At 38.2% G+C, this 576,716-nt stretch overlaps 5 protein-coding genes, 1 long non-coding RNA gene and 2 pseudogenes across 33 annotated transcripts in view; 4 read left to right on the forward strand and 4 right to left on the reverse strand.

Moving 5' to 3' along the window:
• Positions 1–487: 487 nt before the first annotated feature.
• Positions 488–56,763, reverse strand: LOC307182654. The gene is made up of 4 exons (XR_013827225.1): positions 56,635–56,763; positions 50,544–50,837; positions 2,593–2,676; positions 488–1,728 (listed from the first exon to the last, which is right to left on the reverse strand). It is a non-coding gene; the product is annotated as an uncharacterized lncRNA (long non-coding RNA).
• A 5,260-nt stretch (positions 56,764–62,023) lies between these two features.
• On the reverse strand, positions 62,024–339,401 carry NUBPL (NUBP iron-sulfur cluster assembly factor, mitochondrial). 16 transcript variants are annotated; one of them, XR_013825372.1, is made up of 13 exons: positions 315,491–315,607; positions 314,770–314,917; positions 311,264–311,298; positions 253,469–253,559; positions 210,945–210,984; positions 210,768–210,858; positions 144,306–144,399; positions 107,816–107,901; positions 88,100–88,220; positions 84,229–84,311; positions 75,013–75,113; positions 70,513–70,802; positions 62,024–62,180 (listed from the first exon to the last, which is right to left on the reverse strand). XR_013825372.1 is itself a non-coding variant. In XM_079908479.1 (12 exons), the coding sequence occupies exons 3-12, from the start codon at positions 314,867–314,869 to the stop codon at positions 75,051–75,053; spliced, it is 804 nt and encodes a 267-aa protein (XP_079764605.1). In that variant the 5' UTR covers positions 314,870–314,917; positions 315,626–315,751; positions 339,301–339,401; the 3' UTR covers positions 70,829–75,050. The 16 variants fall into 16 exon arrangements, 13 of the variants coding, with proteins under 13 accessions (XP_079764605.1, XP_079764607.1, XP_079764595.1 ...); XR_013825373.1 differs by having other exon boundaries at positions 74,683–75,113; XM_079908479.1 differs by lacking the exons at positions 62,024–62,180; positions 70,513–70,802; positions 315,491–315,607 and adding exons at positions 315,626–315,751; positions 339,301–339,401 and having other exon boundaries at positions 70,829–75,113.
• On the reverse strand, positions 114,657–116,106 carry LOC307182240 (HIG1 domain family member 1A, mitochondrial-like). The gene has a single exon (XM_079913465.1). It carries the CDS (start codon positions 116,092–116,094, stop codon positions 115,813–115,815), a length of 282 nt encoding a protein of 93 aa, XP_079769591.1. The 5' UTR covers positions 116,095–116,106; the 3' UTR covers positions 114,657–115,812.
• A 27,368-nt stretch (positions 339,402–366,769) lies between the features above and the next one.
• On the forward strand, positions 366,770–367,792 carry GPR33 (G protein-coupled receptor 33; the record flags this gene model as incomplete). Its single annotated transcript, XM_079913489.1, has 1 exon — positions 366,770–367,792. One exon carries the CDS (start codon positions 366,770–366,772, stop codon positions 367,790–367,792), a length of 1,023 nt encoding a protein of 340 aa, XP_079769615.1.
• A 20,351-nt stretch (positions 367,793–388,143) lies between these two features.
• Positions 388,144–391,987, reverse strand: LOC307182211 (ATM interactor-like; annotated as a pseudogene). Its single transcript has one exon. The product of its transcript is annotated as an ATM interactor-like (transcript).
• Positions 391,988–394,006: 2,019 nt separating this feature from the next.
• DTD2 (D-aminoacyl-tRNA deacylase 2) lies at positions 394,007–436,130 on the forward strand. 4 transcript variants are annotated; one of them, XR_013825198.1, is made up of 5 exons: positions 394,007–394,587; positions 398,179–398,248; positions 419,649–419,717; positions 422,376–422,461; positions 435,291–436,130. XR_013825198.1 is itself a non-coding variant. In XM_079906619.1 (3 exons), exons 1-3 carry the CDS (start codon positions 394,477–394,479, stop codon positions 419,879–419,881), a joined length of 414 nt encoding a protein of 137 aa, XP_079762745.1. In that variant the 5' UTR covers positions 394,007–394,476; the 3' UTR covers positions 419,882–419,914. The 4 variants fall into 4 exon arrangements, 3 of the variants coding, with proteins under 3 accessions (XP_079762745.1, XP_079762744.1, XP_079762746.1); XM_079906619.1 differs by lacking the exons at positions 422,376–422,461; positions 435,291–436,130 and having other exon boundaries at positions 419,649–419,914; XM_079906618.1 differs by lacking the exons at positions 419,649–419,717; positions 422,376–422,461; positions 435,291–436,130 and adding an exon at positions 402,231–402,866.
• HEATR5A (HEAT repeat containing 5A) lies at positions 425,304–538,923 on the forward strand. Of its 8 annotated transcripts, XM_079906474.1 has the most exons (38): positions 426,087–426,536; positions 438,880–438,962; positions 444,601–444,801; positions 446,087–446,298; positions 448,041–448,149; positions 452,189–452,338; positions 453,024–453,198; positions 458,737–458,897; positions 460,307–460,562; positions 461,174–461,329; positions 462,830–463,080; positions 465,499–465,610; positions 470,608–470,760; positions 471,772–471,871; positions 483,602–483,711; positions 488,179–488,342; positions 488,562–488,737; positions 494,887–494,992; positions 495,752–495,942; positions 497,238–497,397; positions 500,137–500,326; positions 501,225–501,394; positions 504,995–505,021; positions 507,269–507,407; positions 509,933–510,112; positions 511,886–512,125; positions 513,526–513,707; positions 515,564–515,632; positions 517,063–517,242; positions 518,932–519,151; positions 522,639–522,887; positions 524,595–524,722; positions 526,478–526,625; positions 527,475–527,747; positions 529,340–529,564; positions 534,791–534,945; positions 536,058–536,271; positions 536,565–538,923. In XM_079906474.1, the coding sequence occupies exons 3-38, from the start codon at positions 444,676–444,678 to the stop codon at positions 536,870–536,872; spliced, it is 6,165 nt and encodes a 2,054-aa protein (XP_079762600.1). In that variant the 5' UTR covers positions 426,087–426,536; positions 438,880–438,962; positions 444,601–444,675; the 3' UTR covers positions 536,873–538,923. The 8 variants fall into 8 exon arrangements, with proteins under 8 accessions (XP_079762601.1, XP_079762600.1, XP_079762602.1 ...); XM_079906475.1 differs by lacking the exons at positions 426,087–426,536; positions 438,880–438,962 and adding an exon at positions 425,304–425,527; XM_079906476.1 differs by lacking the exon at positions 438,880–438,962 and having other exon boundaries at positions 534,794–534,945.
• A 37,189-nt stretch (positions 538,924–576,112) lies between these two features.
• The window catches only part of LOC307182018 (large ribosomal subunit protein eL21-like), a 610-nt pseudogene continuing 6 nt past the window's right edge, over positions 576,113–576,716 (forward strand). The window contains exon 1 of the transcript in view: positions 576,113–576,716. This exon is cut by the window's right edge and continues 6 nt beyond it. The product of the transcript in view is annotated as a large ribosomal subunit protein eL21-like (transcript).

Genomic DNA, 576,716 nt, shown 5'->3' on the forward strand with positions numbered 1-576,716 from the left:
CCCAGCCTTGATTCCAATGTGCAGCCATGGTTGAACCCCATTGTCTAAGGGTAAGGGATTCAAGATTACCAGCCATTCCCCCAGAGCTGGTAAGCAGGTGAGTAAGGCAGCCTTACTGTACGGAAGAAAACAGTGTTTAAAATGGAGTGAGAAAGGGGCTGAACTGTACATGCCTAAACCTTGAAGGCCTCTTCCATTATAGGTCAGCTGCTGTAACGAAACAGGGAGATGCACCTTAAGATTTTCTGAGGTTAAAATGACAATGTGGAAAGGGGACAGCTTTTCCCACAGTCCCCCAAGAGGAGAGTGGATGATGGTCAAGAGAGGCCCGGGATGCTTTCATCCTCTGAGGCTCCAGGCATGTGAAAACAAAGACATGTCCAAAGAGGGTTTCAACAACTGTGATATATTTTAGAAATTTACATTTAATAAATGAAGGCTTGTGACACGTGTAAAATTTAAAACACACTCACAAGGCAGTGTGATCATCCTACTCACAATATAATAGCAGAATTTATTTTTAAAATTCATGGGCATGGTACCAAAGTCTGGCAGAAGTTTAAAGCCGATGATCATTTCCTTCTTTTAGTCCTATTAGCATATCTTTGAAGATAAAATTTTTAAATCCAAATTTGAAGCCTTTGGTGAGTGTGAGATCCCTGGATGAAAGGCCTTCCTTTGCCATGTGCCCCTGGAATAGGTCCAAGAGGACCCCTGGAAAGGGGTCCTGAGTGTGGCTGGGGGCAACTGAGCCATGGGGGTTGGCCAGCATCTGGGAGCCCGGTAGCAGCGTGCTAGGGTGGGTCGGGGGACACAGGAGAGAAGTCGGGGCTTTGAGGGTGTGCCCAAGCAGTGCCAGTTTGTGCCCACCCCCCTGCCCCGCATGACTGGTGCCCACGTCTGCAGCTCGCCACCCTCTTGGCCTCTGGTGCCATCCATCCACAGGCTGCTGGCCCCAGGAAGTGGAGCAATGACAGTCACAAGACACCTTCCTTTCACCGTAAGGTCATTCCTCTGGTTTGATACACAGTTGTTGGGGGAGGGTAGGAATTGGAGAATCACTTCCCTGTGCAGTACCTGCAGTATTGTGGGTTTACAAAAGCACAAATTCTTCTGTCCCAGAGGCTAGACTGGGCTCAGGGCTCAGGACTCCATGTGATATCATGCTTTAGGAAGAAGAGAGAGCAATGACAGACCGAATAACTACTGCCTAGGCAGCGGACACATCAGTGAGGAGCACCGCTGGCCCCAGCAGCACATGCTTTCTCCTCTGGGAGGTGAACTCAGAGACACGCTGACTAACGGCCCCACCAGCTGCAAGCATCTGAGGTCTCTTAGGAGGCCCCCGGCAAGTGTGTGGCATCCAGGCAGTACAGGCAGCCTGGGTACCACAGGGCAGGGTGGGGGTGGGGCATGAGCCCAAGAGGAAAGAGCAGCCCTTGTTCTCCTGGGCTCTGTCTGAATCAGTGGCAGCCACAGTCTTCCTGCTTCCCGGAGATTTGGCCCCAGGCCTCATGCCATTCTCTATCCAGAGGACCAAGGCTTCCAGGGAAGAAAGGCACACCCAGGCAGAGGTGGGTGAGGCTGGGGTTCAAAGTCCAGGGCCAGCCCTTAAACCTCATGGTATCCTCAGCCAAGGAAGGGTCAGTCTGATTCCTCTGTTTCATTTGTCTCATCACCCTCCCTCTGGGTCAGTAGGTTCCTAAGTTTCTCCAACCTATGGAAAATCTGAGGAGGAGGGGAGAGAAAAGGAGAGAGGGGGAGAGAAGGAGGGAGGGGGATAGAAGGGGAGAGAATGAGCACATGGGCTACCCACAGCCCCATGGCACCAGGGTGGTAAACATTTGGAGAGAAGCCAACCGTCTGGCACCTCGAATCTTCCACATCTCCCCAGCCAGCTCCTCTGGGCTCTTTGTGCCCCATATCACCCAGGCTTTAAATTACCAAGACCTGGGTCTGGGTTATTTTGTCCAAAACTTTCCTCTGGACATCTAGATTGCAACCCAAGATGTACATTCTTGTTTTTTCTTTTTTTAAAACGTTTTCCTCTTTTTTCAAACCCTTCTGTCGAGGGCTGACTTTCAACAGATCGCAGTGAGGGAGCTGCTCTGCTACTTACGAAACCCTGACCCAGAAGCAGGTTGTCTACGAATGGTTTAGCACCAGGTTCTCCACGAACGTGCGGACGGGCGAGGGGGCAGCCGCCTTTCCGGTCGCACCCCGTATCCCAGGACGAAGGGCTCTCAGCACCGGATCCCGGTCCCAACGCGCGGCGGGGCGCGCTGCGCCATGCCCCGGGGGACGCGGGCGGCGGCCCACCGGTGGGGACGGCGGGGAACCGGCTATCCAAGGCCAACCAAGATGTACATTCTTGGAATCAGATTTCTGAGGCCTAAATGCAGGACAGTGTGGTCTTAGCAGTCTGGCTGCATCCCATTTCCATCAGCCCATCTGATGAATACACAATGAGGTGCGCATCACTTCCGCCCAGCTCAGGAGACGGCAATGGTGCAGGTAAACCTGAACAACCCAGCCAGGGCTCAGCTAGTCCTGGCTATTTAGGGAGAGTAAGGAGGACGCAGAGGGTCTCACATGACTTGTGGTATCAATCCCAAGGCTGTCAAATTGCTCCTTCATATGCTGTGAAACTATTGGTTCCAAATCCACCCCTCGATTCTGTAAGACAGAAGACCATTTCGGAAAGACAACCCAAGCCAAATCCCAGACAGCCTCGTAACAAGCGCTATAATATTAATAGTAGCAGTAATAATGATGGTTAACAAGCATCACTTACTTTGTGCCGGGTACAGTTCTAATCTTCACGTGGATTTACTAGGAATATGATCTGTGGGGCAAGGCGAGGACCATCCTGAGTCAGGTGGCCTCAGGCAGCTTCCATGCCCTCTGCTAAGCCGCCGACACAGACTCGTCTTCACTCTCCAACTTCAACATTCTTGCTCAAGTCTTAGCCAGCCTAGGACCTGGGTCTACATCTCCTTATCAAAAGGGAAGAGTAGCAAGCCCCTGACAGCTTCATTGAATGGGGTGACCTTTAGGAGAAAACCCCAGAAGGAGGGACTGTGCATCCCCAGGAGGCAAGCACTGATTGCTCATTGCTTTTGTTCCTCTAGGGAGCTGTGAGATGGGGAGGGGGTTGTCTAATTTGGTGAAAATACGATATGTAAAAAGCCTAAATTAATTCATAAAGTTATTATTGTCTTTCTAAAGCAGCCTATCCTGGGGTACCTTTCTGTAACTCCCTAAGTATATCTAAAATATGATTTTAAAGTTAGATTTACGGAAACCTCATCAAGCACACATGCACCGCATGGCACACACCTGTGTAAGTGCTCCTAAAATGCTAGTATGCATGAAGCTTATTTTTCTAGCATGTGTCCTGTGTAGGGGAGGGGAGGAGGGGAGTAAGAACAGCGTCATGTACTTGCTCCCTGTGCACTGGCTGCACAGTGGAGCACAGGGTGCCTGGGAGCTTTAGCAGCAGCATTACACATTGTCCTCACAACATACACACGGGGGAGGTACGATCATCCCAATTTACAGATGAGGAAACTGAGGCTTGGGGGTCAAATGATGTCTTCATTATTGCACAGCCATCAGTAGCAGAGCTTGGTTGGAACCAGGCTTGTCTGACTCCAACGACCAGAGCTACAGATAAGATGCAAACAAAAGAAGATGCAGAAACTCTCCCAAGCTATGCCCTGATGCTCCCTAATTACAGATGTGACTGTAGAATCCTGTCATTTCCTTTCTTTTTCGTCTTCCTTGCTTTCTCAATCCAGTCAGAATGAGTTTTAAATGTGTCCCAAGTGGGGTGTGCCTTTGGCTGCAAAGAGCCACTCAGACACTGGAGCAAGTCCAGCCAGTAGGTCTGTGAATAAACGTCCCCTTCCAGAAACATTCTCTACAAGCACAGCTTGACTATAAGGACTTAGATGCTGGAGATGGTCTAAAAGGGCCATCACCGAAAGCTGCCAGGTCCGAATAAGAGATGCCCTAGCTGCAGAACCAGTGACACCACTGGCTCTCATACCATGTCTGAGAGGAGCACAACAGGAGGTTCTCCAGGAAGCTTCTTGAAGTTCAGAGGAGTTGACCTCTGTGCAGATTCAGCAGCCTGACGAGCCAAGGCCAATTCCAGGCCTGGCATGTCTAACAAATGCAGCACTCAAGCCCAAGACGCTCAAATTGTTACCTCATGTTAAAAAAGAGCCTGAAGCTGCAAGCAATTAGCACTGCATCTGTGAGACTAGGGAAAGACAACCAAGAGAACGGGGCTTAAAATGACTATTTTGGTCCATATGGAAAATCGATATGTTGCGTGCATGATAAAATCCTTTTGGATATGTTTTTAAACCTTACATTTTTAAAATTCAGGTTTTAAAAGTTATTCTGGGAAAGCAGCATGAGTTCTATAGCATCAGGAGATCTGTAAGTAAACTGAAAAGCTGTTGGAACCTTCAGTAGAGGAATTAATGTAATAAATGAACCCGGGCATTAGTGCAAATGAATCAAACTGCATATATTATAATTTTAATCAGTCATGGAATTTCAATACTCAAAGGGACCTTGAAAATTATCTGTTCCAAGAGCAAGAATTATGGAAAATAAATGGTCAGGTGGAGAAAATCTCCTGGCTAGAGAAATGTGCAAAGAAACAGAGAGTCAGGAGGCAGCATGCACCGTGGTTTGAAAGTTCAGGGCTTTGCAGGATTGCAAGAATTCTTCAATAAATGCAAATCAATCAGTGTGATAAACCATATTAACAAATTGAAGGAGAAAAACCATATGATCATCTCAATAGATGCAGAAAAAGCTTTCGACAAAATTCAACACCCATTTATGATAAAAAACCTCCAGAAAGTAGGCACAGAGGGAACTTTCCTCAACAAAATAAAGGCCATATATGACAAACCCACAGCCAACATAGTTCTCAATGGTGAAAAACTGAAAACATTTCCACTAAGATCAGGAACATGACAAGGTTGCCCACTCTCACCACTATTATTCAACATAGTTTTGGAAGTTTTAGCCACAGCAATCAGAGTAGAAAAATAAAAGGAATCCAAATCAGAAAAGAAGAAGTAAAGCTGTCACTGCTTCCAGATGACATGATACTATACATAGGGAATCCTAAAGATGCTACCAGAAAACTACTAGAGCTAATCAATGAACTTGGTAAAGTAGCAGGATACAAAATTAATGCACAGAGATCTCTTGCATTCCTATATACTAATGATGAAAAATCTGAAAGAGAAATTAAGGAAACATTCCCATTTACCACTGCAACAAAAAGAATAAAATACCTAGGAATAAACCTATGTAAGGAGACAAAAGACAGTATGCAGAAAACTATAGGACACTGATGTAGGAAATTAAAGGTGATACAAACAGATGGACAGATATACCATGTTCTTGGATTGGAAGAATCAACATTGTGACAATGATTATACTACCCAAAGCAATCTATAGATTCCAGGCAATCCCTATCAAACTACCAATGGCATTTTTCACAGAACTAGAACAAAGAATTTCAGAATTTGTATGGAAACACAAAAGACCCCGAATAGCCAAAGCAATCTTGAGAAAGAAAAATGGAGCTGGAGGAATCAGACTCCCTGACTTCAGACTATACTACAAAGCTATAGTAATCAAGACAGTATGGTACTGGCACAAAATCAGAAATATAGATCAACGGAACAGGATAGAAAGCCCAGAGATAAACCTATGCACATATGGTCAACTTATCTTTGATAAAGGACGTAAGAATATATAATGGAGAAAAGACAGCCTCTTCAATAAGTGGTGCTGGGAAACTAGACAGCTACATGTAAAAGAATGAAATTACAACACTCCCTAACACCATACACAAAAATAAACTCAAAATGGATTAAAGACCTAAATGTAAGGCCAGACACTATAAAACTCTTAGAGGAGAACATAGGCAGAATACTCTATGACATAAATCACAGCAAGATCCTTTTTGACCCACCTCCTAGAGAAATGGAAATAAAAACAAAAATAAACAAATGGGACCTAATTAAACTTAAAAGCTTTTGCACAGCAAAGGAAACCATAAATAAGACCAAAAGACAACGCTCAGAATGGAAGAAAATATTTGCAAATGAAGCAACTGACAAAGGATTAATCTCCAAAATTTACAAGCAGCTCATGGAGCTCAATATCAAAAAAACAAACAACCCAATCCAAAATTAGGCAGAAGACCTAAATAGACATTTCTCCAAAAAAGATATATAGATTGCCAACAAACACATGAAAGGATGCGCAACATCACTAATCATTAGAGAAATGCAAATCAAAACTACAATGAGATATCACCTCACACAAGTCAGAATGGCCATCATCAAAATATCTACAAACAAAAAATGCTGAAGAGGGTGTGGAGAAAAGGGAACCCTCTTGCACTGTTGGTGGGAATGTGAATTGGTACAGCCACTATGGAGACCAGTATGGATGTTCCTTAAAAAACTAAAAATAGAACTACCATATGACCCAGCAATCCCACTACTGTGCATATACCCTGAGAAAACCGTAATTCAAAAAGAGTCATATACCACAATGTTCACTGCAGCTCTGTTTACAGTAGCCAGGATATGGAAGCAACCTAAGTGTCCATCGACAGATGAATGGATAAAGAAGATGTGGCACATATATACAATGGAATATTACTCAGCCATAAAAAGAAACGAAATTGAGTTATTTGCAGTGAGGTGGATGGACCTAGAGTCTGCCACACAGAGTGAAGTGAGTCAGAAAGAGAAAAATAAATAGCATATGCTAACACATATATATGGAATCTAAGGAAAAAAAAAAGGTTCTGAAGAAACTAGGGGCAGGACAGGAATAAAGTCACAGATGTAGAGAACTGACTTGAGGACACGGGGAGGGGCAAGGGTAAGCTGGGACAAAGTGAGAGAGTGGCATGGACTTATATATACTATCAAATGTAAAAGAGATAGCTAGAGGGAAGCAGCCGCATAGCACAGGGAGATCAGCTTGGTGTTTTGTGACCACCTAGAGGGGTGGGATAGGGAGGGTTGGAGGGAGGGAGACGCAAGAGGGAAGAGATATGGGAACATATGTATATGTATAGCTGATTCACTTTGTTATAAAGCAGAAACTAATACACCATTGTAAAGCAATTATACTCCAATAAAAATGTTAAGAAAAAAAAAAAAGGAAGTTCAGGGCTTTTCACAGACAGGCTGGTTTCGAAGCTCAGCTCTGCTTCTTGATGGCAGTGTGAACCTGGCTGGGTGTTTGATCTTCCTAAGTGAGTTTACACCTCTGCAAAATAGGTCAGTGCAACATAACATTTTCTGAGTCTTAAGGGAGAACATCTACAGAAAAGACTTAATATGGTGCCTGGGAGAACACATGGTGCCTGGGATGTCAGCATTCACTACATAAACAGAATCTAAGTGAGCCAGACTGACACACTCACTATATATCCCTGTTGCCTTTCTCCCATGTGTCTATGAAAGAAAAAATAATATACAGTAGACCTAAGCAGTCAGATTTCTGACCATGAGAGCAGGACATGGTACCCAAGGACTTTTCTGGATTAAAAGAATGATCTTCATAGAAGGCATCTGCATCTCAGCTGAGAAAGAAGCCAGAGCTGTTAAGCAAGAGAGGAGGCCCCATGCAGATGGTGAATCTCCTCCCTTATAAAGGTTAAGTGAAAGCTTCCAGCAATGGCTCTTGATGCAAAGCTGCCCCAAAGTTATATAACTCTGGGCAAATTTCTGGCCAAGGGAAGTTCAAAATGAGCTTCAATGGTGTTTCCATTTTAGCCTGGAGTTTGAACCAGTGCTGCAGTAACAGTGACTGATTGAGAAAAGCTGAAGGTTAACAGATATTACTCCGTTTGTGTGTCTTTACATCTTAATATAACTTAGTTTAGCCTTATAACATTTATTAATCATGCCGAGCAAGACAGTGTAGAATAGCGGGAGAATCGCAGGCTGTGGAACAGAACAAATCCTGGAACTGTCCATTGGTACCGTGAGCTCTTAATATGGGGATAACCATACCTGCCTCAAGGATGCTGTGAAGCGCTGGCATAGGGCCTGCCACATAGTTGGTGCCTAATAAGCATTTGTTTCTTCTTCCCATTTCTTTCACATTTGTTATGTTAAAAAACAGCTCTATTTTTGAATAGAGAAGAGGGCTATACTTGCCTGACTCGGTTTCCCACACCAACAGGACTCCCAGCTGCTCAGACCAAAACCAAGGACTAGATAGCGCTCTCTATTCGGCAACAGTGCACCTGAATCACAGACACGGTGTCTGTGAAGGGATTAGCTGTGGAGCATAATTTCCCAAACCTGAACCTACAGTAGCAGAAAAGACAGCTGGGCTTGGAGCAAGAGACAAGGGTTTTCATCCCATTTTTGCTATTAGGTAGTCTTTTTTTTTTTTTCTAAGCACTTTTATTCAAGAAAATTTGAATTTTATATATATATATATATATATATATATATATATATACACACACACATACACACACACACACACACACACATACACAAATACTTACAAGAACATATTAAATACTACTTTGTCATGACTGCTGATACTAGCTAGTCTTTTGACTGTAGGTAAGTCACTTAACACTTCACCTGTGTCTCTCACTCCAATTCTACAAAACAAGGAATTTTCTTTTTTAGACTGGACAACATCCAAAGTCCTTAAAGCTCTAAAAACTCCATGTTTCTACAGTTTGGTTCATGCTGTTTGTTAAAATGTGTGACTGTGTTCCATTCCAAATCCTGCTCTGTGTCCGCCACGTTGGTCTGAGTCATGATTTGTTCCCTAAGTTAGAGGCTCCATGTAAACAGTAACTGCACAAACAGAATCTGAGTGAACCAGGGTGCCAGCTGGTTCACTGCTGTAGCCTCTGCTTACTCTGGAGATCAGCTAAAGCCCTGGGAGCTGGGAGTAAACAGATCTGCCGGGAAGATAGGATTTTACTGTGAAAATGAGCTTTCTGACATGTTTAAAGCAGCAGAAATGGTCTGAAGATTGTTTTATACCTAAATGATCCCACGTGAATTTAAAAAAAAAAACAAAACAACCTCCCATACCTCTGCAGGTATTTAGTTCCTGTGGCTGATATAAATTTCACTTAACTCCCAGCTGACCCCTCACCCTGGAAAGTTTTTTGTCAGAATTCAAAATAAAATGAAGGCACATGCCAATTAGTAGCCCCAATAGTCAGACTGATGGGAGCAAGAGCTTTGGTTTATAGAACATTAACATCTCACAAAACTAAGTATCTGATTCATCACTGTAGCCTTATAGTTTCCCTAACAGTTAGCAGTGTGCAGGCTGGGAGCTCTTTGAAGGCAGAAAAGGTATCTTATTCATGTCTAGCACAGGGCCCTGGTATATTATAGATGCTTGTAGTAGTTTGCTAGGGTCACCATAACCAAGTGCCACAAAGTAGTTACTTAAACAACAGAAATATGTGATTTAAACAACAGAAATGTATTTTCTCACAATTATGGAGGTTAGAAATCTGAGATCAAGGTGTCAGCACGGTTGGTTTCTTCTGAGGCCTCTCTCCTCTGCCTGCAGATGACCACCTTCTCCTTGTGTCCTCACGTGATCTTCCCTTTGTACATTTCTGTCTAAATTTCCTCTTTTTAAAAGGACACAGGTCATATTAGATTAGGGCCCACACTAATAATCTCATTTTAAATTAATTAGCTCTTTAAAGACCATATCTCCAAATACAGTCACATTCTGAGACATTGGAAGTTAGGACTTCAACATATAAATTTTGGGGGGACACAAATCAGCCCATTGTAAGTGTTGAATGAGTGAATGGTGGAACGATGGGTGGATGAATAGATGGATGGATGGATGGATGGACAACTAGGTAGTCAACGAACTCTAGGTAAATCAAGTAAATTTACATAATCACTTGTGGAGATTGGTTTTGCTATAATACTCCAAAGGTTTTTACATTATATATTTTCATCCAACCTTACAAGTTACTTTTAAAAATTATTACTCACCAAATTCCATCAAGCTGACAAAACATAGCCACACCCAGACTTATCAATGTCATTTCCCCTAATTATCCCCATTTGTAATGACTTCCTGTACCCAGGAGAATATCAGTATCTGCTTACAATAAATAACCACTACCTCTCCCATAAATAACTATATACTTAGAATCTTCACATTAGGGAAACAGAAAGAACTAAAATAATTGTTTTAGTTAGATCTGTTGCCTGATAATTTCATTGTTCGGCCTGTTTTGGTTTTCAACCAAACCTGGCCAGCACTCAGTTTCTAGGTTGTCTTAGCATACTGATTCCATTCAGTGAACTATAGAAATGCCCCTATAGAATTGTAGGGGACAAGGAAAAGGCCCACCAGGGGTTTCAGGTTCATTTGGTAGCTTTGAGTGCTGTCACACCTCTGATGGCATAGAAATTCATGAACTCGCCCTCCACGGCCAATGATCCTTCTCTATGTTTCCATCTGGCTGTAGAATAAACGTGATCACAGTAAAACTATCAAGGTGGTTGAAGGTGTGTGTCTGGAGGGGGTCAGCAAGGTACCTGAGCTCCTTGCCCTGTCCCACAATGTCCTGAGTCATGGTGCTGCCTGCCAGTCTGATTCACAAGTCCCCTGGTGCCAGCCTCTGTCACAATGGGAGGAGCTGCCAGGGGACACGCCCAGCCTTAATGAATGAACTCTTTGTGGCACAGCCAGTATGAGACTGATTCATGGTGTTGTGGGTCCATGTGGGCACTCATTCATTCATTCCTCTCTCATCCATTCTCTACTGGAAACCTTGTTCAGCAGATAAGCCATAGCATGAGCTTCCCTTGAAGAAGTGTGGTAATTTTAAAAGGTTCCTTTATGTTTCATACCAATTCTCTGCTTAAAGATAATAACAGAGAGATAAACAGATAGTGTGAGTTGTATCCGTATAATATATGAATTAGGTATTAAAATTTAAAGACAAATTTATTGTGGTCCTTGGTCGATGACAATGATGAATTATCTTGGCGATGACCCTTGGGCAGATTAGCTACTCTAAATTTAGGATTAACCCATGCAATTGCCCCCCTGCTGCCTTCCCCTGAGGCTTCCTGAGACGAGGTGGTATTAATGAGTATGTCCATGGACGTCACTAGGCATGATGCCATTTGATTTTGACTGTGTGTATAGAACAGGCCCTTGAGGTTCTAGGTTTTCCCCATCTGCAGAGTTCCTTCCCCATCCCCACACACCTAGACAGTTGTATCGGGAATTAATCAAATATATTCATGTGCCATAAAACTTCTTGTCAGGGATTCAAACCGAGTGATTTCTGACCTCTCTCTGACTGCCTCTACTTTTAAAAATGTGCTTTAACTCTATTTGTGACATGTTTTATTGTAAACCACTTCACATTCTTTTTGAGAGTAGGTGGCATGTAAATCATAGTTGAAGAAAACCCTTCAAACCGGTGTAATATTCCCAGAGCATGAAAAGTTCAGTGAGGAGGCAGCAAGATGCAGGGTCGGTTCCCCTCAGGCCCACCTGGCCAGGCACACCTGTCATCCCCTCATCAGGGCCTGTTCTCTCCAGGCTGAGGGATGACGGAAGAGCCATCCAGAAGTCTGTTAGGAGCCCCACTCTGCCAGAAGTAGAGCATTTAATTCACTCAAGCCTTGCTCTGCTGACAAGCTCACATCATAGAAAGACAAAGATACGGTGACGAGAGCTGTTGCTTGGACCTATTTTTGGCCAACGAGGGAGAAGTAGATGGATGACAGAATGGAGCTGACTGGCACTTGGAGAGAAAGGGGCCTTGCCATCACATGATTGTAAGAGCCGAAGAAGGGAATATGTGCAGCTAATGCTCCTGTGACTGTAGGAAAGCAGAACTCCACAAGTCCAGCGAAAAGAAGGTGTGGTTCGATGGATTGAACAAACCCAGAGGGCAGCATAATGTGGAGGTTAAAGTACACACTCAGGAATCTGTACATACCTGAGTCAGGCTCACAGCTCTGCCCTCACAGCTGTGCAAATGTCACCTCCCCGTAGCTCAGGTTCCTCACTATCATCATGAATAACAAGACCTACCTCATATGTCAATTATGGGAATTAAATGAGATAAGATATGTAAAGCACGGTGTCTGAATCATGGTAAGCACTCAAAGGGTGACAATCACTGTGCTGTTACCACTCTTGCAGGCCTCCTATGTGTAAGGCACTAGGCTAGATGCTTTTTGATCCCATGGTCAGAGACTCTAATCATATAGAGTTTGATTCTGAAAAGATTGAAGGCTCCACATAATATAATTCTGATTATCTATTCATACCTAATTCCGGAGAGGAAGAAGAGAGGGAGTTATCCAAAGAAATCACTGTGTCTCCAATCAGTTTGTATTTACAAGGACACTTACAAAGGCAGGAAGGAGGAATTTGCAGCCAAGAGCAGACACAAAGGAATGGCATAAAATGAAAGAATCAAGTCAGGGAAGTGGAAGGCTGGGTTTGGGATTAATGCACACAGAACAGCAACGCTTAGAACAAGAAAAAGAACAATAGAAGGGTTCGCCTACTGCTTGGGGCAGATGACACCAGTAACTTAGACATAATACAGTGAATACAGAGTTACTCAATTCCTAGTTTGTTTCCATCTTCTCTATCAAGAAGAATGATCTGTGAGCCAGCATGGAGAACACAAACATGGCCAAGGGGAAATTAAAGTCTGAGATAGTGAGGAGATAGGAGGAGGGTACCTGCCACCGTATTTAAGTCTCCAGGCTCCGATGAATTCTGACTCGGCAGCATCTCTAAGTGCTCCCAGATATGCACTGCAACAGGAACGGCAAGATATACAGCCCCAGGGTGCTCAAAGAACACGAGTTCATGATTATAATATCTGAAAAATGGCACTATGATAATATGTAAGAGTTTATGAAGCATGGAAGAACTTCCAGAAACTTGCAGAGGGGCAAATGTTTCAATATAAGTATGAGAGACTGTTAGCAAAATTCTAGCACAGATTCGATGCCTTGTGTTGACCCAGGAAGATGAATGCTGGTCGCACCAACCTCATCCCTCTCACAGGGTTCCTCAAATGGTAACTCTGTGCCACAGACATTATCCACTTAGGAAATGGTAACAAACAAGGCTTCACAATATCTTTGTGAACCAGGTAGAAAAGTACAGACTCTGTGACAGTACAAGTAAGAACTCAGAGTGGCTCAACTATAATCCTCAAAGAGGACTGGAGAACAGGTTAGCATCCGTCTGTAGAGGGATTTTAATGTCACAGAACTTGGTCTTCAGTGCCTTTCTATACAGACAGGGGTCTTGGCTTGCAGAACAAAGGAAGTTTGCTGACATCTGCTGGGAGAAAGACCAGGAGGCAGTGGTGGGGTGGAAGAGGGGCTGAGAGGGCAGCTGAGGGAGCAAAGAGCCTGTGTTTGGATCCTAGTTCCACCCCTTGTTAGCTGTGTGATGTTAACAGAGTTACTTATACTCTCTGACTCAACTCCCCCCTCTGGAAAATGGGGGGAATAACTATCAACCTCACTAGATGAGGTAGATTAAATTAGTATGTATTAAAGCATTTAGAACAGTACCTGATTGGAGAAGTTATCAAGAGCCCAACTATCTTGTCTGGCTGAAATGGTGGAATCTTATAAAATGAAAGCTATAAAGAGAAAATATTAATAATAAATGCTAATGCCAAATAAGGAAAACAACCTAAAAGTCTAACAATAGGGAATTGATAGTACATATGTATGATGGAATATGATGGCCATGAACATCATGTTACAGAAGAATAATTAAGGCAATGAAGAAAATGAATCAGGGTTAGGGAAAAGAGGTGATGGAGGCCAAGGTACTCTTTGGGGAAGGTGGTCTCTGAGGGATGGTACTAATCAGGGACTGAAATGAGAGGCTGGAGCCATGCAGCCCTGGGAAGAGCAAAGGCCCTAAAGCAGGAAGGGGCTTGGATTGGAAGGAAGCACATGAGGCTGGAGCACAGTGTGCAATGCAGAGAGGAGAAGGAAATGGGGTTGGAGAGGCCTCGCCATGCAGGGTCCTTCCAGCCAAAGGAAGCTCTGGGGTTTTATTTTATGTGACATAGGAAGCCACTGGAGACTGTGAGCAGGAGAGAGTTAAGATTTTAAGGGGTCACATTGGCTACTTTTTGGAGAACAGACTGTAGGGGGTAAGGAAGGAAGTAGGGAAACCTATTTTGGGCAATAATAATTTAATAGTTTAGTGGTAATTTTTTTGTTTTTGTTTTGTTTTTGTTTTTGTTTTGCGGTACGCGGGCCTCTCACTGTTGCGGCCTCTCCCGTTGCGGAGCACAGTCTCCAGACGCACAGGCTCAGCGGCCATGGCTTCACGAGCCCAGCCGCTCCGCGGCATGTGGGATCCTCCCGGACCGGGGCACGAACCCGTGTCCCCTGCATCGGCAGGCGGACTCTCAACCACTACGTCACCAGGGAAGCCCCTAGTGGTAATTTTGTAATTTAATTTTTTATTTTTGACCGCGTTGGGTCTTTGTTGGGCGCGGGCTTTCTCTAGTTGCGGCGAGCGGGGGCTGCTCTAAGTTGCAGTGCGCAGGCTTCTCATTGCCGTGGCTTCTCTTGTTGCAGAGCACGGGCTCTAGGAGCGCGTGGGCTTCAGTAGTTGTGGCACGCGGGCTCAGCAGTTGTGGCTTGCGGGCTCTAGAGCGCAGGCTCAGTAGTTGTGGCGCACGGGCTTAGATGCTCCGTGTCATGTGGGATCTTCCCGGACCAGGGATCGAACCTGTGTCCCCTGCATTGGCAGGTGGATTCTTAACCACTGCATCAGCAGGGAAGTCCCCAGGTTTGTGGTATTTTAAGAAAAAGACGATGGTGGCTTAGGTTGGGAGGAAATGGTGAGAAGTGGCAGACTGAAAATATATTTTGAATAGTATGACCCTAATTTTGTAAAAAAGAAATACACACATACACATATGCTGGGAAGATATATATGCAAGAATGAATAGTGGTTATCTCTGGATCATGCTATTCATAGTGACTTTAATTTTCTTCTTTGTGATTTTCTGCATTTTTCCAACAAACATGTAGTATTTAAGAAATCAGAAAGAAAAAGAGGACATTTTTGGAAAAGAAAAAAATCAATTACCCAGAGACAGGCCAAGTGAGGTGTGGATCAGTTAGAGCCTAAGTAAAGAGATGTCCAGGATCTGACTGATAGCAATTTCAATACTTGTTGACAGTGTAAATGACGAACTAAAAAAAGGAATAACTGCAGGTAATACGACATAATTTAGGGACCGCCTGATAGGGACCTCGCTCTCCGTGGGAGCAGACTGTCCCTTGCACTCTGCTTTATCCAAGCCCACCTGGTGTATCATGTGTAGTTCTGGGTGCCACAGTCTAAGATCTAAATGAGCTAGAGGAGAGCACTCAGGATAGGGAGGGGGCTTCAAACCACAGACTGTAATGGCAAGAGGGGTTACCATCCACTGAGCACCCATTCTGTGTCAGGCACTTTAAAAATGTGAAGTAGTTAAGATATGAGATGCTCAGTTTGACTGGAGGGAAAAGGTGGCAAATGAACCACTGCACTAATCCCTTTTTCATACTTTATGACATTTGATCCTTACCATGATATTCCGAGATGAGCATTATCTCTGTTTTGTAGAACCACAGTTCTGTGAAGTTGAATTAGGGAAGCAGCATTGCATCACTGTGGACTCTGGAGCCAGACAGCCTGGGTTCAAATTCTAGCAGCTGTGTGACCTTGGGCATGCTACTCAGTCTTCCTAAGCCTCAATTTCCTCATCTACAGAAGAGGGGTATGATACCTACCTCAAGGGATTGTTCAAAGACTAAATTAGTTAATACATCAGAGTACTTAGCACAGTGCTTGGCATATAGTAAGCTCAATAAAGATCAGTTATTATTGTTAAGAAAACATGCCTAAAATCACCCCGTAAGTTGGGGAACCAGTGGAGAAGAAAAGAATCCTAGTTACTTTCTAGGGGGTCAAGTCTGTCAAAGGGACGGAGGGGGAGGCTTGTACTGACTTAAAGAAGTAGAACCAGACCCAGTGAACATAAGTGTAACAGGGCGTTTGGTAAGGCGCAGCCTGAAATTAGTTAGCTAGGTAATGTCAGTTACTTTCTGCTAAAGTAAATACAGATTTTCCTGGTTCAGGCAGAGTCATTAAGTGGTCACTCTTATTTTCAATGCTGTAAGATGCCGTGCCCCATTGGCCTGGAGGGAGAGTCTAGTAAAGCTACCTGTGGCCTGACAGCACCTGCCCCTTCGAGCAACACCCCTTGTTATGCAGAGCTGATCTCTGAGAGGTGGAGCAACTGCACAAAGGTCAGGAGCCTCCCGGGAGGAGATGTTATTAGGATCTCCCTCATGGGTTAGGATAGACCCTGTAAGAAACCCTTTGAGAGGAAAGGAACCAAAGATCTCAAAGGGAACCGCACCATGAGAAAAGGAGCAGTCTAGTCTGATGGTCTTGGGTTACCAGCAGGGCTTCAGGGTAACTCCTGCAGGGGTGTGGGGGGCTTGTTCCAACACAGCCCGTGGCTGCAACTAGACACCCTTCTGATGTGGGAGCGACTTGAGAACAGTGACTGAGACTATGAACTAAAAGACCTGCCACCTTGGAGCGTAAGCACACATACCACACAAAGGCTCTAGGGTGAGAAGAGAATGCCCGCAGCAGTGGGCAGTGGTGCTGGACCGTGCATAGCCAGAGTTCATTGTCACCGCCTGGTGAGAGGCAGCAACACCAACAGACCATGTAGACTCCCCAGGTTTTTCTCTGCCTGCATTTGGAACCGGGACTGACCCTTGTGGAATGAATGAAGGGTGTTCTTGGTGTTCTTATATGTTGAGAAGAGGTAGGAAGTGCAGGGGTTAAGAGAGAGATTTTGGACTTCCTACTGGTGTGAGCAGGAAGATATTCCGGCAACTAACAGGGGGAAAAAGATATATCTATTATATTTAGTCCCCATGCTAAGCTGGTAAAATAGGTTAAATCAGTTGTATTTATTCAATAAGACTTGATTAAGCTCAACATTAAGAACTTTCTAAAAATCAGAATTGGGATTTCCCTGGTGGTCCAGTGGTAAAGAAACCACCTTACAATGCAGGGGACGCAGGTTCGATCCCTGGTCAGGGAACTAAGATCCCAGGGCAACTAAGCCCGCACACCAGAACTACCGAGCTCGCGTGCCTCAACCAGAGAGCCCGCGTGCTGCAAACTACAGAGCCCACTGCTCTGGAACTTGCACACCACAACTACAGAGCCCACACACCCTGGAGCCTGTAAGCCACAACTAGAGAGAAGCCCGCGTGCTGCAACGAAGAGTCCGCGCACTGCAACGAAAGATCCCTCAGGCCTCAACGAAGATCCCGCGTGCCGCAACTAAGACCCGACGCAGTCAAAAATAAATTAGATAAGTAAATAAATAATAAAATAAATCTTAAAAAAAGAATCAGAATTAATAATAATAGCTAATATTTATTTAACGCTTATTATAAGCCAATATCTTTCTATGCTTTAGCTCATTAATCTTCACAAAACTCCATGAGATGGAGACTACTTTTTATCACCATTTTACAGATGAGGAGACTGAGGGGGGGAGAGACTAAAATAACTTGTTCACGGAGTAGACATTGATCGAACAAGAATTAGACGATAGGGCTTCCCAATCGCAGATCCTATCCTTTTAACCCCTATATCCTTCTATCCCCTTATAAAGATGGAAAGAGAGTGTAATACAGCATGGCACAGGAGCTGATGGGATTAGAATAGATGAGTGTTTGGGCTAGAATGCCCATAAACTCCTTTCCTTGTTGCAACACGGAGATTTTACACTTCCTTGCAACCTTAAGAATCTGTGTGTTTCATTTATCTCTACAGAATTGCTATCAAAATGAATTGTTTGTTATGAGTGGAAAATAAGCATAGGAACTATTGCTAAGGAATATAAAGATAAGCCACATGTTGAGACGCATCTAAGTCTGTAGGTCAAATTGCATTACAACGGCCTTCAGAGGAGTAGTATTTGTTCATTCACCAAATATTTATTACATGCCTTCTATGTGCATTGTTCTAGGTGCTTGGTACATAGCAGTGAACTAAATAGACAAAGATCCCTGCCTGTGTGGATTTTACAGTCTTATGGGGGGAGAGAAAATAAACAGTAAACATTATAGCTGAGTAAATTATATAGTATATTAAAAGGCTTTAAGTACTTGATCATAGTTGCAGTTTTAAATTAGGCTGGCAGCGGAGACCTCTTTGACATCTAAGCAGAGACTTGAAGGAGGCGAGAGAGTCAGCCATGTAGGTATCTGAAGGAGAACATTTGAGGCAGAGGATACAACCAATGCAAAAGCCCAGGACAAGAGCCTGCCTGGTTGGAGGGACTGCAAAGAGACCCCCATGACTGGAGCAGGTTAGGGAGAGGGTGAGGGGAAGAGGTGAGGCCCAATCAGTGGCGGAGGGGTGGCAGGTCTTCCAGGCCATTGTCAAGATGTCGGCTTCGATACCAAGTGAGCTGAGGAACCGCTGTGGGGTTGAAAGCAGAGAAGTGACATGATCCGACTTACACGAGTATATTAAAATGCACTGCATTTTAGGTTGTTTCAAAATGTTCTTTATCACTGAGATCGTTGTTCATGAGGAAATGGAGCTGACACCTAAACGAAGGTCTGCACAACGTGCTGAGAACCACACAGGTCTTGTGACTGGAGTGGAAGGAGAGGGGGGGTTGGTGGACTTGAGTAAAAATAATTTTGTCATTTAGTTCAGAGCCGATGGGAGGAATGACTAATAACAATAGCTGTAAAGGTCACTGCAAATATTAAGTGCTATCAAATACTAACCACTACTTAAAAATAAAAAGCCTGTCATTATTCTTTGGCCCAGGAGTCAGGACCTCTGGCCGCCTGCAGGCCTCGGTCAGCCTGTTATCGCTTCGGCACCTTTAAAGGACTTTTCCTTCAGCCTGGGTTATCTGATGGCTGAATCTCCCCTCGACAGCTCTGGTGGAAGGAACCAAGCTGTTTACCATGTGTACTCAGCAACAAAACACAATCCTGAGGGTAGGGGTTGATGAACATTTGTTTAAACAAAAAAAATCATTAATTTGTAAGCTGTGCTTACAAGACTCTCTGAGAAGCACTGAATGTTTAAATGAGTGACACGGGGATAGACGTAAAAAGCTCTTGCAATGAGCTGTTTACACCAATCCATTGGGTCATGGAAATTTTGCTTGAGATTTATTTGTGTGGGAATAACACTAGAATACTAGCTTGCCGGTGCCAGCTTTGAAACCGACACAATGAATAGCTATTGTTCTGACACTGTATCCGGCCGCTCACATCCATACACACTGAAGACGACCTTCCTCTCTAGAAATAACTTCCAGCCATTATAAATATTTTTAATTGTTATTGGGATACCCAATGTTCTAGATGCCTGGAAAGGAGGGAAATTGTATAAAGATATTTCAGATTCTCTCCTAAAAGGATTCCACAACTTCTCTATTTCGGTTAAGTCAGGTCACCAGTGTTACTGCATTCCTAGCATAATGAGATATGTTAAAATAGTTATATAAGATAAAGGGAGGCGAAAGGAAGTGTTATTAAACATCTATTAAATACCAGATTCTGTGTTATGATACCACTTCATTTCACCATTACAACCCAGTAAGAATAGATACTATCCCCTATTTTGCAGAAGAGGCAATGAAGGTTGAGAGAGATTAAATAACTTGCTTAAATTACTTAATAGGTGTCAGAGCTGAGATGTGCACTTAATTCTGTGGACTCCAAATCCAGGCGCACCTAACACACAGATCTGCCCTCGAGAATACTGTCATCTAGTGGGTAAGGCAAGGCTTACATGTAGAAATCCATTGGAGAAAAATACCAGCAGTACAAAATCAAATGCTTACAATTCACGTGATCAGGACTCTTGATTCCAATTCTATAAATGAGTATAAATGCCTACAAAGATCAGGGCCCTGATCAAAGCACTTTCAGGGACATTAGTGAAGGGACCAAAGGAAGCATGATTTTTTTTATCAATGACATAAATGCTTCAGATGATGCAAGATGACTGAGAAGATGGGCACGAGGCTGTAGGCCCAGGACTGCACTGCCCACCTTCTGAGGGGCCTGGGCCCACTCACACCTTCTCCCTAAAGTTCCACGGTCTATAAGATAATAGACTCAGGATGTGGGGATGTCCGTTGAAAAGTAAAATCCTAAGACAGTAAAGAAAACGTGAATTAGGTCACAAAGACAGCAAACAGAACTCACTGGTAACGATGAAAATAAGCCTGAAAGGTGACTGATGACCTGCGAATGTTTTGGGAAATCTTTAGCTTCTGGGATGTCTGCCCTCTTTCTTGGCGTCCACTGGGGTTTACTCTGGGAATGGCCACTGTGTTATAAACTCAACCTTTGGTGCTCTGCCTCGTGGTTCTGGGATGGGACCCTCTGGCCTGCTGCTCCCTATTAGGCTCTGCAGGTGGCAGGGGACACACGGGGAGTGCGCTAGATGGAGACGGCAAGGCTGCAGAAGGAAGGAGGCTGCTTTTTACTGTTTGCTTTCTGCTTGCCTCCCACTTCTCAGCGCCTCCCCAGGCTCACTTCTTCACCCTGGCGGTGACAGTTCATTCCAGTAGCAGGAGTTGATTCTAGCTTGCAATTTTTCCAGTACTCACAGAACTAGCCTCATAATGCATGACCACCACCAGCGAAAGCTTTCAGGTTTTAATAATTCTGACCTCTTCCCTTGTTCCTCTAAACTTTGGGCTGGTAGCTACTTCCTTCAGTGACCACCCCCAAGATACCCTAATGTAGTCTTGGTCTTCTCAGTCCTGCAACACTTAGTTAATAATTCTGTATATTAAAATTCTCTCTCTTAAAATAACAGATGTGGTTTCTCTCTCCTGACTGGACCCTGACTGATACACAATTAATTTCATTGTTAATTTAAATTAAAGCAAATTAGAAAGCCATTTAATATATGTTAAGGTCCAATACAGATGTCTGGAACAGAAATATTTAGTTCATCCCTCACACCCACACAAGGCTGATGGTTACAAAATGCCAATCTGACCATGTCCCTGCCTGGTTTAAGGTCCTACAATGGCTTCCCATTGTGTACTGGATAAAGTCCAGGCACCTGGCACCTGGCCTTCCAGCCATCCAGACTCTCCCACTATGCCTTCTCCAAACCTACCATGCTGTTGATCACACCCCATGCCTTTGCCTAGGTTGTTTCCTCTGCTTAGAATTTATCCTTCAAAGTCCAGCTCAGATGTCACCTCTTCTAAGACACCTTCCCTGTTTCCACTCTCCCTCTAGCAGCTAAACCCTCTGTACTCTCTACCCCTAGTGTTCCTAAGTCAAAATGTACTCTCCTATCAGACCATGTGCTTCTTGAGGCCAAGGTAGACATAGTCTATCACTGTTTCAGCACCTGGAACAGTGCTGGGCATTCAGTAGGCACTTAATAAATGAACTTGGATTTATCTTTTTTTTTTTCACTATCCAAGTTTCTTGCTGCCTACTTGATGCATATCATTTAAAACAAAAACAAAAAACCCCCAATGTTCAGAGAACTTTAAAACTCACTTTCTTTCCACTCCTCTTTGGATAGAATACGTCTCCAGATACAAAGCTGTTCATATATTGTTGTATTGGATTATATCCTCAGGAGATGAGGACAATATAATTTCCTTAATTCAGTGCCAAGGCGGGCCGACATCATGATGAGCGCAGAAGCTACAGTTGACAAAGGGGTAGAAATGGTCATTCAGGTTGTTGGCTAAAAGAACAGTGGCTCCTCTGGCCAGGGCAGGCCACCACCATGCTGAATGGTCCTCACAAAAGTCCTCTGAAGTCATATACGATTGTGCAAGAGGGTAAGCAATTTGCCTAAGGGAATCTAGAACTCAGCTGTTCTGTGTCACCAACTGTGGGGATAAGGATGTTACTCCTGGGAGTAGCTGGTCCAGGCAACCCAGTGTGGCCAGGGGTCCCACATGGATTAGGCAGTGGTAACACTTCCTAGTTGACTATGTCCTCAGGGCGGTAGGATTTTTGCTGTCTCACACCTTGGCAGTCATTTCTCCCACCGCTGGCTAATCATGCATGTGCTCCACCACCTTAATGCTCCCTCAAGTCTGAAAGTACCAAGCGGGTAGATGTGGCAACAACAGTGGTACCCTGGAAGCATATAGCAGGCAGTGCAAATCCAACTCCTACCAAGACCACTGTGTACTCAACATTCTGGAGGTGAAACTGGAAAGGAACAAAGGCAAAAAAAAAATTACAGTTTCTCTTTGTCCTATAATCTATCTTTTGATCTTTTAATATGTAGATAATATGGATCTGTTCTTACATGGGGAAAGAACATGAGTCAGTTTGCTCAGAGATAACTGTGACCTCTCTAAGAAAGATAGTATGTTTTCACCCACAGAGTTGCTAAGAGAGTTGTGTTTGCACACTTGAAGACATCACAAGGATTCAGCTGAATCTTACTGAGAATAAACAATTACCTGCCCTACGTCGGGAGCAATTACACCTGTTAGCGTTTCTGTCACTTTATTTTCAAGAATCTCTGCTGAACAATTGCACAACTATTTGCTTTTTATCATTCTAATATTGAAATTTTGTGTAAACCTGATCTATTGTGAAAAATCCACCTGAGAGTTGTGGCTTTGATGTGGCACTAAGCATTAACATGGAGCATGAAGTCAGTTAACAACAAAAAGAAATACATTTCCTTATCGAATGTAATAAATTTAAAGAAACAAGCTAAATCTTTCTCCTTGTAAAGAGCACTTGCTGCGAGATGAGAACTATTTTGAGAAATTCCGCAGAAGGACAGTGATTGACATGGGCTGGGTTGTCTTTCCTCCAGATCCACTCACCACCCTCTCCAGTCTGACTGTCGCCCCAGAGGCATAACCTATAGACCGTGTCAATGGGCTCTTGTGCTTCCCAGCTTCTGGTTGGCTTCTGCCAATGGGGAACTTGCAGGAGATGGGCCCCTGTTCAAGCTGTCCGTGGCAAATCAGAATCTGTCTTCAGGACCCCTTCAGGTTGACTGTGTCCCTGACCTAAGGTCACTTCTTTCAAGGCACCTTTCTCTTATCTGTATTATGGCCACCCCTCCTCCACCCATTAGGGCCCAGGGTGAGGGCAGTTTTGCTGCTTCTAGTCCTGGGTTACCACACGACCTCTGCACCCTGCCCCAACACACACCCACATCTCTGTAAATAGCTCCCTTATAAATAGACTCTCAACAGATTATTTTAATTTGGTGTGCCACCTCTTTCTTGCTAACTGGACAATGGACCCTAACTGGATAATGTTATATTGCTCAATGTGGGGGGGGAGGAGAAATATTGCAGTCTCATACTGAAAATCTGCTTTCCAAAGACTTACTATGCAGAGATGCTACTCAAAACTTTTAACGTGGTGCTCCAGCAAGGTCCTGGAGGCCCTGCTGAACCAGGCATTATCCTTTTAGTTGCTGGATTATGGAAAGGCCTAAAGCATCCCAGGGAGGGGCTGGGGCAGCCAGGGCAGAAAGCACTTGCAGGGGGTGCTGTCAGGATTGTAGCTATTGACCAACCAACACGGAAGGGTTTAGCGTTTTAACAGCTGGTGCATCCCAGCTGAACATCAGCCTGGGTAATGGGCCTACCTATCTATTTTCACCTTTGGGTTAGCAAGTTTCAACCACAAAGTTCATTTCTATGGTTATTTAACATACTCTGAAGGCAGAAATGCAGACAAAAAATGAGCAGGGGACAGATGTTGCCTTGTATGTATAATGAATGAGCAACAAATTTTGTATCCCCTCCCCCCACCCCAAGTGAACCAAGAAAAGAACCAATTTTAAGCCTCTGGCAGAATGGGTAATGTATTGACAAGCTCGACATATGAACCAAATTTCAAAGGCTGCCCAGCACTATCAGGCGATTTTTAGAACTGTGACATTTGCTTCAAAGATTGTGTCTGTGCTAAGCATTTTGCATCTCTTATGACAGTCCTTTTAATCCTGGACTTTGGTTTCTGAACTTATTTGTTTGAGTCCATAAAATAAAGCACTGTTTGATCCTTAGCCATACACAAGGAGTTTCTTGATCCTTTTAGAGCTGATCCTGTGTAATATAATTGGTTATTCCATCTCTGAATCAGAATTACTATCACATATTTTTATATTTCCTTCTATTGCTTCTACGGTGACACCATTTACATATCTCAAGTGATTAGTCGTGAAAACAGGCCATATGCTTGTAACACTTAACTATCTGGGTTTTTAATCCTGTTAGCTTCAGCCATGGACAATTATATAAATTCCTTTCTTATTCACCATGTTGAAAATGATGAATAGCTAAACTATCTTGCTAATGTAGCAACAGATTTAAGAAAATAAGATACCTTATGAGTTTGTCAGAATTTCAAAGAGGATCTTTAGCTACAGGACAATGGTTTGATGTGAGAGAATATGCATGTCAGCAGCTAGCATTTCAAATACGGGTATTTCTCCTTTGCTCCATTATCAACTGGAGGTAACATGGTGCCAACAGAATTAGAAAGCAGGCATGGAGCATGTGCATATATGTACACGAGGCTAAAGGATACAGGATCAATTAAGCTATAGAAGAAAATACGGTGATTATCACAAATTGTACTGTGCCGTAAGCCAGCCCTTGTTTAGTATTAATATCAGTGTCAGCTGATATCTATAATATAATTCACAAATTTTTACTTCTGCTTAGTCTTCTGTTCACAAGAGTAACTGATCAAGGAGGATATCCTGTCTTGATATGAAGATATGTTCTTCCAAGCTTATTTTTTGAGTCTTTCCTTATGAGATTTATGAAATCAAACATTTCTCCGTATTAAAGAAAAATATTATGCCATAAGCCTGTACTTAAACAACCACCTCTGGAAATAGGTAAAAAGAAGTGCAATTAATTAATTGTGCTAACTATTCTTCCCTGAGGACACTAGCCAGGGCTTCAGGCATTAATTAGAATAATATTAATAAAACAGAATTATCAAGCTACAGCTAGTACTTTTCCGTCTTATAAAACATACCTAGAAACGATAGGTGTTTGGTCCAGTTACGTGAGCGAACAAATTCCTTCAATGTTTCTAAGTTTCTGTGTCAAAATTTTCTGAGAACCGTGGCAGTCCCAGGGTCTTTGTTCGTCTCGCTTGCCAATATGTTCCAAAACACACCACACAAAAGATCTCAAGGCGTGGAAATAATAAGTAATCTTCTTGTTTTCTAGTAAAAAGTTAGTTGTTCTGGGAATAAAATGCACCATTACCCAACCTCCAAGTGGGGAAACTCAATCAAACTGCAATAAAAGTATAACGCAAAATAGGCAGCAAAGTAAACCCTTGACTCCTAATGCTGCTGACAAACGGCTGCTGGCCACCCACAGAGACAATTACAGAACCCCTACAATCCATTACCTCAGTCAAGTAAATTTCCATTTACTACCCAGGAGCAGAAGCTATAAATTTTCCTCTAAATGTGCTGCCCTAGCAAATCTGTGGCCAGAAGATGCCAACAGCATTGCTTCAGCCACAGCATTGGCTCTCCCACCTGATACCAGTTCTGGGGCTGCCTCTCTAAAATGGCCTTAGGGGACTTTCTTTAGTCAGAAACAGACAGCAATCAATTTGATAATATAAAAGTGTCAAGCCAATTCATTTACAACTTAAAAAAAAATACTGCTGATATTACAGTCTCGAAAAATGCAGACACCGAGCTATCTGTATTCTCAGCGGGGACACAAAACAGAAGATCATGGAGGCCCAGAAGTCGGGGGGGCCTGCAAGGTCTTCTAGCGGGATGACCATCCTCACTCTGAGAGCACTTCTATGCCATTCCTGGCAGAGAGGCTTTTGCAAGGTAGTCCATCGCTGCTTAGGTCAAATTGGCAATTATTCATACAGATCTAAAACTTCCATCTCTCTAATATTCCCCTTCGGTTTTCACTTTTTGTTTTTCTGAGGAAGTAGAAGTCTAACCTTCTTCTCCCTTACAGCTCTGCATGAAGTTGGCGTCCACCATAATGTCTTCTCTACGCCTTATCTCTTCAGTCTTACTGGCTGCCTCTGTCAGGTTAAGAACATAGGGGATTCAAAAATGAGCATGATGCAGTGTCAGGCACACGTGTAATTAAACTTAATTCATTAGGATGACTGCCATACCCACAGTATAAAGTCCTTTAGAAACTGCCTTTTAAAGTTTGGGGGTTTTTGTCCCCATAGCAATGTAAACCCTTTCTCATCAAAGTCTTATATGAAACACTATACGTGGGTCAGACTGAGCAGAGCTGCTGCGGGTGAAGTGAGATGAGGGCTCAGCCTCCTTCTGCTCCCTTCAGAGGCCCTAGAAACACCCCCACCCCGTGGAGCCCCAGAGCCCTATGCAACACAGTGTAAACAACCACGGCTCCAGAACTTCAGAGAAGGTAATCTGAATATAATCTGCTGGTCAGATCTGGAGGGTGAAGGTATAAAAAGCAGGTAATGGAAAACTTCCCTAAAGTAAGTGGCACCTGAGCTAGATGGTGAAGGGTGAACAGGATTGAGCAGCTAGAGCAAAGGACGGAAGCTTGGCATTCTGGCTGCACTGAGGGAGTGATTAGCACAGAGAGTGTGTGTAAGGGAGTGTTGTGAACCAAAGCTAGAAAACAGACTGTGGACAGAGGGAGGAAGGCTTTGAATGCTATGCTAAGGAATTTGTACTTTTCCTAAAGGAAAGGCCATTGGAAGCTTTTAGACTGGGGAGCGATATGAAAAGATCTGCATTTTAGAAAGGTAAGTACAATGGTGATAGGGAGTTTACACCACAGAACAGAACAAAGTGGTAGAAATTAATACTGAGGTTGTTGCACTGGGTGAGATGAGAAGAGCTTGTTGGAAGGACATTTTGGAGACAGAATTAGTAGGAGCTGTTCGCTGGTGGATTAAAGGAGACTTCTAAGATAAAGCTAAAGCTTCTTATTCAGTTAACAAACATTTACTGAGAACCTACTATGTGCTGGGCACAATTTAGAGATGAACGAGAATAGTTTTTTGCCTTCAAGAAGGTGACAGCCTGTTCAGAGACAGACTGGTAGTCAGTTAAGTAGAACACGAGTAGTAAGTATGTCTACAGAATGTGTACATGATGGTATGAGGGCATAAAGGAGTGAGAGGCAGATATACAAGCTGCCTCCCTCTACTCTATTCCACCCTCCTTCCAGTACACCTTACCGTGCATTAGAGACTGGAAAGCTAAGGACTACATCTCCCAGTTTCCTTGCTGCTCTATTTCCCCACGTGGACTTAGCCTTTGCCAAACAAAAGCAAAGACTGAACGACTTGGAACACAGGTGTACCTGATGTAGAGGTTACCTGTTACTGCTGCCATCATTTATACTAACAAACATGGGTGTGGAGGCTTTTTTATTTTTTAGTGGCAGTCCTCAGCTTCCTGGGTACCAGCTTCCAGCTGACATAGATCTTCGCGGAGGCAGTGATCCCTTGGTGGGCCAGTTCTGCAGTGATAATTTTGGAGTCACCCCTGGAAACTCAGCCTAGAGCCTGCTCCTCTAACCCTTCCAATCATTTTATGAGCACCTGTTCCTCCCCTCTTCCTTTTTTAAAGCTAGCTGAATAGATCGTTAGCTACAACTAATTCCTAATTGAATCAAAGAGATACTTAACATAGGCTGGAGATGGTCAGGAAAGGCTTCCAGGAGAAGATAAAGCTTGGATGAATCTTAAAGGATGAGGACCAGGAAAAGACATTCTCGGCAAAGCCAGGAAGGTAAGGAAGAGAGAGAATGATGTGTTCAGAGAACTGCATAAGATTCACAAAGGGGAAATCTAGGAGGTAAAGATAGAAGGGCAGGCAGAGGCACATTCATGACAGCCTTACGTCAGGCTAAGCAATCTGAGTTTTACTCATAAGAGTTACTGGAAATTGTAAGCAAAGGAATAATATAAGCAGATTTGTATGTTAAAAAAACATCTCTGCAGAATTGTGAAGTGAAGATTGGCACAGCTAGAGAGTAAAGAGAGGAGACTTCAACAGGAGGGAATCACAATAATCCTGGCAAGAAATATTGAACATTGAGAGATTAGCTAAGAGGAAGCAGGAGTGGAGTGATGGGGACAGATTTTAGAAGTAACAAGAAAGCAGAATCTCTGAGACTATAAGGCCATCTAATACCAGGGTGTTGTCGAGGGTGATACTCCATTTTCTGGCTTTGGCAACAGGTAGATGATGGTGCCATTTACTTAGATATGGAATAAGAAAAGGGGAGTGTGTTTGGTAGGGGAGATGAAGAGTTCAAGTTTGGATATGGTAAATTTAAGAAGTACCCATAGTACAACTAAGTAAAATTATAAGGAGGCTTTGGGATAGATGAGTTTGTAAGTCAGTTTGAGAGTCCTTCCATGTAAGTGAACACTGAAGACTTAGGTAGAAGGATTGCAGAAGAATGTGTAGCCTGAAAAGGAGGTAGGGCTGATGATAGAGACCCAGGGACAACAACTATTTATAAGATAAGAATGGAAAAAGGAGAAGATTGGGCCAGAGAGATAAGAGAATGAAAAGAAAATGGTGCCTTGGAAGGCCAAGAGAGAGACAGGAAGAAGGGAGAAATGGTCTAGTGTCAGATGTCTCATACTGGTCAATATAAGCACACACACTCACACACACACACACACACACACACTGGTTTTTGCAAGGCCTAAGCAAAAGCATTTCAATGGGAGAATTGGGCAATGCATTTTAACAGAGGGGGAAATGTAAGCAATAGAAAAAGGGAGAAAATATCGAAGGCTACTTTTTTTTCAAGAGACTTCAATGTGATGGGAGGAAAGGAAAGGCAGTTGCTAGGGGAAGACATAAATACGAAAGTCTCATGTGCTTTTTTAGATTGGAATGACTTAGAATAGCATACAATTATTGCGAAGTTGTTGTATGCCAGGCGCTGCTCTAAGTGTTTCACATGCATGAATTCCTTTCAACTACCTAATGTGATAGGTACCATTATTCTCAGTGCTTTTCAGAGGAGGAAACTGAACAAGGATGAGCTTAAATGACTTGTCCAGGGTCACAACAGCAGCTCCAGGATCCATACCTGAGTGTTCTGGGTACAGGGTTACACGCATAATCACTGTGCTTTACTGACTCCATACCTACAGGATGAGCAACCAGGCAGAGGAGAGGAAAAGGTCGAAGATGCAGAGTGTGTGGCGTTCCCAAGGAGCCCAGACAAGACAGAGCCCTCAGGTAGGAGGTAAGAGGTAAGGACGAGTATAAATAAAGGAGAGTTATAGCTGAGGGGGTCAAACAGTTGATGTTGTTGGCACCAGACCTCTATTTTTCCCTGCCCAGTAGGAGGTAAGAACATCTATTCAATGTGAGAGAAGACATGGTAAGGGAGAGCCCTGGATCTGAGAAAGAAGAGCCGAGGTAGCTGCTGAGCAAAGGAGAGAGGGCGTTGCTGAGGGACAGTGAAGGGACTGAGGAGCTACCCTGGGCCACAGCTGAGGCTGGAGCCCAGGACTTTGCTCTCAGTTTGCCAGGTGTGCGATATGACTGAACAGAACTCAGCTTAGAGCAACAGAAACTGGGAAGTTCTCTGCGAGTGAGGGAAAGGTAAGAAAATGAATGATATGGGATAGAAATAGAAATAAATATTAATTTATTTAACAAACACTAAATAGTAATTACTATGTGCCAGGCACTCTTCTAAACATTTCTAAATATTAACTTATTTAAAAATGGTCATCAATAGTCATTGTTTCCATTTATTGTTCTGTCTAGGAGCTTCTTTAAAACTCTTACGACCCTCACAACTTCCCTATAAGGAAGCTATTATTCTCATTTAAGGAAAGTAAGTTTCAGACATACTAATTAATTTGCCCAAGATCACAAGATTTAGCATGTGTTGAAACCAGGCTTTGAGCCTATGTCTGCATCTCCAGAGCCTGTGTTTTCCACCACTCCACTCCACCTTCTTTATACAGAATGAGGTGATGAATCAAATGTTTAGGCTGGATAGAGGACATAAAGCCAAAAGGGGACAACTGTTTGGCTGAAAATGGAGGAGCGTAGGGTGGAGGTCTCGGTGTGTTTCAAGGGCAAATAGAAGGGGAATAAACTGAAAAAGTAGAAGGTTGGGGTCAAACATTGATATTCCAGAGTTTAGGATTTCAAAGGTAGAGCAAGAGCCCTGGGTCTGAATGGAGGTGCTGGGCTAGGGTCTTAGATGAACACAGAATGTGGAAATGACAGCAAGAAGGCAGAAGTATGAACAGGTACCATGAGGCTCAGGGGAGGAAGGGTTTTTACAAGAGGATGAAGAACCAGTGGGTTGGAAGGGGCTGTGGAGGGCTAGGGATGTAGCAGCCAATCTCTCCTCCTACCCTCTTCCACATCCCTACTCACCCCTTCCACTTGTAGTAGAGTTAAATGATGAATTCAGCACAACTGGGATGAGGTTAACTATGCAAATGGTGCCACACATACACAAAAGTGTTCAGTACGAGCTATAGGAAGAGCAAGAACTTGGTATAACCTGATCGAGGGCATGCATGTATGTACATATGTATTTAATAAATATTTATTGAGTTCCTATTACACGCCAATAAATTCTACTGGAGACAGAAAATAAACAAACAAATAAAACAAGACTGATGGTAAGTGCTATGGAATAGAATAAAAGCTGGATAAGGGGTATAGGGAGTAAAGGAGTGGGGAGGTATGCGTGTTGCTAGTTTATACAGGGAGTTTGGGGAAGGCCTCAAATGAAAGGTGACATTTACGCAGCCTTGCAGATATCTAAGAGAAAACACACCCATGCAAAGGGTCTAAGGTAGTACACGCTTAGTGTGTTCAAGGAACATCAAGAAGGCCAGTGTGTCTGGAGCAGAATGAGCGAAGCAGGGAGCAGTAGGGGAAAAGGTTGGGGCAGGAGCAGAGCATGTAGGTCCTTATGGAACATCAGAGATTTTTTTTAGCAGAGGATTAACATGATCTCACTATCTTTTCAAAGGCTCACTCTCACTACTGTGTGTCAAACAGTCTGTGTGTAGTAGGCGTTAGGGAGGAAAGAAACCATTTAAGAGGCTATTGCAACAAGCCAGGTGGACCAGGGTGTCAGCAACGGAGGTGGTGAGAAGTACTTGGATTCTGCACATATCTGGAAGTAGAAAGAGCAGAGCTTGCTGTTGGATTGTGTGGTTGGCAGCCTCTATGATGGCCCCCAATGATCCTCACTTCCCCTTGAGTGTGGGCTGGACCTAGTGACTCACTTCTAATGAAAAGAATATGGCAAAAGTGACGGTATGTCAGTTTCAAGACTAGGTTACAAAATGTGACTTCTGTCTAGCTGCCCTCTCTCACTCTCTCTCTCTGGCTAACTCTGGGGAAATCCAGATGCATATTGCAATTTTCCCTTGGAGAGGCCCATGTGGCAAGAAACTGTCATCTCCAGCTAACAGCCAGCGAGGACCGGAGGCCTGCTAACAGCCACGGGAGTGGGCTTGGAAGTGGGCCTCCGCAGTCAAGCCTTGAGATGACTGCAGCCCTGGCAGCACCTTGACTATAGCCTCGTTATAGACACAGGCCAAGGGCATGCCAGTGCTTTAGAAAACAGAGGGGTGAGGGGAATCAGCAAATGAGACTGAAAAGGAGTAGATGGTCAATAACGCGGAGCAGACCTGAGACAGAGTGGGGGCCTAGAAGTTTCCAGGTGAGGTTTCTAATGCTGACATACCCTGCTGATAAGTGGGGAAGGATCACACTCAGAGTGGACCACTGGAGATGGCAGTGTAGAAACCACCAGATAAGCACTACTCTCATGAGTATGTGTGTATGCTGGGGGTGGGGAGGGCTCTAAAGTCTGACTGGAACAGAACAGGAGAAGAAGTGAAGACAAATACAGACTCTTCTGAGGAGCTCTGCTGTAAATGAGGAAGAAAAATTGGGTGGCAGCTGGAGGGAACTATGTGACCAAGGAAGGGATTTTCTTTTTTCCATGAAAGATGTAACAGCATATGTATGACAGCTAACATGTGTACAGCTAGTGAGAAAGATCCAACTGAAAAAATAATTGATGATAAGTAGAGAGTGGTTTAAGCGCTGGAACCACGTCCTTGAGTTGGCAAGAGGAGATGGGATCTACTGCACAAATGGAGAGGCTAGTCATGTATGCAGTAGGCTGGCAGGCGTGGTTGCAGAAGCAAGTGGAGGAAGGCCTCTTCTGATTGCTTTGGTTTTCCCAGTGAAGTGATAATCAAGGCCATCAGCCAAAACGGGAAGCACGTAGAAGTTGGGGGTTTTAAAGAAATATAACAGAAAGATTAAGAGTCCAGACTGTGGGCCAGGCCGCCAGGGTTCACATCCCAGCTCTGCCATCTAACAACATTGTGACCTTAGGCAAGTTATTTAACCTCTCTGTTTCCTCAGTTTCCACATCTATGCAATGTGGATAATTATAGTACCTACCTCAGAGGGTTGCTATGATGATTAAATGAATTAACACACATAAAGCAAGGTTTTACTTGCATTACAGACAATATTGAGTTTCTGGACGTGTTATGCTAAGGGACTAGTCATGGACCAAAGGGAAATCACCAAAGTGGAGCGACAGGCATTTAGGTCTTTCCCTGGAACACATGTTAGTTTGTTTCCCATGTGGATCAGGGGGCAGGGAGCTCTAAGGCAACTTGGCAGCAATGCTCTGTGACCCTTGTGCATTGTGATTCTCAACTCTGGCAGTAGTTACAATCTCCTGGGGAGCTTAACATAAACATCAATGCCTGGACCCCACCTTTGATTCTGACTCATTGGTCTAGGGTGGAGCCTGTGTTGGTACTTTGAAAAGCTCCTTTCGTGAATGTAATGTGCAGCTAGGGTTGGGAAGTGTTGGTCTACTAGGTGGGCCACGAGAGTTGTATTCTATTAAACATTCTACTCATCCAATACACTCTGATTCCACATCTACCAAGCAACTTTCTAGATTTATTTTGGTTCTGTAAATGGTTTCTCCATAAGAGGAAAGTGTGCTGGTCAGGCCAGAGTATCTAGCCTGAGTGGTAGTCACCTTCTCATTGTAAATGACTAAAGTGTCTCTGTGGTCATGTGCAGTGGCATGAATCTCTGGGGGGCACAGACAAGTGGGAAGTCACCGAGGTGTCACCATCTTCTCAGCCTCATCTGTGGGCGCAGATTAGCAAACCCCTCCCTGAAGACACTTTCATCTCCAGGAAGTAAGTGACTAGACGTGAACAGCACATTTCACAAGAAGTGTGGTGAAAGGGAGAGCAGAGAATACTGGTTCAGCTCTCATACCTGTGATATTGGCATGGACACTGGACATAACTTCTCACAGCCTAGAGCCATGGTTGCTAACGTATGACCCGTGGACCTCCTGTATCAGAACCTCCTGCTAAATTATAATATCTGGAAACAGAGCAGAAATCTACATTCTAATAGGCTCTGTGGGAAAATACTACGTATGAGTAAGCAAGGGAATTTAGAGAGTTGAACAGGTTTTTACTTTCCATGAAGATAATAGATGAATAAGTCAAATAGTGCAGAAGACCTTAAAACCTACTGTTCCCTTTTCCACCTCCCAGTGGCACTACCCAAAGGGCAAACTTTCTTAATATTTTTCTTTTGGAAGTTATTTTACCTCTTTTGGATAATTTGTTGGATAAAATTAAGAATTATTTCTATTTCTTAATTTCTCAACTAAAGCAATTTTATTGACTCTGATATGAAAGATAAGGATTTCGCTTATACTATCCCATTTCTCTCCTCTCTTTCTAATGCTTTATATTTTTTTACTTTTTCTAACAGTAACCACTGTAACATTAAATAATATTCAAACCTCTATTTCTTTTTACATAAAAATTTACATCCTGTCTTGACTTCCCATCTTTCCTAGTCCCTTCCACATTCTACCTTGTGTCAGGTACATTTTGAATTTTACATGAATAGATTCTTCAATAGATAGACCTTCAATAGATATACCACCTCCTGCCCCCAACCCCTAACTGCTTACACCTGTTTCCATAGGACCTGCTGACTCTCAACCTAGTGCCTTCTCTACTGGGCAGATGGCTCCCTCATCCCTGCGACTGGTGCGAGGCCATCACCTTTCCCTGCCTCTCATCTGTCAACTCTTCCCTGGTTCCATTCCCTTCCCTGTCATGGGTTCATTCTTTTTGGTACGTCTGTACTTTCATTTTGGTTGGTTCTTGGGAGTAATGGAAGGCAAATGTGTGCACCTTGTCCATCTCCATGAAACAGATGTCCTGGAACTCATTTTATAGAACAACGAACTGCTGGTCATTGTTGTTTTGTACCTCAGTTCCAATGCCCTCTTAATTATGTTTGTCCTGCTCTTTTTTATTTAAAGACTGTTCTTGATAGAATATGCATTAGGCAATTTTTCATTTCCTTTGTCATAAGTTTATAACAATCTGTTCTCCTTGCTTTACACTCTTTTAAAATCTACCTTATTGCCATTGAAAGTACTGCACATAGCTCATCCTATCTATAATTCTTGGATATTTGTCACACTCTTGGGTATTTCACATTGGCCATACCTCAACCTCTCTTTTCATTTTTTTTTTTTTTTTTTTTTTTTTTTTGCTGTACTTGGGCCTCTCACTGTTGTGGCCTCTCCCGTTGCGGAGCACAAGCTCCAGACGCGCAGGCTCAGCGGCCATAGCTCACGGGCCCAGCCGCTCCGCGGCACGTGGGATCCTCCCGGACCGGGGCACGAACCCATGTCCCCTGCATCGGCAGGCGGACTCTCAACCACTGCACTACCAGGGAAGCCCCCTCTCTTTTCATTTTGAGTCTAATTTTTAAAAAGCAAAATAAAATCTCCTAAAGTAAGTAAAAAATATAAAGTTGAATATCTCATTTCCAGAGACAGTGATTCCACTGCTCTATAAAGCCTATGCCTACAGGAGACTGCATTTAAACTTCAAGTCCTCTGTAGTATGAATGTATGGCTCTGTGGTTAAGATGTCAGCTTTGGAATGGGATCAACTGTATTCAAACTCTGCTGTGCCACTTCCTTGGTATGTGATCCCCAGGAAGATATATCAAATGGCAGAACTTAGTGGGCCATTCTCCATACTCCTTTCCCTTTCCTCCTGGGGATGCAGGTAGACTCAATTTCCTAGCCTTCCTTGCAGTTACAGGTGACCACGTGATTGAGTTCTGGCCACTGAAATGTAGGTGGAAATTCTAGCCCACAAAAACTGCAGAGTCCTCCATTGCCTCAAGCACCCTGGCTGCTGGCCTGATATGAATATCCAGGGCAACCTTGGAAGCCAAGGATGGAGTGGGAACTCCACCCCACCCTCAACTGAGGCTGCCAGTGAGATTTTACATGATTCAGAAATAACCTTTCCTTGATTAAGGGATCAACTTCCTTTTTGTTAATCCAATGAGGCTTCAGGTTTATGTTACAGCTGTTTGTTATACTCTAACCAATATACTTAACTTCTCTAAACCTCACTTGTCTCTTCAGGATAATTCTAGTACCTACCGTCATAGTGCTGTTAAGAGGTTTAAAAGACAAGCAATGAATATAAGGTATGCTAATGCATAGTGCCTGGCAAATGGTAAGTACACAATAAAGGTTCATCATTATTATTCTATGAAACCTGTTGTTAATTATTGTTGTCTGTTATGTATGATATAGTAGAAGGCTCTCACACACAGTAAGATGCCCATTCCTTGCTGCCTGAAATTCCACCATTCCTTTCTATAAATCAATGTCCTCTCCTTTAAAGAGTAACTTTCCCAGTTTTAATTATATGATTAACATATTTATATGTTTACTGCAAAAAAAATCTATAAAATACAGAACTTATAAAGAACTAAATATTGATCATCTATAAATCCTGTCATTCAGAGACAATCACTGCTAGCATTTTGGCATACTCCCTCCTAGTTCTTTATCTATTATTATAGGAGTACATATATATAATACACACACATATATAATCAAATTAGGAACAATACTAAACATATAGTTGCTTTTTTCACCTTACATTTCATCTTAAACAGTTTGCCAGTATTCAAATATACTTTGAAAAGATGATATTTGATGGGTGCTTATGGGCATACAACAATTTATTTAACTATTACCTGGATATATCACACTTTAACCATTCTTTACTGTAACACATTTTTGTCATTTCTACCAGAATAAATAATTGTAGAATCAATCTCTTGTATGGAAATCTTTGCCTCTCTGATTATTTTCCCTTTCTGCTTTCATTTTCCTTTACCTGGGCCCATAAAAATAGCTTTTAATCCCACAAATGATATAATAACTGATACTTATTTCATCTTGATCTGTGTTTTACCTTTGCTATTTCTTTTGTTTTTCTTGTAGTTTTAAAACAAAAATGCACTTGGAAAAGTTCATACGTCTTTTCTCTGAATGCTTCATGTTAATATATTTATCAAATTGTTTTATTTGCAGAAAGAAAACACAGGGCTATATTTAAACTGTGAGAGTTAGAGGCAAAAGGAGTTCTGAGAGAGGGGAAAGGGACAGGAAGTAGATGTGAGATTAGAGATAAGATCTCCACCTATCTCAGAATTTCACATCAAGGGAAGTCTCCTCTTCTCCTGTTGTTCCAACCGTCACCAGTAGATGAGCTACTGTAGTCCTTCCTTTTATACTCAATCAGATGCAAAAAGAACATGAAACATTAACAAGCTAGGAGCCTGCTTAATTGAGTTTTTGCTGAGCATATAGATAGCATTAACACCAAGAGTAAACAATGGCACCAATAAAACATAATCCTTGCACTGGACTCTTGTTTATTGAATGGCTTTGGTCAGTGTCTATAGATAAATTAATAATGATTCTAGCTTCCTCTGTCTCTAGCAGCTAAATCAATGACCACTCTTCAGGTCAAGAAGATGCAATATTTCTACACTACATGGTATCTTGGCAAAATGTTTGGATATGTGTAGGAATGTAGGTTTCAGACTTCCTGGAAGGTTTCCATGAATCATAATTTTATATTCTCACAGATGGTATGGACCATGTAAGTCTGCAACTGGCATGGAGTGTGCAGCAGAGTCATTTTCTAAGATAAATGCTCTTTTATCTCATTTGCATTTACTTCTGAATTGTTATCTATCCTCTTGGGTGAAGGACTAGTCACAGATATTTATTGGAATGACTGTGTCGCTCTGCTTCCCCCTCAAGCTTCCATCAAAGTGTAACATTAAAATAATGGACATGAACTCAACCTTCAAGATGGAGAAGTAAGATGTGGAGATCACCTTCCTCCCCACAAATACATCAGAAATACGTCTACATGTGGAACAACTCCTACAGAACACCTTCTGAACGCTGGCAGAAGACCTCAGATTTCCCAAAAGATATATATATATTTTTTTTTCCTTTTTCTCTTTTTGTGAGTGTGTATGTGTATGCTTCTTTGTGTGATTTAGTCTGTATAGCTTTGCTTTTACCATTTGTCCTAGGGTTCTTGTCTGTCCATTTCGTTTTTTGTTTATTTATTAGATTTTTAGTATAGTTTTTAGTGCTTGTTATCATTCTTTTTTTAAAATTAATTTAATTTTTGGTTGTGTTGGGTCTTTGCTGCTGCAGGTGGGCTTTCTCTAGTTGCAGCAAGCAGGGGCTACTCTTCGTTGTGGTGTGTGGGCTTCGTTGTGGTGTGTGGGTCTACACAATAAAGACTATTATAAGAGACAAAGAAGGACACTACAAGAGAAGCAGTGGCTTCCCTTGTAGTGGAGCACGGGCTCTAGGCGCGCGGGCTTCAGTAGTTGTGGAGCACGGGCTTAGTTGCTCTGCGTCAAGTGGGGTCTTCCCAGCCCAGGGCTTGAACCCATGTCCCCTGCATTGGCAGGCGGATTCTTAACCACTGTGCCACGAGGGAAATCCCTCTCTTCTCTCTTTCTTTCTTTTTTTTAAATTACTTTTTAATTTTTAATAATGTTTTTATTTTTTATTTTAATAACTTTATTCTATTTTCTTTCTTTCTTTCTTTCTTTTTTCTCCCTTTTCTTCTGAGCCATGTGGCTGACAGGGTCTTCCTGCTCTGGCCGGGTGTCAGGCCTGTGCCTCTGAGGCAGGAGAGCCAAGTTCAGGACACTGATCCACCAGAGACCTCCCGGCTCCACATAATATCAAACAGTGAAAGCTCTCCCAGAGATCTCCATTTCAATGCTAAGATCCAGCTACACTCAACTACCAGCAAGCTACAGTGCTGGACACCCTATGCCAAAAAACTAGCAAGTCAGGACCACAACCCCACCCATCAGCAGAGGCTGCCTAAAATCATGATAAGGTCACAGACACCCCAAGACACACAACCGGACATGGTTCTGCCCACCAGAAAAATAAGATCCAGCCTCATCCACCAGAACACAGGCACAAGATCCTCCACTAGGAATCCTACAAAACCCATTGAACCAACCTTAGTCACTGGGGGCAGACACCAAAAACAAAGGGAACTACGAATCTGCAGCCTGAGAAAGGAGACCCCAAACACAGTAAGTTAAGCAAAATGAGATGACAGAGAAACACACAGCAGATGAAGGAGCAAGGTAAAGACTCACCACCCCAAACAAATGAAGAGGAAACAGGCAGTCTACCTGAAAAAAGAGTTCAGATTAATGAGGGTAAACATGATCCAAAATCTTGGAAATAGAATAAATACAGAAAATGTTTAACAAGGACCTAAAAGAACTAAAGAGCAAACAAACAATGATGAACAACAGAATAAAAGAAATTAAAAATTCTCTAGAAGGAATCAATAGCAGAATAACTGAGGGAGAGGAACGGATAAGTGACCTGGAAGATAAAATAGTGGAAATAACTACCACAGAGCAGAATACAGAAAAAAGAATGAAAAGAATTGAGGACAGGCTCAGAGACCTCTAGGACAACATTAAATGCACCAACATTCGAATTATAGAGGTCTGAGAAGAAGAAGAGAAAACGAAAGGGACTGAGAAAATATTTAAATAGATTATAGTTGAAAACTTCCCTAATATGTGAAAGGAAATAGTCAATTCAAGTCCAGGAGGCAAAGAGAGTCCCATACAGGATAAATCAGGTGAAACACGCCGAGGCACACATATTAATCAAAAATTAAACAAAAAGAAAACATATTAAAAGAGGCAAGGGAAAAACAACAAATCACATACAAGGGAATTGCCACAAGGTTAACAGCTGATCTTTCAGCAGAAACTCTGCAAGTCAGAAGGGAGTGACAGGACATATTTAAAGTGATGAAAGGGAAAAAACTCCAACTAAGGTTACTCTACCCAGCCAGGATCTCATTCAGATTCGACGTAGAAATTAAAACCTTTACAGACAAGTAAAAGTTAAGAGAATTCAGCACCACCAAACCACCTTTACAACAAATGCTAAAGGAACTTCTCTAGGCAGGAAACAAAAGAGAAGGAAAAGACCTACAATAACAAACCCAAAACAATTAAGAAAATGGTAATAGGAACATACATATCAATAATTACCTTAAATGTAAATGGATTAAATGCTCCAACCAAAAGACATACACTGGCTGAATGGTTACAAATACAAGACCCGTATATATGCTGTATACAAGAGACCCACTTCAGATGTAGGGACACATACAGACTGAAAGCAAGGGGATGGAAAAAGATATTCCATGTAAATGGAAATCAAAAGAAAGCTGGAGGAGCAATTCTCATATCAGACAAAACAGACTTCAAAATAAAGACTATTACAAGAGACAAAGAAGGACACTACATAATGATAAAGGGATCAATCCAAGAAGATATAACAATTGTAAATATTTATGCACCCAAGATAGGAGCATCTCAATACATAAGGAAAATGCTAACAGCCTTAAAAGGGGAAATCGACAGTAACACAATCATAGTAGGGGAATTTTTTTTTTTTTTTTTTGTGGTACCTGGGCCGCTCACTGTTGTGGCCTCTCCCATTGCAGAGCACAGGCTCTGGACGCGCAGGCTCAGCGGCCACGGCTCACGGGCCCAGCCACTCCGCGGCACATGGGATCTTCCCGGACCGGGGCACGAACCCACGTCCCCTGAATCGGCAGGTGGACTGTCAACCGCTGCGCCGCCAGGGAAGCCCCATAGTAGGGGATTTTAACACTCACTTTCACCAATGGACACATCATCCAAAATGAAAATAAATAAGGAAACACAAGGTTTAAACGATACATTAAACAAGGTGGACTTAATTGATATCTATAGGACTTTCCATCCAAAAACAACAGAATATACTTTCTTCTCAAGTGCTCATGGAACACTCTCCAGGATAGCTCATATCTTGGGTCACAAATCAAGCCTTGGTAAATTTAAGAAAATTGAAATCATATCAAGCATCTTTTCTGACCACAACGCTATGAGACTAGACATCATTTACAGGAAAAAATACAAACACATGGAGGCTAAACAATACACTACTTAATAACCAAGAGATCTCTGAAGAAATCAAAGAGGAAATCAAAAAATACCTAGAAACAAATGACAATGAAAACACGACGACCCAAAACCTACAGGATGCAGCAAAAGCAGTTCTAAGAGGGAACTTTATGGCAATACAATCCTACCTCAAGAAACAAGAAAAATCTCAAATAAACAAACTAACCTTACACCTAAAGCAATTAGAGAAAGAAGAACAAAAAAACCCCCAAAGTTAGCAGACGGAAAGAAATCATAAAGATCAGATCAGAAATAAATGAAAAAGAAACAAAGAATAAAAAAGCAAAGATCAATAAAACTAAAAGCTGGTTCTTTGAGAAGATAAACAAAGTTGATAAACCATTAGCCAGACTCATCAAGAAAAAAAGGGAGAAGTTTCAAATCAATAGAATTAGAAATGAAAAAGGAGACGTAACAACTGACACTGCAGAAATACAAAGGATCATGAGAGATTACTACAAGCAACTGTATGCCAATAAAATGTACAACCTGTTAGAAATGGACAAATTCTTAGAAAAGCAAAACCTTCCGAGACTGAACCAGGAAGAAACAGAAAATATAAGCAGACGAATCACAAGCACTGAAATAGAAATGGTGATTAAAAATCTTCTAATATACAAAAGTCCAGGACCAGATGGCTTCACAGGTGAATTTCTATGAAACATTTAGAGAAGAGCTAACATCCATCATTCTCAAACTCCTCCAAAATATAGCAGAGGCAAGAACACTCCCAAACTCATTCTACGAGGCCACCATCACCCTGATACTAAAACCAGACAAAGATGTCACAAAGAAAGAAAACTACAGGCCAATATCACTGATGAACATAGATGCAAAAATCCTCAACAAAATACTAGCAAACAGAATCCAGCAGCACATTAAAAGGATCATACACCATGATCATGTTGGGGTTATCCCAGGAATGCAAGGATTCTTCAATATACGCAAATTAATCAATGTGATACACCATATTAACAAATTGGAGGAGAAAAACCATATGATCATCTCAAGAGATGCAGAGAAAGCTTTCGACAAAATTCAACACCCATTTATGATAAAAACTCTCCAGAAAGTACGTATAGAGGGAACTTAACCTCAACATAATAAAGGCCATATATGACAAACCCACAGCCAACATCTTTCTCAGTGGTGAAAAACTGAAACCATTTCCACTAAGATCAGGAACAAGACAAGGTTGTCCACTCTCACCACTGTTAATCAATATAGTTTTGGAAGTTTTAGCTACAGCAATCAGAGAAGAAAAAGAAGTAAGAGGAATCCAAATCAGAAAAGAAGAAGTAAAACGGTCACTGTTTGCAGATGACATGATACTACACATAGAGAATCCTAAAGATGCTACCAGAAAACTAGGAGAGCTAATCAATGAATTTGGTAAAGTAGCAGGATACAAAATTAATGCACAGAAATCTCTTGCATTCCTATAGACTAATGATGAAAAATGTGAAACAGAAATTAAGGAAACACTCCCATTTACCATTGCAACAAAAAGAATAAAATACCTAGGAATAAACCTACCTAAGGAGACAAAGGACCTGTATGCAGAAAACTGTAACACTGATGAAAGAAATTAAAGATTGTACAAACAGATGGAGAGATATACCATGTTCTTGGATTGGAAGAATCAACATTGTGAAAATGACTCTACTAACCAAAGCAATCAACAGATTCAGTGCAATCCCTATCAAACTACCACTGGCATTTTTCACAGAACTAGAACAAAAAATTTCACAATTTGAATGGAAACACAAAAGACCCCAAATAGCCAAAGCAATATTGAGTAGGAAAAATGGAGCTGGAGCAATCAGGCTCCTGGACATCAGATTATACTACAAAGCTACAGTAATCAAGACAGTATGGTACTGGCACAAAAACAGAAATGTAGATCAATGGAACAGGACAGAAAGCCCAGAGATAAACGCATGCATATATGGTCACCTTATCTTTGATAAAGGAGGCAAGAATATACAATGGAGAAAAGAGAGACTTTTCAATAAGTGGTGCTGGGAAAACTGGACAGCTACATGTAAAAGAATGAAATTACAACACTCCCTAACACCATACACAAAAATAAATTCAAAATGGAGTACAGACCTAAATGTAAGGTCAGAGGAGAACATAGGCAGAACACTCTATGACATAAATCACAGCAAGATCCTATATGACCCACCTCCTAGAGAAATGGAAATTAAAAAAAATAAACAAATGGGACCTAATGAAACTTAAAAGCTTTTGTACAGCAGAGGAAACCATAAGCAAGACCAAAAGACAACCCTCAGAATGGGAGAAGATATTTGTAAATGAAGCAACTGACAAAGGATTAATCTCCAAAATTTACAAGCAGCTCATGCAGCTCAATATCAAAAAAACAATCAATATCAGAAAAACAAAATACCCAATTCAAAAATGGGCAGAAGACCTAAATAGACATTTCTCCAAAGAAGATATACAGATTGCCAACAAAACATGAAAAGATGCTCAACATCACTAATCATTCGAGAAATGCAAATCAAAACTACAATGAGATATCACCTCACACCAGTCAGAATGGCCATCATGAAAAAATCTACAAACAGTAAGTGCTGGAGAGGGTGTGGAGAAAAGGGAACCCTCTTCCACTGTTGGTGGGAATGTAAATTGATACAGCCACTATGGAGAACAGTATGGATGTTCCTTAAAAAACTAATAATAGAACTACCATACGACCCAGCAATCCCACTACTGGGCATGTACCCTGAGAAAACCATAATTCAAAGAGAGTCATGTACCACAATGTTCATTGCAGCTCTATTTACAATAGCCAGGATATGGAAGCAACCTAAGTGTCCATTGACAGATGAATGGATAAAGAAGATGTGGCACATATATATAATGGAATATTACTCAGCCATAAAAAGAAACGAAATTGAGTTATTTGTAGAGAGGTGGATGGACCTAAAGTCTGTCATACCGAGTGAAGGAAGTCAGAAATAGATAAACAAATACCATATGCTAACACATATATATGGAATCTAAACAAAACAAAACAAAAATGGTTCTGAAGAACCTAGGGGCAGGACAGGAATAAAGACGCAGATGTAGAGAATGCACTTGAGGACACGGGGGGGGGGGAGGGTAAGCTGGGACGAAGTGAGAGAATGGCTTGGACATATATACACTACCAAATGTAAAACAGATAGCTAGTGGGAAGGAGCTGCATAGCACAGGGAGATCAGTTCAATGCTCTGTGATGACCTAGAGGGGTGGGATAGTGAGGGTGGGAGGGAGATGCAAGAGGGAAGAGATATGGGGATATATGTATATGTATAGCTGATTCACTTTGTTATAAAGCAGAAAGTAGTGCACCACTGTAAAATAATTATACTCCAATAAAGATGTTAAAAAAGTAATAAAGTAAAATAACAGACACACGTCTGCCTTTCTTTCTTCACACAAAAGATGGTCACTCTCAATAACATCGTCTTCAAATAAAAAGGGCAACAATAGGAGGTACAATCAAGGTCCCAGCAGGAAACAGATGGCATACTCAAATTAGAGTAATTCACGGAGGGCTTAATGGAGGGACTGTTTACAAAGGTGTGGGCAGGGTATACGGAAAACACAGTGATAGTATGATGCTCTATGCCTAGTAAACAGTGGGGCGGTGACTGGCCCTAGGCCTGAAGGGGTCAGTTACCAGAGCCAGAAAGGACAGAATCATGTGGAAATGTCTGTATTGAATTACTTAGTTTAAAAACTGAAGTAATGTTAGCTTACAATATTGTCTTAGAATATTGTATTAGGTTCAGGTATATAAAGAGTGATTTGATATTTTTATAGATTACATACCATACCAAGTTATTATAAAATGTTAACTATATTCCCCGTGCTGTACATTACATCCCTGTGATATACTTATTTTATAATGGGTAGTCTGCACCTCTTAAGGCCATTCACCTGTTTTTCTCACCCCCACCCCTTTCTCCTCTGGTAACCACTAGTTATCTGTGAGTCTGTTTGTGTTTTGTTATAGTTTTTCATTTGTTTTGTTTTTTAGATGCCACATACAGTAAACACTTATAGTACTTGTCTTTGTCTGACTTACTTCACTAAGCATAATACTCTCCAGGTCCACTCATGTTGTCACAATGGCGAGATTTCATTCTTTTTTATTGCTGAGTAATATTCCATTGTGTGTGTATGTGTATATGTATATATAAAACATCTTCTTTATCCATTCGTCTGTCTATGGGCATTTAGGCTGCTTCCATATCTTGGCTATTGTAAATAATGATGTGAACACTGGGGTGCCTATATCTTTTTGAATTAGTGTGTTCACTTGCTTTTGATAGAGGGATGTACCCAGCCCTGTGTGACCCTGAGGAATAAACACCCTGATGTCACTCAACTCTCTGCCCTGATCTCCTGCTGTGATTGCCTTGGCAGAACCCAACTTGAAGCCAGAGAATGGAATAGCCAAACAAGTCACTCTCACAGGGCAGAGAGCAGGAGAGAGTGGGGGAAGGTGAAGAGTGAACATGGAGAGATGCATGGAAGATAGCTGGCAAAGAAGAAAGACCAGAACTCAGTGTGGATGTGCCAGTAAGAGACATCTATGAGACATCAAGACAAGGGGTCAGGGAGGCAGGGCATCTCGACTGCAGTTCAGGCCAAGGCCTGAGGTGGAGACACACACTTAGGACTCAGCACATAGATGCTTTTTAAAGCCACGGCGCTGAAGGCGATCATGAGCGGGTTGTGGAGGCAGGTGAGATCCGTGGGCAGAGACCTAAGTCTGTCCTAGCAAAGAGGCTGTAGGGAGAGGAAAGCTCAAGGGGTGTAGAACCTGGAGGGCAGGTGAGCAGAGTGAGCACCAGAGGGAGAGAGGACCTGAGGGCCAGCATCACAGGAGGCTCATGGGTTGACTTGGAGGAAACATGAGACATGGTGTCATTGGCGACCTTGCTGCGTTGTGGTGGAGACTGAGGCCCCAGGGCTTGACTGCAGAGCTTGGCAGAGGGAATGGGAGCGGGGGATGGAGAGTATGAATGTGAACAAATTTTGAGGAGTCTGTGCTGCAAAGAGGGGGAAAGAAACGGGAGGGAGCAGCAGCAGGAGAAGTGCAGTCAAGAACAGGCTTTTTAAACAGAGAGATAACATTAGCTTTGTATTCTGATGAGAATAATCCAGAAGAAAGAGCAAAAACGATGGTGGAGGAGAGAGAGGGGACTATGGCAACAAGATGCTCCCAGGCCCCCCGTGTTAGGGCAGCTGCCACTCAGTTCCAGCCAATTGCGGCCAGATCTCTGGTTTCTCTAAGAGAAGTCAGCAATTGACTTAAAAAATCAAACAAACAAACATGAAGTCTCCTGATATTTAAATGATGACAACTAATTTAAAAAAATTTTTTTTAATTCTCTGAAGCCCAAACAAAACTCATCAGCAGGCTGCCAGTTGGCAACCTCTCCTATACGGCAAAGCTTTATCTCTTCCACGGTTACCAGGTGTGGCCTCCTGATTTAGGGACCTTTGAAGGACACTTGCTGTATGATCTCTAAATTCTTTCAACTTGTAAGGACCCCTGCAGAGGGGCTTGGCCAGGGTGAGGTTAATGATACAGTCACTGTCCCCTTCGTAAAGGGCAGCGGAACTGAGGTTGCCAGTGCGGGCTGCACATCCTATACTTAGTCCTCATAGTTAATACTTAGGCTTCACACATGCCCTTTACCTCCTCCCACCTCCTGCTCACTAAGGAAACTTACTATTTTCTGCAGGCCAATGCAAATAAAGGTCACCAAGAGACACTTTCCAGCCAAACACCGAATGCTGGCATGCGGTAGAAGGGCTGATTGTTTGCAGGTTCCCAGCTAATAAAAGAAATGCCAATCAAAGGGGGCCTCTGCCTGGTCTGAAACTTGCAAGGAGCCCTAGCTGTGAGCAATGGTCCCAAGCAGGACAGCGCTTGGACTTCCAAGGATGCCCAGCACCTGCACAGAAAAACTGCAGAGCCTGGAGAGTTGACGGTCCTTCACTGACCCAGGGAGGGCACGGGGCCTGCCAGGCAGGGAGGAAGGAGAGCTGACATAGTCATACAACCTGCCTTCTTCCAGAAGCAAGAGTGAGGAAAGCCACCTTGGGTGGGCGGCTACGATTTTATACTCACAAAACTGGTCTTCAGAATAGGGTTAAAATCGTAGACCTCTCCAATTTTCACCATGTGAATAGAAGCATTAAAAATGCTTCTCTGGCCACAGTGCTGGTTTCCCCTAGTGGTGCCTGGCTCTGCCTGGAAGCATAATATCGGCCCCCGAAAAGCTGTATTTTAAATGAGTTCCTCCTATTTAAGAATGAGTCACTAAAGCTTCAATTGGAACAGAAACAGCTTTCATCTCTGAAAGATTCTGCTCTCAGTCACCTTTTGGTTCAGTCCTATGGAGAGCAAGACAGGAAAAATGTTCCAAGTATCCTGTCACACTGTGAAGCTATAAAGCATACCTGTTTTCCCCTCCATCCTGCTAAAACCTGCCCAGGGAGAATAAAGAGGGCTTGAGCAGGCTGAGGAGAAGAGAGAGTCCTCCATCAAAAGCACTTTCAAATATCTTCACCAAGGAGGTTAAAATGGTTCTCCCTGCTCCCAGGGAGAAGGAAACTGGGGAAAAATTGATCAAGAGCTCCTTGGTAGGGCAGGATTCTGGAAAACAGAAAAACCAAACAACCATGGACAACATTTAAAACAAAACTAGATAACAAAGTATCCCCATGAACCCCAAAACATAAATGGGTGGAGACAAACCAACACTCGTAAGACCTGCATGGTAGCCCATCTGTGCAGGAGGAAGAAGAGGGAAGCAATGGGGCTTCTGACTTATGGACCCAAGAACAGAAAAACCACAATACAGTCTATAGGTATCACTGGAAAATATGGAGGACCAATTTGAGAACAGCAGCTAAAACTGGGAGGTTTTACCTTCACTAATAGCAAGTGAGTGCAAGGGGCCTGAAGTAAGAAGGACAGAAGGGGCCCCTGTGAAATCAGGGCTCCCTTCTAGGACGGGACCCATACTAGGGAGGAGCTGCTGGGAGTGCAATCAAAATTGAGCAGAATAGGGACAACAGAGCTAAAGGAAAGAGAAAGTTCAGACCAAAGTAGGGGAGGGAAACGGAGCCAAGAAAGCTGAGAGAACAAGCTGCTACATATTTGAACACTACACAAAATCAACAAAAGAGGGGCTCTGTGAAGTAAGAAACACTTTGCTGAGCCCCCGCCTCATTCCAAAGTTGAGAAAAACTAATTTCACTAAAAATGAGCTATAGAAAAATATCAAGGTAGATACCATACAAATTATCATAAGGAAAAAGAAAATAATGAACTCAATAGCATCCCACAGGCAAGGAAAGCAAGCCAGAAAGACATGTCCACAATATACTGATAGAACAAAATTGTAACCTAATAAATGAGTTTAAAATGAATTCAAAGACATTAAGAAGATGATAGAAGACTTAAAAAAAATCAAAGTTAGAAAAACTCAGAAGTGAGGTGAGAGAACTCACACAAATTAGAAACAAAAGAGAAAATCATTTCAGAAATGAAGAGTAAACTAGAAGGAATCTAAGAACAAATACACAATAATGCCCTAAGAGAAACAAAATGTGATAAGGAGAAACATTTTAAAAAGCAAAAAGAATCTGGATGATGCCAGATTGTGGGAAACTCTGAAGAGTTCAACAGAAAATGAGAAATACTAAAGATATACAAGGGAGCTTGAATGTATAGGTAAGAGTCCCTTCAGAAGAGAAGCCAAATTGAAAGAAAAAATACTAAAAACTATAACTCAAGAAAAAAAATCTTCTAAAATAAAAAACTATTATATATAGAATGGATAAATAGCAAGGTCCTACTGTATAGCACAGGAAACTATATTCAATATCCTGGGATAAACCATAATGGAAAAGAATGTTTTATATATATATATATATATATATATATATATATATATATATATATATATATGTATAACTGAATCACTCTGCTGTACAGCAGAAATTAACACAACACTGTAAATCAACTATATTTCAATAAAATAAATTTATAAAAAACAAAAAATAAAAAACATATATTTGAAATACATACGGAAAAAAACACACTATGTTCCTGAGAATATCAACCCCAAATGATCAACCCAATATGAGGCCGTATCTGGAAGGGAAGGGAAGGAACAGGAAGGGAAAATTGTTTGGGCACCTAGAAAAAATAATACGTGAATTATAAGGGAAAGAAAATGAAATTGCCATTAGTTTTTGTTTTTGTTTTTTTTGCGGTACGCGGGCCTCTCACTGTTGTGGCCTCTCCCGTTGCGGAGCACAGGCTCCGGACACGCGGGCTCAGCGGCCATGGCTCACGGGCCTAGCCGCTCCGCGGCATGTGGGATCCTCCCGGACCGGGGCACGAACCCGTGTCCCCTGCATCAGCAGGCGGACTCTCAACCACTGCGCCACCAGGGAAGCCCTAGTTTTTTTTTTTTTCCCCACAGCAATGCTTTTTCCCAGAAGGAAGTAGAGTAAGATAGTCAAAGAAAGAAAGTATGAATCAAGGATTTAATATCCAGCAAAACTCATTTTCAAGTATAAAGGGTACAGACAAACTTAGCAACATGCAAGGACTCAGGGAATACTACTCCTAAGACCCTTTCCTGAGAATGAGCTTCGGACAACCAAGATGGCTAGCACGGCACTGATATAAGGACTGACGGTGGACATTACATATAGTATATTTTACCTGTGGAACAAATACTGTGTGAGGGCTAAGAAACACTGTAGACAAAGTGCAACTATGAAAAAATGGGGGAAAGTAGATGCAAATATATGCATAGATGTATATATGTATCTACAGACACATCCCTTTCCTAGCTGTGTTTGCTGAAAAGGCCTAGACACAAAGACTGAGCATCCCTAACACTAGATATGGTTTTAAAATGTAATTTCTCACTAAAAGAACCTGGGGCTCATTAGAGAAATGGTAAATTCCAGGTATAATGTGATGATTTGATATAGATGTGATAATTTGAGTTTCAGTAATAATAAATGCAATGTATTTAAGCAAATAATTATATTTAAATCCATAAGTTCTTAAATAATCTCTTAAAAAATGAATTGGTCAATTTTGAGGTATGACAGGGAACTAATTCATGAGAATTAGTAAATGAAGGGAAAGAAACGCACATTTATCTTTCTTTCCCTACATGAACTATACCATTGATTAATCAATAATAATGAAGAATCTCTTTATAAATGTATTCCAACTAATAAATGGAAAGAAAGGATAGAATTAAAATAGCATCATTTTGCAAATCTAATGAGTTAAAGAATGTACACATTAAGCATCAAAGTTGTTCCTATCATTAAAAGAGAGACAACCAGATATCACGTGCCTCCTATGATCTTACCAAATACCACCTAAAATCCTGCCCAAGTGAGTCTGATCCAGGGTCTGGATCCAGTTGCCAATTTTCAGGAAATACAGAGGACATGGGAACATGTTGCACTGCACCAAGAGACTGCAATCAGCACAATCCAGATTTGGGGAAACTCTAAAGATCAAATGGCCTGGATTCTTGTGTACAGATTTTAAGGAAAAGAAAGGGACAGAGAGGAAATCTATAAGTTAAAAGAGACTTAAAGACACACTGAATTTTTTAAATAAGCAAGACTAAACTATAGTGCTAAGGATGCACATATGCAGGAGAACACTAAAAAACGCAGCGAAGTGATTATAATAAAGTCAGGATATGGTTACTTTTGGGGGGAAGGTGGGACTTCTGGGTGGGTGTATTAGTCAGGGTTCTTCAGAAAACAGAACCAACAGTATATTTATAGATACATACATACAAATCTATCTATCTATCTATCTATCTATAGATTGATTATAGGAATTGACTCACGAGATTGTGGAGGCCGAGAAGTCCCACGATCTGCCATCTGCAAGCTGGAGAACAGAAAAGCCAGTGGTATAATCCAGCGTGAGTCTGAAGGCCTGAGAATCTGGGGACCGATGGTATAAGTCCGAGTCTGAGTCCCAAAGCCTACGAATCAGGAGCTCCAACGTCTGAGGGCAGGAGTGGGTGTCTCAGCTTAAGCAGAGAGCAAAGTTGTCCTTCCTCTGCCTTTTTGTTCTATTCAGGCTCTGAATGGACTGGATGATGCCAGATTGGGGGAAACTCTAAAGGTCATATGGCCTGGAATACATAAATTTTAAGGAAAAGAAAGGGATAGAAAGGCAATCTGTAAATTGAAAAGGACTTAAAGACACATCAGATTTTTAAAATGAGCATTGGTAAGGGCAATCTTCTTCACTCAGTCTACTGATCCAAATACTAATTTCTTTCAGAGGCACCCTCCTCACAGACACACTCAGAAATATATCATGTTTTACCCGCTATCTGGACATCCCTTAGCCCAGTCAAGGTGACACATAAAATTAACCATCACAGTGGGTGACAAAGTCCTATTTATTGACTTGACAAGAATGTTCATCTCAGAATAACTGTCATACAATCGTTTTATGTTGTTTTCTGTATCTGTGTTTTATAATAATAATAGTATCATATTATTATAATAATAGCCCACCTGAAAGGGCTCTCCACCCTCTGTGGGTGGGAGAAGAGCCTGATGTGAGGTTAGGAGATGGGAGGAATTCCTCTACAATGTTGAGGAAGCAAGCAGGAAGCAAGGTGGCCCTTCCCAGTAGGCTGATGAACCACCAGCACATTTTTGGATTCTCCTTACCACGTGGGAAATATCACTGGACCCTCCTCGAGAGAACTATTAATTAATAATACTGGATAATTATTATTTTTAAGTCAGGAGCTATGCAAAAAGTACTTTAACTCAGGTTAGGAAAGCTCAAACTAATTTCACAGACACCTTTTTTGTTTGTTTGTTTGTTTTTCTGTGTTTTTTTTGCGGTACGCGGGCTTCTCACTGTTGTGGCCTCTCCCGTTGCGGAGCACAGGCTCCGGACGTGCAGGCTCAGCGGCCATGGCTCACGGGCCCAGCCGCTCCGCGGCATGTGGGATCTTCCCGGACCAGGGCACAAACCCGCGTCCCCTGCATTGGCAGGCAGACTCTCAACCACTGCGCCACCAGGGAAGCCCCACAGACACCTTTTGAAATAGGTTGTAAGTGCATGAGGATTGGAAAGGGGGTGTATGACTTTCTGGAAAAAGCGAACCTTGTTCTAGCCCTCACCGTCAAATCCTGTTTCACCTAGAGCTGTGGTCAATTCAACTGAGTGTACTACTGTGCTACGGTTATCTAATTCTTGGTGATTTAAAGACTTTTAAAATCTGTAAAATGGAAACATTTCATCCAATTAAAAAGAAAATTTCTCATCGCAAAAAGCTTATTAGCCACTAGAATAAATGACTAAAGGAAGTTTTGCTATCTCTTTCCCATGACAGCTCACAGAGCCGTCTGCTCAGAGTCCCCCAGGTTCAGGCACACGTGGAGACAGGTCTGACAGATGTCTCTTTGGTGTCTCCCAAGGAGATTATGACTGCACTGTCACTGCCCAGGTGTGATGGCCATCACAGGAAGGCAGAAGAGCATGGCGGCTGGAACACAGACGTGTGTCAGAAAGACTTAAGTTCAAATCCTGGCCTTGGTCACTTACTAGCTCTGTGACATGGGGCAAATTAATTAACCTTTCCAAATGTTTGTTTCCTCATCTATAGAATGAGGGTAGTGATCACAACTATTTCATTAAGTTGTGTGAGAAATGAATGTAATGATGGATGTAAAGGGCAAAATACCTGACACACACAAGAACTCACTAAGTGTGAGCTATTCTATCTTTATTACTATTAACGTCAAGGTCATCACCAGAAGGATAGTCTGTTAAGGAAGAAAATACTTTAGACCAGTGGTTCTCAAAGTGTAGCCCCCAAACCTGCATCATCTGCACTTGGGGACTTCTTAGAAACGCAAACCACCCCCCTCCCTCCAACTCCAGACCTACTGAATCAGAACCTCTGGGGTAGGGCCCAGCGATGTGTGTTTTAACAAACCCTCCAGTAATTCCAGGCAAGCTAGAGTTTGAAAACCATTGATCTCATTCCATCGTCTGTTGAAGCCTCCTGTAAACTTTTGCAGCCAGAGAATTTGAAATTTTCAGGAAGCCTGCTAAAATTTTGTTTTATTGACTGAGCACAATCAACTTGAAATCTAGCCTTGATTCTATCAGCCAGTGATGCTGAAGAGAGAATCCCTGCCTGAAGTCTCACTAGCTTTATAAGTACACTGAAAGCAAGATTGTGGATTGTCATCTATGTGTTCCTCAGCATCTCACACTCTGTCTGACAGGCTGTAGACACTCGATAAATATTCATTGCCTGAACAATGAATGAAGAGTTAGGAGAAAGACTGGAGATGATTATAGCATTCCACCAGCAGATAAGTGCAAATCTAAGGTAATCTAACTTAGGATTTTGCTTTAAAATACTTGCTTTCTAGAACTCAGGGGACAATCATCTCCTTGGCTTAGTCAGCAATGTAAGCATATCTTATTAAAATGTACGACTTCCAACTGAAATTTGAAAAAGGGATCAACAGTGATTTTAAAACCTTTTAAATAACTAAATTCCCACTGAAACTGAATTTGGGGCAGTACTCAGTTAGCCCTTGGATTAAAGAGACAACCAGAAGAAAACAAATGGACAAAGAAGGATTTCAGCTATTGTTTTAAATGCAATTCTGGGGCTAGACCCTGAAAATAAAGAGAGGGAAATTACTTTCTCCCTCTATGTATGTATATACACACACACACACACACACACACACACACACACACACACATATATATATATAATACATGTATATTATAATAGAAGCATAAATGATCCTTTATACCCTGAAGCAAGACAAAAATCCAGATTAATCAAAGGAAAATAAAAAGACTATACTGAATATAATTTATTAAGGCAGGAAATTATAAAAATTTTGTTTAAGAAGGTTTCAATAATTCCAAATTTCAATTAATCTGCCTATCTCATTAAACTAATGTATTTAGAAAGCAGCAGTCATTATCTAGTTGAAGCACCACATCTTCACATAGAAAAATATCTTTTCCTTTAAGATATAGTACCTAAAACTAACAAGTGCAATTCTGGGAGGCACAGGAAAATTAAATGCAGTTTGGCACCCATACACACCTAGTGACTCTACAGAAAAATATTAAAGTGATAAAAAAGTGCCAGCAGCAGTAATGCCAGGATCATCCATATTTATTTTGCTTCTTGTATTTGACCATCTATCAGTGTGAAGAGCCCTCAGTAAAAATGAATGGTTTTATCAATATTCTCAGCAAAACATATTTGGTTTCATCGTTGTAAGATCTACTGCCACCAACCTTGAAAGTTTGGTCTCCTGGCCCGGGGACACTGCCTCTCTTGCAGATCAGTATAATCTGATGAAAAGCATATATTATCTAGAGCAGCTCTATACATTAGAGAAAAAGAAAAAAGAAAACTGGGTGACTGACAGCAGTTCCTTGGTGGCACCTGATGAAATAATGCAGCATTAACTAATGAATTAATAGGGATATTGGACCTATCATTTTTTATTTTGGGATTAGAAGTAATGGAAGACCCTCAGGCACTAAAGAAGCAACATCCATTCATTTGTAAGTAGGTTGAGAAAGATAAGAGACATCCCAAAGAGCTTAACTTACTCTCAAGGAGAACTTACTGACTCATACTTTCATCCGTTCAGTCATTCATTTAGTTCTCTGTAATTCTGTACTTGGGTGTGCCTTTAGATTTACTTTAGTATTTAAAACGTAGGACAATTGACTTGTCCATTTTTCTCTGCATTCTATTGACTCTCTTTTTGGTGACTGCAAACTTTTCAAGGATTTCCTTCTTGTGAGACATTTAGAAACCTCTCTAATCTTTCTGAAATTAATAAAAATAGTTTAAAAATATTCCTCTTTTAAAATTTGACAACGTTCCCTCCCTTTATTTTTCCACTTAAAAAAGTTACTTATACCCTACAGCAGTGGTTGTTCACAACTGTGATAATGGAAGAAAAACTCAATACTCCTTAAAGAGTCACATGTCTGCTGAATCTTTGCACAGTTAAGGAGAATATAAATTTCTAATACTGAAATTATGGAATTTGGGAGCTGAAGAATATAAAAGGTACCTAAGAAAGAAAAAAATGCTCCAACCTCCACCACTATGTAATGACTCCCAAAGCTCTGTCTGAAGCCCAGTCTCCTTTCTGAGCTCCAGGCTGGACACAGAGCTGCCTTCCTGACACTATCATTCTGATGGTAAAGAGGTCTGCAAGGTCTTCTCACACACAAACACACACACCCACACACACACGGCATTTGCCATCATGAATTCATGAAATGGCCTTTTAAGAGTGGGCCTTTATACGGGAAATGAGCTGGCTTCTCCATCTAGAGATAGACTCAGGAGATTGTATCAGCAAACGTTTTCTTCCATGCCTGTTTCTGATGCCAACCAATGTTGCAAATAGCAGATGACAATTCTGATCCTCCCAGATGCTAGCAGTGCAGTTAGGAGCTGTCCTCACTACATGCTCCGCTTGCTGGCTAGCATTTGAAGGAGCAATTTTATTACTTGCTTGGATTAACTGATGAATATACACGCAGAGGTCTTTTTGAGAAACCTTACTTAACAGTTCTGCAGAAGCTATGCATTTGACCCAAAGAATAAAATGGGTAGTCAGTAACTACAGAGGTGTATTCCAATACTTCACTATTGGCTCACTAGCACCTGAGTCTCTTCATTAGGGATGAACCTCAGACCACCAACAGCTGGGCAAAGATGACGAGAGATTACAGGACAAAAACTGAGAGATGGCTGTTACTGCCACAAGCTGGGACCTATCTCTGATGTGTGTATGTAATTCCTGCTGTAACAGGGTCTTTTCAGTTACACATAATAAATCCCCTCGTTTAAATGACTGGGATTAGGTGATCAGTACTGTTCCTTTTGCTTTAGCAACCTATAAGATGAAATGTGAACTCACGTAGCCTCGAGGGAAGGGAGTAAGTCAGGCTGTATGATCAAGGCCTAATAAAAACCCCTCAAGACATTACAATGGTTACACATGCTCCACAGGCACCTGAGACTTAACATGGCCAAAACCAGTTACCATCCTCCTCCTAAAATACCCTGTTTCTCTTCCTACTGCCATCTTTCCATGACTGGTACCATCTGCCCAACCACATCTAGACACCATGTCCTACCATTTCTAAATCCTATTTGATTTACCACCCTGAGTTGTTGGGTCAGATATAGCAGTTGAAAGTGAACATTTAGCAGGTGAGGCAAGTTGAAAGATGGAATGGACCACCGTGAGGAGGCAGGGGAAGTCAGGAGGAGGTGGTAATGCTCTCTGTCCTTCAAAGAGTCCTAGGTAGTGAGCTAACCATTTCCGGCCTATATGGGTGGAGCATGTGTGTCTGGAAGAGATCCAAACTGCATGTCCCCCTCCACAGAGACCCTCTGTACTGACATAGTTGTTTTCAACGGCTTCTTGGTACACTGGTACACCAGAAGCTGTCAGGAAGTCCCCTTGGAGACTGATAATTGCTGCAAGTATTGGCTGGCTGCTGAGAGACTAGTAGTGAGAACTACAGGATGTCATGTTCCATGTGGCACCACCAAAGTCCGGAGAGACTCTGCAGTCCTGGCTACCGTGCTGTGTAGCGGAGTCCCAGGGACAGGAATTGAACGCAGGCCTCTCCAGCCACTGCCACCTCCTTCCTCCCTGAATACAGCAGCCACCAGAACATGTGACCTTGAGAAGTGTGAAGGTCAAAGCCAGCAAGTTGAGTTCAAACTAAGCCACTGGTTAAAGAGACAAGCTGGAAAATGACAGTTAGAGAATGGAGATGTGGGGCAGGGAGTCAAAGCACCAGGAAAGTCAAAAGTGAGAAGAGGCAGAGCTGCTCTGGATGAATTCTGAGGACAAAGTGTGAATGCCTGTTGGGATCTTTACCTGCTCCCAGGATTCTGTTATTGGGCAAGCCAAGATCGTTCAGGTGGTTCAGACAGGGAGCAGAGCAGCAAGTTGAGGTGGTTCATGCTCAAAATCCACGATTCCACTGTGTTGTAATAGGTAAGCTCATCTGCGGAGGAAGAGAGACTGGGATGGGTAAGAGATTCCCCAGAACTGTAGATGTCTGAAATAGCCTCCGTGGGAATGGAAAGGGAGTTGACCAGGGACACAGAAGCAGCACCCAGCAACCCCGGGGACCCCGCTGAAGCTGGAAACCACAATTAAGTGTAGCAGCCTTACACTTGAGTGTGTGGTTTCCTACAGTGCTGCTGAGCAGTTTCAGGAGAGGGAGCCAAATGCAGAAGTTATCAAAGCTTTGCCATGAACGAAGTAGGGTACAGTGGTTATACAACATAAGGGAGTGAGGGAGAAGCAAATGAACATTTACTGGGTAGGTCTAGATTGGAGAAGAAAAGTGAGGGTTATTTCTGTTTCAACTTGGCTGAGCCAGAGTGCCCGTTTATTTGGTCAAACGTTATTCTGGATGTTTCTGTGAGGGTGTTTCCAGATGAGATTAACATTTAAATCAGTAAATTTTAAGTAAAGCAGATTGCCCTCCCTAACGTGGGTGGGCCTTAGCCAATCCGTTGAAGGCCTTAATAGAACAAAAGACTGACCTCCCCCAAGCAAGAAGGAATTCTGCCAATACACAGCCTTTGGACTTGAACTGCAACATCAGAGTTTTCCATGGGTCTCCAGCCTACCAGCCCACCCTGCAGATTTTGGACTTGCCAGCCTCCATCAGCATGTGAGCCAAGTTCAGTAAAGGTAACAGAATGTGGGAAGAAGAAGAATGGTAAATTACTAAATTCACAGTTAGGGGAGTTTCAGAGTTCAGAAGCAGAGCAGATCTGAATGAGAACGAAGTCAGGAGAGTGGAGGCAGAGAACGAGGTGCAGGTGCGTCTGTGGGCTGTCTGCCCACATGCACCCTGAGGCAGTGCACTCAATGAGTGTGGGAGAATGGAGAGAGAAGACTGAGAGCCAGGGTGCCAGCAGACAGGGAGGGCTGCCTGCTCACATTCCAATGGCTCCTTATCACCTCTAGGGAATGGCAGGAAGCCCTTCATGACCTGACCCTTCGCCCCTTGCTGGCTCACCTCTGCTCAGCCCCAGGCCAGCCCAGCCTCAGCCACCCTGACTTTCTCATCCGTGGTGTGGAAGACTAAACTCTCAGTCTTCAAGCCTTTGCACATTCCATTCTTCTTGCCCTTCTTGGAAGGGCAATCAACTCCTCGCCCTCCCCCCACCCCATTCATACTGGCAGCTTCAAATGAAATCAAGAAGAATTCTCACCTTGACAAGCACACCTAATAAACCCAAGACCATCTGGGCAACAGTCTCTTAAAAGGTCAGGAAAATTTCTTCCTATACTCAGTAATTAGCTGTACCTTGAATGAAACAATCTGCACTTTTCTGTGGAACTGCAAGTTCCACAAATCCTTTAAAAACTTTCAGGCTGATCAATCCAAATCACATCCCAGGATTTGAGCTTTCCAGATTTATTGATAATTCAGGTAGCATCAGAGAACTGCATTAATTACTTGCAAAGATGATAACAGGTGGCAACAAGGGACTCACCTCTAAGCTCTTCATTATCTGCAGGCCCTTGCCCATTGCCAGACTTCGAATCTCAATGTTTAGTGCAGAGACATGCTTTCTGCCTTGATTTCTTTTCCTACTCTTGATTTCCCCCACTATAGCCTCTCTTGAACTTAGTACTTTATCTAAAAAGTGGTAAATAAAACATGAGCCTGGTTTTAACTTTTAAAGCATAAAGTAGTTCAATAAATAGAGGAGTGGATGGATGTTAATCAATTACAGTTGATTCATGGCTTTCCAACTGATATCTGGATCAGAGACTCTGGCAGTGAACTTTAAGGAACCAGGAGCTCTGATTTCTTTCTTTGGCCTGAGAAAAATTCACCCCTTTGGCTCATTTTCTTCCCTCCATAAAGATTGTATGGTGGTGGGGAGAGACCTTAGGGGACTGGAATAACTCCATTCAAAGTGGTCACCCTTGCATGTTTGCTCATCTTCCCAAACCATTGTCTTCAAGTTCTCCCTAGTAATACAGACAACAGCATCATTACAGAGTCACACTGATGAGCAGAGTTGTCCACAGGTGACCCTTCTTTTTACATTAAGCAAGCTGAAGCTCTTAGTGGCAGACACAAAATATGATTCCTTGCTTTCTTAAACTAAACGCTCTCCTTCTTTAATAAACTCCTCATTCACTGTGAAATTGAAAACACAGCCTTTTCCTGATGACCAGATGGCCTAGCAAACTTAATCAATTCAAGCACTCCACACTTCCTCCCCACTACCCTCCACAGTGGGGAAATCAAGAGGCAAACTCCTTATTCCTCCCAGATGCCTACCTCTCTCGAGGGCTTCCCCCAATCTTTATTCTTTAAAAAGAGCAATGGAGTAGGGAGAAAGCAAATATTTCTTTAAAGCTCTAAAATAAATCTTTCAGAGGAGGGTAACAGTAAATGAATAAAATAAATGAGTCAAAATTATACCTTGACTAATATTTAATTCAACAAGAATGTCACTTACGGTTATTCTAATTTATCTGGTATAGCTGTTTCAATTACAATTTCCCTTCAAATTCATATCTAGTATTCCAGACAGTAAAGCAAAGAAATTCTGATGGGTAATGTAGGGCAATGTGAGTAGAATCTTACCTCCATCAGTTGATATCCACTTAATACTATGGACTGTTCCAGCTAATAAAAGCTTATCATGATTCCTGAGTTTCTTTGGGTTTATTTTTCTTTAACAATCTTACCTAGGCGAATTTATTGAACTTCCCAAACCTATTTCTTCTACCCGAGGAAATGGGTACCTTAGGCTTACCAATATATGAAAAAATAAAGGGAAAGAAATTCATATTGGTAAGCTACTTTCCTGCACAGATAAATTGGCTACCAAAAGGAATTATTCCCACAGTTAGGTCTCTCACATCATCAGGAAATGTACCCTCTCCTCCTTCCTCAAACCAGTTTTGGAGATGGTGACTAATGTTCTTATTTACATGGGAACTGATATCTCCTTCATTTATTGTTTAAAATAGTAGCATGTTAGGGTTGCTATGAATTGTAAAGGAAAATTAGCTTGCAACAAGGAGTTTTATTAACAGAGTTGTGAAGTGAAACCAAAACTGAAGTGGCAGCAGCTATTCTGCATTTGGAAAATATGGTCTCAGAAAATGTACAAGCAAGTCACATACACACTTGTTTCTAAAAGCTCAGGACACTAAAGCGTTCCCCAAAGCATGGCAATAAAGCCATCATTCAGAAATAAAAGTGGATTATACAGGTTCCCGCCTAAACACTTAGGTGGCATATTTTCCCATCCTTTCAATATTTCATTTGATAAAAAGGCAACTTGACTAAATAGCTCCTGTGTCCTATTCTTTACTAACAGGAAGTGGTTATTATGAATCTTCATTTTTTATATTCATTGTAAAATGTAGTTAATTGGAAGCTTTAGATATATACAAAAAGCTTGTTTATATGAAAATTCCTCCCTAGAAAGGATAAGAAATCCTCCCGGTTCAACAGAAAACAATTACTCACTAATTCAAGACAGTAAAAACTCTCTCCTCACCATAAAAAGGCATAAACTAATAAAAAGTTTTGATATTTTTGATATGCATACTATTTATAAAAATTGGTTAGTGCAGAGGGAGACTAAATAATGTTAACTGTTTCAAGCAGTAGTCTGAACGCTAATTAAAGAGTAAAGAGATAGACTTAGAACAATGTTTTTTCCCTCCACAAAACATTTTAACTAGAGGGTCATAGGATATTTATTTTAAAACTTTCTAATCAGTAAAAGAAACATTTCCTTGGTGCAAAAAAGGAACAAACATCACCCAACATTCCCTATAAATTCTTCAGCAAGGAAAATTGGGCGTAATAGAAAAAAAAGAGCACAGATTTTTGTTCCTAAAATAAACTTTATGCAATCACAGGAAGCACTTAGATCCCTTTTTTTCCTCCTCTTGCAGGAAAATGAAACAATCTCTGGGCCACAGAAAATAACACAAGTTTTAGAAAATCCCTGTGGTGTGAGAGAAAAAAAACTTCAAGTGAATCTCTTCTGAGTCCCATCAATGATGTAAAGGACAACAGATGTTCAAAGACTCAGGTACTTCAACAAGAAGTAATTGATTTGTACTGGTGAGAGTGATGACTCCATCCGAGGTTCAGGAAAACAGGACAGCAGAGAGTCACACACACAACACTACAATCAATATGTCTACACACAACTAGCTCCTGGCTTCATTTTGGCTAAAACAGCAAGTGTAAGAAGAGTAATGATGGCAAGAAGTGCAGAAGAAAAGAAGCATAAGAAGAGGGGAAGAAGAAAAAAGTGGATAGGACTATTTTATTTTAGATTGCCAGCAGGTTCCACTAAAAATTAGTAAAAATATGGGCATGCCAATCATGGATGGGGCAATTTAAGAAAAATCAATTCATAACTGTGGATACATATGCAAAAATTCATACACTGCGATTGGGTAGAAGAAAAAGTTTATAACATTTTCATTAAATTTAATTATAGGTGTCAAGAGAATAATATAATACTTTCTGCCTTAAAAGTACTTTTTCTTAGAATATCCAGTTAGGAGGGTATTTTTGCCATTGCTACAAAGGGCACATTAGTAGGCAAACATTTGTATAATCCCACCATAGACTTATCAATTAAGTCCTTCTCAGGATGAAAGATCAAAATATAGTTTATACAGAGTAAATCAGGAAGAACTTCAGACTTTATAGAGATTTCTCCCTCTGTGGCTTTAATGTAAAAGGTGATTCCACAAAATCTTTTTAACACCATCTATTTGGGCTGTGACATTCCATGACCACACCTTGAATTTAACAGGTGAGAAATAGGATAATAAAATAAGTTGCATTCAATAGATTAAAAATGTAGTTTCACATGACTTTTTAGACTGTTGGGTTTTGGAACAGCAACTAGGCAGAATGAACTGCTAAATCATTTACGGTGCCAAAATACACATTTCACTTCCTCATGCTCTTCCATCACCCTTCTCCAGCCCTGGTTCCCTTAGGGAGCTCTTCCTGTGATGGTTTTCCAGCTGGTCTCCCTACTTTCCCAGATTTTGTTACTGAATTCCCCTCCCTCGTATCCCCAGCCCATCACCATGGCCCTCATTTCCTACATGTGGCTGGATCAACCTTTTAAAAATATGGCTTCCATAAGTCACTTCCAGAGTCAAGAACTTATGAGAGCCAGTTTCTTCGTTACCTGACAGAGATAGCTGACACATACATGCACAAACACGTATGCATGTGTGTATGTTTTAATGCAGGTTGTAGCTTTCCACGTACTTTTTAACAACATAACCCAGGGATCATTCCATTTCAGAACATATGGAGGTGCCTTTAGTCTCTTTCATAAGCTGCATGATACTCCACTATAGGGATGTTCCACAATTTATTTAACAAGGCTCTGTGGAAGGGAAATGGGTGGTTGACTGAGCAGAAGGAGGAAATATATTTTTTTCTACAAATGATATTTTTAAGGTTACATCATACACTCAAAAGAATATGTACAAGTGAATATGAACAAGAAACAAAACAATATCAGTGACTCCACCCATCCTCCCAAGTTAAAAAAAAACAAACTAGTTTACCAACACTGTATTTACCTTTGTGTTCCTTTCATGCCTCACTCCCCTGTCTCTCACCCTAAAAGTAACTCTTCCCTGATTTTAATGTTTATCATTCCTATGAGTTTCTAAGAAAATTTTATCACATATGTTTATATTGCTACATCAGAAATTAGTTGGTTTTGCTTGTTTTTGAGTTCTATAAGATGTCTTTGCAAAGGTGTTGCTGAAATAGGATCTCCATACTGTAAACAGTCTTCTGTAACTTGCCATTTTTGCACATTATGTTTCTAAGATTCATCCATTTTTAAAAAGTAGTTGTAGTTCATTCATTATCACTGCTGCAGAATATTCTACTGTGTGACTACACTACAATGAATTTATCCATTCTTCTATTGCCAGACATTTGGGTTATTTGCAGGTTTTTGCTACTCCGAACAGTGCTGCTATGAACACTGTTATATGTCTTCTGGTGCACATGTGCAAGAAGTCCTCTAGGAAATACCAAGAACAGAGTAGTAGGTTATGTGACTGTAATATTGTAACAAAGTGTTCTTCAAAGTGGTTGTTTACCGTTTTACCACCAATGTCTAGGATATGTCCCTTCTAATACTTGGTTTATAAGACTTCTTAATTTTTACAGTCCAGTGAGTATAAGTGGCCTCTCATTGGTTTTGATTTGCATTTTCCTGATTACTACTGGGACTGAGCTGCTTCTCTTATGTTTACTGGCCATTCATGTTTTCTCTTCTGTGAAATGCCTGTTTTGTTTCTATTGTCTAGTTTTCAATTAAGCTATCCTTTTTAAATTTTCTTACTGATTTGTAGGAATTCTTGAATTCTTAGGAATAACTAGTTATAGGCGCTGTAATATGTTCTCTCAGTTTCCAGTTTATCTCCTCAATTTCTATATGATGTCCTTTACCAAAGAGACATTCTTAATTTTAACGTAATGCCAAATTTATCGATCTTTTCTTTTCTTTTGTATTTGCTTAAGAGATTCTACACTCCTAAGGTCACAAGGTCCTACATTTTCTGCAAAATTTTAAATTTTTACTTTTAAAATTGATTTTTATATGGCATAAGGTAGGGATCCAATTTTTTCTGTCCCAGCACTGTTTCCCCAATGATCTGCAATACCCATTTTGTCGTAAATCAAATATTCAAATATGCACACACTGTTTCTAGGTTCTCTATTTGTCAATTTTCCATCTTTTATTAACACTGTCTTAATTACTGTCAGTTTATAGTGTCTTGATATCTGGTAGGAAAAGTTGGCCTCCTTGTCTTCCTGCTTATTTTTCTTCTTCTTCAGGAGTTTCTCAGCTATTCTTGGATCTTTACTCTTCACGTAAATTTTGAAATCAGTTTGTTAGGCTCTATTAAAAGGGAGGATTATTTTTCATGGAATGTCTTTTTATACCTTTAAAATTTTGTCTGGAAGGCATGTATTATAGATAAAAATATATTTTTAAAATCTTACGACTGCTTGTTGTGTCAAGGTCGAACTGCACTTCATGTCATTCAAGGCCCTCTGTAATCTGATCAGTTTTTCCCATCCTATTATCCTATTACCCATGGCATCCAAATATGAAACTACATCTCTAAGTAGGCTAGTTTTCCCACAGCTCCCCAGGAGACACTATATTCCGCCCACTTACACCCATTTCTTTGCTCATATTATTTCCTCCTATTTAATCCCCTATTCTTCAAACCTGATTCCAGATCTTCTTTCTCCAACCCATTTCCCTAAAACTACTAATGTACTTAGAGTTCAGTTCTTATTCATTTTAACATTTACTTTGTGATAGTTTAGTGTCCTCAGTTAAAGTAGAAGCTCCCTATGGACAAGTATGGGCTGGGAAACAGTTGAAGAAATATTTTTGATTGGTTCTTCTCAATGTTAAATGGATTTTAGACTAATCACTATTGTTGACCTTTGGGTCCAGTCACAATAAGGCCTTGTAGTTTGAATATCTTGGCTTTCTTTTGTACTTGATCTCGGTAAGTAACTAGATTAGTGAACTACAAGACAAAGCCAGTAATTAATGGAATTTATTTGCAAGGAACTTTTACAACATAATTAGAAAATACTTTCATCTGCAAAGACAGCCTAATAGCATATTCTCATGGTGGTTTACAATGTATCTGTATAGTCCTCCATCTGAAGAGATGAAAAAGAAACAAGTGTGTGAACCATAATTAAATCCATTAGGCACAGTGTGAGAAATAATGTTTAAACAACAGTTCAACAGCTGCAACACCCATATTCTACAAAATGTTTTTTAATGCTTGAAACAGATACAGTTAAAGATAATTTATTGTTCCTATTTTATATTTCAAAATAAATAACAACAAAAAAATCATTATTGCTTGATACATTCAATTTGTAAAAGACAACTGATGTTATTGTAGAGGTCCAAACTAACCTACAGTATTAAAATTACTAAAGGCATGGGGTATAAATGGGCTAAAACAAAAAATAACAACTACAGAACTTTAAAATATCTACAAAAGATTAAAAATAATAAAGACTAGGAAAGCAGTTTGCAAAAATCTTCAAAAACACAACCACTTTTTGTCTTCTTTTTAAATTAAAGGACATTCTTTTGTTTTAAACATCCTTTATGTATTAATCAAGTTATCTGTTGTTATAAACCTGACATTCCTGGGAATAAAAGTCAGCTACTTTTCAATTAATAAGTTGAAAGTATGGTACATCAATATTTATATAGGCCATCTAATTTCAGACTTTAACAAGGTTTTCAAAGCACTGATATACTTTAAACTGAAGATTGGGTTTAAATGTTATTATTCAAATAAGAGTTTCTGATTAGAAAAGTGGTATATGACCAAATTCTATACTATACTCTATATAGACTTTAAGCCAAATTATTTAAAAATAGCTTTAAATGTGAAAACAATTTGCTGCTTCAGGTCATACAAGCAGATGTGCCAAAAGTAAGAAAAGAAAGCAAATTATTGAACTGATTATGCTTCAAGTTTCCATCTGAACTCCAAACATCAGTAGTCACTCAGACTGGCACAAGGAAGAGACAATGCTCATCTAGTTGTTCAAAAAGGTATCTTTAGTTAAAAAAATGAAGAGAGACTTTGAAAAAGGGATTTGAAAACAACTATACATGGCAACTGTGACATTTCAGGCATTTAAAAAGGGTTATCTTCTTATAAAAATACTATTCTGGAAAGTATAATCCAATATCAGAAATCAATTCATGAATACATCATTCTTTTTTTACTAACCTTATTGAAGTTTAACTGATGCACAATAAACTGAACATATTTAAAGTGCACAACTTGATGAGTTTTGATCTAGGTATATACCTGTGAAAACTTCACCATAATCAAGTTAATGACCATTCCGTTACTTCCCAAAGTTTCCTCATTTCCTTTTTAATCTGTCTCTCTCTCCATACCCTTTCTCTCCCCGTACCCATCTCCAGGCAACCACTGATCTACTTTGTCTAGTAAAGTATGCATTTTCTATAATTGTATGTACATAGAATCACACAGGTTGTACCCTTTTTGTCTGCCTCATTCATTCAGCACTATTATTTTAAGAGTTAATAATTCATTTTAATAATTCACTCTCAAGATTTAATAATTCATTTTAAGATTTAATAATTCATTCCACTTTATTGCTAAGAAGTATTCTATTGCATAGTTACAGACAATTTGGTTTATCCATTCACCTCTTGGTGGACATGTGAGTTCTTTCCAGCATTTGCAAAATATAAAATAAAGTCGCTAGGAATATTTGTATGTAAATCTTCATGTGGATATATATTTGTTTCTCTTGGATAAATATCTAGGAGCAGAAGAGTTCGATTGTATGGTAAGTGCATCTTTAATTTTTTAAGAATGTGCCAGATTGTCTTCCAAATGTAAATGTACTATTTTACATTCCCACCAACAGTGTATGAAAGTTCCAGTGGATTCACATCATCATCGACCCTTGGTGTGGTCAGTCTTTTTCATTGTAGCCATTTTTATAGCTGTGTAGTGGTATCTCGTTGTGGGGTTTTTGTTTTGTTTTGTTTGCATTTCCCTAATGACTAAAGGTGTTGAGTATTTTTCATGCTACTTTTCAATGGTATATCTTCTTTGGTAAAGTCTCTAGTCACATTATCTGCCCATTTTAAAATTGGAGTTTTTGTCTTCTTATTAATGGGTTGTAAGAGTTCTTTATATAGTTTAGATACAAATTCTTTGTCAGATATGTTTTACAAATATTTTCTCCTAGTCTGTACATTTCCTTTTAATTTTCTTAATTATGTTCTTCCAACAGCTGTTTTAAATTTCTGAAGTACAATTTATTAACTTTTTCTTTTATAGATTTATAGCGATTTTCTGTGCCCTAATTAAGCAGTCTTTGCCTAACTCAAGATCATGAAGATTTTTCTCCTATGTTTTCCTTTTAGAAGTTCCATAGCTTTAGATTTTACATTTCGGTATATGATCCGTTTTGATTTTATTTTTGTAGATGTGTAAGGTACAAGGCAAGGTTCATTTCTTTGTAAAAAGCTGTCTAACTGACCACAGTTGCTGAAAAGATGATCTATTCCTCATTGAATTGCCTTGGTACTTTTCTTGAAAATCAAGTTGTCATATCTGTATATGTCTATTTCTGAACACTTTATTCTGTTCCATGGATCTATCTATCTTATACCAATACCACATTGTCTTGATTACTGTAGCTTTATAAATCTTAAATCAAGTAGTGTAAGTCCTCTGACTTTAATTTTCCTTTTTGGAAACTGTTTTGGCTCTCCTGAACCCTCTTTAGTTCCATATAAATTTTAGAATCAAGTTGTCAGTTTCAACAAACGAGTCTCCTGGGATTTTGATTGGGATTGCATTGGATATAGATCAATTTGGGGAGAATAGATATTTTAACAATACTGATTCTTCCAAACAATAAACATGGTATCTCCCACCATTTATTTAAGTTTTCTTTGATTTCTTTCATTAGTGTTTTGTATGTCAGCATAGCAGATCTTGCACATATCTTATTAGATTTATATTTAAATATTACATGTTTTGTGCTATTATAAATTGTACTATTTTCATTTCAAATTCCAATTGTTCACTGCTAATATATAAAAATAAAATTCATTTTTGTATATTGACTTTGGATACTACAACTCTACTAAATTTACTTATTAGTTCTAGTTACTTTTGTGTATATTTTGGGAGATTTTCTCCATAGACAATCATGTTACTTGCGAAAAGACACAGCTTTATTGCTTCCTTTCCAATAGGTATGCTTTTATTTCTTTTTCTATTCCACTGACATGACCTCCAGTACAATATTGAATAAAAGTGGTGAGCCTGGAGAACCTTGCCTTGTTCCCTTTCTTAGGAGGAAAGCAGTCTTTCACCATTAGTTAAGATGTTAAGCGCAAATTTTTTGTAGATGCCTTCTATAAGAGAGGAAATGTTGTCTTTTATTCCCACATTGCTGAGAATTTTTATCCGAAATGCTGAATTTTGTCATACACTTTTTCTACATCTTTTAGAGAAACATATGGTGTTTTTCTTCCTTGGTCTGTCCTTCAGTTTCTTTTTTTCTTTAATCTGCTGTTTACACTGATTGATTTTCAAATGTTGAACCAACCCTGCATTCCCAGGAAAATGACCCCCTTGGTCACAATGCATTACCCTTTCTATATAATGCTGGATTCAATTAAATAATATTTTGCTGAGGATTTTTGTATCTATGCCCACGACGAGTATTTGTGGTTTTTTTGTACTGTCTTTGTCTCGTTTGGGTATTAGGATAATGCTGGCTTCAAAAAATGAGTTGGGAAGTGCTCCCTCCTCTTCTATATTTTGGAAGCGTTCGTGTAGAACTGGCATTATTTCTTCTTTAAATGTTGGGTAGATTTTGCCAGTGATGGCATGTGGGACTGGAGTTTACTTTGTCAATTTACAACTACAACATACATTTCCTTTGGTGATTTATGACATTAAAGTTATTTCTTTTTTAGTGAGCATCCTTCTTCATTCCTGGTAACGTTCCTTATTCTGAAATCTGCCGTACCTGATACTACTACAGCCACTTCACCCTTCTTCTGATGAATGTTCACACTGTATATCTTTTCTATCTACTCCTTTTAATCTATTTGTGTCTTTATATTTAGAATGACTTTTTTTTAGACAATATAAAGTTGGGTCTCGCTCTTCTATCCACTCTGACAATCTCTGATTAGTCTGTTTTGAACATTTATATTCATTGTAATTATCAATATGTTTGGATTAAAATTCTCATCTTGCTAGCTGTTTTCTATTCATTCTAACTGTTCTTCATTCCTTTTATACTTTGATTTCTGCTTGCTTTTGGATTATGTACTTAGGATTCCATTTTATCTCTACTACTGGCTTATTATTTAACCTCATTTTTAAAAATGTTAGTAGTAGTAGGCAGTCAACTGTCTTTTAAAATGATCAGAAACAAGTCAATAAGTATTTTTTTATTTTTAATCATTTTCAGAGATCTTCTTCATTTCTTTGTACAGATCAAAATTTCTATCTGGTATTCTATTCCTTCTGCTTTAAGAACTTCGTATATAGCATTTATTACAGCAAAGCCTGCTATTAATGAATTCTCTTAGCTTTTGTCTGAAAAAAGTGTGAATTGTTTTCACTGACTGCCTTTGAGATTTTCTCATCCTTGTTTTTCCAGCAGTTTTAATATGATATATCTAGGTTTTTAAAATCCCACTTGGAACTTTCTGAGTTTTGTTAATTCCCTAGTTTAATAAATTTTATTTTATTCAGAGAATTCTTAGCAGTTATCTCTTTAAATATTTTTTCTGTCCCAAGGTCCCTCTCCTCCTCTTCTCCTTATGAGATACAATTTATCCCCAGCTCTTATTTGTGTGTATGTGTGTTTTAAACTGTTTATACTCTTCGTACTTCAATTTGGGTACTTCCTGTTTACCTATCTTCCAAGTTCATCAACACTTTCTTCATTTGTGTCAAGTTTACTAACTAGCCCAAAGGTATTCTTCTTCCCTGTTACTTTTTAAATTTCTATTTTACTTGTTCTTATAGTTTCCATCTCTCTGTGAAATTCCTCATCTAATTAAGCTTGTTGTTCACTTTTTCCATTAGCCCCTTTAACATACTAATTAGCCATTTAAAAGTCTTTATTTGATAGTACCAACATCTGAGTCATCTCTGTGTCTGGTTCTGTTAAATGTTTTGTCTATCAAGTAGGGGGTCTATTTTTCTTGCTTTTTATGTTTTATAATTCTTTCATTAAATACTGGTTATCACGAGTAGGACAGTAAAGACTGAGGTAAATAGCATTTATAGCCGAAAATGGGTATGCCTCTTATTTTGCTAGAAACTTAAGGTGCAGCACTGAGTCAATTTCATCAGGAGTTGATCTTATTTAGGTTTTGTTGTTGTTATGGTTAAAGTGCACCACTGGCTTCAGATCTCTCTGGTATTACCTTGTGCCTAAGTTGAAGGATGGGGTTGCCAAAGGATTTTTTCTTATTGTTCCTGCTCTACCCTTAGCTTTTGACCTTCTCTATTCACATTTTTGCTCCCTCCTCCAATAGTAGACTGCTGTTGCTTGATACTTAGTGCTTGCTAGCTTGCTGTGGGGCAGTGGGTTCTTAGTTGTCCTGGCTCAGCCTCAGCTTTGGGCAAGTCCTGTGTCCCTGAGCCTTGGTCATTGGGCTTTCTCGGGGGTCCTCCCTCTCCCCAAGGACAGGATATTTTTAATGGTCCCTGGGGCCAGGATGTCTTTCTCTTCCTATTCCTCTAGGAATAGAGGGTTTTTTCTGTTTCCTCTCCCCAGTCATAATGGGTCTTCATCTGATGACAACAAGATTTGTTGCCCTCCCCCAGTGACTTACAGTATTTGTTCCACAGGGAAGGGAGGTCAGGCAGGGCTCTGTTTTTCTCACAGAAGCAACTGCTCTTCTCCTCCAGGCCTATACACTAAGAAAGGCTTTTTTCAGTACCCTACCCCATGCTCAAATCTCCTCTTAGGTACCCAGTGAAGTCCATAGAGAAAAGTCTATAAGGGGGTGTAAACTCCCCTTCTGTTAGTAGCTTCCAGGGGTTCTAGATTCTCCTGTTATCCACACTCAACTTTTAGCAATGTGTTAAAAATTTTCACTGAATTTGTCTTACCTGTTTGTAGGGAGCTTGATGTCTTTTGTCTGTGCTCTGCCAAAGGCGGGGAAATCCTTACATCCTGTCTCCTTGGAGGGCTCTGTCTTTCCTTACATTTCAGGCTACTATGTTGCACTGTAACTTAGGTTCTCTGGTCAGTTTAATTAAAAGTTATGATTTTGTAGATCATACAGTGTTTTCTTATTGTAAGGGTGGGTACGATGTTCTTTCCAGTCTTCTCCATCCTAAGCAAAATTGAAACTCTCCAGTATTTTGTTGTTGTTGTTTTTGAACTTCAGAAGCTGGCCCTAAAATTTATATGGGAATGCAAAAAATCAAGAATTGCCAAAGTATTCTTGAAGAACATCAAGGTGATGATAAACAAGACAGTGAGTTATTGGTGCAAAGACAGACAAATACACCAATGGAAAAGAATACAAAGCCCAGAAACAGACCCACAGGAACACAAACACTTAATTTACAACAGAGGTGGCATACTGCAGAATAGTGAAGGGAAACACAGTCTCACAAGCGACAATTAGATGTCCACCTGGTGAGAAACTTACACCCACCTTACCTAATAACCAACAGGCCAATTCCACACGGACAGTAGAACAAAACGTAAAAGGCAAAACAACTCAATTGCTTCTACAAGTTAATATAGGGTAATATCTTCATGACTTTGAGTTATATATAAAAAAATCAACAATCATAAAGGAAAATAATGATAAATTTGAATACACTAAGATTAAGATACTTTGTTTATCAAAAGATACCATTAAGAGAGTGAAAGGCAAGTCATAGAGGGGGAAAGATATCTGCAACACATAGAACTGACAAGGATTCATATCAACAATATAAGAATATATACATGCTCCAACAACACATTAGAAAAATGGGCAAGAAATTTGAATGGTACTGCACACAAGAAGATATTTAACTAACCAATAACTATGTAAAGGTGCTCAACTTCATTTGTAATCAGGGAAATGCAAGTTAAAACCACAATGAGATACCACTAAACAACTACCAGTAATTCCACTCCCAGAAATAACTCAACAGAAATTCAAGCACATGAACACCAAGAAAATATATACAAGAATGTTCAGAGCAGCATTATTTGTAATAGTAAAACACTGGAATCAATGCAAATATCCATTTAGACAGTGGAATGGTAAGTTGTTTACTCAAACAATGGGATTCTCTACAGCAAAGGATATGAATAAAGCACAGCTATATGCAACAATAGACATGCATCTCAGAAATATAATACAGAAGAAAAGCAGTCAGTATAGAGCAAAATAAAAGCAGTTAATATAGAGCAAAATACTGTATAGTTCCATTTAATATAAATTTCAAAAAAACAGGCAAAACTATAATGTTTAAGGGTACAGACTTAGGTGCTAAAACATCAGTTTGTTGTTAACTTTGTAAGGGAAGAAGAGGATAGTGATTGTGAAGGAAAACACTGGGGCTTTGGGGATGCTTGTTGTGGTCTCCTCCCTAACCTAGCTGGTAGTTACATGGGTGTTCGCTTTGTAGATAATTAATTGACCTGTATATTTATGTCTTCTGTGCTTTACTGCATATGTAGTATACATCATAATAACCTCCCTTCAATCTCCCTCCTCCCCCCCCAAAAAAAACTTGTGGCCATTAATGAACTTATTTTTTACTAGAGGTGCTTCAAATAGAGTGGTGGACTTATCTGAAATATATTCTTCAGTTCTAACTTTATAGGATTCTAGAAAGGTATTTTGTGTTTCCTTGGAGTCTGGTTGGGGGGATTCCTCCCCTGTTTGGAACTGAGAGACACAGAATCCAGATAATGGTTCAAACAAAAATGAGCTTTATTACTGACAAAAAGCTGGATTAGAGGGTATGTGACCACAGTGGGCTACCAAATACCCTACCTCTAAATTAGATGGACTTGCTTATTACCCAAGTCCAAGGCAGAGGCGGACAGCTTCAGGCTTTCCTGTAGCCTACCTCAGAAAGCTCAGGATTTGGCTGAAATCAAAGAAACACAGATACAAAGAAATTTGCCCATGAGTCACTCCTCTTTCCCCAGGATGGAGTGAGTGGGGGAGCTTGCCTTTCCCTCCTGGACAGGGGAATGGAAATTCTCTACACTCTGTGGAAATGTGAAGAATGAGGAAATAAATATTACCCCTAGCAACAGGCAGACTAGCTATGCTTGATAGTCTATCTGAAGTCAGCTCTCTGAAGCTTAGCAAAGGTTACCAGGGGCAAAAACTTTAGAATAAGCTTCATTCTTGCTCTTAAACCTACTTTCCCCTCCTCCACTTTTAAACCTGGGTATAAACCCCAACCACAATCTTTTTCAGTGGCTTTCCTGGAAGCATCTGCAGAGACTAGTAAGTGAGGGAGAAGGGAGCAGGTGATTATATATGTGAATCTTCTCTAAGTTGTATATTTATGAGTGAAGTCTATCTTTCCCGTTTCTCCATGAGATGTATTAAATTCTGGTACAAGACTTTAAGCACCTCTGGAGCTTATTTAAATTATTCTTTTTCCAGGTAAAGTCAAGCTTGGTTCAGTTACTTGCTTTTTCGTATTTAGAAATACTCAATGATTATCTACATTGGCCTTCTTCCAAAAAGACAATAAAATACAAATACATATCTACAACTTAAAGTTACTTCCTTTTCAGAGTGATGAATGATGATTACTGTGTGTCCACAAATACTTTTATTCATGATTTTAATTAGCATGGATAATTTGGTCCAGGAGATTTCAGTTCAGACACAGCAGTGCAAGTTTGCTTTTTAAAATTATACTCTTATTTTTATTCTGAGATAATTGTAGCTTCACATGCAGCTGTAAGAAATGATACAGAGAGATTCCATTGTGCCCTTTACCCAATTTCCTCCAATGGTAACATCTTGCAAAGCTGTTGCACAATTTCACAACCAAGATACTGACATCCGTACGGTCATGATACAGAGCATTTCCATCCTCACAAGGATTTCTGATGTCGCCTTTGTATAGCCACAAATACAATACCCTCCCCCATCACCAATCCCCTCCTTAACCCCTGGAAACCACTAATCTGCTCTCCATTTCTATAATTCTATCATTTCAAGAATGTTTTATAAATTGAATCATATGGTACAAAACCTTTTCGGATTAGCTTTTTCATTCAGCCTAATTATCTGGAATTTATCCAGGTTGTTGCATGTATCCATAGTTTGTTCTTTTTTTTAATCGCTGAGTAGTATTCCATGGTATGGATATACCACAATTTTTCTAATCATTCACCCATTGGAAAACTCTGGGTTGTTTTGGCTATTACAAATAAAGCTGCTATAAACATCCATGCACAGTTTTTTATGTGAGCATAAGTGTGCAAAAACATGTTTATAATGACATGTAACTCTTTACCTAATTTTCTGGCTGCTTAACTACAGAGCAAAGGAACTCAGGCATTTGCCAAAGGTCACAGACCACCTCCTTGTAAGTAAGGATTAACTAATGACTCTTATCAGTACTTGCAGCTTTATAACCTTGGGAACCCTTGACTGGCACTGGCACTCTCACTCTCTCTCTCTCTCTCTCTCTCTCTCTCTCAGCCTCAATCAGACAAGATGCTTTTCAAGGTATATTCTTTGAAATATGAACTCCAAGAAATGCTCCTAAAGGGGAGGTTGGGAGAGTTCATGGTCAAATAAGTTTGAGGAAATTCTGAATACTATAATCTTACTCCTCTTTTGAAATAAACAAATGCTCTTTGGTGTACAAAAGGAAGGATCCAGTATCCAACTGCCCAAGTTCAAACCTCCACTTGCTAGACAGTAACCTTCAGGAAGACAGTTAACTTTCCCATATCTCAGTTTCCCCATCTGTAAAGTGGAAATAACAACAGTACCCCACTCATATGAATGAAAGATTAACTATAAGGACACGAGAAAACACGTGATAAATGTTAGTTATTATTACTAGTATTGCCATCATAATCAGAATCATTATGATCTTGTTAAAAACACACATGTCCAGACTCCACCCCTGGAGATTGAGATTTATTAAGTCTAGGGGAGAGTCTAGTCCAGATGAACAAGTAGAGGTTTATCTGGAACAAGAATGTGTCCAAGATAGTACTAGAGGCAGGATTCAAACCCAGACCAAACTGCCTGATGGAGAGATGTCACACTTAACATCCATACTCACATTCAGTAAATTCTTTAACTCTGTAGTCTTGCAAAAAGAGCACAGTTCTCTCCTGAACTGAAGGTTGGGCTTGTAATATAAACTCGTGATTCCTTAAGGGGTAGTTCGATAAAATAAAATGCAGTTCTGTGAAGCTGGTACACAACAGCTTGCAAAACAATTCCTAAATGTAGCAGTAAGCATCGGTATGTAAAAACTTTGTTAAGTCATTGTTTAGCAAATCAAATTTGAAGATAAGACATTATTTCTTTAGAAATACAAGAAAACAACTATGATTGCTATTATTTCTGTAGATTTCACCACCACACTGCTGATTTCCAAAGGTCTTACTGTCAAGCACCGGGCGGATTTCCAAGACACTTGGGGAATCACTCTGGAGGTGGTGGCAATCTTCTTACCACTTCGGTAGCAATCCTCAGGTAGGCTTTGGCCTGGAAAAGAACAGATTTGTTTGTTCTATATTTCTCCCTAGTAGACATCAAATGACTCACAAACTGTTTGCCATAGCTGTCTACTGAATTGAATAGTAGAAAGGCTGAATTAGATGAGGAAACTCAATAGTTAGAAGATACTGCTATGAACATTGCATGTAGGGCAGGGGAGAAAGGGGTTTAGATTATTTGGAAGGGGACTTTCCAAAAAAAATATTTAGTAGCAGCAATTACTGTTTTTCAAACTCTAACTCCTGTGTCAGCAAACTAGCAACCCAGTCTAGCTGCAGAAAACTTACACCTTCCTCTTCTGACAAATTGATATCTTGAGTTAGATACTGCCAAACTTCTTTGGCATAAGGGCTATTAGTCATTTTTGAAAAGGCTATCTATTACCACCCTATGTTTATCTTCAGAAAGCATTTTCTTTATTCTCTCTGACAATGGTGTCTAATACCAGCACCAAGCACCCCTAGGCTCCTCCATTTGGTGAGATTTAAGTACCACGCAAGAATTCCTGGAATCAGTTGTCACACTCTTCATCTCTGGCACCCCAGTACAACAGAACACGAAAAGCAGCTCCCAGGTGCTAAGTGGGCCACAACTAACCTAATGCCTGCACAGTCCAGTTAGAACAATGGTTATGGCATTTGCATTTTAAAGTTTTAAACAATTGAAATGTAAATACTACTTATTTCTCCTATCTTATCTATAAAAAGTAACTGTAAGACAATAGTAAGATTTTCTAGAACCAGAAATTTATACATTTATATGTTTACCGTTGCATACATACTACTTCTACTTCTACTACTGCTGCTGCCGCCGCCGCCGCTGCTAATACTACTGGTACTACTACTGCTACTACTGGAAGTAATGGTAAGAGCTAAATTTTACTTGAGTACTTAATATCTGCCAAGTATTATTTCATCTATCCTCAAGTTACCCTAAGGGGTAAATTCTGTCACGATTCCCACTTTATAGACAAGAAAACCAAGACCGTGAAAGGTGAAGAGTCTTGTCCACAGCATCACAGCTAGTGTGAGATGAGCTGGGCTCTAAACCCAGGCTGACCAGCTCCCTGACTCCGCATGGTAAAAGGACTGTTTGAGTCTTCTTCACCCTGACTTGATGAAGCGTTTAACTGTGTTTCACACATCTTGATTTTTTAAAACTATGCTTGAAAGTAAATGTTTCCTCCATTGGGGGAAATATTTTAATATAGACCTCTCTGTATTTACATTATGAAGTTGATACAATGTATTAAGAAATCAGCAATTTGAAAAACAAAATAATTTTGATATAATATATATATATATATTAAATCTTGTGCCACAAAGAGAAACCCATATTTGTAACTCACACCACAAACTTAAATATTTGCCACATATTAAGATCATAAAGAAAGAACAAAAAATGCATATACACACACACATATTTGTGTGTGTGTATATGTACCTGTATCTGTGGATACATATGTATATATACATATACATATAAACAAGGAGCTATTGTATAGCACAGGGAATGCTGCTCAATATTCTGAAAAGAATTTGAAAAAGAATAGATACATATATACCTTAAAAAAAAAAAAAGGTTACTTACATTTCCCCCCTGGGGGGTGGTGAAAAAAGCCAGTCATGTCTGTTATCTCTCAATCAACATGTTGGAAAATTGTTCATTATGAAAATTTTAAGTGATACTAATTACAATAATGACAAACCTTTAAGTGTATGTTGTCTGTATGTATATTGCTATGCTACTTGTTTCCTTGTTGAAACATAAAATATATGTTTCACGTTACTACTTTAAATCTTATATTTTGGCTCTACTTCTTGAAAAAAAATCCAATGATTATAGTCAGAAATGTTTGACTTTAAAAGGAGCAATTGGTTATTTATAATATTAATAATTGATATATTTGGGTTTGTATTTATCAAGCTTTTGTGGTCTCTCCAAAAGACCTGGTTTAATTTCTTATTCAAGCTATGCTAATTTATTTTCTACTAACTTTTAAAAATAAGTATAAACTTGACCCCTTTTCTTTGGAAGTTGTATATTTAATATTTGTCAGTTTTTAACCTAGAAACATCAGTATAATTTAAAAACTAATCAGAGAGTAATTCTATTTAGTACCTTTAAGATCTACCTTGACAGTGTAAGGACATTACACATAAATCTACTTTCAAATGCTACTTTTTCATTGGTGATACATATTTAAAAATTTTTTTTAAATACATGCACTGGTCCTAAGTGCACAGATCAGTGAAACTGTACACACTGAACACACCTCTGTAACTCAACACCTATGTCAATAAACAATACCTATGTCAGATCACTGAAAAAAACAACAACAACTATGTTCAATCCCTAATAGTTGAATTATACTTTATTTTACCAGGAAACTGTTAAAATTTCATTTGCGTCCTTTTTTTTTTTTAAAGAATAGTTCTCAAAACATGAATAAGGCCTTATACGTTTTTACTGAGTACATACTATACCAAGTACTAGTATAGGTAATCTCATTTATGTAATCTCATAAGTAATCTCACTTATGTAAAATAAACACTATTGGTTCAATGTGGATGAAGAACTTGGAGTTGTCTGCTCAAAGTCACAAAGTCAGCAGGCTGGAGAACATTCACACGTGGGTCCACCTGACTCCAAAGCCCAGCTCCTTCTACCACATTACATATTAAACAGTAAATCCAAACTACAAGTAATTCTAATCATAATGCTCTATGTAAAAATGGTTTCAGTCTCTGCTATAGTTAACAACAAAAGACTTTGTTTAAAAATGGAAATAACATATACTTTATAAAGAAATATTTCTCTTAAATCTAAAAGTGCTGATTTTCAGCCATGCATCTTTTTTTTAAAATCATCTTTATTGGAGTATAATTGCTTTACAATGGTGTGTTAGTTTCTGCTGTATAACAAAGTGAATCAGCTATACATATATCCCCATATCCCCTCCCTCTTGCGTCTCCCTCCCACCCTCCCTATCCCACCCCTCTAGGTGGTCACAAAGCACCGAGCTGATCTCTCTGCTATGTGGCTGCTTCCCACTAGCTATCTGTTTTACATTTGGTAGTGTATATATGTCAATGCTACTCTCTCACTTCGTCCCAGCCTTCCCCTTCTCCGTGTCCTCAAGTGCATTCTGTATGTCTGCATCTTTATTCCTGTCCTGCCCCTAGGTTCATCAGAACCTACAAGGAATAAATGCTGGAGAGGGTATGGAAAAAAGGGAACCCTCCTGCGCTGTTGGTGGGAATGTAAATTGATACAGCCACTATGGAGAACAGTATGGAGGTTCCTTAAAAAACTAAAAATAGAACTACCATATGATCCAGCAATCCCACTACTGGGCATATACCCTGAGAAAACCACAATTCAAAATGAGTCATGTACCACAGTGTTCATTGCAGCTCTATTTACAATAGCAAGGACATGGAAGCAACCTAAGTGACCATCGACAGATGAATGGATAAAGAAGATGTGGCACATATATACAATGGAATATTACTTGGCCATAAAAAGAAATGAAATTGAGTTATTTGTAGTGAGGTGGATGGACCTAGAGTCTGTTATACAGAGTGAAGTAAGTCAGAAAGAGAAAAACAAATACTGTATGCTAACACATGCATCTTTATAAATACCTTTTATCTCCCAGTAGCTTTTCTAGGTTTTTAAAGCCTAATATTTTACAATGAAAATTTAAAGCTCACTAAGGCAAGCTGAGGCCATATCATTCTATAATCTTAGTTCTAACTTATGTTAAATTAGAGACATAAACCTATCTGACTGCACAAAATACTGAATGATTCCATAATAATCAACTTTGCTACATTTAACCTTTGCTTTTTAACGGACTATCTCTAAGCTTAAACTTTCAATATATCACACTCAAAGCAATGGTTAGATTTTTATTTGCTGAGAAACCACTAAAAGTGCTTAGTTTAACAGTTTCAATTTCCACAAAACTGTTGAGATTGAATTTTTTCAACCAGTGCAATATCATTTCAACAAATACTTTTTGGTTCTTATTGTGTGCAAAGCATTGTTTCAGGAAATCTGTGGGAGGTAACAATAAAAAAGGGAGGCAGAAGTGCTCACTGGTGAAGAGGTGGGGCCTTGAGATCAGACAGGTATGGTTTAAAATCCTGGTTCCATTACTTATTAACACTGGCCCTGGGCAAGTTAAGTAACCCTTCTAGGCTCAGTTCCCATATGTGTAAAATGGTTATAATAATAGTATGTACCTCAAAGGGCTTGGGGGCATATTAAGTAAGAATAAACTATGTGAAGTACTGGAATATAAGAAGCAAATAATAAATACTAGTGGCTACTATTATTACTATTATGTCCTCAAGTAATTTACAATCTCATTGAAGAGCTCATATTAACATATCCTTTTGGACACTTTTTCTGCCTGAGGAATAAGTAAATTAAATCCCTTCCTTCTGTTTAATCCACAACTAGGAAAAGCAAACATATACATGTCATATGTAAAAAATATGATTTAGATTTCTCAGACTATTAATACTCTCTTTCTCAACAACTCAATTCTACATGAACTAACCCTTCTCTCCTATTCAAGATCTTTCATTGGGCCACCTAGAGACACAGATAATACAGCTGGATCTTATTTGTCTGCTCTGTCATTATCAAGTAAAGGAACTGGATGGCAACCAAAGTGCAGAAGTTTTATGGTGAGCTTTTCCCTTTGTCTTTGTTTTTAAATATTTGAAGTTCTAATTTTCCATACACAGTCATTTCATATTAGGACTATGAGGTAATAATGTAGAAATTATAAGATAATAAAGTTTCTATTTACATTTAAAAGTCTTTACCAGGAATATCTTATAGCACACTTTTTAACACATCAATATTAAGACCTTTACTTGACAAAAAGAATGAAACCACAAAATTAACAGTCAATCATGAGTCCATCACTGTGTCCCGGACTCAAATCAAAGGCAAAAGGTAGATATAGTTGAATGAACAATTATAATTACACAAACAAGAGGAAATGCTATTGAATTTAAGAGCTCTGAATCCTAAAGTGTCCACTTTCTCTCCCTTCCTCTATTGCTTTCTCTGGCTATTTTACACTACTTATATTTGGAGTTTCAATTACTCCCCTTTCCTCAGTGGTGCACGTATGCAGAAGGTTCTGACCTTTGGCTGAGTAGGCAGAAGCCTGATGGAGCTTTTTATTTATTTATTTTTTTTGCGGTACGCGGGCCTCTCACTGTTGTGGCCTCTCCCGTTGCGGAGCACAGGCTCCGGATGCGCAGGCTCAGCGGCCATGGCTCACGGGCCCAGCCACTCCGCGGCATGTGGCATCTTCCCAGACCAGGGCACGAACCCGTGTCCCCTGCATCGGCAGGCGGACTCTCAACCACTGCGCCACCAGGGAAGCCCTGATGGAGCTTTTTAATTGGTACTGTAACCCTTCCCAACTTTTCCAATGATGCCTCAAAGTCAGCACATTTCATACCTTTCGATTAATCACTGTGCTCTTAGTGTTTGTCTCTTCTGAAAGTTAAATATTACTGGGAGAGTTAAATCCCTAATGCCTAATTTTCAAAGATTTTATGGGCAGAGAATGAGAGCCCTGGAACCTGGTGCTGAGAGGAGGGAGTGATGGAAGATGGAGAAGAGAAGGTAGAATTAGAAAGAAGACAAAAAGCTAAAGATGAAACTTTTACTTGTTAATAAATTTGCCTGTAGTAAACCCCTAAAAGCAAACAATAAAAAGTATCAATCTAAGGGGCTAACTATTAACAAATAATTTTGCATATTCCGTCCCATTAACTTTTGCAGAAGTTTATCACGTTGGCAAGTAAACACTTCCTTCATTCTTTAAATGAAGACATGCAGGTAGAATGGGCACTAAGCTTCCATGCATATGGTAGAATTTGTTCAGAGGGCTGTGACCAGCTTCTGAGAGCGTATTTCCATTTAAGTTCATAGAGCAAAAGGGAAGGGGATTATCAGGAGGTAAGATTCACCATAAGAATAACCAGAAGGATCCTGATTCCAGGACTCAGCAACAGCTTCCTAATATCTAGGACAATATCTTTAATGCTGAAGCTGAGAACTCTACCCATATCTCATGAGTCAAATTCTGCTCTGATTTTTAGATGCCACCAAAGAGTGACATTTATTTGAAGCTACGTAAGGGGAAGGGCAAAAATGGACTCAATCCTTTGATAAAGGGCAGAAGAAAGACATTTATTGCTATAGCATCTTATACAGAACATTTCAGAAGACATAAATACTCATAGTTGTATTCTACTTGGCATTTTTCAAAGTATTTTCACATTATCATCTCATTTAATCCTTCTCATTATGATAACAATTTACAGATGGAGAGAAAGGTTCAGAGACATGAGGGAACTTGCCTAAGGTCACACTTAGAAAGTGGCATTCTTCTTAATGAAACCCCAAGCTAATACAGATTAATGCTTTTCCTTTCATGCAGAGACCTCTTTGAGAATCTAATAAAGCCCTTGTTCAGTTCCTCAGAAAAATGCACGCTCATACATTCTGGATATAACTTCATGGGATTCTCAGACCCAGGTTAGGATCCTCTCTGTATTATGCCCTGTGGTTGTGCACACCAGTGGGACCTGAGGGGCAGAGTGTGCCCACCCTCTTCTCTAGATCTCTGTGATATGAAAAGGAGGTGAACTGAAATCTAGCCTACATATACACAATAGAGAGACACTGAAGTAATCTTGCAATTAATTAGGAAGGGAAGCAGATACTGCACCAGGAAGAGGATCCATGGGCTATGGTTTCAGAGCTGAGTGTGGAAATAGCCTCTAGTACTACCTTAGACAAATTCCTTACTATAAATGAATCTCGCTTCTTCATCTGAAAAATGGAGATTATCATACATATCTCACAAATGTGCTATGAGAATCAAATAATGTATTTAATACACTCAAGTACTGTACTCACTTCTTAGAAGGAATTGAGGAAATCATAGCTATTAGTAGAATGTGATACAACGGAAAGAGGACAATATTTGGAAGGAACAGACTTGCCTTTTAATCACATCTTGCCATTTATTAGTTCTGTGACCTTGGGACACCTATTTAGCTTCTATGAGCCTCGGTTTCCTCATCTGCAAAATGCAGACTATTTATATATTACATTAAGTTCTTGTGAGCATAGAAAGTATATAAATGTCTAACAGTGTCTAGCATACTCTAACTGCTATTATTATTAGGAAGGTGGTTAATAATAATGAATGTCTGCAATCTAAGAGTAGGAAGCAATAACTTCCATGGAAACAAATTAAATACAAGGCTCCATTTTTTTTCCTTTTCACGGACATGTCTAAATCTTAAAATTGCTCAGAAGTCTTCATATATAAGGCAGAAGTCTTCACATGTAAGGCTGACAATGTGGTGCATGAAATTCTCACTACTTTAGCAGAGACCTCACCAAATCAAATCTAACTTAAACCCCAAAGAGGCAGCTTGCTCACATTCCCATAAATGTCACCCAGCAACAGTAAAATAATAGGTCTAATGTTTACGTAAATGTAAATGAGATTTTAAAAACATGTAACTCCAACAAACTCTACAAACATTGTTGTTTAGAGTTTTAAATCATATTACCTTTTGATGGTTGCTATATGTTCTCTGTTATAGTACATTCCTTTAACTTTTTGAAATGTTTCTTGCTTTTGGAGAATCTCAAAGAAAACAAGCAATAATGGACAGGTGGGAAAATATTTAAAAACGTAAGTTCATAATTGAATTGAACTAGTAGGTAATTATTTGTATTCACCATAGAATGTCTTTAAATTGTCTGTTCTCAGGAAGCATTTAAAAGTGTGTAATTTAAAAACCCTCAATTTTCATACAACTTTTCATTCACTGCATTAAGTACACCTATGGTAGTTGAGATTGCCAGACTTCAACTATGAAAGCAATAAAAGGTTATGGTTTTTGCTTATCCAAAAGATTTCTAAGAAAAGACTGAAAAGGAAATTTAATGTTTATTATCTAAAAGGCAGAGAAAAGAAAAACAATGATAAGTACTACATTGCGTTTACTCAGAGATCATATTCCCAGCAACTCAATCACCTATATCATAACTGCCAACCCTTAAGAAAGAGAAAGGAGCTCTGGGCACCTAAAAGAGATAATTCAGAATGAATCTACTTTACCAATCTGAGACTCCTGACTGTCAGTTTTGCCCTTACTTTATTCACAGCTCTAACCAAGCTTGGCTCTTTTATTTTCCAGTTCACATGGGATTACAGGAAGCAAGCTAGAATAAAAGGGGTAGTAGTTATGGACAGACAAAATAATGGTACTATAAAGTTATACTCATTACATAAGGGAAAAAAAGGAACTACTAGAAGACTAATTGGGGCTGCTTGGCAAAGGAGCACAAAAACGACATCAAAACTGATGTACCAGATGACGGCTCACTTTCAAACCTAAATAGCAAGTGCTACTTAGGAAAGAAGAGATATATATGGATGATTTTATTTCTATTTTAAAAAGGAGTAAAATTAAAGAATTTATGCTTAAAGGCATTAAGCTTCAGCAATCTTTGAAAATCTATCAACTGTATCTCCAATGATATTAGCTAATGAAACACTACTAGTTTTCCCACCTCACCTCCTCAATCTTATTTATTAAAATAAATGCAATGAAAATCCCATCTCTAAAGGTTTATACAGTTTCCCTATATCCGACTCAATATTTTCTTGTATTAGGTTTCCTTCTCCCAACAATCAGATGAACTTCTAATACTGAAATATAATAACCTCGGGCAGTTAGATATTGCTAGCCAGCAACATAAGAACTCTACAAGCTCTTACTGTTCGTGTTCTTCATGAAAAAACTGGTTGGGTGACAATTCTTTGTAGGTGAACGTGTCCAGCTGATAATTCAGAGTCAGCACTGGTATGTCTACCATATAAAATAGTAACTTAAAGATACTTTGGATATGTTAACTAATCTTTGTTTAACATATGTATTCCAAATAGACAAACTTGATCTCCCCAACTTCCTTTCTATACATCAAAAAGTATATATCCTGTGAAAAGAAATTAAAATACATATTTAGAAATATAACTTACCTCATCACTTTCAGGCTGTGAAAACACAATCGGCTGGCCTGTATCTGAAGCTTCCCGTATATTAAGATGTAAGGGAATATCTCCTAAAAGAGCCCACCAGATATCCATTAGTACCGCAAAAGTGTATATTGGCTTTTAGAATTTAATTCTTTGAATTGCAGAAAGAAACAAATCGACTCAAATCAACCTGAGTTATGACTATCCTCAAATCGCTAAATCTCTGAAAAACAAATTTCAAATGAAAATTAGGGGCAAAATATTCCATTTGAGGGCAGTTCCATGATCACATATGTATATATGAAAGCAGTGTGGCAGCCAATCATGGAATAAGGCCTCTGATTTATTCTTTGCTGGAAGTCTTTCAGCAACAAATGGCCTGGAAGACATCTGTAAATTTTTCTCCCTGTAATAACTGATATAGACATATCTTGCCACATAATAAGAGGAAATTGAAGAGGAAAAGATGGGGTGGCAAAGTAGTTTAAAAAAAGCCAACAAAATAATCTTCCTGAGGCAGATGACTGAGCTAAGAGAACTGCTGAAAATTAGGCCAGACCTGTTATTTCAACTATCTGCCTCTTTATCAGATAGAATTATTTTTCTTTTATTATGTATTAATCTATATAGCATTATATATAACTTGTGAGCTTGATGAGCTCTCAGAAAATATATAAGAACCCCCAATATACAGACTTGAGGTCAGAGAGGGTATGTGTCTTCCCTGAGGATATATTAGGTAGTAGGATTTAGAGGAAAAATGCTCTGATCCATCATCCAATTGACTCTTTCTACCACACCATTACAAATGAAGCCTTTCAAAAGGCTGAGATTAAAAATGAAGTAGGGCTTCCCTGGTGGCGCAGTGGTTGAGAGTCCGCCTGCCAATGAAGGGGACACAGGTTTGTGCCCCGGTCTGGGAAGATCCCACATGCCGCGGAGCGGCTAGTCCCGTGAGCCATGGCCGCTGAGCCTGCGCGGCCAGAGCCTGTGCTCCGCAACGGGAGAGGCCACAACAGTGAGAGGCATGCGTACCGCAAAAAAAAAAAAAAAAAAAAAAAAAAAAAAAAAAAAATTGCAGTAAAAGGAGTAGAAGAGTTGACTTGTCATGGTACTCAGCATTCTTACACCTACTCCAAGTCCACCCAAAGGTTATTGAAACGTGTTTGTGTATGTGTGTGTTTTATGTAAAGAATTCATTCAGCCAGGCAACAGAAATAATGCAGAAGAATGTGTTACAAAATTACAAACCTACTACAATTTATATTATGAGCTACATGGAGGAACAGATATTTCATGCTCCTCCTACCAGCAAATTTTGAGATCTTAACCAACTGTTTAACTCTTTCCTAAAAGTTCAATAGACAAAATACATGAATACTTCAGTAACCATTTAAAGACCAGCTTTTCAGTAAATTTGATGTCTATTCTATAGATCAACTTTAGACTGTAGGAAGCTATCACAGGGGCAGGCAGGAGAAGATATTACAGAAAATACTTAGAAACCTGCAAAGTTTTTTCTCTTGATTTATGAACTGCCATTATATAGTAAAGAATACTGAATGCTTTCATTTCTACTACAGTAATGAAAGAAAAAAAAGTAAAACCTTCTCCGTTTTATAGCCACCTAGTGACATCACTTCTGCCCTCCAGAGACTCACAATCTGCAGAAGGGTAGAACAAGAAAGAGGAAAACCTTATTAGAAAACAGTGGCACAGTGAGAGCAGTAATAGGCTAACAATCGTATACGGAGAAGGATAAAAAGGAGTAAAGGTAATGAGAGTGGGTAAGGTTCGGCCTGGCCTTGAAAAGTATTTTTGAGGGGTTAGGGCTGAAGGAAGCACATTTCAGTGACATAAGTTAAAGGGGTTTCTGTGGCATGATCTGAGAGCTTTAACTACTATGTACAAACTGCCCCTGTAGGTGAATATGGATAAAGTTCTGAAGAGCCATTTTATGAAATAATCAGTTGAAACACAGCCCCATGGATGAAAATAAGAGGCAGCCAGAGAGTCAGTAAAGGGTCCTGGGGGTTTCACCCATCCAGGAGGCCATGGCTGTGAGAGCTCTTTCCCTGATTTCAGTTCCTCATTCCCAATTCCAACCTCTTCATCATCAGAGCCCCTGCTCCAGTTCATGGGACATCCCTCTGGGTCCCATGACATTAAAAGGAGGAGATGTGCTCCACATTAGAACTCCAAATTATTTTTCCCATAACACTTTGAGATACAGCAGTCTATAGCATTAACCACTTTCTGTGATCAGTAATCAGTGTTTCTGATTTTCTGATTACACTTGTGAGCTGTTGGTTAAAATGTATCTTCCATATGTGAAACTGTTTCTCTAGGAGACACGTTTCAAATTCTAAATAACTGACTTACAAAATCGTACCACCCATTCATGAATTAGGGAATTATAATACTGTCAGTATAATTCAATAACGTCATTATAATTACACATTTACTTTATTATATAAGTGAATGTCAATCTGTTATGTTATTATGCAGATTTGGGAAATTGAACTTCCTAGGTTAAATGAAAAACTGTTGCAGAATATAATTAGTAGCTATTATAACAATGTATCAAAATATATCATTAGTATTCACCTGGTACTGTGGTAGCTGCTTTAGTACAAATGCATAAAAACAATAATACATTTAACATCAAATTTTAGAAACTTAATTATAATAAAGAATGTTTTGAAACTCCTTGATCTTTAAGGGATCTTAATTGTTAACTACCCTAAACTAATAATTCACTCTATGCCTCCGTTATTTAGCATCTAAAACCTGCCTTTGCTCAGAACAGAAACTCGTAAGTAGGGACTTCCCTGGTGGCACAGTGGTTAAGAATCCACCTGCCAATGCAGGGGACACGGGTTCGAACCCTGGTCCAGGAAGATCCCACATGCCGTGGAGCAGCTAAGCCTGTGCACCACAACTACTGAAGCCCATGCGCCTAGAGCCCGTGCTCTGCAACAAGAAAAGCCACCGCAATGAGAAGTCCATGCACCACAATGAAGAGTAGTCCCTGCTCCCTGCAACTACAGAAAGCCCGCAGGCAGCAACGAAGACCCAACACAGCCAAAAATTAAATAAATAAATAATTAATTAATTAAGAAAAAAAAAAACCAACAACTCATAAGTAGAATATCAAACATGTTTCCTAAAAAGTCCATTAAGTTGCTTTTGGATTTGTTAAAAATCATGTTTTATCCAAAATCTGTGTTTTGCTCCTTTAACACATGGTTTTACTTCTCAAAACACTAATGAATCCTTCAATTCAGTAACATGAACTGTATAGACAGTGTAAATTTCAAGGGGCATATTTTATAGACATGGCATAAAAAGATTACAGAATAAAAAGGTTACATATAAGAAGATTACAGAAAACAGAAAATACTGTTTTCTACAGCAAAAGGACTAATAAATTCAGAACTGATCAGGACGGCATTTCTTTATACACACCAAGAACTGACACTTCCAAAGGTTGCTACAACATACAGAACAGGTATTTCTGTATATATATCTGCTTATACTGAGAGCTGTCTTCCCAACGTAGCAAACAAACTGAGGATCATTATTTAAAATGTGGGCTTCAAATCACAATACTCAAACCACAAAACTCTCCTCTCAAATTCAAGTTATAGGCAGTTTTTATCTATAGCAAGAGTTATCATAATTGGCAGAACAAACCCCCTATTCAAAAAGCCTTCCACTAATGAAGTATCACAAAAAGCCAAAGAAAGGTTAACACACAAAACTGTGCTATACTAACAATTTAAAACACAAAGCCAAAAGCAATTCATCCTTTTCTGAGACACTCTTCATCACCATGCCATTTTCTTTGCAAAAGAATATCCTGTGGTCTTACCTAGAATATCAAGATCAAGGGTCCGTGCTAGTCTCCTTGCACCATCAGCACCAAAAATATGAGTTTTGTGTTTACATTTTGGACACTGGAAAACACTCATATTTTGGACAAGGCCCAGAACCTAGAATAATAAAGACACACTGAAATCAAAACAAAATTAAACCAAGTTTCAATCCATTATTTCAACAAGTTTTTACTGCATGCCTACTAGGTTCCAGTGATACAATAATGAATAAGTTATGGTCTCTGCTCTCAAGGAACTCAAGCTGGTGGGAGAGCAAGACACATGTCATTAACTCTAATAATGAGATAAATGCTAAAGAGTTATAAATGACAGGGATCAAAAAATTCTGTTTGGGAAGAATGAGAGGGACCTCTGAGTTGCCCAGAGAGAATCGCTTCTTCAGGTTGAGTGTGAGAAGAGGGGTTGAGGCCTACAGCAGGAATTCTAGGCAGAAGAAAGAGCATAAGCCAAGGCAGCGGACTACAACTTGTGTGGCCTTTTTGGGCTGCAACCCAGTAAGCTGCCAAGGCAGAAGCTAGTTTGGTAAGAAAGGTCAGGGTCAGATGGTAAGGTGCCAAATGCCATTCCTGTATTTGAGACTTTCTTCTTGAGACAACAGAGATGGTACCAAAGCAGCAGTGATACGCAATAAGATGTACGCTTTAGAAATTCACTTCTGAGGGCAACATGGGAAAAATAGCAGGAAGAAGCACAGGAAAAGAAATAGTTAAGAAGCTAACTGTGGACAAAGCCTCACAGTAAATAACAGCTAACACATACTGAGCGCTTATTCTATGTCAGGCACTGGGATAAGTGCTTTATATGCACTATCTTACTTACTCCTCACAAAACTTTATGAGATGGGTTTTTATCATCTCCTTTCTATAGGTGAGAAAAGTGACACAGCCAGCAAAATACTGAAACTCAGCTCTTATCAAAATGTTATTGTTCAAAGCAAAAATTTAAAGCTATATACAAAGTGTCCATCTCTTTCTGAGTTTCCCCAACTTCTGGCACAAACTAGATACTTCATAAACATTTGTTGAATAAAATAGACAGCTTCTGCAAATATAATCCTTATTCATGATCCTTTTAATCTTACTTTTTATTGATGGGAAGCCGTGGTTCTCTTCTAGAATAAAAATGGGGAAAACAACTATCAGAGGCTTAGAGATAACAATGTCTGTATCATCCTATCAATCCCACCAATAAGATTATCATTATGGGAGATATCTCTATTAGAACATTTGCATTTTAAATGCAGAAGAGAACCGATAGTCCACAATGAAACATATAAATAAGAAGGTGATCAAATTTGTTATTCTTTCTGAAAAGAGAAACAGGAAAGACTAAGGTTTTCTACAACACATGTAAATGAAGACAAATAGTGAGGGACATGAGTATGTAGGTAAGCATTTTCCAAATATCATATGCCCTTTTGCTGATGCAAAGCATCACAAAAAATAAATCACACTGTATTTTGGTAATTCAGCACCATCTTCAGAAAGTTAGAGGAAAACCTAGCTAAATACCACACAGCTTATTTTATTCACTATGTCTATATAATACACTCATTACTTGGGTAGTTTTACTGCCATTTATGTTAAATGTGATATACCCCCTAACTGTAAGGCTTTCAGCTTTAATGTAAAAATATCACTCTAGAAGTAGGAAAAGGAGAAACACAACGTGAAAATTTAAGTGAGGGTATATTCTAGTCCAGAGAGAATGGGAAAAGTATTCCTTCTCTGGAATCTCTTAGACTTCCCAAGATATAGAGGCATGGAGCAAGAGTGTATTTGAAGTTTGTTTGTGATTAACTTACTATTAAGTTGTTCACTATGGACTGTATAAATGTCTCAGACATTCTCTATATAGACTACATAAATGTCACAGACATAAGACTATAACCAAACTCAGTCTTTAATGACATCCTATTATATGCCAGTAACTAGGCTAAACACAAGGTGTAGCATATAGTGGTGAGCAAAACAGACTTGGAGCTTGCACACTAATTGGAGAAACAGATTGAAAACTTAGTGCAAAAATGTATTTTATAAACTGGAACAGCTTCTCTAGAAGCAAAGTACAGAGTATTATGAGACTGTAGAAAAGAGAGGACTCTATCTACCCTGGAGTCACAGAGGACTTCCTGCAGGAAATGTCTGATCTAACAGTTAAAGCAGGTAAAAACAAGGAGAAAGGGAGGAAACACACTCAAGACAGAAGTAGGAGCATGTCTCCTGTCTCCTTCAAGGAACTGAAATGCAGTATAGTTTAGGTATGGGGTGAGTGGTGCGAGATGAGGCCTGAAAAGTAGGCTTACAGGCCGTTTAGTGTCTGGGTTGTATGAGTACAGAGACACCACTGAAGGGTTTTAAGCAAGAGAGACCACTGTGCCTATAGTTGTAGGAGACTCATTTCTCAGGACTGTAGGGTTTTAAAAACATGGAATGGAAAAACTAAAAGGACTTGTCTTTGTGTGTTTATTTTCTTAGACAAACACAAATCCAGGGCTGTGTGCTCTGAAATCAGTCATTTCAGAGGTGATAGTTTTTAGTACTGTCTAAAATACTCTAGGTCTCCTGCACAGTTCTCTGCATAGGATTTTTTTCCTGGGCACAAGGTTAGCATTTTTCTTCTTTGCAATTAGGTGAGGACACGTAACTTGCTCTGGACAATGAAATGTGAGCTGAAGTGACATGTGTCACATCTAGGCAGAAGCTTTAAGTGCTAATTCCGCATTATGTTTCCCTCTGTCCCTGGGACTAGCAAGCTTCCAGAAAGCGGCTGCTCCATCAGCCTGGGTGCCAGAGTAAGAACAATGCAGAGGAGTGTTACAGCCAAACCATGGACGTGTAGCATGAGAGAAATAAACTCATGTTGTTTAAAGCCACTGAAATTTGAGGGTTGTTAGTACACATAATCCAGCCCATATTGGCTGACACAGGGGTGTAAGAAGAAAGTATTAAAATTTCTATTTCTTCCTTATGATTTCCTTTTTAATTCCAATTTTGTATGTGTGTTATAATGAAAATAACATATTGGCACAGTAATAAACATGTACTATATATAGATACGTAGAATTTACAATATATATTTATATATAGTATACATTATAAAATCTATATATAGGTACAGATAATTTATATTATATATCTATATATTTATATAATTTATTATATACCTATATACAGTATACATTATAGAATCTCTATATCTATAATTATATATATATTTTCAAACATCATTTATTAATTAGCATGTATAATCAAAACAATTTAGAGATAAACAACCCTCTGTATGTTTGAAATTAAGAGGTTGTGATACCTAAGCTTGGCTCTATTACTGATAATATTCTTCTAGTTAAAGGATAAATGCCCTAATACTGCTTCCTAGGTTACGTTGAACAAAGTAATTCCTCTTAACTCTAGAATTCCTTCATCTCAAAAACTTCCCACACAAATACCACTTTCCCTAAAAAATAAAAGTTGTAATGGAACAGAAGAGTTAGCCCAGAACAGACTCACACATGGAAGTCACAAATTTATAATAGAGATGACACAGCACTGCAGTGTTAATTGGATATCCATATGGAAAATAAGGAATCTTAACCTTCTATCTCACACCATACACAAATATTAATTACAGATGGATTGGAGAGCTAATATGAAAGATAAAACAAAACACGTTTGGAAGAAAACAGCAAAATAAACTTATAAACTTGGAGGCAGGCAAAGATTTTTCTAGCAGGACACAAAGAAGCACTAAACATAAATGAAAATTTTTTGTTAAATTCGACTACTTTAAAATTAATAATTTATCAGAAGACATAGTTAAGAGAGTAAAAAGGCAAGCTACAGAGCAAAAGATGATATCTATAATATACATATATAACAAAGGACTTTTATCTAGAATAAATAAAGAATTCTTACAAATCAATAAGGAAAAAAAAATCAGATAATACAACAGAGAAATGGGCAAGAGACTTAACAGGAACTTCATAAAAAAAGATACCCAAAGATGAACAAACATGAGAAAAAGTGTTCAATTTTAATTATCATCAGGGAAATGCAAATTAGAACCACAACGAGATACCATACATTTATGCTTAAGATCTGATTAGAACAGAAAAACGTCCTTGTGACTACAACAACCACCCCCCCCCAAAAAAACCCAAATACCAAATGTTGGTGAGGTCATGGAACAACTAAAACTCATAGCTTCAGTGGAGTGTAAAGTGGTACACCATTTTGGAAAACTGTTTGGTAGTTATCTACTTAAAGTGACGTATGCCTATATTAAGGCACAGTATTTCCACTCTGTTATACATTAACAAAAAATGTGAACAGTTACCAAAAGACATTACAAAAGTGTTCATAACTAATTATCCAAAAATGAAAAACTACACACATGTCCATCAACAGTAAAATGGACAAATAAATTGTGGTATATTCACACAATTGAATGCTACTCATCAATGAGAATGAGAGAACTATAGCTGCAATCAACAGTATGAGTGAAGCTGACAAACATAATTTTAAGCAAAAGAAGCCACACAAAAGTATATACTTATTATTCCATTTATAGTAAGTTCACAAACAGATAAAACTAATCTATGGTGTTATAATTTGGGTTCTGCTTTGGGGGTAGTGATCAGAAGGTGGCACAAGGCAGGAGCTTCTGGGGTACTGGTAATGTTCTGTTTCTGAATACAAGCAATGGGTGTGTTCACTTTGCAAAAATTCATTGAGCTATATACACTCACAATTTATGCCCTTTTGTGTATGTATATCAGACTTCAATAAAATGTTGGCTTTTACAAAAGGTGGTCATGTGAACAGCGGCCAATAAAGCAATAAGAACAAATAACCAAAATGATGTTTTATTGGTCATCTTGTGAACCTGCACCCAAAAATAACCATCTGTTTTAAACAGAAAATATTCTATAAAAACAGAGGTTGCAGTAAAACTAAGATGAGGTCTTTGGAAAGAACAATCCCCTATTCTTTCCACATGACACTCCAAGGAAAGAACTGAAATAAAAGCCTAAGCCCAGAGAGCTCTGAAATGATGGAGTTCTAGCCCATCAATGTCTAATAAGGTAGCCACTAGTTCACATGTGGCTACTAAACACATGAAATGTGGCTAATCTGAATTGGGATGTGCTGTAAGTGTAAAATACAAACTGGATATCAAAGACTTAGTATAAGTAAAAGAATGTAACATATCTCAATAATTTTTTAGAGTTTACAAGCTATTCTTTAAGTTTTTTCATTGAAGTGTATCATGAATACACACAAAAAGTACGCAAATCACAAGCGCATGACTGAATGGACTTATCATAAAGTTAAGTAGGCCCAGGTTACCATGATGCTGTCAGTAAAACATTGCCAGCACCCTAGAAGTCTCCTTGTATACTCTCCAAATCAGGTTGCCAAAAGTATAAACTAACAACATGGTGGTTAGATTTCTAACAGCATAAATTAATTTTGTTGTCTTGAATTTGATACGAATGTAATAATGCAATGTATTCTTCTGTGTCTGTATGATTCATCCAGCTAAACCATGTACATCTGTAGTTCATTTTCAGTGAGTCCTAAGATTCCATGATGACTATATCACAGTTATGCATTCTCTTGTTAGATCATCCGTGTTGTTTCCAGATTTTTATAAACAATGCTTCTATGAACGTTTTAATACATGTCTTTTTTGCTGGGTATTAGGTTATGCATATTTAACTTCAATTAAAAAAACGCCCGTTTTCCAATAAAATTCTACCAATTTATACTCCCACTAGCAAATGAACGAGAACTCCAGCTATGCCACAGCTTCATCAACATTTGGTATCATCAGGCTTTTTTCATTTTGGCAAGTATAGTAAGTATGGAGTAGTACCTCATTATGCTGGATTTTCAATTGTCAATCTGTTTATACCAGGAACTATATTTCCTAGAATCTCCTTCCTTATATGTCTCCTGGTTAAAGTTCACCACAGGTAAAGTGGCATGAGATTTGGGAAGAGAAGGTGTAGGCTTAGGCCTTACACTCTAAAGGTTTCCTGTGGGCAGAGGTGGTGACAGAAATGTGCAGAGGTACAGGTGCATTCCAGTTTGTTCTCATTCTGCCTCTGTGCCCAGCTATCCTGTGCACTGTGTTTTTAATTTGTGTTGCCAAAATTAGTAAGGAAGTTAAGCATATTTTTACATGTTTATTGGTCATTTGTATATTCTGCTCTGTGAAGTATCTGTTCAGGTCTCTTGTCTATTTTTTCCATTGATTATGTGGTTCTTTTCCTACTGAATTGTCAGAATTCCTAGTATTTTTAAATGCAATTCCTTTTTGCTTGATTCTCAATTTTTATATTGATTTCATGCTGAAATGACAGTATTTTCAATATACTTAGTTAAGTATACTATTAAAATTAACTTTACCTGTCTTTTCCTATTTTTAAAATAATGGCTACTAAAAACTTTAAAATCACATTTGTGGCTTGAATTATATTTCTCTTGGACAGTGCTGCTGTTGACAACTAAAGGCTGACTGTAGAACTTATTTTGATAGTTCTCCTACCTAATGTTGCTCTAAGGTCCTAAAGATGCAAAAAAAAATTTATCAGGGTCTGTGATTTATGAATATTTTAAAAAATTGAACAGAAATGAAACATTTACCTTTAAGACTATTCAGGACAGATAAACTGCCAAGTTTCTTTGCTTTTAGTTGAAATTACATCAACTGAGTGTGCTAACACTCGTGTGGTTATCTCTTTCTGTTCAGAAGCTCATACAACAGTCACACACACATATATTTAACTAGAAAAGAGAAAATAAATTACTTCCTAAGATATGCAGACTATGTGGCTGAACAACTTTTTCAAAACATAGGGTTAGCTGGAAGAAAATTTACAAGAGAGCTTCCAGTATTAAAAAGATTAGAAAACACTGCTCTCTTCATTTAAGAGCAGTCCTCTATACTCAATTATTTTTGAACAGGGGTAGCTAATGTAATAAGAAAGAAGATTATAATGCCCATATTACAATTCATAAAAATTCTGCTTTTAAATAGGAAAGAATACATATCTACACGACCACCCCCTACCCTCACTCCCCAAAAAAGCCTTATATTGTGTGAATACTTTATATGTTGTTAAGCTGTGTTTATTGTAGAGCTATTTTGTGTATCCTTTGATCATAGAAACATTAGAAAACAGTTGCTTTGCCATAGTTTAATTTACATAATACCACTGAGACGCAGCTGTAAGCACGCTCAATCATTTTTTAATGTCTCATCAAAGTATAAGATCCTTTTTTCTTTTTACCTCAGCTGGTTTTACTGAAAAAAGTAAATGCTACATGCCTGTCTAACATCAGCCACCACAAACCTTTAGCATGTTATTCTTACATTATTCTAATCCATCACTGGCTCAGGAGGGTACCTCTTTTATTAACTTTTAAAAAATTGACTGTCTTGAAATATCAACATTGCCCTGAAACACTGGATTTTTGTGTCTAAATGTATTGAATTAAGCAGGCTCAAAAGACCCCAATTTTAATTTCTTCTTGGCATTTTAAACCCAGATTCAGGTAAGTAACAAGCAAGATTTTCAGGTTACTATATAATCCAATTTTTCAAGGCTACAATCAGGTTAAATTCTTGCCGGATGGAACCTGTCACAAGGATTAAGAGCTATGATTTAAGAAAAAATGAAGGGGAAAAACTCACTGTTAAACAGAGAATGAATAATAACAAATGAAATTATTAGATTCACAAGTGCTTTTCAGTTCTCCATTAGCCTTGAACCAGTTTTTGGTATATTCCTTGAAGCATGTGTACAGATATTATAATTTTAAAAAATGAGATGGGTGTTCTTGTTTTCTCTTTCAGAAGTAGTCTGGTAATGGAAAAAACAATTAATGGGGAGGCCTGCGTTCATTCTCCTCTCAGGGACCAACTAACTACCTCCGGATCCATGAAGTACAACTTAACTTCTCCATGCCTTGAATTCTAAAATGAGGGATTGTAATGATCTCTAAAACCTACCACTGTAACAATAACATTCAGAGCTACCCTTCACAATGTCATGTGCTAAGACCTATGCAAAGTACTGTACATGTAATCTCACTTAACTGCCACAACGACCTATGAGATGGGTCACTAAACACTTAAGCTAAATTATTTGCTCAAGGTCACACAGTTAGTGAATAACAGAGCCAAAATTCAAATCAGCTGGGTCTATGTGTGGAAGTCACAAAACCAAACGACAAGTAAATGAACTGCAGGATTTTGTTCATGCAACTAGATGGCCTAAAACTATTGACCAGTCAACCCAGTTCAGTGGGGAGATTTAAAACAGTAATTAAGAGCACAGTTATAAGGGAAGACCTGATTTGAACCATCTTCATCATTCACTGATGCAGCTGAGCCTCAGACATCATTCCCTTCTCCTGGCTATGAAACTCCCCTTTCCCTTAACACCCTCAGTATACCTCTCCTGACTGTCAACAGAACCTATGGTCCCCTTAACTCCTCTCCATTTTTCAATCCACCAATTTTCTGTCTTTACTTGCCCTAGGCAATCAGGACCCCAAAGGAAAGCAAATTTAAAGGAGACTCCTCTTAATCTCTCATGCTGTGATAATTCTATGACATTCACATTACTAAACCTCAACTCTAGATAACCCACAGAAATAGCAATTAAGAATGTGGGCTCTGGAAAGCAGACCATTTAGGACAGGATCCCAGAGGCCCACTAAACAGATGGGTAGCCTTATGCGAATTATTTAATCTCTCTGTACTACAGTTTCCTCATCTGCAAAATGGGGAAAATAATGTTATTACTTCACAGGGTTGTTGTGAGGGTTAGATTAGTTTAATTCATGTAAATCACACAGAACAGCATTCTCGTTTAAAGCATACATGGACTTCTGAGAGATGCTAGAGAAAGACAAAAATGAGCAAACATCTTCAGTCTCTAAGATGCAACTATGGCCGAGATGCATAATGCTACCTACTCAGTCTTATAAAGGTTGTCACTGAAGGAAAGTCATTTTTCAAAAGTGGAAAGATTACCCAATTGTGCAGAAGGAAGCCACATGCGATACATCATGTGCAAACTAATAAATAGCGTTCCTAGAAAGAATACTAACAGCACCTTCCAAGGCCTGCAAAGCCAATAATGAAAGGTTCTCTAAATACATCAAAGGTATTAAATTTCTCAAAGAATCAAGGGAGAGAACTTGATGATCATAGAGGAAAAAACTATGCTCAAGGATGAAAAGAATAAATGTGTCACTTGCCTCCACTTTCATGTAAGATTACCTATTTCTAAATTGTTTTGTGAGGTAGATAGGCTTGAGGTATTAAAGAAAATAGAACTTTTGGGGTCCAAAAGACAAACTAGATGCTGAACAAGCTCCGAGACGGATACGATGAACACATAAGTTTTGAAGGCATTCAAGGGTGAAGATGTGAAACTCCTGGTCCAAATGGATAGCCTACTGCCATGAATGGTGACTGTGCCAGGAAAAGAATAAACTACAATTCTGATCCTCATCACTAAGAACAACTTGTAGGGGCTTTGGTAATAAAAATGGAAAATGGAAAGAAAACATTGATAAGAATCAACTATTTTAGGTTCTAAGATCACCTAATTTTTCTTAGGAGACAGTATAATCATTAACCCTTACAAATAAATACCACAAAATCCACACCGCAGTAGGACTCTGTTTTTTTGTTTTTAGCCAGCTGGAAAAGAAAACCTGCTGGCTAAAAACAAAAGCAAAATTCCTATCTCTCTTTTATAAAATAATTAACTATTTGCAAGGCTGAAATAGTCATAGAATTTTCTCTCTCTCTCTCTTTTTTTTTTTTGGCTGAGTTGGGTCTTCGTTGCTGCACACGGGCTTTCTCTAGTTGCGGCGAGTGGGGGCTACTCTTAGTTGCGGTGTGAGGCTTCTCATTGCGGTGGCTTCTCTTGCTGCAGAGCACGGGCTCTAGGTGTGTGGGCTTCAGTAGTTGTGGCATGTGGGGTCAGCAGCTGTGGCTCACAGGCTTAGCTGCTTTGCAGCATGTGGGATCTTCCTGGACCAGGGATCGAACCCGTGTCCCCTGCATTGGCAGGCGGATTCTCAACCACTGCGCCACCAGGGAAGTCCCTAGAATGTTCAAAATTAATTATAAGAAAAAAAAAAGTTCAGTGACCAGCATTAGGCTTTAATATATTTGTTGCCACGTCAACTATAGCACAGACAGCTAGCTGCTCACCAAAATCCATGGTCTCATCTTTCTTGCTTAGCACATAGCTAACCTATGTTTCTCAGGCTCCTTGAGAAACATGACTGTGATCACATAACAGAGTTTTAGTTGGGGGAATGAGAGTGTAAGTACGTGTGCCACAACCAGACCTCATCCATAAAAAGCTCCCATGACATCTCTCTGTACTGTCTTTCTCTTCTGGCTAGCTCAAATGAGGATGGCCCAATGGTGACCTTAGAAGTCACATTTTAAAATGGCAGAGGCTCCAACAGCCTAAATGACTTTGTGGAAGAAAGCCACCATGCTCACCTGTTCATATACTAGTACTGTTACATGAGCAAGAAAGAAGCGTCTATTGTGCTTGCATCATTATAAATTTTGAGGTCTACTTGTGACAGCAATTAGCCGACATTAAATAATGCAAATTTTAAATAATGCAGAATTTTAGACTCTAAATAACTTTAACAACTTAATAAATCTAGAGAACAATTTAGGCTCAACTAAAATACTCAAGAAATAAGGAGATCTCAAAGACACTATTTATCTAAATTTTTAAAAATTTCTTGTTAAAATTCTTATTAGCAAATAAAGAGACTAGTCAAAATACCTCAGCCAAATACAAAAACACCTATGAACTATAAATTTATGTTTCATGATAGCAATTATAATAAACATTAGTTATATAACATTATATTGACATCGAGTGATTAGATTGTACCAAACACTGTACTAAGCCCTCACTTAATTCTCACCTCAACCCTCTGAGGGAAATACTATTATAATTCCCATATAATGAACGAGAAAACTGAGGCACAGATTAAGTAACTTGCTCAGGTCATACTGCTAAAAAGTGACAGATCTAGGATTTGAACTCTAGCATTCAGACTCCCGAGCTCACCCTTCTTAACTACTATGTAAAAGTGCCTCTGTAAGCTGTACCCTACTGCCTTAAAATTATAATACAATTTCTAATGTAATTTAATTTGCAACCATAAAAGATATACTTAAAGAATATAGCTCTCTATGTGCTTTAAAAAATCTGTGTATAAGAGGCTACAAATATACAGATAAATAAAAAATCTGGTTCGGTTAGGAGAAGGGACAGTCACATACATCATGTGATGTGAATAGTACTAAAAAGGCCAACACCAAATCATTTTCTCTACCAGTCTCTTCCTTGCCAAACAGTTTTAAATCACAATGCTTAGAGATCGGGCAGGGATTTGTGACTGAGAATCTAACCTCTTATTTCTAGTTCACTGTCAACCTGAGTAAAAAACTAGCTCCTGGTAGATTTATTAACGGCAGCATAACTCTCAAAATCCCTTTGATTTCTGCCTTTTTTTTTCTAACCACCCTACTCTATGTAATCAATTGCCAAGCCTGTCTATTCTTCTTTCAAAATGTCGATTACATTTATTTCCCTTTCCATTTTCATTGCCATTACTCTAAATCAGACCCTTACTGCCTATCACCTATACTAGCGTTTTCCCAACTTATTAAAACTGTCTTATAAGAAAAATATTTGACATCTTCATCTGATACAAAAACACACGTATATATGTTTATGACTGAGACCATATCCCTATGAAATAACACTTTCTCTTCCTAAGGGCAATTTACCCTGATATTGTTTAAGAACTTTGGTTACATCTCTCACTGAATTGATTTCCTGACTCATTTGTGGGTCACAACATGCACTGTGAATGACTGTGACCATTGCTAATGCTTCCTTACTGCCTCCACACTCTCCTGGCTCCTATTCTTTCTATTCATCTCTATCAGATTAAATCCTTTTAAAGCTCCACTCTAATTTTGTCTATTTCCTATCCAGCATTCTTTATGGACGCCTCTAAAAATCTCAAGAAGAATGTCCAAATTTCTTACTCTAGTGTCTAAAGCTTGACTAAACCTAGGCCTAGCAAAGACATATCCAAACATATTACTTCAGCTATAGACAAATTGAACAACCCTGAACACTTGTGATTTCCTGATTCTTTTCAGACTGAATTCTGTCCCTCCCCCAGTCCTGTGATATACCTATGAAAATCCTCCTCCAATCATTCATTCAGTATATATTTAGTGCAGCTATATGTTCTGAACACAGAAGGGGGTCAGTGGCTGGAGCTGACCTTATGGCACTATAAATGTGAAAGTACTGACAAAATGTGAAAACAGTTACAAAAGGGGAGACAGAGTGTTACTAAATCATACACTAGAAAGAGCTTACCTAGTCAACAGGGTCAGGGTAAGTCCCCCAGAGAAAGAGCTGTTCAATCTAAGCACCAAAGGGGGCTTCCCTGGTGGCGCAGTGGTTGAGAATCTGCCTGCCAATGCAGGGGCCACGGGTTTGAGCCCTGGTCTGGGAGGATCCCACATGCCGCGGAGCAACTGGGCCCGTGAGCCACAACTACTGAGCCTGTGCGTCTGGAGCCTGTGCTCCGCAACAGGAGAGCTGGCGACAGTGAGAGGCCCGCACACCACAATGAAGAGTGGCCCCCACTCACCGCAACTAGAGAAAGCCCTCGCACAGAAATGAAGACCCAGCACAGCCAAAAATAAATAAATTAAAAAAAAAATCTAAGCACCAAAGGATAAAAAGGAGCTACAGGTGAAAAGTGAGGGTAAAGTGTTCTCAGATGGGGAAACAGCATGCTGAAGTCCATGAGAAGAGAAACTATGGAAATCTTCCAGAAGTGAAAGACGACCAGGTTGCCTGTGGCAGAGATAATGCCAGTCAGAGCGGCCTTGAGGTGGGAACAGCAAATTGTGGATGGCATTATATCCCAGGTCAAATATCAGTATAGGGAGTATTCATCATATGCATGCTACATGCCAGGTAGTGAACATTTAAGGATTTTTAAGGCATGTTTATTGCCCTCCAAGAAGAGCTCACATTCTTCTGATGGGACTGACAAGTAAACTTGTAGTGGGATAAGAGCCAAACTAGATATATGTTCAAGTGGTTCAGAGAAAAAATTATTAATCTTTTCTGGTAGTTTGGGAAAAGCTTCCTAGAGGATGTAATGCCTGAGCAGGGATTTGAAAAATGAATATGAACTGACAATGGCTTCTCAGGGAAGGGACCAGCATGTACAAAATTACACGGACATTAAAAACAAATAAACAAACAAACAGAAAAGAATGGCTTTTCCATGAAAACCTTCCTTGATAGAGAAAAGTGTTCTCATGTCCCTCAGAATTTAGGGCCCCTGCACCATAATAGAGTTAGTCTACAAAATGATAATGTACTTAAGGAAAAAAAAAAGGCTTCATCCTCACCTTTTTTTAAATCACCAATGGAGCTTACCACAGTACTTGGCTTATAGAAGGCACTCAATATAAGTAAATATATATTTGTAGAATAAACTAATAGCTATTTATTGAATTAAAATTAAGTGATCCCTTATGTACAGAAAGAATAAGAGAGTATACTTTAATATACTCTTCAGGAGCTGGAAAGGAGATTACCTAAGAAGAGAGGGCTGGATAGTGAAATCCCTGTGACTCTAAAAGTTCAAATGGTAGGGGAAGGGTTCCAAATTGAGGTGCCTGGTTTTCCCTTATAAAAGAAGGCAACAAAAATGGATGAGGTAAACAAGATGAAAAGACAGCCCTCAGAATGGGAGAAAATATTTGCAAACAAAGCAACTGACAAAGGATTAATTTCCAAAATATACAAGCAGCTCATGCAGCTCAATATCAGAAAAACAAACAACCCAATCCAAAAATGGATTTAGAAGACCTAAACAGACATTTCTCCAAAGAAGGTATACAGATTGCCAACAAACACATGAAAGGATGCTCAACATCATTAATCATTAGAGAAATGCAAATCAAAACTACAATGAGGTATCACCTCACACTGGTCAGAACGGCCAGCATCAAAAAAATCTACAAACAATAAATGCTGGAGAGGGTGTGGAGAAAAGGGAACCCTCTTGCACTGTTGGTGGGAATGTAAATTGATACAGCCACTATGGAGACCAGTATGGAGGTTCCTTAAAAAACTAAAAATAGAACTACCATATGACCCAGCAATCCCCTGCTGGGCATATACCCTGAGAAAACGACAATTCAAAAAGAGTCATGTCCTACAATGTTCATTGCAGTTCTATTTACAATAGCCAGGACATGGAAGCAACTTAAGTGTCCATTGACAGATGAATGGATAAAGAAGATGTGGCACATATATACAATGGAATAATACTCAGCCATAAGAAGAAACAAAATTGAGTTATTTGTAGTGAGGTGAATGGACCTAGAATCTGTCATACAGAATGAAGTAAGCCAGAAAGAGAAAAACAAATGCTAACACATATATATGGAATCTTAAAAAAAAAAAAATGTTCTGAGGAACCTAGGGGCAGGACAGGAATAAACATGCAGACGGAGAGAATGGACTTGAGGACATGGGGAGGGGGAAGGGTAAGCTGGGATGAAGTGAGAGTGGCAATGACATATATACACTACCAAATGTAAAATAGATAGCCAGTGGGAAGCAGCCGCATAGCACAGGGAGATCAGCTCGGTGCTTCGTGACCACCTAGAGGGGTGGGATAGGGAGGGTGGGAGGGAGACTCAAGAGGGAGGGTATATGGGGATATATGTATCACTTTGTTATACAGCAGAAACTAACACAACATGGTAAGGCAATATACTCCAATAAAGATGGTAAAAGAAAATGGATGAGAATGACACAGCACATAAAGTAGTCACCATTAAAAATGTGTAAGATTGAAAAATTGTTATTATTTTTTTAAAAAAATAGTCTATCTACAAATACCGAGATAATCAAGGATTTGGCAGAGTTGATATCATTTCAAGCAGAGAACAGAGAATTTAATAGTCATCTCTTCTTCTCCTTTCCCTATCTGAGCCTTGAGTTTTAAGAAATTATTTAAATTAACTTCAAAATGTTCTTGTAGACATTAATAAACTCTGACCATACCAATGAATTCCAAAGACATCACTGTTTCCATGGTAACTAATGCACTTCAAAAGGAAAAAACAGAGAGCAAGACTAAAACCCAGGGAAAAAATGAAATAAAGTGGTATACACAAGGCATAACATTTCTCCTTTACATTTACGGAACATTTTCTAATTTCAGACTCCGAGTGCCAGAAGGATCTCAGAGGTCATCAAATCCACATCCTACTGGAAGCCAGGATTCCCTTTACAATGCAGCTATACAGTGGCTGTCCTCCAACTGCTTACAGAGCTCTCTGCTGGGAAGTTCTCACTCATTCACTTGCAAAGATTACTGAGCACCTGTCTTGCTCTGCAGGTTAAGAGATGATTAAGACATTCTCCCTCTTTTTTCAAATTTTTGCTGTTTAGAAGGCAAATAACTAAAACGGGTGAAAAATGAGGGCTATAATAAAGGTACAGTAAGAGTCAAAAAATAATAGAGGGAGTATGCATTTCCAATGACTTTCATTTCCACTCCTCTTCAGCTCCACACATCCATGAGCAATCATATCCTGTACCTTGTCGTGACCCAGGACTGCTCCGACTCTGCAAACTTACACTCCGACATCCACTTTCAGATCACAAACAGCTCCTTTACTCCAAAACTAATCCTCCACTGGTCCTATGAGCCTTGTGCAGCCCAAGATCCTTCACCTGGAATACTTCCTTGCTGACAGCCTCAACTTTTATCCTTCAGTGGCACCCACCTAACAAAAGTCTGGCTTCTTCTCTTTTAAAAACTTTTCTCTCAAGGATTTCATGATGCTTTAGAGTGAGCTGGACACATGCCTCCACCCTCATCTTACAGGAATGAGAAGCTAAGCATTCACTTAAATGCTGATAGAATGGCTATTATCCTGACCTTGAAGTGGCAGTAAGAAGGATTATGAATTATTTGTTCTCATAATTTTTGGTGGATAGCTCTAACTTTTTGCTGATTTATAGTTTAAAATCTCATATGAATAATCTTAGTTATCTGAGTAGGCATTACTTGCATCTCGTTTATCTTGGAGGGCATAACAGGAAATAATACTGTTAAACTAAGTGCTTCATTGAGACAGTTTTCTATCTGAAATGGGCATTTGGTTACCATTGCTTTAAAATTTTTCCAAGCTAAACTTCAAACACAGAACACCATGGGGGGTTTTATCACTCATTTATCCTCATACAAAACCAGGCCCTCAAACATTTTCCGACTCTGCTAGTGAGAATACCCTCAAATCAACTAGGAGGTAAGCACACAGGCATCATCTTTTCCAGGGTCCTCAATTTTCATAAGGGCATGTTGATCCAACCAGAGCTCCATGGCTTACTAACTGTGTACAGGTCTGCACTAACTGGCAAGGGAGAACAGGTACTTGTTGAAGAGGATCATCTCAACTCCACTACTCTACAATTTTATACTTTTCAGAAGCTCCCCTGAGATAAAAAACATTTACAAAAGCTTCCCTGAGAGTCTATTCATTCTAATACATCATTGGTTCTTATACTGCATCATGCTCTCATTGAAGAATTCTCTCCATACCAAAACAAACACAAAGTGTACAATTTGGTGGGGATGGGGAAGGAGAGAGAATCATGAGACCCTCTGAAGCTAATCCCTGGCTACAGTCTAAAAAACTCTGCTCTAGGCACAAAAACAGACATACGGATCAATGGAACAGAATAGAGAGCCCAGAAATAAAACCACACAGCTAGAGTCAATGAATCTTCCACAAAGGAAGCAAGAATGTACAGTGACAATCTAGTCAGCAAATGGTGTCGGGAAAGCTGTACAACTACATGTAAATCAACGAAGTTAAAACACACCCTCACACCATATATAAAAATGAACTCAAAATGGCTTAAAGACAAATATAAGACATCACACCATAAAACTCCTAGAAGAGAACATAGGTAAAACATTCTCTGACATAAACTGTAGCAATGTTTTCTTAGGTCAGTCTCCTAAGGCAAAAGAAATAAAAGGAAAAATAAACAAATGGAACCTAATCAAACTTACAAGCTTTTGCACAGCAAAGGAAACCATAAACAAAATGAAAAGACAACCTATGGACTGGGAGAAAATATTTGCACATGATACAACTGACAAGGGCTTATTTCCAAAATATACAAACAGCTCATACAACTAACAACAAAAAAACAAACAATTCAATCAGGAAATGGGCAGAAGACCTAAATAGACATTTCTCCAAAGAAGACATATGGACGACCAATAGGCACATGAAAAGATGCTCAACATGGTTAATTATTAGAGAAATGCAAATCAAAACTAACAAAGAGATACCATCACAGAATGCCCATCATTAAACAGTCTTCAAATAACAAATGCTGGATGGTGTGGAGAAAAAGGAACTCTCCTATACTGTTGGTGGGAATGTAAGTTGGTGCAGCCACTATGGAGAACAGTATGAAGGCTCCTCAAAAACTAAAAATAGAGTTGCCATATGATCCAGCAATCCTACTCCTGGCCATATATCCGGACAAAACTGTAATTCAAAAAATACACACACCTCAATGTTCATAGCAGCACTATTTACAAGAGCCAAGACATGGAAACAACCTAAATGTCCACTGACAGATGAATGGATAAAGATGCTGTGGTATATATATATACAACTGAATATTACTCAGCCATCAAAAAGAATGAAATAATGTCATTTGCGCCTACATGGATGGACCTAGAGATTATCATACTAAGTAGAATAAGTCAGAAAGAGAAAGATAAATGCCATATAATATCACTTAAATGTGGAATCTGAAGTGTGGCACAAATGATCTTATCTATGAAACAGAAACAGACTCACAGACATAGAGAACACACCTGTGATTGTGGGGGTGTGGTTTGGACTGGAAGTTTGGGGTGAACAGATGCAAACTATTATATATAGAGTGGATAAACAACAAGGTCCTACTGTATAGCACAGGGAACTATATTCAATATCCTGTAATAAACCATCATGGAAAATAAAACCAAAAAGCTCTGCTCTATAAGCTCAAAAATCTAACCCTGAATTAAGCAAGGCCACTAGGAGCCATAGAGATGGAAGCATCACGTTGGCTTCTTACTGAAATGCTTGTTCTAAACCACTCTCTGGCACAAGTCCACTTGATTTTGATGAGGCACACTAGGAGGAAGAACCCTCTATTTATGGTTACAAAGGTGACAAAAATGTGTTCATTACATACAGGGTTTCTTTTATTTCTAAGGACCTGGAGAGTTATACCTCTCTTCTCTCACCTCTGCTTCTCTTGAGCAGCAAGCTTTTTTTTTTTTTAATTTTACTTAAGTATAGTTGATTTACAATGTTGTGTTAATTTCTTCTATATAGCAAAGTGACTCAGTTATACATACATACATATATATATATTCTTTTTCATATTCTTTTCCATTATGGTTTATCACAGGACATTGAATATAGTTCCCTGTCCTATACAGTATGACCTTGTTGTTTATCCATCCTGTATATAACAGTTTGCATCTGCTAATCCCAAACACCTGTTCCTTCCCTCCCCTACCCCCCAACCCCCTTGGCAACCACGAGTCTGTTCTCTATGTCTTTGAGTCTGTTTTTGTTTCGTAGGTATGTTGATGTGTATTGTACTTTAGATTCCACCTACAAGTGATATCATATGGTATTTACCTTTCCCTTTCTGAGTTACTTCGCTTAGTATGATAATCTCTAGGTCCATCCATATAGGCACAAATGGCATTATTTCATTCTTTTTGATGGCTGAGTAATATTCCATTGTATATATGCACCACATCTTCTTTATCCATTCATCTGTCGATGGACATTTAGGTTGCTTCCATGTCTTGGCTATTGTAAATAGTGCTTCAAGCTCTCTTTTAACCTCATGGAAATGGACAGTTGTATAATGGTCCTATGTTTCTTTCCCTGTGGCTGCTGCAAAATTCATGGCATACTTCTAGCATGTATTTAAGTCCCCTAATGGCATGCAAGTTATTTACAGACTTCACTTCTGACTCCACCTGATTTTAATTGTCCTTTCTCTTATTTTTGTATTTTTTTTTTTTTTGCCATTTTTGTATACAAAATTCTTAGATACTTTCAAGAAAATGGTGAGTTACAAATGAGTTAAACTGTAGAAGACAGAAGGAAAAAGGTTATCTTTTTCACCTGTTTCCCATCAGTGATCTGTTCAAGTGTATCTACCTAAATAATTTCTTAAAATTCTCTTATTATTATTTTTTCAGTGATAGCTACAAATAGTTGAGAAAGGTAGTACTTGTTCAGAAAATTCATGCCTGAAGGATGTTCTAGAATTCTCCTTGATTAATATAACATGCATATATGTTTGTGCCTATACATGTGTTTTTAGAGTGACCATCAAAATGAAGTAGGGTGTTCATACAGATTTCTGCACAGAACTAAATTAACATTTGGATTGTATTTCTCCATGATTTGCTTTTTCAGTTAGAAGTGTTTCAGATTTTTGCAACAATGAAGGTGTAAATGCTTACAGGCACGTGGACTTTTCGAAACATCTCAGCTCCCTTATGTGCGTCCATCAATGCAATGTCCTGGGGCGTGGAGATAATCACAGCTCCTAACCAAAAGAACACAAAAAGAGAGCAAAATGATGCTATCATATAATTCCTTATGGAAAGATTACTTCCAAAATTATGTTGATTATACACTCAAAGAGTCTACTATATTAACTATTTAGGTAATTTGTATAAATTTCACATACATGAATGGGAAAGACAAGGAAATGTCTACTTTGCTCTTGCATATTTTTGACTCCTCCTAAAAGTACAACTGACCTGTGATTCAAGGTCACAGCTGTATCATCAGAACCTTCCTCCTTTTCAGACAATGTGCTACGTAAAAGATGTACAACGTAGGCTTCACTTTCAAGAACCTAACACCCTACTTGGGGAGACCCAAAATTAAGGATTCAACACAATGTGCTAAGCATTTTAATAAGGTAGGCCTAGAATGTTATGGAGTTATAAAACAAGAATAAAGTAAAGGTAACTAATTCAATCTAGGGGAGAGGATAGCAAAGGTGATAATGGATAGGGTCAGGAAGCAGGTGATAAGAAGAAATGGGGCAAAGTTTCCAGAAAGAAGTGGTAGCTAAGCTGAGTTCTAAAAGTTTGTATTACAGAAAACTCACTAGTGTAGAATACACTGTGGAGAATAGTCTGGTGGGGTAAAACTAGGAGCTGTGGCAGAAGTTCAGATGCAAAACAGTGGTAGCCTGAACTAAGGCAGCACTGAGAGTAGATGGAGATGGAGGCTTTCCTGGGTCTCCACTATTATCTCACAGAAACAAGATGGTTTTGAGAGTTTTGAGGGAAAGGGCAGTGCAATTTTTTCTGGAAGTGGAAACACCAGAGACCTGGTTATGATTTGTAGACACTATGAATTTCTTAAGTTTTGTGGTTTCTTCTAGATGATAAACTGAAAAAAATGAACATATCCCAGATCACCTGGATGACCATCATCTTATAACTAAATATACACTGCCATGACATTTCAGCATCCAAACCATCAAATTGGCAGTTCTTTGTCCCAGCTAAGGAGAACAGAGGTAAAATTAACAATAAATAACTGATGACACCAAGTGAAGAGCAAATGATACTATTAAAGAGTACTGTCAGAAGGGATAATTTGAAAAAGTTAAGAATAGAGGAAAGTGGAAGTGGAACCAAGTTCTCACAAAGCATGTCGCAATATAGGCACGCCAAACTCAGAAGAACTGTGCAATAACGTCTTTAACATCTTTTTTAACATCTTTATTGGAGTATAATTGCTTTACAATGGTGTGTTAGTTTCTGCTTCATAACAAAGTGAATCAGTTATACATATACATATATCCCCGTATCTCTTCCCTCTTGCGTCTCCCTCCCTCCCACCCTCCCTAACCCACCCCTCTAGGTGGTCACGAAGCACCGAGCTGATCTCCCTGTGCTGTGCGGCTGCTTCCCAAAACTGTAAAATCAGTTTTACATTTGGTAGTGTATATATGTCCATGTCATTCTCTTTGTCCCAGCTTACCCTTCCCCCTCCCCGTGTCCTCAAGTCCATTCTCTAGTAGGTCTGCATTTTTATTCCCGTCCTGCCCCTAGGTTCTTCGTGACCATTATTTTATTTTTTTTAGATTCCATATATACATATTAGCATACGGTATTTGTTTTTCTCTTTCTGACTTACTTCACTCTGTATGACAGACTCTAGGACCATCCACCTCACTACAAATAACTCAATTTCGTTTCTTTTTATGGCTGAGTAATATTCCATTGTATATGTTCCACATCTTCTTTACCCATTCATCTGTCGATGGACACTTAGGTTGTTTCCATGTCCTGGCTATTGTAAACAGTGCTGCAATGAACATTGTGGTACATGACTCTTTTTGAATTATGGTTTTCTCAGGGTATATGCCAGTAGTGGGATTGCTGGGTCATATGGTAGTTCTATTTTTAGTTTTTTAATGAACCTCCATATTGTTCTCCATAGTGGCTGTATCAATTTACATTCCCACCAACAGTTGTGCAATAGTATTTAGCTACAAATTCATCTTGCAATTGGTATTTTCATTTCAGCAAAAACTTCATCTTTCATATTATTATCATTAATTTGAATTTTATTGATCTTGTAAGTTTGCTTGAATTTAATATGTTATTTTTTTAGTTTTAAAAAATTATATAAGAGCTATAAGTTTAGGGAATCTGTGTTTATGCTTAAAGTAGTCTAATAATAAAAATAAGTCTATTTGGGGCATGGGGCAGATTATTTTCCTTTAGAAAGAGGGTCTTTTCATTAGTCAAGTTTCAGAAACACTAGCTTTGGAATTCAAACAGAATCAGTATTCAAATTTTTATTCCATAGCTGACTACTGGTGTGACCAGGGTAATAACTTAATCTCTTTGAGATTCAGTTTCTTCATCTACAAAATGGCATAGTAATACTCAGGTCACAGGGTGCAATAATTTAATGAACTAAGGTACATAAGATACTTGACATGATGCCACAGGGTAAACATTCAATAAATGGTAGCTGTGTTGGTAACACCATTTTTGTTATCTTTAATATTGTTATTAATACAAATGTCTTAGAAGTTGCTAGCAAGGTCATTTTCATATTTGCCATCAGGCAGCTCATCCTACTTTTCAATTTGTTCCATGGATCACTACATTCTTCTATTCTGATTTATTCTTCCAAAAAAACCAAAAATGAATTAACATTTCTCTTTTCCCTCTTTTAAAGATTGATGGAAATAACCTCTCTGCAAAAGTGTACTCAACTCTACTCTTTACAACCAATGTATCTCCATAAATTGCCTCCTTCTAGATTCTGTTATCATATCCAGGCATTTGGAGGGGAACTAATTCCAGTTCTGCCCCCATCCACCTGTGTGACTAACATTGGGCAAATAACTCAGAATCACTCAGGTCTCAGTTTCCTTAGCTGTAAAATTAATGCAAGGACAGACAGTCTTCAAGCTAGCTCTCCGATTATATGATTTAGCATTCCCTCTTAACTATAGTTTCCCAAACCACCCCTGTTCAACCTGACTGCCTCAGCAATCCTATTTAAGCAAGTGTGAAAGACTACCTCCTCCAAAAATTATGGCCCCTCAGTCTCAGAGCCATTCTCTTCACATGGAAGCAAAACCTCCTTGGCTATTTCCTCCAAATTCTCTCATAACTATATACTAGTATGCAGGGAGTTTTCTATTGCATTAGCCCTAAAAAGTACCTTTAGCTTTCATATAATATGAACATTTTTTGTTTGAAACACCCTTTGTCCACTATTTGTATTACCACTGCACAATATAGTTTCATGGATGGTTATGATTTTTCTCAATTTTTTATCAAACAAAAGTAGTAACACAATGCTGTGCACAAAACAGGCACTTAACGAAGGATCAGGATTTAAATAATTTTCCTATATTTTCAAATCATTCTAGACTACAACTGTATGAACTCTTAGTTCGTAAGTTCTTGAACCAGGAGTCAAAAGCTCTGGATTCTGGTTTTGTTGACTATCCTAATGTACTACACAATCTTGAATAGCTCACTAAATCTCAATACATCTCAATTAACTCCTCTATAAAATGACCCTATTTCCATTGGTCCTATTTAATTTTAAAGAGCTGTCTCATTTTTAAAGAAGAATGTAAAACTGTTACTGAAATGCTTGGTGACATTATTTTTATAGCTATAAGACCCCAGAGAGAGGGATTAAAGTGACTTGGTTTCCTCTGTACTTAACCCTAACACAGTATCACAAATAAGCATCTATGCCACCTGAGTTTCTTTGTGATCTAAATAGCACCACTCATATATCATAGTAACTTTTTGACAAGGACAACAATCATCTTCCATGTCCCATCAAATGCTCACAAAACATGTAAACATTCCATTGGAACTATCAGCCACATTATAAAAGACTTTTGTAAGTTTTTTTTTTCTGAAATATATGTCCTTAGCTAATGACTAAGTCCTTAATCACAATGCAGTCAGTCTTTAGAATGCTCTTCGGAGAAAAAAATTTCTAGCCCTTGTTAAAAAATACAAAAACATAACTGGCTTATGCATAAATCACACCTCTTTTGCTATACCAAATTTTAGTACATCATACAAGTAACCATTTCAGACACCCCTAAAGTGACCTCTGGAATTTATAAAGAAATAAAGCAAACAAAAGACAAACAAGACCTCCAGTAAAATTAATCATTAGCCAATCTGTGCATCACAACACATATTTTTAAATATTAAAGGAATTATGTCAATTTTTTTTCTTGTTAATATATCTCAACTTAAAACATGGTCTCCATATCTGATATCACAGTTTATCTCTATAGTTCTTGCCTTCTACTTAATAAATTTTAATTTTTCTCAGGGACCCTGGAACATGAACCAATATGAACTAGCCTAGATTTTCCCCTTTATACCATCACTGATATGTCACTTCAGTTTGTGACGGTTTGTTAGAAAACTTGTGCTCCCTCTACTGACCATAAGGAATGCTAATAGCAACAAAGAGAATGTTTAGTTTGCAATAAGTGGAATTATTTTCTGGGGGTAAAAACACAGTATCGTAAAACACCCATCTCAAGAATCCCATGGAGAATTTTCTATCCATTGTCTAGGGTAAATGTCTAAGTCCAAATAATTAAATAATATTGTTTAAATGTTATTTTCCAAGTTGTAATCTGTGTAAGGGCTTTTTAAATCTCAGCTGAGATTTACTGTAAGAGGTTAGGTGTCTATCGGATTCTGGTAAATATGTAAACATCCTAAAAAATAATTATTTTGAGTATTGTCTTAATTGCCAATTCTCTTGAGTATTGAGAGTAAAAAACTGCATATCTGGATTTGGGTCAGAGTTCACAGTAGTTAAGCATTTAAAACTGATTATTCCAGATGTTAGGCTGATCATAATTATACCAGTGTGGAATTACTCAATTATGCCATTCTAAGTCTCCATGGCATAAATTGTATCTAATTCCCAGGCTTGATTGAGAACTTCAGTGCTGGAACCTAATAAAAATGTACAACAGAAACTGCCCATAATTATACCTGGATGAGTAACTCTATACAGCCCTTGCGCATGTCAGTGTAAAGGCAACTAAGACTTAAAAGAAGAAATCAACTGCTATTCTTAATGTTCACAGTGCTCTAATATTTACTGCTACTGATGCTCCTTGATTTATTTAAAGATACTTGCAGCAAAAGAAAATAATCATTTTCTGCTAGCTTAACATAAACACAATTGTTTACTGACTATAAAGGAGATTGGTATTTTTTAGCTCTCCCCTGTCATTCTCCTCTACAACTCCCAAACCTCCTGAATTATAAACATTATTTGCTTTAATATCAAGGAATGCCCACTAATATTAGTATCAGATTAAGTAAAACATAATTTAAAAGGTAAAGTCACATCAAATGTACCCACAGACTGTGTTTCAACAGGGAATATAAATAATTCTTTCATGAGTCACTGTTTTGGACTCTATGCTCCATTCCTGCAGAGGAGAGAGAGAATTGACTACAGTCACAAAGGGGATATGCTTTATTAATTTAAAGATCAATCATTTTGCTCACTTTAGAAATGAATTTTGTTACAGGAAATTATGTCAATTGCTGCCAAAAAGAATTATAAAACACAATAATTAGTGGAAAGCACAGTATTTCAAAATCATTGGTGAGAGAGAGCACTTGCACTTTGGAACTTAATTAAGAATTCAAGTTTGTCCAAGGAATCTGGATGCATATCTGCTGTTTAGGGATAAAGATTGGCTCTTCAATAATGGAGTCAACAGGCTTCCAATCACCTCACCTTAATGATGCTAACAAAGAATTCACCAGGGGATCCAGACTACAGTCACTGTGAACCACTGGGGACAGGTGAAGCTTCTGGAAATTCTAAAGAGCTTGGGGTGGAACGAAACAGTTCTCTTATGCTCACACTTTGCTCTCTCTCTCTCTCTCTCTCTTTCATTCTCATCCTCCCCCCACTTCTGATATTTCCAGTAAAGTTAAGATAAAATCCTGGCTTCCCTCCAGTCTTGAATCCATAATTATGTTGATCAGTAAACACCTAGGGGAGCCTACTTGTTGTACACATATTTCTCTGCAACTCAGAGAACTCTTTTGCTCTTCTGTGAGCGTCTATTCATGTTGGGCTCTTAGATGTAATATTTTGTATTTCAAATTCTGTTAGATGCACATGAAGCTCAGCCTGCCCATGCTCACAGTGAGCTACCACCAAAGGCTGTCTGTTTAATAATGAAACACATCCCTTTTTATACATATTCTTTCTCCATGAACTCCAGAGAGGAGAACTGCTATACCCTGATTACCTTAACTTTATCTAGCCAGGTGTCTTTCAGGAAATAAAGGCTGAGACTTTACATGGAAAAGCTTTGCTCCATTTCCAAATACTGTCATACTTAAGACATGAAGACATTCTTCAGAGCTACACATCAAACTCTGATCAAATTTCTAACATCTATGACAAAGTGCAAAAATTTTTAAATGATAGACTGTGGGACTTGCACTTTTTCAACATATAAATGTTTAATAGATTTCAAAGTGGTTTCTAATATGAATTTGACTACCCATTGGCCATTAACTATTCATTGAACTTTAAGATATTAAGGAATTTTAGCTGTCAGACATATTATGAAGAAAATGCCTAGAAATTCTTCAACGACAAAACTGAATGAACTATATCAGAAGCATCCCATCCAAACACAGCCTAGATAATCAAGGAATTCAAACATCAGATAAGCTGGTCTAGACAAAGTGATTCTGAAAGCTGACTATATAAGAATCATTTGGGAGTTTTTAAAATCCTGGGTCTTTCCATGTCATAGTTCAAAAGTTGTTAATTCTCGGGCTATTTCTTTGAACTGTTAACTAACATACTATAACTTCTACCTATAATATATGTTGACCCAAATACAAAAGCCCTGCTTCTTTTTTTTTCACTTCCATTACAGGCAATTTATTTAGTTTAACATTTATGATTCTTTCAGAGAAAATAGACTGCACATATTTAAAAAGCATTTTTCATTTACCTTTGCATTAGCACTTAAAATACACACTTCTATTTCAAAATGCCATTTAAAAATTATTCTAATATAACAGCAGCAAACTATAATTCTGCAATTACAAAACAGCTAAACGGGGATCTACAGTTAAGTTATTCTCATGTTTACAACTATGATTCTCAAACAGATACTACTTCAAAGCAGCTGTTACCAGCTCTTTAGGTTTGGTTTAAAAACACACACATAGTTGCTGGGAGGTTTATAATGTTGTATTCCGTGCACTGTTCTGAAAGGGTTCTTCAAGAGCCAACCAGACCTTAAAAACAGTACTCAGTCCACAAGGCAGTCAGAAAGAGTTAAATTAACTGGGGTAAATAGGATTCCTACATTACATCAAAAGCATATGATATTCTGCAGCAACTGGGAGCATTTTCAGGTTTGGCATGTTGTCCTCTTTACAACTAATTTTATCAGAAGAGTTTAAGAAGGCGGACACTGTACCACTACCAAGTGCATTTAAAAGTGACATGTTTTTTGGGCTTCCCTGGTGGCGCAGTGGTTGAGAGTCCACCTGCCGATGCAGGGGACACGGGTTCGTGCCCCGGTCCGGGAAGATCCCACATGCCGCGGAGCGGCTGGGCCCGTGAGCCATGGCCGGAGCCTGTGCTCCACAACGGGAGAGGCCACAACAGTGAGAGGCCCGCGTACCACAAAAAAAAAAAAAAAAAAAAAAAAGTGACATATTTTTGTGCTAATCTGACTCCCCTGAATGACCTAGCTAGTGAACTAGTCACTAGGCAAATCAAGCCTGCCAGAAAGGAAGCCAATATTCAAATTACCATGTTATTGTCCAACCCACAGAATTTATTTTCAACATAAACATATAACCTCAATATGAGATGTCTAACTAAAGCAAACACCACCAAGACCAAGACAGCATCTCGTCTTCTAAGGTTTAGGTTTTGCCCAGAATTCTTGATACATGGAATAGCCCACACCAAGAGTCACTGCTCCCACAACAAAGCCTTGGGCTGCCACGCGCATGTGGATCAGGTGAACAGATATTTTAGTATTGCCCCTGCTCTTCAATTTATATAATCCATATGCAATGATTGCTGCAAAACCTGCCATTCCAATGGGGACAAATGGTGCCTCTCTAGCTTTTCGGATAAGTTTAGATCCCTGATCTTCATCATATGAAGAAAGAGAAACATCTGTGTCACTTGACATAGTGATTGAAGAATCTTCGGACAACGGCACAACGTCGCAGGCTCCTACCGGCTTCTCGAAACGTGCTTCTTAAATTTAGATTGGAAACATTGTTGTTCATTAACCAATGGCATTATATCAGTATTTGCTTTATAATTTGATTCCCAATCTAACAAGGACTGAAGTTTCAGACTGAGTACCAGGAGTGTCCTTAAAGATAAAACATTGGCCACTAATATGTATAAAATGGATAACTAATAAGAACCTGTTGTATAAAAATAAATAAATACAATTGTATTTAAAAAAAAGGATAGGGCTTCCCTAGTGGCGCAGTGGTTGAGAGTCTGCCTGCCAATGTAGGGGACACGGGTTCGTGCCCGGGTTCGGGAAGATCCCACATGCCGCGGAGTGGCTGGGCCCGTGAGCCATGGCCGCTGAGCCTGCGCGTCCGGAGCCTGTGCTCCGCAACGGGAGAGGCCACAAGAGTAAGAGGCCCATGTACCGCAAAAAAAAAAAAAAAAAAAAAAGGATAAAACATTGGAATACAATTCCTAGTCTTTAATCCTTGGCTACAATTTGTCTAACAACAAAACAATTTTATTTTGGAAAGAATTTTTATAATTTGATGGCTAAAACAATAATTCTCTTCCACATCATGCGATTCTTTGCCAAATATCCATTAATTATAATCCTGTTCAACATTTGCACGGAAAGACACCTGGAAGAAGTCCAAAACTGACTGTCTCCTTTAAAGTTTCACACTACAAACTGAAAACATAATGAAGATTTACTATCTCTGAATACCAGGAAAAGCTATGACCTAAGTCTACCACCTATTAGGTACAAGCATGTTTCAAGCTTTACAATTTGAGGTAATTATAAATTATAAAATGTAGGGGAAAAACAGCACAAAAATCCAAAGTAGCCAAATATGGCCCATGGTCATTTACTTATTTAATGATGGCAACAGTAAGTTTCTGATTCTCCAAACCCCAATAGGCTTTCATGTTATAAAAACTACTGTCCAAATTGGCAGTCAAAGAGTATTACTGTAAAAGAGATAATTGAGGCCAAACTGCTGTTGGTGGGGAAAATACTAGTGTGGATTTGTACAGCTTTTTCTCAAGAATCTATCATGAGTGAATAGGAGTTCAGTTAATGTGGCAAAAGGCCCAATGCCTTCCACAAGCAATAAATGCCTTTCACTTTAAACGATGACTGAAATATTAAGGTGGCTTTATTTAAAATTCCCACCCCATCTCATTTAAGTGAATGAGAGGCAGAAAAGCCTCTGGCTTTCCTTCTATCTGTAGAGTCCAGACAGGAAGAAAGTGCATCGCCTCATTTTCATAATGTAATGCCAGTCTGGTAGTGCAGCTTCTCTTGAGCCCATGGATATTTAGCATATTGTCTGACTACTCTGCCATATACAGTAGCTTCTCCCTCCCTATAGAAAAGAGATCAAAACAGGCCCCACACTAGGACTACTTGGCTGTTTTCTCTGCCCTCCCCTGGAAGAATAAGAGAGAGGACCAAGATGGGATCATGTTGCTCCCCTTGCGAGTGTTCAGTCTTTGTCGCTTCTCTTATAAGAACCATTTCCAAAAGTTTTATTCCTGCATCAATCTTTACTTAATGAAGTGAAGGAGAACTTTTTTCATAACTCTACCCTATCAGAATAAACTCTTCTATCCATTACTCCCCACTGCAACAAAATATACTTATATCAGAGTTTATCTCCAATATAAATATTCTATTCATTAATTTGATGACAGTAAAATTTTGCTTTCTGATAGCATGGATTTTCACTAATTTGAGTGTACTACTGATATCTGTATTAGCTTCAAACTTTTAGAGGGCAGGAATCTTTGCTTTGTATTTCATGTATTCCAAGTCACTAATTCACAGTTATAATGATGATCATGAAGAAAAAAAAAGTTCTGGTTATTTTCCACTTGCTGTGCTCCACTTCCTTCCTCTCCACCTTCCCCAAGCTCTGCTTCATTCTCTGCCCTGATCAGTGCCCAGGTAGCTGACCTCTGTGGACTGTATCACCTGAGTTTCCTTACCCTCTGGCTTTCAATAAGGGTCTGCCAGGAGGTATCAGCGGGATAGGAGGCTGTGGGAGGAGAAAGAGGCTCTAGTACTATTAGTACCACACACAACTGCTCCCTCCCTGCCTTGCAGGAGTTCTGCCCTTGGCTCTGTTCCTCTGTGGCCACAAATCCCAACCGGCAGCCCCTCCTCCATGGCTTCAGCAGTCGCCAGGTCCCACCGACACAGTTCACTCTCTGCCCCTTCAGGCAGATAGACAGTAAAAATTCCTACTGTCACTAGTCTCTGGGTACTTCACCATCTCTTGTTTGTTTCCTTAATGCTGCCCACACCTCGGTAACTAGTCCCTTCATTAAACCCACTGTTAATTCCTTTAAAGATGTGTCATCTCTTTCCAGCCAGGACTCTGACTAATATAGCACCTTAATATGAATAAATTACTAAAACTCTCCAGTCTCTCAAAAAACAAAAATATGCTTCATAGATTTCATGAGAGGCATAAACTCTTAATTCCAAGAGTTAAAGTCAAATTAAGATAGTCTTCAGATAGTCATACAGAGGATCTTAGTTGAAGCAAAGGAAGGAAGAAAAATATTTTAGGCAACATTTATTAGAATTCAAATACTAGCATAGTGCATATATTTTCAAAAATTTCAAGGAACTTATAATGTTCCTCAAAGAAATATTAATCCTCTTCCATTACGGATGAGCAGTTAAGTGTTCAATAATTCCCAAGAGTACATCACTATTCATTAAAAAACAAAAAAACAAAAACTTGGAAGTCAACGATGGAATCTACCCAATTCAATATATGGCACCAACTAATTTACAAGTGAAACAAACAACAAGCAAAAACTCAGCAAACTGTATTACAAAAAAAAAAAAAAGTAAGAAAAACAACAAAACAAAACCAGCACTGATAACTCTGGCTTTTCCCCTTGGCAGGTTCAACAAGACAAGAGTAAATCCAAAGACTGTAACCGGTTATTTGCCACACACTATTCTGTCTCCTTTCCCTCTAGCAATTACTACAAATACAAGGCACTTGCAGTATGTAATGATTCAGTCCACATAAGCTCAAATTTAAATCATTAGCCACTAATACTACTGTCAACACATTTATCACTATTGTTGCTACACGATTTTAACACAAATAAGAGGATGATATTTTTTTCGTTAAAGTTTATTCTTATAATAAGCTTGTCATCTATCCCATGGAACAAAATCGAACACATACAAAGAGTTGCTAATTAGCATTCAGAAAGAAGGTCTTTTTGCTTGTACAGGTCTGCCTCCATGAATTTTGCAAAAGGATGTCTCTTTACAAGTATAAAACAATTTCATTCTCAACATGGCATGGAGAAATGCAAAGTTCATATAAAGGCTCTTTGTAATTCACAACATTTCACTATCCGCCCCCTCCCCCCAAAAAACCTTTTACTTATTTTTTTTAACATCTTTATTGGAGTATAATTGCTTTACAACGGTGTGTTAGTTTCTGTTTTATAACAAAGTGAATCAGTTATACATATACATATGTTCCCATATCTCTTTCCACCTGCGTCTCCCTCCCTCCCACCCTCCCTATCCCACCCCTCTAGGTGGTCACAAACCACCGAGCTGATCTCCCTGTGCTATGCGGCTGCTTCCCACTAGCTATCTATTTTATGTTTGGTAGTGTATGCATGTCCATGCCACTCTCTCACTTTGTCACAGCTTACCCTTCCCCCTCCCCATATCCTCAAGTCCAATCTCTAGTAGGTCTGTGTCTTTATTCCCGCCTTAACCCTAGGTTCTTCATGACTTTTTTTTTTCTTAGATTCCATATATATGTGTTAGCATACGGTATTTGTTTTTCTCTTTCTGACTTACTTCACTCTGTGTGACAGACTCTAGGTCCATCCACCTCACTACAAATAACTCAATTTCGTTGCTTTTTATGGCTGAGTGATATATTCCATTGTATATATGTGCCACATCTTCTTTATCCATTCATCAGTTGATGGACACTTAGGTTGCTTCCATGTCCTGACTAATGTAAACAGAGCTGCAATGAACATATTGGTACGTGACTCTTTTTGAATTATGGTTTTCTCAGGGTATATGCCCAGTAGTGGGATTGCTGGGTCATATGGTAGTTCTATTTGTAGTTTTTTAAGGAACCTCCATACTGTTCTCCATAGTGGCTGTATCAATTTACATTCCCACCAACAGTGCAAGAGTGTTCCCTTTTCTCCACACCCTCTCCAGCATTAATTGTTTCTGGACTTTTTTTTTTTTTTTTTTTTTTTTGCAGTATGCGGGCCTCTCACTGCTGTGGCCTCTCCCATTGCAGAGCACAGGCTCAGGACGTGCAGGCCCAGCCGCTCCGCGGCATGTGGGATCTTCCCGGACCGGCGCACGAACCCGCGTCCCCTCCATCGGCAGGCGGACTCTCAACCACTGCGCCACCAGGGAAGCCCTGTTTCTAGATTTTTGATGATGGCCATTCTGACCAGTGTGAGATGATATCTCATTGTAGATTTCATTTGCATTTCTCTAATGATTAATGATGCTGAGCATTCTTTCATGTGCTTGTTGGCAATCTGTATATCTTCTTTGGAGAAGTGTTTATTTAGGTCTTCTGCCCATTTTTGGATTGGGTTGTTTGTTTTTTTGTTATTGAGCTGCATGAGCTGCTTGTAAATTTTGGAGATTAATCCTTTGTCAGTTGCTTCATTTGCAAATTTTTTCTCCCATTCTGAGGGTTGTCTTTTGGTCTTATTTATGGTTTCCTTTGCTGTGCAAAAGCTTTTAAGTTTCATTAGGTCCCATTTGTTTATTTTTGTTTTTATTTCCATTTCTCTAGGAGGTGGGTCAAAAAGGATCTTCCTGTGATTTATGTCATAGAGGGTTCTGCCTATGTTTTCCTCTAAGAGTTTGATAGTTTCTGGCCTTACATTTAGGTCTAATCCTTTTTTTTTTTTTTTTCGGTACGCGGGCCTCTCACTGTTGTGGCCTCTCCCGCTGCAAAGCACAGGCTCCTGCAAAGCACAGGCTCCGGACGCGCAGGCTCAGCGGCCATGGCTCATGCGCCCAGCCGCTCCGCGGCATGTGGGATCTTCCTGGACCGGCGCACGAACCCGCGTCCCCTCCATCGGCAGGTGGACTCTCAACCACTGCGCCACCAGGGAAGCCCTAGGTCTAATCCATTTTGAGTTTATTTTTGTGTATGGTGTTAGGAAGTGTTCTAATCTCATTCTTTTACATGTAGCTGTCCAGTTTTCCCAGCACCACTTATTGAAAAGGCTGTCTTTTCTCCATTGTATATTCTTGCCTCCTTTATCAAAGATAAGGTGACCATATGTGCGTGGGTTTACCTCTGGGCTTTCTATCCTGTTCCATTGATCTATATTACTGTTTTTGTGCCAGTACCATACTGTCTTGATTACTGTAGCTCTGTAGTATAGTCTGAAGTCCGGGAGCCTGATTCCCCCAGCTCAATTTTTCGTTCTCAAGATTGCTTTGGCTATTCGGGGTCTTTTGTGTTTCCATACAAATTTTAAGATTTTTTGTTCTAGTTCTGTGAAAAATGACAGTGGTAGTTTGATAGGGATTGCATTGAATCTGTAGATTGCTTTGGAGAGTAGAGTCATTTTCACAATGTTGATTCTTCCAATCCAAGAACATGGTATATCTCTCCATCTATTTGTATCATCTTTAATTTCTTTCATCAGTGTCTTATAGTTTTCTGCATACAGGTCTTTTGTCTCCTTAGGTAGGTTTATTTCTAGATATTTTATTCTTTTTGTTGCAATGGTAAATGGGAGTTTCTCCTTAATTTCTCTTTCAGATTTTTCATCATTAATGTATATTATAGGAATGCCAAAGATTTCTGTGCATTAAATTTGTATCCTGCTACTTTAACAAATTCATTGATTAGCTCTAGTAGTTTTCTGGTAGCATCTTTAGGATTCTCTGTGTAGAGTATCATGTCACCTGCAAACAGTGACAGCTTGACTTCTTCTTTTCCAATTTGGATTCATTTTATTTCTTTTTCATCTCTGATTGCTGTGGCTAAAACTTCCAAAACTATGTTGAATAAGAGTGATGAGAGTGGGCAACCTTGTCTTGTTCCTGATCTTAGTGGAAATGGTTTCAGTTTTTCACCATTGAGGACACTGTTGGCTGTGGGTTTGTCATATATGGCCTTTATTATGTTGAGGAAGTTCCCTCTATGCCTACTTTCTGCAGGGTTTTTATCATAAATGGGTGTTGAATTTTGTCGAAAGCTTTCTCTGCATCTATTGAGATGATCATATGGTTTTTCTCCTTCAATTTGTTAATATGGTGTATCACATTGATTGATTTGGGTATATTGAAGAATTCCTGCATTCCTGGAATAAACCCCACTTGATCATGGTGTATGATCCTTTTAATGTGCTGTTGGATACTGTTTGCTAGTATTTTTGCATCTATGTTCATCAGTGATATTGGCCTGTAGTTTTCTTTCCTTGTGACATCATTGTCTGAAAACCTCTTTTAAAGTGTTCAAGTAGTTTCTAAAAAATACCATACATTTAGATGGAGCTTTTATATTCATTATCTCATTCGATCCTTATAAGTCTATGGGGTAGGCAGGTGTTCCACAGGTAAGGATAAAGAGAGAGGTATTTAACACCTTGCTAAATATCCCTGCAAGTAAATAAAAGAATTTATTATCTTACAATGGAGCAATGCTAGTGATTCTCACCAGTAATTTAATACAGAGCCTGCATGTAACCAAATAACAACTGCCCACATGCAGACTATTATCCCAGACACCAAAAAAAGTTAATACTAAAAGGTATCAACTAACCACAAGGATGTTATATTTAGTACAAGAAAAAAGACAGCATAAAGAAATCCCTAAAATGAAAATATTTTTCTCTCAAAGGAAGAGTGAAATAAAATGTATGTTTTTTAAAATAAATGCTTTCTTTAACTTACACATAGAAAAAAAGTTCCTAGGTAAAAGCAGTTGGGGTGGGAGAGATCACAGGAGTGAGTTAGCAGGATGGTAAGAAAGATAAGGGGGCGCAGATCTGTTCACATAAACAGTGACAATTAGTCAACTAGCTTTGTCATTTATTCAATCAATATTAATTGCATAAGCCATTGTCCAAGGTACTCTAAGAAATACTGTGATAAATAGGAAAAAATTATTGCATTCAAGCAGCTTACCACCTAGTTGGGAAGATAATACCAACACAGATAAAACACTCATTCATTGATCAACATTTCCTGAGTGGTCACAGGAAGGCACTGAGTTTAGCATCATGAGAAACACAAAGATGAATGAAACAGAGCCTTAGCCCTCCAGGGTGTAACAGTCTGGTAGAGAAGATAACACAGTTACGCAAGTTTTGAACAGAGAACATAAGAAGTGCTATAGGAACGGTCCAAATAAAATGCTATGTGAATTCCAAAGAGGGAGAAATGTTTCCTAAATGCGGGTTTGGGGAAAATGCTAAGTAGTAGGCATTTAGAATAAAGGGTATGCAGGATTGGGATACCCACTGACTGGGGAGGAAAGACATTTTAAGTGAGGGTCAAATGTATGCTAAGTTAGAGATTTTGGAAAGTAAAGGAAGGAAAGAGGGGGCAGTGAGTATATAAGGTTTTTGGGGGAGTGATCCCATGGTATATGAAGGAGTTTAGTGGGAAAGGAAGGGAAGTCAAATCACAGGGGGGCTCAAATGGGAGTCTAAGAAGCTTATGTGGTTTGTGGGATATGGGACATAAGAAAAAGTAGAACACAGCATATCTTAAAAGAGATCTAAAGTCAATGATAAGAGGAAAGGAAGATTAGGTTCACAAGTAGAGAAAAGATAATTCAATTAGGTCTAGAAAGGCAGACATGATTCTGACAGTCTGCTCCAGATTATATAAATTGATGAAAGCCATGGTTCAAGCCAGGCCATTAACCCTTTGGTTGGTGCACTTCCATCCAAATCTTGGGAGCTGGCTTAATTCTGGTATATACTTAGATATATTAGTTGTGAAATGACATTGGCCTGAATAAAACCAAACCTCAGGAACTAAGCCTTTAGCAAACACACATATACAAAGACACAATCATCATATGCATCTGTCCCCCCCAAATTCTTTTGGTAGGATACTTTCTTCGTTTGCTATTTTTTTCTAATTATAAAATTAAGACATATTGACTGTAGAAAATCTAGTCTTCTCATTGCCATTAATTTTAACATTGACATAATAAGCCATAGTATGACTGTATTAACACTGATACCTACAATGCTATACTGAGAGCTAGTGTGCCTGGAAACCAGCCAAATACCCAAGACCAGTATGGTCAGCCCAAAGACAATATTGGTCTTCCCAAGAATCATTTGGGGCTCTCCTCCTAAAGCCCAAAGGAGACTGCTTCTAGACTGCCTCCAACCTTCCCAGGATGTATAAAGGGGCCCAAAGCAATCTCTTAGGAGTCAAAAACAAACAAGCAAAAACCGTGAATATAGGAGACACCAATCTAGACCATTGGTTGGATACTCACCATGTATGGGTGCACAGGTTTAGGCATATTCATTGACAAATTTATTTTTATCAGAGATTGCCTAGATTAGAGTAATTATAACCTAAATGGGCTGAATGGACCGGAACTAAACATAGAAAACCAATGAGTCAAATATTGTTGGGTTTTGTATTAGGGCAGCTTGATGTAGAGGTTAAGAGCATGAGCTTTAAACTCAATCAGAACTGATATGAACCTCAGTTATAACCCACTGTAACTGTGTGGTCTTGGGAAAGTTACTTAACCCTTCAAAGATTTAAGAAAATAGGGATAATATAACACCTGTGATCATTAAATAAAAAACAAATATATGGAAGGCTGTCATTAAATGTCAGTTTATTAATAACAGCCAATCATCATGGTACCAATTTACACAGAAATTTATTGTCTTTAAAGAATGCATGCTTTCTCAGCAAAGGAAACCATAAACAAAATGAAAAGACAACCTATGGATTGGGAGAAAATATTTGCAACTGATATGGCCGACAGGGCTTAATTTCCACAATATACAAACAGCTCACACAACTCAAAAACAAAAGAAACAAACATCCCAATCAAAAAATGGGCAAAAGACCTAAATAGACATTTCTCCAAAGACATACAGATGGCCAACAGGCACATGAAAAGATGTTCAACATCGCTAATTATTAGAGAAATGTAAATCAAAACTATAATGAGATACCACCTCACACTGATCAGAATGGCCACCATTAAAAAGTCTACAAATAACAAATGGTGGAGAGGGTGTGGAGAAAAGGGAACCCTCCTACACTGTTGGTGGGAATGTAAGTTGGTGCCGCCACTGTGGAAAACAGTATGGAGGCTCCTCAAAAACTAAAAACAGAGTTGCTGTATGATCCAGCAATCCTACTCTTGGGCATATATCCAGACAAAACTATAATTCAAAGAACCATGCACCCCTATGTTCACAATATCACTATTTACAATAGACAGGACATGGAAACAACCTAAATATCCATTGACAGATGAATGGATAAAGAAGATGTGATGTACATATATACAATGGACTATTACTCAGCCATAAAAAAGAATGAAATAATACCATTTGCAGCACATGGATGGACCTAGAGATTATCATACTAAGTGAAGTCAGAAAGAGAAAGACAAATACAAACACCATATGATATCACTTATATGTGGAATCTACATACGACACAAATGGACATACTTACAAAACAAAAACAGACTCACAGACATGTGGTTGCCAAGGGGGGAGGGGGAGGGATGGAGTGGGAGTTTGTGGTTAGTAGATGCAAACTACTACATATAGAAACATTAAACAACAAGGTCCTACTGTACAGCACAGGGAATTATATTCAATATCCTGTGATAAACCATAATGGAAAAGAATGTGAAATAGAATGTATGTATATGTATAACTGAATCACTGCTGTACAGCAGAAATTAACACAACATTGTAAATCAACTATACTTCAATTTAAAAAAAACAAGAATGAGTGGTATCTACTTTTTAAATTATAAAAATATACACGTTCATTATAGAAAACTTAGAAAATACTGATAAACAACAATTTTACTGTCATAGTCCAGATATAGCTAAGTTTATGTATTTTCAAAAGCATCTTTAGTACCTGGCCCTATTGGTTTTTTTTAATGAAGCAGACTTGGCAAGTGACATATATGTTAAGTTTCCATAACAGAATTATAGAACACTAGAAGTTTCATTTTCAGATTTCTTTCCCAAGAAAAGACAAAGCAAACTAGGTGTGGTGCTATCTTCAATGTGCTACAATGAATCTTATTTATTCTTTAAGGTTCATCTCCATGATGTGTTTTACAATTCTCTTCAAACTCATGATCTCTTCTTCCTTTGATCCTCCATACCATGGGGCTTACATCTCTCATACAGCTCTTCTCATACTCCACATTGTAGCTATCCATGTTTTTTTTTCTTACCTGCCATTCCCTCTCCCTGCCCTTCCCCTTGCTCTATCTCCTAGGGCTGGGACCTTTTTTTTTTTTTTTTTTTGGAGTATAGTTGATGTACAATATTATATATGTTACAGGCATACAATAGAGTGACTCATAATTTTTAAATGTTATGTTCCATTTAGAAGTATTATAAAATATAATATCCTTGTAGCTTATTTTACATCTAATAGTATGTACCTCTAAATCTCCTACCCCTATACTGCCCCCACTAGTAACCACTAGTTTGCTCTTTGTATCTGTGAGTCTGTTTCTTTTTTGTTATATTCACTAGTTTGTTGTATTTTTTTGGATTCCACATAAAAGCAACATTATACAGTATTTGTCTTTCTCTGTCTGACTTACTTCACTTAGCATAATACCCTCCAAATCCATCCATGTTGTTGTGAATAGCAAATTTTCATTCTTTTTTACAGTTGAGTAGTATTCCATTGTGTGTGTGTGTGTGTGTGTACATCTTCTTTATCCATTCACCTGATAATAGGCATTTGGGTTGCTTACATATCTTGGCTTTTGTAAATAATGCTGCTAGGAACATTGGGGTGGCATGTATCTTTTCGAATTAGTGTTTTTGTTTCTTTCAGATATATATATATATATATATATATATATATTCAGAAGTGGAATTGCTGGGCCATATGGTAGTTCTACTTTTAGTTTTTTGGGAAACCTCCATAATGTTTTCCCCAGCGGCTGTACCAATTTACATTCCCACCAATAGTATACAAGGGTTTAGGGATGGGACTTTTAACTGGAGGACTGCGAACCTTCTGAAATCATATATAAAAATAGTGTTTCTGTAGGTACAAATACATTTTCATGGACGGAATCCATTTATATAACAAATACTCAAAAAAAGGTCCAAGAATGGAAAAAAGGTATGGAACGCTTGTCTAGGGCAGCAGTCCCCAACCTTTTTGGCACCAGGGACTGGTTTTGTGGAAGATAATTTTTCCACAGATGGGAGGGGGATGGTTCAGGCAGTAATGCGAGAGACGGTTCAGGTGGTAATGGCATAAATGTGGAGCGAAGGGGAGTGACAGATGCTAGAGGAAAGTCTTGTAATTTAATTATCCTTGGATTCTCTACAGTAGGGGTCCCAAAGCCCCAGGTGGTGGACTGGTACCAGTCTGCAGCCTGTTAGGAACCAGGCCACACAGCAGGAAGTGAGCAGCAAACAACTAAGCAAAGCTTCATCTGCCACTCCCCATCGCTCCCCATCACTCACGTTACTGCCTGAACCAACCACCCCGTCGCTCACATTACTGCCTGAACCATCCCCTCCCCTCTGACCGTGGAAAAACTGTCTTCCACGAAACCGATTCCTGGTGCCAAAAAGGTTGGAGACCGCTGCTCTAGAGTGCTTAGCACCTACCTTCATATGGATAATATTTGCTGATTTACAACCTTAATGTTGACTATAGTTCAGTAAAAACATAAAAAGTAAAAAAGAGAAATGAAAACAAAAACTTGAAAAGAAGAAGAAACAGTAGCAAAAGTAGCAGCTACCCTATGGAATATATTGCAAACTTTGAGTTGATGAGTTTTTCCCAAAAGAAGATTCTAAGAATGACAGCAAAATAAAGTACGCACTGGTTTCCTTATTAAAAAAATAAAATAAAATTTTATTAATAAATCATAAAATCAATGTTAGGTTTATGTTTAATGCAATCTTAAAAAATATGTTTTCCAGGCTTCCCTGGTGGTGCAGTGGTTGAGAGTCCGCCTACCAAGGCAGGGGACATGGGTTCATGCCCCGGTCCAGGAATATCCCACATGCCGCGGAGCGGCTGGGCCCGTGAGCCACAGCTGCTGAGCCTGCAAGTCCGGAGCCTGTGCTCCACAATAGGAGAGGCCACAACAGTGAGAGGCCCACGTACCGCAAAAAAGAAAAAGAAAAAGTTTTCCTCATGCTTCATTCTCTCATCTTATTATAAAAAATACTGTTTCTGAAAGGAGAATGGTGCTTACCAGGGGCCAGAGGGAGGAGGGAATTCAGAGTTATTGTTTACTGGGTAAAGAGACTCAGTTTGGGAAGATGAGAAAGTTCTGGAGATAGATGGTAGTGATGGTTGCACAACAATATGAATGTACATAATGCTACTGAACTGTTATGTATATTTTACAACAATTTTAAAAATACTGCTTTTTATTCACATCTAATATGAATCACCTATTAGAGGGTAGACTCTTCATCAGAGATAAGAAAGAAAGAAATATACTGCTTAAATTGTAGGATATAAGAAACAAAGCCTCAAAGGAAAAGTAAATATTAACACCAATCTACACATTGTTGGTTTTAGAATATAAGCACAAATTATAACAGGGTGATATAATCAAAAATCCTGTCCAAAGAGAGGGGCTGTTATCTCAGTAAACAAAGGAAAATTGCTTAGGGAAATCAGTTTATCTGTGTGAAGTAAATTAAACTTTTTCAAGGTACCAATTCACAACTCAGGGAATAACTGAAATTTTAGCTCAATTTTACCAACAGTATCCACATAAATAATAAAAGAGTTTTGGAAATCTGCAACAGGCATTTCAAACTTCCAGGAGTACAATTTAGTCAATAAACATTTATAAACATTCTTTTTTTTTTAACATTTTATTGGAGTATAATTGCTTTACATTGTTGTGTTAGTTTCTACCATATAACAAAGTGAATCACCTATACCCATACATATATCCCCACAGCCCATCCCTCTTGCGTCTCCCTTCCACTCTGCCTCCCTATCCCACCCCTCTAGGTGGTCACAAAGCACTGAGCTGATCTCCCCGTGCTATGCGGCTTCTTCCCACTAGCTATCTATTTTACATTTGGTAGTGTATATATATCAGTGCCATTCTCTCACTTCTTCCCTGCTTACCCTTGCCCCTCCCTATGTCCTCAAGTCCATGCTCTACGTCTGTGTCTTTTTCCTGTCCTGCCCCTAGGTTCTTCAGAACCTTTTTTTCTTTTTTTTTTTTAAGATTCCATATATATGTGTTAGCATACGGTATTTTTTTCTCTTTATGACTCACTTCACTCTGTATGACAGACTCTAGATCCATCCACCTCACTACAAATAACTCAATTTTGTATCTTTTTATGGCTGAGTAATATTCCATTGTATATATATGCCACATCTTTTTTTTTTTTTTTTTTTTTTTGCGGTACGCGTGCCTCTCATTGTTGTGGCCTCTCCCGTTGCAGAGCACAGGCTCCAGATGCGCAGGCTCAGAGGCCATGGATCACCGGCACAGCCACTCCGCGGCATGTGGGATCTTCCCGGACTGGGGCACGAACCCGTGTCCCCTGCATCGGTAGGCGGACTCTCAACCACTGCGCCACCAGAGAAGCCTCGCCACATCTTCTTTATCCATTCATCTGTCAATGGACACTTAGGTTGCTTCTATGTCCTGGCTCTTGTAAATAGTGCTGCAATGAACACTGTGGTGCATGACTCTTTTACAATTGTGGTTTTCACAACGGTATATCCCCAGTAGTGGGACTGCTGGGTCATATGGTAGTTCTATTTTTAGTTTTTTAAGGAACCTCCATACTGGTCTCCATAGTGGCTGTATCAATTTACATTCCCACCAACAGTGCAAGAGGGTTCCCTTTTCTCCACACCCTCTCCAGCATTTATTGTTTGTAGATTTTTTAATGATGGCCATTCTGACTGGAGTGAGGTGATACCTCATTGTAGTTTTGACTTGCATTTCTCTAATGATTAGTGATGTGAGCATCCTTTCATGTGTTTGTTGGCAATCTGTATATCTTTGGGGAAATGTCTATTTAGGTCTTCTGCCCATTTTTGAAATGGGTTGTTTGTTTTCCTGATATTGAGCTGCATGAGCTGCTTGTATATTTTGGAGATTAACCCTTTGTCAGTTGCTTCATTTGCAATTATATTCTCGCATTCCAAGGGTTGCCTTTTCATCTTGTTCATGGTTTCCTTTGCTGTGCAAAAGCTTTTAAGTTTCATTAGCTCAAAATTGTTCATTTTTGCTTTTATTTCCATATCTCTAGGAGGTGGGTCAAAAAGGATCTTGCTGTGATATATGTCATAGAGGGTTCTGCCTACGTTCTCCTCTAAGAGTTTTATAGTGTCTGGCCATACATTTAGGTCTGTAACCCATTTTGAGTTTATTTTTGTATATGGTGTTAGGGAGTGTTCTAATTTCATTCTTTTACATGTAGCTGTCCAGTTTTCCCAGCACCACTTATTGAAAAGGATGTCTTTTCTCCATTGTATATTCTTGCATCCTGTATCAAAGATAAGGTGACCATAAGTGTGTGGGTTTCTCTCTGGGCCTTCTATTCTGTTCCACTGATCTATATTTCTGTTTGTGTGTCAGTACCATACTGTCTTGATTACTGTAGCTCTGTAGTATAGTCTGAAGTTAGGGAGTGTGATTCCTCCAGCTCCGTTTTTCTCTCTCAAGACTGTTTGGCTATTTGGGGTCTCTTGTGTTTCCATACAAATAGTGAAAGTTTTTGTTCTAGTTCTGTGAAAGATGCCACTGGTACTTTGATAAGGGATTGCATTGAATCTGTAGATTGCTTTGAGCAGTAGAGTCATTTTCACAATGTTGATTCTTCCAATCCAAGAACATGGTATATCTCTCCATCTGTTTGTACCATCTTTAATTTCTTTCACCAGTGTCTTATAGTTTTCTGCATGCAGGTCTTTTGTCTCCTTAGGTAGGTTTACTCCTAGGTACTTTATTCTTTTTGTTGCATTGGAAATGGGAGTGTTTCCTTAATTTCTCTTTCAGATATTTCATCATTAGTGTATAGGAATGTAAGAGATTTCTGTGCATTAATTTTCTGTCCTGCTACTCTACCAAATTCATTGATTAGCTCTAGTAGTTTTCTGGTAGCATCTTTAGGATTCTCTATGTATAGTATCATGTCATCAGAAAACAGTGACAGCTTTACTTCTTCTTTTCTGATTTAGATTCCTCTTATTTCTTTTTCATCTCTGATTGCTGTAGCTAAAACTTCCAAAACAATGTTGAATAACAGTAGTGAGAGTGGGCATCCCTGTGTTGTTCCTGATCTTAGTGGAAATGGTTTCAGTTTTTCACCATTGAGAACGATGCGGGCTGTGGGTTTCTCATATATGGCCTTTATTAGGTTGAGGTAAGCTCCCTCTATGCCTACCGTCTGGAGGGTTTTTATCATACATGGGTGTTGAAAGCTTTTTCTGCATCTATTGAGATGATCATATGGTTTTACTCCTTCGATTTGTTAATCAATCACATTGATTGATTTCTGTATATTGAAGAATCCTTGCATTCCTGGGATAAACCCCACTTGATCATAGTGTACAATCCTTTTAATGTGCTGCTGGATTCTGTTTGCTAGTATTTTATTGAGGATTTTTGCATCTATGTTCATCAGTGTTATTGGCCTGTAGTTTTCTTTCTTTGTGACATCTTTGTTTGGTTTTCATATCAGGGTGATGGTGGCCTTGTAGAATGAGATTGGGAGTGTTCCTCCCTCTGCTATATTGTTGAAGAGTTTGAGAAGGATAGGTATTAGCTCTTCTCTAAATATTTGATAGTATTTGCCTGTGAAGCCATCTGGTCCTGGACTTTTGTTTGTTGGAAGATTTTTAATCACAGTCTCAATGTCATGCTTGTGATTGGTCTGTTTATATTTTCTATTTCTTCCTGGTTCAGTCTCGGAAGGTTGTGCTTTTCTAAGAATTTGTCCATTTCTAACAGGTTGTCATTTTATTGGCATATAGTTGCTTGTAGTAACATCTCATGATCCTTTGTATTTCTGCAGTGTCAGTTGTTACTTCTCCTTTTTCATTTCTAATTCTGTTGATTTAAGTCTTCTCCCTTTTTTCTTGATGAATCTTGCTGATGGTTTATCAATTTTGTTTATCTTCTCAAAAAACCAGCTATAGTTTTATTGATCTTTGCTATCATTTTTTTCACTTCTTTTTCACTTATTTCTCATCTGATATTTATGGTTTCTTTCCTTCTGCTAACTGTGGAGTTTTTTTGGTTCTTTCTCTAATTGCTTTAGGTGTAAGGTTAGGTTGTTTATTTGAGATTTTTCTTGGTTCTTGAGGTAGGATTGTATTGCTATAATCTTCCCTCTTATAACTGCTTTTACTGCATCCCATAGGTTTTGGGTCGTCATATGTTCATTGTTACTTGTTTCTAAGTATTTTTTAATTTCCTTTTTGATTTCTTCAGTGATCTCTTGTTTATTTAGTAGTGTATTGTTTAGCCTCCATGTGTTTGTACTTTTTACACTTTTTTCCTGTAACTGACATCTAGTTTCATAGCATTGTGGTCGGAAAAGATACTTGATACGAATTCAATTTTCTTAAACAAAGGCTTATTTGTGACCCAAGATATGATCTATTCTGGAGAATGTTCCAAGAGCACTTGAGAAGAAAGTGTATTCTGTTGTTTTTGGATGGAAAGTCCTGTAAATATCAATTAAGTCCATTTTGTTTAATGTACCACTTAAAGCTTGTGTTTTCTCATTTATTTTCATTTCAGTTGATCTGTCCATTGGTGAAAGTGGGGTGTTAAAGTCCCCTACTATGATTGTCTTACTGTTGATTTCCCCTTTTATGGCTATTACCATTTACCTTATGTATTGAGGTGCTCCTACCTTTGGTGCATAAATATTTACAATTGTTATATCTTCTTCTTGTATTGATCCCTTGATCATTATGTAGTGTCCTCCTTTGTCTCTTGTACTAGTCTTTATTTTAACGTCTATTTTGTCTGATATGAGAATTGCTACCCCAGCTTTCTTCTGATTTCCATTTGTATGGAATCTCTTTTCCATCCCCTCACTTTCAGTCTGGATGTGTCCCTTGATCTGAAGTGTATTTCTTGTATACAGCATATATACAGGTCTTTTTTTTGTATCCATTCAGCCAGTCTATGTCTTTTGGTGGGAGCATTTAATCCATTTACATTTAAGGTAATTATCAATATGTATGTTCCTATTCCCATTTTCTTGTTTTGGGTTTGTTATTGTAGGCCTTTTTCTTCTCTTGTGTTTCCTGCCTAGAGAAATTTCTTTAGCATTTGTTGTACAGCTGGTTTGGTAGTACTAAATTCTGTTAGCTTTTGCTTGTCTGTAAAGGTTTTAATTTCTCCGTTGAATCTGAATGAGATCCTTGCTGGGTAGAGTAATCTTGGTTGTAGGTTCTTCCATTTCATCATTTTAAATATGTCCTGCCACTTCCTTCTACCTTGCAGAGTTTTTGCTGAAAGATCAGCTGTTAACCTTATAGGGATTCCATTGTATGTTATTTGTTCTTTTCCCTTGCTGCTTTTAATATTTTTTCTTTGTATTTAATTTTTGATAGTTTGTGTCTTTGCGTGTTTCTCCTTGGATTTATCCTGTATGGGACTCTCTGCTTCCTGGACTTGACTGTTTCCTTTCCCATATTAGGGAAGTTTTCAACTATAATCTATTCAAATATTTTCTCAGATCCTTTCTTTTTCTCTTCTTCTTCTGGGACCCCTATTATTCTAATGTTGGTGCGTTTAATGTTGTCCCAGTGGTCTCTGAGACTGTCCTCAATTCTTTTCATTCTTTTTTCTTTATTCTGCTCTGCGGTCGTTATTTCCACTATTTTATCTTCCAGGTCACTTCTCCGTTTTTCTGCCTCAGTTATACTGCTACTGATTCCTTCTAAAGAATTTTTAGTTTCATTTATTGTGTTGTTCACCATTGTTTGTTTGCTCTTTAGTTCTTCTAGGCCCTTGTTAAATATTTCTTTTACTTCCTCCATTCTATTTCCAAGATTTTGGACCATCTTTTTACTATCATTCCTCTGAATTCTTTTTCAGGTACACTGCCTATTTCCTCTTCATTTGTTTGGTTATGTGTGTTTTTACCTTGTTCCTTCAACTGCTGTGTAATTCTCTGCCTTCTCATTTTGCTTAACTTACTGTGTTTGGGGTCTCCTTTTCGCAGACTGCAGGTTTGTAGTTCCCATTGTTTTTGGTGCCTGCCCCAGTGGGTAAGGTTGGTTCAGTGGCTTGTGTAGGCTTCCTGGTGGAGGGGACTGGTGCCTGTGTTCTGGTGAATGGGGCTGGATCTTGTATTTCTGGTGGGAAGGGCCATGTCTGGTGGTGTGTTTTGTGGTGTCTGTGAACTCGTTAAGATTTTAGGCAGACTCTGCTAATGGGTGGGGTTGTGTTCCTGTCTTGCTAGTTGTTTGGCATGGGGCGTACAGCACTGGAGCCTGCTGGTCGTTGAGTGGAGCTGGGTTTTAGTGTTGAGATGGAGATCTCTGGGAGAGTCTCTCACCGACTGATGTTATCTGGGGCCAGGAGGTCTCTGCTGGTCCAATGTCCTGCACTCAGGTTTCGCACCTCCGAGGCTCAGGCCTGACACCTGCCCAGAGCACCAAGACCTTGTCAGCCACACGGCTGATCCAGAGAACTTCCAGGAGCGGAACCTGCAGCTTGTTCAGTCCAAGAAGAACTTCCTGCGAATCAACAACACCCGCTTCGGCAAGTTCAAGTTCAAGAGACACTCAGAGGAGTTAAGACTGGGCATGATCTCCTCAGCCCAGTATTCCAAGAACTACCTGTACCTGCCTGCTGGGGAGAATTTGCAGAACATCTTTGACGAGCTGCCGTTGCTCATGCACCTGGTTTTTGGTGGCTTTGAGCAGCCTGCCTGCATCACCACCAGGAAGAACAAGAAGAGTGTGTGGCAGTCCAGTAGCCGCCAGGTGTCCTGGACTTCAGGACCCACCGGCCAGCAGGTGCACTCTAGCAGCAAAGTCAGCAGCCACCAGGGGCTGCACGCGGCCACCACCAGTAGTCTCAAGTATCTCTCCCCACCGTGGGCAGGGGCTGCCACATCCATGAACCTCCTTTCTCCTTCCTCCTTCTCCTGGGCTACAAGAGCGCCAGGTGAGGCCCTGGGGAGGCCACCCTCTCAGGCTCTTTGCTGCCAGCCACCTTAGTGACCATTCTTAATATTTAAAAATACAAAAGTCCCAAAACTACTTAAAAAAAAGAAGCAGACTATATAGAACACTTACTACAAAAAGGATGAATTATTTTCCTATGTTACTTCACTTTACGCCCATTTCACACTTTATAATTTGCCTCAACAAAGAAAAAGCCTCAGACTTCTGAAAGGTTATAAATCTATCTAAAACATCAAAAATACACATAAGTATTAGTGACAATATTTCCAAACAATGTGTATATATTATCAAATATTTAATTTCTAAACCTTCTGATAATTGTCAGTGATATCTCTTGGTTATTTATTACCAATAAATAACTGATTTAAAAAGACATTTAAAACTTCCATTCTTTTCCCCAAAGTCCTCATATGTATATAAGAGAGATTTACAACTATTTCTCCATTGGGATCTAGGAAAATCCTTAGAAACAGATTCAACATAAAAGGTAATAGTAACATTAAAATCCATAGCATAAAAAACATATCCACTACCATACTGAAGTATTGTGCATTTGATGTAAACTAATGTTTACAGCTCTCAACTTTAACATTAACTAATTAGCAGGATATCAAATTTTCCCATGGTTGTATTTATCAAAAAGCCAAATTTTCCCAATATATATTCTTATTCAGCATTTACTCAATAAATTATTACTGAGTGCCTGCCACATATCAAGCACTATGCTATAAGTGCTGGAGAGCTATGCACTAAATAGCCATGTTTTACCTAAACAATACTTAAGCACTACTTCTTTCCTAGAACACAGACATACATCACCACCTTTTCAAAGTGTCTATGTTTTGTAAACATGTTTATTCTGGAAATACTTTGAAAAATTTAGTTCATGAATCAGATCTCTAAAGGTAAATTTATATGTTTTTTAATTTAAAAAATTTAATGTTTTTTAAGAGATAAAAATGTTTGCCTGTCATGGAGTGTGTTTTTTTGTATGGCAATAACAAAACATCAAAGATAGCATAAATTAATTTAAACTTTAAGAGTTACCTGAAATAGTGGGGCAGAGTCAAGATGGCGGCACGGGAAGATGTGGAGCTCACATCTCCCCACAACTAGGGCACCTGTGGACGCTGGTGGGGACCTTGATGCCCAAGGAGATGGGGAGGAACCACTGAGTGACCAGGTAGGACGTGGGGGGAGTGAAGGAAGAGGAGAAGTGAAGGCCAGACAGGACCCACGCCCCTGAGGGGTGGCTGGGAGTGGGGAGGGGTTCCCACACGGGACCCCCTGGGGAACCTGGGGAGCTTGTAGGATTAGGGGGGAGTGCGTCTAGCGTTTCCCCTGCCCACTCAGGCCCCTGGAAGCCTGCTGGGCTCCTGGGCCTGGTCCTTCATTCTGTAAGGGCCCCTCCAGCTGTGGGGGTCCAGGTCTGGTCCTCTGCCTCCCGGGGCCTCCTCTGGCCACGTGGCTCCAAGACGCATGGGGGAGCGTGTGGAGAAGAAGAAACGCCAATGGGAAGGGGTCCTTCGGGATCGGAGGATCGGGGGGAACGCGCCTGGAGTTTCCCTCGCCCACTGGGGCCTAGTGAACCTGCTGGGGTCCTGGACCTGGTTCTCCAACCTCCAAGGCCAGAGGCACTCCTGGGCCCCTCCTGCTGCATTGAGCCTAAGCCCCACCCCTTACCCCACCCCCAGGGTCTTTTCCAGCCCCATGGGTCCTAAGCATAGGCTCCGCATACTACCTAAACCCCACCCCCTGCCTAAGCCCCGCCCCTCACAGCCAAGGTCTTTTCTGGCTTTTTTTTTTCTCCCCTCTTTTTTTACTATTGTGGTTCTGTTTTTACCTTCTGCTTGTTGTTTCAACTATATTTTTATTTTTTATTCTTTCTAACATATCTGTTAGTTTTCTAATCTTATGTTTTACTCTTTGTTACTGTTCTGCTCCTTTTCTTTTTTTCCGCCCTGCACAGCTTGCGGGATCTTGGTTTGTGAGCCCAGGGTTGGGCCACAGCTCCTGCGGTAGGAGCTCTGAGCCCAAACCACTGGATTAACAGACAATCTCAGATCCCAGGGAATATTAATTCGAGTGAGGTCTTCCAGAGGTCCTCATCTCAGCACCAAGACCCAGCTCTAACCAACAGCCTACAAATTCCACTGCTGGAAGCCTCAGGCCAAACAATCAGTAAGACCGGAACACTATCCCACCCATCAAAAAGAAGTGGGGGGGAGGGTGACAAAAAAATATGTCACAGATGAAGGAGCACGGTAAAAACCTACAGGACCAAATAAATGAAGAGGAAATAGGTGACGTATCTGAAAAATAATTCAGAGTAATGATAGTAAAGATGATCCAGAATCTCGTAAACAGAATGGTGGCATGGATGGAGAAAATACACGAAATGTTTATCAAAGATCTAGAAAAACTAAAGAACAAACAAACAGCGATGAACAACAAAATAACTGAAATAAAAAATACACTAGAAGGAATTAATAACAGAATAGCTGAGGCAGAAGAATGAATAAGTGAGCTGGAAGACAACAGGGGAAATAACTGCCAAGGAGCAGAATAAAGGGAAAAGAATGAAAAGAATTGAAGACAATCTCAGAGACCTCTGGGCAAACACTAAACACACCAACATTCAAATTATAGGGGTTCCAAAAGAAGAAGAGAAAAAGAAAGGGTCTGAGAAAATATTTGCAGAGATTATAGTTGAAAACTTCCCTAATATGGGAAAGGAAATAGTCACCCAAGTCCAGGAAGTGCAGAGAGTCCCATACAGGATAAACCCTAGGAGGAACACAACAAGACACACATTAATCAAACTAACAAAAATTAAATTCAAAGAAAAAAGCAGCAACGGAAAAGCAAAAACAACATACAAAGAAATCCTCATGATGTTATCAGCTGATTCTTCAGCAGAAACTCTGCAGGCCAGAAGGGAGTGGCAGGATGTACTTAAAGTGATGAAAGAGAAAATCCTACAACCGAGATTACTCTATCAACCAAGGATCTCATTCAGATTCACAGAGAAATCAAAAGCTTTACAGACAAGCAAAAGCTAAGAGAATTAAACACCACCAAACCAGGTTAACAACAAATGCTAAAGGAACTTCTCTAGGCGGGAAACACAAGAGAAGAAAAAGACCCATGAAAACAAACCCAAAACAATTTAAAAAATGGTAATAAAAACACACATATTGATAATAACCTTGAATGTAAATGGATTAACTGCTCCAAACAAAAGACACAGGCTGGCTGAATGGATACAAAAACAAGACCTGTATATGTGCTGTCAACAAGAGACCCACTTCAGACCTAGGGACACATACAGACTTAAAATGAAGGGATGGAAAAAGATATTCCTTGCAAATGGAAATCAAAAGAAAGCTGGAGTAGCAATACTCTTATCAGATAAAATAGACTTTAAAATAAAGACTGTTACAAGAGATAAGGAAGGACAATACATAATGATCAAGGGATAAATCCAAGAAGAATATATAACAATTATAAATATATATGTGCCCAACATAGGAGCACCTCAATACATAAGGCAAATGCTAATAGCCATAAAAGGGGAAATCGACAGTAACAGAATCATAGTAGGGGACTTTAACACCCCACTTTTACCAATGGACAGATCATCCAAAATGAAAATAAATAAGGAAACAAGCTTTAAATGATACATTAAATAAGATGGACTTAACTGTTATTTATAGGACTGTCCACCCAAAAGTGGCCGAATATACTTCTTCTCAAGTGCACACAGAACACTCTACAGGATAGATCAAATCTGGGCTCACAAATCAAGCCTTGGAAAATTTAAGAAAATTGAAATTGAATCAAGCATCTTTTCTGAACACAATGCTATGAGACTGGTAATTAATTACAGAAAAAAAACTGTAAAAAACACAAATACATGGAGACTAAACAGTGTGCTACTAAATAACCAAGAGATCACTGAAGAAATCAAATAAATAAAAAATTACATAGAAATGGGGAATTCCCTGGTGGTGCAGTGGTTGAGAGTCCGCCTGCTGATGCAGGGGACACGGGTTCGTGCCCCGGTCTGGGAAGATCCTACATGCCGCGGAGCAGCTGGGCCCGTGAGCCATAGCCGCTGAGCCTGCGCTCCGCAACGGGAGAGGCCACAACAGTGAGAGGCCCGCGTACCGCAAAAAAAAAAAAAAAAAAAGAAATGAACGACCATGACAACCCAAAACGTATGGGACGCAGCAAAAGCAGTTCAATGAGGGAAGTTTATAGCAATTCATTCTCATTTCAACAAACAAGAAACATGTCAAATAAACAATCTAACCTTACACCTAAAGCAACTAGAGAAATAGGAACAAAGAAAACCCAAAGTCAGTAGAAGGAAAGAAATCATAAAGATCAGAGCAGAAATAAATAAAACAGAAATGAAGAAACAATAGAATAGATCAATAAAACTAAAAGCTGGTTCTTTGAGAAGATAAACAAAATTGATAAACATTTAGCCAGACTCAACAAGAAAAAAAGGGAGAGGATGCAAATCAATAAAATTAGAAATGAAAAAGAATTCATAACAGACACTGCAGAAATACAAAAGATTATAAGAGACTACTACAAACAACTATATGCCAATAAAATGAACAACCACAAAGAAAGGGACAAATTCTTGGAAAGATACAATTTTCCAAGACTGAGCCAAGAAGAATTAGAAAATATAAACAGACTTATCAAAGTAATGAAATTGAAACCGTAATTAAAAATCTTCCAACAAACAAAGGTCCAGGACCAGATGGCTTCACAAGCTAATTCTATCAAACATTTAGAGAAGAGCTAACACCCATCCTTCTCAAACTCTTCCAAAAAACTGCAGAGGGAGTAATACCCCCAAATTCATTCTATGAAGCCACCATCACCCTGATACTAAAACCAGACAAAGATATCACAAAAAAAGAAAGTTACAGACCAATATCACTGACGAACATAGAAGCAAAAATCCTCAATACTACCAAACAGAATCCAGCAACACATAAGAATGATCACACAGCATGATCAAGTGGATTTATCCCAGGAATGCAAGGATTCTTCAGTATATGCAAATCAATCGGCGTGATATACCATATTAACAAATTAAGGAATAAAAACCATATGATCATCTCAATAGATGCAGAAAAACCATTTGACAAAATTCAACACCGGTTTATGATAAAAAATCTCCAGAAAATGGGCACAGAGGGAACCTACCTAAAAATAATAAAAGCCATATATGACAAACACACAGCAAACATCATACTAAATGGTGAAAAACTGAAAGCATTTCCACTAAGATAGGAACAAGACAAGGATGTCCATTCTCACCACTCTTATTCAACACAGTTTTGGAAGTCCTAGCCACGGCAATCAGAGAAGAAAAAGAAATAAAAGGAATACAAATTGGAAAAGAAGAAGTAAAACTATCACTGTTGGCAGATGACATGATACTATACACAGATAATCCTAAAGATGCCACTAGAAAACTACTAGAACTAATCATTGAATTTCGTAAGGTTGCAGGATACAAAATTAATGCATAGAAATCTGGCATTCCTATACATTAATGATGAAAAATCAGAAAGAAAAATTAAGGAAATGCTTCCATTTACCACTGCAACAAAAAGAATAAAATACCTAGGAATAAACCTACCTAAGGAGGTGAAAGACTTGTAATCAGAAAACTATAAAACACTTATGAAAGAAATCAAAGATGACATAAACACACTGAGAAATATACCATGTTCTTGGATTCGAAGAATCAATATTGTGAAAATGACTATACTACCCAAAGCAATGTACAGATTCAGTGCAATCCCTATCAAACAAACAATGGCATTCTTCACAGAATTAGAACAAAAAATTTTACAATTTGTATGGAAACCCAAAAGACCCCGAAAAGCCAAAGCAATCTTGAGAAAGATAAACGGAGCTGGAGGAATCAGGCTCCCTGACTTCAAATTATACTACAAAGCCACAGTAATCAAAGTAGTATGGTACTGGCAGAAAAACAGAAATATAGATCAATGGAACAGGATAGAAAGCTTGGAGATCAACACACGCACATATGGTCACCTAATTTATGACAAAGGGGGCAAGAACATACAATGGAGAAAAGACAGCCTCTTCAATAAGTGGTGCTGGGAAAACTGGACAGCTACATGAAAAAGAATAAAATTAGAACACTCCCTAACACCATACACAAAAATAAACTCAAAATGGATTAAATACCCAAATATAAGACTGGACACTATAAAACTCTTGGAGGAAAACACAGGCAGAACACTCTATGAAATATATCACTGCAAGGTCCTTTTTGAACCACCTCCTAGAGAAATGGAAATAAAAACAAAAATAAACAAATGGGACCTAATGAAACTTAAAAGCTTTTGCACAGCAAAGGAAACCATAAATAAGATGAAAAGACAACCCCTGGAATGGGAAAAAATATTTGCTAATGAAGCAACTGACAAAGGATTATCTCCAAAATATACAAGCAGCTCATGCAGCTCAGTATCAAAAAAACAAACATCCCAATTGAAAAATGCGCAGAAGACCTAAACAGACATTTCAGCAGAGAAGATATACAGATTGCCAAAAAACACATGAAAGGATGCTCAACATCACTAATCATTAGAGAAATGCAAATCAAAACTACAATGAGGTATCACCTCACACCAGTCAGAATGGCCATCATCAAAAAATCTACAAATAAATGCTGGAGAGGGTGTGGAGAAAAGGGAACCCTCTTACACTGCACTGTTGGTGGGAATGTAAATTGACAGAGCCACTATGGAGAAAAGTATGGAGGTTCCTTAAAAAAGTAAAAATAGAACTACCCTACGACCCAGCAATCCCACTACTGGGCATATACCCTGAGAAAACTATAATTCAAAAAGAGCCATGTACCACAATGTTCACTGAAGCTCTATTTACAAGAGCCAGGACATAGAAGCAACCTAAGTGTCCACCAACAGATGAATGGATAAAGAAGATGTGGCACATATATACAATGGAATATTACTCAGCCATAAAAGGAAATGAAATTGAGTTATTTGTAGTGAGGTGGATGGACCTAGAGTCTGTCATACAGAGTGAAGTCAGAAAGAGAAAAACAAATACTGTATGCTAAGACATATATATGGAATCTAAAAAAAAAATGGTTCTGAAGAACCTAGGGGCAGGACAGGAATAAAGATGCAGACGTAGAGAATGGACTTGAGGACACGGGGAGCGGGAAGGGCAAGCTGGGACGAAGTGAGAGAGTGGCATGGACATATATACAGTACCACAAGTAAAATGGATAGCTAGTGGGAAGCAGCCGCATAGCACAGGGTAATGAGCTCAGTGCTTTATGACCACCTAGAGGGGGTGGGATACGGAGGGTAGGAGGGAGACACAAAAGGAAGGAGATGTGGGGATATATGTATATGTATAGCTGATTCGCTTTGGTATAAAGCAGAAACTAACACACCATTGTAAAGCAATTACACTCCAATAAAGTTGTTAAAAAAAAAAAGCTCTTAGAGGAAAACATAGGAAAAACACTCTTGGACATAAACTACAGGAAGATCTTTTTTACCCACCTCCTAGAGTAATGAAAATAAAAACAAAAATAAACATATGGGACCTAAGGAAACTTAAAAGCTTTTGCTCAGCAAAGGAATCCATAAACAAGATGAAAAGACAACACTCAGTTTGGGAGAAAATATTTGCAAATGAATCAGTGGACAAAGGATTACTCTCCAAAGTATATAACAGCTCATGGAGCTCAATATCAAAAAAACAAACACCTCAGTTAAAAAATGGGCCAAAGACCTAAATTTCACCAATAAGATGCTCAACATCACTATTTATTAGACAAATGCAAATCAAAACTACAATGAGGTATCACCTCACACCAGTCAGAACGGCCATGATCAAAAAATCTACAAACAATAAATGCTGGAGAGGGTGTGGAGAAAAGGGAACCCTCTTGCACTGCTGGTGGGAATGTAAATTGATCCAGCCACTAGGGAGAACAATATGGAGGTTTCTTAAAAAACTAAAAATAGAACTACCATATGACCCAGCAATCCCCTGCTGGGCATATACCCTGAGAAAACCACATCAAAAAGAGTCATGTACCACAATGTTCACTGCAGCACTATTTACAATAGCCAGGACATGGAAGCAACCTAAGTGTCCATTGACAGATGAATGGATAAGGAAGATGTGGCACATATATACAATGGAATATTACTCAGCCATAAAAAGGAATGAAATTGGATCTTTTGTAGAGATGTGGATGGACCTAGAGTCTGTCATACAGAGTGAAGTAAACCAGAAAGAGAAAAACAAATATCATATATGAATGCATATACATGGAATCTAGAAAAATGGTACAGATGAATCTATTTGTAGGGCAGGAATAGAGATGCAGACGTAGAGAACGGACATGTGGACACGGGGGTAAGGGGAGGGTGGGACGAACTGGGAGATTAGGTTTGACATAAATACACTACCATGTGTAAAATAGATAGCTAGTGGAAACCTTATATAGCACAGGGAGCTCAGTTTGGTCGTCTGTGATGACCTAGATGGGTGGGATGGGGGGGTGGGAGTTCCAATAGGGAGGGGATACGGGTGTGCATATAGCTGATTCATTTCATTGTACAGCAGAAACTAACACAACATTGTGAAACAATTTTACTACAAAAAAAAAAAAAAAAAAGAGTTACCTGAAATAGGAATATTCTGTGAGACTGATAACTGCACATCTCCAGTTCCTGGTGGCATGTCAACAACTAAATAGTCCAGTTGACCCCAATCTACCTAAAAACCAAGATGACACAAATAACATCACTGTATAAACAAATGTGGTGGATAGTGATATAAACAAAAATAAATGAATTAATAACAAAGCTAAAATAATAGCTTTCACTTGAACCATTAGTAAATGCCAGGGTCTGTGCTGAGGGCTGATAAATGGATGAAGAAGAAACAATCTTTGCCTCTAGCAGAACTTTTCTGACCAATAAGGTTAAATTTTCAAATGACACCACAAAACACACACATACCATAATGGCGAACCCCTTGCACAATGGACTTCTATTCAGGACCACTCATTTATTTTCACTGAAAATAGCCCGTATTTTACCTAAGGAGGTCTTAGCTTTTTGTCCTTTGTGGTTTTTAGTACAGTGTTTCCTATAGCAGATCTTAATATAATTGTTTTAAGTTTATTATTTTTCCTTCATAAAACACACTAATAATGAAAACCAAAACTTAATAAGAGAATTTTAGAAATATACCTAGAGTTCCAAATTAACATTTTGATTATTTCTTTTCAGGCACTTTTCTAAGTATCTATATCTAGAAAATTCAGCTGTTTAACCAAGCCCTTAATGCTCAGCCTCAATTAGATAGGGCTCAAGGGTACCTCAGGCTCTTTTCTCCTCAAGTGGTTCTTCCTTCTGAGTCCCCAGTTTCAGTGAAAGGCCCTAGGATCCCCTTAGTTACCTAAGGCAAAGGCTTGGGATAATACTTAACTGTTCCCTTTCCCTTGCTATCCCCAGTTACTGATTATGCCTTCTAAAAATCTCTCAAATGTATCCATGTCTCTCTTTCTGCATGGCCGAGAACCAAACATAGGCCACAGGCATCTATCACTAAAGTCTCCCAACCAATCTCTCTGGTCTAGCACTGCCCATACAGTGTGTTCCTAACACCAGTGAAAATTGGTTTGATAGTGCCACTTTTTTGCTTAAAACTCTTCTATTGCTTTTAGGATAAAATCTAAGTTTTAGCTTCAGAACCTCTGCCTGGTCTTCTTCACTTGCTAATTCCTCCTCATTCTTTAGATCGTAGCTTGAAATTTACTTCCCATAACTTCCATTAAAGTTTAGATATGGTGTTCCTACTATGTAGGAACAATTCTTCTAATTGTTTGTTCATTCATTCATTCATTCATTCACCCAACAAATGTTTATTGAGTACCTACTATATATTAGGCATTGAGCTAGGTATTGATAATTAAATGGTATCACGGTCCCTAGCCTCACAGAATTTACAATACAGAGGGAGACAGATATTAAGCACATAATGATATAACCTGTGCAAAGAAGTTAGAGAAACCGAAAGATCAACATAGCTGAAGAGCAGTGCAGGGGGAAAGATGGCATTCATTTACTGTTATTTCAGTATCTGTCTCCTCATGAAACTGTAGATGACAGAATACGTAACAAAGAATGGATACATAGGAGATGCTCAATAAGTTTTCTTTCAAGAAATGAATAAATAAATAAACACATGCAAAGATTCAAAAATTTTTAAATGTAAATCATACTGTGTATATAATCCCATATCCTGTTTCTTAAAACTTAATAATGTGAAATAAGCCTTTTCCATATAATCACATATTTTTAAAATTTAGATGATATTGGGTCAGATGGATTCATTCATGTATTAACACATTTATTCAACACATATTTACTGAGAATTGATGCCAGGCACTGTTCCAGGTGATGAAGATACAGCAGTGAAAAAAACAAAGTCCCAGCCACCAGGCAACTAATGTTTTAGTGACGAAGACAGGTAGATAAACAGGCAGAAAGACAAGCAAATCAAAGACAAGTGCTACAAAGAAAACAAGTACCCCTTACTACACAAAATTACTTGGTTCCTGATTTGGATATATCCAGATCAAATAGCAAGAGACAGTTTTAGGGACTTCCCTGGTGGTCCAGTGGTTAAGACTCTGTGCTTCCAGTGCAGGGGGCACAGGTGTGATCCCTGGTGGGGGAACTAAGATCTCACATGCCACACAGCATGGCCAAGAAATAAAATTAGAAAAAAAAGAGAGAGATAGTTTTAAAATCTTCAATTCCTGAATTTCAGAGGGCAAGTAGTAAGAGTTCAGACAGCTAAGGATTTATCAAAGAATTTCTTTGAGTCTCTTCAGTTCCCATGGTCCGATGGTGAGGAACACATGAAGAAGAGGGAAAAGGAATAGAGTGGTAGAAGATGCTACTTTTGACAGGGTGGTCAGAGCCTGGAGTGAAGTGAGAAAAATAACTGATGCAATTCTCAGAAAGCATTCCAGGCAGAAGCAGTAGCAAGTGCAAAGGACCTGAGATGCGGATATGCTTGGCGCATTCAAAGGATAGCTAGGAAGGCAGTACAGCCTTTCTAAAATAGCACTTCCCCCAACCATCAGTCTCTTTCCTTCTCTGAATGTGTCCTTCTTCAACACATTTATCAGTATATGTCATGATATACTGACATGTCTTTTAGGAATTCTATAATATTTCTCAAACATAAGTGCTTGACACTGATTTAATGACACATTTTAAGAGAATGATGAAATGATGAACATGAAGTAGTTCGTTTTCAATATAGGGTTTCTTGGTTTGAAAAATAGTTACCCCTAAGTTACCCATGACCATCATCTATGAAACTATTTACAAAAAAGACAAAGGATACTTTTCATTTTATATCCTCTGCACTGAAATTCCTAGCACTGGCAGACTGACAAGTCTCTTTGTTTCAGAGGACATCAAATGACTGGTGCCAACAATTTATCATTGTTGTTCTTTGGCATTTAATCATATTTATCACATTGGCTCCAATTTCTTATTTCTTTAAAGAGAACTGCTATTATGGTTCCAAGGAACTAAAAATATATCGCTGTTAAGACAATTAATTTCAAATGACTCAAACTGAATTCAAACTTTCTGGGGGAAAAAAAAAAACACCTGGACCAACACCTTCATCTCACATAGTAGGCATTTCACAAAGGCTTGCAGACTTGAACAGAACTGAAGTCAGTATCTGAGTTCCAGTTTTAGAGCATTCACTAATATTAATATTGAAATATACTGGCTGCCAGGAAGTTCCAGTTCTCTTACAAAATAATCCCCAAAGCATTGATTATAGAATGATTTAGGGATTCTCTAATTCTTCTCAGTGTTTGTTTATGCATATAAATTATTTATTACTAAATATAGAGAAATAAGTACTAGCAAAACACCCAGGTATCTCATTTAGTAAAACCAAGCGACCGATCCAGATTTTGTGTGGCCTGAACCATATACAATTTGGGTGGTCTTCTCTAAGAATTAGAATGCAGTTAGGAATGCAAAATTTGGTACAAAAGTAAATATTTATTTAGAATGTACAAGAAATCATCATAAAATGCTGGAGCCTTAGAGATTCAAGTCCCTTTCTCTGAGGTCTCTTGAACAACAGAAATGCTTACATAGAAATGCTTCCTGACTGCAACCGGCTTCTTCTCTCCACTGAGAACACTCTACAACTCCCAGCATCTCTTAGGAGCCCATGACAGTGTGGAACCCTGAACTTAAGCTTCATTAGCCTCAAGGTAACCCCACCTCTAGTAAAACCTGCTTGGCTCCCTCTCAGGCTCCAGACTCAAAGGATCCCAGCAGAACAGACTGAATCAGTCTAGAAGTGGAGTTACCAAGGTAGTTCAGAGATGCCCTGTGGATAAGGAGGCAGTGCTGCAGCAGAGAATTCAGCAGTGTAGCCAGGAAATCAAACATGTGCATTACATCTAAAGAGGGACATAAACAGCATAATGGGAGGGTAAAAAAATAAAATAAAATCCAGTGGTCAGGGCAATTGTGAAGGATGGGATGAGGTACAGATTAGGGGCAGCATTCAGACCTGAGTCTGCCAACAGAGGCTTTGTGCAAGATGCCTCTTTTACACAGTAGTACATAACCTTTATTCCCCTCTAAAGGGTTTGAGATACAGGACTTCTGGAATCAAATATTGATATAATGTAGCCACTGAGCTTTTGTCCAAAGCCATTCATATAACATTAGAACAGCTGTTTTTTCATGTGTCCTATAAATATGCATTTGTAATTGCTATAACAGCACAACCTATGGTATTGCTTTTTTTTTTTTTACTGCTCTTTCTCTTTGTTTATTAAGACAACCAACACTTGAAGTTTATGCTATCAGAAATAACTACTGGGACTTCCTTGGTTGCACAGTGGTTAAGAATTTGCCTGCCAATGCAGGGGAAATGGGTTTGAGCCCTGGTCCGGGAAGATCCCGCATGCCACGGAGCAACTAAGCCCGTGAGCCACAACTACTGCGCCCCCATGCCACAACTACTGAAGCCCATGCACCTAGAGCCCATGCTCCGCAACAAGAGAAGCCTGTGCACCACAACAAAGAGTAGCCCCCGCTCGCCGCAACTAGAAAAAGCCCACGCACAGCAACAAAGACCCAATGCAGCCATAAATAAATAAATAAATTTATTTAAAAAAATAATTACTAAATCTCTGTTAAATTATTTTTATTTCTTTCTTGTCAACCTTACACAGGGAAAATATTCCAAACTAACACTGACTGGGGTAATTTTAGGCCAACATGTCTTCTCCAAACAATACTTTGTATTTTATATTCAGAATAATGCCTGATAATCTGAGGGTAACTCAAAAACTCAAATAAAGGCAATTCCCTCTTTTCTGAGGAATGACTGGGAGATAAAAGTGTGTCTTATATTTGGACAGATAAGGCTATGAAGACATCAGGACATCAGTTATGAAGAGTATGGTGCTATGAATGGGTAAAGAAGGTGGACCACTTTCTTCCATGGATACTTCTATTAAGAAGCTGACCAAAGCAGAAGCTATCCGGCCTTGCTTCAGAGGATGCCAGGAGCACAAGTGCAAAGTGGCTGAGTTGTAAGTGTTGAAAAGAAAGGGCCCATAGATGCATTCCATTTTTGGCTTCTCAGCTGGCGGGAGCAGTGTACCACAGTCAACCTCCAGAGTAGCAGACTCCATCATCAGCACTACACAGGCCACGTTTAAGTACCACAGGGTCAACATGTGCTTTTCCAAAGCAAAGGCAGAGTGTCCCAGCTATCCCAGGTCTGTCAGCAAGGCCAATGTGAGCCAGGTGAAAACAATATCAGCAGGGATGGGCCCTGGGCCCCTGTGGAATCAGGGAGGAAAATCACTGCCAAGAAAGAGAGGCAGAGCTATAACCTGCTAGAGCCAAAGTGGTGGCCAAGACTCCTGAGGGCAAGAAAAAGGTAACTTAAGAATGAAAAGAGGAATCACAAAGCAGGAGAAATGGGACAAAATCTAGACTGAGTAATTTAAAAGTGGGCTGTGTCCCGGCAGCCCATTCATATAATACTTAGAATATTCCATCAGTGAGAGGGCAAATTCTTAAAGGAAGTTGGGCTGAGCCAGACACTGCCTCTTTCCTTCCTGTCTGCTCTTAATTAGTCACTGAAGAGTTGGTTTTGACTCTTATGCCTACTTGACTCATAATTAGTAGATCTCAAGGTAGTGTCCTGATGTCTGACTCTGTCTGTCTGACCTGGTCTGTATCTGTTGCTACTTCTATCCTGTACCTAAGTCCTGCTACCTGTTCCTGACTTCCTGGTTCTCCAACCACTGTTAGGCATGTTTCAACCCTAATAGCAAATAGAACAGTGTACCTGTGCTTTGCTTAGAATCCCAGACATGAAACCATGCCACTACCGGCATAGGAGATGCAGCTAACCTTGTCTCAGGCCCGTGGACAAATATGTCAGGCAAATCATCAAGCTCCTAGGATTTTTGATTCAACTAATTTCCAAGGTTTGAATGGGTCTTCAAGCTCTAAGAATTCTACGGTAATTATTTTTATACAAAATTATCTCCCCAACTTCAGTGTAAGCTTCCTGACAGACGAACCCATTCTTTATACATCTCCAGACTCCCTTTCCACAGCCAATCCCCTCTCTAATGAACCAGTGTTCAGTGTTCAATCAATAACCACTGACTGATTCTGAGTCAAGTTGCTCCTTACAATTTTTTTCTTTTTCTTTTTAAACTTCTTTATTGGAGTATAGATGCTTTACAACAGTGTGTTAGTTTCTGCTTTATAACAAAGCGAATCAGCTATACGTATACATATATTCCCATATCTCCTCCCTCTTGCGTCTCCCTCCCACCCTCCCTATCCCACCCGTCTAGGTGGTCACAAAGCACCGAGCTGATCTTCCTGTGCTATGTGGTTGCTTCCCACTAGCTATCTATTTTACATTTGGTAGTATATATAAGTCCATGCCACTCTCTCACTTTGTCCCAGCTTACCCTTCCCCCTCCCTGCATCCTCAAGTCCATTCTCTACATCTGTGTCTTTATTCCTGTCCTGCCCCTAGGTTCTTCATAATCTTTTTTTTTTTTTTTTTTAGATTCCATATATATGTCTTAGCATACGGTATTTGTCTTTCTCTTTCTGACTTACTTCACTCTGTATGACAGACTCTAGGTCCATCCACCTCACTACAAATAACTCAATTTCATTTCCTCTTATGGCTGAGTAATATTCCATTGTATATATGTGCCACATCTTCTTTATCTGTTCATCTGTCGATGGACACTTAGGTTGCTTCTATGTCCTGGCTCTTGTAAACAGAGCTAAATGGAGCTGCAGTGAACATTATGGTACATGACTCTTTTTGAATTATGGTCTTCTCAGGGTATATGCCCAGTAGTGGGATTGCTGGGTTGTACAGTAGTTCTATTTTTAGTTTTTAAGGAACCTCCATACTTTTCTCCATAGTGGCTGTCACACTCCCACCAACAGTGCAATGTAAGAGGGTTCCCTTTTCTCCACACTCTCTCCAGCATTTATTGTTTGTAGATTTTTTGATGGTGGCCATTCTAACTGGTGTGAGGTGAGACCTCATTGTAGTTTTGATTTGCATTTCTCTAATGATTAGTGGTGTTGAGCATTCTTTCATGTGTTTGTTGGCAATCTGTATATCTTCTTTGGAGAAATGTCTATTTAGGTCTTCTGCCCATTTGTGGATTGCTCCTTACAATTTTATTATACTACTAAAATTAAATTTTTTGCCATGTGAGGTACCTTTTATATAAAATATAAACCTAAAATAGAACACAAAATAGGATTAAGTCTGAACCATATTTTTTGCTCTGCCCAGTGATTTATTCATAAAATCATGCAATATTTTATTTCGGTTGCAAGAAGAAAACTGCTATAAAGGTGAAATTATTTAAATATAAATACCACAATAAAAATCTGAATAACAAAAAAATTTCTACTTGAGTTGATGGCCTACTGGCTTGTGGAAATAAGTGACACAACAAAATATAATGAACTTATCCTTGAGACTATTTTGATAACAGCTGACCCAGTTATAAGATGAAAATACATTATTTAAGTTACAACAATGATCTAAAAGTTCTTCCCTAATATTTTCATTTTTTTCGGATGAAAGTTCTCTAATCCATTTTCAACTTTCTTCCATTCTGGGACTTCTCTGGTGGAGCAGTGGTTAAGAATTTGCCTGCCAATGCAGGGCTCGAGCCCTGTTCTGGGAAGATCCCACGTGCCGTGTAGCAACTAAGCCCGTGCGCCACAACTACTGAGCTTGTGCTCTAGAGCCCACAAACCACAACTACTAAAGCCCACGCGCCTAGAGACTGCGAACAGCAACAAAGAGTAGCCCCCGCTTGCCGCTAGAGAAAGCCCGCGTGTGGCAGTGAAGACCCAACACAGCCAAAAATAAATAAAAACAAATAAATAGATTTATAAAACAAAAAAAATTTCTTCCTTTCCGTAGGAAAAGGGGGTGGGGGTGGAAAACTTCTTGACTAAATCCCTCCAAAGGCACTACCAACCCATGTGATAGCAGTAATGTTTTGAGAAAGAAAGAGAAACTTTACTCTTTATCTTTCCCTTTATCATCATCTCACATTTCCTTAATTGTTCTAGCAGATATAGAGCAAGACTGACCCTAACAACCTGGAGATAGCATCAATTCACAGAGGACTTCTTACCCAAAAGTTGATATATGGGTCAATCTTTGGTACCTAGTTTCTAAAATAATGTTTAAAAGATTATCCAATTCCCAGGCTAGCCTACAGTCGTCCCATGTAAATCCATAGTACAACTGAAACAGTAAAACTTCACAATATAAAAATAATGATGTTATCACAAAAGTAACAATATTTTAGTTAATTATGAGAACATCTCTCTAAATTCTCCAGAGTCTTGCTTTAGGCCACAGATGTTCATCACCTAGGAAGGAGATGTTAGTGAAGGATAGGACTGCTACCAAAAAGGTCTAAAATATTACAAACTTGCCTGAGAATCATGATATTTTTATTTTTAAAAATTACTAAAAGAAATTAAAAAATAAAAACTCTCCCTATATACCTAAAGGCTGAAGCTTCAAATTTTTTTTTTAAGTGGGAGTAACAAATCACTTTATTAATCTAATCTGGGACAGTTTATAAAATATATTTAGATGTGTGGTACTCCCTTTAATTAGGAAAGCTATAAAACCATAATACTCTTTAAAAAAAAATCCTTAGAAAAAATATTGTACTTGGGAGGATTCAAGGTCCTGAAGGAGCAGGATGGTAGCTGCCATAGAAGCTGCATGGAGCCCCAGAGAGGATTCCTAGTCATTGTCCAATGGCTTTGATGGTTCTTAAAGATGTTACTGAACTTGAGGGACACTATGTTCCAGCAGAGCAGTCTACCCAGTGTAGTACTGCATGCTAGAGATGATCTGTCCCAGTCAAGCTTATTTCTTTAGCTCTAGTTACCTGTGACCTGGAGTCCTACATTTGAGTCTTACGGGCCATCAGGTCAAACTGGCTAATGAATAGGGAAGAGGTGAGGGGAAGGGTCTACAGGTAACAGGTAAAGGGGTGCAAATGGAAATGAACAGTTAATGAGAGCCTATTATAGGGTAGATACATTTACATAACATTGTAAAATGGGCATTATAATCTCTTATTTTACAGAGATAAGAATATTCAGGATTAGAGAAGTTAAGAAAATTGCCCAAGGCCAGGCTGATGGTGAGTGATGGAGATGGGATATAAATCCTGGTCTGTGTGACTCAAGTCATGCTCCCAAGTCTCCCAGAGAATTGGGTGCAGTGTCACTATTCTCCAAGCCCCTGAAGATTTCTGCTACCACAACCCCAAGAACAAATGAGCTTTATGAGACTTCCCTGGTGGTCCAGTGGTTAAGATTCCATGCTCCAAATACAGGGGGCCCAGGTTCGATCCCTGGCCTGGGAATTAGATCCTGCATGCCACAACTAATAGATCCCACATGCCGCAAAGAAGATCCCGTGTGCCGCAACTAAGACCCAGCACAGCCAAATAAATAAATAAATATTTTTTTAAAAGAGAACAAATGATCTTTACTACAACACTTTTTCAGAGTATGATAAAATACATATATAAAGTAGACACTACAGACCCACGGAAAATTATTTACTTAGATAATATAAGTAAGAAATAGAAGAATCATTTGTTTCCTTTTTTCCCCTCCCATTTTCCTGGTTAATTATAAAGATGTTTCTTCTATTTCTGAGCATTTTTTAATGGTATATCACAGTATTCTTTCCTTACATGATCCTTTAAGAGTCTTTTATACATTAAAGCATGGTCTTGGGGCTTCCCTGGTGGCACAGTGGTTGAGAGTCCACCTGCTGATGGAGGGGACACGGGTTCGTGCCCCGGTCTGGGAAGATCCCACATGCCGCGGAGCAGCTGGGCCCATGAGCCATGGCTGCTGAGCCTGCGCATCTGGAGGCCACAACAGTGAGAGGCCTGCGTACCGCAAAAAAAAAAAAAAAAAAAAAAAAAAGAATATTTTATCTTTCAATAATCCACCACTAAATTCTAGTTTTGTTTTAAGTCAATAACCATCATTCTACCCACCGTCTATTTTTATTCTAAAAATTTAAAGATCTAACTCACATCAAATAGAAAACCAACTGTGAGAAACTGTAGCTCCATATTCAGTTACATTTTAAGTATGAGCTATTATAATGCAGCTTTCAGATTTCAAATTCTGATTCAGACATTAATCACTATGATTAAAAAAAAACAGCACTGGAAAGGAGGAGTTTGGTAAAAATCAAGACTATGAATCTAGCTGGGTACAGATAAGAGTCCAGATATCTACTCATCAAACAGAAGAATTCTAGTGTAGAAAATTGGCATACCTAAATTCCAATCATTTTTATCACTAATTAGCTAGATTACCATGGGTCAGCCAGTTAACCTCTCTGGCCCTCAATTTTCTCATCTGTTAAAGTGTTTTAGATTAGATGATCACTAAGGTTCCTTCCAACTACTTAAAAAAAGAAAATGTGACCATGACCTGTTTATGTAACTTGAAAAACATCTGTGAGAGATTTGCTTACAGAAAAAAGTAAATAAAAAGTATTCTTATCAAAGCAACAAAATATCAAAACAAGCTATTTTTTTTAAGGGAGCACTTTATATAAAAACAAGAAAGCTAAAAGCAAATTGGTATATTTAACACATTTATTTCATGGAACAATCATATTTCTTATGGAAAATTTAGCTTAAATTTACAAAGAACTCAAATCTAAATTTGTTTTGAACTACAATCTACTCTGCCATCCTAAAATACCTCGTTCTGGCTCATCTAGGAATTAATGTGTTATATCTATATAAAATGTCATAATTTACAAAATAGATGCATTCCTGAAGAGTTGTTGAGGGAACCACCACTAAGTTGAGTGGGGAGGGGACTCAATCACAAACGCTTAAAGGTCGAGAGATCTAATCCAATTTTCCAGCTAATACAAAACACTCATGACTGAAATATACTCAACCAACAAAAGAAAGCTCGAATCATTCCAATGCTTATCACACACTCAGATACAAATTGTGGAATAATTTGTACAATAATAATAATAATAATAATATAAAATAAAAGCATGGAAGAAAATTGTCACAAGAATCTTTTCTATTTTTTTCTTTTGCTATACGTGAAATTGGTTTACTTTTGACTTACTTTATTACTCATATTTCATAACTTAAGATATGCTTTGTTTTCTGATTTGTCTTTTGTTGCTATGTGAACCGCTATTTGTAAGACATCCTCCTTTTAAAAATATGAATAAGCACCTATTAAATCCCAAGGATTTAACTTGAGACTACAGAAATATATTTGAGCTTTTAGAAAAATAAAAAGGATTATATTTGTAGCATAATTTTTTTTAACTGATATGTTTTCTGTAAAGAAAGAACGAAATCAGCAGTTTCAGTTTCAGGCATAATGGTTGTGTGAAAGTGTCAATAAATAGGTCAGTCAGAAAGTCACATATCAAGGTTTTATTATTAATTCATTGTTTGAACTTATCCAAGCTGCTTAACTTTTTTATGCCTCTGTTAGCTCATCTTACGATGGTTATAAACAGAGAATTTTAGAGCTAGGAGGGACTCTAGAGATTATCTTGTCCAATGTCCTTATTTTACAGATAAAGGAACTGTAACTCCAAAATCAAATGATTTGCCAATGATTTGCCTCTGCCAAATATGGATAATAAAAATAACTTTGTCTGATTTATAGAGGTTTCTTTCTGAAGAGGAAATGAAATTACGGATTTTCTAAAAAACATTAAATAATTAAATAGTAGTATTGTATTGAAAAAAGTTACTTTAAAGAGAAGCTTGTCATAGCATGCAAGTCAAAATTAAAATTTCTCTCAATAAGCCTATCATGTCTACTCTTCTAACCAGGTGCTAGGAAAATATCTGTCTATTTCTGAGGTCACCACATTCCAAAATGACCTGAACAAGTAATTTAAAAATATATTTTCCATATGTTTACATGTCATAAGCTGAGTTAAGTGGCTTTTTGCAAATTAAAGGGAAATTTTTACCAGTAAAAATTAAGCATGAAAACACTGGGTCAAAGTACAATTTAAAAGATGTAAATGACTAAAAATAAGGGCTAGGAAGTGAGCAGAAATCACATCTGTTGTTTGAATATATTAATTAAATTTCTACATTTTAGTGACCTGTATCTTGCTCCTGTTAAGTAGACCTGCCACCTACAAAGCTGAAGAAATAACAATAAATGTACTGTCATAAGTGACTTTTCCTAGCGAAAACTAAACAATGCAGCAGCTTTTAGCTATAACTAAGTTTAACAAAGCATTTTGAGAAGGATTAAGGATGGAGAAAGAATAGAGATGAAGGTGATACAGATATAGATTGGAAGTAGGTTTGAGGATAGAGGGGGGTAAAAAAAACACGTAAAACAATCTAATTCCCATCTCATCAACTTCAGCACTTTCCGACTTCCTAAGCTACATAATTACTTCAGAAGTACCCAAAAGACATCTAAGAAACCTGAAATCACTAAATTGCAAAGAAACAGAAAAACAGACCGAAGTTTATGCATCTCATTAAAAGACCGTTAAATGAGCAGCTGTTTCTCCATTCTCATTTATGCACACTGGTCATTATATGCAGGCTTGTTCACAATAATCTTGTACCCTGATGAACAAGTGAATGTGGTACTCTATCTAGTTGTTCTTTCCTCAACAGGTATCTTCATATTCATCTTAATATTTCAGATCACACATTAATATGCATGCCAAAAACCAGAAGATAAATAAGTGGATACACAGAATCATCATTATAGAATTTAACCCTAACTTAGAAATTAATACCAACATTTACATGTGCCACGCGCTGTTCTAGACACTGGGAATACAGCCATGAACAAGATACCTGAAGCTCCTGTCTCCATGAAACGGGGACAGGAGGACAATAAACAAACCAATTAGTATATCACCTGTAATCCTGATGAAAGTTATCTTTCTAGACCTCAGTTTGCTGTCTATAAAACTGGAAAACTAATATTACTTAAGTATAATCATACCCTTCTCAAACAAAAATTACCTCCAAAACCTGTAAATAAATAGAACTTGTGCCCTAATTCTCCCTAACATATCCCTGCCTCCAGTGGCACGTGCATAATAACAGAATGCAGGCCAGAGTAGGAAGTAAGCAATGCCATGAAGTACAAGAAAACTAACTGTATCATGGTGAGGCTCAATACAAACCTGTGTTCTATACAGAAACTAACTCTAGTTAGTAAGCTATGGTTTCTCAGATAAGATAATAATGATACATACATGCTATTTTGGAACATATTTTCTCTTAGCTGCATACTGATGTCCAGATAAGTCATTTTTAATTTAAATATCATGGCTGTCCATTTAAAAACCTTTGTTATCAACTAGACTCTTGTTAATCAGATTATGAATTTCAAGTCACATTTAACATGAGAATTCTTTTTTTTCTCTTCCAGTGAAGAAATAATTTTATTTAATATGAGTACATACTTTTGCAAAATTGCATCAAAATAGGCATATGGTATGAGGTTTGATTCTTGTATTTAAAACAGCAAACTAGTTATGAATGAACAAATAAAACTAAAGGTTGAAGTTCTGACCAAACTACTTCGGCATCAGAAAGCAAGACTATCTGGATGTAAGAAATTAACTCCTTGAATCAGGTATAGTCTCAGTAATTCTGAAATATTAACATATAGGACAATAAGTCAGAGTAAAGAAATATATGCAGATACCCAACATAAAATGTAAGTTGATTTTATGGCCTGAATCAATCCGTTTGTATCTCTCCCCTCTCTCTCAATTCCCCAATCAATGAAAAAATAAAAATAGGGGGGAAGAAAGACCAACAGTGAGCAAACTAAGACTAAAACTTGAGCACAAACCAAAAAACTGGAAGAAATGTGTACTAACAATAGAGCCAAACTGCTGTCCTCCTATTTAAATAGTAGTCTTGTTCACTTTTATATCTTCAGGCTAAGTATAGTACCCGGTACGTATATACCCAATAAATGTCTCATTTTGTTGAAAAACATAGACAATCAAAAGAGACCTTCCACATCCTCCCACCACCAAAGCTACTAACCTTCTGTCACCACAGCCCACATTCTTTCCATATAATGTACCGCCTTTCCATAACAGTTACCCCATCCCCACTGTCCCATTCCTCTTCCAACATCCTCCAAAAGAAGAAGAGACATAGACATTTCTTACACAGACTCTTGATGAAAGCTCAGAACATAACATTTTCATGGTTTTGCAAAGATGACCTACACAAGTGATCTATGAAGAAAACTTGAGAATGACTGGTTAGCATTCCTCAGCTAGGCTCTTTCAATCAGCAATCATCTTAGGCTTGTGCTAGATATTTGGCCAAACATTATAACATAAATTCAGCAGCAAATATCTATGAATCAAAAAGTCATGTTTTGAAATTTGATGCTCAGATGCAAAAATGTTGTGTTGTAAAAATAAAAGCCTTACTGGTATTCTCACCTTCATGGAGGGCTACTCCTCCCCCATTAGCAGTGTGGGCCAGGGAAGTTCCTATACGCAGGATCAACACATCTCTCAAAAACTGGATCTGGATGCATTTAAACTGCCAAATAATTTTGGCAACAAAGTTCTGCACATGAAATTTTCATCAATACTCCCAATTTTGTTCTCTGCTTTTTATAACAACTGAAATCACTGAAATTTGCCATCTGACGTAGCCATTCACAGAAACATGAAGCACCTAAAATCAATACTGATAGTTAGTGGATGTTTGTTGGCCCTGGGTTTCACACTAGGAGGTGCTATAGGCATCGTCACCATAAGAGAAGTAGAGGCCTACTGATGGCCATTAAACTGAAGGAAAAACCAACCACCCATGAAGCTACAAGTAAGGCGTCTAGCTCTTTCAAGAACTACTTACTCATTCTAATTTTTTTTAACATATATACTCAATTTCATAGGTTCTGTCACATCTTTAAAAACCATTAAGAGTTTAGTTAAGTAAGAAACTTCCTGAGATACAGATGATTCAGCAGTATTATCTTTACCTAAAGGCCTATGCATAACATGTTATACTCTGATATAGTTAGAAAAGATTTTTACAAGATACCCTCAACTCTGTATTTTGAAAACATAGGACTTCTGTCCTTTTCCCCAAAAACTAACTGTGGCAACAATTCAATTTCATTTTGGGTAATTATAGCATGACTAAATAAATTTTCTAATATGTTTCTGTTAAAAAAATTTTAAGAAACTATTTCCCCAAGAATATACAACAGGGAAAGAATAGTCTCTTCAATAAAAGGTGTTGGGAAAACTGGACAGCCACATACAAAAGAATGAACCTGGATCCCTATCTTATACCATATACAAACATCAACTCAAACTGGATTAAAAAGTTGAAAGAGACCTGAAAGTAGAACACTTAGAAGAAAATGGGGGTAAGCTCCTTGACATTGGTCTTGGCAATGACTTTCTGGATTTAACACCAAAAGCAAAGGAAACAAAAGCAAAAATAAACAAGTGGGACCGCATCAAACTAAAAAGCTACTGCACAGCAAAGGAAGCAATTAACAAAGTGAAAATACAACCTATTGAATGGGAGAAAAAATTTGTTAATCACATATCTGATAAGGGGTTACTATTCAAAATATATAATGAATTCATACGACTCAACAGCAAAAAATCAAACAATCTGATTTTAAAAGAAGCAGAGGAGCCAAAGAGACATTTTTCCAAAGAAGACACATAAATGGCCAACAGGTACATAAAATGGTGCTCAATATCACTCACTAGTCTAGTCATCAGAGAAATGCAAATCAAAACCACAATGAGATACCACCTTCACACCTGTTAGAATGGCTATCATTAAAAATACAATGAGATAACAAGTGTTGGTGAGGGTGTGCAGAAAGAGAACTTTCTGCACTGTTAGTGTGAATGTAAACTGGTGAGCCCACTATGGAACACAGCATGGATGTTCCTCAAGAAATTAAAAATAGAACTACCATATGATCCAGTAATCCCATTTCTGGGCATATTTCCAAAGAAAATGAAAACAGAATATTCAAGAGAATATCTGCACTCCCATGTTTATTGCAGCATTATTCATAATAGCGAAGATTCTGAAACAACCTAAGTGTCTGTCAATGGAAGAATGGATAAAGAAGATGTGATACACACACACACACACACACACACACACACACACACACACCAGAATATTATTTGGCCATGAGAAAGAAGAAAATCCTACCATTTATGACAACATGGATGGACCTTAAGGACATTAAGCTGAGTGAACAGAAAGTGACCTGAAACTGTAAAACTCCTAGAAGAAAACGGGGCAAGGTCCTTGACATCAGTCTTAGCAATGATTTTTTGGATTTGACACCAAAAGTGAAGGAAATAAAAGCAAAAATAAACAAGTGGGATTACATCAAACTAAAAAGCTTCTGCTTAGCAAAGGAAACCATCAACAAAATGAAAAGGCAACCTATGGAATGGGAAACAGTATTTGCAAGCCACATACCCAGTAAGAGGTTAATATCCAAAATATGTAAGGAATTCATATAATTCAATAACCCAATTAAAAAACAGGCAAAGTACTTGAATAGACACTCTTCCAAAGAAGACATACTAAAGGCCAACAGGTATATGTGTAGGTGCTCAACATCACAAATCATCAGGGAAATGCAAATCAAAACTACAATGAGATATCACCTCACATCTGTTAGAATGGCTATTATCAAAGAGATAAAAGATAAATGGTGGCAAGGATGTGGAGAATAGGGAAAACTTGCATACTATTGGTGGGAATATAAATTGGTACAGCCATTATGGAAAACAGTATGGATGTTCCTCAAAAAATTAAAAATAGAACTACCATATAATCCAGAAATCCTACCTCTAGGTATATATCTAAAGGAAACAAAATCACTAGCTCATATATCTGTACTCCCATATTCACTGCAGGACTATTTACAACATCCAAGGTACGAAAACTACCTAAGTGCCTTAGATGGATAAAGATATGGTACATATATACAATGGAATATCATTCAGCCTTAAAAGAGAAGGAAACCCTGCCATTTGCAACAACATGGATGAACATGGAGGGCATTATGCTCTAAGTGAAATAAGCCAGACAGAGACAGACAAATACTGCATGGTACCACTTATATGTGGAATCTAAAAAGGAAGTTGAACTCACAAACAGAGTAGAACGGTGGTTGCCAGGGGTTGAGGCGGTAGAAGAAATAGGGAGAGGGTGGTAAAAAGGTACAAATTTTCAGTTATAAGATGAATAAGGTCTGAGTATCTAGTGTATAACATGGTGACTAGCACTGGTAATAGAATTTGCTAAGAGAGTAGAACTTAAGTGTTCACACCAACAAATTTTAAAAGTAAAAAAAAAAAAGAAATATTTTAGGTAGTGAATGTGCTAATCAACTCAATGGTGGGAATCCTTTCAAATCATCATGTTATACAGTTGAAATATATTTTAATATTATTTATCAATATGCCTCGATACAGCTGAAAATAAAGAAATATCCAGGATTCAGTAAAAACATGGATGGATCTCACAGCACTATGTTGAAAGAAAAACGTAAGACATAAAAGATTCTATTACATGAAGTTTAAGGATAAGCAAAACTTACAAATACTGAAAGAAGTCATGTCTAGAGTAGATCTTAAGCATTCTCATCACATACACCAAAAAACTCATGGGTATGTGAGATGATGAATGCGTTAACCTGACTGTGGTAAGCATTTCAAAGCATACACATGTCACATCATCACATTGTACACTTTAAATATATATAGTTCTATACGTCAATTATACCTCAAAAAAGCTGAAAAATACACCTGTATGTATAAATAAATAGCAATCAACCATATACTGGTTACCTCAGAGAGTGAGCACTGAGTGGGAAGGAACAAGAGGGAACCTCCTGGATATTAAAAATGTTCTAGATCTTGATCTGGGTAGCAATTATGAAGGCATGTATAATATATTAAGATTAGTACACCTTATATACTTTCTTGTGAAGTAAATAGCTTTTAAAATATTTTTAGGGCTTCTCTGGTGGCGCAGTGGTTGAGAGTCCACCTGCTGATGCAGGGGACATGGGTTCATGCCCTGATCCGGGAAGATCCCACATGCCGCAGAGCGGCTGGGCCCGTGAGCCATGGCCGCTGAGCCTGCGCGTCTGGAGCCTGTGCTCCGCAATGGGAGAGGCCATAACAGTGAGAGGCCCGCGTACCGCAAAAAAATATATATATATATATTTAAAGTTACGGTGGTGGAAAAAAGGCAAAAAAAAGTCAAGAAAAACCTGGAGTGAAAAGTAACATCACAAATGGTTGCCCAGACCCTTGGGAAGCAATTTGGCTTTGTGATATCAACTCTGCAATACACAGAAGATATTCTTTCATACAAATATTTATAATCGGGGGGAAACAAAAACACTGAATTTCTAACAATGGGGAAAAGTTGGGAAGACTGAGTTATATATACTCACTCTGGAGTATATAGCTATTGTAAGGAGTTACCTTTATTGAGCGTATGTTTTATGTGTCACTGTAGCAGTTTGTGAAGCATGCTTCAGATATTTACCACACAAGTGAAATATAAACAAACACTGTGCCTTTCTGACTGTCCAAGATTATGAATGTATATCTACCTTGATTTTTAAAACCAGGGGAGCAGTTCTGCTTCTCAGTTATAAGATTAGTGGGAGACATCTAAGCAACAGACACAGAAGAGAGAGATACTGTTCCCCTGGACTCTTCTGGTATTTGAACCATACATTCAAATGTCTTTAGTCCCTGCAGTTCACACAGGGGACAGGCAGGGCGCTCACCTGGCTGGCTTTGGTGGAACCATGGGAGCAGCACAGGGGTGAAGCACACCCACCTGCACTAGGATAGAGGGTGAGTGCCAGCACTAGCAAGGTAAAGGGAATGCAAATATGGTGCCTGCCAGTGCCTCAGTCCAACAGGTTCTTGCCCCACCAGCAGATGCTTTAGGATTAGGAAATGAATCTACTGCACATATGTTCTAGGCACTTCTCAAACTGCTGCTTTTCTGCTGGGTCCCAGGGCAAGTGAATCTGTTTGTGAGCCCTTTAAAAGCAGAATCTCCATTCCCTACAGTCTTATGGGCCTCCTGGATGCAAGTTCCATTGGTTTTCAAAGCCTGAGGTTGGGGCACATGACATGGGACATAAACAACTCACTCCCCAGGGAGAAGCTCCACATTTGTGAGATTCCCTTCTGTCTGTGGGTCACCACACAGGGGATGGGGTTTTTGGTGGGACTGCATCTCTGCCTCTCCTACCTGTCTCAATGTGGCTCTTTCATCCTTTGCTGTGGATGAATTAGTTTTCAGTTTCCCAGAGGAAACTGCTCCATATGTAGTTGTAGATTTGTTGTGTCCATGGGAGGAGATGAATCAGGACCTTACTATGCCGCCATCTTGAACCCTCTAATCATGATGTGTTTTGTCCTTCTATGCTTGATTATCTTCGTCTGCATGCTGGACAATGTATTTGAAAAACATTATTTGAAAAAACAAACTGGTGCATTGGACGATGGCATCCACCTCCATAGAGAACTTTTATTTGCTTCTGTTAGAGCTGTCAATCCAAGACCATCTTAATCCAAGGTCTAGATTTAAGATTTCCTGATCAAACAGATGATAGGAAGTAGTGCTACAAGTTTTTAGGGGGGATAAGTTAGCATGAATTCACTGCTATTCTGAGGGCTCAGCATTTTGTGGTTCCAGCTCATGGTAAGGGACAGACTACTCTTGCCAGACTCCAGGTTTTGATTTAAATCCCTCGGTCTTGTAAGGCATCTGAAAGCAGAACTCAGCTTCAAAGCTGGTAGGCTATGATCAATAAACATCCTTAGAACAAAAGTAGTTTTGAGAGAATGACCTATTTCTGTCAGTTCTGATCTTCTCACACTTCTAAGAATTTGTTTTCCATATTTTATTCAGCTTCTTTAGTTGTCCTTAGCAAGTGCTGGTCTAAATTACCTAGGCTGCCATTATATAAACACAGTCTTGTTTGTTCTAAATCATTAAAATCTGTAAACTGGGGATAAATGGAAATGTTCTTAACTTGCTGAAAGGATCCACTAAAAATGAAAGGTAAACATCATACTTAACAGTGAAAAAGGAGAGCCATTGCCAGTGATATCATACTTGAGACAAGGATGCCTACTATCACTGTTACTATCTAAAATTCAACTGGTTGTGCTAGACAATGCAATATGAAAAATAAAACCATTAAGAGATACAAACACTACAAAAGAAAGGACCAACTACCTAGAAATTCTATTGAAAAGCTATTAGAATAAATGATTCTGTTAAGGTGACCAAATACAGAAAAGTACACAAAAATCAAGTTCCTAGACAACAATTATTAATTAAATATATATAAGCAAAAAAGGTTCCATTAATGTGGAAATGATAACAGTTTAGGTGTAACTAAAGTAATATGATGCTTTAATCTTTCTGTTCTAATAAACATAAGACACTTGTATTGGGTTGGCCAAAAAGTTCGTTTAGGATTTTCCATTAAGATGTTATGGAAAAACCCAAATGAACTTTTTGGCCAACCCAATACATCTAAATGTAGATTTCTGTGTTATGGATCATTTATAAAAGCCTTTGAACTATTATTAACTTGACCAAAATAAATATGTGCTATTTATTTTGTATTTGTTTACTTGCATATTATCTAACTCCCATACTAGATTATGCAAGAGGGTAGGGACTGTGCCTGTTTCATTCATCATTATATGTTCTGCATGTAGTGTCTGGTATATAGGAGGCAAGATATACGTATCTGTTAAATAATTATAAGTGAATGAACTAATTTAATTTCTGATCCTTACACTCCTTAATGCTTTTAATTTGGTATAAAGTTCACCTTTTATACAGGTAATCAGTGTCATAAGAGGATACCAAAATCTCAGGTTCAAAATCAGATAACAAATAAATAATAACTTTGGCTTTCAAGTGGTTTTAAGAGCAATTTGAAAATTATCATAGAAGCATCTACTGATAGCAACAGTGACATCTCACAAAAAAGAGGGAGGGGCAGAAATCAGCCAGGTTAGTGATTGCAAAGTAATACCATTCAAGCAGGGACAAGGAGAATAAGAACCCCAAATTTTGATCACTAAACACCTATTCACTTTCTCAACTATAGAACTGTCTCCAGAATCTCATTATAGTTGATGCTTTTGAAAGTTTCTCTGTTCACAGTAATCCTGGATCTGATTTCCTACAGGCTTTGTAAAGACACTTTCATGTTCTAAGGTGGTTCTAACAAAACACTTAATGCATCTACTCAGTAAATACTTTTCAAATAAATCTATCAAAAATTTTATAGCACAACACAGGAAAAGAAACAAGCGCATTTAAGAGGCTGTCGGTTTCCATTTCCTCACTTGGGTTCATGGGAATTAAATAAATATCAAGTAAAAAGCACCTGAATCTGCTAAAAATCTGAGTGTTTCAAATGCTGTGACACAAAGTAGTAGAAAATACTAGCTTCAATTTTTCCTTCTATAATATAACAAAACTTGGATTTCTGCTGACAACTTCTTTACTAGGTTTCAGCGCAAAGCAATTTAGAAATAGACAAGTCAGAGACGCTTTAAAAATAAATTAAGGTTTATAATGGAAATGCTGACAGATGCTCCTTTATAACAATGCCTGGTGAGACAATATTTTACAAATGACTACATCACAATATGTGTGCAAGTGTTGTATATTAAAATGCAACAATGCCTAGCTCAAAATTAAATCAGGACCATGAAAAGTTCAGTAGATGTTATAAAATGTGACGTGGCAAGAAAATATACTAAGTTAAAATATAATGCAAGCAAGGATTTATTAACATTTGCCATTTGGAAGATTTAAACAAGAGAGAATCTCAGCATAAATCCTAATGATAGAAGTCAGAGAAGTACAAACTCAGTACAGCCTAAAAATAGTTGACTTCCAATGTGACCAGTGTATACCATAGTTACTTAAGAAATCATATCCATTTTTGAGATGATCATATCCCTAGACTAAGACCAAAGTATAAATTTATAAATACATATATAACTCTTTTTTAAAAAACCTCTAGTATTCCTTCTTCTAGAATCCGTGATCAGCACTCAGCTTTCTGCTGCTGCAAACCTTTCCTGCTATTACAGATCATGCTGTCTTTGTTTTTGATAGCTACAAGCCACCATTTCCAGCAACCCCTGCTTTTGAACTCTCCACACCTATACTACAATATATAATGGTGGTCAAAGCAATTTGGGTCCAAAGACCCAGCATAAGCAATTCTACCACTGTCAAAGAAATATGATAAGCCTTCATTTACTGAGAAGCCAAAACTAAAGAATCAATTTCATGTTTCAAAGCAAAGTAGAAACCCAGGAGCATTACACAGACTTCTTCATTATAAAGCTATATGTACATATTAACATACACCTCATGATATTGGTGCATAGTTCATCTTAAAACAAATACTTTACAATGAATTTTCTTAAATGATACCATTTTCTCTAATTTCATCTAATGAAAATAGTGAATTTGTCTACTTGCATTGGTGTGTCCTACTGAGTTATTCACTAACTCAGTGGCTCTCAACAAGGGACACTTTGCTCCCCAAGGAACATCTGGTGATGTCTGGAGACATTTTTCATTGTAATGAGTGAGGAGAGGGGTGTTACTGACATCTGATGAGTGTTCAGCAGCTAGAGATGCTGCTAAAAATCCTACAATGTACAGGATAGCCCCTTCCAAAACAATCACCTGGCCCAAAATATCAACAGTGCCGCTGTTGAGAAACGTTCCACTAATTCCTTTTTTTCTTACCAAGCAGCAGTTCACAGTTTCCCTTATCTTGAATCCAAATAAACGCTCAAGCCATCAACCAAAAATCAGAACTAAACTTAAGGCAAAGAGGAGGAGTAAGGTATGCAGATGATCTCCAAGAACAACTGACTCATTCATTCAACAAATGATGGAAGTACTGTCAAATTACAGTCTGATACAATACCAGGCATTGAGGACACCATGGTGCTAAGACAAGATCTCTCCTTTTATCTAGCTTATGTTCTAGTGATTCTCAGGCTGAAGAAATAGTCAAACTAAATAAAAAACCTTCCATGCCTGACACATTCTGGAAAACTGGTGTAGCTATGCACACAGCTCCCAATGATAGAGCATTCATTCTGTTTTTGGAAATGTCTTCATTTTAATGAGCCAAAATAACCTTCCCTGTAGCTTTCACCCTCTGATCATAGTTCTGCTCTCCTGAGTCATAAAGAACAAATCCCTGTTCCACATGACAGCCCTTTACACATTTAAAGACAGCTCTCATATACCTCTGAATTTTGTCTCCCAAAGGCTAAAACAATTCCTCCAGTGCCTCTTCATAAGACAGTTCCTCATAAGACACGATCCTTAAGATTGGAAGGAAATGAGGAAAAATACTAAGGTTTTGTAAGAATTTAGGCTATTAATTAGTAATTAATAAATTTTCTTGAGCTATCCTTTTCAAACCCACAAAACTGTTTTTAATAAGAAAGAATATAACATTTACTACCCCCATGTACAATATACTTGACACTTTATATGCATCATCATATTTAATTATCACAACAGTCCAGTGAAGTACATAATATTATCTTTACTTTAGACATGAAGAAATCAGACTCAGAAAGATTAAAGGAATTTTTCCAAGATCAGATGCTCTTCCTAAGCCCATGCTCTTTTCACTATACCATGTTACCTAAAAATGGTGCTGGTTTTCACATTTTAATTCAATCACTGAGTTTTAATTATTTCCATGAACCAGTTTTAAAATGAAGCTAAATCTCAGAGTAACTTATGCTTGCATTAAGAAGAAACTCGCTCTAATAAAAAAGCATTCTAACATCAAGTGCCTTTTAATAAGAATATATACATTCTTGCCCTACCTACACAATTCTCCACATATATATGCTGAATTCCATTTGATTAACAAATTCTATGTAATATATGATGTCAAAAGTTACTATCCCTTAAGAAAACAATCTAATTAAGAAAGACAACATTCATTTGAAATCTATATACCTATTAGCTATACTGAAATAATACACAATGCCAAAAATTCTTAAAACTCATTCATGGGAGTCAGGCAGAATAATATAATGGCAGAGATTAGTAACAGACTGGATTTGCCTCTTAATCTCTCTGGGCCTTTGTGTTCTAACCTAAAATTGGAGAAAATAATAAAAACTACCTCACAGGGTTGTTGGAATACTGTAACAGGTTCTGAATTGGTCTCCCTACTTCCACCATTCTCACCCCTTCCTTCCCACTCCACCTACTTCTATTCTGTACACAAGCGGCCAAAGTGATCCCCTTTAAAACAAAAACCATATCATGTCACACCACTGCTCAAAAACCTCCAATAGCTTTTTTGTCATTTTGGAACAAAATCCCAAATCCTTATCAGAGCCTATAAGACCCTAGATGATCCAGTCCCTGGCTTCCTTACTCATATATTCCCTCCACTCTGAATGCTCTTCCCCCAGATGCCTGGATGGCTCAATCTCTTTCCTTCCATTCAAGTCTGCTTTAAGTGTCACATTCTCAGATAAACTTTCCCTAGTCATTCTCTATTTCTTTCCAATAGCATTGCTCACTAACCAATATTATATTATGTTTTTATTTATTTGTTTATTTCTGTCTCTCCTACCAAAAAGTATAACCCATTAGAACAGGGTCTTTGTTTGTTTCACCACTGTATCTCCAGCACCAAGCATGCTGCCTGGCGCACTGTAGGTGCTCAATAGTCAATCCATGAGTGAAGTGAAATAACGCAAATAAAGAGCTTAGCACAACACTTGAGAACAAGTGAGAACATTTAAACAATGTTAGCTATTACTACTATCAACAAAAGTATTTCTGTTATTTTTCATACATTCATTAAACAAACTATCTCTAAACACTAAGTTTGTGCCAGGCATTGTGCTGTGTAGTTTTTTACATGTTGATATTGCCTTTCGGGAAGTTTCTGAAAACTAGCTAGAGAGCCACTGGCATAAGATGATAATTGCACTTCACAAAGTAATTAAATGCCTCCAAAAGGCTTCCAGAATTCTACCCCTTACAGAATTTACAGTTTTTCCTTTAACTTGATCTGGTTGTATCCCATTAGCCCAGGCACAGTACCAGGCAATAGCAGTCGATAATAAAATGTTAACAGTGGGGCATTATAATTTCCTCCTTTAATAGTTTTTCAGGCTGTTGATTTTTCTTAAAACCAAAACCCAAGACAAACTCCAGCCATGAACAATTACAAAATATATGAATCACCAAAGCTACCCAGAGGCACTGATCATATTAACAAATCAAATGAGGTTACATGAGAGGCAACTGAAGTGTAATAGAAAGAGTCCCTTCCCAGCTCTACGTGACCTTATACAAGCTATTTAGCTTCCCTATGCTTCTGTTTCCTTACCTTCAAAACAGAAAAAAAAAATTATTCTACCTCATAAAGATATTATGAAAATGAAATAAAATAAACAAGGTGAGATTTCAGGCACAAACTAAGACACCCTAAATGTCTGCTCTCTCAGCTCATGGAATATAAACTCAGGCAGTAGTGTGGAATCTACTAAAAATGCTCTATACTTTTGTATAATGTCCACACTATCTAGCACAGATTCAGTAAATATTGGCCTTGTACTATATTATACAGGGGAAACACACCTAATTACCCAGTGTTTAGATGGTAAAACAATCAGAAACCAATTTGTCTCAGGCTTTGTGAGTCACTGATGAAGTGAAACTGATATCCATGCACTTTACAAAAGGGAATCAGCATTTCTCTAAACTTGAAAAACCTCTAACATTGTCATTATTCATATGACTCCCCAAAACTCATGTCATTTTTTACTCATTTGTTCATTCAGTCAACACACCTTGAAATTCAACTACATGCCACCTACTATTCTAGGTGCTAGAGATGAAAAGAATCAGGCTTGGTCCCTCATCTACCCTTAAAGGAATTCAAAGGCTTTTTAAAATAGTCAATCTTAAGGGTTATGGAAGCTCTGAGGAGGAAATCAATCATTTTAGGAAAGCCTTCATAGAAGTACTCTCCAATAGAAGTTTCTGCAAGGATGAAGATTTTCTTTAACATGTACTGTCCAATACAATAGCCACTAACCACATGTAGCTATTGAACACCTAAAATGTAGCTAATATAACGGTGAAATGGAATTTTTAATTTTAATTAACTTTAATAGCCACAGGTAGCTAGTGGTTACTGTACTGTATTGCACAGCAGAGCTTTATAGGATAGGTAATAATTGAGCTGAAATATTGAAAAAAGGGAGTAAGGAATTGCTGGGGTAGGCGATAGCACATTCTAGGAAATGAGAAAGGCACAAACGACATGAAGGGCGATGAGGAGGATACCTTAATGTGTTCAGGGAAGGCTGCCTTGGATGTGTGGCATGTGGAAAGGAGAAAAACGAAATGAGGTTATTAGATAGGACCAAAATATGAATGCCCCTGAATACCAAGATAAGAATTTAAACTTTATGCAGCAGACAACAGGAAAACACCAAAGACTTTAAAGTCAGGGAATATATGACTATATCCACACGCTGAAAGACAATTTTGACCATAAGAGGAGCAATACATTGAAAGAAGAGACCAGAGAGGTAGAAAGATCAGCTATGGATGAGACTACTGCAGTCCTCCAAGTTAGATGATGAAGACTCTGGCTACTGCAATCACAGTGAGAACAGGGATGAAGGAACGAATTCAAGAGACATTTTGGAGATAAAATTAGCAGGCTTTAGAGAACTATGAGATGTGGCAGACAAGAAAGAAATCAAAGTCCAAGCTACTGGGGTACCAGCCTGGAAAACCAGATAATTTAGTCACTTTCTACATTGACTGAAGGGATAAAGGAAGTTTAAAGGCTCTTGCTTACAGTTGTTTATAAGAAAACAATCTAAATATCCATGAGTATCTTGAAAGCTAAATAAATTATGGAATTGTTAAAGACAGTATAAGTCTACTAAAACATTTTTAAAGAATACATAATACCAGGTTAAAATGTCACGATATGATAAATGAAGTAAGTAGGCTATAAAGCAGCACATACAGCATTATCCAATTTTGTTTTGTATATTGGTAGAATTTTTTTAATGGAAGGAATATGCCAAAAAGTCAACAGTAACTTACTTTGATAGTGGGTTAATGGGCCATTATAATTTCTTTCTTGAACATTTTTTTCATTGTCTAATTATACTACAACAAATATAGGATATTTTTTATTTAAAAATAAACTTTTGCTCTAAAGCACTGTACCTTACAGCACTGGGGCCTGTGATAAATCTACTGAAGCCTGCAGCTTCACCAACAAAGGAAATTTGACACGCCCATACCCCAAAGTCTACTGCAGGTTCATTATGGGAGACTAAATTCACAACAAATTTAATAAGGCAGTTTTTTTCCACTTGAAAGATTTACCACAATTACAAAGTGTAAAATGGGTTCTTTCCCATTAAGTTTATTTATAATGTCTTATCGTGTATGGTTTATGTCTGTATACATGCAACTACAAGTGGGAATTTGCTATAAACCTGTATTTTATTCTGTGTAGTCATGCCAAAAAAGATTTATTCTGTTCATACTAAATTTCAATTACTCAGGTTCATTTGATATAGAGCAGACACCATATGTGAAGAAGTGGTTCAACAAATACTAATCTCTTTTATAGGTACATCCAGTCCCTTTTTGCACTTAACAAAACCTCGCTTTCTAAGCTCTAAATTTAGATTTACAAGGAAATCCTGACCTGGTATAGATAAGCCTACTAGAAAGGCATATGGCTATGGCAAATCCTCCTACATCCTGGATGTGAATAAAATACAATTAGATAAGCAACTTCCTTCATTAAATAGGAAATGAATAGAATTTTTCAACTACAATTTTAATCACTTTACTTTGCCATAAGATAGGTTGTTTTTCTCTTGGAAAACCACATGTACATTAAAAAGGGAGTCTTAACCTAATATTCCTAGCCATATGACAAGCCTTATTCTGATCATTTTACAGGAGGAGAAAATAAAGGGCTAGAATTAAAAGCATTTTTCTATTTCAGATGTTTAGAAACCTGGTTTGGTTTCCTTAACTAAAATTAGTTGTATATCTTATTTCTATGTTTTCTATTAAAACACACTGGTAGAGAAGCAATCTTTTCTCTGGGACATCTGTAAATAAGCCCCAGGGCTAGGTAGTAGAAATGGGTTCATTCAATAAATATAACGAAATTGAGGTCGAACAGTGAGACAGTAACAGATCTGGGACTAAGGCCAGGTCTCCTGGCTTGAAATCTGACAAGATTACAGTTCTTAAATTAAAATATATTTTCCCTAAGAGTTGAAACAGGGAACACGCTTTTAGGATACCAGTTAGTGACACGTGGGAAACATCAGCTAGCTCCCAAACCCAGAAGCTGCCTTAGATGTTTTAGCTAACTACCACATACTACATAGAGGGCAAGAGTCACTAAAATAAAATAATCACTCCACAAACAAAGGGAATTCAGAAATCTGCAACAGCAATTAGCCACCAGTATCTTACTATGTTTCTGTGCTCTGATGTCCATTTCCATGGAAACAGAAAAAGAAGTGAGAGGCAGCCAAGAGAAGAGATGTCAGAACTTGTCAGGTTCAGTGGCTAGAGCGGAAAGCTGCAAATGCCATTTTTTTCTTACAAACAGCATCAGCTGACTTCTGGCACATAATCGATTCTCAAGCTAGGCAATGTCAGCTTGCTTGGAGAAGCATAAAGCTAAAAAACAGGCTTAGGTTTTTGTTTTGTGTTTGAAGGCCTGGATTAAGGGAGGAGACGCAAATTAAAAGCAAACTGTTCAAAATTCTAAATTTCTAAAGCATAAGAATACAACAGAATTGTTTCAAATTTCACAAAGTGAAGATAAGGACTTCTTAACTGTGATGCGGGGGAAAAAGTAGGATCACCACAGAGCATTATCTGTAATGAATAGCAAGAGGGTAGAGGCAGGGAAGAGACAGAAGGCAGAGGAAGCAGCAAGTACAAAGGCCCTAAGACAAGAGAATGTGTGTGATCCTTTCAGGGCACTGCAAGCACACAAGAGCTCTTAGTGTTGGAGAGAGGGTCATCACAGAAGGCTTTCCCAAAGGAGGTAACACCTAAGCTAAGATGTGAAGGACTAGATGGAGTTATAGAAGAGAGTATTCCAGCAAGAAGGAAGAGCATGAGGGAAGTCCTAGAGGCAAGAGAGCAAAATGAATCCAGGAATAGCAAATAGTTTAGGACAGCTGGAGCAGAGGGTGGGAGTAGGAGAATGAGTTGTGAACAGATCAAGAAGGGCCTTATTTCCCAAGTTGGATTTTGAACTTTTGTCCCAGAAAACAAATTTTCACTGAAGAGTCTAAATCAGGAAAGTACATGATGAGATCTGCATTTTAAAAAGATTAGTCAGGGGACTTCCCTGGTGGCGCAGTGGTTAAGAATCAGCCTGCCAATTCAGGGGACACAGGTTCAAGCCCTGGTCTGGAAAGATCCCACATGCCGTGGAGCAGCTAAGCCCATGCACCACAACTACTGAGCCTGAGGTCTAGAGCCCATGAGCCACAACTACTGAAGCCCACACACTTACAGCCCGTGCTGCACAACAAGAGAAGCCACCGCAACGAGAAGCCCACGCACCACAATGAAGAGTAGCCCCCGCTCACCACAACTAGAGAAAGCCTGCGCACAGCAATGAAGACCCAATGAAGCCCAAAATAACTAAATTAATTCATTTTAAAAAAAGATTAGTCAAACTATCTCAGATTACAGACAGATACAAATGTAGAGTCTGTTACAGACTTCCCAGGAGAAAGATAAGGATGGACCACACAGTGGGGAAGGGGCAGCAGAGGAGATGGGAGAACAGGACACAGTGAATATGAGCAGTGGGAGAAAAAGAAGGATGAATCAAAGATGACACCCAGGATTTTGGCCTGAACAGCTACATCACTGAGTTCCCGTCACAAGCACAGAAGGAGGAGTTTCAGGTGTGTGTGGTACACTGATGAGCTCTCGTCTGGACTTCATGACTTTGAGATATGGATGGGATGGTCAAGCAGAGCTATCCAGCAGGCAGTTGCACATGGGATGGGTGTGTCTACCACTCAGGAGAGACATCTGGGATGAATATTGTATCTGGGCTTCAGGGCTGGATACCATTACCCAGGGAAAGCACAAGATCAGAAGGGATTTCAAAAGATGAATTATAAAGGCTTTAGAGCCTGTTCAAATGTTGGCTACACCATTTACTAATTATATGATCTAGGGTTACTTAGTCTCTAAGCCTGTGAACTGGGATAATTATACCTGTTCTAAGGACTAATATTTTTTTAAGTTAGTAGAGAAAGAAGAAACTAGAAGGAGAATGAGAAAGAGAAGATAAAAAGTTGGGCTTCCCTGGTGACGCAGTGGTTGGGAGTCCGCCTGCCAATGCAGGGGACATGGGTTCATGCCCCGGTCCGGGAAGATCCCACATGCCACAGAGTGGCTGGGCCCGTGAGCCATGGCTGCTGAGCCTGCGCGTCTGGAGCCTGTGCTCCACAACGGGAGAGGCCATAACAGTGAGAGGCCCGCGTACCGCAAAAAAAAAAAAAAAAAAGTAGATATCACAGGAGAATGCAGTATCATGGAAGCTAATGGAAAAGAGTATTTCAAGATTAAAATTAATACATCAAATACTGCAAAGAGATCAATTACAATAAGAAATGAAAAGTGTACAAAGGATTTTTTTTAAAAGACATTTCTGATGCAAATCAAAACTACAATGAGATATCATCTCACACCAGTCAGAATGGCCATTATCAAAAAATCTAGAAACAATAAATGCTGGAGAGGGTGTGGAGAAAAGGGAACACTCTTGCACTGCTGGTGGGTGAATTGGTACAGCCACTATGGAGAACAGTAGGAGGTTCCTTAAAAAACTACAAATAGAACTACCATATGACCCAGCAATCCCACTACTGGGCATGTACCCTGAGAAAACCAAAATTCAAAAAAGTCATGTACCAAAATGTTCATTGCAGCTCTATTTACAATAGCACGGAGATGGAAACAACCTAAGTGCCCATCATCGGATGAATGGATACAGAAGATGTGGCACATACATACAATGGAATATTACTCAGCCATAAAAAGAAACGAAATTGAACTATTTGTAATGAGGTGGATAGACCTAGAGTCTGTCATACAGAGTGAAGTAAGTCAGAAAGAAAAAGACAAATACCGTATGCTAACACATATATATGGAATTTAAGAAGAAAAAAAACTGTCATGAAGAACCTAGGGGTAAGACAGGAATAAAGACACAGACCTACTGGAGAACGGACCTGAGGATATGGGGAGGGGGAAGGGTGAGCTGTGACAGGGAGAGAGAGAGTCATGGACATATACACACTAACAAACGTAAGGTAGATAGCCAGTGGGAAGCAGCCGCATGGCACAGGGATATCGGCTCAGTGCTTTGTGACAGCCTGGAGGGGTGGGATAGGGAGGGTGGGAGGGAGGGAGACGCAAGAGGGAAGACATATGGGAACATATGTCTATGTATAACTGATTCACTTTGTTATAAAGCAGAAACTAACACACCATTGTAAAGCAATTATACCCCAATAAAGATGTTAAATAAATAAATAAATAAATAAAAATAATAAAAATAATAAGTAAATAAAAGACATTTCTGGTGACGCAGGCTAAGCAGGGTGAAGGTGAATATAGACAGAAGTATATGGTAAATGAGGGAGTGAGAGACAGACTTACTAAATTCTTTCAAGAAGCTTGCCTGCAAGAGAGAAGAAAAATTAGGCTGGTATCTAGTAGAGTCAAAACAGAGTTGCTTGTTTTTGGTATTTTATTGGGAGAAATTTATGCATCACAAGTTAAGATGCTTTCAACTGCAAGTAACAGAAAACCTAACTAAAAACGCTTAAGCCATTTAGGACATGTATTGTTTATTTAATAAAAAGTCTAAAAGTAGACAACTCTGGGGATTTTTCAGAATCTTAGTGATGTCATCAGACTAGGGAATCATGTCCTTACAACATATTCCCAACAGAAAGAAAAGAAAAAAATAAACCTTGTTCCTCTGTTAGGAAGCAGAACACCTTACCTAGAGCTTACCCCCCACTGCCCATCAGACTTTCCCTTATATCTCACTGGTTAGACTGGGTCACATGGCCACTCTTAGCTATAAGAGAAGCTGAGAAATTGTCTTACTTTCTAGACTCAATTTTGAGGCAATAAGAGAGATGGGGGTTGAGAATGACTTTTACATAGCCAGCCAATACTGTCTGCCTCATACATGTTTATATGCTAATGTGAAAGTGTTGGTAAAGAGAAAGAAGCCAAAGATTACAAATGGAGGAGGGCAAGAATGAGTTCAGACACAGGCTATTTTGTAAGAGGGCTAGGTGGAAGTTCAGAAAGTTTGTACCATACAAATTTAATTTTCTCTGTTAAGAAGAAAATGGGATCATTCAATAAAAGTTAAGGGAAAGTTAGAAGAAAAGAGGTCTTCAGAATAACAAAGCAGATTTTTAAATGGAGAATATGAGACGGTTGCCTAGCATAAGAGCTTTCTGGGCCAGAGAGGGGAAAAAAAGAATGGAAAAAAAACTTTGTACGGATTACTGGGCAACAGATGATTCAGTCAATATTAGATATCATTAATTCACATTGCCACTCACAAGGAGTTCTCTAGCAGGACCCAGCAGCCTGAGAGTAAGAATAGAGAAAGTAGAATGCTGAGTCCATTCTAGATTAGAGTTAGGGTGGGTGGTACAATGGAAAGACAAGGGTACAAAGGAGTTGAAGTTATCAGCAAGCCAGTGAAATAACACGTCATGTACATCTATGTTAGGAAAGAAATGAAAGGTATGAAAAGGCAGACAGAGTGGAATAGTAAAGGAACCTGGGGTGTAGTAGCCATAAAAAGAAGGCTAAAAGGATGAAAAGCTATGGCAAGATGAGTAAAATGAGTACTTCCAGGGAACAAGATTGAGGGTGTACCATAAGAATGGATGGCTGACATAGAATGGAGGTTGAGGGCACTCACATTAAGAAGGTGAAGAAACTGAAAGGCTAGGATATTAATTGGATTGTCCACGTGGACTCTGAAGTCACTTTTCCAAGATGGTGGCTAGAACTCAGGTAAAAGGAAGTGTCAATATCTTTAGCAAATAAAAAAGAATGACCGAAGAAGAGCAGAAGAAGTTGACTATACTTTTAATAACCATGATTATCAAAAAAGAATATAAGTATGGAGGGTTACTAGAGCAGAAGCTGCCTTAGGAAACAAGAAATGTGTCAAACCTTACCCTAAACCCATGGGTACACAGTAAGTGAAAGAAGAGATGCATCCACTTAAGAAGACTTCATGAAAAGCAATGTCTACAAGGAATTGCAGTTTTCAACTAAGGCAAAGAGACAGAGGAGTTTTCAGTTAAGGATACTAAGGAGAATTCATTTAATATAAATTGGAGGTCCAAGAAACAGAATCAGAATCACAAAACAAAACTTTGGGAAGAGGAAGGTAAGTTTAGGTTTAGGAGAGAGGAAATCCTAAACAGCGTAAAGAAGAGAAAATACTTTAGTGACCAGAGAGGTTTATATTTGGGTAGATATCAAAAGTGACAGGTATCTGGGGTGTAATGGAATTAGTAGGCCTCGAGATGTCCAAAAGAACCAGTCTCAGCAGCCTCTCTACAGCTCGGAAAAATTGTACTTTCAAGGAATTCCCATATTGAGTTACAATACCTAGAAATTCTCAGCAACAGTGTTTTCAACATACTAGATTAGTATCCAAGTTTAGCTTTAGAAATACATTCATACTGGAAACCAGTTTTATTCACATTTTATCTGTATAGTAAATAATCTAATCTTGCTCAAAAAGGCCCCCCAAAAACTGACTTTGACTTCAGCTTCTGGGAAGTAATCTCTAAGATCTTTGTTTTCTCGGGGCCATGGGTTAGCCAGGTACTAACAATGTGACTTAGGATGGGAGCTTTGGGTCACACTCAGAGGGGCTGGAGACTAAAGGCTGAGATCAGCCACATGGATAATCAATAATGACCATGTCACAGAGGCCCAATAAAAACTCTGAATACCAAGGCTCAGGTGAGCTTCCTTGGTTGGCAATATTCCATGCACCGTGTCACACATCAATGCCAGGAAAGTAATGTGTCCTGGCTCCACAAGGAGAAGACAACGGGAGCTCCATACTTGGTAATTCCGCAGACACTGCCCTAGGAGCTTCTTCCTTTGGCTGATTTTAATCTGTCACCTTTCCCTGTAATAAACCATACCCATGGGTATAGTAGCTCTCAGTGGGTTCTGTGAGTCCTTCTAGCAAATTATTGAATCTAAAGATGGTCTTGGAAACCCCTGAATTTGTAACTAGTGTCAGAGTGAGGGCAGTCTTGTGGGAATCCTCTTACTTTATATTTGGTCTAAACTGAGATATCTGTTCTCTCTAAATCAACTTGTTTGCAAGGAAAAAAAAATAACTTGAAAAGAACTCAATATCTGAGGTTAGCTGAAATTTGTCACTGAATAGTAACTAGTCTACTGTGCTACTAATGGCCCTCTGCTCCCATAAATTCTTCTGAGCTGTGAAGAAGTCTCAACAAATAACCACTAAGAAAAGTACTGTTGAGTTTTAATCTGGATCCAATAGCCACTCACTATATCACTGAGACAGAAAGTCATTTCTCTTTAGTGAATTACAGCTTGTTCCAGGTAACTGGGAAATGTCATTGCACCTCAGTGAAGTGTGATCAAACCCAAATAATGAATACCTATAAAACAATTTTAATTCAATTTTTTAATTTTTAAAAAAGGCATTTGATAACTACTATACTTTATAAATGAATTATATGACTGCAGTTACTGACATCACAACATAGAAGGGTTTGTTGAACTTCGCATTACCAAACACTACCAAAAAGACTTTATAACTAGCCTGCATATAAAAACTGTACCAAAATAACATATTGTCTAAATTTTTTAAAATGCAATTAAAGTAGAATGAAAAACAGGCATTTAAATAATGAGTGTCATTGTAAAGAGATTTACCAAGACATTCTCTCAGATATGCCTTATAAGGTGCAAAGTATAAAATACAAAATCTACAGTCAAATGACACAGGAAAACTCTCAATATATTAATACTCATTAGTATTTCAGAGATGATATTAAAAAGTGTGTTTTTACTCTTTTAAGTGAAAACTTAAAACTTTAAGACTTCACTTGTACACTTTAGTTAAAAGCTCAGCCTAGGGGGACTTCCCTGGTGGCACAGTGGTTAAGACTCCACGCTCCCAATGCAGGGGGCCTGGTTTCGATCCCTGGTCAGAGAAGTAGATCCCACATGCATGCCACAACTAAGAGTTCACATGCCCAACTAAGGAGCTGGTGAGCCGCAACTAAGGAACCCACATGCCGCAACTAAAGGAGCCGGCGAGCTACAACTAAGAATAACAGCACCTATTACACAGAATTGTGAAGATTAAATGAGATAATACAGGTAAACAGTATAAGTCTTGGTACACAGTAAAAACTCAATAATAGGTAGCTACTTTCAGTAGTTTAAAATTATCTAGTGATAATACATTAAGTCAACCTATTTAAGCTGATGCTTTCTACACTGAGGTAAAAAATACACCAGACTTAGACTCTACGAAAATGAACCAATTTTAAAGTTCCAACATATTTGTTTCTTTGACACACACACACACATATATATATATATATATAGGCTTCGCATAAATACAAAAAAGAAATTTTTCTAAAAAAAGGATGTTTTAATTCACCATGAGTCATTTCGTTTGGTGCACTTTTTATCAACATCAAATTAACTAATATTATTAAAAAAACAAGAATTAAACACACAATCATCTATGAATATAAATTAGTATAGCATTATTTTCAAACTATGAATGAATACATAGCACTGACACTTTTTTAAAATCTATAAGTAAAGGTTCACAGGAACGAAAAGAATCTATGGCAGTAAGTTTCATGCCTTTCTTATTTACAATTTCTGTAAGTCTAACCATGGAACAAATGAATAACATCAGAGGAAAGGTTGCTGTAAAAAATAAAAGGGAGGCCCTAACAGTCTTTGCAATGACTGGCATCCCAAGAATTATACACTGGGAAGAATAATCTGGCAGTCTCTGGGTAGGTAATAAGGAGGAAAATTAAGTTAGTGATGAGGGGATGAAAGAGGATGAACAGGTTGCCAAAGCTGTCACCAGCAGTTTAAAACAGTCTTTCAACAATAAAAAACCTGACCCAAATGAACGAAGTAGAAGCACTCTACAATGACTGTGAAAAAGATGGGAATACAATTCAATCAGCACTGAAGTAATCACAATCAAAATAATTACTGTATCCCCTCAAATAGAAAACACCATAGACTGTAAGATACACCATATTTTACTTACCACCAAAAAGAATAAAAAGTTAATAATTAAACTGACATGATGTCAAGCTTTATTATTATAAAATATACTCCAATTTCAAAGATACTAAAATATGAAAAACATGTATCTTAAAATCAATTAAATAAACACCAGATGGCAGACAGCAGAAGCAAGAAAAACTACAGTCCTGCAGCATGAGGAACAAAAACCACATTCACAGAAAGATAAACAAGATGAAAAGGCAAAGGGCTATGTACCAGATGAAGGAACAAGATAAAACCCCACAAAAACAACTAAATAAAGTGCAGATAGGCAACCTTCCAGAAAAAGAATTCAGAATAATGATAGTGAAGATGATCCAGGACCTCAGAAAAAGAATGGAGGCAAAGATCGAGAAGATGCAAGAAATGTTTAACAAAGATCTAGAAGAATTAAAGAACAAACAAACAGAGATGAACAATACAGTAACTGAATTGAGAAGTACACTAGAAGGAATCAATAGCAGAATAACTGAGGCAAAAGAACGGATAAGTGACCTGGAAGACAGAATGGTGGAATTCACTGCTGTGGAACAGAATAAAGAAAAAAGAATGAAAAGAAATGAAGACAGCCAAAAGACCTCTGGGACAACATTAAATGCAACAATATTCTCATTATAGGGGTCCAAGAAGGAGAAGAGAGAGAAAAGAACCTGAGAAAATATTTGAAGATATTACAGTTCAAAAGTTCCCTAACATGGGAAAGGAAATAGCCACCCAAGTCCAGGAAGTGCAGAGAGTCCCATACAGGATAAACCCAAGGAGAAACACGCCAAGACACACAGTAATCAAACTGGAAAAAATTAAAGACAAAGAAAAATTATTGAAAGCAGCAAGGGAAAAACGACAAATAACATACAGGGAACTCCCATAAGATTAACAGCTGATTTCTCAGCAGAAACTCTACAAGCCAGAAGGGAGTGGCATGATATACTTAAAGTGATGAAAGGGAAGAACCTACAACCAAGATTACTCTCCAACCAACCTACAACCTACAACCAAGATTATCTCATTCAGATTCAATGGAGAAATCAAAAGCTTTACAGACAAGCAAAAGCTAAGAGAATTCAGCACCACCAAACCAGCTGTATAACAAATGCTAAAGGAACTTCTCTAAGTGGGAAACACAAGAGAAGAAAAGGACCTACAAAAACAAACCCATAACAATTAAGAAAATGGTAATAGGAATATACATATTGATAATTACCTTAAACATGAATGGATTAAATGCTCCAACCAAAAGACACAGACTGGCTGAATGGATACAAAAAAAGACCCATATATATGTTGTCTACAAGAGACCCACTTCAGACCTAGGGACACATACAGATTGAAAGTGAGGGGATGGAAAAAGATGTTCCATGCAAATGGAAATCAAAAGAAAGCTGGAGTAGCAATACTCATATCAGATAAAAGGGACTTTAAAATAAAGAATGTTACAAGAGACAAGGAAGGACACTACATAATGATCAAGGGATCAATCCAAGAAGAAGACATAACAATTATAAATATATATGCATCCAACAGAGGAGCACGTCAATACATAAGGCAACTGCTAACAGCTATAAAAGAGGAAATCAACAGTAACACAATAATAGTTGGGGACTTTAACACCTCACTTACACCAATGGACAGATCATCCAAACAGAAAATTAATAAGGAAACAGAAGCGTTAAATGACACAATAGACCAGACAGATTTAATTGCTATTTATAGGACATTCCAAGCAAAAACAGCAGATTACACTTTCTTCTCAAGCACACAGGAGATCACATCTTGGGTCACAAATCAACCCTCAGTAAATATATCAAGCATCTTTTCTGACCACAATGCTATGAGATTAGAAGTCAATTACCGGGAAAAAAAGGTAAAAAACACAAACACATGGAGGTTAAACAATACATTACTAAGTAACCAGGAGATCACTGAAGAAATGGAAGAGGAAATCAAAAAATACCTAGAGACAAATGACAATGAAAACACGACGATCCAAAAACTATGGGATGAAGCAAAAGCAGTTTTAAGAGGGAAGTTTATAGCAATACAAGCCTACCTCAAGAAACAAGAAAAATCTCAAGTAAACAATCTAACCTTACACCTAAAGGAACTAGAGAAAGAAGACCAAACTAAACCAAAAGTTAGCAGAAGGAAAGAAATCATAAAGATCAGAGCAGAAATAAATGATATAGAAACAAAGAAAATAATAGCAAAGATCAATAAAACTAAAAGCTGGTTCTTTTAGAAGATAAACAAAATTGATAAACCATTAGGCAGACTCATCAAGTAAAAGAGAGAGTGGACTCAAATCAATAATATGAGAAATGAAAAAGGAGAAGTTACAATGGACACCACAGAAATACAAAGCATCCTAAGAGACTACGACAAGCAACTCTATGACAATAAAATGGACAACCAGGAAGAAACAGACAAATTCTTAGAAAGGTATAACCTTCCAAGATTGAACCAGGAAGAAATAGAAAATATGAACAGACCAATCACAAGTAATGAAATGGAAAGTGTGAATAAAAATCTTCCAACAAAGAAAAGTCCAGGACCAGATAGCTTCACAGGTGAATTCTGTCAAACATTTAGAGAAGAGCTAACACCCATTCTTCTCAAACTCTTCCAAAAAATTGCATAGGAAGGAACACTCCCAAACTCATTCTATGAGGCCACCATCACTCTGATACCAAAACCAAAGATACTACAAAAAAAGAAAATTACAGACCAATATCACTGATGAATATAGATGCAAAAATCTTCAACAAAATACTAGCAAACAGAATCCAACAATACATTAAAAGGATCATACATCATGATCAGTGGGATTTATCCCAGGGATGCACGGATTCTTCAATATATGCAAATCAATCAATGTGATACACCATATTAACAAATTGAAGAATAAAACCATATGATCATCTCAACAGATGCAGAAAAAGCTTTTGACAAAATTCAACACCCATTTATGATAAAAATTCCAGAAAATGGGCAGAGACGGAACTTACCTCAGCATAATAAAGTCCATATATGACAATCCCACAGCAAACATCATTGTCAATGGGGAAAAACTGAAAGCATTTCCTCTAAGATTAGGAAAAGGACAAGGATGTCCACTTTCACCACTATTATTCAACATAGTTTTGCAAGTCCTAGCCACGGCAATCAGAGAAGAAAAAGAAATAAAACGAATAAAAATTGGAAAAGAAGAAGTAAAACTATCACTGTTTGCAGATGACAATTTAATTCTACACATAGAGAATCCTAAAGATGCTACCAGAAAACTACTAGAGCTAATCAATGAATTTGGTGAAGTAGCAGGATACAAAATTAATGCACAGAAATCTCTTGCATTGCTATACACTAACAACAAAAGATCAGAAGGAAAAATTAAGGAAACACTCCAATTTACCACTGCAACAAAAAGAATAAAATACCTAGGAATAAACCTACCTAGGGAAACAAAAGACCTGTATGCAGAAAACTATAAAACACTGATGAAAGAAATTAAAGATAATACAACAAATGGAGAGATATATCATGTTCTTGGATTGGAAGAATCAATATTATGAAAATGACTATACTGCCCAAAGCAACCTACAGATTCAATGCAATCCCTATCAAATTACCAATGTCATTTTTTACAGAACTGGAACAAAAAATCTTAAAATTTGTATGGAGACACAAAAGACCGTGAATAGGCAAATCAGTCTTGAGGGAAAAAACCGGAGCTGGCGGAATCAGGCTCCCTGACTTCAGACTATACTACAAAGCTACAGTAATCCAGACAGTATGGTATGGCACAAGAACAGAAATACAGATCAATGGAACAGGATAGAAAGCCCAGAGATAAACCCACGCACCTATGGTCAACTTATCTATAACAAAGGAGGCAAGGACATACAATGGAGAAAAGACAGTCTCTTCAATTAGTGGTGCTGGGAAAACTGGACAGCTACATGTAAAAGAATGAAATTAGAACATTCCTTAACACCATACACAAAAATAAACTCAAAATGGATTAGAGACCTAAATGTAAGACCAGACACTATAAAACTCTTAGAGGAAAACATAGGAAGAACACTCTTTGACATAAATCACAGCAAGATCTTTTTCGATCCACCCCCTATAGTAATGGAAATAAAAACAAAAATAAACAAATAGGAGGTAATGAAACTTAAAAGCTTTTGCAAAGCAAAGGAAACTACAAACAAGATGAAAAGACAACCCTCAGAATGGGAGAAAATATTTGCAAATGCATCAACGGACAAAAGATTAATCTGCAAAATATATAAACAGCTCATGCAGCTCAATATTAAAAAACAAACAACCCAATCCAAAAATGGCAGAAGACCTAAATAGACATTTCTCCAAAGAAGACATAGAGATGGGCAAGAAGCACATGAAAAGCTGCTCAACATCACTAATTATTAGAGAAATGCAAATCAAAACTACAATGAGATATCACCTCACACCAGTTAGAATGGGCATCATCAGAAAACCTACAAACAACAAATGCTGGAGAGGGTGTGGAGAAAAGGGAACCCTCTTACACTGTGGGTGGGAATGTAAATTGATACAGCCACTATGGAGAACAGTATGGAGGGTCCTTAAAAAACTAAAAGTAGAATTACCATATGAGCCCAGCAATCCCACTACTGGGCATATGCCCAGAGAAAACCATAATTCAAAAAGACACATGGGGGGCTTCCCTGGTGGCACAGTGGTTGAGAGTCCACCTGCCGATGCAGAGGACATAGGTTCGTGCCCCGGTCCAGGAGGATCCCACATGCTGCGGAGTAGCTAGGCTCGTGAGCCATGGCCGCTGAGCCTGCGCGTCTGGAGCCTGTGCTCCACAGGGAGAGGCCACAACAGTGAGAGGCCCGTGTACCACAAAAAAAGACACATGCACCCCAATATTCAGTGCAGCACTATTTACAATAGCCAGGTCATGGAAGCAACCTAAATGCCCATCGACAGATGAATGGATAAGGAAGATGTGGTACATATATACAATGGAATATTACTAAGCCATAAAAAGGAACGAAATTGGATCATTTGTAAAGACGTGGATGGACCCAGAAACCGTCATACAGAGTGAAGTAAGTCAGAAACAGAAAAAAAAATATCGTATATTAATGCATATATGTGGAATCTAGAAATATGGTACAGATGAACCAGTCTGCAAGGCAGAAATAGAGACACATATGTAGAGAGCAAACGTACAGACACCATGGGGGAAAGTGGAGAAGTGGTGGTGGTGGAATGAACTGGGAGATTGGGGTTGACATATATACACTAATATGTATAAAATGGATAACTTATAAGAACCTGCTCTATAAAAAAATAAAATTTAAAAAAAATCAATTAAATACAGTTTCTGTTTAAATAATAAAAAGGGGTCAAAATCCTATAAAATCTGCAGAAACAACCATAACTCTCCTTATAGACTGTTTAGGATCTATTCAAATCTTTTTGGAACTTGAATAGCTCCAGCAGGCTTCTAACATATGATTCTGACCCATGATTCTCCCTCTCCACCTGATGAGATAGAATAAGGCTTTGCCCATCCAAAGGGGCCACAGCTCTCTTAAGGACCCAGTAAGTAATCTTACTTTTTCATCTTGATCTTTATTAAGACTCCTTAATTATAACTGCAGAAGACATGGTCCCACCTTTCATAATTACCCTCATCCCAGACTCAGCCCAAATCACTGAAGCTTATTCTTAAAAGCCTGTATCAACAACACAGAAGAATGAAAAAGTTAGAAATTCTGAAGTGTTCAAGGTAGAAATGGGATATTATATGGTTTGGGCAATTAGCCTACTCTTAATTTATTCATTTTCTAAGGCAAATTATTTTAGCCTCATTGGTTTTTGCTGCTAATGATTTGTGTCTAACATCACTCCCCCTTTGATTAATATATTTCACTGGCTTGGCACATTTTTCTAGTAGTGATTCCTTTTGCACTAATTTTGATTGCTGACTTCAACTGAATGAGACACTCCATTTTATCAATTCTCTTAAAAATAAGCCAGGATTCTGCATGCTTCCTACTTATGTCAGAGCTACAGTAACAGCCACCCTTAACATGAAATGACTGTCCAAGGACTCCTATTACTTCCCTCTGGTAGTTACACAAAGAAGGAAATAGGAAAAGCTTCTCTGTGTTGTCAGACACGAAAGAATACTCAAGCATCTTTGCTTTATCAATGAAATACTGGCCAAGTTTAAACCACAATAATGACTTCAATTTCCTAGTAACTTTCTGTCCTTTCTTTCTTGTTACTTCCTTTCCTGCTCTCTTTTCAGATTCAGGCCTGGAGTTAAACCAGATGCTCTGCTTTTCTTTAATTGTCCTTACTTCCCTATTTAGGTACCAGAAAAATCATAAATGAAATCTGTTGTTGTACTCCATTTGGACTGAATAGTCAAATTGTGCCTCTCCCCCCATTCTATGTTCTGAAAGTAAGAATCCTGATTCTCTATGCTCACTGTTGAGAATGAAAAATTAATATGAAGGGACAAAATCTGGGCAAGGCCCCATCTCTCTCCTTTGGAAACACTTGATCCACTGACAGGGAAGTAAAACCAGTAACCTGAGTCCACAGCTTCAATCATTCCTAGAGTGTGGGTGAACCTACGAATAGGCTAAGAACACGTTTTTCACTCAGGCAAAAAGATCTATCCAAAGTAAACAAGAGCTTTGAACTGAAAAGAAAGGGGATGATCAGAGATGAGAAACCTAATACCCTACTGCAAAGTTCTAGGGAAGAAGGACATGTAACTAGATAGGTGACAAAGCCTAACCTTGCCAAAGGGGAGAGCCATGTGAAGAAATAGCTAATGATGTACCAAATGAGAAGGGGAGGTGACATGCTGGTTCCTGCATCCAGACCAGAGCAAGATGTGACTGAAAGGCCTAAAACCTGAGGAAGGAATTCAAGGACTTCATGACAAAGAATAGGAAAGTACCTTCATCTTCCAAAGGTGCCAGGACTAGGGCTGATCCAAGGCCAATCACTGATATAGAGCAGAAGATAATCTGGCTCAGCTATATACAGTCAGAGGGCTGCAGCAGGAGGCCTTCCCTGCGTGTCAGGCTAGAAAAGAAGCTCTGAGAAGCAGGGCCTTCCCAGACTTAGGAATTGCTCCAACCCAAAACTACACAAAAGAAGAAGTGAGAATATCAGTAGTTGACAGTGGACAACAATAACTCTTCTTTTTTTTTACTTTGGTTGCTTTATTTCTATGGTTTTCTTGATAAAATTACCCATTTAAACCTTCTGGTCATTAAGTAGTTTTATCAGGTGAAAAGTGTCTCTACACCTGTGTTAACAGGAACCAGCACACTGGTGAAGTAATGACACGTTAGATCTACTCTAACGCTTGAGAAATTTGCATAAATGGCTTGGGGTGGGGGATTAGGGAAGTTGGTGCCCGTCTAGAAAACTGTAATAGCTTTCTGTCTTAGATATCTACAATAACAACGTGCAAAAATAAGTTACAATATTCAAAGCTGCATATATAAGAACTCAATCATCACTGTGAGCTGGAGGAACTCATGTAACTCATCTCTGACAACTGGCAGAAAAAGAAGGGCATTTTAAGTAGAAGGAAATAACCAGCAATTTATATTCATAAGCCATTTCTAACTCCTGAGAACTTATTCCCTTTCAATGTGACTGCAGGGTTCCTTCTGTGACATGGAACCTAAATGAATCTGTGAAATCTGGTCTCTTGTAACAATACCACCAACTTGAATGGTCAACGCTATGTAACACTCAGCTTTCTCCTCTAAGTTCCAACTTTGATTGCCTTAAACAAAACACTATAAAACAATATCTTAAAACCATCAAAATTTCCAACATTCTAAACATTTTGCTTATGACCACAAGTCAAAAGTAGGTCTGTAACTAAAAGCTTTGACATTTTGAAAGTTGGATCTACATCTTACATATCCTTGGTCCTCAGCATCTAACCAATGGCCCAAACATAGTAAGTAGCCACTTAAATATCTGCTGCTGAAGATGACAAAAAAGTCCAATGATATTTTAAAAGTACAACAATAATTATCTGATGCCAACTCAATAAATAATGAGTGAATAAATGCAGTGATCAAAAGAAATCCCTGTTAGGTTAATCAAATTGAGCTATTTACTAGATAATACTGCCTCAGAAAAGTATTTCAAAGAACTAGGCTTTAGTTATATTATATCTCTATTTCCTTGTTGACTAATCTATAGTTTTAAAAGGGAAAGGAGAATTCAAAACTAGGCTTAACATGCTTGACTCTGTCGCCTCAGATTAAGGTCCCAAAGAAATCCAAGAGCAGTAACTGAGATATTATATAGAAACTCTGCCTCATGTTTAAAGAGTTTCTAAGGAAAAATTTTGTCTTAGGTGCCTGAAAGACTACTATCCTGTCCAACTGAATTTATTAGTGTTCTTTATTCTTTAATGCTTCATGGAGGCCTAATAAAGTCTTTTTAAATATGAGACTGCTAAGTACCTGGTGATGCAAAAATCATAGAGAGAAATGAATAAGGTCAGATGCCCAAAAGTGACAAGGAAAACATTCAATAACTTCATCTACAGTTAGTGCATGGTCTGAAAACCTTTTCCATGCAAGGCAATAAATTTCTTTGGTATATTTAGATATGGCTAACTTAATTATCTTCAGAACATCACTTAATATTTTATCTCTTTGTCTAAGTGTCTGGGAACTTCTGAAATTTAATATATCATACTATAAATCTGAATGAGGGAGGTAATTTATATTAGGTATTAATGTCAAAAGAAGAAAACATAATTTCCTTAGAAACTGTTTAAACTATGAATGACTAAAAAAAAGGTCATTTAAAGTCATTTTCTCATGCCTCCATATATCTTAAGAATCAGAAGACCTCTGATCTATTACTACTGCCAAATAAGAAGGATTTAGATATGCTCCAGTTAAGTACAGATGCCTTACAACTAATTAGTAATTATTTAAAGTTAAACATTAAATTGTTCAAAAGTTTACTTTAAAGTGAACTATTATAATAATTGGTGTAATAATAATTTTGTATATAGAATACTGTTTGAAATCAAGTGGGTTATAGATTAGAAAATATGTTTTTGTTATATTGACTTTATATTGAAATGGCACTGGTAATAAAAATTTCTTATATATTTCTAAAGCACATTGGCCAGTACATAATAAACCTCTTTTGCCTCCAACATTAAATACAGAAAAGAATTTGGCTGTTAATTATACTGTTAAACACTGGGAAAAATACACCCATTATAGCTTCTTGTATAATCACTTGCCGTTTGAGAAATGATGTATCAAGCTCCTTTGGCTCTTCCCATGAGAGGTACTTAGGGGGCTCAAGAAATTTTTTTCATTTTATACAAGATTAAGCAGAGCTTAGCCCACACTCAAAAGCAAAATTCTTTAGGAAACCAAAGGCTGAGAACATTCCTTATTCAGAAATTCCATTGTCAGGGAAATCACTAATACCAACTATCAAGGGAAAATGTCTCATTCCTATTGCAGGATCAGCTAAAGTGAAACTGCTTCTTTAGTTGCTAGGAAACAACCAACTCATTATATGCCATTATCAGAGCCCTAGAGAAGAAACTGGCATCTGCTTCACATTTGGGGATACTGGAGAATGAACTAAAAGCACTGAAACTGCTGCCAAAATCCCTGGCCTCCAGGGTTTACACTGTGACCACAGCAGGTGCTGACACCAGACTAGCCTTTGAAGTTTTCTTTCCATACTCTTCTTCTAGTAACTAAAATTATTTTTCCAATATCCTGCATTTTTAAAGTCAAAGATTCTAACACTTCCTCATTTGAGTAAACTTAATTACATTTATGTCAAGCACAACTTAAAGGCAAAAAATATTACTCAGGAATCTTAACAAATAACAGAAAAATTTTAAACTATTAGTTATTCATTGAGTGAAATGTACTAGATATTTATGCCTTTAATTATTTAAAGTCAAAATGGAAAATAAAAGGAAATTGTTCCCAAAATCAGGAGAATAAAAAGAAAAACATACCCATCAATCTAGTACTCAAAATGACATTCTAACATTTATCTGCCTAGTTTTCCTAATCGATCATAAAGTTTAACTTCTATTTTTATGGGCTAGAATGCTTTTTTGCAATGTATTACGAAGTGTTCATGAACATCAACATATTTATTCATCAGTCTCTTCCCTTCCTTTTAGCAGATGAGGTTGGAAGGAGGTGGGGTGATATTATGCAGATAAATTACTAGACATTGGCAACTGAAACCATGAGACTCCCTATACAACTGCTTCTGTATCCAGAAAAATAAGTTATCCTTCAGAAGAAGCTGCAGACATTGGTAAAAGAAGTTGACAGACTATCTTCCTTCACAAAATTACAAAGAATGCTCCTGGCAGAGCTCCCCTATCCTAATATAATTCTTTGCCCCATCTCCCACTCTGATGCTCACCCCATTTCAATTATTCATACCTGCCACTCTCAGCTAAATAATGTTCCCTTGATACTACTTCATACTTTTATTCTCAAACAATTCAGTTCCACTCCACCACCGTGACTACCTTCTCCCAGCCTGACTCTTACCTGTGTCTTATGAAACATCATTTCCACTAAAGTTGCCAGATTCAGCAAATAAAAGTAGAACAAAATAAGGCCATCTGCAGCAACATGGGTGGACCTAGAGATTCTCATACTGAGTGAGGTGGGTGAGACAGAGAAGGACAAATGTCATACGATATCACTTATATATGGAATCTAAAAGATGGTACAAGTGAACTTGTTTACAAAACAGAGTCACAGATGTAAAAAAGAAACTTATGGTTACCAGGGGAGAAAGGTAGCGGGGATGGGGAAGGGGGGAGGAGGAATAAATTGGGAGATTGGGGTTGACACATACACACTACTATATGTATAATGGCTAATTAATAAGGACCTACTGTATAGCACAGGGAACTCTTCTCAATACTCTGTAATGACCTATATGGGAAAGAATCTAAAAAAGAGTAGATATATGTATATGTATAACTGATTCACTTTGCTGTACAGCAGAAAGTAACACAACATTTTTTTTTTTTTTTGGCTGCGTTGGCTCTTTGTTGCTTTGAGCGGGCTCTCTCCAGTTGTGGTGAGCAGGGGCTACTCTTTCCTGGGGTGCGCGGGCTTCTCATTGCGATGGCTTCTCTTGCTGCAGAGCACGGGCTCTAGGTGCGCAGGCTCAGTAGTTGCAGTGCACGGGCTTAGTTGCTCTGCGGCATGTGGGATCTTCCCGGACCAGGGATCAAACCTGTGTCCCCTGCACTGTCAGGTGGAGTCTTAACCACTGCACCACCAGGGAAGTCCCTAACATGGCATTTTAAATCAACTATATTCTAATAAAAATTTTTTGAAAAATTAAGAGAAAAAAAAGTAGAGGACACTAACTCAGTTAAGTTTGAATACCAGATACACAATGAATACTTTTTTAGTGTGAGTATGTCCCAAACAATATTTGGGACATATCCATACTGAAAAATTATTTGCTGTATATCTGATATTCAAATTTAACTAAGTACATCCTGCATTTTATCTAGCAACCCTATTACCACCCCACCATGAGATAATTTGATCCTTGACATTTTTCGCACTTTAATAGAAACCTGCCTTTCCTCAACAATACCACATTTCCAAAGTCAGAAGGAAGGAAAGTGGGGGGGGGGGGGGGGGAAGGGAGGGAGGAAGGAAGGAAAGAAAAGAAGGAAGGAAAGAAAGGTCCAACTTGTCTAATGTCCCTCCTTCCCTAAACAAAATCAATTTATCTGTTACTTTTTACACCTGTTCCTCCCAAGCTACTGAATCACTTCTTCCCCACAACAGATGATTTCCAATTATGTGATGCCTCCAATTTTACACAGCCTCCTGATCCCTCCTGACTACCTGTCTTCCAGGAAACCAGGCCTTGAATTCAATGTTTCCTTCATTAATGCCCTGGATGTTTTTCCCCTTTGGCCTTTCTGCCATGCCATTCCTGGATCCAACAACAGGTTTGCCCATGGCAGCTTTCAGGCTTCAGAGAGCTGCTAAAGAGTCACAAAAATCCAGCAAATCTAAAATATCATAATATTTAGCATCCAGTGGGCCTTTGCTATTACACAGGGATCGTTTGTCTCTTCAACTTTTTTTTATTGCTCTGAAACCTGTTAAAAAGCACTGCCTCTGGCCCATAGTATGCCTAAGCTTGATTTCAGAACCACCAGCATAATTTAGACTCACCTGGGATAATCTGTTAACAATGCAAACTCCTTGGCCCTCCCTCAGACCTACTGAAGGAAAGTATTCAAGTGGGGGAGTGCAAGAGAAAGGCTACAAATTTGAATTTTCAACTAGCTCTCCAGATAATTTTTATGAATACTGAAATTTGTGAACCAAATTTGCTCTATTGAGTAAACTCACTATCTTTTTCCTTCCACTGAGAAGATCAAGGAAAAAACAATTTTGGTTAACCTCTTTTTCATGTCAGGTATGATGGGGTTCCCCCATCTATTCTTCTTTCCATTCTACTCGCCAAACTTGGAACTAGAGACTTAGTTTCCAAAAATAATTCATAACCCCATTTTAACTCCATTCCCTTTTGCCTCTTTCATAATATTCCTCTTTCAATAATCCCCTCCTTCTTCACTGTATCCTATACCTTGGAAAAGGTATGGCTGTCCCATTTGGAAAACAAATGAAAAGGGATTTCATTTGATACCATTCCTCCTTAAGCTTCTATCCTATTTTCCATTCCTTTTCCCCACCCCCCTGAATGGCCTATTTTATATAATGAGCAGAATACACCTCCACCTCCAAGGTCATGCTATAAATCCATTCTTAAACCCCTATAATCTGACTTTTTTCATTCACTGTTCTACTAAAGGATCACAAATGGCTACCTAGCATTTACTATTCCTTGCCCTTTCTCAATCCTCATTCTCACTGACCTATCATTCTTAAAACTCTACAAACCAATGGTTCCCAAACTTGTCCACACACTGGAATCAGTTGGAAAGCTCCAAAAATGCTGATGCCTGGCTTACATACCAAGAGTTCATGATTTAATCTGTCTGGAGTGTGACCTGAAATTTGAAAATTTTAAAAGATTCCCAAATGATTCTAATATGCAGATATACTGGAAAACCATGGCTGCAAACACTTTATCTTTATGACATTAGTATCCTTAGTCCTTTTCCTACTTGAACTACTTTTTTTCCTCTTTACTAACTCCTTTTCCTCACAAAATCACCACCCCAAACTACGAATATTAACCAAAGAGAAGTCTTCAACTCATTACTCTTCTGTTACTATAATTAATATAATTCAAGTCATGAAAGTACAAGAGATGTCTCAGGGAGGATGGTGGTGATGACAACAATAATAATGATACCTAATATCAACAAATCTAATACCCTACTTATTATAAGATGTATCATTATTTTATGTAGCAAGAAAAGAGAGAAAAACACCTAAGATGAGAAGGAGTCTAATAGAAGAAGCCTACAAAAAAGTAGGGACCCCAAAAGACTAAACTCTCTTAAACTAAAGGTAAATAAAATATAAGTCCTCAAGTTAGAAATAAATTTCAAGGAAATGTGCATCTCTCCAGGCCCTGGCAGAAGGCAGAAAAACATTACCTAAAGACAATAAATCAGAAATTGGTACACATGGAGCTTTTCAATCTGAATTCTTATCACCTGAGTGGTCCCAAAAACCTCTAACAGAGAATTCTATTTAAAGTTGCCTCAGGTTGAAAATGTCCCACGTGAATAGAGGCACAACACAAAACATCTCTGAAAGAACCAGAATTCAAGCCACTGATAAAGGAATTCTAAGAAGCCATCACTTGCAAGATGCATCCCGATTTGAGAAATGTTAACATATGGAAAAAATCTAATTTGTGTTAAGACTGATAAAACACAATAACAACAGGGCACATTTATGTGACACTTACTATGCTGTCTAAGCATATTACACATATTAACTCATTTAATCTTCACAGTGCAGTAGTTACCATTCACCCCATTATATACATAAGGAACTAAAGCCCAGAGAGGTTTTTGCCCAAGGATATGCAGCTATTAGGTGTGCAGTAGCGACTGGACTCAGGCAGATGTGGCTCCATAGTCCATGCCCTTAGCTACTGAGCTATGAACATAAATTGTGGAGAACACCAACATATAAGGGGTAGGCAGATAAAAAGAACACAGATATAAAAGAATTCATGAAAGCTGCCAGAGGAAAAAGACATATTACCCACAGGAGAACAATTCAGAAATGATGACAGATTTCTTACTGGAAATAATGAAAAGCAGAAGACAATGGAACAGCACCTTTAAAAGATTGAAGGAAAAAAATGCCAACACAGAATTCTACATGCACTGAAAAGATGAAGAGAAAATAAATACATTTCCAACAAATAAAAGTTAAAAAAACTCTTCATCAGGAGACCCACACCACAAAAAAAGACTAAAACAACTTCGTCAGGATAAGGAAAATGGATGAAACTCAGATTTAAGGAAATGCAAAGCACAGAAAAAACAAAGTTGTGGGTAAATATGAAACACTGTTTTCTTAATTTCTTTAAAAGATGACTATTTAAATAAATTTATAACACTGTATTGTGAGATTTAATAAAGTATATGTATTTAAAATATATCACAACAATACACACAGAATGGGAGGTGGTATTTCGTTGGCCAGAAAGTTCATTCGGGTTTTTCCATAACATCTTACAGAAAAACCCAAATGAACATTCTGGCCAACCCAATAAATGGAACAATACTGTTAGAAAGTAATTAATCATGTGATTAAGAATATAAACCTTAAGAAGACTGTGAAAAGAAAGCATATTATTAGCTCTAAAATAGCCACTGAATACTAATAGGAAGAGGTTTAGTTTAAAAGCCAATAAAAGAATTTAAATGGAATTCAAGAAATATTTCATTAATTGAACAGAGTACAGTAAAAGAAAAGCAGAGGAAGAAAAAAATAGATAGAACAAATGAGAAAAAAAGTAAAATGGCAGACTTAAACCCAACCATATAAATAATTATAGTAAGTGTAAATGGATTAAGCAATCCAAATTAAAAGGCAAAGATTATTAATTAGACTTCAGACTGGATAAAACAGCAAGACACAACTAAATGTTGTCTACAAAGCTCCACCTTAAGTATAATGAAATAGAAGATTAAAAGTAAAAAGATAAAAAAGATATTCTCTGGAAGCGGAGTATGCACAAGAAAACTAATGTGGCTACATTAGTATCAAATAAAGTAGACTTCAAGATGAGCATTTACCAGAGATAAAGAGGAACATTTCATAAAAATAAAAAGGTCAATTGACCAGGAAGACATAACAATTCTAAACAGGTGATTAGAGCTTCAAAATATATGAAGCAAAAAACAAAATACAGAAATGAACAAATTCACAATCACAGCTGGAGATTTTAACACTCCTCTCCCACTAACTGACAGAATAACTAGACAAAAAAAAATCAATAATGATATGAAACATTTGAACAACACTGTCAACCTGACCTAAATGATATTCATTGAACATTAACCACAACAACTGAAAAATACACATTCTTTCTAAAAGCACAATGGAACAATCACAAAGACAGATCACATGCTGGTCCATAAAATAAGCTTCAAAAAATTTTAAAAGACTGATATCTTAGAGAGTAAATTCTCTAACCAAAACAAAATTACACTAGAAATCAATGCCATTAAGTTATTAAGAAGATTCCCTACTGTTTAGAAATTAAGCAACACACTACAAGTATCCACAGGTAAAAGAAAAGGAAATTAGAAATTATTTTGAATTGTTTGACAATGAAAACATATCAGAATTTGCAGGATTCTAAGCAATGACTAGAGATAAATCTATAGCCATAACTACATACATTAAAAAACAAGAAATGCTTATCATCAATTACCTTAAGTTTCTACCTTAAGATGATAGAAAAAAAGAGCAAATAAAACCTGAAGTAGGGCTTCCCTGGTGGCACAGTGGTTAAGAATCCACCTGTCAAGGCAGGGGTCACGGGTTCAAGCCCTGGTTTGGGAAGATCCCGCATGCCATGGAGCAACTAAGCCCGTGTGCCACAACCACTGAGCCTGTGCGCCACAACTACTGAGCCTGCGCTGTAGAGCCCACGAGCCACAGCTACTGAGCGTGCATGCCACAACTACTAAAGCCCATGTGCCTAGAGCCGCTGCTCTACAACAAGAGAAGCCACTGCAATAAGAAGCCCACACACTGCAATGAAGAGTAGCCCCTGCTCACTGCAACTAGAGAAAGAGAGAAAGCCTGCGCACAGGAATGAAGACCCAATGCAGCCAAAAATAAAATAAATAAATTTATTTTTTTAAAAAACCTGAAATAAATAGTAACAGTATGACCAGAAAACAATGAAATAAGAAATAAACATAAAATAGCGAAATCTTAAAGGGCCAGTAGTTGATCCTTTGAAAAAATTAACAAAATTGAAAAATCCCTAGCAAGAAAAATCAGGAATAAAAGACAGAAAAAACAAATTGCTAATATTAGGAATTCAGAGGGAACACGGCTACATCCTATATCCTATCTGAAAAGGTAATAAGGTAATACTATGAACAAAGTTCATGTATATATTCTACAAATCAGGTGAAATGAACAAATTCCTGTAAAACTCAAGAAAACTGAAACAAGATGAAATTAAAGCTCTAAATAGAATTAGTCCTCAGAAACATCCCCACCCACAGTGGCTGAGGGCAGGGTGGTGGGGAGAAGGGGAAGTGCTACTCCAGCTCTAGGTTTCCTTGGTAAACTCCACAAAATACAAACTTTAAACCAAAGCTAATAATCTTTCACAAAATAGAAGAGGAGGGAAGTACTTCCAAATGCATTTTATGAGGCCAAGATAGTTCTCATACAACACCTGAAAAAGACATTACAGGAAAAACAACTTAGAAACCAATATTCTTCATAAATATTGATCTAAAACTCCTTAATAAAATACTGGCAAATTGAATCCAGCAACATATTAAAAGTAAGTATACTATTATTTATTGTAATTAAAATATCATGACCAAGGAGAATTTATCTCAGGAATGCAAGTTTGGTCTAAGATCAGAAAATAAATCAATGTATTATAAATTACCACATTAATAGAATAAATGAGAAAACCACATGATCATTCAATAAATGAAAAAAAGAAGCATTTGAAGAAGTTCAACACCCATTCGAGATAAAAGCTCCTCAGCAAACAAAGAAACAGAAAGGAATTTCCTCAACCTGATAGAGGGCATCAATAAAAACCTACAGCTATCATCTTGCTTCTTTTTTCTTTTTTGAATTTCATTTTATTTATTTTTTTATACAGCAGTTCTTATTACTCATCCATTTTATACACATAAGTGTATACATGTCAATCCCAATCTCCCAATTCATCCCACCACCATCCCCACCCCCCGTCGCATTCCCCCCTTGCTGTCCATACGCTTGTTCTCTACATCTGTCTCCCACTTTCTGCTCTGCAAGCCGGTTCATCTATACCATTTTTTTAGGTTCCACATATGTGCGTTAATATACGATATTTGTTTTTCTCTTTCTGACTTACTTCACTCTGTATGACAGTCTCTAGATCCATCCACGTCGCTACAAATGACCCAATTTCGTTCCTTTTTATGGCTGAGTAACATTCCATTGTATATATGTACCACATCTTCTTTATCCATTCGTCTGTCGATGGGCATTTAGGTTGCTCCCATGACCTGCCTATTGTAAACAGTGCTGCAATGAACACTGGGATGCATGTGTCTTTTTGAATTATGGTTTTCTCTGGGTATATGTCCAGTACTGGGAATGCTAAGCTCATATGGTAATTCTATTTTTAGTTTTTTAAGGAACCTCCATACTGTTCTCCATAGTGGCTGTATCAATTTACATTCCCACCAACAGTGCAAAAGGGTTCGCTTTTCTCCACACCCTCTCCAGCATTTGTTGCTTGTAAATTTTCTAATTATGCCCATTCTAACTGGTGTGAGGTGATACCTCATTGCAGTTTTGATTTGCATTTCTCTTAACAGTAAGTGATGTTGAGCAGCTTTTCATGTGCTTCTTAGTCATCTGTATGTCCTCTTTGGAAAATGTCTATTTAGGTCTTCTGCCCATTTTTGGATTGGGTTGTTTGCTTTTTTGATACTCAGCTGCATGAGCTGTTTATATATTTTAGAGACTAATCCTTTGTCCACTGATTCGTTTGCAAATATTTTCTCCCATTTTGAGGGTTGTCTTTTCGTCTTCTTAATGCTTTCCTTCGCTGTGCAAAAGGTTTTAAGTTCCATTAGGTTCCATTTGTTTATTTTTGTTTTTATTTCCATTACTCTAGGAGGTGGATCAAAAAAGATCTTGCTATGATTTATGTCAAAGAGTGTTCTTCCTATGTTTTCCTCTAAGAGTTTTACACTGTCTGGTCTTCCATTTAGGTCTCTAATCCATTTTGAGTTTATTTCTCTGTATGGTGTTAGGGATTGTTCTATTTCATTCTTTTACATGTGGCTGCCCAGTTTTCCCAGCACCACTTACTGAAGAGACTGTCTTTTATCCATTGTATATCCTTCACTCCTTTGTCATAGATTAGTTGACCATAGGTGCGTGGGTTTATCTCTGGGATTTCTATCCTGTTCAATTGATCTATATTTCTGTTTTTGTGCCAGCACCATATTGTCTTGATTACTGTAGCTTTGTAGTATAGTCTGAAGTCCGGGAGTCTAATTCCTCCAGCTCCGGTTTTTTCCCTCAAGACTGCTTTGCCTATTTGGGGTCTTTTGTGTCTCCATACGAATTTTAAGATTTTTTGTTCTAGTTCAGTAAAAAATAGCATTGGTAATTTGATAGGGATTGCATTGAATCTGTAGATTGCTTTGGTTAGTATAGTCATTTTCACAATATTGATTCTTCCAATGCAAGAACATGGTATATCTCTCCATCTATTGGAATCATCTTTAATTTCTCTCAACAGTGTCTTATAGTTTTCTGCATACAGATCTTTTGCTCCTTAGGTAGGTTTATTCCAAGGTATTTTATTCTTTTTGTTGCAACGGTAAATGGGAGTGTTTCCTTAATTTCTCTTTCAGAGTTTTCATCATTAGTGTATAGGAATGCAAGAGATTTCTGTGCATTAAGTTTGTATCCTGCTACTTCACCAAATTCATTGATTAGCTCTAGTAGTTTTCTGGTAGCATCTTTAGGATTCTCTATGTATAGAATCATGTCATCTGCAAACAGTGACAGTTTTACTTCTTCTTTTCCAATTTGTATTCCTTTTATTTCTTTTTCTTCTCTGATTGCCGTGGCTAGGACTTCCAAAACTATGTTGAATAATAGTGGTGAAAGTGGACATCCTTGTCCTTTTCCTAATCTTAGAGGAAATGCTTTCAGTTTTTCCCCATTGACAATGATGTTTGCTGTGGGTTTGTCTCTATGGACTTTATTATGCTGAGGTAGGTTCCATCTCTGCCCATTTTCTGGAGTTTTTATCATAAATGGGTGTTGAATTTTGTCAAAAGCTTTTTCTGCATCTATTGAGATGATCATATGGTTTTATTCTTCAATTTGTTAATATGGTGTATCACATTGATTGATTTGCATATATTGAAGAATCCGTGCATCCCTGGGATAAATCCCACTGATCATGATGTATGATCCTTTTAATGTAATGTTGGATTCTGTTTGCTAGTATTTTGTTGAAGATTTTTGCATCTATATTCATCAGTGATATTGGTCTGTAATTTTCTTTTTTTCTGGTATCTTTGTCTGGTTTTGGTATCAGGGTGATGGTGGCCTCATAGAATGAGTTTGGGAGTGTTCTTTCCTCTGCAATTTTTTGGAAGAGTTTGAGAAGGATAGGTGTTAACTCTTCTCTAAATGTTTGACAGAATTCACCTGTGAAGCCATCTGGTTCTGGACTTTTCTCTGTTGGAAGATTTTTAATCACACTTTCCATTTCATTATTTGTGATTGGTCTGTTCATATTTTCTATTTCTTCCTGGTTCAGTCTTGGAAGGTTATACCTTTCTAAGAATTTGTCCATTTCTTCCAGGTTGTCCATTTTATTGGCATGGAGTTGCTTGTCATAGTCTCTTAGGATGCTTTGTATTTCTGCGGTGTCCATTGTAACTTCTCCTTTTTCATTTCTAATTTTATTTATTTGAGTCCTCTCCCTCTTTTACTTGATGAGTCTGTCTAATGGTTTATCAATTTTGTTTATTCTTCTAAAAGAACCAGCTTTTAGTTTTATTGATCTTTGCTATTATTTTCTTTGTTTCTATTTCATTTATTTCTGCTCTGATCTTTATGATTTCTTTCCTTCTGCTAACTTTCAGTTTTGTTTGGTCTTCTTTCTCTAGTTCCTTTAGGTGTAAGGTTAGATTGTTTATTTGAGATTTTTCTTCTTTCTTGAGGTAGGCTTATATATCGATAAATTACCCTCTTAGAACTGCTTTTGCTGAATCCCATAGGTTTTGGATCATCGTGTTTTCATTGTCATTTGTCTCTAGGTATTTTTTTATTTCCCTTTTGATTTCTTCAGTGATCACTTGGTTATTTAGTAAAGTATTGTTTAGCCTCCATGTGTTTGTGTTTTTTTCCTTGTAATTGAATTCTAATTCTTAGCATTGTGGTCAGAAAAGATGCTTGATATGATTTCAGTTTTCTTTAATTTACCGAGGCTTGATTTGTGACCCAAGATGTGATCTCTTCTGGAGAAGGTTCCGTACGCACTTGAGAAGAAAGTGTAATCTGTTTTTGGATGGAATGTCCTATAAATATCAATTAAATCTGTCTGGTCTATTGCATCATTTAACGCTTCTGTTTCCTTATTAATTTTCTGTTTGGATGATCCGTCCATTGGTATAAGTGAGGTGTTAAACTCCCCCAATATTATTGTGTTACTGTCAATTTCCTCTTTTATATCTGTTAGCAGTTGCCTTATGTATTGAGGTGCTCCTCTGTTGGGTGCATATATATTTATAATTGTTTATCTTCTTCCTGGATTGATCCCTTGATCATTATGTAGTGTCCTTGTCTCTTGTAACATACTTTATTTTAAAGTCTATTTTATCTGATATGAGTATTGCTACTCCAGGTATCTTTTGATTTCCATTTGCATGGAATATCTTTTTCTGTCCCCTCACTTTCAGTCTGTATGTGTCCTTAGGTCTGAAGTAGGTCTCTTGTAGACACCATATATATGGGTCTTTTTTTGTATCCATTCAGCAAACCTGTGTCTTTTGGTTGGAACATTTAATCCATTCATGTTTAAGGTAATTATTGATATGTATGTTCCTATTACCATTTTCTTAATTGTTTTGGGTTTGTTTTTGTAGGCCCTTCTCTTGTGTTTCCCACTTAGAGAAGTTCCTTTAGCATTTGTTATACAGCTGGTTTGGTGGTGCTGAATTCTCTTAGCTTTTGCTTGTCTGTAAAGCTTTCGATTTCTCCATTGTATCTGAATGAGATAATCTTGGTTGTAGGTTATAGGTTGGTTGTAGAATAATCTTGGTTGTAAGTTCTTCCCTTTCATCACTTTAAGTATATCATGTCACTCCCTTCTGGCTTGTAGAGTTTCTGCTGAGAAATCAGCTGTTAATCTTATGGGAGTTCCCTTGTGTTGTCATTTTTCCCCTGCTGCTTTCAATAATTTTTCTTTGTCTTTAATTTTTTCCAATTTGCTTACTATGTGTCTCGGCATGTTTCTACTTGGGTTTGTCCTGTATGGGACTCTCTGCACTTCCTGGACTTGGGTGGCTATTTCCTTTCCCATGTTAGAGAACTTTCGACTATAATCTCTTCAAATATTTTCTCAGGTCCTTTCTCTCTCTCTTCTCCTTCTGGGACCCCTATATTGTGAATGTTATTGCCTTTAATATTATCCCAGAGGTCTCTTAGGCTGTCTTCATTTATTTTCATTCTTTTTTCTTTATTCTGTTCTGCAGCAGTGAATTCCACCATTCTGACTTGCAGGTCACTTATCCGTTCTTTTGCCTCAGTTATTCTGCTATTGATTCCTTCTACTTACTTCTCAATTCAGTTACTGTATTGTTCATCTCTGTTTGTTTGTTCTTTAATTCTTCTAGATATTTGTTAAACATTTCTTGCATCTTCTCGATCTTTGCCTCCATTCTTTTCCGAGGTCCTGGATCATCTTCACTATCATTATTCTGAATTCTTTTTCTGGAAGGTCGCCTATCTCCACTTCATTTGGTTTTCTGGGATTTTTATCTTGTTCCTTCATCTGGTACATAGCCCTTTGCCTTTTCATCTTGTTTATCTTTCTGTGAATGCGGTTTTTGTTCCACAGGCTGCAGGACTCTAGTTCTTCTTGCTTCTGCTGTCTGCTCCTGTGGATTAGGCTATCTAAGCGGCTTCTGCAAGTTTCCTGACGGGAGGGACTGGTGGCGGGTAGATCTGGCTGTTGCTCAGGTGGGCAGAGCTCAGTAAAACTTTAATCCACTTGTCTGCTGATGGGTAGGGCTGGGTCCCCTCCCTGTTGGTTGTTTGGCCTGAGGCGACCCCAACCCAGAGCCTACCCAGGCTCTTTGGTGGGGCTAATGGCAGACTCTGGGAGGGCTCACGCCAAGGAGTACTTCCCAGAACTTCTCTGCCAGTGTCCTTGTCCTTATGGTGAGACAGCGCCAGCTCCCGCCTCTGCAGGAGACCCTCCAACACTAGCAGGTAGCCCTGGTTCAGTCTCTATGGGGTCACTGCTCCTTCCTCTGGGTCCTGGTGCCCACACTACTTTGTGTGTGCCCTCCAAAAGTGCAGTCTGTTTCCCCCAGTCCTGTCAAAGTCCTGCAATCAAATCCCACCAGCCTTCAAAGTCTGATTCTCTAGGAATTCCTCCTCCTGTTGCCGGACCCCCAGGTTCGGAAGCCTGACGTGGGGCTCAGAACCTTCATTCCAGTTCTTGTACTTCTGTGGTATAAGTGTTCTCCAGTTTGTGAGTCACCCACCAGCAGTTATGGGATTTGATTTTATTGTGATTACACCCCTCCTACCATCTCATTGTGTCTTCGGATGTGGGGTATCTTTTTGGGTGAGTTCCAGTGTTTTCCTGTTTATGATTGTTCAGCAGTTAGTTGTGATTCCAGTGTTCTCACAAGAGGAAGTGAGAGCACATCCTTCTACTCTGCCAATTTGAACCAATCGCTATCATCTTTCTTAATGAAGAAATATTTAATGTTAATGTCACTAGATGTGACATTTCCCTTTTATTGTACAGCTTGGTAAAGAGAATAAATATCATCAAATAAGAAAAAAATATCTGGATGAAGACTAGCATGTCTGCTTTCATCTTTTCTATTCAACACTGTGCTGACAGTTCAATAAGAAAACAAGAAAACGAAATGAAAAGAATAGATTGGAAAGAAAGAAATGAAGCTGTTTTACTTGAAGACAATATAATCATGTGCATACAAGGTACCAAGACTACTTGAAAACAAATTTGGAAAAATTATGAATACAAGGTTAATATATAAAAATCAATAGTATATGTACTATGTGCTAACTGTAAACAATTTGAAATTAAACACCCCAAAAAAATTCCATTTACAATATCATCAAAGAACACTTAAGATAAATCTAACAAACGAATTACAAGACCTATACACTGAAAACTATATAATATTACTCCAAGAAATTAAAGAAAATCTAAATAAATGTAGAAACATACCATGCTCAGGGTTAGAAGACTCAATGTTGTCAGGATCTCGATTCACCCAAAACTGATCTATACTGATAGTTCGATACTATCCTAATGAAAATAACAACATGCTTTTCTACACCAATTGGTAAGTTGAATATAAAATTTATACAGAAATGTAAAAGAACCTAGAATAGTCAAAACAATCTTAAGAAAAAACAAAGTTGGAGGACTCTCACTTTCTGATATTAAGCCTTCTATACAGCTTCAATCATCAAGAGAGTATGGTTCTACTCTAAGGATTAAACTATTCATGGAACACAACACAGTGTCCAGAGATAGACCCATACACATATGCTTAATTGATTTTTGTCTAATGTATGAAGTCAATTCAATAGGGAAAGGGAAGTCTTTTAAACAAAGTGCTAGAACAATTAGATAAACTATTATAATGTGTGTTTTCCAACACCGCCAAGCAATTAAGTCAATTCTGACACTATCTACCTGGAGATAGCATCAGATCCCATACATTAAGGGCTTAGTCCCACAAGACTTCACCCAATTCAGATGCCAATCACAAGTCCAGGCTATTACACGTGCTTCTGGGCTGACTGGCTATAAATGGGAGGTTCGCATGACCCTCTCCTCAGGTTCAATTGAAAGCATACCTCATTGTATCACACTTCACAGATATTGCATCTTTTACAAATTGAAGGTTTGTGGCAACCCTGCATCAAGCAAGTCTATCAGGACCATTTTTCCAAGTGAGCATTTACTCACTGTGTCTCTGTGTCACATTTTGGTAATCCTTGCAATATTTCAAACTTTTTCATTATTATCATATTTGTTATTGTGATCTGTGATCACTGATCTTTCATGTTACTATTGCAAAAAGATTATGACTTGCTGAAGGCTCAGATGATGGTTAACACTTTTTAGCAAGAAAGTATATTTTAATTAAGGTATGTACTTTTTTTCTTTTTAGACATAATGCTATTGCACACTTTATAGACTACAGTATAATGGAAACGTAACTCTCATGTGCACTGGGAAACAAAAAAGTTTATGCAACTGCTTTACTGTGATATTCCCTTCACTGCGGTGGTCTGGAACCAAACCCACAATATCTGAGGTTGCCTGTATTTTACTAGGGCAGCTCACAGAACTCAGAAAAATGTTTACTTACATTTACCAGTTTATTATAAAGGGTATTATAAAGGATACAGATGAACAGCCAGATGAAGAGGTAAATACAAGGTTCAGAAGGGCCCTGAGCACAGGAGCTTCTGTCGCCATGGAACTAGAGTACACAACCCACCCAGCATGTGGACGTGTTTTACAACCCAGAAGCTCATCGAATCTTGTTGTTCAAGAATTTTCATAGAGTTTAATCTGCAGCCCACCCCCCTTCCCGTTCCCAGAGGTCAGTAGGAGAGGCTGAAAGTTCTAACCCTCTAAATACTTGGCCTTGCTGGTGACCAGTCCCATCCTGAGGCTATCTAGGGGTCCTACCCCAAGTCACCTCACTAGCGTGAACTAGCAGGTGTGCTCAAAACGAGGCTCCTTACGAATGACAAAGGACAATCCTATCACTCAGGAAATTCCAAGGGTTTTAGGAGCTTTGTGTCAGGACCCAAGGACAAAGAATAAATATATTTCCTATTATGACACAACTATGAAAAAATATAAACCTTGATCATTATCTCACTTCATACAAAAAAATTAATTCCAGATATACAAGCCAGACCTATAAATCTTAAAGGTAAAAATATACACAAGAATCTCAACCTTGGGGTAGACAGGCAAAGATTTCTTAGAGAGGGCAGAAAAAGTACTAAGCATTAAGAAAAAAAAAAATTGGAGGGGGGGAATAGATTGGGTTTCATGAAAATTTAAAACTTCAGCTCATCACAAGGCAAGCCACAGACTGGGAGAAATATTCCCAATACATGTACCTGACAATGGACTCATAACCAGAATATATTAAAACTCTTGCAACTCAATTACAAGAAGAAAAGTGAGCCAAAAAAAAAAAAAAAGAGTGAAAGACTTGAACATACACTTCATGAAAGAAGATACAGCAATATCTAACATGCACATGAAAAGGGGCTTAAAATCATTGACCATAAGGGAAGCACAAATTAAAACCATCAAAAGATACCATTTTATACCCACCAGTGAACAGAATGACCACACCAAACATTGACAAAGATGTGAAACAACTGGAACTCTTATGAACACTTGTACAAGTATTTATAGCAGCATTATTCATAATGGCCAAAAACTGGAGACTACCTAAATGTCTATCAACAGAAGAACAGCTAAAACAATATTAGGTTATATTCATGCAAAGGAATACTACTCAGCAATAAAAAGGACTCAGCTACTGATACATGCAACAAGGATGACTTCAAAAGCATTAGACTAAGAAAGAGAAACCAGATACAAAAGGCTCTATACTATAAGGTTCCCTTTATATGAAGTATAAGAACATGTAAAACTCATTTATGTAAAACTCATTTATGGTGACAGAAATCACAACAATCATGGCCTATGGGTGTGGGACTGACTACAAGAGAGTCCAAGGAAACTTTCTAGGGGCATGGAAATGTCCTCTATCTTGATTGGGGTATGGTTACACAGTCATATATGTTTATCAAAAATCACTGAACTCCACATATAAGATCTGTGAATCCTATTATATGTATAAGTTTAACTCAATAAATTAAAAGAAAGAGGGAAAAAAACTTTAAAAAAGATTCCAGTTCCAGATGGCAGACCTACCACAAGTATTTATCATCTCCCCACAAGATAGTAACTGGGAAGGGACAGGGGAAGAGCTTCTGGAACATTGGTATTCTATTTATCTTGTCCTGAATGATGAGTATAAGGTGTTTTCACTTTGGGATAATCCATCTATCTGGACACTTATGATCTGTACCTTCTTCTACATATACGTTATATTCAATTTTTTTAATCAGCCAATGAACCAGGTACCCTCCACAATCCACTGCTATATAGAGCATCTATCCAGCTACTATATTTTCACAAAGGATGTTAAATTTACCAAATGCTGGTCTGCTTTCTAAAGCAAAACAAAACACTCCTTAATTAATAGCTCAGATGATTAGCACTGATCACGGTATGATCCAAAAATATCAGCTTTCAGCTCCTATTAAAATGTGCAGATGACAGAAGCAACTTTACAAAAGACTGTATGGCAAACATGCAGGCCAATATCCTAATATCCTAGAGGATACTCTAGGTATCCTCTAAGTATCCCAATAAAATAAGTAATGGATTCATTTTCTCGCCCCTGATATTCATTCTGATATTTTGTAGTATGTTTGCTAAAAATGTATCTTCAGCACTTGTCAGAATAAACTGTAACTTTTATATGATTTATGCGCCAGCAAGTCAAATCGCCACATCTCCAATAGGTCCTCTGCCAAATAACCAAATTCCCTAAATATATATATATTTTTTTGTTTGTTTGTTTGTTTGTTTTGCAGTACGCGGGCCTCTCACTGTTATGGCCTCTCCCGTTGTGGAGTACAGGCTCTGGACGCGCAGGCTGAGCAGCCATGGCTCACGGGCCCAGCCGCTCCGCGGCATGTGGGATCTTCCCGGACCAGGGCACGAACCCGTGTCCCCTGCATTGGCAGGCGGACTCTCAACCACTGTGCCACCAGGGAAGCCCTCTAAATATTTTTTAAGCTGAGCATTTAATAAATGTTAAAAGAATAATGAATTAAATCAGATGATTGAAGTGCTGAGAGCCTGGCTAAACTCAGAAATCAAAAATGTATGATGCCAGCAATTAACACAAGTATTCTACATTCTCCAACAGTATTCAGCAGTAGATACAAAAGGCTGGGTTATGGTGGGACACTGAGAATACAGAATTGGCATCCTGCCTCCTCTCCCCTTCCCCAACACCCCACCAAATAAAAAAATAATATATTTCTGGTTCCTTCAGACTTTTGATCTTCTCACCTCTGGTCTCAAAAAGTTTTCTTTGTTTATAAAAGCAGGTACTAAATCTAAGTGTGACCTTCAGGTGCAGTCTTTCTGCAGCCTAATTATTCAAACTGTCAAGTTTAATCTCATTCTGTGGGAAACTCCCTTTGCCCCTCTCCTGAGGGCAGTTACACACTTGCTCTCTCTCTTCCAGGCTCAGGGGCTCATTTGCAGATGCTTTTGTCACCTGTTGGAATCTGAGATTTAAAAGGATCCCTGAGATTTAAAAAGGACAGAAAAGAGAGAACTTGCTCACCCCTTGCTGGGCACAGGCTATGGGGATTCTACATCTCTGAGCTAGGAACACCAACCCTTGGCCTGGACTTCTGTGTCTCTTCTCACTGACTTGGATCTCTAAGTGTCTGATCACTGTGGAAAGCGGAAGTACTTCCATCTTCTTGTGGCCATCCATAAAGACTTAGGAGGAATTCTGAATCATTTCCTGTTGAGAATTCTAACACTAACATAGGAGGCGGGAAATATTGTCAATGAGAAAATGTTGCCTGCCGTATCAGTAAACAAGGATGTTGCAGCCATCAAGCCATCACATTACCGCCTCCCTGAGAGTTAGCCCTGAGGGAACTCAGGATGGAAACAGAATGCCCCCCATCTAGCAGTCAGCTGCTGCAGCCACCCCTGATGGTGCACCCTGAGGAAACTCAGAATGAGAAAGCACAGGATACTGGCCCCAGATAACTGAGGGCCCCAGATATCAAAGGAATGATTTCAATGAGCCCAAACTCTTATATCCTCCCATACATAGAGAAGCGCTAAATTCCTTAACTTGAGATATGTGATTTTCTTAAATTGACAGTAATCTTTTGATGTTCTGACTACCTGTCTTTGCTGCAAAAACTCTTATATATCCTGGCCCCTCCCTTACCTCTTCGAAGCAGTCCCTTAGAGTTACCTGAGAGACTGCATCCTGGGATGAAGTCCTCAGTTTTGTCCGCCAAATAAAACATAATTCTCAACTTACAGGTTGCACAATTTTTTCAGTTGACAATATTAAAATCAAAATTCTCCTTCTGGTGTTTCCAGATTTCCATTGACTCTAACTTTAATTATAAACTGAATAAATATTGTTTTAGAATTTCCTTAAAGAAAAAAAAAATCCTGGCTTAATCCACAGAAATAAAGGTCAAGATCACAAAGGAACTGGAATGGATGGGGTCAGGAGTATAACTGAAATAATCAACTATGGGATCTGAGTGTGAAAGAGGAAGAAATGCAGCCAAGAGACTTAAATGTGCTGAGAAGATAGGAGGATTCTGGGACCAAAGAGCAAAGAGCACATTTATCAGAACTCAAGCAGCAGAAAAAAGACAAGATGTTACAATGAAAAAAGAAGAGTTTCAGAGTTCAAGACATATTATATCTACTTACTTTCACAACTGGAAATGAATATAGGAATATGTATGATTAGAACTGCCAGCCTATGGCATGGTGCCTGACCCAAAGTAAAACATGAATAAATAAGGCGTAATTGTTATAAGTCAGTGGAGAAAATCCAAAGTACTTATAATATTTACCTAGAACATAACTGACTATAAATTCACAGTTACTAAGAAAAAATAAAATTTATTCCTATAAATAACATAGAGCTCATCTGATATTTTTAGATTATCCAATCAACTGTTCTTTTCCTTAAGGTCAAATTCAAGTTGATTGGACAGATATTATATAAATAAATATGTAGCCATATGTACTCAGAGTAAAATAAAATTTCATTTTGTTCTGAAGCAATTTTAATCATAAGCACTGTGGTTTATAGAATTTTTTCTACATCTAAGGAATTTCTACATTGCCGTTATAACTCAATATTGGCCACTACGAAATTAACCATAAATCTAAAGAACGCAAATTACTTATAAAATAAATTTCCTTGCCTTGATGTAGACTCAACAGAGTCTGAACAGAGAAACAGAATAATATAAAATAAGACATTAGATTTTAGTACTAATAAGCAACGGGAAAGATTCAATCATGTGACAGTGAAAGTTGGTCTTGGCGCCACACACCTCATTATAAATTCAGTATATTGACTGGGTTCTTTTGCAAAACATCTCAAACCTGACTGCAAATTTTAACGACTCTCCAATCAGAAAATATTAACCACAGTGTGCCGATAATAAAATGATGCTTAATGCAATTTTCTTACCTGCCTCAACAGTTTCTCAATGGCTGACATTACCATAAGGCCTCTCCAAACAATGGGTGCAGTCTCTTCAATCAGGAAGCCCATGGACATACTGCAATGGGAAACCAAAAATACAACTAATTTATATAAGTTAATATTATTCTGAAAAGTAACATAAAGTAAAAAAGATATGCTTACCAAGCAATACCATAATTCAAAAGAGGCCGCATTAAGTTACCTGAAATAAGAAAAAAAAATCTTCTAGAAGAGTAAGTCATTATACATAAACATATTGCGTTTTCTTATCAAAGAGTGTCAAATTAAAAATATAAATAAGCGACTCATATTGCTAGTCTTTCACTTCCAACTAATTCACCTCAATTTGCAACAGTTTAAACATTATACCAAGCATACAACTAATACACCCAATGGGTGCAACATCTAAAAATAGATGGGATATAGTTTTATTAAGAAACACTTCATCTACTATTTTCAAATGTTCTAAAAAATAATCTCAATAAGTAATTTTGTCCACCAGGTTTATTCATATATATCGATAAATAAATTATATACATATGCTTATCTAGTATGTGTATACATGTATATTTGCAAACACACAGTTATTTCTTTTCTTTACTTGAAATTTTTGAAAAGTATAAGAATCCAAAGAAAGTAACAAACTCTATTTTGTATTTCAACATAATAAAAGCCAAATGTGAAAAACCCACAGCAAGCATCATACTCAATAGTAAAAGACTGAAAGTTTTTCCTCTAGGATCAGGAACAAGATAAGGATGCCCACTTTTGCCACTTTTATTCAACATAATACTGAAAGTTATAGCCAGAGCAATGAGGCAAGAAAAAGAAATAAACAGCATCCAAATTGGAAAGGAAGAAGTAAAGTTTTCTCTTTTCACAGATGTTATGATCTTATATATAAAACCCTGAAGGTTCCACAAAAAACTATTAGAGCTAATAAATAAATCTGGTAAAGTAGAGGATACAAAGTCAAAATACAAAAATCAGTTCATTTCTATATACTAACAATGAACAACCTGAAAAGGAAATTATGAAAATCCCATTTATAACAGCATCAAAAAGAATAAATACTTTGGAATTTACTTAATCAAGGACGTAAAAGACTTGCAAAATGCAAACTACAAAACATTGCTGAAAGAAATTAAAGAAGACATAAACAAGCGAAAACGTATGCCATGTTCATTAACTGGAAGACTTAATATTAAGATGTCAATACTACCCAAAGCCACCTACAGATTCAGTGCAATCCCTATCAAAATCCCTATCAAGGTAATATTTCCTGCATAAATAAAAAATCCATCCTAAAATTCATATGGTATCTCAAAGGATCCCAAATATGCAAATCAATCTTGAAAGAGAAGAACACAGCTTGAGGACTCATACTTCCTTATTTCAAAGCTTACTACAAAGCTACAGCAATCAAAACAATGTGGTACTGGCATAAAGGCAGACATATAGACCAATGAAACAGAATAGAGAGACCAGAAATAAACCCTCACATACACAGTCAAACGATTTTTTTCACAGAGAGGCCAAGATCATTCACTGGGGGAAAAGCTGGGAAAACTGTATATACACATGCAAAAGAATGAAGTTGGACCCTTACTTAACACCACAGACAAAAAATTAACTCAAAATGGATCAAAGGCCTAAATGTAACAGCTAAAACTATAAAGCTCTTAGAAGAAAACATAGGGCAAGAGCTTCATGTCATTGGATTTGGCAAGGATTTCTTGGATACACACCAAAGACATAGGCAACAAAAGCAACAATAGACAAACTGGAGTTCATGAAAGGTTTTAAACATTGTGCATCAGGAGATAATATCAACAGAGTGAAAAGGCAACCCAAAGAATGGGAGAAAATATTTGTAAATCATATATCTTATAGAGATTAATAGCCAGAATAGAATATAGAGAGAACTCTTAAAACTCAACAACAACAACAAAATTCAAAACTGGGCAAAGGAAGTGAATAGACATTTCTCCAAGGAAGATATACAAATGGCCAATAAGCACATGAAAAAATGTTCAACATCAATGATCATTAAGGAAATGTGAATCAAAATTACAATGAGAAGCCACCTCACACTATTAGGATGGCTGCCATAAAATAAAAAACCACAGGAAATAACAACAGTTGGCAAGAATAGAGACAAATGGCAACCCTTGTGCACTGTTCATGGGAATGTAAAATGGAAATGTTATGGAAAATAATATGAGTTCCTCAAAAAATTAAAAATAGAATTACCATACAATCCAGCAATTCCACTTCTTGGTGGAATTGAAAGCAGAGATGAAAAAAGGATTGAAGGGTATCAGTGTCTTGAAGAGATATTTGTACACTCACGTTCACAGCAGCATTACTCACTATACCTAAAATGTGGAAACAACCCAAGGGTCCTTTAATGAATGAATGGATAAGCTAAACGTGGTATAGATATGCAATGGAATATCATTCAGCCTTAAAAAGGAAGAAAATTCTGACATATGCTACAACATGGATGAACCACGAGAACACTGCTAAGTAAAATAAGTCAGACACAAAAAGAGAAATACTGTATGGTCCCCTTATATGAGATACTGAAAGTAGTCGAAATGATAGAGACAGAAAGTAGAATGGTGGTTGCCAGAGGGAGGGGAAAGTAGCAATGGAGAGCTATTGTTTAATGGATAGGGTGTTTTGGTTTTAAAAGATGAAAAGAAGTATGGAGGTAGATACATTTTATCATATGTTCTTTAGGTTCTTTCTCCTCTTTAAAGAGACTGAAATTTAAAATTATGATAAAGCATACAGGCATGGTTTATATAAGAAATCCATTACTGAACTCTATTCACTGGATTCCCTACACACACAAAAAGCTATGGCCCTTCATTAAAAGATTGGTGAATAAGTATGCATTTTTATGTTCCAAGCTAAAATAAAATGTTTAAGTATATACTTTTTAATGGTTTCCCTCTTTAACTTCTGACTAAACTAACAAGCTCAATCTCCCTCATAGATAATTTGATAGCAATATTCTTTTCCATGTAACTAACTTTGTCAATTCTTTCCAAAGCATCCAAGTTAAATTTACAGAGAAATAACTTTCCTCCATTGGGCTCTGCACAATTTTCTACTTTCCATTTTCTCCAATAACAAATGCATACCAATTAAAAAGTCAAGTAGTACTATAAAAATTATTAGCAAATGTCAATAATCCCCCAGCACTGTCACATTTCTTACTCCCCAGAGCCAACAACTATTAGTTGATTTCTTTAACTTCTTATGATGAATTAATCTTAGGCTTACAGAAAGTTGCAAGTATAGCCAGAGTCCTCATATACCCTTCACCTAGCTTTCCCTAATGTTAATATTTTATATAACCATAGTACAATTATCACAACCAGGAAATTAATGTTGATACAATTAGCTAATCTACCAAACCAAAAGGTTGACAATTTTTAGTTATCTCATGACATATTAAAGTATTTAGCTCTTTTTCACAAACACAGGCATACTTTTCATGCACCCATCTTCCCAATGCAATTATATCACCATTTTTATTAGACATCATGTAAATGTTACTAATAGGTGAGCAATATAGCACACAATACTATTTTTCCTTTCTCTCCCTGAATTGATAAGAAGATCTTTGCACAGCATGTATGTGTTTCCTTCATTTTCTATGTATTTATTAGCAAATTCTTCCTATTTTCCAGTTGTGCAAATATCAAATACATTAATCAAATGCACTAGGCATTTGAGTTCATCATCTTGAACAAGGCTCTGCTGTTCTGTCCCTTTATAATGTCTTTTGAATAACAGAAGTTTTTACTTTTTATGTAATCAAATTAATCAGTTTTTTCCTTTATGGTCTATCCTTATTGGGTCTTGTTTAAGAAAGCCTTTACTAATACAGTCATTGAGATCATATATTGTCTTCTAAACCTTCATAGTTTTGCATTTTACATCTAAGTCCTTAAACCATCTGAAATTAATTTGTGTGTGTAGTGTGAGGATCCACTACTTTATTTGCACGTGGATAATAAATTGTCCTACCATCAATAGTCTGCAATGCTAGCCTTGTCATAAATCAGGTTTCCATATATATATATATGTCTGTTTCTGGACTATCTATTTGATTCTACTAGTTTATCTGTCTATCCTTGAGCCAATACCAAACAGGAGGCATATACTGCAGTTTTATAATAAGTACCCGTATCTGGCAGCACAAGTCTCCTGTGTTTTCTCTCTCTTCAAGAGTGTCTTACCTATTCACAGGCCCTTTGCTCACCTTTATAATTTGTATATTCAACTTGGTCATCAATTTCGACAAGTGGACTTCTGACTGGATTTGCAAGACTATTAGAAGGAAATGAGATTTTTATAAAATTTAGTTTTCCTATCCATGAACATCATTTGTTTTCCAATTATTGACATTTTGAAAATCTTTCAATAAAATTTTAGAATTCTTTTCCTCTTGAAAACTGTACATTTTCTTTGTTAGGTTTTTTCCCAGGTACCCTGTATTTCTGAAGCTATTTGTATCTTTTTTTATGATCTATATGAAGTTTATTATAAAATTATCATAAACGTCAATCTATATTAAAATCTATAGTTGATATAAAATGTGATATCATCCAGTATACATTCACCAAGGATTTGGCGAAAAAATTATCAATGTTGATAAATAATAATAATAGCAACAATCAAGTCTGTGCTGATAGATTCTAAATACTTCTTCAACTTTTTATTTTTTATTTATTTATTTTTTTGCGGTACTCAGGCCTCTTACTGCTATGGCCTCTCCCGTTGTGGAGCACAGGCTCCGGATGCGCAGGCTCAGTGGCCATGGCTCACGGGCCCAGGCGCTCCGGGGCATGTGGGATCCTCCCGGACCGGGGCACGAACCCGTGTCCCCTGCATCGGCAGGCGGACTCTCAACCACTGTGCCACCAGGAAAGCCCTTCTTCCACTTTTTAAACCCAAGGATATTCTTCAAAGTTTACACCATATTACTCTTGCCCCATATTGGTATACACCAAAATTCCAATTCATGAGAGTATTCATTCACACACTCATTAGACAAAAATTTACTTTATAACCCCTAGTTGCTAGACACTGGGATAGGTCCTGGTAAAACATCAGTGAACATCAGAGATATGGTCTAATGGAGCTTAAACTCCAGCAGACAGGAGACAGTGTTCTTAAAAAGGCTTATTCTGTCTGCAGAGCCTATGTATGAAAAATTTTTAACACCTTTATTGGAGTATAATTGCTTTACATTGTTGTGTTAGTCTCTGCTGTATAACAAAGGGAATCACCTATACATATACATATATCCCCATATCCAATCCCTCGTGCGTCTCCCTCCCACACTCCCTATCCTACCTCTCTAGGTGGTCAGAAAGCCCTGAGCTGATCTCCCTGTGCTATGCAGATCCTTCCCACTAGCTATCTACTTTACATTTGGTAGTATAGGTATATCAATGATACTCTCTCACTTCGTCCTAGCTTACCATTCCCCAACCCCATGTCCTCAAGTCCATACTCTACATCTGTGTCTTTATTACTGTCCTGCCCCTGGGTTCATCAGAACCATGGTGTTTTTTTTTTTTTAGATTCCATATATATGTGTTGGCATACGGTATTTGTTGTTCTGACTTGCTTCACTCTGTACAACAAACTCTAGGTCCATCCACCTAACTACAAATAACAATTTCGTTTCCTTTTATGGCTGAGTAATATTCCATTGTGCATATGTGCCACATCTTCTTTATCCATTCATTTGTCAATGGACACTTAGGTTGCCTCCATGTCCTGGCTATTGTAAATTGTGCTGCAATGAACATTGTGGTACATGACTCTTTTTGAATTCTGGTCTTCTCAGGGTATATGCCCAGTACTGGGATTGCTGGGTCATTGGGTAGTTCTATTTTTAGTTTTTTAAGGCACCTCCATACTGTTCTCAATAATGGCTATATCAACTTAAATTCCACCAACAGTGCAAGAGGGTTCCCTTTTCTCCACACCCTCTCCAGCATTTATTGTTTGTATATTTTTGATGATAGCCATTCTGACTGGTGTGAGATAATACCTCATTGTTGTTTTGGTTTGCGTTTCTCTAATGATTAGTGATGTTGAGCATCCTTTCATGTGTTTGTTGGTAATGTGTATATCTTCTTTGGAGAAATGTCTATTTAGGTCTTCTGCCCATTATTTGATTGGGTTGTTTGTTTTTTTCATATTCAGATGCACAACCTGCTTGAATATTTTGGAGATTAATCCTTTGTCAGTTGCTTAGTTTGCAAATATTTTCTCCCATTCTGAGGACTGTCTTTTTATCTTGTTTGTGGTCTTCTTTGCTGTGCAAAAGCTTTAAAGTTTCATTAGGTCCTATTTGTTTATTTCTGATTTTATTTCCATTTCTCTAGGAGATGGGTCAAAAAGGATCTTGCTGTGATGTATGTCATAGAGTGTTCTGCCAATGTTTTCCTCTAAGACTTGTATAGTATATGGCCTTACATTTAGGCCTTTAATCCATTTTGAGTTTATTTTTGTGTATGGTGTTAGGGAGTGTTCTAATTTCATTCTTTTACATGTAGCTGTCCAGTTTTCCTGGGACCACTTATAGACAAGGCTGTCTTTACTCCATTGTATATTCTTGCCTCCTTTATCAAAGATAAGGTAACCATAGATGTGTGGGTTTATCTCTGGGCTTTCTATCCTCTTCCATTGATCTATATTTCTGTTTCGGGGCCAGTACCATACGGTCTTGATTACTGTAACTTTATAGTATAGTCTGAAGTCCAGGAGCCTGATTCCTCCAGCTCTGTTTTTCGTTCTCAAGATTGCTTTGGCTATTCGGAGTCTTTTGTGTTTCCATACAAATTGTGATATTTTTTGTCCTAGTTCTGTGAAAAATGGCATTGGTAGTTTGATAGGGATTGCATTGAATCTGTAGATTGCTTTGGGTAGAAGAGTCATTTATACAATGTTGACTCTGCCAATCTAAGAACATGGTATATCTCCCCATCTATTAGTATCATCTTTAATTTCTTTCGTCAGTGTCTTACAATTTCCTCCATACAGCTCTTTTGTCTCCTTAGGTAGGTTTAGTCCTAGGTGTTTTATTCTTTTTGTTGCAAGGGTAAATGGGAGTGTTTCTTTAATTTCTCTTTCAGATTTTTCATCATTAGTGTATCGGAAGGCAAGAGATTTCTGTGCATTAATTTTGTATCATGCTATTTTACCAAATTCATTGATTACCTCTAATAGTTTTCTGGTGGCATCTTTAGGATTCTCTATGTATACTATCATGTCACCTGAAGACAGTGACAGCTTTACTTCTTCTTTTCCGATTTGGATTCCTTTTATTTCTTTTTCATCTCTGATTGCTGTGGCTAAAACTTCCAAAACTAGGTTGAATAATAGTGGTGAGAGTGGGCAACCTTGTCTTGTTCCTGATCTTAGTGGAAATTATTTCACTTTTTCACCACTAACAATGATGTTGGCTGTGGGTTTGTCATATATGGCCTTTATTATGTTGAGGTAAGTTCCCTCTATGCCTACTTTCTGCAGGGTTTTTGTCATAAATGGGTGTTAAATTTTCTCACAAGCTTTTTCTGCATCTACTGAGATGATCATATGGTTTTTATCCTTCAATTTGTTAATATGGTATATCACATTGATTGATTTCCATATATTGAAGAATTCTTGCACTCCTGGGATAAACCCCACTTGATCATGGTGTATGATTCTTTTAATGTGCTGTTGGATTCTGTTTGCTACTATTTTGTTGAGGATTTTTCCATCTATGTTCATCATGATAATGGCCTGTAGTTTTCTTTCTTTGTGACATCTTTGTCTGGTTTTGGTATCAGGGTGGTGGTGGCCTCATAGGATGACTTTAGGAGTTTTCCTCCCTCTGCTATATTTTGGAGGAGTTTGAGAAGGATTGGTGTTAGCTCTTCTCTAAATGTTTGATAGAATTCGCCTGTGAAGCCATCTGATCCTGGGCTTTTGTTTGTTGAAGATTTTTAATCAGAGTTTCAGTTTCAGAGTTTGTGATTGGTCTGTTCATAATTTGTATTTCTTCCTAGTTCAGTCTTGGAAGGTTGTGCTTTTCTAAGAATTTGTCCATTTTATCCAGGTTGACCACTTTATTGGCATATACTTTCCTGTAGTAATCTCTCATGATCCTTTGTATTTCTGAAATGTCACTTGTTACTTCTCCTTTTTCATTTCTAATCCTGTTAATTTAAGTCTTCTCCCTTTTTTTCTTGATGAGTCTGGCTAACGGTTTATCAATTTTGTTTATCTTCTCAAAGAAGCAGCTTTTAGGGGGATTTGAGAAGATGGTGGAAGAGTAAGATGCGGAGATCACCTTCCTCCCCACAAATACATCAGAAATACATCTACACATCGAACTGCTCCTATACAACACCCACTGAACATTGGCAGAAGACCTAAAACATCCCAAAAGGCAAGAAACTCCCCACATAGCTGGGTAGGGCAAAAGAAAAAACAGAGACAAAAGAACAGTGACAGGACCTGCACCAGTGGGAGGGAGCTGTGAAGGAGGAAAGGTTTCCACACACTAGGAAGCCCCTTCGCGGGCAGAGACTGAGGGAGGCGGAGGGGGGAGCTTCGGGGCCACAGAGGAGAGCGCAGCAACAGGGGTGCGGAGGGCAAAGTGGAGAGATTCCCGCACAGAGGAGCGGTGCTGGGCAGCACTCACCAGCCCAAGAGGCTTGTCTGCTCACCCGCCGGGACAGGTGGGGGCTGGGAGCTGAGGCTCGGGCTTCAGTCGAATCGCAGGGAGAGGACTGAGATTGGCAGCGTGAACACAGCCTGAAGGGGCTAGTGCACCACGGCTAGCCGGGAGGGAGTCCAGGAAAAAGTCAGGACCTGCCAAAGAGGCAAGAGACTTTTTCTTCCCTCTTTGTTTCCTGGCGCGTGAGGAGAGGTGATTAAGAGTGCTGCTTAAAGGAGTTCCAGTGACTGGCGCGAGCCACAGTTATCAGCGCGGATCCCAGAGATGGGCAGGAGCCGCTAAGGCTGCTGCTGCAGCCACCAAGATGCCTGTGTGCAAGCACAGGTCACTATCCACACCTCCCCTCCAGGGACCCTATGCATCCCACCTCTGCCAGGGTCCTGTGATCCAGGGACAACTTCCCCAGTAGAACGCACAGCGTGCCTCAGGCTGGTAAAACATCACGCCAGCCTCTGCCGCTGCAGGCTTGTCCTGCATCTGCACCCCTCCTCCCCCCGCCTGAGTGAGCCAGAGCCCCAGAATCAGCTGTTCCTTGAACCCCGTCCTGTCTACGTGAAGAACAGACGCCCTCAGGTGACCTACATGCAGAGGTGGGTCCAAATCCAAAGCTGAACCCCGGGAACTGTGTGAAAAAAGAAGAGAAAGGGAAATTTCTCCCAGCAGCCTCAGAAGCAGCAGATTAAAGCTACACCATCAACTTGATGTACCTGCATGTGTGGAATACCTGAATAGAAAACGTATCATCCCAAACTGAGGAGGTGGACTTTGGGGGCAAGATATATTATTTTTGCCCCTTTTCCTCTTTTTGTGAGTGTGTATGTGTATGCTTCTGTGTGAAGTTTTGTCTATATAGCTTTGATTTCACCATTTGTCCTACGGTTCTGTTTGTCCGTTTTTTTTTTCTTTTACTTTTGAAACATTTTTTTCTTAATAAGTATTTTTTATTTTAATAACTTTATTTTATTTTATCTTACTTTATTTTATGCTCTTTCTATTTTTTCTCCCTTTTATTCTGAGCCGTGTGGATGAAAGGCTCTTGGTGCTCCAGCCAGGCATCAGGGCCGTGCCACTGAGGTGAGAGAGCCAAGTTCAGGACACTGGTCCACAAGAGACCTCTGAGCTCCACATAATATAAAACGGCAAAAATCTCCCAGAGATCACCATCTCAACACCAAGACCCACCTTCACTCGATGACCAGCAAGCCACAGTGCTGGACATCCTATGCCAAACAACTAGCAAGACATAGCACAGACAAATCGATTAGCCGAGAGGCTGCCTAAAATCATAATAAGTCCACAGACACCCCAAAACACACCACCAGACATGGACTTGCCCACCAGAAAGATCGAGCCTCATCCACCAGAACACAGGCACTAGTACCCTCCACCAGGAAGCCTACACAACCCACTGAACCAACCTTAACCACTGGGGAGAGACACCAAAAACAACAGGAACTAAAAACCTGTGGTCTGTGAAAAGGAGACCTCAACACACTAAGATAAACAAAATCAGAATACAGAAAAACACACAGCAGATGGAGCAAGGTAAACACCCACCAGACCTAACAAATGAAGAGGAAATAGGCAGTCTACCTGAAAAAGAATTCAGAATAATGATAGTAAAGATGATACAAAGTCTTGGAAATAAAATAGAGAAAGTGCAAGAAACATCTAACAAGGACCTAGAAGAACTAAAGAGGAAATAAGCAATGATGAACAGCACAATAAATGAAATTAAAAATACTCTAGAAGGGATCAATAGTAGAATAACTGAGGCAGAAGAACGGATAAGTGACCTGGAAGATAAAATTGTGGAAATAACTACTGCAGAGCAGAATAAAGAAAAAAGAATGAAAAGAACTGAGGACAGTCTCAGAGACCTCTGGGACAACATTAAACACACCAACAATCAAATTATAGGGGTCCAGGAAGAAGGAGAGAAAAAGAAAGGGACTGAGAAAATATTTGAACAGATAATAGTTGAAAACTTCCCTAATATGGGAAAGGAAATAGTTAATCAACTCCTGGAAGCACAGAGAGTCCCATACAGCATAAATCCCAGGAGAAACATGCCAAGACATATTAATCAAACAATCAAAAATTAAACATAAAGAAAACATATTAAAAGCAGCAAGAGAAAAACAACAAATAACACACAAGGGAATCCCCATAACAGCTGATCTTTCAGCAGAAACTCTGCAAGCCAGAAGGGACTGGCAGGACATATTTAAAGTAATGAAGGAGAAAAACTTACAACAAAGATTACTCTACCCAGCAAGGATCTCATTCAGATTCAACAGAGAAATTAAAACCTTTACAGACAAGCAAAAGCTGAGAGAGTTCAGCACCACCAAACCAGCTTAACAACAAATGCTAAAGGAACTTCTCTAGGCAAGAAACACAAGAGAAGGAAAAGACCTACAATAACAAACCCAAAACAATTAAGAAAATGGGAATAGGAACATACATATCAATAATTACCTTAAATGTAAATGGATTAAAGGCTCCCACCAAAAGACACAGACTGGCTGACAGGATACAAAAACAAGACCCACATATATGCTGTCTACAAGAGACCCACTGCAGACCTAGGGACACATACAGACTGAAAGTGAGAGGATGGAAAAAGATATTCCATGCAAATGGAAATCAAAAAAAAGCTGGAGTAGCAATTCTCATATCAGACAAAATAGACTTTAAAATAAAGACTATTAGAAGAGACAAAGAAGGACACTACATAATGATCAAGGGATTGATCCAAGAAGAAGATATAACAATTGTAAATATTTATGCACCCAACATAGGAGCACCTCAATACATAAGGCTAATACTAACAGCCATAAAACGGGAAATCGACAGTAACACATTCATAGTAGGGGACTTTAACACCCCACTTTCACCAATGGACAGATCATCCAAAATGAAAATAAATAAGGAAACACAAGCTTTAAATGATACATTAAACAAGATGGACTTAATTGATATTTATAGGACATTCCACCCAAAAACAACAGAATACACATTTTTCTCAAATGCTCATGGAACATTCTCCAGGATAGATTATACCTTGGGTCACAAAGCAAGGCTTGGTAAATTAAAAAAAACTGAAATGGTATCAAGTATCTTTTCCTATCACAATGCTATGAGACTAGATATCAGTTACAGGAAAAGATCTGTAAAAAATACAAACACATGGAGGCTAAACAATACACTACTTAATAACCAAATGATCACTGAAGAAATCACAGGGGAAATCAAAAAATACCTAGACACAAATGACAATGGAAACACAATGACCCAAAACCTATGGGATGCAGCAAAAGCAGTTCTAAGAGGGAAGTTTATAGCAATACAATCCTACCTTAAGAAACAGGACACATCTCAAATAAACAACCTAACCTTGCACCTAAACCAAGTAGAGAAAGAAGAACAAGAAAAACCCCTAAGTTAGCAGATGGAAAGAAATCATAAAGGTCAGATCAGAAATAAATGAAAAAGAAGTGAAGGAAATGACAGCATGAATAAAATTGAAAGCTGGTTCTTTAGAAGATAAATAAAATTAATAAACCATTAGCCAGACTCGTCAGGAAAAAAAGGGAGAAGACTCAAATCAATAGAATTAGAAATGAAAAAGGAGAAGTAACAACTGACACTGCAGAAATACAAAGGATCACGAGAGATTACTGCAAGCAACTCTATGACAATAAAATGGACAATCTGGAAGAAATGGACAAATTCGTAGAAATGCACAACCTGCCAAGACTGAACCAGGAAGAAACAGAAAATATGAACACACCAATAACAAGCACTGAAATTGAAACTGTAATTAAAAATCTTCCAACAAACAAAAGCCCAGGACCGGATGGCTTCACAGGCCAATTCTATCAAACATTTAGAGAAGAGCTAACACCTATCCTTCTCAAACTCTTCCAAAATACAGCAGAGGGAGGAACACTGCCGAACTCATTCTATGAGGCAACCATCACCCTGATAGCAAAACCAAAGATGTCACAAAGAAAGAAAACTACAGGCCAATAACACTGATGAACATAAATGCAAAAATCCTCAACAAAATACTAGCAAACAGAATCCAACAGCACATTAAAAGGATCATACACCATGATCAAGTGGGGTTTATTCAAGGAATGCAAGGATTCTTCAATATACGCAAATCAGTCAATGTGATAGACCATATTAACAAATTGAAGGAGAAAAACCATATGATTATCTCAATAGATGCAGAGAAAGCTTTCAACAAAATTCAACACTCATGTATGATAAAAACCCTCTAGACGGTAGGCATAGAGGTAGCTTAGCTCAACCTAATAAAGGCTGTAAATGACAAACCCACAGCCAACATCATCCTCAATGGTGAAAAACTGAAACCATTTCCACTAAGATCAGGAACAAGACAAGGTTGCCCATTCTCACCACTATTATTCAACATAGTTTTGGAAGTTTTAGCCACAGCAATCAGAGAATAAAAATAAATAAAAGGAATCCAAATCGGAAAAGAAGAAGTAAAGCTGTTACTGTTTGCAGATGACATGATATTATACATAGAGAATCCTAAAGATGCTACCTGACAACTACTAGAGCTAATCAATGAATTTGGTAAAGTAGCAGGATACAAAATTAATGCACAGAAATCTGTTGCCTTCCTATACACTAATGATGAAAAATCTGAAAGTGAAATTAAGAAAATACTCCCATTTACCACTGTAACAAAAAGAATTAAATATCTAGGAATAAACCTAAGGAGACAAAAGACCTGTATGCAGAAAATTATAAGACACTGACGAAAGAAATTAAAGATGATACAAATAGATGCAGAGATATACCATGTTCTTGGATTGGAAGAATCAACATTGTGAAAAGGACTCTACTTCCCAAAGCAATCTACAGATTCAATGCAATCCCTATCAAACTACCACTGGCATTTTTCACAAAACTAGAACAAAAATTTCACAATTTGTATGGAAACACAAAAGACCCTGGATAGCCAAAGCAATCTTGAGAACGAAAAATGGAGCTGGAGGAATCAGGCTCCCTGACTTCAGATTATACTACAAAATTACAGTAATCAAGACAGCATGGCACTGGCACAAAAACAGTAATATAGATCAATGGAACAGGATAGAAAGCCCAGAGATAAACCCACGCACATATGGTCACCTTATCTTTGATAAAGGAGGCAAGAATATACAGTGGAGAAAAGACAGCTTCTTCAATAAGTGGTGCTGGGACAGCTGGACAGCTACATGTAAAAGTATGAAATTAGAACACTCCCTAACACCGTACACAAAAATAAACTCAAAATGGATTAAAGACCTAAATGTAAGGTCAGACACTATCAAACTCTTAGAGGAAAACATAGGCAGAGCACTCTATGACATAAGTCACAACAAGATCCTTTTTGACCAACCTCCTAGAGAAATGGAAATAAAAACAAAAACAAACAAATGGGACCTAATGAAACTTAAAAGCTTTTGCACAGCAAAGGAAATCATAAATAAGACCAAAAGACAACCCTCAGAACGGGAGAAAATATTTGCAAATGAAGCAATTGACAAAGGATTAATCTCCAAAATTTACAAGCAGTTCAATAACAAAAAAACAAACAACCCAATCCAAAAATGGGCAGAAGACCTAAATAGACATTTCTCCAAAGAAGATATACAGATGGCCAACAAACACATGAAAGAATGTTCAACACCAGTAATCATTAGAGAAATGCAAATCAAAACTACAATGAGATATCATCTCACACTGGTCAGAATGGCCATCTTCAAAAAATCTAGATATAATAAATGCTGGAGAGGGTGTGGAGAAAAAGGAACACTCTTGCACTGTTGGTGGGAATGTAAATTGATACAGCCATATGGAGAACAGTATGGAAGTTCTTAAAAGACTAAAAATAGAACTACCATAAACGCAGCAATCCCACTACTGGGCATATACCCTGAGAAAACCATAATTCAAAAAGAGTCATGTACCAAAATGTTCTTTGCAGCTCTATTTACAACAGCCAGGACATGGAAGCAACCTAAGTTTCCACTGACAGATGAATGGATAAAGAAGATGTTGCACACATATACAATGGAATATTACTCAGCCTTAAAAAGAAACGAAATTGAGTTATTTGTAGTGAGGTGGATAGACCTAGAGTCTGTCATACAGAGTGAAGTAAGTCAGAAAAGAGAAAAACAAGTACCGTAAGCCAACACATATATAGAGAATCTAAGAAAAAAAAAAAAAGGTCATGAAGAACCTAGGGGTCAGACGGGAATAAAGACACAGACCTACTAGAGAATGGACTTGAGGATATGGGGGGGGAAGGGTAAGCTGTGACAAAGTGAGAGAGTGGCATGGACATATATACACTACCAAACGTAAAATAGGTAACTAGGGCTTCCCTGGTGGCGCAGTGGTTGAGAGTCCACCTGCCGATGCAGGGGACACGGGTTCGTGCCCCAGTCCAGGAAGATCCCACATGCCGTGGAGTGCCTGGGTTTGTGAGCCATGGCCGCTGAGCCTGCGCGTCCAGAGCCTGTGCTCCGCAACAGGAGAGGCCACAGCAGTGAGAGGCCTGCGTACCGCAAAAAAAGAAAAGAAAAAAAAAAGATAGCTAGTGGAAAGCAGCCGCATAGCACAGGGAGATCAGCTCCGTGCTTTGTGACCACCTAGAGGGTTGGGATAGGGAGGGTGGGAGGGAGGGAGATGCAAGAGGGAAGAAATATGGGAACATACGTATATGTATAACTGATTCACTTTGTTATAAAGCAGAAACTAACACACCATTGTAAAGCAATTATTCTCCAATAAAGATGTTAAAAAGAAAAAAAAGCAGCTTATAGTTTTATTGACCTTTGCTATAATTTCCTTCATTTCTTTTTCATTTATTTCTGATCTGATCTTTATGATTTCTTTCCTTCTGCTAACTTTGGGGTTTTTTTTTCTTTTCTTCTTTCTCTAACTGCTTTAGGTGTAATGTTGGGTTGTTTATTTGAGATTTTTCTTGTTTCTGGAGGCAGGATTGTATTGCTATAAACTTCTCTCTTAGAACTGCTTTTACTGCATCCCATAGGTTTTGGGCCGTTGTGTTTTCATTGTCATTTGTTCTATGAATGACATTTAAAGTCAAGTGGGCGGAGACAAACAGTCAATTATGAGATAACTGTTGTAAGATATAATCTTACAAATATGTAAACAAACTACTCTTGGCCAATAAAATGAGGAATGCTTAATTTCAATTAAAGAGAATGGGACAAACTTATGAAAGAGGTGACATTTTAAGGAATAGGCTAAATCTTTTTTTTTCCATTTCTGTACAATTTTTTTAAATTAATTTTTTTGGAATATAGTTGCTTTACAATATTGTGTTACTTTTTGCTGTACAGCAAAGTGAATCTGCTATACATATACATATATCTCCACTATTTTGGATTTCCTTTCCATTTAGGTCACCACAGAGCATTGAGTAGAGTTCCCTGTTGTATCTTTTTTGAAACTGCATTTTCTCTTTACTGCTAGTATATAGAAATTTAATTTTCTTGTATATTAATCTTATATCTAGCCACCCTGCTAAATTCCTGTGTTCATTTTAATAACTGTTCTATAGTTTTTTTAAATTTATATGTAAATAATTATATTTTCTTCAAATAATGACAGTTTGCTTCTTTTATTTAATTTCTTATTCATGTATGTTATGTGTTTGAACTTATTTTGCAGATTAGGAGTGCCTGTATAATGTTAAATAAAAGCTGTGAAACCAGCCTCCTTCTCTTAGTCATAATTTTAAATGGAATGTTTTTAATAGTTCACCAGTGAGTATGATTCTTGCTATATAGTTTTTAGAGATACACTGTATCAGGTTAAATAAAATTCCCTTTTGTTCCTAGTTGGAGAAGAGTTTTAATCCTAAGTGGCTGTTGGGTTTTGTAGGATGTTTTTTTGGCATCTTTCTGAATTATAATATACTTTTTCTCCTTTAAGCTGCTAAAATGGTGAGTTACATTAACACATTTTTTCTACTGTTGAACCAAACTTGCTTCCCTGTATTAAATCCAGTTTAATCACAGTATAGTTGTTTAATACAATGCTGAATTTGGCTTCCTAATATTTACTTAAGTCTTTTTACATACATTAATTAGGGAGACTGTCCTGTAATTTTCCCTTTTCATTCTAGCCTTATAAGGTTTAACTCGTCTCATAAACTAAGTTGTAAAGTATTATATATTTTTCTATTCTATGAGTGAGTTTGTTTAAGACTGGAATTACTAGTTTGTGTTGGCTTGCTATCTTCATGGTAATAAAATTTTTAACTACTGATTCCATTTTTAATAAATATGGAATAATCTAGATTTTCTATTTATTTCTGAATCTGTTTTGGTGATATACATTTTTCCAGGAATTACCTATTTCAAGAAAATGTTCAAATGTATAGTCACAGAGCGGTCCAAACATTTTCTCATATTTGAAACCAATGGTTGCATTTGTCAAGTCCCATCTTTAGTTCCAATTTACTAATAGGTTGTCTCTCCTTTTTTTTTTTTTTAAGTCTACCTTGCCAGGCATTTGTCTACTTTATTAGGTTTTTTTTTTTTTTTTTTTTGGTTCTGTTGGTCCTCTCTACTGTATCTTTGTTTTCAAATTCATTAATTTCTGTTCTTAATCATGTCCTTCCTTCTACTTTCTTTGGGTTTATTGCATTATTCTAACTTCTTAAGTTAAATAGTTACCTTACTTATTTTCAGCCTTTCTTCTTTTTAAATATAAACACTTAATGACCATTTATCTCTAAATATTATTTTAGCTTTATCTCACGTTTTCATTTTCATTATTTCCTCTTTCAACCATGAGTTATTTAGAAATTGTTTTTAATTTCCAAATGTGTAGATGTTTTTAGTTACTATTTTGTTATAAACCTCAAAATTAATTGTGTGATATTAGAGAACGTGATCTGAATGATACCAATCTTTGAAATTTACTGAAACCTGTTTCATGGGCTAGCACATGGTCAATTTTTACCAATGTTCCAGGTATATTTGAAAGGATGAGTCTATATATAGCCATTGAAGCAAGCTTATTTATAGGTAGTAATTCCTTACTTTCAGTAATACTTTTGCTTTAAAAGTCTTTAAAGTCTATTTTGTCTATTAACATTACACCCACTTTCATTTTGCCTGATTTATCATTTCCAATCCTTTAACTTTTAACCTATGTATATTTTTATGTTTTAGGCATATCTCTTCTAAATAGCTTTAACCTATCTGGATTTTGTTTTTGTTTTATTTTGGTTTTCTTTTCTCCGGTCTTACAATATTATTCTTTTAACTGAAGAGTTGTAAAATATTAATATTTATGTTGCTGATACATTTGAATTCATATCTACTATTTTGTTTTGTACTTTCTCTTTGCTTAACTTTTTTGGGGGGCAGCCTTATTTTTTTTATTGTGATTCTTTCCCTCATTACATTTTTCCCACTTTTAAAATAGAAATCATACACTCCATTTCTATTCTTAAAATGATTACCCAGTTATTTAAACAAATATTTAAAGCATAAAGGTAATCAATACCCCTAACTTTTCTTCTTTGAATGCTTAAAATCTAATCACTCTCCCTTCCAGGCCAATTTATAATGCTATTGTTTTCCTAAATTTTAGTTCTTTCTTGGAAAACTCTCATTCTCTCTTTAAATATTGCCTCTGTCACATTTTCTCCATTATCTCCTTCTAGAAGTCTGATTAGACCTGTGAGGGACCTTCCATGCTGTCCTCCATGTCCCTCAAACTTTCATTTTTTGTTCCCCAATCTTCTCTATATGTTATATTCTGGGTATTTTCTTTTCATCTACATTCTAGTTAACTAATGTCCTCTTCAGTTGTGTCTAATCTTCTGCTTTATCTGTCCTTTTTTTCTTTTCTTTGCATTCTAACCAGAGCCGAGGACAAGTCCAGCATATATCCCAGTAGCCACCAATGTAAGGAAGAGTTATTTCAATGGTCATTTATTAAGGATGTCATCCTTTGGGCATCCCAGCTTTTGTATGGTGATTCTCCATTGACACTTACTCCCTTCTTAGGTGCCAAACTTTATCTCCATTCCTTCATAAACAGACCTATAAAATATAGGCCCTAAGCCACCAAGGATCAGCAGGTAATACCTAGGTAAACATCAATTCCAATGCTCACCTATACCAATTAGCTCACACTTTCTTATTATTTCTAAGTTCTGAGAAATTCTCTTCCTTTCCTACTACCTCAGTCATGTATTGAAAAGTACTTTTTGTTAATATTCCATGTAATATTTTAAGGTATATTGTTACAAGAAGCATTTTTCTAAACATTGTCTGCCACACTGCCAGAACTAGAAGTGGAAAGCTGCTGACTTTTATTCAGTGATCTTATATCCCCCAAGATATCTTACAGAATTCTCATTATTTTTCAAGACATTTTCTGATCATATCTTTGAATTTTCTAGGTAGACAAACATATTACAAAGAATTCACGACAACTCTCTTTTCCTTTCCACCATTAATAACCCTTACTTCCTTTTCTTGTTTTAGTGCATTGGCTAAAACCTGCAGTAGCAATAGCAGCCTCATCTTGTTTTTAATGTAACATGGAAAAGATTATACCAAAATAAATTAAGAGAATCTGAGTATCATCTATTGACTTTCTCCTCCATTGAAACAGATGTTTGACTCTATTCAAAACAAGGGCTTAAAGTTCAAACTGGAATTAGAAATTGAAACTAGGTGATATGCATTAAATGTTTGTGGCCCCCCAAAATTCTTATGTTGCAATCCTAACCCCCAATGTGATGGTACTAGGAGGTAGGGCCTGTGGGGTGATTAGGTCATGACAGTGGAGCTCTCATGAATGGGGTGAGTGCCCTTATAAAAGAGACCCCAGAGAGTTCTCTTGCCCTTTCCACCACGAGTGGACACAATGAGAAGATGGTCATCTGTGATCCAGGAGGCAGGACCTCACCAGACCAGAATCTGCTGGCACTTTGCTCTTGGGCTATCCAGCCTCAAGAACTGTGAGAAATGAATGTCTGTAATTTAAGCCACCCAATGTATGGTATTTTTGTTACAGTAGCCTGAATAGACTAAGACACTGGGTCAGTCAAAAGCCTTTTCACGGGACTTCCCTGGTGGCACAGTGGTTAAGAATCCACCTGCCAGTGCAGGGGACACAGGTTCGATCCCTGGTCCAGGAAGATCCCACATGCTGCAGAGCAACTAAGCCGGTGAGCCACAATTACTGAAGCCCGCATGCCCTAGAGCCCATGCGTCGCAACTACTGAGCCCACGCACTGCAACTACTGAAGCCCACGTGCTCTAGGGCCTGCGTGCTGCAACTACCGAGCCCGTGTGCTGTAACTACTGAAGCCCACACGCCTAGAGCCCGTGCTCCGCAACAAGAGAAGCCACCGCAATGAGGAGGCCATGCACCACAACAAAGAGTAGCCCCCATTTGCCGCTACTAGAGAAAGCCTGGGCACAGCAACAAAGACCCAACATAGCCAAAAAAAAAAAGGTCTTTTCACAAGATTGAAAATCAAAACCTCTAACACTGTAAAGGAACAATCTTTAATCTACTTTATTAGTATGTTAAATCCTAATCTAGAGAAAATATGTACTTTGAATATTTCTTGTACTTTAGTGAGTAAGCAATTGTAAACCAAAAGCTCAGCACTGTGAGCAGATTCATCACCATGTTACTTCAAAATTCACCAGTGAATAATGTATACTGAAACTCCTAAACATGTAGGGCATATACATTAAAGAGAAAGTTAAAGGCACATTCTTCACTATCTTCTCCTATGTATCAGTAAACAAAATTGATACTGCCGGAAAGCATTTTACTCTAATTAATAAAATTACCAGAATGGAATGTTGGCATAGACTGAAGCCATACTTTTAAATTAACAGAGAAAGACTCTGAACAACAACTCATGATTACAAGTACAAATTAGTTTATTTGCCCTAGACTTTAAATTAAAGAACATGTGTACAGCCATTCCTCCACATAAACTTAATAGAAAAACTAACAAAGTACTACTGAAAGTTTACATAGATTCTTTGGAATCCATTGCCCCATGAGTAACAGCATTATGAAGAGACCATCATTAGCAGAACTTACCATGACACAGATCATTATTTCCCACTTCCTCATATCTTCACAGTAGCTCATGCATTGAAGCACAAAAGATTCTTACTATAAGTCAAACTATTTCAATTGCCACAATGCCACTCACAGAATGAATGACACACTGCCACATCCTCCTCATTCTACTACAACGAAGTTCTATCATTTCTAACAGGTGCAAATTTAATTAATGGATTATATGTCACCAGTGGATTTCAAACGGATTTAGAGATTACTTTTATATTATAAATTAATTGTCAAGCTAGAATAGACACTGTGACCATGTCAAAATGAAAAGCTAGGTAAAAAAGAAATAGGCATAAGAAAGGCTGTTTTAAACTTTTCTATTAAAGTTGACATCATTAAATGTTCCAAGGATAATTCTGATCTAGAATCAGGTCTTCTTTCTGCAGCAATCCCATTGTTCATGAATCAGCTAAATAGTAGACATTCCCATTTACTTGGTATTAGCAATAAGCCTGAAAAAATCTCTGTACCTTCTACTCTGCTTCCTAGCTCCAAAAATAAAGGAAGCATTTTAAATACAGTTGAACACCAATGTCAGGAATATATGTCTTTAAAAAATTATAACTTGGCATCATAACTAAAGGCATTAAATCCATTTTTTAAATGCAGACAGTACAGCCAAGAATATACAGCCTCATTTCATGAGTTTTAAGAAATATTTAAACATAGAGTCAAGTAAATAATAAAAGTTTTATAAAAACAAGCCTTTATCCACATATTAATGAGAAGACACTCAAAGGTACAAGAACCTTCAGAAAGTAAGAAAGGACATCCAGTGCAAACTTTACAATTTCACTTTCTCACATCTACTTTCCTATTCCTTCTTTTCTTTCTGAAACCAAGATCCTTTCTTAGGAGCAATCAGATGTAAGAAAGGAGTTGCAATCACTATTTTTCTTTCAGGAGGACATCAAGTGGCTGGGTGAGACAAAGTAGTTCTACCAATTAATAGTACCCAGGAAAGGTTTAGAATACCCTACTTGTTTACCTCGAAGAAAAGAAGGATTTAGAGAGAAAGTGAGTAAAGATGAGAATGAAATGGGTCAAAATTCAAGTGCCAACCTGGAGGGCCCATAGACAATAATACTGCAAATAGAAGTGGAAAGGAGGGGGATCTAGAATATTAGAGAAGGGAGCAGAAAGTACGACTACAAAGAAAATTATTCAGTGTTTTTACAATTGCATACCTATCACTCAATATTAAAATTTTGTTTGTCTTCAGCATACTTTCCATTTTTGTACCACCCTGCAACCCTACTACATCATCCCAGAAACCCACTCATCTCAGAGCTGAAAGCCATTCAGGCACATCTTTCTTAAAATCTAACCTTTTTCCCAATTAGAAAACTGCCCCTTTCTTTTCCAACCCATCCCTTCCCCCAAGTAACACTCGGTTTCTCATGTGGGTGGTTTCCATTAGGAAAAGAACCGGATATGAGTAAACGACGTTGAGAACTTAAGCTTTGTTGAGGATATAAGTATTTTTTAAATGGAAGCTGCTTCGTAGAATATAATGGAATAATGTATAAAGAGATTTTTTGAGCAATGGTTATTACCTCAAATTCTTGTCTAATCTGGGGCTAGGAGTTTCTTCATTTAGTTAACCATTCAGCAAATATTTACTGAGTATCTAGAAATATAGGGATAAACTTGGCATCCTACTTCTGAACCTTGTCAGTTTATACTGCAGAGTTTAATAGGAAGAAGTGAACGGAGGGGCTAGAAAAAAAAATAGGTGATAACAGGACTATAGGTAAGGATGATAAATCCTTGCTTTACATACTCCAACAACCCATACACCACCATCCTGGCCTCCATCCTGCTTTACACCTGCCCTCGGCATCACTAATTGAGCACTAACTGATCACATTCTTTCCTGCTGAAACCAGGTGTGGATCAGAATTTTTTCAACATTATGTTCCAGATAACCAGTTGGTATTTAAAATGAAAACTATGTGTTATCTCCATGTTAAAGGAGTAGTCAGGCATCTGTGAAAGAAAATTTAAGACGACAGAAGGAACCACTTATATTCAGTCTAGAAGAGTGACAAAAATAGCAGTTATGTGTCATACAGCACTGCATAGATACTTTTAAGATACTGTATTTCACTGAATCCTAATAACAATCCTATGAGGCAGTACTATTTCCATTTCACACTTGAGGAAAGTGGAAGGCTATCCCCAGCCTCTGCTTATCTAATATCTAAATCCCTTTCTTCCATGGTAGCCTCCAAACCAGCTCTCCATAGCCATCCCCTCTTCTAATCTCCTCCAGCATCTGACACTTAACAAATCTTACACTGTATGATTATCTATCTTTTTCATGTCTCTATCCTGCCTCCCCCACTAAATACCATATTCCCCTTCCTTACTACTTCCTTATATGGTGCTCAAAAATACATGTTTACATAATGGCCAAAACAATTTTGTAAATAGCCAAACAGTCGAAAGTAAATAGATATTAAAAGAAAACTGCACACTCTATATTTGGTCACCCAGGCATTTTTAGTACAGTAAAATATTATTATAAGAAATTACCCACTTCTAGCTGTGGCCTTGGAAAGTTGTCTTCACATGACATATGACATGTTTATATGTCATACTTCATATAAAGTAGTTAAAGATCAGAAAACTAGACTGCCCAAAGTTATACAGCTAGCAACGAAATCAGTAAGGATCTTAGTCTAGGCCTGTTTCATCCTAAGCCCCATATTCTTACCACACACATCTCCAAAGAAGCAGGTTTAAGGTCATGCCAACATACATGAGATCAAAAGATAACACACAGTTGGAAGGTTAGCTAATATAGGAGCAGATTTTTCTTCTATTGCTTGATGATGCCCAGACAAGTTCCCTGAAATAATTTAACAAGCTCTGATACACCAAGTTATTCTGTAATGAATGTGTATCATCTTTTAAGCCAACAAAAAGGTCATAGCTAGGGTTACAGCTGTAAAATTGCAGTGGACTATGTTTGGTTATTTTGATATATCTTTTAACTAAATTTCTGTAATCCCTATCTTTTTGTTTATATGGTGACATTTCCAGCCTTCTTATCAAATTTACATGACATACAACACCGGTTTTATTAGCCCACCTAGTTTCTAAAAATCTCAAATTCATTTTTAAGCAGAAACAGTGAGCTCCAAGTACAAGGGATTCAGGAGCTGTAATTTGAAACATACTAGCAATACATGCCCACAAGGCAAAACAAGAGCACTTTAGCAGCAAATTAGCAAAACAGGAGTGACCTACCGGAACAAGAAAAAGTTATCTTAGCCATGTGACAAGGGCTTAGCACAAAACTGTACTTCTTACAGTAACTAAAATACCTATTAATGTGTATATTGTGAAGCAACAAAAAAGTCTAAACATTAAAAAATTAGACAAAATTATGACAGCCAGCATTAAAAAAAATAATAAGAATACAGAATACAATAGAGAAAATAAAGAGATGTACAGCAAAAGAGAAAACTCTGGCTTCAGTGCAGTCTTTACACAAAAGAATAACATTAAACTCAATTTGTTTTAAGAGTAAAGGAAAAGATACAAAGCATAAAAATGAAAAACCATTTTAAGAAGACTACCAAAAAAATTAGTATTTTTAAATAAAAGATAATACATCTACAAATACTGAGGGGCCAACTCCTTTCTATAAACATTTTGTATATACAATAAAAGCCTTACTGCATTACCCATTTAAGTTATGCTAGAGATCTGGGGACTTATATGAATGGCCCATGTATCAGACTATCTAGATAAGAAAACAGAAAAAAAGAATTAATAGGAAGCAGTCACTGATGTCTGTGACCCCACAGTAAATTGAAGACTACTCAGAAGGGTAATAAACCTTTGCAATGTTAGCTAGTATTTTATTTTGGTTACGGGATACCATTAAAGCATTTATAGAATAGTAACTGATTTAAAAATTCCATTCTCTGCCATTTAAAATTATAGGCAATTAACTTATGTAATAGCTATAACCCTAAGAAAGATTAAATATAAATTACATTTCTGTAAAAATGAGTTTTATTTTAAGGTATCAATGAACACTCACCACATAAGAGATTTCTCTCCATTCACTCTCTCATTCAACGTCTTACTGAGCACCTACTATATACCAAGCATGAGGTTTCAAACTAGGGATACAATGGTGAAGAAAAATAGACACAGTATCTTCCCCCATGAAACATAAAGTCTATGGGACAGACAGACACTAATCACACAATCACTAGACAAATGTAAACTTTTAACCAAAACAATTCTTACAAAGGAGAGCACAGAATTCCCTAGTTGCAGAGATCTTTGGTATAAAGGAAAACTTCTTCATTATTCAAAGAAGCACACCACAAACTTGATAGTTTTATAAATTTTAGTTTTTATATATTGGTATCTTTTAAATCAGGGCACAGATATTGAAAATATTATTATTGGACAGGAAAAATGCCATCAGTTATCTAAAGAGAAAGGAAACTTTAAATGTGTATTACTCAATACCTGAGATAGCCCCTTTCTCAAAAATGTCACTCATGCTAAAAAAAAAAGCTAAGTTAAAATTTGAGAAATAATTTAGTTTTCAAACAAATATGCAAAAATCTGGAATAGTATTAAATTTCAAAAGTTTTTAGACATAGGCATTTTTATGATATCTAGCCTTCAAAGAAATAGCCAATGGATAGGAAGTATGAAGACAGCATTCTGCATAAAAAGCTTTGTTAGGTTTTCTCTTTACACACATTTGCAGTTACTTGGACTGACCCCAATGACAACTAGTTCATGTCTTAAAGACTTCCTCTGTATACATGGCTAATATTTTTGACAACACTATCACTACTGAAAAAGTGAAGCTTTAATTTGAATCTCCTAACAGCAAAGAGCTAAACTTGTCAAAGTCTCCTGAATGTTAAAGAGATTATTTACTCCCCCTTGACCACATAAAATGTATACTTAAAAGCATTAAAAAAAAAAAAGATGTCAGCTGTCTCAACTCCGGGTGCATAGTGTTTGATCTCCTCAATAACTCCAATTATACAGTTAGGTAAATTAAGTTGCCTAAAACATTTAAAACTACATTTACAAATCAAATAAATCGGATACTCTCAAACCTTACAAATGCCTGACGGGGTAGCCTTACCACCTACCAAAATCATTCTAAATACCTAAGCAACAATTGTAAATTTAATAAACAAAACTAATAAATGAAATAAATCCAATTATCTTGAATGCTCTAACACTATTTAGAAACTTACCAAATATTTTACATCTTTTAAATTAAAATTCTCCTAGGTATGGTGTAGCAGCAAACTGGGAAAAAACTCTGGTTCCTGAAGACCTTGTGGAATAAAACTGTCTTATCAGTCCTGTATGGATTGTGTCATCTTATGTGAAAGAGAAATAAACCTTGTTTAAGCTAACACTGCATTGGGTTTTCTTTTACTCACATCTAAAAATAATACTAATTAATACATAATATGTTTAATATCAAAGAAACATTTCAAATTAAAATTACAAAGCTAACATGACATTCTCTAATAGGTTTAATTCTCTTAAATGCTTCTAACACCTTTAAAAACAAATACACACATATAATATCACAATGACTATAAAATTTCTTCCTAAACTTAATACAAAAATGTTAATACTAATGGATTTGATTTGTTTCATAAAGTAGCACGTTTACCAAGATATGGTGAGGGATACAGATTATCAGTCAGGGTCAAACAGGGTCACAGAACCTAGGGGCTTCTTCCAGGAGAGTTCTACCTGGCTAGCATGCTAAGTTTTCTTGTGTTGTTGTTGTTTTAACGGTACTAGGACTTTTCAAGCCAATGGCTTTGCTTACAACTCTATATCATACGTTCCTTCAATTTTTTTAAGCAACCTCCCAACATGTCATTTAATTGCCTATTTCAAGTTGGTGATATTCTGTTCGCTATACTCAGATTCAACTAATCTCTTTTCTGACTGATTGGATTCTGCTTTCTTTTCTTATCTTTCTCATCTGGCTCAATGCCACAATGCTACATTCACTTTATTGGCAGGAAAGATGGAACAGAGAAATTAGTTTATTGTTGTTGTTTTTACAAATGATAACCAACAATTAGGTATGACAGAAATCAACTCTGTAAAACAGAACCTTACATGTCTACCATTATTGATTACTTGACTTCCACAGCTGGCTACTTATACAGCCTTATTTATTACCATAAAAGGTTAAAGGTAATCTTTTCAAAGGGTAACCTTTGTAAGGCCAAGAAACATTCCACACTTTCAATGGGTTTTTGAAAATGAGTATGTCTAAGTGAAGGTGCAGTATGTAAATTCAACTATCTCACAGTGACTGCAGTTTGTCTATTCCTTGGAGCTGAGGAACTTAGATTTTAGGGAAAAAATCACAGACATGCAATAGGGAAAGAGATTAAGAGAATCTGATGAACACAGCTGTTTTCTTTCCATACCATGAGAATTAGGTAAGCATAAGCATAAAGAAGTAAGGAAGTGTAAAGAACTGATTACACTGCTTTTCCTCTTCCATTGTATTGCTCACTGTTTTGTACCAGATGATTAAAAATCCATTCACTAATATCACTTCAGAATATGCCTAGAAATAATGTTCAAATTCTGCAACCTTATTTAAGTGGGATACTGACAAAGTGACCCATGGCCAGGAAGACAATAAGAATGATAAGCATACTCAAAACTGCCTCATATGAGAAAAAGCTGAAGGCCGGAAGTTGTTTAGCTGGGAAAAAACTGATTATGGTGTACAAATATTTCACAGGTTATGAAAGGAAAAAGAATTAGATTAGTTGGTTCTCATGAGGGCAGACCTCGTAAAAGCATGTGAAAGTTATAAGAAGGCAGATTTGTGGGATGAATTGGGATATTGGGACTGACATATATACATTATTGATACTATGTATAAAATAGATAACTAATGAGAACCTACTGTTTAGCACAGGGAACTCTACTCAGTGCTCTGCGGTGACCTAAATGGGAAGGAAATCCAAAAAAAAGGGGATATATGTATACAAACAGCTGATTCACTTCACTGTACAGCAGAAACTAACACAACATTGTAAAGCAACTATATTCCAATAAAAATTAATTTAAAAAAATAATAAGGCAGATTTTTGTTCAAAATTATAATAAATAGAGCTATCGTGAAACAGCAAAATCTACCTCACTGGAGGTGTTTGACAGAAGCTAGGTCATCACTTATCACACATTTGTGGATTCTGTTAATTTTCAAATTCACAAACTGAGAGTTTCACACATAGCCAAAGATGCAAGGCAGCAGCCGCTTTCCCCAATGTTCCAAATTCACCGATAATTACCAAATATCATCCAATAAATGTTCTCTTTCTGTGTAACAAGGAATGACTCACACTTCCCCCAAGATTTTCTTAATGATTTATAGAAAGACTGAATTAAACCTAAAATATCCATCCATGTCTATTAATGAGTTAAAAGTGAAAGAGGCATGTAACATACAGCTTACATATAAATACAGCTTACATAAATGTCACTATTATGCTTCAAAGTCAAATAAACACTCTGATATACATCAATATTTTCTTCTTTCTCTGGATAATTTTCTTATGCACAAATACATTATGGGTTACGGAGTATCTAGATTCTGGCCTATTACCCTGGGCAAACTTTATTAATTTTTTTTTTTTGGCGGTACACAGACCTCTCACTGTTGTGGCCTCTCTCGTTGAGGAGCACAGGCTCCAGACGCGCAGGCTCAGTGGCCATGACTCACAGGCCCAGCCGTTCCACGGCATGTGGGATCTTCCCGGACCAGGGCACGAACCCGTGTCCCCTGCATCGGCAGGCGGACTCTCAACCACTGCGCCACCAGGGAAGCCCAAACTTTATTAATTTTTTATATCACCCTCCTTATCTGTAAAATAACAGAGACCTGCTGATGCCCTTAACCAAATTAGGTAATCTAACATTATTTCTCCTTCCCTGCTTTCATCAATTCTCCAGTGCACGCAGAGGAAATAACTTGGGAGTGACTATATATACAGAAAGGCAGAAAGCTGACAATCTGTAAGTTGGATTTCCTCTCATTTCAAATCCTAGGTTTGCATCTTGAAACACCTCTGTTTCTGAGGGAGAGGGGCCAGGCGGTTACTATAACCCAGCTCCCCTGACTCTGCTGATTATCTGTCATTTGCCCCCCCAGTTCACCCTCTCTCTGACCCAGGGGTTCTTCTATGGATTGCATCAAAAGCAGATCAGAAAGAGGAAGTGTGGGGGCGGGGGGTGTTGGTTTGGGTATTTCATTTCCTGGTTTTCTCTCTGTGGGGTGATCTTGGGCTGGCTGGGTGCCTCTACCGAGTGTCACTGCTCCTCCCAAGACAACCATCTCTACAAGGACTGTCTCCTTCCAGGTTTGATATGCTCCCTCCCCTCCCCTCTTCAGGCCTAGAGGTAACTGCTCAACTGTTATCAACAGGTATTATCCTACCTCTTGTGGTTTTCCCACATTTCTTCCACATATTTATAAACAGTCCCTCTCAAATAATTTGAAAAGTGCTTCTGCATTTTTGTTGGAAAGTGACCCCAGGAAATAGATCTTTGAAATTAGATTGAGATTACTCTAGAAACTCAGGAATAATCTCCATAGCAGGAGAAAATGGGACCAAAGGGAATGCATTTAGTGTTATCAAGATTCATGATTATACAAATCAGATGAAGGGCAAAACTGGGAGATCCTGTGGTGTGATGGTTAATTTTAGGGCAATCTGACTGAGTCACAGGGTACCCAGATATTTGGTTTAACATTATTCTGGGTGTGCCTGTGAGGGTGTTTCTGGATGAGATTAACATTTGAATCAATAGACTGAGTAAAGCAGATTACCCTCCCCAGTGTAGGTGGGCCTCATCCAATCCATTGAAGGCCTGAACAGAACAAAAAGGCAGAGTAAGGGAGAATATACCCTCCCTGCCAGGCTTCAAGCTGGAACATCAGTCTTCTCCTGCCTCCAGACTCAGCCTGGAATTTACACCACCAGCTCTCCTGGTTCTCACACCTTTCGACCTGGACAAGAATATACCATCAGCTCTGCCGGGTCTCCAGCGTGCTGACTGCAGATCCTGGGACTTCTCAGCCTCCTTAACCACATAAACTAACTCCTTATTATCCATCTATCTATCTGTACCTCCTATTGGTTCTGCTTCTCTGAAGAGGCCAGACTAATACAAATGGCCACGGCACTTAATTGCTATGAAAAAAAGGTGACTGTAAAGATTGTGGACTCATCTGACTTCCTAGGGAGTATACAGGAAGAAAAAAGAAAAAAGAAAAGCTATGAACATAACTTTGCTTCTGGCCATGAAAAAGTAAAAAGCAGGATTTACCCTGTAACTACCTCCCATAGCACTCCACCCCCCTGCCCCACCAACACCAGCACACTTTGAAAAACTAGAAAACTGGACCAAAACATATAAAACTACGTGTTCAGACACGGGACCACAGGCAGGAAGACCACAATCCTTGAAAGAAGGGAAACAAGAAGATGAGTCCTACGACTGCCCCAGTTTACTGCCCTAGAGGCAGTTTCCAGGTTGCAACACAGGATGGGGGAATCCAAACAAAGCCCAGTAACATTGCTGAACTATTCAGAGTCAGGTGAAGCCAAGGCAGCGAGAATTTACGGGGCAATGTATCCGAGAGGAGAGAGCAACACAGAGAACTGCACAGGGGACCTGAGGAGTCTCTAGCTGGGTATTCATCTGTGAGTGAGAGGAAATTCCCTGGGACTGAGGAAAGAATCAGCAGAGAGCTGCAATTCCCAAAGATCACATGCAGCTGGAAACAGTTTCTATGCTCCCACCAACCAGAGAGGAAAGATCTCCTAATACATGGTAAGAGTCCTCTGAAAGGAATCATAGCAGTTCTGGGGTAAGCTAGCCCTAGACTAAAGGCTGCTCTGGACCCACTCGAAGTTTAAAAGCTGTCCTCAAAAGAATCAAACTGATTCCAAGTAACTTAAATGCATATAACAGGAACTGGCAAACTCTTTCTGTAAAGAACCAGACAATAAATATTTTAGTCTTTTTTCTATGGATGGACCTCCTGAACTCGGCAGAGTGTGTCAAGATATTCATGACAACTGAGGCTGAATAAAATCACTTTCAATTAAAGAAGACACAAATACTTAGGTGGGTTTTGCTGACTATCTTCCTAAAGCCAATCCCATTTATTGTATAAATAAACTAAGTCTTGGTGAGTTTAAGTCAACTTGCTCAAAGTAAACAAAGGTAATAACATAGCTTGCAGTCAGGAGTTGACTCCAAGTCTCTCAGACGCTAAAATCTATGGTAACAACTATATCTTACTGCCTCCCTTGTAATAATTCTTTTGCTATCCCCATCTAACTGAAAATTTCATCAGAGCATGCTATCATCTTAATTGAAGCATCCTCTGTTGCTACTGACTACTTGCAATAATGGTGAAAGGGGGTGAGCATTTACTGAGAACCTTTAAATTTATTATCTCACTTATTTTTCATACAGCCTTCAAAGTTGTAGACCTTGCCCATGCACACACAGCAGTAAGTGGTGCCATCAGAAATGGCGGTTGGGTCAGTGAGACTCCAAAGCCCAAGATCTTCCCACCACAGCACACTGTCTTAATAGCAGGTTCTCCAGAAAACCCCCAAGTCCCCACAGCCCTCTGTTACAGCTACCATTTACTATCTCTGCCTGGAATTACAAAGAAACAGAAGTGGGTAGTAGACAGGAAGGAGGAAGGTTACAGAAATGAGACAAGCCTCAGGCACATTTGAAACATAAAGGGCTATTTTGGGGTAGAGGTAGTAGAAGGTGGTAGATTATGTTGTGATTTATAAATGAAACATCCCATACGTATTTTGCTTATGACAGATAGAAGATATCACCCATAGTCTCAATGTCCATTTTTTAACACGAAAATAAAAAAGATAGGGGCTTCCCTGGTGGCGCAGTGGTTGAGAGTCTGCCTGCCGATGCAGGGGACACGGGTTCGTGCCCTGGTCCGGGAAGATCCCACATGCCACGGAGCGGCTAGGCCCGTGAGCCATGGCTGCTGAGCCTGCGCGTCCGGAGCCTGTGCTCCACAATGGGAGAGGCCACAACAGTGAGAGGCCCACATACCGCAAAAAAAAAAAAAAAAAAAAAAAGATAAACATAATCTTTTCATTAATTTTTTTAATATGCCCAAGTCTTTTGCTCTTTCAAGCCTTATCAGGATCCAGGGTTGTCTGGACTACATCACAGAAATATTAGAAGGTCCTCTCTGTTTGTATGGTTCTCTGTTCATAGCTTCATACGGTACTTAGTGTGCTGACATTTCCCATCACTCCCACTGTGAGCGCCTCAAGAATAGTTTACGTCTTACTCATCCTTTTTTCCCTGGAGCACAGCACAGTACCATTATAGACATACTCAATAAATGATTCCCAAATGACTGATTTCCCAAAGGCCAAATATAAATACTTTATAAAATATATTTCTTCAAGAAGCACAACACAAGTTGTACATGGACGTCTTCAAAATAGTAGTTTAGTAAATTGAAAACTTGGATATACTGTCAAATTTAAAACATAATTTTTAATTCTTATTTAGCCTCTCTGAAAATGTTGACCACTTCACCCTAAAACTCCCCCTTGGTTTCCGGGGTGCAGTTTTTTCCTTGTCTTCTTCCTACTTCTCTGGCCACTCCTTCTCAGTTTTTCTCTGATCACCTTAGGTTATCTCCCCCAAATTCTATCCTCAGTCCTATACCGTACTTGACTCTCTCTAAAACTCTTTTGCGTTACCTTATCTAAATCAGGATTTCTCAACCCCAGCAGAACTGACATTTTGGACCAGATAATAATTTGTTGTGAGGGGATGTCTTGTACATTACAGGATATTTAGCAGTATCTCTGGTGTCTACCTACTAGATCCCCCAGTTGTGACAATCAAAAATGTCTCTAGTCATTGCCAAATGCCTCTGGGGAGTGGGGGGGGGCGCGGGTGGAGAGGCAAAATCACTCCTGGTTGAGAATCACTGATCTAAACTAACAACTTCAACTATCACCTATATATATACACCACCAACTCCCAGATCTGTATCTCTAGCCCAAACCTCTCTCCTTAACTCTCAACACATTCCAATCACCTGATGACTAACTCTTTGGACATCAAATTCAACATAAACCTTAACTCATCACTGTTTTCCTTAAATTTATTCCTTTTTCCTATCTGTTCCATCTTGATGAGTGACACAACTATCTATCCAGTCACTCAACCCAGAAATCCTGAAGCCATCCTAAAGGCCTTTTTCTCATTCATATTCAATGAATTACCAAACCCTATTCATTCAATCTCTTTAATACCTTAGTTGGATCCCCCTCTCTCCATTTCTAACACAGACTTAAATCAGGCCTCATTACATCTCACCTGGATCAATATAATAGCATCTTAATTGGCTCTACCTCTCATCTAGTCCTATTACTGTTCCTCCACAATCCTGCCAAAGTGATCATCCTAGAATTCAAAACTGACAGTGTCACTCCCCTAAAATTCATGATAGCTTCTCATAGCCTTAGAATTGCACTTCAGCTCCTCAAACAAGCACAAGAAGGAATTTATGATAGTACCCTGACTTACCGTTTTGGCTTATTCTTGCAACTCACCCACGGACACTCTTCACTTCTGCCATGCCAAACAACTTGCATTCTGTTAACACATTATAGTCCCTCTGCCTGGACTGTCCTTCTCACCTTCAATCCTCAACCCCTTCTTACAACGAACTCCTGGTTCATCCATTTTTCAAAAGTTAGCTCAAAATCACCTCCTCCAGGAAGTTTTCCCTAAATTCCCACTTTAGAGTCACCATCTCTGGGTTCACAAAAAAAGGGCTTATACTTCTATAACAGCATTTACTTATGCTTATGATGCTTACGATCACTAGCTAATGTCTTACTCTAAGCTCCTGAGAGCAAGGATCAAATCTTATCTGAGCCGATAGCCAAAGAACCAAGTATTTCTCATGTCTACTAACTACATAGAAGATACCCAATAAATGTTTGCTAAATGAACGGAAATAATGTCTCCTTCAACATTTCACTTTTGATACAATTGCAAATTTTAAAAGTAGGTCTAAAATAAGCATAGTTTAAGAGCAAACATTTTTATTTTAAGCCAGTGCTAGTTAAGCTACAAGTAACAAAAATTTTAGGGATGCTTTACTTAAATATATATATGTATATAGATATGTGCGTGTGTATGCTTTTTTAGCCACAGGATCTGTGATAAGAAAAAAAACCCAACTGTTCCTCTAATGACGATGGTGCCCACTAAAATATTCAAACGGAGCCATCTGAACTCACATCCTCCTGATGACTAAGACTGGTATCTCAATTTTTAGTTTCTGTTCTTGTCCAGTCTGACAGAACATTCTTGCTTACGTGAGGCTTCTGGATCAAGTGTACAACACACAGTATCAAATTGTGCAACTGTTTGTTTGAAAGAAGAAAGTGGCTTACAGCTGGATCTATCTTTATCTTATAACCAAGAGTTAAAACTTAGCCCTATTAGCCCTTCTAATAGAATACCAATCCCCGTAATACTACTATGCTTAAAACAAACCAGCATTACATGTCCCCCATAAACCCTAAGCATAAAGAAGCCAAATTTTCAGATCTAGACTTTGATACTCAGCTTTCCGCCTCCATCTCCAATTTTTAGAAGCCCCACATGCATCACCCCAGGTCCTCTTAGCCTCACTCATCTCTCATTCCAGCCAGCACTATGGCAACCAGCTCTGCTTGGACTCTGACCAGTGTCACAGAGGAACTATCTGACAGTACCTTGCTTCAAGCCTATACACTGTGTGCCTCTCACCTGCCACCCCAAAACTTTTGTGTTGAAGGACAAGACATCGCCAGACACCATAGGTCTCTGCCAGGACTTACTCATACAGAGCTCAGAAATGCAGGTGAATTAATACCTCCTGAGGTGAGCCTTTGGTCACTGGAAGATGGATAACATTAGATAAATTGTTCCCCTCTTCTCCCAGATAGACTGTCTTGAGATGGAGTCTACACAATCCCATGCAATCAAGCAAGCTGTCACGGTTAGCGACAGCCAACTAGATAGCGCATTTTCATATTGGCTCTCCCTCCCTTTCTCCTTCCTCAGTCCGGTCTGGTACTCCCTAATAAATTATTACTCTACAGGGCTCTGCTTTCTGGGGAACCCCGTTTAAGACATTCCACCACTTCAAGAAAAGTTTGTGGTTTTTACACTGCAAGGGAGATCCCAAAGCCCATTAAACCGCAAGCTGCTATTTCTGCTTTCTTTTCCTTAACTGACAGACCTCAGAGACAGCAGAATAAAATCAAAACCTACCATCACTGCTTCCTCACTCACCATTTCTCCACACCTATTACAAATACCAATCTCCAGAATAAACAGTCTCAAATAAGATCTTTACATTAATACACTCAAATAATAATCTCTGTCCATGCATTATTTTAGCCTGGCAATGTGGATGGTCTGAGGAAAAGAATGATGGTGTACGCTGAGACACTAGTTCCTTCTCTTTTTTCAGGTTGTTCTTAGTCTTAGAGCTGGCATTCTGGACACTGTCCTTTCCATCATGGCCCACAAGACTCTACCCCTTATGAGTAAGCAGATCTGTACTCAACATATCAAAACTAAAATGTGAGGCAAGACTGGCACTGTCCTACCACACTGAAACAATGTGAGCAACCATTTCACTCCACGTAACATAATTCTCAAAAGTCAAATACCTTAACCATATAGGTTCTTTCTCTTTTCCTGAGAATGGAAAAAAGTAGTATAAGACAGCCACTCATATATCACAACGATTAACTGCTAAGATAATATCTTAAAACTGTCCATATTGTTCATTAAAAAATATATATTATGATTGCAAATTAAGTTACTAATATAACCAAAGCAGAAACTAAAATATGCAGCTAATGTACAATAAATTTAGCAGGAAACTTCTTCATCTAAACAAGTAAGATTTACTGAGCATCTACTATATAACCAAGCATAGCGAAACAAACCAAGCCAGAAAGCCTCTGCTCTGTGCATGTTGTATTGCCTAGTAGAAGAGATTTAAAAAATTAAACAGGGGACTTCCCTGGTGGCGCAGTGGTTAAGAATCCACCTGCCAACGCAGGGGATACAGGTTCGAGCCCTGGTCTGGGAAGATCCCACATGCTGCCGAGCAATGAAGCCCGTGCACCACAACTACTGAGCCTGCGCTCTAGAGCCTGTGAGCCACAACTACTGAGCCCACATGCCACAAACACTGAAGCCCGCACACCGAGAGCCCGTGCTCCACAATAAGAGAAGCCACCGCAATAAGAAGCCCGCACACCGCAATGAAGAGTAGCCCCTGCTCGCAGCAGCTAGAGAAAGCCCACGCACAGCAACGAAGACCCAACCCAGCCCTAAATAAATAAATAAATAATAAATTTCTAAAAATAAATAAATTAAAAATTAAGCCAGATAATTCAAAAACTACCCTTGCAATTGCAATAAGGAGAGTGATGAGTCAGAGAAGGAGTCATGGAAGAAGAAACATTAAAACTGAGACCTGATAGTAGAAACTTGTTGTGGGCCAGGGGTGGAAGACAACAGAGATGGAAGGTGTCTCAGGCAGAGAAAATAAAACACACGAGGGTCCTCAGCACGGAGCGTGGCATTTTTGAGCAACAGAGGCCACTGTGACTGGTGTTCACTAAACAACAAGGCAACTTATTGGAATTGAGCCTGTAGAAGTAGAGAGAAGGCAGAAACCAGATCACAGAGAGCTTTATAACATTGGTAATGTTACAAATGGTAATATAGGTAACAATAACATTAAGAATTTTGAATATAATAAGCTCTATCACTTTTCGTGACATGAAAATGTAACTTTGGGCTACAATTCCTAACAACTTGTAGGCTAGTGAAGTTTCCAAACTGAAAATCAGAGGTTTATAGCTAAGCTTGTTAAGTCTCCCAATGAAACATCACTATTGTATTTTCTCCCAGTTCTGTAATGATTGCTCTTTTAAAGAACAGATTGATTCACTGGGTCGATACCACAGACACTTATTGAAGAAACCCTGTATTGTTATGTCCAGTACTGATAATATTGCCAGAACAAATCTTCCCAATTTTTTTCCCATTTTTTAAAATTGTGGTAAAACATACATAACATAAAATTTACCATCTTAATTATTAAGTGTACAGTTCAGTGGTATTAAATATAATGTTGCCCAACCATCACCACCATCCCTCTCCATAACTGTTTTCATCTTATAAAACTGAAATTCTATATCTATCAAACAATAACTCCCCATTTCCCCCTCCCCCAAGCTCCTGGCAACTACCATTCTACTTTCTGTCTTTATGAAGTTGACTACTCTAAGTACCTCATATAAGGGAAATCATACAGTATTTCTCTTCTTGTGACTGGCTTTATTTCACTTAGCATAACATCCTCATGGTTCATCCATGTTGCAGCCTATGTCAGAATTACCTTTTTAAGGCTGAATAATACTACATTGTATGTATATACCACATTTTGTTTAACTATTCATCCACTGATAGACACGTGGGTAGCTTCCACATTTTAGCTACTGTGAAGAATGCTGCTATAAACATGGGTGTACAAAATCTATCCAATCTTGATGAACAAGATGTCATTTCAATCCATTACCCTGTATAAATGCATACCACATAGACAAAATCTAGACTAGAAGTCCAAAAGGAAAGTGAAAAAGATGCCTTATTTCATCGCTTTTTTCTTTTGGTAGTGTGTCTAATTTCTCTTCTCTCTTGCTAGCCTCACCAAATCTAGACGATCAAAACTTTTCATGCCTCTTAGTATAATTTCATTATTAATGACCTCTTGCCTTTTCCCATGGAGTTCCCAATTCACGGATGAATATTCCCCAAATCTTCCACCTTCAAAAGTCATTTTACATCCTGCTTTCACCGAACTACTTTCCTTTTTAAATGCTTTACTTTCCTGTTAACCCAAAAAGAAAAAAAAAAAAGGGGGGGAGGAAGCAGCATATGTTTTATTAAAATATTCCTGTAACTATGAATCAGCAATGATGGGTTCTATTTTAAAATGCAAAAATTTCAGAGACTACATAAGTAAAAATAGAATATTATAAATAAAATTGCAAGCTATCTCCCCTCACAATACCTAACAGTAGTAAGCTTCTTTTTTCTCATCTGAGAGAAGATATTGAAAATGTGCTGATAATGTTGAGAAACATTAAAAATGATCAAAAGATTAGGAAATAAGAAAAAAAAAAACAAACATTTTTTCCAGTCTGGGATTAGACTGGAAAAGATAATATGAAGTATAAATAGCCTTAAAAGATATAGTCACATTACAAATGTACCGTCCTATTAATCTACACATCTTAAGGGCAGCCCTCTGATATAACTCAAAAAGTGAAGGAGGCATAAAAGGACACCAATCTTGTCGTGGGGCAGGTGCTAATCAGAAACTCAAAGATGTAAGGACTATTTGACATATACACAGATATATCCGGTCAACACCATTTGCTGCCATCCTGTGAAAGAAAACAAAAATTAACAGGCAATAGCTACTAAAATACACTTAGTTGTTCTGTAGATAAATAAAGCATTCTTCAATGACTTCATCTGCTGCAGCCCCTGGCTAAGACGGTTTGCAGCAGAGCAAGCAGAACTCCAAAAAGAGGCTGCCTATTCTTCAGCTCAGGACTGTCAAAGAAAAAAGGAAAAGGGTTTTACCATACTAAAAAGGTATTTAGTTCAGCCTATTCAGTGACCTTTGCAAGAAACAATAAGCCAAGCAAAGGATGGACTTTTGTCTTGATAAAGTAGGGTGATAGGATTCTTCAAAGAACATAGATCTCATCTCTGAGATATTTTAAAGATAAAAGTGCCTAAAGCCAGAACAAACCAAAACAACTTTTTAAGGATCCTTCAACCCTGATTTACACTTTGCCTTAATATTCTAGGTATAAAAGAGGTTGTAAACAAAATCCAGGAAGCCAGCAAGAAAAAAGTCATTTCTATAACACTGTGATTATGGAATACATCCCAGAATCTTTCCCAAAGATAATCAGAGGAACTCTAGCATCAGATGAAACCCAAGGGTCCACAAGACAATGACCAGAAGAAGCAAATTATAAATGAGAAGCTTTGGGAGCTCCAACCACTGGATCAGAATTTAATCATCTATGTCAATAACTTCAGTAAACCCCTAACTCTCTGCCTTGGAAGGAAACAAGGTAATTTCAGGAATGAGTAGAATTCACTCTCATTCTTTATGCGCTTAAATTATCTTAAAGAAATCTTAGTCACTTCCTGGTAGTTCTTACCGGAGATGAGTGCTATTATTAAAGGTCATTTGCCCAAGCTGATTTTCCACATTTTCTCTGTCTCATAAGCCCATACACACATTCAATCCTAAACTTGGAAAATGCTTAATACCTTAGGACAGAGAGAGCAGAATACTGTGACATGAGTGCAAAATTTCTAGCCCACAACAAAAGAAAAGTGAATCCTACTCAAAAAAAAGTCTCATAGTCAATCATTAATGATCACTGTGTCATCCTCAATAAAATTACTTGACATTTCAATTTTAGTAACCTCTCTCCACAGGCCTTAACGTTTTCCTACTTTATTAGCTAAGTACACTAAAAGACATTCTTTAGTAAAACTAAGTAGTAAAAAATTCACAAGAATTCTGAAGGTGATTTATCATCACAAAACTGTGAAAGAAAGCAGATTCCTACCAGTAAAAGTCACTTGAGAAAACTCAGTGAAAAATCCTCAACAAAAAAGAATATTACATTAATGAATTAACAATACATTTCTGTGTGCAACCACCATTTAATATTCACTTGCAATTTCAGTTTAAAACCTTTCTAGTCAATAATTTCTAGGACTGTACTTTGGCTATACTGTAATATGAAATCTGCATATTATGTTATTTAGAAAGTTAAAAAAGAGAAAAATGACTGGTATTTGTTCTTTAAAAAAAAAAGTTAATCCACACTTAGATGATAATTTCTCAAACTACACATGGATTTTATTCTAAATTCCATTAGGTTCCCAAAGCAACTGTTCACTTGCAGCCACTATAATGTCAACCTGTTGAGGTTTCTGTACAATACTCTTTCTACAAACTGGCTAGACTTTCCATTACCATAATTTTGCATACTAACATAGACAAAACACTATTGTCATTTTAAGCTGATAGAAATATTCCCAACCTAAGAAATCCAAAACTATTACAAACTTAAATTTTTCTTCAATTACTGAATTCACTTCTCTAGAATCATATGTAAAATTTCACTTGTTAATCAGGCTAAAATATCGTAAGTACAAGAAGTGTGGTTTCTCTATAGTCTCCTCAAAAAGAAAAAATATATAAGAGAATGAATCTGTCAACCTTAACATGGAGTTTTAAAATGAACAAGTTGACCAAAACTACATTACCATATGTCTGCTTAAATAATGAAGACAAAAAGACAATCCTGAAGTCCCACTGCCCCTATGGTTGTCTAGCTAAGTCCAGGAACAGAGGAACATTTATAAAGCTAAGATTCTGCTCACCCATTCTATCTCTGCAAAATCTGAACTGCTGAAAATAAATCTTTTTTCTTATTGTTAATTAGATAATTCCACGGTGCATTGTGTTTTCTATAATAGAGAGTAATACAGGATAAATTAACTTGACAAAAATGTAAAAATATCAAAATGATGCCAATTAGTATAATGGTGGCTGGTTTATCTAAGATTCAAAAACCAATTTAAAAGATGGGCTTTCAAGAATCCACATTCTTTTAAGTGAATGCCTTAATCGTTCAGTTTATTTCTTGGGGGACTAAAGATCAGCTTGTCAACACACAAAAAAGTATTATTTTCAGGCTTTCCAAGATTTCCAGTAGCTCATTTTTACCAGAAAGCCTATTTAATGGCAGCCAATTTGCAAACATCAAATTTAAGATTACAGCTTCTGTAAAACAAGAAGAAAGACATCAAAGTTCACTTCAAGTATTTACATTGGCATAAACTGAACAGACTACTTAAGAAAAAACTGACACCAAGGGCTCCATTTTGCTATCACTCATGTGCTACATGTACTAGTTTTCACATTACTTTAATCAAGAGATAGATATAACAAGTCTATCATTTAAAGTACACAAATTCATTACTCCTTTATGTAAGTTTGACATTTTGGCTCATGGCACATATTTGCAAACTAAGTATACACTCCACTAAAAGGGCAAAGAACAAAGAAACTAGAATAACTTAGCTTCCTTAAGTTTATAACGAAACAAGAAAACAACTAAGTGGGTGCTTGTAATGTAGGACTGCTAGGGTCAATTTTATCATCACTAGAGCCTCAAGTTTCCTTCAAAGTGATAGGGAGAATCCTTATTATCTGATAAATGGTTATTCAGAACTTAACATAACTGATTTCAACAACTACAGCACAAACAAAAGCACCTTAAATAGCAGACAATGTCTAATTACCTAAATTTTAATGACAATGATAAAAAAAAAAAACTTCTATTATGTACACAGAAAATCCAATAAATACCCTGCATTAAATACAGTTATTTTGTCCTAGATTCATGGACAATAAAAGGTCTAATAAGAAACAAAAGAAATTATTCAATTCTATACTCTTACTATAATTAGAAATAAATTTTAATAAACTAATTTCACTGAAAACTATTTTTCAAGAAGAGTTACCAGTTGTTCCAATTTTTCATTTTTTGATCATAGAATTTCCTTGTTCTTAAAGCTTTATATTTAATAGCTTTGTAAGAAAATATAACAAGATTATTAAATAATCTTGTAATATTAAAGATTTACTCAAAATATTAAAGATTTAGTATATTAATATTAAATAATATAAATATTAATTTATATTAATATTAAATATATACACAATTATATATATATTTAGTTTTTTATATATTTTATATAATATATATAATATATATTTATATATAATATTAAATAAATATACATAAAATATTAAATGTATATAAAATATATAAATATATATTAAATAAATATAAAATAATATATTATTTACTATGTTAATTATAAATAATATTAATATTAAATAAATATTAAAGATTTACTCAAAAAATTACTCTGTCCTATTGATGGCAGTGAAGACTGGGGAGAGAAATTAAAGTTCTATGGTTTTTTCAAAAACACTTTAAGACAAATATAACAAATATCTGATTAGAGAAAATAATTTTCAGCTCTTCTAACACAAATATATTAGATACTTTCTATTCAAATACCCCCATACATTCACACATTTTTACATACAGAGAGGATGATGAGCTGAATCTGACCACTTATGGTGTGCCAAGCACTGTGCTTTGAATGCACTACACTTACGGCAACTTTGTAATTGAGCGATTATGTACAGCAATTCTGTCTGGTAAGTACAACTGTTAACGCTATGTACACATGGGGGTGTTGAGGCACAAAGAGGTTGAACAATTCAAAGCGACACAGTTAATCAGTGACAGAGTTAGAATTTAAACCCAGACAGTCTGGCCCCGCATCTGATTTCGTAATTATATTATAGTGTGTATAAGGTACACATGGTGCGTGACACAATGCCTGACACTCCGCAGGCACTAAACAGAAGTGTAACTGTTGTCATACTGCTTCTCTCTTCTTCACTTACTCTGTGATAATTCTGGATCTCCTTTCAGATTCATCATCTTCGGAATAGAAGGGCCATACACATCCACATCTAGCAAACCAACGGCCTTTGACTGTAAGAAAACAGAATTTACCGTCAGACTTTTCCCCACCCTTCATCAAAGATAAAGTGCACAGAAACAGCAGGTCTGACTACAGAAAAGACAATTTGCAAAATACTCCAAAATCATAACATAAACTTTCAAAGCAACAGTAAGGTAAAAGAACATAAACTGCTCAGGGTAAATATCGTTTGTTGGTTTACTAATCTCTTCTAGATAACTGACTAAAGAAATCCACTGCATCCACTTTAAACATTGTGGTTCAGATCTCCCATACACTCACAAACAGACTAAAACCTTTTGATCTGAAAACTAACAAACTACTTGCACACAATGTTAAAATAATGGTTTACAACAGCAAACATAACCCCAGCAAGAAGGAGCACTAACTTTTGGAAAGACCATCTAACACACCAAAGAATACAAAATGAAGGGAAAAAGCATAGAAACAAGACCATAATTAAAGCAAGTGAGAAATGCTGATGCAAATCTGGCATGGAAATGCTAACGAGGATGGCAGCAGACATAGTACAGAGACAACCTCTTACGTGCCAGTCACTGTTAAAAACCCGAAGTCTTCCAGAGAATTCATAAACAACTAAAACTGTTTTCCTTGATGATCCACCCAGCTGCCCAAGGGCAGAATATCCCGACTGGTCTCTTCACTAGCTGACAGTTCATCAGCAGGTTAACAAAGAAAGACAAACAAAATTCACTATTCCCAAATATGTCTTTTTTTCTTCTCCCCCCACCACCCCCTGCTCTTTCTTCTTTCACAGATTAAATCAATGCTATTGGTTTTTCTCATATACAAGCAAACAGAATGCTAATACTAACTATATGCCTTTGAGTTATGTTTCCCCAAAACATACAACTCTCCGCCCTCTCTCCCTGTATCCTGGCAAGATAAAACTCTTAACCTCTCAAAAAAAATTTTTTTAAACTAAACAATCTCTCATCTTCCACGTTATCTACCTATTTCCAGACACAAAATCACTTGTTAAACCCCACTGTCTGTTTCCTATAAATAGACAAAACAAGGTACATTCAAATTTATGTCCCTAACTTTACAGTGACTCAAACTGCAATTCTAAGAAAATCATTTAATGTCCCTGTGTGACTCACAGAGGATTGGGATTAATATCTCCCTCTACCAAAAATCTCAGCTTATTGTAAAATAAATGAGAAAGGAGGAAGGACACATTACCTTTAATGGAATGGTGATATATAAAATTTGGGTTTAATACTTTAAAAAAAATCATTTGTAGTGTTAGTTTCCAGCTTTCTCATCAAAAGTAGGTATAATAACACCTTACAGGGTTGCTATGAGGAGTCAATGAGAAATGTAAATAAAATCCTTACCAGAGTGCCTGGCACCCCAGAGGAATTCAAGTGGTGGGGAGATATAATCAGGGAAAGTCTAGGTGTCTATTTGGGTGATTTAGGATGGCATGTTTTTAGAGATTCTGATTTGTCCACAGAGCTGGCTGTGGAAGCCTAGTGTTTCCAGTTTCTTAATATAACATTGCTGATTAACTTCCCTCCATCCTTTTCTTCCTCTCTCCTTTCCTGTGTCCCTCTTTCCCTTTCTCTTTCCTCTCTTCCTACTGATCTTCATACCATTCTCTCCTGTTTCCTTTCTGATGTATCTAAGCACTGGAACTAAATTTAGGTCAGTCAGTAGCTTTAAAAAGGAACATTCATTGAGAAATTCATTGAGAAATTCTCACTGATTTTAACTCCTTTTCAAACCACAAACAAAAGAATTAAGTTGAATTAAAAATAGAATTAAATTCACTACAGATAAAAACATTTTCAAATGAGGGGGCCTAAAACCTTAAGAAATGTGGATAATTGTTAACTATTACCTATGGGTCTGCTAATGCTATAACTAACACCTCTTTTCCATATGTTTTCTTGTGACACATACAAAATTAATGCAACCATAAAATAATAATAATGCAAACAAAAAATATTCTAAGATTCTTTTTCCTTGCTCTCATTTATATTAATGTTGTTTTAGAATAACTTGAAAGGGTTAGGTCTCAGTTTTCAAATTAATCTTCTAAAAATACCTGTCAAGTAAAATTAAATTTATGTTTTCATGAAACAAGAAAACAACTAAGTGAGTGCTTGCAGTGTAAGACTGCTAGGGTCAATTTTATCATCACTAGATCTTCAAGTTTCCTTCAAAATGTTAGGGAGAATTTAGCTATCATCTATCTGTTCTGTCTTCTAGAAGAAAACCATGCTTGTCTAAAAGTGAGTCCTTGGCATCATGGAGTAAGACAAAACTGAAGATCTGCCCTAAAATTTGCTGTGGTAGGAATGGATTTTACATATACCTACATAGCTGCTAATACACATTATCACATAAGAATAAAGAGGGCAGGGAGGGAAATCACAACATGATAGAGTTCCTCTTTTTTCCTGGAGAATGGAACTAAGAATAATGGAAAATCCTCTATGTGTTAGGTTCTCTGCATACTCTCTACAAGTCTCTACTGACCAACTAAATTTAGTACCAATGCTTACATATACCAAAAAGGAAACAGAGGAGAGAAAGGTATTGAGACTTGAAGGAAAGGGGACAGGGCACAACCATTAAAAGAATTACACAACCATTAAGAAGAAAAGGATATGACCAAAACTGACTAGAACCTACTAGGCCCAAGATAGCAGAAGATTTGACTTCCAGTATATCTTGAGCCTCATTATGCACTCATTGTAATACATTAGCATATGCTAAATGACACACCCACAGGTGCCATGAGAGTTCCCAGGCCAATTGTAAAAGGCCAAAAAGTAGGTGGTGTCCCAATTCCTGGAAATTAGAATATTCCTCCCACTCATTAGCATACAAAATTACCCAGCCCACAAAAACTAACCACCCACCACAGCCCAGCACCGCTCACTTTTCAAGAGGACTCCATGTCCTGCGGCCATCTTTCACCTTCTAAGATGGAGTGTGTCTCTCTCTAAATAAACTTGCTTTCATTTTACTATGGCTCGTTTGCTCTTGAACTTTTTCCTGCACAAAGTCAAGGACTCTCACTTGGTGGCCCAGCCCAGGTACTCACCCAAGAGCTGGGACATGACCAAGCTCTCACACCCCATTTTTCCTGCAACATACAAAGGTCAGCAGGAGGAGGGGAAAGAGAAAGGGAAAGAGGGACACAGGAAAGGAGGAAGGAAGAAAAGGATGGAGGGAAGTTAATCAGCAATGTTATATTAAAAACCTGGATACACTAGGCTTCCACAGCCAGCTCTGTGGACAAATCAGAATCTCTAAACACATGCCATCCTCAATCACCCAAATAGACACCTAGACTTTCCCTGATTATATCTCCCCACCACTTGAATTCCTCCGGGATGCCAGGCACTCTGGTAAGGATTTTATTTACATTTCTCATTGACTCCTCATAGCAACCCTGTAAGGTGGTATTATACCTACTTTTGATGAGAAAGCTGAAAACTAACACTCAAAATGATTTCAAGTTTTCTTTCTTAGAATGAAGCAGAATGGAAAATTAAACACAAAAATACCAACCACATAAACCTCCACCATAACTTGAACATGATCTGTCTACAAAAGACTTAGATAAAAAGCAAGAGTCAGCATGATTCTCCCTAAAGGGCCAAATAATAGGAAATATTTTGAGAGGACCTTCAAGATGGCAGAGGAGTAAGACGCGGAGATCACCTACCTCCTCAAAAATACATCAGAAATACATCTACATGTGGAACAACTCCTACAGAACACCTACTGAACACTGGCAGAAGACCTCAGACCTCCCAAAAGGCAAGAAACTCCCCACGCACCTGGGTAGAGCAAAAGTAAAAAGAAAAAACAGACAAAAGAATAGGGACGGGACCTGCACCAGTGGGAGGTAGCTGTGAAGGAGGAAAGGTTTCCACACACTAGGAAGCCCCTTCACAGGCGGAGACTGAGGGTGGCGGAGGGGGGGAGCTTCGAGGCTGCGGAGGAGAGCACTGCAACAGGGGTGCGGAGGGCAAAGCGGAGAGATTCCCGCACAGAGGAGTGGTGCCGACCAGCACTCACCAGCCCAAGGGGCTTGTCTGCTCACCCGCCAGGGCGGGCGGGGACTGGGAGCTGAGGCTCCGGCTTTGGAGGTTGGATCACAGGGAGAGGACTGGGGTTGGCTGCGTGAACACAGCCTGAAGGGGGCTAGTGAGCCACAGCTAGCCGGGAGGGAGTCTGGGAAAAAGTCTGGAGCTGCCAGCGAGGCAAGAGACCATTGTTTCGGGGTGCCGAAGAGAGGGGAATCAGAGCACCGCCTAAACGAGCTCCAGAGACAGGCGCAAGCCGCGGCTATCAGCGCAGACCCCAGAGATGGGCATGAGACACTAAAGCAGCTGCTGCCGCCACCAAGAAGCCTGTGTGCAACCACAGGTCACTATCCACACCTCCCCTCCCAGGAGCCCATGCAGCCCACCACTGCCAGGGTCCTGTGATCCAGGGACAACTTCCCCGGTAGAATACACGGCACACCTCAGGCTGGCGCAGTGTCACACCAGCATCTGCCGGCACGGCAGGCTCGCCCCACATTCTGTACCCCTTCCTCCCCTAGACCTGAGTGAGCCAGAGCCCTCTAATCAGCTGCTACTTTAACCCGGTCCTATCTGGGCGGGAACAGACGTCCCTCAGGTGACCTACATGCAGAAGCGGGTCCAAATCCAAACCTGAACCCCAGGAGCTGTGCAAACAAAGAAGAGAAAGGGAAATCTCTCCCAGCAGCCTCAGAAGCAACGGATTAAATCTCCACAATCAACTTTATGTACCCTGCATCTGTGGAATACCTGAATAGACAACGAATCATCCCAAAATTGAGGCAGTGGACTTTGGGAGCAACTGTAGACTTGGGGTTTGCTGTATGTGACTGACTAGTTTCTGATTTATATGGTTATCCTAGTTTAGTTTTTAGCACTTGTTATCACTCATGGATTTCTTTATTGGTTTGGTTGCTCTCTTCTCTTTTTTAACTACTTTTTTTAATTGTTTTATTTTAACATTTTTTTATATTTTTATTTTAATAACTTTATTTTATTTTATTTTATTTTTCTTTCTTTCTTTTATTTCTCCCTTTTCTTCTGAGCTGTGTGGCTGACAGGGTCTTGGTGCTCTGGCCAGGTGTCAGGCCTAAGCCTTGGAGGTGAGAGAGCTGAGTTCAGGACACCGGACCACCAGAGACCTCCTGGCCCCATGTAATTATCAATCGGTGAAAGCTCTCCCAGAGATCTCCATCTCAACAATAAGACCCAGCTCCACTCAATGACCAGCAAGCTCCAGTGCTGGACACCCCATGCCAAACAACTAGCAAGATAGGAACACAACCCCACCCATTAGCAGAGAGGCCGCCTAAAATCATAATAAGGTCACAGACACCCCAAAACACACCACCAGATGTGGTCCTGCCCACCAGAAACACAAGATCCAGCCTCATCCACCAGAACACAGGAGCCAGTCCCCTCTACCAGGAAGCCTACACAACCCACTGAACCAACCTTACCCACTGGGGGCACACACCAAAAACAACGGGAACTGCGAACCTGCAGCCTGCGAAAAGGAGACCCCAAACACAGTAAGTTAAGCAAAATGAGAAGACAGAGAAATATGCAGCAGCTGAAGGAGCAAGGTAAAAACCCACCAGACCAAACAAATGAAGAGGAAATAGGCAGTCTACCTGAAAAAGAATTCAGAGTAATGATAGTAAAGATGATCCAAAATCTTGGAAAACAAGACAAAAAGACAACCCTCAGAATGGGAGAAAATATTTGCAAACGAAGCAACTGACAAAGGATTAATCTCCAAAATATACAAGCAGCTCATGTGCTGAATATCAAAAAAACAAACAACCCAATCCAAAAATGGGCAGAAGACCTAAATAGACATTTCTCCAAAGAAGATATACAGATGGCCAACAAACACATAAAAGGATGCTCAACATCACTAATCATTAGAGAAATGCAAATCAAAACTGCAATGAGGTATCACCTCATACCAGTCAGAATGGCCACCATCAAAAAATCTACAAACAGTTAATGCTGGAGAGGGTGTGGAGAAAAGGGAACCCTCTTGCACTGTTGGTGGGGATGTAAATTGATACAGCCACTATGGAGACCAGTATGGAGGTTCCTTAAAAAACTAAAAATAGAACTACCAAATGATCCAGCAATCCCACTACTGGGCATATACCCTGAGGAAAACATAATGTAAAAAGAGTCATGTACCACAATGTTCACTGCAGCTCTATTTACAATAGCCAGGACGTGGAAGCAACTTAACTGTCCATTGACAGATGAATGGATAAAGAAGATGTGGCGCATATATATAATGGAATATTACTCAGCCATAAAAAGAAACGAAATTGAGTTATTTGTAGTGAGGTGGATGGACCTAGAGTCTGTCATACAGAGTGAAGTAAGTCAAGAAGAGAAAAACAAATACCGTATGTTAACACATATATATGGAATCTAAAAAAAAAAAAAAAACAGTGGTTCTGATGAACCTGGGGGCAGGACAGAAATAAAGACACAGACGTAAAGAGAGACTTCAGGACACACGGAGTGGGAAGGGTAAGCAAGGACTGAGTGAGAGAGTGGCACTGACATATACACACTACTAAATGTAAAACAGATAGCTAGTGGGAAGCAGCCACATAGCACAGGGAGATCAGCTCAGTGCTCTGTGAGCACCTAGAGGGGTGGGATAGGGAGTGAGGGAGGAAGATGCAAGAGGGAGGGGATATGGGGATATATGTATACATATAGCTGATTCACTTTGTTATACAGCAGCAACTAACACAACAATGTAAAGCACTTATACTCCAATAAAGATGTCAAATAAAAAGAAAAAGGAAATATTTTAAGCCTTGTGGATCATTTGATCTGCAACTATTCAACACTGCCGTTGTATCACCAAAGCAGCCATAGACAACATGTAGATGAATGAGCATGGCTATGTTCCAATAAAACTTTATTTACAAATACAGGCAGGATTTAGTCCACAGGTCACAGTTTGCCAACGCTGATTTAGAAAATAAGCTTTTCCATGACAAAGTTATTCAATCACCCAACAATGTAATTTTTGTAAAGCCAAGAGCAGACAGGACACAATCATCTCTTTTAGTGTCAGAGGAGCTACCTCAGTAAAGATCTACTTCCTCATCCTTAATTGGCTAGTTTTCAAAAATAATAAAGAGCACTCTTTTCAGGCTGTTTCACTGGAACTAAGTTAGCATGCCTTGCTTTAATTTTATATATTGTGAATAAAATCAGTGTCCATTAAGTAGAAACACCAAACCCTGTATTAATTAAAGAATACTGTACTTTGATTTGGCACAGCTACTGACTGATAAAATTACCACAATCACAAAAGCAGCCTACACATATTTTCAAGTCTAGAATTCAGTAATGTTCAAAAGATGCCAAATAAACCTCATTTGTTTTTCATAATTTACTCCATTGTTTTTAAATCGGCTCCTTTTTTTTTTTTTTTTTTGCGGTACGCGGGCCTCTCACCGCTGTGGCCTCTACCGCTGCGGAGCACAGGCTCTGGACATGCAGGCCCAGCGGCCATGGCTCACGGGCCCAGCCGCTCCGCAGCATGTGGGATCCTCCTGGACCGGGGCACAAACCTGCGTCCCCTGCATCGGCAGACAGACTCCCAACCACTGCGCCACCAGAGAAGCCCACAGGCTCCTATTTTAAGTGTATAAACAGTTTCTCAATTTAAATTTTCAAACACTTTTATATTGTAGGAAAATAAATGAGCAAGGTAGAGGCTATAAATAAACGTATGCAGCGGGGTGTCCAACTAACTAAGTTTTGTGAATCCTTTCCAACTTATTTCACCTAAAATAATTATATTTAGTCAAGAAAACTCCAATCAGGGTTTTCCTTATCATTAATTTCAGCCAGGCCCAAAAGAATAATCACCACAAAAGCCTCACCAAATATACAACAGATAAAGAAAATGATTATTAGCAAATATAACTATACATGTACTACTGTAAAGTAGGATTGCCATCTTTAATGTCACCATAAACTTAACCTAATGTGTTGGTACGCTTTTTCTGACCCTCCTGCAGTATGCAAAGTCTAACAGATGACAAAAACAAGACAGATCAAACCCCAACACACTAGATTTTGGGATTTGTCTCTTTATAATTCATAATACCCTGTGAGACCTGTAAAAGGTGGCAGAATTATTCAGAGTGATTATACTGTTTCATTACCACTGCACGAAAGCTGCAATTTGAGAGCCTACAAGTCCTATTTTTTGTGTGTTGGATTTCAAAGGCACTGACAAGAGTTTTGATACTGCTTTGTTCTTCCAACAGAATATACACTAAAGAAGATTGTAAAGCTTCATGATGTTCTTTTTATCCATGTCATGTGCTAATAGAACCCATCAAAACAACGTTTTAGAGTGGCCCACCCCAACGTTTGTAAGTAAACATTAATTTAAGATTAAGACCTGGATCTGGGGGTAAGATGTCGGAAGAGTAAGAGGCAGAGATCACCTTCCTCCCCACAGATACATCAGAAATACATCTACATGTGGAACAACTACAGAACACCTACTGAACGCTGGCAGAAGACCTCAGACCTCCCAAAAGGCAAGAAACTCCCCACATACCTGGGTAAGGCAAAAGAAAAAAGAATACACAGAGACAAAAGAATAGGGACGGGACCTGCACCAGTGGGAGGAAGCCGTGAAGGAGAAAAGGTTTCCACACACTAGAAGCCCCTTCGCGGGCGAAGACTGTGGGTGGTGGAGAGGGGGAGCTTCGGCGCCGCGGACGAGAGCACAGCAACAGGGGTGCGGAGGGCAAAGCGGAGAGATTTCCGCACAGAGGAGCAGTGCCGACCAGCACTCACCAGCCCGAGGGGCTTGTCTGCTCACCCGCAGGGGAGGGCGGGGGCTGGGAGCTGAGGCTCGGAGCGCAGGGAGAGGACTGGCGGCTGGCGGCGTGAACACAGCCAGAAGGGGTTAGTGCACCGCGGCTAGCCGGGAGGGAATCCAGGGGAAAAGTCTGGACCTGCCGAAGAGGTAAGAGACTTTTTCTTCCCTCTGTTTCTGGGTGCTCGAGGAGAGGAGATTAAGAGCGCTGCTTAAACGAGCTCCAGAGACCGGCGCGAGCTGCGGCTATCAATGCAGAACCCAGAGACAGGCATGGGGCGCTAAGGCTGCTGCTGCCGCCACCAAGAAGCCTGTGTGCGAGCACAGGTCACTATCCACACCTCCCTCCAAGAAGCCTGTGCAGCCCGCCACTGCCAGGGTCCCGAGATCCAAGGACAACTTCCCCGGGAGAACGCACGGCGCGCCTCAGGCTGGTGCAACGTCACGCCGGCCTCTGCCACTGCAGGCTCACCCCGCACAACGTGCCCTTCCCTCCCCCCGGCCTGAGTGAGCCGAGCCCCCAAATCAGTAGCTCCTTTAACCCCGTCCTGTCTGAGCGAAGAACAGACGCCTTCCAGCGACCTACAAATGGAGGCGGGGCCAAATCCAAAGCTGAAACCCGGTAGCTGTGCGAACAAAGAAGAGAAAGGGAAATCTCTCCCAGCAGCCTCAGAAGCAGCGGATTAAATCTCCACAATCAACTTGATGTATCCTGCATCTGTGGAAAACCTGAATAGACAATGAATCATCCCAAATTGAGGAGGTGGACTTTGAGAGCAAGATTTATTATTTTTTCCCCCTTTCCTCTTTTTGTGAGTATGTATGTGTATGCTTCTGTGTGAGATTTTGTCTGTATAGCTTTGCTTTCACCATTTGTCCTAGGGTTCTATCCGTCCGTTTTTTTTGTTTTTTTACTTTTTAAAAAAATGTTTTCTTAATAATTATTTTTTTATTTTAATAACTTTATTTTATTTTGCCTTACTCTATTTTCTTTTATCCTCTTTCATTCTTTCTTTCTACATTTTCTCCCTTTTATTCTGAGCCGTGTGGATGAAAGGCTCTGGATGAAAGGCTCTTGGTGCTGCAGCCAGGAGTCAGTGCTGTGCCTCTGAGGTGGGAGAGCCAAGTTCGGGACACTGGTCCACAAGAGGCCTCCCAACTCCATATAATATCAAACAGTGAAAATCTCGCAGAGATCTCCATCTCAACACCAACACCCAGCTTATCTCGACGACCAGCAAGCTATAGTGCTGGCCACCCTATGCCAAACAACTAGCAAGACAGGAACACAACCCCCCCATTAGCAGAGAGGCTGCCTAAAATCATTAGTCCACAGACACCCCAAAACACACCACCAGACATGGACCTGCCCACCAGAAAGACAAGATCCAGCCTCATCCACCAGAACACAGGCACTAGTCCCCTCCATAACGAAGCCTACACAACCCACTGAACCAACTTTAGCCACTGGGGACAGACACCAAAAACAACAGGAACTACAAACTTGCAGCCTGCAAAAAGGAGACCCCAAACACAGCAAGATAAGCAAAATGAGAAGACAGAAAAACACACAGCAGATGAAAGAGCAAGATAAAAACCCACCAGACCTAACAAATGAAGAGGAAATAGGCAGTCTACCTGAAAAAGAATTCAGAATAATGATAGTAAAGATGATCCAAAATCTTGGAAATAGAATAGACAAAATGCAAGAAACATTTAACAAGGACCTAGAAGAAATAAAGATGAAACAAGCAACGATGAACAACACAATAAATGAAATTAAAAATACTCTAGAAGGGATCAATAGCAGAATAACTGAGGCAGAAGAACGAACAAGTGACCTGGAAGATAAAATAGTGGAAATAACTACTGCAAAGCAGAATAAAGAAAATAGAAGGAAAAGAACTGAGGACAGTCTCAGAGACCTCTGGGACAACATTAAATGCACCAACATTTGAATTATAGGGGTCCCAGAAGAAGAAGAGAAAAAGAAAGGGACTGAGAAAATATTTGAAGAGATTATAGTTGAAAAATTCCCTAATATGGGAAAGGAAATAGTTAATCAAGTCCAGGAAGCACAGAGAGTCCCATGCAGGATAAATCCATGGAGAAAGATGCCAAGACATGTATTAATCAAATTATCAAAAATTAAATACAAATAAAAAATATTAAAATCAGCAAGGGAAAAACAACAAACCACCTACAAGGGAATCCCCATAAGGTTAACAGCTGATCTTTCAGCAGAAACTCTGCAAACCAGAAGGGAGTGGCAGGACATATTTAAAGTGATGAAAGGGAAAAACCTACAACCAAGATTACTCTACCCAGCAAGTATCTCATTCAGATTCGACAGAGAAAGTAAAGCTTTATAGACAAGCAAAAGCTAAGAGAATGCAGCACCACAAAACCAGCTGTACAACAAATGCTAAAGGAACTTCTCTAGGCAGGAAACACAAGAGAAGGAAAATATCTACTATAACAAACCCTAAACAATTAAGAAAATAGTCATAGGAACATACATATCGATAATTACCTTAAATGTAAATGGATTAAATGCGCCCACCAAAAGACAACAGACTAGCTGAATGGATACAAAAACAAGGCCTGTATATATGCTGTCTACAACAGACCAACTTCAGACCTAGGGACACATACAAACTGAAAGTGAGGGGATGCAAAAAGATATTCCATGCAAATGGAAATCAAAAGAAAGCTGGAGGAGCCATTCTCGTATCAGACAAAATAGACCTCAAATAAAGACTATTACAAGAGACAAAGAAGGACACTATGTAATGATCAAGGGACAATCCAAGAAGAAAATATAAGAATTGGAAATATTTATGCACCCAACATAGAACCTCTATACATAAGGCAAATGCTAACCACCATAAAAGGGGAAATTGACAGTCACACAAACATACTAGGGGACTTTAACACCCCACTTTCACCAATGGAAAGATCATCCAAAATGAAAATAAATAAGGAAACACAAGCCTTAAATGATACATTAAACAAGATGGACTTAATTGATATTTACAGGACATTCCAACCAAAAACAACAGAATACACATTCTTCTCAAGTGCTCATGGAACATTCTCCAGGATAGATCATATCTTGGGTCACAAATCAAGCCTTGGTAAATTTAAGAAAACTGAAATCGTATCAAGCATCTTTTCCAACCACAACGCTATGAGACTAGATACCAGTTACAGGAAAAAATACAAACACATGGAGGCTAAACAATACACTACTTAATAACCAAGAAATCGCTGAAGAAATCAAAGAGAAAATCAAAAAATACCTAGAAACACATGAAAATGGAGACAGGACGACCCAAAACCTATGGGATGCAGTGAAAGCAGTTCTAAGAGGGAAGTTTACAGCAATACAATCCTACCTAAAGAAACAGGAAACATCTGAAATAAACAACCTAACCTTGCACGTAAAAGCAATTAGAGAAAGAAGAACAAAAAAAAACCCAAAGTTAGCAGAAGGAAAGAAATCATAAAGATGAGATCAGAAATAAATGAAAAAGAAATGAAGGAAACGATAGCAAAGATCAATAAAACTAAAAGCTGGTTCTTTGAGAAGATAAAAAAAATTAATAAACCATTAGCCAGACTCATCAAGAAAAAAAGGGAGAAGACTCAAATCAATAGAATTAGAAATGAAAAAGGAGAAGTAACAACTGACACAGCAGAAATACAAAAGATCATGAGAGATTACTGCAAGCAACTCTATGCTAATAAAATGGACAACCTGGAAGAAATGGACCAATTCTTAGAAATGCACAATCTGCCAAGAGTGAATCAGGAAGAAATAGAAAACATGAGCAGACCAACCACAAGCACTGAAATTGAAACTGTGATTAAAAATCTGCCAACAGGGCTTCCCTGGTGGCGCAGTGGTTGAGAGTCCACCTGCCAATGTATAGGACACGGGTTCATGCCCCGGTCCAGGAGGATCCCACATGCCGCGGAGCGGCTGGGCCCGTGAGCCATGGCCGCTAAGCCTGCGCGTCCGGAGCCTGTGCTCCGCAATGGGAGAGGCCACAACAGTGAGAGGCCTGCATACCGCAAAAAAAAAATAAAAAAAATAAAAAGTTCTTAAAATCTTCCAACAAACAAAAGCCCAGGACCAGATGGCTTCATAGGCGAATTCTATAAAACATTTAGAGAACAGCTAACACCTGTCCTTCTCAAACTCTTCCAAAATATAGCAGAGGGAGGAAAACTCATTCTACAAAGCCACCATCATCCTGATACCAAAACCACACAAGGCTGTCACAAGGAAAGAGAGCTACAGGCCAATATCACTGATGAACATAGATGCAAAAATCCTCAGCAAAATACTAGCAAACAGAATCCAACAGCACATTAAATCGATCATACACCATGATCAAGTGGGGTTTATTCCAGGAATGCAAGGATTCTTCAATATACACAAATCAATCAATGTGATACACCGTATTAACAAATTAAAGGAGAAAAACCATATGGTCATCTCAATAGATGCAGAAAAAGCTTTTGACAAAATTCAACACCCATTTATGATAAAAACCCTCCAGAAAGTAGGCATAGAGGGAACTTTCTTCAACATAATAAAGGCCATATATGACAAACCCACAGACAACATCATCCTCAATGGCGAAAAACTGAAAGCATTTCCACTAAGATCAGGAACAAGACAAGGTTGCCCACTCTCACCACTGTTATGCAACACAGTTTTGGAAGTCTTAGCCACAGCAATCAGAGAAGAAAAGGAAATAAAAGAATCCAGGGCTTCCCTGGTGGCACAGTGGTTGAGAGTCCGCCTGCCGATGCAGGGGACATGGGTTCATGCCCTGGTCCGGGAAGACCCCACATGCCATGGAGCAGCTGGGCCCATGAGCCATGGCCGCTGAGCTTGCGCATCCGGAGCCTGTGCTCCGCGACGGGAGAGGCCACAACAGTGAGAGGCCCGCGTACCGCAAAAAAAAAAAAAAAAAAGGAATCCAAATCAGAAAAGAAGAAGTAAAGCTGTCACTGTTTGCAGATGACATGATACTATACATAGAGAATCCTAAAGATGCTACCAGAAAACTACTAGAGCTAATCAATGAATTTGGTAAAGTGCAGGATACAAACAATGCACAGAAATCTCTGGCATTCCTACACACTAATGAAAAATCTGAAAGTGAAATCAAGAAAACACTCTCATTTACCATTGCAATAAAAAGAACAAAATATCTAGGAATAAACCTACCTATGGAGACAAAAGACCTGTATGCAGAAAATTATAAGACACTGATGAAAGAAATTAAAGATGATACAAATAGATGGAGAGATATACCATGTTCTTGGATTGGAAGAATCAACATTGTGAAAATGACTCCACTACCCAAAGCAATCTACAGATTCAATGCAATCCCTATCAAACTACCACTGGCATTTTTCACAGAACTAGAACAAAATATTTCACAATTTGTATGGAAACACAAAAGACCCCGAATAGCCAAAGCAATCTTGAGAACGAAAAACGGAGCTGGAGGAATCAGGCTCCCTGGCTTCAGACTATACTACAAAGCTACAGTAATCAAGACAGTATGGTACTGGCACAAAATCAGAAATATAGATCAATGGAACAGGATAGAAAGCCCAGAGATAAACCCAAGCACATATGGTCACCTTATCTTTGATAAAGGAGGCAGGAATGTACAGTGGAGAATGGACAGCCTCTTCAATAAGTGGGGCTAGGGAAACTGGACAGGTACATGTAAAAGTATAAGATTAGATCACTCCCTAACACCATACACAAACATAAGCTCAAAATGGATTAAAGACCTAAATGTAAGGTCAGAAACTATCAAAGTCTTAGAGGAAAACATAGGCAGAACACTCTTATGACATAAATCACAGCAAGATCCTTTTTGACCCACCTCCTAGAGAAATGGAAATAAAAACAAAAATAAACAAATGGGTGGCTTCCCTGGTGGCACAGTGGTTGAGAGTTCGCCTGCCAATGCAGGGGACACGGGTTTGTGCCCCGGTCTGGGGGGATCCCACATGCCGTGGAGTGGCTGGGCCCATGCGGCTGGGCCCGTGCGGCTGGTCCCGTGAGCCATGGCTGCTGAGCCTGTGGGTCCGGAGCCTGTGCTCCGCAGTAGGAGAGGCCACAGCAGTGAGAGGCCCGCGTACTGCAAAAAAAATTTAAAAAAATAAACAAATGGGACCTAATGAAATTTCAAAGCTTTTGTACAGCAAAAGAAACCATAAACAAGACTAAAAGACAACCCTCAGAATGGGAGAAAATATTTGCAAACGAAGCAACTGACAAAGGATTAATCTCCAAAATTTACAAGCAGCTCATGCAGCTCAATAACAAAAAAACAAACAACCGAATCCAAAAATGGGCAGAAGACCTAAATAGACATTTCTCCAAAGAAGATATACAGATTGCCAACAAACACATGAAAGAATGCTCAACATCATTAATCATTAGAGAAATGCAACTCAAAACTACAATGAGATATCATCTCACACCAGTCAGAATGGCCATCATCAAAAATCTAGAAACAATAAATGCTGGAGAGGGTGTGGAGAAAAGGGAACCCTCTTGCACTGTTGGTGGGAATGTAAATTGATACAGCCACTATGGAGACCAGTATGGAGGTTTCTTAAAAAACTAAAAATAGAACTACCAAATGATCCAGCAATCCCACTACTGGGCATATACCCTGAGGAAAACATAATGTAAAAAGAGTCATGTACCACAATGTTCACTGCAGCTCTATTTACAATAGCCAGGACGTGGAAGCAACTTAACTGTCCATTGACAGATGAATGGATAAAGAAGATGTGGCACATATATACAATGGAATAGTACTCACCCATAAAAAGAAACGAAATTGAGTTATTTGTAGTGAGGTGGATGGACCTAGAGACTGCCATACAGAGTGAAGTGAGTCAGAAAGAGAAAACTAAATAGCATATGCTAACATATATATATGGAATCTAAGAAAAAAAAAATGGTTCTGAAGAACCTAGGGGCAGGACAGGAATAAAGTCTCAGACGTAGAGAACTGACTTGAAGACACGGGGAGGGGGAACGGTAAGCTGGGACAAAGTGAGAGAGTGGCATGGACTTATATATACACTACCAAATGTAAAACAGATAGCTAGCGGGAAGCAGCCGCATAGCACAGGGAGATCAGCTTGGTGCTTTGTGACCACCTAGAGGGGTGGGATAGGGAGTGTAGGAGGGAGGGAGACGCAAGAGGGAAGAGATATGGGAACATATGTATATGTATAACTGATTCACTTTGCTATAAAGCAGAAACTAACACACCATTGTAGAGCAATTATACTCCAATAAAGATGTAAAAAAAAAAACCTCAATAATTAAAAAATATATATATTAAGACCTACTCAAATGTGTCCTTTCCATAGATGTATCCAGTTAAGAATCACATGAGTCTCTACACATTACATTACACTTAAACTTGGACTGGTAACTAGGATTTATTCAATTTAAAGTTGAATCAAGCCTCTACTTTCTTCTCTCTCTACCTAGCTTTAAATCAAGCTGCCATTCACAAGAATTTTAATCTCTCAGTAGAGAAAAATATGTTTCTTAATTCTATTAACTAACATTTAATAAGAATCTGAATGTCAGAAGAAGTAATGGTTGTACAGTGATGAGAGAACAATTTCCTACTACTTATCAAAGGACTGTCTAAATCTTCAATTTCAGTCAAGAAAGAAAGAGGAACAAGGGTAACATAAAGGAAAAAGTTCACATGGCTGGACAGAGGGCAGAGATGAGCTCATGAAAAGTACAGAAGAATCCCAAATGATAAACTGTTTGTAAACAAGCTGGAAAAGTAGAAATGGAAGAGTATCGAATTAAAGACTATTTTAGAACAACAAAAACAAACAAACAAAAAAACACCTAAGAGATCATCGTAGTCTTCTGACCTTTTTAGTGAAGAAGAAACAGGCCCAGAGATAAATGTCATAGCTGGATCTAGCTTCCAAATCTCTTTCCAACATACCATAAAGCTTAACTGCTAACAATCACTAACCATTCCCCTTTGTCTCTCTCATCTCATCCCCTACTATTTTTCCCCTTTTCACTCCACTCCAGACACACTGCTCCCTGCAGTGTATTTAACACACCAGGTATGCACCTGCTTTAGGTGCACGTGGTTCTCTCCATCACTTCTTTCAAGTCTTGATTCAAACATCACCATGTAGTGAGGCCTTCACTCGTCACTCTATCTAAAACTCCAACTCCCTCATCATAACCGTGCATATTTCCTACTCCCCTTCCTGCTTTTTCTTTCTTCTTAGCACCTATATCAATATTTAACATACTATATATTTACTTATTTATCTTGTTTATTGTGTCTCCCCACTCGAATGTTAATTTCACTAGGGTAAGGAATTTTGTATGTTTTATTCACTGCTGTACCTAGAATCTAGAACAATAGGCAGTTGTGGAGAGACTCTGTTCTATCTCAAGAAATTCTGATTCAGTAGGTCTGGGCTGGGGTCCAATAAACTGCATTGTAACACTCTGGGGTATAAGATGACCACAATGTGAAAAACAGTAAAATAGATAGTATGGAAAGGCAAAGATGAAAATTTGCTATAAGGCCCCACATCTTGGGACCAGCAGGATCAGGGTAACAGTGATCTACAGTAATCAACAGTAACAATGAAGAGGGTTTTTTTTTTTAACTATAAAAAAGTAGTTCACATTCTGCCATATGGGTAAATAGTCAGTCACATATTGCATGGGACATATGCATATAAAAAATTATTCGTTGTTTATCTAAAATTCAAATTTAATTGAGTGGGTGTCCTATATTTTTATTTGCTAAATCTAGCAACCCTACCATGGCATCTCTTCTCAACAGTGCAGTGAGAATGATTCAGAGTTGAAACATAAGTCAGATCGTGTCTGCTCAAAACCCTTCACTGACACCCCCTCCTGCATTTCACTCATGAAAAGCCAAAGTCCTTACGACAATTCACCAGACCCCACATAATCTATCCAGCTCCCCATACCCGTGCCTCCCAGCCCTGTTCGCTTTCCTCACCTGTTACTACTCCAGTCCACTTCTTACTCCAAGGGCCACAGTGGGCTTTTCACTATTCCTTGAATAATAAGCTAGACATGCTCCCACATAGTAGCCTTGGAACTGGCTGTTCCTTTTGCCTGACACAATCTTCCCACAGATAGTCACACAGACTACACTCTCACCTTCTTCACGTTTCTGCTCAAATGTCATATTTTCAGTGGAGCTTACCCTATGTTAAAGTGCGAACCCCCCCTCACCCACAAGCATTTTCCCTCCCCCTTATTTCAGACTACTTTTATCACTTTCTAACATAATATTTAACTTACTTATGATGTCTAACATCTATTTATTGTAAACTCCATAAGGGTAAGGGTATCTCCAAGCACCTTAAACAGTAATCATAAGATAAATATCCATTTAATGAATAGATGGATGAATGGATGAACTAATGAATGAATAAACAAACCTCCATTTGTTCCTCTGTAGAGTATCAGGGTTGATTACTATATGATCCCTACGGCCCCTCTTAAGCTCTAACATTCTACGAGTTCATGAAATTCCCTCTCCTAATACCTCTATACTAATGTTTTAACTTATAGGATTCAAAATTAACTAATGTAGGTAAAGTTTAAAATATTCTGGTGTTAAAGAAAGGGTCATAAATTTCCTTGCAGTCTATTCCTAACCACCATTTTTCCCCCAAGAAAATCCATCTTCATTTTTCTATTGATCTCAACTCCAGAAAAATGGAACTTCATGGAATAAAATCTAGTGCAAAGACTGTCTATAGTGGGCTGCTGTAAAAAAAAAAAAAATGATAAGAGTACAGTACCTTAAAAAAAAAAAGTACACTACCTAAATCTTTGAAAACTAAAGACACAATCCAGTATGAAAGGGCTCATTAAAAAGAGGGCAATTTTTAAAACCGCTCACTACCAAGTTCAGGTTCAATCCAGGGTTTTAAACATAAAATGGCTGCATAGGAGTTTTGGGGTGTGTGTGTGTGTGTGTGTGTGTGTGTGTGTGTGTGTGTGTGCGTGTGTGTGTGTGTGTGTGTGTGTGTGTGTGTGTATTTTCCTTTCCAGAGCAGACAAGCAACATCTTCTTTAACAAGAAGCAACTACCTTAAGTCCCATATTTTCATCTAGTAAGTAACAGAGAAAGTAAATGAGGAGTAAAACAACTAAGATTAAGAAAAGAAAAACCTTGAATCCTTGGCCTTCTAATTAAAGGGGGAAAAAAAGTATTGATGCTCTTAGTAAGCAGTCTTCAAAATCAGAGAAAAATTAGGAAGCCTTCTATGACCATGGTAATACAAATGCAGAAAAAGATACTTCTAGATACTAACCCCTAAAAATAATAGTCATCTTATCTGCAACATCAACCAGCCACTTTTTTGACAGAATCTAAGCCTTAAGACCTAGAAACCTAACCAAACAAGAACCTTTCCCAAATCAGATAAGGTGCTGCAGCAAAAGCACTGAAAACCAACATCGATTCCTTCAGAATATCCTTAACTAAACTGCAGTGCAGGGAAGAGCATTCACAATTCTGATAGCAGCTCTTGCAAATAAAAGCAATGCAGCAACCATAGGAATCAGATGTAAACAGAGCACATGATATACCCTCCAGACTCAAAATCACAGGAGCCAAGCAGCTGGTTTTAAAACCCATGTCTTCATGTGCCCTCTGCTCTCTTCTCAGCTACCCTTCTAACACTGCCCTACTGAGGATGTAGGGGCCTCCTTATTCCTCAAGGAGATGTGATGGGGGAAATAAATTACTGAGAAAAAAAAATTGAGAAAGGAAAAATGAATTGGTGAGAGCCAAGTTAGGGAGGAAGGGGAGAATAATTAAGAAAAAAGGACAGACTGTTCTGTAAGAAAGATCTGGATAACTTCTTATTGTACAGAATCAGGTCATGAAATTCAAAGGATGTGTACCAGTTTTGCCACCAATATGTTACAAACTAAAGGAAACTAAGGAAGAGTATACTAAATGTAAAATTTGGGTAACTGTTCTCTTTCTAACTCACAACAAATTCAGCAACTTCCATTCCATCCCAAAGTGAGAGAATGAATTACTGGCAGCAAGTTGCACTTTACCAAAAGAAATTTAAAAGGTAGGCCAAAGGGTGCTGAGAAGGAAACACACAGCCAACAGCTTCTTAAGAGCTATTCAAAACAAAATTGCTATTGCTTCTAATGGGAAATGTCAAAGCACATTGTGCATAATGCTTTCTACCTAAAACCATACAGAAAATAGAGGGGAAAAGCAGTTTGGGGCTCCTACCTTCTGAAAATTACCTTATAAAACCGTACTGTTATTTTATTGTGCTTGGTAAGTGCGGTGCGTGTGTCTGTGTGCTTATGCAGGAGGAGGAAGAGTAAGTAAGGAAAAATTCCGAACACACGATGGGCTTTAGAGTCTAGTTACACACTCCCAACACTCTGTTGCACAATTAATTTAAAAAAAAAAACACACGGCTTTATCTTTCACTTTAATATTTGACATTAAGTTTCTTACTCAGTACACTGAATTATTCTTATAAAAGATACCAGAGAAGTAGACACACACGTCTCAAGTCAATTAATACTATTTATATACATCAGTGGTGATCTGTTAGCAAGCAAAACTGTTTATATATTCCATAAAATGTATGAACCTTGAGGATTTAGATAATTCAGTTAATCACAGATGCATCCATATCATGAGTGAAATAAACAATTGTATTGTATTCAAATATTTATATTACTACACAACAAATAAAAATAAAGTTCAAAAACTACGGAAAACCCTCAAGGTACCATTATGATCATCAAGTATAAAATGATGTATTACCTAAACCCAAGTAAGTTATATTTATATAATTAATTACAATTAAATACCTACTGTAATATACAGTATACTTTATATGTTTTTTACAGTATATATTTTTTTCATTATTTTTTTGTGGCTGAGTAGTATTCCATTGGATATATATCTTCTTTATCTATTCATCTATTGATATTAATGGATACTTAGGTCGCTTCCATATCTTGGCTTTTGTAAATAACGCTGCTATGAACACTGGGGTGTGCACATTTTTTCAAATTAGTGTTTTTGTTTTCTTGGAATATATGCCCAGCAGTGAAATTGCTGGATCATATGATAGTTCTATTTTTAGTTTTTTAAGGAAACTTCATACTGTTTTCCACAGTGGCTGCACCAATTTACATTCCCACCAACAATGTGCAAGGGTTCCCTTTTCTCCACAACCCTTGATGCAAATTTTTTTTTTTTTTTTTTTTTTTTTTTTGCGGTACGCGGGCCTCTCACTGTTGTGGCCTCTCCCGTTGCGGAGCACAGGCTCCAGACGCCCAGGCTCAGTGGCCAAGGCTCACGGGCCTAGCCACTCCACAGCATGTGGGATCTTCCCGGACGAGGGCATGAACCCGCATCCTCTGCATCAGCAGGTGGACTCTCAACCACTGCGCCACCAGGGAAGCCTGATGCAATATTTTTAAGTGAGGATCAATGAAAAATGTTTTTCAAAATATTAACACCTAACTTGAAGTTCAAAAATGGTTAATCTATTAATTCTATTCCCAAGTAGCAAAAATGTTTTTTTCATAAATGAAAAACAATGTTACTTAATACCATATGGGGACTTCCCTGATGGTCCAGTGGCTAAGACTCCACGCTCCCAATGCAGGTGGCCTGGGTTCAATCCCTAGTCAGGGAACTAGATCCCACATGCCACAACTAAAGATCCCACATGCCTCAGCCAGATAAATAAATATTTTTGTTTAAATACCATATGACTCACATAAGTAATTATTATTTTTAGGATTTTTTTAAAATAACTAATTTATTAAAGGCATAGTAGAATGCACAAAAAAGCTATCTGGGATTTGCATCACTAAATAGATGGGCAATTTAGCTAAGTTACTAACCTCACCAAACCTCAGTTTTCTTACCTACAAAATAAAGATTAAAAAGATACATACATTACAGGATTTTTGTGAGACTGCAGAACAGTGTGAATTTGTGAAACTTAAAGAACAGTTAACAGTTATATAGAACTATAAGCCACATACTTCCTAAATACTGTAGGTATGTTAGCTTATGTAATCCTCACAACTACTTCATGAGGCAGGTGTACACTATAATGTCAAGACACAGCAAAGATTAGTAATTTACCTAAAGTCACACAGCTGTAGTGCAGGAGCTGCGATAGGAACCCAGGCAGCATGCCTTCAGAGTCCACAGGTACCCCTACAGCATGGTGCCCCTCTCCTACAAGACATATTAAGTCAACTTCCTAGCACAAAGTAAATACCCAATGTTAGTGTCTTTTCTCCCTTTCACCAAGACCTCTTTATGCACTGAAACAGGAAAAATGAGCATTCATTCTCAGTGAGTAGTAATTTATCACACAAGACAATCATCCACAATAACATTCTAATTATTAACCCAGGCAACAAGCTTTGAGAGTAACAAAATGATCCTTAATGTGCACTTACTGCTTTTATCCAAATTGTCTGTTTTTTGTTTTATAAGAGAAAGAATCCTGCCTAGTTTAAGGTTTTATATGAGATTACTGTGAAAAACAGGCTCTACTAAATATTAAGTAATATATTTCACAGAAATTGGATTAGAGATTTTGGTATACTCGCTGATTTTCAAATTATATACGTATATAGATTACACAGAACAGACACAGCCAAAAATGCAGTTAAGAAAATAAACAAAGTTTATATGCTCAAGCTTAGAAGATGTTTGGCTGGGCCAAAAAAAAATCAGCTATTGATTACAATGGATACTAAGCAACAAGAAAAGCAATTTATGATATTTGCTTCTTATTTTCTTTTTGCTGTAGCTTTACAGAAATTTGTTTCTTTGCTAAATCAAATACCCAGTACTTACTACAGGCTAAGACATATAAAAATAGCCAGTTACTGAATCCTTACTATATGCCAGCATTTATGCTAGATACATTACATATATACTGTATATTTCACAAAAGCTATGTAAAGTAGCTATTATTGTTGTTGTTACACATTTCACAGATGAGGGACCTGAGCTCTGTGAGGTCAAGTGCCTTGCCCAAGTTCACACAGTTAGTAAGCGAAGAGTTGGGATTTAAATTCAGGTTTGCCTAAAACCAAAGTCCACATTTTTCCTACCAAATATAGGTAAACCTAGCTGTGCATCAGAATTACCTGGGAGCTTGTTAACAAAATTGATGGTCAAATCCCAGACCTAAAATAATCAAATTCTCAGAGATTCTGATTTATTTAACAAGCTCCCCAGGTGATTCTCATGCAGCAAGCTGGCACTGGTCCAAGGAGTAGCCCTTAAAAACCACTGAACTGGGTCGTATGGTAGTTCTATTTGTAGTTTTTTAAGGAACCTCCATACTGTTCTCCATAGTGGCTGTACCAATTCACATTCCCACCAGCAGTGCAAGAGTGTTCCCTTTTCTCCACACCCTCTCAAGCATTTATTGTTTCTAGATTTTTTCCAACAATCCCACTATTGGGCATATACCCGGAGAAAACCATAATTCAAAAAGAGTCATGTACCAAAATGTTCATAGCAGCTCTATTTACAATAGCCAGGACATGGAAGCAACCTAAATGTCCATCATCAGATGAATGGATAAAGAAGATGTGGCACATATATACAATGGAATATTACTCAGCCATAAAAAGAAACGAAATTGAGTTATTTGTAGTGAGGTGGATGGACCTAGAGTCTGTCAGAGTGAAGTAAGTCAGAAAGAGAAACACAAATACCGTATGCTAACACATATATATGGAATCTAAGAAAAAAAAATGTCATGAAGAACCTAGGGGTAAGACGGGAATAAAGACACAGACCTACTAGAGAATGGACTTGAGGACATGGGGAGGGGGAAGGGTAAGCTGTGACAAAGTGAGAGAGTGGCATGGACATATCTACACTACCAAACGTAAAATAGATAGCTAGTGGGAAGCAGCCGCATAGCACAGGGAGATCAGCTCGGTGCTTTGTGACCACCTAGAGGGGTGGGATAGGGAGGGTGGGAGGGAGGGAGACGCAAGAGGTAAGAGATATGGGAACATATGTATATGTATAACTGATTCACTTTGTTATAAAGCAGAAACTAACACATCATTGTAAAGCAATTATACTCCAAAAAAGATGTTAAAAAAGAAAAAAAAGCACCGAACTACTCCTCCCCAGCCCATTAGGTTGGTGATCACAAGGTAAGATATCAGGATACTAGGCCTAGGTATTAATAGATTAAGGAGTCAACTCAATTTTAGATAGGGAAATACATTTTGGTAAATGGCATTTCAATCTCTTCATTCACCACCAAACCTACAGCCAATCTTTAATTCTTCCTTCCCTTCTAATCTGTCTCTTAAATCTGTCTGTTCCTTTGCCTTTTTACTACTAAATGGAGGATATTAACATCTCCAAACACTACTCATTGCTAACCCCTGAGAACTCCTACTCCCACCTGCTGTTTTCATAGGCAGAGCTCACCTCCCACTGTAAAGGTGGAAAATATCAGACTCCCCACTTTCCCAGTCTCCTTTGCAGCTAAGTCACAGTCATGAGATCCAATCCTGATCGGTGAAGCTAGGAGTGCCTGGTCAAAGTTTTCTTCTCTAACAACAACAAAAAACAATAAGAGAACCCACTCTTTTTCTTCCTGTTTGTGAATGAATAAGACCATTTTGTGACCATAAAGATTAAACCAAGAGAAATGCAGAAATGCCACCCCAGAGCCCTGATATAGCTGGGCAGCTTTCTAACCAACTCTTTAACTTCCAGATTTCTTTTATGTGAAATAATAAACCCCTATTTTTAAGCCAATTTAAGTTGATAAGTCTGTTCTCACCCTTGCTATTGCAAATGCCTCCCTTACCTCCAATATGTCTCTAATTTGTTCTTCACCATCACTATAAATCTTACAGCGCAGATTTTATCATGAACTGTACACTAGCAGATAACTTTCTAAAGTATCCCACTGACTACAGGACAAAATCCAAAGTCCTTTACATGTCATATGCATCCAGTCTATCTTCAGCTGGATCCCCCATGAGCCCTCTCGTCCCAATATACCCTAAACTATAACCATACAGACTACTTCTCATTCCAAACTATAATTCCTGCTTCCATGACTTTGCTCACATAGTTCCTTCTATCTAAAATTTTCTTCTTTTCTGCTATTTTTCTACCTGCCAAAATTCTACCTAGCCTTCAAATTACTGCCTCTGCTTAAAACGGGAATTAATTTCTCTCCACTCTGGTATTAACGTACTCTGTTTATACTCACCAACTGCTACACTTGCCACATTCTTCCTTATATGTAAATAAATATGTGTATCTGTCTCCCCCACAAGGCTAGAAGCCTTTGTGAAGGTAGCCCCCATGTAAACACAGTGTCTGGTACAAGATGGTCCTTGGATTGTTCAATTTTGAATTTGTCCAAAATCAGTCAGACGTTCTCAACTACGCTGCTTAGGAGCCAAAAGGGATGAAGACTGTATTTTAAAGAGAAAGAAAAACTATCACAAAAATATTTAGGTATTGTGAAAATTATTTTTGTGTAACCTGAAAACTGTTTTGAACCTAAGGTACAAAATAAAATGTTTTAACTGTTAACTGCTAAATGAGAACCAGAAAGACAATGCAAAGCCTTAGAAAATGCTTAAAATAATTACTTGTATATGCCAATTCATCTCTACTCTCTTAAATTCTATGCCAGCCAGTAAATTGCCCTGCTTCTATCTCATTATCATTTTAGTCCAACAGAAACACTGTTGGGAAACGCAATTCAAAATCACAATGAGAAACCACTTCACAGCCGAGGATGACAGAAAATAAGTAAGTATTGGTGAGGATGTAGAAAAACTGGAACCTTTGTACACTGCTGGTAAGAATGTAAAATGGTATACCACTCTGGAAAACAGTCTGGCAGTTCCTCAAATGGTTAAACAGAGTTGTCACATGACCCAGCAATTCCACTGCTGGGAATATCCCCAAGAGAACTGAAAATATACGTCCACATAAAAAACTTACATACACACACACACAAAAAAAAACTTATACACAAATATTCACAGCAGCATTATTCATAATAGCCAAAAAGTGGAAACAACCCAAATGTCCATCAACTGATGAAACAGATAACTAAAACGTGTTATATGCATACAATGGACAATTACTCAGCAATAAAAAGAAATAAGGAAATGAAACATGCTATGACATGGATGAACCTTGAACACATTATGCTAAGTAAAAGAAGTCAGTCACAAAAGACCATATATTGTATGATTGTATTTATATGCAATGTCCAAAATAGGCAAACCTATATAGATAGAAAGTAAATTAGTGGTTGCCTAAGGCTGGGGTACATGGGGAGACTGAATAATGGCTAAGCAGTATAGGGTTTCTTTTTGGGATAATGAAAATTTTCTAAAATTGATGGTGATGGATGCACAATTCTGTGAATATATTAAGAGCCACTGACAAGTAAACTTCAAATAGATGAATTGTATGGTATGTGAATCATACTTCAATAAAACCATTAAAAAATCCTAGGACTCCAGTCAGTTATAACAATTAGCAAGCCTGAAACAAAGACACAGGTTACTCCTTAGTAGGTAAAACAGTAAAGACTAAAAAAAAAGTATGTGCATTTCTATCTTGACCAAAAGTTGACTGGAAAAGTTCAATATATTTGCTGAATTTTCACAATCGGGGCAATTCTACTGTATATCAAACTTGAAAATGCACACGTTGTTTTTCAAATGCATTGGGAAAATGTATCTGACATCAACTCAGTTGTACAATCAAGAAACCCGGAATGGAGGTCATCCGACTTCTTCCTCTCCTCTCTCATATCCAATCCATTGTCAAGACCTACCAATTTTACCTTCTCCTCCATTTCCACCACCAAAACACTAGTCCAAGACATCACCATGCTCTCCTACTTAGGTTACCATAATAGCCTAAATTGTTCTCTTGTGCCCATTCTAACATCTCCTCCATTCTCCATGCAACACTGAAGTAATTTTTAAGCAAATCTGATCATGTCCATCCCCTGCTTAAAATTGCTTCCCATTGTCCTTAGGATAAATTCTAAAATTCCTGACATGGTCTCCAAGGCTGCTACTCTCCTTCTCATACTAAGCACCACCTCACTGGCTTTCTTTCGGTTCCTCCAGCTCCCCATGCTCCTTTCCATTCAGAGTTTTCTGGCACAAAGGTCCTTGCTCTCCAGGAGTTTCCATTCTAATGTGGGGGGCAGGGGCGCATAGGGGAGTCAGAGGAGGAGACAAGAAGGAATAAGATAAATTAGAATTTGTGGCAATAACAATTATTGCCATGAAAAAAATAAAACAGTAATGGGACAGAGAGTAATGGTGGTTGTTGGAAAGCAGATATGACTGATGTTACTCCCTCAGGGAAGTCTTCCCTCAACCCTCAGATTAGAATCAGTATCCTGTTGTATGCTTTCCAAAAAACAGAATTTCTCCTTTGCAGTACTTATCACAGATGTAAATAAACAAGGTGGACTGTTTTATTCACCACTCTATCCAAAATACCTACCACAGTGTCTGACATATAGCAGATAGTTAGTAAACACACTTTAAAGGAATGCCTTGGGCTCTCCAGTTTCACAAACTGAATCATAAAACCGCAGACCATGTGATATAATCAGTTAACCTAGCCAACTCTGGCAGAACCAAAACAAAGAGTTACCAAGAAAATCGAGAGGTTATCTGCCCCACCTCTGCTCCAGGAGCCTCAGCAATACCCTCTCTGCAACCTTTGATTTACTATTGCCTGTGTTATAGTCCCTGCAGTGATTCATAAGACACACACTTAAAGAACATCTGGCTTCCATCTTCCCTATCTAATCAGTTATAAAAATAAAACATTTATATTATCACAGTCATTTCCACGGGAAATATGAAAATGTCAGAGCCCTAATTCAACGACTACAAGCAGAGGTAGCAGCTTTGCAGGGGACCTTGTCAAAGGCAGATGTTAGCTACTCAAGTTCCAATTATAGGACTTGTTTCCAAGCAAGTCTATTCTTTCCTGACTTAAATTTCCTCCTTTAAAAATGACATTTCATAGACTCCCAAATTTCCCTTTTTCTTTTGATTACTTATAACATCCTTTAGTAACATGAAATCAAACCCCTTTCTCTCCATTATGAAAACAATTTCTACTACCAAACTACTTTTGCAAAAATCTGATGCTCAAAACATATATTACTTATAATGGGGAAAAATTTTTTTAAAAGATTGGTATTCACAGCTCTCTGGTGTGACCACTGTAAAGACAAAATTGGGAGCTAATTAAGCTCAGTGGTTCTCATTAAATGGAGAAAAACAAGTAATATTAAGATTTGGCCCTTGAGTGCTTGGTCAAATGCCTACGAACCACAGTGTTTAGGGAAAGTTCTAGCCACATACTGTTGCAAACATTCCTCTTATTCCAAATATGTCCTCCACCCCAACCTCACCCCACCAGAGTGGGCTGATCCTTCCTTTGAAACTTAATCCTTTTAAAAGAAAAGAGATCAGTAGTCTAACTAAAAAGCCTCTCTGCTGTTTAAAAAAAAAAACTACACAAATTTTCCCCCAAATGTCCTTCCCCTGGATGAGTGCCACCCTTAGTCATGCACAGCTGGTGTTTGCTCACTAAAATACTCCATTCAGAAACAAGCCCCCTCTATCCTATTATCACTAGCAACTATTAATTTTCAAATTGTCTCTACCATGATAAAATTTCTATGCTATGTAGCTTTTGGAAATAACCAGTACCCAATTCATCCTGACACATTTTTTTTTAATTCCTCAGAGAAATCCTTAAAGAATGAAGCTTACCACTATTATAAGCCAAACAGATTACGGGAATTGGCTAATAAAATAACAAGTAGACAACTGTTTAAAAGCAATGTGCAATACCAATTAGGACATTTAAAACCAAAGTCAATTTTTTAAACTTTCTAGAGGTTTAGCAACTTAGATAAGTCTTAAAATACATGCATTCCACTATCACAACCTTAAAACGTACTACTTGTTAAAAGGCCATTTTCCCAAATCTACTCTTACTTCCCAGATGATCTTATTCAGTTTCATAGCCTTAACTACCACCTATCAACTACTCCTCTGAGTGCTGTATTCCTCAGTGTATCCTTTCAGGTGTCTACAAAGCATTTTAAATTTAACATATGTAGAGAGAACTGATTTTAACCCCTAATCTCTCCTTCAGAAGTCTCCAACTCAGGCTTTGCTCCTGGCCATACTTGAGGATAAGTAGGTAGTCTGTAACCTGAAGAGAGTTCTCAGCAGAACTGATCATGCTTGGCACCTTGATTTCAGACTTCCAGCCTCCAGAACTAAAAAAAGAAATTCCTTTAGTATTTGACAGCTTCCGCAAGAAGTAAATATGACTGGCCGCCCATATAGAGGATGTAAAATCTACTAAAAGTGCTTTGTATGGGAGATCTTCAAGATGGCGGAGGAGTAAGACATGGAGATCACCTTTCTCCCCACAAATATATCAGAAATACATCTACATGTGGAACAACTCCTACAGAACACCTACTGAACGCTGGCAGAAGACTAATCCCAAAAGGCAAGAAACTCCCCATGTACCTGGGAAGGGCAAAAGAAACAAGAAAAAACAGAGACAAAAGAATAGGGACAGGACCTGCACCAGTGGGAGAGAGCTGAGAAGGAGGAAAGGTTTCCACACACTAGAAGCCCCTTCGTGGGCAGAGACTGCGGGTGGCCGAGGGGGGAAGCTCCGGAGCCACGGAGGAGAGCACAGCAACAGGGGTGCAGAGGGCAAAGCAGAGAGATTCCAAACAGAGGATCAGTGCCGACCAGCACTCACCAGCCCAAGAGGCTTGTCCGCTCACCCGCCAGGATGGGTGGGGCCTGGGAGCTGAGGCTCAGGCTTCAGAGGTCAGATCTCAGGGAGAGGACTGGGGTTGGCGGCATGAACACAGCCTGAAGCAGGCTAGTGTGCCACAACTAGCCGGGAGGGAGTCTAGGATCCCAAAGTCTAGACCTGCCTAAGAGGCAAGAGACCATTGTCTCGGGGTGTACAAGGAGAGGGGATTCAGAGCACCACCTAAATGAGCTCCAGAGACGGATGCGAGCCGTGGCTATCAGCACGGACACCAGAGACGTGAAATGCTAAGGCTGCTGCTGCAGCCGCCACCAACAATCCCTTGTGCAAGCACAGGTCACTATCCATACCTCCCCTCCTGGGAGCCTGTGCAACCTGCCACTGCCAGGGTCCCGTGACCCAGGGACAAATTCCCCAGGAGAACACATGGCGTGCCTCAGGCTATTGCAGCATAACGACAACCTCTGCCGCTGCAGGCTCGCCCCACATTCCGTAACCCCTCTCCCCCCCACCCCTCCCCCCGGCCTGAGTGAGCCAGAGCCCCCTAAACAGCTGCTACTTTAACCCCATCCTGTCTGAGCAGAGAACAGATGCCTTCAGGCAACCTACATGCACAGGCGAGGGCAAATGCAAAGCTGAACCCCAGGATCTGTACGAACAAGAGAAAGGGAAATCTCTCCCAGCAGCCTCAGAAGCAGTGGATTAAATCCCCACAGTCAACTTGATCTACCCTGCATCAGTGGAATACCTGAATTGACAACGAATCATCCCAAAATAGAGGCAGTGGACTTTGGGAGCAACTATAGACTTGGGGTTTGCTTTCTGCATCTCATTTTTTTTTGGTTTTATGTTTATCTTAACTTAGGATTTAGAGTTGATTATCACTGGTAGATTTTTTTATTGATTTCGTTGCTCTCTTCCTTTTGTTTTTTATATATAGATTTTTTTTTTCATTTTTCTCTTTTTCTGAGTATGTATGTGCATGCTTCTTTGGGTGATTTTGTCTGTACAGTTTCCCCTTCACAATCTGTCCTAGGCTTCTGTATGTATGTTTTGCTTTTGTTTTGTTTTGTTTTCTTTTAGTATAGTTTTTAGAGCTGGTTATCATTGCTGGATTTCTTTTCCGGTTTGGTTGCTCTCTTCTTCCTTTCTTTCTTTTTCTCTTTTCTCTATTGCTTTATTTTTTATTTTAATAACTTAATTTTACTATTTTCTTTCTTTCCCTCTTTCTTTTTTTCTCCCTTTTCTTCTGAGCTGTGTGGCTGACAGGGTCTCGGTGCTCTCGCCAGGTATCAAGGCTGAGCCTCAGAAGTGGGAGAGCCGAGTTCAGGACACTAGACCAACACAGACTTCCTGGCCCCATGTAATACCACTCGGCAAGACCACTCCCAGAGATCTCCGTCTCAACAATAAGACCCAGCTCCACTCAACTACCAGCAAGCTACAGTGCTGGACACCCTATGCCAAACAACTAGCAAGACAGGAACATAACCCCACCCATTAGCAGAGAGGCTGCCTAAAATCATAGTAAGGTCACAGACACCCCAAAACACACCACTGGACACAGTCCAACCCACCAGAAAGACAAGATCCAGCCTCATCCAACAGAACACAGGAGCCAGTCCCCTCCACCAGGGAGCCTACAAAACCCACTGAACCAACCTTACCCACTGGGGGAAGACACCAAAAACAACAGGAACTACAAATCTGCAGCCTGCGAAAAGGAGACCTCAAACACAGTAAGTTAAGCAAAATGAGAAGACAGAGAAACACAAAGCAGATGAAGGAGCAGGGTAAAAACTCACCAGACCAAACAAATGAAGAGGAAATAGATAGTCTACCCGAAAAAGAATTCAGAGTAATGATAGTAAAGATGATCCAAAATCTTGGCAATACAATGGAGGAAATACAAGAAACGTTTAACAAGGACCTAGAAGAACTAAAGAGCAAACAAACAATGATGAACAACATAAATGAAATTAAAAACTCTTTAGAAGGAATTAATAGCAGAATAACTGAGGCAGAAGAATGGATAAGTGACCTGGAAGATAAAATAGTGGAAATAACTATTGCAGAACAAAATAAAGAAAAAAGAATGAAAAGAATTGAGGACAGTCTCAGAGACCTCTGGGACAACATTAAACGCACCAACATACGAATTATAGGGATCCCAGAAGAAGACGAAAAAAAGAAAGGGACTGAGAAAATATTTGAAGAGATTATAGTAGAAAACTTCCCTAATATGGAAAGGAAATAGTCAATCAAGTCCAGTAAGAGCAGAGAGTCCCATACAGGATAATCCAAGGAGAAACATGCCAAGACACATATTAATCGAACTATCAAAAATTAAATACAAAGAAAAAATATTAAAAGAGGCAAGGGAAAAACAACAAATAACATACAAGGGAAGCTCCATAAGGTTAACAGCTGATCTTTCAGCAGAAACTCTGCAAGCCAGAAGGGAGTGGCAGGACATATTTAAAGTGATGAAAGGGAAAAACCTACAAGCAACACTACTCTACCCAGCAAGGATCTCATTCAGTCGACAGAGAAATTAAAAGCTTTACAGACAAGCAAAAGCTGAGAGAGTTCAGCACCACAAAACCAGCTTTACAACAAATGCTAAAGGAACTTCTCTATGCAGGAAACACAAGAGAGGGAAAAGACGTACAGAAACAAACCCAAAACAATTAATAAAATGGTAATAAGAACATACATATTGATAACTACCTTAAATGTAATTGGTTTAAATGCTCCAACCAAAACACACAGACTGGCTGAATGGATACAAAAACAAGACCTGTATATATGCTGTCTACAAGAGACCCACTTTAGACCTAGGGACACATCCAGACTGAAAATGAGGGAATGGAAAAAGATATTCCATGCAAATGGAAATCAAAAGAAAGCTGGAGGAGCTATTCTCGTATCAGACAAAATAGACTTTAAAATAAAGACTATTACAAGAGACAAAGAAGGACACTACCTAATGATCAAGGGATCAATCCAAGAAGAAGATATAACAATTGTAAATATTTATGCACCCAACATAGGAGCACCTCAATACATAAGGCAAATGCTAACAGCCATAAAAGGGGAAATCGACAGTAACACAATCATAGTAGGGGATGTTAACCCCCCACTTTCACCAATGGACAGATCATCCAAAATGAAAATAAATAAAGAAACACAAGTTTTAAATGATACATTAAACAAGATGGACTTAATTGATATTTATAGGACATTCCATCTAAAAACAACAGAATACACTTTCTTCTCAAGTGCTCATGGAACATTCTCCAGGACATATCATATCTTGGGTCACAAATCAAGTCTTGTTAAATTTAAGAAAATTGAAATCATATTAAGTATCTTTTCCAACCACACTATGAGACTAGATATCAATTACAGGAAAAAATCTGGAAAAAATGCAAACACATGGGGGCTAAATAATACACTACTAAATAACCAAGAGATCACTGAAGATATGAAAGAGGAGATCAAAAAATACGTAGAAACAAACGACAATGAAAACTTGATGACTCAAAACCTATGGGATGCAGCAAAAGCAGTTCTAAAGGGAAGTCTATAGCAATACAATCCTACCTCAAGAAACAAGAAACATCTCAAATAAACAACTTAACCTTACACCTAAAGTAATTAAGAGAAGGAAGAAACAAAAAAACCTCAAAGTTAGCAGAAGGAAAGAAATCTTAAAGATCAGATCAGAAATAAATGAAAAAAAAATAAAGGAAACAATAGCAAAGATCAATAAAACTAAAAGCTGGTTCTTTAAGAATATAAACAAAATTGATAAACCATTACCCAGACTCATCAAGAAAAAAAGGGAGAAGATCCAAATCAACAGAATTAGAAATGAATAAAGAGAAGCAACAACCGATACTGCAGAAATACAAAGATCATGAGAGACTACTAGAAGCAACTGTATGCCAATAAAATGGACAACCTGGAAGAAATGGACAAATTCTTAGAAAAGCACAACCTTCCGAGACTGAACCAGGAAGTAACAGAAAACATAAACAGACCAATCACAAGCATGACATTGAGACTGTGATTAAAAATCTTCCAACACATAAAAGCCCAGGACCAGATGGCTTCACAGGCGAATTCTATCAAACATTTACAGAACAGCTAACACCTATCCTTCTCGAACTCTTCTAAAATATAGCAGAGGGAGGAACACTCTCAAACTCATTCTACGAGGCCACCATCACCATGATACCAAAACCAGACAAAGATGTCACAAAAAAAGAGAACTGCAGGCCAATATCACTTATGAACATAGATGCAAAAATCCTCAACAAAATATCAGCAAACAGAATCCAACAGCACATTAAAAGGATCATACACCATGATCAAGTGGGGTTTATTCCAGGAATGCAAGGATTCTTCAATATATGCAAAACAATCAATGTGATACACCATATCAACAAATTGAAGGAAAAAAACCAATGATCATCTCAACAGATGCAGAAACAGCTTTCGACAAAATTCAACACCGATTTATGATAAAAACCCTCCAGAAAGTAGGCATAAAGGGAACTTACCTCAACGTAATAAAGGCCATATATGACAAAGCCACAGCCAACATCTTCCTCAATGGTGAAAAAATGAAACCATTTCCACTAAGATCAAGAACAAGAAAAGGCTGTCCACTCGCACCACTATTATTCAACATAGTTTTGTAAGTTTTAACCACAGCATTCAGAGAAGGAAAAGAAATAAAAGGAATCAAAATCGGGAAAGAAGTAAAGCTGTCACTGTTTGCAGATGACATGATACTATACATAGAGAATCCTAAAGATGCTACCAGAAAACTGCTAGAGCTTATCAATGAACTTGGTAAAGTAGCAGGATACAAAATTAATGCACAGAAATCTCTTGCATTCCTATACACTAATGATGAAAAACCTAAAAGAGAAATTAAGAAAACACTCCCATTTACCACTGCAACAAATAGAATAAAATACCTAGGAATAAACCTACCTAAGGAGACAAAAGACCTGTATGCAGAAAACTATAAGACACTGATGAAAGAAATTAAAGATGATACAAACAGATGGAGAGATATACCATGTTCTTGGATTGGAAGAATCAAACTGTGAAAATGACTATACTACCCAAAGCAATCTACACATTCAGTGCAATCCCTTATCAAACTATCAATGGCATTTTTCACAGAACTAGAACAAAAAATTTCACAATACATATGGAAACACAAAAGACCCCAAATAGGCAAAGCAATCTTGAGAAAGAAAAACGGAGCTAGAGGAATCAGGCTCCCTGACTTCAGACTATACTGCAAAGCTACAGTAATCAAGACAGTATGGTACTGGCACAAAAACAGTAATATAGATCAATGGAACAGGATAGAAAGCCCAGAGATAAATCCATGCATCTATGGTCACCTTATCTTTGATAAAGGAGGCAAGAATATACAATGGAGAAAAGAGAGCCTGTTTAATAAGTGGTGCTGGGAAAACTGGACAGGTACATGTAAAACAATGAAATTAGAACACTCCCTAACACCATACATAAAGATAAACTGAAAATGGATTAAAGACCTAAATGTAAGGCCATACACTATAAAACTCTTAGAGGAAAACATAGGCAGAATACTCTATGACATAAATCACAGCAAGATCCTTTTTGACCCGTCTCCTAGAGAAACGGAAATAAAACCAAAAATAAACAAAGGGGACCTAATGAAATTTAAACGTTTCAAGACAAAAAGACAATGCTCAGAATGGGAGAAAATATCTGCAAATGAAGCAACTGACAAAGGACTAATCTCCAAAATTTACAAGCAGTTCATGCAGCTCAATATCAAAAAAACTACCAACCTAATCCAAAAATGGGCAGAAGACCTAAATAGACATTTCTCCAGAGAAGATATACAGATTGCCAACAAACACATGAAAGGATGCTCAGCATCACTAATCATTAGAGAAATGCAAATCAAAACTACAATGAGGTGTCACCTCACACCAGTCAGAATGGCCACCATCTACAAACAATAAATGCTGGAGAGCATGTGGAGAATAGGGAACCCTCTTGTGTTGTTAGTGGGAATGTAAATTGATACAGCCACTATGGAGAACAGTATGGAGGTTCCTTAAAAAACTAAAAATAGGACTACCATACTACTCAGCAATCCTACTACTGGGCATATACCCTGAGAAAACCATAATTCAAAAAAAGTCATGCACCACAATGTTCATTGCAGCTCTATTTACAATAGCCAGGATGTGGAAGCAACCTAAGTGTCCATCATCAGATGAATGGATAAAGAAGATGTGGCACATATATACAATGGAATATTACACAACCACTGAAGGAAACGAAATTGAGTTATTAGTGAGTTGGATGGACATAGAGTCTGTCATACAGAGTGAAGTATGTCAGAAAGAGAAAAACAAATACTTTATGCTAACACATATATATGGAATCTAAAAAAACAAAATGGTTCTGAAAAACCTAGGGGCAGGACAGGAATAAAGATGCAGACATAGAGAATGGACTTGAGGACACGCAGAGTGGGAAGGGTAAGCTGGGACAAAGTGAGAGAGTGGCATGGACATATATACACTACCAAATGTAAAATAGATAGCTAGTGGGAAGCAGCCATATAGCACATGGAGATCAGCTTGGTGCTTTGTGACCACCTAAAGGGGTGGTATAGGGAGGGTGGGAGGGAGATGCAAAAGGGAGGAGATATGGGGATATACGTATATGTATAGCTGATTCACTTTGTTATACAGCAGAAACTAATACCCCATTGTAAAGCAATTATACTGCAATAAAGATGTTAAAAAAAAAAAGTCTCCAACTCAGGAAATATCACTACCATCCACACAGTTGCTAAACCAAAACCAAGGAACCTAAAAAGAAATATAATTCTGGGACTTCCCTGGCGGTCCAGTGGTTAAGACTCCATGCCTCCACTGCAGGGGGTGTGGGTTCGATCCCTGGTCAGGAAACTAATAAGATCCCACATGCTGCACGGTGCAGCTTAAGAAAAAAAAGCACATAAATAAAGGTTTCTATATTTAAAAAATAAAAAAAGAAATAAAATTCTGATACATGCTATAATATGGATTAACCTTGAAAATATTATGCTAAGTGAAATAAGTCAGAGATAAGAGGACAAATATTGTAGGACTCTACCTATATGAGATACCTAGAATAGTCAAACAGAAAACCAAAGTAGAATGGTATGGGCTTCCCTGGTGCCTCAGTGGTTAACAATCCGCCTGCCAATGCAGGGGACACAGGTTCGAGCCCTGGTCCGGGAAGATGCCACATGCCGCGGAGCAACTAAACCTGTGTGCCACAACTACTGAGTCTGTACTCTAGAGCCCGCGAGCCACAACTACTGAAGCCCATGTGCCACAACTACTGAAGTCCGCGTGCCTAGAGCCCGTGCTGTGCAACAAGAGAAGCCCCCACAATGAGAACCCCACGCACCGCAACTAAGAGTAGCCCTCACTCGCCACAACTAGAGAAAGTCCGCACAGCAACAAAGACCCAACACAGCCAAAAATAAATTAATTTTTTTTTTTTTAAGTAGAATGGTAGTTGCCATGCACTAGCGATTGTGGGGGGAGGGGGCGTGGCGGGGAACGGGGAGCTATTGTTTAATGGATGCAGTTTTGGTTTGGGATGATGAAATAGTTCTGGGGATCGGTTTGGAACCTTTTTTTTTTTTTTTTTTTTTTTTTTTTGCGGTATGCGGGCCTCTCACTGTTGTGGCCTCTCCCGTTGCGGAGCACAGGCTCTGGACACGCAGGCTCAGCGGCCATGGCTCACGGGCCCAGCCGCTCCGCGGCATGTGGGATCTTCCTGGACCAGGGCACGAACCTGTGTCCTCTACATCGGCAGGCGGACTCTCAACCACTACGCCACCAGGGAAGCCCTGGAACCTAAGTATTTATATCACTACCTCCACCACCAACGTAGATGCCAGTCCAAGTTACTGTCTTTAGCCTAAACTCCTGCATTAGCTACTAGCAAGTCTCCCTGCTTCCACTGTTATTCCCCTACAGTCTAGGCTCTACAGTGCAGCCATATCCTTCTAAAAATTAAGTAAGATCACATAACTACCCTGGTTTAAAAATCCACATCATACCCAGAAAAAAAGTCCAAATTTCCACCATGGCTTATAAGGCTGTATGGCATGCCCCTGCCTACCTCTCCCCTGGTCCACTCTAGTCACACTGACCTTCCTCCTATTCTTTAAACAATCCAAGTTGAATCCACCTCAGGGTTTTTGATCTTCCCCTGGCCCAATTTCTCAATTCATTGTGGTCTCTGCTCTAACATCTTCAGAAAGCCTCTTCCTGACAACCCTATCTAAAACAGCACCTCCCATCACTTTCTATTTCCTTACACTGCTGTGTAGTGTTTCATAACTCTTACTACTACCTAAAAGTATATGTTTATTTATTATACCTCTTCCACCAGACTGTAAACTCCTTAAACTCAGAAACTTGGACTTTTTTACCATTATATCTCCAGGACCCAGAAAAGTACCTAGTACATGATAAGTACTTAGTAAATACTTGAGCAAATGAATGAAAGTATCTCTATTTGTAGAAGCACCGAGTATTATATCCCTCATTTTCTTTTTTTAAAAATATTTATTTATTTGGCTGCACCAGGTCTTAGTTGCAGCACACAAGATCTTCGTTGCCACATGTAGGATCTTCGTTGCACCATGTGGGATCTTTAGTTGCAGCATGCAGGATCTTTTAGTTGCAGCATGCAGGATCTTAGTTGCAGCATGTAGAATCTCGTTTCCCCACCAGGGATCAAACCCGGGCCCCTTGCACTGGGAGCTCGGAGTCCTAGCCACGGGACCACCAGAGAAGTCCCTACCCCTCATTTTCATATCATACAGATAGACTTTATTGAACATTAAAGGAAATCATGTTATTTGAAACAATCAAGAGGAGCCTCAACCATCCAAGTTCCCATTTTACATTTTTGATCGGAATCAGGCCTTGAAAATGGAACAATGCAGTCAGTGTGGCTCACAACACAAAACTCTTCTATCAATGTGAATTTCACCTCAGTTTCTAAAATTAACTGATTTTTTTTTAAAGGCTCTTCTATTAGCATTAGGTAAGTCCCCAGACAGTTTCTGCTCAGATCTTCCTCCTCTGTTCACCAGTCCCCCACTGAGGAAATATGACTGTCAAAGCTCAGACTTCTAAAGATTATCCTAAATATAAAGCTCTCCCTAAATTTAGCTACATATTGATCATTTCAGATGATGTATTACATGTCTATAATATCTGAATACTTAATTACCTTAATTGCTCACAGATGCTTTTAACTTTTATGTCTCTGACACCGTAACTTAAACCACATTTCACTTGGCAATGGTATGATATAATAATACTCATACAAGTCCCTCTCCATCACTAAGCAGGTAAATGGAAATTTAGCATTTGTTGTTCTATTGCATATATAAGCATAGAGGCCAGAAGACAAAATCACAAACCAATGGAATTATGCCCATCCAAAATGAGAATTTTCATTAATGTTTCTTGGCCAGAATACTCTTCAGCTACATAGAATGTTTTAAATAGCCTAATAGAAATAGGATACAGATACCCTATTCTCCCTTTAGTAAGCTGTATTTTTAATCATTTTTAAAGAAAGTACATATGTGGAGAATAGGATTACATTTGTTGGTTATCTTTTATTTAAGCCACCCCAAATAGCCCAAAGGATAGGACTACATAGAGCTTTGGTCAGTTTCCATGGTGACTGGCAAAGAGCCCATCACATTCCAGATAACATTCCAGCACAAATTTGAGAGCAAGACTGTTCCAGTGTTTGGAGAAACCTTATGTCTCTTATTCTACTCAGGAAAAATCTAAACAGAAAGCAACCCTATCTCCATGCAGGGCATCTAGGCTGCCTTCCAAGACTACCTGAGTACTTTCCTACCTTAATTTCAGAATGTTACATTGTTTAAGAGCCACAGGCAGTAAACCAACTAGTCATTTATTGCTCTTACAAAATCCCAGCTTGTTATCTGTCCTGACAATAATAAAATCATCTTTTAAAGGAACAGTAGGATAGAGTTCTTCCTTCCAGCTCAGTTGAAAAATAGGTGGTTGTACTTTATTACTCAAGTAGAAAATGCTGCCTGCTCTCTTTAAGCGGCCATTTCAGACGTTTATAGACGTACAAAAGAGACTTATGTCCTTTTGGAAGACAAGAGAGGAGAGAGACTTTCTGAAGAAGCTTCTTAAGGATAACAGCTAAAGAACTATTTAAAACAGCAATCCATTTTCTGTAAAATTGATTGATGTGGTTAATTTGGCAAGGCATTTGAGAGATGAAGGAGGAAGCAAGAACACAGTGAGAGGTTCAAGCTTGTAATTATTTTGTCTTATTACACCAACAATAAATAAAGACTCTTTAAAAGTTTTTCCCTTTCATCTGAATGCTCATTGACCCATTTCTGCACAGCAGTGCTAACCCCAGCCCTTTCACACAGTGCAACTGCCAAAAGTGAACTATCACACGTTCCTGACCAAAAAGAAATAGGCTGGAAAAAATCTGTAATGTGAAATATTGAAAGGCCAAAACTGAAACTGAATGCCACAATCGAAAACAATACTGTTCTGATTTCAACTTTGTTCTCATAGTTTTTAACCTCATCAAAGCTTCTTTTAAATCTAATCCTTGCTCACTTCCCTAAATTTTCTGGCACACAATAATAATATTTCAAGTATAAGTTTTTTGGTTTTGTTGTATATGTTTTAACTGAAATAAAATGTCGATACACAGAATGTAAACTCCCTCACTTCAAAGCTTCTCTAAGCATAACTCTCCCAAGGCAAAAATGTCTCCCTGGTAATTTTATAAACATTTTAGAAAGCCCAGTACTCATTCAAACCTTTAGAGAATTCCACCAAAGTGTAATCTGTTTTCAATCACCTAGCAAGCATTTACTGAGTATATGATAGGCCAAGCAATAGTGGCAGATGATTTAAGACATAGTCCCTGACCTTGTGGAAGCTATGGTCATTCTAATGGCAGGAGATAAACATATGAACTAATGAGGAAGAAGTGACATTATTTGAAGCCACTAAGAAGGCTTCAGAGAGGAAGTGATTGCCAACATGAGACCTGAAGAATGAAAGGAACTGGGCAAAGAAAGCAAGGAAGACAGTTAATGCAAAGGAGCAGCTGAAGCAAAGCCAACTGCAGAGTGGAAATTTAGGTAGACCCAACCTTTAAGAAATAAATTAAGCAATTTGGACATAGACCTGTATGCATTAAGAACTATCCTACAATCAATGTAAGGAATCATTATTTAATTCAAGGTGGGAGAGATTATATAGACCAATTAAGAGGTTACAGAAAACTCTAAATGAAAGGTAATAAAATTCTTACCTAAGTTCATGATAATGGAGAAAAGGAGACATTTCTCAAATTTAAAAAGGCCAGCACTTAGTAACTGATATATAAAAGTGAGTGGGGTTTGGAGAAATGAAAGAAAAGGATAATATCAAGGTTTTTAAGTAGGACACCAACAGATCTGGTGTGATGTTTTTAAAACACGGCCACATATTAACTAATACCCCTCCCATTATGAAGTGAGGTCTATGTCTCCTCCCCCTTGAATCTGGGAAGGCACGTGAGTCCTTCAATCCAGAACCCAGCCTGACTACCAAGGCTAGGTCACAAAAGGCCATACAGCTTCCTCCTTATTCAATGGGACATTAACTCTCGAAGCCCTGAGCCACCATGTAAGAAGTCCAACTGCACTGAGGTGAGGAACGCTGTGAAGAAGCCCTTGCAATATGGAGAGGCCATGTAAAGGCACTCCAATTAACAATCCCAGCTAAGCTCAGCCTTCAAATCATCCCAGTCCAAGTACCAAGCATGTGAGTGAGGAGCCCCAGATAATTCCAGTTCTTAGCCATTTCTATCTTTCCTGGTGAAGCCCCAAACATCATAGAACAAAGACAAGCCATCCCAGCTGTGCTCTGTCCAGAATCTTGTCCCACAGAATCTGTGACCAAAATAAAATGGTTGTTGCTTTATATGACTAAGTTTAGGGTAGTTTGCTACACATCAATAGATAACTGAAATGGGTAATGGTAACATATAAGTGAATTATCAAAGAATACAGGAACAGGAGGTTTAGAAGAGGAAGAAAATTATGTGTTTCCATTTCGATGATTTAAATCTGACATATCTGTAGAACACCAAATGGAGATGTTGAGCAAACTACTGAAAATAAGGGTCTGGATCTTTAAAAAGAGATAGATGATGAAGCAGTATATGAAGACAAAGGGAAGACATGTAAGTATGAGGGAAAAAATTTTTAAATATAGGAACGGAGCAATATGCAAAGTTCGAGAGGAAACTGAAAGGGTCAGAGAAAGAGAGAAGAATCAAGAGAATGATGTAAAAGCCAGACAAAGATTCTCTAAGATGTCAGCCCCTGTGGTCAGCAGTATCAAATGTGGGAGGAAATCAAGTAGAATCAAGCAATTTGGACAGAGAATATATATTTGGTGGATAGTTGGTAACTACAAGAGGAAATTCAACAGCATGGTAATAAGAAGTCAAATTACAGAAGTCTAGAAATAAATGAGAATTGGGTAAACTGACACAGCCAGTGTAGACTACCCTCTCAAATATGGCTGTAATGGGAAAGTCAGAGGGGGCAGAAGCTTGAGGGGACCCAGGGGCTAAAGAAGATCTGCTGATTCATTCACTCACCCAACAAAGACACATTTATATTTCTCAGTGTGTACGAGTAAGATGAGTAGACCTCTAGACCAAGGGGAAGGAATTAGTAATGATAAACTGAAGATAACCAAAAGGAATGAATGAGTCAAATCCTAGGATCAAGAGTTCAGGTAGAAGTTTTGGGTCTGAAATCTCTTTCTCTGATGCAGGAGGGGAAGGAGGTCATGATGACCATAGAAAGATACACTTGATAGAGGGAGAGAATAGTAAATAAGCTACCAATGAAAAGTCCATTTTTCACCTTGAATAGGAAGCAAGACCATGTGCTGGGAGTGAAGAAACTGGAATGTGGTAGACAGCTTGAAAATGCGAAAGATTTGGACGAGCATCTGTGGTAAATGAGAAGAGAAGCAGACTGGAGACAAGTCAAGGCATACAGAGATCCTGCCTCCAACTGAAATGACAGTCTCCCAAACAAGCACTCAGGCTGTAAATTAACTAAGATGAGGACAGGGGCAGGGCTTTTTCAGCTCTGTATCCCCATGTCAAGCAAAGCACCTAGGAGATGACAGGCCCTCAACAAATGTTTGATGAATGAATGAATGAGCAAACCTATATATGAAGGAATAAGATAAAAGTACTTCATTGGAAATCTATTCATTCTTTTCATTGATTACAAACTGATAATCCCCCACGAATGTATGTATGAATATGTGTAGCTATTACAATTATCAAATATTTGCAAGAAAAGTCATTATACATAAATTTATTTATAACTGTTATAAATAAATCCATTTCTTATCCTAAAAGAAATTCTTAGTTTTAATAAAGACTTTTGCTCTAGTTACAAATGTATCTTCTGAGTCTCTCTCCTCAGTAAATGTCAAAATTTGTGAATTCAAATTCACTTATAAAACACACTTCTTACCAAGAATTACTTTTGAACTGAAGAACAAAAAGGAGCAAAAATAATGATTTTGCAATTGTTCCTTCTGGATCTCTCGCCCTAGTTTCCCCTCTAGCTTTAAAATAGCTATACTTTAAACACTAATGGTGTACCCTTCCTCCAAAATGGCTAACCATAATAACAAAATATTTTTTCATAAGAAATGTATAATACTATCAAGCTATGATAAAAAAACATTAAGAACAGGTTGCTTTAATATAGAGTAATTCCTCTACAACACTGGCATTAAAGAAATATGAGCCCAATCTTACAAACTTGAGCTAAATAGTATTCATCAGGATTTCCCATTAATTGTGAGAAACAGTTTCATCCATATTTAACCCAAATTCACATCATAACTAATATTCCAGATTATAATAATGTGTCCAGGCTGGCATTTGGAGTACCAGCTTAATAAGAAGAGCTCTTATTGGCACTTACTATGTGCCAGACACTGTGCTAAGTGCTTTACATGCACTATCTCCTTTAATACTCACAGCCTTAAGAGGTAGGTACAGGCAAAAGTTATACGGTTTGCAAAAGGCAGAGCCAGAATCAAGCCCAGGTCTGTTTGATATCAAAAAGCTAGAATGTTAACTGCTGTACACATAACTATTAATGAAGAAAATCACAGTGTTTTTTGGGGGGGCTTTTTGTTTGTTTGTTTGTTTAATCACAGTGTTTTAAGTGGCGGTACATAACATGTTCTGTTCCCAAGATCACTGAACTTTTCAAAAACCAAAACCTAAATCTTGAACTAAAACTTCCCAGTTTTTCCTAACACGATCACAGAACTTCAAAGGCTTAAGATAATCTTAATTATGTTTAAAGAGCCATTCATAATAATTTGTGAAAAAGAGCAGTACATCTGCAAAGAATAAGTATAGAGACATTATGTGATCATGGGGAAAAAATAAATATTTTGAGATAAACATCAATGGAAAAAACTAACCAAAGAAACACAAACTCTTTAAAGGTAATACTACTTTCTTTTCCATCTTTCAGTCCAATTAAAATTCTACTTAATGATGCATTCTAGCAAAGGAAAATAAGTAAAAACTTAAAATAAGTTTTTGTTAAAATAGTCAAGTAAGTAAAATGCCTATCAACTTTTGAGATATTACTTACAAAAAGATTTTATTTAGCTACAATACTAAAAGTGACTTAGAACTTACTATGTATCAGCCATTGTGCTAAGCACTTCACATTATCCCACTTAGATTTTAATTTCACTTGCTCAGGGGAAAAAAAGACATAATTTAGCATTGAACAAACGATAGATAGCTTATCCAACACTTAGAATCTACCACATATATGAAATATATAAGTATATATATTCACAACCACTCTTCACTTAACACATTCCACTCTCATTACCAACATTTACCAAGAGCCTATTATATACCATCACTGGACTAGACACTGAGGATAAAAAAAGGGAACGAGACCAACAGCACTGGCCCTAAAAGGTTCACAGACTAGCACAGGAGTTAAACAAGTAAACAAACCTCTGAAATAATGTGGGAAGTACTAGCCCTTTCCTCAAAGCATCATAGCAGAGAAAATGGAGAGCAGGAATCACCTCACAGAAGATCCATAATAAGGGTCTGAATAAAACAGTGGCATTAAGGAATTAAATGAGAAGACATATTCTAGAAAGCTTTGAGTGGTAGAAGCAGCAGTAACAGGTGACTGATTTAGAGATGGGAGGGAACCACATGACCCTCATAGGACAAAGACAGTTATAGGAAAGAAGAGATTGGTTTTACACATGCTGAGTTTGAATGTTTGTAAAGCATTCAAGTGTACATCTACAGTAGATGAGAGAGCCAGGTCTGGCACCCAGGAAAGATATCCAGGCTGCTGATGCATTTGGAATCCAGGGCACATGGGTAGTAACTGGGGCAGTGGGAAAAGATGAGATTACTGGATAGAGTTTAAAATGAGAAAAGGGCCAAGGAGAATCATGGAGCACACCATCTTTTAAGAAACAGGAAAAGAACAGCGTGCAGGCCACCAAGCCACAAGAGCCCTCGCATCCCACAGCACTCCTCAAAAACCAAAGCAAAACAAAACAAAACTTTGCACTCACATACTATTAAACCCATCTATGCACACAAATCATCCATGTAGCAAACATTTGTTGTCTATTTCCTAAGTCATAAATCACTGTGCTAGCTGCTAAGGATAGCCAAGAATAAAGACGACACAGCTCTGAATCATAAGAATCTAGACAACATAGGAGCGGTATAACAAGTAGGTTAATAGCACAGGATCTAGGCTGCATTCAAACCTGGCTCTGCCATTTACTTCCTGGGTAAGCTTGGGCAAAATACTTAGCCTCCAGGTGCTTCTGCTTCTTATCTACGACAGGGATCATAATAGTATCTATTCCTATATGGTTGCTATGAAGAATAAATGAATTAAGAACCATGTCATGAGGAACACTGCTTGACATATTATAAATGTTCAATAAATGTTAGTTTTATTATTTGTTATTATAAAAATGGCCAGAATGGCTACATGGGTACATAATAATAGTAACAATAAATAGTGCTATTGGATTTCACAAGATGGAAAAAAGACCCTCACTTGGAGGGAATTCAGGGGAGCACTTCACTAAGCTGCCTCTCAGGGTAAGGCTAGCTCATACAGTGCCTCTGTGTGAATTAGAAAGCAGTCTGTGGGTGCACATGAAGAGGAGGGTAGCCCGGATTTCTGTCATCACTCGATTCCCTTGACAAGTACTCTTGGGCAGGATATAACCAGCATAGCCATACATGGCAGCCTGGAGGATAGGACGTGTAAAGCTGAAGAAGAAGTAGAGAACGCTCCAGTAGAAACATAGAAGAAAGGCTGTGAGCTATCAAGAACATAATATATCCAAGCCCAAACTGGCAACAGCAAGTAACCCTGACTTGCTAGAGCACAGGGACCATTTAGAAGAGCTGAAGATAAACCCAGAAATGTGGATGGGAGCCAGATCATAGAGGATCTTGAATCCCAGCAAAGGCATTCAGCAGTGACTCTGAGTGGGGAGAAAATGAGGTTCCAGTGGTGCTTAAGTAAGAGTAATCTGGCATTATGTACTGAATGGATTTGAGCTTGAGCAGGTAAGAGGTCATTGCAGTGGTCTGCTGGTCTGTGAGTCCCTCAAAGGGGCTTATTCATTTCTATGTCTTATTCATTTCTAAATCCTCCAAAGTAGCAAAGTGCTTGGGAAGGAGCAGGCACTCAATAACTGTCTGAGGTATAAGTCAATGAATGAGCCAAAAAGAAGTAATGTGACCCTTAATTAGAGTGGGAACAGTGAAAATAGAAAGATACATATTGGAAAAATATTGCAGAGACTAAAAAAGTTTATTTGCTGGCTGATGAAATGTGACAAGGATTAGGGCAGAATCAATAAGACTGTAAAACTGATAAATACTAAGTGCACTGCATTACAGGGTTCTGTGAGAGGCAAATACAATTATGTTCACGAACATGCTCTATGAAAAAAGACTGCTTTTCTCTGGAATAAAAGTTAGTCACCTTAGACAGAAACACTATTACATTTGACCTTGAACACAGCTCATCATTTTAAGACATTTATCTTCCCCTTGTCTTTACTAGATTATAAAAACTTTAAGAGTACACAGTGTGTCTACTCTGTTATAAAGCACAATAAAACCTTATTAAGTGTTACTTTAATTTACACTTACCCACAGGAAAAACTATTATTAAACCTAATTCAGCTATAAACCACCAAAATACACAAACACAGACATACACAGAGATATATACACATATAATTATATATACACACACAAAACACTGTTTTGTGAATGTAGTCTTAGTAGGCATGTTTACTTTTCTTTATACCCAGGGTGTCTGGCAATGAGTGTTACAGGCGCTCAATAAATGTCTGTTGAACTAAAATGAACAGAAATAAATTGACTTAGGAATCTCACAGAATTTATCAGTAGTTTCTGGTGACCTTTACCTTTCTCTCTCCAGCTTCAGCGCACTTCTCACTGTTTATTAAATTTATACTGTAGAAAAATGAGATCCATAATAAAGGTGGTTAAGAAGACAGAAAAAAGAAAAACTAAAATATGTGACTGTCAATATGTATGACCAGTGGGTATGCCAGTAAATGTTTAACAATGGCCCAAGGTGAGGAGGGGAGTCTAATTTTCAGTATTTTCCGATTTCTATGGTTTAAATACTCCCACCATGGCCTATTTCAAGCTAACAACATGATATCAACTGGTTTGCAAAATTCTTGGAAATTTAACAATCAGCTCTCAGAACAAGCATGAGCCAGCTCCAACATATCATGGGATATAATATTTAGATGCATGGCACACATGACATAATCCCAAATTCTTCTCTGCAATACTACCTTCTACATCCTCAAAGGAAAGTACAAAGGGCAAGGAAAAGGCAAGGAAAACCCACACCCTATTCCTATAAGGCCTTTACCTCCATCTACAAAGTAGTCTTCTTTTCAACTGGCGTATGATCCAGCACAGAAATTCCTTTAGCCTAGGCCAGTGACACCCAAACTTTTTTGATCATGCACCCCAATCAGTAAAAAATGTTTAGGTATACAACTTCAATATATGTTAAGATATCTGTTGATATTTTTTATTAGAGCTACTATACTAATTTAGTATAAATTAATGAGTATATACAAAAACATAAATTTTAAAAGATAAAAATTAATAAAAAGAAAAATTTCCACGTGTGCTCACTCCCTCTTGCGAGAGCACCAGAATCACAACTAACTGCTAAACAATCATCGACAGGAAGACACTCGAACTCACCAAAAAAGATACCCCACATCCAAAGATAAAGGAGAAGCCGCAATGAGATGGTAGGAGGGGCGCAATCACAATAAAATCAAATCCCATAATCACTGGGTGGGTGACTCACAAACTGGAGAACACGTATTACAGAAGTCCACCCACTAGAGTGAAGGTTCTGAGCCCCACGTTTAGCTTCCCAAGCTGGGGGTCTGGCAATGGGAGGCAGAATTCCTAGAGAATCAGACTTGGAAGGCTAGGGGGATTGGATTGCAGGACTTCGACAGGACTGGGGGAAACAGAGACTCCACTCTTGGAGGGCACGCCCAAAGCAGTGTGCACATCAGGACCCAGGGGAAGGAGCAGTGACCCCACAGGAGACAGAACCAGACCTAGCTGCTAGTGTTGGAGGGTCTCCTGCAGAGGCGGGGGGAGGCTGTGGCTCACCTCAGAGACAAGGACACTGGCAGCAGAAGTTCTGGGAAGTAGCCCTTGCGTGGGCCCTCCTGGAGTCCGCCATTAGCCCCACAAAAGAGCCAGGCAGGCTCCAGTACTGGGTCGCCTCAGGCCAAACAACCAACAGGGAGCGAACCCAGCTCCACCCATCAGCACACAAGGGGATTAAAGTTTTACTGAGCTCTGCCGACCAGATCAACACCCAGCTCTACCCACCACCAGTCCCTCCCATCAGGAAGCTTGCTTCTTAGATAGCCTCATCCACCAGAGGGCAGACAGCAGAAGCAAGAAGAACTACAATTCTGCAGCCTGTGGAATGAAAACCACATTCACAGAAAGATAAACAAAATGAAAAGGCAGAGGACTATGTTCCAGATGAAGAAACAAGATAAAACCCCAGAAAAACAACTAAATGAAGTGGAGATAGGCAACCTTCCAGAAAAAGAATTCAGAACAATGATAGCGAAGATGATAGAGGACCTCAGAAAAAGAACGGAGGCAAAGATCAAGAAGATGCAAGAAATGTTTAACAAAGACCCAGAAGAATTAAAGAACAAACAGAGATAAGCATTACAATAACTGAAATGAAAAATACACTAGAAAGAATCAATAGCAGAATAACTGGGGCAAAAGAATGAGTAAGTGACCGGGAAGACAGAATGCTGGAATTTACTGTCGTGGAACAAAATAAAGAAAAAAGAATGAAAAGAAATGAAGACAGCCTAAGAGACCTCTGAGACAACATTAAAGGCAATAACATTCGCAATATAGGGGTCCCAGAAGGAGGAGAGAGAGAGAAAGGACCTGAGAAAATATTTGAAGAGATTATACTCGAAAAATTCCCTAACACGGGAAATAGCCACCCAAGTCCAGGAAGTGCAGAGAGTCCCAGGCAGGATAAACTGAAGGAGAAACATGCCGAAACACATAGTAATCAAATTGACAAAAATTAAAGACAAAGAAAAATTATTGAAAGCAACAAGGGAAAAATGACAACATACAAGGGAACTCCCATAAGGTTAACAGCAAATTTCTCAGCAGAAACTCTACAAGCCAGAAGGGAGTGGTAGGACATATTTAAAGTGATGTAAGGGAAAAACCTACAACCAGAATTACTCTACCCAGCAAGGATCTCATTCATAATTTGCTGGGTAGAGTAAAATTTCTCGATGCAGAAATCAAAAGCTTTACAGACAAGCAAAAGCTAAGAAAATTGAGCACCACCAAACCAGCTCTACAACAAATGCTAAAGGAACCTCTCCAAGTGGGAAACACAAGAGAAGAAAAGGACCTATAAAAACAAACCCATAACAATTAAGAAAATGGTAATAGAAACATACATATCGATAATTACCTTAAATGTGAATGGATTAAATGCTCCAACCAAAAGACATAGGCCTCGCTGAATGGATAAAAAGACAAGACCCATATATATAGTGTCTAGAAGAGACCCACTTCAGACCTAGGGACACATACAGACTGAAAGTGAGGGGATGGAAAAAAGATATTCCATGAAAATGCAAATCAAAAGAAAGCTGGAGTAGCAATACTCATATCAGATAAAATAGACTTTAAAATAAAATATGTTACAAGAGACAAGGAAGGACACTACATAATGATCAAGGGATCAATCCAAGAAGAAGATATAACAAATAAAAATACATATGCACCCAACATAGGAGCACCTCAATACATAAGGAAACTGCTAACAGCTATAAAAGAGGAAATTGACAGTAACACAATAATAGTGAGGGACTTTAACTCCTCACTTGCACCAACGGACAGATCACCCAGACAGAAAATTAATAAGGAAACACAAGCTTTAAATGACACAGCAGACCAATTAGAGTTAATTGATATCTATAGGACATTCCATCCAAAAACAGATTACACTCTCTTCTCAAGTGCACACGGAACATTCTCCAGGATAGATCACATCTTGGGTCACAAATCAAGCCTCAGTAAATTTAAGAAAATTGAAATCATATCAAGCACCTTTCCAACCACAACGCTATGAGATTAGAAATAAATTACAGGCAGAAAATACGTAAAAACCACAATCACATGGAGGCTAAACAATACATTACTAAATAACCAAGAGATCACTATAGATATCAAAGAGGAAATCAAAAAATACCTAGAGACAAATGACAATGAAAACACCATGATCCAAAACCTATGGGATGCAGCAAAACCAGTTCTAAGAGGGAAGTTTATAGCAATACAATCCTACCTCAAGAAACAATAAAAATCTCAAATAAACAATCAAACCTTACACCTAAACAAACTAGAGAAAGAAAAATAAACAAAACCCGAAGTTAGTACAAGGAAAGAAGTCATAAAGATCAGAGCAGAAATAAATGAAATAGAAACAAAGAAAAGTATAGCAAAGATCAATTAAACTAAAACCTGCTTCTTTGAGAAGATAAAATTGATAAACCTTTAGCCAGACTCATCAAGAAAAAGAGGGAGAGGACTCAAATCAATAAAATTAGAAATGAAAAAGGAGAAGTTACAACGGACACCCCAGATATACAAAGGATCCTAAGACATACTAAAAGCAACTCTATGCCAATAAAATGGACAACCTGGAAGAAACGGACAAATTCTTAGAAAGGTATAACCTTCCAAGACTGAACCAGGAAGAAACAGAACCAGGAAGAAACAGAAAATATAAACAGACCAATCACAAGCACTGAAATTGAAATTATGATTAAAAATCTTCCAACAAACAAAAGTCCAGGACCAGGTGGCTTCACAGGTGAATTCTATCAAACATTTAGAGAAGAACTAACACCAATCCTCTTCAAACTCTTCCAAAAAATTGCAGAGGAAGGAACACTCCCAAACTCATTCTATGAGGCCACCATCACCCTGACACCAAAACCAGACAGAGATACTACAAAAAGAGAAAATTACGGACCAACATCACTGATGAATAGAGATGCAAAAATCCTCAACAAAATACTAGCAAACAGAATCCAATAACACATTAAAAGGATCATACACCATGATCAAGCAGAATTTATGCTGGGATGCAAGGATTCTTCAATATATGCAAATCAATCAATGTGATACACCATATTAACAAATTGAAGAATAAAAACCATATGATCATCTCAATAGATGCAGAAAAAGCTTTTGACAAAATTCAACACCCATCTATGATAAAAACTCTCCAGAAAGTGGGCAGAGAGGGAAACTACTACAACATAATAAAGGCCATAAATGAAAAATCCACAGCAAACATCATTCTCAATGGTGAAAAACTGAAAGCATTTCCTCTAAGATCAGGAACAATACAAGGATGTCCACTCGTGCCACTATTACTCAACATAGTTTTGGAAGTCCTAGCCACAGCAATCAGAGAAGAAAAAGAAATAAAAGGAATACAAACTGGAAAAGAAGAAGTAAAACTGTCACTGTTTGCAGCTGACATGATAATATACATAGAGAATCCTAAAGATGCCACCAGAAAACTACTAGAGCTAATCAGTGAATTTGGTAAAGTTGCAGGATACAAAATTCATGCACAGAAATCTCTTGCATTGCTATACACTAACAACAAAAGATCAGAAGGAGAAATTAAGGAAACAATCCCATTCACCATTGCAACAAAAAGAATAAAATACCTAGGAATAAACCTACCTAAGGAGGTAAAAGAATTGTACTCAGAAAACTGTAAGACACTGATGAAAGAAATCAAAGATGACACAAACAGATGGACAGATATACCATGTTCTTGGATTGGAAGAATCAACATTGTGAAAATGACTATACTACCCAAAGCAATCTACAGATTCAATGCAATCCCTATCAAATTACCAATGGCATTTTTTACAGAACTAGAACAAAATATCTTAAAATTTGTATGGAGACACAAAAGACCCCAAATAGCCAAAGCAGTCTTGAGGGAAAAAAATGGAGTTGGAGGCATCAGACTCCCTGACTTCAGACTATACTACAAAGCTACAGTAATTAAGACAATATGGCACAAAAAAACAGAAATATAGATCAATGGAACAGGATAGAAAGCCCAGAGATAAACACACGCACATATGGTCAACTAATCTATAACAAAGGAGGCAAGGATATACAATGGAGAAAAGACAGTCTCTTCAATAAGTGGTGCTGGGAAAACTGGACAGCTACATGTAAAAGAATGAAATTAGAACACTCCCTAACACCATACACAGAAATAACTCAAAATGGATTAAAACCTACATGTAAGACCGGACACTATAAAACTCTTAGAGGAAAACATGGAAGAACACTCTTTCACATAAATCACAGCAATATCTTTTTTGCTCCAACTCCTAGAGTCACGGAAGTAAAAACAAAACTAAACAAATGGGACCTAATGAAACTTCAAAGCTTTTGCACAGCAAAGGAAAGCATAAACAAGATGAAAAGACAACCCTCAGAATGGGAGAAAATATTTGCAAATGAATCAACGGACAAAGGATTAATCTCCAAAATATATAAACAGCTCATGCAGCTCAATATTAAAAAAACAAACAACCCAATCCAAAAATGGGCAGAAGACCTAAATAGACATTTCGCCAAAGAAGACATACAGATGGCCAAGAAGCACATGAAAAGCTGCTCAACATCACTAATTATTAGAGAAATGCAAATCGAAACTACAGTAAGGTATCACCTCACACCAGTTAGAATGGGCATCATCAGAAAATCTCCAAACAACAAATGCTGGAGAGGGTGTGGAGAAAAGGGAACCCTCTTGCACTGTTGGTGGGAATGTAAATTGATACAGCCACTATGGAGAACAGTATCAAGTTCCTTAAAAAACTAAAAATAGAATTACCATATGAGCCAGCAATCCCACTACTGGGCATATACCCAGAGAGAAAACCATAATTCAAAAGGCACATGCACCCCAGTGTTCATTGCAGCACTATGTACAATAGCCAGGACATGGAAGCAACCTAAATGCCCATCGACAGACAAATGGATAAAGAAGATGTGGTACATATATAATAGAATATTATTCAGCTATTAAATGGAAAGAAATTGGGTCATTTGTAGAGACATGGATGGATCTAGAGACTGTCAAACAGAGTGAAGTTAAGTCACAAAGAGAAAAACAAATATCGTATATTAACGCATATGTGTGGAACCTAGAAAAATGGTACAGATGAACCGGTTTGAAGGCAGAAATAGAGACACAGATGTAGAGAATAAACGTATGGACACCAAAGGGGGAAAGTGGCAGGGGGTGGGAGTGGTGGTGGGATGAATGGGGAGATTGGGATTGACATGTATACACTAATATGTATAAAATGGATAACTAATAAGAACCTGCTATATAAAAACAAATAAATAAAATAAAATTTTAAAATTTTAAAAAAAAAAGAAAAGATAAATTTCCCTTCTACATTCCAATGGCCTATCTTGCATACTCCTTGGGGTTTACATAACCCAGTTTAGAGATCATAAGGCCAACATTAAAAGTAAAATGAATAACTTCCTAGACCTGTTTCCCCTAGACCAGCAAATTAATCTTATTAGATCTTCCCACTCCAATGCTGAAAAGGGGCAAGTACCAACCCAAGGAAAATAGGAGAAAAGGGTTAGCAAGGTCTTTGGCAAAGTTGGCCTAAGCACATGGAAGCAACCTAACTGTTCATCAACCAATGAATGGATAAAGAAGAAGTGGCACATATATACAATGAAATATTAATCAGCTGTAAAAAGAAACGAAATTGAGTTATTTGTAGTGAGGTGGATGGACCTAGAGTCTGTCATACAGAGTGAAGTAAGTCAGAAAGAGAGAAATAGATACCATATGCTAACACATATATATGGAATTTTTTTTAAAACACTGGTTCTGATGAACCTAGGAGCAGGACAGGAATAAAGACACAGATGTAGAGAGTGGACTTGAGGACGGGGCGGGGGGGGGTTGGGGGGGAGGCGAAGCTGGGATGAAATGAGAGTGTAGCACTGACATATATACACTACCAAATGTACAATAGATAGCTAGTGCGAGATCAACTCGGTCCTTTGTGACCACCTAGAGGGGTGGTATAGGGAGGGTAGGAGGGAGGCTCAAGAAGGAGGGGATATGCGGGTATATGTATACATGTAGCTGATTCACTTTGTTATACAGCAGAAACTAACACAACATTGTAAAACAGTTATACTCCAATAAAGATGTAAAAAAACAAAAGTTGGCCTAAGGGTAAGCAGGTCAGAGACCCCTCTTACAATATAAGCTCCATGCAATTAAGACTCCATGGGAATGAATCACTAGATCAGCTCCAAAGACACCATCCTAACTGGAGGTTTTCAGCCCATAAAGCAACATACCCTAGTACCATGTCCCAATAAATGTCCTTGGACATAAGCCATCTATATATATCAGCTCAGGCAATAAGAAGGGCTTGGAGGAACCTTGAGTTTTCCCTAAAGACCAAACATGTCCTCTAAATAAGTGTAATATTAGTAACATCTTAAGTTGGGCAACACAGATTATAAGACTGCCAGATACATATAAATCATATATTTATATATGATTTATCTTCTTTTCTATACACAGGCAGTCCTCTGGCAGATCACAGTTTAAGCCAAACGTGCTGCTCCCAAATAAAAACACTATTAATCAAGTATACATGCTGTATAAAAGTGATCTTTCCTAAGTATATATAGATTAAGAGAACAAGACAGTAGCCAATTGTAAAACACTGTATTATGTCAGATTATCTTTGAGTTCCATAGCATGCTGCTCAAATTTCCTGGCTATCTTCTTTTTAATTTCTAAACTAACTTTGCTACAAAATATCAAGAAATGAAAAAAAAAAAAAACCTTCATCTGGATAACAGAATACTTAAGCCCTTCCTACAGTAGATTTTACAAACATATTTAAAAACACTTAAGGACACCAAAATGCTTTCTGAAAAACTGGCCCAGGGAAAAACATTGCTTTTCCTTCCTTGTTGCTTATTTCCCTGTCATACATCTAAAGCATTAAATATGAAGCTGACCATCCCTGCTCCCTGAAAGGGAAAAAAAAAGAAAAAAGAAAAAAAAAATCTGAGCTACCATCTGAATCAACCCCTTTTTAACTATTCTTTTCATCCTTCGATTGCTTCTTATATAATTACTTCGCATTGTCTTAAGAATCAAAGCTTTGGCTGAAATGATAACCAAATTAAAAGATCCCCACACCTATGAATTTATTTACCTTCTCATCCATTGAATTTTCCTTGTTTCCTCCCTTCTTTAAGGAAGATGGGGTCCCTTCTCCAAGATAACTAAGTACTCTAATAAAAACTATTTTTTAAAAAGTATTACTGGTGGGACTTCCCTTGCAGTCCAGTGGTTAGGACTCTGAGTTTCCACTCCAGGGTCAATGGTTCGATCCCTGGTTGGGGAACTAAGATCCCGCATGCTGCAGGGCGCAGCCAAGAAAAAAATATATTACTGGCTTTTATTTCAATAAGGTTGCCTAATCATACATGAATATCTCTCTTCCAAATTCCCATTGAAACAAGAGGAAAAAATAGCTTTAAACTAAATTAAAAATATAATCACAGTGGAAAACGAAACAGGATCCCATCAGCAATTTAGAGTTTTAAAAAACAATACATCCATGGTTCTGAAACTTTAGCATGCATCAAAATCATCTAGAGGGCTGATTAAAACAAGACTGTAGGACTCCACCTTCACGGTTTCTGATTCAGTAGGTCTGGGGCTCAAGATTTTGTATGTTTAACAAGTTCCCAGGTGATGCTGATTCTGCTGGTCTGAGGACCACATTATAAGAACCACCATGCTAAGTAAATAGAGATCATTAAAAGGAACATTTTTTATTAATTCTAATTAGTATCCTCAGAGAGACTCAAACGAATGGTGCAACCTTTTTTTTTTTTTTAAGTGGATAGCAATTGGAAAATAAAACAGTTCTGGAAAACTGGAAAAAATATCATTTCCAAATTAAAAATAAAAATTGGAAGGGCTAAATAACAACTACAACCCAATATAGCAGTGTGGAAAATGGTCTAAGACATCTTCCAAAACACAGAGCAAAAGACAAGGAGATGGAAAACATGAGAGAAAAATTAACAAGCATGAAGGGTCAATATCTACCTAATAGGTTTCTGGAGAAAGAACAAACACATCACAAAAAGTAATCAATGAAGAAATTTTCCCTGAGCTGAAAAAGACTCAAGCCTTGTACTGCTTGGCCAATTTCCAAACAGGTAAAAAAAATGTAAAGCCAACAACCAGACACATATTTGTGACATTTCTAAACTTAAAAGACATAAAGAAAACTCTTAAAAGCTTTAAAGGGAAAAACACAGGTTATTACAAAGCAATATAAATCAGACTAGCATCAGACATCTCATTAGCATGCTAGAAGAAAATGGAATATTGTTTTCAAGGTTCAGAGAGGAAATTATTGTAAACCTGGAATTCTACATCTAGTCAAACTATGATATATTAAGGCAAAATAAAGACATCTTCAGAAATTTAAGAACTAAGACAATTGACTTCCTGTATCAGTTTCCCACTCCTACTGTAAGAAATTATCACAGAAGTTCAAAATAGGTTTCAATGAGCTAGAATTAAGGTGCTGAGAGGATTACATACCTTTTGGAGGCTCTAAGGAAAAAGCCATTTCCTTGGCTTCTAGAGGCTGCCTGAATTCCTTGACTAGTGGTCCCTTCCATGTTCATCATCATTATTAAATATAACCAGTACTTACGGCAGATTTTTGAGCTCCTTAAAGACATGCAAATGACTAGAGCTACACTATATGCCCAACAGAGTAAATGAAAAACATCAGTATGCTCTTAATCATTGCCTTAAGAAACATTTTAATAAATTAGTATTTCTATTAATAAACACCTACCGAATCATTCGCTGATAAAGCAAGTGCAAGGTTCACTGTAAGAAACAAAAAAGTAAATTTAGTAACTTTCCTTCTACTAAAATTCATTGTCTTTTAATATGTTCAATGTAACAACCAAGGCAAATAAAGTTTTAATATATCTCCATTATAAAAAACAAGGACATGGAGAGAATACAGAAAGTAAAAAACACAAAAAAGAAAGTAACATTTCAACATAAACAGTAGATGTCTGCCCCCAAATTATCATTTTAATTAATCCATTTATCATGTTACAATTGTATTTAAATAATCAAAGTTTTTTTTAAATGATGCTAATGGTATATATCATTCAATTATTTTCAAAAATATATTTTGAGGAAAAACTACCTACTTTTTAATAAATAAAAATGGATGTGATCCTATTGCTTTTTAAAAATAAATGCTGGTAATGCAGGAATTCCAAATATCTAACTCACAAATACCCACGTAAATGAAAGGTTGGACCAGTGAGCAGAGGGAAGAGAGGAAGGTAAAAGGCAAGGCAGTGAAACTTTTTCCCAAAAGTGCCTATTGTTCGTGAATCTCAAAGACATAAAGGGGGAAAGCAGTAGTCCCCAAAACCACCTTTAGCCCAGCAATAAGGATATGCTACATCTGAGATGAAAAAGAGGTTCAAAAGTAACACATTCCCAAAACTGATAAATAAATAGACCCTCATACTGTGGATCACAATTCCTTACAGAACAGTGTTATAAATGATGCCGATATTGTTTCCTTTAAAGTATTTAAGAGCATAAACTTTCAAGGATGACCTGGTTCAAACCCCAGTTTCACCACTCTCTGTTTTATAATCTTGAGTAGAATATTTTACTCCAAGCCTGTTTCTTCCTCTATAAAATGAGGTCCTATTTCATAACTGTTGTGAGAATTAAATCAAATACTGTATGTATTATAGTATTATGCCTAAGGCATGGCACTTGACAAATTAATTTTTATAAATTATAAAATAATTCTGAATTTCAGGTTAAACATAATCCAACTTTTAGGCAGAAACTTTTAGAGAGTAATTCATTTTAATGTGAGGGTCTTTCTGCATTTACACAATAGAATCACAGAGCATGTCTGTATTAATCAAATGTCATCATTTTAATCCAAAATATCTCCAGCATACATATTCAAATAGGAAGTATTTTGAGATAGTTTGGAACAGGAATAAATACATATAATGGAAAGAAATAGAATACCAACAGAGTTACATAGAAATAATCTATTTCTAAGGCTTATGTATGCAGATAGAGCTGTTATGAAACAATATAGGCCAATTATTTGGGACAAGTGGTATGATGCTAACAAAGAAAAAAACGCAAGGAAGGGACACTTACTGAAGCACTTATGTGTCAAACACTGTACATTTTCTCATATATTTTCCTGTCTAACTGCTGTCACATTCCATGGTAACAGACGATCTTACAACCAAAAACAATAAACAATTTGTTTTACACAAGTGCTAGCCTACAGACCCAACGAATTATATTGCACAAAACCCAAAGAACTTATAGCTATTATCACGAAAACACTTTCCCTCTTTAACCAGTCCAAGTAAACACAGAGCTTGCAAAAGGAGTCACACCACTGAATACAGGTAAATGTACTCTGAATTTTCAAAACACAAGTAGAGGTGGATTCTAGAACCAAAAACTAAGAGCTTCCAAATTTGAAAAACAAAATACCAAATAGGTGGATTGTAGATCCTTAAGAAAGAAAGCCAAAATGTGTAGGATATAGCATAAATTCATTAAGAACAATCACTAACTATTTTTAATAATAATATAGTATCTATCAAATAGTATATCAGGGGTCTATCATAACTACAATACCTAGTAAATCTTAATTTCTTCAAAACATCTGAAAAACTCTTCCACAATTACATTCAGGTCAAAATGGGAAAAAACTGAGCTAATAACACTATACAGTTGGATTTGTAGCTGGTTGTACAACTATAAAACTGCTGCATCTAGGAATTACCAAATATGGCTTTGAGTTAAGACACAAGATCTCTAGTGAAAGTCACAGAACTCTGTACCTGGCCCTTTTTATTTGAAAATGTCATTGGTTTCAATGGAACTAAGGAATTTTAAGGTACATATATGCCCCAACTTTAGGTTACTATCTGAGAAAAAAAAAAAAAAATTTAGAGGTCTTAGGGGGGCGGGGCAAGATGGAGTAGGTAATTAAGAGGTCCAAACTACTAAGTATAAAATAAGTAAGCTACAAGGAAATATTGTACAACACAGGGAATATATCCAATATTTTATAATAACTATAAATGGGATATAACCTTTAAAAATTGTACACTATGTTGTACACCTGAAACATATAATATTGTACATCAGCTACACTTCAATTTAAAAAAATGCAGAAATTTGAGTCAAAAGCTAAAAAAAATACATACATAAATACATAAATGATCTGTAACAGTGTAGAACTGTGCCAAAATTAACAAAATAAAATAAGGATGGTTACTTTTTTTAAATCAACTGCAAAAAAGATAGGTTGGATAAGACCTGAATTAAGCCATTCCTATTAAAATGATTGAAAATTTTAAATGAGGCAACAATAAGACTTGAGAGCTTTATGACTCCAAATTAATAATACAAGTTGCCTCTGTTGAGTTGAATTGGGAAGAGGGGAGTTACCTTTTTACATTATTACACTGAAAATTTTTGTTAGAAATAAAAAGTTTCTTTTGAAGACATCTGGGAATACCTGGTCATTAGTCTTGGATGGTAACTCTTCTATTTCTGGGGGCACTTCTTTTATGGGTTCTGAAAGCAGCATTTCAGTCACAATGAAATCTATAATCAATTTTAAAAAGCCACCAAAAAACAAATTCTCTGCTCCAATATATTAATATAAAAGATACAAAGCTTAAAAGATATTTTAAATAATTAAAACATTTTCAAATATTAGATCTATGTTGACTTTATAAATGCTGAAAATTATATTATGGTTAAATGAAAACAAGTCACGGTAATGTAAACAATCTCATTGCAACTACTTAGCTATGTGTACACTGAAAAAGACTAGAAAATAACGTCAAAGAACAGAAATAAATTTAGTGTTAAACTTACTAAATGTTTAATAATAATAATAACAGCAACCAAATATAGAGTACTTACTATGTATGAGACAGTGGGCTAAGTAGTCAGCTTGTTTAATTAATTTGCATAACCATCCTATGAAAAAGATTATAATCATTGCCATTTTACAGTTAAGTAAACTGAAGATGTAATGGGCAACCTGACCACCTTTTCCTCAGTTAAGGAGTCAAAGACCTGGCTACATATCTAGTTTTGTCTAACTCCAAAAATCTAAGCTCCCAATCACTACCAACTCCTCATCCTAAGGAAGCAGCTGTTAGGAACTTCACAAATACTTTTTTAAGAACAAAACTATAATTTTAATATGGTGCACTTTCCAGTTGGCATAAAGTCCTAATCAAGATGAGAATTAATATCCTATAATACCTGCTGTAGTAGACTTTCCAACTCCACCCTTTCCAGAAGCCACAACTATAACTTGTTTAACACCGTCTATTGGTTTCTGCTTTGGAAGTCCTCGAGACATGATTTGTGTTCTTCTTTGTTTTAGGGTCTCACTCTCAGCACCAGAGAACTTAAGAAGAAGAAAAAAAACAGTTTTAAAACAAGCCATCTCCATTATCACGCTGTAAAAGCAAAAACAATTCGGTATTTGCAATTAACAGGGCTTTCTTTTCTACTCTAATTCTGCTCATCTCCACTATTTAGGCCTTTAGTGTTATTTACCTATTGCTACTGATCACAATTGCACAGACACATTGTTTAAACTGAAATTTATTTGCCAGGATACGCAGACGTTAAAAATGGAAAGTAAGCTGCCTCTTTCCGGAGTTAAATCCTCCACGTGTTTTCCTTCTCTTTAACCTATTTTCTAAATAAACCAACACTAAGAAAACAAGTGCAAGTCACATATCCATGTTCTAACCATCTATTTTACGCCCCTCTAAGCCTCGGCCTGGTCCCACTGGGGGCCCGCCTGGAAAGTGAGGACGTCCAGAACTGGGGTCTCACTGAGCCGCCAAGTGGGCGGGTGCCCACGAGGCAGTGAAGTGAGTCCTCGGCAAGAGGCAATTGCAGAGCACCCGCAGCCCTGGCGCCCCAGCGTCTCGGACCCACCCGCCTCCACCTGCTCTGCAGCACCACGGACCTGGCGCCCCAAAACCAACACTCGGTCTCCCCAAAGCGGGACACAGACCCCGCCGCAGCCCCGAAGCGACGCCCCCCCAAAAAGCAGCAAACGCCGCCACGTCCCCATGACGCAGAATGCTGCTTTCAGCCCAACCCGGAAACCGTCGCGGCAAGCGCTGGGTGATGACGTCACATGGCAACGCTCGGCTTCCTCTCCTTAACGACTAGCCTCCTTTGAGTTTCTTCAACACAGGAATACAACTTGTTGTCGTGATCTCGTCTGCAGCCAGGTACAAACATTTTACAGCGTTTTACCAAATGTTTGGGAAGCATTTTCACGTACCTCCTCTAATTTGGCCCTCACAGGAGTTCTGGAGTAGGTAGGTAGGAGACTTTTACTAGGATCCTCTTTTCATAGGTAAGAAAACTGAGACTTAGAAAGTTTAGAAAACTGACCCAACTGAGAAGTAGGAAATGGTGGAAATTAAAAATGACTCCAGGCGTTCTCACAGCGCAGAATATAGTCACTTAAACACTGCCACTGTTAAGGATTTTATCTTTTTTTTTTCCCCCTGAGTGATCTACAGTAATAGTCGGCTTTGTGTTGACATTTACTGCTGTGTTGCTGATAATTCTCTGAGAGAGAAGTCGGGGTGCTTTGCTAGGGTCGAAAAAGTTTAATTAAATCAGAAAGCGGGTCTAATGAAGCAAATTTCACTCAAGAAGCAACTTAAAGTGAGACAAAGCTTGAGGAAGGAGATGGAATTCATCCAGGTAAAAGGAAGGACATATCCCTACATTAAAAGAAGGTGAAAGTGAAGGAAATTGCTTTAGGAGAGAAAGCTGGAAAGCTGATACAGGAGCCCAGACCCAGCAAAAGAATCATTTAGGGTGTAGAGTGGTTTACCTTCGCATATTCTCCACAATATTTTCTAAGGTTGATTTTCATTTCTTTTATGTGCTTATCTGTAGAGAGTTTCTTGTGTAATCATTCAGTTTATTTTGCTCTAATCTAATCTTTAATTTCCTTAGTTTTAATACAGGCATAACATATCAACCTCAAAGAATTATTGTAAGAATTAAATGAAATATTACCAGCAATATACATTCAATTTAGTAAGCAGTGAAAAGAATTTTCAGTTCCTTTTTCTCCCCCAATCTCACAACTTTGTCACTGCATTCAGCATTCTTCTTCTTACATTAGGTTTAACACCATTACTTATTGTTTTATATCACTTTCTTATTTTATTACTTTGTGATGTGTTTTCACAGTTAATTTTATCAATTTTTAAATTTGCATCTGCTCAATTTTTATAAATTATAAGCCAAAAAAAAGGGCTAAGGGGAAATAGCTGTCAGAATAATCCATTTACTAAACAAGAAATATTGAATATCTCTTTCTCTCCAGGTAGCTTTTCGAGTTCTTCCAGAATTCTACCAAAGATTCATTCATTTAACAAATATTTATTGAGCAACTATTATGCACCAAGCACTACCCTAATCTTAGGGTTTTCAATACTAAACCTGACATAATCTTTCCACTCAATGACTTTACAATCCAGTGCAAGAGACAGAATAAGTTTACAAACAATTACAGTATGGTGTGATAAGTATAGGAGAAAATCACTGAGTGATACAAAAGTATAAAGGAGGGGCACTGAATTCAATCAGAGAAGTCTTCTGAATAGGGTAACATCTAAGCTTAATCCTGCATGTGGGTAATGTGTAGGAGTCAGCAGGGAGAATGGCTACAGGGTTGTTGTGCAGAAGTAAGAAATGAATTGTTAAGAACTGCAAATAATCTGTGTGGCTTAAGGATAGACTGTGAGGTGCAAGACTGAAAGAAATGAGGATAGAGATTGGTAGGGTGATAGCTACCCAGATCATGAAAGGCTTTATACATCATGCAAAGGAGTTGGACTTTATCCTGAGGGAACCATAGAAGGGTTTTAAGCAGGAAAGCAGCACGATCAGATTTGTGTTTTAGAAATACCACTATGATTGACAAGCAGAAAAAGGATAGGAGGGGTCAGATCAGAGGCAGGGAGACAGGAGGTTACTGCAGTAATCCAAAAGAGATGTTGAAAGCTTGACTCAACATCTCTAAATTTCACTTTGCTTATCTATAAAATAGATAATACCTATTTGTAGAGTTGTTATGTGGTTGAATTTAAAATAATGCACATAGAATGCCTATCACATAGTACACATACTCAATAAATATTAGCTGTTGTGTTGCTTATTGGGTTGTACAGAGTTTATAATATAGGCAACTAGATGAGCGGTACTGACACTCTGAGAGAGAGCATAAGGGGAAGAACAAGTGAAACCAATGTCTGTAGAATGAATGAATGGTTAATTTGATTTATCCTTCAGCAGATTAGGGTATCAAGAGAGTAGTAGAGCTGTCCATTGTTTCTTCTCCAACAACCAACCACTGCCACACACACACACACGCACACATACACACACACACATGGTCCCTTCTCAAGAGTATTCTCCCTTAGTTCCTAAGAACTGCTAAGTCATTTGACCCCATCCCCATGGTCACTGATTGGATTAAAGATTGACATACCAGCAAAATTGGACCAATCATATTCTTTCCCCAGAGAATTTAAAGCAAAAGAGATGCTACTCAATCTTAGTTTGCCTTTGAACTGATAAGGCTAAAGTGACCATTTTCTACTTTGTACACAGAGAAGTAGAAAAAGCCAATGCCAAGAAAGAAAAATAAAGCAGACCATAAGAGATCATGTGCCCAGAAAAGGAAGGGATAACAGCTGTACTGATCCATAACAGCTTTCCAGTTCCTGCTTCTAGTCCACAGTGAAGTTCAGCTATACTTCCTATCCTTAGGTCCATGAGATATACTTACATCCAACCAACAAATTCTCTTTCTACCTTGGCCTAATTTGGGTGGGTTTCTGTGTACTTGTAACCATGGTGAGATATATTTTGTAACATTTATAGAGGATTTTCCCCTTATAATTCCTTGTACCTCATATAGCCCTTCCCCATTCGGACATGACAAGCACAGTGGTGACAAACACAATGACAAAAACCAATAGCTGAGGGTAACAAAGTGGAAGTATGGCAGGAAGATGAATTCCTGGTTATATAGTGAAGCTGCTATGCCAGTCCTGGCCTGTGTCTCCAGACCTCTTGTTGTGTGAGATAATTAATTGTTTAAACCATTGTTGGTTAGGATTTCTTTCATTTGAAGTGAGAATAATCTGTGCCTATTACAGCTCCTAAGAAAGAACCCCATACACTTTTACTGCCTCTCCCCCAAGATTCAGCCCCAGTGAGGAAGGGGAACAAGAAAACCCCAAATCAGTTTGGGGGATGTAAGAACAACAAAATCAATGCCCCCATTCCCAGACAGAACTCAGTGTAGTGGCAGGACCACAGAATGAAAATGGTTGAGTGTTGTGTTTAGGCAGACAGCCTGAGGCAGCTTCATAGGGTTTGCCCCCTACAAAGAGCCACAGGACTGGCTGAGAGAAAGCTGATCCTTAAAGAGAGCTTAATGTCAAGAAAATGGTCAAGACTTGGCAACAGTCTTCATGGTTAAGCGTGTGGCATCACAATGGATGCTGGTGTGGATAGATAACGACCTTGAGGATTAAATTCACATCACCATGTGGACATCTGGACACTACATAGACACAACCCTGGTATCTATGGTGGAATCTGTACTTATCAAGATTAAGTTTCTACCACCCTGAGAGAATTTTACAAATACTGATCAAAACAAAGAGGATTGTTTTGTATGTCTCCTATGTGTGGGGTAATATCTTATACTGTTTTCTAGAAAGGAAGTATTTGTATCTGCTAGATTACTCTCCCTAAAATACATATATATCCATATATATATATACATATATGTATGTATATATTTATATTCTCAGGTGACCAAGGACTCATTGAAAGTTCAGATACCCACAAATGAGGAGCCTGCCTTATTCCCTGCCCATAAGCCTCAGGACTGCCTCAGTGTTTCATTCCTTTGCTCAACTCACTAAGGAAGAATAAGGTATTGTGGACAGTTTCCAGTCTCTGTTGAATATTCTAAGTAAAGCTCGAAAACTAGTGCTAGTTCCTTCAGTTTAAGGTGACTGTCCCCAACTGAACCTCTCATCCTGTTCAAAGGGCTCCCTGAAAAGAAAACCCCACCCCATCTATGGACTTGTCTAAATGACAACCCCATTCATTGACCCTACTTTGCCCCATGGTGTGATTTGTTTCCAAATCTCTCTATTCATGACTAAGCATGAAACTGGCTTTATCTTCATCTAATACAAATTTCACATTAAAATATAGAGTAATTCTGCTTAGGAGAATAGCTTTCCAATGAGCCAGTCTCTCTGTAGGAAACCTGGTCTAGAAAGTTTGTGGATTTTCCCATATTGAAGGCTTTGCTGGCCTTTCAGTACCTCAGCTCACATAAAGTAGTCCCGTCAAAGAAGCTCTTTGGGCTTCCCTGGTGGTGCAGTGGTTGACGGACCACCTGCCGATACAGTGGACACAGGTTCGTGCCCCGGTCCGGGAAGTTCCCACATGCCGCAGAGCGGCTGGGCCCGTGAGCCATGGCCGCTGAGCCTGCGCGTCCGGAGCCTGTGCTCCGCAACGGGAGAAGCCACGACAGTGAGAGGCCCGTGTACCACAAAAAAAAAAAAAAAAAAAAAAGAAGCTCCTCATTCTTATTTTTTTTAATTACACAAAGCAAATGTATGTACAGAGAGTTCCTATGAAACCTTTTGTAAGCTGAAATGGTGTAAGGCAAAGAAGCAATCATCTTAGGACACATCTTACTAACAGATGCACAAAATAAATCAAGATAAAGCACAGATGTTCACAGACACAGTTCAAAGCTATGGTAGCCTGATGCTGAGATGCTGAGTGTAGTTCCCGGAGAAGGAGCTTGGGATGCCACTCTCGCTGCTCAGGGAGGCACTGCCTCCATATCCACTCACTGTAAAATAAATGCTGAATGCTATTTTCACTTTTCACCTTTTTTCATAAAAGCAAAAATCCTCTTCAGATTTCTTTCATTTAGTGAAAATAGGTACTTACATAGGTCCTTCATAAAACCAAAGTGGCATAAAGTGAACTTTGTAAAAGAGGGGGAGATATCTGTATGTTCTTATACTGAATGAGCATCTGGGAATACGCCTCCAAATGACTAAAAATCCACTTCTAGAATGAGACAGGATGGGTTTCTAAATGCCAGTATCCAAAGCAGGATAAATCATGGGTGATTTGCCATTTGAATTTCTGATTTATAAGATTGAACTGAATCCTTGGACAAAGGTCAAGGACTCATGTTATAACTGAATATAGTCTCTTTTTAATGCTTAAAGCTTCAAAGAAGATCCTATCCTGAAATGGAAGCCACACTATCAGAATTTAGGAAACGTATTTGTCACCTCAGGCAAATACGTGTTATATACCCAGGGCCTTAGTATTCCCAGGCTTTTGCTTTTTTATTTCATTTTCTCCAAGTACCAAACCTATATTTTTTCAGCCGTGTCCTTCCTACCCTTCAATTGCATACTAGAGATGAGAAGACATAAGTTTCTACAAGACTTTGCTAAAACATTACTTCATTCTGTACTCAGAAGAGAATTTTCCTGTGTACTTTAGAGAACATTCCAAGGACAATGACAAAGCAGAGCCCCATCAAGATACCAAACCTACACTTCAGCTAATGTGAAGTTCTATTTTCCTCAGGAAAAAGGAGGTAATGTAGATTTTTGTCTGTTTTAAGCTGCGACCACAATGTGAGAATGTCCTCTATAATCATGTGGCTTACATAATATCTTAGTCTACTTGGCATTGTAGTACCAAATCTCGTCAATTCATTTATTGACCTTTTCTATTTAGGATTTATTAACCATAGATATTATACATGATATGTCATAATAAATTTTTGCAGGCACAAAATTTATTCAATCCTTTTATGTAAGTGAAGAACTCCTACCAAATCACTCTAATGTCTCAAAATATAGTCTGATTTAGAGCAATAGAGCAGAAATACCGACATTAAGGGTTACAATATCAATGTGCTCTAAGACAGACTGGCAAACTTAAAACTATGAAGTGTATCTTTGTCTTGCAAAGCCTTCCACACAACTCTTAAGCTGTTGGAAATGCTCCAGTTCATACCAACCAACCTTACGGGCAGTATTTGGGTCCATTTTCCATGGCATCTTCTTCTGCAGCTTAAAAATAAAAACAAAATAGGATTTTCCTGACCACCCATTCAGGCTAAGGAACTTATTCTCAGTCATAGAGGCCATCCACTAACTATAACTCAACAATCCAAACACTGAAGTGATAATTACTAATCTCTCCCATCTTAGGCTTTCCAGTCTTTGCTAGTCTTCAAAACAGATAAAAATGTTTTTACACAGAAAATGTTCATTTTGTGCATAATTGTTCTAAATTGTGTAATAGCTGCTGTTTTGACTTGTTAAGAATACAAAGAGCTCTTTTAATTACCTGGTGAAGTTTTGTCAAGTACTCAAAGTCAACAACCTTATTACATTAATGCCACACTGAATCTCTTTTGTGAATTTCTAATCATATCCAAGAATTACTATTTTATTTAACTCGAGCTATTTTTGTGAGGCAACGTGCTGGCATGTGCTGTTGAAAATGACATTTTTAATAGATATCATTTATCAATATAACAAAATCAACACCATTTGCTGCTGAAATATACCATTTACTGCTAAAACATATATATATGTGTGTGTGTATATATATATATATATATATATATGTATATATATATATGATTGTATTTTCCTCTAACATTTTTCTGAAGTACAACTCTTTAGCACTTTTCCAGGGTCTGATGTAGGCTATCTCATTTCACAGCTGACAGCACTGGAGAAAGAGCAGAATAGTAAAGAAAAAGTAATGTGCTTAGTAGTTTACCTTTATTTGTTTGTGATGCTGTATTGCTAACTGGAAAATTCTATTAAGCCATTCCCACCAATTCCTTCTGGATTATAGAATTAATTGAGTACAATTTCTTAGTGGACGTCTCTCTTTGTAGCTTATGTCATATGTCAAATTAATCAGTTCTTTTCCAACAGACTCTAAGATAGCCAAAATGATCCTTGTCTCTTGGCATTCACACCCTTGTGTAATCCCCTCCCCTTGAGTGTGAGCAGGACACGTTAACTTGTTCTAACCAATAGAATACAACAAAGGTGATAGGATGTCACTTCTGTGATTACATTACATAAGACTGTAACTTCTAGTTTTCTAGGAGACCTCCTGGCTGGCTCTGACAAAGCAAGGTGCCATGTTGTAAACTGCCTATGGAGAAGGCCACGTGGAAAGGAACAGCTAACAGCCAGCAAAGAACTGAGGTTCTCAGGAAAACAGCCTGCAAGGACCTGAATTCTGCCAGCAATCACGTGAGACTGGAAATTGATCCTTACCAGTTGAGCTTTCAAATGAGACTCAAGCCCTGGCTGACCCCTTGATTGCAGTCTTGTGAGAGATCACGAAGCAATGGATTCTGTTACATTCTGACCCACAGAAACTGTGAGATAATAAATGTGTTGTTTTAAGGCATCAAGTTCATGGTAATTGGTTACACAGCAATAGATAACTAATACTACTCAGTAACCCAGACTTCAATAAGAATATAGTCAAGGGGTCTTCCCTGGTAGTCCAGTGGTAAAGAATCCGCCTCCCAGTGCAGGGGACGCAGGTTTGATCCCTGGTTGGGGAACTAAGATCCCACATGCCTTGAGGCAGCTAAGCCCACTCGCCACAACTACTGAGCTCACACGCCTCAATGAGAGAGCCCACATGCCGCAAACTACAGAGTCCATGCACTCGGGAGCCTGCACGCCACAACTAGAGAGAGGAAAAACACGCATACCACAACTAGAGAGAAGCCTGTGCATCAACGAAAGATCCCGGACACCTCAACAAAGACCCCTCATGCTGCAACTAAAGACCCGACACAGCCAAATAAATAAGCAAAATAAATTTTTTAAAAATGCGTAATCCACAAAGAAAAGATTGAAATATTTTTTTAAAAAATAAGAATATAGTCAATATATGATTTCTTATAGGTGATTCTCTTTTTATTTTTTTGTCTGCGTTGGGCCTTCGTTGCTGCATGCGGGCTTTCTCTAGTTGCATCAAGGTGGGGGGCACTCTTCATTGTGGTGCACGGGCTTCTCATTGCAGTAGCTTCTCTTGTTGCAGAGCTCGGGCTTTAGGTGTGCAGGCTTTAGTAGTTGTGGCTTGCGGGCTCTAGAGCGCAGGCTCAGTACTTGTGGCGCAGGGGCTTAGTTGCTCCGTGGCATGTGGGATCTTCCCAGACCAGGGCTCAAACCCGTGTCCCCTGCATTGGCAGGCAGATTCTTAACCACTGTGCCACCAGGGAAGTCCCTCTCTCTTTTTTTTTTTAATTGAAATATAATTGACATAAAAGGGCAATTCTTTTTTGCCATATGAAAAAATATGCATATTTTGTTAAGAAATCAAGTCCTTTGTGTATTTTGAACATTTGTCAAGAGTTAAATGTTATTTGATCACTGATAATTTATTAATTTTTATAATATTAATTATCAAACCCCATAAAATAAGATTATAGTATCAGATGCTAGAGAATAGGGACATGGAGGCAGTGAACTGAACCAAGATCACAAACCAAGATCTGTTTTTGTTAGTAACAACTGAACTTACTTCTTTTTGTATGTGTGTGGATTTTTTATTTTTTTTAATTAATTTCTATTGGAGTATAGTTCATTTATAATGTTGTGTTAGTGTCTGCTGTTTAGCAAAGTGAATCAGTTATACATATACATATATCCACTCTTTTTCAGATTATTTTCTTATATAGGTCATTACAGAGTGGATACAGATATGAAGAAAGCAATTTTTTGTATATAATGTATAAATAAAAAGTAACACAAACAATTTTCCAATGACACTCTAAATAACAGCTAACTGCATAGTTGTAAATCAGCCCAGTTTATGAAAGATGATTCAGTACATATGAAGCATTCAATTAATCATACTGCACACATATATAGTTATCTACACCCCAGGAAAAATATAATACATAGTGCTTATTAGAATCTTTGAAAACAATCCAAGTCAATGCTGCAGAGAATTCTGCAGTATTTATCTCTAAAAATATCCTCATAGAATCTCCATTGGACCATAATCCGTAAAATCCTTACGACTTACTGAATCTTATATTGAAAGATTCCAAAGCATTTTTACACACATTATCTTGCTCAGGTTTCACAACTGCCTTGAGGTTGGCAGTGAAGTTATTATTAATCCCATTTCTAGATAAGGAAATATGGAGTCAGAGATGTTAGTTTATTTTTTTTTAGGGCAAATTGTTGAAAGCGAGATGGAAATACAGGTCTCTCATTACCTTTAAGGAATATTGTTGAAAAAACAATATTCCATTTGGACCAGCTGTCATAGAAGAAGCACCTAGGCAAAATAGCAACACCTCTGCAGGAAAAAACCTAAATTTCTACTCAACTGCTTAATTCAGTAGGCATTTTCCACCTTTAACCTTCTCATATAAATTTAGGCTTCATTAGCTTTAGTTAAAAGTAACGGGCTTCCCTGGTGGCTCAGTGGTTGAGAGTCCACCTGCCAATGCAGGGTACATGGGTTCGTGCCCCGGTCCGGGAAGATCCCACATGCCGCAGAGTGGCTGGGCCCATGAGCCATGGCCACTGAGCCTGCGTGTCTGGAGGCTGTGCTCCGCAGCGGGAGAGGCCGCAACAGTGAGAGGCCTGCGTACCGCAAAAAAAAAAAAAAAAAAAAGTAACTTATTTCAGAAACCCATAAAGATATTTAATGGCCTTCTCTTGAACTGCATTAAAATTACATTTTAATTTATAATGTATTCAAATTTTCGTTAAAATAGTGTTTGTATCCCAAATATAATAGTTTATAATCCCCTTCGCCCTTTATAATTCCATCAATCCTTGAAATTATGTCTCAAACCCTACTTCTTCCATAAATCCTTCTCTAATAATTTCATCAAGCATTAATCTTCACCTTCTTAATAACTGTTAACATTTTATTTAACAGAGCATGAATTTAAGGTGCAATTTGACTTCATTCATTTTATACAGCTAGCCTGTTTCAGATCTCTCTTGTACAACCTGCTTTCAATTACAGTTCTATATTGCTCTAACACAGCCAGATTTATTTAAAATGAGTCACAGTATTACTTCTATATGCATTTATAGCATTTTATCCAAAACTTGATCCAACTTGGAACATTATTATACATTGCCTTTTACTGTTTTCTAATTGTTTCTTGTCTTACACAGGACTCTATGGTATTTGAGGATCAGAGCTATATCATAATGATAATTTATATCATCTATAAATAGTCCAATGCTAGGCACATTATAGGGGCTCAGGAATTACTCACTGGTTAGCTATTATGACAGCAAAGCATAGTGGAAATATCAGTGGAGTAGAGAGGTTGGAAAGCCTGGAATATTGTCAGAACTCTGCTACTAACTAGCTCAGTGATCTTGAACAAATCATTTAACTATTACTTCGTATACAACATGAAGAGATTTAACTAAATAATCTGTAGATTTATCTTCCAAGCTCATATTGAATTAAAATAAGAATTGAAGAGAACAAAGTTGTGAAGGTTCACTTTTCCTAAAATAATGTTGAGAAAAACCAAGGCAAAATCGTTTAGAGATGGGGCTTCCCTGGTGGCGCACTGGTTGAGAGTCCACCTGCCGATGCAAGGGACACGGGTTCGTGCCCCAGTCCAGGAAGATCCCACATGCCGCGGAGCCTGTGCATCCGGAGCCTGTGCTCCGCAACGGGAGAGGCCACAACAGTGAGAGGCTCACGTACCGCAAAAAAAAAAAAAAAGAAAGAAAAAAATAGTTTAGAGATGCTACAGAGAAGAAAAAAATCACACAGTTTATTGCCTTCCTTAAATAGGACATAAGTCACAGAATAATACATGGATTTTTCACATTTAGCATCAGTAGTTCACCTTGGAAATGGTTTCTGTTCTGTCTTTTGGAATCTAGATTCTTGACTTTTCATGGTCCATAGAGTCTGCAACTCTATCCCCAGGTACTGCCTAGGAAATTATTGTTCAAAGTCCCTCTGAATAAACAATACAAAATGGAAGAAACAAAGACTATTATAGGATCTCTTCTGGCCTGGATCATAGAAGATCCTGTTTTCCTTCTTGACAAAGTATTAAAATACATCAACCTATAGAGACATCCATTCCTAAAAATCTCAAGATTAAAAATATAAAACATTTCTTTCATCATATCTAAGATCTATAGATTTAACAAAAATCCCAGTCATAATCCCAACAATTACCAAGCTGACTCTAAAATTTATATGGAAATTCAAAGGACCTAAAATACTCAAGACAATCTTGAAAAAGAACAAAATTGAAGGACGTCTGACTTTAAGACTTAAAACTATAGTAATCGAAACAGTGTAGTAAGGGCATGACGCTCAGTAAATAAATCAATGAAAGAGAGAACAGAAATAGATCCACACTTATCGTTTTCTGTTTTTCAGAAAGGTGCCAAAGCATCCAATCAGGAAAGTCTTTTTAACAATGGTACTCAAACAACCCTGACTCCCACCAAACACCATCAAGGTGGATCATAAACCCAAACATAAAAGTCGTGTCTTAGGAGTAGTCAACAGTTTCTTAGATGGGTCATAGACCACAATAACCATTAAAGAAAAAATTGAAAAATTAAGCTTGATCAAAATTTAAAACTTCTCCTCATCAAAAGATACCATTAAGAAAATGAATAGGGACTTCCCTGGTGGTGCAATGGTTAAGAATCCGCCTGCCAACACAGGGGACACGGGTTCGAGCCCTGGTCCGGGAAGATCCCACATGCCGCAGAGCAACTAAGCCTGTGCACCACAACTACTGAGCCTGTGCTCTGGAGCCCGTGAGCCACAACTACTGAGCCCACGCGCCTAGGGCCCGTGCTCTGCAGCGGGAGAAGCCACCGTGGTGAGAGGCCTGCACACCGCAACGAAGAGTGGCCCCCGCTCGCCACAACTAGAGAAAGCCCGCGCGCAGCAACAGAGACCCAACGCAGACAAAAAAAAAAAAAAAAAAAAAAAAGAAAATGAATAGGCAAGCCACAGATTGGGAGAAGATAATCACAAAGCATGTATCTGATAAGGACTAGTTTTTAGAACAGCACTGTCCAATATGCTAGTCATTAGCCAATGTAACTATTTCAATCTAAACTAATTAAAATTAAATACAATTAAAAATACACTTCCTCGGGCTTCCCTGGTGGCGCAGTGGTTGAGAGTCAACCTGCCGATGCAAGGGACACGGGTTTGTGCCCCGGTCCGGGAGGATCCCACATGCCGCGGAGCGGCTGGGCCCGTGAGCCATGGCTGCTGGGCCTGCGCCTCCGGAGCCTGTGCTCCGCAACGGGAGAGGCCAAAACAGTGAGAGGCCCGCATACTGCAAAAAAAAAAAATACACTTCCTCATTTGCAGTAGCCACATTTCACAATAAATATATTGGACTATGCAGAAAATTCTATGCGACAGAACTGATCTATAATGTAAAAAAAAAAAAAATACCCACGATTCACAATAAAAAGACAACTCAACTGAAAAATAGATAAAATGTTTGAAAATATGTTTCATAAAACTGAAGATAGGGACTTCCCTGGTGGCGCAGTGGTTAGGAATCCGCCTACCAACGCAGGGGACACAGGTTCGATCCCTGCTCCAGGAAGATCCCACATGCCACGGAGCAACTAAGCCCGTGTGCCACAACTACTGAAGCTTGCGTGCCTAGAGCCTATGCTCCGCGACAAGAGAAGCCACCACAATGGGAAGCCCATGCACTGCAACGAAAAGTAGCCCCTGCTTGCTGCAACTAGAGAAAGCCTGTGCGCAGCAACAAAGACCCAACGCAGCCAAAAAATAAAAAAATTTTTAAATTAAAAAAAAAATGTGAAGATACATTAATAGCCAGCAAGTACGTGAAAAAAGTACTCAACATTATTAGTCAACAGGGAAATTAAAATTACAATGGTATATCAGTTACAACACACCACTAGAATGGTTAAAATTTAAAGGAATGACAAAACCAAATATTGACAAGGTTGTGGGGTAACTGAAACTTTCTTATGTTATTGGTGGGAATTTAAAATGGCATAACCACTTTGGAAAATAGTCTGGCATTAGAAGACCTAATTATACAACTATCCTATGACCCAGCAGTTCCACTCCTAGACATAAAATGAAAACATATTTCCCTCAAAGACTTGAATGCAAGTGTTCATAACAGCTTTATTCATAATAGCTCCAAATTGAAAATAGCCCAGATGTACATAAATAGAAGAATGGATTTTTAAATTGTATATTTATAAATAACAAGCAATGAAAAGGAACAGACATGAAACAACATAAATAAATCTAAAAAACATTATGCTAATGAAAGAAATCTTACACATGAGAGCACATACTGTATGATTCCATTTATATCAAATTCTAGAAGAGGCAAAAATAATCCATGGTGGAGAAAAAATTAGACCAGTGATTTCAGAGGAGGTGAGGGCAGAGATTATTTGGAAAGGGGCATGAGGGAAATTTTCTGGAGGGATGGTAATGTCCCATATGTCATAGTGCTTTGGACTACCCATACCTATGTGTAAAAGTCAGTGAATATACACTTAAGATTTGCACATTTCATTACATGTAAATTTCACATTTTAAAAACGGTACTGAACTCTAGTTATTGGTTCACATACTGAATGAAGTATTTAGGGAGAAGAATACTGTTACCTGCTATTAACTTTAAAATGCATCAAAAAAATTAGATGGGTTAATAGATGGATAGACAGATGAACAGATGGCTATGTGACAGAACAAGTAGAGTAAAAAGTTAATAGTAAACCTAGGTGGTATGAATAGGTTTCACTGTAGAATTATTTCACTCTAAAATTCTTTCAACTTTGCTATATGTTTGAAATTTTTATAATAAAATGTTGGTGAGAAAAAAAAGCTACCCCAGGCCTTCCAAAGACAGAATTCCAGTATTAAATCTCCAAAATAAAAATTAAGACAAAAATATAATGTCAAAATCATATTTTCTCTTGCTCTTTTCCACAGCTTCATCGTACAGGTCTCTGAGCTGCACTTCTCTATCTCATATGAGATAATTCCATCCCTTCAAGGATTCTGAGTGTTATCAAAAAAGAAACACTCAGGATCTTTGCAACTGCAATTTTTACTTAAAGCTCTGTTTTTATCTTCTGTGCTTTTATCTTCTGTGCATGTTCTGATTTAGAGTTTCTAGATTTTGGTAATCCCACCCAACTCAAAATGGGAGGACTTCCCTGGCGGTCCAGTGGTTAAGACTCCATGCTTCCATTTCAGGGGACAGGAGTTCCACCCCTGGTCAGGGAACTAAGACCCCACAGTGCGGCCAAAAAAAAAAAAATCAAATCAAAATGGGGATGAGCACTGACTAGTAATATTATTTCCAAAAATAAAGTACAAACAAGGAGTCAGGAATAAAAGAAAATGATTTAAAAAGAATGTAAATAATGCTATTCTCCAGTAAAAGAGTACAGTATAAAAAAGGTGGAGGGAGAGAAAATTTACAGTAACGAAACCTGACGAACACTACCTCAGCCAGGTGATCAAGTCAACATCAACAGAGAAAGGTCATGTTGATCGTATGTACCTGTTATATAATAAAGAACTTGACGGCCCTTTATCCCTAGTTCCTGGGAAGGAGACTCTAAATCCTTGGAATTTCCCATGTGATAGGGGTATCTTTGTTATTCATGAGTCCCTTGGACCATATCTGAGTTTATGCTAATAACTTAGGATGGAAGCTGGTCAGGCCAGAGAGACCAACTATGTGATTAGAGGGTTGGGTCTTTGAGCCAAGTGATATCAGCCCAGCCTGACCCCATCCATGGAGGGGAGGTATACTGGAGACTGAGTTCAATCACATGGTCAATGATTCAGTCACTCATGCCTATGTAATGAAATCTCAATATAAATGCAGGACACCAAAGCTCAGAAGAGCTTCCTGGTTGGTGAGCACATTGATGTGCCAGGTGGGTGATGCACCCTGATTCCATGGGGAGAGAGCATGGAAACTCTGTGTTGGAGATCCTCCCAAACTGCTCCCTATGTTTCTCTTCACTTGGCTAGTTCTGATTTGTATCCTTTATAATAAAGCTGTAATCATAAACATACCTCTTTCCTGAGTTATGTGAGTTGTTTAAGTGAATTAGCAAAACTGCTAATTCAGGGGTTTGTGGGAACACCTGAATTTGTAGCCGTTTGATCAGAAGTGCAGGTGGGCAGGGAAACCCCAAACTGGCATCTGAAGCATGGACAGTCTTGTTGACTGTGCCCTTAATCTGGAGTCTGTGCTAACTCCAGGTGGTTGGCATCAGAATTATGTTGCAATATTGCAGTACCCTTGATATGATGCGATGAAAATGGCATTGTATCTCTGTGGTCTTCCTCCCCAAAACCCACAACCCCAGTCTAATCATGAGCAAAACAGAGAAATCCCAGTTGAGGGACATTCTATAAAATACCTAATCAGCACTCCTCAAAATTGTCAAGGTCATCAAAAGCAAGGAAAGTGTGAGAAACTGTCACAGCCAAGAGGACCCTAAGGAGACATGATGATTAAATTTAATGTAGTAGCCTAGACAGGATCCTGGAACAGAAAAAGGACAGTAGGTAAAATACTTAAGAGACCTGAATAAAGTATGGACGTTAATTAATAATGATGTATCAATATTGGTTCATTAATTGTGACCAGTGTAACACATTAAGGTAAGATATTTATAATAAGGAAAAGTGAATGTGGGGTATGTGAAAACATTCTGTACAATCTTCACAACTTTCTGTAAACCTAAAATTATTCTAAAATAAAAATTTCATTTAAAAAAAGCATGTGGAGGAAAAATTAAAATGGATATCTAAGGGCCTAGAACACAATACTACACTAAATAAATCAGTGGTTAGTGATAAGTTGCTGTTAACTGACAGAGTTTAGTTGCTACTACAAGCATCCAGGAATCTTAAGTCAGTTCAACAATTTTTAAATGCAGTACTTATTGAGCTATCTTTCCAGTTAAGCATATGTAGCTGAACACATTTATTTGCTCTCACTAATGGTAAAAGGAAATATAAAATTTATAAACCCACAAGAACAAAGAAAATGGGAGAGAAGATAATAACCAACAAGTGAGGTCAAAGTCTTGGAAGACAGAAAGCAGATGGAACAGAAGCAATGGACCCAGGAGGGCAGAGGCACTGCTGTTAAGTGCCTGCAGAGAAGCTTATTGTACTGGCAGTGCCAAAGAGAGCTTAAGACTTTGTGGCATCAGTTCCCATGGAAAGCAAGAGTTAGGTATGAAAATGAAAATATAGGAATTTGTTGAAAGTCTGCACAACAAGCTGAAGATCCCTAGGTTTACTCGCTTAGGCCATCACTCTTTATCCTCCACCACCCCCTTACAGAATACCAGGACTATTTTGTCAGAAGAAAATCAACAATAGACTCCAGAGTCAGAAAGACCAGACACAGTGAAGGGTGATGGACTGGGGCTGGAAACAGCAGCAATGCTCCAGAGTTAATTTGTACAAGAGTTAATTTGTACTAGCTCATAGGAACTGCTAAATTTTCAGGAATTTTGTAAGCCAATTGTTAAACACAGCCATGAAAAAAAATTAAATTATATAAGCTTACAACTAAATAAATTGTATCAAAAATAGACATAATATATACTCAAAGGCTCTAACTTCCTAATTATTTTCCCTACATTTTACTATTTATACTCTTGAGATTATTTATATCTATTGTATCTGCATGACAGAAATACTATATAATGATGAACTACTGTGCATGTCTTCCCAACTCTGCATTCAGTGACATCATGTTAATAGCCTGAAATTGGACATGGTAGGAATATTTATACCACAGATGTTGGGTTGTTACAAATCAGGGCTTTTTCTTCTTTCAGAGAGCTAGTTGCTATTATTTGCCAGAACATCACTGAGAAGGATTAAGCAAAAGTCTAACTGTGGGACCCATAATCACTTTTACCATCACTATTCCTGCTTCTAGAATGCTTGCAGGTATCCGTATACCTCTTTGAGGATTATTTTTTGGAGAATTAAAATCCTAAAAGAAAATATCTACAGATGCTGCTCTTTTGGAGTTTCAAAAAAAAAAAAAAGAGCTTACTTGCTACCTAACCACCCTACAAAGTAGTCCACTCACATACATAAAGCTTCCAATCAACTTTCTAGGACCTTTGGCAAAAATAAAAAGACATCTTTATATCACCTGACAATTGAAGAAAGCCTCCAACCTTAAAAAAAAAACAAAAACAGAAAAGAGTAACTCAGAAGAAATAGAGACAATGCAAGTAGCAGAAGAAAACTTTTCAAAACAATAATTAACAGTCTCAGATTTAAAATAGAATGTTACATCCATGAAAACAAGATGTATTTCTTAAGAACTATCAAAGAAGAGATCTCGGAAATTAGAAATTGGAGAGCCGAAATAAACAATTCAGTAGAACGGTTGAAAGCTAAAACTGAGGAAATTTCCCAGAATATTAGAACAGTGAGAAAAGGATGGGGGGAAAAAGGGGAGAAAGAGGCAAGAAAATTAATGTAAGAGCCCCAACTAATAGGAGTTCCAAAAGGGGAATAGAGAAAATTAAGGGGAAAATTTTATCAACAAACTATGCTTCAGTTAGAAGTCATTTGGTTGCAGTTGACAAAATAGCCAAGCAAAAACAGCAAAAATAATAAAAGTGTTTAATTATCTCATATAACATGAGGTCCGGAGGTAGGCTGTTCCACGTTTGGGGCATTGACTCAATCAACTCTGCCGTATCTCAGTATTTTGGCATTTTGGCCTTAAGTTTGTCTCCTCTACATAGCAAGATGGCTATCACAATTTTAAAGTGACAACATGCCCTTTCACAAGTACATCCAAAGCAGGGAAAAAGAGACAACACAATGAACTCTTTCCATGCATCTGACTCATATCAGAAAATAAAACCATCCCCTGAAACCATCCTTCCCCCAGCAAACTTCTTTTATTTCACTAACCAGAAAAGCATTACATGGCCACCATCAGTTACAAAGTTAAACTGGAAAAACAAATATCTGGCAAATGGGAATGGGATTACCATGTCTAGCTTTATCATTCATTATGTATTTGTGCTCTGGGACTGGGCACATTGCTGTTTGGATAAAATCAGAATTCTGTTAGCAAGGAATATCAGGAGAATGTCTGTTGACCAGGAAACTAAGAGTGTCTTCTATAATAATGCAAGGAAAATGTCAAGAACTGAAGGATACAGATTTCCAGACTGAAAGGATATATCAAAGGCCAACCACAGTGAAAACATCAAAAGGCCAATACAATGACACATCTTCTAAACACTTCTGTTTGTTTTTTTTTTTTTGCGGTGCACGGACCTCTCACTGTTGTGGCCTCTCCCGTTGCGGAGCACAGGCTCTAGACACGCAGGCTCAGCGGCCATGGCTCACGGACCCAGCCGCTCCGCGGCATGTGGTATCTTCCCGGACCAGGGCACGAACCCGTGTCCCCTGCATCGGCAGGCGGACTCTCAACCACTGCACCACCAGGGAAGCCCTTCTAAACACTTCTTAAAGGTACATTCAGAAGTTAGGAAATTAGAAGGACACTACACTTCTCAACAGAAACTAAAGAAATTAGAAGAAAATAAAGCAATTCAAAACTGAGATAAAAGCACTCCTTAACCCCATAGAGGGACATCTGAATGGAACAGTAATTCTTCTGCCTGGTGATCTGTCCACCATCTTCTCAGACAGAAGTAGAAACATGATGTCAATCTTCTCCCCTTTGACTCTCTTCCTTCTAGGCACCTTACAGACTCTTCACTGCATTCCTTTTTACTTAGGATAATACATAGTTCTTTTGGAACCAGGATACACTTAGATACTATTGTTATGATTTATGGAATCTTGAAGTTTGACAGGAATTAGAATGGCAATAGCTTCATCTCTAAAGTATTTAGAACCATCCAGGAACTTTTCCAGGGCTCACAGGTGGAAGCTATATGTCATAATATCCTGAGAGGACTCAAGAACACACTTAGGAAAAAAATCTTAACCTACAATCATGTTCTTCCCACCCCCTTCTACTCATTTTGGCACGTGACTTATGTCTTATGACTTATGATGTGAGAGGCTGAACTGAGAAGTGAATGAAAATGTGTTGATGTTTAAGATGTGTTACTCAGGGGGCTTCCCCGGTGGTGCAGTCCCCCTGGTGGCGCAGTGGTTGAGAGTCCGCCTGCCGATGCAGGGGACACGGGTTCGTGCCCCGGTCCGGGAAGATCCCACGTGCCGCGGAGTGGCTGGGCCCCTGAGCCATGGACGCTGTGCGTCCGGAGCCTGTGCTCTGCAACGGGAGAGGCCACAACAGTGAGAGGCCCGCGTACCACAAAAAAAAAAAAAAAAAAAAAAAATGTGTTACTCTATTTTTTAGCACCTACTATGTGCCAGGCACTTTGCTAAATGCTAAGGATATAATAGTACCTCATGGGGTTTGCAGTTTATTGAGGCAGCAAATACAAACCTTTGTCAAAGTTAATTCCTGTGAATCTGTCTTAGATGTCACATCACACCCCTGGCCCCCACAATGTCAGGACTCATCATGAAAACAATGAAGTTTTCTAAGATTCTACAAGCCAGATCCATCTCTACTGTTACCTCAACAAGGCCATGGGTATTGAGGGGGAATGGGTGGCCCGGTCATAATAACAGCTACTGACAACAAAGAATATATGCAGAAAAGAACAGGTGGAATCATGAGCATGTATAGGCAAGAAAAGAGAGCCAAAAACAGAACCATGAAAAATGGTTCTAGGAGACGAACAAGAAGAAATGAAGCCAGCAAAGGAAATGGGAATAGTTTGAAGAGAGATAGGAAAAGCAGATGACACTATGCCACAGAAAGCAAGGAAGAAGGGAGGAATGAGCATTGGATTCAGAGACAAAGAAGTCATTGGTCATCTTTAAGAGGGTAATTTCAATGAGATGGTGGGGTTTGAAGCCAGAAAAGAAGATGATAATGAGTGGGTGTGTGGTAGAGAAGTAGCAACAACACGTGTCTCCTAGAACAGCAAGAAACTAGCCCTTCTACGTCTCTCCTCAAATAACCTGAGCTAAGGAGGGGAAGAGGCCCTCCTCATCCAGGAAGGCCATCTCTTCCATATTATAGAGTGACCAGCTCTTCCGGTGTGCTCAGATTCTCCCAGGTTTAGTGGTGGGGCCAGTCCTTGGTAAACTGGTACTGTTGGCACCTGATACTCATATGGGTATGACACTTTATTTTGGTGAAGTTTTAGATACCTGCTGGTAATCATCGTTTTAAACAATTTTATTGCGGTATAATTTACATACCATGAAATTCACCAGTTTTGGTGATCATTTAAAGCAAGGCTCAACCCAGGCTGTACATTAAAATCACTGGGGAGCTTTTAATGAATACCAGTGACAAACCCTCACTCCCAGGATGTCCAGGTGTTGTTACTTTTTGAAAGCAAACCCAGTTAGGGTCTTCCCTGGTGGTGCAGTGGTTAAGAATCCACCTGCCCATGCAGGGGACACGGGTTCAAGCCCTGGTCCAGGAAGATCTCACATGCCACGGAGCAACTAAGCTCATGCACCACAATTACTGAGCCTGTGCTCTAGAGCCCGCGAGCCACAACTACTGAGCCCGCATGACACAACTACTGAAACCTGCACACCTAGAGCCTGTGCTCCACAGTAAGAGAAGCCACAGCAATGAGAAGCCCATGCACCACAACTAAGAGTAGCCCCTGCTCACTGCAACTAGAGAAAGCCCATGTGCAGCAACGAAGACCCAACACAGCCAAAAACAAATAAAATAAAACAAAATAAAAGCAAACCCAGTTAATTCTAATGTGCATCCAGGATAAAGAACAACACACAATATCAATGCTCTTCTAACTTTTCAAGAAGGAGAAATGAAGTAAGCACTCAAATGGATATGATAATGTAGGCTTCTTAAATTGAGAAAATATTTGAAAAGAGTGGGAAAAAAAGAGTATTTCAAGTATTTTTTATTTTGAATTCTAGTGCCAAATTCTAGAACTTAGATGAGTTTTTCCTTTCATTAAAATGCAGTATAGTAATTATCTTGCTAGGAAAATTATAATGTATGTCCACATTTTGCATGAAATACTGCTTCTGATTACACAACAGTCCTACAAATAAGAAAGTATAATTTTTAATTTTATACAGATGAATACATGTTTCCTTTGAATGTGTAAAAGAGAATGTTTCAAAATTCAAATCTTCAGTCAGCATTCCAACAGCTTTTACATGCTAAAACATCATTGATTTCTGTGTAAAAGGGGATTGTCTTTTCTATAACAGTATCATTCTCTGACTCCAAATCAATTAAAGATACCCTGCTATATCCACAAGAGACTCCCTAACAAATCAATGCTAATTCCTAAAAATGTTCCAGCTTTTTAAAACTTTATTCACTAAGACACTGGACCGATTCATATTGAACAGGACTGGCATACAAAAAAAGTACATTACTTGAAATTATTTATTGTATACGCTCATTGCTAGTTATGAGTGAAAAAGATCCTACATAAAAGCTACTTTTTGATTAATAATAATACAGTGATTATGAGTCAGTTCACAATTTCACTGAGCAAGAAATATAACTTTATTTTCCTACAACTTAAATTAGTTTCTATCTCAAACCCTAATTCTGCCTGTATGGAGCATGGCATAGGCTCTTTTCTTGTCTGTCTCAAATAGTCATGGGGGGGGGCTTCCCTGGTGGCGCAGTGGTTGAGAGTCAGCCTGCTGATGCAGGGAACATGGGTTCGTGCCCCGGTCCGGGAAGATCCCACATGCCACGGAGCGGCTAGGTCCGTGAGCCATGGCTGCTGAGCCTGCGCGTCCGGAGCCTGTGCTCTGCAATGGGAGAGGCCACAACAGTGCGAGGCCCGCATAACGCAAAAAAAAAAAAAAAAAATAGTCATGGGGTATACCCTTTCCTTGGGGCTTTGTCCAAAAGGCAAGGCCCAAGACCTTCAATGTGAGACCCACCAACATCTATCTTTCCATTTCTTCCTTTCTGTCACTACTCTTCCACTCTTCCAAGGCATCCTGATGAAGGGCATCTATGAAAAACCCAGAGCTAGCATCTTACTTAATAGTGAAAGAACGCTTTTTCCCTAAGACCAAGAGAAAGACAAAGATGTCCACTCCCACCAGTTCTACTCAACATTGTCCTGGAGGTTCTAGCCAGGGCAAGTAGCCAAGTAAATGAAAAATCATCCAGATTGGAAAGTAAAAAGCAAAACTATCTCTATTTGCAGATGATATGATCTCATACATAGGAAATCCTAATGAATCTACTAAGAACTGCTAGAGCTGGTAAAACAATTCATAAGATTGCAGGATACAAAAATCAGTTGTATTCCTCCACACTAGCAATAAACAACCCCAAAATGATAATCATCAGACAAATGTGAATCAAAACCACAATGTGATATCACCTCACACCTCTCAGAATGGTTATCATCAAAAAGACCACAAATATTCAATAATAAAAGTTGGTAAAGATGTGGAGAAAAGGGAACCCTTGTACACTGCTGCTGGGAATGTAAATTGGTGCAGCCACTGTGGAAAACAGCATGGCGGTTCCTCAAAAAACTAAAAACAGAACTACCATATGACCCAGCAAGTCCACTCCTGGGTATACATCTGAAGAAAACAAAAGCACTAATTCAAAAAGATGCATACACCCCAATGTTCATAGCAGCATTATTTACAATAGGCAAGATATGGAAGCAACCTAAATGTCCATCAACAGATGAATGGGTAAAGAAGATGTGGTACACACACACACACACACACACACACACACACATATACATACATACATATAATGAATTACTACTCAGCCAGAAAAAAGAACGAAATTTTGAATAAACTCATAGAAATGGAAAGTAAGTTAGTGGTTGCCTAAGTTTGGGAGGTTTGGATAGAAATTGGGAATGACTGCTAATGGTTATGAGGTTTCTTCTGGGGTAATGAAAATGCTCTAAAATTGACTGTGGTGATGGACACGTTACCCTGTGAATATACTAAAAACCATTGAATTCTATAGTTTAAATTGGTAAACTGTACAGTATGTGAATTATGTCTCAATAAAGCTATTTAAAAAGTAAGCAGTTGATTGAGGCTATTTCTGGAAATAAGAATAAAAAGTGATAGATTTAAAGTAAGCAACACTATATATATTTCTTACCTCTAAAATTTTTCAGTATATTTGAATACACTGGACAAAAGTCTAAAACTCTAGACTGTAATCACCAGATAACAACAACTTCACATGAGACAAAAAAGAAGTCATTTCACACCTATGCTTAAGATTCTGCCATAGATTGAATCTCATTGATTTTAAGGAGAAAATGTGTTTATATTTTGATAGCTAGCTTGTAAGATGGTTACCACAATTCCAAACCTTCCAACCCGACATGGCAATGTGCAGCAGAAAAAGAGCGTGCTTCATCCTGTGTGCCTCTTTTTAAGACTAAGGAAACCTTTCTCAGGTTGCAGATTTCCCCTCATTCCTCATTGGTCAGAATTATGTCTCATGCTCCTTCCTAAGTCAGACTTTGTGTGGGTGTGGGAGGGGATTGTTATAATTGACTCAGACCAGTCAGGATTTACCTGTGTCAAGAGGATGAGGAGTAGATACCAAAACAAAATCAGGACTCTGCTGGCAAGGAGGAAGGGGGAAGGGATGTTGGGTGGGCACCAGTAGACCCTCCTACACACCAAAGACAAAAGAGAAACATGAAGTAAAAACTTCACTGCACCTTCTTCAGCTCAGAACAAGGTATGTGCCCTTCATTCTGTGCCAAGTCAAAATAAAGCAAGAATTTTATGGCCTCCTGGAGCTATTGGATTTCTCCAGGGATATTTTTCCCCCTCAAAAAGCAACCTTTACTTACTGGAAAAGGAGTTCCACGGCACACATTTTAGGAAGTCATCAGAAACTTATTTCCAAGTCTTTGCTAGCACATTATTAGCAAAAGCCACTGTTCCCTACCAGTGGTCCTTCACCACACAATTTTGGATGAATGCATAGTTATAGAACACTATCAGTTTCTTACTACCTGGGATTAGTGTCACTCAGTTACTTAACAAATGTTTATTAAGCACAGCTAACCCGGTGCCATACTAATGATGATTAACATCTACTGAACGCCTACTACATGCCAGGAACTGTAGCTATTACTACAGCTTTTATTCCACAGATGAGTGAGTTGTCAAATGGTTAAGTATCTTGCCAGAGAACACAAAAATAAGTAAGGCATGAATCACTATTTTACAGACAACAAAGGAAACTGAGACTTACAACAAGCCATTTGCCTGAGGATAAGTAACATAGGAGAGGAGCTGGCAGAATCAGGACTCGAACCAGGAGAGTCTAATTGCAAAGCTGGTGCTAATAAACTGCTGCACTGTATATTCATGGAGGATATTTTGTCTTAAAAGATGTAAATAGGCTTTCCCTGGTGGCACAGTGGTTGAGAGTCCGCCTGCCGATGCAGGGGACGTGGGTTCGTGCCCCGGTCCGGGAGGATCTCACATGCCGCAGAGCGGCTGGGCCCGTGAGCCATGGCCGCTGAGCCTGCGCGTCCGGAGCCTGTGCTCCGCAACGGGAGAGGCCACAACAGTGAAAGGCCCGCGTATCGCAAAAAAAAAAAAAAAAAAAAAGTCTGAATTCTAATAAATGATCATTTTCTTTTTGATGAGTAAGAAATAAATAAAATCCAGACACGAAAAGAATAAATAAGTAAGCTTTTCATTTATAAATATGTATAAATCTGAAAATGCTTAGTAAACATCTATGCACAATACTTAAAGATAAATCTGAAAGCTGAGTACAAAGCCTGACTCCTAATAGAAAAACAAACTAATTAAAGCCAAGGATTTAGAATTTGAAACAACTCCTGTTGTTGAATCTCAATATCTATCTCAGATATAAGTAGAAAACTTTCACAGCATTAATTCCTTCTTAATTCTCTATACAAAAGATTATTCTTACTATCCAATATACATTATCTCTCTATAAATTATCTATATATTTAATATATCAACTGTATGTAATATATAACTATCATATAATAAATTATCTAATATATTTATATATAAAATCTAATATATATTATCTATGTAGAGAGAAAATGTAAATGTGGCAAATATATTGAAATTAAATACTTTTTATCTTACCTAATTCCACTGCCATGGAGATATGCAATCAATCCAAGAAAGTCATGACTGGACAGCTTTTATTAACCTGAGTTGAAGAGGAAAGATGAGCCATGGTCTATGAAGAGCTGCTGTATTTGGCCAGTATACCTGTGCAGACTCCTGGGCATTGATAGAAAAGAACACAACCTGAGAAAGAACTCTCTGATGTGGGAAATGTAGGCCACCCTATATAAAGTGTGATCTGAGACGCAATGAAATGCTCACCTACCATGGTGTCCCAAGTTCCATCCGTGGGAGCATTCTTTTGAGTTAAGAATATTATCTCTGGGAGACTTCTGTTAAAATGCACATATTCAGTAAAAGTGATAAAATATTGACTTGCTGATACCTATAAATTCATTGTCATGATTCGTTTGTTTTAATAACTCCCTATCACCTAACAGAGAACCATGTTTTGTTTGGTCCTTCGGCCTCTACCTACCTCTCTCAACCTCATTTTTTGCCATTCTACTCTTCCCAACAAACCCTTCCCTCTACCTCCATGGCTGGTGCGTTTTCAGTCCTTCAGGTTTTCAAATTAAATGTGATCTCTAAGAAAAGCCTTCCCTCACCACTCAAATCAAAGCAGGGTGCCACTCTATCAGAGCTCTCCTCAGAGCACTACTAACAATATGTTATTCTTTTATCTTTTTTCATTTATTTGTTGGTTACCTGTCTCTCCCTAGGAGCTTCAGGTCAACGACCTTGAGTACATTTTTCTCCATTATAATCCTAGCCCTACATAGTGCCAAGCACATAGTAAATGCTTGATAAATATTTGTTAAGTAAGCAAATAAATGATAAAGTGATATAACACTTCTAGAAGTTTGTATCAAAAGACCTTAAAATGTTGACACAGAGTGATCAAATAATTCTTCTAGGAATTTATCTTAAGGAAATGATTGGAAATGTAAAGATTTATACACAGATATTTCATCACAGACTTGTTTATACAAGGAAAAACTGGATCTGAATGTCCAGAAATAAGAAAAGCATTAAATAAATGACATTTTAAAAGAATACTTAATGCCATGATAAAATGCTCATGATATAACAGTAAATGGAAAAGTCAGGATAAAAAGAGTTTATACAGTGTGATCTCAATTTTGCAAACAGTAAAAGAGTATAAATGCATAGGAAAGAATTGCTATATGTAGCAATGTACCAAAATATTAATGGCACTTATCTATAGGTGATGGGTAAGTGGCTTTTATTATTAATGATACTCTATATTTTTAAAAATTCTCTACAATAAATATATATTGCTTTTATAAGTGGATGAAAGCAATACATTTTAAAATATAAACTTAAACACCTAATGTGTGAAAAACTAATTACTGTGCTAATTATTGAAGGATTCAACACTTTTGAATGAATGATCAACACTTTTCCCACTCTCCAGCGGTTTGTAATTTATGACATAAGTAAACTTATTTCCAAAACCAAATGGGATCTGGCAACTGGAGCCATTAGCAGGTCATGAAGAGGATGGATGAAGACGAAAAAATGGTGAGATTGGGTGAGGCAGGGTGTGGCAGCACAAAAGAGAAGAAGGGAAACAAGAAGGGAGATGAGGGAACCCGGAGGATAAACTTCAACTATTTTCATCCTTTCAACAAATACTTACTGAGTGCCCACTGGGCCAGGTATTTCGCTAGGCCATAGTATTTCAAAGATGAGTAAAACATAGTTGCAGCCTGCCCTGAAATTACAGTGGAGCAGGCTGGTAAGAAAAGCAATTATATTAGAGCTCTATTATATAATTATTAACAAGATATTCTGTGAGTATAGACAAGGGGCACCTAGCTCACATCAGAATGGATGTGTTCAAAAAACACTTCTAAGGGAACATAAACTCATGCTAACTCCCAAAGGACAAAATACAGATTTCCAGTCAGGTGAGACAAAACACAAACAAAGTACAGAAGCATGAAACTGCACGGCTATCAGGAGGCTTTAATCTGCATGTAGCCCTAACTAGGACCCCAGGTATCTGTTAGAAGCGAAATGTCATTTGCTCTGGGCTCCATACAAAATGCAGATGCCTAAATGAATGGCAATTTTGCAACCTTCCCTGAACAAGCCTTTATTGTGTAAGTCCAGATGTGATTAATGCTTGTGGACAGACTGGTATGTCTCAAGTATTTTAACCTGTTATTTCTTTCTTTTCTTGGCTGCACTGTGCAGCATGCAGGTTCTTAGTTCCCCAACCAGGGATTGAACCGGCGCCTCCTGCAGTGGAAGCGCAGAGTCTTAACCACTGGACCGCCAGAGAAGTCCCAACCTGTTATTTCTTTTATACTCTAAGAGATAACAAAGCTCTTTCTCAGGACAAACAGCATGTCAGGGTACTTGACTACAGGTGGCAGCTGGTCTGGAGCAGCCAGACATAGCAGCAGATCTGGAGGGCAGAGAAAAGACTTTCTTTCATTTCTATTGCCAGCCCTTTTTCGTCAAGAAAGAGGGGAATCAAGTTGATTTAGTATACTGGGTACATTGTACAATCAATACATCACTTGTTTTTATGTCTCAATCTTCCTTCTTTGAAGGGCATTTAAATTCAGCTTGGTGGGATTATGTGGGCTAAGCTGTGATGACTTAGTTTCTCACTCCTTTGCCTCATGGGATACACTAGGGCTACCCTTACATCAAAGCCTGGAAGTAAAGAACTGGAGAATCTGCAGCCACTGACCCTGCTCTCCAAAATCATAAGATCTCATGTGGACCATAGAAATATATGAAACAATTGTCATAAACACCAAATGAATAAATATTTAGTAAATAAAAAAGTAATAAAATATTTATAGTTTACCAGAAGATCCTCTAGGCCACTTTTTTTTTTGCTTTACTTTTTTACGCCTTAATCTAAAGCCTAAATCCTGAATGGGCTTTTAAATCTCATTTTGAATAATTCAGAGTTTGGGGAAACAACCCATAATGTCAATATGCCAATGTAATAGCTAAAGAAGCATTCTCACAAAGTTATATATTAAAATCAATTCAGTAAGCTCCCAGAAAGGGAATCTACTATATGTTTAACCTCTCCATACTAAATATACTACATGACTCATGTACACCTATTGATTAAATTTATGTCTAGCCCAATTGCCACTCTTCTCACTAGATTTAGGACCTTTAGAATATGTCTACATAAACATTATAAAGCATATGTATTTCCTATTCTTTGAGGATGGCATATCCAGATACAGAATATTAGATTACAAGCACAAAATCGGCATTATGTTCAAAATAAAGAGAATATTCAACGGATTTGTCAAGTATAAACTTATTCTGGTTGGTTGTCAATGAAATGTCAACATCTTTAAAAGAGGGAATTTTGAAAAAAGGAAATAAAATTTATACACAGACAAAATATTCAACTTCAAAGAAAAGCAAACTAAAATAATAATAAAGATGATTTTATTAGTAAAAGATGGTTGCTGATGACAGGTTGTTTTAGACTTTCTACCATGTTATGGTGTCAACACTCAACTTTTTCTTTGAGTAATTTCCCCTTCCTTATTCCAGTGATCTTGGAGGGACTGACAAACACAATTGTCCTGTCTGCCTCTCCCTTGGATGAGCACATGACACAGGCCTGATGAATCAGAGTCCTTCCCCAGGACTGATATTTGAACAAAAGTGGGAAGTTCTCTCATTCCACACTTTTCGCTGACTTTGGACCAACATAAGCCTGGAGTTGCTTATTGGCCAGCTTCTCCAGTTGAGTGGAAGAAGTCCATTTTCTGTAGGAGAGAAGGGGCCAACGAGTAGAGGAAAATAAAGGGGAGATAGTGTAAGAGAGAGAGAAAAGGAGAAGGGAAAAAGAGATCTGACCTAATGGTATCATTGATGCCACTTAGTAAAGCCCAAAGTTAGTTCAACGCCTACATTTTCTCCAGTACATGAACAAGTAAATTCCCTTTTTTTGTTTAAACTAGTTTAGGTTAGGCATTTTGATTTGCAATTAAGATCACCAATATAGTGCCTCTCCAATTTTAGTGACAATATCCACTATTAGGAGAAATAATTATGCACATGTAATTGCTATGCATTACTATTAGATTTTCTTTTGGTCTCATGCAACAGAAATATGACTACAGTTTCTTAACTAAATATGGATTAATTTATTCTTGTAACAAGAATTCCAGAGGAAAGAGTCCAGAGCTGGTACAGATGTTCAAGAAAATCACCAGCTGCTTCTAGCTTCCTGTTCTACCATCTTAACTTGTAGCCTTCATCGTCAAAGTTGCAAGAAGGCTGCCCTACTTATAGTCAAGGAGAAAGGAAGAGAAAAAGGGAAAGGTGTGTGCCAGCTGGTTCCTTTTAATTAGTGAAACGAAATTGTTTCTAAAAGCTCAACCCAGCTACCTTCATAAACCAGAACACAATCCTAAAGACATACCCAGCTGCAAGAGAGTCTGAGGACATGAGGTTTTTATAACAACTCACATCTCTATCAAAGAAAGTCTTTTATTAACAAAGATGAGAATGAATATTGAGTAGGTTTTATGTCGGTGGCCTTATAAGTTGGTACAGCATTTGTGGAAAGCAATCTTTTTTATTAAGAAGTTTATTGTTTATTATTTATTTATTTTATTTGGCTGCGTCAGGTCTTAGTTGTGGCACACTGGATCTTCATTGAGGCATGCGGGATTTTTCATTGCAGCACACAGCCTTCTCTCTAGCTGTGGCATGTGGGTTTTCTCTTCTCTAGTTGAGGTGCACAGGCTCCAGTGTGCATGGGCTCTGTAGTTTGTGGCACGCAGGCTGTCTAGTTGAGGTGTGTGAGCTCAGTAGTTGCGGTGCAGCATGTGGGATCTTAGTTCCCTGACCAGGGATTGAACCCGCATCCTCTGCATTGTAATAAGAATTCTTCACCACTGGACCACCAGGGAAGTCCCTGAAAAGCAATTTAGACTAACTATAAAAGTATTCATACCTGTGATCTAATGTACTGCTTTTGGGAATTTATTCTGAAATAATTCAGAATATGAAAAGCTATAATTATAAAGATATTTATATTGATGATCTTAAAAATAGAGAAAAAATCTGTATAACAACTCTAATATCCAAAAATAAGGAAATAATTATGAAAATTATAGTAAGTTTGCAGATTGTATATTGTACAGGCAACAAAAGTTTTAGTTCTTAAGACTGAAACAATATGGGGAAATGTTTAGGATATAATAAGTAAAAAAATTGACTACATGATTTTATGTACACTAAAGTTTTATGTACATTAAAAATTGCAAAGGAGGGACTTCCATGGTGCTGCAATGGTTAAGAATCCGCTGCCAGTGCAGGGGACATGGGTTCGAGCCCTGGTCCGGGAAGATCCCACGCCGTGGAGCAACTAAGCCTGTGCACCACAACTACTGAGCCTGAGCTCTAGAGCCCGAGCTCCGCAACCAGAGAAGCCACCACAATAAGAACCTGCGCACTGCAATGAAGAGTAGCCCCCTCTCAGTGCAACTAGAGAAAGTCTGCACACAGCAACAAAGACCCAACACAGCCAAAATAAATAAATAAATTTATTTTTTTTTAATTGCAAAGGGAAAAATTACTGAAAGAAAATATACCAAAATGTTAACAGTGGTTATATTAAACTATTAGGGTTATAATTTATTTTTCTTCTTTCCTCTGAGTTACAATTTTAATTTTTTCCTTTACTTTAATAATAAATTAATAATTAGAACATTTATTTTTAAATCAGTTTTATCAGCATATCTATCTATTCTTTGAAGTAGCTCTCAGATATATTAGATACATTCTCTGTCAGTTGATACCATTCTAGTGTTCCCCATTGTTCAGCATAACACTGAGATCAAAATGGTACCAAATAGATATTGCTGGCAGATTATTAGATGCTTATTTTTAAACAGTATTAACAGTGTATTAATCCAAGTTCTCCAGAGAAACAGAATCAATAGGATATATTTATAGAGAAAGAAAGAGACATAAGAAATTGCCTCATGCAAGAATGGAGGCTGGCAAGTCCAAAATCTGCAGAGCTGATGTCCCCATTCAAGTCTGAAGACCATTAGGCAAGAGAATCCTCTCTTGCCAGGGGAGAGTCAGCCTTATGTGATAGGCCTTCAACTGATTGGATGAGGCCCACACACATTATGGAGAGCAATCTTCTTTATTCAGTCTACTGTTCTAGCTGTTAAATCAGTTAAATCTCATCCAACACCTCACAGAAACACCCAGAATCATGTTTGACCAAATATCTGGGCACCCCATGGCTCAGTCAAGTTGACATAAAATTAACCATCACAAACAGTTATAGGCTAATCCAAATATATTTCACACGTTAGACTAATTTATGTGTTTTTAGATCACCTATGCTTTTCTGTTTTCTGTTTGTGTGTTTATACGTTTTTCATTTGCCCAGCAGGACTTTACCTCCATGCCTTTGCTCATTCTGCTCCCTCCACCTAAATGCTTCTCCTGTCATTGCCACATTTCTAAATCCTGAGTATCTTTAGGCCCTGTTCAAATGTCACATCTTTCATGAAGCCTTCTCTGATTCCTCCTGCCTTCACACCCTCTACCCCGACCACTCCCCACACACACATCAAACTAGAAGTAACTTTTCCTTCTCAACACCCATAGTGCCCTGACTCTGCTTCTCTAATGGCATGTTCCACATCTACCTTGTTTTACAGATTTTTATGAATAGGTTTTTTTAGACGATAAATTTCTTGAGAAAAGAATTCATGTCCAATTCAGTCTTGAATCTCCTGAATATCTAACACTGAATAGTTGTTCAACATTTATTTGTTGAACTAATGCATTTTATAATTTTCCTTACAACTAAAAGGGTCAGGAATTTCTTGGTTAACAAATAATTCAAAGACAATTTTCCAACAAAGTAATAGAGTTCAAGAAATTGTCTCTTGATAAATCCATGTATTGAGTAGTCTAGGAAAAACACACCTTTAGCTGGTTAGAAACTTCAGTCACTTTATAACAACTATGTTCTATATATTTAAATATAATTTTAAGTATTAATTGTCAAATTCACTTAATGCAAAGTATTGGGGAATTGTTTTGATTATAGTAGTATTTTTCCTTTACTGCCACTTTTCCCACGTTTGAAGTCTGAAGCAGTTAATCCTTTCATTATTCATCCTTATTAAATATGTTTAGTTATTGCACTTGCTCTTTGGGTAAAGGCATAAGTTGAACAAAACTATAATCTAGCTGGTCAACCATGGAATGTGCGAGAGAAGTCACATCATCTTTCTGTTGCATTATTTCTGCAGGATCCCATAGAATCGACAGATCTCCAGCAACAACTGTATCTGTGAGTGCCTTCCTTGAATTCGGATTTCACTACAATTAGTACATTTTACTACTGGTATTTAACTAATCTCTCTGATTTGTCAAAATTTTCAAAGGCTTTCTTGTTTCTCCCTCTAGTGGTCAATAACATTCACTGAAATGGAAAACCAGACGGGTGATCTTAAACGTGGGCAAAAGGTAGGGGTGAACATTCAATTTTGGTGTAAGTAAATGTGAAATGTATTCAAAACTACGTTTCATAATCTGAGAAGAGGTTCATTTGGGATACAGCTTCCTTAGACACCACACATAAATATTCTTTATACTTATTTTCTGAACAACTTCTATTTCTATTTTATACTAATAATTTTTAGACATTCTGTATAATTAATTTCCTATTCCAGAAATTAGGTCCAGAAATAATTTGGTTTTCATACCAAATTATCTGATATATTTGAGTAATAAGTAAATTACTAGATAATTTTAATTTTTTTAATGTTTCCTTAATAGGATAAACCTTCTTCCTCCACCCCCACTTAATTTCCATTGGCTCCTTGACATATGTAATGTTTCCTCTTTCAACCTCTAATTTCTTACTTATAAAACATTATGAAAAACTTGTTTAATTAGAAATAAATTTTAAAATTCCATGATACTGGGCTTCCCTGGTGGCACAGTGGTTAAGAATCTGCCTGCCAATGCAGGGAACACGTGTTTGAGCCCTAGACCAGGAAGATTCCACATGCTGAGTAGCAACTGAGCCCGTGTGCCACAACTACTGAGCCTGTGCTCTAGAGCCCGCGAGCCACAACTACTGAGCCCGCATGCCACAACTACTGAAGTCCACGTGCCTAGAGCCCGTGCTCCACAACAAGAGAAGCCACCACAATGAGAAGCGCGCGCACTGCAACGAAGAGTAGCCCCTGCTCACCAAGACTAGAGAAAGCCCGCGTGCAGCAACAAAGACCCAACACAGCCAAAAATAAAATAAATGAAATAAATAAATTTATTTAAAAAAACAATTCCATGATACTTTTGTGAAATAATAAGATGGTCAAATGTGAATGAGATAAAGAAGGAATGTATGTGTGTGTAATAAATTCTGATTTCAGAGGTGAAACTATGGTCAAGTACTTCTGAATGGAAAAACTTTTAATTTTTTAAAATGTATTTATTAAAAGTAGTACATAGTGAATCATCTTAAAAGGAATACTGTCAAATATTATGATATAGAAATTGGCCTGCTCTGCCAAGATTCACAAAATAGTACTCCTGTTTAAGAAAAGATCATTTTATTAAAAATAGAGTTACCAGATAACTTGTCATCCAAATCAGGACACTTTTGAGACTGGAGAAGACACTATTAATAATGTGGAACAACAGGTATAAACTGTAATTGTTCCAGGAAAATTGGAGCATTTGGTCAGTCTAATGATCTCTACTTTATTAAAAATATTAATTATTTAATTTATTAAAAACATAAAGCAAATTGTAGCAGTCATTTTACTAAGAAGGATATGGTGAGTCATGCAGATTTATTTGCTTTAGGCTAAAGTTATCTCTTCTAAGATAACTCAAGGACCAAAGACCCTTTTAGTAAGCTGGCATCTCCTCCATGGCCCTTTAGGTAACGTGGGGCAGGCACTCAACAAGAACCTCTTTTACCAGGAGTGACCCAGCTCTTTCCCGACCTCTGACCTAGCTCCAGCCTGTCTCCAGCTGCCCCAGGGCTCAGCCTTCATTCTAAGGACACCGCTGACCGTGACCCTGGTGCCACAGCACACTGTGCCTCCTGACACTGCCTTTATGCTCCCCAGCTACCATTAACACCCTTGCTGCCACTGAGGGACCACCAATCCACACATGACTGAAATGCCTGGGACTTTGTGCTGCCACGAACAGGCCTTCTGTTCTACCATCTCCTCAGAGTTTTACACACTTCACTTTTAGTGCAAGACTTCATCCTTTACCAACCTTTGGCATGAAGGAAGGAAATGAAAAGAGTTGTTTTATCCTCAAAAAGAGGTTAATAACATGGGGCAATTCCTTTAGGCTTATTAAGTCACGAGTCAAGCTGACTATGGAAAATTGTTAAAGAAATATTCTGTAATGTTAACTATAAAAAGCTACTGAACCCTAGCCTAGCAAATTTTGAGAAAGAATTTCTAAGGATGCCAAAAACACATTTTTGAAAAGGGCTACAATTTTTTTTCCCTAAAAAAGTAAAATACAAGGACCAGGTGACAGTGAAACAGGAGGAAAGGAAGCAAGACACAACCCTTAAAGAATGACATAGCTGTTGTGAATATGATATAAACTGGTTAGAACTGACTAGGCCCAAGGTGGCTGAAGGTTCGACTTCCAGTAGACATCGAGTCTTATTATGTGCTCATTGTAATACATTAGCATATGCTAAATACACACCCACAGGCGCCATGACAATTCCAAGGCCGACCATAAATGGTCAAAAAGTGGGCAGTGGCCCAATTCCTGGTAATCCCCACCCCTTCCCCAAAATAGTTGGAATAATCCTCCCACTCAGCCTATGAAATTACACAGCCCATAAAAACTAACCACCCCATATTTGGGGTCAGCTCTTGCCTTTTGAGACTGACCGCATTCTGTCTGTGGAATGTGTATCTCAATAAAGCTACTTCTTACCTATCACTTTGCCTCCTGCTGAATTCCTTCTGCACTGAAACATAAAGAACCTGAGCTGCATTAAGTCCTGAGATCAGGTGTGAGATCTCAATTGAAAGACAGCAGGTTTGAGTCCCAGCCTGTGGGTACAATGCCCAATCTGAGTTTTGGCTGGGTTCGAATCCCATTTGAGTTGCGCAGTTTTTTGGGTTTTTTGTTTTGTTTTGTTTTGTTTTTTAAAGAAGGTGTTGGGGGTAGGAGTTTATTAATTAATTTATTTATTTTTGCTGTGTTGGGTCTTCGTTTCTGTGCGAGGGCTTTCTCTAGTTGTGGCAAGCGGGGGCCGCTCGTCATCACTGTGCGCAGACTTCTCCCTATCGCGGCCTCTCTTGTTGCGGAGCACAGGCTCCAGACGCGCAGGCTCAGTAGTTGTGGCTCACGGGGCTAGTTGCTCCGCGGCATGTGGGATCCTCCCAGACCAGGGCTCGAATCCGTGTCCCCTGCGTTAGCAGGCAGATTCTCCACCACTGCGCCACCAGGGAAGCCCGAGTTGTGTAGTTTTAACAGCAACTTTGTCTCTTACAGAGGTTGATCTATATGGCAATCAGCTCTGTCTATTATGGAGGGTGATTTCCTCTCCAGCATGCAATCTGCTCATCATATGCACTTGATGTGTAACAGGCACCTCAAATTCCACATGAGCAGAACAGAAACCATCATCTTCCCCACAAACCATCATTCTCTTTTTCCATTCTTCTTTTACTAAATAAACTGCATCACCACCCAGCCAGATGGAGAACCAGAAATTCAGGAGTCATCTTTGACTCCTCCCTCTCCCTTACCCTCAGATTCTATCAATCCTCCATCAAAATGCTTCTCAAACCCACTGCCTTTGTTCTATCTTCATAACACACATCCTGACAGGTCAGTATCATTTTTCACAGTAGAGTCTCTACTATTGCCCCTCTCCAATCCATTCTCTACACAAGAGGCACATAAATGGTATTATGAGCTGAATTGTGTACCCCAAATTCATATGTTGGAATCCTAACCCCCCAGTACCTTAGGATGTGACTGCATTTGAGACAGGGACTTTAAAGAGGTAATTAAAGGATATTAACTAGACTTGTGGTGATCATTTTGCAATATATAAAAATATTGAATCATTATGTTTACACCTGAAACTAATATAATGTTATATGTCGATTATATCTTGATTTTTAAAAGAAATTCCTAAATGCCAAAAAAAGAGGCAATCAAGTTAAAAGGAGACCATTATGGCAGGCCCTAATCTAAACGGACTGGTGTCCTCATAAAAAGAGAAAATTTGGGCACACAAAGAAACACTAGGGGCATACACACAAAGAATTGACCATTTGAGGAGATGGCAAGAGTGGAGCCACCCATAAGCTAAAGAAAGAGGCCTCAGAGGAAACCAACCCTACCAGCATCTTCATCTTGGACTTCCAGCCTCTAGAACTGTGAGCCTATTAATTTCTGTTGTTTAAGACACCCAGTCTGTGGTATTTTGTTATGGAAGCCCTAGCAAATTAATACATGTGGTATCTTCCCCCTTCCCATCATCCTTCAAATAAAATGCAGTAGAATTAACACGGCCTGTAAATCCCTACATGATCTGGTCCTATGCACATCTCCTACCCCATCCTTCTCCCAAGCTCTCTGCCCTCTAGCCTTACTGAATTCCTCAGTCATACCTGGGGCCTTCTCACAAGTTGTTTCCTTTGCTGGAAACATCAGTTCCCCACTCTCATTACTCACCTAACTTCAAGTCTCAGCTCAAATGTCACTCCCTCAAGGAAATCTCCCTGACTCCCAGTCTACGTCAATTTTCCCTTTACATCACTAAACACAGTTGTCACTATTTGCCTCATACGTCCTGTGTTCCCCACTAATTCAGAAGCTCCCCAATAGCTGAACCACTCTTGTCTTGTTTACTTCTCTATCTACAGTGCCACCATACTACTTGATATATAGCAATATAGTTGACCATATGACCAATGCTCTCTTTCAATATTTACAGCTTCCCCTGTTGAAGAATTGAGACCTCAATTGACTTAGTTGGATAAGCCATTGGGACAGCACCATAAGATGCCAAATATGCAACCCTCCTCCCAGCGGGCTCTACACCAGCACCCACAGCTCAGAGTGTCCTTCTCAAGAAGTGTAGTCTGAAGGAGGAATGGCCAACAACAGACCTCAAATTTCCTCTCTTAGACCCTGCTCCAAGTGACTTAGGATATGACCTAGGATCTGTCTCTATCCCAGACCATCTGATAGTGTTTCTGTCAACTGGTATTCGGAGAGGGACTATGAACTAGCCTACCAAATGCTACATACAGTATTTTGAAATGCAGCCAAGATTGTTTACAAAAATAATTCTTGGAATGTTAAAGGGAGTATTTTAAACCTAGAAATGTAGTAGGAGGAACACATATTTTCAAATAGGAATCTGGAGTATTCCTCATGTTCTGATAATCTCGCTGAAGTGGGAGGTCACTAGCTGAATTTTGTTCCATAAGGAAGAGAACAAACACTGCTAGGGTGCTAGAAATGAAGAACCTCATAGAAATGAAAGTGAACTTTCTGATCTGAGAAGCTATCCTTTAAGTGTTTCTTTCCTCTGGGAGTCTCCTGTCCTTCCGGGTCCTGAACCAGTATAATATACATTTTCTCTCTCTAGAGCCTCAATATTCCATGATCTTCCATCAAAGTCATTGTGACCTACAACTTCTATGCAGGTTCTTGTGCCACCTTCGTTCTGGTGCCTCCAGGGATGTCTGAGACACGGGGCTCCTGGTCCTGATGTATGAGGCAATTACATGTGGAGGTCTTGCTTGAAGGCAGCCGGAGACTGCCTGCATGATGGTGGCTGGCTAGCAAAGATAGGTGGGAAAATGTCAGCCTGCAGGCTGTTTGTATGAAATCTGAAATTCAGTTCCATTTATAGTCTAGTTGTTTTTAAATTGCTAAATGCTTGTTATGGTCACATATTTTATCTCATACTATAATCCTCAAAATAGCCTGCAAGGGACAATTACATAGCTATTAAAATGATTATGTAGATATATCTTTATTAACATATTAGCTTGTTGAGATGAAAGACATTTATAACATATTATTAAATGGAAAAAGTTACCAAACAGGATGTATAGTGCGTCCCTTTATTATAGAAATGTAATACATATTTAGATGTATATACCACCATCAAAAGCAAAAACTAGGACTTCCAGGGTGGTGCAGTGGTTAAGAATCTGCCTGCCAATGCAGGGGACATGGGTTCGATCCCTGGTCTGGGAAGATCCCACATGCTGCGGAGCAACTAAGCCCACGAGCCACAACTACAGAGCCCACATGCTGCAACTACTAAAGCCCGCGTACTCAGAGCCCATGCTCCACAACGAGAGAAGCCACCAGAATGAGAAGGCCGTGCACCACAATGCGAGTAGCCCCTGCTCGCTGCAACTAGAGAAAAGCCCGTACACAGCAACGAAGACCCAATGCAGCCAAAAAATTAAGTAAACAAAATTTTTTTAAAAAACTAGTGAGCTATAAACTTTTTTAAAAATTCTTTAAAATGAATAGGGGATATCTGAGGGACTTCCCTGGTGGTCCAGTGGTTAAGAATCCACCTTCCAATGCTGGGGACAGGGGTTCGATCCCTGGCTGGGGAACTAAGATCTCACATGCCGCAGGGCAACTAAGCCTGCGTGCTGCAACTACTTAGCCCGCATGCTCTGGAGCCCCATGCAGGGCAAGTAGAGAAGCCCACGCGCCAAACGAAGAGCCCACTTGCTGCCACGAAAGATCCTGCATGCCACAACAAAGATCCTGCTTACTGCAACTAAGGCCTGATGCAGCCAAAAAAAAAGATAAATAGGGGACATCTGAAACTTAGAGAATCTAAGTGATAGGACGGAGGCTGTATCTTATAAAAAAAAAAAGTATAAGATTTGAATTCAAGTACATCTGAAGCGAAAGCTCCAAAGCTTTTTCTACTCTTTTGTTAGATTATTTTTTGGGATTACCCTTTAAGCAGTGGCCCAGGCTCCTCAGAGGAATGCTTTATTTATAAGTAAAGAAATCTACCCTATACTTCCTAAAGGCCTCATGAAAATAAGGTTCTGGTAGGCAGTAGTAAACTCTTTACCTCCAAATTGGCTATAGCTAATGATGACTCTGTAGGCCTGAGTTGCCTTAGTTTTTATACTGTCTGTATGCACAAATTCAGAGAAAAACATAAGTAAGCCACATTTGACTATGGCTTTCATAAGAATATCTTAAAAGATGCAGTTTTATAAGTATATTAAAATATTTAATTACATTCCTCTAAGTATCTCTGGACCTTTGATATTATTAGCTCATAATCTCAGTCAACAACCATTTTATATTGTCCTTATTTCACTTACTGAGCAATAAAAATGACTCATTTCCATCATGATGATGGAGAAAGAAAAGAAACATGATTCATAAGACAAGGAACTCTGAATTCCAGTCTTATATTACCTTCTGATAATTGTGTTTTTGAAATAAGGAAAGGAAGAGAGGGCACTAGGATACTGCCTAAGAGACATGCAAGTAAAATGAGCCGTAAAAAGACTGATTTTGATATCAAAAACTTAAAGAGGATTTCCTGTCCAAATAGCAAACAGCAAGAAATATTTATCTTCAGGAAGCCACCCTTACTAGCTATTTTAAGATCAAAAAAGTTAAGGAAGTTGTCATTCTAGTTGTCTAGTTCTCATTAGTAGAAACCTATACTAAGTTTAAAAATTATATCTCTCACTTAACTTGGAAATCTCAAAATAATAAGAGTGGAGGAGGGTCAGAAACCATATTAATATTGCCTAGTCCATTTTAGTTTTAACATTCAATACTTAAATGCAAAATATTTTCCTTCTACTATTTATTTATAATATTATTATTTATAACACATTGTAAAAGAACACATTTCTTAAATAAACTAAGTCCTAGATCTGCGCTGTCCAATATGGCAGCTATCGAGCACTTGTTTGAAGTGTGGATAGTTCAAATTAAAATGTGCTTTAAGTGTAAAATACACATCAGATTTTAAAGACTTAGTGCCCCAAAAAAGGATGCAATTACTTCATCAATAATTTTGTATTGATTACATGTTGAAACTATAATATTTGAACATATCGAGTTAAATGAAATACATCATTAAAACGAATTCTACCTATTGCTTTTTACTTTTTAAATGTGGCTCTGGAAAATTTTTAATGTGACTTGCGTAATATTTCTATTGGACAGCACTGCCTTAGATTTTTCGCCTTTCAGTAGTTAGTAACCTGAATCGGGAGTAAGAGTGTCAGACTTCATTCCTGTCTTCTTGGGATATCTTTAGCTTACAGTTTACCTTGAAAGGGGATCAGAAACGTAAAATCTTTACAAATATGGTTAACAAAATGGAAAGCATGAAACTCATGTGCACATAAGTATATATGCACCTACTAAATCCTTTCACTTTCCCCCATCTTCATCACCACTACTTGGTCCAAGCTGCCTTTGTCTCTTGCCTGGACTAACATAATAGTCTTTTGAACAGATTTAGCAGATCCTCTTTGATGCCAACCCACAACTACGTGTTATTACCGTGTCAGTTCTTGTTAGCCAAACTTCCTCTTCCAGGATCTACTTTCTTTTAACCTCAAAACTTTCTCTGGCCAAAGGGTCCCACGCTGCTCGTATGTGTGAAAAAGGAAGTACCAAGAAATTAACACCCTCTGGGAGCATCCATAAACCAAAAATTGACAGGAATTCGTGTATAAATACCCAAGCTCCTTGTCCCTTGGGTGAGGTAAGCTCCTTGTCCCTTGGGTGAGGTAACCCAGGGGTATGTGTTCTACACCGTTTCCCAGAGTTCCTCAGTGGAATTAAGCGTTAATTACCCACAGCTGTATCTTGTTTAATACTTCACCCTTCATTTGCTTCTGTCCATCTCTATCTCCCTTCCCCACCCCTTACCAGGGCTTCCTGAGATCATTTCAGAAAAAAAACTACTTGCTCTAAGTCTACTTCTGGCTGAACCCAAACTGAGATAATTGGTCTTCCCACTGTCACTCTCACATTTCAGCAACCCATTCTCCACCTCAAAAGCCAGGCTATCTTTTTTTTTTTTTTTTTTTTGGCTTCAATGGGTCTTCGTTGCTGCATGCAGGCTTTCTCTAGTTGGGGTGAGTGGGGGCTACTCTTCTCATTGTTGTGGCTTCTCTTGTTGTGGAGCATGGGCTCTAGGCACAGTCTTCAGTAGTTGTGGCACGCAGGCTCAGTAGTTGTGGCATGCAGGCTCAGTAGTTGTGGCTCACGGGCTTAGCTGCTCCATGGCATGTGGGATCTTCCCAGACCAGGGCTCGAACCCGTGTCCCCTGAATTGGCAGGTGGATTCTTAACCACTGCGCCACCTGGGAAGCCCCAGGCTATCTTTTTAAACTACCACCATAACCATATCACTTCTTACTTAAAACTTTTCAGTGATTTCCAATGCTCTTAGGATAAAGACCATCCAATACCTTAATTTGAAGTTTCTGGATGTTGATTCCAACGACTGCTTTACTACCTGTGTTCCTCTGCCACACTCTAGAAATTTTACCATCAAACAGAACTGCCACACCTTGAACATTAAAAATTCCAATATCCCACTTCAACCACAGTCTTCTATACTCATATAAACACTACTATGCCTACACCAGACCTCCAGTCCCTCAACTCCACCCTCTCTCTCCCTCTGTCAAACTCATGGTGGTTTTCCTATTCTACTTAAACCCCTAGAAATATCACTTCTGCTACTTTCTTATCAGCATTCTCAACCCTGCTGGCCTCCTCTCCTGGTAGTATTAGCATGGAAACCATCAGCCAAGAATATTTTGACAATCTGCTTCTTCTACACCCAGGCTGGAAGTAAATGTAAGAGTAAGTAGCTCATAATTTTACTTTTGCACAGTGAGGTATTTTTCCCCGTTCCTAGGGGGAACCCACAAATAAATGATCCCTAATCTCAAATAGACCCTTAACATAGCTCAATAATTTTTTGTGTGTCTCTTATTACTTCCATAGGAAATTCTAAATTTTCATTATTTTCCATCACCCTTCCTCTGTTCACTTTCAGCAGACTACGTTGAGTCTGAGTTTGCAGAGAAACAAATCTATCCAAGCCCTTGACTCTATCATCCTGTCAAAAGTCCATCTCTCCACCTGTGCTCCAAAGCCCAAACCTTTCTCCCCCAAGGCTGAGCCTGAATCCAAGTCCTTTCATAATCAAAACGTAGACCAACTTCCCAGCCTCACTTTCTGCCTCTCCTCCAGATACATCCTACCTGCAATTCTCAAACGTGGGGAGGATCTGGAGCCTGATGTGGTACATCTTATCCAATAAGGCCGTGAGCAGACAGAACCCAGGAGAGAGTCTCCTGAATAAAGATGAATTCCTGTTTCCAGGAATGCTATCACAACAAGGACCCAGCCAAGGAGGAGAATCCAAGCCATAAATCGTGGCATGAAGTTGGAAGGTCATGAGCCAAAGATTCTAATAAATGGGGAGACCCAATTTGGAGAGCGAGAGCACGTAGAAAGTAGAAAAGGGTCAATAGGAGGAAACAGACATGGAACAAAAAATGAGTTAGGTACAGCATAATGCTCTCCTCTTAATCACTGCACAGTTGTCTCCTTTAGGTCATTCCAATCCCATTAAATGTCACCTATGGAAAGGTCTTTCCCAACAGCCCCACTTGACTAGACACTTAGTTACTCATCACATTTCCATGTTTTAATACTTTGCATAGTACTTTAGGTGCTAGCTGATATTTCTTTTTTTTTTTTTTTTTCTTTTTTTTTGGTACGCAGGCCTCTCACTGCTGTGGCCTCGCCCGTTGCAGAGCACAGGCTCTGGACGCGCAGACTCAACGGTCATGGGTCACGGGCCCAGCCACTCCACCGCATGTGGGATCTTCCCAGACCAGGGCACGAACCTGTGTCCCCTGCATTGGCAGGCTGACTCTCAACCACTGCACCACCAGGGAAGCCCCTAACATCATTCTTAATGGTGAAAAACTGAAAGCATTTCCTCTAAGATCAGAAACAAGACAAGGGTACCCACTCTCACCACTATTATTCCAGATAATTTAGGAAGTTTTAGCCACGGAAATCAAAGAAGAAAAAGAAATAAAAGGAATCCAAATTGGAAAAGAAGAAGTAAAATTGTCACTGTTTGCAGATGACATGATACTATACATAGAGAATCCTAAAGATGCCACCAGAAAACTACTAGAGCTAATCAATTAATTTGGTAAAGTAGCAGGATGCAAAATTGATGCACAGAAATCTCTTGCATTCCTGTACACTAACGATGAAAACTCTGAAAGAGAAATTAAGGAAACATTCCCATTTACCATTGCAACAAAAAGAATAAAATACCTAGGAGACAAAAGACCTGTATGCAGAAAACTATAAGACACTGATGAAAAAAATCAAAGATGATACAAACATGGAAAGATATACCATGTTCTTGGACTGGAAGAATCCATTGTGAAAATGACTATACTACCTAAAGCAATCTACAGATTCAATGCAACCCCTATCAAACTACCAATGGCATTTTTCACAGAATTATAACACAAAATTTCACAATTTGTATGGAAACACAAAAGACCCCAAATAGCCAAAGCAATCTTGAGAAAGAAAAACGGAACTGGAGGAATCAGGCTCCCTGACTTCAGAATATACTACAAAGCTACAGTAATCAAGACAGTATGGTACTGGCACAAAAACAGAAATATAGATCAATGGAACAGGATAGAAAGCCCAGAGATAAACCCACACACATATGGTCACCTTATCTTTGACAAAGGAGTCAAGAATATACAATGGAGAAAAGACAGCCTCTTCAATAAGTGTTGCTGGGAAAACTGGACAGCTACACGTAAAAGAATGAAATTAGAACACTCCCTAACACCATACACAAAAATAAACTCAAAATGGATTAAAGACCTAAATGTAAGGCCAGACAGTATAAAATTCTTAGAGGAAAACATAGGCAGAACACTCTTTGACATAAATCACAGCAAGATTCTTTTTGACCCACCTCCAAGAGAAATGGAAATAAAAATAAACAAATGGGAGCTAATGAAACTTAAAAGCTTTTGCATAGCAAAGGAAACCATAAACGAGACGAAAAGACAACACTCAGAATGGAAGAAAATATTTGCAAACGAAGCAACTGACAAAGGATTAATCTCCAAAATATACAAGCAGCTCATGCAGCTCAGTATCAAAAAAAAACCAAACAACCCAATCCAAAAATGGGCAGAAGACCTAAATAGACATTTCTCTAAAGAAGATATACAGATATCCAACAAACACATGAAAAGATGCTCAACATCACTAATCATTAGAGAAATACAAATCAAAACCACAATGAGGTATCACCTCACGCCAGTCAGAATGGCCACCATCAAAAAATCTACAAACAGTAAATGCTGGAGAGGGTGTGGAGAAAAGGGAACCCTCTTGCACTGTTGGTGGGAATGTAAATTGATACAGCTACTATGGAGAACAGTATGGATGTGCCTTAAAAAACTAAAAACAGAACTACCATATGACCCAGCCATCCCACTACTGGGCATATACCCTGAGAAAAACACAATTCAGAAAGAGTCATAAACCAATGTTCATTGCAGCACTATTTACAGTTGCCAGGACATGGAAGCAACCTAAATGTCCATAAAGAAGATGTGGCACATATATACAATGGAGTATTACTCAGCCATAAAATGAAATGAAATTGAGGTATTTGTAGTGAGGTGGATGGACCTAAAGACTGTCATACAGAGTGAAGTAAGTCAGAAAGAGAAATATATGGAATCTTATATGGAATCTTAAAAAACAGTACTGATGAACCTAGTGGCCGGGAAGGAATATAGATGCACATATAGAGAACAGACCTGAGGACACGTGGGGGACAGGGAAGCTGGGATGAAGTGAGAGAGTAGCATTGACGTATATACACTACCAAATGTAAAATGGATGGCTAGTGGGAAGGTGCTGCGTAGTATAGGGAGATCAGCTCAATGCTTTGTGATGACCTAGACAGGTGGGATAGGGAGGATGGGAGGGAGGCTCAAGAGGGAGGGAATATGGGGATATATGTATACTTATAGCTCATTCACTTTGTTGTACAACAGAAACTAATGCAACATTGTAAAGCAATTATACTCCAATAAAGATATAAAAAAATTTTTAATAAATAAATACTCAATAAATGTTTCTTGAATTGCACTGCCTGGAGATTTGCTCCAGCCCACCGGGCTTGCTAGTGTTCTCTGATACAGCTTACATATTAATACTAACTATCATGTATTTAATACCTACCATGTGCCAGGCACTAAGTCCTTACTTATAGTATCAAATAATTATTATTAATAATTCTTAATAATATTTAGTAATAATTATTAATCCTCAAAAGAATACTCAGGAGTGGTGTTTTCTTTCGTTTTTTTACATTCACAAATGAGGAAACTGAGACTTAGAGATGTTATATATATGGTAAGTAAAAGAGGTAGAATTTATATCTATAGTTTTGTTTTCTATCCTATACTGTTTGTGCAATCAATATAGTGCCTATAAGCAGTTCATTAGTATTTTTAGTGTACATTATTTCTGCCCAAATCTTTTATTAACTAATAATGGAATGTAGGACAAGTTCTCAGATATCTCGATGGGTCTTAGTCTCTTCACCTATAGCACCAGGAATTAGATGAAGTTAACTGCTCGGTCCCCTCTAGCTCTAAAATTACATGCATCTGTGAGTTCCTAGACTTTCAAGCATTTGATTTTGCAACTCTATCTGCTTCTGCATTTCTATCTGTTTCATACTGTGATCACATCCAAACCACATAAAACAGTTTCCATTTCCATGAATTCTTCTCTTGAAACCACTGCACTTATCTTGAAATATGAAAAGTACAATGAATGGAGTCATATCACCAAAGCCACAGAAGAGAAGCTCCTTCCTCAAACAGTCTACGTCTTTCTCAACAGAGTTAATACCATTGGTTTAATTACCTATTAGATAAAAATACTCACTAGTGAGAGTATTTCTGAGGGGAGTAATGGAAGAACAAAATTTTAGGCTATCTAATTGTGGTACTAGCCCTTGTGCATATTTTGGTGGAGGGTGGGGGTAGGGAATTAAACACTAGTCCAAAATATATTTGTTATTTACAAAATTTACTAGTTGTAGAGTTTGGAAATATAAGGGGGAGGAGGGAGGAAGAAGAACCTGATCCAAATCCCTTTTTGCACCAATGAAATAGTACAGGGCGGCTGAAGAAGCCCTTGGTTCTTTTCTTGGTGAAAACCTACTGTGAATCACTTAACCTCTCTAAGTGTCACTTTGCTCATCTTCAAAATTAGTGGGTTTGGATCAAATAATATCTCAGGTTGTTCCAAGTCTGTGAATTAGCTCAAAGGGTATGAAAACCTGGCAAGAAATTGCTTTTAAAAGGCAGTAGCAAGTTTGAAAACTTATCCTTAACTTGAAGCAAAGAAGATCAGTTCTTAGGTTGAAGGTCATAGCCCCAAATGAATTAAGAACTAAAATTTAAGCCTATTTTTTAAAAGCTACAGTAGCAATGAAAGCTTTAAAATTCTAAGTCTAACCTAAATAACAGATTCCTGAGCTTCACTGCTGAGCCACACAGCAGTTTTGATGTATTTTCTCCATTGGTGGTGCAGAGATGAAGAGGAAAGCAAGCAGGAAAGAAATCAGGACACGGAGGTCAGCACAGAGTCTGATCCTAAAAATTTCAGAGGTGGATTAGAGAGAGGAAAATAGAAAATGCAGGGCTCAGTCAATTCATAAATGTGTTACCTGTGTTGTAGGATTTTCTTATAATGTGATTGTCTTCTAGGATATGGTAACCAATTCTGTGCTCTTTCCAGCCATTCTCAACAACTGCACAAATGCAGATCATTCTGCCCGTCAGTCTTCATCTTCCCAAACTAAATAAGATTAGTTTTGGGCCTGTTATAATACATTCCATTTCACTGTGAAACTCGATATTTGAGTTCTCCTTTCTGATCATTTTCTCTCCAGCAGGATTAGGTAGCTGATTTCCAAATTTTATTTTTTCCATGCTTGATATTTACTACTTCCCTATGTACCCAACACCATGCATCCATATGCTAACAAACATGCTAGAATCGAGGCAGAGTGGGTGCCTGGTGGAATGACCAAATATGAGAAGGTAATTTTTAATCAGTGTTTTAACACTGGAAACAAGCTTTGTTATGGAGTAACAGCACTTAAACAGAATAACTTAAATAGAATAACTTTGTTTATGGAATTTTTGTAATCTTTCCTTGAAATGGAGAAATGATTTGAAGAAGTACTCATCTCTCTACCTACGCCTCTATAGCACACATTCCGCAGAAAAAGGAACAGGGAAACAACAAGAAGTCACTGAATATTTAAATAGTAGGCTCGAGGCTGGGGAGTAGCATCAGCAAGAAGAAAGGCAGATGAGATGAAGGCAAAGTGTCACTGACTTTTGCCTCTGTCCCTGGAGAGGAGATTGCTGATATAGAGTCTCTCTGGCCTTCCCAAGACCATCTGGCATGAAGATATAACTCCAAGGTAAGATTCCTGAGCAAGCAGCTTTATCCTACAGCTATCATCTGCATAGATTCTCTAGGCTTTCTCCAGATCAGTTTCCCGAGGTTCTTGTGGTTCCCTCCCCCATAGTAGCTCGATGTCCCCAAGCCCAGGAGGGGTCTTCCTGAAAGCCACTTGTGCCAAAGCTGTCACTATAGCAAGGTTTCAAAATAACTCTAAATCTGACAGCCTCTGCCCCTATAGATGAACATTTAGATTTTTTCAGAAATCCCTGGTGGTACTCTAGAATTCAGTAGGGGGCTTTGGGAAGGAAAGAAATATGACATTAAAAGGGCAAAATGAGGCTCTTGCTAGCCTTAATATAACAAATCGAGGGGACTTCCCTGGTGGTCCAATGGTTAAGAATCCACGATTTCACCTCAGGGGGTGTGGCTTCGAGGGTTCGATCCCTGGTCGGGCAAACTAAGATCCCGCATGCCACCCAATGCGGCCAAATAAAACCAAAACAAGTTGAGCAAACTAAGGGGTAAAAAGTTCCTGAATGCCTAATATGTGCCATGAAGGGAGCTAAGTGGTTCATGTACATTATCTCACTTAGTCCTCATAAAAAGTCACCGGGGTTTACAAGGTGAAAGGGGCTCAGAGTTAAGAGTCCAAAATCACAGAGCTGTTTAAGTGGTAGAGGTAGGATCGAAACCCACTTCTGTGGAATGCCAGAGCCCCAGTTCTGCCCCACTAATTTATAAGCAAGTACTTCAAAAGTGTTTTAAAAGATGTTTAAGGATGAAGAAATCTCCTGGTCATGTGCAATAAATCAAAGTTCTTAGGAAGCTTTATACGCTCTTCAGAACGACTACCAGTGTTGCTTTTGCTCAAGTCCTGCATTACTTTCAGATGCCCTTCTATACAGAGCTCAGCCACACAATTTTTAATAAAATCTTCCCTATAATTCAGTTTCTCGTATGCACATACACAGAGAGACCATACACATACACACACACACCCAGACATACAAACACTACACGTATACACACTGCACAGATAGATACACACAGACCGCAGATACCACAGAGACCACACACAAATACACCACACTTGCACAGATCACAGATACACACACACACAGCTCCACACACACCCCATGAATTTATACACACACTAGAGATACACACACGCCACAGAGACACACACCGTATATGCACATACATACACACAAATGCACCACAGATATATGGACAGACTACAGACACACACACACACGCACACACATATACACACACAAATAGACACACACAGGCCATACACACACAGTATCAGAAATCCTCCGTGGGATTTTGTTTCTCCTTGTCTACTCAAGCCCCAATGTCTATACAGTTTCCACCATATCATCTCATTAACATCTCACCTCCCGCTACTGGCCTCTTCTCTCCATCCTACTCCTTCCCAAATAGGGAACACAAGCTCTTTTCTTTCCATTCCCCAGAGCAACCACCAACACAAGAAGTTGTGATTAATGAGGTTAAGGGAGACATTACACCATGTCAAACCATAACAAATGGATTCAAATTAAATATTAGACATTCCTTATTTTAAATCCCGTGTCATCTCTGCTTCTCAATATCTCATTGACCCTTCCTCCTCTGCAAGCCTCCTTGCCTCCTGCTGTGTTTTCCTGGGGCCCCTCTCTGAAGACCATCCTCCCTCCTCCCCCTCTTCTCATGGTCCCAGGACCTTCACCCAGCCTCTTCCTTGGGCTCCCACTCTTTCACTAATCATTGCCTATCCATTACATGTCCCAAAACTTCACTTTTTATTCCCAAACAGACTACCAAGATATCTTCCTGAAGAGAACCATTTTTCTACTTCGGGGGAAATTTTTGCAACTCCCTTAGCCAGCAGAATTAAGGTTGTTATGGTTTCAATAGCAATTATTTTATTTCTTCTCTCTGTATATTCTTAGGATGTTTTTGATTAGTGAACAAAATCATTAGTAATTTCCATTGCTTTATCCAATTTATCAAAAAACAGTTTGTTGATGTGACTCTGTTATAATAGCTATTTTCCAAAATATTCTCACATTTATATTTTCAATACTATAGGAGCAGTTATTCAAGAAATGGGATATTTTGGATAATCAAATACTCCATTTCATGGAGCGTTATCAAAATACACTACACATGAATTACCAGTTTTCAAAGAAATAACATAAAACATTTATTGGGTTCCCCACCTGCCACAGTGGAGGTGTGGTGGGAGATGTTGAATATGAAATTTAACCCCTGTAAGCCTCACTTTCTCCTCTGTTTAAACATTTGCCTTTGTATGGAAAAAAAGAAATTATTTTTATATGAAGTTTCCTGCATACAACAAGTACTGGATAAATATCAGTTCCTTGACTCCTCTCTGTCTTTCCCCTCCCCAAGTAAGAAAGAACTACTGCTATATTCTACCATACACTTTCCTCTTTCATTGATGATTTTGAAGGTACTTCACAATCTTACGGTGCCGAAGGGCTCCTGTATGAATATCAGTTCTTACTGTTATGTGCTGAGTGTTAGGATACTAGGTAATAGCATTTACTATATATAATTAGCTCATGGAGAAATCTAATTATAGCTCCCTATGATTACTAACTTACAGCCATTGTTGTCATTTTTGTTATTCAATTTCGTTATTAACATTGCCTTGACCAAGTCTTAGTCAAGTAAAACTGATTCTTCACTGACTTATTCAAGAATCTGTGCCCATCAAGAAGGGTCAGACTTCTGGTTAATGTCTAAATAGAAGTTTTTGGGGGTTTTTTTTGGCTGAGCCAAGGTGGCACATGGGATCTTTTTTACCCGTGTCCCCTGCATCGGCAGGTGGACTCTCAACCACTGCACCACCAGGGAAGCCCCACAAGGGATCTTAATTACCCGACCTGGGATAAAACTCGTGCCCCATGCAGTGGAAGCGTGTAGTCCTAACCACTGGATTGCCAGAGAATTCCCTAAATAGGATATTTTTAGCTGCCTAAATTAATTACTTAACGAAGTGAGAATATTCCAAACTTATTTCTATTTCACATTAATTTCATTGCATCTGTAGTATTTCTATTTTTGATGCCCAAATTAATCTGATCTTAATTCCTCACACAAAATAAAAGAAAAATATCTGATTTGCATTATTGTAAAAATATTGTTTGTCATTTTAAAAATATTGTCATTTTGACTATGAATATGCAAAAATTACTATATTAATTTCTATATTTAACCATTTCTTTTGCTTCTTTTTTGTTGTTATTTTCAGTTTCTCATTCCAATTATGGATCTGATCAACTCTAATGATTACCTGCTCAATGTCTCTACTTCAATAAGAAACAGCATTCACATTCCAACATCTGCCTCAAAAGTGATTGTTGCACTTCTTTTGTTCACATCATTTATAATTGGCACTATCACCAACGGTTTCTACCTATGGGTGCTAAAATTCAAAATGAAAAAGACTGTTAATACTCTCTTATATTTTCATCTCATTCTCTCTTATTTTATTTCAACATTATTTTTGCCATTTCTGGCCATCTCCTACCTTCAGGAAAATCACTGGAGCTTTGGAATGGCCACATGCAAGGTCTTCAATAGCATTTTGTCTGCAGGGATGTTTGCCTCTGTTTTCTTCCTCTCAGCCATCAGCATTGATCGTTATCTTCTCGCTCTTCACCCGGTGTGGTCACAGCTGCACCGAACCCCACGCTGGGTTTCCAGCATCATCTTGGGAGTCTGGATATTTGCCACTGCCCTCAGCATGCCCTATGTGGTTTTCAGGGAGGTACATGATGACCATAAAGGAAGAGTGACCTGCCAGAATAACTATGCTGTGTCTACTAACTGGGAAGGCAAAAAGATGCAAACATTAAGAAAATGGATTCATGTAGCTTGTTTCAGCAGCCGCTTCTTGCTGGGCTTCCTTCTGCCTTTCCTCATCATCACCTTTTGTTATGAAAGAGTAGCCAAAAAGATGAAAGAGAGGAGCCTCTTCAAATCCAACAAGCCCTTCAAAGTCATGATGACTGCCGTTATCTCTTTCTTTGTGTGTTGGATGCCCTACCATGTATACCAAGGTTTAATTCTCACTAAGGACAGATCACTACTTTTCCAGTTGACTCTGATACTCACAGTGATAACTACGTCTTTCAATACTGTCTTTTCTCCCACACTCTACCTATTTACTGGGGAGAACTTCAGAAAGGTTTTCAAGAAGTCTGTTCTTGCTCTTTTTGAGTCAACATTCAGTGAAGATTCTTCGGGAGAAAGGACACAAAACCTAAATTCAGAAGCCGATATTTAAATTCTGGATCCCAGAGAAAAGAATGGATTCTTAGTCAATGATATCACCAGAGACAGACCCTCAACTCTTGTATAATATAATCCCTATATTAGAGAGACACCTGGGCTGTATTATAGTTAGATCTATGAATATTATAAGGGCTGTAAAATGTGATGGGTGATGTTGCAAATGTGATTTTTTTTTTTTACTTTCGTTGTGGTAAAATATATATAACACCATTTTTCATTGTACATTTTAGTGGCATGACCTAAATTCACAATATTTTGCAACCATCACCACTATCCATTTCCAAAATTTTTATCACCCAAAAGAGAAACTACGCATTAAGCAATAACTCCTCTTTCACGCCCCTACCCCCCGCCCCTTCCCCTAGCTCCTCATATCCTCCAATCTGCTTTCTATCTCTATGAATTTGCTATTCAAGATATTCCACGTAAGTGGAATCATACAATATTTCTCCTTTTGTGTCTGGCTTATTTAACGTAGCATAATGTTTTCAAGGTTCATCCATGTTGTAACATGTATCAGAACTTCATTCTTTTTATGGCTAAATAATATTCTGTTATATGTATATACCACATTTTGTTTATCCATTCTTCTGTTGAGAGACATCTGAGCTGTTTCCACCTTTTGGCTATTGTGAATCATGCTACCATGAACACTGGTGTACAAGTGTCTGTTTGAGTCTTTATTTTCAATTATTTTGAATTGCTGGGTCACGTGGCAATTCTATGTTTAAGTTTTTGAGGAATTGCCACTTTTTTCCACAACAGCTGTACCATGTTGCATTCTCATCAGCAATGTACAAAAGTTCTAGTTTCTCCATACCCTCACCAACACCTATTATTTTCCTTTTTTTCAATTATAGCCATCCTAGTTGGTGTGAACTGATGCAAATGTGATTCTTAACCTTTGATTTTTGAGGCTACAGGAATATCATTTTCTGAATACCAATAGAACCCATCAATCTGAATTTTCTGTCACGGAATTTTCTACCAAATAGACATTTAGACCAAGGTCTTTATTCAGATAGCACCTAAATTATTTAATTGGTATGAACAAAATTTAATGTGGAGATGACAAGGCACTCATCTTGTCATCTCCATGTTAAAGAATAAAGAATTTATATTTTAATGTTTTAAGTATAAAGATACTTTAAGTGTCTTTTTAATATTTATGGATTAAGCTGTCACAGAAATATGGGACTAAAACAATTATAAATGTTTGTGAGCCTGCCTGGGTAATGTCACAGTACATTTAATTCTAAAACAGCAATAACAAAATTAACTTTGTTTCCCTGGTTTTCAAGTTTTGCATCAAGTTTTTGAAAAATATTACAGCACCTAAGTTATGTAGGACCACATAGTATCAGTGACCTATTACCTTTTATGTATTTAGTTAGTTCTATCTGTCGGTCAGTACATATCAATCAATAGATAGTTCTATCTAGTTCAACTAATACAGAAGGCAGATATTTAGGCCACAACGCAAACTCAGTCCCTAAATATTTCAGCTAGCTTTGCACAGACAATTCCAAGCCACAGGCGTACATCCTCCTCAGAAATCCCCCAAAAGGATGATATTAATTACAAAGGGTTACAGAGAGGAAGGGAAATTAATTTTCATTACTAACTTTTCATAGTGGGAAAGTAATAGTAGTTCTATGCCCTAGAAATTCTGCTAATTGACTTGGCATCACTGCTTTCTTGGGCAACTAGAGGCTTGGCCTCTCTCACTTTGAATATAAGGGACAAAAAATTTGGGGTAGGTGAACAGTTTCATTGTTGGCCCCTATTTCAAGCTTTGGACCCTTGAATAGTGTCCCAGAGACGGAGAAGTAGGATGGAAGACCAGGCTGTGGCTCTGAGTGGCCCTTCAGCAAGAAGGGGCTGCTGCTCCTTCCCTCCACACACTCTCCCAGCGCCTGACAAGCCCACTGGAGTTTATGACGCAGGACTTAAGAAAGCAAGTTATTGGTTGGAACATAATGATTCTTTGAAACAAGAATCCTACTTTGGAAACCTAACAGCCACAGAGCCTTTGGTCTCCCTCCTCATATTTGCTACAGTAACAAACAAGGAAGTGCTCTTTCCGGGCTCTTTTATGTACTTTGTTCCATCTCTCTACAGACTGTAAACTCCTCAAGGACAGAGAGAAGCCTATCAATCATACTATTTCTTTTCTATAGTACTACATGTAAATGATATCCAGTAAAATATACTTAATGAAAATTGAATATGGGTCATGACAATATGTGATTTGAAAAAGGACTTTGGGTATAAAATAATAGGATTGAACCAGATTTTTATTTTAAAAAGATTTACATCACACTTACCTTGTGCCCAGGCATGGTTCAAAATGCTTTACAAATAGTAACTCACTTAATCCCACAGCAATTCTATGAAGTAGGTCACATTGTTATCACTCTTTTACAGGCTGTGAAACTGAAGCACTTGCCCAAGGCCGCACAGTAAGCAAGTGGAAGAGCCAGTATTGCAAGTCCAGGCAGTCTGGTGCTAGAATCAAACCATGCTCTTAATCACCCTACCCGCTGCCTGATGTCACTGTTAGGAGGCTGTGAGGCAGGGCTTCCAGCCCAAATATACATAGTCCGTTTATTTCATCAGAATTCACTATATTGACGGCAAAAATCAAAAAGAAGTTCCTAGAAAATGTCAGGATCCACATACAATGTAAAAAAAGAAAAAGCATTGAACTTGTAACCAGGAGATTTGGGTGGTGGTCTGGCTTTGCCTCTAGCTTGGTGTTTTATTTGGGGCAGGTTATCCACATTTTCTGGGCCTTACCTTCCTCATCTATAATATGGGACAGCTCGGAATGAGATTATGTATATGAAATTACTTCTAAAATATAAAACACTACATAAGTATAAGATATTATGAGGACGGTTTTTTAAGAAGTCACTTCAATTTTAAAAAGTAGGGTGTAAATTGAGAAAATTCTCCCCAAATGTATTTTTTAATTTCCCTTAAAACTATGGTCAACTTTTAGAAAACCTGCTTGTTATGGTTGTGTTGATCTCATCAACATCCTCACTACTGTGAATTCTCCGGACCCAAGAGGTTTATAAACAAAGAATTAGTGGCTTTCCTTTGTGGAAATTGTGTGTGGAGACAGTGTATTAAAACAGTGTGCCTATTAGCACCAAATTATATGAACCTGCTTCATTATATTTGCCTCAAACTGGCTCAAGAACAGAATACAGGGATGATTAGAGATAGGTTTCAAACGCTAGCTTATGTTCTTTCCTCAAGAAATGGCTCCTGGAGGAGCTTCAAGATGGCGGAAGAGTAAGACGTGGAGATCACCTTCCTCCCCACATATACACCAGAAATACATCTACACGTGGAACAACTCCTACACCTACTGAACGCTGGCAGAAGACCTCAGACCTCCCAAAAGTCAAGAAACTCCCCACGTACCTGGGTAGGGCAAAAGAAAAAGGAAAAAACAGAGACAAAAGAATAGTGACGGGACCTGCACCAGTGGGAGGGAGCTGTGAAGGAGGAAAGGTTTCCACACAGTAGAAGCCCCTTCACGGGCGGAGACTGCGGGTGGCAGAGGGGGTAAGCTTCGGAGCCGCGGAGGAGAGCACAGCAACAGGGCTGCGGAGGGCAAAGCGGAGAGATTCCCGCACAGAGGATCAGGGCTGACCGGCACTCACCAGCCCCAGAGGCTTGTCTGCTCACCCGCCGGGGTGGGCGGGGCTGGGAGCTGAGGCTCGGGCTTCAGTCGGAGTGCAGGGAGAGGACTGGGGTTGGCGGCGTGAACACAGCCTGCAGCCTGCAGCCTCCAGCCTGCAGCCTCCAGCCTGCAGCCTCCGTACTCCCTCCCAGCTAGCACCACGGCTAGCTGGGAGGGAGTACGGAGAAAAGTCTGGACCTGCCACAGAGGCAAGAGACTTTTTCTTCCCTGTTTGTTTCCTGGTGCGTGAGGAGAAGGGATTAAGAGCGCTGCTTAAAGGAGCTCCATAGACGGGAATGAGCCACGACTAAAAGCGCGGACCCCAGGGATGGGCATAAGACGCTAAGGCTGTTGCTGCCACCACCAAGAAGCCTGTGTGCGAGCACAGGTCACTCTCCACACCCCCCTTCTGGGGAGCCTGTGCAGCCCGCCACTGCCAGGGTCCTGGGATCCAGGTACAACTTCCCCGGGAGAACACACGGCGCGCCTCAGGCTGGTGCAACGTCCCGCTGGCCTCTGCCGCCGCAGGCTCACCCCACACTCCGTGCCCCTCCCTCCCCCTGGCCTGAGTGAGACAGAGTCCACGACGCAGCTGCTCCTTTAACCCTGTCCTGTCTGAACGAAGAACAGACGCCTTCCGGCGACCTACACGCAGAGGCGGGGCCAAATCCAAAGCTGAAACCCGGGAGCAGTGAGAACAAAGAAGAGAAAGGGAAATCTCTCCCAGCAGCCTCAGAAGCAGCGGATTAAAGCTCCACAATCAACTTGATGTACCCTGCATCTGTGGAATACATGAATAGACAACGAATCATCCCAAACTGAGGTGGACTTTGAGAGCAAGGTTTATGATTTTTTCCCCTTTTCCTCTTTTTGTGACTGTGTATGTGTATGCTTCTGTGTGAGATTTTGTCTGTATGGCTTTGCTTCTACCATTTGTCCTAGGGTTCTATCCATCCGTTTTTTGTTTTTAATTTTTTTTCTTAATAATTTTTTTTATTTTAATAACTTTATTTTATTTTATCTTACTTTATTTTATTTGACTTTATCTTCTTTCTGTCTTTTTTCCTTCCTTCCCTCCTTCCTTCCTTCCTTCCTCCCGCCCTGCCTCCCTCCCTCCCTCCCTCCCTCCTTTCTTTCTTTCTTCTATCAATTCTTTCTTTCTACTTTTTCTCCCTTTTATTCTGAGCCGTGTGGATTAAAGGCTCTTGGTGCTGCAGCCAGGAGTCAGTGCTGTGCCCCTGAGGTGGGAGAGCCAACTTCAGGACACTGGTCCACAAGAGACCTTCCAGTTCCACATAATATCAAATGGTGAAAATCTCCCAGAGATCTCCATCTCAACACGAGCACCCAGCTTCACTTAACGACCAGCAAGCTACAGTGCTGGACACCTTATGCCAAACAACTAGCAAGACAGGAACACAACCCCACGCATTAGCAGAGAGGCTGCCTAAAATCATAAGTCCACAGACACCCCAAAACACACCACCAGACATGGACCTGCCCACCAGAAAGACAAGACCCAGCCTCATCCACCAGAACACAGGCACTAGTCCCCTCCACCAGAAAGCCTACACAACCCACTGAACCAACTTTAGCTACTGGGGACAGACACCAAAAACAACGGGAACTACAAACCTGCAGCCTGCGAAAAGGAGACCCCAAACACAGTAAGATAAACAAAATGAGAAGACAGAAAAACACACAGCAGTTGAAGGAGCAAGATAAAAACCCACCAGACCTAACAAATGAAGAGGAAATAGGCAGTCTACCTGAAAAAGAATTCAGAATAATGATAGTAAAGATGATCCAAAATCTTGGAAATAGAATAGACAAAATGCAAGAAACATTTAACAAGGACCTAGAAGAAATAAAGATGAAACAAGCAACGATGAACAACACAATAAATGAAATTAAAAATACTCTAGAAGGGATCAATAGCAGAATAACTGAGGCAGAAGAACGAACAAGTGACCTGGAAGCTAAAATAGTGGAAATAACTACTGCAGAGCAGAATAAAGAAAAAAGAATGAAAAGAACTGAGGACAGTCTCAGAGACCTCTGGGACAACATTAAATGCACCAACATTCGAATTATAGGGGTCCCAGAAGAAGAAGAGAAAAAGAAAGGGACTGAGAAAATATTTGAAGAGATTATAGTTGAAAACTTCCCTAATATGGGAAAGGAAATAGTTAATCAAGTCCAGGAAGCACCGAGAGTCCCATACAGGATAAATCCAAGGAGAAATACACCAAGACACATATTAATCAAACTGTCAAAAATTAAATACAAAGAAAACATATTAAAAGCAGCAAGGGAAAAACAACAGATAACACACAAGGGAATCCCCATAAGGTTAACAGCTGATCTTTCAGCAGAAACTCTGCAAGCCAGAAGGGACTGGCAGGACATATTTAAAGTGATGAAGGAGAAAAACCTGCAATCAAGATTACTCTACCCAGCAAGGATCTCATCAGATTTGATGGAGAAATTAAAACCTTTACAGACAAGCAAAAGCTGAGAGAGTTCAGCACCACCAAACCAGCTTAACAACAAAGACTAAAGGAACTTCTCTAGGCAAGAAACACAAGAGAAGGAAAAGACCTACAATAACGAACCCAAAACAATTAAGAAAATGGGAATAGGAACATACATATTGATAATTACCTTAAATGTAAATGGATAAAACGCTCCCACCAAAAGACACAGACTGGCTGAATGGATACAAAAACAAGACCCATATATATGCTGTCTACAAGAGACCCACTTCAGACATAGAGATACATACAGAGTGAAAGTAAGGGGATGGAAAAAGATATTCCATGCAAATGGAAAACAAAGGAAAGCTAGAGTAGCAATTCTCATATCAGACAAAACAGACTTTAAAATAAAGACTATTAGAAGAGACAAAGAAGGACACTACATAATGATCAAGGGATCAATCCAAGAAGAAGATATAATAATTGTAAATATTTATGTACCCAACATAGGAGTACCTCAATACATAAGGCAAATACTAACAGCTATAAAAGGGGAAATCGACAGTAACACGTTCATAGCAGGGGACTTTAACACCCCACTTTCACCAATGGACAGATCATCCAAAATGAAAATAAATAAGGAAACACAAGCTTTAAATGATACATTAGGGCTTCCCTGGTGGTGTAGTGGTTGAGAATCTGCCTGCTAATGCAGGGGACACGGGTTCGATTCGTGGTCCAGGAGGATCCCACATGCCGCGGAGCAACTAAGCCCGTGAGCCACAACTACTGAGCCTGCGTGTCTGGAGCCTGTGCTCCGCAACAAGAGAGGCCACGATAGTGAGAGGCCCGCGCACCGCGATGAAGTGTGGCCCATGCTTGCCACAACTAGAGAAAGCCCTCACACAGAAACAAAAACCCAACACAGCCAAAAATAAATAAATAAATTTTAAAAAAATAAGTAACTGTTTAAAAAAATAAATAAATAAAAATAAATGATATATTAAACAAGATGGGCTTAATTGATATTTATAGGACATTCCATCCAAAAGCAACAGGATACACATTTTTCTCAAGCGCTCATGGAACATTCTCCAGGATAGATCATATCTTGGGTCACAAATCAAGCCTTGGTAAATTTAAGAAAATTGAAATTGTATCAAGTATCTTTTCCAACCACAACGCTATGAGACTAGATATCAATTACAGGGAAAGATCTGTAAAAAATACAAACACATGGAGGCTAAACAATACTCTACTTAATAACGAAGTGATCACTGAAGAAATCAAAGAGGAAATAAAAAAATACCTAGAAACAAATGACAATGGAGACAGGATGACACAAAACCTATGGGATGCAGCAAAAGCAGTTCTAAGAGGGAAGTTTATAGCAATACAATCTTACCTTAAGAAACAGGAAACATCTCGAATAAACAACCTAACCTTGCACCTAAAGCAATTAGAGAAAGAAGAACAAAAAAACCCCAAAGTTAGCAGAAGGAAAGAAATCATAAAAATCAGATCAGAAATAAATGAAAAAGAAATGAAGGAAACGATAGCAAAGATCAATAAAACTAAAAGGTGGTTCTTTGAGAAGATAAACAAAATTGATAAACCATTAGCCAGACTCATCAAGGAAAAAAGGGAGAAGACTCAAATCAATAGAATTAGAAATGAAAAAGGAGAAGTAACAACTGACACTGCAGAAATACAAAAGATCATGAGAGATTTAGAAAATATGAACAGACCAATCACAAGCACTGAAATTGAAACTGTGATTAAAAATCTTCTAACAAACAAAAGCTCAGGACCAGATGGCTTCACAGGCGACTTCTATCAAACTTTTAGAGAAGAGCTAACACCTATCCTTCTCAAACTCTTCCAAAATATAGCAGAGGGAGGAACGCTCCCAAACTCATTCTACAAGGCCACTATCACCCTGATACCAAAACCAGACAAGATTGTAACAAAGAAAGAAAACTACAGGCCAATAACACTGATGAACATAGATGCAAAACTCCTCAACAAAATACTAGCAAACAGAATCCAACAGCACATTGAAAGGATCATACACCATGATCAACTGGGGTTTATTCCAGGAATGCAAGGTTTCTTCAATATACGGAAATCAATCAATGTGATAAACCATATTAACAAATCGAAGGAGTAAAACCATATGATCATCTCAATAGATGCAGAGAAAGTTTTTGACAAGATTCAACACCCATCTGAGATAAAAAAAAACCCTCCAGAAAGTAGGTATAAAGGGAATTTACCTCAACATAATAAGGCCATATATGACAAACCCACAGCCAACGTCGTCCTTAGTGGTGAAAAACTGAAACCATTTCCACTAAGATCAGGAATAAGACAAGGTTGCCCACTCTCACCACTATTATTCAACATAGTTTTGGAAGTTTTAGCCACAGCAATCAGAGAAGAAAAAGAAATAAAAGGAATCCAAATTGGAAAAGAAGAAGTAAAACTGTCACTGTTTGCAGATGACATGATACTATACATAGAGAATCCTAAAGATTCTACCAGAAAAGTACTAGAGCTAATCAATGAATTTGGTAAAGTAGCAGGATACAAAATTAATGCACAGAAATCTCTTGCATTCCTATACACTAATGATGAAAAATCTGAAAGTGAAATTAAGGAAACACTCCCACTTACCACTGCAACAAAAAGAATAAAATACCTAGGAATAAACCTACCTAAGGATACAAAAGACCTATATGTAGAAAACTATAAGACACTGATGAAAGAAATTAAAGATGATACAAATAGATGGAGAGATATACCATGTTAATTGATTGGAAGAATCAACATTGTGAAAATGACTATACTCCCCAAAGCAATCTACCTATTCAACTGAATCCCTATCAAACTACCACTGGCATTTTTCACAGAACAAGAACAAAAAATTTCACAATTTGTATGGAAACACAGAAGACCCCAAATAGGCAAAGCAATCTTGAGAAAGAAAAATGGAGCTGGAGGAATCAGGCTCCCTGACTTCAGACTATACTACAAAGCTACAGTAATCCAGGCAGTATGGTACTGGCACAGAAACAGAAATATAGATTAGTGGAACAGGATAGAAAGCCCAGAGATAAACCCATGCATATATAGTCACCTTAATTTTGATAAAGGAGGCAAGAATATACAATGGAGAAAAGACAGCCTGTTTAATAAGTGGTGCTGGGAACACTGGACAGCTACATGTAAAAGAATGAAATTAGAACACTCCCTAACACCCTACACAAAAGTAAACTCAAAATGGATTAAAGACCTAAAGTAAGGCCAGACACTATCAAACTCTTGGAGGAAAACATAGGCAGAACACTCTATGACATAAGTCACAGGAAGATCCTTTTTGACCCACCTAGAAAAATGGAAATAAAAACAAAAATAAACAAATGGAAGTTAATGAAACTTAAAAGCTTTTGCACAGCAAAGGAAACCATAAACAAAAAGAAAAGACAACCCCCAAAATGGGAAAAAATATTTGCAAATGAAGCAACTGACAAAGGACTAATCTCCAAAATTTACAAGCAGCCCATGCAGCTCAATATCAAAAAAAACGAACAACCCAATCCAAAAATGGGCAGAAGACCTAAACAGACATTTCTCTGAAGAAGATATACAGATTTCCAAAAAACACAAGAAAGAATGTTCAACATTATTAATCATTAGAGAAATGCAAATCAAAACTACAATGAGATATCACCTCACACAAGTCAGAATGGCCTTCATCAAAAAATCTACAAACAACAAATGCTGGAGAGGGTGTGGAGAAAAGGAAACCCTCTTGCACTGTTGGTGGGAATGTAAATTGATACAGCCACTATGGAGAAAAGTATGGAGATGTCTTAAAAAACTAAAAATAGTACTACCCTACAACCCAGCAATCCCACTACTGGGCATATACCCTGAGAAAACCATAATTCAAAAAGAGTCATGTACCACAATATTCATTGCATCTCTATTTACAATTGCCAGGACATGGAAGCAACCTAAGTGTCCATCGACAGATGAATGGGTAAAGATGTGGCACATATATAGAATGGAATATTACTCAGCCATAAAAGAAACGAAATTGAGTTATTTGTAGTGAGGTAGATGGTCGTAGAGTCTGTCATACAAAGTGAAGTAGGTGAGAAAGAGAAAAACAAATATCGTATGCTAACACATATATATGGAATCTAAAAAAAAAAAAAGGTTCTGAAGAAACTAGTTGCAGGACAGGAATAAATACATAGACGTAGAGAATGGACTTGAGGATATTGGGTGGGGGAAGGGTAAACTGGGATAAAGTGAGGGAGTGGCATGGACATGTGTACACTACCAAATGTAAAACTGATAGCTAGTGGGAAGCAGCCACATAGCACAGGGAGATCAGCTGGGTGCTTTGTGACCACCTAGAGGGGTGTGATAGGGAGGGTGGGAGGGAGGGAGACACAAGAGGGAAGACATATAGGGATATATGTATATGTATAGCTGATTCACTTTGTTATACAGCAGAAACTAACACACCATTGTAAAGCAAATATACTCCCATAATGATGTTAAAAAAAAGAAGTGCCTCCTTGATATATATATAAAACTGAATCACTTTGCAGTATAGTTTAAACTTACACAACTTTGTAAGTTAACTATACTTCGAATAAAGAAATAAGAAACTCTATTAAAATTTTAAAGAAAGAACAAAAGGAAGGAAGGAAGGAAGGAAGGAGGGAGGGAGGAGGAAGGAAAGAAAGAAAGAAAGAGAGAGAGAGAAAGAAAGAAAGAAAGAAAAAGAGAGAGAGAGAGAGAGAAAGAAAGAGAAGGGAAGAAAGGAAGAAAGAAAGAAAGAAATGGCTCCTTGGTTTATTGAGATGAATGGGCTGCCCAGCTGCTAACATATCTGAGAGGGGTTTGGTATAAGGTAGGATGGTATTTGCAACACAAAGCTGATACCATATAGCCTGAGAAAATAGGGGCAACAATTATTCACAAGTACAGTTTATGTATCTGGCACTGTGGTAGGCTCTGGGAATACAACAGTGAATAAGACACAATCCCTGTCTTCACAGAGCTTAAAGCCTAGTGTGGTGGTTCTGAATTGGCTCCACATTATAATTATCTGGGACACTTTTTAAAATTACCAGTGTCTAGGCCTTACTCAAACCAGTTAAAACCAAAATCTCTAGGGGCAGGACCCATGAATCTGTATTTTCTTTTTTTGTTTTTAGGTTCTCAGTTTGACTGTAAAATACAACCAGAATAGAAGACCAATGTTTAATGGGAATGAAAAAGGAGTAAAAAGGTCATTACAGTCCAAAGGAGTAAGTGCCATGTTTGGAGTAACAGACAAAAGCCTCCAACCCAGGTTTCACCAGTCAGAGAAGTTTTCCCTGTTGAGTGCTGCAGAACGGTGTTAAACATCTAAAGCAGGAGAAGGACAATAAGACAGAGGAAGCAGAATGTGTAAAAGCCCCAGAGGAAATAAGCACAGTGCTATAAAGCAGCACTACCCAAACTTGAACACTCATGAGCATCACCTAGTGATCTTGCTGAAATGCTGATTCTAATGCAGGAAATCTGCAGAAGGCTGAGATTCCACATTTCCAATAGGATCCTAGGGGATCCATTGCTGCTGATCCAGAGCAAGAGTATGATTGGAGAATAAATGTGAGAAGCAGGTATGGCCAAGATGAGCTGGAAAGGTCAACAAGACCTAGATCCCAAAAGCCCCTGCTAAGGAGTTTGGACTTGATCCTAGACGTTATCACGAGGGCAATAGGGAGCCACTGAAGGGTCTTTAGCCAAAGAGTGGTAGAATTAGGTTTGCATTTTATTTTTTAAAATAAATTTATTTATTGGTTGATTGATTTTTGGCTGCATTGGGTCTTTGTTGCTGCACAAGGGCTTTTCTCTAGTTGCAGTGAGCGGGGGCTACTCTTTGTTCCGGTGCATGGGCTTCTCACTGCGGTGGCTTCTCGTTGCAGAGCACGGGCTCTAGGTACACAGGCTTCAGTAGTTGTGGCATGTGGTCTCAGTAGTTGTGGCACGCAGGCTCTAGAACGCAGGCTCAGTAGTTGTGGCGCACGGGCATAGTTGCTCCGTGGCATGTGGGATCTTCCCTGACCAGGGCTCAAACCCATGTCCCCTGCATTGGCAGGCGGATACTTAACCACTACGGCCCCAGGAAGTACCTAGATTTGCATTTTAGAAAGACCAATCTGACAAGTCAAACTAGAGGTGAGTGATCAAATGGGACAAAGTTGCAGTAATCCGGGTAACAGATGATGGGGCCTGAACAAAGAAAGTAGAAGAGGGGAATGGAGAAAAGTGGAAAGTCTTGTCCTATAAATTCTGTTGGTTGAGGGTTCAAGGGAGAGGGGGAAATTGAGGAGACTTGTATCAGTTAGTGTTCTTGAATGCGAACAGTAGATTTCATTCTGGCTGGTTTAACCCAAAACTGGCTTATAAGAAGATATTAAATAGTTCACAAAATTATTGGGATGTCTGGAGAAACGTTCAAGGCTAAGCTTCCAGGGACAGTGCCTGACGCCTGACGCAGGCCATAAAACTATCGAGGTCAGGAATCTGTCTATATCAGTCAATGGTACCAATTACTGCTGCTGCTGTCATTGGGCCCCAAATACCAGCAACTTAGTTTTACTGCAACTGCTACTGTCACCAATGCCACTTCTGCATCCGATCTTGAACCTCCTGTGCTTGAAAGCCCTACCAACTCCGAAGTCAGGAAAATGGAGGTCCCATGCAGAGCCTGTTTATTCACATTGCTCACTTCCCAGCTTAATCTTGCATTCAGCTATCCAATTGGCATGCCGGCATCCTAGCTGCAAAGGAGGCTAGGGAGCTGCATTCCGATTTCTACATGGAAGGGAAAAGTATACTCATAATGTGGGAATTTCCCCAAATAGAAATGTTATTCAAAAGATGACGGGGTCCATTCACTTTAACCTAAAAAAGCTTTCCGGAGTGATTAGCTTCAGAAAGAGAAGCAAAACTGCATTGTGCTGAGACGTGACAGGGAGGCGAGAATCCAGAGGCTTTAAGAGTAGCAACTCTCTTAAACTTAGAAAATTAAGGCGTTATTCCCCCTCCTTCTTCTTCCCACAGAAAGGAACTCTCACACATTCCACCAATTAGAGATGAATTTGTGTGAAGGGACTGCTATTAAAATGCAAATATACCTTTTAAGAAGGTTATGTTTCATTCACAAGTTAATGGGAATTACTTTAATCAGCTTCATGCCAGCAGAGTGCAACTAAACACAGTACTTAGAATATTAGATTTTTGATTGTGGCCTAGAGGAAGGGAATCTTCTGAGTTGTAGGTCAAGCCTGGAGCAAATTTTGGAGATGCTAAAGGCAGCGTAATACATATAGGGAATTGCTATAAAAGAGAAAGGAGACGGAGAGTTATTCCAAAGAGAGAGTTGGTGACTAAAAAAAAATTTGCCAAAAAAAAAAAAATTTGCCTAGATGTGGTATGGCCCTGAAAATCCGGTTTATGCCAAATTGTTTAAACTGCAGACCATATCTTCCCTGCAGTTAAGCCCAGTCACCCCAGTTTAGTTCAGGCTTTCCAGCAGGTGGCTCCCCTTCCAAGTCCTGTCCTTCTTTTACTGGTGAAACCCAGCAGGACCCTGCAAGGTCCTCCCAGATACAAAATCCCCTCAGCACCCGCACCCCTATTTCTTTTTTTGTAGAAAAAATTTTAGTCTCCTAGGCTTTCCCTGAGTTCCAAAGAGCAGATTCAAACAGTTACTAATTAGGGAAGTGAGTGAATGCAGGAAAGTAGTCAAGAAACAATGGTTCAGCCACATAACAGAGTCCTAGTTACTCCTCAAGGGATATGTATAAGAATCTGATGCATATCTTTGAGTTGTCCTGCAGGAACTAAGACTCCCACCCACGTGGAGGATGGTGACTACATGCTGAGACTGCAGACTGGTTAGAACAAGAAGATTGATGATTGAGATTCCTTGAGCACCACCCTATCACCTCACCACCAACCAATCAGAAGAAAGTCACACACCCTGTAGCCTCTCCCTCCCCCTCCCCGCAATGTTGCCTTTAAAAACCATCCAGCAGTTTTGGGGGTTTTTAGCGTGAGCTTCCTGTTCTCCTTGCTTGGCTTTGAAATAAATCTTTCTCTGCTCCACACTCTGAAGTTTCCATTTGTTTGGCCTCACTGTGCATCAGGCACATGGACTTGGGTTCGTTCAACAACATTGGGAGGGAAAGAACACAATGGTGGAAAGAGATATCGTTTTCTAATTAAATTGTTTTCCTTGTTTCTTCCCTAAATTCTGAGCCCCCTGAGAATAAGAACAGCATCTTATTCCTCATATATTTCCAACACCTAGCTTGGTGTCTGGCATGATAAATAAACGTTAATAAACAATTGGATAAATATGTGGATGCAGTTATTAATTAATTCTGAAGTTGGAATTTTCTCTACTTGTGGGGATCTTTAGATTGTCCTTCCTCACGCATGCTGAGAATCTACAGTATTTCTTTTGCTTCACTTGCCAAAAGGAGCAAACAATCAGGGAGCTGCCATCTGATAAATACTGCTTTCCCTTTTTTATCTCAAGCAAACACAACTGAAGAATTAGATGTATATGAACAATTCATTATTGAAATTCTATTATTTACTTCCTGCTGGAGTCAGTATGAGCTTTACTTAGTTACAACACTCAAAGACAATAAAAATCGTTCATTATTTTTTCTGTATCAAGTCAAATCTGATTCCAATTTTCTTCCCCCACAGCACAGAGAGCTCTAAGGGCTTAGGGCCATAGTGGCTCCCTCTAACGTGCCTCTTAGTTAAGTCTGCAAGAGCCCTTGAAGGCAGTGGCTCCATCCCTTTGTGAAATAAAATTCATATTTTATGACAAGATAATAAAAATTTAAACATAAAAATTTTTCTTTGCGGGCTTCCCTGGTGGCACAGTGGTTGAGAGTCCGCCTGCCGATGCAGGGAACACAGGTTCGTGCCCCAGCCCGGGAAGATCCCACATGCCGCGGAGCTCCTGGGCCCGTGAGCCATGGCCGCTGAGCCTGCGCGTCCGGAGCCTGTGCTCTGCAACGGGAGAGGCCACAACAGTGAGAGGCCTACGTACCGAAAAAAAAAAAAAAAAAAAATTCTTTGCCCTTTGACCTCCTCTCTCCTCTGCTACTGTCCATTGTGTATCTGCATTATGCATCAACCAAACCTCCCCCACCTGCAGAAATACCTGCTCAACCGTAAAAAGCAACACTCTCCTAGCATCAACAAGACAACTCCTTAAAAGGTGACATTCTTTCTCCATCTTGTAAGGGGCCGCTAGATGATGCTTAGATCTGGATTGTATAAACTGTCAATAATGCATCATTTAATGTACAGCTTTCTGTTTCGAAAAACTTATATAACTGTGCCTTGACTTCTAATGGGTGGAACAGTTCTCAGAGCTTTCTGAGATGCTCTTCCTGGATTACAATCCTTGAATTTGGCTCAAATAAAATTTTCAATTTCTGTCTTAGATCGACTGATTAATTTTTCGTAGATACCTTCCTGCCATGCAAGTTGGGCTGCGTAGGAGACATTTTCACCAAGGCTAGGATCGCAGCAACCATTCTCCTCTGATGTCTTGCCATATTCCCAATGGCTGGAAAAAAAGATGGGGAGGGGTCAAGGACCTTGACTCATCTTACACTGATAACTCACTAAGTCAAACTTCACCTCTGTAAACTCTTGGAGAAATTAAATAGTTCCGCTAAAAATGTTAACAGCAGCTATGTCTCTCTTTGTCTTCTCAGCTGTTACCTTCCCACAAAAAGATGACAAAAGAAACCTCAATGTGGCCTTTACAACCTCTTCAGTCAATGTGCCAGATACCTTTTGCTGGCCTTCCTGATCTACACGCAAGCATTCTCCACCCTGCTTTCTGCCCTGGAGGCTGGGACATCAACAGGTCCCCAGGCTTCCTAGCTATTGGCTGTTTTTTGCAATGGGGAGCTCTGGCAGGAAGTGGAAGGAAGGTAGAAAATGCAGTCAGGTATTTATTTCCCTAGCTCCCTTCCTAAAGGGCCAGCTAAATTTGGTTATGCTTCTTAGCAGAAGGCTCATTCCTTCTCTTAAGGGTCTATGTAAGTCTCTACCCCTGGATTCCAGACTCTCTCCTTTTCTCTCTTCAGGCCAAGGGAATGGTAACATCTCACCTGTTACCATGCCCAAGGGAACGGTAACATCTCAGCTGTTACTACACTACCCACTGTGGTGCCCCTACACCCACACCTTTGTAAATAGTGCCTTTGTCAATAAAACTTTCCCAGGTTATCCTATTTAGAGTGTGTTATTTGCTGATACAGTATATTTGTATATTTGCTGATACAGTCAGTGTGATAAAATAACTCATTTTTTCTCTGACTATAAATAATCTTCAATATCTTCTTTTCCAAATAACGTATTTGTTTATGGCACTTATCCATGGATTTCAAAGAACTATATAAAAAATAATTCCCACATTTCTTGGTAGAACGATATGAGAATAATTTTTTAAAAAGAATAAAATCACAATTCTCATACAAACATAAAATCAACATGTGTCAAAGATTTTTATTTCATTCATACTTAACTCAGCAAGGAAGAAACCAGTAATATATTACAGCCAGTTCAAAAAAGAACTCAAATCTCCTCAAATAAAGAATTCCAAATAATTTATGCAGATACTCCCTAGCCAAGGAGGTAGATCGTAACTTCCTACCCCTTGAGTATGGGCTGTGTTTAGTGATCTGCTTCCAAAGACTAAATCATGGAAGTGGGTCTGTGTGTAAGTTTACAGTGGAGAAACCTGGCAAACACACTACCCTAGTCAGGTAATTAAGGTCAACATCACCATCAATAAGACCTGTTGACAGAATGTACCATTGATATGATGTAATCAGAAGGGCACTTCATCTCTATGGTCATCCTCAAAAACCCATAACCCTGCTCTAATCATGAGAAAAACATCAAATCCCAATAGAGGGGCATCCTACAATATACCTGACCAGTACTACCCAAAACTGTCAAGGTCATCAAAAACAAGGAAAGTGTGAGAAACTGTCATGAACTAAGGAATCTTGTCAGCTAAATGTAATGTGGTATCCTGGGTGGGATACAGAAAAAGGATTTAGAGAAAACCTAATAAATCTGAATAAAGTATGGAGTTTAATTAATATACCAGTGCTGGTTTATTAGTTGTGACAAACATACTATAGTAATTTGAGATGTTAATAACAGAAGAAACTGGGTGAGGGGTATATGGGAACTCTCTGGTATCTTTGCAACTTTTCTGTAAATCTACATCTATTCTAAAACTTAAAGTTTATTAGAGAGAGAGAGAGAGAGAACTACTCAAGGTGCTATATACTTTTAGTCAGGTAAGGAATGCTGAAATGAATTTACAAATGGATGCAAAATTGGCAAAACCGGTCAATACCCACAGAGTAATAATCAAATTTTACATTTTTATAGACAGTATCAGTGTTCAAAGAGTTAGCTTCTATCTCTACAGAGTTGTAAGATAGTCTAGTCAAAGACAAACCCTGTATAGCACTATAGGACCAGGTAAATCCCAGAGGTTCCAGAATTCTGTTAAAAAGATATCTAGAAATCTCTTTTGCCCATTTCAAAATCTTTCACAATTTTTTTCTACAAAGGATGCAGGTGTCAAAATTATTTTAAAAGGCCCTTACAACAGGCTGGCCTGACTTGACAAAACAGCTAACAGAAGTATACAAATATTCAGAAGGTTATGCAATGCTTTGCCAAGTTATCACAACATTATGAACTGAAAAATAACCCAAACATCAACATAATTTATCAGCCTGCCCTGGGGAAACCCTACAGATTGCCAAAGATATGCATCATTGCCTTACAGTTAAAAGCACTTGCTATGTTACGTTACCTAGGCAACACACCAGCAAATGGTACAGTAATAAAATAAGAATTTAAAAAAGCAAGTTGAACAAAAGAACAGTCAATATCAAGTTCCAAACTCAATTCCATTTCCTACCTGGTTGTACAAACTATTTGTGTTAAGAAAGGACTCAGCTCTTAGGTGGGAACTATCATTTTCCCAGGCCTCATATTTTTGTATTGGAGGGGCTTCAACAGCCCATGATTAAGCCCATGATTAACACCATGGCATCAGTTTCTGCCTATGTAAGAAGAGGCTCCATGACAAAATATCAAATATATGATTATGGTTGGAGCATTTGCCCTTGGAGTTTTTATTTCAGACTCTTATTTACATATGTATGTTTCCTTTTTCCTCACAGTCTTAGTGCATGTGCCAAGTGTCTTTTTTTTGTTTTTGGCCACACCTTCCAGCATGTGGAACTTCCCTGACCAAAGATCGAACCCACGCCCCTTGCAGTGGAAGGTGGAGTCTTAACTACTGGACCACTAGGGAAGCCCCAAGTGACTTTTTTTTTTTTTTTTCAGAATTCTCACTTCTCTTCAATCGCTGAGTTTCAGCTCTTACAAATAACCTTAGAACAATTCAGGTAGCTAAGGTTTTGGGGGGGGAAACAGTTCTTACTTGTACATGAAGAACTACTGCATCCTCAATTTTCTGTAAATAACTCAATTGGCTGGATTAACATTGTCACAGAAACACAAAAATTTTTTAAAGCCATAGATCACTGTGTATATATTTACAAAAGGCATAATCAAACATGCATTTCTCCTTACTAGGAGAACTTAAATAGATGTTTGAACATTAAGGCAGTGATGACTCTAAAACATAATGAAATTCTAAGTTAAGGCTTTATGTTTGTTTTGCCATATTCATAGGCAACTGTGACCAAAGCAAACTTTTATCTACTAGGTTGAGTTCATCTGCCTAGGATATATTATTTATCCACTACCAACAATTCTTCTACGGGATAGCAATTAGTAGCAAACCACTGATTTATTATACTTCAATGAATTATTAGTCTCCCCCTTAGGTTTTATTTTGAGGATTTAGCCTTCAGCAGCATAAGCATGTGCCACAGAAGGAACAGAGTATTTTTTTGGGTAAACTTAGAAGAATTTACAGACTGCACTGATTTTTACTTGCTTGAGATTTGGCCAGCAATCAAGAACTCAGGATCTCCTAAATACAGAAAACCTCAAAAGCATACTTGACCACAGACCCATCTCAAAACATAGATGTTCTTAAACACTGAAGCAATCAGTCATCACCTTACTTCCTTTGAAGACTGGTATTATCCTCTCTAAACAAAGCAACAAAATGCAGAATACCACATCTTAGATGCATCTATTCTATAATTGCTATCCTCAAGGCACAGATACTATCCTTGCTGGACCAATGTGTTTCCTCATTCAAGGAAAAAATGAGAGGTGGATGAGAAGATGATTCACTTTAAAATAGTTGTTTATTGCACTCTTGCCCTATCAAGATTATGCATAGTATTGAAATTTAGTGGGGAATTTCCTTTTCTCCTTACTTTATTTTTTTTAACAATTAGAGTGACAAAACTTGGACCCAGCTGGTGGGTGCTCTTTGAGGAGCAGCTCTGGAGCACCGCCCTGGCCTTTTGTAGGGAGTAGGGGGGACGCTCATAGGACACACTCCAGTATGAGCTAATAGGCATGATTCCACAGCCCAGCGTTTCCATAGTTGGGGCGACTTACTGTCACTTAGACTGAAACGATCGCTATTTACACTAAGTGCTTGCTGCTACTTTAAGCAAGAATTTTACAGCAACACGTCTTGTGAGGAAAGTACTATACACTTACACTGCTATCAGTAAGAGTTCACGTAGAGGAGGGATGGCATTGACTATATGAAAATTGTCCCAAAAGCTAAAGACAGAGGCTTCCCTGGTGGCGCAGTGGTTGAGAGTCCGCCTGCCGATGCAGGGGACACGGGCTCGTGCCCCGGCCCGGGAAGATCCCACATGCCGCGGAGCTGCTGGGCCCATGAGCCATGGCCACTGAGCATGCGCGTCCGGAGCCTGTGCTCCGCAACGGGAGAGGCCACAGCAGTGAGAGGGCTGAGTACCGCAAAAAAAAAAAAAAAAAAAAAAAGCTAAAGGCAGCTGTAGTTTTCCTTTGTGTCTTCAAATAAGGAAAGAGTAAGATGTCAAAGCAGATGAAGCTGATGGTGTTTAAATATGATGGTGCAGCATCAGACTTCTTTAGACATTATTAGGAAACAGGAATTTCTAACAAGCACTGGCAAAAGTATTTTAGGTGCAATTTAAGTAAGTCATATGTCAACTACAATGTTTCAAAAATTTGAAAAGTTTGTACAGTAGTCCTGGTAAGCTTGATTCAGCTAAATGGCTAGATGGGTTGTTTTTTTTTTTACGTTGTGCTGGGTCTTAGTTGCTGCACTTGGGGATTTTCTTTGTGGCACATGCGATCTTTGTTGTGGCACGTGGGATGTTTTAGTTGCGGCATGCATGCAGCGTCTACTTCCCTGACCAGGGATCGAACCCAGGTCTCCTGCATTGGGAGCACTGCGTCTTACCCACTGGACCATCAGGGAAGTCCCCTGCTAGATGGGTTTTAAAGGTGTGAAATACATTTTTTTTTTTTTTTAAAGAAGGGATGTCTACACTGAAAGGGCAAATGTAGGCAACACAAAAAACAATCACCGTTTTAGATCAACATCTTACACTTTATAATACACTCATACATTTTTACACAAATTTCATGTTTATAAGTGCAAAAGGCAAAGAACCTCAAAGAATCGAAGTAACTGTATCATCAACTGCATTCAATAGAGTTAATACTGTTGTCCCCATTCTCCATCTTCTAAATCCAGAAGGGAACCGTAAATGCCATCCCCCATGTGAACTCCACTTTCAGAAGTTGGAGACTGGGTGTAGTTCTGCACACAACTGGGTTCCAACAGAGCTGAATTGAGTTTCCATTGTGTTCCAGGCCAAATCCGCCAGAAGAAAGTCATCCATTGCTGTCTGAGTTTCATTGCTGTTGAAGAATAAGCTCCCCAAAGTTTCAAAGCCAGAATTCATGGTCTGTGTTTCTGCATTGCTTAACTGAACTTTGCTTTCTAGAGCAGGTAGGTGTTTAGCAGCAGAGATTCTTTCAGTTTGGGTCTCTGTGTCAGATGAATCAATACTCATGGAAAAGCTGGAGTGTTTCAGAATACTTCCCAGAGGCAGATGAGGGCTACTGTCTAAAAAGAAGTTCAAGTCCCTCTGTGTCTGAATGTCAAACATTTCAAGGCCTAAGAAGTTAGAATTTCCTCTACGACTGTAGGACTGGGCAGAGGTGTCTGCAAGTAAGAAGTCAGTTTGGGTCTCTATGTCCAGCGATTCCAAGACTGGCTCAGTGGTTATGGGGCTAAGTTCACTCTTTTTAGTTTGAGTCTGGATTTTTGAGGCCGAAAAGAACTCTCTAATATCAAAATCAACTGCAGGATTCTGGGTTGGGCCAGATGGGAGCTGGGTGTCAGGTCCATTACTTGTGTCAGACGAAGACTACGATTGTCCAGTGTCTGACCAGGCAGATTACTTGACAAGATGTTTTCCAGATCACTTAATAAATCCCTGGTTCAGGTCTGATTATCTGTCATGTTCTGTGAAGAAAGTGTACTATTCTGTGTGCTGAATGAAGTTCATGATTGGTTCAGATTTCTCAATATCTTGATTTAAAGTTTTAGGGTGGTTCTGAGGTAACAAACCATGAGTTACAGTCTCTGCTACTAAGCTGCTGCTTATAATTTGTCTGTAGAAACATCATATGATGAATGAACACTCTCAAAAATGTCTCCACACATTACAGCTTGGTCTATCTGTACTCGATCATCTGTTGGACTTCGCATTCCACTGGTCTGAGTTTCTCTCAAAAGAGATCCCACCTGACGGGAAACTGGGATCTATAAATACATCAGTCTGAGCAGCTATAGATGAGATTACCTTAGAACTGGGCAAAAATTTTGAGTATGAACACTAATGGGAAGGGAAACTTGAGAACCAAATGTCAAATCAGTTTACGAACAAGGTGATACAGAGGAATCAGGGCTAGCCCACTGTGCAGACAGTAAAAAGTGTTGTGTGGTGTAAGACAGGTCTGCCTGTGCATTGATTGAAGAAATGCTGTTTTCTTGACATGTGTTCCCTAGTTCTTGTAAAGAGTTAGATGGACTTTTACCCGAGTTCACTTGAACACCTGTGCTAATTGGCTCAACAGCAACGGGATTTACAATTTTTGAAAGACGGAGGCTCTCCTTTAGAGAGCAAGCCTCTGAATCTAGGCTGAGGATCAGGGTTCCTATGGACAAGGGCAGTAAGTGCACAGAACCGGGGGGACAGAGCCCTTATGATCGACACCCAACACTACAGGCTGGGCTGAGGAGTCTGCTGTAGGCACAAAGACAGGCACTTCAGGCTTTGGTAAAAGCAACTTCTGAGGATACCTTGGACGAGTTGGAAGAGTCTGCTTTCTGGCATTAGAGCTGCAAGAGTCTTCAAAAGAAGCCATTAGCTTTATTTCTGAAGTTTCTAGCTCTTGAGCATCTGGTGTTGGGGTTGATTGGTTGCTCAGTGATTCACTGGTCTTACTGGACAACTTCTGGTTGTGCAGGCACTTTTCCATTTTCCTTTTCTTACTAGATGGATCCCTGTGTTCTGCAGGGATCGCACGGCCAGTTCGGTAGATGTGGGACTGTAAATGCAGTCCTTCTGGCATAGGGACAGCCACATGTGCACTGGAAGGTATTGCCACAATCCTCTGGATGTCTTTTCAAGTCCTACTCAGTGCCATACGAATTGCTGCACTTAACTATGTTTGTGCTGCTTTTCTGCATGCATTTTCATAAAGTGCTGTTTTCTGAGAGAAAATTGAGAATTTGGTCTGTCAGGGCCTCTCGGGCATCCTTCAATCGGACAACAGCAGAACCTCAGGACAGTTTTCAAATCTCTTCCTATTGTTGGATTCTCTATGCCATCTTGCTGGTGGTGGCTCTTGACCAGGTGCGTGTTGAGCACCGGGCTGTTGGGCAGGATCTTGCCGCCGCCGCGCGCCGGGAACAGGCTGTTGGTCCACACGGCCCAGGACAGCTTGCTCACCCAGGGAGGGATAAGCTCCCCGGCCAGCTGCCTCTCAGCGGCCTTGGGGGAAGGGGACCCCATGGGCCCGAGGCGGCGGCAGCTCCCCTCACAGCCTGGGCGCCCCAGGCCAGAGCCGCGGACCCTGCCGCCACCGTCTCAGAGGCCACCAGGTGCGCCATGTGTCTTGAAGCCCGAATTCACCTGGGTCTTTCACACCTGTTTCAGATACCCTGGTAGAAGAGTGACTATCTCTCATAGTAAATTGGTAAAGAGACTTCTGAATATAATCTTGTATACCCTGCTTGCACAAGGGAAAATGTGTTGATCATGCCTTATGTGAGAATTTCCACTCCATGTCACAGCAATATTTCTTACTACAAATGAATAAATTAGTATTCTGGTTCTATCCCAATTCATGTGCAATTTAGTTAGTATGAACTAATTTCTCAGAAACTGATCACCTCCCTAGGCACTGAGGAAAAAAAAAACAAAAAAAAAAACCTCTCTAAGCTTTGAGGTAGGGGGCTAGGTTTCTTCCAAGCCTTCCCTGAAATGAAACCTCTATCTCTTCCTGTTGCATATCTACTGATTAACATACCTCCAAGTAAAGCCTCGGGCAAGAGGTTCATTCTAGAGCTAAATCTTACGTAAAGCTCTGCTTAGTCCAAGAAACAGACTTCTTAGTCTATGAAACAGATTACGAAACAGTTCATTTTTCTTTCTTTTCCTCTTTACAATCAGGAAGCTTACTATCAGCTGCAAAGAATCTTTCAGAAGTGGTTCTCTGTTAAAATTTTGGGCAGCCAACCTGAATGAATTAAACAACTTAAAATAACTCTAAATTATTATACCGTCTCAGAGGGCCTAGAATGCTTTCATAACTAATGCACTAGCTGCATGGTCTCCTTTCAGCACTGTAGCTGTTTGAGAACTATTCTTCCCAGACAGTGATTTCTTGTATACTCACAAGGCAAAGCTCTCTTATGTTCCAGTGAATCTTCTTCCTCTAGAGCCAACTTAATGTTGTGCTTTGCCTCTTACATCTAACTTGAAGGAAATTGTACAACATGCTCCACATCAACATTACATGTGATGAACATAACTGTTTTATAACAAAAATTGAAGTTGTATATCTGTGAAAACTTTGCTACATTATCATCTCAGCACTCCAGTCAAGAACCACTGTCTTGGGCTTCCCTGGTGGCGCAGTGGTTGAGAGTCTGCCTGCTAATGTTGGGGACATGGGTTCGAGCCCTGGTCTGGGAAGATCCCACATGCCGCGGAGCAACTAGGCCCGTGAGCCACAACTACTGAGCCTGCGCGTCTGGAGCCTGTGCTCCTCAACAAGAGAGGCCGCGATAGTCAGAGGCCCGCGCACCGCGATGAAGACTGGCCCCCGCTTGCCACAACTAGAGATAGCCCTCGCACACAAACGAAGACCCAACACAGCCAAAAATAAATAAATAAATAAATTTATATATAAAAAAAAAGAACCACTGTCTTGTCTATTTGTTTTCAATTTTCCACATTCCAACTGACATAATTCCATTTTCTCTACTCCTTATGCTTTATTTTTATTCACATTTCACTATTTTATTGCAGGTATGGCTGACCTTCTTAAATTCTTTGTGTAATGAAACTAGATGTTCAAAAAAATAAATAAAATACAGAAAGTAAATACTTTCTCTTTAGTGCCTACTCTATACTGCCCTCTGCAGGTAGAAAGAAAGAATAAGATCCTCACTTAACAGGAAGATTTAAAGTAATTGGTGTTTTTTGAGAGGCTAACCATTACCAACCAGACTCCGTGTGTGTGTATCTACTCACAGGAAGGATTTCTCAATTTGCTAACGTCCCTTCACTGTGGAAAAATTTCTGGGAACCACAGACTATTTTCAAGAGAGTTCCCTATCTCCTACACCCATATACAAACGGACATGAAGTCCTCTCTTATTCTGGGTGAAGGCTAAGGGCCCTCTATGTCAAAGTTCCTTCAAGCCTGTAAAACTTGAGTCTGGGAGTGAAAGAGAAAAGAGACATAAAGGTGCAGACAATGCAATTTGTCTGTGCTCTGCAGACAAATGTCAACAAATGTAGGAACCCCTGCAGTCCCTCAATCAGAGGTAATGTGAGATTTTGCTTTCTGTTTTTACAAAAAGTGAAAGGCAGCCTGCAAGATAACCAGCAAACAGGCAGCTTCAATTCTGTGTAGAAAGGACTGTTCATTACACATAGATTATTTTCTTCAGCTACACTACTTTATATGGATAGCAACACTGTCAGTGATGTCATCTTCTGAAACAGAGACCAGGATGTATAGGCATATTGTGCCAACCGAGCCCAAATCAATGACCTGGGTAATGCAGTCAGGGTAACACTATTATTCTTCATCTAAACCCTCCAAGCCCATAGAAAAATAATGCTAATCTGATGCAGGTTCAAGGAATACATTATGTAGGAAAGAAAATCAAGCCCTTGTTTAATTTCATTTACATTCTAATATGTACTTACAGGAAACACCACAGAATTCAGTATCATTATGTGCATCAGACTATGCCATTTTATTTTTGAATTAGTAGCATGTTTAAAAATTTATTAAAATCAAACACTTTCTTGGATAAGAATATTTTTAGCAAGGATATTCTCTAAAAGATTGATCTCCAAATATGTATTCACATAGCCTACCAACACCTTTCCACAACTGCGAGAACAGAATGATTTATAGCATTCTTGATAGAGGAGGCAGCGTTGTTTTATTATTTGGGGTAAGGAGATTTTTTTGAAAGATTTATAGCTTTCAGTTCCACCTCCGCTTGTTTTGTGATTCAATTGACTCATTCTATTTACCTATCTTCACAATGGGCATAATATGGACTTAGCAGATTTAAAATTTTTCAACGTCTGTAAACTTAAGCTTTCTGAGCTGAAAAATGTCTCTTTAAAAGGTATGCTGGGGGCTTCCCTGGTGGCGCAGTGGTTGAGAGTCCGCCTGCCGATGCGGGGGACACGGGCTCGTGCCCCGGTCCGCGAAGATCCCACATGCCCGTGAGCATGCGCGTCCGGAGACTGCTCCGCAACGAGAGAGGCCACAACAGTGAGAGGTCCGCGTACCGCAAAAAAAAAAAAAAGGTATGTTGGGAAGAGAACCACTGGGTCTTTTCACTCGCTTAAAAGCATACACTGAGCGCCTTCTACCGAATTGCATGTAGGTTGAGGTAAGGGTTAGTACATACAAGTCTTTTAAGACCGCACATCCGGGCCACCGATGAGCCAGTCAGAGGCCCCGCCCTTCTGGAGGCGGGGCCACGGGCGACCAGCACGTACCTCCGCTGCGTCGCGCCGCGTCCAATGCTTCCTGAGCGCCGGGGGCGGGCCTGTGCGGCGCGTGGCTAGAACCTGGGGAATATCCGCGCGGGCTTGAGCCATGGCTGAAAGTGGCCGGCCACCTCAGGCACGGGCCCTCCTGCAGCAGTGCCTGCACGCCCGGCTGCAAGTACGCCCCGCCGAAGGGGACGCCGCGGCCCAGTGGGTGGAGGTAACGTCGGCTCCGCAGCTCCGGTTATCCTGTGGCGCGCAGGGGCGGTTCTCACCGCACTGTCTAGGCGATTTGTGCCCTAGCGTCTCCCTCCGAGCCGGTCGCGTGGCGCGTGGCACGTGCTGTGGGCGGGGCGGGACTCCCGGCCGGTCCGCCCAACGCTGCCCTCAGTGCCTACCTGTGGTCGCCTCTCTCCTCAGTCCTGCACCACCGGCCCTGGCCCTTTCTCCCTCGGACTTATTTTCCGAGAGGAAGAGGGTGTCCCCTGCTTGGCACCCCGGGAATTGGGAGCTTCCCCTCACCGTTTGCCTACCTGAGCTCTGTGGACTTTAGACCTAGTAGCTCAGACCTCTTGCTTCAAAAGAGCAAAAAGCCTTGCCACGCCCTGCGCGATGCTCGGGCTGCTGGTGAGTTGTCCTGATCTGGTTCGAGCTTCTAGGTTAGATTTGTTGCAAGCGTTCAAGATCTGTTTTGACTTGTGCTCCGGATCCCGTCGAATTCCCTCTTAGGTTGACTGCAGCTAAGTGTTAGCACAGTCGTGAGATTGCCCATGAAGCAGTTCTTTTTTCAAGAAACTTTAAAAAACTTGACTTATTTCCCACCAGGAACAAAGATGACTACTTTTATAATAATGTTGCATTGTTATCGAACACATTTCCTCCAGAGAATTTAAAACATTTACACCAATATGATGTCCTTCTGCTTGAATATTTGCCTTTTTAAAAGAGCCTGCCCATATGCAAAATTCCATGCAAAAACAAAATTTTCTTTAAGGCCCCCGGCTTATTTTTTGGAGTAAGTTGAAATGAAGGAAAAAAAATGTGTAATAATAATAAATAAAACTGGTGGAGGTACTCAGAAACTTTAATGTAGGAGCGTTTCATTCATTCATCTGCTGAATTCCGTCCCAAATCTAGCACTTCTTAACACAATCCTAGTTATTATTTTAAATACTACCCATGAACTATATGTGGGTGACTATTCTTAAATCACTATCTGTTACTCCCTTGTAATTTGGAAATATTTATAAGCATAAACAGTCCTATATTTTTGCCCTCCCTTTTTCTTTCTCAAAAATTCATTTATTTCTTTTGTTATGGTCTCTTAAAAATTTCTCTTCCCTATTTTGAGATTTTATTATTTTTGCCATACTGTCCAAAGAGTTGCCTATTTTTATACTTGCTTCATGGGACTATAAATCCCAAACTATTAATCATTTAGATTTCTTCCATGCTTCTTTATCCTTTTATATTCTTCATGTCACATCTCCTTGTGCAAAATCACAGATAGTTTATTGCAGCTTCCAAACTATCAGTGTGTTTATTAACTTTGAAAGCTATTTTAAAGCTTTCTCTTCCACTCCCACACATGGCTAAATTAGTATGAAGAGCTGACGAGTAATTAGAGAGTAAATTCTTTCCTCTTTCTCAAGCATCAGCTATTCTATTACTAAAAGTTCTAATTTAAAAAAAAAACATTTTTAATTGTTTTTAAGTTTACTTTTTGATTTGAAGGTTACTTTGCGTGTTCTTGGTTTCATTCATTTAGACCTTTGCTGTCACAGGCTAATGTTTTTCTTCCTGGAAGGTGAACATTTTTAACCTACAGTGAGAATTATGTGTACTTTCCTATATATTTGAAATGTTCTAGTTATACCAAAAGAAGCTACAAGGAAGGTGATTCTGACTTGAGGAGGGGAATTTGTAGATCACAATTTAAGAGCTATTTTTGGAATAAACTAAAAGAAAATACCTTAATGAAGAGGTAGTGTGGTGAGTAGAAGGAAAGAACTAGTGTTTTTTTGTTTGTTTGTTTGTTTTTGGCCAAGCCATGCTGCATGTGGGATCTTAGTTCCCTGACCAGGGATCGAACCCCTGCAATGGAAGGGTGGAGTCTTAACCACTGGGCCACCAGAGAAGTCCCAACAGGTGTTCATTCCTGCAATTATTTAATTCTGACATTGCATGTGTCCAAATATGAGTATGCTTGAGAAATTTTGGCCTGTGCTGAAACAATCCCAGTGTAGAGAGCTGTAACAGTGGTGCAGATATCTGTGTTATTCAACCTGCCACCTCCTTACTTATGGGTGTGCCCTGGAGGCACTTGTTTGTTCAAGAGCACAATTACACTTATAAAACGTTACTTCTTATCCAGGTAAATCAGGTGTGAGTGCAGAGCTGCATTTATGTTTATTTACAAGAGTATTTAGATAACACATAGAGCCTGTAATATACAGTAGAACTTAAATGCAATCAACAGAGTTCCTATCATGTACAAAACAGTCTGTAAAGTGCTTTGGGAGTTAAGATGTAAAATAAATTGTGTTTCAGTCCTTAAATTTCTTTTTACATAGTCACTTAATACGCACTTGTATCGCTCTTACTATGAACCAGGCGCTGTTCTAAGCACTTTACAGATATTAACTCAATCTTTGTAATAGCTGTTGGACTCAGAAGGTTAATCTACAAAATAAAAAATTTAATGATTCACTCTGCAGCAAAATCAAAGTCATTTGTCAAGTGTCTCTTTTCCGTATAGTCTCTATCCTACAAGAGCTAATAAAGAACTATCCAAGTCATTGTATAAAATAAATAAGCTTACATTCCTGATAACAGAAAACCTCTTCATGTAGAACTTAATATGAATGCAGTTTCCAAGGTTTAATCACTGTGTATTTAATGTATTAACAAAAATAACAAAAAATAATTGGACAGCAGTTTCTTGGAGTTTATTGAAATAGAATCAGACCCTTATTTTCATTATCTATAAGTAAATGGATTAGGAGGAACAAAGAATGATGATGTCAAAAAACATATCAGTTACAGTGTTGTTTATACATCAGCCATATCTGATATAATGTGAATTCATTTGGTGTTGAATAAATGGGCCCCTGCAAACTAAATATTTATAAGTCTGTCAGCCATACTTAGGAAGAGGCTAGTTCATAGTACTAATGATTTTGATCAGAAGTACATGTTTGGGGACTTCCCTGGTGACGCAGTGGTTAAGAATCCGCCTGCCAATGCAGGGGACACAGGATTGAGCCCCGGTCTGGGAAGATCCCACATGCCACGGAGCAACTAAGCCCATGTGCCACAAGTACTGAGCCTGCTCTCTAGAGCCTGTGAGCCACAACTGTTGAGCCCACGTGCCACAACTACTGCAGCCCACACGCTTAGAGCCTGTGCTTCGCAACAAGAAGCCACCGCAATGAGAAGCCCGCACACCGCAACGAAGAGTAGCTCCCACTCACTGCAACTGGAGAGAGCCCACATGCAGCAACGAAGACCCAACGCAGCCAAAAATAAATTAATTAATTAAAAAAAAAAAGAAGTAAATGTTTGAAGGTATAACTTGGGGTCTTTACTGCTCTTGGCTGTATTTTAAACTTAATTTTTGAAAAATGATAGGTGACTGAATATTGAAAAAGATTTTATTTTCTCACATATTTAAGAAATTAAATCTATTATCAAAAGTTATTCCTCTTCTTTTGCATTTAACCTTTTATCTATAAAAGTTGTGAAATTTTATTCATTTACCTCTGTATATAGAAGCTTCTTTCTAATCTGAATTTATTGTGGTTTCTCATAGGTCCAGAGAGGATTAGTGATCTATCTGTGCTTTTTCAAGGGAGCTGATAAAGAGCTTCTTCCCAAAATGGGTATGTGTTTGATGTTTCTTTTTTAAGAGTGAGAGTGACTAGCAATAGATAGATGAATCAGAAGGGGAAAAAGCACAATCTTAAATTGTACTGTTATGTAAGTTATAAATGACTTAACTCTGTGTACTGTTGTTGACTTTAGCTGTTTGCCTTTTCCAAAGCTTAATGTAAGCAAGTGTGGTAGAATTCTTTTAAAATATCTGCAGCATTTCAGATCATTTATAGATTGGTTTAGAAGAGTGTACACACACACAGACACACAGACAACACACTGAGATTCAGCCAAGGATACAGAAACTTGTTGGAAGCAGGGTGGCCACATAGGGAGAAATAGATGCTGCATTTCTTAATATAGTCTCCTTATCTCTCAGAGTCCCTAACAGGGGCATAGAGGTGACACTGTATGTACAACATGTGGTTCCCATCAAATATGTGAAGATCAGGCTTATATCATTATTATAAAAGAGTTTACATTAACCATTTATGCACTTTGTAGGAAATGTGTGTAAAGATGATTATTAAACCAAGCTCAGTGTCATCACAGCCACACCTCCTCTGCGGGCAGAGAAAGAGTCAGTGTTCAGGCATCTCTGAACAATAATGTACCTGCCTGCAGCTTTCCAGTGTCCTCGATATTCTATATCACTGCACATTCCTTGTGATAATTACATAGGTTCAGATATACCAAATCAAATTATATACTATCTCAAGACAGTATTTGATAGAATAATTATGTACAAAAAAAGAAGCCTGAAATAGTCAAGCTGTCCCTAAGGTTGGAGACAGGTTATATTCTCTCCATTAGTAAAGGCAGTACCCATTAGTTGGATTAATAAATATAAATTATATAGATGGGTAGTTGAAGCAGGCGGAAGTTAACCTAGAAGAGCTTTAAGTAGTGGAACTCAAGCGTAAATAGCCCAGTGAGGAACAGCTTGGACAAAGAGCTAAAGCTTCTAGAGGGAATTTTATGCTGAGACATCAAACATGTTTAACAACTTTGTCAGAGGATGAAAACTAGACTTGAGAAGGGACTGCAGTAGGTGAGGATGGAAAGCAAGTAACTGTAATAATTTGACCTACTAGAGAATGGACTTGAGGACATGGGGAGGGGTAAGGGTAAGCTGTGACAAAGCGAGAGAGTGGCATGGACATATATACACTACCAAACGTAAAATAGATAGCTAGTGGGAAGCAGCCGCATAGCACAGGGAGATCAGCTTGGTGCTTTGTGACCACCTAGAGGGGTGGGATAGGGAGGGTGGGAGGGAGGGAGACACAAGAGGGAAGAGATATGGGAACATATGTATATGTATAACTGATTCACTTTGTTATAAAGCAGAAACTAACACATGATTGTAAAGCAATTATACTCCAATAAAGATGTTAAAAAAAATGAAATTTGAATCTGAAGGATAATAGGGAGCTTTAAAGGGTTTAAAGAGAAAATGAAATGAGGTCTCCTGTTGTTACAGAGGGTTATTGCCAGGACTTAATGCTTGGATATTGGACATTTGGTCTGTTTTTGCCTTGAATTAAAGCTTTCTTGACCATGAAAGATATATCGTAGAAATCTTCAAAAACAGGAAGAGCATTTTTGGCCAAATTGTGGCCAAATAAAAACACTGAGGAAGTCCACTTTAACTCTTCTAGTGGATAGTCTAACACAAAGCTTTTATATATCATGATTCTCAGTAAAGAGCTGTGACTCTAAGAATCACATTCTACTGGTGTGAGTTGTAAGCAAAGTAAGTCCATCTATTATTGATAGTAGTAGCTTGTACTTCCCTCTGTTCCAGGAGGCAAAGTAAGCCAGTGTGATGGGATTCTCTTAAACCTGACCTCATACTTATTACATGGATTCAGATCTTTCCAATCAAATCATGTAGCCCTTGGGAACATAACAGCCAGTTATATCCATAAAGTCTGAAATAGCATGGCTAATATATAGGTGTGCAGAATCTTCCTCAATTCATCTTCAGTATAATTGGACAGAGATCCAGGGCCCTGTCCAAACTTAACTTCCCATATACATCATTAGAGATATTTGATCGACAACCTGTCTTAGAATCTTCGAGTTTCCAAGATGCCATTAATTCATTGTCTCATTTTAATTCTACTTACTGACATTTGTATTTGTATTATATTTACTTCTACATACTGATATTTGTATACCAACAGCATTAATTGAATTCTCAGTTAGATCCAGTAGAGGGAAGTGTGTGGAAGTATAATAAATTATACTTACCTCTCTGGCCTGTTATTTCAAAACTGCCTCCTTAGTCTGTCACTAGCCTAAGGCCTGGATAGCTGGATAGTGATTTACGTGGAATGAAATGCTCCAGAGAATTATAGTTTTCTTAGAAGCAATCAATAGGACTGCAGGCTATATAGCAAAGTCCTATTTGTAATAGAGAAAATTAGACTTATTTATTTATTTTTGGTTGTGTTGGGTCTTCATTGCTACGCACGGGCTTTCTCTAATTGTGGCGAGCGGAGGCTACTCTTCGTTGCGATGCGCAGGCTTCTCGCTGCAGTGGCTTCTCTTGTTGCAGATGTTCTAGGCGTGTGGGCTTCAGTAGTTGCAACACGTGGGCTCAGTAGTTGTGATTCGCGGGCTCTAGAGCAGAGGCTCAGTAGTTGTGGCGCTCAGGCTTAGTTGCTCTGTGGCATGTGGGATCTTCCCAGACCAGGGATCGAACCCATGTCCCTTGCATTGGCAGGCGGATTCTTAAGCGCTGCACCACCAGGGAAGTCCTTAGAGGTATTTTAAAATAGGCATTAGTTAAATGAAAACTGATAGTGCTTAATGCAGAGCTTAGGAATTCATTTGGGTGTTCACCTTAGCAGGTTTTCACCAGGTTAATTCCTTGATTTGTAGAGTGGGGCCACTGTACTGAATCCTTGCTAATATTTACTACAGGCTCTCTAATAGTTGAAACCATTGACTACCCCACCAGGAAGCATACCTTTTCAAGCCTGATTATTCACACAGGAGTGTGAGGTTTCAATAGTTCTTTTACTGTTTGTGTCCTCTCAGGACTATTCTTTACAAGCAGAAGTTATTTATACCCTTTATAGAGGTAGGAAGACCCTAAGGGTGTTTATATTAGGCATTTCTTCTGCTTATTGTTTTGAAAATGGCTAATGTTGAAATGTAAAGATTTTCTAAGTTTAGATTTTTTAGCTACACATGGATATTTATGGTTATTTTGACACTTCTTATTAGCTATGAGTATACTTGCATAAGTGCCATAAAAATAATAATACAATATTCTCCTGTATGTATATGAAGATAATGCCAGTAACTCTATACCTTTGGATTTACTTTCCCAGTTGACAGTGAATTTCTGATGATTTTTGCTTTCACCTTTATCCTCCCACTGGTGATGTTTGTAAAATAATTAGTCTCTGTTAATAATGTCTTCGAGGTTATAAAACTGCAAAATCAACTAGTTTATAACAGGATTGAACCTGGAACCTTTGTCTCAGCTTAGAATTCTAGGCAACTAAGTTTAAAATAATAAATGCACTAAGGTTTTTATTTAATGTTCTTTGTTATAAAGTAGAATAAGTGTGTGGAGGATCTGTCATGTTTTTTTTTCCAGTGGGATTTGTTTTGAAATATAAAAAGGAACAAAAAGGCAAAATCTTCTCATGTATCCCCCAGGGCAACAATATCTTGAAGTTCCAGTATACAGTTAATTCTTTAGTCCTTTCTGGATTATCTTATTGTTAGGAGATCCTAACTGCCAAGTCAGATGTAAAACATCATGCCATTTTCTGCACGAAATTTTCCTTGTTTTTCATGCTTAGATCATTTAGCTTACTGAAGCAGCTTTTAAAATCTAAATAGAAACTTTGTTTAAAAGCATGAGCTGACAAACTGGATTTTAAACATGAGGTTTGCTGACTAGAAGATCGTTGGTTTTCTTCATGTTTGTTTTCTACCTCAAAATGTTCTCCTTTCTTCCCTACCCAGTTAATACACTGTTAAATGTGAAATTAAGTGAAACAGAAAATGGCAAGCGTGTCTCTGTATTGGATCTACCTGGCAACATTCTTATCATCCCTCAAGCCACCCTTGGGGGGAGAGTAAAAGGAAGAAGCATGCAGTATCACTCTAACTCTGGAAAAGAAGAGGGGTTAGAACTTTATTCCCAATTTGTGACTCTCTGTAAAAAAGAATTAGCTGCTAACAGCAAGTGTGCTGAAGCTGGGGTTGTGGTGGAACATGGCACTTACGGCAACAGGCAGGTGTTAAAGCTCGATACCGATGGACCATACACACACCTAATTGAGTTTTGAAAAATTAAAAGTTTCTACAGTTGTAATTAGATTCTCTTCCCCTTCTGCTTGAGTACACTAATCTGCAGCATTTTTAGACAAGAAAATCCTGGGTCCCATCCATACCTCTGCAGCCTGCTACTTGGACGACCTTGCCACGTCACCTAAACTCTGGATCTCAGTCACCTTCCATCCTGCTTTCCCCTAAACTCACACTCAAAATTTTGAAAAATGCCTTGTATTCGCTTTATGGTCATTGATAAGAACATGGAAATGTTTTTAGAGAGCTGTATTTAAGCATTTTGTGCAATCAAGAAAAATATGTTTCTTACACCCTCAAATGTATGTAATATGTAGTAAAAATCACTATTTGTGTTACGATTATAATTTTGTCAATTTTGTTTTAGTATTTGAGATTTCCATATTTTGAATGAAAGAATATGCAATTTACTATTCCTTCTAATAATATCTATGAAAATATAATACAGAAATGTTATTGTACATTTTAATATTATTTTCCAAGGACATCCAAGTGCTTTAAATTATTTTAAGAATCTTTAGTTGATATAGCAATAAGGTATGGGGGACTAAAATTTGTTTTTATTTAATATACTAATGGCTTAATATTCTGTTTCTCAGTTTTTTACCAAAACAGTGTGTTTGCATTTTCTGTCTTTGGTTTTTAAAAGTTACTGTTTCATTAAATTAATGTTCATAAATTTTTTTAGGAAGTTCCTTTCTTGTTGGTTTAGATTGCTATAAAAGGAATAAAAAGGGAGGCTTTCTACTGGAATGATTTGAAAACAAGTTGACTTGTTCATTTCCATTTTATCAACTTAATGATTTGGAGCCAGTATCATTTTTCTATTAGTGTATTTTTGTGTCCTCCCCCCACCCCAAAATTCATATGTTGAAGTCCTCCAATGTGATGGTATTTGCATGTGGGGCCTTAGGAAGGTAATCAGGGTTGCTAGAGCATGAGAGTGGGGCCCTTATGTTGGGATTAGTGTCCTCATAAGAAGAAACACCAGAGAGCTTGCTCACCCTTTCTCTGCCCACCATGTGAGAATGCAGTGAGAAGGGAGCCATTTACAAGCCAGGAAGAGAACCCTTACCAGAAACCATGCTGGCACCCTGATCTTGAACTTCTAGCCTCCAGAGCTGTAAGAAAATAAATTTCTGTTGTTTAAGCCACCATAAGTCTATGGTATTTTGTTCTAACAGCCCAAGCTAAGACAGTCACATAAGATAAACATCTAATAAGGTAGACTTTTCAAAGCCAAGAGAGGAAGATATACAAGAAATTGAAAGCATAAATGAATCAATAAAAGGTAATGTTCATTTTTTACAAACTCATTTGACTTGATTTAATATTTTAAAGAGTGAAAATGAAATAGTGTTTCTAGTTATCAAAAAGATGAAAACAATGACTTGAAGAAACATCTTAAGTAGAAAGATGAAAATTGAAAATTTGAAAATTCTGTTGAAAATTCTTTGTGTCTTATAATTTCTTTAGGTTTATGTTCCTAAGATACTTAAAGTTTCTGTTATCACAAAAAGTCCTATTTTCTCTATATCCTTCCTGTACTATTCTATTTTGGAACTTAAGGATCAATAACTGACTTGGTAGTGAGCTCATTTGTCCTTAACTTTTGCTTTATTGATTCACAATACACTTATTGAAATGTAATAAACTATTCATAAACTTTCAAACTCCAATTTTCTCAGAGCTTCTCCAAGGAGGTTTATATGTCTTTCAAAAAGATTATGTGTTACCTATTTTAAATCATTTTGATGTGTGTGGGTGAAATGCTGACTCACAGCCTTAGATTGCTATTTTATAGTTCAGGCAATTCTCCTTAAGAAGAAATTTGCTTGTGGTACTTGTGGAGAATAAAAATTTCAACTATATGAAGAGTTATTAAACAGAAGATGACAGCCAAGTTTGTTTCATTTCCAAGGAGGCTAGAACAAGAGGAAAAAGGCAAGAGAAATAGTAGATAGGAAAATAACTACACCTTGGCTTTCTGTAGCTCTCCTGGCCCAAGATGCTCAAAGAACATTCAACAGATACCTAATTTTATCTTCACAGTATATAATGACAATAATGCTGTGGAAAGTAAGAAAATGCTTAAATAATTTTCCCAAGATCACACATTAGGGAGCAATAATTTCTATCCCCCTGACTTTTCTTGTAGTGAGAGTTAAAATTGATCTTCATAAAGGCTTAGCATCTCCCAGTGTGGATCACTTGAGAAAAAACAGCCAATAAATTGTTTTATGTACTAAATTACGTGGCGGTAGGGTTACACCTAATTTGGGTGCCTTCTGCCTTTGTTTTTCAAAGATTCTAGAATGTTTAAATTAGAGTATCATTTCTTTCTTTTAATGGAAGTATAGTTGATTTACAATGTTGTGTTAGTTTCAGGTGTACAGCAAAGTGATTCAGCATATATATATACTTTTTCAGATTCTTTTCCCTTTATAGGTTATTACAAAATATTGAGTATAGTTTCCTGTGCTATACAGTAGGACATTGTTGTTTGTGTATTTTATATAGTAGTGTGTGTCTATTAATCTCAAATTCCTAATTTATCCCTCCCTCCCCTTTCCCCTTTGGTAACCATAAATTTGTTTTCTATGTGAGTCTGTTTCTATTTTGTAAATAAGTTCATTTGTATCATTGTTTTAGATAACATAAGTGATACATTTGTCTTTCTCTGTCTGAATTACTGCACTTAGAATATCATTCCTAAATACTATTTTATCTGTCCATTTGGCAAACTTCATGGATTCAATTATATAAAATACTGTGTATAAGACATGGACTACCAATGAGTATGAATTTATCTTGAATATACTCATACTAGGTAAATCAAACACTTTTACATTTCTTCATTCAAGTCAAAAGAAGGCATTGACATTTATGAATAATATCTGTATTAATGATTTATTGACTCCATAATGAAAGACCTAAGCTTATCAGATATAAGGATCAAATACTATAGAATCCTATGCCACTTGTTTTGGAGGATAACTCACATTGGTGTTAGAATGATGACATGTCAAACTTTTATTATCTATGTTTAACATTGCAGAGGACCTGATTTGTTACATTATAGTTATTTCTTAAAAACTCACATGATAGTGAAACTAGTATTTCCAAAAGTGCTTTATCTATTAATTTATTGAAGTAAGACTACTTTCTGAAAGGGAAGAACTATTAGAAAACTAACATTTTCATTCTGAAGCCACACTTTGATGATGACTTTAAATGTCTGTTTATTTTGATAATCTAATTATTCTCCCTTCCTCCTATTTCTCCTACATCTAATCCTTTTTTGCAGACCATCTCCAAGGTAATGTTTCTAGAAAATTCCTTTCTGTATGATATTCCACTGTTTAGAAACTTTTATAACTATTTTTTATCTACAGGACAAAGTCTAAACTTCTGAGGTTGGCATGAAGGTTCTCCTTACTCGTTAGGAGTGAATGAAATGAAGGGAGAAATGTAGAGGACCAAAGTCAGAATCCTGAGAAAACATAAAGAAAAGGCAACATATGAGAGGCCACAGGATAGTATAGAGATCAAAGAGGCAGAGAGAACCAGAAAATGTATTGTTAACAAGATAGTTTTCAAGGTTTAAACAGTCAGTGCCAAATACTGAAGAAAAATGGGACAACACAAAGACTGAGGAGAGACCTCTGGGCCTAGCAGTTAGGTGTTTTCAAACTTATGGAAAATTGGCATAAAATTTGCAAGAGTTACTACAATTAGGAAAAGATTCTTAATCTTTTGTCTTCAGGTAGAGTGTCTCAAAGTATGCCACTGGACCACCTGTACAGGAATCACCTGGGGAGACTAACTTTTTACGAAATGCAATTTTCTGGGACCATCCCAAATCTATTGAATTAGAATCTCAGGAGTTAAAATCTATCTAGTCACCTATCTCCCCCAGGTGATTCTTGTATATACTGGAATCTCAGAACCACTGTTATTCGAATGAAGCCCAGACTTTTAAAGCTGATATTACAGTTTCATAATCTGGCTCCAGCTTGACTTTCTAACCTTTTCTCCCTCTACTCCCCAGTAGAAATTCTCCAGGATAGCTCTTTTTATACCCTTCCTAGATCACGCTCACTCTTCTTCAGAAGACAAGCAGAGTTGTCTTCTGCTCTCCTCTAAATCCATCATTCAATATCTAGCTCAAGTCAATCTCTTCTGACCCCACAGTAATTTCTCCTGCCTCTACCCGCCTGGGCATTATGGTTGTCCCACTCTTGACACTTGGAATGTGTCTTATGAGATTGAGTACTTCACCTTTTTTTTTTATGCTTATATGTCCTAACTGCAAGAATACAAACAATATTGGGCAGAGACAATATGACAGTGAGCACACATAGTATAATATTTTTCTTTAAATCTCCATAGTACTTCGATAGCACCGTGTTGTCCATGCTCAATAATTCATAGTAAATGTTACCTGAATTAACATGGAGATTCATCAGTGGCTAGAATACTCTTGATTTTGGTTCGGTTTTACCAGTATTTCACACATAGATTTCTTTGTCATTAAGAAATAAAGAGGTTGGAATGTGCAGGAAGCAAATTTAATACCACTACCCCTTTCTTTAATACAATAGGTAACACCAGAAAAGTTAAAAGACAAACTAAAACAGGTTTTTGAGATTCAACATAAATGTGGGCATTGCTATTTCTACTTTGTTAGTTTATTACATCAGTGTGTTAAAGAGAAAAGCCACAGGCCCAAAATGGTGTCACTTGTGCTAAAGCCCATGATACCAAACCTAGATTTAAGATCTAACCTAATTGCAGTTTTAACCTTCACCAGAAATGTAGTGTTGTTGTTTTTTTTTTTTACTGAAGTATAGTTGACTTACAATGTTGTGAAATTGTAGCACAATTGTAGCAGTTAATTTCTGCTGTACAGCAAAGTGATTCAATTATATATATTTTTTTCCATTATGGTTTATCATAGGATATTGAGTATAATTCTCTGTGCTATACAGTAGGACCTTGTTGTTTATCCATTCTGTATATAATAGCTTACATCTGCTAATCCCGACCTACTACTCCATCCCTCCCCCAACCCCCTCCCCCTTGGCAACTACAAGACTGTTCTCTATGTCCATGAGTCTGTTCTTGTTTCATAGATAGGTTCATTTGTGTCATATTTTAGATTCCACATATAAGTGATATCATATGGTATTTGTCTTTCTCTTTCTGACTTACTTCACTTAGTATAATAATCTCTAGTTGCATCCATGTTGCTATAAATGGTATTATTTCATTCTTCATTATGGCTGAGTAGTATTCCATTGTATAAATGTACCACATCTTCTTTATCCATTCATCTGTCAATCGACATTTAGGTTTTTTCCATGTCTTGGCGATTGTGAATAGTGCTGCTATGAACATAGGGGTGCATGTATCTTTTGGATTAGAGTTTTGTCTGGATATATGCCCAGGAGTGGAATTGCTGAATCATATGGTAATTCTATTTTTAGTTTTCTGAGTAACCTCCATACTGTTTTCCATAGTGGCTGTACCAACTTACATTCCTACCAACAGTGTAGGAGGGTTCCCTCAGAAATGTAGTCTTAACCAGTCTGGAATTTTTTGGTCAGCACCAATTCGGTAATCTGCCACGTGGGCCCTCTCCAGCCTCCAGAAGAAGAAGCCATCTATATAATAAAACCCTTGCCTTTCCCTTCACCCTTTCCCCCTACAAAGATGTTCTGGCCTAAAAATAGTCCTTTCTTTTCTTTTGCTAATAGCTACTTTGCCCCACCCTTATTCCTATAAAATCCTTCCATTTTGTACAACCCCTCACAGCACCTGGAAAGTTGCTAGATGGGGTGTTGCCTGATTTGTGAATTTCCTAATAGAGTCAATTATATCTTCAATTTACTCAGTTGGATTTTGTTTATTTCAACAAGGGTGATCACTTTACATTTTCTTAAGGCTTACTCTATATTATCTTTCTAATATAGTATAACTGTATTTATGTACCTAAGAAAGATTACAAGAAGCAAGCCATTCTTAAAACACAGAAGGAAAAAAAAAACAAATTTCATTTAAGAAAACCTGTATTTGAGTCCTTTTTAAAATAAACTTTTTGTGAATCAAATATAAAAGTATTTTATTCATAAATATTAATTTTGATACAAGCTTTAAGACCCTTCTATATTTAATTACAAAATAAAGCAGTTCTGTGGAATGCATCACAAATAGCCAACTTCATGATAAATTTTATCCTACTTCTTTTTACTGGACTTTTCCATATGAATGGATTTTTTGCACTGTGTTAGCTAGCATTTTTCTCTTAAGAAGCTTAATAAAATTTCACCTATTATATCAGCTTTTTTTCTGAATGTGAAAAGAAAAATTTATGTAGAGAATGCACACACCGTATATAAACTGTATCTGGGAACCATTAGCTAATACTATTATAAACAGTTGGGGTTGGGAAAGTAATTGTGGACATTTTTTTTTTGAGGGGGAGATATGGAGTCTTTTTAAGGCACGTGGGACTAGACTAGCAAAAATGCCATCCTTGACTCCAGCTTTGAGATATTGTTTACTTAGCTTTATACTAACATAAATAAACTAAGACACATTTTCTACTCCAGGCATTCTTTTAATTTACTTTGCAGCCCCAAGGTAAGTTTCTTTAATGAGTAGATATGATCATCACAGTTTCATTTTCTCAGTGCCTGAATTATTTTATATCCTGATTACATTCAGGTAGTCTTCATGGCTTTGATTTCTTTTCATCATATGCATACTTGCCTTTTTTAAGCCAGGTGTTGAAAATGTTCTAACATTTTCTTAATACTGCGTCATGGATAGTTGCTCTCCACTTGAAAGTTATAATCCTCAGAATCTGCAGGTCAGCAGTGGAGCTGGGAGCTGTGTTAAATACAAATTGTTCAAGATGTGACGCTTAACCCCAAGGAATTTACCATCTAGTAGGGGACATGATAGACACAGAAATGAACTAGGTACTGTGTGATCAGTGATATCTGGACAATGCTATCTCTGAGCTATAGAATAGCAGCAGAGGGAGAAGATACTTCTGGCTAGAGTGGTGAATCCCTGTGTTAAAACAGGCATGGCAACTTGAGCCATCCCTTGTAGAATGGGTAGCATGTTTATAGGCACGAGGTGTGGGGGAGGGCACTTCAAACTTTCTGGACTGATAGACAATAAGGTGCCATTGAAGGCTTTTAGAGAGAATAATGACATAATGAAGACTTTTTAAGAGGAGAGACCTGACAGTGGTACATAAGGATACAGAGAGAAGGAAATTTTGTGACAGGAAGACAGATTTGTGTTTTTATTTTTTTGAGTAGTGCAGACATAAAGGGATTTGGTCTCACTTATAGTAGTGGCTGTGAAGATGGAAATAAACGTAATTGGAGATATTGAAAGGTGTTTTGAAGAACAATACACTTCAGGACAGCTGATTAGCTGTGGTGGAGCTAAAGGGAGGAATCAAAAATCACTCTTAAGATTTCATGTATGGGTTACTGAGGAAGATGAATTCAGATTTTAATACATTGAGTTTGAGGCACCTAAAGTAGAAACGTCTACCAGATTTGTTACTCAGGGCAGAGAGAGTATAGATGTGAGAGTCTTGTTTATAACAGTGATAGTTGAAACCCTAGAAATAGACGAGATTTAATCATTCCAATATTACTGAGAGCCTACTCAGGTAAGTATAAGAGGCACACTAAAAATTAAAAGGCAGTTTCCTCAGGAGATTACAAAATAACTGGTGTGTTAAGATAGTTAACTGGAACACAGAGAAACTAGAGGTGCCAAAAGAGAGGTAAAAACAGTACTATGGAAATTTGGAGACGGAAGAGATTTCATCTAGTTGGGGAAGCGCTGGCATTTCAGTATAATTTTGAAGATGAGATCTGCGAGAGATGATGTAGAGAACAACAAAGGATTTGAGGTCCAACCAAATTTATAGTAACAGAAGGAAGAGGAAAATTGACAAAGGAAAGAAATGTCAGACAGGTAGGTGGAAAAAGTGGGAGAAGTGGAAACACCAGTGTCTTGGAGTTAAGGTTTCAAGAATTGGGGAAGTGGGTCCAAACATAGAGAAGTTGAAATTACTGCATAGTTAACACCCACATATCCACCACCTAGATTCTACAATAGGCATCTTGCTATATTTGCTTTACTACCTATCCATCTGTCCATTCCAAGAAGAGGTTATTTTGTTTGCCAAGGGTTTTTAATTTATTCCTCTTCTTTTCTCCCCTTTTGCCTCTGCTGGTTAGCTTCTCCTCTCAGAGGCCCAGGTTTTTTGTTTTTTGGGTTTTTTTAATTAATTAATTTATTTTTGGCTGCGTTGGGTCTTTGTTCCTCCGCTCAGGCTTTCTCTGGTTGTGGTGAGCAGGGCCTACTCTTCGTTGTGGTGCGCAGGCTTCTCATTGTGGTGGCTTCCCTTGTTGTGGAGCACAGGCTCAGTAGTTGTGGCGCATGGGCTTAGTTGCTCCACAGCATGTGGGATCTTCCCGGACCAGGGCTTGAACCCTTGTCCCCTGCATTGGCAGGTGGATTCTTAGCCACTGTGCCACCAGGGAAGTCCGAGGCCAAGGTTGTGTGTGAGCCTGCTGCATTTCACTGATATGCCCAGATTTACTATACTTACATTATAGGAAAGCCTCTCTACTCCGTGTGCCTTTGTCTTTAAAGGTCCCAAATGGTGACCCATGGGAGAAATAACTTTTCCACCTTTTCAGTTAGGTTAGTTAACTATCCCTGGAAGTCTGCACCTGGGACTAGAAAAGAGCCTATTTCTAAATGACCCATGATTTGCTGAACTTTCTAGTAGTTTACCAAAGTATGGTCTGAGAATCTCCCTAATCAGAATTACTAGGAAAACTTGTCAAAAATGCAAATTCCTATGTCTCACCTTGGACTTACTGAATCAGAATTTCTGAGAAAAGGCCTGGAAACTGCATTTTAAGCCACTTTTCCCCACCTGTGGCTCTTATACAGACTAGCATCTGAGAACTAATTGTATAATCTTTGTGGTGATATCTCTGAACTAAGAGTCAAGAGGCTTCTGTTGAAGTCTTGGCTTTCCCATGGACTGTGTGTGTTACACTAGCCTAGGGTAACTCAATCCCATCACGACTCATCATAAGAGAGGAGATTGCACTTGACAAATTCTGAAATTCCTCTCAGCTCTACCATTTTGTGGAACTCTGAAAACTGAATTCTGTAAATCAGGAGTTGGTTAAACTTTAATCAGATGAACTGAAAAAAAAAAGTGTGTTACTCATCAAAATAACTAAATTCTTCTTACATCTTATGAGTTTTCATTTGGTTTTTAAAAGCTGGACCATAGAATGGGCTTCAGGCATTTCACTCAGCCCTTTGCCATTTCATAGTTCTGTGTTTCCGTGGTGATTCCAGTGTTCATAGCGGTTACCACTCTGCATTCCTTTTACATTGTTGGTAATATCCTTTTCTTCTTCTTCTCCTCCCTATAAAAAAAGTGACTTAAAAAAAAAAGTGACTTATTTTCTCAGGGTTCTGAGTTGGCAGAAGTTACTGCAAGTTTTAAAGCTATATTTACCAGTGAAAGAGAAAAGTGTCTGATTGTCTTAAGCAATGATTAAATTTTGTGCCCTCAGTCACCTTGGTGTTGGGTAGTGTTTTTTGTGTTTTTTTTTTTCCATTATAAATCTGGGCCTAATTTTAATTTCAAGATGATTTCAGAATATTATTTTAAATGTTACTCAGTGTTCTTGCTGTTATCTCATAAGTGATAATGATGAGTGTCCATATGCTCCAAAGTGATTTTTTTTTAATCTTTTCCTTTTTGGTGGTGTTGTAGATTTGCTATGTGCTAAACTTTTCCAAACATTTTGTTGATAGATAGATTCTTATTTACTGAGGTCGTAAGATCAGAATAAAGTTTATCTAGTACATAGCTCACATATTTGTGTTTATCCTAAAATATGTGTAGGAGTAGAGTAATGACATATTAATTCCTGTATTCTCTCCTCTCTTTTTCCTTGATATTTTCATTTAGAAATAGGGAAAAGAAATTATGCAAGCATTTCAATAGTGGGCCACTGGTACTCTCAGTTCGATTTATATTTGAGATTATTTAATTAACCAGGTACTTATGACCTAGTATGTGCAAAGCAGTAGTAAGCATTATAAGAAGCAATAAGTACATTGCAAAGTGCCTACCATTAAGCTTACAATAGTAATTCATCCTGAATTACACAAGTCAGTAGAAAAAATATTGGACTTTAGCCCTCCTAGAATTTCTTTGTTAGACACACTCAGAATTCAAAAGGCATAGTCTTTTTTTTAATTAATTAATTAATTTTATTTATTTTTGGCTGCTTTTGGGTCTTCATTGCTGCACACGGGCTTTCTCTAGTTGTGGTGAGCGGGGGTTACTCTTCATTGTGGTGTGCGGTCTTCTCATTCTGGTGGCTTCTCTTGTTGCGGAGCACGGACTCTAGGCGCGTGGGCTTCATTAGTTGTGGCATGGGGGCTCTACAGCTCAGACTCAGTAGTTGTGGTGCACGGGCTTAGTTGCTCCGTGGTATGTGGGATCTTCTCGGACCAGGGCTCGAACCCGTGTCCCCTGCATTGGCAGGTGGATTCTTAACCACTGCGCCACCAGGGAAGCCCCCAAAAGGCATAGTCTTTTAAATAAGAATCTGTTTAGAAGCAATTGTATACCCAGTACTGGGATACATAGTGGATGAAAAGATAAACATATTTCCCTCCTTTGTAGGTTCATATCTTTATATATTTCAGGAGACAGAGAGATTGGGTCATCCAATGTAGATTTGGAAGTTAGCTACACATACATGGTAGTTAAAGTCACCAAGGTTAATAGTTGTGGTTCCTCAAAAATTAAAAATACTACTACCATATGATCTAGCCATCCCGCTTCTAGGTATATATCCAAAAGAACTGAAATCAGGGTCTCCAAGAGAGATTTGCACACCCTTGTTCATAGCAGCATTATTCGCAGTAGCCAGAGGTGGAAGCAGCCTAAACATCCATTGAAGAATGAATGAATAAACAAAATGTGGTATACACACACAGTGAAATATTATTCAGCCTTAAAAAGAAAGGAAATTCTTGGACTTCCCTGGTGGCACAGTGGTTAGGAATCCACCTGCCGATGCAGGGGACACAGGTTCGAGCCCTGGTCCGGGAAGATCCCACATACCATGGAGCAACCAAGCCCGTGTGCCACAACTACTGAGCCTTCACTCTAGAGCCCATGAGCCACAACTACTGAGTCTGCGTGCCACAACTACTGAAGCCCACGTGCCTTGAGCCCGTGCTCTGCAGCAAGAGAAGTCACTGCAATGAGAAGCCCATGCACCACAGCAAAGAGTAGCCCCCGCTCACCACAACTAGAGAGAGCCCGCTTGCAGCAACAAAGAGCCAACGCAGCCAAAAATATAAATAAATAAAAGAAATTTATTTAAAAAAAAGAAAGGAAATTCTATTACATGCTGCAAAATGGATAAACCTTGAGGACATTATGCTAAGTGAAACAAGCCAGCCACGAAAAGAAAACTTCTGTATGATTCTACTTATATGAGGTATCTAAAGTAGTCAGAGTCATAGAAACAGAAAGTAGGATTGTGGGTGCCAGGGGCTGGGGGCAGGGTAAATTGTTGTTGCATAAGGAGAGTTGTTGTTTAATGGCATAGAGTTTCAGTTGTGCAAAATGAAAAACTTCTAGAGATACAACAGTGTATGTAGAGTTACAACAATGTGAGTATACTTAAACTATTGAACTATACGCTTTTTAAAAAGTCACCAAAGTGGATGTCGTTGTCTAAGAGAGTGTGTAGAAAAGATGTCAAGAGAGAAACAGTAAGAAGCTAGTTATTTAAGAAATAGGCAGATTAAGAGATGCCATCAAGATGCTAGCTAACAAAGAGTGGGACGAGAAGAAGCAGAAAAAGTCTAAGCGAATGCTGACATGAAATCCAAGAGAAGGAAGAATTTCTATTTAGGTCGTGGTGAACAATAGCCAATCAAGTAGAGAAGTCAAATAGGATAAAACTTTTTATAAGCCATTTGGATTGACAATTAGGAGGTCACTATGAACAGGTTCCTTGGAATTTTGTAAGCCAAATGTCTTGAGGATTGAATGGGACTAAGAAAATATAGTAAATGCAGATGACTCAGGAAGTTGAGTATGAAGGAAATTGAAGAGTTGTAGTTTTGTGGGAAGGCAGTATTAAGGTTTATTTTTTAAGATGCAAAAAATCTGAGCATGTTTTTAGAGGAAGAGGAAGTAGAGAGAGAAATTGAAAAAAGAAGAGAGGTTTATGTAGTAAAATTATGGAACAAAATATACAGAAAGCGTAGACGGAGGAGTGCTTTTGGAAAACTGGAAAACTTTGGGTATCTCTGAGATAAGAGGAAAAGACTGCTGAGTATAGGATGAGAAGGAGAGCTCTAGTGGAATTCAGACATCATGACCTCTACTTTAGCTGTAAAACATAAGATGCGATCATCTGGGAGAGAGGAAGATGGCTTGGCGTAGTGACTGGAGGACAGTAGTGAATGTTTGACGTAGCCACTTTAGGAAATGGGTAAGTGAGCCAACTAGCTGAGGCTAGAAATCATAAATAATGCAACAAATTAGAAAACACAGTTACACAATTTTCTGGGCATTCCAAGAGTAGATTGGAAAAAGCAAATGGGTTGGGTTGATTCACATTCAGGGATTAGCAGAGGAGATGCAGTGTGTTAAGGTCATGGAGTGGAAGGAATTGGGAATGTTAGTAAGAAAATGGTTGAAACAACTGACCTCATAAACCAAACTGGCTAAGGAAAGGGAAAAAAAGAGTAAAATCAACTAGGAGTTTACAGACCAGATGAGAGAAGAGGTCGAGAAGACTAGTGCTTTTCAGAAGTTAGAAGGAGAATTTCTAAGAGGGAATAGGGGATGTGGAAAGATTAGAGACTGGTCGTAGTATGAGATCTCTGAGGTAGAGCTATTATGAGTGACAACAAAATCTAGAATGAGGCCATGGGAACGTGTAGCTGCAGTGGAGGATGTCAAGGAATTTAAAAGCTAGTACCCCATTTGGACAAGAAAGGTAACCCAGAATGGTATGACTCAGAAGAGCAGGAAATACCCATGACCCTGAGCCCAAATTTTTTAATCACTGTGGAAGTGTGATATGAAGGTCAGCAAAAGGCAGAGATGTGGATGGGGAAAGAGTGATGTATCAGGGGGATGTCAGAAGAGGAACAAAGAACTATATTCTGAAAACCACGAGAGAGCCAGAGAAATGTCAGCTCCATTTCCTGGTCTCGAAATAGGAATAATCTTCCCTTAAAGGGACCTTCATGGTCAGGAGGAAGTCGGGTTTCCATCATAGCAAAAAGATCAAAAGATTGTTAGGGAAAGGTTAACAATATAGGAAAGTTTATTAGCAACAGGATGGTATTTTATTTATTTATTTTTCAGGATGGTATTTTAGAAGATAAAGTGAGATTAGTGGGAGAAAGAGCAAGCTGAGTTGTGTAGGAAAGAGAGAGCAGAGGAAAGAAAAAGTGACTAGAGACTTATATGAGGGAGACAGGACACAGAAATACTGAAGATTGCAGGGAGGTGAGAGAAGAAATGTGAATGGAATTATAATGTTAATTTTTGGCTGACTCTTGTCGGAGATGAAGCAAAAGAAGTTGAGAGAGAGAGAGAAGGCATGTTAATACAACCAAAACACTAAGTATGCCTATATATTGTTTAGAAGAGAAAAGTAAAAGATGGTGACATAAAGGAAATGAAAACACTAAATTTTGGCTTCATATTGTTTAGGAGAGATGAAGAGAAATGGAGATTATATGGAAGTAATATCTAATATTAGTGCAGGCTCTGCTTTAAGTTTTAGATTTCAGGTTTAAACATTTTGTTCTGAGGAAAAGCATCTAGGCACCTTCTCCCACCCCGACTTTCTCCACCTATTTATCTTTCAGGACTGGAAATACATCGATTGCCTGATCTACAATGACCGTAATTCAGTTCCACTTCCCCACATTGGTCCAGCTTTCTTACTTGTTTGTTTATTTATTGATATATAATTCACATGCCATAAAATTTACCACTTTAAAGTGTCTAATTGAATGGTTTTTAGTATATTCACATGGTGGTGCAATATTGTTGTATTGTACAATATTGCAGTAAGGTTGTACATCACCATTATCTATTCCAGAACATTTTCCTCACTCTAAAAAGAAGTTTTATACTCATTAAAGTCACTCCGCATTTCCACTTTACCCCCAAATTCTATAAACCACTAAGTGACTTTGATCTCTGTGGATTTGCCTATTCTGGACAGTACATGTAAATGGAATCTTGCACTATTTGGCCTTTTGCGTACACCTTCTTTCATTCAGCATAATGTTTTCAAGGTTCATCCCATGTCCTTTGTAGCATGTATCAAAACTTCATTCCTTTTTATGACTAAATAATATTCCATTGCATAGATATACCACATTTGTTTACACATTTATCTAATCGGTAGACATTTGCATTGTTTCCTTTTTTGGCTTTTATGAATTATGAATAATGCTTCTGTAAACATTCGAGTACAATTTTTTTGTGTGGATGTATGTTTTCAATTGTCTTGCATATATACCAAGAGTGAATTGCTGGATCATATGGTGACTCTATGTTTAACTTTTTGAAAAACTGCCAAACTGTTTTCCAAAGCAGCTGTATCATTTTACGTTCCTACTGGTAATGTATGGGGGTTCCAATTCTTCCACTTTATCACCAACACCTGTTATTTTCCATTTTAAAAAATTTTAGCCATCCTAGTGCCTGTGAAATGGTATGTCATAGTTTTGATTTGCATTTCCCTAATGACCAATGTTGAACATATTTTCATGTGCTCATTCTCCTTGTGTATCTTCTCTGGAGAGATGTCCATTCAAATTATTTGCCCATTTTTTAATTGGGTTATTTGTCTTTTCATTGTTAATTATAAAAGTTCTTTATATGTTATAGATACTTGACCCTTATCAGTAAATGATTGCAAATATTTCCTCCCATTTTATGAGCCGTCTTTTTATTTTCTTGATAATGTCCTTTGAATAACAAAAGTTTAAAATTTTGATGAAGTCCAATCTATTTATTTCTTTGGTTGCTTGTGCTTTAGGTGTCATATCTAGGAACCTGGCATATTCATAGATAGCTCCCCTTTGACTCTCAAAAGTGTCCCAGGGCTTCCCTGGTGGCGCAGTGGTTGAGAGTCCGTCTGCCGATGCAGGGGACACGGGTTCGTGCCCTAGTCCGGGAGGATCCCACATGCCACGGAGCGGCTGGGCCCGTGAGCCATGGCCGCTGAGCCTGCGCGTCCGGAGCCTGTACTCCACAACGGGAGAGGCCACAGCAGTGAGAGGCCCGCGTACCACAAAATAAAAGTGTCCCAGTAGACAATAAATTATATGGGCAACGTACTAATAACAGTCTCAGGGATAGTTAATTAGAAGCCCCTGGGCAGGTGGATGAGTAAATACTCACTTATTTTACCCTTACTTCACCATAGCCAGTGTTAGCATTTGGCTTCTCTAAAGAAGATCTGCCAGCAGTTGTAGTTGCCATTTTGCATAGTTATTCATCAAATTTACGTTGAGCAACTACTATGTATCAAGTACCTTTCCAAAGGGGGAAAATTACACCTGGAAATCGCAAAAACAAATCTTTAAAAAAATGCTTGCTTTTTTTTTTTTTGGTAAAAGTAATAAACACAATTACAGATAATGAAAAGATTAAAAAGCCTGTATGCTCATTGCTCAAATATCATTATTTCATTTTTATTTATTCCCTTATAATCTTTGTTTATAAAACACTGATATTTTAGCATTGTTCAGTTATAAAGGGATTTTATATTTGGCTTTTTAAAAACAATATTTTATCATAATACTTAAGACAAAGTGTTTTTTTTTTAATTTAGATCTCAGGGAGCATAAGTGAGAGGAAGCAGACAAAAGGAGAAAAGGTGTAAGTCAATAAAACATTATTAAGATGAGCAAGTATGGTCTATAAATGGATTTGTGCTCTGGTCTGTGAACGCCTGTAAGTTAACAAATTGAGTTCGAGAGAGTATGTAATTCTATTCCATATTATTAACATTTTTCTTTTTCTTTCTGATCTGTGACTCTGGCTCCACTGATTATCTTAACTATATTATATGGTTAATTTAATTTCTAGCTATTGTTCATAGTGGTCAGTTAAATATTCGCATCTAGATAAGGTTCTCTATTCTAAGTTTATAGCTAAACAAGAAGTTTGCCATATAAACTAATTTTTATTAGAATTTCCTTCAAGAATATTGTGTCCCAAAGAAGTTATAATAGATCTGTCTTCATAAACACAGTAACTGATAAGAATTTCCATAGGTATTTTTTATAATATTGTATATAGTTTTTCCTCATGTATGATAATTCAGCAAGAATACTATTTATCAACTAGTTAGAGTTCTTCCCTTTTACTGGGTAAATTCAATTTCTTGAGCTAGACAAATAATCTTATTATGAATTTTACAACAAATTATTTGAATCATCACATTATCTCATGTGGTTATTATTCAAAGGCATTTAATTTTTGAGTGGACGCTCATCCATCATAAGTTTTTACATTCAAATGTCTGCAATTGGTGAATAAGGTTTTGGTGGGATATCTTATATGCTACTTATAAAGGATGAAACATTCCTAAATTAAAGCACTAAATTATTCTCTTAAATTGCCTGTCTACAGGTAAACAGTGTACTTGCCTAAAGAGCTTGCAGCTGAAATTAAGTGTTTGTGTAATATGCTTCTTCAGTCCTAGCTCTGGCTTGACCTATCCCATTCCTTAGGTTTTGGCTCATGTTTAGAACCGAGCCACTAATGTCATTGAATTTTGCTCCTTCACCTTGATAAACTCTATGATTCATTTGGCTTATGATGGTGTTTCCTGTGGTTCCCATCAGGAACTTCCTGGCAGGGAAAAATTGACAAGCTGACTGAGAAGTCTTCTCATTCCTCTCAGCCCCACTTTTATTGATTCCCCACAGACACCTCCTTCCCCCTTCCTGGAGTCAGCTTTGGATCCCATCATCCAGAGCCTTCTCTCCCTGACCACGGTAAGTTTGTTGATGCCCATTACTCCCCCTTACCACCGAAACCTTCCTGTCCTGTTGTTCACTTCTTCATGGTCACAATTTGCCCTGTCTTCCAAGGTGAAAACTGTATTAAAGAAGGAGTCAGAAGAGATCTCCAGGATTTTTTCTCCCATCTCTGGTTATAGCATTCAACATTGACTTCCTAAAGTCTCTTTCCTTGTCTTTCTTTTATGAAAGCCAGAGGAATGATTCTAACCATGAGATTTTATTTTTTTATTTATTTATTTATTTATGGCCACGCCCTTGCAGCTTGTGGGATCTCACTTCCCCAACCAGGGATTGAACCTGCGCCCTCAGCAGTGAAAGCGCAGAGTCCAGGGACTTCCCTGGTGGCACAGTGGTTAAGACTCCGTGCTCCCAATGCAGGGGACCTGGGTTTGATCCCTGGTCAGGGAACTAGATTCCACATGCATGCCGCAGCTAAGAGTTCACATGTCACAACTAAGGAGCCCACATGCTGCAACTAAGGAGCCTGGGAGCTGCAACTAAGGAGCCTGCCTGCTGCAATGAAGACCCAGCACAACCAAATAAATAAATATTTAAAAAAGAAACAAAAACGCAGAGTTCTAACCACTGGACCACCAGGTAAGTGCCTAGCCATGAGATTTTAAAGGCAGATATGAAGGAAGAGCGGTATCATAGCAAACTACAGAACCATTTTAGGTCCTCTTCACTCCTTGCCAATTACTCGTCCCTACAGGCAGGAGACAGCAGTTTTTCCCCCAGCCCTCAGGTCCATGTGATTGAGTGTTAGCAATGTCGTACCCAGGAACTGATGTTTATATGGCCAATGGTAATAAAATTAGTATGAATACAAATTTGATGTGCCATATGCATAGGACTTTGCTTGACATATGAGTAACAGTTCAAAGAAAACCAAATAAATGAAAATAATTTCATGGAGGTAGTAGGATTATGTCTTTGTTTCCCTGAGTTTAAAAAAAGATTGTGTTTTCAAGTTGATGTTAATAATAATATTTAAAAATAAATATGTGACCACATACCTAAAAAAGAAAGACTTTTAAAGGTATTTAACATATTTTATACAGTTTTTAATATATGTGGTACTATGATACTATGGAAAAGATATCAGACAAGGGTTCAGAAGGCCTGGTTTTAAAATCTTACTTCTGGAATTTTGTTCCAAACATGGACAAACTAGTTACCTATTCTGGGATTTGGTTTCTGTTTCTTTCAAATAATAACTACTCTATTTACCCTGAAGGGATTTTTGTAAGAATAACAATAGAATCTTTGAATTTTAAAACTGAGATCTTAGCGATCCTCTAGTACAACATGCTCATGTTCCAGAGGAGGAAATTGAGGCCCAAAGACGTTAATTGATTTGCTTATAAAATACATGATAGCAACTTTGGAACAAAATCATAAAGTTTATGCACATGTAAAACACTGTATTTCTTAATCTGATCAGAGAATGAGAAGTTGGAAGGGATGTTAGGGGTCCTAGTCAAGTATGAACATAATTGCAGTCGATTCTTGTGTAAAGTATCATCAAATATGTAGTTACAGATCGACCTTTGCTCAGTATTCCTCCTTAGAAGCACCAGCCCTGAATTTAACTGCTTCTTTCCAGGTTAGATTGTCTACTACTACTTACTTACCCTCATGCATCAAGGTCTGTGCTATGTTGTAAGTACTTCTTGGCTGAATTTTTATAGTGGTAGTTTGCCTACTGAAGAAAATCCTGCCCGTGGCCAAAAGTTCTTAATGGAAATTTAGTGCTAAAAGCTGTCATATACTACAGCAAGCTCAGCAGTACATTGACAAATAATGCTTGATAGACCAAAAAGTAGAAAGCTGTATCACAAAAGGCCAGCAGATCTTTTGTTGGAGTGAGGGCTATCAGTGTCCTTTCAGGCTTAAGATCACACTGAAATCGACAGAGTGGAAGCTGTACCCAGCCCATGAGTTTTGTGACATGAGCTTTCCACATGTACACTCCAGTCTCCTCGATGGCTTCATCAACATTGAGCAAAGTCTGCTCCCAGGAGCACTAGTTCTAAAAGATATTAGTGTGCATTCCTTTTTTTTTTTAAAGATATTATATTCCATTGTCAAATAAGCTTGGGAAACACTGCTTGAAATGCAGCCTACTAATATGCCTAATGACTCTTTAAGAAACGGCTATAAAATGTTAACATATAGTGTTTCTCAAATTTATTTAAGAATGCCTTTTTAAAGGAACAACTGTTAACATCTTGAGGAGTGCAATCTAGAGCAAGACCATAGAGCTACATGGGTATACGAGAGTCCCATTTGTTCTACTATCATTGAATTTTATAATCTCAGGGGTAAAAGGAATCTTAAAGGGAATATATCATCTTCAGTTTCCCAAATGTATAGTGGTTGGAACCTAGAGTTGTATCAGGTGGGTTTGAACAGTAAATTAAAGTGAGATATCACATAGCCAGTCAAATGGGTAACTACTGGTTTACTTCATCATTTTTACATACACCATTAATTACCAACAATTCTACTTCTAAGATTGCTTCATTTATTGGTGGGGAAAATTATTCCTTTATAGAAAGCCAAGAAGATGTAGTATGATGCATTACAGGATAAATAGAAAGTATGTAAAATTCTCCATTCCTTCAACAGATATCTGATGAGTGCCTTCTGTGTGCCCAACAGTGACACCAAGTGTATTGACAAAAGCTGAAGTAAGTTGGGAGTAGAGAGATAAGGTAAGTGCCTAATAATGCTGGCTATCATTTCACAATGGGCAACATGCCAGTTATTTTGATTATATTTTGAATCTTCAGCACACCTCAGAGAGGGAGATATTATTCTCATTTTAAAGTGGGGAAACTGGGCTTCCCTGGTGGCCTAGTGGTTGAATCCTCCTGCCAATGCAGGGGACACAGGTTCGAGCCCTGTGCCGGAGCAACTAAGATCCCACATGCCGCGGAGCAGCTAAGCCCACGCACCACAACTACTGAGCCTGCGCTCTAGAGCCCACGCACCACAACTACTGAAGCCCGCGCGCCTAGAGACCATGCTCTGCAACAAGGGAAGCCACCGCAGTGAGAAGCCCGCGCACCACAACAAAGAGTAGCCCCCGCTCGCCGAAACTAGAGAAAGCCTGTGCACAGCAACGAAGACCCAACACAGCCAAAAATAAAAATAAATAAAATACTAATAAAATAATTTTTTTAAATTAAAAAAATAATAAAGTGAGGAAACTGAGATATGAAGCAGTTTTCTCTAGGTCAAGCCTACTAAGTGGTGGAATTAGGATTTGAACACAAGTCTCCAGATTTGAAAGCTGTGTTCTTTCCATTAATTATATTACAGCTTCTTCTTTATTGTGACTTAAAATCTCAATTTGAGATTGAACAAAGTATAATAGTAGTTGAGAGGTGAAACATTTCCACCTGGTTAAAATTAAACTGGTTGTTCCTCAGAGTTCTGTCCTTGTCATTTTCTCTCTTTATTTTTTCTCTTTCATTGTATTAGCTGTCCACTCCATGTAGAAACGTTTTGAATCTAGTGCTCTTGTTCTGAACCCTTTCCTAAGCTGTAGTCCTCCATTTCTCCTTGGATGCTCTACTGTCACTTCAAATGTGATGTGTTGACAATTAAACTTATTATTTCCTCCTAAGTTAATTCGCTTAGTCACTTGGGCTCAAAGTTTGGAGCCATCTTTGAATCCCTTGTAAAATTAATGGTTGGACTCAATGATACATAATATCCCTTCCAGCTCTAAAATTCTAGTGTTGTTATTCTTGTACCACATACTCAGTCAAAATGAATCACTTTCTCTGCTTTGGCCAAGAACAAATAATTTTGCGCTCAAATTATTTTCCAGAGTTATTTCAGAATCTTACAGAGTATATCCTACTCATCCATTCTTATGCATTCTTCAAAGCCCATTTTAAATGCCATCTCTTTCTATAAACCTTTCATGAGCCTCCCAACTGGACTTCACAGCATTTGCTCTCTCCTTCAGGATCTGGAATATCTTTGTATCTTTCTCAGCATAGTTTACAGTACCCTACACACACACACACACACACACACACACTCTCTCTCTCTCTCTCTCTCTCTCTCTCTCTCTCTCTCTCTCTCTCTCTCTCTCTCTCGTGGGATAAGGAGGGTGCCTAGAGGGATGCTTGGCAAGGGATGGAGCCTGAGCAGGGTGGAGAGGGCTTACAGACAGGGCATGGGCACAGGGTTTGGGAGCAGGGATAAGGAAAGAGAAGGAGGGGCTTGTGGGGGCTAATTTTGGGGTTTCAGAACCTTAGTGGGATAAGGGCAGCATCCTCCAAAGGGAGAGATGGCAGCAATGGGTGATTGCTTAAATATAGGAGAGGTGTTCAAACAAGTAAATATCTCAAAGATAATAGGATCCATCATTCTCTCTGTAGGAGAAAGGAGTTACAAATGTGGACGGGAAGAAACTAGAATAAACTGTTTGATGCTGGATTGGAGGTTTTACTGTGAACATGTGGTTTTTCAACATACATAGTTAAAGAAATCTAGCTATAAATGTGTATATGTGTGAGTATACATATATAGATGCACTGTATATGTGTATGAATGTACAAATATTCCTTAGCTACAAACCCTAAGACAGCCTGAACAGTGATACCTCAGTAGTAGTGAGCATGCCTCATGCTTCTAAATTCCATTCTTGGGGATGTTCCTGGTGGCTCAGTGGTTAAGAATTAGCCTGCCAATTCAGGGGACATGGGTTCGAGCCCTGGTCTGGGAAGATCCCACGTGCTGCAGAGCAACAAAGCCCATGCACCACAACTACTGAGCCTGCGCTCTAGAGCCTGCGAGCCACAACTACTGACCCCGTGTGCCACAACTACTGAAGCCTGCGTGCCTAGAGCCTGTGTTCCGCAACAAGAGAAGCCACCGCAATGAGAAGCCCGTGCACCGCAATGAAGAGTAGCCCCCGCTCGCCACAACTAGAGAAAGCCCGTGCGCAGCAACGAAGACCCAATGCAGCCAAACATAAATAAATAAATAAACAAACAAACTAACTAAATACCATTCTCCACTCAAAGGAACCAGGACTCCTGGATAAATGGCTGCATCCAGGTGCCAGAAAGTAAAGGAGTACTCAAAGAATGATGGAGGTGTGTCAAAAGGGCACAGAATAGTAAAATGTTAATGAATAATATGGATGGTGGGATATATGTTATATAAAACTCTTTCCAGTTTTCTGTATTTAAAAAATGTTTTACAATAATACATTGTGAAAGGATTTAAAACACACAAAGACACAGAAGCCAGCATGAATGGGTGAATCCCACTGACCAAAGTTGGGACAATTTGAACTCCAAAATAAACAATGATAAATTATAACACATTTAATAAAATAGGAAACTCTGAATTCATACTGATAGAAATAAATTAATTGAAAGTTTGATGAGAAACAAAAAAATGTACATAGTTTCAAAGAATTTCCCCCACAAAATACTTCCTAATTACAAAGAGGAAAAAAGTAACTACTGGAGAAGCCTGGCAGACACTACCTTATTGAAATAAACACCCGTAATCAGACATTAAAATCATGTGCCACCTCACAGGACGCAATGAGAACAGAGCATCACTTCTCTGAGAGTCCTATCAAAGACATCTACCCTGAATCTAATCATGAGTAAGCATCAGACAGATGCAAAGTGAAGGCCATTCTGTAGAGTAATTGGCCAGGAATCTTCACAAGTATCAAGGATATGAAAGTCAAAGAAAGACCAAGGAAGTGTTCCAGATTGAAGGTGACTAAAGATACGTGACAAGTAAGTACAGTGCTTGATCCTGAACTGAATCCTTTCATCATAAAGAGCATTATTGGGACAACTGGCAAAATGTAATGTATCACATAAAGATTTTGATTTTGATAGTTATATTGTGATTATGTAATAGAGGTGCTTATTAGTAGAACTACACACTAAAGTATTTAGGGACAATGTGGCATTGTGTCAGCAACTTAGATCACAAATGGTTCAGGAAAGAAAAGTGTTTTCTGTACTATACTTGCAACATTTCTGTAAGCTTGTGCTTGTTTCAAAATAAAAATTGAAAAATTACGTTCAAAATGCTGAGTATACTAGAAAAACGCACTTGACTTGGGGCCAAGAGGTTGTTAATCCCAGTTCCGCCAGTGACTGGGTGTGTGACCTTGAGCAAGCTACTTTACGTCAGGCCCCAGAGTTTCGGGCTGTAGGACACAAGGCTCTCTAAGGCCCCTTCCCAGTCTAGCATTCCACCACCTACACCCACGGCACTCCCTGCCTGAATTTCTACAGTCTCCAGTTGTGTCTTAGACTTAAGATGCCCCAAGGATTCTGGGTAGCGTCGAAAACAAACAAAAATGGGTGTGGCCAAGCTCTCCAGACTTCAAAGACGCTGACCTGGCCTCAATCTAGGCCGCAGTCTCCGCCATCGCTCTTTCGGAGGTGGAGCAGTCACGCCTGCCAGTGTGGGCGCTCGATAGCTCGGCGGCCGGCTGGCGGGGCTTCGGCGCGGTACGGGGCGCGTTCCCAATCGCTGGCTCCCGCCGCACTCCAGGCTCCGAGCTTTCAGTCCCGCCCCGCGCGTGCCCCTCCCGCCGTCGCTACAGCCTGCGAGTCTCCGCGCTGTGGGTCCGATAACTTGGCGAGGCTGGGACGGTCGCTGAGTCGTGGTCGTGGCGGACCCCGGGAGCGAGCAGTCGGGAATCCCCGCGGTGGAGGCGGCTCCCGGCGCGAGGGGGCGGTGTCCTTGCTGCCTGCTGGCTGCGAAGAACCACACACCGGGGCCTGCACTGTAAGTTGAGCGGCTTGAGGGTCCCCGGGGTGGTCGCGGCAGCGAAGCGGTGGAGGAAGCTGGGACCCGGGGAGCAGGAACGGGACGAGGGATTAGGTGATTTGGCCGAAGGGGCCGGAGCCCGCCGAGAAGGGGCTGAAGTGCGGCGCGGGGATGGCAGAGTAGCCGTGCACTCCGTCCTTCCTCTTGGGCTCCGGGGAAGTCTGGTTTCCCCCGTGCACAACAGGTAGGCGTGGACTCTGGCCGCCGGCGGGAGCCCCCAGGCTTGCGGGGAAGGTCGGAAGGTCGGAGCCCGCTTCGCCGGCGCGCCACTCCCCGGACCCGCCCTGGCGGCGCCCGCCGCGCCGGGGGTTGGCCGGGAGCGGGGCCCCAACCCGAGCTTCGGGAGAGGTTCTCCGAACGCCCGCGCGCAACCCTGGAGGCGCGTTTCCGGGAGCAGTGGAGTGGATTATGGATAGTGCCTTCTTGCAAGGAAAGTAAGCCTTTGCCGGGGTAGCATTTGCTTAGTACGAGGAAGCACTTCTTACCCTACTTTCGGCCAGCACAGTGTCATTTCAAGGGATTATAAAGTCTTTGGAAACTTTATGAAGCGCTTTATGGTATTTACTAGTCACAGTAATGTATACCTCCGATAAGGTAAGATGATTTTTGTAACTGTCAAGTCGGAGAATAGGTGTCAAGTGATTTGTGATCCTTTATTAAAGGTCATAGTTATACACTGTTTTTATGTGCAGTCATTTATTCAACAAATACTCAGCATCTTTTATGTGCAGGCTCAGCGCCCTTAAGGAAGTTAACAGCCTAGAGAAGACGTTAAAAGGGAAAAAAGGGGCCCATAAGTAGGGTTCAGAACTTTGTCAGAGAAAATATTCTGGTGAGATTATAGTGTAAGGAAAAAGTGTGCTTGGAGCTGGGATTAGGTGGATGGGGAAAGGAGAATTGCCCTGTTTCATTTTCAAACATTTTAGAAAGTATGTCTTTGAGAAAGTGGTTTTAGGTCAGCATTGAAGCCGAGATTTGTCTTACATTTTAATACCATAGATTTTTTCCCCTTTAATGAAATGGGTAAGCAGGCAGGGTTTATAACAAGAATAGTGACAGTTGGAAAAAGTACAGCTATTTTATATAGATAGTTATAGTATTGGAAGATTCCTAAACTGACGGGAGACCTGAATTTTAGCTTAAGCTCCTCCACTGCTGTTTACGGATCTTTGTTAACTTTTCTCTTCTTTTCTTTTTGTTTATCATTGTATCTGACTTAAGAACAGAAAATACATAATACAAAGTACCTTAAGATTTTTAGAAATTGCACTAATAATACGTTCTCTAAGGAAAAAATTTAAGAACTCTCGTCTTTAAGCAATACACCTATCTTCCTTTCTTCCATTCAGCTTTATTTCAAAAAGGGGATTGAGAGAGTTGATAACCTTTATGAGCTTTTCTTAATTATCTTTTGAATAAAGTAAAAGATTAAACTCTGGATTTGTTCAGGTCCCTTCATATTCTAAAATTCTTTTATTCTAAATCCTGATTAACCAGTTTAATGACATCGGCATTTTTTTAAAAAGGCTTTATTGACTCTTGTGTTTCATTAATTATCCATAGTATAGTTGATGGCTTTGAACAGCCCCTTCGTGGGACCTTAGTCCTCTCACATAAAAGCATTTCTGCATTTTAAGGAGACTGCAGAAACTGTTATTAAACTTCATTTAAGAAATGAATTAACTGAGGCCTAAGGAATTAGTAGAGACTTGTTTATATCATTTAATTGAATCTTTTGTCTATTTGTAGTGTTAAATTCTTTGGGTTACACTAGGGGTCAGCAATTGACAGGCTGTGAGTCAAATCCAGCCTGCTGCCAGTTTTTATAGATAATGTACTGGAACATAACCACACTCATCTATTTATGGCCGTTTATGTATTGTTTATGAGTAGTTGTGATAGAGACTGTGTGGTCCACACAGCCTAAAGTATTTACTCTCTGGTCCTTCACAGGAAAAAATTGCTGACCCTGGACTAGAACTCTGTAAACTCTTAATCACTGTATCTTTTGTGTGAGGAAGTAGGTTAAGTTCAGTTTTAATTCTTCATCTTTTTCATTATGTTAGGTGAACTACTGGATTCCATAAATGCTTCCACATCCTAGATGTGTAATGAGGGAAAAAGGTCATGCCTTTTCTGTTATATTTACCTAATAATTTTCAATTTCAGCAATCCTAGCCTTTTGGAAGGCTAGAGAAAGGGAAGGATTTTCACGTGTTTTCTAACAACTTTATAATTTTAGTTTTAATTTAGATCTGATGTGGAGATTTTTTTTCATTTAGTAAAGTCTCTTTTTAATATTTGTGTTTTTCACAAGTAACAGTAAGTTATTTTTACTCAGACTTTTTTTTTTTACCATGAATCTAGTGACATTGATTAAAAGATCAGACAGAAAATTATTGACAGTGTAACTGTGAGCATGAAGTCAAACGTATATATACAGTAAGACCCAAATTGGAAATTGGAACCGTCTAAACAGATACCCAACAGATTGAAACTGTAGCATGTATCCTGAATCATGTTAGGGATTTTCTTTTAGTAGTAACAACTTAAAAGATAATTATTTCTAGAAAAGAAGCATAATATAGCCATATTAAAGTATTATGTTAGTGTTACCTGCCTAAGAAATTAGAGCTAATTATGTGACAGGAAAGAAGGAAAACTTGTATGAGGTGATATTTAAATATTTAAAGCAGAGTATATACTTTTGCTTATCTTAAAACCGTGGTATGGTTCTAACTTCACTAAATAAAATATTTTATATATGTACTTCTTTGTACTTATTTTCTAGATTATGCTTCTCTATGGATATACAACAGCATCTGTCTATATCCTTTTCTCTTGGGCTTGTAGATTTCTGTATGTTGAATATATGCATGTTTTTGTATATATATTCATAATAATACCTCACTTGTTCAATACATTTTTTATGTAAGTAAAATTATCAGGGCTTCCCTGGTGGCGCAGTGGTTGAGAGTCCCCCTGCCGATGCAGGGGACACGGGTTCGTGTCCCGGTCCGGGAAGATCCCACATGCCGCGGAGTGGCTGGGCCCGTGAGCCATGGCCACTGAGCCTGCGCATCCGGAGCCTGTGCTCCACAATGGGAGAGGCCACAACAGTGAGAGGCCCGCGTATCGCAAAAAAAAAAAAATTATCAGAAAATTGAAATTACCCATTGAAATGCACAAAAATTTTTTAAAGATATTTTGGGAGGAAATCTGCAAAGCAAAAAAACAAAAAAGATAAGAAAAGTATATGCAGGTATAAAATCCCGTAAACTTACAGAGTCCAAAAGGCTTTTTTCTTAACTCATTTGGCAGCAAAACATCACCTGAGCTGATATGAAGCTATTTATAGTCATTATTTATCCCACCTTTATGTGAATGTTTATCTTTTGCTGCAGAAATATCAGTGAGTTTGATTATGGAGTGCTGCCCCAGAGCAACTAGGGGTTAGAGGTAATAGATGGTATGTTCAGTGTATTACTTGGGTGGGCCATGATGGTGGCAGCCAGAAAGCAGAGGAATAATGGAGTTGTTCCAGGGAGCTGCACTTGGCAACGTTAAGAGCCTACTTAGGCATCTGGCAGGGAGTAGGAAGCAGTGTCTGCTGAAAAACAAGAACCCTCAGATAGGGCTCCAAGAGAGTCAGAGCTGTAGCTAAATTATAGACTAGGCATTTCATAAGATATGTTGTAAATTAGAAGTGGGAACCATGAGGAAAAGCCAAGATGTCAGACCATAGTGTGCATTAAGGGTGAATCTGTGAATGCTAACCAGCGTGCAAGAGCCATGAATAGTTAGAAGGGGAAAAAGGAGGGGATTCTATAGCAGGTGGACTCTAATGGCTGACTAGGAAATCCTAGGTGGCAGATTTCATGAGCAGCAAAAACAGTGATATTTTGGAAAATTGAGCAAGGATTCCTGGCCTCTGATGAGCTGGGGGAATAATGGCATCTTGTGCACTTTGCTCTTGAACTAAGTATCCCCATATTGCCTGCTTTTTAAAATATCTGTATTAAATAGTATTTGTCACTTCCATCACTGATACCTGCCTGCTCTGACTTCTTCCTGCTCTCAATGAGTTTGCTTCTTCACTTTTAATATGGTGCTCTACTCCACCCTAACTAGAATCCAGATAACTGGATTATTAGTCTTGTCTAAACTAAACTAAGAATAAACTGGCGTTGAGAGACAAGAAACTTACGTCAGTAAAGGTCATGATCTTTGAAACAATTGCTGTATATCTTCTTTTTTTTAAACTTGTTTTGTTTTTTATTGTACTTCTTGTTACTGGATTCATAATTAGGTACCAAGTAGTGAGATTGCTAGATAGTGACTTTCAAATTGAGTGTGGTAGGAGATACTAGAGTAAAATTTCTCTTTTAAAATTTGCCTTCTGGAATTCCAAAGTGAAATCTTTCTTCCCAGGGGGAGGTGGAAGAGTTGGTTTGTGGAATAAAGAGTGATAAAAATTGTAAAGAATAGCCAGACTAACCTAACACTGTTAGTACTTATTGATTTACTGTCTAGATGGAAAGGGCCCTCTGGAAGTTGATGTCTCTAGTAGACCTCACACTTTATCAAAAAGCCTAAAAGTATTGGAGACCTAAGATGAGAGTGAAGTGATAAGAAAGAACAAAGTTATAAAGATTAGATGCTTCAGTGGGCATGGCAGTAACTGTCAGTAATAGCAGTGATTAGAGACTATATGAAGAGAATGTAGAAAGTAGTTGAAGGAACATGGACATTGAAACTAGACAGATGTAGGCGTTAATCTTTCTTCCACTTAAATAGCGTCTTCATGTTGGACAAATTGCTTAACTCATTATCCTCATCTGTAAAATGAGGATGATAATATCTGAGTCTCAGTGTTATGAAGATTAAATGAGATAGTGAATTAAAAGTTTCTAGTAAGTAAATCCTCAAGAAATGTTAGTTCCTGTTCCATCATTTCCTTATTAGAGTTGGTTCCTGCTGCTCAGTTCCCCTCCCCCTCCACCCATACTTCCTTTTACCCTTCAAGGTTTTCTCTTTTGTAATCTGCAAGGAGAATTCCCAGGGCTGGACATCAAATGGGGCCCCTATTGGCAATCTCCTTCATCGAGTGCAGCTTCTGCCATTCTTCTTGTCCCTAATGGTAATCTACAGCACTTTGGAAAAACAAGAAAGGAAGGCAAAGGAAATTGCATCCCTACTTCTGGCCCTTTCTTACCCCAACTTATAAATTTCTGTATAACTCCTGTTTCTTTCCTATTCCATCCTAGCTTCTCTGTCCTATAGGATGTGCTCCCCATCAGTTTTTGGAGTTGAGCGTATCTGCCTTTCCTATTGACTTGTATTATGCAGTGGTGAGAAGCAACATTCTTGCCATTTCTACCAAGTTTGCAGGAAATATTGTTTGAATCTTGGTACACTGAATGTATTTTCATTATATAGTAAAACAAGGTATTAGTGCTGTGCCTGGGGCATGATGCAAGTTAGATTTTTGTCATATGACAAAATGGATTAAGTTGACAACATGGATTAAGTTGATTTTATGGGAATTGTATTCAGAATCCAAAAATGAAATTTTAAAATTTATGGTGCAACAAGCCATTTTTAGATTGTTAAAATTATGAATAATACAGATTTTTATGTGAACTGATAAATCTTAAATATACTAGGTTAGTTAAAACTATTTTTTTCTTTACTCATATTCCAGGAGTAGAAAAGATTCTGTTTATATTTAGAATTCTGAATGTTAGATAATTTGATCCAAAATATTAATCAGAAATGGCTACTTTTTAAATAAATTTATTATTTTTTAAAATTTTATTTATTTTTGGCTGCGTTGGGTCTTCGTTGCTGCATGTGGGCTTTCTCTAGTTGCGGCAAGCGGGGCCTACTCTTTGTTGTGGTGCGCAGGCTTCTCATTGCGGTGGCTTCTCTTGTTGCGGAGCATGGGCTCTAGGCACACAGGCGTCAGTAGTTTTGGCATGTGGGCTCTAGAGCGCAGGCTTAGTAGTTGTGGCGCATAGGCTTAGTTGCTCTGCAGCATGTGGGATCTTCCCGGACCAAGGCTCAAACCCGTGTCCCCTGTGTTGGCAGGTGGATTCTTCACCACTGCACTACCAGGGAAGTCCCAGAAATGGCTACTTTTAAGCAGAAGTGTGACATTGACTTGTTACGCATTCTTCTACTTCTTAAAAAATCCTATCACAGTATAAACGAAAGGGAATTTTAAATTTTTTGACTTACAATAGTCTTTAATGATTAGTATTTAAAGATTGTGTACTATAGAACACTGAGTGGAAAACAAGAAAAAGGTAAAGGTGGGGCAAAGGTTCATACTTAAAAGATGTTGAGAAACATCGAGTGCCATATATATACTGGGTGGGCCAAAAGGTTCATTCAGTTTTTTCTGTAAGATAGCTCTAGTAGCGCTTAGTTGTCTTTAACTTCATTTGAAACGATTTTGTTAGATTACATGTGAGAGCTGTCATATCTGCATGCATTTAAAAAAAGACTTATCAGGAATCCAGATTGCAAAAGAAGTAAAACTGTCACTGTTTGCAGATGACATGATACTATACTTGAAAATCCTAAAGATACCACCAGAAAACTACTAGAACTAACCAGTGAATTTGGTAAGGTTGCAGGATGCAAAATTAATGCACAGAAATCTCTGACATTCCTATACACCAACAACGAAAAATCAAAAAGAGAATTAAGGAAACACTCCCATTTACCATTGCAACAAAAAGAATAAAATACCAAGGAGTAAACTTGCCTAAGGAGGCAAAAGACTTGTACTCAGAAAACTATAAAACACTGATGAAAGGAATGAAAGATGACATAAATGGAGAAATATACCATGTTCTTGGATTGGAACAATCAATATTTGAAGATGACTATACTACCCAAAGCAATCTGCAGATTCAGTGCAATCCCTATCAAACTACCAATGGCATTCTTCACAGAATTAGAACAAAAAATTTTACAATTCGTATGGAAACACAAAAGACCCCGAATAGCCAAAGCAATCTTGAGAAAGAAAAATGGTGTTGGGGGAATCAGGCTCCACGACTTCAAACTATACCAAAAAGCTACAGTAATCAAGATAGTATGGTACGGGCACAGAAACAGAAATATACATCAGCGGTACAGGATAGAATACCCAGGGATAAACCCACACACACATGGGTACCTAATTTACAACAAAGGAGGCAAGAGCATACAATGGAGAAAAGACAGCCTTTTCAGTAAGTGGTGCTGGGAAAACTGGACAGCTACATGTAAAAGAATGAAATTAGAACACTACCTAACACCATACACAAAAGTGAACTCCAAATGGATTAAAGACTTAAATGTAAGACCAAACACTATAAAACTCTTAGAGGAAACATAGAAAAAACACTCTTTGACATAAACCACAGCAAGATCTTTTTTGACTCACCTTCTAGAGTAACGGAAATAAAAACAAAAACAAATGGGACTTAATTAAAAGCTTCTGCACAGCAAAGGAAACCATAAACAAGACAAAAAGACAACCCTCAGATTGGGAGAAAATATTTGCAAATGAAACAACAAGGGATTAATCTCCAAAATATACAAACAGTTTATGGAGCTCAATATCAAAAAAACAAACAATGCAGTTAAAAAATGGGTGGAAGACCTAAATAGACATTTCACCAAGGAAGACATACAGACGGCCAAGAGGCACATGAAAAGATGCTTAACATCACTAATTATTAGAGAAATGCAAACCAGAACTACAATGAGGTATCACCTCATGCTGGTCAAAATGGCCATTATCAAAAAATATAGAAACAGTAAACGCTGGAAAGGGTGTGGTGAAAAGGGGACCCTCCTGCACTGTTGGTAGGAATGTAAATTGATACAACCACTATGGAAAACAGTATGGACGGTCTTTAAAAAACTAAAAATAGAACTACCACATGACCCAGCAATCCCACTACTGGGCATATATCCTGAGAAAACCGTAATTCAAAAAGAGTCATGTACCGCAGTGTTCATTGCAGCACTATTTACAATAGCCAGGACATGGAAGCAACCTAAATGTCCACTGACGGATGAATGGATAAAGAAGATGTGGCATATATATACAATGGAATATTACTCAGCCATAAAAAGAAACACAATTGAGCTATTTGTAGTGGGGTGGATGGACCTAGAGTCTGTTATACAGAGTGAAGTAAGTCAGAAAGAGAAAAGCAAATACCGTATGCTAATGCATATATGTGGAATCTTAAAAAAATGGTACTGATGAACCGAGTTGCAGTCCAGGAATAAAGATGTAGACATAGAGAACGGACTTGAGGACACGGGGTGGGAGGGGGAAGCTGGGGCGAAGTGAGAGTAGCATCGACATATGTACACCACCGAATGTAAAATAGTTAGCTAGTGGGAAACAGCAGCATAGAACAGGGAGATTAGCTGGCTGCTTTCTGATGACCTAGAGGGGTGGGCTATGGAGGATCAGAGGGAGGCTCAAGAGGGAGGGGATATGGGGACATACGTATGCATATGGCTGATTCACTTTGTTGTACAACAGAAACTAACACGGTATTGTGAAGCAATTATACTCCAATAAAGATCTATTAAAAAATAATAAAAGACATCAAAATTGGTGAATTTTTGTACAGCCATTTTAATATTGAAGATGGAAGAAAAACAACATTTTTGGCATATTATGCTTTATTATTTCAGGAAAGGTAAAAACACAACTGAAACAGAAAAAAAGATTTGTGCAGTGTATGGAGAAGGCGCTGTGACTGATCGAACATGTCAGAAGTGGTTTGCGAAGTTTCATGCTGGAGATATCTTGCTGGATGATGCTCCACAGTCAGGTAGACCAGTTGAAGTTGCTAGTGATCAAATCGAGACATTAACTGAGAACCATCAACCTTATATGAGGTGGGAGATAGCCGACATACTCAAAATATCCAAATCAAGTGTTGAAAATCATTTGCACCATCTTGGTTATGTGAATCACTTTGATGTTTGGGTTCCACATAATTTAAGCCAAAAAAACCTTCTTGACCATATTTCCATATGCGATTCTCTGCTGAAATGTAATGAAAACGTGCCGTTTTTAAAACAAATTGTGATGGGAGATGAAAAGTGGATACTGTACAACAATGTGGAACAGAAGAGATCGTGGGGCAAGCAAAGTGAACCACTACCAACTACACCAATGGCTGGTCTTCATCCAAAGAAGGTGATGTGTATATGGTGGGGTTGGGAGGTAGTGCTCTATTATGAGCTTCTTCTGTAAAACTAAACGATTAATTCTAACAAGTACTGCTCCCAATTAGACCAACTGAAAGCAGCACTCAACAGAAAGCATTCGGAGTTAGTCAACAGAAAACGCATCATCTTCCATCAGGATAACGCATGACCGCATGTTTCTTTGATGACCAGGCAAAAACTGTTACAGCTTGGCTGGGAAGTTCTGATTGATCTGCTGTATTCACCAGATATTGCACTTTCGGATTTCCATTGATTTCGGGCTTTGCAAAATTCTCTTATTGGAAAAAAATTCAGTTCCCTGGAAGACTGTAAAATGCACCTGGAACAGTTCTTTTCTCAAAAAGATAAAAAGTTTTGAGAAGATGGAATTATGAAGTTGCCTGAAAGATGGCAGAAGATAGTGGAACAAAAGGGTGAATACATTTTTCAATGAAGTTCTTGGTGAAAATGAAAAGTGTGTCTTTTATTTTTACTTAATAAACTGAAGGCACTTTTTTGCCCACCCTATATATATTTTATGTGTGTGTACACACACACACACACACACACACACACACACACACGCTTCTGGCAATACGTAGTGCACATTACCATATTACATGTGTGGGGACCCTCTGTAGGAAGGAAAACTGCCAACTTGGCATTTCCCAAAATGATTTGGATTTGGATTTGGATTCTGCTCCCTCACACACAACACTTATCCTCATTTCCTCATTCTTTGGCACTATTGTTCTACAAAACACTCTTTAGGAAACACTGCTTTACCTGTGGCACGCCCTCGACGTTTAAGATTTATGTACTTATAGTTTCCATAATTATAATTTTTAATAAGAGCCTAATACTCTTTGAAAATGTCAAACTTAAGTTAACCATTTCTCTAATGTTGGACTTTCAGGTTTCCAGTTTTCACTTTTCATAGTGCTGTAATCAACACTTACGCTTGTGATATTTTCCTTTTTCTTTCTCTGGCATGAATTTTCAAAAGCTGATGCTTTTGACAAATGGTTTTGATATTTCTATGGCTTGTTTATATTTTCCAAAAGAGTGGAATCTGTTTGTACTGTCACTATGAATCTATCAGCTTTTCTAAAATCTCAGTATTGGCTATGAAGTTTTTATATTTATAATATTTAGTTTTAAAGTACGTATAATTTTGAATCACTCAGCTAAATCAAATCCTTACTGAGCTTAAATCAGTATTATACACTTAACATTTTAAAGTATTAACTAATGGTTAACTAATTTATTTTTAGGGTTATTACAGACAACTAGAAAGACTAAATTCATGTCAAATACTAATATCATAGATTTGAATTTCATTGTCGTATTCCTGCTATTTTCTAAAGCAGTTTCAGTTGCTATGGGCTTATCTAAAAATAATAATCAAGTTAAATTTTTCTTACCCAATTTAATAGATGAATTATAGGAGAGTAGGGGACACTAATCAGCTATTAAAATTATCTATATTATCTAGTCTCAGCATTCTTTACTTATAAATTAATAGTGCTAGTTTTTTGGGGTTTTTTTAAGTGTTTTGGTTATTTTTGGTTAAAGAAAAACAGCCTTTTCCAAGGACAACAAAATGAACTCAACGTCAGAAGGAAACAGGGTGTGGGCTTCTTACAAGCCATTGCTCCAAAACTTGTATGTGATTTTCCTCCTGGAAAATCAGGGGTGATTGGCTAGCAGAGGGATGACTTTGGTGGTGAGTGGAGCTGCAGCCTACCCCTGGTCACAATTTTATAATGGTGATGTGAGGATTAAATGAAAAATCCATTTGTCACAGCACCCCAGCCTCCAGAGATTCTGATTAAGTTGGTTTAGGCTCAACTTCAGTATTTTTTAAAAGCAGCCAGAGGCTGTCATCAAAAAATCTACAAACAATAAATGCTGGAGAGGGTGTGGAGAAAAGGGAACCCTCCTGCACTGTTGGTGGGACTGTAAATTGATATAGCCACTATGGAGAACAATATGGAGGTTCCTTAAAAAACTAAAAATAGAACTGCCATATGACCCAGCAATACCACTACTGGGCATATACCCTGAGAAAACCATAACTCAAAACGACTCATGTACCACAATTTCATTGCAGCTCTCTTTACAATAGCCGGGACATGGAAGCAACCTAAGTATCCATTGACAGATGAATGGATAAAGATGTGGCACATATACGCAATGGAATATTACTCAGCCATAGAAAGAAATGAAATTGAGTTATTTGTAGTGAGGTGGATGGACCTAGAGACTGTCATACAGAGTGAAGTAAGTCAGAAAGAGAAAAAGAAATACTGTATGCTAACTCATATATATGGAATCTAAAAAAAAAAAAAAAGGTTCTGAAGAACCTAGGGGCAGGACAGGAATAAAGACGCAGACATAGAGAATGGACTTGAGGACACGGGGAGGGGGAAGGGTAAGCTGGGACGAAGTGAGAGTGGCATGGACATATATACACTACCAAATGTAACATAGATAGCTGGTGGGAAGCAGCCACATAGCACAGGGAGGTCAGCTCAGTGCTTTGTGACCACCTAGAGGGGTGGGATAGGGAGGGCGGGGGGGAGATGCAAGAGGGAGGAGATATGGGGATATATGTATATGTATAGCTGATTCACTTTGCTATAAAGCAGAAACTAACACACCATTGTAAAGCAATTATACTCCAATAAAGATGTTAAAAAACATTTTTTTAATTAAAAAAAAAAAAAGCAGCCAGAGTTGAGAACCACTAGTCTGCATTGTTATAAGTCTACTGTCTTGACATGCTTAGCTTTTAATTTTAAGTTTACCAACCTCATCTGTATTGTTCCTTTTGCTGTTTTCCCAGTGCTGCCTTTTTAATTGACCCTTATCCTTGGAGGACTTGGGAGGTGAAACCTATTTTGTGATTTACTAAAAGGTGTAGGGGGAAATAGGGAGAGAATGAGCCCAAATATAAAGTAATGCCTCCCCACCCCACCCCCCGCCATGCCCTGTTTATTCCACACTTTTTGTCTCTTACATCTTTATGAAAAATGCTGTTTTTCCTTTTTTCCCCCTGTGGAAGGGCTTCCTAGCATTGAGGAAGGAGAATGAGCTTTGTTGCCAAAGAGACCTGGGTTCATTTTCAGCTCTACTGTTTATTGGCATGTAAGTTTTTTCTTCCATGAAATGGGGAAGAGTAATGCCTTCCTTGCTTTCTTCCTTGTGATGATTAGAGGTGATATAAATTAAGCACCTAAAAGTTCCTGGCTCAGTGAGTAATAGCTACTGTTGTCAATTTGTGATTTGGGAATCTGTTTGGAAAGTGAAAGGCATTGCCGTGAACTACAGCAGGCAATACATTTGTCCTTCCCACTTGTGATGTTACGAAGATGATGCTAACAAATGGTATTATGGATTATAAAAGTTAGGAATCTAACGGAAGTTTAGTTTATTTTTTGGTTTCTAAGGGTTTCATTTTAAAAGTTTTTAAATCATTAAAAATTTGGAGACTAGAGAAGATAGCATTACCCATAATGCTACTACTCTAATAATCATTGTTAACATTTTTGAATCATGATTTGGAAAAATACCAGGAGCATCTCACAATTTAAATGATGGCTAGAGAAGCCAAACATTTTATGAAGCATAACTATAATAATGGAAAAAGTGCTATACCAAGAGAAGACAGTATAATCATGAAAGGCTTCCTGAAGGAAGGCTTTTTTTTAAGGTGAATTTTGAAATAGTTTATTGTAGGAAGAAGCAAGGTATTTCAGATTCAAAAATGGAATACAGACAGGATTTTAAAATCATTAAGAAGAAACTGTTAACTCTAGAATTATAAGTGATTTCCTTCAATAGTCATTTTACCCTACAACCAGTGAAATACAGTTTGTCAGCAAACCAACTTTAAGACTGTGCCTAGGGATATTTAAAGTACAGTAACAGAAAGACCTCATTTTCTTTCTACCAAGGGCAGCCTTCCTTAGGCAACATCTTAATTATGACCTAATGCTCTGTGTAACTTGTGAGTTCCTATTTTGTAACCTGTAATTTTGCAAATCCTGAATCACAGGTCATAGGGAATAATAGGTCAGTAAAGAATGATCCATCTTCTTTCTAGATTAAATCTTGGGATTCAGAACGAACTGCCCGAAGTGTGTCACTTTTGCATGAGGATTGTTTTGAACTAAAGGCAGTCGAGATGCTGTGGGTTCAAGAGAAAATACTGCCCCTCCCATAACTACTTAGAAGAATTTAAATTTGGGATTTTTCCCAGAAAAGAGTTATTGCTGGAGGTAATTTTAATCTAAGTAGACCCATCTCTATGTGAGAGCAAACATCTAGTTACCAAACATTTACTCTTCTTAATCGTCCTGTGAATGACTCTTCCTGCCCTTCGAAGCCCCAGGCCACTGTCCCATTCCTTAGTTTAGAATGGCATAATACCTTATTTTACCTTTCTGTCTTTCAACATTTCATGTATCTGGGGTCTTTGACCCTCTTGTGTATGGGGTTTCTGTATGTCCAGAATTAAATTTTTCTCCTGTTAATCTGTCTCATGTCAATTTAATCTTAGACCATCCAGAAAAACCTAAAAGGGTAGAGGAAAGTTTCCTTCTTCCCCAACAAGCTAATTACTGTTTTGGGGTTTTGTTTTGGTTTTTGAAAGGAATAGGTTTTAAAAAGATTTATGTATGTACCTGAAGTATGGGAGATTCTTGAGAGGTTTTTTGTTTGTTTTATTGTGTGCTTTTTGAACAATACTGAGAAGCTAAAGACTGGAGGCTGAGTTGAAGCTGTTGTGATGTCTTTTAGAGACGTGAGTTGAGAGTCAAAGAAAAGTAATTTAAATTTAAGTATGAGAAAGATTCCGAAACTTTAACTGCTTGATACATTCTGGAATTAGTTCCATTTACTGCTGAGTGGCTTATTCATTTTGTAAATTGTCTTTTAATGCTCTGGAAAGAAAAAAACAACAAACCAATTCGACAAACCTATCTTATTTTGTGTTTGATGTTTTCTTTGCATGTATGTGATTTTTTTCTCTTTTCTCTCTTCAAAATGACATAATAAATCATTTTAAAAAACTAAAACGACCAAAAAGATTAGGGAGACTTATTCCCCCCTGCATAAACTTCAGCATATGTTCCCAAAATAGTTCTGTAAACCCTATACAGATATGGTGATCATTTCATGTTTGCAAATGTCAAATCATTATGTAGTACACTTGAAACTAACATAATATTGCACATCAACTATATTTCAATAAAAATGAATGAATGAATAAATAAAATGCCTGGCTTCAAGGTGTTTGACAGGCTTGATTGGATAAAAGGGTAGCAGCATAGTATCTCGTGGTTAAAGCACATATATTTAGAGTCAGATTGCTGAAGTGTATGACCAGGTTCTGTGTGACCTTAGGAAAGCTACTCAACTTCTCTGTGCCTCAATGTCCTCATCTTAAAATAGTGCTAATAAAAATAGCTACCCAAGGACAGTTTTGCGAATTAATTATTCAAGAAAATGTAAAGCGCTTGGAGTAGTGCCTGGACTATAATGAGTGATCAATAAATAATTAGTTTCTGTCAAAAATAATGGCTGGCATTACAGTTGGCACACAACAGTTTGATGGAATCTTTTTTTCAAGTAGCATAACTGTACCTTGAAAAATGTTATATATGTTCACTTTTAATAAACTAATCACTTTGTAATCTCAACAAACATAAAAATGGAAAATAAGAGAAAAACTAGAAAAATAAGCATCCTTCAGGTATATATAGCCATAGGGTTGTGGTTAGATTAAAACATAACGGTAGATTGACTTCGTTTGTATTCATCATCCTAAAGTGAAACTGTAGGTTAGAGCAGGAGCATCTGTTATTTGCAAAATGCATTTGCTTCTCTCACTGATGGTAGGTATGTGGAGATTGCAGGTGCATTTTAGATTTGGGGGTTTAGATGTGGGATTACCAGTGTGAATTGTCTGCTTCTTTTAGGAGTGATTTATATGAGGAATGTATTGAGGGCATTGTAGATAACTTTATGCCCTGCTTATGATCTCAACCTTTTACTGAATTATTTATTATTGCATTGTGTTAGCTATTTTGTTTCTTGATAGATCATTTTACACCACAATATTGCTGCTGCCTAAGGAAAAAAATGTCTCTTGAGCAGTCCTAATGACCTCTAAAAAGGGTAATTTGATTCTTGAGATTTTGAGTTGCCCTGGTGGTTATAAGAAGTTTTCTCTATGATACTCAGGTTTTTTTTTTTCCTCTCACCGTCATAGATACTGAGTGCAAACTTGCTTTTCACCTTCGGTACACTTAGTAGCTTTCTTCTGGAAATTATTTCTGTAACATTTATTAACTTTATCCTTAATTATATGTATTTTGGTCAGTTCACTTCGATAATTTAAGAAAGTAAAGGAGGGTTTTTTATTATTTTTTTTGCGGTATGTGGGCCTCTCACTGTTGTGGCCTCTCCCGTTGCGGAGCACAGGCTCCGGACGCGCAGGCTCAGCGGCCATGGCTCACGGGCCCAGCCGCTCCGTGGCATGTGGGATCTTCCCGGACCGGGGCATGAACCCGTGTCCCCTGCATCGGCAGGCGGACTCTCAACCACTGCGCCACCAGGGAAGCCCAAAGGAGGGTTTTTTAAACAAGAAGCTAAAATTCACGTTATCTTTATAAAAGTAAATTTGTTAGCATGGTTGTTTATATTGTTCTTGTTCCTCAAAATTGACATTTATGAAAATAATCAAATGTGCACTTCCGTTTTGTTTTGAGGGCAGTTGGTGCTAGGTCATGGGTGGCACTGGGCGTGTGGGCAGGACTAATTAGGGAGGGACAACCCAGATGGCTAAAAGCAGCACATAGGTTTGAGAAGACAGTGGTGATCAAAGCTGTCTTTTGGCCTCTGGGGCAGCATCATAGTGAAAATATAGGATATTAACCCAAGCCAGAGGACGAAAGTAAGGTAAAGAGTAGGGGTTGAAAACTTGAATACCCATAGAAGTTGGCAAATAATGTAAGTGAATGAGGCAGTCTAGCTGGCGACTGTGCCTGATGGAGAGTCCCTGCCCCTCTTAGATTCCGTCATTCATTGCGGTATGGGATATGGACCCAGATTTTTGTGTAAAACCTTATGTTTAAATGTTAGTAACTAATTTTTTTCCCTGGTACGTACATTGCAGGCCAAATTTAGCCAACAGTGTACCAGTTTGCGAGTACTGTCTTTTAGAGGGGCTCTTTTACTTATTTAACAATAATGATGATGTGATACTCTAGGTAATTTTATACCCATAAACTTTCTTGGAGAAAAAAATAAAGGAAAGAAAAGCCTTCCCATGTCTCTCCCATCTGATTTTCTAATACATCTTGCTGGCTTCTCTACAAAAGATTGAGATTTATTTAGGGGAATATGAGCTCTGTATTTTATATGGTTTAGTTTAATTACCTGTAGCATTCTGTCTGTATTTCAGTGCAGTTCCAATTACCTGTTTCTGTTCAGCTTGGAGTTTTATTTATAAGGTATCAAATTTATTTTTGGTACATCAGTGAATAGGAGTATCCATCTTATATGTATATGGTACTATCTCTGTCATTTAATGTTCTTGATGATAGCTGTTACTCCTGTAAGTAGTAGTAATGATTTTTTTTAAAGCCAACTTATGTTTTTTAAAAAATTTCTCTTCTTAAATAATTTTTCCAACTTTTTATTGTGATCTTTTAAAAAATACAGAAAAATTAAAGAACAGTAAAATGATTACTCACATACCCACTACCAACATTCAGCTGTTAACATTTTGCCATATTTTATGGCTAATTGATTGATGTACTTAACCATGTGAAAATGAGTTACAGACATCATGGTGTTTTACTGCCATATACTTGAGCATGCACCTAGAAATAAAAAATTCCATAACCACAAATGCTATCTTATAGATTTGTGTATGTGTGTATGTATTGTGCACACATGCTTATGTGTTGTATATAAGCAACACAGGAACTAGAGTGTACCCAGGAGATGATCATGAATCTGAAACAAAACAAAACCTCCTCTGTCTTATGTTGATTATTTCCTGCAACAGACGTGAAGGCTACATTGGATCTGGGTCAGAGCAGACATGATCTTTATTGCTATGATCCCTGGACAACATCCATCCAAGTGCCTTCAGAAACATGAGTTTGCTTTCACAGCAAGGCTCTCAGCGATAAGGAGACTATCTATACTTGTTGGGATGGGACTCTTTCCCAAAACTCCTAGCCTCAGGCAGTGTCTTTGTTAGATTGGGAGAACAGGTTTTAATAGGAATAAGTCCCTCTGCTCCTTGAATCTCCAGCTAAATGACAGGTTATTTATGGAGGCAAAGATCCAGGGAGACATCAAGCTTTACTATAGAATTTTAGCAGGAGGTCTGGAGATTTGGTCATTTGTTAATATGTACCCATGACCCATTTTAGTAAAAAGGTGCTTATGCTACAGAGAAAACTGAAAATCTTGAGTAGTCTAACCTTAAAATTTTCAAAATTTTAATGGAACGTCTCTTCTGTTTAGCAGCTTTTTGCATGTGAATGTCAATAATCCTACTCTGTTTTCCTGTCTGCTCTCTAAAAAAGGGGTTTTGTGTCAGTGTTAACTAGGGTTTACTATTGGGATTTTCCCAGTTTCACCCTAGAGCTGTTACAAAAGATGTCTCCATTTATTTATGCTTTGTGCTTTTCTGTGGAAGATTTCCAGTATTGTGATTGTGTTCCTTTTCACCCTCCTTTTAAAATATTATTTTCCTCTATTATAGGTTTTTTTCCTTAGGTATATTGACTGAAGTTTAATGAGAACAATCGTGACCAGCTAGGAGAATTTTCTGCAAGGAATGGAATTAGCTCATAGCTTACTGCTGAATGAAGAAGCATACAATCAACTTGGTGACGTTCAGAAGGCAGAGTTTATTTTTGATTGGTTGAGATATTTGGAGAAGCTCTTGCTAGCAACCAGCAGGGTGAGTAAAATTGCAAAAACTGTTTTTTGAGGTTTTTTTTTACTTGCCAGATAATGTTTAAGTTCCTTTGATTTGATATTCTAGTTCTGTCCAGTATAACCTAAATTAGCTTTCAAAGGTTAGACCTTAGTAAGACTTTATATTGAAATAGGAGGTTTCTTCTGTTCAAAAGAGCAGGAAGAAATTAGCCAGTATTTGTAGTATTACTTTCAAATATATTAAAAACTAACTACAGAGCACATTGCGTTAGATTTCATTAGCATTGTCTTCTGTACCTTGTGTCACTCCACATGCATGACATCCTGGTGCAGTATAGCGCTAAATAATGTGATGGGAGTTTCACTTTAAAAAAAAGTGTGGACTCTTTAAGGGGAGTAAGAATTGAGGAGCCTTTGAGTACACACATTCCCTTTTAAAAGTTTATGAAATGGCTACCAGAAAGTGAAGACTAATCACTCATACCCTTTACCGACATTCAGCAGTTGTTAACATTTTGCCATGTTTAACTGTTTTACAGAGCCATGTGAGTTGCTGCTTTACTTCTAATACTTTTGCATACATCTCCTAAAAATAAAGATATTCTACAGAATGACAGCACCCTATGTAATACAGAAATGGTGCAAAGACTACTCATGGAGACATTTAGAATTTAACAAATGACAAAAATCCATACACTAAATTAACAAATATTTTATGGTGGAAGTTTAGGCCTCAGGGAGCACCTGAATACCATTACCACTGTGATGATATTCTGTACTCCTTTTTCAGAGCATAGACAAGTAAAATGGAGTCACACTATCGGCATTTAGATGCATAAGCTTGCAAAAAGAAAATTGCACTAAACTTAGAAAATGATCTGAGTAAAACAGGTAACCCATTACAAGATCAGCTCTGGTGATAGGTTTTAGGTTGCTGCTTATTGATGCAGATATATATTGGGCAGAGACTTAAGAACTAAGAAGCTCTAGTTAAGATATAAATTTGCTCTACCTTTCAAACCTAAGAAGAAGGACATAGAAAAAATAGAGCCCTTGTCTTTGTTCACAAAGACTCCAGTATATTGTAGTTCAGAATTTATTTTTTGGAGATATCAGCAGGGCAACAAACTACCTGTTAATGAGGTGTAATAGCCATGCCACCAACTTATTTGTACTATTTAATCAAAATAATTTTGCATTTTTCTAGAGGCTTTTAGTTAGTTCTTAATTATATGAAAGAAAAATCATATTAAAGGATTATGTGTAATTATGTTGACTTGAATTATCTTTGTTACCTTCCTTTCTAGAGTGATGTAAGGGAGAAACAGAAAACTCTTGTGGAACAGCTCCTATCTTTGTTGAACAGCTCCCCAGGGCCTCCTACTCGCAAACTCCTTGCTAAGAATCTAGCCATTCTTTATAGTATTGGAGATACATTCTCTGTTTATGAGACAATCGATAAATGTAATGATCTTATTCGAAGCAAAGATGATTCTCCAAGTTATCTTCCCACCAAACTGTAAGTTAAATGTTAAAACTGAACATAAAAGAGTTCTTCTTTGTTGTATCATTTTTATAAAGAACCCAAACTTTGCTCTACAGTAGAAATTAACACAACATTGTTCATCATCTGTACTTCAGTAAAATAAGTCTTTAAAAAAAAAACCCCTGGACTTCCCTGGTGACGCAGTGGTTAAGGATCCACCTGCCAGTGCAGGGGACACGGGTTCAATCCCTGGTCCTGGAAGATCCCACATGCCGCGGAGCAACTAAGCCCATGCACCACAACTACTGAGCCCACATGCTACAACTACTGAAGCCTGCGTGCTCTAGGGCCCCTGTGCCACAACTACTGAGCCTGCATGCTGCAACTACTGAAGCCTGCATGCCTAGAGCCCGTGCTCTACAACAAGAGAAGCCACCTCAGTGAGAAGCCCGCGGACTGCAAACAGGGTAGCCCCTGCTCGCCGCAACTAGAGAAAGCCCACGCGCAGCAACAAAGACCCAATGCAGTTAAATAAAAAAAAATATATTAAAAAAAAAGAACCCAAACTACTTGATAATTATTATGAAACTGAATACAAATTGTTTTACTCATTTTTTAAAGAATCTAACTTTCATAAAGATCTAACATTTTCCCATGGACTGAGAAACAGTTCTTTTAAAAAATGCTTTAGGGCTTCCCTGGTGGCGCAGTGGTTGGGAGTCCGCCTGCAGGGGACGCGGGTTCGTGCCCTGGTCCGGGAGGATCCCATATGCCGCGGAGTAGCTGGGCCCGTGGGCCATGGCTGCTGGGCCTGCGCATCCAGAGCCAGTGCTCCGCAACGGGAGAGGCCACGGCAGTGAGAGGCCCGTGTACAGAAAAAAAAAAAAAAAAAAGCTTTAGACATTTGAAGCTTAGATTTGGGGATCAAAACTGTCTGATAAAAATTTTAGCAGTTGAGGGACTTCCCTAGTGGTGCAGTGGTTAAGACTCCAAGCTCCCAATGCAGGCGGCCCGGGTTCGATCTCTGGTCAGGGAACTAGATCCCTCACACTGCAATGAAGATCCCACGTGCCAAAACTAAGACCCGGTGCAACCAAATAAATAAATAAATATATAAAAATAAACAAAATTTACTTTTAGCAGTTGAGTGTTTAAGGCACAAGTATTTTAAATTCTTCACGTTTTGTATGTTCTTTTAGTTTATTAATTCTTAGTAGTGAAAATTAATAGTAAATATATAGGAAAATACTCTTCTAAGATCCTAAAAGAACAACTTAGTTTCTTTCTCCGTAGGACTCAGTTCATTTTATCACCTGTTTTTTAGAGAAGGCAATTTGCCATGTATGGTTGCATAGTACTAATGTTATAGAAATTTTTGTTTATTTAATTTTTAGCTTATAGTAGAATGTATTTTCCCATAAAGTTTTCAGACTTGATGAGAACATTGTTCTTTTTCTTTTATCTTTAAGACCATCTTTGATTATCTGATATATGAAGCTCAGTTCTATTAAAAATTATTTTGTAAAAAATTTGAGGGGATGGAATCTTTGGGCTGAGATTTAGATTAGTTGAAGATATATCTTTTTAAAATTCTTGTATTGAAAATGTAATTATTTGATACCTAAGTGTCATTCCCTAGGATTTAACAGTGGAATAGATTCTGGGAAATTTTATCCTTTAAAAGTAAAATTAAGTAGTCATCTTTACGTGTGCTAAGATCCTTTTATTCCTGTTTTTTAATTCATGACTAATTTCTAATTTAAATGTCGTTCCAGCGCCGCTGTGGTGTGTTTGGGTTCCTTGTATAAGAAGTTGGGTAGAATACTGGGTAACACCTTTACTGATACAGTGGGCAATATTCTTAAAGCTATGAAGAGTGCAGAGGTAAATACAGACTTTAATGGTTTCTTAAGTCAATAAAAGAGCTTTACCTATGACAAGCATAGTATGTATGTAAATATATCCATATGTAAATATATGTATGTATGTAAATATATCCATAATGACATTTCTAGGTAGTGCACATATGTACTTTGTATATTGAATCTTTATTAGAAAAGCAATCGTGCAATAAAATTTTGTGTATTCAGATAAATTCAAATGGGCACAAACTAAGGCGTTTCTCTGGCAGACCCATCCCTGCTCCCTCTTCTTGCATCACCTTTTCCATCTGATACTACTTACTAGTGCCAGAGCAAGTGCTTGTCACCAAGGATCCAGATACGTAGTTGGTAACTACCATATACCTGATGGATGGATTAGTATTGTACCAGCATCAGAAGGGTGTAAGGAATAAAATCAGGGTAGGAAAGAGTGTGGAGGACATAAGCATGACTAGGGTCAGGATAACCTTTCAGTCGCCAGGATATATATTGTCAGCCTTAGCCTCATTGATTTGTTGGCATCATTTACCATTGTGAAACACTCTTTGTTTTTGTAACTGTCTCTTTATTGGACTTCCAAGATATACTGTAATTTCTTGCCAACTATAGTTTAACAAGTTTTGAAATTAAAGCATTTGTATGTTTGTATATCAAAAATTTTAAGTCTGTGGTACCTTATATTTAAGGATAACTCAGCACCTTTAAATATAAAACAATCACACCAGTTCCTGTTCTTACCTTGCTTGGAAAAAGTCTAGAGAACAGCCCTGAAACATTTTATTAAAATGCTGGCCTGTCACACACATTTCTTTTTAACTGTATCAAGATAAAACATGGGAAAATTCAAATGTAAAATCTGCCAAATTTGGGCTTCCCTGGTGGTTTAGTGGTTGAGAGTCCACCTGCCGATGCAGGGGACACGGGTTCGTGCCCCAGTCTGGGAGGATCCCACATGCCGCGGAGCGGCTGGGCCCATGAGCCATGGCCGCTGAGCCTGTGCGTCCAGAGCCTGTGCTCCGCAACGGGAGAGACCACAACAGTGAGAGGCCCACGTACCGCAAAAATAAATAAATAATAAAATCTGCCAAATTTCAAGAAGAATGTAACTGATTCAAGAATTTTACGAAGTGAAGTCCATAACATAAAACTGGTGAGAGAATCAACTCAGCAGATCACTTTTGAACATCAATAGTTTACACAAAGATTGAAGAAGGTAATTCAGGAGGAGAGATTTTTTTTTGTAGTTTTTATAAGAGTTTATTACCATTTTATAAAATAAAAAACTTTGCCCAATATGTTTGAAAAATCTGAGAAAATTCAGATATTTTAAGATGGATAGAAGTTGAGATAATTTATCAGTGGCAGGTCTTTTAGTGGTGAAAGGAAAAGGAAATCTTTCTGCTCTGAAGGCACCCTGATGCTGGAGGTGAACAGATTTACAAAATGATACTGAGCAACATAAATGGTAACATGTGGACACAGGTATAGGCTATACATTAATTCTTTATTTATGTAAGAGAAAGCTCATGATGAAGACAAAGAAATGGAAGGCATTGTGGGTTTTAACATATATAGAATTAGAATATATAAAAACAGCAACATAAAGCATATGAGAGGGTATATGGAATTGTACTGTTTTAAGGGTCTTGCCACTATGAAGTGGTAAATAGTAGGTTTAATTAGAATGTAACCTATTAGGGATGTGTAGCATGATGGCTACAATAATCACTATTTAAAATAGTTATAACAGGGGCTTCCCTGGTGGCGCAGTGGTTGAGAGTCCACCTGCCGATGCAGGGGACACGGGTTCGTGCCCCGGTCTGGGAGGATCCCACATGCCGCGGAGCAGCTGGGCCCGTGAGCCATGGCCACTGAGCCTGCGCGTCCGGAGCCTGTGCTCTGCGGCGGGAGAGGCCACAGCAGTGAGAGACCCGCGTACCACAAAAAAAAAAAAAAAAAAAAGTTATAACAATGTAAATATTTATGCACCCCTCAGAGCATCTAAATTATAAAGCAAATATTGGCAGACCTAAAGAGAGAAATACACAGCAATACAGTCATAGTGGGGACTGCAGTTATCCCCTGTTTCATCAATGGACAGATCACCCAGACAGAAATCAAGACGCAAACCTTGGAGTGAACTACACATTAGACCAGTTGGACCTAATGGACGTAACCTGATCATTCCACCCAACAACAGCAAAACATACCTCTTCTAGGGCACAGAGCATTCACCAGGGTAGATCACATATTAGGTCCCAAACAAGTCTGAGAAAGTTTAAGAAGACTGAAATCGCATGAAGTATCTTTCCCACCTGTAATGATATGAAACTAGGCGCCAATAACAGCAGGAAGGCTGGAAAATTCTCAGTTATGTTGAGATTAACAGCAAACCACGAGGAGAGACTGTTAACATCCATAAATCTGGTTTTATTTAAAAGGATGTGTCTGTAAGATCTTTTATTTACTGAGGTATCGCCACTTTAAACTTTTTTTTTTCTCTTAACTCCATTGATTAAGCTATACTTTTTAGGCCTCATGGTTAACAGAGGATTACTCTATAGGTTTGAGAAAATTTTAAGTTACGGACTTCCTGGTGGCACAGTGGATAAGATTCCATGCTCCCAATGCAGGGGGCCTGGGTTCGATCCCTGGTCAGGGAACTAGATCCCACATGCATGACGCTACTAAGAGTTCACAGGTCACAACTAAGGAGACTGCCTGCCACAGCGAAGACCTGGTGCAACCAAATAAATAAATTAATATTTTTTTAAAAAAAGAAAATGTAAAGTTATTGCTAAGTACTTTATTGCTCCTCCACTTTTACCTTTATGATTTAGTTGGTTCAGTACCACAACGTTTTGGAGATGTCAAAAGGGATTTCCACCTTTGATACACACCAGTAGTGATAAATAGCATTTGAAATTGGTGTAAAAGAAAGTTAAGAAGTTTCCCGTTAGGACTCACTTTGTTAATATCTACCTATAATTACTATCGTGCTCCTTTGAACAAAAATAAACTAACAACATTACTATGAAAATGATACTTGATCTTTCTCCAACTTTAACTTACCTGTAGTGGCCTTAACTTCCTGAGACATAGAAAGCATTTGGAACATTTAGTAAAACATCATAATATAACCAGCTACTATTTCTTGAGTGTTTACTAAGTCCAGGCACTGTGGTGAATGATTTCCCCACAGGGGCTTGTTTACTTGTCACACTGGCACAGTGGGGTTCATCTTATCCTCATTTCATTTTTTCATTTCTTTTTTTTGGCCACGCTGTGCAGTATGTGGGATCTTGGTTTCCCGACCAGGCATCGAACCCATGCCCCCTTCAGTGGAAGCACAGAGTCTTAGCCACTGGACCGCTGGGGAGGTCCCTTATCCTCATTTTATAGATGAAGAAATAAGTAAGAACAAACACACGGCTACTAAGGTTCAGAGCCAAGATTCAAACCCAGGTCTTTTAAAATCTAAACCCAGACTTTTAACCTCTGAGTTAAAATACTCGAACCAATAAATGGTAAAATATCAATAGCTATGAACTCAACTGAGCATTTACTGTGTGTCAGGCACTGTTCTAAGCACTTCACATGTAGTAACTCGTTTGATCCTCACAACAATCATTTAACTTTTATCTTTAAGATAAAGAAACAGATTTGCCCAAAGACATATAGCTAGTAGGTGGCAGACCATGCACTCTTACCATGTTACCTCATTTATAGCAACCATTTATTGAGTGCTTGACAACATGCAAGCCATATGCCTGGTGCTTCCCATATAATTTCATTTAATCTGCACATCAACCCTATAAAATTTGTATTATGTTGAAGTGTAATATATACAAGTAACACTTTTAAAATAGTAAACACTGTAAGAAATAGCAATTATTCATGTGTCTTGATGTCAGAATAGGTTGGTTAGTGTGTACAAAAATCTGAGTATTTCTCTAATATGAGATAAATTTCAATGCTTAATACTGTTCTTCACAGAGAATTTTTTTTTCCTGTTCTTTAAATTTTTTCCTCTTTGATAGTCACAAGGTCGATATGAGATCATGCTGAGTCTGCAAAACATATTGAGTGGACTGGGAGCTGCTGCTACACCTTGCTACAGGGATGTTTATAAAGCTGCTAGATCCTGCTTAACAGATAGATCCATGGCCGTTCGTTGTGCTGCTGCAAAGGTAAAATAGTCTAATGAGTAGAATTTCTAAAAATTAATATAAAGACAACTAAATCAGTTTATCCCAGTGAAAACACTAGTAACAGCTACATGATCTTAGAGCTGCAACCTTGGTATTCAGATAGGACTATCTCATTTTAACATATGAGGAGACTGAGGCCTTGAGAGTTATATGAATTTCCCAGGGTTCTTAAAGTTGTTAGCAGCACATTGTTGGAAGTGGGGAGTTCAAGTTACCAGACTCTAAGTATTCCTTCCATTCCACTGTGCTTCGTCTCTATAATTGTGTAAAATTTACATGTACGGTTTATGTTGTTTGAAAATGATTTGGTTTTGTTTTTATCATGCTTTCTTAACATAGTTGGTTAGATAGTAAAGTGTTTATGTTGGAATTATTCTCACAATTGCTTATAGCCAACAGATAGGTTCTACAGACATTTTTCATAGCCCACTGAATTAGAAATGGGTCTTTCTCCTACCCCTGGTGGACACGTTGCTTTGTATAGTATAATTTTTATGACTTTTTAGTAAGTATTCACTTGTTGTCCCTACAATCATTATTTAGAGACTTTGGATTTGTGTATTATTTTTGCTAGATCTTGATCTAGGTTCTGCAACTTATGTAGATCTGAACCTGACATTTATATTTTGTTTTTCATTAATTTCTTTTTTTCCTGATCGAACAGTGTCTCCTTGAACTTCAGAATGAGGCCGTCTTTATGTGGAGTACAGACCTGGACAGTGTGGCCACACTATGTTTTAAATCCTTTGAAGGCTCCAATTATGATGTGCGGATTTCAGTTTCAAAGCTACTAGGCACAGTGTTGGCCAAAGCTATAATTTCTAAACATCCAGGAGCAGGTAAATTCATGTAATTATTTTCATAATGTCTTCCATAATTTTTTCCCAGTTGATTTAAACAAACATATGTAGCATTACTGCTACCCATTATTACTTTTGAAAAGAGGCAAAATATCATATAAATTTTAGTTTGGAAACATGTCTATAAGTCCTAAGATTTCATTTTAAAACAATTCAGTGAAAGTTTGAGGAAAAAATTAAAAGAACTCTTAAATAAATGTGCTTTATTCAGTCATTGTCTTCCTCTACACCATGGCTTTTTTTTTTTTTAAGTGAATTGTGGAGTGTTATCCAATAAGAGATATGATCTAATTCTCGAGAATTTTTTTTTTTAAGCAGCATGCATCTGATTACATACATTTGGCTTGCCATCTTCTAGATTGGTGTAAGGGAGCAATGATGTAAATAATTCCAAACAGCAGATACTTGAAATTTACTGTATTTGCACAATTTGTGTTTGTGTTTATTCCCTATTTATACACTCCTAGGCAGTGAGCAAGGATGGAGTATTTTTGAAAACAAAAGGGTTTGCCTGGGTTTAATCTACCATGTTTATAAAACATCGGTGAATAATTAAAAACTTGCTTTATTATTCTGTCTCCAAAGAATACCAGTCTCATGCCAATGAAAATGTGATTGTTCTGTAGAACATTGCTCCTCAATATCTGCAAACTGAGAGTACTAGCATCACCTGGGAGCTCTTAAGAAGTGCAGAAACCCAGATGCCACCCAACTTACTAAATCGAATTCTCATTTTAACAAGATCCCCAGATACTTTGTATGCACATTAAAGTTTTAGAATCATTGCTCTAGAAATTGTTTATTGTGACATTAAGAAGTGTTCTGGTTTCTTCTAAGCCAGTGTTTCTCAACCAGAGGTGAGAGAGGACAGTGAGTACAGCATATCAGAATCACCTAGGAAGCATTAACAACTATATAGTCCCTTCATTCTCCAGTTCAGACCCACAAGTTTAAAATTTATAATAAATTTTTTTTTTAGGTTTTGGTTCTTCTAATCTTGTAATTCAGAGTTGTTCAGGGCATTTAAAAGGTTAAATCTTAAGCCATCTAAGAGATTGAAATTAGAAGAAGACATGTTTAATCAAACCCTCTTGAAAATGTGAATTGCTCATTTCCATAAATGTGTCATTAGCACTAGTACACAGTTGCAGTAAAAACAAGCAAAATACAGAATTGCCTAACAAATGTGAATAATATTTAAATGTATATCCTCCTAGAGTAGCACTAAACTAATAACAGCATTTTTGCAATCAGACTAAGCAAAGTGAAGAACCAGCTTCACCCACACTAAAAAATCTTTGGCCTAATCTTCTGTTAGGAATTCTGTCATCTTGCATCTGTAAGTTCTGGGCTTGTGTTATAATTAAGTTATTTTCATACAACTAAAAAGGGATCTAGATGTCATAGTAGATTTTTTTAAAGTAGGAGACTAATAGTTAGCAACACAGTGCTTAATAATTTGGAAAAGAAACACAATGGAGGTTTGTACACTCAGCCACAATATTCGAAGATTATGAGGTACAGAACTGAAATGATTTTCCTAGTAAAATCAGCAGACTTCTAATAAATGGTATATTTTACCAAGGCATTTAAAAAGCAGGGATTGAGTATGACATTTTCCTAACATTGGCATAAGTTGCCAAGGATTTATGGGATCCTTTAAAGTTACTTCTTGACCATGAACCTCAAGTCGTACTATATGTCCCTCGTCCATTCACTGTCCCACTTTCCTAATTGACTGTTTTATACCTTTATCTTCTCCCATGTTACTTTCATTTGACGGCCTATCTTCCATAGGCTTCCCTACTAAATCTACCACCTTCAGCATCTATACCCATATACTCTGACTTCTCCACTGTTACTAAGATGAATTATCTCGTCTTCTACTAAAGCCATACGTTCAATATGTATTAGAGCTCATCCTCTCACCTGCTCGAGGACATAGCTCTAGGAAGTCTCCCCTCTCCTACATCAACTTTTCCTTCTCTATTGGATTATTCCCTATAAAAACATGTGCTTTTCCCCCTCTCATCTTAAAAAAAAGTTTTTTTTCTTGTATTTTACCTCCCCAGCCAGCTGGAGCCCCATTACTCTTCCCTTTGCAGCAGAGTTCCTCAGAGGAGTTCTTGATACTCTGTTTTTAGTCTCTCTCTTCTTTCAAACACACTTCAGTTAGGATTTTCCCCCAGTTAACTCTTTTTTTATATATAAATTTATTTATTTATTTTTGTCTGCGTTAGGTCTTCGTTGCTGCATGTGGGCTTTCTCTAGTTGCGGCGAGTGGTGGCTACTCTTCGTTGCGGTGCGCAGGCTTCTCATTGTGGTGGCTTCTCTTGTGGTGGAGCATGGGCTCTAGGCACACGGGCTTTAGTAGTTGTGGCCGGTGGGCTCATGGGCTCTAGAGTGCTGGCTCAGTAGTTCCGGCACACAGGCTTAGTTGCTCCGCAGCATGTGGGATCTTCCTGGACCAGGGCTTGAACCCGTGTCCCCTGCATTGGCAGGCGGATTCTTAAGCACCTCGCTTAAGGGAAGCCCCAGTTAACTCTTGAAAACTATTTTTGTTAAGGGCATCAATGACCTCCACGTTCATCAGTTATTCAATAAATAAACAAGCATTTATTGGGGGTTTATACAGGGCCACGATCTGTTCTGAGTGTGTAGGATGTGTTATTGAACAAAACAGATTAGAAGCCCCTGCCCTTTGGCACTTGCATTCTAATATTTAGCCATGCTAAGCCAGGGGGCGGTTCTCAGTTGTCTTACTTAACCTTTCAGCAACATTTAACTCAGTTGATCTTCCTCCTCATTCTCTTTTCACTTGCCTTTTAGGACCTCACGCTCCCTTGGTTTTCTTTCTTTCTAGAAGTTTCTGTTCAGTCTTTGATGATTTCCTGTCTTCTTATAGGAGACACCCATCACCTAGTCCTTGGTCTTCTGCTCTTTACGTAGGCTCACTCTAGATGATCTTACCCAATCTCATGGCTTAAATACCATCTATATATCAGGGATTCCTTGATTTATGTCTTTAGCCCACACTTCTCTCCTGGACGCCAAACTCTCATATCTAGCTGCCCATTTGACATCTCTGTTTGGATGTCTATTTAATGTTTCAAATTAACTTGTCCGAAGTGAATGCTTGATCTCCCCTCCCCCCATGTACACATACCTGCTCTCCTTGCAGTCGCAGTCTTGCTAATCTAAGTTGATGACAGCTCTGTCCCTGCAGTTGTTCAAACCACAGTTTGTAAAGTCACCCTTGAATCTTCTCTCTCACACTCAGTAACTATTCTACCTAACAATATTAAAACATATCTACAGTTGGGACTCCTTGGAGAAGTGGCTTATGGGGTCGGGGCAAGGAAAGTCTGAGGATGAACCTGGAGCATCTTGTGCCAGAAAGTGAGGAGCTTCCACTGGCCAGCTTTCTGAAGAAAAGCTGGTCAAATCCAGGATAGTATTAGAATTAATAATGATAGAAATGGATTATAACCTGTTAAAGAAAAAAGGAGGGCTTCCCAGGTGGTGCAGTGGTTAAGAATCCGCCTGCCAATGCACGGGACCCGGGTTCGAGCCCTGGTCCGGGAAGATCCCACATGCCGCGGAGCAACTAAGCCCATGCGCTACAACTACTGAGTCTGCGCTCTAGAGCCCACAAGCCACAACTACTGAGGCCACGCACCTAGAGCCCGTGTTCCACAACAAGAGAAGCTACCGCAATGAGAAGCCCACGCACCACAAGGAAGAGTAGCTCCCGCTCACCACAACTAGAGAAAACCCACACGCAGCAACGAAGACCCAGCGCAGCCAAAAATAAATAAATAAATAAATTTATTTAAAAAAAAAAAGTATCACCACAGAGGTGGCATAGTGATTACAAATGGAAAAATATTTTACAGTGGACAAGACTGGAAGACACCTTATTCAGGTGTTCAAAGATAATATCGCCAGTGTAGGGACAGATTGACACCAAGCCTGACATTTCTTTTTGGTGTGATGCATTAAGAAGGCTTACAGCATTACTTAATGTAGTTCTCTTGAGGAAAAACTCAAATTGAGGGCTTTTCTATAACTACAACTAGCCATATATGTACTCTTCAAAAATGAGAAAGTGATAAGGAAGATATGGAGTCTAGGTGAAGGGTACATACGAGTTTATTTTACTATTCTTGCAGATTTTTTGTAATTTTGAAATTTTTTCTAGTAAATTTTAAAAATATGTAAGTATGTATACCCCGATTTCTATCGTATCTACCTTGATCTAAGCCACCATCACCTCTTGCTTGAATTACTAAATTGCTCCTAATGGTTTTCTCTACTTCTGCCTTCGCCCCTCTACAGTCTCCTCTCAGCACAGAAGCAGAGTGACAGATTATATCACTCCTTTGCTCAAGGTTCTCCACTGGCACCTCACTTTACTCACCTCCTTATTATAATGATCTACAAGGTCCTATATCTTCTGCTCTTGCACCATCCTTACACTTTAGTCCATCTCCTACCAGAGCCCTCCACTGCACTCACTACACATAAAAGATACCTGCTTTATATTTTGCATGGCTTTTAATCACTGTCTAACATACTATATACTTAGTCCTTTGTTATGTTTATTGTTGTCTCTCCTTTTTAGAATTTATGATCCGCAAGAGCATGGATTTTGTACTATTCACTTATGTTTCTCTTCCACGTGCCAATATAGATTTTTATCTGTTTCATCTTCAGGCTGAGGAGTATATTTTTTGTTCATGACTTGGATTAACAGAAGTTTATTTTTCCACTATTTATGACTTAAGTCAATAATGAGGATCAGAGCTTGTGACCAACATTTTTCAGAAGAATGAAAGGGCGAAAATGGGTTCTTTTTTTAAAGGAGATGTTATTCCCTAGATATTCACAGGGAGAAGCTCAGCTATGTCAAACTGAAGACAAATTTAAAACATTCTGCCTAACTAAGCTCTTAATTATTGCAGCCTAAGGGTTGACTGGGCAGTTTTAGTAATATTTAGCTTTGCTTTCTTCAGAGACTGAGGATGTAACAAAAGTTGTACTTGCAGTTGAGAATTTTTAGAAAACAGGCCATGGTGGTTACTTTATGTAAGTTTCATTAAGAGTTGTAGAGCATTTAGAAAGATAAAATTGTGATTTTGGCCTTTTTAGTATTTCAAAAGAATTTTCAATGTTTTGTATAGCATTCTCACTCATGGAGAACTAGGGCCGTTTATTTATGTTTTCCTTTGTTTAACTTGAGGACAAGAGAGCAGTAGGTCATAATCTCAAAGTGGCATAGACTCTAAGATGTCATTGACATGATACATCAGAGTCCATTATGATTTGACCTCTGAACCGTCGTGTGATTTTATGTTTTAGTGTGTGTAATGTCCTGTAAATTTTGCCTTTTGTTTGGATTTTTAGTTTATTTTTGTTTCCGTTAACATACTGTTCAATATCATGCAAACCAAGATCACGCATTAAAATTTAGTCTGTAAAATAGAATCACATGTTTTGTTTTGTTCTTTGTTATAGCAGCCTCACGTCAAAGCGTTCGCAGAGTATCTCTGGAGGAAGTTCTGGAATTACTAGGAACAGGGTTTCTACGTGGGAGTTCAGGATTTCTTCGAGCCAGTGGAGATATGCTGAAAGGAACCAGTTCAGTCAGTAGGGATGTCCGAGTTGGAGTTACTCAGGTTAGAATCACAAATCAGTATCTAAATGTAATTCTCACTGGCCTATAGTGAAAGTTTTAGTATCTGACTCCAGGTGGAAGTGATACTGTGCAAGGTCTTCACTTATGCTCTCATGTTTATAAATAGATGGGGTGAGGCCAAGACGCTTTATAAAAAACTAGATTACAAGAGAACCTTATTTATACAAAGCCAACTAAATAGGCTATTACCCACAATGTGTTTTCAGTTTGTAATGATGGGAGACTATTGTTTATTTCCTTTGAAACATAAACAACATTTTTTTGTTTGTTTCTAGGCCTTGGGCTTCCATGTGTCTTGCGGTTTAACATGTTTTCCATTGTGTTTGTGTGTGCTTATACAGTTCTGATTTAAGCTTTTAGGTACATAATATTTGGCATGGGCAATATTATATTTCTGTTTTATATGGTTTCTACTTCAAAATAAAGATTACAGCATGTAATCTACTTAAGTGTTTAAATTCTTGGTCCTAAACAAAACTTAAAAAGCTAAACCTTGGGAAGAGGGTCTTAGAATAAGGCAATATAGAGGTCTTTGCATTCTTTCCTTGAACTATCTTGTTTTCTAAATGCCATTATGGTTCAAAGCAAACATGTTTTTTTTTTAAATTCACATATATATCCTCATTATTTTATACTGTATGATATTAGATTTCATGAAAATATAAGACGTCCCAGTATAATTGTAAACTGTGTATTTTAAGAAAACAGATTACATAAGAAAACTACTGTCAGTATCACTGGAGCAAGCCAAACCATTAACATTCATGAAAATAAAGAGCAGTGATTCGTCACCATAAACTTTCTTTTCTGGTTTCTAGAACTGAATTCCCTTAGAGTTATGGTATTAGACCATAGTTCATTCTTACACTGTGTTCATATGTTTGATTTGGGTTTTCTTGTTCAGAATGTTAAAGACCTTAGGGACTTCCCTGGTGGTCCAGTGGTTAAGACTCCGGGCTTCCACTGTAGGGGGCATGGGTTCGATCCCTGTTTGGGGAACTAAGATCCCACATGCTGCTCAGCGTGTGGCCAAAAAATTGAAGGAAAAAAAAAACCAACACAGAATGTTAAAGAGTTTGAATGCTTTGTTTGGAGAAGTCACAGGCACATTTTACTTATTAGCTAGCTATGCTGGCTATCCTGAAACTTTGTAGTCTGACCAAAATAAAACAGGCAGCATAAATGAAACCTCAGTTGAAAGACTGCGTACTTCAATTTTGGCTTAACAAACAGAAAAACAGTACTACGTTTATATAGCTAAGGTGGCTATATAAATGAGGAAAGACTAAAAAGAAATGTTAATAAATTCTGCATATTTCATGGAAGAGAAAACATTAATATAGAATTGAAATTATTTCATTTTGAAGATAAAACTCTTTTCTTTTTTAGGCTTACGTGGTGTTTGTTTCAACACTAGGAGGAGCATGGCTAGAGAAAAATTTTGCTGCCTTTCTTTCTCATACCCTAAGCCTGGTTTCACAGTCACACCCTAAGGCCACCCAAACTCAGATTGACGCTGTCTGCAGTCGCCGTTGTGTTTCATTTATCCTTCGAGCTACTGTTGGAGGTCTTCTTGGAGAAAAGGCTCAGATTGCTGCTGCCAAGGATATTTGCCAGGCTATCTGGAAGTTAAAGAAAGTTATGGGTATGGATCTTCTAAGAGAGTCTGTTTTAACAGTGCTAAAGGGATTGTCCTTTCGGAAAAGCTGGACTGGTATATAATTATATTAATACCCAAAAAACACTTTTATAATACAGGTCAGTTGCTTCAGAGTAAAGCAGTCTATATATAGATGAGACATAAATTATCTACCTTGATAAGAACTATTATATATATGTACTGATCTTAAAGGCTGGTGGATAGTAGTTCCTCAGAATTCATAATCTTCCTATAGAAGTTAAGATACATTGTCTTTGAAACAATTAGTTCATCTCAGTTCTTGTACTGTCCTAAGTCTACTCTGCTTATCTTGAGTATTGATAAAATTGGAGTTCTCCCTTTCAGTGCCACTTGCTAAAAGAGTAATAAGGCATCTCTGATCAGGTTGCTTGAACTAAATTGGTTATATTAGTTTAACTCTTTCTCTATAGATGCAAGTCCCCATTTTAGTATTTTAGTTACTGCCTCAAGGGTTTCACATATATCAAGCGGAGGTATTAATTTTTACCTTCATATGTTTCTGCTCCTAGTACCTACCCTCTGTAATAAATTTTAATAAAACAGTGATGTCTGGTTAATTCTTATACTTCTGTCAGATGCTGTAATGAGTGACGGTAATCTGGAAACCCGGCTTGGCTCCGCAGATGTAGCAGCCAGCCAGCATATGTTGGTATGTGCTTTACAAGAACTTGGAAATCTCATACACAGTCTCGGCACCACAGCTGCACCTTTGCTACAGGATTCAAGTGCAGGTATCTGTTGTTTGTGACTAGTATGAATACTTTGTTTTTACTTTTACTTTAGACAACTTTTCTCCAAGGAAGAAAAGCTCCCTCATATAGCTCATTTATTATAGATTCCACTATAGATTTATTAGAGTTGTTTTATGAAATATAGATAATCAAGATTTTTAAAGGTATGTTTTCTTGTTTTTTTTCTTTTGCTTTTGTAACTAAAGATGATTCTCTAGGTCTCTCTCTATCTCCAACCCCCTGTCTGGAGATATTTAAGATAACACAGAAAAATGGAGAAGTAAACCTGAACTCGTATCTCTCTCATCCTGCAGTGAAAGTATTAGTTTCTGTATGGTACAAGTAATTTACTTCCTTAAAGGTCTTTTCAGGCATTCTCTTTTCTTTCTCTCTTTGAAAATTATTTAATCACTTTGAGAGATAATTCACATACCATAAAGTTCACCCTTTTAAAGTATACAATTCAGTGGTTTTGGTATACTCACAGAGTTGTGCAAACTCTACCACTATCTAATTGCAGAATGTTTTTTTCACCCCAAGAAGTCCTACACCCACTAGCAGTCATTTCCCCTCCCCCCGGCCCTGATAACCACTAATCTATTTTCTGTCTCTATGAATTTGTCTATTCTGGACAAGATTTAATATAAATGGAGTCCATACAGCATGTGGCCTTTTGTGACTGGCTTACTTAATTACTTTTTAAAATCATCTTTAATGGCTTTTGTGCTACACAATTCCTGCTGACTGAAGCTTACATTATATTCGGTTTGTAACCTATTTTTCCTAGGGCATATATTGTTTAAGTAGCAGTTGACATGAACTGTTAACATGTTTTGATGAAGGTATATGTTGAATTATAGCAAATGTAGACTTTTTTTTCTTACTGGTAGTGGCACTTCACTGTCTGCATAGTGGCTTAGTAGCCCACTGGGGATCTAGTGAAGCCTTGATTTTCTTCAACATTTTGTTCTCAGGTTAAGAGAAATATGGTACATAGGGAGAATACTGATTATGTAGGGAAATGTGCCAGAAACGATTTAAAAGAAAAGGAGGATGAAGCAACAAGATGTGACATTTCTTCTCAAGATGTTTTTGTTATTTATTGAAAATTTTTTTTATATTGGTAATTTTTAATTCCTAGTACCAAATTAATGATCTCAAGATAAAGTAAGCAGAACATTGGCTTATTTAGGAAATAAAAATTTCCTTTGTCTCCTGACTTAATTTAAGCCAATTTTCATGAGATATATTGGTAGAAGTAACTCTTGGGTACAAAAAAATTATTTATAATTGTGTATCACAATTTTAAATTCACAATTTTAAATATCACAATATTGTGTATCACAATATTAAATTATAAAATTTAATATTTTAAATTCTGATTTGGCTTTTGATAAAGATAATATATTTCATATCTATGTGGTTGCTTACTCTTTTGAGTTTGATGACTGAGTTTTATCTGTGTAGCTGAGTCATCATTTGTTTATTCTGTCCTTCTAGGCGTCCTTGACAATGTCATTTCAGTTACTCTTCATCCTAGCATTTCTGTTCGACTAGCAGCTGCCTGGTGTCTACACTGCATTGCTGTGGCACTACCTTCCTACCTAACACCTCTCTTAGACCGTTGCCTTGAAAGGCTTACTGTGCTTAAGTCTTCACCTGAAGCAGTGACTGGCTTTAGTTTTGCAGTGGCAGCTCTGCTGGGAGCAGTGAAACATTGTCCTTTAGGAATTCCTCACGGAAAGGGCAAGGTAATGATTTCATTCTTCGCATATGATAGTGACATTTCAAGTTTTTCTTAAAAACATCATTGTCTTCTTGTGTATCACCCAGTAAAGAACCATGCAGGACAAATTTCTGAGCTGTCAACTAATACTACTACTTAAGTGTTAAGTATCATCAAAGTAATTACTGTGAAAAACCAAGGGATGGTTAAAAATTTTGTATCTACACTTAAAGAGGAGTTGCTTTCTCTGCTTTTTGTTAGAAATATCTCCAGTTAGTAACAGATTTTGTTCCTGAAGGCTTTTTTTTTTTCCATACATTCAGCTCTGCCATAGAAGTACATTTTAAAATTGCACTGTAAAGGACAAATAGAGCTTCAAAAGAAATCTTAAACTTCATTTAATAATTTTATAGTTAGTGGTATTCTTGGTGGTATTATTCTGGAATTAATTTACATACCTGGTAAGATGAAGTAGATAATGAATGTTCTTAGGAGCCAAGGTTTTCCATTAAAAAAAAAAAGCTACCGTTGTAGAATCAAGAAAATTAAGTAAAAGGCCCATATGTTAAATTTAAATTGAAAATATTAGTATGAGTGTTTAATTTCCTTTCACACTGTCCAGACATAAAAGCAATGGCAACCCAGTAGCAGGAAACACCCCTAGTGCCCAGATTATGGCCCTAAATACCATTTCCAACCGAAAAGGAATTAGGGCCCCTTGGAGAAATGGCTGGTTCTAGATCTGGGACAGGAAATGCACAGTATAAGCCTGGAATATCTTGTTATACTGGAAAGGAGGGAAGTCATCAGAGACTGTGTTCATTTTAAAAGGATGCAGGAGATAACTTTAGACTCTCCCCCGACCAAAGAGGGCATAATGTGTGCATCCAAAAAAATAATGATAACAATGGATAGAAACATAGTAAATATATAAAACACCAGGAGCTCATAATGATGACAGATTGCTTTGCTACTGAAAAATAATGGCTTTTGAGTGTAGCACTTCCAGAAAGATAAATGATACAGAACCTAGAAAGTAAATAACCCAGTTTTAATGTACAAAGAATTGTAAAGAGAACTAAAGAAATTTTGTTAATCAAATATAAAACACACACACACAAATATATATATATAAAAAACACAAAATAGGCAAAGCGTGGTGTGGGAATTTTGTTTCTTTTAGAATAGGAATTGTCAGTTGTCAGAGAATATTGTTTGACAGTGAAAAGCCCTCATAATCTGGGCCTCACGCACATAAGAACTTTTTAAAAAATCACCATTGTTCCTTTCCTTTTTCTTGTCCCTCCACGTCATTATTAATGAATATTATGGTATATTCTCTGCAGTTTAGGCTTTGCAGACAAATACACCGTTACTTCAGAAATTCTTAAATTATCTTGAATATTGCCAATGCCTTTGGGATAAGGTGATCGGCAACTTCGGGAGGTGATGTTATTCAGTTAAATTTATTATTTTAGTTGTATTCTAAACTAACACATCACATCTTGCTAATCAAAGAATTGCCATTGCGTGTATTAATTAAATTTAATGTCCTCAGATCTTATTAATTTAGGCAGACAGGCTTGGTTTGTTTTGTCCCCACCGTTTTTAAAGGGTGGGGGACAAGTAGAGGCTGCAAGCAGTCCTAAGTTAGTAGTAAGTTGGTTGGTTGTTTAAAAATATACTAGCCTTCCTCTTTAGAAAAGGTATGTGCCAACTCACAATATTTGCTGCTCTTCTAGAGGTGATTGGTTACAGAGATGTTTCCTTAGACATGTTAGATGCCTGTCGGCATTTGCACTCTATAAGCATGCATTATCCATAAAGGTGAAATATCTAGTTTTTCCTCTGTGTTGTTTTAGAACTATTTCTTAGACTTTAAAAATGTAACATTTTAATTAATCCCCCTTTACTGTGAAGCTACTTCATTGTGCGATTAGTGAGTACTTTTAACTGTGGTTATATAGTATATTGCCTCGGGAAAGACTATTATCAGCCACTCAGGTATCAAAGTAGTGTGCAAAATTTTAAAAGGAGAGAGTCCTGTAATGAAACTTCCTCTGGTAATTACAGATCTATGAAAATGGTGGCTTAAAACTAAAAGTAAGTTCAAATTTTATATAGTGAAACTTGAACGGTTGTACAATGTTGTCACATATACTCCACAAAGAATTATAGGGTTGCTGTGTACAACCTAATATACCTATTGTATACCTATTATACAACCTATAATTTATCCTTGAAAAGTTACTTTTTTTAGTTTCACGTACGACATTGTCCTATGGTATAGTCTATGTGAATGACAGTCTTTTATCATGGACATTTATTATGTGTAAGAGTTAATTTTTCAAGAGATTGTTATAATTAGTTGCTGTCATTTGTCCAGTAACCTATAAACTGATATACTTTTTTTTTTTTACCTTGTTCTTCTATACGTCAATAGATTATTATGACATTAGCAGAGGATTTGCTATGTTCTGCTGCTCAAAACAGTCGCCTTTCAGCTCAGCGCACACAAGCTGGATGGTTGTTGATTGCTGCCCTGATGACCTTAGGTAAGTCTTGTGGAGGGTTTACATAACTACAGACTGCTTGGTGTTTTCTGAGCATAAATATTCTAATGTATGATTTGACAAGAGTAACTTAATATATACCAGAATTTAAATATCCACATAAACGTTTTTCTCCTAGCAGTCACCTTAGGAAGCCATATACTTATTTACTCCAATCCTTAGAATGTTTTCAGATGTCTTTATTTGAAATTCTCTTCAAGACCAATTTATGAACCTTAAGTAGGATAAGCCAGTTTGATCAACTTTCACACTAAACTCTGAATGAGTCTGGCTTTTCCCCAAATCATTCCCATCTATCTTCAGAAAAAAAATTTTCTACAGTATAAGGATAGGCAAGAGAACATGCGATAGCCCATGAATCCAATTCTGTAATTGTTCTGAGAATTTGGTCACACTAATAAGGTAGTTACGGGCTTCCCTGGTGGCGCAGTGGTTGAGAGTCCGCCTGCCGATGCAGGGGACACGGGTTCGTGCCCCGGTCTGGGAAGATCCCACATGCTGTGGAGCGGCTGGGCCCGTGAGCCATGGCCGCTGAGCCTGCGCGTCCGGAGCCTGTGCTCCTCAACGAGAGAGGCCACAACAGTGAGAGGCCCGCGTACTGCAAAAAAAAAATAATAATAAGGTAGTTACATTGACGGGGATAAGGCATGTTTAAATTATATTTATTAAATTTAAATTATTATTTATTAGTGTAATTATTTTATGATCATGACTATTATATTTACATCCTGTAACTTTAAAACTCTGTTTTATTACTTTATAAAAGCTATACTTTTAAGTCTCTTTGTATAGTTGTGTGGTTTACTGCTAGGATATGAAACTAGATGGATTTGACCAATAAATCATTTTGACACCTCTGAAGTAATTTGATCTAAAAGGAGCTTAATTAAAATAAACAATCATAAATGAAGAGCCACTTTAAGTAATGTTTTTGAGATGATTAAAGAGATTTATTGGACTAGATCTGAGTTCAACCTATGGGCCAAATCTGGCTTGCCACCTGTTTTATACAGCCTGTGAGCTAAGAATGGTTTTTATGTTTTTAATGGTTTAAAAACAAAAAGGATATTTTGTGATACATGAGAAATATATGAAAGTCAGTTTTCAGTGTGCATAAATAAACTTTTTATTAGAGTACAACTATAATTATTTGTTTACATATTGTCTATAGCCTTTAGGCACTGCAGTGGCAGAATTGAGTAATTGCAATAGAGACAGTATGGCTTTCAAAGCCAAAAATGTTTATTGCATGGGCCTTAATAGAAAATGTTTGTTGACCCCTGGCATAGATCATGATTTCACAATGTGATGGGAATAATGTGGTCAAGATTTTATTTGCTTTTGGCTAGGTGTTTCATGCCTGCTGTATTGATATTCTTGGTTAATTAAAGGGGAAGATAAACTACTTAATAAATGGCAATATTTTAATGAACAAAAGCTTTCAAAACAGGGTAATCCCATTGGAAGAAGAGTACAAGAGATCCTTTCTCCTTTATAAAAGAGATTAGTACATCATGTTTTAATGCACATTCATATTCAACATACCAAAAAGGAATAAAAATTAAGTTGATGTTTTATTTAATTTGCTGTTTTCTTGGGCTTTTTTTTCTTAATGCATGATTCTTTCACTTTATTATCAATTTTTAGAATGTGTTACTGGTTGCTAGTAATTTGCAAAGGGTATCAGTGAGGTTTTGCTTTTAGATATCTTTATAAACTCATAGATTTTTATATGTTTATATGTTTCAGTTGAATGCAGTCATTATTTTTTTTTGACATCTTTATTGGAGTATAATTGCTTTACAATGTTATGTTAGTTTTTGCTGTATAACAAAGTGAATCAACTGTACATATACATATATCCCCATATCCCCTCCCTCTTGTGTCTCCCTCCCACCCTCCCTATCCCACCCCTCTAGGTGGTCACAAAGCACAGAACTGATCTCCCTGTGCTATCCGGCTGCTTCCCACTAGCTATCTGTTTTACATTTGGTAGTGTATATATGTCAGTGCTACTCTCTCACTTCATCCCAGCTTACCCTTCCCCCTCCCTGTGTCCTCAAGTCCATTCTCTATGTCTGCATCTTTATTCCTGTCCTGCCCCTGTGTTAGCATACTTTCTCTTTCTGACTTAACTTCACTCTGTATGACAGAATCTAGATCCATCCACCTCACTACAAATAACTCAATTTCATTTCTTTTTATGGCTGAGTAATATTCCATTGTGTATAAGTGCCACATCTTCTTTATCCATTCATCTGTCGATGGACACTTAGGTTGTTTCCATGTCCTGGCTATTGTAAATAGAGCTGCGGTGAACATTGTGGTACATGACTCTTTTTGAATTATGGTTTTCTCAGGGTATATGCCCAGCAGTGGGATTGCTGGGTTGTATGGTAGTTCTATGTTTAGTTTTTTGAGGACCCTCCATACTGTTCTCCATAGTGGCTGTATCAATTTACATTCCCACCAACAACATTGCAGTCATTATTCTTTGATCTTCAAATTGTTTCATCTTTAGTCATTGGGAGCCCCTAGTAGTTGGTTCATATGAAACTAGTGTTCTTTGATAACATCTTTATTTTTGGCATGACAAGATGTCCCAGCTTTTACATCATAATTTCTGCCTTAGAATGAGGGGCAGTTAGATACAAAATTCTAGAAATGACTTACTTCCAAGGAGTGGGATGTTAGGGGGAGGGGATCAGAGAGGACCCTGGTCAGAAGGCACCTAGGAGATTGGCATAGTTGTATATATTTAACTGTGATTAAAGTTATGTATATGTATTTTAAAAAAAATAATAATTTCTGCCTCAGCTTGCAACCAGTCAGTTCTCCAAGGAGCTCTGATTATATTTTGTGGGAAATGGAATTTAGATGATGGTCTGAGTGCTTTATTAATTTTTGCCTGGCAGTTTTAACACCTGTTTTGCATTTTCAGCATTTCCTCCACCATTTACAATTTTCATTATTATTTTTAAAAAATTCACTGTTCTGAACTAATGTAAACTCATAGACCACATTTAAGTCCATTCCTCAAATGTGAACTCCAACATTTTTAACCCCTTTTTGCTATACTTCCCAATTTATCTGATGCCACATACAACACCTTTGATTCACTTGCAGGTATCTACAATGTGTGTTTGGTTTTTGTTAGATCCAACATTATTCTTGGTGTGAATGAACTTACTCTTGTTTATTTTTTTAACTTTGTAATTACTACAAACATTTTTAGTAACTTAGTTTACATATGTTTCTGAAATAAATTATCTTGTTACCTCTCTGGGACGTGGTGCTACACTGTTCACTCCTGAGTTAGAGAGGTATCTTAAGGGTACAATGGCAAATATATATGGAACTTTTGTCAACTGTGGGTATTCCCAGTGACTTCATCCTTACTTTGGTTTTTGGTATCTGACTAAATTTTGCATTCAGAATTTTCTCTATTTCCACAGCCCATTATATGAGTATGCCTGTGTGTGCATGTGAAACCTCTTACAGTCACTTACTCTTAATTGCCTTACTCCAATTTCTTTATTTTATCCCAATTCTATGGGATGTTTTTAGTACTACTTCATCAAAGAAAGTAGTGAGCAAGGAGTGAATTAGGTTTATTTTGCTGTAGGGATTAGCCTAGGGCCTCTTCCTAAAAAGCAAGTCAGGAGAAAAATGAAGAAATTATTTTGTTAATGTACTAAATTGCATGCTTAAAAAAAAAAATGATTGGCTTGCTGTTGCCCTTTCATTTTGCCATTATGCTCTCACCTCTTCCTATGCAAATAAGACAAGTTTTGAATGATAACTACATAATGTCAGATATATAAATGCTTATCATGGGTGGAGCACTGTTCTATATAAACTCATATAAGCCTCAGAAACTGTCACATGAGGTACATACTGTTGTTATCCCCACTTATAGGTAGGAAATTGAGGCACAAAAATATTAAGTGACTTATCCAAGTTTAAATAGCTAGTAAGTGGATGGAGCCAGGATGTTAACCTAGGTGGTCTCCTTCAGAGCCCAGTACAGTTCTCTGCTGTGCTGCCATACTGCAGAAGAAAAGCATGCAGTCAGCAGAACATGGAAGTAAGAAGTAGGGAGTACTTACAGGAGAATTTTAAGGTAACCCCAGCATTTTAAAGAATATTACTTGGGGGGAGAAGCTGTGCGTTTGGGTTTTTATATGTCGTAGTTCTGTTTTCTTAACTGATAATGCTGCATGCTATCAAATACTTACAGTTAGCTCTCTGTATCCGTGGGTTCCAAATCCACGGATATAGAGGACAGACTGTACTATGCCACTTTATATAAGGGACTTAAGTATCCTTAGATTTTGGTATCTGGCGGGGGTGGGGGCTGGTCCTAGAACCTATCCCCCACAGGTACCAAAGGACAACTATAAAAAGCTATCATCGTACAGTACATTGCCTTTCATTACTGGGTTTGTGTATTCAGTTCTTAAATGTTGCTTTGAAATATTAAAAAAAAAAAAGTTCCATTTAGACGTATCACATCTGATTTTTGGCCTGGAACAAAGTTGCTATCAAAAGTTAGAATTACTTTCAGGATACAATGTTATTTCTTACAAACAGTAGTACCTGGCGTTTACGTAGCACATTAGTTTTTCAGGCTACTTTAAAGTACACTCTGTTGTTTGGATCTGGACAAACCTTTGGAGGTAAGCAGTGCAGGTAGTTCTGGCTTCATTTTACGGTTAAAAGAAATTGAGGCTCAAAGAGGTCACAGCAGTAGTAGGAGAGAGGACACCAGAGCCCAGACTTTACTGTTAGTTCCTTGTTTTTCCTCTCTGTACTCTAGTACCTTCAGATAGTCATTGATCAGTAGTACATTCATTGGAACTAGAGGGGCAAAGTAATCCAGCAGTAGTAGATTAAAATATGTTTACTTTAAGAGGGAAGGGTTTTAAAGAATAACCACTTTGGGTTCCTTTACAAGTGACAAGTTGAATAAATTACAGGTCCTGCGTTTGTCAATCATCACCTTGCTCGAGTTCTGCTGTTGTGGAAGTGTGTCTTCCCAGTGTCTCCGAAAGACCTAGGAACAGAAAAGAGCCGAGGAGATTCATTTACATGGCAGGTAACCTTGGAAGGACGAGCTGGTGCTCTCTGTGGTAGGTTGAGTTTAGTCTTTTCTCTCCTTTTCCTCTGGCTTTTTCCAGCCTTTAACTTTACATATACTTGTATGTTTTATTTAAGTTGGGGGGAAAAATCTGCTTCTGGGGATTTTTTTTACTGAACATGATTGATTAGTTGGTGATTCTAACAGAAGTATGATGTAATAAACCAAATTTACATGTCCTTATCCTTAGGATGCATGTTTTATTATAATGCGATCAGTTGAGAAATGTTAAGATTGTTTTGTGTTACGTAGGCATTCATTCCTCTAGGGTTGAATTTAATTAGCATTGACTAAGTATGGTTTCCATTTAGTCTTTTATATGTGAAAGTTATACCCTTTTACAACACATAGACCATTAACAAATAGCATCCACCATGAAAATTTGAGCTTAAGGAGCTGTGGGTTCCCTGAAAAGACATGGAAGCATTGATTTTTTTTTTTTTGAAGCACGTTTTCTTAAAAACCATCATTTTTAGGAGTAAAAATGCCATGAATAAACAAACAAAACCAAAATCAGTGCTTCCTTGAAACTGAATCTAACTTTTAAATATTCACTTTATTCTACATATGAAATAACTCCTTATAAAAGCTTGTGTGTTTCAGGTAACATCTATAAAAACTAACCTGCTGACTTAAAAGTCAGTCTTGGTTCTTTAGAACTAGTGTAGAACTGGCAAACTTGAGGGTCTAAGCTGCTACTTCTGAGCTCAAGGGCTGAGTAAAATCCCAGGAAAGCAACATTTTGTTAATTTGGTTGTTGGTCTCTTTTAGTAATTCTAGGAAGTTTGGGTTTTTTTTGGTTGTTGTTTTGTTTTGGTTTTTTAAGTTTGATTGGAGGTAGAAGACACTAGTTTCCTTTTATTTTACTAGAGTTTCAAGAATTTTTTTGATTTTAGCACATTTCTTTATTCCTCTAACAAAAATACAAATGCCTTACCATAATTGAATGCTTTCTTCATGGTTCATTACACTTTGCTAAGTAAAAGTCTGTTGTATTTTTCAGCTATCAAGAGCTTTGTTTCCCACTGTGGTGATCTCCTTACTGAGGAAGTAATTCAGCATCTTCTTCCACCACTTCCTTGCGCTGTGGATTTGCTAACTCTGTAAGGATCCGCTATTTAGACTTGATAAAAATTTTTAATAGCAATCAGTTACCCTCTAGTTATGTAGTATCTTATTAAGTACCTTAATAATGCCAGGTTTCCGTGATTGGTGAATGATTTTCCATTTGCAGAGGAAGGCAAACATTTAGTTATGTGATTTTTTTTTTTTTTTTTTTTTTTTAGGCTAGGATCTTGAAAGAAAAGTACATATTAAAAGGGAAGGAAAGTTATTTGGTGGATAATGTATCTTCCATACAGTCAGATTTAACCAAGAAATTAAATATTAAGCCTGTTAACCTTTTCAGGTATGCGTTTGATTGGTTTGTTAGTGCTATTCTGTGTTCTTAAGAACCAGATACTTGTTAACAGTTTCAGGTTTTTGTTGTTTATATTTTCATACATTTGACTTACATTTTTTAAAAAATCCAATTTATGTCCTGGTCACTTATAATTTCCCAGTTAATAAAATGTACAGTTTAGAGAAAGTCTTTCCAACAAGTATTTAATGATATGACATTTTATGTATACAGAAAAATACAGTTAAGATTATGGCTTATGAAGTGTCATAATAAAGTGAAAACCTGTGAATTCAGCACAACTAGCACAGAGGTTAATGAAGGTTTGCTGTAAAGGGCCAGAGAGTAAATATTTTAGGCTTTTTGGCCCGGACAGTCTCTTTTGTACCTACTCAATTCTGCTGTAGCTTAAAAGCAATCGTAGCTAATCTGTAAATGAATGAATGTGTTCCAGTAAAACTTTATTTACAAAAACAGGCAATGGGCCGGATTTAGCTATCCCTGGACAAGAACACTGATACTATTGAAGTTGTATGTGTGCTCCTCTCTACTACTGTTCTTTCTGCCTTAGTTTAGAGGTAATCACTATCCTGAATTTTAAAGTTGTCATTCTCTTGCATTTTTAAAAAGTGTATCACATATACATGTTTCCCTAAACAGTACCTTGTTTAGTTTTGTTTGGTTTTGATCAGGCAAATGGTATCATAGTGTTTCTGAGACTTGCTTGTTTTACTCAACATGATATTTCTAAACTTCCTCTATGTGTCAGCTTGTTCATTCTTTTTGGTTGCTGTGTAATATTTAATTGTGTGAATGTACAGCAGTTTACCTTCCTGTCAATGAAATATCCAAACTATTTTCCAAAATTTTTGCATATATATATCAATAGTATATGGGAGTCCCCTTCAGTCCACTTCTTCACCAACACTTAGACATTAACTCTGGTTAATGCAGTAGGTGTAAATTGGTATCTTGTTATGATCTTACCTTATATATCTGGTTCCTGATGCTTTAAGTGCCATTCTATATGTTTATTGTTCCTCACTATTTCCCCTTCTGTGAAATCCCAATTCATGCATATCTTTACCTATTTTTAGGTAAGATTGTGTTTTGATTAATAGACATGTTTTTTTTTTTTTTGGCTGTGCCACACGGCTTGCAGGATCTTAGTTTTCCAACCAGGGGCTGAACCCAGGCCCCACAGGCATTCTTAATTTAAATGTCAAATTTATCAATCTTTTACTTCTTGCTTAGTACTTTCTGTCTTTTGATTTAAAAAATCTTTCTCCAGGGTTATAAAGATACTTTCTTTTATTTCTCTCTAAAATGTTTAAGGTTTTTGTCCTTCACATTTAAGTCATTAATCTATCTGGAATTTATTTTTATGTTTGTAGTGAGGTAGGGTTCCAATTTCATTTTCTTTTTTAATATGGATAACAAATTGTCCCATACTTTACTAAAGAAATCCAAGCTTCCTCTCTCTGGTGACTGCCATTCACCTTTGTTGTGTATTATATTTCCATATAGACATGGTCTGTTTCTGTGCTCTCTGTTGTATTCCATTTGTGTGTTTGCCCATTTCTGTGCCCATACCACATTGTCTTTATAATAAATTTTAGTGTCTGTTAGAATAAAGTTTTAGGCCTTATTCATCTTTAGGCATAATTTGGCCCTTTTTGGCAATTGATTGTCTCTTGTTGAAGTTTTAATTAGAGTTAAACTGAATCTATAGATAAACTTGAAGATAATTGGTATTTTGTTGTTGAGGTTGTTTACAAAGTATAAAATTTTTTCTGTTGTTGAGGTTGTTTACAAAGTATAAAATTTTTTCTATGTAAAAGTCTTAATGTCTTTAAAAAATCTATTCCTAGCTAGATACTTGATATTTTTCTTTGCAGTTATTAAATAAGTATGTGGGAGTGTGTGTATTGTGTATAATGTCTTTATTGCTATTGTATTAAAAAATGTAATTGATCTTATATCCAGCCACCTTGCTAAATTTTCCTATATCAAGCATTTGTTTGTAGATTCTTTAGGATTTCTCCCTTTATGATATTTACTCATATATTCATTTGTATTCTCTCTCTCCTCTTAACGTGCTAACAAGATGACTACCACTTAAAACTGAAGAGAAGTGGCTTGTTAAAGGGAATGTTTCTCATGTTTCACGAATAAGAATGACGCTTGATACAGGCTTTTTAGTAGATTCTCTTTATCAGATTAAGAAAGTATCCTCTTCATAGTTATCCACATTTTGTTTTGGTTTGGTTTTTTGTTTGTTTGGTTTGGTTTTTTATCGTGAATGAGTTTTGATGTTTTATAAAGTGGTTTAATCTGAAACTTTAATGTAAAAAATTTTATTGACTAATTTTTTACTTGGTTGCATTCTTGGGATAAACTGAGCTTGGAACTAATTATCTTTTTTTGTAAACTTCTGGATTTGGTTTGCTTATGTTTGGATTTCTCCACATACATTCATCAGTGAGGCTGCCCTATAATTTTCTTTCTTGGATGCCCTCCTCAGATTTTCATCAGTTATACTAGCCTCATGGAGTGAGGTAGGTGAATGTTTCATCCAGTTCTGTGGAGGAGCTTTTAGGAGATTGGAATAATGTGTCACATGAAACCACCTGTCTGTAAAACAGTCTGGACCGGCTGTTTTCTTTGTGGGAAATTTTTTTTTAACTACATATTTCATTTCCTTAATTGCTTTAACTATTTGAGGTCTGGTTTGTGGGTTTGCTTTGCTTGTCTGTTAGATTTTTTCCAGGAATTTTGCCATTGCATCTTCATCTTCACATTTTTTGGCATGAAATTTTTCTTAATGTTCTCTTATCGTCTTAATCTCTGCTATATCTATAATGTCCCTTCATCCATTCCTGATTAGTTTTCAGTGTGCCTTCTCTTTTGTTTTTCCTGATCCATCTCATGAGAGGTTTAACTGTTTTATTAACCTGTACAAAGAATAACTTTGCTTATGTTGAACTTGTTTTTTTTAATTTAATTTAATTTTTTTATACAGCAGGTTTTATTAGTCATCCATTTTATATATATTACTGTATATATGTCAATCCCAATCTCCCAATTCATCCCACCAACACCCCCCACCCCCGGCTTTCCACCCTTTTGCTGATATATTTGTTCTCTACATCTGTGTCTCTATTTCTGCCTTGCAAACCGGTTCATCTGTACCATTTTTCTAAATTCCGCATACATGCGTTAATATATGATATTTGTTTTTCTCTTTCTGACTTGCTTCACTCTCCATGACAGTCTCTAGGTCCATCCACGTCTCTATAAATGACCCAATTTCGTTCCTTTTCATAGCTGATATTCCACTGTATATATATACCACATCTTCTTTATCCATTCATCTGTCAATGGGCATTTAGGTTGCTCCATGACCTGGCTATTGTAAATAGTACTGCAATGAACACTGGGCTGCATGTGTCTTTTTGAATTATGGTTTTCTCTGGGTATATGCCCAGTAGTAGGATTTCTGGGTCATATGGTAATTCTATTTTTAGTTTTTTAAGGAACCTCCATACTGTTCTCCATAGTGGCTATATCAATTTACATTCCCACCAATGGTACAAGAGGGTTCCCTTTTCTCCACACCGTCTCCAGCATTTATTGTTTGTAGGTTTTTTGATGATGGCCATTCTGACTGGTGTGAGGTGATAACTCATTGTGGTTTTGATTTGCATTTCTCTAATAATTAGTTTTGTGCCTCTTGGCCATCTGTATGTCTTCTTTGGAGAAATGTCCACTTTGGTTTTCTACCCATTTTTTGATTGGGTTGTTTGTTTTTTTCATATTGAGCTGCATGAGCTTTTATATATTTTGGAGGTTAATCCTTTGTCCATTGTTTCGTTTGCAAATATTTTCTCCCATTCTAAGGGTTGTCTTTTCCTCTTGTTTATAGTTTCCTTTGCTGTGCAAAAGCTTTTAAATTTAATTAGGTCCCACTTGTTTATTTTTGTTTTTATTTCCATTATTCTAGACGGTGGGTCAAAAAAGATCTTGCTGTGATTTATGTCAAAGAGTATCTTCCTATGTTTTCCTCTAAGAGTTTTATAGTGTCCGGTCTCACATTTAGGTCTTTAATCCATTTTGAGTCTATTTTTGTGTGTGGTGTTAGGGAGTGTTCTAATTTCATTCTTTTACATGTAGCTGTCCAGTTTTCCCAGCACCACTTATTGAAGAGACTGTCTTTTCTCCATTATATATCCTTGCCTCCTTTGTCATAGATTAGTTGACCATAGGTGCGTGGGTTTATCTCTGGGCTTTCTATCCTGTTCCAGTGATCTATAATTCTGTTTTTGTGCCAACACCACATTGTCTTGATTTCTGTAGCTTTGTAGTATAGTCTGAAGTCAGTGAGTCTGATTCCTCCAGCTCTGTTTTTTTCCCTCAAATTTGCTTTGGCTATTTGGGATCTTTTGTGTCTCCATACAGATTTTATGTTCTAGTTCTGTAAAAAAATGCCATTGGTAATATGATAAAGATTGCATTGAATCTGTAGATTGCTTTGGGTAGTATAGTCATTTTCGCAGTATTGATTCTTCCAGTCCACAAACATGGTATATCTCTCCATCTGTTTGTATCATCTTCTTTCATTTCTTTCATCAGTGTCTTACAGTTTTCCGCATACAGGTCTTCTGCCTCTTTAGGTAGGTTTATTCCTAGGTATTTTATTCTTTTTGTTGCAGTTGTGAATGGGAGTATTTCCTTGATTTCTCTTTCTGATTTTCTGTTATTAGTGTATAGGAATGCATGAGATTTCTGTGCATCAGTTTTGCATCCTGTTACGTTACCAAATTAATTGACTAGCTCTAGTAGTTTTCTGGTGGCATCTTTAGGATTTTCTATGTATAGTATCATGTCATCTGCAAACACTGACAGTTTTACTTCTTCTTTTCCAATTTGGATTCCTTTTATTTCTTTTTCTTCTCTGATTGCCATGGCTAAAACTTCCAAGGCTATGTTCAATAATAGTGGTGAGAGTGAACATCTTTGTCTTGTTCCTGATCTTAGAGGAAATGCTTTCATGTTTTCACTATTGAGAACAATGTTCGCTTTGGGTTTGTCATATAAGGCCATTATTGTGTTGAGGTAGGTTCCCTCTGCCCACTTTCTGGAGAGTTTTTTTTACCATAAATGGCTGTTGAATTTTGTCAAAAGCTTTTTCTGCATCTATTGAGATGATCGTATGGTATTTATTCTTCAATTTGTTAATATGGTGTATCACATTGATTGATTTGCATATATTGAAGAATCCTTGCATCCCAGGATTAATCCCACTTGGTCATGGTGTATAATCCTTTTAATGTGTTGTTGGATTCTGTTTGCTAGTATTTTATTGAGGATTTTTGCATCTATATTCATCAGTGATATTGGTCTGTAATTTTCTTTTTTTGTAGTATCTCTGTCTGGTTTTGGCATCAGGGTGATGGTGGCCTCGTAGAATGACTTTAGGAGTGTTCCCTCCTCTACAATTTTTTGGAAGAGTTTGAGAAGGATGGGTGTGAGGTTTTCTCTAAATGTTTGATAGAATTCACCTGTGAAGCCATCTGGTCCTGGACTTTTGTTTGTTGGATGATTTTTAATCACAGTTTCAACTTCATTCCTTGTGATTGGTCTGTTCATATTTTCTATTTCTTCCTGGTTCGGTCTTGGAAGGTTATACCTTTCTGTGAATTTATCCATTTCTTCCAGGTTGTCCATTTTATTGGCAAAGAGTTGCTTGTAGTAGTCTCTTAGGATGCTTTGTATTTCTGCAGTGTTCATTGTAACTTCTCCTTTTTCGTTTCTAATTCTGTTGATTTGAGTCTTCTTTTTCTTGATGAGTCTGGCTAAAGGTTTATCAATTTTGTTTATCTTCTCAAAAACCAACATTTAGTTTTATTGATCTTTGCTATTGTTTTCTTTGTATTTCATTTATTTCTGCTCTGATCTTTATGATTTCTTCCCTTCTACTAACTTAGGGTTTTGTTTGTTCTTTCTCTAGTTCCTTTAGGTGTAAGGTTAGATTGTTATTTGAGATTTATCTTGTTGCTTAAGGTAGGATTGTACTGCTATAAAATTCCCTCTTAGAACTGCTTTTGCTGTATCACGTAAGTTTTGGATCATCATGTTTTCGTTGTCTTTTGTCTCTAGGTGTTTTTTGATTTCCTCTTTGATTTCATCAGTGATCTCTTGGTTATTTAGTAACATATTGTTTAGCCTTCGTGTGTTTGTGTTTTATGGTTTTTTTCCCTGTAATTTATTTCTAATCTCATAGCATTGTGGTTAGAAAGGATACTTGATATGATTTCAGTTTTCTTAAATTTACTGAGGCTTGATTTGTGACCCAGCATTTGATCTGTCCTGAAGAATGTTCCATGTGCACTTGAGAAGAAAGTGTAATCTGCTATTTTCAGATGGAATGTCCTATAAATGTTAGTTAAATATGTCTGGTCTGTTGTGTCATTTAAAGGTTGTGTTTCTTATTAATTTTTTGTCTGGATGATCTGTCTATTGGTGTAAGTGAGGTGTTAACATCCCCCACTATTATTGTGTTACTGTTAATTTCCTGTTTTATAGCTGTTATCATTTGCCTTATGTAGTGATGTGCTCCTGTGTTGGGTGCATATTTATTTATTTACTTATTTTTAATTAATTTCTTTTATTTTTGGCTGCATTGGGTCTTTATAGCTGCGCACAGGCTTTAGTTGCGGCGAGCAGGGGCTACTCTTCATTGTGGTGTGCGGACTACTCATTACAGTGGCTTCTCTTGTTGCGGAGCATGGACTCTAAGCATGTGGGCTTCCGTAGTTGTGGCTCACGGGCTCTAGAGCGCAGGCTCAGTAGTTGTGGCACACTGGCTTAGTTGCTCTGTGGCATGTGCGATCTTCCCAGACCAGGGCTCAAACCCATGTCCCCTGCATTGGCAGGAAGATTCTTAACCACTGCACCACCAGGGAAGCCCCTGGGTGCATATATATTTATAATTGTTATGTTTTCTTCTTAAATTGATTGCTTGATCATTATGTAGTGTCCTTCCTTGTCTCTTGTAACATTATTTTTAAGTCTGTTTTATCTGATATGAATATTGCTACTCCAGCTTTCATTTGATTTGCATTTGCATGGAATATCTTTTTCAGTCCTCTCACTTTCAGTCTGTATGAGTCCCTAGGTGTGAAGTGGGTCTCTTGTATACAGCATATATATGGCTCTTGTTTTTGTATCCATTCAGCAACCCTATGTCTTTTGGTTGGGGCATTTAATCCATTCATATTTAAGGTAATTATTGATATGTATGTTCCTATTACCATTTTCTTAATTGTTTTGGGTTTGTTTTTGTAGGTCCTTTTCTTCTCTTGTGTTTCCCACTTAGAGAAGTTCCTTTAGCATTTATTGTAGAGCTGGTTTGGTGGTGCTGAATTCTCTTAGCTTTTGCTTGTCTGTAAACCTTTTGATTTCTCTGTTTAATCTGAATGAGATCCTTGCCGGGTAGAGTAATCTTGGTTGTAGGTTCTTCCCTTATATCACTTTTAATATACTGTGCCACTCCCTTCTGGCTTGTAGAGTTTCTGCTGAGAAATCAGCTGTTAACCTTATGGGAGTTCCCTTGTATGTTATTTGTCATTTTTCCCTTGTTGCTTTCAGTAATTTTTCTTTGTCTTTAATTTTTGTCAATTTGATTACTATGTGTTTTGGCATGTTTCTCCTTGGGTTTGTCCTGTATGGGACTCTCTGTGCTTCCTGGCCTTGGGTGGCTATTTCCTTTCCCATGTTGGGGAAGTTTAATCTCTTCAAATATTTTCTTGGGTCCTTTCTCTCTGTCTTCTTCTTCTTGGACCCCTATAATGTGAATGTTGGTGTTTTTAATCTTGTCTCAGAGGTCTCTTAGCCTGTCTTCATTTCTTGTCATTCTTTTTTCTTTATTCTGTTCCATGGCAGTGAATTCCACCATTCTGTCTTCCAGGTCACTTATCCTTTCTTCTGCCTCAGTTATTCTGCTATTGATTTCTTCTCATGTATTTTTCATTTCATTTATTGTATTGTTTATCTTTGCTTGTTTGTTCTTTAATTCTTCTAGGTGTTTGTTCTTTAATTCTTCTGGGTCTTTGTTAAACCTTTCTTGCATCTTCTTGATCTTTGCCTCCGTTCTTTTTCCGAGGTCCTGGATCATCTTCACTATCATTATTCTGAATTCTTTTTCTGGAAGGTTGCCTATCTCCACGTCATTTATTTGTATTTCTGGGGTTTTATCTTGTTCCTTCATCTGGTACATAGTCCTCTGCCTTTTCATTTTGTCTGTCTTTCTGTGAATGTGGTTTTCATCCCACAGGCTGCAGTATTGTAGTTCTTCTTCCTTCTGCTCTCTGCCCTCTGGTGGATGAGCCTATCTAAGAGGCTTGTGCAAGCTTCCTGATTGAAGGAACTGGTGGAGGGTAGAGCTCAGTAAAACTTTAATCCGCTTGTCTGCTGATGGGTGGGACTGCGTTCCCTCCCTGTTGGTTGTTTGGCCTGAGGTGACCGAGCACTGGAGGCTACATGCTCTTTGCTAGGGCTTATGGCGGACTCTGGGAGGCCTCATGCCAAGGAGTACTTCCCAGAACTTCTGCTGCCAGTGTCCTTGTCCCCTCAGTGAGCCACAGCCACCCCCTGCCTCTGCAGAGACCCTCTAACGCTAGCAGGTAGGTCTGGTTCAGTCTCCTATGGGGTCACTGCTCCTTCCCCCTGAGTCCTGATGTGATTCCGGTGCTCTCACAAGAGGGAGCGAGCGCACGTCCTTCTACTCCGCCATTGTGAACGAAACTTGAACTTGTTTTCTATTTCATTAATTATTGCTTGTTATTATTCCCATTTTCTTAAATTCTTGTTCTTCTTCTGACAGCTTAATTTGAATGCTTAGCTCACTGAATTTCTTTCAATTCTTTTAATATAAGCTAAGGCCATAATTTTCCCTGTAAGGATCCAGTTGCTGAATTCTACAAGTATTGAAATTATTATTTCTATTTTTTCCATTTTATGTGTTTTAAAATTTCATTATAATTTCTTTGAAGTTGTTCAGAAGTATGTTTTTAAGTTTCTGAATGTATGCAACAGTTTTTAGCTTGCAGTTTTGTTACTGATTGTTAACGTAATTGCATTGTACTTAGTGAATATGATCTGTATGTTACTTGTCCTTTAAATTTGTTGAGACTTGCTCTATACAAATGTTCTTTTAGTCACATTGTTCCGTCTATTTTCACTAACCTTTTCTCTGTTTAACCTATCAATAATTGAGAGTGATGTGTTAAACTCCACTGTGATATTGGGTTTATCAGTTTTTCTCCGAAGTTTTATGTTTCTTTTTTCATATTTTGAGAAAGTAATTATATCTTCCCGATGAGTTGAATCTTTTATCATTATACAATAACTCTCTTCGTCCTTAGTAATACTTTTTGATTAAACTCTAATGTTTACAGTATTATATGTGTGGTATGTCTTTTTCCATGTCACTGTGTTTTTAGGTGTATCATAAACTGCATATAATTGGAGTTCTTAAAAATTGAATCTCACAATTTCTGCTTTAAACTGGCAGTTTGTGAATTTCTTTATCCAATTTGCTGTATATTTCGTTGGATTCATGTCTTTCAGGAGTTCTGGAAAAGTGGCTGTTATCTCTTTAAATATTGCCTGTTTTCCGTTCTTGTTAAACTTTCCTTCCGGAGCTGTCATTAAACAAATTTTCAGTCTCTTTGTGTTGTCTTCCATGTCTCTTAATCTTTTTCTAATATATATATTTTTTCCTTTTCTTTCTGCTGTTTTCTGGGTGATTTATTCTGCTGTCTCTTCCAGTTCACTAATTTTCTCTTCAGCTGGGTTTAATTCAATAGGCCTTTGCCTCTGCCAGGACCTGGGACCATTTAAACTACCTTCAGGAGATCCCATTTATCAACACTACCTTGCCAGGGTCACAAGCTCAATTGAAGTTCTTTTGTTGGTATTGGTATTGGTGTTCCCACTCTGATTTTAGCTCATGTTTTGTTTCATGCATTTTATGTTTGTTTGGTAGGGTGGGAGTTAAGCCTTGGGAAAGTCCCTTTCTTCAAGTCTAGCAATGCTAATTATCTTTTATCCAGGATCTAAGTGTATTTATAGAGGAAGGCCCTTCAGAGACTCTAATCTGCCCTACTTATAGAAGCAGAAACCCCTAGGAATGCTTTCCTAAGTTCTAATTTTGTTGTATACATCTTATTTTCTTTAAACACGCGCATGCATGTGAACAACCCTCTGAACTAAATTCTGTTGTATTTAAACTAAATGAATGTTGCAGGATTTTTAAGGATATAATTTGTAATTTCTTAATGTCTTGTCAATATGATTTAAATAGTTTTCATATGTCAGCTGTAATTCTTCCAATCTTGTTTTAGAGAAGTACAAAATTACAGTGGATTTATTCTTAACTTTCATAACTAAAAACCTTCTACCCAGGTTTTATAAATGTTGTTTACTAACCTGAAAGATAAAAAATGGAACCAACTTTTTCTTTTTTAATAAAATGACAAGTCAAAGATAACTCTTCTTTTCATCTAGAAACGAGTAAAAGCAAGCGGTATTTTTCTAGAAAATACAAATGAATAAACATTGCCAGAATTTCTTAGAGTACCTGGAAACCTCATTCCATGACAGCATAGTGGATTTATTCCAGTGGCACAGCAAAAGTAATTCCATTGAATTTGTGTATTGCTACAGGGGATGAAAACTGTACACCAGTTGATAACATGGTACCTTGGCAAAGAGTAGTAATCCTTTAATAAATATTTGTTAGTTGAATGAATATCAGTAAAATGATGTCTTAATATCAGTAGTGAGAATGAATAGAAGATTTAAAAAAAGTACATGAACATGAAAGAAGAGAGTGAAGACAGGAAGTGTTAAGAGATTTCATGACTGGAACTTTTAGGGAAACATTGGCTTAGCTTGTGCTTTATTAAAAGAGAATTTGTTTTATGATTTTGTGGATTCATTTTTATTTGGTGATCACATTCCAGATCAAGTTTCTAACAGACACTTGGATTTTTCTCTAGGTATTTGTGTCTTCAATTTGTTTGTTTCTTTGGCCTGTTCCTTTTTTATGTAATAGATTTTATTTTTCAAAAATGCAGTGTTGTAAATTTTGGAGTTTAGTAAGAGTTGCAGCTTCTAGATAAGATACAGCCTTAGAAATCTTAGCTGAATATATAGTTTTATGAAGTGTGTAGAAAAGATAGCAAAATAGTTTTCATCTGTGATGCTTATAATTCCTCTTTTAACTTAAAGTCACACATTATAAAAAATAATAGAAGCAGCGCTAATGTTCACTGATTATATATAGCTACTTTATATGTCAACATGTTGAATATTTATACGTTGTTGTATAACGTACACACTTAAGATGTGTTTTTTCTTTTACTTTAAGGCTTTCTTCAATACTAAAAACATACGGAAGTCCTTTGAAAACACCATCAGTAGTTTATAGACAGAGGCTTTATGAATTGTTGATTTTATTACCTCCTGAGACCTATGAAGGTATGTGCCTTACACCAAAATGTTTTACTGTTTGTGGCTAACACAGTGCCTGGAAAGTAATACCTGAACAAATGAATTATATGGCAGTTATTTAGTGCTTTGTTTCTCGGAGGTTTAGGGAGTTCAGTCTTAACCCATGTGTTCACGATTTTATAGTAAATAAAATACATAAAAAAAAAAACTACTTCTTCATTTCTTGCAGTGTTCTCTCTTCTGAGAAAAAGTCCCTAGTTTCACTGTGTGGGAGAGAATGAGTCACAAAGATTGGGCTTGATTCTACTCCAGGGTTTTCTGCAGAATATATAATTCAAATCTATTAGAAATTTGGCCACTCCTAGTTTCCTTCTAGAGTGGTTATCTGTTGTATACGTTTCCTTCCACTATTCCATTCTTAACTCTGCCCAGATAGAAGTTTAATTTTGAACAGTATACCAAGGTATAATTGATTTTATTAAGTTTATAATGTAGGTTTTGCTTTTATGAAGCCCAGGATGGCTTTGGAATACTAGAATACTGCATTTGGTAAAATAAACTTGCCCCTATTTTACAATTAGTTCTAAAACTTTTCTTGTAAATTTAAAATACAGTTTTAAGAAAATACATTGCTACTACTACTGAATAACTTAAGATGCTTGTTTTAAGAGGTGAAAGCTGAAAGTTGTCTCTAATGGGAGCATCTATTTTTTTTAAATTTTTATCATTTTCAACCAACCATATTAAGTCAATGTTTCTTCAAATCTATTTCTTGTAAAAATACTGCTTTTATTGTTTTATATCTTTATTCTGCAAATAAATGCAATATAATATATACCACAGTAGTTCAAAATATTGATACTAACTTATAACTTCTGTCTTGGCCTTTATCATTATGTGAGTGATATTATTCCTACCACCTCTCTTCCTGGTTCACAAATGTACCTAGCAAAATGTTTGATATAAAATAAGAATTTTGTATTTACTTCTCTGGAAAAAAAGTGGATACATTGTACATTGCCCTTTCTCAGAAACTGTATCAAGAGTCATTTCTGTATGCCAGGTGGTGTACTAGAAATTGTTTATATTACCCCATTTATCTTAGGATAATACAGTGAGCTAGTTACATTTTCCTCATTTGACAGATAAAGGCACAAAGCGGTTACAAAAACCAACTCAAGTTTATGTATCCAGTAAATAGTAGAATCAAGATAACATAGATCTGTTTCATGCTGTGCTGCCAATCCATTTATAAGTAACCTAGTAGAGAATAAATAGACAAAGCTTAGTGGTAGGTCTGTCTCAAACTACAGATGAAAAAATTGATTTTTTGAAGTCTTCATTAAACATATAGGAATATTAGGATATCAACTTAAAATCCACAGTGTATCTTCTGATAAATGATAATATAAGTCTGCCCTTGAAGGACTTAAAGAGAAAAACAAAGTCTTGTACTATTTTCTCAGAATTGGAGTTTGGGAATGCAATCAGAAGTCTTAAAGGAATAATTAATATACTAGTGTATAGATTTAAAATCAGTTCCAGAGTGTTCACTGGGAAATGAAGTCAGGAATTACTATGAACTAACTTGTTGAAAAAAGAAAATCTAGGGCTTCCCTGGTGGCGCAGTGGTTGAGAGTCCGCCTGCCGATGCAGGGGACACGGGTTCGTGCCCCGGTCTGGGAAGATCCCACATGCCGTGGAGCGGCTGGGCCCGTGAGCCATGGCTGCTGAGCCTGCGCGTCCGGAGCCTGTTGCTCCACAACGGGAGAGGCCACAACAGTGAGAGGCCCGCGTACCTCAAAAAAAAAGAAAATTGGGTTCTTAATTTTTATTTCCTATCTTAGTTTTGTTATGGATCTCCTTTCAAGTATTTTAATTTTCTCTACACTGAAAATTGCTCCTCATTAGCATCAGAAAGTGATGTATTTCTACAACAAAGGCATATTTGCATTTTAAAATTGAATCATCTTTGAGTACTTTGTTCAGGGAGAGTTAGGCCAGCAGTCAGTCACTTTAAATGAGAAATGGAGATTTACCACTGTTGTCACATTTAGCTGTAGTACCAAACATACCTTGCGTATTGTACTACCAACAGAATTATTTTTCTGAGTATCGTATACTGGTAATTAAACTAACAGACATTCCTTCAAGCAACTCTCGTCTGCTTCATTAAGTTTTTATTATCCCTGTCTGCTGTCCCCAAATCCTGTGTAACCTCTCCTTTCTCTAACCTCAGCAGTTCTCTTTTCATCCTCTATGAAACTTAGTACTTCCTACCTTCATTTTATAGTTAACATGTGTGTGTCCAGTATCTTATATCTTCTTTTTTTATATATATGAAGTTATTTATTTGTTTGTTTTTATTTTTGGCTGCGTTGGGTCTTCGTTGCTGTGCGCGGGCTTTCTCTAGTTGCGGTGAGCAGGGGCTACTCTTTGTTGTGGTGCTCAGGCTTCTCATTTTGGTGGCTTCTCTTGTTGCAGAGCACAGGCTCTAGGCCTGAACTACTAAGCACAGGCTTCAGTAGTTGTGGCACGTGGGCTCTAGAGTGCAGGCTCAGTAGTTGTGGCGCATGGGCTTAGTTGCTCCGTGGCATGTGGGATCTTTCCGGGCCAGGGATCAAACCCATGTCCCCTGCATTGGCAGGTGGATTCTTAACCACTGCGCCACCAGGGAAACTCTTCTATCTTCTTGAAGGGAGGATTATATATAATAACATCTTTGTATATTATATTAAACAGTTTGAATGTATGAATGAGCATGATAGTTAAAAGCTTACGTTCTGAAGCCTGGACTGCCTGTGTTTCAGTCAAACTCTGCCATGTAACTGCTGTGTGACTTTGGGCAATTAACAGACTCTCTGTTCCTGTTTCCTTACCTAATAAAATAACAGTACTAACTGGACCTCTTGAGGTGGTTATGAAAACTATATGTAAAGCTTTTAGGACATTTACTGACACATATTACATCCTCAATAAATATTTGTTGTTACTACTCTTACCACTACTAATAATACAGAAAATAATGGGAGGTGAGCCCTTCCTAACTCATCCTGTCACTTCTAATAAGTAGACTCAGTCAAGTCTTCATTTCGTTCTGACGGTGTTGCTTAAAACCAAAAGTGAATGTTTCTCCAAGATGATTTTTACACTTTCCTAAAATACTTAAGTTACAAGCTAGCAAAAGTCAGTTATGCTCTAGGTGGATAAAATTTTCTATTGCGAATCCATCAGAAAGTAGGATAAATATCTTTGAAATGGTAACTTAGGTCAGTGTGATAATTGGACCAGTTTTTCCAACCGCATATATAAAAGAGACAGCCATACGTTGTCTCATGTCTCAAGGAAAATCTCAATGCTGCCTATGAACTAGGTTGGCACCCAAAATACAAACAAACCAAAAAAAAAAGATGAATCCTCCCTAGATCCAGGTTCCAGTTTACAAAAAAATGCAGACATTAAAGGAACAAATTAAATTACCTTGGGGACTGTAATCTATAAAAACTTCTATAGAACAAATAATCTTATTTCTTCAAATAAATTACGGGCAACAAAAGTTGAGGGGAGAACTTGAGATTGAAAGAGACTTAAGATATATCAGGTAGCTACAACATGTATACTTCACTTAGGTCTGGATTCAAACATAAAAAGCAAACAAAAACAGGCATTAATGAAGCAGTTGACAATTTGAGCACTGAATGTGTATTTGATGTTTAGTGATTTTTATTTATTTATTCACTGTATTTATTTGGCTGCACAGGGTCTTCATTGCAGCATGTGGGATCTTTGTCGCAGCATGTGGGCTCTTAGTTGTGGGATGTGGGATCTAGTTTCCTGACCAGGGATCGAACCCAGGCCCCCTGCATTGGGAGTGCGGAGTCTTAAGCACTGGACCCCTAGGGAAGTCCCTGTTTAGTGATTTTTAAAGCACGAAATTGTGATAATGAGATTGTTTAAAATGTCCTCAAGTCTAGTGATACACGATGAAATATTTATAGATGAAATGATATGCTTTCCAGGGATTGCTTCAAAATAATATGGGGAGTGGTGAGACAGTAGATTGGGAGTATAGGTGAATGAGGTTAATCCAGCTGATTAGGATGAGTGACAGTCATACGCTGGGGTGGTGGGGTGTTAGGGTGTCATACTATTATGCCTTCTTTTTCTGCCTTTGTATCTTTTCCTCTTTTTTCATTCTGTTTTTATGCTTTATGTCATTTAAATAAAATGGGTGTAGTATTTATTCAGTATCACAAAGTATACATACACATATACTTTGAGATGTCTGTTCTTATCCTTGTGACCAGCAACACATAGTTGAGCCATTCATCGGTAGGACATCCTCAAGGAGGAGATATATTAGCTTTGGCTGTGATAGATTAAAGTTAGCTGATATGTAGATTAAAGTTCAGCCTGGGCTTTTTTAACCCCATTCTTGGACCAGTTAACTGCTATTACTAAATTGCTAATTGCCCCTTTTCTCTGATTCAACAGGATACCTTTGTGCTGTCCTCAGAGAGCTGGCTGCTGACTTGACTGCCCCTGATATACAGGTGGCAGCATCCACATTTTTACTTCCACGCCTCTGTCATCAGGATGATCTTCTAATATTAAGTCCTTTGCTACAAGATACTGACCATAGATTTATTGAAGAACAGGTATGGTCATTTTTCAATAACTGGGTTGATTCAATCTGTAAACAGTGGTTTTATTTTTATTTTGGGGCATACCTTCTGGCATGTGGGATCCTAGTTCCCCGACCAGGGATCAAACCCATGCCCCCTGCAGTGGGAGTATAGAGTCCCAACCACTGGACCTCCAGGGAAGTCCTGAACAGTGGTTTTAAAACCTTATATGTAATTTTTTTTTTCTTTTAGCTCCTGCTTGGTAATGGTATTGCTTGTGGAAGTCTCGAATATGACCCTTATTCTATTTACGAGAAAGATGTAGAGGGAGATTCGGTGCCTAAGCCCTTACCTCCAACACTATCAGTTATTAGCTCTGCAGTCAAGCTCTTTGGAGTTGTATGTGCTCATGTGGGAGAAGCTCAAAGGTAAACCATCTTCGGTAGTTCACTTATCCTGAAATAACATTTCAGGATTGGTAATTGGTTCAATGAATGCATAATAGAGAACCCGTGGGTAAGAATGATGTTGTCAGAAGTTCTCATTAATATCAAAGATTCCTTATAGATGACAGGTGAAGGTAAGATTAAAGGCTCTTGTTCATTCACCTGGCTAATATTTAATAAGAAGTAATTAAGTCAATGATGAGATTAAACCGAAAACTGCTAGGCACTATTGTGGATGCAATGCTTTTCCCACATTAGCTTCTCATCTAGCTGAAAATACAAATGAAAAACTCAGTGTCACAAGAACAGTGATTTATGAGCTATTGTTACAAGTAAAACACTGGTTTTCTGCTTACACAAGGTCTCATAGGCTTTCTTACCTTGGAGGCCTTATCAAGCCATCATAGATCCAGGGATTAGTCTTCATTTTAGTAGATTTCAAAAATTAGATTAAAACAGATTAGTCTTCAATTTGGTGGATTCACTTCACTCAAAATGAACTTTGGTTTTTAAAAATCAAAGTCTTCTGGGACTTCCATGGTGGCTCAGTGGTTAAGAATCCGCCTGCCAATGCAGGGGACACGGGTTCAATCCCTGGTCCGGGAAGATCCCACATGCCACAGAGCAGCTAAGCCCGTGCACCACAACTACTGAACCTGCGTGCTGCAACTACTGAAGCCTGCACACCGAGAGCCCGTGCTCTGCAGCAAGAGAAGCCACCGCAATGAGAAGCCCACTCACCACAATGAAGAGTAGCCCCTGCTTGCCACAACTAGAGAAAGCCCGCGTGCAGCAATGAAGACCCAACACAGCCAAAAATAAATAAAATTAAGAAAAAAAAAAGCTTCTAATGATTTCTCATTGAGAATGAGTTTCTCAATAACAGGATAATAACTTTCTTGGGAATCAAAAAACACTTCTGATAGCTAGTATCCAGGAAATTTCTATCTGAGACACTATGTGGGAAGTGAATCTCTCCCATGGGCTGTGCTGGTTAACAGTTTGTAAATTATTAACTATCCTCATTCATTCCCATTCATTCTCTGTCTCTTTCATGCTAGACAAGCAACACGCATTTGACTAGCTCATAGCTTTTATATCATTTTATCTGTTGTCTTCCAGAGAATACCAATTAGGTAAGGAGGTTACCTTGGTCTCTGATGAAGACTCACAAAAAATATTTGAGTCTTGTCGGCAACACATTTCTGAAACAGGCTTTTGGATAGTTTACTTTCAGTGGATAGAAAAATGAATAACATTTATGTTGATTTTTAATAGCTTCATATCTTCATTTAAAATGATAGTATTGATAGTTTTTACTCAGTATTATACGTTACATGTATATTTTGAGATTAATTTCAAGAGATGATTTGAAATTTGTAGCCTATAGTTCACTGTGTATACTATAACTATAAAGTTTGGGTTGTATTTTAAGACAATATATGACTAAGTTATAACTGAATGCTATAGCACTAAAAGATGAGAGGAGAATCACAGTGAACTGGAATTTTCAAAGAAGAATTGATGGAGAGGTTGAGATTTGTACTAGTCTGTAACTGTACTATTATCTAGTGCATACAGTTAGATTAAAATAATTTGGATTAATACAGCAGTAACTACAGTAGATGGAACAGGGGTAGCCTTGTGGGCAAAAGATTTAAATTAAGCATGTTTTTAAATGACTCCACTAACCTCTTTTTGATAGGTCTCAGATAAGAAGTGAAAAAGAAAAGTATACTTCTTAGAAGCTTTCCTTTTAAAAAATTGATTTTATTACTCTCCTAAAGAACGTGGGGGGTTTTTTTGGTTTTCTTTTTTTTTATTTCTCCCAGATTTATTGCCTAATTATAGTCTCAAGGAAATAGTTTCTTATTTCTGTTGTTTAAAGTTTAATAAACTTTAAAACGTGTCAAATTTCTTTTTATCCCACCTGGATGAAAATAATATATAGAATGAATATTCAAGGGAGGAGAGATTTTGTTTGTTTTAATAAAAAAGTTGAGACCTGGTGAAAGCAAAACATTCTGTTTGGATTCTAACTGAATAAAAATAGTAGGCAGTGGTTTGGAGAATTTTAAAGGAAGTTGTCTGGCAGCATCCCAGATTCAGCAACTATCAGCAGTCTCCAATGGGTGCTCTTAGAGCACCACAGAGAAACATAGATAGGAAAGTTAAGTTTCTAATTTCCTGTTATCCTAGGTATGATACTTGTTTAAAATGGCAGACCTTTCTTCTTTGGGCCATAGATTTGCATTTCTAGAGAAGAAATATCTTAATCAAAGTACCTGTATTCAACAACAAGTGAATATTTTAAAGCATTTTGTTATCGTGGTTATCTTCGTGTTTAAACAGTTTAAAAGAAACTCTTGTAGTTAACATGACGTTGTCCTAAATTAGAAATAGGTTTTTCATATTTTATTTATGTACTTAGAGATTAAATTGTCTTTGAATCAGTTGATTATCTTTATTTTTTATTAAATTTATTTATTTATTTGTTTGTTTTTGGCTGCATTGGGTCTTCGTTCTGCACATGAGCTTTCTCTAGTTGCGACGAGCAGGGCCTACATTTCGTTGTGGTGTGCGGGCTTCTCATTTTGGTGGCTCCTCTTGTTGCGGAGCACAGGCTCTAGGCATGCCGGCTTCAGTAGTTGTGGCACATAGGCTCAGTAGTTGTGGCTCACGGGCTCTAGAGTGCAGGCTTGGTAGTTGTGGTACACGGGCTCGGTAGTTGGGGCTTTCAGGCTCTAGAGCGCAGGCTCAGTAGTTGTGGCACATGGGCTTAGTTGCTCTGTGGCATGTGGGATCTTCCCGGACCAGGGCTCAGACCCGCGTCCCCTGCATTGGCAGGCGGATTCTTAACCACTGTGCCACCAGGGAAGTCCCTGATTATCTTTATTTTGACTATAGGATTCTAAAAATAAGAGAACTTCGCATCGATAATTTTAAAGCACTAAAATGTTTAAAGTTCTGGAATATCAAGATATTTTACACAGAGAAGAAGTTATTACTGATCTTGTGTATGTGTTGTTTATGGTTACTTTTCAATATATTTTGCACCTAATTGCAAAGAATGAATTGCTTAATTCACCTGAAGATTGTTTCACCCTTGACTGTACATTGCAATCATTGGGATTTTTAAAACTACTTTTTAAAACGTAGATTCTGACTTAATAGTAATGGTATGCATACTACATTGGGCACTGAAATTTTTAAAAACTCCTTAGGTGATTCTGGTGTACAGCCAGGTTTGAGAACCACTGCTAAAAATGCTATAAAATAATGTAGATTGTGAGTTGATGAAGAGAGAGGGAAAGGATAGTTATAGTTCTCAGTAGTGAAAATTTTCACCATTATACACCCTCTCTGAAAATATAAGTAAGGTAAATCAGCATTTTCAAATTTTATGTCTTTGCTGTTTACTTAGTTACCTATGTGTTTTTATTTCATCCAGACTCAAAACTTTTAATATCTAATTTCATTCTGAACTAATAACTATATGTTATAATTGATACTACTTAGGAATACCAATTCAGTATTACTGAAAACTGGTCATCTCTATCTTCCTGAAGATTCAGAATGTTTTGTTGTGATCTCTGTCAGAATTTGGGGGTAAAGGGTGGAGAAAAATATTTTGGGCTCTGGTAGTCTCATTTACAATCTTTGGCCCATGAATGTGGGCAAGAAAATAGTACAGGTCAGGTTTTATTATAATGTAACAAAATTCTCAAGCTCTAACCTTAAGTATTTTTACTACTTTCAACATGACACAGTTCCATTATAGCAGGTGACTAGGATGTGATCTAATAATGATGTTTTAGGTTTTAAATTCATAAGGCTAACCATATGGTTATCCTTAATTTTTCTTCCTGCAGGCAATTTTGGCATAAATGTATTCTTGAAACATAATGACTTAAATATAATCTTGGAAAATAGGCAGAAAAAACTTTTATATGATACATTAATCAAGTTATTTATAATAAAAATTAGAAATGGCCTAAATGTCCCAAACTAGGGAACTGGGTAAATAAGGTATTGTATTGCCAGACTGTATAATACTAATAGCTATTTAAAATTATTTCAGTACATGTGGAATCTAAAAACATAATGAACTAGTGAATATAACAAAAAAGCAGACTCACAGATACAGAGAACCATCTAGTGGTTACCTGTGGGGAGAGGGAAGGGGGAGGGGCAATATAGGGGGAGGGAATTAAAGGTACCAACTATTACGTAAAAAATAAGCTACACGGATATACTGTACAACTCAGGGAATATAGCCAATATTTTTAAATAACTATAAATTAAGTATAACCTTTAAAAATTGTGAATCACTATATTGTACACCTGTAACATATAATATTGTACATCAACTATACTTCAATTAAAATAAAAAAGAAATATCACAGGAGGCCAAGAGAAAAAAGAGAAAAAAAATTATTTCAGTGCAGTAATTAATAAGATGGGATTAATGTTTAGGGAAATGAAAAAGAGTTACTAATAAAGTATATACACTGTGATCCCAGTTTTCTAAAAATGATATCCATATACCTGGGGTGGGAACGGGACCGGTGAGAGACTAAAACAAAGATGCCAAATGTTAATAGTGGCTCTTTCCAGATGGTGGGATTATGGGTGAATTTTATTTTTCTTTCCTGTGCTTTTCTGAGTTTTTCAGGTTTATTATGATGAACAGAATTAACCTTGAAATAAGGAAATAAATATTTAACTAAATAGACTACTTAGAGTTACCGTGGTTTTTCCCCAAATTTTTAGTGATCCACCATGTTTATTATATTCTCTGAGTTGATTTTATGTATATTGCTTTCCTCAAGTCATACACATGTAACTTCACACCTTCCCTTTTTTCTGACTTAACTTCTTCCACAGCTGGGTTTTTTAAAGCACAATACCCATATCTATTCTGTTTTGATAACAGAATTGTCATTTGGAACAAAACTGTATTTGGGTCTTGTGGCCTCACCAGAACGATAGAGATTTAGTTACAGGCTCAGAGATACTATTGCAAGTACGTTAGAGTTGAGTAAAAGTATACCCATGTGCCATCTTCAGCCAGTCATGCCCTGTTTTCACTCACTGGGTGCAACTGTCCTTTATATTGTTCAACAAGCACATTTGACTGCTGACTACATGACAAACCCAGATACTAGAGAAATGAAGATAAATTATAAGGTGTATGCCTACCATCAAGATAGTTCACAATGGAAGAAGTATTCTTAAAAATTATTTCAGTTTTCCTGGTTTAAAGGGAGAGAAGTGGGGGAAAGGAAGTTCAGAGCTCTGAAGCAATGTTTCTAAACATTGGAGAAATTGATGGGAAAAAATGGGGTGATTTCTTTCATGGTTACATATTTTTAATCTCAACAAATGGATTTTAAAAAAGGACATGAAAAACAATTTATGGAAGCTACATTAAAACCCATGGACACATTCAACCCCACACCAAAAGTAATGTGCATATATTCATCATAGAATTGTGAAAATAAGAAATTTGCTCTCCACCAGGAGGAGAATGGTTGAATAAATTGTAGTATGTGTGTAGTAAAATTTGGCTTCCTGAAAATTATCAAAGAATAAAAATTGATTTGAAAAGTGCTAAAGAGGTAATGTTAAGTGAGAAAAGCAAGTGTAAAAACTGTGTTATATATAGTATGATCCCAAGTACATGTTTAAGGTATGGTTGGGGTTCGAAAGGCTGTGCTGCTTCTCATTATCTGAAGTCAGTGCTACCTTTAAAATGAAGGAATGTATTTGAATCCAGTATGTCCTGTTATTAAGAGCAAAAATGTTGACGCAAGTGACTTTCAAAATATTTGTTTAGAAAATAGTTGCTGAAATAGCTGAATTTGCCCGGGTAAATCTGTATTAAGTGATACATTTGTTGTTATTTCTCCACAAAATAATGCTTCTCCCCCACGGTCATAATGGCACATAATCAAAATATTTTTGCATTGGTTGTGATATATTTTCATTTCCTAAAATGCTTCAGTGTGTTTGACAACAGTTTATCTCATTTTAGTAGTTCCAACAAAATGCAACAAAACAAATTTGTAGTGGATACTCAGTACTGTCCTTTGACTGACTTTATCTTTAAATCTTGTTTCTGATTTTAGGCTTCTCATACTGGAACAGCTTTTGGACAGTATAAAGCATACAAAAGGAGCTCGTCAACAAGTAGTTCAGTTACATGTTGTTTCTTCAGTTTCTAGTTTCTTGAAGGTAATTCTGTTTTTTAAAAATTCACGTTTGCTTTATTATTTTTTTTCCCTAATGTATGGCCAACTAAGTAGGTTGGGGAAGGTGTTTTTAAAGGGCTGGTTTTTCCCCCCCCCCGATTTTTCTTAATGTTTCAGGATTTGTAATTCCCCTTTTACCTTTTTTTTTTTTTTTTTTTTTGGCCACACTGCATGGCATGTGGGATCTCAGTTCCCTGACCAGGGATCGAACCCGCGCTCCCTGCATTGGAAGAACAGAGTCTTAACTACTGGACCGCCAGGGAAGTCCCTCCCCTTTTATTTTTTCTCCATATAAAACTTGTTAGTCAGAAATCAAACTTATAATCTTGGCTTAGAACCATGCTTTAACCTACCAACCCTAATATCCCAGATCTGGGATTGGCGGACTATGGCCTATGGACCAAATCTGGCTCATTGTTGCATTTATGGCTGATTGTTTCTAAGTAAAATATAATAGGCTTCACTGATCATTTATTTTATGGAAATCCCTATTAATGTTCTTCTGAACACATATATACTACAGTGATAATTGATTACCATATTGTTTGCCTGGAGGTTTAAAATTCTAAAGTACTTCATGAGAAAAATTATGTATGTTTACTGTGGATTTTGGTATTCTGATTTTTTTTTAAAGGAGTAATCACCAAATATGAACATATTTGGTTAACCAGAATATACATTCCAAACTGGATAAGAGAATTTACTAGAGTTGCAAGTTTGGATTGTTTTTTACATATTTCAGTATGTGGCTGGCTCTAAGGGACATTTGGGTCCAGAAGAAATGAGAAGACCTGTCCTCGCATTGGTGATGGGAGCCTTAGAAAGTCCCAGCCCCCTCTTGAGATGTGCAGCTGCAGAGGCATGGGCTAGATTAGCCCAAGTGGTTGATGATGGAGCTTTTACTGCTGTATTAGCTCAAGTTAGCTTTGACAAGTAAGTGAATTTCTTACTTAATACTCATGGACTATGTGTCAAAACTGGGTGTAGCTTGTTGGTTTGTTGGAACTTATGAAACTTCATTCTGATAATTAACTTTAAAAAATTGAGAAATATACTTTAAAATAAAGGAGAACTCGCCCCCACCCCACCTTGGCCTGCTTGTTTTGGAACATAAAACTATTACTAGTTGTTTGGCTTTAGTTTTTATATGAGGAAGATCACTATCTATATGAGTGATGTAATAGGCCATCAGTGGACTCTGGGAGTAAGAAGCTTATGGAGTTTTATCATGTTAAATATAGATGATAGGTAGTAAGAACAACCTAATGGAAAGAGAGAAGGCTGCAGGTCAGGAAACATAAACTATATTTTTGTTTCTACCAGCTTTGTAACCGTGAGCATGTTACTTAATCCTCTCAACCAGTTTTCCTCTATTTCATATAGAAGGTTATTAATGCTACCCTGCCTACTAAGAATATTAAGGTAAATGAGATAATAAACATGAAAGTAGTATGAAAGAATAAAACAACTGCAAATAAAGTTCATGGTTATATTAGTTATACATATATAAAGCTATATGATTAGTGGTGGTAGTAATGCAGGCAGCGCTTTCACCTTCTAGTCTATTGAATATGTGTATCTTGATTTGGTTATGAGCTCAACGTCTGATGTCAGATTACTAACTCGGTTCAAATCCCAACTCTTCCATTTAATAGTTGGTTACTTTGTAAGAGTCACTTTGGCTAAAATGACTAAGTCACTTTGATTTCCTCATCTGTTAAAAGGAACTGATAATATCAGTAGTGTGAATCTCAAGATTGTTGAGCAGATTAAAGGACCAAATATAAAGCGCTTAAACTAGTATACAATTCATAAGAAAACTCCTAATAAATAATGAGTTCTCTTACTATATTTAATTTTTAAATCAAAGTTCTTGAGTTGGAACTCTCTTTATATGGAATTAGAGTATCTCAGCAATGAGAGTTTTTAAAGTATAACTTAATGATAAAGTAATAATGCCTGCCATATGAATTTAGTGTGTGTGTATTTCTGAGAGATATTGAAATTGCTTATATTTAAATAATTGTTGATAATGGTAAAGACATTTTTATTTAAAATTTTTTCTTTTAAAGATACCTTTCAGGTTATTTCAGAATTTTTTTTATCAGTTAACGGTAAATATATTCCTGAATTTTGCAACTCTTCATACAGAAAGTTTGCCTAAGTGACTGTGCATGCATTGGTTTTGTTTCAGTAATTGTCATTTATTTTTGTTTCCATAATCACAGACTGAAATCAGCAAGGGACGCAGTTACCAGAACAGGACACTCATTGGCTTTGGGATCCCTACATAGGTACTTGGGAGGAATAAGTTCTTCTCAACATTTGAATTCTTGTGTTGGAATCCTTTACACTTTATCTCAGGACAGCACTTCTCCTGATGTGCAGGTAAGTACTTCATGTGATACCTTCCTTGAAATTCTTGATTTGTAGATAATGCAGATTATGTTTTTATTGACCATTACTAATTTATAAAATAATTCTTGCTCCATAATAAAATCAAAGCCATTGTTAACCTTGATGGATTTTTAAAATTCAAATTCAGTATCTTTACTTCATACTCAGTGTCTAAAGTCAAATTCAATATCATTTTCTGAAAATGGATCTCCCTTCCATCTTAAAATAACATCTACTGTTTTGTAGAGCTTAACAGGTACCATGCATTGTATTACATTCTTCTAAACATATGAACATATTTAATCCTCACAGTAATCTAGTATGTATATTCCCATTATACAGAAAGAAAACTGTGGCTTATAGAAGCTAAGTACTTGCTCACAGCTAAAAAACTAATATATCGTGGAGTCAGGTGAAGAACATAAGTCATGGACTCTGAACTCATGTTCTTAACCACTTTACCATATTATTATACATATCTTACCCATTTCTGTCAATCATCATTCTCCTGATATCTTAATCACATCTTGAATGATTGTTACTCTTCCTGCTTTTTTAATCCCCTTATTGTATCTCTGTCCCCCCTGTGTGTCCCTAATTACTACAGTAGCCTCCTACCTGGTCACTTTATGTTTAAGTTCTTTTCTTTTCAACTCTCCCTAGATGTGAAGCCAAAAATGTTTTCCTGAAAGATTTTCATCTTACCACTTCCTTACTGAAAAGCTGGGGAAACTGCATATTGCTTCTTTTTTTTTTTTTTTTTTTTTCCCGGTATGTGGGCCTCTCACTATTGTGGCCTCTTCCGTTGCGGAGCACAGGCTCTGGACACGCAGGCTCAGCGGCCATGGCTCACGGGTCTAGCCGCTCTGCGGCATGTGAGATCCTCCCGGACCGGGGCACGAACCCGTGTCCCCTGCATCGGCAGGCGGACTCTCAACCACTGCGCCACCAGGGAAGACCTGCATATTGCTTCTTAAATCAACTTCTCATTGAAGTCCCATCAACTGACCCAGAAACTTTCTCTGTTATTAACCCAAAGTACTGGTCTTCTCCTAAGCTGATCTTCCTACTTTCCTCCCACACATGTCATTCTCGTATCTGCACTTAATGTTTTTCCTATTGCTCTCCTCTGTTTCTATTCCTTTCTGATAATCCACATTTTTTAGTATTCCAACATCCAGTTTAACCACCGTCCTGTTAAACTTCAACATCCAACATGGCTTTCATTCTTGAGTTATCGTATTACTAATAGTTTTCTTTTTTTCACATCATCTGTTACTTGAGTTGATTTATAAGGTGTTCCATTCTTTCTTCTTCATTCCTTTAGTACAGTACTTTTTGCTTCTGTTTATTATATTTCTCCTTTTCCCCTTCAAGAAGTCTGTTCTGAACACACACCCTTTTATATTGACTGTCTTTTGTTGATTAATTTAAATTGTTCTTTCCATGGCATCCAGTGTCATCAAATCTGACTCTTCTTGATTGCTGCTATCTCTCACCTAATGGGAGTTCATTTTTGTAGCATTTAAAGTACTGTAAGCTTTTCGTATACATCTATTGATAAGAGGGGTAAAAGTTTCTTAGTTGATTTCCTAAAAGGAGGACTCTTCAGATACTTCTTGTTATAAAAAGTTCAAGCATACATAAAAGTAGAGAACATGCTATAAGGAACCTCTTATACCCATCATCTAGCTTCAGTGGTTATCAGTGTATGGCCAGTATTGTTTGAACCAGAGTTGCCAAACTTACTTTATAAAGGGCCAGGTAGTAAATTATTTAGGCCTTACATGTTATTACAGTCTCTGTCAACTGCTCAATTCTGCCATTATAGCAGGAAAGCAGCCATAAATAATATGTAAACAGATGAGCATGACTGTGTTTCGACAAAACTTTATTTCTAAAAAATAGGTGGCAGGCAAGATTTGGCTCAAAGGCATTTTGTTTGTTTAATACATAAATACATATTATATATAACATGTATATTTGTTTTATAAATATAAATATTTATAATATTTATATTTATGAATATATTTATTTTTATATACTTATAACACTGCACCTGTTAGAAGTGTGCATCTCTGTGAATAAAGTGTAGAAACTGAATACACCATGTAACCAGCACCTAGATCAAGAAACAGAGCAATATCAATACCCCAAACAGTCTCCTCATGTTCTCTTCTAGTTACTACCTGTCCCACCAAGGATAACCACTATCCTAATTTGCAACAGCATATATTAGTTTTGCCTGCTTTTATACTTTATATCAATGGAATCATATGGTATGTACTTTTTTATGTCTGGCTTTCTTCAACACTGTGTTCAAGAGATTTGTCTGTAATTGTTGCATGTAGTTGTAGATATTGTTGAGTCTTTTAAAAACTTGAATTTTCATTTTCTATATAGATTAAACAGTTCTCAACAAACCAGATTTAGTTCAAGCTGTTAGCTAAAGAACCAAACACTGTATGGAATTCTTAGTGCTGAGATATATGCACATATGCCATTCTAAATTAGGCATTTGTCTCTCGATTGTTTTTTACTGGATTTAAAGAGAAAAATTTTCTTAAAACTCCTGAAGTTCTCCATTTCTCTCTCCAAGTTAGTAATAACACACAAATACTTTACTGTGCTATTACATTATCACTTGCTTCAACAAAAGAACAACTCATTGTGTTTTATGTTTCTTAATGCTGCTATAACATTTTAAATTGTTTTTCTCTGTCTTCACAGACCTGGGCACTGCATTCTCTCTCATTGATAATTGATTCTGCTGGCCCACTCTATTATACACATGCAGAACCAACCCTTTCTCTTATTATTATGTTGTTGTTAAATGTGCCTCCTACTCATGCTGAAGTTCACCAAAGCCTTGGTCGCTGTTTGAATGCCCTTATTACTACACTGGGTCCAGAACTACAAGGTATGCATAGCTGCTTTTGTGATGTTTTACATAAAAATATATGCGTAAAAATGAATTCAGTTCCTATTATTGACTCAAACATTTCTCAGTAAAGTGAAGTTTAGCGGAATGCTCTTTTCAAATATATGGGCAGAATGTTGAGAACAGTCTTGGGAAGACTTTGACTCCTGGATGACAACATGATAGAAAAAACATAGAAACTTAATCTAAGCTTCACCAACTATTACTTAATTGGGTGACTTTGGGGAAATCCTCATGTCTCTAAGCTTTAGTTTCCTCTTCTATCAAATAAAAGAAAATGTGAAAAACCCTTGTGATTGGCACACAGTAGGTGTGCTCCGTATATTTTGTTAAAATAAATGCTAGTCTTATTTTTCTTACCTTGAAAAGATAAGGAGTACCATATTTAGAAAGATTAGATATGTCCTAAAAATGCTTCCCTTAACAAGTAAAATGACAGACATGAAATGGAATAGTTTAAAGAACTCTATCTCTTTTAAGATATAAATGACAAAGCCCCCAAACTCAGTTATTCTGATCTATTCAAATGCAAAGTACATGATTTTAATATATGAAAGCAACTCTCAATACAAGCAGGGTGAAGTTTATTAGCACTTTCTAATTCTACTTTTCATGAAAATTTGATGTAAACTGAAGATAGTCGTAGGTTCTTCTTTGCCTAATGATTTGTTTTACCATAAATCTTTCAGACTAAAAATAACTAACATAATCTAAAAGTCTATAACCTGGATTATCCCTGCTTTTGTAGAAGAAATTTACTTCACAGAACCTTAAGTTTAAGATTGGGGGAAAAAAGAAATTTTAAGCCCAGTAATATATGTTTAAAGGGTAATGATTTTATAGGCCAATTATTAAAAGCTTTCTGCTCTCATTTTAGGTAACAGTACTTCTGTTTCTACCCTAAGGACTTCCTGTCTGTTGGGTTGTGCAGTGATGCAAGATAACCCAGACTGCCTTGTCCAAGCTCAGGCCATCTCATGCCTTCAGCAGCTTCACATGTTTGCTCCACGACATGTCAACTTGTCTAGCCTGGTCAGCTGCCTCTGTGTGAGTATAAAATTGTATATGTCCTTAGTTTCTATTATTAGAAATTTAAATATAAATTTAATTATTCTCTAGACTGTACAATAGCTATTTTCCCTCAGTTCTGGTCTTTTTTGGGCGGTGGGGGGCAACTTCATATAATCATATCTTAAACCTCTCATATATTGAACTTAGTATTTGGAATATTGATTCATTAATCAGTAAAGGCATACTGAGTGCTAATATCACAGGTAGTATATAATGCTGTAGGACCTGGAAATATTTATGTGGTAACATCTATTTTTTCCTACTTCTTCTTCCTCTTTCCCAAATTATTACATATAAAGTTCTTTTCATCCCAGATGGGCAAATAATATTTTTCCTTAATATCCTAGCAGCATATGCATCAATATCTGGGTTCTAATAGTGTGTCTAATGAATATAGAAAGGTGAAGATGATCAGTAAAAAAGTTCTGATGAGATGGTTCGTAATCATCAGTGGTTTTAAGATTTACCTTGAGCGTCACCAGTTTCTATCTGGACTTGCCTGAAAAAGTTGAGTTACACTTGGAGTTAAAACTTGACACTGGGGACTTCCCTGGTGGCGCAGTGGTTAAGAATCCGCCTGCCAATGCAGGGGACATGGGTTTGAGCCCTGGTCTGGGAAGATCCCACATGTCATGGAGCAACTAAGCCCATGCGCCACAAGTACTGAGCCTGCGCTCTAGAGCCTGCGAGCCATAACTACTGAGCCCATGTGCCACAACTACTAAAGCCCATGCACCTAGAGCCTGTGGTCTGCAATAAGAAAAGCCACTGCCATGAGAAGCCCATACACCGCAACGAAGAGTAACCCCCACTCGCCGCAACTAGAGAAAGCCCGCACGCAGCAATGAAGACCCAATGCAGCCAAAAATAAATAAAATTTAAAAAAACCCCAAAAAACTTGACACCGTTGCTTTTCAACTTTTTCTGGCCCTGTAATGTTCACAGCACACTCCCCTTAGTATCATGAGAGTTGAGAATCATTACTTTAGACAGACCTTTCATTTTCAAGCTAAAGACAAAATATGCATTTCATACCTTGAAAGAACCTCAAAAATCAGTAAAACCAACCTTCTAAATAAAAATATAAACTAAAGACCAAAAAGTGAAATATTTTGCCCAAGGTAACATACCTAGGTAGTAGTAGCTCTAAGCCTAGAATCCAGGTTTCTGAACTGCTTGTCCAGTCCTCGTTTCATTATTTCATATTGACTTTGTAGTTATGGACCCTCTTAGCTCTGCTCCCTCCTAGCTATGTGGCCCTAGGGACGTCCCATAACCTCCTCCAGCCTCAGTTATCGTGTTTGTAAAACATGAGGATTACACAAGATGCCACCTATAAATGCACTTGTCCTCGGCACTTAATACCCACTCAGTAAATTGTAATTGTTTTTATTTTCTTAACATGTAACTTAAACATAGAATTGTATTTCTCTCCATATTGATTTTCATAGTCATAATTATGTAAGACTCTTAAAGAGAGGACATGACTGACTTTTCTGATAGAAACTTTGTTTTCTATCTGGGTTAAACATGTATTAGAGAAAACAGCACTTACTGGAAAAGAATTTTACCTTTATCATTCAGCAACTTTTCCCCAGGAATATTACTCTTTATATTTGAAGAACAATTGCCAATACCAATTACTGAAAAATACCCACTACTTTGCAAGTTGATCTAAGTTTCTACTCTCCATTTAAATATAACAACACTGGGACTTCCCTGGTGGCGCACTGGTTAAGAATCCGCCTGCTAATGCAGGGGACATGGGTTCGAGCGTTGGTCCGAGAAGATCCCACATGCCACGGAGCAGCTAAGCCCGTGCGTCACAACTACTGAGCCTGTGCTGTAGAGCCTGCAAGCCACAACTACTGAGCCTGCATGCCACAACTACTGAAGCCCGCACGCCTAGAGCCTGTGCACTGCAACAAGAGAAGCCACTGCAATGAGAAGCTCATGCACCGCGATGAAGAGTAGCCCCCGCTCACCACAACTAGAGAGAAAGCCCGTGCATAGCAACGAAGACAAAACATAGCCTAAATAAATAAATAAAAACAATACTGCCATTTTTTCTTCTTGAATCATAGTAGAAAATTTCCATTAATACCCTTTTAAAATTTCTTCTTTAACTGATACGTGAATTCATTTATTAAGTAAAGTTTATTGAGAAATAAAAAGCAAGACTAACTACTAATTCATTGTGAATTAGATCTGATCAAATTTGGTAGTCTTTTCTTTTACTAGACTGAGAAGGTTACATACAAAGAAGAATAGAGACTGTTCTCAGATCTTTTTTTTAGGTACATTCAGAGCAACTGAGAAAATCAGAAGTAACAATTACAGGTCTTATTCATGTTACTCATAATACTTAAGCTATAAAATGATTTTTTTAATACAAAAATTAAATTCAAAAATTGCTATCACTAGCAATTTTGTGTTAGCAAAACTTGTGTTAATTTTGTATCTTAATATTTTGATTAGTAAAGCTTTTATTCTAAATTTATTATTGTATTTTAAAGTATGCCCTGTAGTAAGAAAATTGGGGCTTCCCTGGTGGCACAGTGGTTGAGAATCCACCTGCCAATGCAGGGGACATAGGTTTAAGCCCTGGTCCTGGAAGATCCCACATGCTGTGGAGCAACTAGGCCCGTGTGCTACAACTACTGAGCCTGTGCTCTAGAGCCCGCAAGCCACAACTATTGAGCCCTCGTGCTACAACTACTGAAGCCCACGCACCTAGAGCCTGTGCTCCACAACAAGAGAAGCCATCACAATGAGAAGCCCGCGCACCACAGGGAAGAGTAGCCCCCGCTTGCAATAACTAGAGAAAGGCTGCGGGCAGCAACGAAGACCCAACGCAGCCAAAAATAAATAAATAAAGTAAATAAATTTACTAAAAAAAGATGCTTTTGCTTTCCTATTAACAACTTTATGATCAGGTTTCTTTTCTACATAGAACTTAGTTAGCATGAAGTGTTTTCACGTTAACTGAAATTCCCTGAGTATTCAGAATACATTTAATCATTAGGAAGGAATCTTACTGCAAAGGGTTTTCTTCTAACTGCATGCTATTTAACTTCCATTCTGAACCTGGCGTTAGCTACACTCGCAATTCTGACTACTCACAGTTTTAAAACTTGGCTTCCAAGAGTAAGAAATCTATAATTAACTTGTGATGAGGTAAACCATTAACTTGGTCCCTTGCTGGACACCTGTTCATGTGAATGTAATCCAGATCACTCCTTTCACACTCATGTCTACTTGTTCTGGTTTTGTTACTGAGGCTTAATGAAAGATTCCAAAGGAAAACCTAATTACACAAATGTGCATTTTGAAATTATTGTATTTTTTATATCTTTACATCTTGAGTTGACTGTTTTTAAAATCTTACCTCAACTCATATTTTAAGTTGGAAAATGAAGTATTTATGGCATATTTTTTAAAGCTGAAGCTAAGCCAGTTTGAATGATAGCTCTATTAACATTTACATTTTAATGCTTAGCTGACTGTTGTCAAAGTCATCCTAGTATTTATCTTTTGGTTTTGTCATGACCAGTCTGTCATTTGTTTTTTGTGCAGGAGATCTTGTTGGATAATTCTGTGTTGGTAGGTCCCTGACCCTCGATTCCTAACTTTTTTTGAGGTTTGCAGTGCTGTTTCTTTGTGTTGTGTTTTTTTTTTTTTTGGTTGTAGATGTTCTTGTTTTCCTCTGCATCTCTTTGTTTAAGCTAACCATTAATGCAAAGTCCAGTGTGTATAGCATGTTACATGGTGTTTATTTAATACCCATGTAAACAAATCCTCCCTAACCTTCTCCAGCTGGTGCACTCACTCCTTGCACTTAATTTTGCATCATTTTGATTTAATGTATTCATTTCAGAAAGGAATTGTAATTACAGTTTGATTTAATTTCTGTATTTTGCTTGCTTGATTTGTTTGCCTTAATCCGCTCTATTCCTCTTCCCAATATAAATGCTGGTGAATGACATGGAAATATTAAGCGTCCCATTCTGTTTTGTGTGACGGCCTTTTAATATTTTTTCTACCAAACAAGTAAAGAGTACTTTTGAGCATGCTTTTTCTAAAAGATTGTTTGACCAGCCTGAATAAACGCTGCACCTGCCTTGTATTATGTGCTTGTAAAACTCCAGTTAAAGTAACTAATAGATTTATTAACTTTTCTTTAAAATTGTCTTGAGTGCTTTTTTGTCATTGTTGTTAAATATAGCCGTAATCTTGGGCATGAATTAACCTAATCGTTTACATTTTAACTTCTCTGTTATCCTGTATACTAGTTTCTAACAGCAGAGTTCTTAAACATGACTAGAATGACATGACCTTGAGGCTTTGTGAATGGCATTCCTGTCTTTCCACTTCTGAGTTCATGATATAGCTTGAGGGTATTAGAACATATTTATAAAGCAGTTCTCATCTGTATGTTTCACTGCTAATATATTCACAAACTTTTCTTGCCTTTTATCTTCTGATAAAATTGAGGATTTAGCTCTCTTTGCATGTATCATATATCACAAACCAGCTGCCACTACGTACTCTTTTCCTCAGAATTTTGCCTCTGGTCTTTTCAACAGACTCACCTACTTCAGTCCTGTCTTTGACACATAAACCAGATCTAAAGGCACATATATGAATTATGCCATTATTTCTAAAATTTTGCTCAGAAAAATCACTATTATAAGAACATTTATTGTCATAAGCCACACCAAACTGGTCGTTATTTTCATAGTTAGGACAAAATAAATTTCAAAATCTCTAGGCTTTATTCTACTTATGAAATCATTAACAATTGGTATCCAGAAACCTTTGACTTGTTTTAATTGCTCATTTAAGGTATATCACCAATTGTATCATTTACCCTAGGTAGACACAACCTATTGAGATTTACATGGTTTAAATACTTCTCAGTAAAAATATGTATTGAGCCTATCATTCTGAGCAGAAATATTCTCTATTGCTAAGACATTTACATATCTATGTACATATATGTATATTCATATATAAGTAGATATACATGTATAAAATTTGCTATCTATAATGTTGTTTCTAGAGAGCATTTTCGGTGAATATGTTTTCTGAGTAAGACTCTTTCTGCCTTTATTTGAAAATGCATTTACTTACTATGTATGGCATCTGAATAAACTACTACTGATAGACGCTGCATTAATAATAACTAACATTTATCGAGTGCTTACTATTTGCCAGGTACTGTGCTAAGCACTTTTGCATGTTTCTTTGTGTTGACTTCACAACAGCCCTGTGAGATGGGGGTAGTGTTTAGTGTTATCTCCATATAACAGATGAGGAAACTGAGACACAGAGAGGTTAAATAGTTTGCCCAAGGTCACACAGCTAGTAAGTCATGGATCTAGGACTCAGACAGTTTGACTCCAGAGCCTCCATTTTAACCAGTATGCTACAGTGCTTATATGGATTTGTATAAACTTCTACTTAGAGATTCATAAAACATTATAATATAGTTCCATGAGCACATATATATAAGCTGTAAATAAATTCTTTCTCCATTGTATCTCTTTTGTCTCTCAAAACTGTTTTACTCATATAAATTTTATGTCTTCTAACATTGTCAGGAGGCTTTTGCTTGGATTTGTTTATGAATATTGCCTAATAAATACATGTATTACTCCTTAAGCTGTTTCTAAGTTGTATAATAAAAAATATGTGCTAGGATAGTTGAAGTTTCTGTGTATTTAGTAAATTGTGTCCAGCCCATCAGTGGGCTGGACACAATCAGGAGGGGTCCAGTGAATATCTGTTAGATGTATTGAATGCCACGAAGAATTTCAGCTCTTTTACTTCCCAAATGGTGTTTTTCAGGTGAATCTTTGTAGTCCCTATTTGTTACTGAGACGAGCAGTACTGGCTTGTTTACGTCAGCTTGTTCAGAGAGAAGCAGCTGAAGTTTCAGAACACGCTGTTATGCTTGCTAAGGATAGCAGAGAAGAGTTGACTCCAGGTAGTTCTTTTTATCAGTATTATCTCCAGCTCAGATGACTGTTTTAATCTTAAATCTTCCATATAAACATGAGTTTTTAAAACGAAATTTAAAAGTTAGTATATAATGTCTTAAACCTGCTACAAGTGATAATTGCTAACAATGATTATCATTCCACCCAGTGATGTTACTGGTTTAGATAATGGTTCTCCATCTTAGGCCCCCTACAGCAGCGACATCCACCTCACCTTGGAACTTGTTAGAAATGCAGATTATTGGACCCCATCCTAAATCTGCTAAGCCAGAAATCTGGCAGTAGAGCCCAGCAATCTCTTAATTATTTTTCTACAATAATGATAATGGTACTGAAGTTTGAGAGCCATTGGTTTCAAACGAGTTTTTTTACAATAATGGATTGAAACTGGATTTAGCGCTGAAGTCATTTTATCATATATGCCTGTCTTCCCCCTAAATCTCATTCAATAAAATTTCTCATAGATGAATCTGCTTCAAGTTAAAGGATTTTTATACCCTTTCTATATTTTAGAGCTGAATTAAAGGATTTCTTGGCCAGTAAGATTTGTTTTAAGTATGTCTCTTCATTTAAAAATTATGTGAATAACTCAAACATGCATATAAATTCAAACAGCCTATAAAAATAGTAATGATAATATCTTACACTTTAAAAGTATATAGTTTCCCAAGTGCTGTCACACTTTTAGGTCTCAGACTTCATAAACCTTTCCAATATCTAAAGCTCTCAGATCTATAATGTATTTTACTGTCATGCTGTGCTCTTTAAATTAGTTTTATTATTATATTAAAACCTTTGCTCTGACTTGAGCTTATCAGCATTGCTGAACTGTTATAGTCATCAGACAGGTTGCAGAACATGGTTAATGTGTGGTATTCTCCCCAAAGTGACCTTTAACTTATATTCACCACTGGAATTATCTGTATTTGTTGCTTTAGGATTTTATTATGTAACTGTACTGGTACATAATTATTGAATTAGCTGTGTGATTAAAATTATAGTAAAGGGGCTTCCCTGGTGGCGCAGTGGTTAAGAACCCACCTGCCCTGGTCTGGGAAGATCCCACATGCTGCAGAGCAGCTAAGCCCATGAGCCACAACTACTGAGCCTGCGCTCTAGAGCCTGAAAGCCACAACTACTGAGCCTGCGTGCCACAGTTACTGAGGCCCGCGTGCAGAGAGCCCGTGCGCCGCAGCAAGAGAAGCCACTGCAACTAGAGGAAGCCCATGCTCAGCAATGAAGACCCAACACAGCCAAAAATAAAAGAAAAATTTATAGTAAAGAACTCATATTCCTTCTTAAAAGTTTTGTAGTTTTTCAAACCCATGGAAAAGTTGAAAGAAATGTGCAGTGAACACATAGATTCACCTACTATCTTTACGATACTCATTTTATATATCTCTCAGTATATATACACACACACACAAACCTTGTGCCAAACCATCTGAAAGCAGGTTGCAGGCATCATGATGGTTCACCCCTAAATACTTATTTGCATTTTTCAAGGACATTCTCCTACATGACCACATGTTATTTCCATACCTAGTAAAATCAACATTAATTTAGTAGCTTCATAGAATGTACAGTCCTCGCACAAATTTCCCATTATAGTCCTTTATAATACTCTTTCCTACCCCTCTCACCCCCATCCAAATTTATGATCCAGTCATGACTCACACATTACATTGGGCTGTTCTGACTCCTAATCAGAAACATTCCTACCTCCTCCTTCTGATCTTTAAAAGATAACTCCTCTTTTAAAATAGTAGCATAATCTTTAGAACTAAATGCTTTCATAATTGCCAAATGAGTTAAATCTTCAAGAGAAAATGTATACGTTCTTTTGACATTTTCAGAATTAGAGGAAATAGACACTAGATCAAGGTTTTTATTTCTTTTTTGAGATGATTTATTACTTTGCAGTGAGAATATTGTGTAGTAATTTATATTAATTCAGTAGTCTTCTTTAGATCCACTGTAGTTTAGTTGCAGTAATTAAACACTGTTCTCCATACAATAGTTTTTTCTGTCTGAGTTTTACTCTCATGTTAATAAATGTAAAGCTTTTGTACCAGAATAAGTAAAACTTAATTATGATTATTTATTTGAATTAACTTTAAAGAAAAGATAAAATAATCATACCAAGAAACATTGTATAAATTTTCATAAGTATTGGGGTTTTTTTTAATATAAGTATTAGAAAGTATTTTTATAAGTATTAGAATGCTAATTGGGTTTAAATGTTTATCTAATTTAAGGAAAACATATTAACTCTTAATAAAGATTTATCTTTCAATGACATTGCATAAAAAATAACTTTGCAGTGTTGTGAATAATTACCAAACTTGAATTGTGAACTAAAATAGACCTCAGTAGGTTGAGGTGCAATATTTGGACTAGTTCTTTAGAATATATTTGCATGTAATATTTTAATAACTACTGAATGTGTGTGCTTCTCATATGGCAGTTTTGTTTTCTGTATTACTTAGATCATCGATTTTCTTCTTGTCAGATGCTAACATCAGAGAAGTAGGCCTTGAAGGGGCCTTATTGACCTTACTTGACAAAGAGACAGATGGGAGATTATGCCATGATATCAAAGAGACATTAAACCATATGCTCACATCTATGGCAGTGGATAAACTCTCCTTTTGGTTAAAGCTTTGTAAAGATGTACTTGCTGCATCAGCTGGTAAGTATTGGTGATTACCAGCCAACATAATAAAATTAAAAGTAAGAGCATTATCTAAAATTGTTTGCTAGTGACAGTTTATCAATCTGGATATTTGGGTTATAATTGCTTGTTGTTTTTTTTAATGGAGATTCTAGTCCAACACTTAAAAGCCTACTTTTTTTTTTCTTATAATTGTCTTATATGACTTTCCTGTGAAAAACAAACTAAAAATTAGAATTGTTATTTATGCTATAAAAGGGATAACCTAACTTACAGCAGCCCCATCATTTATTTTCATACATATGAGAAATATTTGAGGTGTTGCCTCAAATCAACTTAATAGAAAACTCACCAAGAGTTATGACATTTTGAGCAAGCCAGTTTCTCTACTCTTAATAATGTTAATTTAAATATATTAATAGTGTTGTTTCTCTAATGTCTTTGTTAGTACAAGATAATTATTAGTGAGAAAGTGTGTTAGAGTCTTTAAAATTTATATCCTGGACTAAGAAAATAAATGAGGAAGAAAGAGGATAGAAACCAATTCTGTTCCAGGTGTTGTACATATTTTATATGATTTAATCCTTTAACCATCCTATGAGTAGGCAGTATTATTCCATTTTACACGAGAGAAAACAAGACTTGGAAAGGTTAAGTAACACACACAGATGTATTCAAACCTTAGCCTACATGACTTTAAAATCTTAACTTTTCATAATATTTCAGTAGCTCTCAACTCAGTTACTTAAGTCTTATAATTTAATGTCACTTTGGTCTCTGAGTTAAGTTATGTGAAAGGAAGAAAGGTACCATAAAATTTTTGGCATTTTTAAAAATATTCTTCTCTGTCTACCTCTGTTCTTCTTGGTACTCTTCCAGTGATTTATACCTGCTCTTTCAACCATTATGCTCTACATGTTTTCCTTCTTCAATGTTCTCCTCTATCGCCACTACTTAAGAACTTAGAAGGACTTCTTTAAAAGAAAAAAATATATGTGCATAGATAGGTTGATTATACCTTTCTGGTATCTTACCTATCTTTTTAAAAAATTTTAATAGCTCAATTTTATTTCACCATTTATTCTTTATCCTTTGTAGTTTGCCTCTATCCCTTTTTATTAGGAAAACCCACATTTCAGTCTCTGTTTGCTTCTCAGTTTTAAGACAAGAGTTCGCCTTAACTTTATTTGTAACATCATTGCTATCTATTGTATCACACTCAAAAAATGTTGACATACAAGATAATTTAAGGAAAACAAGTTGGTTTGTTTTATAGCATAAGTTCCAATTTAAGTCGAGTTAAACAGTTAATAAGTTAGCAGTTAGTATAATATTAAGGGGAAATAATTTACTACTTAATGGCTCTGGCCATCAGGACAATTTGAGACTGTAATTACAGCAATGGGTCTGTACTGAAAAAAACATTTTTGGACATTTTTAGTGGGTTCAGGAACCTTCTTAAATTCATTCAAGGCCCCAGTGTTAAAACAACATCTCTAGTTCTATCCACCACACTCCCTACTAGGGAATTCTGAGCTTCCTTAAGCATATCCATCTACATACAGGGGATTGATAATTATTCTAGTATCATGTTCAGTTTTCACTTTAAATATAATTTAACAACTTTGTCATTTTTTAAGAATAGTTCTTTTTAGCATTTCTTTAGATACCACTGTTACTAGTAGTCATTTTGATCAACAGTAATTCTAGTCTGTACTTGAAGTCATTGTGTCCCTTTATAAATATATCTTCCAACTGATTGTGATTATGTGTATTCTCCCGTGATAAAAGATTTTACAACTGTAACTTGTGTGGATACAATGCAAGAAGAGGAAGGAGATAAAGGGGATGATGCTTCAGTTCTGACCATCAGAAATGATGGCAGACCTCATCCTTTTACCAATCCGCGATGGGCTACAAGAGTCTTTGCTGCTGAATGTGTCTGCAGGATAATTAACCAGTGTGAGAATGCACACAGTGCACATTTTGACATCGCTTTAGCACAAGAAATGAAAAAAAGGGATTCAAGAAGTAAGTGGCATAATAATGAAAAGACCAAATGATATACATTGAAATGCTGTCTGCCTATAGTATATTTTTAATGTTCAAATACATTTTTAATGATTAAACTTCTTAAATTCACATTCACTTTTGTTTAGTGGACATATGTGATATATTAAGTTTATAGAGAATAGTCATGTTCTTGGAAAGTAGTATGTACATTAGCTAGTTGCCAAATTTTATTTTCTAAATTTTATTTTCTGAATTGTAACTTAGAGCAGTTTTGCTCATAGATTATTTTGGTTTCAAGGATATTACCTAGAAAATATTTAAGTCTATCTCAATGTAAAGTAAACCGAGTTGTAAGACCATTTTGACCTTTTATTGTTCAGTTTTATTATTTTTACCTAAATGCGTGTGGGTTATGGTTTAATGTCTAATTTTTTAAAATCACTTAAGCACATATGTTCAAAGACTAAATGCTCATGTCTCAGTGCCTTGGAAATATTCTTTACCTGACAAAAGAATCATAAGGCAAGATGTTGGTATGGTCAGTCTGAGAGTATGAATTAAGTATTTCTATTTTAATTGTTTTTCAAGCAAGCATTTATTGAGTCTCTTATTTGTGATGAGCACTATTCTGATATACGTGCTTACTGACTCCTGTGCTCCCAATTAAAACTGTAATTGGCACTTACTAAGATGAGTTGGTTTCTTCAGTGTGACCTATAACTAGTATACTTCTTTGAATTGGTCTCACATATTTTTTAGGTAAAGGTTAGTTGTACCTGTAAACATTTTATTGTTGGAACAGTGTTAAATGATTGTCTTATGTCTCTCCCCAGTAGAATTATTATACCAAAGAATATATTGTAGGCGTGAAAGGAATTATCATTTATAATTTCACAGCTAGAAATATTTTTATGCTCCCATCATTTGTGTGTGTGGCAGGACATGCAAAAAAGTAAGGTAATGTAGTCCATATAAAGAACCACATAAAACTTTTTTTAAAGGGACATTAAGTCTTTTAGCCTCAACTTGATGTAAAGAGGATGATTAAATTACTGCCTAATTCATCAAAACCCAGTCTCCTAAGTACCTTCTAATGTACTTTTATCAGAAAGTCTGAACAAAATTTTTATTGAAGGTACTATTAGTACTCTTTTAAAGGATGCTAATTCTGCCTTTGTTTTTGAATAGCTGCATAATTACTTGCTTTGGGATAGTTGTTTGTATGTGAGTATTTGCACTGGTGCAGTAAAGCCAGTTTAAAGTCTGTATTTAACAAACAGTAAAATGTAAATCAAATCAGAAGTACTTAAAAGAAAGTCTAGGTTATGAAATTAAAAGGAGGAAAAATTATCACTTAACATAAATCTTAGTTCCAGCATATTCTTTTTCTTAATAAGATATTTTTTTTAATATTGCAGATGACTTTTTGGTGCTACATCTTGGTGACTTAATTCGCATGGCTTTTATGGCTGCCACAGATCACAGTGATCAGCTCCGTCTTTCTGGCCTTGAAACACTGTTAGTTGTTATTCGGCGATTTGCAACTATTCCAGAACCAGAGTTTCCAGGTCATGTGATTCTGGAACAGTATCAAGCCAATGTAAGCTCTTTCTACTAGAGAATTTTATTATTATTAAAAGTCTGTGGAACTAACTGGCATGTCACCTTTTAATATGTAAATGAGTATGTATCTCTGCTAATATATCACCAGTATAATCAGTGTATGTTTAAAGAAGAAATCTTCATGTAAAAGCAAAATAATACATAAAACAGGTCTTTTATAACACTAAAGGTTAATTTTCATAATTAAAACCATTTTGGTAATTTTGGGGGAATAAAGGGCTTTTTTAAAAAATTAACATTCATTTACTAAGTTAATCTTTAACAATAACCCTGTGGAATAGGCATTGTTCTTTTTTTTTTTAATTTTATTTATTTTTGGCTGCATTGGGTCTTCATTGCTGTGCGCGGGCTTTCTCTGATTGTTGCAAGCAGGGGCTACTCTTCGTTGCAGTGCACAGGCTTCTCATTGCAGTGGCTTCTCTTGTCGTGGAGCACAGGCTCTAGGCACGCGGGCTTCAGTAGTTGCAGCACGCTGGCCCTAGAGCGCACAGGCTTCATTAGTTGTGGCGAATGGGCTCTAGAGCACAGGCTCAGTAGTTGTGGCGCACAGGCTTAGTTGCTCCACGGCATGTGGGATCTTCCCGGACCGGGGCACGAACCCGTGTCCCCTGCATCGGCAGGTGGACCCTCAACCACTGCGCCACCAGGGAAGCCCTCTGTAAGCTTTTTAACTGGTGTTTTTTTGACTGGTGCATTAAGCAGCCTAGGAGGAACAAGGAAGATAACAAAATCATCACATATTATATCATACACATCACATGTAATCCTTCAGTAGCATTCATCCAAGGATACCTCTCATGATTCAAAGGCAGCTTCTGATGGCTGGCAGTTAGGGAATCCAGAGCAGTTCACCAGTTGGTTAGCAGGCTCCATCACATCTTCCCAGCAGGTAATGCCAATGTGTGTTTAGGGAAAGAGCAAAAGGAAGGGACAGGAGTTAGATACAACTAATCACATTAGACTAAAATATTATAATTCAACTTACTTAAAGGGAGCTCTGTTATATATATATTTTTATTATTAATTAATTTATTTGTATGTTTATTTTTGGCTGTGTTGGGTCTTTGTTTCTGTGCGAGGGCTTTCTCTAGTTGCGGCAAGCGGGGGCCACTCTTCATCGCGGTGCGCGGGCCTCTCACCATCGTGGTCTCTCTTGTTGCGGAGCACAGGCTCCAGCTGCACAGGCTCAGTAGTTGTGGCTCACGGGCCCAGTTGCTCCGCAGCATGTGGGATCCTCCCAGACCAGGGCTCGAACCCATGTCCCCTGCATTGGCAGGCAGATTCTCAACCACTGCGCTGCCAGGGAAGCCCCTCTTATATTTTTAATGCTCTTAAAATTGCAAATGATAGAAATAAAATTACCACTCACTTAAGGAGGAAAGGAAAATTGTTTTCAGGAACCGTAGTTGGCTCTGCTTTCTTCTGCACTGGCTTTATTCTCAAGTTTGCCCTCTCCAAGTGGTATCAAGATGGCTCTCTTAGCATCCAGAGTCTTTTAAAGAGAGAGCTTCTTTCCTAGTACTCCTAGCAAATGTCCTCAGGAGAGCTTTCATTATCCCAGTGTGGGTCCCTGGAGCCAGACAGTGCTCACAACTCCATAGCAACAACATGGGCTGAGAGTTGTGGAGAGAGAAAGTTCCCCAAAGGAAAACCTGGATGCACTTAGCTAAAAACGGGAAGATATGCTGGGCAGGCAAAAACAAAAGATGTTCATAATACATATGATAAATAACTAATTTAAAAAAAAACTAATTTTAAAATAACATTAAAATGAGAAAAAGTTTGTGCTATTTTACTTTTTAATGCTTGAATGAGCCTGTAATGTCTTGCCAGGTAGGAGCGGCACTTAGACCAGCCTTCACCTCAGAGACACCACCTGATGTCACTGCCAAAGCATGTCAGGTAAAAGGTTAAAAAGATAAATTTTAAGAAAAACCCTCTCTTAGGAAGCAGCTCTCCAGTTAGTATTTGATACCAAGGTTCTACGTTATAGTTGTCTAACCATTAATCTCAGTTGCCCCTTTTCCTTTACTTTTTAAGTTTAGAGAACTTTTTCTTTCTTATAACTGCATGGTAATCCAATATATGGATATGTCACCAGCTCCTTAGTGATGGAAATATGGGTTTTTTCGTCTTTTGCTATTAATGGATACTGCTGCAGTGAATGACCTTCTTTCTGCATAGGTCATTTCACTGGGTCTAAGCATATCTGTGAGATAAATTCCCTAAAATTGAATTGCTGGGTTCAAGAGTATATTACAGGAATTTACCAATTTAAACTCCTACCAGCACTGTATGTAAGTGCCTATTTCCCCAAAGTCTCAGCAGCATTGTGAGTTGTCAAACTTAGATTTTTGTGTATATGATGGAGTAAAAAGGGTATCTCAGGATAGTTTAGATTTGTATTTCAAGTGAGGTTGAGCTTTTTTTCATATAGCTGAGAGCCATATAATATACAGTTTTAAATAGTTGCTTTTCTTGGTGTGGTTGTCAGACATTCAATATCCAGACCTGAATGGCCTGAAAGCAGAACTGATGTGAATTAAATTAATTATAATTTTACTCAGTATTTTCAAATTTCTAAATTCATTTGTATTTAGGAAATGTTTGAGAGCCTTCAAATATTCACAGAAGTGTGTTAACTGTTGTCCTGAGTCTAATTTATCATCGTTTTTATTATATGTGTTCTCGCTGTAAGCCACTTGAAATCTTTTGTGAAATGAGATGCACACTAAATAAATATAAAAGAAAAATAAATTTTCTGTAGTAAAAGAGAAATATGGTGACACCTAGGAAAACCTTTATAGATAACCTCTGATAATTGAGTAAACTTTTTGAATTGGAGAATTATTAATGATGTTTTGTTTTTAAAATTAAAAATATCTTCAAAAGAATCAAAATCTTCATTGAGGTTTAAATGGTAGGTAATTTATCTTTCAAGAAAGATAAAATAATTAACCATGCAATTAATCGCTGTTTTTAAAATAATAAGATGAAATAGTCAAGATTGGAGATATAATTCAGATGTTAATCCAAACATTTATGAAAGTGATGCCTTTCATGGCTTAATTTCACTGTGTTAATAACATCTGAAACTCTGATTTATATACTTATTAGCACAGTTTCCTTTCTTCAACCTTAAGACTTCATTCCCTTTTGAAATGCTGGCTTTGACTATCATTATCACCAGTATCCCTTGGGGTTTCTTGATAGCAAGATGATTTCAATGACCAGATTCCTGAGATATGGGTGAGTTTTGCTGAACTCACAAAGGGGGTGTTTATAATTTTTATAATTTTTAAATATAACCTTTGATTTTCTTAAAAAACTAGGTTTGCAGTGCCTGGATAGCAAGTGGAGTTGTAAGTGACCTTAATGATCTCCGAAGAGTTCATCAGTTGCTTGTTGCATCGTTAACAAAAATTCAGGTTGGAAAAGAAGCTCTAAGTCACTTATATAATGAAAGTGCTTCTACCATGGAGATCTTAGCTGTGCTAAAAGCCTGGGCAGAGGTTAGTACTTCTAGAATTTTGGAAGTTGTTAATAAACATCTTAGGCCATAAACTGAAGTTAGCTATTTAAAACACAAGTAAGTCTATGTTTAAGGTTGACAGAAGACTTTCAATATGAGGTGTATTTATATGCTAATTGATATTTTGGCCAAGGATTCTAAAGTGCCCTCTGTTCTCTGTTATCTGCTGCTTTAAGCAGGGGCAGTCATGAGAGACATTAATAATAGCCAATGGAAATCAACTTTTATTGAAACCTGAATTATTGGAAATGTGGGTTTGCTCATATATTCTGTCAACTCTATAACACATATGTTAATATTTTTTAGTGCTCTTTCATAAAGTGACTTGAATATTAAGTTGGTTTATTTCCTAAGATTAGAGAAATGTTAGAGGGAAGTGCTTAACTCTTCTTTATTTACTTTTCTAATCAGGAAGAAAGCTATATAATTTTTAAATTTACGATGGAAATGTTTACACAGAATAGTACAGTGAACTCATATATACCCGTCATCCAGCTTCAGCAGTTACCAGACTTGTCCAGTCTTGGTTCATATACCACTTTAATGAAGTATATAGTCTCAGATTGCAACTGAGAGAATTAACCAACATATAAGAAAGGGTTTCCTTCAGTGGGGCTAATTAAAATCAGAAGATTGTAAAGTGTCTATTTTTGTCATTATTTAGTGTTGACAAATCTCAGGAAGTAGTTCTGCCTAGATTTAATAAGTTGGATCTAATGATCTTTAAGTCAACTCTAAATGCTTTAAACATATGCTTTTAATAGAGCAAACAGATTCTGTAATTTCTGTAACCTATTTTATAAATTACTCTGTGCTTATATAGTGTTCTTTGTAATAATTTGAAACTCTATACTCTTGCTTAAGCCATTACTTTCTCCTGTTCTCTCCTTAGTGAAAGTAATGACTAGCCAACAAGTTCCATGTAATTGAGGTCCATAATTATGTGAAATCCTTGGAGCCAGATATATTTGGGATTTAAAATTTGGATGCATATTTCATGTATTCATCTAGGATGTCTGGGACAATACCATAGAATCTGTAATCAAACACTTAAATATATCTGTGTGAAATGTTTGAATATTCACATTGTAGAAATAGCTTCACATAAATTTTTTTGTGTTTTGCCACCAGATTGATTTGCCGACAAACTTAGATTTTTCAGAGCTTTTTGGATTTTGGAGTTATGGATAAAGAGATAGTACACATTATGTACAATGTTGAATACTTTAACATTCTGTAGTCCATGTTAAATCTATATAGTTAAACTTTTTATAGTAATTTAGTGGTAACATTGAAAGAAGATATTCAGCTTATTTCAATTCAGAGATGGCTGCCTGTAGCCATATTTTGAAATGGATTACAAGGCCATGTCTAGGCTTAGTAAAAGAGAGTGCCATGATCATTTAATTATAGCTGTCATGGTTGTAAACTGCAAGGTGGCAGCATATTTGTCAAATGTTTATTATCCCTAATATATCTCACTGAAGATAATGCTTTTGGATCTTTCTACCCTAGTTTTGTGTGTGTGGTTACATATGTATACCTTCTTGGTATCACAATGCATTTTAAGTCCAGGAGGTAAGGTCTGCCTCTTCAGCAAGATAAAAATATTGTAACACCTTTTCAGTGGGTACGAGATTTTCCTATTTATAAAGTAACCTTTATACAGGTCTACATAATTGCTGTAGAAAGACATAAAAACCACAAACAACCTTTGAAGACTACCTGTTCAGAAGAGTGTGTCGGAAACGGGTCGATTTCATCAGACGGGCTGCTTGACTTAGTCCACGCAGATCTTGGCACATTAAGTAGGCTCTGGCTTGCTGCGCTTCAGGATTTTGCTCTCCTAACTTTGCCTTCAGAATTTGCCTCCCAGCTTCCTGTTGAAGGTAAGGGGGGGAAATATTTACATAATCCCTAGAATGACAGTCAGTAACATGTATTTTCAAAATTTCTCCGATAGCAGGTAATGTTTATCTGAAACATTTTCCCAGAATAATTTTCATTCATAGAATAAGCACGGGAGAGTTGCTTCAGGGTGGAGACCCTGAAGTTGAATCTCTAAGTCATAAGGCATGCTCGTCTTACCTCACAAGACACTGCCAAATCGCTCTCCAAAGTGGTTACAACAATGTATGTGCAACATACATTGCATACAAACAACATACATTACAAACAGCAACATGCTTCTGTTTTTCTACATCTTCCCATCATTATATGTTATCATTGTTAATAATTTTTGTCAATCTGATGAGTATGAAAGCGTTTCATTGGTTTATTTCCTAGATTGGGAATCTTTTTTCATTGGTTTATGGGACGTTTAAGTTTCTTTTTCCATAAATCACCTAGTCATAATCTTTGCCCATTTTCTACTATTTGACATTTTCTTACTGACTTATTAATCCTTTGCATATGTTTAATACTATTCCTTTGTGATTCCATATCTTGCAGGTATCTTCTTTCAGCCTGTAGTTTGCTCTTTTATCTTTTTAAAAGTAATATAATCAGTTGTTTATGGTTTTTGTATAGTGCCTAATACTTCTTTGTAACTTAAGGTCATAAAGAAATACAAGCTTTACAGTTTTGCTTTTTATATTTTGGACTTTAGTCCAGCTAGAATTTATATTATGTGTGTGGAATGAGGATAGGGATCAAATTTTATTTTTTAATTTTAAAAAAATTTTAAATTAATTTTTATTGGAGTATAGTTGCTTTACAATGTTGTGTTAGTTTCTGCTGTACAGCGAAGTGAATCAGTTATACATATACATATATCTACTCTTTTTTAGATTCCCTTAGGGGTCTAATTTTATAGTCAGTTATTAACATTGCATTTTATGGATTGGATATTTGGTAGCTGCTTTTAATTTTTATGTTATTCCAAAATGGCTATTATTTTTTTTTACTCTTTGCTATGAATTTTAGGGTCAGCCTATCAAGTTCTGTTAGAATTTTAATTGGAATTATACACAAAGAGATATGTGGAGTGTTTATTGTACTTTGTACCTTTCAATAGCATTAAAAATGGAAACAAAATGGAAATAAACTGATTTATTGACATAATTTATCAGCAAATGTTAATGACACATAAATCATCAAAATGTAGTGTTGGGAGGAAAGCAAGTTTAAAAAGGATACACACAGTATGAGGCTTTTAAGGAAACTCACACAAGAAATAACAGCATCTATTATTTATGAATACAGACGTCTAGAGTGAAAGTGTAAGACCATAATGAGAGTGATTCACAGTGACTTGAGGAAAGTGGTTACAAAAGGAGGGGCAAGAATTAGTGGTGTACAAAGTTTTAGGAGTTTTTTTGTTTGTTTTTTAAGAAAGAGATTTAAGAAAGACAAAATGTTAATCTTGGAGATAGGTAAATAGGTATCTGTTTTATACATGCATACACATACTCTGGTTTCTTTTCAGATCCTATAAGTCTTTCACCTTCTAAACACGCATATACACATCACATATTTGTTTTAAAATATTTTGTGATTAAAAATAAAAAGTGGGGCTTCCCTGGTGGCACACTGGTTGAGAGTCCGCCTGCCGATGCAGGGGACACAGGTTCGTGCCCCGGTCCGGGAAGATCCCACGTGCCGCTGAGCGGCTAGGCCCGTGAGCCATGGCCGCTGAGCCTGTGCGTCCGGAGCCTGTGCTCCACAACGGGAGAGGCCACAACAGTGAGAGGCCTGCGTACCGCAAAAAATAATAATAATAAAATAAAAAGTTAAGAATTAGCCTGCAAATTTTCTTATAAAGTTGTAAGGATATATCAGCCCTGTGACCGAACAGTTGTATGCTCAGGAGAAATAAAATCATTGATAACAAAATATTGATAATGTAGCAGCATGGATGAATCTCTGAAAACATTGTTAAACAAAAACATAGTCACAGGGACCTCCCTTGGTGATCCAGTGGTTAAGACTTCGCCTTCCAATGCAGGGGTTGCAGGTTTGATCCCTGGTTGGGGAGCTAAGATCCCACATGCATAGTAGCCAGAAAAACCTGAAACATGATACAGAAGCAGTATTATAACAAATTCAATAAAAACTTTTTTTTAACTTATTTATTTTTTTATTTATTTGGCTGTGTTGCGTCTTGGTTGCTGCATGCGGGCTTTCTCTAGTTGTGGCGAGCAGGGGCTACTCTTCCTTGCGGTGTGTGGGTTTCTCATTGCAATGGCTTCTCTTGTTTCGGAGCACGGGCTCTAGGCGTGCAGGCTTCAGTAGTTGTGGCAAACAGGCTCAGTAGTTGTGGTGCTCGGACTTAGTTGCTCCATGGCATGTGAGATCTTCCTGGACCAGGGCTCGAACCCGTGTCCCCTGCATTGGCAGGCGGATTCTTAACCACCACACCACCAGGGAAGTCCCGAAAAAAAGCTTTTAAAATGGCCAACATCAAAAAAAAGGGGTTTCCCTGGTGGCACAGTGGTTAAGAATCCACTAATGCAGGGGGTACAGGTTCGAGCCCCGGTCCGGGAAGATCCCATATGCCGCAGAGCAAGTAAGCCCGTGTGCCGCAACTACTGAGCCTGCGTTCTAGAGCCTGTGAGCCACAACTACTGAGCCCGCGTGCCTAGAGCCCATGCTCCGCAGCAAGAGAAGCCACCGCAGTGAGAAGCCCACGCACTGCAACGAAGAGTAGCCCCCACTCACTGCAACTAGAGAAAGCCTGTGCACAGCAATGAAGACCCAACACAGCCAAAAATAAATAAATAAAATAAATAAATTTATTTTTTAAAAAAACCTCAGTCACAAACAAGTACATACTGGATATTTTTCCATTTCTGTGAAGTCCAAGCACAGGCAAAACGTCTGTGGTGATAAAAGTCAAAAAGTAGTTGCCGGGCTCCTCTGGTGGCACAGTGGTTAAGAATCTGCCTGCCAGTGCAGGGGACACGTGTTTGAGCCCTGGTCTGGGAAGATCCCACATGCTGAGGAGCAACTAATAAGCCTGTGCGCCACAACTACTGAGCCTGTGCTCTAGAACCCGCGAGCCACAACTGCTGAGCCCTCGTGCCACAACTACTGAAGTCCGTGTGCCTAGAGCCCGTGCTCTGCAGCAAGAGAATCCACGGCAATGAGAAGCCCACACAATGCAATGAAGAGTAGCCCAAGCTCGCCACAACTAGAGAAACCCTGCGCAGCAACGAAGACCCAACACAGCCAAAAAAAATAATAAAATAAATGGATAAATTTAAAAAAAAAAAGTAGTTGCCTTGAGGTGTAGGGGACTGACTGGAAAGGGTCACAAAGGAAATTTTGGGATGATGGAAATGGTCTATATCTTGTAACAGATAAAAGGGAAAATGTAGTGTGAGCTAATCTCTTCGTTTATTCCTCCTGAAACTGTTTGCTTTCCCTTTTTTGTAGGTGGTGCTTTCTACACAGCAGAGACTAGTGAAAACGCAAAATTGCACTATTACAGCTCCTGGGCGTTTATCCTCCATGCTACAGCACTGTGGCTTACAAGCACAGGCTTTGTTGTTGCTGACCCAGATGAGGGAGCACCTAATCTCTCAAGGCCTGTAACACCAACTTCCATGTGTCAGGGGTCATCATCTGGGGCTCCAGTAAAGTCCCCTGAGGATGTCTACACTGAGAGATTCCATCTTATTTTAGGTCAGTAAAAGACCTTACTAGCTTCTGACCCTACAGAGTTTTTCTTGAATTGTGCCCCCTGCCTATCAGCTCTTGGTGGCTATTACTTCATTCTTTATTAGGCATTAGTGATAGCCTTGATGTATACAAGTGAGTAAGCTTGTATACAGCTTATAAAATTGCAAATTTCATTAAGTCTAGAATGCCATTACAGGCTGGCTTTAGCATCGAGTTGAATGTATGTAAAATTTGCAAAAGAAGCCTAGTTCTTTCCACATGCTTTTTTTTTTTTGCGGTACGCGGGCCTCTCACTGTTGTGGCCTCTCCTGTTGCGGAGCACAGGCTCCGGACGCGCAGGCTCAGCGGCCATGGCTCATGGGCCTAGCTGCTCCGCGGCATGTGGGATCTTCCCGGATTGGGGCACGAACCCGTGTGCCCTGCATCGGCAGGCGGACTCCCAGCCACTGCGCCACCACAGAAGCCTTGGAACTTCATTTTTAAAGTGAAGTATCTTTCTAGGTACAGTGAGTTTCTAGAATAAATATTTTTCATACTTACCTTGTTCTGAGGAAACAAGTTATTAGATCATTACCTATAAATAAGTTATTGATTTAAGTGACATGTGAGAGTTATAAAGGCAAGTGATTAAATTAAGTAAGGTTTATGGTTCATAGAGCTTCTGTTATTCCTTACCAGGCCAAACATGACCGGATTTCTTATTTCCTTGGGTATGTTAAAATTTTGTTTTCGCTTGCCTTGAGATGAGAACTTTCTAAAAAACATTTAGGACTTCCCTGGTGGTCCAGTGGCTAAGACTCCGCGCTCCCAATGCAAGGAGGTGCTCCCAATGCAGGGGGCCCGGGTCCGGTCCCTAGTTTGGTCAGGGAACTAGGTCCCACGTGCCGCAACTAAGAGTTTGCATGCTGCAACGAAGATCCTGCATGAGGCAATGAAGACCCAGGGCAGCCAAATAAATAAATATTTCTTTTAAATAAAAAAATTTTTCAAGATAAAAATGAACTTTTATATAACGAAGATTGGCAGGGCATAAGCTGTGCAGTACGGTTACCTCAGTTCAAATTCTTGGTGTGCCCCATTGTAATGGACCTTTAGCAAACTATTTAAGCTCTGTGTGCTTAAAAGGAGTGGTAATAGGGCTTCCCTGGTGGCGCAGTGGTTGAGAGTCCACCTGCCGATGCAGGGGACACGGGTTCGTGCCCCGGTCCGGGAAGATCCCACATGCTGCTGAGCCTGTGCGTCTGGAGCCTGTGCTCTGCAACAGGAGAGGCCACGACAGTGAGAGGCCCGCGTACCACTTAAAAAAAAGAAAAAAAGAAAAAAAAGGAGTGGTAATAATAGTACCTACTTTCTCAGATAGTGAAATGATATACTTAAAGTGCAATGCCTGATACATGGTAATCACTCAATAAATTTTAGTCAAAATAAAGTTATGAAACTCTACATGTTAAATTCTCTGGTGCAATTTTATTGTAATTTTTGCAGTAGTGAGCAAGCCTAATTGAGATTATTATTTGTGTATATGTTGATAAAAACAAACTATTAAGAGATTGCCTTATCACTTAATTGTTTAGTCTTAAATTCATTGTGGTTTATTTGCATTACCTTTTTGCTAAGTTTATTTGTATATCTTATCAAAATAGAAAATTATTTAACTTCATAAACTAAGAATCTCAAAGAAGCCTCGTTCTCTTTTTCTGCTTTCTACAGGAATCAGTGTGGAATTTCTGTGTTCCTTACGTTCAGATGCAACCATGGAAAGCATTACTGCTTGTTTACATGCGTTACAGGCCCTTCTAGATGTTCCTTGGCCCAGATCTAAAATTGGCAGTGATCAGGTGATTTCTTGTTTTTTGTTTGGCTTCTGTACATGTCAAGGAACAGGAACAGAAACATGTCCAGGTCACTACAGTCAATAGGGAGTAAACACGGAGAAGTAAAAAGGAGACTAAAAAACTGCACAGCTAGGCCTCAGAACTGGCATCAGCAACTGTGCTGACCTAGGAGCAGTCATGCCTCTTTCTGTCTCTGCTTCTGTCGCACTTATTTCTGCTGCCACCAGCCAACCACTCCGTGTAGCAGCTCTTCATGTGAACTTTCTGCAATGATGGGAAGGTTCTATATCATACTGTCTTTCTCTCTTTCCGCTTCAGTGCACCCTGCTCTTCGTATATACCTGTATCTTATACCCCATTTCCCTGAGAGTTTCTTCTTGGTTCACGTAGTTATTGTCAGTTACGTAGTATTCCTCTTGGCTGAGTTCTCTATCCAAGTCTTTTTAAGAGACGACTGGCTAGTCTCTAGGTGGAGTCAGACACTAATATCAGACCCAGTTGTGACCATGGTTAAAAGATCACTGTACACAGCTGATTCACTTTGTGATACAGCAGAAACTAACACACCATTGTAAAGCAATTATACTCCAATAGAGATGTTAAAAAAAAAAAAGATCACTGTACAAAGAATGGCAGTTCCTTTCACTGCTTTCCCAAGAGCAACTCTGTATTGGGCAGGCACCCTTAGCATCAGGTACTACCAGTATATTGAATTGTATATTAAATTGACTCTTGGATGTTAAGAAAAATGGATGGTATGATTTCTTTTCTATACAGTTATTTAACTTATTACTACTATCGTTTATTAGGTTTAAAGTATTAATCAGGCTCCTGCCTGACTTGGATTGTACTTGAATAAATTTTAAACTTTTTCTGCTTGTTTATTCTGTATGTTAAAACAAGTATCATAGGGGCTTCCCTGGTGGCGCAGTGGTTGGAAGTCTTCCTGCTAATGCAGGGGATGCGGGTTCAAGCCCTGGTCTGGGAGGATCCCACATGCCGCGGAGCGACTGGGCCCGTGAGCCACAACTACTGAGCCTGCGCGTCTGGAGCCTGTGCTCTGCAACGGGAGAGGCCGCGATAGTGAGAGGCCCGCGCACCGCGATGAAGAGTGGCCCCCGCTTGCCACAACTAGAGAAAGCCCTCGCACAGAAACGAAGACCCAACACAGCAAAAATAAATAAATTAATTAATAAACTCCTACCCACAACATCTTTAAAAAAAAAAAAAGTATCATAATGACAGTTTTACTATTATTTTCAAAGATGAAAGAAAGCCACCAGAGTAACCAATAGAAAAGAAAAGGGGAAAATGAAATAGTATTTGTCCAGTGTATTTTATTCTTTAGAGAGATATTCATTCTGTGCTTAATAACTCATCCACTTTTAATGTCATACTTCGCCATCATTCTTTATTAGTACCAGAAAACTTTAATATAAATCTAGGAATCTACATGGCAGTCCTTATATACTTTTAGCCACATTTTTCATCTTGTTTTAGAAATCTCGTTTGTTTTCCCACTTTAGGACCTGTGTGAAAATGATCTTTTGTCATAGTGCCATCTCCCACAGGATTGGACAAAAACCAACCTGGAGTTGGTTTAAAGTGGAGCAAGTGTTACATAACTTTATTGCCCTAACACCTTTATTTTTTATGGACCATTGTTTCTTTCTCTGAATTTTGTCATGGCATTTAACATTGGTATTTTTTTTTTAAGTATGTAATTTTCCATATAGTCTCACCTGTTTTCTGTGATAGGACTTGGGTATCGAGTTGTTGAATGTACTACATCGAGTAATTTTGACCCGAGAATCACCTTCCATTCAGCTGGCTTCTCTTGAAGTGGTAAGGCAGATTATCTGTGCAGCTCAAGAACATGTGAAGGAGAAAAGACGAAGTGCAGAAGGTGAATGTTCCTATAATGCCAAATCAATCGCACGGCATCATTATTTTTTTAAGTATTGCTTATGTGTCTATGTCGTTCTGAGAATCTATTGTGTATAGTACAAATCTCTAGGTATGGCTTCAAATCCTCTCATGCACCTCTTCGTGTTAGCTTGGATGTTGTCAGTAGCTAAACTACTATTCCTTGGGAAAATTAGAATTTTAACAGCCCTGGAAGGAAAAAAAATTCTTTATACTGATTGAGTACCTACTTTTAAGTGTTTACCAATGTACATGGAAAGAACTACTGACAATTCTTTAATAACTTAAGTTTTGCAAAGTGATTAAATTGTTCATTTACAAGTCAAATTTGGTATTGGTGAGTTTATCACTTAAGATTACATTTGACTACCTATAACAGAAAATCCAATATAACAGTAGATTTAAAACACGAGGACTTATTCTCTCATCTAAAAGAAGTCCAGAAGTTGGCAGTCCTGGGCTGAGATGGCAGCTTCTTAAAGACATCAGGGACCTCAGTTCCTATCTTTCTGCCCAGCCACTACCAATATTAAGGTGGTAAGGTCAGTGCTGGAGCTCTAGCTATCAGGTTCACACCTTAACAGCAAGGAGTTAACCAGACAATATTTTAAGGCTGAGAAGATCACCGAGGATTTCTTTTGATCCATTGCAATAAGAAGTCCACATAAAGACAACTACTTTTACCTCCATAACTTTCTCTTTAACTTTAAGACCCAAGACGTCACCCATTTAAATGTGTTACCTACAACAGAAATGAACTAAACTGCCATCTACCAGAAGCAAAACAAACCTGAAGCATTTATTCAACATTGTTCTTTTTGTCTTTTAGTTGATGATGGGGCTGCTGAAAAGGAAACCTTGCCAGAATTTGGAGAGGGAAAGGACACAGGAGGACTTGTGCCTGGGAAATCTTTGGTCTTTGCAACACTGGAATTGTGTGTATGCATTCTAGTTAGACAGCTCCCAGAGCTAAATCCTAAATTGACAGGTAGCCCAGGAGTAAAAGCTACAAAGCCACAGATGCTGTCAGAAGATGGAAGTAGGTTGGTTTCCGCTGCATTAGTTATCCTCTCTGAACTTCCTGCAGTGTGCTCTCCTGAAGGTATGTTGTGGTGTTTGATTTGCTTTACTTGACCTGGAAGGACAGAAATGGTTTTGATAGATAATGGAGGTAATGGTTGCTTATCTTTTCCTCATTACACAAACGCTGACCCCCAAAGCTTTGCAATATGGTCTTTAATCCTCTAAGGTTAACATTACAATATTCCAGTAATCTGTTTTACTAAAAGGGTGAAAGTAAATACAGAGACAGCATGTACTCTACATAGATAGTCTCTTCCATGGTTGAGAATATTGTAAACCCATCGATGGCAATTACTAGCTCTTGGGCATTTTTTGGTATACAGTATCTAATGGACTTTCCCTGCCTCAGTGACAACAGAAGCTTCTCATCATATCCAGTTCTGTTTTGAATCAAGTCCATGCTTTTAATATAGTGTTTAAGGCTCTGCAGAGTACAACTGCCTCCTGATTCCTTCTGTGTGAACCTTAAACCCAGGAGGCTTCATGCATATCCCTGTTCTGTACTATTGTCGATGGTGTTACTTGATCTGAAATGACCCCACCCCTTCTCTCCTTTGTAAAATTTTGCCTTCCTTTCAAGTTCAGCTCCAGCCCTACCTCATCTGTGAAGGCTTCCCTAAAAACTCTGGCTCATATTGAGTTTTGTTTTGTTTTTCTTTTTGTTTGTTTGTTTGTTGTGTGTGTGTGTGTGTGTGTGTAGCTTCCATATGTAGATATGTAGTTTTTATGTGTCATATAGAGGTATATGTAATTGATTATTATAGAAAGAGAAGATAAATATATATACAGACATATGTCTTGTTTCCAGTGAAATTTTGTATCCTCTAGTACATAATAGGGACTCAGTATTTAATAGATACTTCTTAATTGGTAAGCATATTTCTGCTTAAATGTGTCTTGACCAACTTACATTCTGTCCTATTTTTAACATGACTTTAAGCTTCAGTTTGACTTTTAAACCTGTATTCCTTGTTCTCACACACTGTCTTATACCAATAGTAGCAGAAAAAGTGACTAGCAGAGGATTGGGGGCAAAAATATACGATATGAGTTTTATTGATAGCCTCTGGGAAAATTGATTGACTATTTTAGCTTTAGTCTCTTCTCTTTCACTTTAAACAAAGTGACTTTTTAACTACTTAGTGGCCATGGAAACTTTAATATTTTGTACTGAGTGATTCACTACAAATTGCTTCAAAAGGGTTTAATATAAAATCCAAATGGATAGTGATAGTGGTTGCACAACATTGTGAATGTACTTAATGCCACTGAATTATTAAAAATGATTAAAATGGTAAATTTTTTGTTCCATATATTTTACCACACTAAAAAGTAAAAATAAATTCAATGTTTGTCAACTACCAAATAAAACAAAATAACACAGCAATGGATAATGGTACTGTGATATACTTTAAATAACATCTCCAATTATAGCCAAAATTTAATCCACCCTTTAAAATCTTAAAGTTATTTAAATTATCTTAACAGTTATAATCCCTAATGGAGAATAATCTTAAAAGCTAGAAATCTTTGACATTATCTAACTCATTTGGTGATTTCCTTTGAGGAACTGTATATAGACTGAAATAGTGTTTTTTAAAAACATTACAGGAAGCATCTCAATCCTCCCTACTATACTGTACCTCACAATTGGAGTCCTCAGAGAAACTGCTGTGAAGTTACCTGGGGGCCAGCTATCTTCAACAGTTGCAGCTTCCCTGCAGGCTCTGAAAGGAATATTATCTTCTCCCATGGCCCGAGCAGAAAAGAGCCATACTGCTTGGACTGACCTTCTCCGTAGTGCTTTAACAACAGTTCTTGACTGTTGGGATCCAGGTAATTGAGGCTCATTGGAAGCAGTTGTTCAGTTTGTTTTAAAAAGCAAGAGGGACAGTTTTTTGAGAATAAGCTATTTACTTGATCACGTTTGGCAGTCTCACCTAAAGGAGACCACAGTTCACTACATACTTGTTTAGAGGATATGTATCGTAGACAGAAAATATCTATGGTCTCATTTTAGTTTTTTTTTTTTTTTTTTTTTTTTTTTTGCGGTACACGGGCCTCTCACTGTTGTGGCCTCTCCCATTGCGGAGCCCAGGCTTCGGACGCGCAGGCCCAGCAGCCATGACTCACGGGCCCAGCTGCCCCGCAGCATGTGGGATCTTCCGAGACCGGGGCACGAACCCGTGTCCCCTGCATCGGCAGGCGGACTCTCAACCACTGCGCCACCAGGGAAGCCCCCTCATTTTAGTATCTTTAACGTTAATGCAATTAAATGACTGGCAGCCTGTATGTTGACAGTGAGAGACCTTCAAATGTAATAGTATGTTAATTTTAAAATACAGTATCATCCATGTCTAGCTGACAGAACTTTTTTAATATGCACAATGTACTGAAAACTGCATAAGGTATACATTATAAATATAATACAGGACTGATCTGTCCCTCCAGGACCTACTAGCTAAGTGACTAGACAAGTTATCCAACTTCTCTGAGCCTTAGTTTTCTCATTAACAAAATAAGGAGATTGTGTTGCAGGAGACTGTTAGAGCAATAACATAACATGCGAAAAGCATCTCGCTTTTTACCTGGCATATATCTATAAATGATAGCTAGTATTATGTTCAGTATCCATTAAACTTAGTTTTTCCCTTTGTTATTGTTGAGTAGGTCTTATTTTAAACATTATGTCATGGTAATTGTAAAAAGTGCTTAGACATATTATAAATTATCTCCTTTTTTAAAAAAAATATTTGGCTGCATCAGGTCTTAGTTGTGGCACACGGGATCTTTTGTTGCGGCGTGTGGGTTTCCCTCTAATTGTGGTGCACAGGCTCCAGAGCACATGGACTCAGTAGTTGCAGCGTGCAGGGCTGTCTAGTCGTGGCTCACGGGCTCTACAGCGCACAGGCTTAGTTGCCCCGCGGCATGTGGGATCTTAGTTCCCTGACCAGGGATCGAACCCACATCCCCTGCATGGGAGGTGGATTCTTAACCACTGGACCACCAGGGACATCCCTATCCCTGCCTTCTTTGTTCTGTTTATCAGTGTCACAATTCACCGTATTCTATTTTGTATGGTAAAAAGGTTTCAGTTGAATTCAGCATTTATTGACCACGTACTTTGTGCCCAAAGTTGGCAGTCTAGGGGAGGCTAGTGCCATAAGGTATGATTAATACCATAGGAGCTCCTTGAAGGCAACAGTAATGTCTTATTTATCACTGCCTTTCTAGTATTAAAAAAAAGGAGATAGGGACTTCCCTGGTGGTCCAGTGGTTAAGACTTCGCTTTCCAGTGCAGGGGGTATGGGTTGGATCCCTAGTCGGGAAGCTAAGATCCCACATGACTCGTGGCCAAAAATCCAAAACATAATACAGAAGCAATATTGTAACAAATTCAATAAAGACTTTAAAATTGGTCCACATCAAAAAAAAAAACTTAAAAAAAAAGACCAGCTGGCAAAAGTTAGAGTAGTCAGCTCTGTTTGAGTGAATCAGGCAGAGTGTCACAGTAGGGTTCTCTGGAAGCTCATGCTGAGATGGAGTTTGGGGAGCAAGAGGCTTATTAAGGAACAAGGCCTGTGAAGGGAATGGGGAAAGCAATCTTGGGCTAAAGAAGCCAAGCTGCAGTACCAGCATCCAGCAAAGCTCAGCATGCCTGCTGGGCGGCTCTGAATATTGCCTGTCAGTGCCTCCCATAGGACAGCAGTGTCTACACTCCCTCAGATGTGGCTGCCCCCTGAAGACTGTGATCTCAGTCAAGCAAACTCGGGGCTGAGGCCAACCCTGAGGAGCCAACAGCTGACTGCATGCCTCACAGCTGGGCAGCACCTGCCCTCACGAAGGGGAGCTCAGTGCTACACCTCTGTAGCTACCACAAGAGTCTTCTCAAAACAGTCAGTTTCTTAAAGGATTAGAAAGCATTCTCCATTCTCCACATGGACATCATAGAAAAGGATTCTCACGCAGCATTTTGATCTAAGACCAGCAGACCTAAATAGCATGGTACATTTGGGGACGGCAAGTAGAGCAACGAGAGAATGTGGGTTTGAGGGGAAAGAGTAAGAGGGTGGTGAACGGTGATTAGTAGAGATGGAAGTTGGATGGTAAGTGGGGCCAGATGATGGAAGGTCTGGCATGATTGGTAAGTTGGGCTGCCTTCAATAGGCATGTGTTCTTAAAACTGGAGTAAAGTGATGGGATTTGCATTTCTAAAGACTCACTCTGGCAGCAGTATAGAGAAAAAAAGCAAGACTGTTGGAGACAAGGTAGTAGCAGTAAGGATAACAAGGAGTGAAATAATGAAAACTAAAATGTTTAGCAAGTATTAACAGAATTTACTGATAGTTTGGTTTAGGAGTTGAAAGGGGTAAGGTGAGTTGGGTGTTCATGGTGCCCTTAACAGAAATACCAAAGTGAGGGTTTTCAGAGGAAGACAGTGAGTTTATTTTGAAATGCCTACAGGATAATCAAGTGGAATGAAATATGAAGCGGTCTGGGCTTCAAGAAAGTCTGGCTAGAGATGGTTTTAGACTGCATGCGTTTGGGAGTTGTCAGTGGGATGGTTGAAATCACCTAACTTGGGTTTATGCAACAAGATGGGAGGAGATTCCGAATATAATGCAGAAACAGAAGCCAAAGAAAAGAGAGTTTTAATGACTCGAGAGTGGTCAGCAGTGTAAAATACACTGTGGAGATCACGCTCACAGTGTTGAGGTACAAGAGAGGAGTAAGGGAGGGGAAGGATCAAGTACAGGCTCCTCTCGACAGGGAGACGAGAAAGCTGAAGGAAGATACAGGGTCAAGGAATTTTATTTTATTTTATTTTTTAGATGAGGCTCTAGTATGAGTTCATGCTTATGGGGGGAAAAAAGGTGGAAATGGGGTTGGAGTTGGAACTATTAGGGAGGGAAGCAGCATCCCTTTTCTAGGCAGAAAGGAAAAAAATTCACAGCACATTTAGAAGGATGAATCTGCCAGTGTGAGGGAGGAAAGGAGGTAAGGATGGAAAGTTAATAGGCGTAAGTTGTTAGGTTGAGTTATGATGAGCTTGCCTCTTTCATCACACACACACACACACACACACACACACAGATGGTTTTCTGTTGTCTGTCAGAGAATGAGGTTAGGACACTGAGGATTTGGACTAGCTACTGAGAAGAATTAAGGAAGGAGCTGATAGGGAAAACATTTGCTACATAACAAATTGCTCCAAAACTTAGTAACTTCAAACAACAAACATTTGTTACCTGACAGTTTTTGAGGGTCAGGAATTGGGGAGCAGCATAGCTGGGTGGTTCTGTCTTGGGGTCTCTCTTGAGGTTACTGTTAAGATGTTGGCCGGGGTCACAGCCGGGTCACAGTCCCCATTTCCAAGGGGACTCGCTCATGGCTGTTGGTAAGAGGCCTCAGTCTCTCACTGGCTGTTAGTTAGCAGGAGGCCTCAGTTCCTTACCACATAGGCCTCTCCATGGGGCTTAATGCTAAGCGAACCTTGCATCTATTGTAGGTAAAAGAGAATGGGTATAATGGAATTTGGGCAGGGCTGGGAGAATAAGGGAATTTTAGAAGAAATGGGAAGAAGAACCCAGGAGAACTTTATCTTACGGAGAATAAAAAGACATTTTTACTAAACAGACTAGCTATTGTAGTTTCAAGTTGCTATAAATGACTAAGAATAACTTGGCTGTATGTGAAGCACTATGGCATCATGGTTAACAGTATGCTTTCTGGAATCAAACTGAATGCCTTACTAACTGTGTGATTTGGGCAAATGACTGAATTTCCGTTCCTCAGTTTCTCATCCATAAAATGGGGGAAATAAGTGTACCTACCTCACGATGCTAATGAGGATTAAATATAAAGTGCTTATAATAATACTGTCATAATTTAAATGTTAACCATGCACCTATTTTACCTTAAAATTATTCAAATTATTTTTACAAAATAAATCCTACCCATCCATAGTATTTTGCTTTCATTGCTGCTGTGTCTCAGGTGTCAGCTCAAACACTAATTTCCTAAACCTTTCTCTGACTGCCCAATGTAGCAACTCCTGGGTTGCTTTCTATTATCTCTGAATATATTTTTTATATTCATAGACCTTGTGACTAGCTGAAATCCTTTATTTACTTCTTGGTATATTCTGTATCTTCTCTGTAAATTGTATTCTCAGTGCCAAAAAGAGTGCTGGCACATAGAAAACGTTTCTTAAGTATTTGATGAGTGAATGTTACCAAACCTTCTACATATATATGTAATTTTTTTCATAAGTAGTAATCCATTCTTACACAATTTAATGAGTTGAATTTGCCACACCTTTTCCTTTTCAAATAACATTGATTTTCCACAAGAGGTTCATTAAAATTATTTAATGAGAGTATGACTTTGGGAAATGAAGTAAATTACATCCAGTAGAAAATTCCTTTAAATGATTGTGGCACACACAGATATTTTCAAATTTTTCTGTACTGTTAAGAAATGGTATATGTAGCAAACAAAGTGCTAAGTTATTTTCGCTTGACACGTGTATTATCAAAATATGAATACTTTAAACTTAACAAAGAAAAAACTGTCCAAGCATTTCTGTATTTCTCCACAATAAAAACAGTAATATAACAGCTAATTTATATTGAGCATTATGTGCAACATGCTATTCTGAATGCTTTGCAAGGATTAACTCATTTAATCCTCATAACCTTATAAATTTAAGTACTGTTACTTTCATTTTACAGATGAGAAAACTGAAGATGGGGTTAAATATCCAAGGTCACATAACTAGTTAATGCATATTCCTAGTAAATGTATATAAGTATTTACTGATGTCTTTACTTAACGCAGACTGTAATTTCTTTGGTAATTCTTGACTCTAGAATTACGTAAAATGCATATTTTAAAGCTACAGCATTTGCCAGGATTCTTAGTCAGTCAGTCCGTATTACTGTCTGTAATCCTTAGGTACACAAAAGAAATTACTACCAAACTAGAGACAGCTTCACAGCTGTATATAACAGTAAATATGACAGTGTTGGGATCTGTTTCTCATAGATTATTTCTTTTTAGTAGCTGGAACACACCAAGAACTTGATGAAGTCAGTCTGCTTACTGCTATCACAGTATTTACTTTGTCTACCAGTCCAGAAGTAACTACGATCCCATGCCTTCAGAAGCGCTGTATTGAGAAATTTAAGGCTACTCTTGAGATAAAAGATCCTATGGTAAGTGTGTTTAGAAGATAGATGTTTGTAATAGGAACATGTTTAGGCTTTTGCAAAACTTTTCCTTATGATTTTGTTGAGTCCAACAGAAAGTACCAGACTGAAAATTATTTTTAGGTTTGGATTAATTCATGTTCTTGGGTTGACAAAGTCAAATAATAATGGTCTTGTTTTTTGGCCCTGAGGATGGAATGTAGTTAGTTGGAGAAAGATAAAGAAAATGTTTTTTAAAAAATTAAAAAAAAAAAAAAACCTAAATTTAAAATAGGGGCATCTTAACATTGATATATCCCTAGAACTTCAGTGGATTTCCTTTCAAAAAAAAAGGGAAGGAAGACGCTAGCATGTGCCTTCAGTATATGACTGTAAAATAATGGGACCTGTTTCAAAAGCAGCATATACAAATTAATCCCATTCCTTTCTGGCCCTTGTATTTGCTAAATTAATTTCCTATGCTGTTATGTGGTACAAAATAAGTTTGTAGCACATGATCACAAATAGACTCTTAAAACTTAGTAACCAGATTTTCTCTCAGAAAAAAAATAATCATTCAAATGAATAAAGGATGGTTTCTATATTTGCTGTATAGTCATCTCCTTTTGTTCTCCTGCCCTATCTGTTTCCTCTAGCCTAACAGGAGCTTTATGTAGCAGTCTCAAAGGGGTGCCTCCAGTATGGGATTACACATAATTAATATGGTCCAGACATGGTTCCTTAAAACCTTCATAGCATCAAATATATGTGATTTTCATCTAAAACATTTTCCAAAATATGTTTCAAGTTTGTGTGTTTGTTTGATTTTTTACTATAGAGAGACAAACGAGGGGGAAAATAGGAACTAGTCAAAAGAAGAAAAATTAACCACTTTATTCCCACTCCAAGCTGTCACAACCACTGTTAGCATGCAAGTTTGAATAACTGTTAGTGCTTGGACTTCCAAAATTAAAGATAAATTAGAAATAAAATAAATTTAAGTGTGGGAGGGGAGGCTTTAAATTTTTTTCATTTACATTTTTTAATTTACTTTAAAAATTTACATTAAAACTTACATTTTAATATAAACGTAAATTTACATTTACAGTTTATACTATTTTTGTCTTTTCTCTGATTAGGTACAAATCAAGACCTATCAGCTCCTACTTTCCATTTTTCAGTATCCGAATCCAGCTGTTTCCTACCCGTACATTTACTCTTTAGTATCCTCTATCGTGGAAAAACTGCAGGAAATAGACAAAAGAAAACCTGAAGACACTACTGAGCTTCAGATCTTTCAAGAAGGCATAAAGGTCTTGGAAGCACTGGTAGCCATTGCTGAGGAACAGCATCGTAAGTGCTAGCACTAAATGCATACTAAATCAGAATCTGTCCAAAATCAGAAATTTAATGTTATTTAAACTGTAAAACATCCCATTAGTCACTTAGCATTATATTTTCACACTCGTGGAAAGGCAGGTGTTGATGTTAATCAATCAACAGTATTGATACTGTTTTGTATTAATTTGGGAGAAGAGATTGGAAGAACTGCTTCCCTTCAAGTGGGGGAAATATGTCCAGATCAAGTGTGTAAGAAACATTTACATCCCTGAACCTGGGGCTTACATCATTTGTTTACCTTCCAGGCTCTCAGCTGGTGGCCTGTCTTCTGCCCATCCTCATTTCCTTCCTTTTGGATGAGAATGCTCTGGGATCAGCAACTTCCATAATGAGAAATCTACATGACTTTGCTTTGCAAAATCTCATGCAGATTGGGCCTCAGTATTCATCAGTTTTTAAAAGTGTAATGGCTTCCTCTCCAGCCTTGAAAGCCCGCCTTGAAGCTGCTATAAAGGGCAATCAAGAAAGTGTCAAACTCAAGATACCAACATCTAAACATACTAAGAACTCTGGAAAGAATTCAAGCATCCAATTAAAGACCAACTTCCTCTGATGTTTTTTTTGAATAGTAAGCACCTTAACGCAATACTTGATCATTTCTTTCACTTTGGGGGCAAAAGTGGCATTTTAGACACAAGTGCACTTGGAGGCTGTTTGTTTTAACTTAAATTGCTTTGAAAAGTCACAGCAAACTTAACATTTTTTGTGGGTTTCTTTTTTTCTTTCTTTCATATAATAAAATCACAGAGCTCTGTCAGAATTCTTGCCAGGAATTTCAATAAAGTGCTAAAGAACTAAACTTAGAAAACCAACCACTGCTTTAAAAACAAAATTTATTTCTTCTAATAGTCCATACACACATAGTACTATGACATATATAAGCCTGACTCTAATATAAATTACCTGCATTTATATTGCATCTCGATTGCCAGTTTAAAATTCGGCCTTATTCAATAATTGTATTAGACTTTCTTGGATTTCTCAAACAACGTAAATGATTGGCAAGCTATTTAGGAAACTTGGTTTAGAATTATCTAAAATATGTAATAGTACAAATTAATTAATGCCCTACAGCGTGACTTAAGATTTGGTGTCTATAAATATCATGGCTTTTTACCATCTATTGGTTTTATTTGTATTGAGTTCAGAAAATTGAAATTTTAGTGATTTTAAATAGAATAGGGCATTTCCACTTCAATTTCTCACATGGATTTTCTTTTACCTCTGTTCCTAATAATTTTCATCATTTTCATTTATGGCAAACATTCATACCAATGAGTTTAATATAGATTCATATCTATATTTAAATTATGGGTTTATATAAATGTCAAATTTAGTACAACAAATTTAGATCCTCAATGAATACAAGTATGTTTTTTTAACATGAAACATATTTTAATATAGAAAAAATCTAATGATAAAGTCATACTGGTTGAAGGATAATTTTTAATTATTGATGGTCATTGACTCTCCTTCCACTTCAGTGTTATACTGTGTGAATCAAGCACTGTGTCAGAACAAAGCATTTCCCTGTTAAAAATTAAAACCCGAAGTGAGAGGGGCATGTTCAGAATGGAGAGACGCTTGGAGTCAAGAGAAAGCAATGTGATGGTACTCTATTTTATTATGTTTGTATATAAATACACTTGTAAATCGTTCAGAATGAAAGCATTTGACAAATTCTAACACTACAATCAGTTTTTCTAATTTACGTAAATAAAGCTAATTTTCTTTATCATTCTTGTATTTGAAATTATTTTACTCACAAAAGATGACTGGTTAGTCTCACAGAGTGCAGAAAATCATTTCTGTGGAGCAAATAATATTTTCTCTGAAACTTAGCCTGTTTTCTGAGGGGAGCCCTTTCTTTGGAACATTCTTTGCAATGGTTTGCATTCTTTGTCTTTCTAATTATCTCTATGAATTTGACTGTATACTCATTATTGTTTCCTTCACCTGAATGCCCTTCTCTCCCTTGTCCTATCTGGCTGACTCCCAGTCCTTTTAGGCCTGGTTTAAATGTCACTTCCCCTTGATAACTCCTTAACGCTTCTTACCCTCCTCTCAAACCAAGCAAATGAAACTGCTTCTTCATCTGTGTTCCTGCAGTACTTTATATATTATTCTATGCACTGAACATCACATTGCATTTTAATACTCCCTTTTAGACTGTGTCTTAAAGGGAGAAATTTTGTCTTCTGTAACTGCCTGTGTGGCATCAACTAGACACTTGAAAAACTGTTGAACTGTACTGGTGTAGGATGAATTTGAGCTGAGAAATTTATTCCTTTGCCAAGGCAAATGCTGGACTGGGATATTCTCAGGATATAGTTTTTTTTTTTTTGTTTCTTTTGTATTGTTTTTTATTTCATTTAGTTTGTTCTTAAACATTAAGATTTCTGCTCCTCATTTAGTGACCTGGTATCCTGAATTGTCTGGATTTAAAGGTGCTATATGAATATCAGTAGTTGTGAAAAAATATGTCCAGTGTCATGGAATTAGGAACTTTGAGTTGGGCACAATTCTATAGGCTTTTTTTTAATGTATCATCTTGTTTAATACAATATTGAATTAGTAAAGATACCCTTACTGATACAGAAATTAAGGCTTAACGGCTGAGACTTGAACCCACCTTTTTGATCCCAGGTTCCAAGCTAGAGACAGAAAAGGTCCGTTGGTGGTCCTGATTCTATCAAGGTAAAGCTTTTCTCTTCTTTCACTGTTCCACATTCCTTCCAGAGCTTTCTTCACTCCTAGTTGAAGATATTTTCGTTTAATATTTCTCCAAATTGCCACGAAAAGTTTTCTGGCTAATACAACAGGAAAAAGTGGGAAAAATTTGTGACGTCTACAATTTCAATGGGAATAATGAATACATGATTAGTTGTTGATATAAGTTCTGATTTGTTTAAAGGTGAATAGTTAAGACTGAAAAGCACATCAAAAATTCTTTACATCTGTTTTATTTTAACAAGTCTCCAGTTGTTATAAAGCAGTTGCACTTTAACTTGGTAATTCTTTACAAATTTAATGTGTTGATGAGCAAACTGGATGAAACAAAGTGGTATATATAATGTTTGCTTGAGCTTTATGTTTTTCTAAGGGAAGAAATACAGCCCAAACTACTAGTTGAGTCTCATTTTATTTAACCTACTATTTAAAAGCTTATCATGGAAAGACTTATAAAAAGTAACATCAGAAAGACCAGATTTCTATAAATAGAGCATCCGAAGCAAAATTTCTGCTTCTATAAATCAAACTTCACCGCCCACCTAAAAGGAACATTAAGGCACTTTAAAAGATACAAATAAGTGCTATAAAAGAGATACAAGGATAGTGCTATGGGAACCCAGGGAAGAAAACTGACGCTTCTGAGATGGACTTCCTGGAAGGAATATCATATGGTACAGGCTTAGAGAATAATACATACTTGACGGAATAAATGTATAACCTAAGAGTCTTTTGTAACATTAATTTTGAACAGAAGGATTCGCTTTGTCTTTTTATTACAATATTAGTTTACATTTTGAGGGAAGAAATTTCAACCCTCAAGCTAATAAACTATGATAATGTTAATACAAAACTAACAATATATGAAATAAAGTCTATACTACCCAAAAACTATAGTTAAAATGTTGAATCATTTCTGGCCGTTTAATGATTATATTATGCTAACAGTCCTAAAGCTTCAGTAGTCTGCCTATATGTATCTTTCAGAGTCCTGTTAACATAATTGTAGAATCAAGGTAGTTACATATATTGCATTTTCTCCATCAATTGAATGTACTTTCCTCTTTACAAATAACTTGTTAACCCTTGCAAGACCTCAATTTATCAGAAATATGGTTATTCACCTGCTGGCTGACAGTTTAATGAACTGTGCCTATCTTGACTTTTCTGTTTATCAATCTACTTAGCTGATGCCTCGGCTTTTAGCTTTGAGGAAATGGGAAATTTTGTGTTGTGATGTAGAGCTGGAATGTATCCAGTACAGACCACAAATACAATCCTAGGTTCTGTAAATTCAAAGGAGCTAGCTTCCTTTAATTGCCTTTCTGTTTGCTCAGGACTCCTGGCTGTTCTACTTAGGACATTATAAAATGATTCCACTGACTACTTGGAGAAAATTCTAATTACTTAATAGGCATTCTTAGCACATATCCACATATCGTTCTCTGACAAAATATTTCAGAAAATACTTATTTTTTTAAAGAATTCTATTAAGAAAATTTAAGAGGTCATTGCTACCAATGAAAAACTAATGTTGACAATGTTTTGCTTAATGGGATCAAAATTTAATACTTTTCTCTGAAAAAAAATCTAGATGCAAAAAAACTTTAGACACACACACACACACACTATATATATATATATATATATATATATACACACACACACACACACACACACACATATATGCATATACACACACCTATCAGCAGTAGTGGACTGCTTTATAACATAAAACATTCCAAGAAAGAACAAAACAAGTGAGATATTTTTTAAAGCAATTTAAAGTATGCCAGTGACACAGCAAAAGCAGTTTTGTTAGTGGTGTTACTGGGCTAGTACAAGTGTCCTCAGAAAAAAAAAACCAAAACATTCATATGCAACCAAAACTGATGCTCTCTGGTGAACAACGAGCCTATAAGTCCCAATATTTCTCTGTTAGTTACTTGTTTCTAATCTTAACAAAGCTTTGGGCCTTGTAGTTTGCAATCAAATGCTGGAAGAGTGCTCACTGCTCCCTGAATTGCCAGGGTGACTTGTTTTCTCCTACCTTTTCCTCCCTAGTAGTGTCAGGTACTAGAAACACATCATCTAGGCCTTTGTTTAAACACAAAAGCTTCGTAAAAACAGATTTGCTTAATTATGGAAATGCTTTTGTTTCAGCAGTCAACACACTCTTTTGAGTCAATATCAGATGAGAAATGGTTAGAACATGCACTTCCTATTCCCCAGTCAGCTGTATTGTGACTCTGCCATTTGCTATAGTTTTCATTGCAAATGCTTTCTCTTTTCAGTAATAATGTGACCATTCTGAGTTCTCAATTTAGTATAAAAATTTTTGTAGAATTTTCTACAATATGAAAATGTTCCTTTAGTTGTTTGATTTATATGCTTAACATAGTACTGGAACTTCCAGAAATCACCTACTGTCTGTCTCTGGGCAAACATATGCCTAAACCATTTATCTTACATATGACACCTAAAGCACAAGTGGCTTTATCTTTGAAGTCCAAAGATAAATTGGACTTCATCAAAATTAAGAACTTTTGTGCTTCAAAGGACACCATCAAGAAAGTGAAAAGACGGGACTTCCCTGATGGTCCAGTGGGTAAGACTCTGCGTTCCCAATGCAGGGGGCCTGGGTTCGATCCCTGGTCGGGGAACTAGATCCCGCATGCATGCCACAACTAAGAAATCTGTATGCTGCAGTGAAGATCCTGCATGCCGCAACTAAAACCCGATGCAGCCAAAATAAATAAATAAATATTAAAACAACAACATTATAAGAAAGTGAAAAGACAACCCACAGAATGGGAGAAAAAAATTTGCAAATCATAGCTAAATATATATATATAGAGAGAGAGAGAGAGAGAGAGAGAGAGAGAATATCCAGCATATGTAAAGAACTCTCAAAACTCAACAATGAAAAGACAACTCAATTTTAAAATGGGCAGAGTTAAAACAGACATTTCTCCAAAGAAGACATACAAATGGCTAATACACACATGAAAAGATGCTCAGTATCCTCATTCATGAGGGAAATGCAAAACCACAATGAGATACCACCTCACTTGATCACTAGGATGGCTGTGATCAAAAAGACAATAACAAGTGTTGAGGAGGACGTGTAGAAATTAGAACTTTCTTATACTGCTGCTGAGAATTTAGTGCAGTTGCTTTGGAAACAGTTTGACAGTTTCTCAAAAAATTAAACATAATTAACAATATGATCCAGCAATTCCACTCCTAGGTATGAAAGAATTAAAAAGTCATGCAAAAACCTGTACATGAATATTCACAGCAGAATTATTGATAACAGCCAAAAAGTGGGAACAACCCAAGTGTCCATCAACTCATGAATATATAAACAAAATTGGTATATCCATTCAATGGAATATTATTCAGCCATAAAAGGGATGAAGTACTGATACATGATACAATGGAGATTAACCTTAAAGACAGTATGCTAAGTGAAATAAGCTAGACATAAAATGCCTCTTGTCATATGGTTCCATTTTATGAAATGTCCATTGATATGAAATATTTATGAATAGGCAAATCCATATAAACAAAGTAAGTTACTGGTTGTCAGGAGCTGAGGAAGATTGGAGGGGAAGGTGACTGCTAATGGGTATGGGGTTTCGTTTTGGAATGTGGAAAAGGTTCTGGAATTAGATAGTGGTGTTGGTTGCATAACCATGTGAATATAGTAAAAGCCACAGAAAAGAACACTTTAAAAGGATGAATTCTGTGGTATGGGAATTTGTTATGGGTTGAATTATGTCTCCCAAATAGATGTCTTAAGCCCTAGTACCTCAGAATGTGACCTTATTTGAAAATAGGGTCATTACAAATGTAAATAGTTACAGTGAAGTCACATTGGAGTAGGGTGGGACCTTAATCCAATTTGACTAGTGTCCTTGTAAGAAGAGGAGAATGCCATTGGAAGACAAGGAGACACACAGACACAGAGGGACGACAGACATGTGAAGATGGCGGCAGAGACTGAAATTATGCTGCCACAGCCCAGAAATGCCGTGGCCTACCAGAAGCTGGGGGAGCAAGACCCTCCCCTAGAGGCTTTGGAGGGAACATGACCTCTCAACACCTTGATTTGGGGTTTTAGCTTTCAGAACTATGAGAGAATAAGTTTCTGCTGTTTAAAACGAGATTGTGGTACTTTGTAATGGCAGCCCTAGAGAACTCACACCGATTTATATCTGAAGTTTTAAAAAAGGAGTTAGTGGGCTTCCCTGGTGGGGCAGTGGTTTTAATAACAAAATTAAAAATAAAAAAATTCAACAATGGGGACATATAAAAGTATAAAATAAATGTCCATGAGTCTATCCTAATATAAATTATTGAATAAATAAATGGTGGAAAATAGACAAATCTCCCATGTAGAAGAATTCCAAATAATTTTATGTGAAACCTAACTCCCCACCCCTCAAAGGGTTGCACATAGTAATTTCCTTTCAAAAAAAGGGGGAGGACTTCCCTGGTGGTGCGGTGGTTAAGAATCCGCCTGCCAGTGCAGGAGACACAGGTTCGAGTCCTGGTCCAGGAAGATCCCACATGCCGCAGAACAACTAAGCCCGTGTGCCACAACTACTGAGCCCACGTGCCACAACTACTGAAGCCCACATGCCTAGAGCCCATGCTCTGCGACAAGAGAAGCCACTGCAATGAGAAGCCCGTGCACCACAACTACTGAGCCCGCGCACCTAGAGCCCGTGCTCCGCAACAAGAGAAGCCACGGCAATGAGAAGCCTCCGCACTGCAACGAAGACCCCATCCAAAACCATCAAGGTCATCAAAAACAAGGAAAGTCTGAAAAACTATCACAACCAAGGAGGGCCTAAGGAGACAAAAATGTATCATATTCTGGATGGGATCCTGCAACAGAAATGGGATGTTAGGTAAAAACTAAGGCTGTCTGAATACAGTATGAACTTTAGTTAATAATAAAGCATCAATATTGGTTCACTAGTTGAAAGGTACCATATTAACGTAATATGTTAATAACAGGCAAAACCGAGTGTTTAGGTATATGGCAACTCTGTACTACCTTCACAACTTTTCTGTAAATCTAAAACTATTCTAGGGCTTCCCCAATCCACCCACCAATGCTGGGGACACGGGTTCAAACCCTGGTCCGGGAAGATCCCACATGCCGCGGGGCAGCTATGCCCGTGCGCCACAACTACTAAGCCTGTGCTCTAGAGCCCGTTAGCCACAACTACTGAGCCCACGCGCCAAAACTACTGAAGCCCGCGTGCCTAGAGCCCGGGCTCTGCAACAAGAGAAGCCACTTCAATGAGAAGCCTGTACACCGCAACGAAAAGCAGCCCCCGCTCGCTGCAACTAGAGAAAACCCACATGCAGCAACAAAGACCCAAGGCAGCCAAAAATAAAATAAGTAAATTTAAAAAAAATTAAAAAATAAAAACTATTCTAAATTGTAAAGTTTATTTTAAAAAAAAAACAGATTCAGAATGTCTGGGGTATGGCCCAATAATTTGCATTTTTAAACAACGCTTGTTTTGCATCTTGCTTCTGATGGGTGGTCACAAGTCCATTTTTGGAGCAGCACCACCCTAACTAAGGTCAGCTCCCACTGTGGCTTTCAGCCTAAAGCAGAATGGCTGTGAGGTCACTTGACCTCTGCCTGCAGTAAATTTGCTGATTAACACTACAATAAGTATTTACAAAGTAGGTCAGCTATGCCTCTGTTCACCCGTGTTTTTAGGGATTAGTCAGAAGAAAAGGTAACTCTGTCTCTGGTCACCAGCAGGAAAAGGTGTGGTGGAATAGAAAAGTAGTTATCTGGCTTCCATTTTGAGAGTTAACACCCATCTTAATGGGTGTCAAAACACCTTAGTCACTTCCATTTTGTCTATGCTGCTCCCTTTCCATGTGCCACTTCCTTGAGTTCCATCCCAGATAAAAGAATTCAAGTGCCTAGCACTACCCCACAAAATGAATTGCTGAAGATGGCCACAATAAATAATGTTCCTGGACCCTTGTTTCCAACAGTCATTTCTCTAGACTTAATCATCAGCCAGTCACATTCCTAATGCTTTTTCTGTTCCCTCATACAGATACCACCAGTTCCTCTTGCAGGTGAGAAGACTATAGCATTGAATGGGATACAGCAGTGTTTAGATAAGAGATCATAAAGATCTAGGTATAACAGACTAATGATCCCTAGTAATTTATGCTACTTTATTGAAAACTCAGTATCCAGGGGAGAAAACTGGTAAGAAAAACAGGGCAGATCTCAGACCTAGAAGGACAAATACTGCTGGGAGTTAGGTTCTTTCGAAGTCCTTGGAAAACATATAACCATGAACATCAGTGATATAATTTTCATTACATAGTCATCACCATACTCTTTGAGGACAGGGAAATAATGTACCCTTCTCTTTGGTGTTTATACCCCATATTGTATTTCTACGTGTCCCCTGCTGCAGTGTTGCTCAGCCAACCTGTACACATAGGTCTCTCCATCTTTGCACAATCCTGTTTTCTTTCTTTCTTTCTTTCATTTATTTATTTTTGGCTGCGTTGGGTCTTTGTTGCTGCACATGGGCTTTCTCTAGTTGCAGCGAGCGGGGGCTGCTCTTCATTGTGGTACACGGGCTTCTCGTTGCGGTGGCTTCTCTTTGTTGTAGAGCACGGGCTCTAGGCACGCGGGCTTCAGTAGTTGTGCCTCTCAGGCTGTAGAGCGCAGGCTCAGTAGTTGTGGCGCACGGGTTTAGCTGCCCTGCGGCATGTGGGATCTTCCTGGACCAGGGCTGCGTTGGCAGGCGGATTCTTAACCACTGCACCACCAGGGAAGCCCAATCCTTCTGTTTTCTTAACCACTTCTATTATTGTTCATTACATTTCCCTCCCCTTCATTAACTCTATTCTGTTCAGAGTCCAGAAGTAGAGACCATTGACTAATGATGACCTTGAGTGAGATCACTGCTAATTAGAAATGATCATATCTGTGAAAAGCACTTCCCTTGAACTCATAAAACCACCACAGTAGAATCTTAAGTACCTATAGTGTGCAATGCACTATGCGCATATAAGGAAGTACCAGTATAGAAAGAGCACTGAACCCTTAGCACCAATGGATCTGGATTCTAATTTTGTTAGTGTGGGCAGGTCAGCCTCCTGGCCTCAGTTTCTTCTCTGCTAAATAGTTGAGCATAGTGTGACCAACTATCCCTATTTGTCTAGAATTCCCAGGCTCAGCACTGAAAGTTCTGTGTCCCAGGAAACTCAGTACCAGGTGAGCCAGGATGGTTAGTTCCCCTCTTGGACAGGCTATCTGAGACCCTTTCTGGTTCTGACAGTTCTGGGTCAAAGCCTCAGGTGCTTCTCAAGGCATGTTGTCTATGACCTTTTGAGAGTGTGGACTGAGTCACAGAGAGACAGGGTAGTGGCTATATGCAAAGAACTTGTAAGGCTTCCTGCCTCCTGAGCTGTGACTCACGGGGGATGCTGCAGGCCATCATTCCTAACATCTCAGGGAAGCAGATCAGCTGAGAATGGTACATTCAGGCAAGAGACATTCTTAGGTTTCTCAGTGGGAAAGAAATTCAAAAACAACGGATTAATGAGAGGAATTTGTAGCAAATGTTGAGGCTGCCAGCATTTTTGCAAGTGAGCCAATGACCTTTTAAGCTATATCTACAACTGACTAGCTTCTTGGCCACCATCCCAATGAAGGTTCCTTTCCCAGTTTAAACTACATTCAAAACTGGCTTGGCAGCAAGGCTTTTAGCATCCTCAGATATAGACTTACTCCAGCAGGAGAGCATATGAAATCAACTTTCTAATAAAAGCTTAAAAAACATTTTTTTAACACAAAAAACAAACAAACCAAAAAAACCCAACAGCAACAGAGCGAGTGACTGCCACTGCTAATGTCGACAACTGAATCTGTTGTCCTATTTTCATGAGTTTCAAGAAAAGGATCCTAGGGTCTTCCCTGGTGTTTCAGTGGTTAAGACTCTGTACTTCCACTGCAGGGGGCACGGGTTTGATCCCTGGTCGGGGAACTAAGAATCCGCATGCCAGGTGGCACGGCCAAAAAAAAAAAAAAAAAACAGCAAAAAAAAAGGATCTTAGCTTAACTTGAATCGATAGGGAAGACAGCTGAACTCTAGGCCTTGAGTGGATTTACCACACTGCAAAGGACTACAGAGGCTGACCCTGAGTTGACTCTGAAAAGAGATGCAGCTTGCTGTAGATTTGTATTTAATTTAAAAGCAAACTTCATAATCACTTTGCTCATTTTTCTGTGTGCCTCATTTCATTTTGTCTTTATGTTTAAGATTAACACCTATTTCAATCTCACCTTCTAGAATTATGGCCTAATTTCCTTCTCAGTCATTCTTCTTAAACAGCTGGATCCAAAACACAAGCCCCAAATACTTATTGAGTGGTGATAGGATGAACCTACATGGAGAAAGTCAAAAGAGCTAGATTAATACAGGCTATTTAAGGAACTTAGAAACAGATCAAGGAACTTCTCTAACTCAACAAATTAAGAGAGCAGTTATGTAAAGTCTCTTACCCACCCTTGGCCAATCAAAAATACAGTAAAATGAAGTTAAACTGGTTTAAGAAGTATGTGCCAAATAGTAGTATTTCCCCCAACCAAATTTACTTCTCTCCCCTTTCTGTTAGCTCTACTTTAGTAGAATCTAAGGCTATTAACAAAGGAAACTTTTAGCCACAAGTTCATGAGTTAATTATCTGGAGACTAATCATGACTCAAATGAGAATTCCTGTTTACACATACCCACAACAGCAGTAAAGGGATCTAATAGCATGAATAGCTACAGGAGATATTTTTGGTGATAAGAGGTCAACATGCGAGAGACTGGCTAAATAAGGCGGCTCTAGGCATGTGACTTTAAATTCTTTCAGTTGAAGAGTATCTATTATATGTTACTTAATAGACTGTGAGGAAATTAAAAGATATGTGCTGGTTTGCTTTGTCCATCCTGGCAGGTGGCCAAAGTTCTCATAATTGGCAAGACTGGGCCGCCTGCCCTGTCCCCTGGCCTTTGGGTTTGTTAACCTCTCATCTATGGAGCTGAGGAGAGCTTTTAACTTCTTTAAATCCTACCTGGGAAGGAATTTCTTTTTTTTTTTTTCTTTTTGAATTTTATTTTATTTTTTTATACAGCAGGTTCTTATTACTTACCCATTTTATACATATTAGTGTATATATGTCAATCCCAATCTCCCAATTCATCACACCACCACCCCCCACCCGCCGCTTCCCCTGCTTGGTGTCCATACATTTGTTCTCTACATCTGTGTCTCAATTTCTGCCCTGCAAACCAGTTCACCTGTACCACTTTTCTAGGTTCCACATATACGCATTAATATATGATATTTGTTTTTCTCTTTCTGACTTACTTCACTCTGTATGACAGTCTCTAGATTCATCCACATCTCTACAAATGACCCAATTTCATTCCTTTTTATGGCTGAGTAATATTCCATTGTATATATGTACCACATCTTCTTTATCCATTCCACTGCTGATGGACATTTAGGTTGCTTCCATGACCTGGCTATTGTAAATAGTGCTGCTATGAACATTGGGGTGTGTGCATTTTTTGAATTACTGTTTTCTCTGGGTATATGCCCAGTAGTGGGATTGCTGGGTCATATGGTAGTTCTATTTTTAGATTTTTAAGGAACCTCCATACTGTTCCCCACAGTGGCTGTATCAATTTACATTCTCACCAGCAGTACAAGAGCGTTCCTTTTCTCCACACCCTCTCCAGCATTTATTGTCTGGGGATTTTTTAACGGTGCGATTCTGATGGGTGTGAAGGGATACCTCACTGTAGTTTTGATTTGCATTTCTTTAACAATTAGTGATGCTGAGCATCTTTTCATGTGTTTTTTTTTTTTTTTTTTTTTTTTTTGCAGTATGCGGGGCTCTCACTGTTGTGGCCTCTCCCGTTGTGGAGCACAGGCTGTGGACGCGCAGGCTCAGCGGCCATGGCTCACGGGCCCAGCCGCTCCACGGCATGTGGGATCTTCCTGGACCGGGGCACGAACCCGTGTCCCCTGCATCGGCAGGCGGACTCTCACCCACTGCGCCACCAGGGAAGCCCTCTTTTCATGTGTTTGTTGGCCATTAGTATGTCTAAGAAATTTTAAACAAAAAACAAAGAAAATTCAGAAGAAATATGATGAAAGGAAAAAGAATGCTCAAATCAGCAGTCTTCTAGAGGAGCAGTTCCAGCAGGACAAGCTTCTTGCATGCATCACTTTTAGACCAGGCCAGTGTGGCCAAGCAGATGGCTATGTGCTGGAGGGCAAGGAGCTGGAGCTCTATCTAAGGAAAATCAAGGCCCAGAAAGGCAAATGAGTCCTCCTCCTTCCTATCTTAGTCCATGTAATAAAGGTGTTTATTGTTCTTAAAAAAAAAAAAAAAGTAGAGAGCTTGATCGTAATTATATAAAAAATGCAAAGCAAAAATATGGAAAGAAATAGAATAAAACATTAACTGAATTGCTTCTAGGTGACAGAAAGAAAGGTGTATCAGTCAAGGTTCTTAGTTGCATATACATAAAACTTTAAATGAAAAGAAAAATGAGGATTTACTGAAGGCTCTCATGGGTTCAATGAGTCAATGGGAAAGGAACACCAAACTGAGAAGACATGCAGGAGTCAAGACAGCTCTGGAAGACCAAGCAGTAGGAAGCTGCTGGACATTGCCCCCATTGATCACTGCCACAGCTAGCACAATCGAACCATCATAGGCCATCTGGCTAGAGTAGGGTCCAGGCAGGAGCATCTCACTGGCTAAGCCAAGATCATATCTCACACTGGCTGCAGAAGGGCTACAGTTCAAGAAAAAGGAAGATGTTCCCACATAAGGTTCCACTGTGGGAAGCAGAGCATTGCATCTCATGTACATGATTATAAACAATAAAGGATTTCTCCCATAAAGGAAGAAGAGTTGGAAACTGGACAACCAAAAAATATGACAAAAGTCCACAACAATTTTTTCTGTTTTTATGTTTTCAACACTCTACAAATCATCTTCACAGAACCTGTATGTGAAAACTGATAAAATAAACCAATACAACTTTTCTCTTCCTTATAGCATGATGGGTAGGAGAATAATGCCACCCCAAAATATGACTGTAGGAGTTCAGAACATGCCACTCCGAAATGTGCCATTTTGGTACATTGGTTATTTTGAGCTGTTAGCATTTGAAAAGCAGCAAATGCAGGGGGAGGCTTTCATTGAACTCTCTTTATCTGCCTAAAGACAGATCCTCCAAAAAGAAACCCGGTTGTCATAAATCCCCACCCCGCGAATTTAATCAACCAGGGTAGATTGACTCTTATCACAGAAGAGGAGACTAGAAATTGAAACCACACCCAGACAAACTGTCACTCACATTTATTTTTCTAAAGGCCCATTCACTTTTCCTAAAAATCATTTACTCATCCCTAAGATGCCTACATCTCCCATCCTCTTTCCCTATTAAACTGGTATTTAATCCTGAATTCTAAGACACCTCAGTGATTACTTATTTTTCCCTGGGTATCTTCCATGTATCCATGAGGTATACGTGTTGATAAACTTCTGTTTTTCTTCTGTTTTGTTAATCTGCCTTTTATTTCAGGGGTCTCAGCTAAGAACTCAGAAGGGTAGAGGAAAAATTATTTTTCCTCCCCTACAAGCACTGTGGTAAATTAACAAGGATTTGTTTTCAATCTTTAAGACGTGTCTGAAATTGGTATAAAATCTTTATCAAATTAAGAAAGCTCTATACTCCAACTCTGCTAAGAGTTCTTGCTTTTTTTTTAAATTAATTAATTTGTTTTCACTGCGTTGAGTCTTCATTGCTGCCTGCAGGCTTTCTCTAGTTGCAACGAACGGGGACTACTCTTCATTGCGGTGCGCAGGGCTTCTCATTGGGGGGGCTTCTCTTGTTGCGGAGCATGGGCTCTAGGCGCACAGGCTTCAGTAGTTGTGGCACGCGGGCTCCATAGTTGTGGCGCACGGGCTTAGTTGCTCTGCGGCATGTGGGATCTGCCCGGATCAGGGCTCACACCCGTGTCCCCTGCATTGGCAGGTAGATTCTTAACCACTGAGCCACCAGGGAAGTCTCAGAGTTCTTGCTTTTTAAAAAAATCATAAATAGGCACTAAGACTTATCCAGTGTTTTCTTCTCAATTTAGATAATGATTTTTCTACTTTAGGTTCTTAATGTAGTAAATTACACCGGTAGATTTTCCACTTTTGAACCAGTATGGCTTTACTAGAATAAACTACTAGATTTTGATGTATGATTTTTTAAATACTTTTTTTGGATTTGTTTAGCTAATACTTTATTTAGATTTTTTTTTTTTTTGCACTTACATTCATAAGTGTTTGGGGTCAATAATTTTCTTTTCATGTATTGTCCTTATTTTTAAATAAATTTATTTATTTTTTATTTATTTTTGGCTGCATTGGGTCTTTGTTGCTGCGTGTGGGCTTTCTCTAGTTGTGGAGAGCAGGGGCTACTCTTCATTGCGATGCGTGGTCTTCTCACTGCGGTGGCTTCTCTTGGTGCAGAGCACGGGCTCTAGGTGCGCGGGCTTCAGTAGTTATGACACGCGGCTCTAGAGCTCAGACTCAGTAGTTGTGGTGCACAGGCTTAGTTGCTCCAAGGCATGTGGAATCTTCCCGGACCAGGGGTAGAACCTGTGTCCCCTGCATTGGTAGGCAGATTCTTAACCACTGCGCCACCGGAGAAGTCCATTATCTAGTTTTTGAATCAAGACTTTTGGCCTCTGGAAAAGTCCCTATCACAAGAAAAAAAATATTTTTTTGCAACTATATATGGTGACAGTTATTAGCTAGAATTATTGTGGTGATCATTCCACAATATATACAAATATCAAATCACTATATTCTACACCTGAAACTAACAGGTGTACAACACCTATTACATAAAACTATACAATGTTATATGTCAATTATACCTCAATTTTAAAAAACTGAATATAAATAAATGAATGAACAAATGAAAAAAAGACTTTGGCCTTCAAAATGAACTGGCCATTTCTGAACTTTTCTATTTTCTAGAACAGTTTGCATGAGATAGATATTAAGTATGCTTTGAAGATTTGGTAGAACTCATTAATGAAATCAGTTAGGGCTGGCATTCTTTCTGGAGGGCAAATATTTGATGGCCATCTGAATTTCTTTAATACTTAGCTTTAATTAGTTTCTTTAAACCTGCTACCAGAAGTTGTGATTTTAAATTTTAAAAACTAGTTGAGGGCTTCCCTGGTGGCAGTGGTTAAGAATCTGTCTGCCAATGTAGGGGACACAGGTTCTATCCCTGGTTCGGGAATATCCCACATGCCATGGAGCAACTAAGCCCGTGTGCCACAACTACTGAGTGTGCGCTCTAGAGCCTGTGGGACACAACTACTGAAGCCTGTGTGCCTAGAGCACATGCTCTTCAACAAGAGAAGCCACCGCAATGAGAAGACCACGCACGGCAACAAAGAGTAGCCCCCGCTTGCCGCAACTAGAGAAAGACCACGCAGCTACAAAGACCCAATGCAGCCAAAAATAAATAAGTAAAATTAATTTATTAGAAAAAACTAGTTGATAGTCAATTATTCCTCGATTTTGAAAAGATTAAAAGAGACAATAAAAAATTAAAAAGTTAAAGAAAGTTGATAGACATTTTAAGATAAGGATTCGTTAAAAAAAAAAAAAAAAGTTGTACAAAACCCAAGTGTTTCTGGGCTCACTGAATGCTGTTTCTCAGTGCCAGAAGCAAATACTGTGATGCGTATGGAGATGAGAGTATACATACTATACTTTCTGCACCCAGGAATTCAGAACGTTGAAGTGGACTTGTATTTACTTGTCCCCTCTTTCTGAGAACATAGAACTTCATCAGAGCCTTAAGAAATACAACCAATGAGGCTATGAGGTATTTCTGGTGAAATATGGCAGAGCTATTTCCAGGAAACAGGTTCCTTCCCCTCAGCGTAGGAGAGAACTCTGCTTTCTCACCCAAGAAGTCTGAAAAAACTATTTGTTGATAAGAAGTATATCAAGAAATTAGAAAGATGACTTACCCTGCTATTCCAGTTGCTGGCTGAAAAAAGACACTGGAGATCTCATAAGCTGGAAGCTTTTCTGATCAATCTCAGAAGTCTTGTATGCCCTGCCAGGATCACTATTTTAAGCCTATTCCTGGGGCTCTGTGCCATCTTTGCCTCAAACAAGGGAACTGAAACCCTCAGCCTTTTCTCCATAGCCAAGGGGGATTTTTATCTACCTCCTTCACTCCTCTTCTCCCTTCTCCCATTGAATAGTCTGTGTTTCTCAGGTTGTTTCACGTTCAGTCGAGGGTAGTGTGTAAGATGGCATGTCCGCCTGCCGAGATCCAAAACTCTGGGGAAGACTTGTCTCCCAGCATGAGGAAGGTAGGAGAGGTGAGGTGGTGGGTACACACCATATAACTACAATAGAGGGGAAGTGTGTTTCTGACCTCCCAAATTGGATGTCTGAATGTATTTCAAACAAAACAAAATTTAAAAAAACATGGTTAAACAGTGATTAGAGTCTCAAACTACCAGCACAGCCTTACATTTTGGGGATATTAACTACAAGTACCCTGGAAGCTGGAATTAGAGGCCTAGTAACTTCTATAGTATAACATCCCCATCTAGCCTGTGAACCCACTCACCATTTGGAGCACTGTATGAGAAAATGCTTTCTAAGTCCCAAATCTTAGGAAAATAAACTAGAGAAACAAATTAATGACCCCCCACTACCTTACTCTTACACTGATGTGGGACTCTACAATTTGTCTACTCAGGTAAATGTGCTGACTTCATGCATTTCCAATGCATATACATTTCTACTGCAAAAGACAGACTTAGATAAATTTTTAAATCTATTTTTTAAAGTTCTGATAATCCTCAGTGACAGTGGGGGTGCTGAGAAACAGGCACGCACATATGCCATTGGTAGGAGTGTAAATTGGTGCAACATATTGGAGGCCAATTAAGTGATACCTATTTTTTTTAAGTAATACCTATTTTTAAAAATATATATGAGCAACATAAATGTCCGTTGCTAAGGCTATGATTAAAGCATACTAATATAAATATTGCAATAATGTGAAACTAATATTTTAAATGTAGCGAATCAATTGTACTGTTGTGTGAAAATGCCCAACAAACACTTAATTGTTAAAAAAAGTTGCAGAATAGAATGCATATTATGCTCTTATTTATGATTTTATTAATAGATCATATATATTTATTTGTATACAAGTTGTTTTATTTGTTGAAGCATGTATGTGTGTGTGCATGTATTTGGTTTTATAAGCATGGACATTTTCCAGAAGGATATATAAGAAACTATTAATGGCGAGTAAGGACTGGGACCAGGAAATCACGTCATACCATTCTTTACTGTTGGATTTTCTTGCACGAACACAAAGTTTATCATTTAAAATACTGATGAATTGGGACTTCCCTGGCGGCGCAGTGGTTAAGAATCTGCCTGACAATGCAGGAGACATGGGTTCGAGCCCTGGCCAGGAAGATCCCACATGCCGCAGAGTAATTAAGCCCCCGAGCCACAACTACTGAGCCCGCATGCCACAAGTACTGAAGCCCAAGCACCTAGAGCCTGTGCTCCGTAACAAGAGAAGTCACCGCAATGACAAGCCCACGCACCGCAACAAAGAGTAGCCCCTGCTTGCTGCAACTAGAGAAAAGCCCGTGCGCAGCAATGAAGACCCAACACGGCCAAAAATAAAAACAAATAAATAAATAAATTTATTTAAAAAAAAAGAAAAGAACTCAATTGTCATAAATCCCTTGCCTTGGAGCAACTATTATCCCTGTAGATGATAAGTCGCCACACCCACCCCTACACAGACTTTCTCCTAAGAGCCCATTCAGCTTTCCAAAAGATCATTTGTTTTCCCCTCAGTGCCCTTTCTCCCCAGACCCTTATTAAGAAGTCAACTGTTTTCGTTTAAGCGCGTTTCTCTCTCTTTCCCTTAGTAAGGTGTTATATATGTCCCAAATTCTAATTCCATCCAAATTCCACCTCTTTGAGTCACATTTTCTGTGAACTCCAGCGTATCCTTACTTGAATAAAAATCTGTCTTTTCTTTTGCTAACTTGTTGTTTGTCAGTTTACTCTGAAGACTCTCAAGCACAGAATCTAAAAGGGTACAGGAAAAGTTTCTCCTCCCCAGCAGTACCAAACTATAGTAACAGTTGTATTCTCTTCTACCACACACTTGCAGTAAAGAACAAAACAGTTTCACTTAAGAATGCCCTTGATGAAGCAGTAAAAAGTATTGTTTTTATTAAATCTTGACCCTTGTATACACATGTTTTTAATATGACTGTGTGGTGAAATGGGAAATACACAGAATGTCCTGCTACATTGCACTTCTGCCACAAAGCACTAGAGGAATTGAGCTGTGAGCTAAACTAGCCGCCTTTTTTCTTTTTAATTAAAAGAACTACTAACAGACAGCCATCTTATTTGTCCCTGGGCTTTAGGCTGGTATTTTCTACCAAAGGAACAAAGTGAGCCTGCTAGTTAAAAATAAAGAAATAAGCAAGTGACATTTGTTGCCAATGATAAAATATAGCTTTTTGGAAAACCTGTACAGCTTCCTGATGTGTTAACTTTTCTGATGAGATCAATGGTGACAACCAATGTCACCTTTTAATATTATATAGTGAAAGATGTTAACATTTGGAAGATCTGCATAACTCACTCAGTGAGCCAATATTTTTCTGAATGGCCAGCAAATTCATGCAAGGGTAGAGGATCCATTCTAAGTTCAACACAGATGAATGGATTTTAATGTAACGATAGACAAAAAGTTCATTTATGTGGTTTCAGATTCCACACTGCAACCAGACTATAAAGTACCACTTGTTGAGTTTTAGTATAGTACCTGTTTGAAAAAAAAAATTCAGCTGTGTAAATTTGAAGATCTAATTGGCTTTACTCAACAATTCATGAATTGGAGGGCATCCCACCTAGAAAGCAGAAGGGCACTCTGATGGGTTGAACAAAATGTAAGGTTTTTAAAGGCAGAAGGAGGGTGGGACAAGGAAGCTATGAACAAAGGAAAAGAAAGGATTGTTTCAGGCCAGGTCACCTTCTTCTAGGGGAAGGATGAGGGTCTACCATGCAGATTACCTGTTCTTCCTTTCTCAGGGGAGGAGGGGTGATATAGAGAGGACCCATGTGACTGATTACCTCACTGGTGCTGACTAGAAAATTCCAGACTGGCAGATTAAGATTACATTCCTGGGTAAGGTCAAAACTACTATTACATCAGGTATTTAGTCTAGGTTTGGTATCATAAGCTTCAGCATAAGTGACACCATTTGGGGCCTGTGGTTTTCTCTTTAACATACCCTAAAAGAATATCCACAAATTATCTGAAAGTAACATGTAAACAAAAGCACTTTTTGGTTTTCAATAATATTTAAGAACATAAAGAGGTCCTGAAATCAAGAAGTTTGAGAACCACTGTTCTAGCTATTCTTACAAATCTACTTCTCCCTTTTACCTTCATAAACTCTCCAAGTTCTTCTAAAGACTCAAGGTAAGCAAAAGACAGAGAAACTTCTAGGCCACTTTTATTATCTGTGTTGATACCTCCTCTGAGGAAAAGAACTAACTGCCTGATTAGGATGGGGGAAAAGAGAAAGAAAAGTTAATATCTCAAAATATTACCTAGCACACATGTAAAGCAATTTGCATAGTGCCTGCTCCAAGCAGCGCTCAATATGGCTGGTATCACCATCACCATCTTCATCTTCATCACAGTTATGATTATTTCATCTTGTCCATGTTTCTAATGGTATTATATGCCAATGACTCTTGTATTTCCAAACTCTTGAGACAATGTATCCTAGAGTCTTTTAAATTCAGATCTTTCCATTTCCTTATGATTCAAAATACTGTCACCTCCCCAGACAGAGTGGGAGCCTGTGATGCTTGTAAATAGGTCACACTTGCAGAGATGTTTCCTCTTTTATCCCTGGGGAGAGTTTAGGTTTTGAAATTATTATCTCTCTGAAGGTCTTTTACATATATATATATATTTTTTTTTAATTTTTACTTTATTGAAGTATAATTAACTTACAATGTTGTGTTACTTTCAGGTGTATCTCTGAAGGTCTTTTAAATCAGGGGATGTTCTTAAGCAGAAAGACTGAACTAGAAATTATAAACGAAAACCAGAAAGCACGGCAAGGAAAGGATTCACTAACTGACCTCCCACCATCCCTGAAACAAAAAGATTCTCGGGTAGAAAGCTCATAAATGAGGAATAAATACTAGGAACAATGCTTCCTATCACAATTTCAATGGAATTTGCAGAAATGTGATTCAACAGATTTCTGAACCACAGGTAGCATGTGAGAATGAAAAACTGACAAGACCTTGAAACTGGAGAGGACTGGGTTCAAATTCTGACTTAGGGACTTCCCTGGTGGAGCAGTGGTTAAGAATCCACCTGCCAAGGCAGGGGACACGGGTTCGAGCCCTGGTCCGGGAAGATCCTACATGCTGCGGAGAAAGTAAACCCGTGTGCCACAACTACTGAGCCTGTGCTCTAGAGCCCGAGAGCCACAACTACTGAGCCCACGTGCCACAACTACTGAAGCCCACATGCGTAGAGCCCATGCGCCACAACAAGGGAAGCCACCACAATGAGAAGCCAGCACACTGCAATGAACAGTAGCCCGCGCTCGCCAAAGACAAACAGCTAGACAAAGCCGATGTGCAGCAACGAAGACCCAACTCAGCCAAAAATAAATACATAAATAAATTTAAATAAGTAAATTAATTAATTAATTAAAAAAAATAAAAATTCAAATTCTGACTTAGCCCTTTACTGTATGTGTGATGTTAGTAAAAGGTTGGCTCTCCAAGCCCTAGTTTTCTGTTCAATGTGGATTCCACATGGCTCAATTTCATACTGAAAGAAACAAGGCCTAGTAGCCAAAACGCTTTCAAGAGGAATTCCCATCTTTTTACTTGCTTTTCTCAAAGAACATCCTTTTTAAAAGATCAAATTTGTCACCCACAGCAATACTTAAAACCCTCCTTTTTCTTCTTTCTCATTCTCCCAAAGCTGCTCCAAAGCCCATTCTCCAAACCTCCACAAATCCCTCCTCACCCCTAGTCAGCTTGGCTAGTGTTTTATTTGTACCTTCTTTCTCCCTCCCCCACCCCCTTAGTTCTTTATTATGAATATATGTTCAATTTCAAATTCTCTCCAATTTGCCCTTGGACTGCATTCTCCATAACAAAGGAACCCTGCCCCCCCACCCTGCCGTAAGCCAACATCCTACCCTGCTTCCCCCAGCCTGGACCTATGCAGACTCCCCCTCTCCATTCTCTTAAACTTGAATCACAAAAACCTAAGGACCTTCACATCATCTGAAATTTGGCAGAGCCTTTGTAAAGTTAATTCTTCTCCAAAGATGGATCTTAAAAATGCCTCAACCCCCACAGATCTGGAGCCAAAGTCATGTCAGTTTAACTTGAATGCTCAGTGACTCAAGAAAAGGATTACCAGCAACTTGATATTTTTCCCCTTTAGATTTTTTTCCAGAATAAATTAAATTAGAATCCCTCTCAGTCTTCACTCTTTTTTTTCTTGGCTGTGTCACATGGCTTGTGGGATCTTAGTTCCCCAAACAGGGATTGAACCCCGGCCCTCGGCAGTGAGAGCACAGAATCCTAACCACTGGACTGCCAGGTAATTCCCAATCTTCACTCTTTTAAGTAATATCTATTTTTAAATGATTAGTTGTCAAAAAAGAAAACAAAAACAAAAAAAGCCCAAAGAACCAGAGTAGAAGGGAGGAAATTCTTCCTAGAAGTGGAGGAGAGGGAAGAAACTAAAGTGGGAAGGACAAAATTCTCTCTAAAGATCAAAGAGGGAAGAATGCACACACAAGATTAATACATCTTGTTGTTATAAAGCAATGTTAGTGCAATAAAAATTTTTTAAATAGAAAGTAAATCTTGTGTCTGCATCAAGAGTTGTTGTAAAGATTAAATGAACTGATGTATAGTACCACACATATAAAAGAACTTCCACAAATATATGACCCTTTCTGCATCTCCTGATTCTTAATCCCAGCCATTCATTCAACAAACATTTACTGAAATCCTATTTTGGATGCTACAGGAGATATAAAGTGAACATGTAACAGTGAAGGGCAAAATCTGACTCCATGTTGGATCTGTTTCTTTGACTTTAACCTTTGCTTTTTGTTGCTTTTGTTATTATAATCACACATAATGGCCTGCCACAGGGAACCCTGCTCCTCTGCCTGTTAAACTACAGTGTCTTTGTTCAGCTCACAGAGAGACATTCTGACCCTGTCCACCTGTGAATGGCTGCAGAAAAGAAGAAATTAACACATCCCCTCCTCAATTCGGCCAAGCAAGGAGATATTTTGCAAGATAAACGGCCTTTTTACTTTACTTCCTCACCTCCTCCCACTCTCTGTTCTATAAAAGAAACTGGCATCCAGACCCCAATAAGATGGTTTTTTGGGGACACTAGTCTGCCATCTTCTTGGTCTGCCGGCTTTCTGAATAAAGTTGCAATTCCTTGCCTCAACACTCACCTCCCCATTTATTGGCCTGTCGTACGGCAAGCAGAGCGAGCTTGGACTCGGTAACAAACAAAGCATGATCCTTTAGGCAGAACGTTAGAAATCAATCCTGGAGACAGGAAGAGCAGTTTGAAGCCTGCAATTGCTCAAGCAAACTTGCAAAGGACTTGAACTAAGCAATGAGAGACCCAATGAATGGGAAAGACACTGAATTGGTAGAATGGATTGAACTTGACTGATGATTTGAGGTGGAAACTTGAAAAATAGAGCTGAATTTCAGGCTTATATCCTGGTTTGAGAAAAGACTGGAGAAGGAACTGGTTGGACATATGATAATAAGTTTAAAGAACCAGCAGAACCTTCACAATAGCATGCAATTGGACATGCACTTCTGCAACTCTGAGAAGAGTGGTTAAGTCCATTCAACAAACTTTTACTGACCAACCATGCTGTGCAAGAAGGCCCGAACAGGATGCAGAAGTTATCAAAATGAATCTTGTGCTAACTTGATTATGTGATAGAAATACAAATCTGTATCTTGTTTTTTTTCATTTATAAGATAAAAATGGCAATATTTATCCAGCTCCTAGAAATCTGAGCATTGTACAGTCATGGAGGGACACTTGAGATCTTTATGAGAAGCCCCTGAGACTCCTAGCGGGTCTTGGATTCTTTTTGAATTTTGCCTGTATATATTGATATATTAGTACAGGTTGATTCATATGGAATAGCTGATTTTCTACCATTTTGACTTACTAAAAAGGGCAGTTTCCCATGGTTGGCCTAAACAAGGCTATGTGATGCAGAACACTTTAAAGGAGGATATTTCTGAAGATAATCACATTATTTTCCAAATCTGTTGGAGTGGCCATTGGTCCTAGAAGGTTATTACCTAATTTTACCACTGAGCTCAAGGATGGTTTAAGATTTCACTGAAATTTTAATAAGTATTCTAATTATAAAAGATGGTCTGCTGTGAGGAAAAAAATGCATTTTGTCTACGTTTTTAAAATTATAACACACATTCACATTGCACTTTACAATTTACAGAGTTTCTATCTACTCTTTCTTATCTTACATTCACAAGTATAGTGTGAGATAAAAAATGCCAAACTAATTATTCCCATTTTATATATGAGGAAATAGGCTCAGAGAGATTAACTGACCATGCAGGTTTTAAGTGGCAGAATGAGGAATTGAACCCAAGGCTAGAGAACCAGATAGACAAATTAGAAATAATGATATACATACACATAAGAATTTTTTGTAAGAGGTTGGCTATTTTATGCTAATCTGGAGGCATTTCTATCTTTGTGCTGAGTATATTTTGAAATTAATTTACTTTTGTATGGAGGGGTGCCAGTGGAAAGGTGGACAGATATTGTTCTGAAGTAATTTCTTATTACCAGGCCATCATTCCCTTGTAGCATCTTCGTTCTTCTTATTGAGAGACTGACAAAGACTCTCTCCCTGACCAAACTTTAGTCAGGGTCCTCTGAATACTCTTCTCGACTAGGCCTTAACCTTTGGATTTCCATGTCTGTCTTTGCATCACCCACTTTTAGCAAGAATCCTGTTGAGTCACTTTAGAGAGTATCCCACACCCTTTATATCTGATCACCCTGGCTTACCTTCAGCAAGAATCCTATTAAGTCAGTTTAGCCAGAATCCCTCCTTACCTCTGATGTTTCCTCTTAGTGATATGCCATCCACTGACTCTCACACTCTTCCTTGGCTATAAATCCTCACTTGATCACACTGTATGTGGAACTGAGCCCAGTTCTACACCGAAGTCTCTCTTCCCCTATTGCAATAGTTCTTGAATAAAATCTGTTTATAATGATTGAACCACTCTCTGGTTCTGGCTTCTTTTAACCAGACATCCAGAAGTGACAGTGATTTCTGATTTTCTCTTTTATTATAGTGGTGGACTCAATGATCAATTAAGGCTGAAAAGCCCAGCTGCTGTTTTCCTATGGTAAGTTGAAAAGTAGAAGTTGACCCGAAGAGGCTTACAAGGAACTTACCAAATCTGGTTTCAGATTTCCAAAGAAATATTGGAGGTGGTAGGAGAAAATAGGCACAGGGTTGCCAACTTTTTATTCAGACATATAAGAGCTTTAAAAAAAAGCCAACATATCACTATATCACCATACTTTCCTAAGAGAAGAGATATGGTAAAACTAAAAAATAGTAGGTTGGATATAATCTCAGAAGAGATTTCCCCTCAAAAATGAGAGTTGTGAATCTTACTCAGACATTCTCACTAGAGACCAGAGAAAACTTGGATATGTACTGGCACAGGTGAAAATCAAGACACCAGAGGGCCTTCTACATTCCTCTCACAGGGTTCAGAACACACTACCCATATTGAATATTTTAAGAAGGAATTTTAGAAATGGCAAGTGCAGGAAGGACTATCTGACCTCCCCGCTTACCCCTGAAGCAGGTCATAAGACCCTCATGTGAAAGAAGCCCTCCCTATACTCAGAGGAAAGAAGCATCCTTATCTCTGAAGATGGAGGGACACCAAGAAGAATCCAGATGAATAGGCCTTGCTAGGCTTTCTCCAGTTCACTACCCTGAGCTCATATCCTTTTAGCCTATCATAGTTTTCCATGACTTTCCTCGCTTTAACAAACCTAGTATAAAAACTCTCAGGCTTAACTGTTTCTTCAGGTCTTCATTTCCTTATGAAGGATCCCATGTGATGAAAACTTACATAAAATAAATGTGTATGCTTTTCTCCTGTGAATCTGTCTTTGTCAGTTTAATACTCAGGCCCAGCCAGGGACCTTATGAGGGTCAAGACAAGTTTTTCCTCCTCTACACCTCCTACTTCTTTATCACTAAGAGTCTAATACATCCTGGTTAGATCTTTGATAATAATTCCATAACTTTATATGGTGTCAGGTGGTACTAAACTTTGTCTGGGAGGAAAAAATTTTCCTCTATCCTTCTAGGTTCTTTTGGCTGGTCAAAGAATGAAATTGACATGAGATAGATTAGCAGGAGAAAATCAAACAAAAGTTTAATAAAATGTATAAATGGGAGAGACCTAGGAGAACTGAGTAACTCATCAAAATGGCCAAATCTCTCACCTTAAATAGTATCCTCAGCTAAAGACAAAAGAGGATGCTGGGGGCAGTGATTTGGGACCTCAAAGGGGAGGAAGACAACAGACATGGAGATGGAAAAGGAAGTGTTTGGTAAACAAACGTTTGCTAGGCCATGCTAAGACAATGGGACAGAGAGGAGTTTTAACAAACAGGCTTTGCTAGGTTTCTCCCTGTCCACACACCTAGTTCATACTGTAGCTGTCTTAGGTAATAGCTCCCTTCCTGCATCAGGTCCTCCCTCTATCCATTCTTTTAGGCAGTTAGGGGGAAGGTCAAAGGTTCTTCTTGAGACTTTTCAGCCTTAAAAATAAACTGCCTAGGGCTTCCTTGGTGGCGCAGTGGTTAAGAATCCGCCTGCCAATGCAGGGGACACGGGTTCGAGCCCTGGTCTGGGAAGATCCCACATGCCGCAGAGCAACTAAGCCCATGTGCCACAACCACTGAGCCTGCGCTCTAGAGCCTGCGTGCCACAACTACTGAGGCTGCGTGCCACAAATATTGAAGACCACGTGCTTAGAACCCATGCTCCGCAATGAGAAGCCCGTGCATCGCAATGAATAAGTAGCCCCTGCTGCCACAACTAGAGAAAAGCCCGCATGCAGCAACAAAGACCCAGTACAGCCAAAAATTAAATAAAATAAATAAATTTTTTTAAAAAATTAAAAAAAAATCAGCCTAAATGAATCCTCATGCCAATGAAACACAATTTGGCGTGGCAAATTTTGCTCCCCTACAAGTTATTGTGGAGATCATTTTGTAATGTATATAAATGTCAAACCACCATATTGTATACATGAAACTAATACTGTATGTCAACTATACTTCAATTAAAAAAAAAATAATTCCATGAGTTTATCATTAACAGAGAAGTTTGCTTTGTCCATAGCATTTCACCAAAATTCAAGTGTTGAGGAGAGGTGCCAGCTTCAGAATCAGAGTTAGTATTAGGAAGATCCTTAAAAAAGTTTATGGTTTGTGTATTCCACAACCTCTACTATTCTCTGTGGTTCAAATGCTATCTGGAGTTCAGAAGGATCTAGGCATAGGAGTGTGTGTGTGTGTGTGTGTGTGTGTGTGTGTGTGTGTGTGTGTATCTGTGTGTGTAGTCTAGCATGGAATAAAATTTCTTTCAGGTGAAAAAGCTACTCATTGTATTATCTTCTGCTTCTTTTCTCAGGAAAACTTTAAATATCTAAAACAGCTCCTATTTTCATATAGATCAGGATCTGCTTAGAAGCAAGATTTCCTTGTTAGTCAGAGGCAAAAGATTTAGTAAAGGATTTGAATGCCATTCTCTTCATGAAGAGGGTTAACCCTTATTGCTCTTTAACTTAAAATTTTTTGCTTTTAAAATTATGTGTGTCTATTGTAGGAAATTTAGAAAAGTGTAAAATAAAGTAAAAATAACTCAGAATCTCAACACATGGAGAAAACAATCATGAATATTTTAGTATATATCATCCATTCTTTATCTACAAATATGTATAAACTTTTAAAAATTGGAATCAGAATTTATCTACTATTTTTAGTGCTTTCACTTATATCATTAGTGAGCAAAACATAATTTTTGATGCTCATTTAGTATTATTGTATCCTATGAATTAACTATAACATACTTAGTCGTTCTCTTGATTTTGGTTGTTTCAATTTTTCAATATTGTATAAAAAGCTGTTCTGAACATTCCTGTTCATCTTTATTGATGCCCTTATTTTTTCCCTTAGAATAAATGCCAGTGGAAGGATGACTGAATCAAAGGGTATGTATATTTGTAAGGGTTTTGAAACAAATTCCTCATCAAAGAGGGCATTCCCACAAATGATGTTCAAAAGTTCCCATTTCGGGACTGCCCTGGCAGTCCAGTGGTTAAGACTCCACGCTTTCACTAAAGGGGGTGTGGGTTCGATCCCTGGTGGAGGAACTAAGATTCCACATGTGGTGCAGCCAAAAAGAAAAAAAAGTTCGCATTTCATTGTGCTTACCCAGTGCTGAATATTTTTATCATTCTAAATCTCAAGCAATTTGATGGTAGAACAATAATATCTCATTGTTTTTATTTGAATTTCTTTAATTACTAGTGGATTTAAACATTGTTTTCACATTTGTAGGTCACTTTGATTTCTTATTTTGTTATTCTTCAATATTTTGTTTATGTTTTTATGTAGTTCAAAGTTACTATTTTCATTCATTTGCCATTATTGTTCTTTGTCGGCTTTTCGTTTGTTTGTTTTGTTTAGGAAAACTCCAACCTGGCAACAGATTCATATTCATCTATCATTTCTTCTAAGTATTCATATGATTTCTGTTTTTGAACCACATCTAGAATTCCCATTATAAGGTTAAATAAAGTGGAAAATCTTGCTTTATCCCAACTTTATCTGGTGTTTCATAGATCAGTATGATGTTTTGGTTATTGGTCTGAAATTCCTTAACTCCTAAATTATTACTTATCATTATATTATCATGTCCTCATAGTTACTCTCCATAAATATTACTGAGATCTGTTACATTTCTGTATTCTAGAGACAGAACTTAAACCAAAGTGCAGATCATCAAGTACACAAATAAACATTAAAAAGATATCTTGAATATGATATTCTGATTTAAGGTGTTATTTTAATAACCCTCATAAAATGCAAGATATGCATATAGTTTACTATTTGGTTCTTCCCCCTTATTCATATTGTTACTACTATTCTTATTTCTACAATTGAACATTCTTAGTATATTTGCAGCATATTTGACATTGCACCAATTAGCTCATCTCTACTTCATTTTCTCTGGGTTAAATATTATGTTCAAATTTTAAGAGAGTCTGAACATATTAAATATTGAAATGTGTAATATTCCTATTATCATTGCTGGGTTCTTAAATATGGCAAATTTATGACAGCATAGATAGAAAAACTAGATGAAAGAAGGCAGAGAAACTTTGTCAAATATCATGTAGTTTCAGCAGTAAGTATTTTAGTAATGATCATTTTCATAGAGCAATTAGTTTTCAGCTAAAGGGAATTCCTTCACTGTTCCAGACAGCAAATGTTCATTAACTAGGTTCTCAGGTTTAATTCTCAGAAGGGTTTTGCTTAGCAATATCTCAAGCTACATTGAGGGTGAATTTGAGGAATGGCAGTGTTTCCCATATTCCTTGTGATACTTCTTTCCTGACTCTGCTTAACTTTCTATATCTACCTTTATATCATTTCTCCAACTCTTGTCTTTTAGTTTTTGCTTTCAACGACTTATTTTCTCCCACTTCTCTTCTGTTTTTTTTTTTGGCAGTACGTGGGCCTCACTGCTGTGGCCTCTCCCGTTGCAGAGCACAGGCTCCAGACACGCAGGCTCAGCGGCCATGGCTCACGGGCCCAGCCGCTCCGCGGCATGTGGGATATTCCCGGACCGGGGCACGAACCTATGTCCCCTGCATCGGCAGGCGGACTCTCAACCACTGCACCACCAGGGAAGCCCCACTTCTCTTCTTTATAAGTGCCTCCAGACTTGGTGAAACCATAAAGATTTCTGCTTCAAAGATTATTGTAGAACCAGTGCTATGCATGACAATGGTTACATGCAAAACAGTTTTGACTATCAAGGTCACAGACAGGAGCAGTACTCAATACTGAGAAGAAAACAGAGTGTGCTTTGCACAAACTATAACTGAACCCTTGTCTTTGCTTCAGGCAAAATGCCTTCACTTGCTTCCCTCCTATATCTCATTCTTGCTCTTGGCCATGGTCAATGAAAATCTACGCTAATTTGCTATAAATAATTAAGGTGATTCCTAGACTTCTTTCTCTCATATTAAAACTTCTAATAGTAGTGGAGTAAAGAACTGGGTTTTTCCACTCTCATCCAGCAAAATACATCACAATGGGTTCCTACAGAAAGGACTGCTATGTGGTCACCCAACCCCACATCTCAGTGCTAAACAAATAGAAACACACTAGCGAATACGGGAATATTTACTAAAGCACTTTTCTTTGGTTGTAGCTCCTGATCTAGGGTAGTACTTCTCAATTTTGGGGTACTGAAAAGTCATTTGGGGTGCTTAATAAACTAGATTTCTGGACTCTAAATCTAGAGATTATGATTTGGTAGGTCTCAAGTGAATCCAGGAATCTCTGAATTTACTAAATATCTTAACTGATTCTGATGCAGGTGATCAGTAACACTAGTCTGGGGTTTTTCCTATTGACCTAAAAGCTAACCATACTTATTGGTTCTATTATTGGCCAATTATTTTCAAATTTTTTAGTTTCTCCATTTTCAAAACTGAGAAGATCAATCTGACCAATCTGATTGCTTGGGGTTAGGTAAAGTTGAACATAAATATGTTGGCATTTATTCCAGAAGACAGACACCAATATGTTGAACAAAAAGAACTGACTGGGGCTTCCCTGGTGGTGCAGTGGTTGAGGGTCCGCCTGCCGATGCAGGGGACACAGGTTCGTGCCCCGGTCCGGGAAGATCCCACGTGCCGCAGAGCGGCTGGGCCCGTGAGCCATGGCCGCTGAGCCTGCGCGTCCGGAGCCTGTGCTCCGCAATGGGAGAGGCCACAACAGTGAGAGGCCCGCGTACCGCAAAAAAAAAAAAGAACTGACTGCTTTAAATGAATGAGTGATTAAAATAACAACATACAAATGATATATTAAAACCAAAATAACTGGGAATGGAGAAAGGACTGGGAGGAGGGAGGGTAACCTTTATGTAAGTAAACCAGAATCATCTCTCTCTACGATAAAGGTTCTCAGTCCTAATCCATAATATCTTCATACTGCAGGGAGCTGTCACAGGGTGCACCTCCTTAGGAGGCAAATTTTTCTTTGGTCTGTGGGCCTGCCTTGACTACTGGGGTGTGTCAAGCCTGACAATATCTGAAGGAGAAATGTAAGCCAATGCTCTACCAACATCAGAAACTAGCCCTGATAAACATGTAACCCCATTTACATTAATTATTAAATTCTCTTAGAAATTATCTAAGGAAAAATCTAAAATATAAAAAAATATATGTCATAAACAAAACATTTGGGCTAGTGGTTATTTTTGTAGGAGAGAAAGAGAACAGGATGCAACCAAAGAGAAGCATACAGGTGGGCTTCTAAGTTACAGGCAATATTTTATTTCTTAAGTTGGAAGTGGATACTCAGCGGTTCATTTTATTATTAACCTTTAAGCTGTTCATATATGCTTTATATAAATTTTGTATTTGATATAAATCACCTTAAATTTAAAAATACAAAAAAGCATTGTATTTTAAATTATAGTCATTTCAGTGTTATTTATAATATCAGTAACAACAGCATAAAATGGAAGCAGCCTATTGTAATGGTTAAAGTGAACACTGGTTCATCCATACGCTGAATGGAATATTATTCAGTTATTTTAAACATGGTTATGTAGCACTATGGGGGAAAAAAAGCTTATGATAAGTTACCAAAAATTATGTGACAAAATCTTTTAACTGGATGATTACAACTCTGTAAAACAGTTCAAAGAATAAAAATGTATGCTACTATGATATCATGATTATTTTTAGTAAAAGGGATTATGAGCGTTTTCCCCCTTGCTTTTTCTAATTATCTTAGTGTGATCATGTTGTTTTTAATAATTAAACTTTCTATTACAAAGAAAAAAAGATTTCCCCAAAAAGCATTTTTTGGTTCCACTATAAATTAACATGACCAGAAATTACACTGGCTTCTAAGATTTTACACAGGGGAAAGTTTTCATGAAAAACAATAAAAAGTCAGAAAACGACATCTTTCCCTCAGATGTTTCTCAGCAGCCTCTCAGCCTCTGCACCTCAGAAAACAAATGCACTGTGCTAAGATTCAATTGTTTGCCAAGAGTTGAGCTGCCCCTCCTTTTTCCTATCATTGGCCAGCCTGCCTTTCCATCTCCAACAACCTCCAGTATCTTGGTCACACACACCTCACAGCAAGATGCTGACTAATCCTAAGACTAGGGCGGCTTATTAGGCAACCTTTCACACAGGGCCCATTGCTACTCATTGCACAATATATTTGACTGGGAATGATAAATGCCATGGTTTACATTTGACTCCAGTCACCCTGTCAGTGCCAGCAGCTTAAGTGTGTAAATATCACCCACTGCCTTTAGAAAGATGCTGACACTATGTTCCAGGCTCCCTAATGTTGTGTAACATGAGAGAGGGGAGCAGGGGTGAACCTATGAGGACCAATGAGAAGCAGATGAGGATATTAACCACCTTCTGCCTTATTTCTGAAAGAAATGAAAAGCCGGACACTTATGAGTTATAGCTACAAATAAACTTATTTTTAAGATTTAGAATTTAAGAACCTGAACAGGTAAACAAATCAATACTTTTCATATGTTTCTATTAATCCATAGATAAGAAGTAAATCTCTGAAGCAGGAACATTATATCAGTGACTAAAATAAGTCAAATGGGGAAAAGCAATTGCCGTATTATTTAAAACTCTGTCATAATTTTATCAATGTTACAATACAGAATGTATTTGACTGAAGAAACCACTATGAAGAGACGTTTCTGTGCTTTTTTTCTTGAGACTGCAAGCTCCTCTTAAAAAAACCCTGCAGCCATTCTCAGGTTAGGGGGAAAGAGAGGGGAAAAAAAACTCCAAATGAGAGGAGAATAAGGGTTTCAATTGTGATTTGTTCTGAGAATAAATATTATCTTACCCAGATCATTAAGTCTGTGGGAATATGCAGCACACACAGTTCGGTCCATTTACTGAAGCTAGATTAGTTATTTTTAGCGTCTTCTATCTCCCATACGTACACAGTGTGACAGTAACGCTAATACAAAGGCCACGTGCAAATTTCGTTTGCTAACAAGATTCCAGACCACTAATGAAAGGACATGGGGTTCTTTAGCTAAAAAAACACGGATATCCACCTACACCTTCTTTTGAGTGTGAAAGAATAGCAAAATATATTTCTTTTTTATTTGGTTACAAAGAGTATGCTTTTAAATAGTGTAATAGAGTAAGGCAAAGGCTAGCTTCCCTTTGACAAGGTAGAATCATATGGAAAGTTATGCAATGGTTAGCAAGATTACACTCCAGTCAATCTAGTCACATTTCCTCAAGACTAAGAAGGACAAAGGAAGTTCCTTAGAATAAGTATCTTTGTATAACGGGTCTGAATAATACTAGGAAACACTAACCAGATCATCTACTTTGACTTGTTCTTTCATTAATATTCAGAAATTACCATGGTCAGAACCTCATCAACTGACAAAACCTGAGTGTAGAAGGTGTTTCCAACTTGGACTTGTTTCCAACAGGAGCAAAAGGCCAAAACACCTTCTGCTTGATGAATCACCAAGAACTACCTTATTGTTCTAGGTGTAATTGGTATCCCTGCTAAAAATTCAATCCCAAATTAAATGTCTATGAGGAAGAATTTCACCTGTGGCCCCTAAGGAATTATTTTCAACCTCATTTTTACTGTTGTTTGAGTGGGGGCAAAGAAAATGACCAGAATAGATTTTACGGGTTATACTCTAAATGATGGTGATTCTGGCTCTGGCTTACTTCCAAGGTGAATATGATTATTTTCTTCCCTAAAAACAAATAAAACAAAAAACTGATAGGAAGAGTAGACCTCAGGAAACAGGAGACTAAGAAAACATATTAAATATACTCTTAAGATTCAGATATACTTTTTTTTTCCCCCCAAACTCACTTCAAATAGCTGGCTGACTCAAGTTTTCCTGATCCCTATGCTGGGCTATGACTGGATTTTTAAAATGAATTTAGCTAAGGAATAGGTATTTACAATACTGGGGAGTATTCATAAGATTATTATTTTATTTATATTTTCTTCATAGAAATATAAGCAATTTGCAAGTTGAAGGATTTTTGTTTTTACAAAGCATATTGCAAATAGCAACAGATCATCTGAAGCAGTTTTCATAATTTTTTATTTATTCTCAGTCATTTTCTCTCTCTTGTTGGAATACTAGCCTATAATGTTATAAAGGTTTTGACCTTCTTTCTGTACATTAGCTGCTAGACTAGAATTACAAGAGAACTTCTCTCATCTGTGGTAGGACCTATACTTGGTAGAGTGGTACATTTAAAGTCAGCAGTCAAATACGGCCAAATACTACTCTTTCCACTTCTGAGTTACGGAAATCGAAGCCCGGATAGTGACTAAATGGCTTAATCTGGATTAGAAAATCAGTCAATGGACTGAAAGCCATTAGTAGGTGACCAGACTCTTGATTCAAAACTCAGTCTTTCCACTAAACCATATTACTTTAGATAATTACAGTGTAAAAACTATTGAGAGGGGAAAACAACTGAGGGAAACAGCAGATGTAACTGAATATTTTGAAAAATTTTAATAAGAGCCTAAAATAAGCCAATACATGATGTACAGAGCAATGGTAAAGGTAAATACATAGGTAAACTTAAAAGATAGTATGAATGTATTTTTGTTTGTAACTCTTTTATTCTTGCAACTTATTTAAGAAACAACTGCATAAAGCAACGATTATAAAACTGAGTTGATGGGTATACGATATACAAAGTTGTAACTGTATGTCAATAATAGCACTTGGAGAAGGGAGGAAATAAAGCTATATGGAATAAAATTTTTGTATACTATTGAAATTCAGTTGGTATTAATCCAAACTTGGTTATTTTAAAATTAATACGTTAACTCTAGGGACCTCCCTGGTGGCCCAGTGGTAAAGAATCTGCCTTACAATGCAAGGGACGTGGGTTCGATCCCTGGTCAGGCGACTAAGATCCCACATGCTGCAGGGCAAATAAGCGCACACGCCACAACTACTGAGCTCGCGTGCCTAAGATAGGGAGCCCGCGTGCCGCAAACTACAGAGCCCACGCGATCTGGAACTGGCACGCCACAACTACAGAGCCTACACGCCCTGGAGCCTGCGTACCACAACTAGACAGAAGCCCATGTGCCTCAATGAAGATCCCGCATGCCTCAATGAAGATCCTGCATGTCGCAACTAAGACCTGATGCACCCCCCCAAAAAATAAAAATAAATAATAATAATAAACAAATCTTTTTTTAAAAAAAGATGTTAACTCTAATCCTTAGCATAACCACTAAGAAAAGAACTCAGAAACATATAGTAAAAGAAACAACAAAGGAATTGAAATGATATACCAAAAAATAACTACTTAACAAAAAAGAAAGCAGTAATGGAGGAATAAAATAGACATAAAACACACAGAAAACAAATAACAAAATGGCAGATGTAAGAACTATGTTATCAATAATTACCTTAATTGTAAACAGACTAAACACTTCAATCAAAAGGCATAAATCTGCAGAATGGATAAAAAAATGATTCAACTATATGCTGTTTATAAAAGACAAACTGGATTCAAAAACACAAGTTGAAAGGAAAAGAATGCAAAAGTATATACACCATACAGAACAGTACTCAAAAGAGAGCTGGAGTGGCTATACTAATACCAGACAAAATAGATTTTAAGGGAATTCCCTGACAGTCTAGTGGTTAGGACTCTGCACTTTCATTGCCGAGGGCTTGGGTTCGATCCCTGATTGGGGAACTAAGATCCCACAAGCCACATGGCCCAAGAAAAAGTAGAGTTTAAGACAAAAATTGTTACTAGAGGCAAAGAAGGATATATTATAATGATAAATGGATCAGTCTGTTGGGAAGACATAACTATAAATATATATGCACCTAACAACAAAGTCCCAAAATACATGAAGTAAAAACTAATAAAGCTGAAGGAAGACATAGATAGTTCAACAATAATAATTGATGACTTCACTACTCCACTTTCAATGATGACTAGAACAGCCAAACAGATGATCAGTAAGGAAAGAGAAGACTTGAACAATATTATAAACCAACTAGACCTAAGGGACATTCACCCAACTAAAACAGAATGCACATTCTTCTCAAGTATACATGGAAACATCTCCATGACTTAAGTACAAAACATGTACACTGAAAACTATAAAATATTACTGAAAGATTAAAGATGAACTAAACAAATGAAGATATCTCATATTTATAAATTGGGAAACATTATTAAAATGGCAATACTTCCCAAACTGATGTACATACCCAATGTAATCTCTATCAAAATCAGAGCTTGTTTATTTTTAAATTTTATATTTTTTTGGCTGCACCACGCTGCTTGTGGGATCTTAGTTCCCCAACCAGGGATTGAACCCGGGCCCCCTGCAGTGGAAGCTCCAAGTCCTAACCACTGGACCACCAGGGAATTCCCATCAGAGCTTGTTTAGACATGGAAGCAACCTAAACGTCCATCAACAGATGAATGGATAAAGAAGATGTGGTACATATACACAATGGAATATTACTTAGACATAAAAAAAATGCCATTTGAAGCAACATGGATGGACCTAGAGATTATCATACTAAGTGAAGTAAGTCAGACAGAAAGACAAATATATGATATTGCTTACATGCGGAATCTAAAAAAATGATACAAACGAACTTATTTATAAAACAGAAATAGAGTCACAGATGTAGAAGACAAACTTATGGCTACCAGGGGAGAAAAGCAGGGAGGGATAAATTGGGAGACTGGGATTGACATATACACACTACTATATATAAAGCAGATAACTGATAAGGACCTACTGAATAGCACAGGGAACTCTACTCAATATTCTGTAATGATCTATATGGGAAAAGAATCTAAAAAAGAGTGGATAGGGACTTCCCTGGTAGTCCAGTGGTTAAGACTTCGAGCTCCCAATGCAGGGGGCCTGGGTTTGATCCCTGGTCAGGGAACTAGATCCCACATGCCACAACTAAGAGCCCACATGCTGCAACTAAATGATCCTGCATGCCACAACTAAGTCCCAGAGCAGGCAAATAAATAAATATTAAAAAAAAGTAAACATAAGGACTTCCCTGGCGGTGCAGTGGTTTAAGAATCCTCCTACCAATGCAGGTGACACGGGTTTGATCTCTGGTCCGGGAAGATCCCACATGCCGCAGAGCAACTAAGCCCGTGCGCCACAACTACTGAGCCTGTGCTCTAGAGCCCGCAAGCCACAACTACTGAGCCTGCGTGCCACAGCGTGCCCCAACTACTGGAGCCCGCGCGCCTAGAGCCCATGCTCCGCAACAAGGGAAGCCACCGCAATGAGAGGCCTGCACAGTGCAACGCAGAGCAGCTGCCACTTGCCACAACTATAGAAAGCCCACGCACAGGAACAAACACCCAACGCGGCCAAAAAAAAATTAAAAAAAAAATAAAGATAAATAAATATCTAAAAAAACATTAAAAAAAGTGGATATGTGTATATGTATAAATGATTTACTTTGCTGTACAGGAGAAACTAATACAACATTGTAAATCAACTATACCCCAATAAAAATTTAAAAAATAAAAGTCAGGGGCTTCCCTGGTGGCGCAGTGGTTGGGGGTCCGCCTGCCGATGAGGGGGACACGGGTTCGTGCCCCAGTCTGGGAGGATACCACGTGCCGCGGAGTGGCTGGGCCCGTGAGCCATGGCCGCTGGGCCTGTGCGTCCGGAGCCTGTGCTCTGCAGCGGGAGAGGCCATAGCAGTGAGAGGCCCGTGTACCACAAAAAATAAATAAATAAATAAAATAAAATAAAATAAAAGTCAGACACCAATCTCAAAAAAAAAATTCAGAGCTTCTTTTTTTTTTTTTTTTTTACAATTGACAAGCTGACCTTAAAATTCATATGGAAATGCAAACAACCCAGAATAGCCAAAATGATCTTGAAAAAGAACAACATTGAAGACTTCACACTTCATGATTTCAAAACTACAAAGCTACAGTAAGCAACTCAGGGTGGTGCTGGAATAAGGACAGAAATTCAGATCAATGAAACATAATTGAGAGTCCAGATAAACCTTTACACTCATGGTAAGTTGATTTTCAACAAAGGTGCCAAGGCGAGTCATGGGAAATTAACAGTCTTTTCAACAAATAGTGCTGAGACAATTGGATATTCATGTGCAAATAAGAATAAAGTTGGACTCCCACCTCACAACATATACAAAAATTAATTTAGAATAAATGATAAACCTAAATGTAAGAGCTTAAATTATAAAACTTTTAGAAGAAAACATAAATGTAAATATCCACGATCTTGAATTAAGCAATGGTTTCTTAGATTCTGAAAGCACACGTGACAAAAGAAAAAAATAGATAAATTGGACTTCATAAAAATTTTAAACTTTTGTGCTTCACAAAACACCATCCAGAAACTGAGGGACTTCCCTGGTGGGGTAGTGGTTAAGAATCCGCCTGCCAATGCAGGGGACATGGGTTTGAGCCCTGGTCCAGGAAGATCCCATATGCCGCAGAGCAACTCAGCCTGTGCACCACAACTGCTGAGCCTGTCCTCTGGAGCCCGAGAGCCACAACTACTGAGCCCACGCACCACAACTACTGAAGCCCACGTGCCTAGAGCCCGTGCTCCGCAACAAGAGAAGACCCTACAATGAGAAGCCTGTGCACCGCAATGAAGAGTAGCCCCCACTTGACTCAACTAGAGAAAGCCCACGCGCAGCAACAAAGACCCAAGCAACCAAAAATAAATAAATTAATAATAAAAAAAATTGGGCTTCCCTCGTGGCGCAGTGGTTGGGAGTCCACCTGCTGATGCAGGGGACACGGGTTCGTGCCCCGGTCCGGGAGGATCCCGCGTGCCATGGAGCGGCTGGGCCCGTGAGCCATGGCCGCTGGGCCTGCGCGTCCGGAGCCTGTGCTCCCCGGCGGGAGGGGCCACAACGGTGATAGGCCCGCGTACCGCAAAAAAAATAAAAATAAAAAAAAAAACTGAAAAGGTGGGACTTCCCTGGTGGCGCAGTGGTTAAGAACCTGCCTGCCAATGCAAGGGACACGGGTTTGGTACAACTACTGGGCCCAAGAGCCACAACTACTGAAACCCATGTGCCTAGACCCCCTGCTCCGCGACAGGAGAAGTCACAGCAATGAGAAGCCCGCGCATGGAAACGAAGAGTAGCCTCTGCTCGCTGCAACTAGGGAAAGCCCACACGCAGCAATGAAGACCCAACACAGCCAAAAAATAAAAGAAACTGAAAAGGCAACACACAGGATTGGAGACTACATTTGCAAATTATATCTGACAAGGGACTTATATCCAGAATATTTAAAGAACTCATAACTCAACAATGAAAAAACCCAATCTTAAAATGCATGAAGAATCTGAACAGATTTTTTTCCAAAGAAGGCATATGAAGAGCAAATAAGCACATAAAAAATGCTCAACATCATTAGTCATTAGGAAAATGCACATAAAAATCACAATGAGATACTACTTCACACTCACTAGGATGGCTATTATTAAAAAAGACACTTTTGGCTGGAACTGCCATCTTCCAGTCATTCACCAAAATGACGAACACAAATGGAAAGAAGAGAAGCACCTTCTTTATGTTCTCTAGGCCTTTTCGAAAACATGTTGTTGGTCCTTTGGCCACATACATGCAAACCTACAAAAAAGGTGATATTGTAAACCTCAATGGAATGGGCACTATTCAAAGAGGAATGCCCCACAAATGTTACCAAGGCAAAACTAGAAGAGTCTACTATATTACCCAGCATGCTGTTGGCATTGTTGTAAACAAACGAGTTAAGGGCAAGAATCTTGCCAAGAGAATTAACGTATATACTGAATGTATTAAACATTCTTAAGAGCCAAGATAGCTTCCTGAAACATGTGAAGGAAAATAATCAGAAAAAGAAGGAAGCCAAAGACAGTGGTACTTGGATTCAACTAAAGCACCAGCCTGTTTCACCCAGAGAAGCAAACTTTGTAAAAACCAATGGAAAGGAGCCTGAACTGCTGAAACACATTCCCTATGAATTCACG

This window comes from Stenella coeruleoalba, assembly GCF_951394435.1.
Source record: "Stenella coeruleoalba genome assembly, chromosome: 2".
Lineage (NCBI taxonomy): Eukaryota > Metazoa > Chordata > Mammalia > Artiodactyla > Delphinidae > Stenella > Stenella coeruleoalba.

Coding starts and splice junctions, on each gene's coding strand:
- LOC307182240 (XM_079913465.1), bottom strand. CDS start 116,094: ATGTCAAGTGACACAGATGTTTCTCTTTCTTCATATGATGAAGATCAG.
- NUBPL (XM_079908469.1), bottom strand. CDS start 315,598: ATGGGGACGTGGCGGCGTTTGCTGCTTTTTGGGGGGGCGTCGCTTCGG. Junction 314,918..315,490: donor TGTTGGTTTTGGGGCGCCAG/GTCCGTGGTGCT, acceptor CTTCTTCTTAAG/TTCTCTGGTGCTGAGAGTGA. Junction 210,859..210,944: donor TTGAATTATGGTATTGCTTG/GTAAGCATATCT, acceptor TTCCCATTGCAG/TATGTCCATGGGCTTCCTGA.
- DTD2 (XM_079906618.1), top strand. CDS start 394,477: ATGGCTGAAAGTGGCCGGCCACCTCAGGCACGGGCCCTCCTGCAGCAG. Junction 394,588..398,178: donor CCGCGGCCCAGTGGGTGGAG/GTAACGTCGGCT, acceptor GGTTTCTCATAG/GTCCAGAGAGGATTAGTGAT. Junction 398,249..402,230: donor AGAGCTTCTTCCCAAAATGG/GTATGTGTTTGA, acceptor TTCCCTACCCAG/TTAATACACTGTTAAATGTG.
- HEATR5A (XM_079906475.1), top strand. CDS start 444,676: ATGGAATTAGCTCATAGCTTACTGCTGAATGAAGAAGCATACAATCAA. Junction 517,243..518,931: donor TGCTAAAAGCCTGGGCAGAG/GTTAGTACTTCT, acceptor ACCTTTATACAG/GTCTACATAATTGCTGTAGA. Junction 522,888..524,594: donor GAGATTCCATCTTATTTTAG/GTCAGTAAAAGA, acceptor TGCTTTCTACAG/GAATCAGTGTGGAATTTCTG.